The sequence below is a fragment of the Larus michahellis genome, chromosome 10 (genome assembly GCF_964199755.1).
Source record: "Larus michahellis chromosome 10, bLarMic1.1, whole genome shotgun sequence".
NCBI lineage: Eukaryota > Metazoa > Chordata > Aves > Charadriiformes > Laridae > Larus > Larus michahellis.
In genome coordinates, this window is record NC_133905.1 from 22,476,040 (window position 1) to 22,961,802 (window position 485,763).

General features: G+C 41.3%; 3 protein-coding genes across 21 annotated transcripts; 1 reads left to right on the forward strand and 2 right to left on the reverse strand.

Moving 5' to 3' along the window:
* The first annotated feature begins 1,934 nt into the window (after nucleotides 1-1,934).
* CFAP92 (cilia and flagella associated protein 92 (putative)) lies at nucleotides 1,935-40,228 on the forward strand. Its single transcript, XM_074602259.1, has 18 exons — nucleotides 1,935-1,980; nucleotides 4,752-5,057; nucleotides 5,839-6,068; nucleotides 7,924-8,119; nucleotides 9,798-9,929; nucleotides 12,868-12,952; nucleotides 17,959-18,122; nucleotides 20,237-20,343; nucleotides 21,201-21,380; nucleotides 22,933-23,822; nucleotides 24,824-25,018; nucleotides 28,089-28,386; nucleotides 30,156-30,320; nucleotides 31,096-31,308; nucleotides 33,864-34,002; nucleotides 34,974-35,176; nucleotides 37,977-38,176; nucleotides 39,366-40,228. Exons 1-18 carry the CDS (start codon nucleotides 1,935-1,937, stop codon nucleotides 39,499-39,501), a joined length of 3,885 nt encoding a protein of 1,294 aa, XP_074458360.1. The 3' UTR covers nucleotides 39,502-40,228.
* Nucleotides 40,221-62,642, reverse strand: ACAD9 (acyl-CoA dehydrogenase family member 9). 2 transcript variants are annotated; one of them, XM_074603184.1, is made up of 18 exons: nucleotides 62,426-62,642; nucleotides 60,818-60,911; nucleotides 58,381-58,482; nucleotides 55,792-55,898; nucleotides 54,988-55,088; nucleotides 53,152-53,230; nucleotides 51,972-52,146; nucleotides 51,285-51,358; nucleotides 49,806-49,881; nucleotides 49,025-49,095; nucleotides 48,563-48,682; nucleotides 47,630-47,758; nucleotides 45,201-45,280; nucleotides 44,499-44,625; nucleotides 43,045-43,122; nucleotides 42,028-42,156; nucleotides 40,926-40,998; nucleotides 40,221-40,512 (listed from the first exon to the last, which is right to left on the reverse strand). In XM_074603184.1, the coding sequence occupies exons 1-18, from the start codon at nucleotides 62,570-62,572 to the stop codon at nucleotides 40,412-40,414; spliced, it is 1,863 nt and encodes a 620-aa protein (XP_074459285.1). In that variant the 5' UTR covers nucleotides 62,573-62,642; the 3' UTR covers nucleotides 40,221-40,411. The 2 variants fall into 2 exon arrangements, with proteins under 2 accessions (XP_074459285.1, XP_074459286.1); XM_074603185.1 differs by lacking the exon at nucleotides 47,630-47,758 and having other exon boundaries at nucleotides 62,426-62,609.
* A 9,023-nt stretch (nucleotides 62,643-71,665) lies between these two features.
* IQSEC1 (IQ motif and Sec7 domain ArfGEF 1) lies at nucleotides 71,666-423,874 on the reverse strand. 18 transcript variants are annotated; one of them, XM_074603167.1, is made up of 18 exons: nucleotides 423,857-423,874; nucleotides 422,772-423,110; nucleotides 345,691-345,720; nucleotides 250,911-250,997; nucleotides 225,757-225,801; nucleotides 123,765-124,047; nucleotides 118,843-120,107; nucleotides 103,774-103,935; nucleotides 99,449-99,571; nucleotides 98,495-98,661; nucleotides 95,143-95,282; nucleotides 93,501-93,530; nucleotides 91,198-91,323; nucleotides 89,386-89,485; nucleotides 86,131-86,304; nucleotides 85,279-85,455; nucleotides 77,722-77,771; nucleotides 71,666-76,383 (listed from the first exon to the last, which is right to left on the reverse strand). In XM_074603167.1, the coding sequence occupies exons 2-18, from the start codon at nucleotides 423,035-423,037 to the stop codon at nucleotides 75,778-75,780; spliced, it is 3,831 nt and encodes a 1,276-aa protein (XP_074459268.1). In that variant the 5' UTR covers nucleotides 423,038-423,110; nucleotides 423,857-423,874; the 3' UTR covers nucleotides 71,666-75,777. The 18 variants fall into 18 exon arrangements, with proteins under 18 accessions (XP_074459268.1, XP_074459277.1, XP_074459278.1 ...); XM_074603176.1 differs by lacking the exon at nucleotides 423,857-423,874 and having other exon boundaries at nucleotides 71,666-74,268; nucleotides 422,772-423,585; XM_074603177.1 differs by lacking the exon at nucleotides 423,857-423,874 and having other exon boundaries at nucleotides 71,666-74,268; nucleotides 86,143-86,304; nucleotides 422,772-423,579.
* Between the last annotated feature and the right edge of the window lie 61,889 nt (nucleotides 423,875-485,763).

The window sequence follows — 485,763 nt, forward strand, 5'->3', positions numbered from 1 at the left end:
TTTTATTAAGTATTCAAGGACTTTTTCTTTACTAAGTTGTCCCCAGTTCTGGTAGTACACTCCAGTCTCATTTGTGTGGCAGGTTGTGGTTCAGTACACAGAGCCAGCCATGACTGCGGGGCTGTGGAAAATGCTCATCTTGCCGAAAGATCACTTCATTACAGTAGAAAAAATATTTTATTCCTTCCAGACTTTCTACTACCGAGGAGAAAAGTGAAAATGTAGTGCTAAGTACCTAAAATGTGTTTTCCAAACCCTTTCCAACAAAGTCATACTGTGGTGTTACTGATACTTTTAAAATTGTTGTTGCCGAAGCAGTTGTTTTCCTAAGGAGCTTTGGAGCTGAGTTAAAATAATATTAGTGGTGCAGCGTTGTTCTTGGCATGGTCTTGAGTTTACTTGCAACTCCAAAAATGTTGGGCGTTGTCTTTTTGTTTGTTAGATCCGGCGCATTGGGCCAGCTCTGTGTATACAGTGAGACAAAGAAGGAAAAATGTGATTGAACATCCCCATCTGTGATGTAGTGCTGCTCCTGCCTGCGGCATGTTCGCATTTAATACTTGCACAGAGGAGACGAAAACGTCTATGTTATAAACGGACAGAAACTGGTGTCTGGAGCCTCTCTTGCTGTGGAGCTGATGGGAAGTCACTGGGGTTAACAAAAGCCCTTACCTAACTGCAACTTGGTTTTTATCCTGCGTGCTATTACTAATTACATTGTGGTCTTTCTCTCCGTCTAAACTATTTAAAGGGAAGAAACGATGTGTTAGGTAGTCTGCAGAGGAAACAGCTGCAGCTCTGAATAACCAGGTGTTGTATTTGACATTTCTTAGCTATTCAGCATCTGGACCAGTTTAAAGGATCTTCTACAGTAATTAGAAAAGAGAAATCTACTGCTTTCAACTTTTATTCAGTGGTGCTCATGGCATACATGTTTCTTATGAACAAATTCTGGAGTAAATGGAGGAGGAAAATTGGAAATTCATCATAGCATAAGTCAGACCAGCATTTGGCTTGTAGTGCTTCAGTGGATATTAGTCCTGGCTCTCCATGTCTCTGGCTGACCAGTTTGCCAGCAGGTCCTGCGCAGGCTGGGGGGAGCAGATGTGATCTCAGCCTCTGCTACAAGGTTTTGAATCCTGCTAAGAGTGTGTATCTAAATTATTTCAGAAAAATATTTTCTTTCTAAGATATGGATGCCATCTTAATTTCTGCTGTAAATGAGACTGTAGATTCTCAGGATAAACGTGTATTATTTAGATTTAGCCTGTTTAGAGCAATTTTTCTCCTGGATATTCCTGAACACCAGCGATTACTAAATCTGTGTGTACAGGTGAGGGAATGGAGGTACAGTGACTGTAAGGAGCAGATCCAAGGAGGGTGATGGAAGCTGCAGCCTTGGTGCTGAGACCCATTTTGTGTCTGTCTGACCATTTCCATGGCATGTAGAACCTGAAGGCTCTGGAAGATTGGAATCAGTTTCCTTATGGGTAAGTTGGACATCTTAGTGAACATTCCCCCAAAACGGCATGCTGGGCAGGGCGCTGCATAGAGTTAGATGGCACAAAGATGTGGGTGTCCCCTATTCCGTGCTATTTATGTGTTACGTGCTTTGCTGAGGATCCACAGCCCAGAGCCTTTGTCTGAGAGGAGTCATGAGTATGAGTTTCTGGCCTGATGGTTTGGGCTCTGCCAGCGAGTGGGGAGTGTGTCCCGTTCGCTGCTTGGCTGAGACTCTCTCAACAAACCCTGTAGAGCTTTTCCTGTGGAGCTCTGCAAATCCTGAACTCCTTTCACAGTGATACAGCTTCAGCAGAAATAGTGGAAAAATGCCCCCATGCTCTGCCTAGTGTACAGCCCTGATGGTCAACTACATCTCACGCTTGGTGGCCAGAAGATGCAGGTGCAGCAAGGCGCAGGGAAGGGAAGTAGGTATGGGGCTCCTGCCTGCAGGCTGCGGAACCAGTGGTCCTGAGGAAGGTACGGCACGCTCTCTGCAGCCTTTTATTTCCCCACAGCTGTGTTTAAACCAGAAGCGTTGCAGTTTGGATGTAGCCCAGGCTGGTAGGTACCCAGCGGGTCTGTCTACAGCACTTTGGAGCTGTGGGCTGAAGCGGAAGACTGGCATCTAGGATTTGGGTCTTGACCTAGTGTAGGTGTGAAAGGAGCACCAAACTGTTGAATCATTTTAAGATTTGGATTGTTCTGGGCTTTATGTGCTTTTCAGTTTCATGTGAAAAATTCAGGTGCTGTCATTGGGTTTGTCTTGATTTCCCAAACCCCATGCATGAAGGCAGCGGCAGGTACAGGAATGGTGTACCACGAACTTGTGTGTTCTTTCGTTCATAGAATGCTCCCTGAAATATTGAAGCTTTCATCTGTCAGGAAAGTCTTCCGTGGCAATCGTGTTTTATTCTATTGGCATTTTAATTTCCACTCAACTGCTTTTTCTCAGACAATTGAGATGTCAGCCTGGGTTCCTAATGATGGGTTGTCAGACATAATCATGTGGGAAAACAAAGAGAACCAAAATCTGTGAAATTAATCACCCCACCCCTTTTCACACACCCCCGTGTGAAATATTGTCAAACTAAATGAACTAAAGTGGGCTTAAATACTGAGCTGTTCCTATGAAAAATAGGACGTATGGTTTGTGCAAGGAGACAAAATATTTAATTATTATTTGGTATATAATTGGTGGACTAATCCTTTAATGGTTTTGCTGCGGTCTAAGGAAGAGGGAGCTTGGTGTGTAAGTTGTGTGTATGTGGAATGTTAGTTATCATTTAGGCAATCTCAGTCCCTGAAAACGGAGTTGGTGAGGAATAACTGACGTGCCTGAATTCACACTAGGGTTTGCTGCTCAGTGGTTCGGTGTGTAGATAGTCCCATGTTACTCTCTCTGAAAAACGTATCTCCCTTTGTTTCTGTCTGGTTTATTCTTATTTCTGCTGAGTCATTTGGATGATCGTGCGCTTCAAATAAGTGACAAGTGAACATGCTTAGACATTTTCTTGATTTGTTAGCTGCATGCATAATTAATTACATACTATCACTTGTAGACAATCCTTGTCTCATTTCTTTGCCCGCTCTACCATAAATACCATCCATGTTCTAGGCAAAAAAGACACATTTATCTAGTGGGAAAAAAAAATATTGGAAATGTTTGAAAGGGAATGGGGTTGCATTTTTGGGGGTTTTAATTCCAGGTTTATGTGGTAGTGCTTACTAAATTTTCAGATTCATACCAGTTGAGATGTGGTTTGGACAGGTGCTGTGCAGGTGGCAGACTGATGGCCACGAGCGCTCTGTGCTGGTGCGGGGTTGCTGCCCCCACTGCCCGGGGAGGCTGCTGGTCCCATCGCGGGCGGCCCAGCAGCCTCGTGCCCTGCGCCTTGTTGCGTCTGGCGTGGGTGGCACCGAGCACCGTGGGTGTGCAAGGCCCACCCTTGCACACCCACGGTTGGAGTTGGGAGGGACCTTAAAGATCACCTAGTCCCACTCCCTGCCCTGGGCAGGGACCCGTCCCACCAGACCAGGTTGCTCCAAGCCCCGTCCAACCTGGCCTTGAACCCCTCCAGGGATGGGGCAGCCACAGCTTCTCTGGGCAGTCTGGGCCAGGGGCTCACCAGCCTCAGAGTGGAAAATTTCTTCCTAATATCTAATCTAAATCTCCCCTCTTTCAGCTTAAAACTGTTACCCTTCATTCTATCGCTCCACTCCCTGATCAGGAGTCCCTCCCCACTTTTTCTGTAGGCCCTGAACTAAAACAGTTTCAGTTTGAGCGGGTGGCTCCCCCTATTCGTTAGGACACGCAGGCTATTCAGAAATGATGGAAACGGAGAAAAACATTTTAAAATGAAAGTAAGGTGTGAGTGTGTCGGCAAGGAAAGCCAGCCGTTTAATGGACGTGAAGAGTCAGCGCTGAGAGGGGCAGATGCATTGGGGAGATGTTTTCACTGCAGCTTCTAGGACAAACTACCCTGGTATGTGGCTGCGGGAGCCAGCAGCCACGGACAGCTTTTGGAACATCCCTTTGCACTATGGCTTGTTCCGCTTTAGCGCAGCCTTATAAAGAACCGACACCCCGGTACGAGGAGCGTGCTGTACGGAGCGGTGCGGTGGCCAGCTCGCAGCTGCGGTGGCCACCGGGTGCCCGTCTGCCCCCGGGAGGGAGCGGCCGGGGCCGGGCTGGGCGAGTCGGCTGCCGGCGGGGCGGGGGAGGCGGCTCCTGGCGGCGGAGCCGGGTGTCGAGGCGGCTTTGGTGGCTCGGGAGCGGCCGGTCTCCGGTAGCCAGGTCGGCAGCCGAGCCCCCGGCGGCCGTTGGCGGCCGCTCGGCCCGAGCAGGCGGCAGGGGCAGGCCCGTGTCTCTGGGCGCCCCCGGCGCTCCGCCGCAGGGGCTCCCCCTGCTTCCTAGGAATAAACTGCTTCCAGAACGCAGTTTTCCTCTGGGACCAGGCAAGAAACCGACGGTTTGCAGCCCCAGGTGACATCCCCACCTCTGTGTTTTGCGTTGCTGTTTGCTGAATGCATTGATGCACTGTGACCCTGGCTTGTCGCTTGGAGACTGCTGTGTGGGTTGTCCCTGCGTCCAGAAATTAATCTGTTGGCTATCTGCATTACATATTTTGAAAGCGTTTTTGAAATGGAAAATTTTGGACCTCCTCACGCTATCCTTCCCTGCTCCTGCTTTGTTCTAGTAGGAATTTCTATTTCAGCACTAAAATAAAGCTGTTTGTCTTGTTCCGTAGCCTCTGACTCCATCACCCAACTGTGTATCAAGATGGCAAAGCAAAAGCATAAGAATTCAAATACAGTGGAAGAAGAGGAGGTGGAGGAAGATGATAAAGACGACATTACAGACTTGAACACATTCTCCCTTAAAAGCACTTTAGAAACTGAAAACCCAAAGGTGGTTGGGGGTGGTGGCCAGCTGACCCCAGAGGGTGAAAGCAGCAGGCTCCTCCCATCTGAGGGAAGTTCAGTGGCACCCGATGGCTCCCATACTGTCACCTGCACATTCACAGTCTCACTGGCTGTCCCTGCCCTGCCTACAGGTAAGTACCTGACACAGGTTTTCCTAAGAACTCTTCTTTTATTACTTCATAAATTTGTGTGGCAGAGTCCTGAATGGCTTAAGAAGATAGTGTTAGAAATGGTGTTAGTCAGTTTGAATTTTCCTGGGTAGATTGCTCAAGAAAGTGGCAGTGGGACATGGCAGCCTTTTATCATTGGGATTGTCACTAGTGACTGAAAACATTTCCTGACTGCTGATTCCTCAGTAGTCACAGTTATTCAAGTTCATGATATTAACTGGGGCTTATTAATCAGTCCCTGCCTAATAATGAAAAGAAAGGTGCGTTTTGGTGTATATATTCAACTTGGCTAATTATGATTTTGGGTAGTTTAAAGGTAGTATTTTAATTTTAGGAGAAGGTAGCAGCTGTTGTACAGATGAGGTGTGATTCTCCTGTGGCAGAGAGGTGTTTGGATATAGCAGGAGCAGGTACATTCAGCCTTTCCCTGAGCAGTGTGGAACTCAGCTTTATGGAAGTTATCTGGGTAACAGGAGAAATGTGTCTTGGGAATTGCAGTCACTGGATGTCATGCTGCAGGAACAGAGGAGGAAGGGAGGGGTTCCAGGAACTTTACGGACCATTACGGTAGTTAAACCTGGGTAAGAGTTGCAGAGTTGGGCACTGGGGCAGGAGTTTCACGTTCGTCAGTCATCCGTGTTCAATCGGTCATTTTTCTGTTGTCACACTGGAACGCCTGTTACAATTTGGTCATTGCAGAGAGCGTTAATTCCCCCTGAAAGGATCATCTTTGATAACATTTAACGCTTCCAAATAATTCTAATATTCTCTCTAGGACAAAACCGAAAGAAATCCAATCCCTCTGATGTGCGAGGAAAGAGAGTTCAAGCTGATGAATCCGGAGCCGTTTCAAGAACACAGTGTTGCTATCACATCGAGTACTTCCTTCTACCAGATGACCTCGTACCTAGAAAACTGGATTTGGTGGTGTTTGGGGCAGTTGCAAAGCTATTTACAGAATCTAATTCCAAGGTAAACAATATCGTAAAAAAAAAAAAAAGTAATCCAAAATGTCATATATAGAAGGTGGGAGAATGTTTTGAAATATGGAGTGATGTAGTTGCATATTGTTTTAACAGCTGCTTGGGCCTTACCTGCGCACACAGATACAGAACAAATAGCAAGGACAGAACTTGACTCCGCTAGTCCAGGTCATCAGGAACTTCTTACTTTTGTAGTAAGAGGCTGATGGATTTCAGAGTATTTTACTTTTATTTTCCTCTGGATTATCAGTTTAGTCAGGATTATAGCTTTTTTCTTTCAAGAACCAAGATAATAATATAATAATTTGAAGGCAACTATCCATTTTATTAACAATGAAGAAAAAAAATGAAATTTATGCCTCTGATCTTTGTTGAGGATAAAAAGATTTTTAAGGTACTTGATGAATTTTGCAAATTTTGTTTTGTTTAGACACACGTCTGATCGAATCCTGCACATCCTAATCGAATTCTCCACAGGAACCTAAAAATTGGATATATTGTTTAGAATACGCCTTGGTTTGTTAAGAAATTGTTTCTAAAAAGTTGATTCTAAATTTATCTATTTATTTATTTATTTTATATATCTAGAGAGAGAGTGTTAGTTTTAAAGCAACCTGTATACCCTCAGGTTTTGTCTTTGCACGACAGTCCATCTCATGGCCCTCTTTCATTGGTTTCCACTTCTGAGTATCAGCTGGATGTTTGTGTTGAACAAACTGCACTGGCAAAGCTGCTGATTGAAATGTGTTCTCTTGGCAACTCTGATGAGTGCTTTGTTCTTGCAGCTTACTAGCATGTACATCATAGAACCACAGAATGTGTTGGCTTGGAAGGGACCTCTCAAGGCCATCTAGTCCAACCCCTGCAGTGAGCAGGGACATCTTCAACTAGATCAGGTTGCTCAGAGCCTCATCCAGCCTGGCCTTGAATGTCTCCAGGGATGGGGCCTCCACCCCCTCTCTGGGCAACCTGGGCCAGTGTCTCACCACCCTCAGTGTAAAGAACTTCATCCTAATGTCTCATCTAAAGTTTAAAACCATTGCCCCTCGTCCTATTGCTACATGCTCTTGCCAACAGCCCCTCCCCAGCTTTCCTGTAGGCCCCCTTCAGGGACTGGATGGGGCTCTAAGGTCCTCCCCTGAGCCTTCTCTTCTCCAGGCTGAACAACCCCAACTCTCTCAGCCTGTCTTCATAGGAGAGGCGCTCCAGCCCTTTTATCATCTTTGTGGCCTCCTCTGGACTCCCTCCAACCGGTCCATGTGCTGAGGGCTCCAGAGCTGGACACAGTACTCCAGGTGAGGTCTCACAAGAGCAGAGCAGAGGGGGAGAATCCCCTCTCTGGATCTGCTGGCCACGGTTCTTTTGATGCAGCCCAGGGATGCCATTGGCCTTCTGGGCTGCAAGCGCACATTGTTGGCTCATATCCAGCTTTTCATCCACCAGGACCCCCAAGTCCTTTTTCACAGGGCTGCTGTACATGTGAAGTTTAGTGCTGGTGCTTTAATTTTAAATACCAATTCAGCATTTTAAAGTGTATATATTTGCTTTTACAGTATTCTGTTAAGCCTTTGGGCCCCGATCTCATTCTGAGCAACAGCTTAACTGCTGTTTGTTCTTACCTCTGGTCTTTGTGTCAGACCTTGGCTTGATAAGACTACTTCATCTCAATCCAGCAAAATATGCCGCTCTGACACAGCAAGGGGGGGGTTCATGTAAGACCCAGCACACGTGGGAAAAATAAGAAATGTGCAGTTTGAGAGCAGCGGTGGTAGCGGTCAGCATGTGATACAAGTTCTTCAGTACTGATCAGCTCCTGTAAAGATTTTAATCTTTTGTTTTAATAGGCCATTACACCGTGGTTTGAGAATGACAAGATGTGGATATCATGGAACCATAATGTTGATATCGATGTCACTAATGAATATCTAATAAAACTAAGAGATCACAAAGTAATTTTAAAAATCTGGGATACCAAGGGCAAAGCGAAGCTTAGTAAACCAAATATTATTTCTTCACTAGAAGGGGATGAAGAGGCTGTTGGTAAGTTTAATGGAAACAGGCATGTTATAAAACATACCTTGAAATTGTGACTGCACTTGCTGATAAGTTGTCGTTGAGCTTATTTGACATTCGTATGTCATTCCCACTAAAATAACTCCTACTTGTTAGTGTTTTAATGAATGCATGAGTCAGTTTCTGAAAATTTTGATGGCAGGAAAATATAATTAGGTTTATAATCTGAACCTTTGAGAACTAGCGAGTTATTTGAGGCTGTTGGGTAGTAATGATAGTAATGAATGTATTAATTTTTCAATGATCGATTTTAGTTTTTGTTGACCTGAGAAGAAGCAAAACTCATACAGCCACATTGTTATGCTGTACATCTTTTTGTTTTGTCGTCTTCCCCTTGTTGTCTCCCACAACCCCATAACTTGAATCTATCCCTGAATTTTGACCACACTAGCTTGAAAGTCAGTGGTTTCACAGACAGCTATTTTATAATTTATAGTTAATTTTTACTAGTTGAGTTAATTTAATCACAGGAGTTACACCTTGTTTGGGCTCTTATAGACATGTATGAAATGAGATCTGAGTCCTTAATAAATACCAGAGAACTAAGCATGAGATGAAACCTACAGGAAATGTGGTATCCTTTGTTCTGATGGCCTTCTCTTCTCTTGGAGAAGAGAAGGTTGAGGGGGGACCTGATTAATGTTTACAAGTACCTAAAGGGTGGGTTTGAGGAGGACGGGGCCAGACTCTTTTCAATGGTTCCCAGCGACAGGACAAGGGGCAATGGGCACAAGCTAGAACATAGGAAGTTCCGTTCAAATACACGGAAAAACTTCTTTACAGTGAGGGTGACAGAGCACTGGAACAGGCTGCCCAGGGAGGGTGTGGAGCCCCCTTCTCTGGAGATTTTCAAGACCCGCCTGGATGCAGCCCTGAGGGATGTGCTTTAGGTAATCCTGCTCTAGCAGGGGAGTTGGACTAGATGATCTCTAGAGGTCCCTTCCAACTCTGAAGATTCTGTGATTCTGTGAAACTACCGTTAAAATTAATTTTTACTATTAAAATATGTATAATTTGTTAGAAAAAAACCTGTATTTTTTCTCTCTGTCCCATGCGTATCAGAGGATAGAGATTTGGTGAGGTTATAAGATTTCAAATGCTGGTTAATACAGGGTTGGTTTTGCTCTTTAAGATAGGCTGAGCACCTAAGTAACTGTTGTTGAGGAATGGAGACTCGTTTGTAGTTCAGCATTTTCTGAAGAGCAGCCTTACGTTTTCACCAGAGGAGGAAGGCAAGAGAAAGGTTTGAAAGCTTTCCCTCCTGAAGCTGCGTGCTTTCGGAGGAGTCTGTGTCAAAGTCCCCGCAGCTCACTGCCGGGCTGTGCAGGCGCAGTATTCCGGGAATCCTCACAAGCCTCAGCTGCCCCAGTATTTTCTTCTGAATATGTATTGTTGCGCAGTACACAGGGAGTACGTTTAATGCTAGATTCTTCTGTGAGCTTTGAGGTAAATCTCAGTAGCTCTCGTGATTTTCATCTCCAGATGAACAGAATTGTAGTTTAAGTGTGGCTTTTTATAGATAGTAGGAAAATGGGAAGCGGTGGCATGGGAGAATCATTGCTCAAAATTGAAGCGGCTCAACCAGACTAAGAAATTAAGTCTAAACCAGGGAATTTATTTTATTTTATTTTATTTTTCCTGATAGGCGGCGTAAAACACACAGTGCTATTGCAAAGGAGATTCTTTGAAGAGAGCCAGCCAGCACCCAGCCGTACAAAACTCAAAGCAGGAAAGGAATCCAAGGCACGGGAGGAGTCTTCAGCCCTTCCTGTTGCAGGTATAGCATTATGGAAACTGGAACTGGCTTAGGGGTGAAAAGGGAGGGGCAGTGCAAGGGCACCTGGAGTAATGGGCGAGCAGGAACAGGACTGAGGAATCTACTGAGGGAACAGGGCGTCGCAGGAAGACTGAGAGTATCATAGTTAGAATGGGTTCTTAATAGCTTTGGAAGAGAATTGGGACAGAAAAGAGATTTAACTGGCTCACAGAGAGTTTTTAAGGGACCACAGAAAAAAGCATTGTCATTTTCTGTTGCTTCATGTTTCTAAGTGATTGCATTAACATCTAGAGCCCCGACTAGAATTGAAGTTCTCAGATTCTTGCTGTTTCTCTGCTGTTCACCAATATCTGGAATCCAGTAGCAGAATGCCACATTTCCCTTAAATTGTGAGTTCATGGAAAAGTCTGAAAGTTTATTGCTGACTCTGGTGGGATCCCAATTGTATGCGGCTTTGTAATCTGGCCTTGCCTTGTGGCAGTTGAGAACCTGCTGCAATACTGCCACAAATAACAACAAAACCTGGCCTTGTGTCCAGTTCTCCATCCAGTGGCAGTGTGATTGTGGCCTCATCTTCTTAAATGCCGCTGCTAGCTTTCCTTGTCCCTTTTGGAGCCCTGCTCAGGTCTGTTCCCTGGAAAGCTGGGGTTTCCCTGCCCCTGGGCACTGTTGAACTGAGCAGCCTTGCAGAGCACGTTGCTGTGAGCCCATGGCACCACGATACAGTGCCTGGTGGAGAGCTCACAACAGCAGCTGAGGTCAAGAGCAAATGAACCAAAACTTCATCAATTAAAATTAAAATAAATATATAATGCTGAGAATTCGGAAATAATTAGGCTTTCTAGCTGGGCCACCAAGGTTAGTGGAAATGTTTTGCCTTATTTTTTTGTACTTCAATTTTCAGTCTCCACAATGGACATAACATTTGACATGTTCCAGAAAGTGTTAAAATAGAGAAAGCACAAAGATACTTTAGCAATGAGTGTTACAGAACTCTCAGGACTTCAGTAATTCTTTTGGTACAGGGTTTGGATACTTTGTAAGAAATGACACCAAGACCTCCATTGTGCAGTAAGAAAAAAGCTAACTTTTGAAATACTCTTTCATTGAGCAACACAATGAACAATCGTGTGCTACCTGGGGCAGAGGAACATGTAAAAATGTGTTTAATCGTCATCCGGGATCTCGGTTGCATATAGGTACCAAAGGGCCAAATTCTAGCACCTTTTATTTTGAAAACTCCTGCATTTAGGCAGTTGGCCTTGCAATTTAAATGGTTGTTATCATAGGATGTTTGCTTGTTTGTTTTTCTTTGTTTGTTTTCCTTTGTTTGTTTTTTCCTTAATTTTAGATTTTTATGGTGAAAACAAATCTAACAGCTAGGTCCTCCCTCTGTGTTATGTCTGTGATTTTGTTAGGTATACAAACAAAAATGGACTTGCCAAATATTTAGATAGAATTATCCAAAGGGAAACCTTGTTACTGCAGAGCGGTACTGGGGATTCAGGAGATAATGTGATTGCCTCCTATGTTAGCATCTGATGTGGGGCTGCTTACATTATGTTGAGGAGCACTGTGTCCCCAGCTTTGGTTGGTTATCTTTTTACATTTTTTTAATCTTTTGACCTTTCTAATGATTAATGATATGCACCATCGAAGGAGGAGTAGATGAATTCCTGCTGTAATTAGGCTGGCAGAATGCATCGGTATTTTGGTGGTAGTGCCATCTAGTGATGGGCCCAGAGAGGATCGATGGACCAAATACTGAAGTCTGCAAAAGTAGAAAGTGTGTTCAAGGAGATGAAGGACAGGAACAGAGCTTCCAGTTCAGATAAGTGGAGAAATGCCAGCGTTTTGCCTGCATGCTCACCCAGTCTGTGTTAAGAAAGAAAGGAATGTCCTGAAGGTCTTTTTATATTTCTTTTCATTGGCTTTGAAAAACTGTGTGCACTATTAGGTGTACAAGTACTTGTGCTCTGTAAAACGAGGTAAGTAGTTACAGTTTCTCAGTGTCCTGTGTATAGCCAGGTGAAAACCAAATATTCCATTGCTTCAGCTTTGCCTACTTCCAGATAATGGCAAGTTTTGTTCTTTATTGTGTGGAACATATTCAGCTATTCAAGTGCAAATTCTACCTGCCATTCATACAATGTTGATTTGCTCTAATCTCGCTGTAATTAAGACCTACATCTCACTGTAATTAAGACCTGCATCTCACTGTAATTAAGGCTGATACATTGTGAGTCCAAGTGTTAAGTAATTAACACTGAAATTTGTGACTGTGGAGTGTTATTCTGTAATTAAATGACATCTGAAGACAGGTGTAATATACATATATAAAACATTGGAAAAATATCTGGACATTTCTACACATTGTGTAAGGGGTCTGGACGCTATTAACATCACTGTTTTTGGTAAATATTCACTAGAATAGCAATTGGAACAGTTTATTAAAAGAGATAAGCAAAGTAATGTATTACTTCTTATGTATGCAGTCTTCCATGCGTTAAGATTGACATCAGTACCTACTTAAGTATGGGTAGGACATTCAGAGCTAACAAAACAATATTTGGGTATTCTCACCTCATTTTTGTTACTTGTTAATTCATAGTTTTGTTTTAAATTGCAGCATGATAATTACCACAGAGCTTATTTTTCTAGGAAATAAAGTATGACTTCATAATATTTTAATTTCTTTGAATCATCTGTCAAAGTCCCTCAAAATGTATTTTATTTTATATATTTTAGGCTGATTCAAACTCATCCTTGGCACAGAGACAAAAATTAAATGGATCATGGTTTTGAGTTACAAATAAAGCTTGTGTAAGACTTCCCACCACGTTTTCCTGGTGCTTTACAGATGCATATTCTTAGTCTTACGGGAGTTATCAAAACATAGAGATACTTAATAACAAATGTAAAACCTGTTTTAATTCAGCAGAAGAAACTGATCTGAATGGACTAGCAACATCTAATTGTGATTTGCCACATCCGTCAAGGACAGATGACTTAGGTACAGTGAGGTAAGAATGTTGCACTTGCATTGGGAAATTTCATGTGTTAAAAATATAGTTGAAGATAAGTAATTGTTTTTGAGTCTCTATGGGATTTTTTAAAATGTTTTATAATTATACTGTGGTTTCAGAAGCGGTTAACTACTGCTTTTTGGACCTGTGCCTACCGATGGTAGGAGAGGAACAAAAGCATTAAGATCCCCTTTGATACATCAAGCTTCTTATAGTATATTTGGGGCAAAGAACCTGTTTCTGAAAAAAATACATGAAATAACCAACTTTGCCCAGCTTGCTTGTTTGTGCATGTTTTTTCTTCTGTTCCCTTGTATCCTGCGAGGGCAGATTTGTGGGATAAGACGGCGTCATTAAGACTAGACGGAGGAGGAGCTAGGAGTTATTCTGCTGCTCGTTGCTCAGCTGGAAGTGTGAGGAAGTGGCAAAAGTGAGGGGTGATGTTCAGGGTAGCTCATTCTTTTGGAAACATTGAAGGTGGTGTCAGCAATAAGCGATGCCAGCAGAGCAGGCTTCGCTGCCTTGGGAGCTCAATGAATCAACTCTGTAACTAGGAATTTGTGTGGGGTCAAATCACCGTGAGGTAATTTTCTAAAGCAATTAAGGTAATTCTGAGTTCACGCTGCTGCAATAGCATAGTTCTGTCTTTGTTCTGTTCTGGTTTTAGGAACAGTTATTCACACTTTTGGTTTAATAAGTCATTTCTTTTAATAGTTTTCAGTGGTAGATTTCTAACAATGAGCATGTGACTTTGTAAAATTGTAGAAAATGTTAGAGGGTTCAAGACTTGAGAAACATTTAAAAAAATTATTTTCTTAGGTATTATTCATCATGGAAGACTTTTCACTTGAAATACAAAGGAATCATGAATAGGCTGTGTCTCAGATACGTCATCCAGAATGTCATCTAAAAAATATAAACTCTTAAATTACTTTCTCAAGGTTCCCATTTTGCTTCTAAAAAATTAATTGGTGACACCACAAGATAACAAATCCACTCCTGAATTCTGTGATGTGCTCTCTCATTTTACGCTGTAACGCAAGTTTAAGAATTTCTCCTGAACAAGAGTTAGTGAGATTGGTGCTCTGCTCAAAAGGTGGTGAGGTCAATGAAAGGCCTCTTAATGCTTTCAGCCCGAATTTATGAACTCAGCTTTCCAGATGGATGTTTCTGAGTATTTTGTATGAAGCGAGAACTCTGTTATTTCTGATGAGTGCATCTGTAAGGGAATCTTGCTGTTCAAATGGCGTAGGGGTTTTGTCTGGCAGAAAGAAAACATGCATTTGTAGAGATGAAGAAAATCAGCAAGGATGTTGAATGGCACATGGAAGCAAAATCTTTAGTTTATTTCAGATAGTTCTAATTTAAGTGAAAAGCCATCTTTAAAAAAACTATATCCCAGCTTTTAGAAAGTCCAGGCACCTTGCTTTAAGTTCATAGCCGGTATTCTTTTGAGCTGCTACAGACCGGATGCTTCTTTAACAGAGGTGCTGTATTATAAGATTTGATGGAATCTTGATTTTTAATCAATGTCTTGCTATATCATCTTGTGTAGTTCTTGGTTTGCTGCCTATTCTGTTTTTAACAGTTCTCAGTTCCTGGTTTATAGGCTAAATAGACACTTCCACTTCATGTCACCATTTTACAGCCTTTGCTAATTGAGCTATTTCCTTCTGCATTGTATTTTTTAATATGAAAGTAAATACCATGTGATTGCGTGATAAAATAAAATGAGGCCCTCTGAAGCTTCGTAACTGCTAGAATCAGTTGGGTTAGTGTGTTTATATCTTACATATCTGTTTGTGATAATAGAAGTGGAAAAAACAACCATCAGAATGGAATTTTATTTGTTAATGGCTTATGGAAAGAGATACTTGGTGCAAATGCAAATTGGTGTTGTTGAAACTAAGTAGGGTTTTTACTCCAAAAATAGCACTGGTGAAATCTTGCTCTGTTACTCAGAATGTGAATTGTTGCGACTCTGTGTCCCCTGAGCACATCAAGCACATCCTTTCTGCTCAAACATGGGTGTCCATGTTGTGTAAGAGTTATAGTGGAACTCCAGGGCATTACCTTACTTTGGACTTGCTCTGCATTTCCTAAGCATCTTTATTCTGAAGTGTAAGGATCTTTGTTCAGTTAATTCTGAAAGCGTAGGTCCTTACGCTGGTGCTGTTCCCTTGCATGCATTTATATTGTCTGTCATGCCAGGAACAAAATTCTGGTGAAACCGGAACAAGTTAGATCAGTATTTTGCAAAATTAGGAGCATGTGTTTAGTCTTCATGCAAACATAACTTTCAGTACAGATTAAAAGAAGTCCTTTTTAGGTAGAAATATTGTAATAGTTTTCTAACCCCCCCCCCCCAAATCATTATTGGAAACATATTTAGAGGTCTTACAGTCTAATGACGGAAGAGCTATGTGAGGATATTTATCAGGCTGTTAATTCTTCTGGAAAACTTTACCTCTTCAAAGTGAAGCTCAAACAGGATAAAATGCTTTAATGCTATATCCGTATGTACATCACTGTTGCTCTTTCATATACCTGAACATTCCCAATCCACTTGGATTGTGACTGTGGTGATGTTTTTTCCTAGCTTCATGTCCAAAGAGCTATTGTTATCGTAATGATCGTTCCTTGCGGAGGACGGTGTTACCTGACAAGCAGCCTACATGTTTATTCTAAAAGCAAATCTGAGATTCAGGAAGTTATATTTTACCAATTTTATTATTGGCAAAGTTTTGCTGCTCCTTTGTGCACCTGGAAAATAATCTTTTTTTTTTTCTAAAGAATCAGCTTCCTTCTTCCCTCATTTTATGTCAAAAGCCTACAGCCAGGAAGTATGATAGTCACAATAATTGCGTGCTGCATTTCTTCTCTCAAATTGGTTCCAGAAAAATTGTTAATACTGCTGTAAATGCACACATATGGTCTGATATCCTCTACGCCTTTGCAGTCTGCAGTGGGGAGGTTTCCAGCAAATCCACCAATACATTCCATGTTACCTCCGTGAACTCCACACTACGGTTTCCTTCATTTATTCCCAACACCTGGAGGTTCCTATATATAGTGATGGTCTCCAGGGCCTCTGACTTTTTGCAGTGATTTTTCTTTTTTTTAATTGAGGTGAATAAAACAGCCTGGTTTTAGTTTTAGCACGTCTGTTTTTTTTTCTTAGAATGATGGTTTACTTATAAAACCACATGTAAATTTTTTTTATTTAGATTTTTTGTTCCCCAACCAATTATTTGGACAGTCTGTCATTCACTACTTCATTAACCATATATTAACAATTTTGGCTGCGTGTTTTTATAGGAATACAAAGATCTCAGAAAGCTGTATGTTTAATGTTGATCACTTTTAGTGCTGCAAAACCACGCAACCAACCTTCTCTCTCCCCACTCCCAGCTGTTACTACCATCCTTTATGAAACATCTCTGAGGACAGGTAGAGTCATTTGGGAAATGCTTGGCCTAGTCTGCGTAATGAATTATTATTTTTAGTGCTATAAATATACATTGCTTCAAGCTTCACGGCCACAGTCTTGATTCATTGCTCACTGCATGGATGCCTGTTGGAATTAAAATAATGTTTGTGAAGCAGCTGAGGGACTTGGACCTCTGAGATTAAAACTCCTGGGAGGAGGAGGAAGAAAGGATGTTTGAAAGATTTAATGCCAAGGATCAAGGGAAGATGTTGCACATATTAATAAATCTGAGAGAAAATGCTGCAGGTGGAATATGATAATCTGGAGACAATATTCAGCACCAGAAATCCTTAAATAATCATTGTGAGAAGCTATAAGGGCAGCAGTCAGGGAGAGCTGTACTTTGTGTCCCAAGCATATAATACTAGTCGCGCTCAGAGATGACGCGGGGTTCTTGTAGTCTATGTTATTAGCAATAAAACATTTGTTACATTAAAGTCTTAAAAAAAAAAGAATGTTGTAGTATGTGTGTAAAAGAGTAGAAGTAGACTCTATGCATCTGTCTATGTGTATTGAACTATAGATATTTCATTATTAAACATTGTACCTCTCAAAACATCATCAAATGCCTTTATTTTCAAACTGCTATTAATATAAATCCCCCCTAGAAAGCTAAGCGAAACAGTGACCAGTTTTTGTGACTACTGATGTAAACATTTCTTGGACAGACGCTGTATTTCCTGGAACTGCATATAAAATTCTACCCCCAGTTCTGTCGCCCCCTGGTGAGGAAACTTTAGGGCTGAATGCATTCTTCACAGCTAAAACAATTTTGCTGTGGTATGTCTTCTAGCGCAGCCCTCCAGGTGCAATATATAACGGTGACCTGAAGACAGGGACGACAAAATCGTTTATTCAGGAGATTGAAAATGCAGTGAGATTCATCTCTGTTAAACAGCGTTTTCTATTGTTTCTGATGAATAGTCATTTTTCAGCAGCAATCCTACGTCAGATTTGTAAGGAGCTTGTGTACTTTAGGGAATAAAATGTGTGATGTCTTGTAAAGAACCGTTTACGGCAGTGGCTGATGTTACAAGGTTTGGGAAGCTTGTTAATGTGAAACTAAGTGACAGCATTCCTAGCTGCATCTTCCCCGCAAGAAGGCAGTTGGTCCTTTAGTAGAGCAAAACTCTATTAATTGTAGATTTCTGGTCTCTCTGTAATTGTGTTACAGTGTATACAAAATGCGAACAGTAATAGAACAGACATAGTTCTCTTTCCTTAAAAAGCACAGCAGATGTACAGAAAAATCTGTACATAAGGTATTGTTTTACTTTATGCATCTCTTCAGGCACTTGGTCTCTTGCTTGGAAGAGAAAGCCCATGTATCCTGTTGATATCCTTCTTGGATTTCCTTTACATTTATATTCTGGCAGTTAAGCTCTTTTAGACTTGAAATATTTTTTTTAATGGAAGAAATTGTTTTAGTGGAATCATGAGCATGGCAAGGATTTTTTTTTCGTTTTATTTTCCGCTTTTCTAAAATAACTTCAGATCTTTTTAATGTTTCCAGAAGTGTGATATTTGCAAAAAATGGATTTCTGGATAAGGCCCAACTGCTGAAGCAGAAAGCAATTGCTGGTCCACCAGTTAATTCAACTTCAAAAGAAACGAGGAAAATATATGATAATGTGGGAATTCTGACATACGAAGCAGACAAAACAGTCGCCATGAATGGTAAGTTCTGGATGGAATTATGGACCAGATTTTAAAAGATAGGCACAAAATTCTGTTTATCTTCTTATTTTTTCTTTAAAGAATTCAAGGTTAAAAGAAAGAAAAAAGAGTTATGGGACCTGTGCTTTAGTCTTGGCTCTGCCATGAACTTTCTGTGTTTGTTCTGAAGCTAATAAACCTTTCTTTTTCAGTTGCCTTAGATAGTAGTGTGAGCCAAGGATGATGATGTCGGTCCTTTTCTACCACTTGGAGTGTTCCAGGGGTGAAATGATTGGGTACACAATGATGAAATTTGTAATATGGTTAGGGTAATGTTGGAGCTAAAATAATTATTCCAACTGCAAAATTACTAAGCCGCGGTTGTTTCCTATCACTTGCATAGCTTTTTCCACTAGAGGCCAGGTTTTGATCTGTGATTTACGGTCTGGTTTTATTTCCCGTGCTTGTTCATTACGTTAAATGAAAAACCACAGCCATGAAATACCACAGAGTGAGATTTTGCTCTCTCATCTGTAGCTTACAATTGATAAAGGCCCTATGAAAGATGGGAGATGTTGCAGATGATAACCACTGCAACAATGGACACTAGAGCATGTATTAACTCATCCACGTTAAATACCATGCTCGTCTGGCCCCAAACTAGTGCAGCATCACAGGGTTGTGGACACATTGCTCCTAGGACACATTATAGAAAGTACATTTGCTCATCAGTAAGCATCACCGGGCGTAAATGATAACATTCAGTTGTGGTATCCTTCTATCAACGGAAGTGAATGCACTGATAGTGTCAACCAAATCTTTACTGGACAACTGGCTTCTGCTGCTGTCCACTGTGGCAGAGTTCGGTGCTCCTGCTTTTACGGACAGACCTTCGGAAGAGCAGTAAAGAGTAATGCAAAGCAGGGCGTGCAGAGAAAGAGGCAGGTGTTGTGGAGCCCTCCCGTGCGCTGCAGATGGTGGAGGCAGCTCAGGTCGCAGCGCAGGGGTGTGTTTGAGGAGCTTAACCCGGGCCCACATCACCTCTCTTCACCTTGTGGCTCTGCTTTGGTCTTTCTTTCCCGTCACTCTGGAGACCCCTGACCTACGTGATCAGTTCTACGCAATTATCTCTCAAACTTCCACATGCTATTTGTTTCAAAGGTAAGGCAGTTGGAATTTTTCATTTACAAGCTGCAGATGAACAGTTACACACTTTGTGGGGACTTCTCCATGTAGGTTGTCATTTTGCTTGTGGTCAGAGTGGACTATTTTCCCTGGTGTAATTTTGGTACTGCTAATAGTTCTTGTCACATTACTACTGTTGTTAAAAGATAAAACTTTAATAGTAAATTGTGTGCCTCTCTTTCTTTCCATTTAAGTGTTAAATTTGTGCTTAAAACATTCTGCCATTCCCTTTATTATAGGAATAATAATAAACCAGGACCAGCAGCAGTAATATTTCTGCAGTTCTTTTAAGCTGCCGTGTTCACTCGCTACATTTTTTGTCAAACTTTAACTACTTGTGCTGAAATTCAGTGCTTGCTTAGTTAACTGATGGCACAAAGCATCTGAAGCTAGGATTTAGATACTTGAGCGGGGACTGACCGTGCTTTTACTGCTTGGGTAAAGACTAGATCTGGGAGAAAGGAACTTTGGGAATAATTGCTTGGCATCTAAGAAAATGGCAAATATTAATGAGTTTATCTTCACGGTGTCCTTGTGAGGTAAAGGAATGGCAATATTCCTCTTATAAAATACAGGTTTCTGGAAACAATAGAATACATATCAGAAAGAGTACCATATATGTGTCATAATGTATATAAGCAAGGGAAAAATAATAAGGTGGCAAAAATAAATTTAATTTTGGTAATTCCATGAACTTCTAATGCTTGTTGTTGCAAATTTAACTTTCTTGTAAAGTAGGGATTTTATGCATAGTATAGCAGACTGGCAATGGAATTTCGAGCATATGGAAACACTAGCCTAAGTTGGTGTTAAAGTGTTTAATTGACAACTTTTTTTAAGGATGATACTGAATTGTGCCACCTTCCGCAGTAAATTTTAAATTATTTCTTGCATTAATTGCAACAAAATGTTTCCTCCTTCCTACTCAGCCCAACTCTGCCTTCCATCAGCAGGTAGAAGAGGTTCTGGTCGTAAAAGAGACATTGATTCTACTGTGGCAAAGAAACCCGGCATTGCTTCCCTGCAGTTAGAGCTCATGCCTCTCCTCTCAGGTACTGTCCCGGGCAGAAGGGAGCGAAGTGCTGGGTGTCCTCCATGGCTCCTCCTCTGAAAGACCTCTGCTCTCCTGGGGCTGCCTGCTGGAAACCGACCTGAAAGAGCCAGAACACGAAATTCCTTAGGGATGAAAGCTGTCTGGTTAGGGAAGACATGGCATTTGGGTTTGATATGGGGGAGGCTGACAGGTGCTCAGAGGTCTGAGCGCTCTGAAGGGCAGGATGTCAGAAATAACTCTGCGCTGTAGTTCTCCATCAGCATGTACACCTAAGTTCTTCTGTCCTGTTTGGTGTAGAATGTGTTGAAAGTGGGATATTGGTCAGAGTAGAGTGGGTTATTTCTGTGATTTTCTGACTGTAACTAGATTAACATTCATTATTAAATTTGTTGTCTTATTTTTGTGTGTAGGGAGTTAAATCCCCCCTTGGTTCTGTGCACGCAGACTGAAATAGTGGTATGTCGTGCGGCACGGAACTCAGCTGCTGAGTCCATGGATGCGGCAAAGCTGATGGCAGAGAAGCCAGTTTGTTTAAAGGTCCTTGTTTACCTTTAACAAAGAGTTTAATTATGATGAAGAGTCTCGGAACTGCTTTAATTTTTGTGTTTATGTGAACTGTATATTTGTAGCTTCAAAAAGAAATAAACTTCTGTATGCTTTCGGCAGTCAGTCCAAGTGGGGGTCCTGACACTGCTTTGGGGACTATTGTAAAAGATAATATTTGAAGCAGTTAAAGCAATACTTTTGTTTTATTTTAATACAAATTCAGTGGAGATTTGTAATTAATTGCATCAAATATGGATGCCTTAATGAGTTTGCTTCTATAATGGTATTTAATCTTGCATGTTTAAAAAGGAGAGAAATCAGTGATCGGTCGTCTGGCAGGAAGCAGTCCTAAAGTTTTGGATGCTTATGTGACTTTTGCTGTGGAAGCACCTCTTCTGTCTGAAAGACAAAGGCATGAATTGAATCCACTGATTATAAGGATTACTTCGGCTACCTGCCTCCCAAACACACCGGTACCAGTGGAAGTGCTGCAGGTAACACAGACTGCTACTTCTGTCTGAAAGAATCTCCTGGTTACCCTCTAGTAGCTTTGCTTAAAATATGGGCATGGTTTTAGAGGTAACGTTCCTTATTAGTAGAAAATTGGAGAATATGACTAACGTATTCCCTGGAAAAATGTGTGACCAGATTAGTGCCCATGTATCACTGTGAAACAGCAATCCTTGTGTTTTCCAAGGGCAGTAATTTATATATAGTCATCCCATTTTGATTTCTGAGCAGTGGATCTTGAGTAAACCGGAGAAGATCTAGTTCAGTCTCAGCGCAGTATTGTTTGAAACAATTTGCTGACAAGTCAGGGCAATATTGTCTAACTTAACAGCAAATGCTTCACATCTTAAATAAATGCTGTGCAAAAAAAGTTCTATATTGGTGAGCATATCTAGTTTAAATTTTTGGTGTTATATTTGTAAATTTTGAGGGATGAATTAGAAAATATGTTCTCTTGTCAAATGATTGCATTTTTAGGCTTGAAGAAATGCTGTTTTAAAAAGACACTTTTCTGAGTATTTTATATGTTCTTGACGTTACAGTGAAATTAAGGTCAGAGACCTTTGATTTCAGGAGCTATTTCGTTGATCCCTGTCTGAGGTGGAATTATAAGAAATTATATGAAAGATCTGGTCCAAGTTGCATCAGCATGGTTCTTAACATTACTAGGATGGTTTGTTATTGGTTTTGTGAAAATAATATGGTTCTATAGAATAATAGGTTAATGATATTATGTCAGGAACTTTATAGTGGCACATACAGTTCTGTGGTGGAGTTTTACACTGCAGGGCCTATGACAGACTGATTGGCTTAGCGAATTGGCTTAGCATTTATGAAGAGAAACAGGGGAAAAAGTCAGTAACAGCGTAACATAATAAATAATGGAGCCGAAAGCACTCTGTAGTTTGTAATGGAATTTGCAGAGTGAAATAATGAACTGTTTCAAATCTGCAATTGTCAGGCTAGTCCTTGACAGGTAGCCCCCACTCCGTGCAGGCTGCGGGAGTGCTGATGGACGCTTGCATGGAGGAACCGCAACAAGTATTGCGGAATGAATCCCCCTCTGCTTCCCCAGATTTGTAAACAAATGGCTAATGATGGAGATCATACAGTCCGTTCTCTACACTATCTCTGGATACTTGTTGAATTTCCTAACCTCTAGCTATAGGCATTTTATTTTAGGCCTCGAATCCTACAGAAGAATGTATAGGGAGAAACAAAAAAAGGTCTCGAAGTCATTGCAGTCCCCAGCATGCTTCTTTAATGATCTGGAATCCATGAGAATTTTTCTCATGTATTTGGAAAGTCAACAAATTTGAGGACAGGCAAACGAAGGGGACAGTATATTCCCAAACCCCAGGATCCAGGCCTGTAGAATGGCTTCTTTGCTGCCTTGGAGGACCGTAGTTTGTGCCATGAAGTACATCCCTTATACCTTCTTTACTAGAAAAGCCCATTGTTCTGTGAGGTTAAAAATAAAAAGATAAAAGGTTAACCCTGTAAATATCTGTTTCTCCTTATCTTTTTGTTCTTTAGAGATTGTGTATTCCCACCTACTGCAAATACAAATTTCATAACTTTCCACCTCATCGAACTCATGGACAAGTCCATGGAACTCACGTCTACTTTAAGGATGTTAATGTACTTCTAACAGGGATGATGAAACCTGGGGAATTACAGAGGTGTCTTAGAGGTCCACCTTTGGAGATTGAAGTTCATGACCGGGATAGAAACATGGAAAACAACACAAAAAAGCCCTGTTTGTTTGGGGAAGATGAAGCAGATGAACACATGGGTAAGGTGAGCTTCCTTGCTTGCAAATCCACAATCAGTAATTCTTTTACAAGGAACAAAGTGTGGCATCCACATGGGGTAGCTAAAGTCAGTCTAACTGATTTATTGCTGGGTAAAAAGTACTTGACTATTAGCGCTCCCATTCATAGCTGCTCAGCTCCAAACACAGCTGCTTTCAGTGAGGAGGATGAAAAAAAGACTGTAACAGAATCAGTGAGTAGTTCTTCCCTGCTGCCTATGGGAGATTATCTAGAATCAGACTCGCTTTTGAAAGTAAAAGTGGAAATAGCTGTACCGTTGGGAATGCAAGCAGAAATTGCTGATTCTCACGTCACAAGTTGCCCATATGGTTGTATAATCTACATTTTTGACTACAATAATTCATCTTTATTACATGATTTGGTGGAAGAGATTACAGAAATCAATGCTAAAGCCCTCCAGCTGGACTGCTATCCTGTACACTTAATCGGAATGGCTCTTGCTGCATCGAAACTGAAAACCACACTTGAGAAACTTTCTGAGTTGGATATTGTTACTGGTTTTCACTTACTGGATGGAGCAACTCATCTCTTTGTCTTGGAGGGATTAAAAGACAGAGCAATCAAGAGACTATGGGACAGACACTTTGAAAGGTAGGAGAGTTTGAGGTTTTTCATCAGTTATTTCCTTAGATTCAGAGATTTTAATTGGATTTATACCTCCCCCATCCCTTTCTATACAAAGATATATAGGCAAGTACATGGCTGCGACTTTCTACATGGTTTTAGTGGAGATGAGTCCCAGTGGCTGCTTCACTTGAGCTATAATCTTCTATTTATCATGTTACACATGTTACACCGCCGACCATCTGCGTAAAGTTGAAATGAGACAGATGACAATGTGTACTTTTTTTTGTTAAGCTGCTACTTGGTTTGTGGAAACAGCACTATAATCTGCCAATTCTAAATAATAACAAAAATACTTAATGGGATCTAAAGCAAATGTAGTCACAATGAGGAAGCTGGACTTCAAGCTGTTTCTTCTTTTGAGCTTAGGGGAAAATGTGACAAATTCAAAATGAATGTCTCCCTCAAATTTTATGCTTAAAAAATAATTGGTATTTTTTCCAGCACTGTAGCATGTTGTCAAAGCTTTCCTGTGGTGGTTTGCTGGTTTGTTTTGTTTTGTTTTGTTTTGTTTTTTAATGCAAGTCACTTCATTGCAGTTACTGAAATTATTTATTGCATGAAAAGTTGTCTCTTGACAGTGCTCACCTGTAGCCTAAATTGAAGCTTTGTTTTACTGCTGAAGTATGAATTTTGGTAGTTGTGGTAGAAATATTTCTATAATGCTTTTGTAGCTATAAGGCAGCTGTTAAGGGCACAACACTGGTGAAACTGAGGTGAGCTTCCTTTCAAATGTTTGCCACATGGCTTAAAAAGGAAACATAGGCAACTCAGTTTTGTCATGAGAGTTTTGATATTTTCTTTGTAATTTTGTCCAAAATATTTTTTTCGGAACAGTTTATGTGAAGCGAAGGCCACAAGAGGTTCCATCTAAAGGACAATAGAGAGAGTAATTGTGCTGCAGAATTGAGGAAACCTGAAGTACGGGCTGATAGTTTTAACCTTGTCATTGGGGTACTTTGTTACAGGACTTACAGAGAGGACGACGGACAACTGGAAATACTGTATAACTCACAACTGTCTTTCCATCAGCGCCTGTATACAGACCTGGAAGCTCTCTTTTATCGTTTCCGCCTCTGTCAGCCCCTCTTCGCTATCACACAACAGCCTCTGCTCTACGTCAGAGGTACCGTTCCTTGGGCGTGTTTCCAGGCCTTGTCCAGGTATGACTCCTCCAGATTCACAGGCAAGAAATTAAGAAATGAAATATTAGCAAAATAAGAGTGAATATTTGAGATAAAAGATAATACTCATGGATATCTTTTCCTTGATGAAAGCAGTCTGTGGGCCTGGTGGGTAATTTAGATTTTAGATCAGGTAGGGTAAGGCGGAAGAGCATGGTTTTCTCACTGCTGATGCAGCGGTAACTTGGTATCGGTGAGCTCACTTTTAGTTTGGGCAGGAGTTTATAATTTTTAAACAAGAGAGGTGTATCAGTAGGATAGTGTATCAGAAAATATCTTAATATAATACAAATAGAAGAAAGAGAAAATTGCATTGTCAGAAGCATCAGCTGGGAAGGATTTACTTCTCTGCCCTCTTCTCATAGAGGTGGCGGAGGATGGAGTAAAGGAAGAGGCCAAATAGGACTTGATAGAGCCAGAAAGTCACTTGAACTAAATGGGGAATTCTAAAAACTGTCTTCCTATGGTAACTAGAGAAAGGAAGAGTCTTGTGAGAGTTGGGAGAATATATTTCCTCTTCCTGGCTTTTTGTTTGAGGGTTTTGTTGCATGGTTTACTGCTGGAACTCCGCTGGGTTGCTCACTCTGTCAGCGGGCAGGTATTCACAGCTGTTTGCCTTAAAGCATCTCTGACGTTACGTCTCCTAGGATGGGTTAAAGAAAGTGTGTGAAGTCTCATGTGCATACAGCTCTATCTATCTATCTATTTTACAAATTTATGAAAAAAATTCTGGGTGTGTTTCTTTGTTTGTTTATTGGTAAATTAAGACACATTTGTTGAGAGGTGGGAAAAGCTACCATCTATCTCTGATACGTGCAACCTAGGTTTAGAAAGCAGAGATGAACTGTGATTGCTTGCTTCCTTACTAGAAATAGACTGGCTTGTGTGGATGAACTTCTGAACTGAAATCCTGCAAAGCTTGTTTGAAATAAATGGGGACATTTGGTCCTGAGGCAAGAATGAGTGAATGTCTTCTAGACATCAATCTGATTTTATAAAAAATTCTTGTTAATGTGCAATAACATTCACACAGTCTTGTAGCAGCCTTACCCCTTGCCCTCCCACATGCTTGCTTTTTGGTAAAACACACTCGGTAATGTGTAGTACATATGGATGGCCTGTCTATGACAAGTTTTATTTTGCGTATGCCAAGCTACCTAGATGGTACACCTCTGATCTAGCAGGCTGGTTTAGTGGCTCTCTCTGTGCCCCCTTGTTGGCTGGCCCATTCAAGTTCAAGAACTGTTTATTTGCTGATGACTAATGAAACTTAACCTCATTAAGCTAATGAAGAGCAAGGCCTTTACACTTAAAGTTCTGAAGTATATTCATTCTAGTGATCTGCATGTAATTTGGGTACCTCTTCACATATCTGTAATTTGTTTCACGTTTACTCTAGAGATGGTGAGGAAAAGAACACAATATGAAGGTGGCTGGTGGCCATCACTGTGCTGTTCTTCAAAGTCCTTTTTTCTTTTCATTTTTTTCTCCGATGATGGTTGGTAAATACCTTTCTTCCTTTAGCTATGTGCTGGCAATATTTGAGGTAGAAAATAACATGCTGCTGCGTCTTTTAGATACTTGTTAGTTAATTTTCTGGTGAAATTTTATTGTAGTATCTCGTGCCTAAAAAAAAGCACATTAAATCAGCAGGTTGGCTGCTGTGCACAACTCGCTAGAGAGCTGCAGCTCAGGTTCCTGCAGTCAAAGTGAGGGTTTCAGGATGGCTGGGATGATTTTAAATGCAGGGGGTTATTTTTCCACTAGGCAGAGGTGAAGCTGCAGGAAGGATCACTATATTTCAGAGCAGTCATTGCTATAAAATCAGAGAGAACCTCAGTAAAAGCATCTTTAGTGGCTGAGACAATGTCCTTGTAGGCACCAGCTCTTTCCAGCAGCCCCCCTGCAAGGAGTGACTCCTGTCTGCCAGCCTTTGGGTGTTAGTCCTTTTTGCCATCCCCTCATTCTGCTCTGTGTAGTTATTCAGAGAAACACAAATAAATTCTTCACGGAAGTATACAGGCTGTGACTGTGTTCAAAAGCAGTCTCTAACTTGCAGAACTCCTGGGTTTGGTTGGTTGTTGGTTTGCTGTAGTCAGTCAGTGGTTTAGTGTGTGCGCAACAGAAACTGCTGCCTCTCGATACATTTCCTTCTGCCAGAACTAGCCAGGAAAGTAATTTTAACTGTAGAAAAACTAATGCGCATGATCCATATGCACAATGTCTAATTTAATTTTTAACATAGCGATATAAATTCAATTTGTCATTAATGCTGATGCAACTTTGAAATTAATGTCATTTATCGGTTGCATGAATTGTTCAGAAGTAATGATAAGAAAATAATGTTGCAGTAATTTTACAATTGAGCTCTTTTACCATACTTTGTGAAGTTACTCTCCTCAAATAAAGAATAACTATGAATAAATGAATTAACAATTTTCCGCTTTCGGTAAGGAATCACAATACTGTGTTTGGCTATCAGGTAAGTTGCTTTATTTCATGGCCTCTGCTCTGGCCTGAGAATCGAACTAAGCGCGTGAGTACAAAGCGTGTGTGTGCTGCTCAGTAGCTGGCGTGTATTTGGAACTGCTTTTCTGTTGACACTAGTCTTTTCAGGCCAAATTTCGTGAATGAAGAGAAATCAGATGTGAGGTAAACGTTGTCATGAATGGCATCCAGGGTGAAAGTTGATCAGAATGAGATGTGAAATAAGGTAAGGCAGGATGGATTTTAGTGGGTGTTCAGCATAAATAAGGGTTATGCGCTAGAACCAGTGTGCAGGAAGGGAGTTTGCTTTATTGCCTTTCCAGCCAGAGGCTAGAGAAGTTCAGCAGCTAATCATTAACTTGCAGCTAAATCCTCAGAGGTTTATTAAACTGCTAAACTTCTTTATTGCTGCTAAATGCCAGCATACAGGAACTGACCTGAACTTCTTAGTAAACAGATGTTTCAAGAAGGTTGTATAGTTTATCCACAGTATTATTGACTGTGATGATTTGATTGCAGTAGAGATTTTGTACGCTAATAAAATGTTGATGTCTATTTGTAGGCTCAGTTTCCTGTGTCACAGTAAGAGATTGAGGGATGTAATTCACGGGGATCTGCTGCCCTCCGCCGAGATGATCACCATCTTGAGTCATGAGTACGGAGCTCCCTTCACTGATGAGGATCTCTTCATTCAGAAACCTCCTTTGCTCTCATTTTCCTCTGATGGTTATACAGCGCCAGGAAAAGTTAGCGGAGTGAAACAGGTGGTATGTTCTTCATTAGATAACTCCAATGAAGGGTACGTGCAACGGAAGAAAGAAACGGCAGACAAAATGTCTTCTGCGAGAAGCCATATTGGGGTGAGTAGTTTGCCATAAGTGAGAGGCAAGCCTCATAGTTGTAAAACTTCATAGCCGTAGTCAACACCTCCTTCATCTCCTGAAGTAATGACTCATGAGACTTAAAAACTTTTAGTAGGGTGTTTGTAGGTATCATACAAACATAAAAAAGTGCAGGGTAATTTTATTTTGTGAAAGTTGAATTGCAAATGTAATTGCTTCTCAAGGGGAAGGACAATTCTAATGGTTGCAGGTAAACAGAGGAGACACTGCATGAGTGGTAAAGAAACTGATTATCTAAAGGACTTGTAATTTCTTTTTACGTTTGGTTCCTATTTTTCTTTGTCTCTTTATTCTCCATAGCTCCCGCATTGTGCTTTAGCATGTCATCCAGGCATTGGATGCTTGCAGGGCACCGAGTCAACTTAAGCTCATGTGAAAATTGTGCTTTCTTCTCTTGCCACATGAAAGACCTACTTGCCTTGGGGCAACCATGATGGCATTTATTCTTAACTAAATAAAATCAACAGGTTCAGACAGAGCTGAGCTGAACTTTAAGGAAATGGTGAAGAATTTTAGAACCTCTTCTGGCTTGTTACCAGCATCCATCTACCCCTCCTGTTGCATCAGGGAAAATGCGTTGAAACCAAATCCTTTCCTGTTAATACAGACATCACAGAAGGGGTGTCCCACATGTTTCCTGGGAGTCCAAATTGTTTTTTTGGAGTACATTGCTTAGTTGAGGACTCTATCCATCCTGTGGTTTGTGAAGAATAGTTCCGAATATTTTTTCCTGTATATATTTTAATACGAAGAGGTTTTGCCTGATATGTGGAAATCTGTGTTCCTGTATAAGAGTACTGTCTTGGAGATACTGAAAGAAATTGAACTCCTAAGTATTTCCTTTTTCAGTCTTAGTCTGATGATAAAGGAGTACTACATGAAGCTAGAAAACAAGACAATCTTAAGTAATTGTTCCTGGTGCTTGCATTTATAACATCATAGGAGGGTGAAAGCAGCAGAGCTCTTGGGCTTAATAATTATATAGATTAAGTGTAGGGTTATTTTGTTGTTTGTATAAAGTTAGCAGTGTACATGTTTTAACCAGTTTTCGTTTTATACGTAATTTTACATCAAGAGGCTAATAGAGGAACTGGGAAATCCTCTATGGAAAAGGAAATACGAAATTCTTTTTTAATAGCAGGTAAGGTAACCTTTCAGGCTTTTGGATTAAAAAAAAAAAGGAAAAAAAAGAGGAAATACAATTTTTATTCTCTTGCTGTAATTACCTATTATGGCCGAGTCTGAATTCAAAGCCATAATTACCATAAACACACTAGAATGACTTTCTTAAGTCAATGAAAAGGTACGAGGGTTTAATTGTACTGCGTCAGTAGAGAAATTGGAAGAGTTCTAATGAATGATGCTTCCCATGTCACGTGTATGAAGATGACCAGCACCAGCTCCCTAGAACAAACATTTAGATCTGTAAGTAGAAGTCGTTCTCTGGTGAGTGCTTGCCTCCAGTCGGCTGCCGTTAGTCTTGCACAATGGCATCTGCAAGGGTGAAATGGAGCTGGTTCTTTTTAATAGTCTTTTTGTGGAGTATTTTATTAACAAGCGGCTGTGTAATAAATCTATATATAAATACAGATTATGTTTTGCTGAGGTTTTTTTTTTTAAGTTTTTTTTTGTTTTAATGTTCACAAAATCATTTGCTTGTTTATAATTTTTCGTAACACTCTGAATTCCCAATTCAGACAGAACTCGCCTGTAATCTCTCTTTGCAGGCTAACATTGGTGCTGTACGCCAACTCAAAGGAAAGACAAAAAAGCCAAAGTTTGAAGCTTTCAGGATTTCTCCTGTTGATGGCAAATCTGTCTTTAACTACAGCTGTCAAAACCTGAATTCGGCAGAACTTGCAAAGAAGCGTCTTCGCCAGGAAATGGCAAAGGTAAAATGAGACACATAACTGGAATATCTTGGCTTGCTGTAAGTAGTCCTTAAAGAAGAGAGATTAATTAAGTAGTTTTACAATAGCAATTCCAATTTTAGCACATAGGAATTTGGGATCCAAAAAGATCTCATTCTGATAGGTATTTTTGTTGCTGTGTAAAATTAATGCTGCTCGTTACAGTCAGGTGGTCTCCTCTCCGTGAGCTGGGCTGTCATTTTCAGTGCAGACTTGGATAACCTCAGAGGTCACTTCCAGTTCTGCGTCCCACGCATAAATAAGTGGGAGAATTTGAGTAATGGCAGCGTCAGTGTATGCAGTGTTAAGTGATTTGAAGAACACAGTTAAGAACACATCTGAAAAATCACATTTATCTGCTTTTGTCTGAATAGCTGGCTTGAATCTTAGTAACAAATGCTATTTTCCTATCAGCTAGTGGAAATTACTGTAGCTCCGTGAAAACAGTTCATGCTGTACCGTGAACACAGTATGAACTAGAGTTCTATTTTTGTGCAAATAATATTGAAGGTATGTATTTCTGTAATTATTTTACTGACATCCCATTATATCACTTGTAATTAAATCCATCATTGGATTCTAATAGAATGAAATAAAAAAAATTAATATTTAATGATATATATATTGTATAATTTTGATCTGTGATTACTTGCAGTCTTAAGGAAAGAAATTATACTGGTTCTGTACCTTGTGGGCTGCTCTCCCAGCAGAGGGGAATTCACATTAACAACAAAAAAATGTATTTTCTTTTGTGTAGGAACCAAAGAAGAGATTCACTTATTGTCAGGAGTATCTGTCAGCCACATTTGACCCAGTGGATGCGGTTGCTGCATGTGAGGAATTCTTTGCAAAATCCAAGAGCCTGTGGCTGTCACCAGATGGATTTGTATTTCCTGGATTTAAGAGCAGCATTGAAAGCAACCTGCACCCTCAGATGCCTGATGAAGCACGTCTGGAGGAGTTAAGGGAGGTAACAGAAGACTTAAATTAACAGTCCCAAGGGAACTCAAGCATTTTAGGAAACTTGAAAGAGGCAGAGTGCTTTAGTTTATGGAAGTCTCTTCTGAGTGGTACAGCCAAGGCAGCTCTTCTGAGGGTGATGCTTATATTTGCAGTTTGAGTACAGCAACATCTAGTTTACCCAGGTGACACTTTGTTTGCATACACAAGTTCTACCCTGAGCCCATACAGAAAACCTGTTTGCCAATATTAATTGGATATTAATAGGTATATAAAGTATATAATAGGTATATAGAGACTATATAGTGCTTTGTTTTACATTTACAACTGGGGTCTAGTGTCAGAAAAATCATAATATTGCATTCCGTGATGAATGGGTTCCAGGCTGTTCTTCATGAGTTGCCAATCTAGGCATACCCTTCCTTCATGTTTCCGAATTCTCTCATGGCTTAGTTTTCCTCCATCTTTCTATTTATGGTTTGTAGTTACAGTTTTATGGAGTGTTTGTCCTCCACCATTGTGTTCTCTGTCAGTTTTGTTCTGCCCTGTGTCCTTCTGCTCTTTACTATTTAGCTTCTGGTTTCCTGCCATCTTACTTGGATCATCATCTTGACTAGTTTACAGTTCCTTGTTTTGAACAGTTTTCAGCATTGCGCATACTCTAGTGCATGTGGTCTGCATTAGGAAGAAAATTTGTATGTTATTAGAATTGGCAAAATGAGGAAATAAAGGGAAGAGAAACGGGGCGGGGTGGGTGGTTGTGCAGTATCAGTAAATTCTATCAAATGCATTGAACACAGTCACAGCACGGAGTGGAACAGGCTTAGAGGCTCCTTATTGTAATTTTCAGGCTTTATTTATCTTACTTTTTTTTTCATACAAATTAAAGTAGTTTCTCAAAAAGGTTAGAGTATAGCTGGAGTGAAATGGTTTGTGAAAACAAAGTGCTTTTCCCTGATGATGCTGGAGAATGTGTGTTCTCATGAAGGAGCAGAGAAAGTTCACTGACCAAGAGCCAGCCAGTACGGTGTAAGTGCTGGTGCCTTTTGCCAACGAGACAAAAAAGAGGAGGGGAACTGGGCAGCGCAGGCTCAGAAACTGCCGAGCTGAAAAGGGGTTGCAGCTTCCAGTGCAGCGGCTGGGACTGACACCGGAGTCACCGCACTGAAATAAATGGGGGGCTGTGATGTTGGGTGTGGGAGCAGCAGCCGAGCAGGGTGTTGTGTTGAGCATTGGCACCTCCCGATGGGATGGGAGCGGGGAAGAGCGCTGACAGCCTGGCGGTACCCATAGCTGGGCAGCATCAGCGCGAGCCGTGGAGCTGAGAAAAGAGGAAAGAGGCTCCTTCCGCTCAAGCAGGGACCTCACGGGCATGACCAGCGTTATGTTGGGTAATGGAGATTGATTCTGAACTCGTGTTACCTGAACGGTGGAACACAAGCAGAAAGCCATTAGGATCCCATTCTGAAGCAGGCTGGTTTTGACACACGGCCACTTTAACCATCCTGGTGTTCTTTTCAAGCGCAGAATTTGACCATCTTCTGTAACACCATCCCTTGGCAGGCTAAAATGTTCTTGGAGTTCTTCTGGATTCCTGAAATATCTGTACTGTTTCAGTACAGTAACATATCCGTACAATATGTATAATAGTACTGTAAAATATCTGTGCGGTTTCTGTACTGGCTCAGCTGTCCTTTAACTGCACAGTTTTAGGTAAAACAGTGAAAGTACAGGGCTAACAACAGGCAGTGGGGGTTAATTTGGAGCTTAGGAAGGATAGTTCTGTCTGAAAAAATCTAATTGGTATTTCAGCAGTGGGTAGTCAGAGAACCACAAAAAGTTGAACTCTCTTTCATAATTGTGATGATGAATATTCCTGCCATGATTCCACCTGCTTCCTCGGGACACCTGGGCTCTTGGCCCCAAGAGTTTAATACTAATAATTGTATTTTTAGAAGCACTGGGACGGTTTCTGCTTTCTAAAAGCGCTGTGCTTTACGATTATCCTTGAGATGATGTATAGCTCTCACTGTTCTGGCAATTCTGTAGTCAGCCCGTGTCTTACCGTTGGGAAAAGATAAATAACTAGTTAGGGTTTGGACTGGGTCTGTCCTCTCAGAGTCTCATTGCGTGGAGGAGGATAGTGATATGGACTCATGTAGAGGGGAGGGATGGTCCACATTGGCCTGCAAGTTTAGCAGCTGTGTATGAAATACAGCAAATGCGTCAGACCCTTTATATCACTGCAGAGAAATGTGACATAAATATGAAACTGAATCCCCTGGCAGGTATTTCTCAAGTATACTGTTAGTGCCTGTGTGTTAGGTACCAGCTCCGTGCTAGAGTAGCAGCAGCTTGCTCATAAAATGGATTTTTGTTCTTATTCATGTGTATCAAACACAAAAAATTGGAAAGACATAGTCTTGTGCAGTGAAGTCTGGACTTCAGTAAGATCCTATTATGGTAGTTGGTAGATCGCTACCCAAGAATCTGGCTAACTTCATTTTGTAACTCCTCCCTGGTGATTTTGGCCTGTCCTCTTAAAGGGATTCAATTTTCATTTAGAAATGGCAGGAGAATGCTCTGCATGCTAACATGGAGCCAGTGCTGTCACGAGACAGATGGAGCTGGGACAAACGGCACATTGATTTCGATCTTTATAAGAAGCCACCTGAGCTCTTCATGACAACAGCCCCACAGACTGGTAATGGATCTGGTAAAATTAACTAATCACAAAGCTTTTAACTTGACATATGGTCCTGAAGCTTGTTGAGTTCTGCCGTTGAGGAAGGGAGTTTGAATGCAAAGAGGTTTAACAAGGAGATCCACGTACAGCAAAACTGTTCGTACTTGAGCAAATGAAGCATCTTAGGATGTAAAACCTTGGCCATACTGCAGTTTTACCCCTCCGTTTACTCAGCTTCTTAGTCTTACTTCGTCTGTAGCAAAATATGACAGGGAGGACATCCTCTTGGTTTATTCTTCTGTGAAGCTGGCTTTATTGGCTGCCTGATCGTCCTTTGTACAGCTTGATGGCAATCAGCTTTAGTTACCAAGGGCAGACAAAAAGCTGCCTCGCCGACTGTAAGCAAAACCAGATACTGGGTCCAGAGGGGGCCTGAGAGGAGCCAGTGAAATCTGCACCCTGCAGCGGGCCTTGGTGAGGTGCTCAGCGTATAACCTCAGGTTCTCCCACAGACAGTAACAGGCAAAGTTGTATTGCATTATGAAATGGTATTTTGAAAAGTGTTTCTTTTTGCACAGAACCAACCGAGAGTCACTGTAATGTTTAGAAGCAGAAAATAATATATTTATTGTGGCTGCTGGAATCTTTCATCTTTCTTTTACAACTTTTCTGCTGCACATTACCCTGCAACTAACAAAACACTTGCTTGGTGCCGTTCTTCTCAAGTGCTTCTTAGAGAGAAAGGCTTTAGGAAGCAGTCAGGGTAATTCCACACTCACGTGTGTTTTATGGAGCCTACAGGAGAGTGCACTGCCTTTGCTGGGGGCACTAGCCGTTGTTGTGACACCTTATCATTTCTTCCAGTGGAATCCTTGGGAGAAAGGTGGTTCTTTGCAGTAGAGGTTTTTAGCCTACTTTTTTTAGTTCAAACAGCCCAAACTTATCTTTTCTGTCTAACTGGTTTCTATTGCCTGGTTTTTCTTTTACAGTCTGTTGTTGGCCTTGTGAAGATGCTACTCGGATTCTGCAAACTAGCTTTGATGACACCAAGCCGAAAGCTCACCAGCGCTGCACAGCAGCCCAGTTACCCACGTGTGGGCCACAAGCCAGGTTTCAGCCTCAGACTCTCCGAGGACTTCGGAAAGATGAACCTCTGAAATTCTCACTCAGGAAGGCAGGACCAATTCTGAAGGTAAAGGGTAACTGAGCCTGGCCCCCACCTTGGCGCAGCAGCAGCAGCTGTCCTGCGCTTTGGGGAAGACAGATAACGTGGGACACTCTTCGTTCAGCACAATACTTTCTGAAGTAAAAATATTTGTTAAAATTGGTGTTGGTAGCGGTGGTTGACTCAGTCTTACAAAGCTCTTAGAAAAACATATCAGCCCAGGCACAAAATGATTTATTTTTTTTTTTAGATCCTTGCTTTGATGGTCAGAGATAATGAAGGAAGGGGGAGAATTTCTGTTCAATTAACTAACTTGCCTGTCAGTGTGCAGTGGGTGAGAAAAGAAGAACAATTTTTGGCCAGCTGGCTTAGCAGCCCCAAAAGAAATTGTAATGTCCCCTGATGAAATGTAGGGGCCGAGGCACTTGTATAGACGAGATGCCAAATGTCTCACCATGTGTCCCCTTGATTACCATGGTGCTGTAGAGAGCCTTGCACTGCAGCCTGTTGGTGCGAAAATCCCACACAGACACCCCAGTTTGCAGGACTAAAGGATTTGTGCTCATTAATATGAAAAGCTGTATGGGTGGCCTGCACCTAACTGTTCTTTTGTCGGCTGAATGATAGGCCGTGGGGGCGTATAAACTGACCCAGCCCCCAGCGTCCTTTTAAAGCTGATTTGATCAAAGGGGCTGAAGCTCACTCTTGGCTACAGATGCTCCAGAAAAACAAACACAGGAACTGCGAGAATGTTGTTAACAAAAGCAGAGTTAAACCTTGGAGACCAACCCACTGCCACCCACCTGCCTTTTTTTTTTTTTTTTTTTTTTTTTTTTTTTAAATATTCTGAGTGCCAGGTTTTGTATTAAATGGCCACTGGGCAGCACACTGCCCGGCCTCCGCAGCTCACACTGTCAGGCTTTGAACTGCGCAGCCCTTTGTGCTCCCTGTGCTTGGCCGCCTGTTTTGATTTGGCTGTTCAGACTGTGGAACTTGGCCGTCTTGGGCTCTTTGCCTGGTTCCTGTAGTTCCAATACACAGCCCTTTCTGCCAGACTGCCTATAAATACGCGTATTAATTTATTAGCTACCTTAACATCTTGCACTTCGTGACATTCTAATTATGGCAGTCAGCTTTGCCTCGGTCCTGTCCCAAGTTTCTTGAACACGTTTTTCAAGCCCATGGGAAGACACTTCTGTCTCGCTACTCTTTTGCAAAGACAGCCCCTTATAAAGGAGCTGTTATGGGCATTAACTTCCGAGGGTCTGCTTTGGATAAAAAATAAAAATAAAAACGAAACCACAAAACAAACACCCCCACCACCACCCCCCCCCACCCTGACAAAAAAAGCACTGTATTTTTAGTTGTTGCTTTTAATAATTTCCAAACTAGCCTCCTTTTCCAGTACAGCGTTTTTCCTCTGCCAGAAAAAGAAAGCAAATGTCCTTGCCGAATGATGTGCCTTGCTGAAGGAACATCGAATTTAAACATGATGGATATATTAAGGCTAAACATCCAGAGTCACGTTATCACATCATCATTTATTTTCTGCTTATTTTTATGTAAGATTGTTTTCAGAAGGGGGAACCCGATATCTCGGCTCCACGAGTGAGTTCAGTGCCGTTGCCTTCTATTATCTGCGCATTCTTACGCTATTGTGCTCTCTACCGATTTGTCTCTCTTGGATTGACTCCTCCTTCACCTGATTTATTTTTTTTTTTAAACCTTCTTTGCCGTAGCAGCGTAGAGCCGGTTGCTGAGTGCTGTGGCTTTTCCTCCACACTGTCTAAGCAGTGGAATTCTCGGCGGAGGGTGCCTGGCTGATGCCAGCTGGTACCACCCGTGCGGGGCTGGGCGTTGCTGGATCCCAGAGGGATGGTGCGCTCCATCCATCCCGCCGGCGCTCCGGCCCCCCTTCCCCAGGGCTCATTGCTCATCCCTGCAGTGGGGTCCAGCTCCACACTGCCCTCCCCCAGCTGGGAACTGACACAAGGTCGTCTTCTCTTAGCACATAGAGGGAAACAGCCTCTTCCTAGGCACAGGTGTTGTATCTTGAGCAGCATTTACTTTTTGCTATAAAAGCAAATACAGACTTTGTTTAAAAAAATTGTAATCAGGCTTCCTGTACCTGCTTCAAATGCTGGACTGGCCCTCAAACCAGCTGCTTTATTTGGCCTTCTGCAAGTGTAAGCTGCAAACTGAGTTACGTATGCTCACTTCTCACTGTCAAATCCTGCTGCCTAGTATATTTAGTCTCTCAGCTCTTGTCTGGTGCAGCTGTTTGATTACTGGCACAATTTCTGCTATTTCTACTCACTTGTGAGGCAAGCAAACCCTGAGTATGACAGCTGTGGGCGCTTCCAAGCTGCAGCTTTATCTTTGCTGACTAACCTGCCAGTTGTGGGGCTTGGCTTGGTTGTTTTTTGTGTGTTTATTTTGTTTTTTTCCCGCTTAGCACCAAGACTCAGCTTGTGATTTATATCAGATGTTTTTGAAGCACAAAGGTTGTTCATAATGTTTTTTTCTTTAAAAGTGATCTCAAATCCAGACTGTAAGCCCACAGGAGTTTGAGCTGTGTACATTCCAACCTTGTAGTTTGCCTGTAAGGTAAATGCTCTGGGGCGCATTTATGTAATAATACGAGTGTGCAACAGCTGTCGTGGTCTTGTCCATGTTTTGGGGAATCTGTGCTTTTAAAAAATGGCCTCACCTTGGAGCTCAAAGGCACCCACAGCTTTCTGTGTAGGCGGACATTCCTCATCTCAGTCTTTTTTTTTTAACACCTTGCTGGCTGAGCACCTCAACAGCCGCTATTTCCTTGTCCCAGCCTCTCCCGGCCCTGCCGGCGTTGGACACCCAGCCCTGTGACACCCCTTGGGATGGCCTCCCGGGAAGCAGCAAGAGCATGGCCAGGGGCTTTGCACCAGGTCCTGAAGACCAGCACAGCTTGAAGTGGCACAAGAACGTTATCCCCTGCCACACCAGAGAGCACGAGAAGTTTGGAAAACTCCCAGGCGCAGAGTTCAGGTACGATAACCTAACTGCTAGAAATAGCAAAAGTGGGCCCACATCATTTCATATGGTGTGTGTCAAAGAGTTACAGTATACAGACATTATAAACATAAATTACTAGGTCGATAAATTAACTTCTTGGAATGTATCCCAAGAGACAAACCAATTATACAGGCCAGCTTGGCATTCTTGGGAGGTCTCCCTTAGAGTTAAGGAGTTGGGTTTATCACTGGTAAATACTGGCCCTGGGTGTCACGATATATCACCTGTGTGGTCACCGATGGAGCTTCCCACAGAGCTGTCAGACACTGACACTTCAGCCATAGGCCTGGCCTTACACTGGAAAACGTAGGCTGCAGTATTTCTCATCTAAGAAGCATAGATTTAAGTTCCTTAAGAGCAATTTTCACCTTTCTGGTTTAATTTACCTGCTAGAAATTTGGAGAAGTTTCATGTTACTTGAACTTTCAAAATTAACCGGTATCAAACAGCAAATCTTGCATTAACAGGAAACTTGTAGTTACTCTCTCAGTTACATATGGAACAATGTAAAGTGGTTTCATTGGTATCTTGTTCTTTGTTGTGAGACAACTTCTGGCCTTTATTTTGCTGTCATGCCATCACATAGTCTAAGATGCTGCTTCACTTCATTTAATTATTCAGTTCTTGCAGAAATGAGATCTTTCAGGATCCCACACTAGATATAAATTGTGCTTAACAAGGTCAGACTTTGGCCTTTTGAGCGTCAACTTGTGAAATGATTCATCAGCGCCTGTGTTGAACCTGGTATTTTACTGGGTTGACCACTAGATTTGCCATTTCATGCCTGGCCTCTTTTCTTCCAAAGATAAGGCAGAGCTGCATCTAATAGAGGAGGGCGTTCGCTGACACAATTACTGTCTGTGTTCGTTAGCCCATTCACAACTACTAAGCCCTTAGTAAATTTTGCTAGAGCTCAATGTCACTGCACTCGATGGTCAGCATTCCTGCTTCACAGCACCCTTCCCCCAAGAGCTGCTCAGCAACAGGAATGAAGTAACGCAGTCGTAGTAACTGATGAAAGCGGTGAGCTCATGGGCTATTATAGTCAATTATTTTACAGATTCAGTGGTGTTTAGTAAACATCTTTAATTGAAAAATTGCAACTCTAGATGGAAGTTGTAGATAAAGTCATACAGCTTACTCTAACTCCTTTTCATCCCAGGTTGCTTTGCTATAAACAGTCATTAATTCACCAGAGAGAACAATCTGCAAGAGGAGGACGCACCACCATCCTCACACAACACCAAGACCCTCCCCAGAACGATACGCGAGAGCAAAGTTATTCTGGATACAGGTGACTTGGTAGACAGATAACTGGTAATGTTTACCTGTGACCCCAAAGAACTGCCTTCCTAATGAAATCTGGCCAGCAAATTATCCCCAAAGGCAAGCATGGGGACGCTGCGGAATGTGTCAGTGGATAAAACTGACCTTGCGGGATAGGGAAGAGGTAGCTAAATTACATTTCGGGGTTAGCAAGAGGGTAGGGGAAAACAGGTAAACTGCCATCAAGTCTGAATAATGCTCATGAAAAAAAATCTACTGTCTTGCGAGGCTGTCTTTTAACAGAGCTGACAGTTTTTATTTAAATAAAACCCCCTATTTATTGTTTGTAAAAAACAAAACAAAGCAAAGGGGCCAGTGTAAAGCTTAAGACCAAGGCCAAGAACAGAACATGGAGAAGTTCTGTTTAAACGAAAGGGAAAACATTGAAATGGGAACTCAGAGAGACAGTGACACCCCCACCTCAGGCACACTCAGACCTCCCCTGGAGAAGGCAACGCTGACTGGAGAAGGCTGCTGCCCACACAAGACGAGCTCAGCAGGTCCCTTCCAAAATAAACGCTTCTGATCCCACAAATCTTTCCGTGCTTCTCTACACGTAAGTACGTACCTGATTTAAGCTTAAAGATACTTACAGAAACACCCAGTCCCTTCCCTGGGAAAACACATCTCACCGTCCGAACCTCGGCTGTCTTTGCTTGGCTCCAAGGAAACAGACATTGAATAAGACAACTTGAGATTTTAACAAAATTTCTTTATTTATCCTCTTCATATGAAGTTGTGCTTAGAAATTTTATTCTACACAGCTACAGCTAATTACATTTGGTAAACTCATTAAACGGTTATTTTTAAGGTGCAAATACTTGAACTGCAGAAAATTAGCCACTGGTTTACATTCATCAGGACTCACTGCCAGGGAAGCGGTCAGAACGTCCTGTCCAGGGGGTGAGAGCAGGTGTACGCTCTCTTTTCCAGTATCTGCTTTGCAGCTTTTTTAATACAGTCATCCAGATTTTCATCTGCATCTGTGGAGAAGCAGAAGGAAAGTTAACTGAAGTACCAAATGCAAGTGCCAGGAAATAATTCAACATTATCTTCTAAAAAGACTGATTATTGCAGACTGAGTGCAATATGCCTAATTGGTCAGTACTTAACCAAATAGGTCAAATACCTAATTGTTATCTAATATTATCTTTACAGGAGTATTTCCTACTGATAGATTTTTATATTCCTCCCCACAGTTGGGAAAAAAGAATCACTGCAGGTTTTTTTATCTATTAAATGAAGAGTCTATTTCCAGCTGGTACCAGTTCTGTTCCTCATCTGAGTTAAAAGCAGAGCAAAACTGTTTTGTTGGTCACATCAAAACCACCTACTTTTGATTAGAGTCTGCGAAAGCCCTGAGAGTAATACATGTATTTTATTTTATAGAACTTACATTTTTCTAATTGAGCCATGGCGTAATTATTCTTGAAATATGCTTCTGTGCAGAAGATATTTGTAAGAAGCACCTGAGAAAATAGTAAAACTCAGTTTAAAACTAGAAAATGAATTTCATAAGCAAAACATTGTAGCAAAAATACAGTAATTTCAACTTCTGAAAGTCTAGTTTTGCCTCTTGATAAGGGAGCCCCGCGAGCTGGTCGTGTGGGCTACAAGCTGGTGGTTCTTTTTCCCCCACAGCTGCCCAGTGGCAGAGCTGGGGTGACCCCTTCGCTCAAACTGCCCGGAAGACATTGTTGGGAACGAACCCCGAAGGGGCTCGCACGCACAAAACGAGAGTCTCAAGGGCCGCGGAGACAAAGGTTCATCACTTTGGATTTGTCTGACACTTAATTGTAGCAAATTTACTTGTCCTGTAGCATAACCGTTACAGTGAAACTTTAAGTGACCTCTGTGACAAACGGCCACTTCACTGTCAATAAATTTGTTGTCAAAATACTGTTGATATTAATTATTAATGATTATATGGGAAGACTTTGGGAAGAACTGCATGGTATTAGCAGGTTTAAGAGAACATGCACATTTGTAATTTATTCATAAATGTGTACGTACATGTTAAAATATTTAAATACTTTGATGGCACGCAACCCCTGTGTTCGGAGCACCCGAGAGGCGCTGGTGTGGTCACTGCACTCCCGCACCAACCAGCTTAGGAACATTGTGGTGCACTTAGGGGAGTTTGCTGTGGTAGATACAAATTCGTAACAAATGCAGAGTGTACTTTTAAGTGTACTGAAAGCTATTTGTTGAGGTTTTCCGAAGGCTGAGCCATTGGTGATGCTGGCTTAGAGCTCTCTGAGGGCAGCGTCCTGCTCGGGCACGATTCCCAGTGGAGGGGAAGTCGCTCGTCCAGGCAAAGGAGCTGGTTGGAGCCTTGCAAAATGCAGTCGGGCTGCAACGCTGCAAGGGGAGGGCTGAGGTGGGACAGTGCCTCTATTGCACAACGCTTGGTGAGGCAGAACCGTAATGAATACAGCTTGTTAAGCTACACGATCCCAGGAGTGCAGAATTAAATGTGTACAAGTGATAACACTTACTTCATGGTCGTGGTTTCTGAGCCCGATGCTGATGGATCGGCTTGCTCTGGAAATGGCTGCGGTCATCGCGTATAAATTAATGACTATATCTGCCACTCTCTTCAGAACCAACTGCTCATCCACTATTGTCTAGAAGAGTAAAAAAATTATTATTAGCTTGTAGTTCGTAAATTGAAAACTTTAACCAAACACTTTTTTCATAGTTTGTATGTAGGGTCATCCTTATTTAGCACAGACAGGTAAGTTGTTACATAGAATTTCTACCCTAAATCAGAAAGTTTTGGATTGATTTATGCTCTGCCTTTTGGATTAACTACGTTTAAAGTATGCAGTTTTGGATTAACTATGTTCCCCCTTGTAACAGTCTTTCTGGCTGCAGCCAACAGTAAAATTACTGTGTCTTGAAACAGCTTTGGTAAACGCCCAAATCCCTGCAAATTAAAGTACCAAACAGATTAAACCTGTTCAAAAATGCAGGTAAAGTAGAATGTGGTGGAGCCTGGTCTGATAAGCTTTCTCAGAACACATCAGATTAACTAACTGGCACAAAATTGAAAATCCAGGGTATTCCAAGTTCAGTCTCTCCTATTTTATGCCACCATTTGCGTGGCATCATTGGAGATTTGTTTGCTGTACAATAAGGATGACGAGCACAAACTGAAAAGCTGCTGGCACGGCTCTTCCTGTGGGAGCAGGGAAATGGGGTGCCGTGGCTGCTCACAGCAAGTACTTACGATAGTCACTGGAGCTGGCAGGACTTGTGCTTACAGAGGAAGAAGAAAACAACTCATTCACCAAGACTGCTGGGGGTTTTTTGTTTGGTTTTTTTAAATATAAACTGTCCATTGCATTGTGTATAAAATGTCAGTGTGTCTTCTCATATTGAATGGAACTGCGCTGTGTAAAGGAAGTCCTGGCTCTTGCCATACGCACCGTCCACTCTAGATTCTAGCGAGGCCAGTTTGGTTGAAGATAAACTATTCAATAATGAAGGTAACAGTACAAAACAGCAGTTACCTTGCCAAACCTAGTGAGCAGGCCTCTCACAGTAGTTCCAAAATAATGAATGTTTTCTTCAAGTTTCTTGCCACTTTCCTATAAAATAAAAGAGGAAATGCAACAATTTGAGTAGTCTTCTAAGGGAAAAAACAAGCAGACCCTCAGCCCCTTAAAAAAGGACACTGCTAAACTGCAAGCACAGGAATGGTATCAGAAAATGTTGATTCTTTTCTGTGGGGAAAAAAATCATCACTGTTTCGATGCAGTTCTGGTATCGTGACACCCAACTAATACGAGATTTTCTCTTGGCAAATGCTGGTTTTTTTAACGTTCATCCAGTTTGCTGCTGAAATCTAGATAGGCAGTTTTTTCTCTATAAAATATGCCTTAAAATTTTCTATATTTTACTTTTGGTAAGTTCTCAGTATAGTCTCTATGCTTATGCAAATAATAGTCTGAAAAATTCTTACGCAAGGTTTAGTTCTGCCCACCAAACCTAATTCTAATTCTAAGCATGGCAGGTTATGGAAACCCTGAAAATCACCATTATCTGGTACTACCGTGTGAATTCACCAATAGTCTCAAATCCTGGTATTAAGTAGGAAAAAGATTTCCAGTGTCATATTTGGCTTTTGTTAATACATAAACGTAACTAATGCATTGTGCTGATTCTTGTAATATGGAGGCAAGTGAGTGGGTCTGAAGCTGTTCAGAGGAAACTCGAAGGTAGGGTTCCAGCCAGGCGAGGATTGCTGTAGATCCCACAATCCCCCCGCACCGCGGGGGCACCGCAGGACGCAGGAGGAGGGGCCTTATGGAACAGCCCCCATTAGCCAGTCCCAGCAAACCCCCCCTTACCTCTGCGCCTGAAATACCCGCCCCGGGGGGCAGGGATACTGACACAGCGGTACAAATAGTTTTCTTAGTTTTTCAAATCACTAACTAAACATCATAGGAAAAACATATCTTCTCTTTTTTCTATTAACAGAACATTCATCTTCAGTCATAAAAATTATCTACTGAGTGATTAAGCAAGTATGTGTACATAGTTCACAGAAATATTCTTGCCTAAAACTGTGCTAACTATTGAACAGGAAAAAAATACCGTGTTTTGTAACTGAGCTTATTGTGAAGGGCAGCAACAGACATTACAAACAAAGACTCTAATACTGCACAGGCTCCATTTGTACAAATTACTAAAATGGCTGTAAACCCAGAATTGGTATAAATACAAACTTAGAGCAGTCCTGACTTTACCCTGATCTGTACCAGTATCTGTAACTAAGTCCTTACCCCTGAGCAAAGGTATAAGCATCTGCTTAACTTTGTAAGTCTCTGTTCCTAACAGGCATTTTGCTTTGCACACAGAGGGGACCAGGCTGTGACGAGCAGCGAAGGGAATCGGGTACGAAAGACCAGCGTCCGCACCTGCTGCCAGAGCAGTGTCACCCCCCCCACCCCCCGGCCCTTACCTGGAGGCTGGGATGCACCACGCCGCGGTCGCCAACTAGCCCGTAATCCACTTTTCTGCCCATCATGTCCCGTAATTTATTTAGAAATTCCCCCAGCGCCACTCCCACGTTTCCTTTCTTGATTTCTCTGAAAGGTTGGGCAAACGGCAGCAGTTACAGGCTGTTTCCTGCTTTGCCAGGGAAGCTTCAGCAGGTTCAGGTAACCGGGTGAAATTCTAAATGCTTTACCAAACCCCTCCAGTTTATGAATCAGCAAGTCTTTTGCTCCATTTTACCATGAAAAGTCTGGAGAACAATTATAGGGCCCTGGAATTATACAACGTGATTCACTTCCTCTCAAAAATGCAATAAATTCCAGAGACCGATATCTGTACTCAATACATACAATACAGCCGTCTCACCAATAAAACTTCCTCATAAAATCTGATGTTACAAAATTTTAGCTACTGGTCTTGTAAAACAGAATTTTACACAAGCTGGAATTGTAAGATAAAATATAATAAGGCCAAGATTCCTAAATCTATAAAAACATCCAATTAAAAAGAAAAAAAGCACCCTATAACATTGATCTTTTAGACAGATAATAATACACTGAAAGGTACTGTGGGTTCTTTCCTACAGTTTCCCCTCTTAGTTATAGTTAAACAGGTATCAGATTCTGTTTAGTTTAATAAAAATATTAGCAAAAAAATAAGAACATACTTAATTTTGTCAGTTAAGATTTTGCCTGCATATTGCATACCCGTCAAAGCAATATACAATCGCAGAATTTCATTTGTTCCCTGTAAAAAAACATAATATAAAGTGAAGTCAGTATCAAGTACAAAGTATTTTCAGTATTTACAACTCTAGATATGCTGTGCTAATGTCTGGTATATTTTTTTTTTTCCTAAAATTGCTTTTAATGTCTAAATTAAAAGGGTCAGGGATATCAGAAGCAAGCAACACAGACTAAACACTCTATTAAGTTTTTTTAAAGTATATATGTAATTTTGAAGACAGGTTCTTTAGTTTAGTCTCCAACATTAACGAGTGTTTTCCAAGCAGGTCTGTTTTGCCAGGCTTCCCTTTCTGCTCTGCTGCTATTAAAAGATTACTCTTCATCCATCCATAAACGTTTGCTATCTTTTGCTTTATCTCAATTATAAATTCTGATTTACCTGTGAAGAAGCTGAGCCTCTCTTTATTAACCATACCTATGTACCACAATGAAAAAGAAACTGACTAAATGCATTCTGAGCAAAATCAAAGTTCTGCGTGTTCCAGTAAAGGAACAGTTAAGCAGTTGTGAAGCTGCTCGGTAGGCCTCTTTGGCTGGAAGGCAAGCGCAGACCGAGGCACTAAGATGATACTGCACAATTGGACGTCTGGGAATCCATTATACGATTGATTGGTTTAATACGGGTGGCTGAAGAATAAAGATCCAAACACAGAAGGCTGAGAAGCACCCCGAATATTAGGTCAGTGTCAAAACGGCCACAAGGCGGGGACAGGCCAAGTGACAGAGGCTACAGCTCAGAGGAAGTGTCTGCTCTGGTCCCGTGCGTGTGTGTGTGCATACGCAGCCCCCAACAGACGCAGCTCTGGGACAAGGACGCTGCCCCTGCCCGCAGCAAACGGCAGTCAGCTCATCCGCGGGCAGGTCCCCACAACCAGGCCAAGGGAACCAGTGAGGTTAAGCACAATCTCCACTTTTTAGCAGAAAAGCAACTTTATACAATTGTTGAGATCAGTGAGAAAAATGAGCTGAATGACAGGAATCCCAATGGTGTGCTGCGCTGCTTTTTTAAACAAGACTTACTCTAATCTGTCCAATGTGAAAGGTCTTCCCTGCTTCAGCCAGTCCAGACCGCGCTCCTCACATCTCAGTTGGTCCTGCTGCTCAGAATTCATAAACGTCCCACCCCCCAGCACGCAGGATGACGACCCTACAGGCTGGCTGCTCTTGCTCTTTTATCCATGCTGGAATTGCCCCTTCCTCCTTACAGGAGCTAAACACACCCGTATTTGCAAACTGAACGGCACGCTGCCTGTCCTTGCTGGCACTCACGTGCAGCTGAGACGCTGCTGTCCTGACACCGGGAGGTACATGAGCCTTCCTGAACGGCCCATCAAGAAAGATCAAGTCTGTAAGTCTGACTCAGAGGTACAGATGAACGGTCACTGAAAAGCCAGCTTGGAAACAGAATACATTTCACAGCCAACAGTTTTTAAAAAAAATAAATGCACATCAATAAGGTAATTAAACTTCTAAATTAATCTTCTATGAGCTTCCCTACTCCGCTTGTGAGGAGCGCGCAAGAAGAAAGGTTACTCAAGTCTAGGCACCAACAGAGCAGCTTAGCCACGAAATAAAAAAAGAAAATCCTATTAGAGAAATCTGTTTACAGATTAAAATTTGCCCATACCTCTTCCCAAATCCCATCACTCACATTAGTGTGACTACAGGAGACTAAAGGCAGCAAAAAGCTTCCAAAATGTGCTTGCTGCAAAGCAAGATGGCCAACTTCCTTCTCACAGGGCTCCTGCTCAGGCAGCCGCAGTGCTCTGACGTCAGCCTGCGTCAGTGCATGCAACCAACACCATTTACTGAATGTAAACCGGTGAGTTACTTTTGTCAACTAAAATAATTTTAGGCTTTTATGCTAATTTAGACTCCTTTAGTCTGTTCAAAACAACAACAAACCAAAGCCATGAACAGGGACTGATTTTTGGCATGACAGTGTGTTTACAACAGCTGCATATTGTGTTAAAAATATTCAGAACGTTTCTAAATATTTAAGAACCTGTATATACATTACCAGTATCTATATATAAAATTGTATATATCCCACCATGTATACATATTACCGGTTTATTCTTTTTAGAGGCAAAGCTGGTGCCAGTTCCTACTGTAATTCACACTTTGTGGTTAGTCCATAGGAGCCACCACAGCGTCGTGCACTCTAGGACAGCATCCACACCTCCAAACGACACGAGGTTCGTTCTTTAGTCTTATTCTAACTATTATAGACTTTGCAACTAAAGGAACGAAGGCCTGTTCAACAGAAAACTCGGGTTTCAGCTCAAGTTTACAGAATGTGAGAGTGTGAAATTTCAGTTCCCAGTAAAACCAGTATACTGGTACTTGCCTCAAAGATCAGCAGTATCCTGGCGTCCCTGAGGTAGCGCTCGTAGGGATAATCTTTCATATAGCCGAGGCCGCCGAGAACCTGCAGTGCTTCACTCACGCAATGCCAGGCACCCTCAGAGCTGAACACCTGCCGTTGAGCAGTATTTTAGTCACCACGCGACCCAGCGAATCCAGACGAGACCGTACAGCTGCGCGACGCCGCTGTAACGTTTGGTACTGCTGTTACCACAGCCCTGTTAAAAACTTGCCTCAAATAGCACATAGGCAGGCTCAGGGCGCGTACTTCAGTCAAACTTAAATAGCTTCCTTGCAATGCACAAAAGCATCCCTATAAGGAAACATTCCCGGGAGCGTCAGAGCCAGGAAGGGGAAGACCAGCTGTAGCTGCCTGGCTGGAGCCCGAATTCACCAGGACAGGAGTTCTTTTGCACCAACCACACCATACAGCACCATCGACGGGGGCCGACAATCCGTGCGTCCTCCTCAAGGGAGCACCAGCCTGTGCTCCAGAAATGCCTCCCACGGCGACGCTCCGGCAGAGAGGGCCTGGCGCCAGCTCCCTCTGCCCAAGGCAGGACGGACGGGGCTGAGCCGGGCTGCAGCTGGAGCTGTAACCCCCTGCCCTTTTTACTCCTCCTGCCCTGTGAGGCCACAAAAACTGTGTTCCAGAGGAACACGATATTCCAAACCGCCTGTGTGCAGTTTTTATTTGTATGGTGACAAAAGCCTGAAGCACAGGTAATCAACAGTACCTGGCACCTAGAGAAAACAGTTAAGATCTATTTTTTCACTTAGCTGAGGTTTTTGTATCATATGCGTAAATGTAACACCTGAGCCTCGCAGCAATATGGAATGTAGACAGAAAACCTGGAGCGGTGTTAGCCTGCGTCAGCGTGAAGCCCTAGGCAACTCTTCCGATGCAATGAGTTACCTTGACCATGGCTGCCTCCACGGAGCAGTCCGGAAAGCCGGGCCTGTCCATCATCCCTGCGGTGAGGTAAGCCATGCTCTCCATCACGTACGCTTTCACAGCCATCAAACAAAACTTCTCCTGCCAAACAGGAGCGAAGGAATCATACATAATTCAGATGCAAAATCCCACACTCAAGCCTGAAACTTAAAAGCACAACTGCAGTTTTCATGTGTTTAACATGTTATGAAATACTAACTAATAAAAAGTACTACTGCAAAACAATCATGAAAAATCGAAAAACATACATTCTTATTCATTACATTTACCATTCTAGACATTTAAAAGATCAGTGTACAAAAGCCTGTGCTGAGATTACAGAAATGCAAAACCTCTAGCCATTTCTAAAGGAGTACAGCCAAAAGAACCCCAACATAATCCTTGCACTTGGCCAATACAAAGCACAGAGATTTAGTTTATTACCTGAATTAATCCAAATTCACTCAGTTTCTTATTGAATTGCTTCCGGGTACAAGCATACTCTGCTGTCATTTCTTTAAAAAAAAAAAAAAAAAAAAAAAAAAAAATCCATCTCAGACCAGCAGAACTGGGAGGGAGCATCCCTGCCAACAGCCGCCTGCTGCTGACGGACTGTCACCCGCCAACCCCCGCCCCGGGGACCCCCTCGCTGCCGCAGCGGCTGTACTTGGTGACAAACACCCCAAAGTGACGGTGCTGCTCAAGGCTGGGAACAGCGCGCCAAAGGCTTTTAACCAACAACCTGATGGGGGAACCCGCACTCTCAGAGAAGGCACGTTTTAGTGCTATAATTGATTGCTTTATACAGGGATTTCTGTTACCATTTTGGGTAGAAATCAATTTTATTACTTATTGCTGCGTATAAGCTTTGAGCCAGTTGTTCAAGTGGGAGATGTTACGGGAGATTACACCTTCTCAAAGCAACAGTATATAGGCTGTTCTCTTAGTAAGAACATTTTACCTCAGAAAAATGAAAGGCAATACATTTCCACCATATGAACTGAAAAAGCTTCAATGTTAAAACACTGTACACAGGCTTTTAATAAAAATTTTTTAAAAAAATATTTTAGTGTTTTAAAGAAGTCAAAGCATGTGATGACTGACAATATAGTGATGCTGTTACGAACAAGACTTGTGTTACTATTCTGAATTAACTGCATTACATGCCTTGGGGACATCAGTTTTTGCACGGCATCCAGCAATCCAGAACACCCAATTCACCCACCTATCAATTTTTTAATCATTCCAGCAGATGCGCTGCCCATGCTAAATCTTCCACTGTTCAGGATATTCATGGCAACCTGTGAAGGAAAGGAATGGTTTTCAGGCAACGTTGTTGCGCGACCCTTCTCCTCGGGCCACGCTGGCTACTGCCTCTTGCTGCATCTTCTCGTGCTTTCCTGGATTTCGTTTGTCACTGGAATGTGCTTCCTGCCCTGTGACCCGCCTCACACCGGCCTGCGCAGCATTCAGCATCCCTGCACCAATGCTTCAAACCCAGGCTTTTAAGGTGACCTACCACATCCAATTTCGTATGTAAAATAGCTTTCAGATGCTGATGAACCAGTGACCTGGAAGTAATCCTCTATTCCAACCGCATTAAGGTAAAATGCGGATAAAAATGCATTTATCTGCAACTAGAGAAACACCACGCAAACTAGACAGCACTAATGAAGTTTATCAGAGGCAGGAGAAAAACGGAATATTGTTTAATGTTTGTACACAACACCCAAAGCTAAACATCTCTGCAGCTGACCTGCGAGAGACGCTTTCCTGCTTCAGATACCTTTCAGCAACACAAAAGACAAGGGAACAGGAATGAAATACAGATCCATAATGTACAAAAATAAATTCTGAAATCTAGCATTACTGTTTCTTACCAAGAGAAACCTGGGTGACTCAGTTCAAAGACTGTAAAGAAATTTAGCAAAAAAGTCAGCTCCTACATTTTAATTTGTGATAACTATCTGAAGAAGAAACCACAAAGATCTTCTTTTAATACGACATTAAAGAGAATTGTTGCATTCAGCATTTCGCTCTGGACTTGCCAGCGACAGAAGGAGTGAGAAAACCGAGAGGGACCGCTACGAACAGCTCTGCAAATCCAGACGTCAGAGAAAGGCTACAACAGCAAAGGGCCCGGCGGTAGCTTTACTGCCGTCACTCTTCTCTGGCGCGACCAAGAGGAGCCAGTGCCAGGGGAGCCTTTCCGTGTTCTCCCCCCGTTCTTTTCCTGTGCCATTACCTAATGCTGGAAAAGCACCTGACAGCCACGGGGCCTTGGACAGGATCTGCACTTCCCTCCAACCGCTTCCCATTATACTCATGTCTTTCCCTCCCCTTCTGCACACTCCACAATTCTGGCTGTAAGAAACAGCAGCAGACATTTCCCTGATTCAGTTCAGGAGTTCTGTTGAAAAAGTTGCTCCCTTTTCTAAGAGAACAGTACACCATGAAAAACAATAAAAAGTCAAACAAGTAGTGGAACCAGCTCTGTAACTGTACTGAGAAGAAATACACACAAATCCGAAATTATGCTATTTAATACAAAGCATATAAGGTAAAGTGAGAAGCGTGTCCTCCAATATTCTTCAGCTTGGCAAGATGTTACCAATAAGGAAACTTCAGTACAGAAAAAAAAAAACAACACCAAAAGTCTCCTTCAGGCTTTTCAAAACCGTCAGTAGTTGTATTTACTGCTTACCTTAAATCCCCCTCCTACTTCTCCAATGACATTCTCTATCGGCACTTTTGTGTTTTCAAAATGTACTTCACAAGCTGAAAGACAGAGTGAAGAGCTGCTGAATTATTATGTAGAAACATTTAAAAGACATTCAGGACATAACTGATTCTTTTTGTAACACGTAGTTTTCCTAACGCACTGTTTATGACACAATTACATGTGCTTTGCCAAAGAAGTTAGAATTTGGGAAAAGCCTGTAGCTGACATCAATAACTGATGTAAAATATTCAAAATGTAATTAATGTACATTGTGTAAACAGAGAACTATAGTTTTGTCTCTGTTTTAAGGCACTGACACAGCAGCCAAGTCCCAATGATAGAAGGTGAAAAACTATAATCACCGGAGAGCTTAAGGAGAGCCTGTGAACGCTGACTTCTAGATTAAAGCCACCTGGTCACTGAATCTCCCCAGTCATTTGTGTCACTGCGTAGCTGGGGACGCTTCACACACACAGGAAGGAATGCTACGCCAGGGATATCTTACTGCAGGCCCTGCACTAGGGGAGGACTCATAGGAAAAGCATGGTAAAGAAACACGAAACTGACGCTGTTACACAGAACAGATATCAATTTGCCTCTGAATTAGGATTATCTAAACAAATCAAAACATTAAAATAATTTCTGTTAACAATTTTAAGTGATTCTTACTGTTGGATCCTCGAATGCCTAACTTATCCTCAGGTTTGCCATGAGTGACTCCACCAAAATCCCGCTCTACGATGAAGGCAGTGATTTTGTCTTTGAGTTGCCCATCTTTATCAACAACCTCTGTCCTAGCAAATACTGTGAAAATATTGGCAAGGCCACCGTTTGATATCCACACCTGTTTTGAGAGGAAAGATGTGTAAGAAATACATTTATTCTGATTTTGTGAGCGTCGTTCTTCAGTGTTTCCTAAGAGACTAGCAAAGAACAGAGACAAATTGCTGCTGCTTCCCTTGGGTTCTGGTGAGTGTTCTGCTGCTAGTTTTGCCTCTTGTGAACACATTTCCAAGGGAAGTTGATCACAGAATGGTAAGTTTAGAGCAACTATAAAAATAGGTTGCAATATAGATTTGAATTAAATTAAAATCCATAGTGCATTTTCACAACAGCTTGTATATCCTGCTGCTCGCGGCACCCGAGGGATACGAGGGTAATCAGGCTGTAGAACCACTCTGACCAAAATCATTTCAACTGTGATGAGGAATTCTCTGCATCAGGCCACATACATACGGCCCCTCCCACAAGACGGGTCTCCTCACATCACAGACAAATGATCAACAACCAGCGATGAAGTCTGCAACGTAACAAATACTGCTGAACCCAGTACACCTCTGCCTTTCTTAAAGGTTTTATTTTGCCATTGTTTCTTTCAGCAGAAATGTTCCGAGCAGCTCAAGTTTTCTTTCAAGAATACTTACAAAATCCAGCCTGAAGAATGAAGAGGGGAAACCATGATTTCAGGTTTCTTTTTGCCTATGCTGTCACAGAGGGGGCTAATTAACTAACTAACTAACTAACTACCCACCCCTCCCTGAAGCTGAGCACCATGAGCTGGCGACGCAGAAGGAACTTGGGAGAGGCTTTTCCTGTCCTTACCAGGGGGCTGGTGAAGGTCATTCCCTGCACAGCGTGCTTTTCTGTTCTCTTTGGCCCCAAACCAACACAGCTTCTCTTTTCGACACAGGCATTCTGCACTAGCTTGGAAACCTCAAAATTCTGATGCCGCTGCCCAGCTACCTTCTGACTCAGCAAAACTGCCTGCCTGCCATGCTGCAAAAGGCAGAGGTGATTTCTATAAACTCGTAACAAAAACCTGTCATATTTGCCGTCTGTGAGCGGATACCTTGGAGCCATTTAATAGGAAGTATTTCCCATCTTCACTGAGGGTTGCTCTTGTCTGGATGGACGCAGCATCACTTCCACTACAAGCCAAACGAGTTATTAATGTTTAAAGAAATAAACACGCTTTAAAAAACAAAACTCCATCTTTTCCCTCTTCCCATCCTTTACAAAGGAATGTTTACAGTAGTATTAAATAGTAGTATATAAATTTAAGTTTTTAACTAACATGGAAACTTACTAGATTTAACAGCTCTAAAGAAATCTGCCTCGGTTACCTGAGGGGACATTTCTGCCGACTAACACGTACGTTATCAGTTTTATGACACGACCAGAATGTGCAGAATGGCACATAACCAACTTTTTTGAGATACACATTGAGTCTGTCATCCTGAAACACAAGTTTAAAATGTCTAGGTTTTTCCTCAAAAATTCACACCCTGGGTTTATATCCTAAGCGAAAAAAGGCTCAAGAGAAATGAAAAATAAACACGTGACCATCCCTCTCAATGAGCACCTGGGCACATCTAAGACTTTCTACAGGAGCAAAATCAGCAGGTGAATTACAACAAAGCCGTGATTCTGTGATTCTGTAAAAGTTCACGCCTCCTCTCCAATCACCTCTTTACTGCAGAATTAAGCAGCAGCACACCATCTCCCCCTCCCTCTTCCATAAATGAAAACGCCCCAACAGCTCACCTCGGGCCTCCAGCTGAAGACAGTTGTTACGTTTTTGGAACAGCCAAATCTCAGCTGGTGTTTTAATAGGGTCAGATTGCTAAAATCCAGTTCTAAAAATGATTGTTTCTGTGCCCGAGAACTAAGGCTCTAAGAAGACTGAAGTTAAAGTTACTAAGATCAGCAATCTTTTAAAATATTACTGGGCTAAATAAAGAAGTTAGAAGAATTTCAGAACACGGTTAGCCCTTGGTTTTTGTCCTGTGCGTTATTTCCAAGTCCCTGCCATGGACCACTGTTGAAGGATCTGCACTAGTTTAAATGTGACCTGCAAGTGGGATGGATTTTAGAGGGTCAGGACTCAGCCTAGGACTGTTGAATAAAACCCACGACTGATGGCTGGGAGGTATCTACATCACAGCAGCGTGAAAATCAGCAAGTACATCAAATGCTCACTGTGGGTCATTCGAGCAGACAAGAATTCAGAGAAGACAGTTTTAAACTACGGTTTTGTATGGACAAGCGAGATCCAACTTCAAACACCCAACTGGTCTCAGTCCTTCACTCAGTTTCCTTCACAATGACGTAGGAAACCTGCCTGGGTGTTTTTAAGAAAACTACCTCTTCTGCATTAACAGAATTTGCAACGTTAGCAACTGTCCATGAAAAAACATAATAAATGTAACTTTATCTTTGAAATGAAATTGCTGCTACAAAGGTGCCTTTTCTAAACTCTAAGGAAAGACCAAAATTTCCGCCTATTGATTTTGGTAGCTCCTTCAATGCAGGCTTTAATAATTTTGAAGGAGAACTGAAAGTGTCCTCGAACAGTCACAGCACATTTTTTCTAACCCAGCTCATAGTATCCTTTCGAGGCATATTCAGTAATGCCAGAAATAAAGTGGATGAATCCCTGGGATGGGAACAACAGTTAGTGATTTCTTGGAAACTGCCATAAGCAGCACATTGGGAAAAAATTAATTACATGATTTGAAGTGTACCTTTAAAAAAAAAAAAAAAAAAAGACTGACCTGTATACTGAAGCCATAGGCACCAAATAATAAAGATTGAATATATTAACTGATCACTGTAATGAAGATGAAAATAATAAAAGAAACAATTTTGGTGTTTTTTGAAGCTTTTATGGTTACAAAACCAGTACCTTCCAGGCTCAGTGAGACAAAAAGCTGCAATGTGTTCCCCGGATGCCAGTCTCGGCAGGTACTTTGCTTTCTGCTCATCAGTGCCAGCAATGAGGATTCCCTAAATAAAGAATTAATAGAAAACTTTTCAGCATCAGCCTGTGTAAAAAGAAACGAAGCAGAGAAGCTTAGCCAAGTTCGGGAAGCTTGATTTGCAAGTTTTATGGCATAACAAAAGACGTTTTAATAAGCAACGGACATTATTATTTATCAGACATGAAAACACGTCAGTTATCATCACACAGTTGTTCAATGCCCATAAGCAATGGGCTACTGTTCAGACCACCTTCTAGGGCAGGGTTCACTATTTATGCTCTAAGTGAAGACTTAACTGTTGCTCTGAAAGGCCCTGAGATAGTCCTGTCTTTATAATTTGTCATACCTTCATTACTGTCACTGTAATTTTATTTTAATAACCTCAAAACCAGCAATTTTCACAGCTCCTAATGAGAGAACAGAACACATGAGATTTTCTAAGACTTATCATCTCAATGTTGCCTGGACTAACAATTTTCCTGTGTACTTTGTATTTAGTCTTAATGCTGCACAAGTCTTACACCGAGCCACGGGCAGAGGATGTTGGGGGGCACAGAGGGGGTTGGCGGGCACACCAACAGCCAACCTGACATCAGAATGTTCCACCTGAGCTCTGCTTCGCCAGTAATTCTTAGTTGTTACTCTCACACTCCACATTTAAACAAACTTCACCCCACCTTCTCTATGCAAGTTGTGTAGAACTACTTGACAGGAGAGCAGAGCGTTACCTTCAGCCCAATAGCCTGATGAGCTGCCAGAGTGACTGCGATAGATCCGTCTAACGAAGTGATTTCTCCCAAACGTGCATACATGGTATTTGATAGACCGAGACCACCTGCAATGAATACTGTCTTTTATTCAAAGTAGATACCTTAACATTCAACTTGCCAATTCCCCCAAGAAAATCCCTTTCAAGTACAGAAACATCAAGAATATAACAGTCAGCTGGGGAGTGTCGTGGTATAGACAGGACAGAGTATGTCCACAAACAAGTACTGCGTTGCCGGAAGAATGCACTGTGAAAATGGTAACTTTTTTTGATGAGCATGAGTTGTGCTGGACTTAGTTCTATTCAGAAAGCTGTGTTTGTGTTCAAGTGTGTATCTGTTATGTGAAAAGGGTAAAAGATTCAGTATAAAAATTGCTCTGGTCTGAATTCTGTGCTTAGAGATAAAATGAATTTTTTGGTGACGTCTCCACGCTACGTTACCAAGCCAGACAACTAACCCCCGTACAGCCCTGGGGCTGACCAGCTGCAGCCAAGCAGCAGAGGGAGCGGTGCTGGACAAGTCCCAGCACAGACACAAGGACAGGCTGTCCCCAGCCTCAGCAAACGCGGCACAAAATGACCTAGACAACAAAACCGCCACGAAACAGTCCCCAGGCAGTTTCCCCCCCTCCAAACTGGTACTAAGGGAGGATAAAATACAACACTTTGATGTCCGTCATCAAAAAGTATGAATATATCAAGCAACAAACTTGACACCAGCACATCCGTTTTGGAGGAATTTTGTGATTCGCTGCTGCAAATGCAGAGACTATTTGTAAGGAGCTTGAAAAGAACATAAGTAGGATAAACCAAAGCTGCATCTGTCAGAGTCTAATGATCAAGAATTTTGTCATCAGGACTAGAAGTCCCATTCCTTGTAATTTAAGTCTATTTTATATATTAGTTCTGAATAAGTAACTTTATCTAATCAAGACAGTCTTATGTCCAGGTTAATAATTTTCTACTTGGGACAGTGGATTAAGTCAGGATAACAAATACCTTATTTCAGCAGATGTCTCAATAGTCCTGCTATTTTACGTGTAATGAATAAATGCAAGAACAACAAGTCTCCCCGATACCACGCACACACATCACTGCCTCTTAACACTTTTCCCCTTCAGAGCACGCTTCCATGGATTAAAACTCCCACTCCTCCTGTCTATACGCTCGTCCTTCTTTTCCCGTTTCTAAGTGGTGCTGGGCTCAGCATTCAGCTACTGATGATGTGCAGAGTAATTCCAATGACGCCCATCTTAAAGAGCGACATTATTCCATGATTTACATGAGCTTCATTTTTCCCATTAATGTTCTGCATTTTAATGCTTCTGGCAAATATGCCACTATTCCAAACCATTATGAAAAATACCATGCACTGCACGAAGCACCGAATACGTGTGACTGAAGTATGACAAGCACCACCAATGAAAATACAGCAGGTTTAAACTACAGAAAATGGGAAATAACCTCATTAAAAGCATATTATTTGTAGTGCAGAAAAAAGTTGCTTTCTTATAGCACGGTGATAGCTTTCCATCTTCTGGTTTTTATGCAGCATACAAGAAAACAGGACTATGATTTTCTACGAGTAGGCTGAATGGATTGTGACCTTTTACACACTGGAAGCTGAGAGAGTATTATTTCACAAGCTTCAAAACAATGCAACATCAAAACAACAATGACATTTTATTAAAGTATGAATTCTATGTCAAATACATCGCCTTTCAGACTCTTTAAAAAAAATTAACAGGGTGGGAAACTTATTTCCACCAAAACCATCTTCTGCAGATGGTCAAACATAGTTGTGTCTTCCTCTGAGTTGTTCTCTTTAAAGTTATCTTCTTTTATACTAGACAATAGATAATGCAAGGATATAATTTCTTTATAAATTTCATAGAAAATATTAGTTTCAATCCAAATTTTTATTTTATGCATAAGATTACCGTTTTCTTGAAAATTCCTTTGCAAGCTTAAAGGTTAATCCACCGAGGAACTAATGGCTCTGATCTCAATTAGCACCATAATGTCCTTTAAGACATAAACTTTTTGTTCAGTATTGAATAGGAAAGAGTTTTTACAAAGGCTATACTTGTAATGAATAGATATTATACTTTCACACTTCTCTAAGGTCAAACACATTCCCATCTGCCAACGACAGGCGACAGCTTTGATTGATCAGTTCCATGAGACGCCGTAGTTTGGACCCACTGTCATTTTAGGAACCATGAGCAAGACCTGCAAGTCCCGCAGAATGTCAAGCTGCTCTACTGCATCCAAAAAAAGCACAACAAGGAAAATGCTCTGCCAAGAGGAATTTACACCATCTAAAATTAGTTATCTAACTTAGGCACCCAAGGTAGGAGCATGCAGAGCTCCCTACAGAGCCAGCAGACGAGCTCAGTGCCCTGCAGCTCTTTATTAACTAGATGAAGCCTCAGCTCCTAATTTAGACGTCCAAGGCAAAGGACTATACACAGGACATTTTGCAACACCCAAAAATGCATTACTTAATGCAGACTACTGGGTTATCCTTCTGTGGTCATTCACTCACCATATTCCTCTGGAATCTGCATGCCAAAGAGACCCAGGTCCTTCAGTCCTTTTAAAGTTTCAGGTGGGATTTTTGCATCTTGATCAATCTTCTTAGAGTCCACTACAAATACAGAAGGTTTTATAATTTACAACTCTGTTTCTTAGTACAGAAAAAATCTCTGAGACTGCAGCATTCCCACATCGGAGCCAAGGTCGCTGTGTACTATGAGTGAGCACTGTGACCTCTAACCTAATAACGCACAGGACAAGGGGCTGCTGGGGCACCATGTCCCTCCCTGCTGTCCCTCTCGTCTTCTCAAGACCCTTTAGAACAGACATAATGCTTGCTGCAGCAGACACGGGCACACTTCTCATCCTGAACTTGACAAGAAGTACTCTTTCTAGCTTCAGCCTGACGTTACTGTCCTCTTTGCCCTGCTCCCACTGTGGCTGGAACAGTCTCAGACCCTGAACTGGCTCCTGTAAAACTAATAACGCCGCGGGTTGGCTGGGGGCTGTTTGCGGCAGCCCCACACCCCAACCCGTCCTCCTCCCTCCAAGTGAAAAACGATCATTTTCTTGCCTTTTGACAACGATCTCATAGACAAGTCCTAAACATCACAGTGGGAGGTCTCAATTCTGTTTCTGAAGAACAACGCCCCACTGAAGTAGCCCACATTATTACACCATCAAAGTCAAAATACAGAACCAAGTGGAAGGTCCCAAGAATACCAATTATGGCTGTAAAGCCACGACATCCAGGAAAAGGACTTGAAAGTGGGAAAAACGGTTTTTATTTCATTTTCTCAAACATTTCTATGTGGTTGTGCACATTAGCAGATTCCATGACTAGAATAAGTGAAGTATTTCCAGGATTTTCAATCTGAACTACGTCTAGGTCACGATTAAAAAACCAAAGGTACGTAAATGAGTTAATTACAAAAATCTTGTTCTTATGAGTTATTCAAATTCTTGGGGGACTACAAGAGCTGTTCTATGCTGTAACAATGAAAATAAACAAGAACTGTATTAAGCAGCTCAGGAAGGCTGTAAGCTGCAGCAAAAGGAACACAAGCCAAAAAGTACACAAAAAGAAGTAATTCTGCAAAAGCAAAGGTATTTTCCTAAAAGAATCTGAAATGACGCTGCAAATTCTATATTAAATATAATAATGGGAGGCAACTAAACATTCTGATGCTCTTCTAAGAGACGTTATTCAAAAAGAAAATTCATTTTAAAAAAGACTTTTCATTCCCCACACTAATTTTTTAGCTCCATAGTGCAAGACACATATTTGTGGTAGCCATCAGCTGTTCTGGGGAGAGACAGGGCATTTTTTTACCTCTTCCTCCGTTGTGCCCACACAGACCTTCCTGTGGTGTCTGGACACTGTCACGCTTCACAATGACTGTGCTGAGATGAGTTTCCTTACCTGGTGCCAACCATACCAAGTTTCTGACTGTTTTAGGCTGCTCTCCTAACCTATTTTTACCACACCCATAAATTACCCCGGATAACTAAACAGGAGTAGCTGTGAATTCAAACAAAGATGAGCAATTTCCACCTTCAGTTAAGATTCTGTAATATGACATTTTTTTTCCTCCCTTAACTATCAAGTTTTTTACTCAATAAATGATGTTCCCCAACAGAACAAAGAATTAAAAAATGTAATCTGCATAAATTCTTAATTTACTGCTAGTGAGCAACATGACAATTTTATCGTTAGAATTACCTGAATCTCATAAATTGTTATCTATGACAAACATAGGCTTCTTCGAACTCCTGCGGTGTTTGGCAATCTACACCTAGTATCTTTGTCAGCGGGAAATGTGAGACGATACCATTTAACTGTCCCACAAATTGCTGTCTGTAAAAACCAATTTTCTACAATTGTTCTAGAATTGGCTTATCTATTGCACCGGTAATAGAAGAAACACCCTGCAACCCTATCAAGAGTGTATACGGCTAATAGGACTTTTCCCAAATAGAATCACTTCTCTAATGCTGAAAAAACATAAATGCTTTTCATTTTTCATAGCTTCTTAATGAATCATCATATAGGAATATCTCTGCTGAATTTTGCTAAACCCACTTTTAGTACAGCAGGACAGTTAAAAAGTTTCAGAAAAATATCACAATACATGAAGCCATAAATAGCGTTACTCAACTGAGCTAAAAACAATTTCAAGTCCTACCTCTACAGAATTCTTTTACTTCCTGTGTATTTGTGGGTTTTTTTCTGTTTCGAAGATTTATTTCTTCTCATCAGCATCCAAATACTCCATGTAAAAAACGCCACAAATGAACATGACTATAGAATCAGCAGCACCACATGACTGGCGACAAATGCATAAGACAACTTGAATAATTAAAGTATAATAATCTTACTCAACGGCTATAGTTAAATCAGTGCAATCACTAAATCACTTGCACGAATAAGAAACCAATAACTATACCATCTTCACTGAAGAATTTTTCTACAGGTCCTACGAACTGGTTGATCTCCTCTAGTTCTTCATTGCTAATTTCTGGATAAGGAAAAACTTCTTCCTAAAATACAAGGCAAATTTTTATTTTACTTAACAAAAAAGCATGAATCGTGCAATTGAAATAAAAACTCAAGAACATATGCCTTTCAAATACTAGACTCTAAAGAACTGTGAAAATTAAGAATTGTGGAAAACGTTCAGAAACAGCCTTATCCACAGGGCTCAACTTTGCTACATACCAAAATCAAATCAGACTCTCATTACCTGAAAAACAGAAACAACAGAGAAAAACGGAGAGCCTTTAAGACTTAAGAGGATGCAAAAATCCTTCATCAACCATGAATTTTGTCAGTGTAATCCCACTTTGGGGTTAAAAAAAAGTTAGTTAATTTTAATTTGTATCAGAATGAATGCAGTGTTCTAACGTTTTCAAAGCTCAGCCCATAAACGCTGTCCCATGGAAACTCACAGCACATTCCACCTGCTCGGTGTCACTGGTACAAAGGTTACCGAGTTCCACATCGCTCCTTATCACCACCCTGGGATTTTGGTCATTAACTGGGAGCTGGATGACCTGACAGGCTTGAATAAATAAAAAAATCCAAGCAACTAACACAAGAAGTGAAGTAAAAACATGAGATGCATGCTCCTAATTTTTATAATCTGCCCTCTATTAAATAGAAAAGTCTCCCTCTACCCAAAGAAAACTGTCCACAATAGTCTGAAGGATCACATTAGCTTCAAAAATTCCGTAAATCTAGTAAATGCTACAGTTTTTCCGAAAACTATTTATATAGAAATTTGAGAGGAAAAAAAGGGAAACATGAACTGGGGTTTAACGTGATGGAGTCTGACTGCAAACTGTCATAACACTTTACTTGACGAGGTCTGTTTTGGGAGACTTTATCGCTCAACTCATTTCAGTGGATTTGAGTTATTCTTTCTTTCAATTTATTGAACTGTAATTTCTGATAAATACATACTCCAAACCTTGCATTAACAAGTACTGTTTTAATACAGTGTCACATCTCAAATTTGTAACTTCTTTGTCCAGTGGCATCTCAAGACACAAGAACTACAACCTTTCCTGTAAAAAACTGTAAGCAAAAGTTTCCATAAAACACTGTTCCCTGAAGCAAACAGAGGGCAAACTGACACCGAGCTGCGGCAGGCGGCTGCGCCCAGCGCAGAGAGGAGTGTGTTTCTGTGGGGATCTGCCGGGCTGGCAGGCACAGGGGGCCGTGGGCTCAGGGGGCCCGTCCGCCGCCGGCTGTCCCTGAGCCTTTCGAACTCCACGACGCGCTCTGTCTGCACAGGTGCAAACGGCTCCGTTAATTACACCCAGCTCCAGCCGCGGGACGGCTGACACACCTGAGAGACCAGGCCGGCCGCAGCTGTGGCTGCAGCCGCGGCCTGTCTCTCCCTCCTCTCCCCAGCGCTCCCTCGGGCGCCGCGGGGCCCCCGCTGCCTGTTACCGGTGCCCCCACCGCGGCCCGCCCGCTCCTCCCCCAGACCCCGCCGGACGCCCCCACAGCCGCGGCCCGCGCCCGCCCTCAGGCGCCGCCCGCCCCTCACCTTGCGCAGCGACCCCAGAAAGAGCTCCTTGGCGAAGGCGGGCCGGGGGACGGCGGTGCGGAGGCGGCGGGCGGCGGGGAGCGCGGCAGGCAGCGGGAGGGCGGCGCGCAAGGCCCGCAGCATCACCCCGCTCATGGCCGCTGCCATCTCGCCTGACGCCGGCGCACGGGCACGTGACCGCGTGACGCCAGCACGTCCCCTCCCGTCGTCCCCCGCGGGGCCGAGGCTCGCCAGCATCGCCGCGGTAACGCGCCCGCCCGGCCTTCGGTCCCCCCGCAGGGGCACGCACGGGCCCAGCAGCATCCGCCGGTCGCAGGCCGCGCGGTGGCCAAGAATTGCCATAGAAACGGGACCCGCGGGGAACGAAGCCACGCACGGCCCCAGCGGGACCGGCTCCGGCCCCCCGCCCTGCTGGAGCCCCTCACAGCCCTCCGCCAGCTTCGGGCCTGGCGACCCCCCAGCAGTAGCTACAGACATTGAGTCAGACAATAAAAGTGTTTTTCGGAACACGCAGGATGTCTCTGAGTCACCTCCCTGAACCAACACGAAAGCATCGCTGCAGCGCAGGAACACGCACCCCCGCCAGAGACCGGGGGGGTTGGAGGGGTGTCACCTCCCCCCCGTTGCAGATGTGGCCGAGGTGCCGAACTGCACACCAATTCGACAGAAATCACCGCAAAGTCTCCATCCAAACCCTACTCGTCCTCGTCTGTGTGTTCATCTCGGAAGCTGACAGCCCCCCCCCGCAGTGTCCCTTCCCTGGTGCTGCTGTTTCCATAGGTAACCAAGTGCCAAAGACAAACCACCACGACCCAAGGTGAATACTGCGCTGAGGATGCTCTGACCCATATTTCTTTGGCTTTCATCTGCCATGCCTTTGACAGCAGTCCTTGCTTTATGAAAAAACCCCAAGTGTCAAACCCCTGCAGATTGCGGCACTGCTGACCCCAATACCGACCGCGGTTAGGAAACACGCGCGGCTCCGTTCCTGTACCAGAGGCCACTGGTCAGGTTTGTTGCATCACCGCCCCAAGCCTAGTGTTCTCATCTGCAGGTGGGTGAGAGCGCTCACTGACACATAAGTATTTTATGAATACTAAACTTCAGTAAAAATAATGTGTTTGAAATATTTCTTTCAAGTCTTTTAAAGGCTGTCTTTACTGCCTCATTTTAAGGATCACCATGTCCTGCTGCCCTTCATTCTTCAGCTGCCCTCTTTTTGTTTTGCTCTGTGAAGAGACTTTCAGAATGCTAGGGATTTAAGAAAATGGCAATTAACAAAAGAACAAGTACTAAAGGTAGACACAGGCCTAATGAACCGATTTACTTTGCTTACTTATTTGCTTACTTCACTTATGACTTGTAAAATGTAAATCCTTTAATCCTGTAGTCCAAATGATTTACCATCTGGGTTGCCTCTCAGGCACCATATAGCAACTTGGGGATAGGAAAGGCCTCTGAGGGTGACGGGAAAAAGAAAGAAAACTTATCTGATCTCCAGCAGCTTTGCTCACTGTTTTTTGTGTGTCTGAATATATGTATTCACATTGTGGGAACCCTCAGATCCCGAGCATTTGCAAGCAGACGGGTACGTGCAGAGCCCTGTGCTCACTGACCAGGCTAACTGAAGCCAAAGGTATCACACAGGTATGGAATGCTGTACACCAGGGAGGAGGTGACAAATACTTCACTCAGTTGGTGAATCAGCCAGTATCGAGTCCAAACACGTGCAGAACTATCTATTATAACCATTAGTTGGGGGTAACACGCAACTGCTGAGTGCTCGTTTTGTGACAGTCTCTTAAAGGGTGAGTTATTGATGGTCTTTGTACGAAACATGGATACCTTATATTTATGGGAGAAAAGCCAGCCCTCTGCTAGCCCTTTGATAAGGGCAATGGGCTGTCCTAAAAGGCAGATAAAGATAGCCCAAAAGGCTACCTGCAGGACCCTGCCTCTCTGTAAGATTACAATACTTTCACAGTTTCGCAGTTGCAGGAATACAGGAGTACCGACGACCAAAACTGATCCTGAGCTTCTAATCTCACATGTTCAATTCTGGTTAAGTAAAGTTGTCCAACTTCTTTTAGTTTTGAAAGGTGGAAGACCAAGAGATGATGTCTAGTCCTATTGGGGAAATAAAAAAAAAAGGGTGGGGAACAATGCGATGGCACCAGCACTTTGCAGTCATTGGGGTGGAGTGAGAACACGTTACTGCCTCTACAGCGTGCTTGTATCTAAAGCTGGCTGATGGTATGGATAGTAAGAGTAAAAAGCCTGCACTGCTGCTTGGCCTCATGACACATCGGGTTAATTGCGCAGAAGGCCTTGCCACGTGACATCACTGAGAGGGAACCTGCCTGGCGCTGCGGTGAAATGGTGGGCTGCTGAAGAGAGGGTGATGCCCCACCAATGCCACATCTGGGTTCTGGACAGAGGTGGCGGCAGCTAAGACATCCTCCAGGGAATCAGGAGAAGAGGTGTGGGTCCAGTGACATCCTACTCAGACTAAAGGGCGCAAGTGCCAAAGCTGAGGCCACCCTCTACTGGGACAAGTCAGACCGGTTCTGGTCAGTACAAAAGGGGGTGATCTGGCAACTTCAAAGAAAGGATAAAGAAAGAGCACAGTAAAAGACTGCTTGAAGAAAATAATCCAAACAGTGAAAACAAGGCTAGGCGGTTGGGAAACAGCAGGAAAATGATGCCTCATCAGGAAATTGAAAAGGACTGAATGAGCAGCCAGCACGCTCCACCCTGTGCATGCATTCACTAAGCATGAGAATGGGATCCTGAGCATATCCTAAAGAAATACCTGATTTTTTTTTTTCAATTGCAGAACAAAGCACAGTGGATGATAGCATATCCACAGCACAAAACTACAAGCAGACTAGCACTTGCACATAGAGAATCCGCTTTGTTTCTGCACTGACACAAATGGTGTCACACCATTTATTTTGTCCCATGGTGTCACAATGGTGTCACACCATTTGTTTTGTCCCAGGCAACTCTTCTTGATGTTGTATATAACTACAGTTGAAAGCACACTCCTGGCAGCTGCAGTTCTCTGCAGCTCTCCGTAATGCTTAATTCCACTGCTCTGACCTATAAACAACTTCAAACTGCACTGCACAGACCTGCACAATGCTGCTAAAAACAAGTAATAGTTTTTGTTTTCTGCTTCAGCAACATGCCCAGCCTTTTTTTCCCCCACTTTAATTTGCAGCCCACCTCTGCTGTCTCTGGCACTCCACATTCATCCACATGTTCCTACCATTTCAGCTTCCTTTAGAAGAGTTAGACCACTCTTCGCTACCTTCCTGGACCAGCTAATCCCTCTGCTGTTAGACAGCTCTTCCTAAATCACATTTTGTGATCAACCATGACTACCGCAGTGACGGTCTATTCCACACAGAATTGCTTCCTTGAGAAGGAATTAATACAAAAAAGATATAGATCCATAAATGAGCATCATTGAATTATCCTGCAGTTTTCCTTTCGCTTTTACTCCACCCTATTTTTCTGTAGCTGCTTAAATAATGGTATTCAATAATACAAACATCTGATAATTAGCACCTTGAGACACAGATATTTTACTTACTGAAAAAGTGCCACTGTGGGTCTAAATTACTTTATAAAAATATTCACCAGTCTTTGCAGCACTTCCAGGAAAACAGACAGAATTCCTTCAGTAGCCTCTCCTCCCTTTATGCAACTGTTGTTTTCTCCTTTATAATCAGACAGATGGTAGGAAAGTTTTGTACTTGAAATTCATAATTGTCTTCCCCGTGGGCATATGATGATGTGCTCATTGCATCATCTCTCCTGTCTCTGAATATTTAAAAAAAAGTTGGCTTACAAATTAAATCTTGGGAAAGGTGAGAGCAGGAACTGGTATTTCCACTTTTGCTCCTGGTCACATGCCGTGGAAGTGATGTGTTTGAAACACAGATGTTAACACGGTCACTGTATAAATACATCTGTCCAGGCTAGCGTTCATACAGAATGACTGTGCTGTGCCTATCATAAGTACCGCCTGAAAAAGAAACAAATACGTATTGTTAGTGACAGGGATTCCTCACAACTTAAGGTGGCACTTACAGGCAAATTGTGAATTAGCTCTGTCAGATTAAAAGGAAGCACTGAATTATTGTATGTTTTGAAGTATTTTATTTTCTGAAGTATTTTATTTCAAATAATAGTGTTACAATTTTTTCCTTACAGTCAAATAAGCTTTAATTTTTCAAGAGAGAGAAAACAGACCAAACATTGTCTTGAAATCAAGTAAAATTCTTGCTCTGTGAAGGAGATAACCTAAACGCTCAATCTGGGCAATAAGCTGTTGCTGCGGGATTCTGTACGAGCACATTTGTGGATAGAGAGACACAATGTGGATAGTAGAGGTTCTCTATCACACAAAACTGACCGTGATAGGGGAGAGAAGCAGGGTGGCTATAAAAACACCTCGCAGACACTGCACAAAGCGCATCTTGGCAGTACTAATGAACAGAGAAGGGAAATTGGCCAGAGCCTCTTTGCCAAAATACATTTTATTACACTCTGATGCTGGAGAGCAAGGAAGGAGCTCCATGATCCCAGGAACATTTTATTTATTTTTTTTAGGCCAATAATTTGCTTCATCCCAGACGAGGCATCTGTTCCTCCCCTCTTGTATATGGAGAGAAACAGATGACCCAAAGTGCAAGTGCTTTTGCACCAGCTTTTTCTTCAAGTTATTTCAAACCCACACAGTGCGAGGAATCATTCCGGCTGCCTCCCCTGGGATTCATCGCTAATACACAGACACTTTTTTGCATGAAGCCATGCTGGCAGTTTACGTCATCAGGGCCATGAAATAGTCCAATAGTCCAGGAATCTGAATGCCCTAGCAGCAGAAAAAAGTTAGAAAGAGTACAAACAGTTTCCTCCACCTTTAGGTATAAAATATACATGCAAACTATTTTGAAAAATTTAAAAATTGCTATAGCAGAAGAGTCAGCATATAAAGAAATTTTGAAAAATTGCTGAAATGCTGTGAAAATTCAGGGCTATAAATACCTAGGATGCTTAAAGTCCTACTTAGAACACTCAGTATGCATTTCTCATTGGGCACGTGAAAATGTTACTTCTTGTGACTGCTCTACAAAACTCAAGTTTTGAAGCACAATAGAAGCATCTCACACAATGGCTACTGCATTTGTTTTTTTGTTTGTTTGTTTTTAAATTTGATTTTTAATTACAGCAAAGGCATTTTTGGAGGCTGCGGTAAGGGCTGAGGCAGAAGCAGAGACATGGGATTACCAGAAAGATGGAAAAGACAACATATAGGATGAATCATTAAATAAAAACGTTCTTCTCTTGTTGGAGATGGACATAAAGGAATATTAGCCAGTAAAATGAAAATAATAATCAGTGAAGAGCATATGATGAGCTTATAGAGGAGGAAAATGCTGCCAGGAGTTGTACCCACTGCATGAGCACAGTCCTGCCAAGGCCATGCACTCGGCATGAGACACACTCCTTGGGTTCCTTCCTCCCTCGCCCCAGTGTGGCATTTGCCATCCAGCGCTCCCAAAGGCACCCTGCTCCTCTTTCCTGCCCCCTGTCCTGCTTCAGGAAACAGAGTGCTCCTGGCCAAGGATCACATGCAAAGGAATGGCCACACGTACTCGGCACAGCTGGATCCAGTGCAATGCAACTCCACATCTGAAAGTCAGATTGTTCATTGAAAAAGAATTAAATAATCGTAATGGCAATGATTAATCAATTAATTTCCAGATTTGGTTTCTTGTGATACCATTGCTAAATAACAGCCTCCTAACCTAGAAGATCTGCATAGTCCTTGCTTTTTCCATTTCCCTACATAGAAAAAAATAAAGCCCATTTCTTTGTCAAACACTTGTTAATGTATTATTTTGTAGCAGAAATGAGTCGTCGTAGAGAGAAAGTGTTTTTCACTATGCATGCGTAACATTTCATTTGTGTTAGAATGAATTTACCCTATTCATCTTATTAAAGACAGATTATTCTTTCTTTGCCTATTATATATACCTATTTAAATCGCTTTATCTAAATATGAAGAAAAAAATGAAAGCTGTAGTTGTGTATGTCATTTTACAACGGAGCTGATTAATTGTATGCTTCTGTGATTTGTTTGAGCTGGCTGTGTCTTGTGAACCATGATGCTAATTTCACATCTCAGTTATTGCAAAAATGCTAAATGAAGAGGATATTTTTCATAACATTTTATCCCTAAAAATATGCATTTATATGTATGGTAAAAATAATAAATCTAACCAGTTGAAAAAGTGATGGTTACAAGACAGCATCACCCACACAACTTTCATTTAAGTCTTATTTAGCCTAGGAAGTACTTCAAGCAAAGATCTGCATTTAAGCATTTCTTAACATTGATGAGCTGCCTCATCCTGCAGTTGATTTAGTTTTGCCACGTAATACAGGATTTGGCTTTAATTCTTGAAATAATAGGAAACAAAAAGAATGTCTGCTAAAAAGTACATCTGAAATGAAATATTTTTCCATCATTTGTGAATTTTAGATATTTCTATCAAGTTATCTGTGCTATGTTCTCCTCTAGAAATTTTATATTAACAAAATATAGCAGCAAAAAATCACTAAGAGGCCAGTAAGTACGCTAAAAATGCAGTATGCTTCCTTTTGAAAAAAGCGTATATAATGCAGCTATAATACCAGTAAAGATTTACTGTGGGATGTAACCGTAAGTACATTGTTCATCTTATGCAAATAGGCCTGCCAGTACATACGCATGCTGAAATGTGATTTATCACACAATGCTAACAGCATCATAATTCTGATATCCTGTGACCGTTGTTTGAATGACTGCAGGAAAAACCCTAGAAGGTGGCTTAATATTTCAAGCTCAATCTGAAGTGCTGAGGGATACGCAACAGTGTATGGAAGATATTCCGGACTCTGTGTGACCAGGGCCTGTGATACCATGCAAGAAATTTAAAAATCATTGAGGATCCCAAATCTTACCTGTGCACAGGTTGTAGCTGAGGAATAAAACATCACACAACTATTATATATACTCCAAATAAATACATGGTAAAACATCCATTGTTATGAAATTCCTGAATGAAAAGCAACCGTTGAGGCCAACTGGAAAAAGAAGTTAAATAGAACTCAAGACTTTTAAGCCAACAAAAACCTGACGAGAGATACAGATAAAACATAACTCAGAAGTAAAAGGTATGAAGTTCTTCAGTTCATTTTCCTGTCATTTCAATATTGCATTGCTTTATTTCAACCAAAATAATACAGAAAATACCTGGAAAGTAACCCCCTCTTAAAACAATACTGTCTAGAAGAGCCTAAAGTGACTTGTTATTGCATGAAAATTCATTCATGCAATTAACGTGTGGACTGATACATGCACACAAGCACCTAAGATGCACAAACACAGAGCAAAATTTAGGAAAAGTTAGGACTTCTGACTTGCAAAATACGTGATTTTCAGTTACAACTTTTGACAGAAAACCTTAATGTTTTCCTTAGTATTAGGGTTAGATTGCCTATCCTCAGTAAGAAGGGAATACAGCTTCGCAAATCAAGGCATCTTTCACTAGTTATGTACGCACAAGCTTTATCAGAAACTCAAGTAATGCAAATCATTAAGACAAGCATCTAAAACAAATAAGGATATTAAAATTCAAGAAAAAAGCATCAACAGCTGTGAGCTATTAGACTGTCACCTGCTTAACCTACGTTGAATTGTTTTTAATTAAGCTAAAAGACTTTGCTGCAACCTATGGGAATCTATCACACAAACAATTGCTGCTGAGGTTCTTTTGGCTATTTATTTTCTTCAGTAGTGCCAGATCATAAATGCTTTCAACCCAGCCTTAGTTTCGGTAGGAAGCAGTAGCATTTAGACATGTTATTTAGGCCCTACTTCTAAAATGGATCAGGGAAAAAACCAGATTTATAACAACATTTACAGGCTCTTAAATTAGAGAAGACAGACTCTTTGCCTTCTCAAAATGTTTATGTATCAAAATTCTTAAAATCATAGCTTCTAAAACAGGAATACAAGTATCAGTAAAGAACGTCACTGCAAATTCCTCCGTTTCCACTAACAGAATTGTTTCTATGGCCATTGGTTATCTTCTAATGTGCGCCACAGCTCAGAGGCATGGCACGCTGGGAGTATCTCGTGATAAATGCACACTTACCTAGCAAAAAATCACTGATCAAGATGTACATCCTGAAATTGCAGCCATTGAGAAATAGGTCATAGTCGACTAGTCCCATAAAATAATTCAAGAATCTCCTAAAAATCCTAGAAAAAAACAAGCAAATACAGTATTTAGTTTAAATTGATAGCTAACCAATAGTTTTAACAGGCTTTACAGGCACACTATAATCCCCTTGAAATCTAGGAAATGCACAAAAATAAGAACAAAACTGAGTATGCCACAGGTTATTATCTAATTAAGTAATTGCAGGAGTGTAACATCAAATCTTGTGAAGGCCCTGTGTGGCAAATACGCCTGTGTAGTGATGCTTTTGGGCTGTAAATTAAGACACACAGCAAATAAGTACATGCCCAAGTGGTAACGGGGTCATAGTTACTGAGTGGCATCACTTACTGCAGCACGCAGCAGGTTCCCCGGCCCTGGGCACACAGCAGCAATGGATCCTCTCCCAGCTCCATCCAGAGAGTGCGGGTTACGTGTGGGAAACGAAGGACCGCGTGCCTGGGAAGGACAAACTGAGAACACTTATGAGTCAAGGGCAGACGGTCACCTGAACACGAGCTGCCAAGGCACCACCACAACCAAAAGATTAACGGGATCAGTCCAACACACCAGACGACTCATGTTTAAGAAGATTCAAAATCTGGTTGCTGTTTTTCAACATTGGAATGTTTTGACGAATAGTACACCAAAAAGCCTCTACAGCGTTACCGCTCGTCGTTTGCAGCTCTAGGTGGGGTATTTCTTGCTCTTTATTGTACTTTGGAACTAAATATATTTACAGCACTACCAGACAAACCAAAACCTATTGAGAAGGGATGACAGTCTCCACAGTACCGAGCATCAGCTCCACCAACTTATCTATAATTTAAGATGCAGACTGAAATCTCGGCCCTCTGAAGTGAGCAGCAGAAATCCCATTGACTCAACAGGGCCAGGAAGGAATTTCCTGCATTTCAAGCCTGTAGAGTTAAAGTTCTTGGATTACACAAAATGAGAAACAAAGAGTTTTAAATGATTTATTTGATTTCTCCACATGATCACAGTTATAGTTTTACATCAATAGGGTTTGTTACTACTTACAAACAGAATGCATATTAAAATGAAAGCACTCCTTTCTTCCCCGTAGTTACAAAAGGGGTCTCAAGCCTCCCCAGAACAGAAGCTTCTTGTAAGCATAATGGTTTTTTTGAAGTCTTTAACAGTCTGCATTCAAGACCTAATTCTAACAGTTTAATACAACTCAAAGCTGATTTAAGTTCCTAGCAGGAGATAGGCAACCTCAAGTGACTGCAGACTTATAGTAATACTAATTTACACACTATGTACAATTTAGAGAATTATCTATTCCCCCTACTGGTCCCATTCTCACCACCCCCTTTTCTCTTTTCCAAATTTAGTCTTGTTATTGGTTCCACTTTTCTTTTAAATATATACACAATAACCCATTTCGCAGGCAAGAAGTGCGATGGTATTTTACAACGGAACAGCAAAATGCATGCTTAACTGCAGAAAACACACAGCTTCATATGGAACAGCAAGTCAACATCTAGAGATTCATTGTTAAATATCTGCTGACTGTCTCTCAGCTCATTTTATCAAGAAACAAGAGGCTTCTGCTGCATGCAGTACATGATGGGAAAATCATTCTACACTGTATGTTAGACTTGGTTTTTTTAGCAATACAAGACGCACATTATATTAGGATGAACTTTGTTTTTTGTTTTTACATTGTTGTACAATTCATTCTTAACTTAAAAAAATAAAACCCCCAAATATATATTTGATTGTTGTCCCAGAAAAGATTTTTTTGTTGCCACACCTTCATTCTTTACGTTTCCCTTTCATTTTTTCAAATCAGCATTACCACTTCGCCACATTATTTATGGGAAAAGAGAAACACGGCCACTTTGTGCAGCTCTGTACCAGTTTTTAATTGGCAATGGCATTGGAGAAAAAACCCTCTCGATTCTACTCCTGCTTGCAGGTTGAAAAAATTAATTTTCTTAACCCCAGGCAGTGTTACAGTACTATCATTGTCCTATTGTAGGCATGATCCACACTGCTCTAAGCAATTGTTAATCAAGGATGGAATCAGAGAGGTTATACTACGACCCTAAACAAGCAGCAAAGTTCTTAAGACTTATGCTGACACCAAGACACACTTGTTTAAAGTACATACAAACACACAGTCTAAAAAAAAAAATAAAAAATCCACTGTTTCTCCTCCTTGACTTGAAATCATAGAGTTTACAAATACTGTGCTCTTCTATGACCAGTTTTGGTTTATAAACTAGCCTCAAAAGGCTCTGTGATTTTACACGTGCACTTATCGCCCCTAGAGCATAGGCACGAGCTCTTTCCCCACGTGTACATGAAATCGTGTGTCAATGGCTTTTTTTTTTTTGCATGCACATTTGTGACATCTCCTGAAGATTTAATTGATCGCACATGGAAAATCAGTGGTCAAACATTCAAATGTGGCTTACTGTGTAAGTTTAGGATATTTATATGTAACTCTAATTTAAATGAATGAAAGGGGTTTACAAACATAAAGCAAATGCAGATCTGGGAGTCTGAACATCTTCATTGTTAACTAACACAGCTAGAGTCAGATTTTCCTCTCCACTGCTACCGCATACTCTGTTTTCCATACACAGGCAATTTTACTTCCATTATAACTCTGCATCTGAACCAAATACAGATTCCGTCACTCAGTGAAGAGGAGCACTCTTACCTTTGTTTTAATTAAAAGATGCAGTTTTTGAAAGATGTTTGTACCTGAATGGTTCTTTATCTTTTCTGGAACAACCTATAAATTACAGTTAGACTCTACTATTGGTACAGATGTATGAAGAAAAGTCTACATATTGAAATATGTTATCACTTTACTTCAACTAATATCAACAGTAACACTGATATATTTTGCAAATATACAATATGTAGAGTGTAGCCTCACACTAATAACATTAGATGACATGCAGACAGTTCTACTTTCCCTTATAAGAACAGTATATATTTTTTTAAAACTGCAAGGAACAGAGCCTCAGGGGACCCGTATGAGCCCTCTAAAGGTAAGCCGCAGAATTTAGTATGAGTGATACTTAAAAATAATTACTTGTTTTTTTTTCTTTTCATTAAGATAATTTAGAGGAGAAGGAGCAGAAGGGGAAAACATATTGCACGTGTGAAACAAACGTGGACAGCTTCAAACAAAAGGCTAAACTCTAGATTGCTGTATTTGCTCTCTGTGGAGGTTAAGAAAGTGCTCAGTTTGCAGTTTTGCTGGTATTGTGATATCAATGGTATGAAAGGGAAAAAATTACTCAGCCTCTCCCCCCACCCCCCAAATATTAGAGATGCCATGAGCAAGCCAATATGAGAAGTCATTCTCTTGTTCTCATGTCCTCATTATTCCTGACAATTTTGCTAGTTAAACAGAAAATCGACTGCTTGTTATTATTATTACTTTTACCCATCTCACACTGGAACTTTTTGCTCATCCTCTTCAAGGTTTGCTTTTAGGCTGGTACAGTTTTGCAGTTGTGATTCCTTTGTCTCTACTGTTTAGGTGTAAACTCCTTGCAGTGGCTCAAAATGCTGAAACTACAAAGTAGGCGCCATGTATAACTTTGTACAGGATTTTGGGATAAAAATTGTATAGAAATTTGCAAATGGTTTGATTACAACACATAAGCAACAACAGCACAGCCTGTTTTTATGTGATGTCTTGCAACTAACTGGACTATGAAAGTGCGGGTTTGAGCATAAACTCAGCCTGCTGAGTGCTGGGTACTTCCAAACTAACAAATGTGATGAGTAAAAATGGTGAAGCCACTTTGTTGCTAGCACATGGCTACATGGAATTACATATTTTGTTTTTATATATATATATATATCTATAAAAAAACCCTACACTAAATTCTAAAACAAACCTTCAAGCTTTAGAGCACTTCCACCGGGAAACACTGACTAGAATTCAGCTTCATTGGGGGTAAAAATGAGAAATTATGGTGAAGAGGAAACAAAGTAGCTGAGAAAGATGGAAGTTTGCCATTTTCATGTTTGAGATGAATGTTTTTGCAGTGTGTACATGCACCTGTCGTTAACTCTTCATGTGTGTTCGTTAAATCATAGGCATACAAAAGAAATGGGGATCATGTAAATTCACAGTTATCACAGCCTTTAAAGTGTCTAAGAATTTGTGTGACCAATGCTCGAAGATGACCAGTGGTAAATGGTCATCCTACATCGCTACGGTATAATTACTGCATCTTAACAAGTTTGCTTACCTGAAATAGCAGAGCAGTTATAATACTGATTACGTATGATATTATCGTGTTAATAAAATAAGGATTTATACAAAGCAGTATTCGACTACAACATTTAAATGCTATGTTACTTGGCACATTTAGGAATGATTGCTTAGAAATCTTAGCAAGTCCAGAGGACTTCTTTTAATGAAAATACTGAAATGTCTGAAATTTGTTTCTAACGTTTAATGTTTTTGGTCTACTCTTTCATATGCTATTCATCTATTATACTGTCCTATCAAGTAAGTGGAATTCCTTGTAAAGTCTATATTGCTAGTTCTGTGGACTGAAAAAATTTCTTTCCAAGCACAAATGTTAACTATACAGTATATATATATATTTATATGTATATATTTATATTATATAAAGTTTACTTACGTACTTTCATCAACCATATCAGGTCTACTTATTTTTTTGCCCATTGACAACGAAAGAGCAATAATGCAACACTTGGTTCTGTATCACTTTTTTCCTTTTTTCATAGACTAAGTTTTTATTATGCATGTAAAATTGTCAAGGGATTTGGTGTAAAAGGTAGCTTTACTCATATTCAGCAAGCAGCATGTTTTCAAGGCAGTTTGGAAAGAAGAACTAACCAGATGGTAAGTGTCTATCGAGTAGATAAGTAAAACCAGTATCGATTGCGCTAACTTGAATTATTTTATTTAGTAACAGCAAGCCTTTAAGCTCACACAGCTCAATTAAATTGTGTAGTTAAAAACTGACAATTTTATTTGTTGCTTCCTGTAAGTGCCTTTGTAACTTTGTTTAAAACTACAGTTATTAGGAGGGTCAATACGTTCTACACTATTGTGCTGATGCCACTGTGTTTGGGCTTAGTGCTGGCTGAAGTGGAGGGAGGTGGCGGCGGTCCATGGTGATGCTGAGAGTGTTGGGGGTGAGAAGAGTGCCCTGGGTGTGGAGGAGGCAGCGGGGGGTGAGGAGAGTGGGAATGCTGCGCGTGGGGGTGCTGCATGTAAGGAGTATGCTGGGAGTGTGCCGCATGCTGGGAGTGCGGCACGTGTTGGTGATACTGGTGGGGGTGCTGGATGTGCTGGGGAGGGTGGTAGTGGTGGTGGTGGTGGTAGGGTGGGGGATTCTGCTGCATATGGCAGTACTGCGAATGGTGAGAGTGCACTTGTGCCTGTGTCTGCCCCTCGGCTGGCCCTGCGTGATGCATGGCAGAAGGATGCTGTGAGTGTTGCTGATGTGGGATTACTGGAGGGTGCGGAGGTTGCTGGGATGAGCCAGATGGTGGATGGCCTTGGGAAGGTGGCTTTCCCCTTTTACTACCAAATAAGGAACCTAGGAGTGAGGAGGAGTTAGGCATAGTCTGGTGAGGGCGAGATGGACACTCTCGGGTTGATGTAGCTCTTCGGCGCATGTGAGGACTGCTAATGATGGACCCCTAAAAAGAAATTAATAGAAATAAAAATTAAAAAAATCTTAAAATGTTTAAAAGAAAAAGTTCACACTGACCCACAAACTCCTCCTTCAGTGTTCACATGGGTGGACTATATTAAGAGTTCTAGGAAAAATTCTATTTCCACCTTCTCTAAGTTGCCAATGAGGCGTTCATGCCCTTCTGGGGATATTTTAAGCATTAAATGTTTTTTCTCTCAGTATTTTAATATCGAAAGCTATGACTTTAAATAAGAAAAATGTCACGGAAGAGTAATATGACGTAAGATCTAGAAGTGTGTTTTTAAAGGAAAAATACATTTTAAAATATTGTAAAAAATACCATACTTGCGTTTTTTACAACAAAATATAAAACTACATTAAACTCAACCTAAAGAGTTAAACACACAGCAGCAAATATTACAGTTACAGTTCAGATTCCAAAACAGTATTTTAAACTTTTTTTTTTTATAGTAGTTTTCCACTACTATATGCCACAGTGCTGCTTCTCAAGCCTACCTCTGAATTATGTGTTAAATGGAACCATACCATTTTTGCCACTAAGATTTCTATGTGATTGTGTTCTTCTGACCTGTGGTCCAACGCTCTCTATTATTTAGCCTGGAATGGTGTATTTAGTTTCTGGAAGTTTTGGGTTTGTATTTTTTAAAAAGAGTTATGGGACACAACAGTACTTAGGCAAAGTGTGCTAGATTTAAACTGCAATCTACCTAAAGCAAACACAAAAAAAAAAAAAAAGAGGAAAAAAAAGAAAAAATCTGCAAGCTGAATTCAGAGACATGAACAGTATATATATAAATGGTTTGAAGATGAATGAAATCTCATGAAATCCACATTGAATTCACCTATCTTAATAATTTTTTTCCTCCCATGCCCTATCTGTGCAATTCCATGGTGTCATGACTGCATACATTTAGCAATTTAACTCGAAAATAAGCAATGGGAATGGTCGAGCATGAAAGTCAATAGTTGTAGCTAAATATCAAACAGCAAGAACAGTGTACTTTGTAACAAAGAGCAAGTGGGCTTTTAAGCTGGGACCAGACTGAAATGGTGGCAAAAGGACACATCATGTTCATTTAACCATGCTTGCAGGAACAAAGGGAACAAGGTTAGCTCAAACCAAAAATGGCATTGGTCTAAAACAAGCTGTCAGTGCTTTTTAAGCTGGAAGAATACGGAGTGAGTAGCCTAGGCATGCATTTTATTTGAGGCAGGCAGGTTATATGTTAGAAGAAAAAAGAGCAAAAAAATATGTATATAAAAGAAAGGTTTGAAATGCACATCATCACATCCAGCTAGACATCAGTAACTTCCTACTTACTTCCATATTGCTGTCTAGCGATCCTGCACTGCTGCGTCGCCCACGCTTGCCTGCCCAGGACATGCAACACCAGAGATTAGAGACTGAGACAAGACCCGGGTGAAAAACAGCTGCTTTCCCTGAATCGCTAGAGGAGTCTCTAAATGCAACTAGAGGGGCTGCAAGGGGGTTAACATCGCACTGGACTGGTACAGCAGCTACTAGGGCAGAAACTTAGATTTTTAAGGCCATTAGTTATATCAAGTTTCTGTACCTGACTAATTTTTAAGAGGTATTGTTGTTGTGAATCAACTATCATTAGCGGGGTGTGATTTTTTTTTTTATTTGTACAAGTCTTAAAATACATGTATTTTAGCATCTATATTTAGTACTGTGGTTATGATGTTGACCGGCAACAATTTTCAATTGTTTGATTTCCTGGACTCTAATTGTCTATGAAGTTAAATACTGGTAGCATATATATATATTTGTGGGGTGGTATTAATTTAAATACAATATTTAATATTGGCATATTCTGAACTTCAGTGTGGGGGATTGGTGAGAGGCATCAGTTTCATTTCATTTTGAGTTTTGAACCTCAGTGGATTTCATATAATCTTCTTTCATGAGGTTTAAAAAAAACTAAACTTAATTTTTTATCAGTACTCCGGAATCTGTCTTGACATTATGGCTAGATTTTGTTTGTTTAGCTGTGCAGTGCTTTAAGTACGATGGATTTGTTCTCCAATATTCTCAAATTGCCAAAGATGTTTGCCTAAAACTACACATGAAACACCAGACTGTTTGCCTAAAGAGCCAGAAAACTTCAGTGGCTATATATAGGACACAGGATCCCAGATTTTCTCTCTCATTTCGCAGGAGAGAAAATAGCATATGGCCGCAGTGGAAATAGACATTTTTGAAAAGATAGCTTGTTGCGTATTGCTTTGCAAAGGTTCGAAATACTTTAGTGGCAGGGTGTACAAAAAAGCTAACCTCTGAAGAGCAGCCAGGTTCTCAAAGCTTCTCTAAAATCTCCATGTTTTTAGAAACCTAAATTTTCTCAATGCTTTAGTCCTTCCTCTCCTGCAAGGCCAAGTATCAAAGACAATCTCCACCCTGCATTGGTACATCACTGCCTTCAGAATCTTCTACTCTAACAGGTGGTTTTGGAGAGGAACGTGAAGATTTCAGCGTCACTGAACCTATGAGCCACCTACCCTCATCTTTAGAAGCCCAAAAGGCACGTGGTATCAGAGCTAAAGAGAAGAACTTTGGGACTGGTTTGGAAGTGGGACACAACTGTGATTCCTGTGAGGTTCACCCTTACTTCTTGATACACCCTCTCTTAGACCAATTTGGACTACCCATAAGTCTTATAAGATCAGTCCGATCTAAAAATACCACCGGTTGGATCCATAAGCATAACTTCGACCTGGTTGGTCATGGGATGCTGCCGTGCAACACAAGTTTCTCTTAAGAGCTATAGTTCTCTTTGGACTCCTGTAACATTTCCCCCTCTCTCATTATCACCAGGAGTTACTCCCCAGTACAAACCCCTCTACATTAACATTAAATCGAGGGGACAGCGTTTGTAGTCAAGGTGTTTTGTTCGCCTTCTTAAATTTGTTGGAACTTTGAACAATTCTCCTAGACAGGCTCTTTGTCAAAAGCTTGGCAGTTCATCTCTTGCTGCAGATTTAGCCTCATCAAAGCCATAACTGTGCTATCTTATGAACCCCCCAAGAAAAACTAGTTTTGATAATCCCTTATTTTTACTTCTAGTCAGGCTTTGTTATTTTCCTGCTCTGCTAATGGGATTAGTACTGATTAACACTCAAATCACTCTTGCGTGCTGATACAAAAGCACAGAGGAAGGTAGCCATCTCAACTTAGCAGTCAATATTGCAAATAAGACTGACAGCTGCCACAAGTCATTAAATGTGGCCAAAAATGACGGCAAACAGGAAAAATTAATGCCTTTTGCATATGGCAAAGTCTCTAAGAAAATAACCACGAACATGGTATATACACAGTATATATGGACAGAAAGAGACAGACGGATTTTTGCTTAGAATAACTTCAGGGCATAGTATTACTAGCAAAGCCAAGAATAAACAGAAAATCCTACTTAAAATGCCTGTAATTTCCCTCAGACACATACTGTCACGATAAAGAGCGCTTTGTTTAATTTCTTCAAAACAAATCGAATCAAATTCTGTATTACCCTACAGAGTGATGTGAAAGTTATTAAGTAAATCCTCTAGAGCATCCCCCCTGCCAACATGTGCTTATCCAGGAGAGTTCTCTGGTCTTTGAGGTGACATCCCATCTCAGCGATGTTTCCCTAGAGCAGCAGCATTCAAAGGCATTTCAAGAAAATGGTGACTCGACTAGAATTGTATGTAAGCATAATTATTATGCAAGTACAGAGTTAACAGCTGTGATATAAAGCAAGGTAGTGTGTATCAAATCTGAAGATCAGTTTTGCTTAATATATTCTGATTTACTTGAAATTTTTAAGGATGTTAGAGTGGTTTTTAATTTGTTATTTTTAAATTAAATTTTATTTATTTTATCTTTTCTGATTCATTCCAGTAATTTTTTGATGTTAGGTATGAAAATTCTTTGTAAGAAATATCTTTAACTTACATCAGTATAGTATGTCCCATATATGTACATGCATTATATGGGACTAGGAATATTTCATATTTATACTGAAAATCTTAAATGATCAAGATATTTTTACGAACTTAAACATTCCAAAAGAAAATATAATTTCATTAACAAAATCCATTCTACCTAGCAGAAATTGATCTCACAGGTGTGCAGATCATTACAGTAAATGTAAATATTTCTCACTGCTACCCTCGATTTCTTGAAACTGTTCTATGCCAGTGAGATACGTTGATATCTAAACAATGTACTATGATCTGGCTTTGTATGCCTTTGAAAAAAAAAGTTTGGAAAAAAGTTCTAAAGTAAGGTTTTGGTAACGCAAACTAATGTAGCAGCTCTTATAACAATGACTTGTTATACTAGCCTCCAAAGGCTGTGAAATTGATATTGCCAGCAGCAGCAGAGTCTGTAGCCATCTCGCTACCGAGCTTACAAATACTACCCAACCTGAATGGTTCAGAATTATCTAAACAATATGCTCCAATAACTTTAAAAGACCACTTTCCAGGGTGAAAGGACTCTTTGTAACCTTCATATTTTCGTCTTGTTTTCTGGGTGGATCAGGTATAGTCTTAAGATCGCACACCAATTGTGAAAATAGTTTACTGGCACCTTCAAACAGATTGTTCTCAAGAGCCTCATTAAGCCCCAGGAGATGAGCAAACAGCGTAACCACACCTCGTGTTGCAGAACAACGCCACTGGAAAAGCAGTGGCTCTTCCGTAAGACAGAGAAGTTGTTGATACAAAGGTGTTTCTATACAGTGTGGGGTGGTTTTGTATAAGATACTTGTAAAATGGTTTGGTATTAACACACGCATGTCACAAGGCTTGATTTGTATAAGTCTGTTTTATTAAAAAAAAACAAAAAAGGGTAAATTCTATCATGCCCATTACTGTTGCTATTCCATTGAAGAAAAGGAAATATAATAGCAGTGACACAGCAAGAGATGGGAAAAAGCTCTCCCTACTTGGAAAGCTCTTCTAAGAAGGAAGAGAAAGGCTAGTAGTATCCTCTGTCCTATATAATGCAGCAAAATCCATAGGAGAGGAAGGAGAAAATAAGCTAGTAACCCTGCCTGCACCGGGTGAGGGAGGAGCCAAGGGACTGCACGCCCCAGCACTGACTCAAGCAACAGGTTAAGGGATTCTGTAATTGCATGAACTCAGAGGCTTTTTAAGGGTTATTACAGTGCTGAGAAGTTCCACAATCTCTTCCGTTACATTTTGGGACATAGGAAATTTTAAAAAATACATGCTGAAATTGTTTAACAAAAAAGAAAAAAAAAAGCTTTTTTGGAAGGTAGAAAGAAACATTTAAAAAGTTAAAAGTAGACGACTGAGATTATATGCAATATACAAACAGAATTATCTTAATTCTTGAACTATTTTATGGTTGGGGGCATTCTTTTGTTTGTTTATTTGTTTTGTTTTTTTAAAAAAAGTAGTCTCTACTGGTCTGTAGTTGTTTTGAGATAGCTCAGGAGATTATAAAATAAGCACACCTTATATTAATAGTAACCATTATAGCATCCTGCACTTCTATGCACATTCCAACATTACATGGGTATGCCAGTTGGGTATTACCAAGGCAAACCATAAAATTACAATTTTTAAACCAGTGCAATGTGTAAACGTTATTCCCCCCTTACAGGTTAGGGATGGGGGGAAGAAAGCTTGATTTCCACAGATGCTCAGCACTGTAAACACAACGTGAAAGTACTGAGTCCTCCAGCAACTCAAAGTCCCTGGAATTCAGGTTGCCTAGCCTAAAATCAGCCAAGAAACCTGTGAGAGATACACAATCAGAAACGCAGCCAGTCTAATCCTCCATGCTCTGCTCTAGAGACCAAATCATTCTTCTCACGTACTAATGGCCACAATGGGACTTCACACCTTCCACATCTTTCTGTAAACCTACCGATCACGTAACTGAGTATGGAGTAAGTTGTAAAATATCCAAAATTCTATCGGAACCCATAAAACTCAGCTTTAACTGCATGAAAATTAGTCTGTCTTCTGATATTTTTATGTCAAATAAGAATTTCAGAGCCTGGGACAAATAAATTCAGTTCTTCCTTGACTATAGCTCAAGAATGTGTAATAAAAATGACATATTTTTCTTTTGAGAAAAATAAAGCACTAAATAATTTTGACATATTCACATTTTGGAACAGTTGGTTGCCACATGCTTTTTATTCCACGGAAGGAACTGTCAATCCACAATGAACACTACTACCTTTAAAATCAAGAGACGCTCATGCCCATCCTTTTTGCAATTATGATTTAAGCTATCATGGCAAATGCATGGAAGAACAACCATCAGGAAACAATTCCTGACATTGTTTCTTGACAGAGAAATCTTGCCTTTCCTTATGGTTTACAGCTTGGGAGTCACAATCATTCAGGGTATAAACATTCATTAGATCTAAGACGCTTACGAATTATCATTCTTTTCCAAGAGAGAAATTTAAAGTATTTTCCACAGCTGCCATTTACTACTGTGCTACCTGGTAGAGAGTAATAGAGTGTTTTCTTAAATAGTTTTGTCATATACCTGTGCAACTGAAATGCTGTTCAATCAGATTTCCCCTTCATTGAATAAAAATGTTCAACTTGTTTTTGCAATGTTCATTGGACAATTATCAGCCTTACTGCATAAATATGCAACCAGGCAATTTTCTCATGTTTATCGGAATTATTTCTGTTTAAATGTAGAAAGGAACTCCCTAAAAATCCACTTTCATCATGCCTTCTCCTACAGAAAGACACACATCCATGCACAGTCCCACTACTCTTGTTCCTCCTCCTTTTTGATCCTCTGTTTCATCCACAAAAAGAAGAATTGAGGCAACCTAACTCAGTACTCTGTTTCAGAAGCAATTTAATATGATATAATCACTGGGATGCAGTATCTTGCCAACTGAAAGAGATTTCTTTGTTTTTCTATGCATCCTCTCTCCCATATTAAAACAAAATCAGCCTCACATGCAAGCTATTCACTGAGAAAAGGCAGAAAAGACATGTATAACCTCATTAAAATTACAACAAATAACAAAGCAAATAACAGGTATGTAATTTCTCAAGTCAGTTGCACTGCACAAGACCAAACAGAAACTCTCCATAATTCTCAATTCATTAAAGTTAAAATTAAGTTTAGTTGGGTTTAACAAACTCATTGATAAACCCTGCAGTCTGTGAGTGATTTCTACTTTTCATTATGGAAAAAAGTTATTTTCAGTAATAAGCATGCCAATTGTAGGCATGCCCTGTAGAAACATGAAATGTTTTAATGACCACAAATACTTGTTTATTGCATAAAACCCATAACATGAATTAAATACATGGCAATGTTTGATAGACTGGGATGAAAATTCCTATGGGATGAAAAAAATTAATCAGAAATCACATTTATGGGTACAGATACCCACTGAACTCACATATTCAACAATATGGTAGTTCTCATTCTAATGAAATAAAAACAAAACAACAAAGAAGGATGACGGAAGTATCCTCAAGTCTGAGGTAAGAGTGGTGAAGACTAGTGGCTTGATCTAAAATCCATTGAAGCCAATCAAGAACCAATATTCAACTTCAGCCTGATTTTGGATCAAGGTCCTAGGTCTTTTTAATGTAGGAAATGGACACATGAGTATGAAAGCCTAAACAGAGAACAAAATAATTGAAAGAGCTCATTCTCTACTTATCTGTATGCACATACATATACCCACAAAACACAGGCTATAACTTCAGTTTACAACACCTTTGTTTATTGCAGCATAGCTAAAATCCCTTCTTTAGTTAAAAAAAGGAAAAAGATAAGTAGTGTCTACTACCAAAGACATACATAGTACTGAAATTATGACTATACTGTAAATCATCACTGCAATTAAAAGAACAAATCAGAGCATGTAACACAGGCTATGAACTAAAAAAAAAGATCAAAAAAATATAGTTATAGTTGCTACTATCCCCAGAAGTACTTTCTGAATAGTTGGCATGGTGTTCAGATGTGACTTCTCGTAACTGCCAGGAATCACGTTTAACACTGAAACACAAGGCTACTACCCATGGCAGCCTGTATTACATGGGTATGCCACTTGGGTACTACCGAGGCAAGGCATAAAATAAAAACATACCAGACTTCCCCTGGCTTTTCTTTGGCTAAAAAAATCACACCACCACTCCTTTCCAGTCTTTAGCTATATTAATCAGCTAACAAATCTTAAGACACATCAGTGGTTTTGTGGGATATCAGTATTCTTGTCCGCTAGGGCTTCCTTTATTATATTGGCAATAGTATTTCACAACAACCTCTTTTGCGAGAATTGGAAACTGTATCTTGAGTTACAAAATAATAAAAGAGCATCAGGGACAGACTGTATCTGAATTACGTAGCTCTAGGCAGAATTTAGTAGGGCTTCACTCAATTTCATTCATCAATGTGGTCACACAGGTACACTTGAGCACAAAATGCACAGAAAGCGGTCATTACACACAGACCAGTTTCTTTTTTTTCTAAAGCTTGTTGTATGAAGGGGAAGAAGCAAAGGGGAAGAAAAAAAGAAAGGAACACTAAGTGGGTTACTCCTAGCACAAGTCAACCGTTTCTTTTATAAAACACTTACAATTTTTCCTCTGTCTTCACTCTCCGTTAAAAGTATATATAGCAATCTACAACAGTTTAAATGCTTTCAAATAGTGGTTGCTTAATAGAACAAGGGTAAAAAACAAACAGAAATTAAACATGAACTATGAAAGAGGAACTATTTAAAAGGTTTGAAGTTTCAGTATTGCTACTTCTGGAAGTCCACTGTGAGCTGGGCTTTCTACACATCATTCCCACACCTCTGCACGCACAAGTCAGAGCAAGGGACTAAAGAATAAGGGGAGTGCTTACCTGCTTCCGACAGGTCCCGAAGGGAGCTGCTCAGAGCGCTTCTCTTCAGTCCCTCCCCGGTGGCATAGCTGTCATCCAGGCAGGCTCTGTTCAGCGTCCCGTTGCCAGAATCTTTTTTCAGGCTGGAACACTGAGACATGCTTGGCCGCACCACACCCTTCTGTTTTTCTAGCTCAGCTGAAACAAAGAGAATCATTTTGCAATTCATATTTATCGACTACAGTGCAGGACATGGTAACATCACAATTTCTGTGTGTGATCATGTGTTACTGTGAATAATAGATAAGAATTCATTTTGGCACTGTTAAACGCCAGAGAGGAACTTCACCCCTGTACTAACAGCTTCATATTACGACGTACAGGATGGAAGGCTATTCCTCTTTTGGAAAAACAGAAGATAAAATCCCACGTTTAGACAGTCCTGTAACTTCCAGCAAAATATATCAAATTGTACTGTGGCTACCTAATTGAGAGAATACAGGAATATCAACATGGAAATGAAGAAAAATTCAGTGACACTTATTTGAAAGAGAATTGAGAATTTCAGTGATGTAAATTATCCCTAAAATCCTTACTGTAATTTATACTACAAATTACAAATCCATCTCTCCTCTGTCCATTGCTATTTCCAGTTTGTCCAGGCTAAATTTCCACCATAGCTACACTTCAGTAAATGACAGTCGATGAACTCAGCTGGGGCTTAAGATATCATTGGGTTTTTCTCCTCTTTCTAGAATCAAAGCCATGAAAAAAGCCCACATTATTTTGAACTTTTAAGGAGTTTTAATGAGTTATACACATATTTGAGATTTTCTTATTTTCATTAGCTTGAAAATGCTCTATTATATGTACCTTGGTACTTACACTCTATTCTGTGCTTTTCCATTTCTTGAACCTCTGCAATTGACTCCCTCAAGTCATCTGTAAACTTCTTCCTGTCCTGAGGATTTGGTGCATTGAAATTTATTAGTACTTTGATATCTGCTCCCGGAACAGCTGACGTGAGCCGAATACCGTTGGGATAATCTGGAAGAAAGAGTCAAGAAGAACTGAGCTCTGATTATTCCAATTACTTTTCTTTTTATGAAAAAAAAAACAACAACCCCGAAACTGAAGGCTTTTTACTAATATTACCATATATGGGACAAAGTCAGAGAAATAAAAGTCTGAAGGCACAGAATTAGAATGATAATCTCTAAGATACATTGGAACTGCTTACATGTCAAGATGGCTAATAAATATTGAAAGATAGTCTTTATGCAGCTGTTACCCTTAAGGTACAATATAAAAGAAAAATCCCAGAAAGAAAACTCAAAAAAGTAAAGGGGATAATCTTTATTTCATGGAAGAAATCCCATTACTTACCTCAGTTGTGACCAAAGTTTTGCTGAGTACTTGAATACATCTCAAGTACTAGAAACTGTCTTACAATTCTAACTTAACATTTGCAGGAAGACAAACACGCTATCATGTACAGCTTTTAGTGCTTCCTATTAAGTTGTGTTCTCTCTACTTTCCCTTTTTTTTTTTTTTAAAGTTAAAATTATCTGTGAAATTACATACTGAGGAAGTAAAAAGCATGGGTTCCCCCCTCCTCTTTTGGCCCATATTATGGACATCTCCACAATAAAAGGCAGATTTTTCAGCAAACTGTCTTTGCCTTTTTTCTAGTTGCACATCTGAGAATGCAAATTTTAACAACTGGTCAAAAAGATCTCCTGGTTGAGATATAAGGTTTGTTTACAGACAGAAAGCTTACAATGGAGATATGTTCTGCTGTAGAAAACAGAATCAGCCTTTGCTTGAAGCACAGACCTGTAGAAATGGGGTGTCAGAAAAACTCAAAATGTGTGTTTTAATTCACAGGGTTTTCTTTTATTCAGCTGCCTGACCTCATTGGTTTGATAAAGCTCTCAAATATTTATTTAAGTATTCAACCTGAAGCTTAAGTGCTCCCGTGTACAAAATATTAATTTCCTCAAGAACCAGCAGATGACGTAAGGCAGTCTCTTCCCTCAAAGCCATTGGGTTTCAACAAGACAAAATACTGAGAAACAAATGCAAATGCTATGCTTTTTTAAAAGAATATCTTAACTTCCAAATCAGAGTTGCAACTAAAAGTGAAGCAAGTCCATTTCCCATTCTCAGGTGAAAAAAGGTGCCAACTACTGCAAGCCTTCAAGGGTATGGAGGGGAAGGGGCTTCTGCCAGGCTCTGATAGCACATCTTGCAAAGAAGTAACGTATAGCTGATCTGCTTCTCCTGACCGCAGGACAACTGTGTCTACCTTCAATGAAATAAAACAGCTGCCTCAAGTTGGGGGCAGCTGCTGTCGTTCAGAACAGAGCCAAATGGCCAACAGCACAGGAGCCTGGGGCCAGGCAAGCTAAGAGGTGGAGAGCAAGGTGTAACACCAGGAACTGCTCTCAACGCTGAAACTGGATATGCAAACAGCTCTAGAAAGTACACCACAAATATTTTATTACCAGAAATACTTCTCTACATCACATTGATTAAGCATCAGGAAACACATAAGTATTTACTGGTTTCAGATACACTGTCTCTGAAGTGACCTGCATACCCATTATATTTTGTCAGTGATTTTGACAGAAAATGTAAAATATACTTTCCTTATGGTCTATTTATTTACTAGAGATACATGGAATTTATTTTCCCTTTTGGAGCTCATCTGTCCCTCAACATAATTGACTTCTACCGTTAGAAGTCAATTGTTCTACCATCAACACCAATCATACTGTTCAACCTCACCAGCAGCCAAATCAATATTTTTGTTGCTTCTGCTTTGGTGACACGAAGTTTTATTCTCTTGAAACCAGCCGATTCTGACAGCTGCTACACACAGATTTACTGAATGGCACGGTGGCTCTGGCCAAAATACCCTAAAGCTTGCTGGGGACAGGGGAAACCAAGAATATCAATTTTACAAACCATGAGGGAAGAATACTTCTCTTTCCCAACTGGAAAATACTGCATTCCACCTAACAGGCACTGATATTAGACATGCAGTCAGCTCATGGTAGTGAATCCACCTTAGGAGCCCACCTACATCTACTAAAGCCTCTCAGTTAAGATGAGAATCCAACCCTTTACTCCTACTTTCACTACAGATATTTTTAAGTTTACTTGAGTGAAATGTTCCTACTTAGCATGCTTATGATATATTTGTTTTTTAAATTTATTAGACTTAACATCAGAGGAATTATATATTCTTCTATTTTTAGTAGAATCCAGGATAGAAATATTTGGCCTTCCTCTCTAAAAATGAATTTTATATAATGTGTGCACATTGTAGAGTATAAACTCTACAAAATCTTCCCTTTTGAAATCTCTAGGTGCTTTGACTGAATAACAGTGACTTCTTTTGAGTGAGATGAGCATTGGAGCACATTCTGAAGGACAAGTGAAAACTAAGAGCCTTCCACAACAGAAAGGCCCAGAAACTACTGAATGTCACACTGAACTGTATCCAATTTATCGTGAAGGTTTAAAATCAGGAGATTAGCAAACTATTTTCCTTTTGTTGGATTTTTGTCTGCTAGAACTAAGCTTGACAAGCATTAAAGATAAAAAGAATATTGGACTGATGCAGATTACAACTGACATAAACAAAAGGTGTCAGAAAAAACAAACTTTAATCTAGACTCTGTATTTGTATTTGAATGAATATACATTACCTAGGCCCAAAGTTAAGATATAAATCAGGCAAACAAATTAAATAGTGCTTTGAATTACACATATCATTATAATAGCAATTATTTATTATCATACATTCAGTTCCAGATAACTGTACCAGCAACAGATATATTTGTTTCTTTACAAACAGCAAAGTAGTCACAAACAACACACTTGGCTAGGTTTGGCTTCTGACTACAACCCAACCAAAAAAAAAAAAAAAAAAAAATCTAACAGCGGTCTTGCCATTTCTTACACTGGCACCATCTTGTTTTAAACTTCTAAGTTAAATTCAGAGACATTTTATCCCTAAATTCAGAATCAAGTCCTGTCTATCCCTTTCACTCATACAATTTTTTATTTTATTTTATTTATAAACAATATTGGTCATCTAAAAAGAGAGGAGAGACTTACACTGGTTCTCAAAAAGAAGAACTTGCATTCCATAGAGGGAAAATGACTGTCGAAAACTGTATGTAACCGAGTTCTTCTTCTTTTGAAAAATCTTGGTCACCTGAAAGTTAACAAATAAACAAAGTGAAATATCCCTTTTGCCACATGCGTTTGTGGAAAATCGTTGTTCTTAAGAATTAGCATATGATAAAATATTTTATGCCAAAGCAAGCTATAATGTGCCAGAAAATATGAACTTGTAATTTTTTTCCCTTTTTTCTTTTAATGCAACTGATGTATTTAATCTACTACTACTGAAGAAACAAAGCTAGCTTTGAAGCACTGGCATCTCCTAACAAGAAGGTTTAATATTTTATCCACATACAAAGCCTTTATGTTCTCTGTTCTCCAGAACTCTACTTTTGAGATTCCATAAAAAACCCAAACAACTGCATCCTTATTGTGTACTGCACATGCTAGCCAAAATGTAAATATGTTTACATTATCCTCTTTAAAATACTTAGCTGCTACCACACTTTCCGTCACGCTTTTTTGTCACAGTTTGACTACAGGCAGGACACGCCTATGGACCGCTCCACACAAGTTGAATTCTTATTCCTTATTCTCATGTGCTGTGACCTTCCAAACCTGCTTCACTCCTGTGCGCCTCCAAATGCTGTTGTACACTACCCCATCCAACGATGCCCTAAGACTTGTGCAGTGCCAGTCTCAGTGAAAGCTCGGAGTCTGTGAAACCTTTACTTCATGCTACAATAGAAGTACCATACTACTACTTACCAGCAATTTTGGTTCTCCTGAAGGGTGAATGCAACCACTCACTCTCTTTATAACCAGGAGGTTTATTTTTAGTGTTTTTTTTTCTAATTTTAACTTTGGGCAATGACATTTTACTAGAACTGACAAATTTGGTCCATATTATTCCCAAAGCAGTTTGATAGAACTACTGACACCTGAGTAAGTAATAAAAAACGACAGAAAACTTGCAACCCAAAGATGCAGTGTTCCATCATTTTACACTCAAGCTCACATTTACAACTAGGAGGTTATACTGCAATCAAAAGGATTAATTTTTTAAAAAATAATTACTGCCTGGTTTTAGGGTCTGAAAGTATGTAAAAATTACAAACAGTGAAACTGTACACATGAAGTGTGCCTTTTTCATAACAAAATGTGAAATATTTCGTTTAGTTCTTGGTTCTCAGGTAACAGCCAAACACATTCTGAATAGTGCAACAAATTTTCCTATTTTTAAGACTAAATCAACCAAATCTGTCTCCAAGCTGTCTCTAGTTTTCTATGTCTGTTTTTCAAAGGACTGGGTCAAGTTAAATGCACGCTAAAAAGTAAAGTCAACTGTAAAATATATTTCAACACACCCTATTCCTATTTCAACGAATAAGCATATCTGGTTCATAGAACATCTGGGGAATACAAAGCAGTATGTAATTTTGTTTTTCACAAGGAACTTGAATTCATTATTCACGGAATAAAGAATGTCTCCGTTTACCCACTAGGGAAATGGGTAAACTGGACATAATTCCCGTTCTTTATAGTAAAAGCTATTGCATCGAAGTACTTTCTTACAATAGAGCGTAGTAATCAATAAAAGGCTTCAGTTTAAAACCAAATTATATAGCATGAAGAAAATTAAGAAAATGTAAATCTTACTCATCCCAAGATTGCTGGAATACAGAGTAACAGGTAATAGATACTTAGTTTCAGGAATGTTCGTACCCTGAATTGCCACTGATTTCATGGAGCTAGGCATTTCTGTACACTTCACTAGAAGTCTACCTGCCTGAAAATACATACCACAAGAAGATCATTAAATAAAAATATTTCTCGCTGGTGCAATCCAAGCTTCTGAGGTTTATTTGGATCTGGAACTTCAAACAGCCTACAGTAGCAAACAAGCCTCCGGTGGGGTAGAGAGAGGACCTACAATAATACAAAAGTTCATGGTTAATACAGCAATATTTAGCCAAGAAAAAACATCTTTAATACCTAGAATCTTTTTTTTTTTTTTAATACTTCAAATATTTTTACCTCTAAGCCCATTAGACTTTTTCATCAAAGGACCAACAACAGAAAAATAAAGATTTATATGCCTCAAACTTGCATTCCTGTATATGGATGCCAATGAAAGTTTTACTGGGGATACAGTTCTACTTTGTGAAACGATAAAACCTTGAAAGAACTTAAGATAAGCAAGTGGGATATCAAAGCAAAGGATGTTTGCTTTCCTGAGCATTTTTACATATCTTTATTAGAAGAAAGGATGCAGAGCAACTTTAGCTTTTGTGAGATTAATACACTGATGTTGTAGATTACTTTTTATCAGCCACTGAGTTAATTCAATTTGTTCCGTCCCCAATACCAAGGAAAAGGTGACATCAGGAAAAAGTAAATGCATTTTCTGTCTCGGGTATTTTCTCATGCTGGCAAGAAAACCAAGAATAATTTTCCATTTTCTTATTTGAAATGTCTGCTGAAGGTATCTCCAAAGCTGCTGTTTTCAACCTAGTGAAACTTAATTTCTATCAAATGCAAATGATGGTATCTTGTCAGCAATATTAAAAGAAAACCTTTAAACTCTAAAAATTTGAAGTAGACCTAAATTTCATTTATATACTATATTTCTTTATAAAAGCTGATTCTGCATGGGAATTATGAGATTTACTAGGCAAAGAACAACAGTCTAAGACTGTTAATGCTGCTTCTTCCCTTGTTCCTGGTTGGTTATCAAGTTATTTGGTAAGATTTCAGTTTTTCCACAAAATCCGTTGATAACTATATTAATAACAGACAAAATGCCAATAGCATTTAATTCATCTATGGCATTAGCTTAATTAGCCTCCCTGAACTTGCAAAGAGAACTTATTTAAGAAAAAATCTGCCATGTTCTAAAAGAGCCAGTGTGGTGAAGAATGCTGGAGAAAGCAATGGTTTCTATTTTCAGGCCATTCTGGTAACTGAAGAGCTTTCAGGCGTTCTCAGTGAAAAGCAGCAGGAATAAATGCTGCGTGTTCTCATTCTCTCCTACCTCCAGACTGACTTCACCCAGCACATGGCAGTCGGAGATTTGCTACAGCGAGATAACAAAACCCAAGGGGAGTCACTGAGCCTACGAACTTGCAAACAACCACAGTGAGCTCTGGTATTGAAACTGAACTATAGACAATGTTTTCATTCAGAGCAATAGATGATCCGATAAGATTCCCTTCCACTGTGTTTTATAAAGGTCACATCTTTCAGTTTGTTTTTACAGTCCAGTGGCACTGCTAGACACGCACCCATGAAACAATGACAGGTACTTCACTTTGGAATATGAAGCTAGCTTTGCATGATTTTAATTGTTTACATAGAAAAAGCAACTAATAGAAGACTGAAAAAACAAACAAAAGTTTAAGGTTCCTTTTTCGGATTTTCCTGAGTGAAGGTACTAATGCACAGTGCAATTATAATTGAGGAAAAAAAATCATTAGGATTAAATTTATATAAGGTAATCAGATTTCAGAGCACTACGTGCAGTGGTTTCTTTGTTCAAAACTACTAGCAATAACATAATAATGAATTAACGTAAGCGTAACACTGCAGTAGAAGAATATTTTAGGATTATTACTGAATACGCCTATAACTTAAATCTGGAATCAATATTTTCTATTGTTCATCTACCTTTCAGAAGAACAACTGTTAAATGAACTGGCAATGTCTTTGTAGAGCGTCATTCAATACTGAAATGGACCAGAAAGAATAAACACACCAGGGCCCAGGTGGAAAGGTGCGGCACAGCTGTAATTTTACTTAGTTATTTACTCTTTACTGGCTATCTAATTTCTGCAATGATAACAGCATCTAAAACACATAAAAAGTGTACTAAAACAAGGTCCAGAAAACTCTTGGCAATGAATTAAGTAGTCTCCCTAGGAAATACACTTTTAATAAAATGTTTACACTTCGGAGAGTTATTACTACAACAATAGGAAAATTTTGCTTGAAAGAAACCTAATTTTTTAAAAAACTAAAATGCGATAGAATGCATTATTGCCAGTTTAAGAAAAAGCTGCCAGTTAAAATGACTATAAACTTTGAAAGAGTATGAGAGAAATACGTACGCAACCAAGTCCATGATGCAGAGATCCAATCTACAGTAGAAAGACATATACAAGTTCGTTAAACTTCAGAGAAACACAGTACTGTATCATAGCAAGTAAATACGTCACGGTCTTACTATGACTAAGTGCCTATAAAGTAAAAACAAATATTTCTATCAATAAAGACTGTTGGCTATTTCCTAAATTTTCTTTCGCACAGTTAAAAAGTCTCTCAACAGAAGAATCCTTGAACCTAGGACTCCATTGAGGGCATTGTTTTCTTAATCCCATTTAATTTACAAGGTCAGGATTAGTTTTAGGATTTGAATTGCCACATGCCTGAATAAAAAAAGAACCAGGAAGAAACCCCATCTTCCACAGAAGCCTATACATAAACCTAAATCCCCAAACAATTATGGAAAATAAATTTTGTATGAAAGCATAAGCGACTGCCAAATACTGACTTTATTAAGAAAATTTTGCTTTCTCTCCCCTCTGCTTCTTCCAAGAGATTGCATTAATACTTCCTTACTGGGAAACAGAAGTAAACTGGATTTTCTTTGTTTTGGTGGTCCCTCATTCCCTCGCCCCCATGCCCGCATTGAGGCTTGTCTGAGAAGAGATTACAATTCGAAGCTCTTTAAATGTAACAGGGAGAATCTTGAGATCCATGCTTTTTTCTTAACAAAAAAACCCAAACCACCCAACTCATCAGTCCTGTCAGTAAAGTTCCCCAGAGCTGATAAAAAACCCGATGTAGGACTTCAAAAACATGCAAGTCTAGTCTTTTTTTGGCCGCCTTCTGGGCTGCCTTTGTGACTACGAACATGAAGATTTTCAGAAGATGACTCTAGGACTTGAATTCAAGAAGGCTTAGCATCCATTGTCCCTCTCTACATTAGATACAATTGTCAGCATGTAAAATATTGGTCTTAATATCTCTCTGTTTTCACTCAGCTCCAAAAACAAAGGGAAAAATGCTGTGGCCTTCCTTTTCTCTCTCCTTTTCCAACGGGTGCTTTGAAGATTAATTTATATAGTAAAGTATTTCAAGATTTTTCCCACAACAAAGCAAGAAGTATCTTTGCATGCTCAAACCCAGCACTAGAATCCCTGGGACCTGATCTCCACGTAAGTTCTGAGTCAAAATGACACAATCTCCCCTTACAAATACCAGCTCACAGCAATAGCTGCAAAGGCGAGAAAGATGCTGATGCGGACGTAAGTTCTCCAGTACTCTTGTAAATTATGGAGTCATAACTGATACAGCTCCCTACATAACTGATACATACTCCCTACAACATCACTTTAACAGACACTTCAGTTCTCTCGAAACAAACATGAGAACTGCCTCATGAAAACTCCCTAAAAAGCAGAGATTTCGGTGTAATTTCAGAATTGTAAAGCTTCACAGAGAGAAAAGAGTTTAAGACTCATAATATTATTACTCATAAATACCAGACTGCAACAACAAACTTCACCTGCACTGTGAATCCTCCAAAATTAAAACCAATCTTATACCAGATTATTATTTTGACAGTTTCTGCCTTTTGCCGTTTATCAACCAATTTATACTTCTAAGCAACAACCCTCTGTATTGTTCTATACTCTACATTGCCCTACATCTCCTTAGTAACTGACAGGCAGTGCAAAGTGAACTTACCGGTTTCTTTCCTACTATGAGTTTTTCAACCTTTTGGACTTGGGATACATGATCCTCATTCGTCTTCAGCTCCCGTTTGCGGATTCGTTCATAAATCCCAATCAGCATTTCTCGTGGGATATCCTCACCATCATCCACACCTGCAGAAGCCAACAGTTCCTATTAGCAGCCTGGCTCTGAACAATCTGACAAACACACACTGTTATTTCTCAGCAATGTAGGCTTCTCAGTAAGGAGACACGGACAAATCTTTGTCTCCTCTGCATGGGCAATCTTTGTCTCCTCTGCTAACAGTAACGCCAATGTTGCCGAAGACTGCTGATGTACTCGTTTATACCGTTTTGTTTTATAGCTGCCAGTGCTCTGTCAGCTAGCACCTCCTATGCTGTCCCTGTCCCTACCTTTCCAAAGCAGCAGAAGTTTCATTACTCATTACTGAAACACTGATTTTTGTCCAAAAGCTGGCTGTCCCCAATACGCCAAGACATGGATGGGAATTACACAGGTTTGTTTTTTTTGTTTTAAAACTCTAATCTAAAACTAAGCCATAAAAAGGCTAATTGCCTATGTAAAATATTTTTTTCTTTTATCTGTTTGGTATCAAAGCTCAAATGGGTTATGGCTTCCTCCCAGGAGTATACTACTGGGAAAAAACAGAACAACCATTCCTTTTTGCCTCTGTCCCAATATTACTCAACACTCTGTTTGTAAAATAATTTCCTACATGAGAACCTTATGAACGTTCAGTAAAACTAATTTAACCAATATTTCCTGTATGATTTCAAAACCAATTAATTTACTCTGGAAAAACTAATCAACAAAATAGACTAGTTACAGTATTACTGCATATTTATATGTGTGGTTATCACTGGCATGGCAGTATTCTAACAAATGTCATAGTGTCTTCAATGCTTGGTCCTGAATTTTTAATAGCAGTTGAAGGAGCCAAACTTCAATAAGCGACTTAAAGCCGGATTTCCGGGGGACAGGGAGATGCAATAGCCTTTTGTCTCCCATTCAGAAGCCAAAATACTTTGTTGAATACCCAGTGGAACAACTACTCACACAAAAAATTCTACGATAAAATGCAGTTTCTTTGCAACTAGAAGCAAGCGAAACAGCCTCTGTTCTTTTCCACACCAGCAAGTCCTCCAGAGACCACCACTGCAATACAGCCATATTTAAAGTTAGAGGCAAAGTGGCCTATTGTAAAATAAGAAATAATAATAAGAAATTGCTGGCATTGAGGCTGGAGGTCAGAGACAGTGTACTGTATTTAAAACAACAAACATAACTGTAGTATTATGCTAAGGCCTTTTTAATCTTTGTGGACTTTGCAATAAAATCTCAACACTAACTCAAATTTTGCTAAGCTAAAACATCTGCTAAACATAGATCATTCATTTATGCCTTATATAAATCTAAGGCAATAAAATCACCAAACAGGACTTCCATTTTGAAGATGTGAAATTCCAGAACACCACAAGTATTTTGTTTTTACTAGTACTAAAATGAAAGTACCACATGCACACATGAATACAAACTGCCACGCATCTGAAATGCGCCAATATATTTTTATATATTAAGCAACTTGATTCTGTCTTTCTGCCATTCAGCCCACTTTTAGGCATCACTGAGAAAATGGCTGTGAAACAACAGATCAGTACTTGCTGGTGCCTGCAGTAGCGGGCCTATTCTCCTGCCATGCTGCTACATCCATTGTTGACATACGCAGCGAGACTGTGTGCTAAGTCCTGCTTATCCGGTGCTTAAAAGCAGGGGGAGGAGGAGAGGGTTGCCATGACTGAGCAGGCAATTTTCCTGGCCTTTGCACAAACACACAGTAATGGAACTATAGTAAAAGCTGCTTTTTCCCTGTGGGCACAAACTATCCTAAAGGAGAAAAAGGGATGGGGACTTCAGCCTCATTTTATTTCTCTAACATCTGAGTGCTCTTCTGTGATAAAAGGTAAATGCTGTCTGATCTGTTCTTCCTTGAGTGCCCAGGAACAACGGGAGGTATCAGCTCCCCATGCACAATCTTCCTCCTTAGACCTGCAGGGACTGCTTCCAGTCAGGCAGAGCTGAGCACTGGCCAAGCTGACACTTCATAAACCCCTCTTCTTTTTCAGCAGAAAGAACCAGGATAGAAAGATTTGAGACACAGATTTGAAAAAATACCTCTATTTTTTTGGCAATCTAATTGCAGGCTTAGGTGTGCCATAGCCTGGCAAATAGTTTCTTGATCAGGAAACATACCAATGAAGAAACTAAAATGAAACTGCTGTGCTATTTACTGTGTACAGGAAGGTTCTGGAGTTGGGATTTTTTTTTTTCTCATTGAGAATTTAAATCTTTAGATTATTTCCAATGGTCCTCATCATGGCGTAGCGATTTGTGTTCCTTAATATACACACACATACAGCCTGTATACCTGGCAATACCTAACATACGAGCTTCTAGCAAAGTCATTAATCTGCATCTCTTAAGAACGTGGAAAGCTGCTGTGTTGCTTCGGGTCCCGGGTTTGTACCTCTCTAACAAGAACATGGAGACAATGGCTCCATCTCCTCTGCATGTCTACTCAACAAGAAGTGTATGCTTTTGAAACTAGGGAGGGAAAGAAATTTCCCTTTTGAATGAAACTCTAAAATGTATAAGAGACTTGACTTGTTTAATTTTTTCAGAATTAATATCTGATATCCCTTGTAACACATTGGTTGCTACAGAGAAACCACAAACCACAAACTACAAAGAGAGCATCTCTATAAGAATTCATTAGTAAGCTTATGCTGTAGTGTAGGGGTGTAATTCACTACCTATAAATCATATTCCTCCTCTCAGGAATAGTCCACAACGTGCAGTGGCACTATATGAAATTTATATACCTATAAACAAACACACACACACGTATTCTTTGCAACGGAATTTATTTACCTTCATTCACGTGCACAGAAGTTGTTGTCTGTCTTTATGAGCTGCCCTGTGACTTTGTGAAGGGTGTTAAGTGTGGCAAATTCCAATTATATCTAAAAAATTGAGGTACTGAAGAATTCTGAATACAAGGTAATGGTCAGTTTTCAGCTACACTGAAAGAACTGGGAATAAAAGGACCTGACAATACATCCAACTCAAGGCAGACAAGACAAAAACGACAAATTATGATATGCTTAATTTTCATTATTGCAGAAATAACTAAAGCCTGTAAAAACGTCAGTAGTTTTCAAAAGTCAGGTGAAATCAGATTCAAGTGCCCTGTATTTTGTCTTTTTCCGCAGAAGATACATGGTGTCCCTCCAATGGCAGCTACAGGGAAGAGTTTTCATGACCATCGTGGTTAGAGTTTGCTTACCCCTTAGATTCTTGACAAAATCTTCTAGCTTCATTTTGCGTTCTGGTTTCACATTTGGGCTGTACATATCTGTGTTTAACAGTATAATGGCAAAAGCTAGAATGAAGATGGTATCAGGATTTCTAAATTGTCTCACAACACCTGGATTGCAGATACAGTATCGTTGGCTGTAAAAAAGCAAAGAGGGGAAGCTGTCAGAGCTATGAACTCTAATCCCACCAAATAAACCAACTGCTGCTACATTCCAGAGGCTGAGCAAACTATTATTTGCGTTCCATACATATATTTAGTTTTCCATCCACATATTTGCAAAAGCCAATCCTAGAATGTGGAAGGCTTTTGTTTTCTACTACCACAATAACTTCACTTCTTAGAACAGATTCTGAGCTACAGTAACTTCAGTATTTCTTTTTTTTTTCCAGTGAGTAATAGTTATTGACACCAGGTAAAAATACAGCATTGATGTTAGCTTACTGCCGCATGATGATTTACATCTCATCCTGCCCTGGAGAAAGTACGCTTGTGTTAGTATTAATAAGTTACGGCTCTTTATTCCACTATTGTTGGAATGTTTAATGAAAGGTTGAGAGCATATATACTCTAAAATGTGAATGGTCTTAAAATTCCACTCATACAAACTATTACATACAAATTGTTAGAGACATTCAAAAATCCTTGTATTTGTTTTCAACTGATGTCAGAAAGAACTTTTAATTGATAAACCTTGCTACGTTAATACAAATGACATATGTGAACAGCACCAGCAAACAAAATTTCCTATTTCATACTTAGCAAAACCACCACAAGTGACAGGCTGTATTTGAAACCGTACGTAGCTCACAAAGACAGTGCAAATAAGCAGGGAAATAACTTAAGATACACTCAGCTTCCCCAGTTCGACTGTTAGACAACAGGAGGTTTCTGGTGACTGAATAATTTATTTCGGTGTCATACCTAAAAGCTTCAATGAGCCGTTCTACTTTCTGGGCTTCTCCTTGAACACGGATATGAGCCTGAAATTTCCTGAGTGCTTCATCCAGTTCCATTGTTGAGAAGTCCATCTCATCCACAACACAGCTAGGATAAAAACATATTGCCATTGTGTCTTTTAATTTCTAACAACACAGTACCAAAGGTAAGATTTTGAGACCAGAAGAACCTTTCTATTTTCCATCTCTTGGAGAGATTCATGGAGTTTTCTGAAACATTCAGCAGCAATTGCAATAATTGTAGGTAAGCTGTGAAGGAAGGATTGCAAATAATAGATCAATGAGAATGCGTACATGTAAGCAGGCCCTTTTTTCCTTTTTTAACAGAGGAGCTGCTGGAATGACAAATGTCTGACTAGTGTAAGTGACATACCATTGCCAAGAGTAATTATAGGCTTTGTGCTTCCAGGCTAATCAATTATCACAATGTCTATAATAATAAATAGTTTATACTGCTCAAAATATCAAATCTCAAACAGCCTGCAGCAAGCACAATAATCTGCTCTGTGTCTAGGAACATTCTTACATATGGAGAAAAAAAAAATTAATCTTGTTTGGCTAGTCTCTTACTATTACTGTAATTCCTCTCTCCCCGTCATTTGCTGTGTCTTTCAGTTAACATTTCTGGAGAAATAATTACTTTCTTGCTCCAAAAATACAGTGCTGGCAAAAAATAAAAAGAGGAACCAGTTTAATATAATCAACAATGTGAACTATGTCTTTCCAATACTTTGTTTAGAGACTACTGTAAAATCAGAAGCTTATAAATTTCCTTTCTTTAAACTTAGCTTTTAGTTTTTAAATAACCAGACATGAATCACTGCAATTAACAGCACTGTAATGCAGAAACCACAGAAAGAAAGCACAATCCAGTTTTAAAAGCCTTTTCTTAAATGTATAGGTATACAATGATAAATTAGAGTAGCTCACATTTTTCTTCTAGTAACATTGTAGCTAACATAGATTAATACCAAAGCAATTTATTCACTTTGCCTTGAATATTTTTCCTTTTATGCAGAAGCGCAAGGAAAGAAACAAACAAACCTGGCGTTTCTCACGCCCTTTCCAATCCACACCTAAAAACCTATTATCAGTTCTGCAATAATGTTCACAGACTTCCCACCTACTGTAAGTTCTGTAACACTTTCAAAAGCTTTTTTCTCCTTCAAAGGTGTAAGGCACATGTGCAGACAAGCTGGAGTTAAAATGAAGTAATTAGAGCAATTAATGACCTCCAGAAACATGCTGGCCAACAACATAATGGGGAGGGGTCTTTAGCAATCTTTTATGCGATCTATGGAGACAGCAGATACACCAGCATGGTCAATGTTCTTAACTGGAACTAGTATTTTGCTGCAAATGTTTCAAAACAGTAAACAAAACTTTTCTAGTGGCTCTGTAATGAGAAAAAAGGGAGTAAGTTACTTTGTCTAGGTCTATACAGCAAATGGCATCATGAAAATAACTAAGATCAGACATACTTGTTTACCTTTTTTTTTAAACAATGGTTAACAAAATTATAATTCTTGATAATAATATCATGATCATAATGATAAAGAGAACATGATTAAATGTTGACTTTAGTCACTGCAGGAGAACTGGAGTACATACATACTCTGGGTGAAGAAGTCTGTGCTGAACGACCACATCTTGGCTATTAGAGTTACATCACCCAGGCAGGTAAAAGCAAGCAGCAGCCAGGCTTCACCACTTCTAGGGAGGCTGGTAATTGAAACTTTTTCCTGGGAACTATCCTCTGCTCACCACCTCTCTACCAAATTTAAGCAAGAATAGTGGAACATATCATTTGCTGGGTCACTGCAACTACAACTGCCTCAATTCTCTACTGTACCACCTGCCTGTGCTCTTGCACATAGCTGTGTAGCGTAATGAACTGAAATGATGGAGTCCCATACAGAGCAACAGAATGTCATGCTTTCCCTCTCAATTTAAACAGTGTTCTTTATGATGGTTTTATTTGCTTCTTTCTTTGAGTGACTGCACTTTTGTTTTCTAATGTAAAGTCGAGATACAGTAGGTCAGATCCTCAGCTACATCTCTGCTACCTCAAGCACTCCTCGGTCAGGCAGAGAAAGCTGAGGCTCACCGCAGAACAGCAGTGCTTCAGGAAGCAGGTCTGTTGTGACCCAAATGGCCAGGGCAACAACATCAATGCCAGTTCTGCCAGCCCCATGCCACCGAAACAATGCCTTTACAGCTGAGCTACCACCAGGTAACAACTACAGTAGGCCCTGAAAGTAGCTCTTGGTCAAAAATTTAGGCTACTCTCTTTGAATATTGTCTAAGCTCCAGTGAAAAGAAGATTTCAAACAGCTGAAACACCCTAATTTACAGGATCTGGGAAACTTAAAAACAAATCAGAGCAAGTCACTTGAAATTAAATTGTGTAACAGAAAAAGGATCATCTGTTAAAATATCTTTTCTATTTAACAACCTGGAGTTATTATCAGTTTGACAAAATACCTCCGATCTGTAAATGAGATATTTAAGATGAAATGCTATTCCATTGTCTTTTTGTAATAAAAAAATACCTTGCTCCTATTTGCAGGCAGGGTTCAGAACACTACCGAGAGACCTGCACCGCCTACAGGGAGTTCCTTGCCCCAAAGCATAGCTGAAACAGCTTATTTAAAAACAGATTAATTTCAATAAAAGGATTGTTGTGGGCTTTTAGGTAGGTGATTATGACCTTACTCTTAACAGTTCACCTCATGACAGATGTCTCAGGAGAGATACACTTCTACTTACCTATATCCCGCTAGTCTGTTTGAGACTGTGAGTGCAAACAATTTGTTCAAGACCACAAAATGAATCATCTGAGATTACAAATAATCTCGTCCTGGACCTGTACTGTTTTCTTTTAAAAAAAAAATAAAAATGCACACTCTTTGGAAAGTCTTCATCCTAGTTTGACTCATAATTGCAAAACCCAGATGATCATTACAAGTAGGTAATAACGACTCATGCTGAATAGGGATTGCATCAAAATCAAGCCATACGCCATTACTCTTTATTGTAAGGCTGGCTCCTACACTTCACTGCATGCTTTGATACAGAGCCTCTTCCATTGCTTTCTGCTGGGTATTGTACTATACAAGGCACAGGAAACAAAGGGAAGACCTCTAAAAAAGGGTCTATGGCATATGTACACATGACATTAGCTGTATTACTACAGTGTTCAAGATTGCAAATTGAGACACACAAATTCTGACAGCATAAGAGCAAGATCAAGATGACTGTAGGGAATGCGACCAACATCTTTGCAGTATGAAGCCAGTGAGAGCAGTCTATAAGAAATATGCAAAGAAAATATAAGGTGTTGGGAGACACATTGTATCGTGATACTATAACCTTAAAATTTTTGAGATGCATCAATATTATGTATCAACATTCAGTCTTCAAGAAAGACTGCATCTATAGACGAATGCAAATTTCAGCCATTTTTTCCTAGTCTTCATTAATAGGCAAGATATGGGGGTTTTTGCTTTCATTCTCAGCAGTTTTGTTAACCATCTAACTAAATTTTTTATACAATTCCTTTAACAAAGCTGGGCTAAGACATATTCATGTTTACACGATACAAAAAGCAGCCCCAAATGAATACATATTTTAAATTAACACATTCTTGAAATAAAGCAACTTCTTTTTGGTCTACTCTGTATATAAGGTTTAGAAATTTATGACCAAGCTGCTGAAAATCTAATTTTCTGCTTGGAATTTCTTTGGTTTTTAAAACAGTTTTTGTTTATCTAATCTTTTGGAAAAGAACAGTTTGTATAGCCTGTATGCATATGCCTGTACGTGCTGAAATCCCTGTTTATCTAACATCTGAGCCATTTGGCTGTAATAATTATTCTCATGTTCTGTTACTGATGAAGCCTTATGTTGCATATAATATAATTTTGCTTCATTCAGTAAATTACTAGAGAGCCTGAGGAAGGCAAAAGACTTAGAAATAACACACTCTAACACAAATAAAATTAAAACATAAATTTAGAGTAAATGTACATGGCTACAGGGAATATAAATCCTTGTAAGCATCTTGCTGGATCAATAACAAAAACAGTAACTTAGCTGTAAAGTAAAGAAATAAATATTTGCTAGTGTGTGTTTTCTTTCTTAACCCTTAGAGTCTGGTTTCCCCCTCCTTCACAACAAGATCCAGAGACAAGCACAAATCATTCAGAGATCATTACTACCTCTAGCTTGATGAAACGTCTTACTTGAACATTAAAATATGCTTACCTCCTCCCCACACACAATACTCACTCTAATACATCCCGGTTGAACTGTTTTTGCCGGTTTCCCAAAAATTCTCCAATCATCTGTCTGCTGAGACCTTTCCTTTGCAGGAGAAAGTGGGCAACACCAACCGGAGTGTCTGGCACAAAACCTCGCTCAATTAGGTACTGGACTCCTTTTTCAGGCTTTCTGAGGAGAAATGAAAATGCAAAAAAATTAATTTTCTTCCATTGGACCTGAAGGCATCTGATTAAAATTTTACAACCATTTTGCCAATCACTTTTGACTAACATACTACTAGTACAGGCTAGTATAGTTTGAGGATAAACGTAACCATCGCATAGAACATACTGTTCGCTATTAATAGCTCACTAGCTTTGAAGCACATCTTTGCATGTTATTACACATTTCCCTGCTCCATAACCCTTCCAAAGAGAAGCTTTATATGCAACAGCTTCAGGCATGAAAGTCAAACCACTTGTCAATGCAAAAGACAAGCCCAACTAAATGCTCCTGTTGCTGGGAGAGATGCACCTTCCAGAAACTGAACTAATAAGCTGCTGATGACAAACAAGAAACAAAGAACACCCCTGACCTCCCACCCCTCTGCTCTCAAAAGTTAAAATTACTGAACGAAAACATCTGAAGAGGTATCACTTGCAAGCTGAGAATACAAAAAATAAGGGGAAAAAAATAAAGTCAGTCACACAAAAAGAAGGAATTAAAAATAGTGGAGCTCCCATCTAATTTAGGTGGGTTTTTTTTCTCTTGTCCTTTAACACACCCATTGCCCCAAATCTTCCTCCCTCAGACAAACACCTTCATAGTTTCTGGAGTATTTTACATCTCTTCATACATCACCTCCAGATTTAGCTGTAACCATTTTCGGATCTCAAAACAAAACAAGCCAAAGCTACTCATTTTAACATATCAGGCAGCACGTGTTGGGGATGGAATTGGTTTCTGGCAATAATATCTACTGCTTATAAAGGCAAATTCTGCTAATATTTTTAATGCGATGTAAAATTACCCCCACAGCACATGTTTTGCACCGTGTCTTCCAGCAGTGCGGCAAAACAGACAACCATAATTTCTTTTAAAGATATTAAAAGGATATCTTTACAGAACCAGTAATTTCATCATCATCTTTATTTTGTAAGGAATTTTAATATAATGTCCACCTGTAAGAGTGAATGATTTGCAGCATGCTGGATGACCTGAAAGATATTTCCTTTAAGGCAAGCAAAATCAATTTCAAAGGACAAGGTGACTGTACTATTTTTATACAAGTTGATCACACAACCGTAACCCTTCCTCAGGGTTTTTAATTGCAGAAAACATTACTAAATACATCACCATTCAGTTCTGCTACTCTTTTACGTTACTCTATTATACACTTAATACCCTATTAAGAATTAGATAGATCAGAGGAATATATATAATTTAATCAAAAGGGAGGTCACAAATCTCAATTTCTTGCATCAGGCTTTGTGGCTCTTTTCATCTAAAATAAGATTACACATACAGTCATCTACTAAATACAATCTCGTAAAAAGAATTTCCTTCATACTCAAAAAGTACCCTTCTTCTTGTAAGTAATGTAACTGCTACATCCATATGCTTTTGAGTTGTATTTCATAATTCTTCATCTTTCTGAATTTAAATTCACAGCATCCAAGAAAAACAGGAATAGTTTTCTCCATCCCCCTTTGTTAGGTGAGCTACATTTGTCCGTAAAATTTGGAGTGATACAAACGCAGGAGAGATCCTCTCCAGCAATTGTCAAAACAGAAACCAAAGAACGCTCAACTGAAGAGCTACTTGTGGGCTGACCCCCGCCAAGAGCCAAGCACCCAGACTAAGCCTGTACAGAGCTACAGCTAAAAATAAAGAACTCGAGAATTAAAGGCCTTCTCTAGAGAATTTCTAACAGGTGTTGAGATAAGAACTGTAACTTTCCCTAATGTTACTTTGATCTTTCTTTGAAGGTTCTGACAGTCATCACTAGAACGGGGATAAAGGATTTCTTAGAGCAAGCATTAGCAGGACAACTGTTCTTAATGACAGAACCTATAGCTTCAGGTGCTCTTTTGGTACCTCACCCCAAGTAATGACAGGTTACCACAGAGTATATTCTAAAGGACGCAGCATAAAGGACAGGTAGGCAGAGGCCGCTGGTAGCACTCCGTAGTTGTTAGGGTATCACTCCTTGAGCAAGGCAGCCTACAATGTTTTCAGTTTTCCTATTACCAAAATGAATACTATCTGGCTCACAGGAGAATTCTGAAGGTTAAGGGTTATATGGGAATGTGCGCAAATAAAGTTCTAAATAAAACAAGTTTCTGTGGCTAATGTGGGTATTAAATATCAGAGGAAGAAAAAATTTCTTATCCAATGGGTATCTCCCTAGCTTCACATTCAGCTCATAAATGTGAATTTTGGTTTCTGTTCTGGAAGTCTAGCTTGACAACAAAATTTCTTCATATTTTTATTTTTGATGATCTGAATCCTTGAATTCATTCAACACTCTTGAACAAAAAATCGACTTTAATATGAACTAAATTTTATCAAACAGCTTATTGGAAGAACAATCTCCTGTGTTTTTTTTTAATCACCTTGCAAGCTGGGGAGGTTCAGGATTTTTTATTGCTGTTGTAGGCTCCCTCCCACCCCCACACCAGACATGACATTATCTTATTCAACAGGAAAAGTACTTAGTAGAAAACTGTGACTTTGTAAGAGTGCTGTGAAGTGCTCTACTTCCAATGAAATTTTACTTCGAAAGTGAAGCTAACAATAGGTTAAGAGGAAAATGTACACAAAGGTGCCTTCCCTCTCTGTCTTTAAACGCAAGCAATATTTTCCCCTCTTCTCAAATTCAGAGAAACTGAAGAACTAAACAGGTTCATGGAAATTTAAGTCATCCCAAACACCACAGATTTCAAATATTACTAAGTACTAGGAATTGCCTCTTAAATGCACCAAGAGGACACGCAGGTTGTGGTGTTGACTATTAGCAAACTACTGGAAACTCATTTGCTCCTTCCCAATAAAAGGCAAAAAATGCCAGATAGCTGAGAGCATTTCTGTGAGGGCAGGTTTTAAAAGCCAACACGAGCAAATAGGGATTCTACTGCTGGCAAAACCAGCTGTTTTAAATTGGACAAACTTCCTTTTTCACCAAACCCTAATTTTCCAAAAGCATATGACTGGATGCAGAAGGGAGCGGGACATGAAAAGGTCACGGATTTAACATCAGATAGGACATCTGACAGAAGTTATCCTCATTTCTACCTACTCAGAACTGAGCCTAGACTGGTTTGTACTTACAACTAAGAGTCTTTTGTGATTAGGAAAATTCCCAGTGATGGCTTGTTAATTACACCTACCAATAACAGGGAAGATGAGAAGTCTATAAATAGCAATCGTGAAAGCTGCATAAGCAGAGCATTTATTTTCAGATTTGAATACATTAATTAGTACCAAAATACACCCTCTAAAGCTAGCACCTTACATAGCTGATGATATACATATTTAGAGAACTTTTCATATTTACAGGTTTGCTTCCAAAATAAAGCTTAAAAATGTCCTTCTATCTCAAAAAAAACCACCAAAACCAACCAAAACAAAAGGAATCTACTTAAAGGAAGAAAAAAAATCAACTAACATAAAAACATGTGCAAAACCACATTTATAGAATATTCTCAGATGTTGTATAAAGGGCTAAGGAATTTGCCAGAAACTGATTAACAACAAGACCTTTAGGATTTTTTAAAATGACTTTTAGGGGAAATATATTAATAGAGAAAGTAATGTAAACTTCAAAATAACAGATCAAACCAGTACATTTTAATAAGAACGCTTCTTCGAGAGCACTGGTCATATCCAGTAAAAACATTGTCTTTGTGTGTTTCTGAAGACAGGCTGGATCCTGCAGCTATTTTTGGAAACTGATGTATTTAAGGGGAAGCAAATTGCAGGAACAAAGAGTGCAAAATCACACACACACAACTGCTCAAAAAACCAAAGAGCAAAAAACCCAAACCCCAACCCCCCTAAAAACCCATTCCCTCAAAAGGCAAGACAACAGTAAATCCCTGCACATCGCTGCTGTTTCCTCTAGTCAGTATTATGCCTTTCCTGCCTAGGCATAATAATAATCAGAAGGAGATGGCTTATTTATTCAGCAAGTTCTGAAAGTGTAAATTCAGTGGAAGTTCATATAACTTGCTGACATTTGTGTAGGTCTCATTAGAGTGGTGGTTTGTTGGGGGTTTGTAGCTTGTGAAGCTGAGGAGGAGTTGGTTTTATTTTTTTCCTTTAACAGCAATGCTGGTTGAATCTGGAAAACTCACAAAAAGGTTAGTGTGTTTAGGAGTTTTGTTAACGTGAGTGACACACGAGGCTCTCCTAAGAATGAGCTTTCCTTTGGAGTATAGGGTAGAAGAGAAAAGAACAATAATAATTAGGGTAATAATATAAAAGTTGGTACATTCCTGAGAGAAGTGTCCCTTATTGAAGTTGGGAACATACACAAAGAAAGAAAAAAAAAGATTGTTTTTTTCTTTAGAATCAAACCCATGTATAATAATAAGCACAGTATCTTTAGAAAAACACTGCATTCCTAGTATTTTTATTGTCATGAGCAAATTAGCACGGAGAGCAATGATCCAGACACCTATAATTCTGAATGTGTCATTATTTGTCTCAGTTAACTTTCACCTGGTCAGAGGAACCACTGACAGAAAACTTCAGGTTACATATTATTATAATCATTTACACCACGTGAGAATACCATCAACAGCTGTTGCAGAAAATCTGGATTGCCAATGGTACAAAACAGCCCTAAAGCTCCATGAATTACCAAATATGGACTGTAAAAAAAAAATCACATAATGCCAGTCCTTGGTTTGACATTTCCTCTGGTTGAATTCTGTTTTCAGAGCTGCTCAGGACCTGCCAGAGTTCAGAAAGCAGGAAAGCCACGCTCAGGAGCAGCTCCTCCTTTGGAGAGGGGCAGGGTAAGAGCATCTGCTGACTGCCTGCCCCAGTCAGCTCCCAGCAAAGCTGACAACCATGCCCACAGGTGCTGCAGGAGCAGGGACTGACACTCAGAATGCTTTTTAAGCTACAAAAGGAAACACGGTTATAAAATACACCACCTTATGCTGTTGTTGGACACAAAGTAACACCAGATTCCAAAGGTTAGTGGTACTGGGGAGACACGGCTTTGCATTACCTGGATATTCAAAATGTTATCTTTCAAATTGTAGGAAATAGTATTTTTGCAAAACTGCTGCAGCGAATTTGAAAAGTGAATTTGGTAGAGGAAAAGCTTCTAGTCAGATTCTAGACGGTAAGAAAGGGATCAGCACAAACTTAGCATTTACTGTTATCTACCAGATATACTGGTACAGCCAGTCTTACTGCAAAACACAGACAGTAAACCCCAGTGCTGTAGCTGGGTGAGCACTTCAGTGGCGGTGCCAGCACTGGCAGCAGTCTCTGCTCTCACTCCTAGTGCTGGATTAGGACCTCCTGACAAATTGAACCAGGAGAAAAAGGGGGGGTTGTTTTGTGTTTGTGTGGTGGTTTGTTTTGGTTTTGGTTTTAAAAATCCAGTCAGGTTCCCCCCATAGCTGCACAATCAGTTGTACTAACCAAGCCACAGTGTGGATAAAGTGCCCATGTCCATGCTGGCCAACAGGAGAAGCAAGCACCACCTCAAAAAGAAACATTCAACAAAACCACAGTAGGAAAGTGTATAAAGCCTTCCCTATTTTTGACTTGCTAAACATGTAAAGCTTACAAGCATCCAAAACCACATTAAATCTTTGTATTTCCTTTTTGATGCTCAGACAATAACAGAGCTGTAAAATGGAAGCATTAATAAACAAATGAGCACAGAAAACAGCTTGCCCAAGTCTAGATTTCCAAGACCCAGCAATGCCAAAAGTCTCTTTTGAGGTAATCTAAGGGTTTATTCACACAACGTAAATAACCACAAACATACTGTTCTTACAGCCATCTAAGACAAGGGGGCTAAAGCTAGCTGGACTGAAAATAATCAGCTCGGTGCAACACCTAGAAAGAACGTCAGTATTTCTGAAGGCGCACGTGTGCTTTTTGATTTCTTGTTTAGGCACACACACACGCTACACTGACAGGACCATAAGCTGAGGGAATCTAGAAAACAAGCAAACCAGAACTACAAACATTTCTTAGAGGCTGTCAACACTGCAAACAGAAACAGTTCACAAATGTGCTGCTGCCAAAGAAATCTTTTCATGTTGGGGGTGGAGAATTTAACATGGCTCTGATGCCAGCCCTCTGTTAGAAGAAAATAATCTTCCTTGCCTTTGATACTAGAGATCCCATTTTGAAGATATTTACAGTTGTCACAAAACTAAGCGTTAGTTTAACACTAAAATCCAGGGATGACTTTTTCTAATAACAAGAATCTATGACTTTTCTTAGAATCATTTAAAAAGTTAAATATTTTTAAATAGCCAAGTTGGCAATAACAAGCTGGTTGAACATTCTCCTTAGTCTGGCAGACAGCTAAATTTTGTTTCTGTGGTTGTACTTCTTCCTTTGCTTTTGCTGAATATCCTACGGCTGCCTCAATGAAGCTAAGAGTATCACTATGCCTATTTTAAACCTTCTGGGAAAGAAGAAGAAACCCAGTATTCTTAAAATACTACCAAAACCTGTGCCAACTTGCCAGAGTTCACTCAACTATGCAGCAACAAAAGAAAGACCGAACGGAAAAAAATTAAGAGAAACTGCCTGGGAAGCCTGAGCTGTCTTCCTCGCGTTACACAACTACTCAATGAAGAGAAAGAACTAGGTGTAAATTGCATCTTCTGGTAATTACAAGAAAGAGCCTCTGGGTGAGGAAAATAAGCCAAGAAACAACACATTTCTCACAGTTTCTCTGCATCTTGTGGAAATGGGGAGATAGTTACTCATATCATTTGCGCAGGAGCCCTACAGTTTCCCCCACAGTGGGGAGGGCTTTTCTCCACTACATGATGATATGTTCCTCTTCTCAGTCTTGAATGAACCTGAGAAGAACAACACCAAAAAACTACCACCATAGGTGTGAAGGTCACAGTTTACTTGCAATTATACCAAATTACCTGGAGTAATCTCTGTTCAGTGAAAGTTAATTTATACTCGCGTCACTAACAAAAGAATTTACTAGGAAGTGATCTCAGTGCCCAGTTCTACTTGGTGGGGGAGCAACATAAAGAGAGGAAACTCTGTAGACTTCTGTTTTCGCAAAATTGGGTAACTAACCTGAACAGTTCTACCATGACTTTCTGTCTGATCAATCCGTTTCTTTGTGTCACCATTTCCTAGTAAAGTGCTAGGAAATTATACATTAAACATTATTGCTGCTATTGAATGTTTAGGCTTGTCTGAAAATTATCGCCTGAACCAGAGCTAATTACAAAACTGTAAAAAAAGGCAGCTGAAGGGTCCAAGCACAAAGTCTGGGTTATTCCAATAAAGGAGAAAAAAATAGAGTTTAAAGCTATTTCAGAAATAGGATTTTTCTGTATGAGAAGCATCAGCTTTGAGGAACAAAGCAGTCAGCACATTGAAGAGAATCATAAAGCTCACGCTGAGCAGTTGCAGTGCAGTAGCTGGACATGTCCTGGCTAGTGAACACACTCCTGAGTCATCACGCTACGGCAGATTTTGTAGCTCCTCATTATTCCCTCTCTTGGCAGTGGACAACCTGCTTTCCCCCCTCCCCACACTCCTTCCTTCCTTGCAAGAAAGGAAATATTTTAGTTAAATAAATGGACCAAAACACTCCATGAGGACTTTCTCACCTCCTCTGACCCCTTTGCATCTCTCTATTTCTCCAAGTGTAGGGAAAAGAGTTTGTTGCTGCCCACAGAGCAAACTACACTCCACTTTGAGACAAGAAGATAAATGAAAAACCTGCCGGCTCTCTCAGAACTATTTGCCAGCGCTGAGTATTGCTTTCATGTTTATGCAACTGTAGTCAGGAATGAGACATTAGGATGACTGTGTCCTTGAAATTGACGAACAGTCCCTGTCTTAACATTTTCTAGTGTCCCTGCCCTAAATTCTCTTTCCACACCCTCACCCCAGTTACACATAACAGAAGCACTTCAGCTTCAATGTCTGCAACTCTGCTGACTGCAAATGGGAAACACTGACGATCACATTTACCTTACCTTAAAAGGGATACCTTTTAAGTTTGCAATGCAAAAATACTGTTTAAAGATCTCCAGATTTTTTATTTACAGATCTACCAACCCCCAATTCAGTGGATAGATGTGAATTGTTAAACAGGAGGGAAGAGTTGGTGCCCCCTTCTCTTTTCCTTAACTCTTCTTCCAAGGGTTCCTGTCCAGCCTCCCCACCTCCCTATTCAAACTGTCCTCTCTATGCCTGCAAAGGCACACAGAGGACAAAAAAAGTCACATTTTTCACCCTCAAAATTTGGTCACTTGAGATTTGTGAGTGGGGGAGAATGAATTAAAATTCTGGCATGCAGAACCGTATTCAGACGCTGGGCTGGGAGCTGCTCACCCAGTCAAATTCCTCCATTCACAGGGTCATTTTCTAATAGCCGACTGTATCCTGCGCATGCACCCAGGCATTGTTAGAGCAATCCAGTTACCGATTCCTGGCACGTAGCAGCGGGAGGGAGACGTGTGCCCAGAATGTTTAAGGGCAGGCGGAGCTGGCAGCAGCGGATGAGGTAATGGCTCTTCCACGGTTCCAGGGACACAGCTCGCACACAGTTACTGCTGGTCACAGTGCAGCCTTTCAAAAGCCAGATTTGCTTTCAACATTTGGTAAAGTTTATATTCCCTTTTAATGGCAATAAAGGGAATCCTTGTGCCCATATTTGAAACCAGCACTTAAGTACACTATTGGTTGAATTCTCAGTTATACATTTAAGCTCTTTTTTTATGGGCAGGACATAATGTATGCTAATCAAAACACCCATTTTGGAAAAAAAGGAGGAGAAACCGGTCCTCAGGGAGAAAAGATATAAAACACAAACAGAACAAAGCAAAACAGAGGGAGATTTTTTTTCTTTGTGTGTTCCCACTTAGGGCTAAACGTTTTTAGAAATAATCAGAGTCATACTAAGAACATTCTTCTCTTCTTACTAACTCCTCGGCATGTTAGAGGACAAGCTACATGGAGTGCTTTGATTTTAATTTTTGTTGGAACTGTCTGTGGCTGAATAATCTGCAGTCCAGATGTTGCAACAATAGTAAAGTCCCTCTCAGTGCACACACGAGGATGGAAAATGGCTCCGTTGCGAAATCCTGAACAAGCCTCTTGTCTCCCCTTTCCTTTTTCTATTGAATCATTCCAAAAAATCACAGAAGATATACGATTTGCAAAGAGATCAGAGGTCAGATGAAGAAATAAAACAATTAGTTCAAAGGTAAAGAGAACCAAGTGAGTTTGATTTACACCTTCTCCCTCCTATCCAATCTGCGCTTACCAAGTCTAAGACCATTAGAAATGTTTCCAATAAGCTTTCAACTTAAAATTCTAAGTGGGACAGTCTAAAAATACGTGATTTCAGACCAAACACTAGAATGCTGAATAGATGCCATGAGACCTGACTAAAAGCAATATAGAAAGTATGTTCAGCATCTTAAGTGAAATCCATTAGGCATATGATTGGTGTAAATGGAGGAACATCAGATTACTGCACTTATTTCAATATTTAAACTAATGGCTACTTGCAAAACTTCTTTAAAAAAAATTAGTAACATCTGGCGATTTTTAAGGATTTCGAATAGAGAAAAGGTTTGCAGTACTTTCTAAATGTAACAGGACTTAATAATTCATATTACCTTCAATCTCTATCTACATGTAAATGATAGAAACTGTGTACCTTTGTTGAAACGTTAAAGCTGCTATCATGCCAAATGAAAAATGTGCCTTCTCACAAATATTATTACTGTGTGTCTCAGATTTCCAACAAGAATTTCTCTAGAAATTTGCAATTTTTTATTTGGTATAATCCCACCAGCACTCAGCAAATTCCTCTCATATCTTATATCTTTATCCTCTCATATCTTATATCTTTATCCTCTCATATCTTTACCTTAGTAAAATAAATAAATACTTTCCAAGGAATCTAGACATGTTTTTAAAAGTCTGTCCCTGGAATCCATATTCAAATCATATCAGTAGCAATTTTTAAATTTCAAATAAAATCATACCCATCATGCAATAAATGAAGCCAGCAGGGCTTTCAAGGCTTACAGGTCAAAAGATGATACATCACTGCATAATGCAAACAGATACTCATGTCTTTTTAGCTCTGTCAATAAAACCTTTGAAAGAACTTTGGAAGAGTGGGAACCTTGATAACAGCCTATTATGAGGCAAGCTACAGAAAACTCTTCAAAACAGTATGCTGTAATGGACTAAGGACACACAAGGAACAGTTTTCCATCTGTCACTACCCTTTCCAGAAAGCAGAGGAGGACAAAAAAGGGGAGGAGGCCGAAAGCCTCTGCTCTAGCAATGTAAAGTGGAGTCACGTTCATTTACCTCCAAGATGTACATGCAAGATTAGGCCATAAAACCTCCAACAAAACACTACAAAAAAATACCCCTCACCAGAATTATGCCACAGCATAAAAAGCAGAGCAGCATGGTGCAATGGCCCACAAGCTGTACTTCACAGTCTCTTCACCAGTCAGAAATTGGTACCAGCGCACGGGGCTACTGTGGCAAGAAATGACAATGCCAGAGGAACACTGCCAGATGAGAGGATATTTAACAGTGTCTTCCCGTATCTGATATCCCAAAGGAGATACTAAATATGACTCTAGTCTCTGCTAGATTAACAAATGAGTCTGAGAAACGCAAACTTTTATCTCCCATATTTTATAATACTAGGCACAGTCACTTCAAATTTTCAAACCACTCTAACATTATCCACATTTTTTTGAAAATACTTTATTAATTCAGAAAGTGTTTGTACTCCCTGCCCAAGAGAGTGCCAAATAATCACTGCGCTGTACTCTATTCGCCATGGCCCAGCTGGGTGTGCCACTGCAGTTGGAGGAGACAGTAATTGGGGGCAGTTTTATCAACAAACATACCTGGTAGCCACAAATACTTGGGCAAGGAGCCAGAGTTACCACTGCCATCGTGGTGGCACAAGAGAAGGCAATATGGCAATATACTTCTTCCTTCACGTGCACAGCCCTGCACAGAATTACAGTCTGCTACTACCGACTGTAAAATTGACCCAAGGGCAGGACATGTTTCCCCAGACTACTCAGGTTAAACCATTTGGTCCTATTTAATCTGTTAGAACCATCAGTGCACCGGTAGCAGAATGGAACCTGAAAATCCTACCAGATTGGGCTGCAATAACTGGTAAACCTGGTATTTCCAGCCTGCAGTCAAAACAAACATGAGAATAAAATCACAGCCCTTTTTACTTTTTTTTCCCTTCCTTTTTTTTTTTTTTTTTTTAAAGCAGCAGTCAAAAGCCCTCTTGAAGGCTTGTTTATAAGCAAACCGGTCTCAAAGGCTGGATTTGCATTGGCAGGGTTTGGAGCCTGCAAAATAAACCTTTCTAGGTAGTGTTTTCCTTCTGCCTATAAGGGAGGAATAGTTTCTAGTGTAATTCCTCCCAGACTACATCCCTTTCAAACTGCACTGAAGAAAATGCCTAATTCAACACAGCTGGGCTCAGCAAGCTTCCCTGGGAGCCCCTGCACTCTGGGCACGCACCTGCAACCCTTCCTTTAGGAAGGCAATGAATAGTAACACACAATCTGACAGCCTATTGACAGGGCGAAATCACTACTGCCATTCAAAAATAGGAGAACATACAGAAGCTCTTACTTAGTTGCAATTTCTTTGGCAGAAATCATTCTATTTGGGCGATAGTCTATGTTTTACTACAGTGGATACCACAAAACATCTTTTTAAAAACAAAAACTTGTTTAATCTACATGAAGGTTCCGAACTGAGTGCCAAGTTATAGTTTGAAGCAAATTCTGTGATCAAGTAATAAAACTCCTAGAAAAATGATTTTCGATTACCTACAGGTTTTTTTTTTTACTGTTCCATGTTTCCCATTTTCGAAGGACCTTTGTGCCACTAAGGTTTTGCATTTAATGGTGATTAAGTGAACTAGACCACCAGTTGTACTCAACTTTTACTCCACCCATAACTGGCTATTCTAATAAAGGGCCTCTGTTAAGAAAACTGCACTTTAGCTTCTGAAAATTATTATTGTAATTGCAGAGCCAGAGAAATTATAAAGCATCTGTTGAAATTTCAACTGTGAGAATAGTGACTTTCCACGCTTTTTAAAACTTCATTCTTTCAACGCTCTTAGCGAACAAAACAAAAGTATTTACCCTACTACAATTCATGCACTTTAAGGTTCTAAACTCTTGTATTTCAGCCAAGCTTCATGTACCAGAAAGAAATGGCATGGTTATTTGTTAATTTATGTTTGAGGTCTTAATTTGCAAGAAAGATTTTAAAGATGCAATGAGATGAACATGAACTTCTAGTAAAAGACATCCCTAAAACTTCCTCTGGTAGATGCAAACATTTGGACAAAAACTTGTCTTCTTGTAATAGGTAACTTCAAAGCCACTTCTTTCAGTTCTGCACACAGTCCTTCCGCATGGGTGGAGCACACATCCTCTCGGGAGCTCGCTGCCAAGACTTGTACCGCTCCCTCGTTTTATGATCATAAATGTGTCATGGAAGATCACATGGTCAAAAGACACCTAAATGATTGTGCTGCACTGACTTGAACAGTGGAGAGTAGACTAAAAAAAAATGTATCCCTCATATCGCAGGTGTACATCTGGTGACACTATAGGAAGCGTACGCAGTTTGCAACACGGGACTGACTGCGTAGGCAGCCCCTTGCTCAGATGAGATGCTGGGCAGTTGCTTTTTTGCCATGTCATGAGAGAGAAACTGCAAAGACAGGGCTGATTTGCAGAAAGTCCATCTGACCTGCAGACCGCCTTTTCCTGGCTCATGTCTAACCAGGCTGGGCAACCCTCCTTTACCCTGTTCTGCATGTGAAATAGCAGCCTTTGCTAAGGGAGCTGACATCTAGGACATGGCTTGCTTTTCAAGATACATAAGATGCTATGACATGCTTCATGTGCGGAGAACAATAAGCATAATGCTCAGAAGTTAATTGAAACTAAAGCACCAGCATATATCTAAAAGGAAAAAGGATTCTTCATCTTGAAGAAATCATCACCTGTAAATCCTGGCAAGTGCCTGAACACAATCTCTAACCCTGCACTTACCTCACAAAATGCAATTTGCAGTCCCACTGATACACTCTTAAGAGACTCCTTCTGAACCTTCTAAAGAATAAAGCCTTGGAAGTTTCCCAGCTCCCTTTTAAAAAAAATTTACAGATTCATGCACTATCACATTCTATGATGGTTCAATACCTAACATTGCACAGAGGAGAAATAAACCTATTAATGAAATGTTACAATATACAGGCTTGAAGAGCCATAATCAAAACCAAGGTACATGAGATACTTGGGAACTGTCTGAGTTATCAACAGGATCAGAGTGACTTGGCAGAAGATAATGAGAATCTTCAGTCCTGTATCAATACTGGAGATAAAACGCGGTGGGGGAATGAAACAATCACACACAGCAAAAGATCACGCACAGAGGTGCTACCTGGAGTTCTGCTCAGGGCTATCATTTAGAACTCACTGCTAAGAAACTGCAAGTCATCTTACAACCAGCCAAGATATAAAGAAAGTTTATCTACTCTCTCTGTTCAAGTCCATGCAGCAAGATCACTTAGATGTGTTTCAAATAACAGTCTCTATTTTTCTCTATTCCTGATGTTCTGTTATTCTCTATTCCAGCACCTTCCTCCCCACCCCTCACGCCAAGGATGTTAATGTTTTCAAACAGTCTAAAAAACCCAAACTGATATATCTTCCTATCCAGTCTACTTCATGAGCAGTAGAAGCTGCAGAGATCCTATGACTTACATATTTCCAATTGGTTAAAAGCTTCTGCAAAGGCCTATTCACTTTTTACAAAGATTAAAAAAACAAACCTGAAAGTTTTTACAGCCAAACCTGGACGATCCATACTTAGTACTGTAATGCACAGACTCATATGATGGCGTCAAAAAGCTTTAATTATCTGCCATGTTTAGAGTAAAAATAAGAACAAATTCTGGCATTTAGCATCTTTCATCTAAGTGTTCTGAGGTGCTTTATAAGTGCTAGTACCAGGAAAGGTTTAAGTAAATTATATTCATTCTAGGGCAGGGAAATTGGCACACCAGGCATCAACTGAGCAGTGAAGAAAAGCTAGGAATTCTAATGCCAACCGCCTAGCTCTTCACCTGATCTTCAATTATGATAGTCCTAATGAAATCTGTGTAACTCCAGTAATGCGAATACCGAGTTTAAGCAATATTATTATTTGTTACCCTCTATCGTAATATTCATGGTTTTCTACAGCCACATGGGAGTGTCCAAAGAAAAAAAGTATTTCAATAAAACAAAGAAACTCAAGGAAGTTATTTTATAGACGTTTTAAACAACTCCATACATGGGAAAATTAAGTCACGGGCAGAAATAAAAACTGTATGATACTTAATAAATATTTATTTAGTGTAAAAATATTCAGCGCATTGTTTTTTAGTATTAAAGTTTTGATGAGATCTACTGAACAAATTTCAGGTCCTGCCTGTGTTAAATAGGAAACTCATCTTACACTGCTTGTTATTTCTAATTCGCATATGACAAGTTTTACAACACCTGCATGATGAGGGCATGAAGAAATCTGAATTTGTTACAACACCAAAAATGGATCAGGATGAAGCCACCATATTTTTCAACAAGAAAGGAATCAAGAAAAGAAGACATCAACATGTAAGTACTCTAACATGAACAGTCACCACAAGCAGCTTACTTTTTCACTGAAAAGTCAGTATCAGACACCAGTCTTACTTATCTGATGCAAGAAAAATATTCCTGGTTCAGTGGCTGTGTTTCTACTGAACACAGAGAGAAAAGGAGGAAACGCTGTACTTACTTGTTAAAAAGGTTCAGTCCAATCCTATAATGGCGTTTCCTGATAACATCATTACTGAAGGCAGGGGAATCCCAGCTGTTGCGAGTTTCTTTGTGGTATGTTTGTTTGCTCAAGGTTTGCTCCCTTAGGCTGTCTCTAGAAGAGGATTCTGAGCTGCAATTTATTGTATCATTAGAGTTGGAAGTGCTGTTGATGCTGTCATTGTCTCCATCAGAATAATCAGACTCTGATTTGCTTTGCCTGTTTGCTGTGCCATTGATAGCTAAATGACTATCTATAGGCCTAGCCCTATGTCTTGCCTCCTGTTCCTCTCGGGATATAATCTTGGCAGGAATACTGTGCGGGATGTGTTTCGGGCTTCCTTGTTGACTAGTAATCCCTCGGTCATATGCATTTTGTCTCTTTAATGAACCTCTCTCTGAGCGATCACTCAAGTCCACTGAACTGTCACTGGGTGGCTCTATAGTTAGCAATGGTAGATGATCCATTCTCATCCTCTGCTCCTGACATTCCAGTGACGGGGTACTCCTGCAGCTCGTATCAGTGTCTATCTTATCATCTTTGTGGGTCATGGACCAGTACTCTTGAGAAGAGTTCACAGATCGGAGCCTCAAATCAGATTCTGTGCTGGACGGTCTATCTACTGACTGGGAAAGTGGAAGGGGTGGAGATAATTCTTCCTCATCGATATATAACGTAACATCACTGTATGATGCTGTCATCTCATCAAGCTTCCTGTGATCCACATTGTGAATTGCTGGTTTAGTTTGAGCACAAGCGTCCCTTTCCATTTCACGACTTCTGACTTGATCCGGAGTCTGGACTTCATCAGAATGTAGACTACGGCAATTCAGTGCATCATCAATGGACTCTGCAAGGGATTTCACTTGCCTGGAAAAAGCATCCTCCAGTTCTGTTATAGCATCAGCAAAGTCAGTAGACGCTGCTGGAGACTTCATTGTAGCTGACTCCCCAAGGTCATCACATTCAGACTGTACCAGGGATCCCAGCTTTGACCCATCATTTGTAACAGAAACTTGTTTTCCTTCAAAGTAGGAGCTGTGGACTTTCTCAGGTCCTTCAAAGGAAAACTGCATTCTCATATTGGACAGTACAATGCGTCTTGACATACGATTTTCAGACATAGAACTTCTAAGACGCTCAAAATTTTTGTTCATCTGATACTGGCGAAAAGCTGTTTGTATAGTACGAGCAGCATGTCTAGTTATGAGACGGCCTCCATATTTCCGTTCTAGCATTTCCACCTGTGAAAGGATGAACACAATTACTTTGTAACTTGACACAGATTAGAACAAGGTTTAAGTAGATTAAAAAAAATAAAATTCTTTTAACAACTTTAATTTTCAGAAAATTTTCAAAGTGTATACTGTTTCTGATAGTAAAAACTCAAAGCTCCAGACTAACAACTGCACAAATAGCGAACTGAATAGTCATTTGCAAGTTCCACCATAAAAATACAGACAAAAATATGACTACGTGAATACTGTCATATAAAATTAAGGTGTTGGCAATGGGCGTATGTGTTTAAATTTTGGTTTTCACACATTAGCATTGGTGTGCCCATGTCACAGCAGACAAGATAGCAATCTAATGCAGTCATTCTTTCTCTGCAGGGACAATGGTAGCAAAGTGAAACCCAAGTATAATGTAAATTGCCACATATTGGGAGTAAATTTTGAAAGTGGTCATCACCTTTCCAGGCATGCATCGATTTCTACATTAATAAAACCCAGCACCATTTCACCCAGGCCTGACATCAAAGCAAAACTGAGCCTCCTAGATCATACGCTTCCAGAGAGGTTTCTCTCATAGAATATCCACATACACAGTCCTTTTCCTCAAACCAAGAACATATTTCAGACTTTCTAAATAAAAATTCAAATCTATTTTCATTCTTGTAATTACATTCAACATTGCCAGTGTTTCCAATTAACAGAACGAATATGCAAAATAAATACATTTATCATACATGATAAATGCTATCAATTTAACCTAGTGAAAATGACATGTCAATTCTTTTGGAATACTCATTAGATATTTTCAAACCTTTCTTTCCAAAACATGAAAAGCATCCATCGCATATTTCAAAAACACTGAACAAGATGAATAGCTAGTTTTATTTCAACTTTTTCCCAATATTTAATTTCTGTTCTGATCAGTCTTTGCTGGATCCATATTATTCACAAACACAAAACATCCATCCACCACTACAACTATACACACCATTTTTCTGGCAGCATTTTTGTATAAGTCCATGAAATTTTCATAATACACCAATGATTCAAAGGTCATTTCTCCTCACTTGCAAATCCAAGTACACATTACTTATGTTACATACACATGCACACACCACCTCTCCCCCCCACGCTTTGGCGATCTCTCCAAGTAATAGTTAAATTCAGATATTGATGTGCAGAGGGGCTTCTCCCCCCTTCTATGGAAGGAACTAAATGTTACTAAAAATGTTTTCTAGTCCATTACGTCTACCATTTGGGAGTAGGTGATGTATTTCTTTCAGCGCTATTGTCTGGTTCAGCAGCTCCCATTCTTCTTCCACATTAAAGATGATCTTTTTGGCTCTGTGTTTTTAAACGTGAATCACTATTGTATTTTTTTTAATTTTTTACTCTAGATGCAAAAAATATTAGGCACAGCTATTGACATAAGTGAGGGGGCCAACTTCTCAGATGGGCTCAGATTCCTGCTAAGAAATTGTTCTTTTGACTGCATCTAGAAACTTCTTTTAACTAAGCTCAAAAAGCTGTGACTGATCTCTGAGCTGAGAATCTGTAAATCTCTGCATAATTTTCTACAGTTTGTCTTTAAAAAAAAATTGCTTTGCCTTTCACCCCCAAATGGGGTTATATTACCCCCATGTTTGCACATGTCAAAGGCGCTTTGAGGTTACTTGTAAGGCATTCTGAAGATTAAAAAATTATTAAGAATTCTATCACAACCCTGTCACCGCTGCCACACATCTGCTACTATTTCTATATGTATTATACATTAGGTCATGCATGTTTAAATAAATTGTAAGAGATTATTTTGCTGCACTAATCTCAAAATAAATGATGAATTGTTAATTTAGTTGTCCTCTCAAAGTTAGATATCAAACCTAAAGGAAAGAAAACTGGCACAGCTGGAGTGAAAGAATAAAACATAAACTAATATTCTGTAAAATAAATTATCTGGACTTTATTCTTGCAAACAGGCTGTTGTCCTTCAGGTTTACACGGAAAATGACAACATCATTTATTATCATAAATTAGGTGGTTTTGGTGGGAATTTTAATTGAGAGTATTTTAGAATTTGCCTAGATAATTTACTAGGCTTGTGACTAATATTTCTAATAGATTTTAATACATATTTAATGCACCCTTTTTAATGCATATTTAATGCACGTTGCCTTTCGGTAAAGCCTTGGACATTTTCCTAAATATTTTTAAAGTATCTTCTGATAGTTCAATGAAAGCTTTCCAAGAGCAGGAAGCAAATATTCAATATCAAGCCTCCTTTATGTCTCATTGTCACTTGTTATTGTGTAGGAGTCCCTGAACAAATACAAAATAACATCTGCAGTCCTCATTCTCTATCAAACTGGTATAAAAGGACAGATGGAATTAGGCTCTGTGGAATATGTGCAGTGCAGGAGACCTCTTTAGTAAGCCTAACACTCTATAGCAATCCCTTATGAGACATCTAGCAAAAATGACTGCCAAAGGTGGAAAAGGCAGCAACATTTTAGATCGCACAAGGAGGTTGAATTAAATAGCAGAGCTGGCACAATCTAGATCAAGAGTCAGGAACTTGATATGTCCCCACTCCAATATAGAATGTGGTGAGCGTAAAGGCTAAACTAAACTCATATTTGCTATCCCAAATATTGGCTTCAAGTCAGAGCTCAAGCTTTGTTCTTCCAGGTCTCTCTGGAACAACATTATACAATTTTCCAACCTGAAATTTCAGAACAACAGATGACAAATGAAACTTAGCCCCTACATATGTCACGAACTATCAATGTGTTGTCCAAAATCAGAAGTAGTTCGCGTCCTGTCTGTGGAATTTTGCCTGCTTCCACTTTCACCATGTTAACATACAAGCTGGAGTGGCTATGCAGTATACCATAATGATTCACAGTAAACAAAATATTCTGTGGCAAGAAAGATCTCTAACAAAAAAACCGCAAACAAACAACGAAGAAACATTGATGCATCGGCTACTGTTCATGTACCAGTGAAATCTGGTGCATCCTCCATATTTGATTACCTTAAGCTATTACAGCATAATTTTCAAATGATAAATGTGAACTTAGATGACAATAAACATCTTTCAAAAAGGACAACATTCCTAAGAATAAAGCTTAAAAGAAATGACTAAGGCTGACTGTCTTACAGAAATGCCTTTTTAAAGACAAAGGGTTTGACCACCTACATAGATTCCATCCAGTTTTTGTAAAGCATATAGGGGTTTTGCCTAGTTGAGTAAAAACCAATTAAGACCTTGAATTCACCCCACAGATGTGAGAGAATATCAGTTGCAATAAATTCTTCCTTTCTTTTGGCAGTGGCAAAGATATCCAGATTTCAAAATGTCTAATTTTCTTAGAAAAATATTTCACATTATTATATTCTAGCACTTGTCCCAAGCATGAAATCACAATTCCTAGTAGAATTGTTTTTACTTCTAAACTATTAACATATCTTTAGATGTTTCTTCAGGAAGGGGGGAAGGGCTGTGGGACACAAGGACGACACAACACAAAAAAGAAGTCCAAAACCTCAGAAATGCCAATGTATGACTATTTTCAGCCAAGTTGGTCGCAGGAAACAGAAGTATTTTCAGCATCACAACTGAAGCGATGCTAGAAAAGGTTTATAAATTAGGTAACAGAGCTCAAATACCTGCTTATCTTGTAGGTCTGAAGAGAGTTCATAGCTCTCAGAAAGCGATCTTGACCTTTTAATAGCTTCTTCCTCTGCTTGTTTTCGCAGTATGGATGTGGAGTGCTGAAGCTTCGGCCTCCGAGATCTTTGCTGCCCAGGGGAGACAGAATACAGCCCGTACGCAGAATGATCGTAATGGTCTGGACTTATAGCAGAACTGTGTGTTATAGGTCCTTGATGGTAAGCAGATGGGCTATCCAAAGATGTGCCAGTTTCGCTGCTTGGAGCTTCACCCTCAACACTAGACAGAATGAAAAGACAGGAAAACCCTCAGGTGAGCGTTGCATACCAAAATTCTCAGCAACAAATAACATAGTTTTGCTTAGTATCATTTTATGTAGACATCCAGCACATTTTGTTAAAATTCAGATGCAGTCAGTACAGGGTAACGCGGCTTTCATGTCAAACACCATGGTTTCCACTGTAATCCAAGCCAGCCTCTATTTCTGTTGCAGAGGTCATCCTTAGAGCATGAGTCGAGCAGGAGAATGGAGATTTCAAGCACTATCTAACTTTATACAGTAATTACTAACAACATCCTGAGTAAGTCACTCAGCAACTACTGTGTAAAATAAAACTTTAAATTGCTTATAAGACTGCTCATTTCCAAGTTGTTCTACTTCAAAATGACAGATGCTTATTTGTGTCCTTCCTTGCTTTGACAAATAAAACCAATACTTTCTTACTGTTACCTTACAGTTTGACAGAAAAGGATTACTTTCATGTTACTCCAAGCAGATTTGGGATTTAATGGATCTTGTGAGCTACTGTGTTTCTAGAAACTGAAGTTGGGAAAAAGTACCTACAGGAGAAATCCCATTTCTTTCTCTGTTAGTGAAAGATTGCTTCCATGGGATACTTTTGGCATGCTTTGTAGTAAGGCATCCCAAGGGATGGTGTTTCTAGCTAATGAAAGCAAAATATTTTCAGGTAGGGAAAACACAGCTATCTGGCAAATAAAACACTTTGTTTTCACATGATTGCTGTTATTGCTGAGGAATAAAGGAAAGAAAAAAACTTTATATTAAAGGAGTTGTAGACAATAGGAAATATTTTAAAACTGAGTCCTAGCCAAGGCTTATCCTGAAGTACTGATGTCTAATAGCAATTTGTATTTGTTTTATATTTACAGTAGGGCATTCTAACATTGCAATAGTGTATGCACTTTCACCCTTCCACAGTATGTCTTTTTTATTCATTTCACATAAATATTTACTATCTGCCTCATCAAGTATACACAGAGCATTGATAGAAAAATGACATTTTACTTGTTTTTATCACTTAGAAGACTTAGTAAACACTCCACACATGCATGAATATAACCATTTGCAGCACTTCCCCTACCTTTTGCTTTAGGAACAGGTACATCCAAACTCTAAAGGAGTAAAATTCCATGTTTCCACCATGCCCTGTATTTCTTATTTTGCTTTCCTTCACATGTATACGAACATAAAAAATAAAGCCCTCCGGTTGTGTCTCAGAAATGAAATGCTGTGACCCTTGCTGCATACACACACCACAGCAGTCCCTTCAACAGTTCAAAGTACAAAGCCATTTCTGAAAGAACGTTCTCCGCCAGAAGACATCAAGGTTAATGCTGGCAAAACTCTCCTAGCTTGAACAGTGTGTACTTTTTAAAGTGAAGGAGAAAACAGACCCTTAGATTTCTCAAAATGTTTCTATAAATACATAAAACTGAAAGCAAGTCCTCTTTCTTTGCCCATCAAAATATGACTCTACTCAAAAGGTATTTTCAAACATACTTTACTCAGGCTGGAAATATTTTCAGTGTGCACACATTACTTTTTCCAAAAAGGAAGTTAACAGGAAACTAATCCCTTTCCCTCTGTGATACAGCTGGCTTTCAACTTAAATATGATAAATTATCCAGAGTTTTGCTTGTGACATTGAAACTGTGTAACCACCCATTAAAAACAAACAAATCATTCTCTCTAAAGTATCCATTAAAGAAATTAGTATGACACTGAACTGCTTCTGACTCTCTCTTTAAATACTAAAATATGTTTCTCTGTTCTGCTAACTGTGAGGACACACTATTTTGTACATCATGAGTTCCTAATTACAGGCTTATTTGTAAGTACTTTTCATGCAAGTATGGTAAATTTGTTTTTAACAGGAAGTCAGGAATTATCACTATTTCCCCCTTCTTAAGTCTGTGACTTTTTTTGCCTTCCTCGCCCTTAAATTGTGAATTATTTAACAACCCTTCCACATTGATTATAATCTCATGTTAACATTTTAATAATGATACCTTCAATAGATCACTTAACCTTTTCATCAACAAAAAGGGTACTGCCCTAATCACAAAAAATTGGAAGGGGGTCTGCCCGAGGCTCTGATTAGAGTTAGGGGTTTCTTCTTTATTTTTAGTTTGTCTTTCATGCTTTTTCCAGCCATAAATATGATCCTTGACTGACTGTAGCGCTTGATTTCATTTTGCTCATAGGCCTGTTCCCTGCCATCACACCTGACCTTTGAAGCAGGGAAGTAATTATCTTTTACAACAGGCAGCCTCCTGCACAACAGTACGACAGCCCTTTAAAAGCAAACAAGCGCACACCGTCAGTGCTGTATATTTGAAGGGTTTCTCCCATTCAGCTCTTCCTTGTCCGTTAGGTTAAGATCAGCTGAAACTTCATACGAGTTATTTCATAAAAACAAAAACTCCACTGACAAAGAAAAGCAGCTTGCTTTCCACTTCTTACCACTTTACATATGTTTGGAAAAGAAAAATATTTCAACAAATATGACTTATGTGAAGCTTTAAGGATGACAAGATGTATTGTTCCACTACAGAGGAAGGACACACAGAGCATTGTGAAAGAGGTGCGTGGAACTGAGAATCATCCTGCCCACGTCTATTTTGGAAGACTATGCTAAAAAGGGTACCGCTGCTTCAAAATGGACTCAGGACACAACCCAGTCACTGCAGGGTTACAAGACTGATTTTTATCTATCCACTTATTAAAAATGCCAACACACAAAAATATCAAGGATTCTGGCTCCAGGCTTGCAACAAGAATTAGAGTAAGTCCCCCTGTGACTAGGGGAGTAGTTAGACACCTGTCTAGCACTACTTCACTTCCAGTTACCTCCCTGCACACACTGTCTTTCTTAGATGGGTGAGAATTAAGTGCATTAAGTACACCGTAAAAATGCATAATATAACCCTTGACCCAGTCGCAACTGGAATTAGAAATATTTTCTTAATAAAGGCCTTGGATTTGAGGCATCTACCGCCTACTAAACATGTCCAGTAGAATTACTGATAATTTCAGTGTTTAAAAAAATCTAGCGCATGAATTTGGTTCATCTTCCTGCAATATGCAACAGCATATTACTAGGGAGACCAGCAATATGTTGAACATTCCAACTGTGTAATATTAGAACACAAACCGGTTGAAATTAACCTTTCATTTATAGAACTACAATTGTTTCATCACACTCCTGTTTCAGTAAAAAATAGACATCCATTATCTGCCAAGCCAGAAAAAGAGAAAGGCTGCTTGCCAGTATTTTACAAAGAAGCAGAGAATGGAGCAGCTAAAGAGTGAAAATGGAAATTAAATATTTAAAAATAATTAGTGCTACTAATATGACTTTGCATGAACAAAACTTCAAAACAGAGCCATGGAAAAAATTTGTTTCTTTTTGAATCTAAATTACTTTTTTGAAAGAGTGGCCAGCACTGACTGAATCAGTATTTATCAGAAATTGACGCCAGAAGTTTCTTCCTGCGTAAACCTCAACTTCTAATAATTAAAAAAAACCCCAGAACATCACTGTATCAAGGGACAATAGGAAAGAGAAAGGCTTACAGAAAAATGGAAACAGACTGAGTACAGTATTTTTAGCATATCTCAATTAATATGTAAATCTATTGGTGAAAATATGATTAATTTTTCTTTTTCTAATGACTATAAACCAGAATTAAATACCAAACATAGACAGATTCAGGCATTTTCCCTTCTTTTGTGTGTGCATGGGTCTACACTTCCTGCAAGGGCTAAGCCACACGCTCTGCAAACACTTTTAAATTAAAATACATCAGCTGAAGTGACATATGTGCATACAAGCAGGATGTGTTCGCTTCATCAGCAGAGCAGCGAGATAAGGGTCATCCCCGCAGTGCAGCTAACACTGTATTTACCCACGATGTACATTGTGCGCTAACAGTGACAGAATCAAAGCTCACCGCTCTGTCTGAATCAAAGACTAATACCAATGTGCAGGCAGCCGCTGCCAAAAGCTGCTTTTCTAACTAATTTGCCTAGCTGATGTCAAAGCTGAGTAACACGGTGCATAGCTGTGTCTTAAGACTAAAGCAGCATACAACAGACCCAGGCTGACAAAATGCGAAGTAGATGTTGTTGCTAGCTAGAAAAAGGTCGTGCTTTTTACAGTTATTTCCCACTATTCAGGTGATAAGTTCATTTCAAGAATTACCTAACAAGAAAAAGCTCTGTCTCCTCCTTCCCTCTGTCTAATCACCAAATGTAGTTGTGTGGTTAGCCATGACCAAAACAAAACATGGCCTCTCCGGGCATTTTAGCAGCAGAAACCTGGCAGGTCTTGTCTTCCCTGTCTCTCATTTTATACCTTCAGTTATTACTTCTGATCACAAAGGCTGTAATTAGTAACCGGTACACTAAAACCATTATCAAATTTTAAAACAACATATTATTCAGGATGTCTGAATATCTACTGTTATTCTTTGATTTATTTTTCATTTTTATATTCACACCTTCCTTTTCCTATTTATCTTAGCAAAACTATTATCTTAGCAAAACCAAAAATAAGCACAATAAAGACAGAATTCTGAAAAACAAGACAATGTCAACATTTGAGCTTAAAATGGAAACTGGAAAGAGTCCTCAAGACCTAAATTTCAGCAAAGAGCAAACCCCAAGGTTTTGCGTGAATAGACTTACTCATTCCACTGACAATAATGGCAAAATGATCAGACAAGCTGCCGGTTGGGATCCATAAGCACAAGCATTTACGTCTCAGAGAGACTATACTATAAAAGAGAAAGAGATGGTAAACAGAAAAGCAGAAATTCCCTTTTTACTGAGGCCCAGTACCTTATCGTTAAAACTACGTGCATGTAAAGAGGAAGTATATAACAATAACATCAGACGCAAGGAATTACTCCTTATTCCCGCTCACCCCAGAAACCTCACAGTTTACAAGTAGTAAAGTGTCTCAGTGCATTTGTAGGACTAAAATACAAAGATAATGAGAACATATGCTTACAGAAATCATCCAAATGTTCGAACCAGTATGTTGCAGATTTAGTTTGGAACTAAAAGCAACAATGAAATTCAGCATGCTTCTAAATAATGTAAATGCCAAACCAAAACTGCATGCAACATTTTAAAATAGAACCAAAAGACTCTCCCAGCAAAACAGACTAAATACTTGAGAAATTATTTTACCAATGAGCAGTCTCTGAAATGACTAGTTATTTTCATCATTCATTTAGAATGGACTTTCAACAGTGTAATATAAAGACACGAAATTGAAAACAGGCCCTAACAACTGGATGGTACACACATGAGAACCAATCAGCATTGTATTCATCCTGTAAAAAAATTTGTTTTGGACATAAAGAGAAGTATGACAATATAATAAGTTTGTGCTGCTACATCTTAAAAGGTTTTTCCATAGCATTTTAGATCCTTAGAAGTATGAACACAAGTTCAAAGGTACACAGAATAAATTCCTTTTCTTCTAAATTGTGGAAAGTATGCACAAGTAATATGAATACAGCAAGTATGCACAATTTCCACATTGTGGAAAGTACGCACAAGTAATATGAATACAGTAATATGGCCAACTTAAATTTCTAGTCGGCATGAGATGATAAAACCACTCAGCTTCGCCATGACACTGCAAGTGCTCCGTTCCTTAGGAAGCAGGCAGTTTTTAAAGCATGACCATGGTAGAGTATCGCTTGCCAGAGATAGCAGACAAAACTCCAGGTAGTCTGCACAACCTGAATTCAAATGGATATGTTGATTTTATTTGTTGCAACAGTGAAGCATTTGCATGAGTAGTTCTTCATGAAATTCCTCAATCGAATCCATCCCTTCTCTAACTTGCCTACTTTTCCTTGAATCCATGTCATTTATTTCCCTCTTCGGGAAAAACGCACGTAAACCTGGTTCCCTTTAAGTAATATCTACCAATAGAACAATTCAGCAAGCTTATATCTTCCTTCATTTGTCCCAGAAACTTTTCTGTCCATAAACATTAGCATAATATCTACAGTTGAAGTATCTAGACACCTAGATCATATGATTTATGAAATAAATTTAAATGCAAACCAAAGAGAGAAGCTGTTCATATTAAAACCTCATTCCATAAACATGCTTCCCAGTAAAACTTCTGTCTCGCTCAAAAATAAATATCCTATTTATAAATAGGCCCAAACGCCCAGGAAGGAAGAAGTGCTACGCATCTGTTTTACACCAACTATTTCTTTCTGAAATTTAGAGGTTAAAAAAGTCAAACTCTGATCATAACTCCTAATTATAGATACCCACTCAAAATGGATCCAAATTCTCTACCTAGCTCAAAGAACGCAGACCAGAAGTCGCCCATGGAACTAACTCTGAGTAACAGAGAAGCACTATGGCAGCTGCTAGAGCAGCTGGTATGGACAGGCACTTCCAACATGAAGCCTGAAAAAAAACCATTTAAATAGCAAAAACGTTTAGGTCAAATCTAGGCATTCTACATAGGAACAAACCTCTACAAAAGTTAATTTCTTGCATATAACTTTGTCTTTCCAAATGCAACAAAGCCCTAATTTGAATGTGAAATTTTAAACAAGAATTACAAACATAACACTGCTAACTAAAACTATGACTCCCCATACACAACTTAATCTGAACATAAGCATTTATCTGACACAAGGGTACACCCCACTGCTTCAAAGCTGGCTTCCATTTCAGTACCTGTGGTGCTTTCTGCTATAAACTAGGAGGTGTATTTAATTAAAGCTCTTGATGTATGCATTGTATTATCTCAAATTACTCTCTACAAAAAGTTCTTAATGTAACCTCTTAAAATGTAAAACTAGCCATATGTAGTTCATACATGCTAGGCTTTTAGCATTACCTCCCTCCCCCCATTACAGTATTCCCCAATGGAGTGAGAACATTTGAGCAGAAGTATATTATTAGTACAATTTGCAACAGATTAGAATCTAGTTCTTATTGCCATGTCTGTTTTGTACTGTCTAGTAAACAAAAGTCAATTATATTAAGAACTTCTACAAATCCCCAAATTCAATAAATGCAATAACATTAACAAACCAATCTACCTTCAAATATACACTGTCAAAAGTTCAAAGCCATTATGATGGACAAGAGCACTCACAGGCACTGACAAAAGCTTTGATCCAGGAGGGAAATATTGACCAACTTGTTTTACTTAGAATGCACTCTCAATTCAGCTGTTTCTGTTAAAAACAAATGAAACCTTTGAATGCACATCAAAGTAACATCCCAGGTAATGCATCTCACTGAAGTTAAATATCATTGCAAGAAAAATCCAGACAGAATTTGCATGTGTCTCAGAAGCAAACACTAACAAAGCAACCACTTCATTCTGTAATGTTCTGTGTAATAGACTGACAATAACAGCCAGCTTAAGTTCAAACACAGCCTGGCGACCATTGACACAGCGACTAGAGTTCCACAGGCAAGTACCACTACATGCATTGCAGACCTTCATTTGTTCTCTGGTCCAAGTCCTGGATTCAAAACTACAGGAAAAACCCCAACATCTACTCATTTGGACACTACCAAGTTTTAATTCTCACTAAAATAGCCCCATAAAAGGCATTAACAAAAATGTTTTTTAAAAAAAGGGCATTTTGACTCACAGTCTTACATTCCATTAGTAGTAGCGGAGAGCAGGGGAAGATGGGAGATTATTTTCTCCACACCAAAACAGAATGTAGGAATTAATGCACCGTCTCTTCTGAAATAGCGATGCATACCAGCAAGATGAAAAGACAGCCAAACAAAAATCTACCCAACTTCTTCATTTTAGGGAACAACCTTTATAATAGATTTAAGGACTAAGAATGTGCATTTGAAAAGAGCTTACTTGAGATTATCTTCAGCTTCCAAGGAGGAGAAGGAAGGTTAAACACCTCACATATCACCTTTTTCTAAGTCAAACAGTGGCAGCATATTGGCTAGCACGCATAAGTATTTACTACAAACAAACAAACCGACCAACCCACCCTCACCCAGAACCCATTTAATGCCTTATGAAGCCTACCTGCTAAAGGCAAAGCTGTATTTCATTTTCATTATTTAGCAGCTGGAAAGTAACAACAGAGACTGACAGCATCAACAGAACTCGAGTACAGCTTACAAATGTGAGCTTCTATCTCACGTAAAGACAGACAACGTCATTCTCTGCTAATCTGTGTTAATCACCACCAAGCATGTGTTTGCATTCAGCACTGACTGTATTCCATACTTAAAACTTCCTTTAAAAAAAAAACGATAAAATATTATTAAAAGATGACTATGGTCATAATTTGAGGCTGTGACTGGAAGAAGAGTTCTCAAATTTATCAGTCCAATTTTTAGAGGGCTTTAGAGAATTTTTAGGCTCCTCCTATTGATGTGTCAGCATAAAACATAGTAGCATCAGAAAACGTCATGTATGCTTCAAAAGGATGCTTATCTTCTTATAGGGACTAAAGCTAAAAAATTTAAAGTGTAACTGTGGTATCTGACCATTTAAAAAAACCTGTGAAGGTCTACCTACCACTGCAGACTTTGTCCTGTTCCTACTATGTAAACTCTTACACAATAGAATAAGCTTCAGAAATCTATGGAGTTTCTCAATGCAGCTGTGGTAGAATTTGACCTCAACTATTTATTATTTATTCAGATATATCATTCACCAACTGGAATCCTCATATGTAGCATATCTACACTATATACGGCACTTATTTAAGACAGTAAAATATTAATACACATTCTACTGTTTATATCATGAGATGACCTTTACACAATGCTAATTTTAAAAAGGAAGATTCAGTTTCTGCAGCTGAGAAAAAATTGATTTGCACGCACAGCTGAAGCAGCGTTTCATATAATGCAAAAATCCTTGGCGTCCTATACCAGTCATCCATGTATGTCAGCTCTGTTGTGGCTTCAGCTGTTGTGTCAAGGCCACCAGAGGAAGCAGTGATACAGAAAGGCACTGGTGAGAAATCAGCTTGCTGGCAATTAGGTTCTGTAAAGAGACTAAATACTACTTTCTCCATTCAGGCCTTGGTGGATAACATCCTTCTTTCCCCTCTTATATACGGTATATCATACAAACATGAATTAGTTTAAAGATTCTTAATGAAATCCTGTTAACTGAGTAAATAAAATGTTTCAGGCATTGAAATTTCATACCTAGAACAAAACTATATTCTCATCTTAGACCAAGTATACTTGATAAAGCCTATCATTTGACTCATTTTAAGGGTTTGCCTCTTTACTATTAAAAATGATTATGAGTAAGATGTGGTATACAGAGCTAGGAACAGTTTTTGAGCAGGCCAGTCTTTCCCTTCAAGTATGCCTGTGTGCTGGGGCAGAAGGAAATTAAGAATCACAATAAACCAGAGAGCACGCAGAAGGTCCACACAGCAGAAACGACAACAAAACCATCTTTCTGTATTGGACACCATATTGTGTAAAGTCACAGATCACATCACAACTGTATTCATTGAGGCCATATTTTCATTTAAGTAGCAAATGAACATTATACAAAAAGATCTATTCAAAAAAACCCAAAGGGATTACATTTAAATTAGTTAATGATATATTAACTAATGAGGTGTGCTTTACGACAATGTCACTGATAAACACAAGATACTTTATTCTCTCACTTGGATTTAAGAAATAGTTGGCTAAAGTTGTCCTGTTTTTAAAATCAGAAAGGGATTGGTTCAGTTTTTAGTGGTTGGTTGACTTCTCTCTGAAGTTACAGATAAACCTCATAAGGTTATAGAGCAACACACCTAAAAAAGCCAAACAAAAAGGAGGATGGACTGTTAAAAGACTGATCAGAGACAGACCTTTGACTAATCTAACTGAATCTAAAAGTATATATAAAAGTATCACCCAATTTTAAACACTGCACAAACCCTGCATTTTGACTGCCAACTACATTGTGTCAAGTCTAAAAAAAACCAAAAACCCCCAAAAGACAAAGAAACCCTACTAGTTTTCCCTATGGGAGAACAATGTAATTTTGATATGCATACATGCAAATTGGCACGGGAAAATATCACCAGGTAGGAAAGAAAATAGATGAGAACACAGAAGCCTTGCTCCTGTTTCCAGTGAAATTTAGAGCATTGCTATCGAGTTAGTGAGAACAGGAACTGGCCTTGAGCGTTCTGCATGCACCGAGAGAGGTCTGTGTTGTAACTTACTGGAACAGAATCACTGCTAACTAGTCCTTAATAACAGCCATCCTCATAAAAGTGAGATTTGTATCCTCTGCAACACACCCAAGGTTTATTTCAAAGTGTACAGAACATAGTGTTTAAGGAAACAAAATGGTAAGAGATCTTTTGTTTGAAGTATGGAGTTTAGTGGAAAAGAAAATGTTTTAGATGTTACTTAGATCCAAGGCAATGCATTCAAATACAGAAGATATTTGCAGACATAGAAAGATATTGTGTCTCACCCAGAAATACTGTGTCTCACTACGTGTAAATCTTCACTCTCAGGAGAATGAGACCTCAGAAGATTGCTTACAACCCCTAAATTAGTTAAAGAGCTGACAGATGCTTTTTCTCATTCACAAACTTCCTTCCTTTTACATTTCCTCTCCATTATGCTGAGTGTATATATTTTATAGCTCTTTCTCTGGGAGGAATTGAACACAGGCTTCCATTAGGACTTCTGACCCACCTCACTGATCACAATAAAAAAAGTAACACAGGTAGCAAGTCCTGTCTTGGAAACCTACAAATGCTATTTCAAAGCTTACTATAAGCCAAGCACTATCTCTTACGAAGTTCACCTGTTATCAAATTTTAAGATCTGCTCTATGTTCTAAGTAATTTTTTTAGGTACTTCCAATCAGTACCTAAAAATAGAGGATTTACTGCACATACACAGAACAAGAGTAATTGTTAGGTTGTACTGCAGCTTGCAGCAGCTGCATTTCAGCTGCAGTACAGCTCCACAAGTCTTGCTCCCAGAAGCACCGACAATCCGCTCTGACTTCTGCTGATACAGCTTGCCTTAGCTGGGGCTGCACCTCAGGCTGATCAACCACAAAAGAACATCGGGTCTAAAATACAGAACTCTGATCATTCTTAGTATTTATAGGCTCTTTCCCATTACTTAATTCATAGATCTTTCCACAATGGAAAATGGTCTTTTAGGACAAGGGTAGAAGTCCAATTCCTGAAAACAAGAGCCACCATTCTGTGAACTGAAAATGAAATATTTTGCAAAGACAGATTCTGAAAATGTCAACCAAAGACAGTCAGAAATGATCTCGTGTAACATGCTGCACTGTGGCAGCGCAAGAAAACCTGAAAGACTTCTTTTCTTCTAGGCTGACCTAATCAAAACCATCTTAATCACATTTTAACAACAAGAAAAGAATCCAAGTTTGCAACAGGTTGTCACCATTTGGGACAATTTCCATTAAGGGTGTGCAGTCGTCTCTTCTCTCGCAATTTCACAAAGCATTAACTATTGGTATTACTATGAAACCATTAGCAGTAAAGTCCCATTCTCCCTGAACTTGAAGCATTAGAATCAGCTCCTTCTTGAAACCAGTTTCTACTAGATGCTCCATATCGCTGGTATCTTCTAAACAAGATTCACAGAATAAAATATGAGAAAAGAATATATAAACAACAATTATGAACTTTCTTTCAAAAATCTAAGAACAGCTGAAAATATTATCTAACATTCAAAACCCTGTGAAGTGTTAACTTCAAAGCATGAGAATCACCCCAGACACCTCTAGAATGGAAATTCAGCAGCTGTTTCACAGCACATCACAATAAAGCAGAATCATGTAAGAAAGAAAAATAAAGACCATTTTTATTCCCAATTGAAAGTGCAGAGGGAACACAGATTGGGAGAAAAAGCTGTTATTAAGCTGAAACTTGACCAGAAAGTCAGGGTTTATACAGGCCTGTTTTGCTGCATGTACTATTAGACCCCCTAGGAACTGCCACTGGATCAGGAACACTGCTGTCCATCTCATTTGAATGATGACTTCCTTGGCACAACCTCCCCAAACGATGAGGGAAACCCTCTCTTTGGTATTATCTTTAAAGGCAGGAGTGCTTTCAACTAAATCTTCCATTCCTTCCTGAAGATTTATCCTTGGAGTTCTGTGCAAGTACTGACATGGCCTACCTTGACTTGAGTCATGAAAACAGAAAGGATCACAACTATAAGCATTATGGCTGTAGGCTACGTTACAAAGAATAGACTAAACTCAAGTTAAATACAGTCGAATGTACAGCTATCTAAGCTACAATCCTCATAGCCACTGCTGTATTTAACTCTCCATGTGATCTGAGATTGAGATTGGTCCATTCTACTATAAAGGCGGGGAGTGAAAATTAAATTCAAGTCGAATTGGGACCTTTCCTGTAGTGCAGTTTTAGGACTGGCTGCAAACATACCCTGCAACAGGAAAACCCATCATGTTTGCGTCCTTGCTTCCTTTACATTGCATAAAGATGACCTGAAAGGTCATGTATGTATCAACAAACAGAACAAAGTTAGTTTTCTTTTTCTCTTGGCAAAACAAACTCACAACACATCCATCCTTGTTAATCTGGTGAATTTTAGGGGCTAATTAATTTGTTTGGACTAAACAATGAGAAGTACCCCTCAAAACAAACTTAGGATTTTTTTTCTGTTGCCCTGCCCTGTACATAGCCACTTATGTAAAAGGAGGCCAAATCATAACTGTTGCATTTTGTTTGTGCTTGCACAACATAAGGCAACAGGGAATTGGGTCCTTTGATTTTAAGCACAAGTTTAACTCGGATGACACTGAACTACTGAAAGAATCTGATTAACAGATACACTGCATCAATTTCCTGTATTAAATGCTATCAAAGCCATCCTTCTTATTTTCTGCTTCTCTCACACGAACAAAAGGGTTTGATTTTTTTTATCATACCAAAGCTGGGCATTTTTACTTTATTTTTATTAAAGACATCTTTACAGTGATTTCATGAAAATGTTTCTAGCCTTTTGTCTATTGTAAGGAAGCAAAAGAAGATTTATTTAGCTAAATTTGCAGTCCCCTTTAATGTAATACTAGGGCTTTGTGCTACAGTGGATTAAAGCAGCATCTGTTCTTCTCTGGAAACCTGGAGTCAAATCACAGCAGTGAAGTAAACTTGCCATCTCTGTCTGTACCCTAACTAGAATCGTCCTTCCTCCAAATAAAAGTCAAATGAATTCCTGAAAGACACAAGAAAAGCTATGGAACTAAAATATTTTTGGTTAATAAGTCTTGCTAAAAAAGCCCATGATCAGTAACTATTTTTGCATAACAAAGATGCATGAATTAAGCAAAATCTCTATTTACATAAGTTTTGACCTAAAATGACAATATCCAGGATGCTAAAAATGAACTTCCAAATCCAGGGCCTGATTCTGCTCTTAGAACTACACAGTCTTGTTAGACAACAGAAATAAAGAAGCAAACTTAGGAATATGAATTCGACTAGTGGCCCATATTCTGTTTTAACGTAAGTAACATCTAAACAAAGCACGGTTAGCAAAAACAATGCACTAACACACTTTCTCCCCAAACCCACAATTCATCGCTTCACGATTCCAGTTGTTCTGCTGATCAGGCAGTGTCTGGGTTAAGGGTACATCCTCATATGTTTAATGTAACAAATAGAGCAATCATGGCTCCATCTTGATTACAGTTTCTGAGGTCTCCTGCAGTTCTGTTATTAAATAAACATAAAAAGCAATAATTGATTGACAGCTACTGTGATTAAAATATGCCTGGCTCTGGAATTAATGATAAAATTGCCATCAATTCTGACAGAAAAAGAGCTACATAAATGCCAAAAGAGCAAGAAAATTGCATCCTTAATGTCCTTCACAAATTATGGTAAATCCTTGCAATGAAGAGGCACAACAGGCACAACAACCCAGCCAATCTACATCCAGGTATCATAATGCTCAAAGCCACAGAGTGGGGGTTTTCTCCTCAAATTGCGGTACATCACAGTTCTTTCAAAAAATACCATATTAATAAATACAAAACCTTGAACCATTCCTTTGCACCTGTCAGAATCATGCAGAAATTGGAAGCCACGTGGGTTTACAACAAAGAGGGTGCATTAGTCTGGATCTTGAGATTATATGTAGGCCTAGAGTATCATTTCCAAGACATCTTTATGGCATTAATATTTCCAAAATAAAGCTGCCCTGATAGCAGCCTAAATCCAATGTTACTCATTGAGAACCACACAGCTGAGGCTATAAAGTCAAGGCAATGCAGTGTCTTGAATTTCAACTGGAACACCACACAGTAGGCAAAAGGACATGTTTAACTAGGAAAGCAGTATCTCACCTTTAGCACGCATTTCCCAAAGTTCTGCTAGAGACACCTGAAGTCTGAGTATCACTGGTGTTAAATATCAAGAAGCACACCTGAAATATGTGAGGAGATATTAAATACCTACAGGTAGCATCACACAAGTGTTGGTTTTGGTTCAGGATGACACCTTGCATCCACCAACACAGGACTGGCTCCTTTTAGGCCAGCTTTTATAATTCACAGCTACTTCTTATTGATGTTCAGGGCAAGTACAGTTTGCAAGCATAATTAATCACATAAGTGTGCTAATCAGCTACGCAATTATGAGATCTTCCTCTTCAGAAAGTTTGATCCTTGAATTGCCATCTTTATACTTCAGAGAAAACATGGTCACTATAAAGGTAAACTGCTGTTTCAAAGTGGTTGTTCCACCTGAAGTCCTAGCACCTAACCTCTAGATCCTCAAACAACTTCAGCCTCCAAGTGATGGAAGAGTATTCTCATGAAGACTCAGTATTTGGAGGAATACTTTCTATAGCCATATGAATAGAAATGCAATTCTCTTGAGAGAATTTTCATTTTGCAAATACGATATGGTCATAGGGTGAAAAAACCCATTTAAGGTCACAGGGCTGTCTATACTAAGAAATCACTTCCCAGTTCTCCAGGGGAACACCCTGCCATCTGCTAGTAAAGACACCTTCTCCAGCAGAGAAGGTCTGCTTGCCCAGCAGTAACTCACTGTGTCAGCTCCTAGCAACCTTCCAATATAGATTCGTAACAAGAACAACAAACCAGAGTTACTGTTCAACTTGGTATTTGTACTTGTCAGGTGAAAAACTGAATCCTTGGGTTTCCTTACCTGAAAGTTGCAAGTTATTCAATGAAACTGAACTGCAAATTGTTTAACTGCACCAGATTCCCAGAGAGCTCCTAAAGGGGCAAAGAAACAACTAAACACTGTTGATGTGCCGAGTGCTCTGATCTTCACTGGTCAGCTCCAGCTCTTGGACTACAGCTAGTACCTTTGATGATAATGAATTATTTCAGAGCAGTAGAAATAGGAAAAAAAAATGGATGATAGTCGACTTCACACACGAAACCCCAACACTAAGCAGCTATTTAACTAAGAGGAACAAAACCAGCTGACTACTATACAACAGTATTCTCAATATCTGCAATTTCAGGAACTAGAACAGGACATCACAACAACAAACCAAATCTGGTACAAAACTGTAAGTAAAATGGGAAATGGGTCGTTTTATTCAGCACGGCTTAAGTTCTCCCAAAGCACTAGACAGATGTAATGAATTCTGTGTTTATATGAAGGATATCTGCCACAAGAATAGATAGTTAAATACACCCGTCCAAACTAAGTACTCAGCAATTCCTCTTCTAACACATCAGGCAGAATAATCAAGTTTAACTGAAAGGAAGTGCATAGCAATGTGCAAATGGAGAAAAAAAATCTGAAACAATGACTGAACAGCAAAACGTAACTGTGTGAATACAGACAAAACTGTCACTAAAGCAACATTTATGAATTATGTTTTGCAGCAAGCCATTCAAATGTAATATCATTAAAGCAAGCATTACCAACTCCACACAGCAAACTTACAAGCTCAGCTTTATTATTTTCCATACGGGTAAAAATGGGCTTAAGGATCATTAAATGTGTGACTAAACCGTACCATAAAACATTTTTCTTTATCAAAAAACATTTTTCCTTTCTTTTCCAGAAAAGACACTGTTGCATTCATATGGAGTTACACTGAATCTACTCACTTCCTCCTTTTATATTTTTCCACACACGCACACACCCAATTTAAGATGTTGCCTAGCTTTATTTAAATTGATTATTTCTTTAACAGTCAATCGGCTCAGAATTTCATCAGATTATTTGGTAGAATAAACTTTCACAATGCATCGGAGATAAATTTATTTTGCAAGTGCACTTGCCAGGATAACTATTTTTGGTCTATCACAACCTACAGACAACACTGCACAGGAAAAACTAGTTTGTACGTCTAGTTTTCAAGTGGCTCATAGAACAGAGCACTGCATTTTTGTAATTCTGATGCACGTTATTTTAGTAGTTAACAACAACACCATAACAATAGAGACCGTATGTGTTTACATGACAAGTCCCACTTTCTGCTTGTCTTGCGTCAGTTATTCACTATTCCTACTTTAAAGTCCTTTGAATTAAACTTGATCTTTTCGTTTCTTTTTCTTTTTTGGCTGAGGGCACGAGTCGCAAATGATCATTCACCCTGAGCAGTAGCCCCGAATTTACGGCACCTTCCCCTGCTGACGGTCGCCACGCCTGGTCCCCGCTGGGTTTCGGGGACGGGGAACAGTATGTCCCAGGGCTTTGAAGTCGAGCTGGCCGCTTGTTTGCCACCAGTCATGTGATTTCTTGCACTCTATCAAACTCGGTGAAAAGAAGCGTTTTAATGCTTGTGTACGCCCCTCTCAGCGGCCAGGCACACGCTAAGTCAGGTCCCATCGCAAGAGCGCCCTTCTCAAAGAGCTTCTGGCGGGCTTAGGCTTTGCCTGCCACCCACCAGCAACAACAGACGCCCGGCTCCACTTTTGACACCACATTTCACCGACTGCCATTTCCAACTTCAGTCCGCATAAGGCAGCCGGCACCGCAGGTCCTTCCCCCTCCCCTCCCCGGCACATAAGCTCCCGATCGCCGCCAACTTCGCCGCACCCCGGAGACGACGGGGCCGACCCCGACCCCCTCTCAGCCGGCAGCGGCCACCCGGCTTCCCCCAGGTACAGCCTTCCCTCAGCGGCGACCGCCAGCGACGGAGCGCAGCCCTTTGTGTGACACGGCCGGGAGGTGGCCCGGGGGTGGGGACGGGACGACGGACACCTTGCCTTCCCCAACGGCGACTCACCAGCTGTCAAGCTCCAGCTCCAACAACGACTGGGTCCTCTCCGAGCTGCAGTGCAGGCACCACATGGCTGGGCCGAAGTGGCGGGCGGGTTGCTGCGCGCCGCCACCATAGCCGCCCCTCAGCCCGCCCCGCCCGCTCCCCTCAGCGGGGAAGCGGGGCGGGGGGGGGGGGGGGGAAGGAGGAGAGCGCACGCGCGGCAGCCGTTGCCCGGGGAACGCGAGGCGCCAACGGTCGCTCCCCTCATGGCGGCCGCCGCCTCAGGGCTCGCAACGGGGCCGGGGGCCGCTTGGGCCGGCTCCGGCGGGCACCGAACGGTGCCCGCCGGAGCCGGCCCAAACGGCCCCCGGCAGTCGCTTCTCTCCCACTTTATCCGTCAATTTGCACCAATCACTGTTATTTAATGTGTTAATAGCTAAGATAAAGTTTATAAACCCCCAGAGTGCAACAAACTCAATTCGTAATTAGGAGCGCGCAGCAATTTGTATAACATGCCATCTAAATCTACAGTAATTATGACCCTGCTTAAGGGTAATGCCCAACTTAATCGCATTTAATACACCATTATTTCCAAGATCTAAAAGGCTGAAACGGGCATTTAGCTCACATTTTGCTTGAATAAAAAGCAAAGGGTTACCCAGAAAAAAAAAAAAAATACAGAAGAAACTACTAGGGAGTAGTTTTCTTCCTGCAGAGCATAAATACAGCCATGCAGCGTTGCACAATAAAATGCATACACGGGTCAAAATACATGTTATTCCTCTCACAGTGGGCTTTGGGGGGATATTAATCCAATTCATCCCTTGAAAAAAATTCGCTAACCCATATCGATCCTCCACCTCCTCCCTCCCGCGATGAATTCTCTGCTTCTCATGCTCTCCCCTCCACCCGTGCGTAGCTGTACACCTAACGAAAACTAAGGGTTCTTTAAAAAAAAAAAATAAATACGGGGATGCACCAGTTTTCAAGGGCGTACGGCACAATGCTCTTCCACAATATTCTCTTTCGGTGCGTGCTGAGAATTATCAATAAGCAGTAATTGGTTCTCTAACTGTATAAAACAGTATATTATCATAATTTTCCCACATGACCTGGAATTACATAGGAATTCTCAAATAGGCCAGGTAGTTCTTTAAAAGTTAACATGTTACTGTACTTAATCCCGTTTTGTGTCTCCCCAAAACGGATTTCCTGTCTTCTCTCATATACATTTCTTCATTTCCTACGGCTGCGTACTAGTTCACTTAATTTTTTTAATGCCAAGCTACAAAAATCAGCATTAAAACAACAGCTACAACTTCAGTTCATTTTTTAAACTGAACTTATAAAGCCTTTAAATAAACGCATCTGGGAAAAGGCTTTATGTTGTCGGTTGCTATGGAGTAGGCAAAACAATGAATCTTTGTTGTCATTTTGCTTTCCTAAGAACGGATCCAAAGCCTATTTAAGGCAAAGGAAATCTTCACTGACTTCAAGCGTTTGTAGACTCGAAACTGCAGTTTTCAACTACCTCTCTCAAAAAACTCCACCTTTACAAAATCTAAAACAGCATTATCCCTATGTGAAGGACAGGAATATTGAAGCACAAAGAGTATAAACCACAGCACAGAAAAATTAGAATAATTTTTCACAGTCACCTCACAGATCAGAGGCAGAGCTAATGATGAAATAGACCTACAAGTTCTGTGTCTTTGTCCCCTCCCATAAAATAAGATACTTAGGCTCTACAGCGGGAGAAAAGGGTCTGTCATTACCCCCTCAAAAGAAACCCTGCCAGTGAAAGGCATCACTCTGCAGCAAAACTCTCTCCTTAGCCCTGGCTAGAAGAGACGGGTAAGAGGCCCAATTTTGGAACAAAAAAGGAAATTCCACAATGATAACAATGATACACTGATTTATCCAGCGTGGAAGCATGCAAACCAGACAACCCTGTAAACTACAGCAAGTCGTAAAACACACATACAAAATCTCAGCAATGAGAAAAACAATGCATAAAGAGGATTAGATTGCAGTCAAACCATTAGACCCTTTAAAGCCAGGATTCCCGGCTCAAACTGTCTGCTGTCCATACTCTGACCTGGCTTTGTCCCCCAAAGCCAGCAGCTGATCCTACAAACCCACACTCGTGTGGAGAGCTATTGTAAACTATATTATTAGATGCACTACAGCACTGACTGGCTATTTACATCCACAGGAACAACATCAGAAAAAATAACCTTAGGCAGAGCTTTTATTTAGTACAGTATTTAGGTATTTCTCTCTGAGAACTCTGGAACACTGGTCATGCTGCTTCTGAGCTGATGTTTCCGTCCTCTCTGGGTCTGCCTCTAATCCCTATGGCACCCCTCACAGTAAGATACAGTTCTGGTTTTCCACAAAATTCGTCAGTTACTAGATAACTACATTTCATTATAACACTATTGAGCTGTCTAAAATTCCTCTTGATAGATCCACAGGCACGTGGAAAAATTCAGCAATGAAACTATACCTGAGGAGCAGAAGCTGCCATCTAGGTCAATCAGCACCGGGTGGTGGTTCTTTGAGAGAAAACACTTTCTTCTCACAAATCCACGGACAGGACAGTGGATGCTTGGAAATCACCCAAAGAAAGTACAGAGGTACAGAGGCTGACAAGGAGCCAGACAGCCCCTTTAGAAAGAAGTTCATCTGTAAGCCAAGAAGGCCGCTCTATTATTGCCAGAAACTGCAGATTGAAATACAGTAAAAGGGAAAGGGAAACTTCTAATCTGCATTCTTGGGGGCAATAAAGGCAGGACTCTGTACTGGTGACCGCAATACAAGTTTGCTGACACCATTATACATATAATAGTCCTTTGTCTCTTGAGACTAAAACATGTACAAAAGTGGCTCCTTCGTTTTCCCCACTTGGAGCACCACCTTCTCTGAGGAACCCAGAGCTCCCACAGCTTAGGACACACCTAAGCATTTGCGCCACCGAGGCACTGGGCTCCAGGATTGCGCTGGCTGCCACTACCGAGCCAGGGTGGTGGGCTCTGAGTCCATGTGGCTCAAGACTGAGAAACTTGGGATGTAAGAAATACATCCTGATGCTCTAAACCAGCAGACCTCAGAGAGCGAAAGCCAAAGCCACGAGCTCCCCCTTCCAGACTGTTACTTAGTCATAATAAAAGATTGAAAAAGTAATTCTCCTTTACTAGAGAAACACTGGTGCAGATTTGTGGTCAGGTTAAGCTAGTACCGCCACAGAAAGAAGCAGCTTTACCTTCCCCTTACCTCGCATTTTTCCAGCCGCCTTGCAGGTGCATGTGTTCACGTTGATGCGATGGGCATGAACGGATCTAAAACAAAGCCTGTTTTGGCAGCTCAGTTTGGGATATTTCACCTCATATAGGCAGAGACATTTGTCAAAGTCGCACACTGAGTAGCAACGGGTACTGATAAGACCCATTGGGAATGTACCTAAGGCACAAGCGAAAAGCAATGAAAATGTTCACTTTTATTCTTTACCTTTAGGTATTGCCTCCAAAGGGGACTAGAATGGAAAAAATATTATGATCTGGGACTTTTTAATATTATTAAGTACCACTGTTAAAAAGCCATAAGAAAAATCCACTGACACCAGGTGATACAAAGCTCCGCATATTGCCTATGCAGTAGAGTTAGCAAACTTGTCACTGAATAAAATGTCTTTAAATGAAGTTGGACAGAACACAAACACTGAGATGATGCATATAATGCAGGTAGCTAATACACAGTATATTAACGCTCTTGAAACACCCTGTGTAAACCAATTGAAACTGAACCACCCTTTAAAAATATGCTATACCACAAGGTTCCCCGCAGCCTCCTATTTTTTTCTGCTTTCATTTTATGACAGTAGTAATGTGCTTCCTGCCGAAAGCATTTCTTTGGGATTAACAGATAGCCGAGATTAACAATGCTTAGTTATGCTTCGCGTCATCAACATCTCAAAAGCCCTCAATCCCCAAGAAAAGCATAGGCTTGTTTGCTGGGTATTTAATGTTTTCCTTCCTGTTTGAACGATTCACAAATTTAGTAAGATGAGTGAGCTTGTGTGTGCACGTTGGGTTTTGTGCACACGCTAAAGTCAAGTAGAAAAATACATGACTGATTTTAACATGGCTTTTCTAATTCTGGAAAATACAGAATTGTGCTTCCTCGAACAAAAATGGGAAAGAATTACAAATCCCACAAACACTGGCTGAAAGCTTGTGAAAGTAATTACTAGTCAGTATTAAAGTATATATCTGAATGTTGCTAATTTTAGTTCTGTATAGAACTGTCTTTCCACCAGTATTTGTGACATCTGGCTCAGTATAATGTGCTATATTGAGAAATCATGTGTACAGTGCACAGCATGTGGAAGTATGCATTTTCCATGATTTCTCTTTCTGCAAGCATCATTCTAAACACAGAAATTTTTCTACTTGAAGCTCAGACTGGGTTACAGATGTTTATTTTGACAGCAACCACAAAGTTTAAACTGTGACTAAAATGACAAGCATCATTGAAATGGCCCATATATAAATAAAAGCAATTGACCAAAATCCAATTTTAAGGTAAAGAAATCGCTTCTTTACTGAGTGCATATTTAAACAAATGAGTAACAAGGTTATAAGGAAGGTCTTATTATTGACTTAATAAAGTTAGATTTAAAGGTATCGATGAAAATATTTTCATGGCTTCTGTATTAGTGCATGACTGTGCAATACGACCACTTTTAATTCAGGAAGGGTACTTATCTACATTCACATTTTGTCACGTGTCAGCATGGAGATGCACTGTATCACTCAGACAGAAGGGCTGATTCAAATGCAGAAATATTTACAGACACGGCACTTTGTGGCAGTTGCACACCCTCAGGCTGACACCGCAAGCGACTGTGCCAGCACTGTAGAGTCCCCTTCCACAAATCCAGTGAGGGCCTCCTGCTTACAGTTCTAGGTATAATGCAAAGGGCGATCGCTAAGGCAAAACAAAACAACAAACCCACATTCCCCAGCAACGATCACACAGCAAAACCAGCTATAGTACTAAGGCCACCCTATATATATGTAACACAGGACACAGCTGTGGCACTGACACTTCCATGGTGTGTGGTAACAAAGCCTCAGCCTCCACTAATTGACTTAAGTCTGTGAACTAGATTCATAGAATCTCAGAATGGTTTAGGTTGGAAGGGACCTTAAAGATCACCTTGTTCCACCCCCCTGCCCTGGGCAGGGACACCTCCCACCAGACCAGGTTGCTCCAAAGCCCGTCCAACCTGGCCTTGAACAAGTTACCATTCAGTAACCATAAAAACTCAGTCCTAGCCTAAACTATGCAAACAAATATTGACTTTTTCCATAGTAACCTTTATAGCTAACAGACACTTTGAATGGTGTTTTGAGCCAGATATAAAGTAAACATAAATAGGAGAGGAACCAATAAACACATACCTCAGAGAAACACTCCACATTAACACGGAAAGAAAAGCATTAAAAGAAAGTATTTTTGTTCTGCAGTTTGCTGCACTGGAGCCTGGAGGGCAAACCAGCACGTTTCGGTACCCGCTCTGTGCAATATGATGAACTCTCAGGAAAAAAAGGCAGGGCAGCACCGGCCACTTTCCCGGGGAGCGGGGACGTGCTACGCCATGCACACGTGTGTGCCCTGTCCGAGCCCTGAGCAGAGCAGAGCCGAGGCCCAGCACCCGGTGCTCGTGGTCCTGCTGAGCGTCGCCATGCAGCTCCCAGCCCGCTCCCAATTCACCTACCCGAAAATACCTCTGCTGTACACCTCTCCAAACTTGCAAACAAGGAGGCAACATGTGAAAGAGGAGGATAACGTTACATTGCCTTTCTAGGCGTTATTAAACAAGAGGGAAGAAACTATCAGAAAATTCCCAATTTAAGTTATAGTACTGGATTTGACATGCAACGCATCAGGGATTTAGAGGCAGGTCACGTATTACTCCAGAGTGATAAATTCAAGCACAAGGAGACTTAAATATTTGTTCCATCATGCTCATTCACAGATTTCTCCCTAGTAGCGTCCCTTCACATGTCATGCTGAGCGTGCAGTAGAGAACACCAATATACAGCTAGCAGCGCATGGGTGAAAGCATACCTTCAAATTACCTTCTTTATAATAATGACCTATACAGGTACATTAAGGTAAAAAAGGACCAGGAAAATTCCTCTTTGAAACTCTTCAGTGCAGAAAACTAATCACATTTGCTACTATGTTAAGTGAAAGAAGAAACACATGTCCCCACTGCTAGATCACCAGGGAACACCCAGAAAGCAGCCCCTGTGACAAAGGCTTCTATTTGAAAAGTTGGTATCAGATTTGCCTTAAACCCCTGTAAGGCACCATTAGCAAATACCAACAGAAGAAACAATTTGCATATGACTATTCACAGTACATATTTATTCATAAATGAACAGGATAACAGGAAGGTACTAGGCTGCTAAGTTTTCATCTTTTAAAATTATCACTTCCTACAGTGCTTGTTTTGAATCCAGCTAAAAAAGAAAAAAAAAACTGATGGTGGTGCCCCCTCACTTTGCAGGAAATAAACCAGCGGTCGCTACTGGGAGACCAGGATGGTTTCAGGGAATGGCACACACCACTGGGTGCCAGACGGGGCAGCCTGCTCACGGCCCATCTCCCTTCCAGCAGCCCTCCGCCTCTCGGAAGGGAAATTTCCACACAACACCAACAACCGCTCGCCCCACAAAGTGTGTAATGTGGCACCCATACCATAAACCAAAGCATATTCTACATCACTGCCTTCAAAAGGCAAAAATGGCAAAAGAAATCACATTTTTGTCACCCAAAAAGATCACCTTGCAATAAACTACGTTACTGAAGGCACTTTTAACTTTTGATCGACTTTTTGCCCCGTCACAGAAAATATCTCATCTAAGTCTTAGACAAAAAGAAAATGAAAATCCATCATGCTAATTAATTACATGGTATAGTTAAGGGGAGGTACCCTTTCAAATGCAAACAGTTCATTTACAGTAAGAACCACCCCCAGGTGTCTTATGGAAAGCTGCTAATCAGTCTGGAGATTAGAAACAGGAAGTAATTTCAAATACAAATTAATTTTCTTTACCACCGTAACATGTCCTTTCCCCCCCCTCTAATCTAGGTGCCTGTGCTACAAACTGCAGTAACCTGGCAAATAAAAATGACCCTGAGGCAATAAAAGAGAGGAAGAATGTGTTGTAAATGTGTGATCTTTGGCACCCACCATAAGATTATTCAGTGAACCAGTTTATACCAATGTTGTTTATCTTCATTAATACGGAGGAAATATACTCTGGACTCAAAGGGACTCAATTTCTCCTCCTCAGCTCAACACACATAGAACTGCAAGAGCACTGGCAATTTAATCAATTTGTATCCTTTCATGTTAACTGACTAGAGATTTCCTCCTTCTCCAGGGTCAAATTTATCTTGGTGTGCTCAAAGCTCTGTTTGTCAAGAATCCAGAAAACGAAATTAAAAGAAACATTTTATTTTGTTGATGGGATTGCACAGCGGTAACTGAGGGCAGAGCACGGCCACCTACACGCAGCTGGTGTCAGCTACGATAAGACAGTGCGGTCAGCGAAGATGGATGCAACCCAGTTCCAGACAGTGGTATTCTGTGGAAACCTGACCACGGCTTCCCCATCTCGTGAGCTCCACGGGTACTGAAAGTACAGATGAAGATGAAATAGGCTATTCCATAGACTGGAAGTCATCTACAATCCTCGGAAGGTTTCTAGTATGAAGAATATTTTACGGACTGCAGATTCAAACTCCTACCCTCAATCAAATTTAAAGCTAGGCTTAAGGCGCAAAACCCACTCCGTGTATTCGAAGGAGACCACAGTACACTGTCAGGGGAACTAAAAGAAGAGAAACCAAAGAGATGGCACTATCTAACACTTTGTTGGCAAACCTGTTGTCAGATATTGCAGATATTTTGTTCTTGAACAAACACGAGGATAAATTTGATGGAAACCCGAGACGAAATGAGATGTCAGGCACTGTGGCCCATGTGCAAGTTAGCCCTCCTAATTCTCCAGCAGTGTTAGAGAACATCGCCCAGCAGTGATGTACAGGGCTCTGTAAGCCATGCCTATAATGCTCCTAAGACATTTACAATACCTTAGACTATCAAAACACCTCACATTGCTTTGGGCCTCAATTCTGTACCACAAAAATAATTTATTGAGCTAGTGGCCTGACTGCCGGCACACTCGCCACATAACCCGAGGAGTACACAAGTGTACTACGACGCAAGTGGGGTTATTCTGGTAACCCCATGTTACTCCTGTATATGTGTAATGCAACGGTTAGTTCTGTTTGCAACCCCACTGAAAAGGAAAAGAGTGCAGGACAAGCAGTTATATCTTTAGTTAATTAAAAAAAAAAAAAAAAAAGGTATTTAAGTCTAGGAAGAGCCTTCTGACTTTGTAGAGGCAGAAGAAAAATGAAGATAACTGTAGCTCAAAAAGGAGGGTTAGAAACCTTTTACATTTACTTGATTGGATCACCAGCTTGGATATTATGCCATCTTTCGTTTAAATTATGAACTGCAAAGTAATTGAAATGTGAAGTATTGCTCAATCAGTTTAAAATTTAATCTCAAGAAATTCAACCATACTTGATTTAAAGTAATGTTATTTTTCTTCCTACGAAAAAAAAAATCAAGAGAAATTAAGAAATTTTAATCTTGCTACTCTGTATTGTTTTTAGAATAGCTTTCAGGTGCTCTCAACTGACAACATCCTCTAGTTTTTATAGGTAGATGATTACAAAAAAACTTTACAAAAAATAACCACAAAAGTAGTTCAATGTGTCCACGCTGTATCAGTTGCTTGCTTTACCATAATTTCAGTAATTTTTCTCCATATCGCTTCACAGTCTTTTATTACCCATCACAATGAGTTTTAACAAGTACCTATTTTCAGATGCATGACAGACCTTTAACTTAAAACTGGCAGCAAAGATTTGCATGGTTCTCCTTCTGCATACTGTAGACAAAGTATTTACCTGGGCTAAATATAAATGACATCATTTTGATTTCACCTTGCTTATAAAGTCAGCAGAGACCATCTGGATATTTTTTAGTTAGCGATGTTTCCTTACATTTATTTTCTCTTAAGTGTTTACTTTCAGTATTGATAGCGGGAAGGTGTTCGCTGTGTTTTGCATTTTTTTATTGATGAAGTTAGTTTTCATTAACGGTGAAGTACTCAAAGCATCCCTTTTCGTACTGTCCTGAAACCTCTCCCAGGAGCCAGAAGGAACGAAATAATAATCCAAGCTGGAGTTATTTCAAATGGATTCTTTCTGAAATCCACAGGAAAAAAGTATATTTTAAAGAATGCGGAAAGATCATCCAGGTATTACAGACAATCTAAAACTCTTATTTTTTTCCCTAAAATGGATATCGTGTTAAGTGTCCAGCGGCACCTCTGAAGCCTTTCACAAGGCAGATGGAGTAACCTGAGAAGACGACAATTGCTCATTCTGCACAAACACCTGCTCAGGGCTATCTTGAGCCACGGGATGAAACCACAGACAGACAAGACCCCCAACCACATCTATATGAAAATTGAAAGGAAACATAAATGGTTCTTAGGCATCCGTTTTTCGAAGGTCCTGCCATTTTCTTTCAATGATACAGAGTTGAGATGTTGGGGTTTTTTGTTAAGTTTGAAGAAAGCATCCAAATGGTGACATACACTGCTGGTATTTGCATATGTTATTCCCTGTACTTTGTAGCGTTCGGATTGTTGAAAGGAGGCTGCAGCTTAGAGCAGCCGAAAGGAAGAAGCAACGTTAACGCTGAAGAAAGGTGAAGCCTTCCACAGAATATTCCATGCTACTGAGCCCCCTTCAGGCTGGCCTTCATTCAGCTACAACTTGCCTAAAACACAACCATGGCAGCTCAGACAAAACACTGCCCATTTCACAGACCCGCGTTCACCCTCCCTACAATGCAAACAAATATTTGTAAAGCAAAAAAAACCCCTCAAATGTTTAAAATAAAAGGCGCTGAACTCTAGCCTCACAAGCACTCGCTGCAACAGTGTTCCAGGCAGAAACTGGTACTTAATGCAATTGCTGCTTCTGTCTGGATGCTCAGAAATAAGATTTCTCTTTCAAATGGTAACGATGCCACAACTTTCAATCCTGCTGACAGACAGGCCACAGAACACATGCTAATGAGGAAAGTGTCATTCATTGTTTCTTCCAAATTTTCAAATGTTAATTTACTGTGCAGTAACCATCCAAGCTCTTTTTCTCTTCCCTTTCCTCCACCACCCAAACATGAGTCGAACAGTCTGTCACAAATTGCCACCTCCTTGTAAGCCAAAGATACACTCTTGAGCAGGCATCTGCTGAAAATTTCTGCGTATGCTGTGCACGGCTTTGCATAATGCTACAGTGGTCCTGCAGGGAATTACAATGGCACATACATTCTTCAGTCTATTAATTTCTAAAAATGAAGGATTAATTATTTTAAACCCATTAATAAAGAAGTTCAGACACTTCTGTAAAGTTTTCAAATGCAAATAACTTCTAGTCTGTTATAGATTTTATTACACCAAGTAAATCACCATATAAAAATCTCAAGGATTCCCTCTTTACTCAGATTAATTCCAACCGCGTGTCAGATTTTCTCTGTCCAGAACCCATTTATTCTTAGAATACTCAGCTCTGGATTTGGAGGGCTCTGCGTGCCCATGCCCTCACACACATGAATTCTACATAAAGCATTACACGAGTATGTGATATCAACATAAAGAGGAAGGCAATAAGCTTTTAAAAAAATTCACAGATAGTTTTATTCTGGAGAATGTATTTCTGCATTTCTGCTTTTCAGAACATGCTGACTCACGTGTACGGTTGTGGTTGACAGAACAGCATCTCTCTCAGAGGTGGCAATTCCCTCTCTGTGTTCATGAAGGGAGTAGAGAAGACCTGAGTTCACATGAAAGCAAAAGGCGCAGAATTCAGCTATAAATGAGAGCTAACAAGGCTTTCTGGATGCCTGGTAACCACCGTTAGTGCTTTGAATAGCTCTGCTAGCAGAGAAGAGTTTGGCAAAATCCCAGATGGGGGACAAACGCCTGAAGCAAGTTAGCTTCTGCCGCAGGAAGCATCCGGAAATACACTGAATGTTCGAAGCCTGTATCATTCAAAACATAATTTAATCAATTTACCAAAGCCATTAGAACATTCCCCTCCAGGAAAAAGGGAAAGGCACAAAAAAGCCTCTCATCTTGGCTCATTTCTATAAAGTGTGGTCAGACACACTCCAATCAAGAGGCCAGACAAAAATGAGCATGGTGCTGAAATTAGTTTTCCTTGCTGCTCTAGTAAGAGAATTTAAGATGTGATTTTTACTTTACATATGCACGGTTAGTTGGTGCATGCAGCCATGTTTTGACAGCTTTCTCTACACCATTCTCTCCTTTCGGACCTCAGCGGGCTTATTAGAATTAAGTCACCCATGCTGTCAATACAACAGTTACACAAAGCTGCTTACATTTTATTTGTTGCGTTCAAATCCCAGGAGGCTGTTAGCTGATCTTGCTACTGCAGCCAGTTTTGAAATAATATTAAATATTCCACGGGCTCAGCCAACATGCACACCAGTGGTGCCATTCGGAACAAGAGGCCAGCTCCTGAGCAGCAGCAGAAGCAACAGCTTCAGCGGAGCTCAGCAAAGTCTGTACCGAGGTACTCACCGAGACGGCCACACAGCTACGGAGAGATGCTTATGTTTACCATTATTGCTGTATTTACAGCTAAAGCATAACACACATCCAGTGTAAACCCTGAGATCTCTTCACTTAGTCATCTATTTAAATGGTACAAATAATTGGATTTTCCAATTATGAATTCTGATAAAAGGTTCAATATCCATGTACATTTTTGTTTTGTCGTATGAAAAGGCTGGTGTACAAATAATCCAAGCAGCCTTCCAGGTTGAATCAAGCAACACAACGTCATTATTCCTCAAGAAGGAACACAATACCCAGTAGCTGACAGTAAGCAGAGTAACCTTGGAGGCTTGAGACAGGTGCTGAAAAAAGCTGGAACAAAGGCCCTACTGAAATAACTCAGTATTTATAACTCAGCTCCTACAAGCACACTCTAAGAGATAAAACTTAACTACCTTTGTGAGATGAAAGCAGAAACAATTGTAGCTTTGAGAAACATGTCTACCTCTGCTTCTTTCTGTTCATGTAAATCTGGTATTTTAGATCAAAATTCCACAGCCAAGTAGACTAGGTATTATTTTACCTGGCACTGCTAAAGAGCATTTAGGTCAGTCTGCGTGGAAAGCCAGAGCTTTCCTGATGTCAGCTTTTTGGCACTATCTGCCTTTGAACGGTTTCTCCTGCCGCTCTCTGATGAAGTTGTCATTTTCCCCACAGGAGAGAATTTCAGATGAGGTGACACACTGTGCATTTTGCTTAAGCTGTATTGTTGTAAGAAAGTAAAAGTCTATCAATATTTACTTCGGAAAATGTTTTTCCTCAAATCTCTCAGATACATCTTCCTAGAACATCCTCCTGGCTGGCAAGAGAGCAGTGTATAATCACGGTGCGAATGATGATGAAGTAAAGTACCTTCGCTTTCACGGACAGATCTGCATGGACATCCGCCTGCTGCAGGCTGGGGAAACTGCACAGCAGCTCCGCGTAAAGCCTTCCCGGAACAAAAGGTTTAAGCATCTTTAGGTATTTTGCCTTATCCTAAGATGAAGAGAGTATTCTGCATGTACCAATATACATATGGCTAAACAAGACAAGGATTGTTTGGGGCACGAAGTACCATGAAGGTTATTATTAGCAGTACCACTCATCTGTGTTTTCCCAATATGGTTTGTTTCAGAGTTGCTCTTGATTTACAGATGACTAATGAAACAGGCGCATATCTTACTGAAACAAAAGCATATGAAATGGACAAACACTGGTGAATGAGGAAAGACTACAGCAGATGTGTTCAGTGATGTCCAACACTTGCATAAAACTTCACAGTTCCATTGAAAGAACCATGGTATTTTGTTCATATTTTCTAAACCACAGAAAGAAAAGAGTGAGTTTAAGAAGGTTAGTAAACACATCAAATTTAATTATTTTGTTTATTCTATGTGTAGTAAAAGCTAATATAATTTTTTACTGCATGTTCTAACTCGCATTTTACATCCGTTATATTAAGGTGGCCTGTAAGAAAATATAAAATCTACATTAATGCCTTAAATGCAAGTCCATTCTGTAGAAGAATTTATAAATATTAACAAGACAAAATTTACAAATGCAAAAGACACCATTTGCAGCTATGAATGTTTAATTCTGAGGGAACAGGAATAGCATTTTCATATTCATGCAAGTCTTAAGCTATATTAAAAGAATGCTTATGTAGAAAGTCTTAAAATACCATGCCAAACCAGTATTGGTCTGAGGTGATTCAAAGTCTTTTCTGTTATCCTTTCTAGTCTCAGTTCAATGTATGACTTTTAGGTCCAAAATACCTTTTTGTACTGGTAGGAATCTGGAAAGTGTAAGCCCAAATGATAATATTAGTTTTATTAATTGAATATACCCTTCCCTGGCAGAGTTTGTCAATATTACTGCTAATACTAAGTGCTAGGCTTTATGAAACACCTTTCATGAACAGACAAGGAAAGACAAAGTTTACCAAGGTCCCCCCTTCAATAACCAACCTGGATGAAGGGTCATGGTACTCATCGTTTTGTACATGGGCAATGGAGTAACCATCTTCATAACTTAGTTTAACTCCACAAATTAGGCTTTTTTTTTTTTCTCTCCAATCGAGCAGTCACCTTAGAAACCAAGTCAGTGTCAGAGCTTCTGGAAAAAGACCAAGGTCTAGTTCCAGGACTAAGGGTGGGGATTTCAAAGCACCGGCAGTGCCTGCTTCTCACGGGGTACCAAAGGGCGCTGAAAGCCCAACTTCGATTTGTGCTCTTGAAAATACGCGTTTAATGCTTGACAATACAGGGCTTTGCTTTTGAAAATCTCCGCCATGGTGCCCAAGTCTAGGTGACTGGGGTTTGGGGTTTTTTTTAAGCAAATAGTTGCAATAGTTGAACTTTTCCCCATTGACAAAAGAAAACATTATCATATTTATAACCTTTGCGCTCTAGAGATTCCCTGTTTGGGATAGCAGACGAAACTAAAGCAATAAAGTGGCATCCGCATTTTTCCATCGCTGAACTAGGAACTTGAGCTCTCCTGTTCATTCCAGGCCAATGAAGGCCAAGACCACAACTGTCTTGTGAGGTGGCAATCTGAAAATAACCTGACTAGTCCCCAAACCGCACATATATACTACCAGATGCACACACAAAGAAATAGGTGCATAAACATTCAGAATGAGCCTTCGCGCTCGCTGCAGCTCAAATAACACTAACTAGTGGGAAGGACTGTCCCCCACAGAATAAACCAAGAAAACTAACTCACAGTAACATATTATCGGTCTCATTTTCATTTCTGAGATCCAGCTAAAGATATTAACAGGAATAAAGAATTGGTGAGTTAGGAACAGAATTTCCCTGTCTGTTCATCATCCAAAACAGTTCTGCCCCAGGCCGACGCAGAGCAGCAGCAGTGAAGCAGTGATGGACTGGGAGAACTTCCCTTTGGTGATGAGCAGGTGGAGCTGAGGCAGGTTCAGGTCAGTCCTCACTCAAAGTCAACATTCTAAATGGCTAAATGGAAAGGTATGCCATAAAGCACGAAAATGCAACTCCTTAAGAAAAATACTTCCAGCATTGCAGGGATAACTGAAGTAACTTACAATCACTTTAGAAGGATATTTATTTCTTCTTTCTAACCAGCATGAGGTATGGGGTGTTTTTTCCCTTGCATCTGTCACTTAACATGTAAGTTAAGAAATAACAGCACGGCAAGAAGAACGCAGCATAAAAGAGAGAGTCAATACAGGCTGTGACACAAAACAAGCCTCATAAAAAGCAAAGCATTTAAGATGAAACAGGTCTAGAGAAAATTCTTCCCTATAATCAAACTGCCATTCTCTGCCTAGGCCGACTCCTGCATCATCAGCAGTAAATACCTGCTGATTTGACAGATAATCATACTGTCATATCACCTTCATCAACAAATTCTCTTCAGGTAGTTTCCAAGCCAGTAAATAAACAACAACATAACAACCTAATTCTCCGGTATAAACACACAGGCAAGTGGAAGATGAACTGCATATTGTGCCATTAAACTCTTTAAGTACAATTTAGAGTTAATCGCCTTTCACACTGGAAAAAAAAAAAAATACCCCCCCCCCAACCAGCTTCCCCAAGCTTTAATTGCTGACTCAAACTGGGATCGGAGGCTAACGAGTATCTCAAGCCTTGCGTTCAGCAATGGCAGCTCAGCAGAAGTGTTCAGTTTTAGTATTTTTCTTTGCTGCAGGCCAAGAGTTACAGGGAGTGAAAGCCTTATGTCTTCTGTTTCTCATTAAATGTTGGTGTGCCATCGTAATTATAAAATAACAGAGAGGCCTCGCGCTCCTGTTTCAATTCCAAAAGGCAGCTTAGACTTCTTTCATACACAGAAGAACTGAAATAGGTGGGAATCGAGTTTTAACAAATATACTCATTGTACAATATTACGACTGTATTTATGAGCTGATGCATTATTCATGCCCCAGAATCCAGCTGGCGATTTTGCTCTAGTCATTTCATCCCAACACAAAATGCCGTAGCATTTGCTCTGGGGTCTAGAAACTGCTGGAGCTACAGTTTCTAGCCCCCGTCTTCTTGGCCCTGAATTGTCCATGGTGTTATGCTTGAATCTTTAAAGAGTAAATAACCCTTTACTGATTAAATTCCTTTTAAAAATAGTATTTTAGTCCCTCAATTTTCTGTGTACATATGTATATATATATGTGTATATATATACAAATTTCTGTGTACATATAATTTTGCAAACATGCATAATATGCTTATTTTTTGCTCTTGCTCTCAAACCCCAGGGGTGAGGCAAATGAGACAGCAGTGCAGGGTGGAATGCAACAGTATTTTTAAATTATTGACTTGAGAGCAGCATGTGAAATAGTGTCCTTACAACGGCTGAAAGGTCGTCTTTAATGAATTTCAAAGAAAAAAACATTTACTTCTGATTTGTCACTTAAGCAGGTACCCAAAATGCTGCTGTGCACACTGTAAACATTTATGTCCTATCCATGATAATAGAAAGCTAGAAATAATTTACAAGATAGCCAAGCTCCACAATTTATGTTGTATATCTTCCTGTTCCAGGCCACACACTGCAGGGGTGGCTATTTTTAGAAATGCACTTAGGCTAACATATTCTGGTTTACCTCATGCGTATATAGAGAAGTATCTTCCAGCTCTCAGCAGCTCTTCACCTGTATCAATTGTTCTTCTCCCATAGGCTGCAAGGCAGTCATTACTCCAGGTCATGCTTATTTTTAGGTCAAGTTTCCTACGGTAACAAGTACATCCTACTTCCCGGAGCAGTTTTATATTGGTAACTTGCTTCCATTACCTCCAGAACAAGCTGTAAAAACGCATTTAAAAGGCCTCACTTCAAATTTATTTACACAGAACTGATATACACACTGGAATAAAAACTGGGCAAGTTGTCTTCTTGCTTGCTTTCTGGAAGGAACAATAGAGCTGCCCAGTCCCCTCCAAGATGCTACTTCATTTTCTTTGTGATATTCTCTCAAGAATGCATTCCTGTTTTTCAGTCCAGCATAGTAAGGACTAGATGGTTTTGGATGTGGGCACTGGCACGTGCCAACCCATTCAGAGAAGTGCCAATTTGAGTGAAACTGAAATCTCTTCTACTCTTTGCCCTTACCCTCCATCCCTCCTCCATAAGGGGAGGAGCCAACTCATGATGTGGGGGAAGAAAGGTTACATCTCTGCTTCGAAAGCCTTGCTTGGGCCTCTTCTCTATACCTGCTCTGTATTTTACTATGCCAAGAGAAGGGGAAGAGGGAGAATTCAGGCAGCTGTCATGAGCCAAAGTGTCAACTTGTGAAAGACAGTAGCCATTTCATTCCCAGGCTGATGCAGGACTTCCCTCTCAACAGCAGCGACGGTGCCTCGGCAACGTGGGACAGCTGCTCCCTGTTTGTGTAGCTGCAAGAATTCAGGCTCTTCCATGGGGAAAGCAGCTGCAGGAGTTTATCTCCACCCTGCAGAGCCTGCGGTAATTTTAGGAATCAGGAACAAAAACTTGAACCCTGTCTGCCTTGAAGTCATGACCCAAACGGTCCAATTCATACAAATCGAAGGCAGAGCTCTGGTGCCTGGGGTGTCCAAAGCAAACCCAAACACATACGAAATCCACTGCGGCACACTCCAAGTCTAACACGTGAGTGCTTATGAATCCCTTTATTTAACCTGACTAAAGAGGCTGCCTACGACATGGGGCTGTGAGAGCAGCTTTTCCAAGATATTTTTTGAAAGCACTCCTCCAGGCCAGGTGGGTCTCCCTGAACTCATTATGCAACGGGCCCACAAATAGTTCATTCAGCGCAGTCCTGAGGATTAGTCTTGTTCAGCTGGACACTTTGTGCTTAATCCTCGCCAAGCAACAGAGTGTGGTGAAGGCATTCCTCAGATTTGCTGACAGGAAGAATCTGCTGCCAGAAGTCAACCAAATATGTAAGCTTTCAGAATACAGCATTTTCTGTAGACACTCATAGTGTCTATTCTCTGTTACTCCTCATAGTGACTACAGCAGGCAAATCCACATTCAGTTGTCATGAAACGCCAGCTTGCTCGACAAAAAACATGTAAGGTGGCATTGTACTTGTATTGCAAATGACAGTTCAGGGTCAGCAGCTGGCCACAGCTGAAGTAAACTGCACAGAGCAGAATTCCACAGGGCTGGCGATAAAAAGGGTTCTGCCGCAAATTTTAGTAGCAGTTTCCTCTGAAGTGAAGCAACAGTTAAGCTTTCAGTGGGTAGGAATGGTGGTGTCTTTACCTGTCCACTTACGCACATTTAATTATTGTAGACCCACAAAAGGACCAATTATATTCCAATTTAAGTTCCCACTCTTGTTTCTGCCTTTTAATGTGCTGAAAAATAGAAGCATGAAATAATTTGTATTCATCATCAGAATGGCTGGGAGAGGTTGAGAAGCTTAGAGACGCAACCAGGCCAAGACAAAATTGTTCCTACTCATGAGGGAATTTTAATTGCGGACGTTTTGCACAAGCTAATAAGGAATCTGTGTGCTAAGATGGCAAGAAAAAAAATACTCTGAGAATTCTATTCCACCTTTATATAATTAAACAAATGATTAACATTAAATTAGGATTACATCACCACCAAACATACAGCCAACAGGTCATCTCTCTTGGTGGTGGTGATCTCAACCACAAAAATCACTACTCCACCCTGTTTTGGCAAATAAAAATAAGCAGTTGTTTGGAGCATTTTATGAATATTGAAACTATATTTCCTCATACTCGCGTTAAATATTTCACTTTTTTTCTGATAAAAATGAAAAAGACAAAGACCTTCAGTTATTAGAAAAATGCATTCCAGGCCCTCTAAGGATGTTAAAAGGGCTTGCGGACAGTTTTTGGAGCTTTATTGAGAGGGATAAAACCTGCTTTTTTTAAGTTCATGAGAACTCCATATTAAGATATACATGTATGTTATTCTAACCAAAAGCTTCTTCGTCTTAATTTAAAGGTCCAGAAGTTTGCAGTGTTCTGGCAGCCACACAACATGGATATTTTTACTCAAAGAAACCCTTCTTAACTGTTACAGAGTCTTGGCAAGCATCTATAGCAAAGCTACATCAGAAGCTAAAATTTATATTACACTTAAGAGAAACTGCCTGGTGGCTCCTTCATGCTGACAATGCAACTATGTCATTTGGGGGTGGAAGGTAACTCCGGTTTAAAATTAATTGTTTAGTGTAGGAGTCGGCTCTGCAAATGAAGTCAGATGATTTGCCCTGGTGTAGAACATCACATGAAGTCTCGACTGTCAATTAGCAGTTCCATCTCCCTTGGCAAGGTTTGAGCACCTCTTGCTGACCATGCTCTCTCTGAGATAGTCTCAGAGCTAGTACAGTTCGGCATGATAGCTGCCGTGCTTTGCAAGAATATCACTGAAGTATTTCAATTTGAAATACTAAGATGTTTGTACAATTAAAGCACCTATTCAACAGAAAGCAGCCTTTGTGGTTTCTGGCCCATAAGGACTTCACACAACTCTCGGTCCACATAGCCATAAGAGCGTACCCTTATTTAAAAGCTGCACTGCTCTAGCTACACTGCTTTGTGGTCCCACCAGCCATCTCGGGAGAGGAGAACCTGCTCTTCTTTCTAGATCAGAAAGGCCTGGTCCTAAAGTCACTATATAAAATATCTCAGCTGGGCAGTCTTGCTCTCACTCGGGGTTAGGGAGGGGTTTCTCAAGTTGGGATTGTCAGAATTTGGCAGATGAAGGTCAAATTCAGAGAAGGGAGTTAGATACTGCACAGACATAATTTAACGTCACAGAAATGCCTGCCAGAGCTGTTCTACCGTTCTTCAGCTAATAGGATGGCTATTTAAAGAAAGAAGGCTCTTTGCAGTAATCCAATCATTTTGAACAGGACTACTGTGTGGCCAGCTTTGGTCACAGATTTTTCTATTCTTATTTAGGGAACAGATACCATCTAGTTATTTCTGCACAACTGAACAGATCAATTAAAATATTAATTTCCATTAGTTCTGATTTTCTAGAATACTTCCAGACAGAGTACCTGTCAGAACCAAACCAAAGGCAGCACCATGCTGAGGAAGTGCTGAAGAGTTTGATATCAAGTCTCTCGGTATTTTAATTTCACTTCATGCTCACAAGTCTTTATTTCCTTTACACCACCAATAAAAGGCAATCTCTGCCCTGTGCTGTCCACACAGAGTAACAAATTAGTGTCTCTACCGTTAGTGAAATACTGCTTTGACAAGGACGATCACGTACAATCAGGCAAGACAAGCCCTCTCGTTAAGTGTTCCAGATGCATGAAAACAGGCAGGCATTTTCCTCTAGGAACTGAAGGAATTAAAACACACCAAATTTCAGCTGCGAAAGATCACGTATGTGCACTTAAGAGAGCTAGGTAAGTGTGAGAGGAGATGTCCACAACATTACCCAAGAACCGCACTATCGTTAATATTCAGATTGCTCACAAAATATATTCAGAGGTACAAACCACAAAATATCACACAGCAAATCTGAACTCCCCTTCCTGCAGGAATGGTAACTTTTGCATTGCCTGATAGATTGTATCTGATGGCTTCAGGACATTGGATTAGATTACCGTTTCACCAACTGACCTCTGTAGACGTCTTGTTTTTAACGTTACCCACTGCTCTACAACAAACACACCCACAGCTTCTCCCTCTCTTTCTAATAGCACGCTTTTGCCAATATGGTACCAGAAGTGTGCCCCAGAAGCAGAGACTCTCTGCACACAGTAAGTGGACAGAAACTTTTTTCAGACACTGTAGTTATCTCACATGCTGGCCGGTACATTGACGGTGTGCAGTCCTTTTTGCAGCAAGTTTCAGTAACCATCACCACTGCTCGCCTGAAGATTGTACTCCACTGGTTTGTACAAGCAACAAATCAAGGTTGCGGGCTGGCTGTCTAACAGAGATTATAAATGAAAATCCTGCTATAGCTTCATATGCTTTATAAGCGTGAACGTTTCTCCACTTTGATACACTTTCTTGTTTTCTGTACTGCTTTGAGCCACAAAGTTCATGCTGCAGCCGCATTTTTCATCTCCCGCACCTCAAACTCTGTTTGGGTTGTGTGACAAACAAATGTGAGAAACTCAGCTATTGTTCTAAACAGAGAGGTCAGCAGAGACTTCTTCCCACCTATGTGGGTGCTTCAACTACCTCTGGGTACACCCAGGAACCAGTGACGCTTACACTCAGACATGCAAGGATACGCACCCAGCTACTTCTCTGCAACTACTTTAACCCAGCAGGAGGGATGAAGTTCAAATCGGCGCTGGTGATGAACTACTTATCACTGTTAACTTTTTGCTTTTCCCTCGCATTGCCATCTGTGGTTGCTGGAGCCTATCCTCGATATCAAAAAAAGACAGAGAACACCTTCAAGGGAAGAATCGGGCACACTGAACCAATTCTGGACGAGGGAAGGCATGAAGTAGTATGAAGTAACAGCTCAGACCTGGGGGCGGAGAAAACATCCCAGGGACTGATAGGCATAAGCTTGAGACCATGTCACCAGGGTCTCCAGGCAGGCAACTACATAGAAAACTGGCCCTACACATGAGCTACATATGTATCAGGTTATATTTTTTGTCTGATGTCCCTCAGTAACCTCATTGTTGCCCCCTAAAAGGGTTACTGGATGTGATAGCTTTTGCTTGTGTTTGCTGGTATCATCATAATGAATTTTACTCAGGTGCCACGATGGAGAGAGCAGACACCCAGTTCCCTACAAAGCTAACGTACTGCTGGAGAACTGAGACCCACAAAGGAGCTTCAGAGCCCATGAAAATGGCACATGTGCAGATGACCCCAAATCATCCTATCTACTATATTCATATGTTTACAGAAGCTTTTAGAAAAATTTTGTTGCATGCCAACTATGTGTTTACAGTAAAAAAAAAGTGTACTTTTTCAATATCCTAAAGCATGCAAAAAGGATAAAAGCAAAACTGTGCCTATAATGCTAGATGTATATACTTTAAAAAAAAAAAGGATATGGAAAGAGTTAACATTTGATTTACCACACCTGACCTACTATTCTACGTTTCACAATTTGTTGCTCCAAGTAACCAAGCTCTATTAGATACGAGCCTGTATTTAATATAAAGCACCTAGACAATCACTAGACAGTCCATGAATTTGAGAGACAGAATTTACTCAATTCCATTTTAATTTCTATTGTGTATAAAAGTGTTTAGAATGTGAGCCTTGGTAAGAGATGACAGAATATCATTATACAGTAATTCAAACCCTTTAAAGGCTGCTAAGAAACCTCCACTGAAATGACAGGCCTTGTGAAGTGCTTAGAAATGCTGTTTCATCCATTCTAGATGGGTTTAGACTAAGAAAATTCATATAATAAGATCATATATTTACAGCACATAGGCTAACCTTTAAACTATTTCTGTAATCATATTATCCAGAATTGGATAAGACTCGCAGCATTGGTATCACACGGTCTTTCTGAGATGAGAGGTTTTTTTAGTTTGTTATGAGAACCCGAAAATCTGGGAGGACATTCTTGCAAGATGGCACCGTTCTTATCCACAGCCCTTCTATTAAGTCATCTGAAATACTTTAGCAAGACTGAACAGTAGCTTCCTTTAAAAACACTGAGCTCAGGAAAGGGGAAACAGCTTGACTTAGTATTTTTGTGCCAAGATAAATAAAAATGTCAGAGGAAGTGAACATTTTAAAAGATTGGGTAAACATACCCTAAGGGGGTGGCTCACTTTTCCTAGATTGTTCAAATACCCCCACTTTTTTGCTTTCTCCATAAGAAAACCAACTGAAAATAAAATCTATTCAGTGGCACAATTCTCCTGTGATCATGAGCAAACGAAAGAACACCGCCTCTGCCCAAGGTGCAATTTGGTCAGATCACATTTGGCTGCCAGCAGATACGGTTTCTTTTCATCAGCCTCTGGTTTTCTTTTGCTGGGACCATGTTCTTACCACATGTAGCACCTACTGACTGCTTTGTGCTCTCCAAAACATCAGTCAGCTGAAAGCGTGATTTAGTCCTGTTTTGAGCAGAGAGCCAACCTTCTATGGTTCAGCCAAGATATTAGTCAGTCCAGGCAGTGAGCATTATACACAGTTTTTATCTATTGAAGTCTGAGCAGCAGATAAGGGAGACAGAGCAGCACTGTAACGATAAATCAAGGTACACGGTTCTTCAGCTTTCAGTCAGCAAATGAAACTCTCTTCATCAGTTTGTCCTACTCTAATACCAAAGCTGAGACCTGAAGGGTCTTCAGAAACTTATATATTAATATTGTGTTAATCTTGGTTTTGAGTGCTGCTTTCCCTTTCATAGACAAGTAGTTTTCAAACAGAAACAAATAAACAAATAAAAGTCAGTTTTCTACATATCTCCACTGTCATACTTTCACTCTACCCTCCAGTTTATACTCTCAGGAGTGACAAAACGAGATCTTTACCCAAGCTTCTAAAACAGTTAATAATGACAGTCTTGAGAACATGGACACAAGTGCACTTCGGAGACTGGATAAAGAGACAAACTTGGTTGTTTGCAATCCAATTAAAATCAAAGGCTACATAAATAAAAACTTCTGCTCATTTTCTGGTTTAGTTCACAAACTGGATTTCTTCAAGAAGTCCTGTTTGGCTTCCAGGAGCCCGTTTATCTAGGTAGAAGCAGCTGGGAAATTTTGCTAGGTGCTGAGATCTTTTGCAGCGGGCAAAGCTATTCGGTTGAGATATTGTGAGCAGAAGAACATGCAAAAGGTTATGTACCAGTACCCAGAAGATGGTGTGGAAGATACAGCATTCAGATGCAAGAGAAGAAAGCTTCCAAAACAAACATAAGGACTGACTGCACGCACAAGTGTTTCAAACTCTGATACTGCTCCTGACCTCAAGCACCAGTTCTGCTACGCGTCAGATGTGAGCTAGAAAACACTTCTGGTATTGATATGCAAACACGCGCACCAGGCATCGGGCTTCATTTCAGACTCCCCAGATCTGACACTGCTGTAGCAAACAGCTTGTACTAGGATGTAGAAACCTCGGTAGCAATGTGAATTGCTTGGGTTTTGCTCCTTTTGCATACTAATACTTCGTATTCTCTTACAGCTGACAGCTACTTCATTCACTTCTGCTGTCTGAGCTCTGGACCGAAGCAGAAGTTGCACACAAATCTCCTCTGTGGCTTTCCTTATCTTTTCAAAAAAAGAGTGGGTGCGAAGGCTAAACCGGAAAGCTGGAGTTGGGCTTTTGTTCAGTCCCCTGCAGAAATGAGGGCAAGAACAAAACAAAAGCGTGAGCTTCTGGAAAGGCTTGAGGCAGTCGGATGGAGGCATCTGGTCTGGGCCCACAGACCTACAGTTAGAACCACGGTGTAACTGCCTGGCCTGAGTGCGCCCGGCTGCCAGGGAAGCTGAGAACACACCAGCTCAAGCCTGAATTCGGGCCGCTGAATGCATACGCAAGCATTTGTGAAGAAACAAAGTCCTCTGCATTTCTGTGCCTTTTCTGTCCTGCTATCTACTTCAGAAACGTTTGGAATGTGTGCTTTGTGCTAATAAAGGTGGCGGGGCCGACAGTTGAGCATGGCATGGTCAGTAGCATGAAAAGTCACCCTGGCGAGCTCCACGCTCTGCACTTCACGCTCAGCAGCAGCTGGTTTCAGACTGGGAGCCCGCGGCACACATCTGCGCCAGGGCTCCTCTCCCGGCTACACAAAGCCCTCCTTGTCCTCACTTGAAAGGTGAGCCATTCCTTGCGAGGCATTTCTTCTGGCTGCCTTTGCTGAGTTTGCCAGCCGGCAAGGCTGCCCGGTGGTGCAAAGGTTGCGCCCGGAACTGGATGGAGATAAGCAGTTGTGTTTTCTGGGTAGGGTGAAGTCGCATACTGGATTGCAGCTGTATGTTTTGCTGAGCAAAGAGAAGAACTTCTGAAGCGTGGCGTAGTGCGAAGAGATTACCAGAGCAGCCAAGCAAGCAGTGCTGGTAAGCTATAAAGTTCAGGGCAAGCACTGGGGTGGGATGAAGTGAGAAAACAACTGGCATTACAGAGGAGACCCATGACAACAGGACTCAAAGTAACACACAAACAGGAAGGGAAGGAAGGAGGAAAGGATAGCTGAGTGAAATTTAACCATGCAATTATTTTCTTTGGCTTATTTCCTTTCCACCCAGCCTTTCATACTTCTCTTAGTAGGCTAACGTTACTATCTTCCCGATCCCCAAGCAACGCTTTTGAAATTCATGTGTGCCACTGATTTAAGAGCAGAGTGGCACAGATAAGCTATTCTATGGGATACAAATGCCTTATGCTCAGACATTTAGACAAACAGCTCGCCCCTCCCCGTTTCCCATTCATCAGTCCTGTTACTGATAACGCAATGGTGTTTTATTTTTCCATTAGTCTATTCATCACGTTAAATCAAGAGGTACAAAACATCACGGTTATACCAACACATCCTACAGATAGTATCCAACTGGTAAGGTCTTATTACCAAGAAATATTTTCCTATGGCCCTTCACTGGAAAGAAACACATCTGAGGCCACCCGGCTTTGGCAGCAGTTATCAAACAAGGAAAAAGAGAGCAGTGTCTAAAAGGCAATATTTTTTTTCCCTCCCTTTTGGAACTGAATCCAAGAATATTCTCTAGATGAAGCCCTTGGAAGGGGCACACAGCTGAACCAACACCCTTCATTGCACACTCTCAGTGCTGTAATAAATGCACAGCAGCACAACAGACCATTTCTCAAGCTACATTCTTTGCTCCCTATGTTCTCCTCTGCTGATTGCTGCCTTGAAGACTGTCTCAATTGATTCTAAAATTGGCTTAAATCTTAGGAAAATACTGTTGGAGCACATGACATCAATATTAAACTATCTGCCTCAAGCCTGAACAGGTCATCATAATCAACCCCTTGCCTCCCAAATAGTTGGGTTTTCTCCCCTTTGCCTTCCAATGTAATTGCATTATAATTGCCGCTGCTTAGCTGTGGGTCCACTGATGCTTTCTGTATCTGCAAAGGGGACTTCAAGCATTGCACTAATGCTTGAAAAAATTGGAAAGACTAGGAAATACATTTTCATGAGCTTCCTTTTTCTGTTTGTCTGCAAATATTAGTAGTTTCCACTATTTTTATTGCTGTGCTCATTATTGAAAGTTCAGGATAGTCCAGCTACGTTTCCCCTGCATTTTAATACCACATAGCAGTAAGAAGTGGGCTGCAGTAAGCTATGCTGTAACGTGTAACGTGTGATTGCACCCATTTAAATAATACTGTCAATTCAGCATTGCCTGCAAGACATTGAGCATAACTCACTCAGAGATCTGGTTTCACTTGAAAGAGGTAAAAACGTTTTCCAAACAGCATATTCTGCAGATGTCACGTACGCAGCATGTACACACACACAAAAACACAATTTAAAAAAAAAAATTATTTCTCTATCTCATTGTTCAAGCATATGCAATGGATACTGTCTAATGCTCCCAGGCAGCTGTGAGAGCACAGCATGGGGAAGGAAGGTTTCTAGAATCTAACTCTGCCTCTAATCTCAACTTTCCTCTGCAGCTGAACAAACCGTTCTCTCCCGTCCTCTCCCTCGGTCTTTCCATCTGGAAAAATGAAGACATTTGCATCTGTACTGTGTGTGCCTGTGCTGTGCATATAAATCAGTAAATGTTTATAAAAAAGATATGAAGATGAAGAGTTATGTATTTCTGATTTAATGCCTTTAGTTATATTTTTGTGAAACAAAACAAAACCCAACAAACCCCACAAACCCAGCTTCACTAAGGATCTGATCCAGAGTCCATGCAACTCAATTTCCTTAAGGTTATGGCACAGACACCTCATGCCTGATATTAAATACGAGGGAGTTCTCATCGCAACCTAAGAAGAACATCTACCAGCTACCACAGCAGAAGCAACCGTAACAAGAGGCAGCAACTCGGCTCCCCTCCCCAGGCCCTAGTCCTCTGCCTCCGAATGCTGCTGCCCAGCCTACCGAGTGCCGGCACCCACACTAGCACTTCCTAGTACAGGACGCTACTACACACCAGCTTCCAAAACCCCGCCAACAGCATCGTCTTGGTACCTGTTCCCACTGCCCATGTTGGAAAAATAAGCTTTCTAACCAAGTGGCTAACACATTTGCTAAACTCCAGCCGCTCAGTCTTCGCATGCATAGGGCCTGGGATTTTTTTTTCAGAGACCTAAAAGAACAAGGAGGCTGGATTAAACTGAATTTCAGCAAGATTCTTCACTTTGGCAATTGTGGCTGTTTGAGGAAGCAGCCAGCTATGCTGTTTCTTGTAAGAGGCACAGACATATAGTTTTGTCTTCTTGAAAAGCAAGTAATTTTTTAAGAAAGTTTTTTTCTTTTTCTGTTTTCCTTTCATCTCCCTTCTCATGCTTCAGGAGGCCGTTTAATTTTCCAATGGGCACAGCACAGCAGCCTGATAACGTTCTACACTTTGACAAACCTAAAGCTTCTGCTTCTGCAGGAGTCCCCTCCAGTCCTCCTGCAGTCCCAGCACCGGCTTCTGCCTGGGAGAAATCTCAAAACAAGACCCAACTTGCCTGCAATTGTTTTTTTCCTTAATAAAAATTATCTCCTGGAAAATATGAATTTCCTTTGGAAGATTTTAAGTACGCAGAAGACTAAGCATTGGGGAAGCAGGGATGTCAATGTATTGGGAGATCAGCATGACAATTGCATAATTTACCTACTTAAACTCCCAGCTCCTTCCATGAACACTGAAACTCCTGGTTGTCCTCGCTTAGGATGCACTTCTTATGACAGCATCGCCATTTACAGGTAAGAATCTTAAAAAAAAAAAATAAAAATATGGCTGTCCATACAATACCCCCCAGCTAACCACGCTAGAAATACCCCTTCCCTTGCTTCATTGCAACAGCCTCCCCCCCAGCCTTGCCCCCAGCACGAGCCTCCTTTGTTCCCCAGCAGCGCAGGAGCGTAGCAGAACCTCCGCGATGCTGAGCAGCCCAACACACCTCTCCCTACTGCAGCAAACCAGCAATGCCCTGCCTGCACATTAAAGCAAAACTGATATTATTTACATTTTAAAAAAGATTTAAATTTGTTGATAGAGGAATGAAAACACGCTCCAACTTCATGCAGTTGCTGATGCACTGTTTGCCCTTCACGAACAGTGTTTCAAACTGGCAACCGTGTATATGTAAATTAAGGGGTTTATTGCTTTACCGCTGTTCGGCATGGGGGCCATTCAGTTTTTACTAGAGTTCCTTTGGCATAAAGAGCATGACTTGACTAGTAATGAGACATGCCTTCTCTCTCTACCCTCTACAAAAATAATGCCCCAAGGTCCCCCCCTCAATTTGTGTACTGTATACAAGACTTCGACAGCCAACGTGCACAACCCTCACTCTCCAGGTCACAGTAAACCCCAAAACACAGGTGAAAGGCTCTGGATCTTCAAACATGTGATCATGTATATTGCTACAAGCACAACACCTCAATTCTAATGAAGCTACGCATTTTTAAATTCAAGACCTATATTTTTTTCTTAAGCTGCAAAATGGTACCTTTTGTTCTCACTTAATTTAGAAAAAATATGTTTTGAGGTATTCATTTCGGAAAAAAGTATTAGGAAAAAACCTCTTAGATTAATGCTTTTAAATGGTACCATGTTTAAAACTAAAGGTAATATAGTGAAAGAAAAATTCATTTTTAGTAATATTTTGTAGTATTTTTCTCTTCCTCAAGCACTTCAAAAAAAGCATGAAACAGAGTTTCTCATTTGGTGGCCGGGTGACGGATGTTGCACACCGACTTGCTCCGAGACGGGTGGCACACTGCTCCGGAGCCTGGCACATGCATTGGCAGACGCTTTCCCAATGCCTGAGCAGAGTGGTAAGGGGGGAAGTGCCCCACATTCCCCTCCAGCTGGGCGATACACCGGGCATGGAAAAGCACCGTCAGGAACAGGAGAGTTGGGACTTTGGCGAGGCCAAGCTGAATTTCTCTGCCTGTGACCTTCTCAAAGTGACATAGGGTCTCACCCCCAAATACCCTTTCATCCACTGATGGAATGCTACTGACACCTCTCAGTCTGCTTAAAGAAATTCTTTATTTAGATGTCAGCCTCGTACAACCCCCTAATTCTGTTGACCAGTGGCCCTTCACAGCGTACAAAACTTAGGTCCAAATTTCCTGGTTTCATATCATCCCTACCTATAGCTATTCTACAGCAGAGAAACACTGCTGGCATTTGTATCACTGAGCATATGATAAGTCAAGGTATTTTTCACTCTGTTTATAAAGATTCCCATAAAACCGCTGGCTATGAATTTTAACTTTAACTAGGCTTATGACTTACGGGTACTTTTCATTCCTTTTCTTCCAACTATATGTAGACATGAGGAGATCCACAAGACCACCATCTCCAAACCAAACCACCCTGTAAAGACTAAGAGCACTGACTCTCCCAGGCAGCAGATACGAGAGCTTTGGGTTTTAAATGGGAATATCGCAACTTCATGCCCTGGCTGCTGGTAGCAGCTCTGATTTCTGCTTCCCTTGTTCTAACCTTTCTTCAGCCTCGACAGAACAGAGTCAAACCCAATCCAAAGCAGTTTAAAGTAACTGGTACTTGGATAAAAATAGCAATGATTAATACTCCATTAATATAAGAAGATATTAATCTACTACCAGTAAGCTAATACCTTTTAAATCCAATGACACTGACAGAAGTTAACAAATTTGTTCTAAAAACATATTAAACACAAGAAATGTATTACATACATTACAGAGCTATAAAAAAATTAAACTACCCCCCAAGTCTGACCCCCTCCATCCCCATGCCCCAGCCCTCCATTACGCAACCACCGAACACCTCCACACACGGCCCAGTCCAGGAGCTGGGCTCTGGGAGCGCCGTGAGGGATCTACTTACATGTCTGTCCTAGGAACACACACAGTCCTCGGTACAAGACAGACACGAGAATGGGCTTTTAAAAACCTGAAACATACTCAGGGTTTGCATAAAAACCCTCCTTTAACAACTGCATAGGTTGCGCGCGATGTAACAGAAGGATTTTGCTTCCTGAAACATTCTGCTCCCTCTGCTGTAAGATTGTTTATCGTTCTGCTGATTTATTTAAAAGCAGATACACAAAGCAGAAGAAATACATCCAGCAACAAAATCAACAGAAATTCAGCAGAAGGGATTCAGGGTAGGCAGAGACTTGATTGACTACGTGCAAATAAGAAACCTGAACCTACAGTCTAGAATCAATGCCAGCAATCTACATAACACAGCACATCAGCTACGATGATTAACATGCTTATTTTTCTGCTGAGAACTTGATATGCATTTAGAAGAATGAAACATGACTTGCCATTAATTCTAGCACATTAAATGGATAGCTTTACCTTGAAAAGACCTGATTTCTATCATTTTAAGGAAAACAAAACCTTTATACATGACTACTTCAGGCATAACAGAAAGCTGTATAATTAGAAAATGTCATCCGCTGCACCTAGGAAGCCCTGTTTTGCCTCACCCCCTGCCCAATACATGCACAAACAGAATTTATTAACATTTTCCTCCACCGTTAGCCCGGTACATTAAATCATCATCTCTGTAGCGAAGCTACTGCTGCAGCAACTTCCTGCACTGCATCATTCACCTACCTCTGACTTCATTGTTCCACAGGCCATGAATAAATAAAATCAAACATCCAGGTGGAGCTGTCACAGTTTCCTTTGCGGTGGATGTGCAGCAGGAAGATAAAAAGAGCTGGTCCTCCAGGAGGCTGGAGCTGGGGCAGTGCCTGGCTCCGGAGCCGGGAATGCCGGGCTCTCGGCACGCTGATATACTGTACTGCTCAGCACATTTACTTAACGGCGCTGCGATGGGCCGGACCTCGCAGCTTCTGCTCAGCAGCTTTCATCCCCCAGTGTACCCGAGACATACCACGGCTCCGTGGCAATTCTGGCCGGTAAGCAGTCTCACTGCAAGGTCAGTGCCCTTTTCAGCCCTACAAGAGGCAGCAGATAGCTTAAGCAGCAGATGCTAGGCTGTATAAAAACGATGATGCTACGTGTGCTTTCCCAGAACTAAATCACTTTCTAAATTTAATACTCATTCTCGGATAATATTCAACTCCTATACTGCTCAGTCCAAAATGGGGAACATTACAGAATCATAGAACGACCTACAACTCATGATTTGGAGCAATCCCAACGATGCGTAAGCATCAAAATGCCATAACATAACTTTTATACCTAACCAGAAATTATTTTACTTCTAATCATAATTTTATTTGCGTTTTTTTCCCCTGGATTGTCCTCTTAACATCACCAAAGCAGGCAGAATATGTACCAGCCTCTCAGAGCTCCCACGGTATTTCTTGAACTCTGCCCGTTGCCTCTGTAAGACTTTTGCACGTCACTGGAAGTGCCGAAGTGCAGCTCTTCCCGACTGTATCAACATGGACGGGCGCTCAGCACCTTTCATTGAAAAATTTATTGCGCAGGCTCCGCCAGCCTTCAGAGAAAACAATTTTCCCCCCATCTCTTCTTTCCTGCAGAAGTATCTCCTTTAACACTGAGTTACTGCGACATCTCCATGCATCTTGAAATAAAACCCAAAGCATGGTCTAGATTGCTGATATTTCTTTGTGTAGGGCAGCCCAAAGTAGTTTAGGTTTTAAAATCATAAATTACATAAAAAAGCAACAGTCTTCACGCTGTTTCCATCTAACCCATGAAACTTGAGCTAAGCTTTTACCCAAGTTAACGTGCTCTTTAGAAAAGTCTCAGTACAGACAAATGCTACCAAGCCAACCCCAATTAATGCTCACGAGTTGCCACGGTTCAAACAGCAGCAAATGACAGGCATGTAATGAAAAAAAGTAAACCAGGATGTGTTAAACCAAATGCCAGATCTTTTCCATCATTTTTCCAGAGGCTTTGCTATCCCTTGAAAAGGTAAATCTTCGAACAAAGATTTCTCAACTACTTTTCTGGAGCTTTGCATGCAGATGTAGTGGTAGATTAGGAGTTTTACATTAGAAGCATAATAAATAGAAAGAATATATGAAGTACTACGTGCAGCTTTTCCTACCTGTCAGATATCTGTATAGCACGTGTTATGACAGTATCTGACTATGTAACGTCACTGACTGTAATTAGCCTGAGAGATAAGGAAGTGTCCCTGTCCCTGATGGATACACAGCAAGTTCAGCTGGACCAAGCTTGGATCCCAAGAGTTTTACAATCCTCTTCCTAAATCCGAGAAAAGAGTTACTGTATACTGCTTCACTTCTTACTTACCAGACTCCTCTGATCATAAAATTACTTTATTTCATTCAGGTCTGTTAGTTTTCTGGGATAGCATTACTAATGGTTACTTTCAAAGAGTCTGTCAACAGAGGAGTTCTGGAAGCTCTTTCAAGAGCTGGGAAGTACAGCAGAAGTTAAGTGGAATTCAGGGTAGACAGACAGGGGTTTCCCCTTTTGACAAACCGTACCATACAGAAATTACAAGGTACCTGGAAACCAGACTGTCAGATCAGGCTGCCACGTTTCAAACCCCCTGTATCAAACCACACACCCCCTCTGTGGGCTGCTCACCCTCCTTCTCCACTTTATGCACTCACTCTCCCCTTGGTGCCTCTCACCAAAGGGACATCTTTGTGGTTTGCTGTCACAGGGACTCGCTCCTCCCCACGTGCTCCTTTGTATCATTCCAACCTTTCGGTTCACCTCTGCAGGGATGCATGAAGTGGATGCTTTTTACAAGACAGAAATAGCGCGTTCAAAGGGCCAGAGTGCTGACATGCATTTTCAGACAAATCCCTCGCGCAGCCAAGGGAGCTCACCGTAGAGCCGTGGCTGCGAGCAGTCAGAATGCTTCCAACATGCAAACATGGCCACACAAAAACATTGGGAATATAATTCAATTCAACTAGGAGAGGAAATACAGAGGGACTAAAAGGATGGACAAGCACCCCTGCGTGTTGGGCTACTATCTCACTTTCTCCATCATCCCTAAGCATTCCTTCGGCATAAGTCCAAGATCTCCAGTGCAACCAGAATCTCCCTACATGAGATCCTTCTCTTAGAAGACAACGCGTCCAGAGAGATGCTTCTCAGTACATTTCTGCATAAAAGTGATCTGTGACAGTTAACCTGCCGTACGATACCTTCATCATCTTTGTCAAATACCAGAAAGCTTTCTCTTCCAGAGCTCAAGGTCAAAACAAACACAAACCAAAGTCCTATGCAGAGCTTCCCCGTGAATGGAGGGTCAGGTCAAGCAGGCTAAGCAGCCTCCCGCACCCAGGCCTGGCATCACTGCCTCTGGAAGGGCTTTCCAGTATAGAGGTAAAAAAAAAAAACACACCACAGGGGAAAAAAAAAGAACCCTAAATTCAAAATCCAAGTCTGCCACCTCTCCAAAATCCACACCAGAAGTCCTTAAAAGCTTGCTTCAGCTTTCCGTATGGAAAATCTGGAGATAATTCCCACTCCCTTCTGAGATTTTCAATGCAAAGTTGCTGAATAAGTACAAAATATTATTGAAATACATGTTGGTAAGAACAGTTTATATTACAAGGACAATATAAAAAAGACTGTCAAGCCTGCACGCTTCAAGACCAGCTGGAGCTGGGAAGAAATCTTCTGGTACGAGGCTGTCAGTCAGCTGGCGGGAGGCTGACCGGAGGAAGGAAGGCATTCATTGCTCTACTGTTAGACCCCAGGAGCTTCAGTCTGATCAGTTTTACGCTCTGGGAACTGCTGAAGTTGTTTTGGGAGATGGAGGAGGTCATAATTTTGTAAGAGTTGATTTACTTTTCCCGATGTTTTCTACTTGAAAACATCCTAATAGTTCAGTGACCTCAACCTGTTTTAAAGCAAATCAGTTGTGATGTCACTACAGGGATTTTGACCTTCAGAGACAGAAAACATCGTTCCGTGGAGCTCAGACACATGGCATTAGGCGCAGATGCATGAGAAAAGCAGTCAGGGCACGAGGAAGCCAAAAGGGCTCTGTGGTCCCAGGAAAAGGGGTATTCGCAGAAATACTGATAGAAGTTGTGTGAATGACACTGAAGTGGTCCGTTTGCTTTTATATAGCAACATTTGCTCCTCTTCCATGAGCTAAAAGTCTAGCACCTTCCCAGGTAAGTCTCCCTGAAAGTCAAAGCAGAAAAAGCTGACAGATCATGTAATTCTGACCCTACTTTTATTTACCTCTGTAAAGTCCGGGCAATACTCATCTGCATTTATCAAAATAAACCAGACCCTTAGACAAGAGAAAATGCCAGGAAGTTTTGCCTTGAACGGATGCAGATTGCAATTTGCAGCTAAAAGAACATTAATCTTAAATGCATTACGCTTCCTTTCTCCGCTTGGACTTGTACAATTCATCTGTATAGTTTACACTTTGCGTGCCTGCCACCTCCAGGGTTGTGAGCGGTGCCAGACGGACAATTTTGGTTCTGTTCAGCCACTGAACAAAATCCATACACAAGCCCTCTTGACACTGCCTCAGGCAGCACATGCATACACAAAACACAGTGTATGTTATTTGGCATTTTAACACATGCTAAGGAAACAATCACAAGTTCTTCCCCAACGAGAAATGTCTCATAAAAGCACTGCCTTGTCTACAAGCAGCCCTGCAATCATGTGAGCCAACGTACTTGCCGTGCCCTCAGTGACCATTGCTGCCATCTACACAAAGGCAAAAAGAAACCAGCAATTCTAAGTTTTCTTGGCAAAACTTTGGCTTGAACATGGGATCATCACCAAACATTGCCTTGGTCCTCCCGTACAACTGATTGCATTCCAGAGCCAAAACATGCCACTTTAGTCTACCTAATTTAGCACTGCAGCGTCTGAAAGCTACTATGAACAGGATGGATTTAATAGATTGGAGGTAAGGTTCAAGGCTTCCTGGTCCTGGCACCTGACAAGAACATTTCTCTGGCTCATAGATACAACCACAAAAGGTCTTGGCACCTTCATGAGTTCACAAAATCTTTCCTATGTATTACATAAACATACCAATAAAAGCAGATAAACTCTGCAAATGTTACCTGCTGGGTGCAACAATTACAGCCTCTAATAGTTATAGGAGGAAAACTAATATGCTCTCAAAGACTAATTAATTTTGATTATCATTTTTTTCACCATCATCTCACATGATTTAATTTTTAAGATAAATTCAAGCCAAGTGTTTTCTGTTCTGGATTAGTGACTGCCAAAACAGAGCTGATGGTAACCTGCATATGCTGTCACATACAGTGTGATTTCAATTACCTTTAGAATAACGCCCAGTCAAGTGGTAAGAAATTACTAAGTAGAAGGTTTGAAATTAGAGGACAGACAGAGACATTTCAGCTATATTGTTGGGAATAATTTAGCACTAGCAATGGAGATATAAAAGAACATCAAATAAGATGATTTCATTGCTACTTTCTGTGAAAACAGTAATGAATCCTGGACGCTGACAGCTTCCCAGCCAGTCTGGGAAACTGTTGGGAAATGAAGGAAACTATATCAATGCTGTGCTGCGTGTAAACTAGTGTCTTTGGGAAGCAGAGACAAACGTATACTATTCCTTATAGAATTATTTTTTTTCATACTGGCCATTTTAGTTGCAGAAGAAACGGTAAATGACCAGAGACCAGCCGTAAGCCACGTGCTGCGGAGGGGGCAGCAGTCAGCTCCACGGAAGCCACAAAGGCTGCCGCGCCGCTGAAGACATCGTGGTACCTTGTTTTCCCTTCCTGAGCCTTGTACTTCAGCAAAACCTGTTCTGCAGACAAGGATGCTTGTGGTCCTATTACATTCAAAATGGTATAAAACATCTTACACCTCAAAGAACAAGCTGCTGAGCATTACAACAGCTGACTGAAAGAGGCAACAGCTTTTATATTCTATATTCCAAAGGTGGGGAAACTGAGGCAAAAAACCCAGAATTTTGGTTAGTAATGGAGAATTGCTGCACATCCCATTCCTTCAATTAAAAATAGAACACAAACAAGTAGTATGTCTTCAAGTTTGACAGCAGAATAACCCTGATGCCGGTTGGAGTTTGTACCCTGCTCTCCTTATGCTCGTTAATAACTACATTTCTAAAGACGCTTTGTACCTGCAGTGTACGGTAGGGGTGACACGGGGCATTTCTCACCTATGAAAACGATCATTACCCCACTGTTTGGAACAATATTCCCTTTCCAGAGAAAAAGATTCATTTGTCCATTTATGGGTAAAGCCATTAGCTTCTTTCAGTTGGAGGCTGTCAGAGTCACTTGTAACATTATCATCACTGGCTTTAGAGAGACACTTTTTGTCATTTTGCTGTAGTTTATTTGATATACTTTCATTTCTTTAGCGATGCAGTCTCAACCACATTCTCCTTATTTCCCAATTGGAAGCTTAATTGCTGGCAGGGTATACATTTAGGGGAGGAGAAGAGACAATGAAGACAAGCCTGACTGCAGTCATTACACACTGTATGATCAGAGTAACCATAAATAAAACAAAACCGCCTGAGATTAATAGAAAAACTGTCATAACTGTAGAAAAAAAAATATAATTTGAAAGATAAAGCAGATTTAGATGTAGACACGAATATACTTAAAGAAATGCATCAAATAGTTATCTGATAACATTTTCAAGGCAGTATAGTTTAAATTGGGCTCTAACGATTAGTCACTTAGAGCTGACTTAATGCAAGTAGACCATGTTTCTAAACATCCAAGTCTTCTGCAGGATTTAACCTCTGTTATTCCGGTGATTTCTACTTGGTTCTTTCTTACTGAGGCTAAACCGTTCTTCCTCCCCCACTTATCCATGCTCCAGCATCTCCCCAAAGAATGGTAGTTCCATGAATTCTCTCCTTTCACCTCTGGAACCCCTCACGTTTTACAGTCCCTGATCCGATGCTCAGCTTTCGCAGATCTTAGCTCCCCATCCTTCACCTTAATCTGCCACAGAGCTCATTTACACTAAAACCCCAGGGGATTTTTCACCGTTGCTTCACACTGGCGCCTTTTCCATTCTTGCTACTTCTGCCTTCTCCCAGGGCGCTTCCCTGCCATGTTTCATTTGCTCCAGCTTCTTGTCTCTTCTCCCCAGGGCTTTTGGAAGATCCTCATCAACATTTCTTACAGGTACCGCACCTTAAGCACTCCCCAAGAATTAAAGTTACTACTGCTGCTGCTATTGATTTCCTTTGATTTTTCCTTTCACTCAAACTAACCATCTTTGTAACTATGTTTGGAAGAGATGGGTTATTGTTATGCTTTATTTACTAAGTGAAGAGGGGCTCTATTTTACCTGCATTATGAGGTGTTTCCAGTACAAGATAATGTTAGGCTAACCCCCTTGTGTCTTGCTTACGGAAAATATGCCACTTCAACATGACTCAAGAAAACAAGGTGAATTTGATCCTTTTCCCCAGTTTCCAGTTATTTCATCTTTTCTGTTTTCTTTTCTTCTATACCTACGGCAACAAAAGTGCAAAATCTAGATTTAATTTTCAAGACATCTACATATATAACTGTAGCAAGTTGAGGTTTCCCAGCACAGACTGTTCATTTGCATCTCCTCAGAACTGGTCCAAAATTCAAGTTATGGGTTCTACAGATGATTTTCTGTATCCCATGAATATACGGGATGTCATGATTGACATAAAATTTTAATAGTCAAGTGTGACTGAGATAGGCATATTACAAAGAATGACGTTCATAATGAAATTCATTATCCAAGGCCCAATTTGCAAAAAGCAGCTCATCTCTTTCACACAGGGAACATCACTCTGACTCAAAAAAAAGTTTTTGAAGCGGAATTATTCAGATTTGCTTTTTGTTGTTGAGATTTTCCGTCTTTTTTTTTTTTTTTTTTTAACTGATTTGTTTAGAAAAGGGAGGCTCAGATGAAGAATAGCCCAAAGAAAAAAAAATGTGCAAGGAAAATACTGCCCTACAGTACAAAAAAGTAAAGTTCAACAGAAATTCTTATATTTTCTTACAAACAGCACTACCTCTGTAAACAGCTGGAGCACTTAGGTACTCTGGGCTTGACTTCAACAGAAGGCCCAGCAGTCAGAAGGTGGCCAAAGCTGAATAGATTGCAACAAAATTAGTTACACCTCATTACGATTTGGAAGACAATAGCCTAGCCATCAAGGAGGAATTAAATGTCATGTGATAACGCCTTTACCTTGGGTGGTTTTTTTATTACGTGCATATTAAATGCAGAACATTTTTGTCTACTACAGGGCAGTTTTAAAGTAACATAATTTTTATCCCACCAAGCGATGGCCGGAGAAGCGCAGTCCTTATGTCTACTCAAGGTCAAAACTTTGCAGACAGCTTTTGCTTTGCTGGACAATTATTTGGAGTGTTTGACTTGACCAGAGCCTTGTGTAGTTCAAAGAAGCCACATTATCTAAAAGAGAAATAATTTGAAGAAAATATTTCCAAATATTTTCTTCCCCCTTTCCCAGCTAAGGCTTATGAGATGCAGTAAGGCTGACACTTTGACATGTCTCCTGCTGGCATGTTTGACCTGTTGCACAACCGCCCTCCTTCTCCATCACCACTGTTTCGCTTTTTGGTTTTCTGTTGGGGTTTTTTTTGGGTGGGGTGGATTTCCAGCTGGACCAGTTCCCCCAGCTGGTTCATGGCCCTGCCTCACACACTAGCACTACAGCTCATACAACACAGCACAGGACCAAGAACTGCTTGTTTTAGGGAGGCAGAGCCCATTTAAATGTGCGTCACACTACGACATTGCTTGCCAAAGAGCAATTATGAGCCAGCCGCAAAGCTAGAAATAGCACTCATGTCTCTTGACTTTCAATCCTTGGTATAATAATTAATTTTTATTCATTTTAAATAACTTTAAATAACTCTTTTTCTCTTCCTGCTAAGTAAAGAAGAGATGGTCTCTTTCCATCTTTACCAAAAGGAAAAGCTAGGGAAATAGAGCCAAAGAAATCCATAAAAAGTATCAATATTTGAAAACTATTTAGAATTCTACTTCCTATTGCCCAAAATTGCACACAGGCTGCTCACTAAGCTGCATTCCCCCTCCTTTCAGGAACAGACCTTCACTTGCCTAATAACACGTACAAGTTATGATGTATAAGTTATTTTTAGAAACCTTCAGTGCATTATAATCAAAAACGATCAGAAAAATCACCTAAAAAAGGAAAAAAAAAAAAAGAATATTTCCATCAATACCGAAATTGCCTAAAGGACAGATGAACCAGGTAATTAAAGTGCTTCCTTACCTCACCTTTGTGTTTTCTGGCTGCTGGGCTTTTAACTGTAGCTTCTTCCCCTTCCCTCCCAAAAGCTTAAGCCAACAACTTGATTAATTTCTCACTAGTTACATTACATACAACATATGATACCATGTTAAAGGACTTAATCCATGAAATTGGAGATCATATAGCAAATGAAATCACATGGGTCTGGCAACAGACTCCATGTTTACAAGTGTCAAGACAACAGTGACATATAAGAAGAGCCAGTTCCTTCTGAAATCAGTTCAGTCGTACCTTGTAGAGAAGAGTAATCCAAAAGCACTGCATTTTGCCACAGACTATATGGTGGGGTGGTTAGACAAATTAAGCAATGACTTTGTGTCTAGACTAAAGACCGTTTGTCTGTTAGCCTTCTGTTTTAATCTATTTGAAGTGTAAGAAAGCAAAATAGCATGTTACACATCTACAAACACATAGCGGTTCTCTGAACTCTTACAGAAACTACAGCAGCCACAAATCACACCTAGATGCATTTCCAGGTACAATGAAGCTACTTGTATAGACATGCAAGTCAAACGTGGCCTCTACAAATTAAAAAAAAAAAGGGGCTTCATGTTCTTATTAAACCATTCAAAACGACATTTTATGCCCTTCACATTCTTTTCCAGCAAACCTGGTGAACCAGCCTTCTGTTGCCTTTAGCTCCCTCACAGAAAGACAGCCTTGTGGTCATATTTCTATATCCTTGATCCAACCTGGGATCAAATTAAATGTTAAATGGCTAATTTAACAGGTCTGACTGGTTTGTCATTCAAACACGACTGTGTTTGACTTTTTTGGTATTAGAAGTCGCCAAAACCAGTCGTAGAATTACTGTCACCTGCCTGTTACAGAAAAGTTAAGCAGCAGTGTCTATTTTCTGACCACAGTTTTCCCTTTCGCTTGCTTGCTAATAAGAGTGCCAGCATCTCTTTAAAGCGTTCTATGTTAGAAAAAGCTCGCAAGGGTTGAGTACATCAGCAGAAACTCTTTCAAGAGCAGACTCCAGCAACACAGTTGTCGTGTATCTTCTGTGCCAATGCTACGCACCATCTCTGTAGATAAAAGGAGAGGTCTTGGAGCAAATGACCAAATTCATTTCCAAAGTTCTTCAAGACTTCACTTCTTAAAATTTATTTAAAGTGAAGAAATAGAAGGATTGCATCTGTAAATAAGTGTGCACGTACACGTACGTATATACAGTTCCTGCAGTTCCTACAGTTTATTATGTGTTTATTGTGCCTTGCTGGCAGATATCCCACAGCACTAAAAATCTGAGAGAAACCGCTAAGGCAGGATAATATTACTACAGGGATTTTAAGGTGTATTATTTGGTACCTTTACTGGAAGCATCAACCTAGCGGTTATAAAAATTATGTGCCATGGGGAAGGGTTTGTTTCTTCTTTCAGTATAACGGCCGATCCAAGATGCAGGGATATAAGGAAAAAGCCTGCAAGTTCGGCATTAAAAATCCCTGAAGATATTCATGTCAGACTACCAAAAGGCAGGCTGGCTAGAAACCATTCTACTGGAAGCCACAGAAACCCCCAGCAGACGGTGTGGGCAGTCATCTCGTTTGTCAGCTGCCTCCACTTCTCCAGCAAGATACTTGCTCCTAATTGTTTCCCTCTGGGAACACTGGCTGCTCTTGCTCCTTATTTAAACTTAATCACCGTGCCTGCTCTTCTGCGATGCGCTTTTAAAACAAAGGTGAGACCTCAGCTAGAATAAGTGCTGCACCCAAATGTAAGGAAAAGTTAATCAAACTCTGCCCTGAGGGCAAAGAAGGCCTCTTTGGATGACTGAAGAAATGGAAAGCTTCTCTGGCAACCGCAGACTGCAAAAGAGTGGCTCATTGAGTCTGCCAGAGCCCTGAAAAAGGATAAGAATTGCTTTTTCGATGCATACTGGGGGGGTGAGCATATGGGCTAGAAATGAAAAATTAGTATTGGCACGAGAAGAAATGTGCACAAGTTGGAACTGAACTAAGATAGAAATAAAAAGATTTCTAGCTCTGTAAGCAGCAAAACTGAGGAAAATGACCGGATTATGAGAAGGAAACGCACAACATGCCTGCCTGAAGCAGAAGTGTTGGTAGCCCAGAAATTCCCAGTCTTACTTTCCTATAATTGCTGCTGCTTTGAATGTTTATTAATCACCCAGCAGTGATTGCTGCTGCTTTGATTATTTATTAATCACCCAGCAGTATCTTTCGCTATAGTTTAGTTCTCACAAGTGTCAGGCAAAGGTTTGGCCCCAGCAAGCATCATTCTTTCAGCCTCCTTCTATCAATGGATGGAAGGGCTGGACACGAGACTGGGGCTCTATTAAAACTCCTAGGTCTTAATGAGCTTAGCACACATTCATGCATATGAGACTCCTTTCCTGCGCCACCCACACACCCATTTTGCCACAAATGCTATATGACAGCATCACGCTTTGTCTACACGAAGGGACTTCACGAGGTGTTTCTGTGACCAGGAAAGACCCAGCATGAACTTTGACAGAGGACAGAGCTAGAGCTGTTGCTAAAAAAATATTCAATGTATTTTGAAAAGAAAACGTAGACATTGATGACTTTCAAGCTGTTGCACTCTTTCCAAAGGAATAAATGCTCTTTGGAAATGTAAATACTAGTATGACAAATGAGAAAGGAAGAACAACATCTTTTCCATTTCCCTCTTGATGAGTGAGATTCACAATCCATCAGTCCAGCACATATATCGCTCTTCCCAATTGTTATACTGATTAAAAAGATCAATTCTTTAGATTGATCTGTTAGAAAAAAATGTTTTATTCTTTTACCAGTCCTTTCTTCCTAAAATTGCTTTTAAGAAATTTGGTCTTATACATAAATTGAGTAAGGTACTAAAGAAAGTACCTAACTTCCCTTTGCCTGTACTACTCACTTATGCACATTTGGTTGTATGCACATGCTTAGAGCTTTGCTGAATCCAGGAAAAGAGCTGGATCATGACAAACGCTTGAGATACACAGCAAATGGGAATTTATTCTTTGTTTTGGAATCAGGTCAGTTTTAAAAAACCCTCCTACTAACATGACAAATAATTAGCTGAAGGATAGAAATACCGGAAGAATGATGCTAACTCACAGTTCCTAAAAACATACATATTTTTAAAAGGGTATAATAATAAATATATATAATAAAAAAATATAAAATAAAGGTACAATTGGTCTGGTGTCATCTCATTACGTCAGCTCACCACGCTTTGCCACAGACATATTTTCAAAATCCCACAGGGATTACTTCAAACAGGCAACCTTCAGCCCCATGTAGACTTCAAAGGACAGAAGTCAAAGCTATTCAAACGAAATGAACATTAGGGCAGGTTTTCCATTTTTCTTTCCAAATGGTGATCTTTACATAGCCTACAGAATTAACTCAGTTCCCAATTAACTCTACACGACCTGTAACTTCATTTTCTTACAGCAGATATCAAGTGTGTCAGTAGAGAACAGAATAAGAGTATCATTTCAAGATGCATAAAGTGAAATGGCCACACTAGAAAAATATTATTGAAAATGGTTGTGATGAGTTTGCAAAATCTGCAGCCTCTCCCTACCCATAGCGAACACGTAACATTAATCTTCCCTTCATGCTCTTCAAAGAGCTTTTTCACTGGCAGATGAATCAGCAAAACTAGCCACTTGCCAATGTTTTCACAATAAGAAACCTATTCTGTTTTATATATTGAGAAAGGCAATAAGTCCTAACTTCTTTATGCTATTAGGAAAAAACCGAATTTACAACAGAAGACACTTCACAGATAGGTGCATATTTTTAACATCTGGTGCCATGACCATCAATAACACTTCCAGTGATAGCACCTTCGGGGAGATATCAAACTTCTTGGGACTGCCAAGATGAATTATTTGTTGTTTTTTTTTCTTTTTATAATGACATACTGATGTAATCGATAAAAGTCAGCAATGCTTAAGCTTGATGTTAAAGTAAAATGATTTGGGTTAGGATGATCAGAATTAATTATAAGGTAAGAGAAAGATATCACCTCCCATTTTAGTGATGGAGACCTATGGCACTGAAAGCTCAGACAATGACAGAGACAGCCCGTTGTGGAGCATGGCACTGAAATGGGAGGCTCTAAAACCAGCATCTTGCCCACAGACTGTTCCCACTTTATCAGAAAATGGGATTAGTTTGTACTTCTGCAAAGCAGGTGCAAACTCTGCACAAGTCACAGCTATACACATAAAGATACCACACCAACTCCAGTGGAGACAGTGAGTCGTCAGAAACAGATATTCATAGCACAACTGGCAGTTTGCATCTTAGGTGCCAAATGGGCACACTTTAAAAAAGCAAGTTTTAAAAATTAACAAAGAGGAAATAAGGAACTTGCACGTGCTCCCTGGCTGCACTAAGTTCTTTCTGCGTGCGTATATAAGGCAGCAGTCAAATCTGTCAGTGACAGAGTGTAACATTAATTTACACAAATATCTAGAACACACCGAGGTCAAATCCATGCAGAGTCTGTCCAGCACATCCTCCTTCCAAAGCAAAAATGTGATGTGCAGGTCTATGCTCAGATGGACTAAAGCAACAGAGTCCTGTTCAAATGTAAAAACTTCCATTGGAGAGGGGAGCATAGCCCTGGGAAGCTACGAGGCTCTTCACAAAGAGTTGCGTTAGAATTCCTGAGGCATTTGCACATCTTCATTACAGCTAGAAATGCTTTATTCATTCTAATTAGACAGATTTATTTTAGCTTGGCAGCTAGTAAAACCTGGTCTTCAGCAGTAATAAGGGATACTTCGATTTGTCACTAGAGGAAATTATTAGAAAAAAGAAAAATTTTCCTCAAAGCCTCAACCAGGGCTTACTGTGCAGTTTAAGATTTCAGTTCTAAGAGCACCACCAGGCCATGAAGTCATTTGTTTCAAGTAGCAATGGATGACATGGTGCTCTAAAACCATGTGTACAATATGTCATATCTGTAATTGCCTCTAAAAAATTTCACCATACAAGCAGTGAGTTATTAATGAAACCGTCTAGAGAGAACAGAAAATAGGAATCTTGTCAGCAATTTGTCCCAATATCTCAAAACATATCCTAGACCTAGCAGTTTCCAAAGTTAGAAGGTACCGAAGTTCTTTTAGCCTTCCTAAATGCTGAGAACATTCAGAGGAAATCAGTTCACATTGTCTCTACCAAAGCTTAGTCTTCCTCTTATCAGTTTGCTGATTACTCAACATGGCTCCCTGGACGGTTACAGAACCGATTCCTTGGGACGGAGTCCCCAGTCTTCAAAGTGTTGGCTTCAACCCTAGTTTACAGACATTCAGCTTTACATTCCAATGTATTAAATTATGCATATCATTTGCTTGTGCTCTACTGACCAAGCTATCCGATATCTGTCCTCTTTGGCCCTGTATTTGTGTCATCCACCGATACTACAATTATTTTCTTAACAGAATATTAAAACTTACGTAGCATGATATCCTTATGACTCCACTTAAACTCACCTGCTCTGCAATAATTCTAATTTACAGATACATTTTGAGAACAAACAGAATTACACCTACCGAGAGGGTCTGTTGATTCTAGTTGCTTGGTGGTCTCCAAAGTGGGGTGCACACCCCCTGGGGGAATTGCATCACGATCCACTGGCGTGTGGGAAGATGATCCTAGAACTTCAGTAGTGCATGTATATAACTTACAAGTATATATACGTACGTTGGGAGTGTGTGCTCAAACGTTTGCTGATAGGGGTGTACCCAATCAAAAAGTTTGGAGGCCACTGGCTTGGACGGCTCAGACACTGTACAAATCCACAATAAGCAATACTGCCTTGCGTACACAAACAACATCTGTTAGAAACAGAAGTCGAGACTGTTTCAATTTATGCCAATAAATGCCATATCAATTAAAGACAAAGGATAACATAATTAAGTTGCACACTGGCTGTTCTACATATCTGTCAAAAATCAGCAGCAGGCTCACACACATTATCAATCGTCTAAACCATTCCTTTCTTCTCAAACGTGGATATTACTGCTTCTGGTTTCTCCATCCCCATAAAATAATTAAATATTACATGTTGGAGAGAATTTGTTGGCCAACTCTTCTAAAAGCCTTTGGATACAATTTATCCAGATGTGCTGTTTTGACAGCTGCTCTTTATCTTCTGGAAACACAGACTAGAAAATTTTACTTTGTAAGATGCGAAAAACATTTCCTAATCTGGTTTCCAAACCACAATAAATAAATTGAATTCAGTTTTTCTGCCCTTATTGACAAATTTACCAGCTGTAATTAATACCATTAGAAGTCTTTTTGTTTTAATATTTAAAATGCCATCCCTAACTGTAGTGGCATAAATTTGCAGTCTTTCGCTTCGCTTATCATTCAGAACAGGTTCTTACTCGTGTAATATATTCATCAGTCACCTTCCTCTTTTCCATTTGTATGTGCTTAGATTTTTATAGGTACTTGCATCACCCTGACCTACTCAGATAACAAAAAGGCCCCATAAACAGCATAGACTTTTACTTAATCAGAACATAGCAACTGCTGTTCGGAAATTAAGTTACCAATCACACTCCCTAGTTTATATTCCTAAACGAAGTAACAGGGTTTATAAACCATGTGACTACAACTTTAAGCATCTTAACGCATTACTATTCAGATGAATCAAGACCACAGGACTGATTTTTAGACATAAGCGCAGCTTTTATTCATGTTTGTCAGAGGAAAGGAAATGCTCCTTGCCCCTGACAAATCAAGACATGTTTAGATCGCATGAAACAAAAATCCGGAGTCTAGTTTTAAATTTTAAGCAAATTTAAAAAATAAAAATGGCAAAGTCTCTATTGCTTAAATTGGATTAGATGCATTCATCTCAAACTTCATGCCTTTGTTAGAACTGAGAAAAGCCCTGGCCGCACTCGCCCGCTGGGCACGTGGAGGGTTTCCTGGGGAAATGGCACCCCCTTCAGCCTGGCCGGGAGCCCCCGGCCGCTGTCTGACTGCACGTCAGTCCTGCTCCCAGAAACGTCCCTTCCGTAACCACAGTTTATTTTACTGCATTTCTTTCCTCTGGAATACAGATTCACTTCACTAGCAAACTAGACTGTCCCTATATGCGCTGCCTCTATAATGACAGATATTTTACTGTTCAAGTTATCGTCACTTTTTTAGCATATATGTTAAAAAAAAAAAAGGGCATATTTGTCTTACATGTAACCTCCTGAATACATGATATAGGAGTACAATTTTAATATTCCTAATTTTACATACATACATATATATATATATATCCGCATTGAAATAGAAGTGACTTCAAGAATTAAAACTATTTTGTAAGATTAAATCTTTCAGGTCTCAAGGTCTCCTGAGTAGGAGCGAGCATGGAACGGAGGATTTTACATCAAGCTAGCAGAGCACTTGGGTTAAAATCATGAGTAATTCCCATAAGCCAGGGACACTTAGGATACTCTACTGTCAGTCATAGTGCTGACTGGTTCTTCAAATTATCTGTTGAGCTGTGGCATTTCACACCTAATAGTCTTGCTAAATAAAAAATTCTCTCTTGAGATGCTATAGCACCTTCCTTTAATTTTACAGATGACCCACTCATTACATTTTAAACTAGAAACAGGCCTGAACCGAAACTCAGCCCTCCTCAAACCTACCAAAGTTCATGAATGGGCGTTGGTTTTGATCCTTGAGCTAATCTAGAAAGGCTTTCAAAGATACGGCTTTATCTCAAGAATTTCAGCCTAAGTCGTATAATGAGAGTAAATATCAACTATCCAGCTTGGAGCAGGCACGATACACAGGCTCTGCACTTCATTAGCTGTGCAGGTATTAAACGGAATGAATCTGACCTCACCTTGAAATAGCAAAACTTTCTTTTGGAGTCTTTTATATGTAAATACACACATACATATTGAAATATACATATAAACACACAGACATGGGTGCACCTATAAACACACAGACTGTTCTGCCTTATCTGGAGCAGTTAGATTGTTATGCTACAGGCTGTATGCAATATTTAAACTGCAAACATCTTTCAGATCTTCATACATTTTTTTTGTATTTCCAGAATAAATTCCACTAGGCAGATATGTCATTGACTAAATGCCTATAATTAATAATTTCTACCTCTGTCAAGCAGTGTAATTGCTTGTGGCTTCTATTGCACCGATGCAACTACTTGCTATCTGAAAACATACTATTTAACTTCAAAACACCAAAATATCCATATTATGCTGCATTGCTACATAGCATAGCGGTAAGATTACATTTTGCAAAGCAGTATATGGCAAGGGAGGGCATTTTAGCTCAATAACAAAGACTGAGGACTTAATTTGATTCACTTCAATTCCTCAAGAGATGTGAGATCTCCCCGTTTCATTCCAGCTCTAGCTCCCCATTTCTTCCTTCTTCCGAGCCTGCATTACCTCTTCCAGATGCCAGTACTTGGTTTTGTTTTCTTTTTCACCCTTTCCGTTCAGTATTAACTCATAGTGGAAGAATAATGGCCTGAATCACATGGCTGAAAACAATATAACCACCTAAATTTACAGTTAGTCCCTTGATTTGGTTTAGTGCCACCTGAAAATGTCATTCTTTTATATAATCTGTTTAAGAGAGAAAGGAGAGATGTGGAGTAAAGAAAGGGCCGTATTTCTCTGTGCTCCTCAACGTGTGTCAGGATCGACCTAACATACCCTACCCTGAGTTCCCCCCAGGAATACACTTGGATGTGGGGGCAGGTTTTGGCAGAATCCCCGTCGGACCGTATTACACCGTATTTTTTGCCCTTTGGTATCATACAAAACTCCCATGAACCTCTCAAACAAAACCTGGCACACCACACAGCAACTCTGAGTTTCCTGTACCCGCTCCGAGGAGGACTGAGAGCACCCGCAGCTGTTTCGAAAGGCTTGGAGAAAGGCAAAGGTCTGCATTTCCCACCAGCCTGCTCAGCAGCAGAGCGTTCCTTCCCTCACCCACCATGCAACTGCTCTAGTGTATTGCTCTATCCAATATAATTTTTCTTTTATTTCAGCCCCAAACTTATAAAAACCACACAAAGCCCCCAAACCGACAGAGACCAGTAGCTGATGAGGAATTACCAGAATCCCAAGTTTCCATTGCTGACAAAAACATCTGCAACTTCATTACATGAAGATTTCAAAAGCTTGCTCACCATAATATAAATAAATTAATAGCCATAGAAATCACATAAGGTATACGATATACTATAAACATGCATTTCTAGATTCTACAGTCTCTAGATGAAGTTTGTGCAATAAGATGATAATTTTCAATTCACGTTATATTCTTATAACATCTGTAGCTGTGGGAACTAAGGAACTTCTATGGCACATGGTTACAGTATCTGACATTTAAATATTGCTGTGATAGAATTTCGAGATGTGCTTGGGAATATTGAAGGCGGAAGAAAGGATACTTTGAAGAGGGAAACAGATACAAAAGCTATGCAAATTAATGGCAAGTGCTAGAAAAAGTAATTATCTCTATGTCTTAGTTCCAAAGTGCTAAAAGTCTTTTTTCAGTGTGAAAGCATATGTGGGCACTGTGTAAGTGAAAAAGTAAGCCTATAAAATAGCAGAAAAATTAAAACCAAAGCAAGAAACTTCTCTTGCAGCGCTATCTCATGGCACTCGGAATTGGGAGTCCTTCCCACAGCCAGTGTAGCCAGGCGAGGCACGGGAGGAAGGAGCCACGGCGTAACCTTAAATCCTGTGCAAAACTGCAGCTTAAAGGCTAATGGTCAGTGTCTTTTATTGCTCAAAAGTGATCTTGGTTTAGAACACTTTCTATTGAACGGGTGTAATTTCTAGAAAATGATTGTTCCTTTCTGAATCACAGAACACAAAATGATAGGATGCATGCCCTTTTGCCTTCCTATACTCTTTGTTCTCCACATCCCTTGCACTGTCTTATTATACAGCTAATCACATGCTAAAACTGCTTTTAATTTAGCTTGTGAAGACAGATTGCTGTATGCGGACCACTGAGTGGGAGCAGGGTTTAGCTTACATTAAAGTGACGAAGTGGGCCTACCAGCTGCCCAGGCAGCTTGTCAGTCCCCTCTGGTACTACAAGCAACGGGAAAGTTAAACACATGCATGGCTTTTGTTTTTCCAGCCAAGTTATAAAAAAAACCCAACCAACAAACCCCCCAAAACCAGGAGGCATCATCTGCAGAACAGCCAGCTGATCACATTCAGCACGACAGACGTTTGGAAAGGGTAGGAAACAAAGCACATAGATCCGTCCACCTAATAACGGCGTTGATCACTGTAACAACAACTAAAAATGTAAAATAAATGGAGTTGCTTAGTTTGAAAAAAGGGAAAACAGGGACAGGGAGAAATTCAGGGGAGGAGCGGAACAAAAAGACTTCCAAAGCTCACCCATTAAGAGCTCCCTGTAGATCAGCAGAAGCCAAAGTGCTCCTATGGCAGCTCTTATTTATGCCTCATTCCTCTATCAAGTCTTAATACACCAAGGCTTAGATTATTTATTTCTTTTTAAATTCTTCCTTCAAAGTCAATTTTGGGTAAATAATTTAATAGCCGGAGGCTGTATGACTACAGAAAGGCTCAGAAGCAGTGATGGAAAGCTCTTTGGAACTGCCTGTCAGCTTTACACATTACTTTTGAAATTAAGCATGTTAACTATAATTAAAAGAGATTATCAGCCACCTGTGCTTACGGCTTTAGCGAGGTGCTTGGCCATGGCACTAGTTACATTAGAATAGATACTGGCGTTAGCCCACATCCAGAGGAAGCTGGTGAATGGAGAGGAAACTCCACTGGCAGCATTCGGAAATGCCCAGCAGAGCTGATTCTACCAAGCCCACTGACATTGTGGACATTGTGTACACATCTGGAAGGAAGAATACAACAGTGTTCGTTACCTATACAGATAATATGTCATACTCAGGTTTACTGCTGGACACCTATTTATAGAAAAAGAACTCCTTAAAGATGTAACGAAACATCTATTTTTGTGGCCTGCCTTATACAGATAGCACTTTGCAACTCCAAATTTGGATTTATTATGCCTGTAAACACTTTCTTTTCATGACATGCTAACATGTTTACCAAGAAGCATCCTTAGACTATAATCCCAGATGACGGTTTGTTGAGAGAGCTCTAGAGCAGGATGGGTTCAGCGACTGACACGTTTGCTGCCTTGCCTGACACGGTCTGCTTCAAGTCCAAAATCTACTTAAAGAAAGTAAGCAATATGGCCCAAAATGAAGTTCCTCTCTTCATTAAAGCGTTTAGCTTTGAGGTTTGCTCTGGCATTCAGCACATCCCAAACCCAGTTGCTTAAGCAGTTTTCTGTGAGAACATGTCTGCTGCAATCACCGTATTTCTACCCCGGAGCAACAAAGACACAACAAGAGGGCAGAGAAGAAAAGATGAAAAGGTCTTCCCTTGTAAAGGCCACTGAAAGGAGTGTTTCTCCAGGTTAGTATCATGTTCTTGTACACATTTAATTGAATCTACCCTTATAATATCTAAAGCTCAAAAAGACATGGTAAAATTAGCAGAAAAGAGACACTACATAATTGGCCAAATGAGTAGAAATTGTTAACTCTAAAGAGGCTGTTCTACACATCCTGTTAACAAATCAATCCCTTCAACTTTGGACAGCAGTTTATTTCTAATGGTATCTTTCCATTATTCCATTTCAGAACAGACTGGCTCACAAACTAGTTCATGTAAGAAAATTTTTCATTGCTATTGTAGCAAGAGTTACGAAGTTTGCTTTATTCTGAAAAACAAAGGAAAGATAAAGATACCTGAAAACTGTAAGATAGCAGAATTATTTCAAAAGCCATCAGTTTAAGGATACTAAGATCAGGCCCACTTCCTATCATTTTCCAAGTTCATTCGTTCCCTCCTGAGGCCAAAAGTGAAATCCTTGTTGCAGTTAGTGGGAGTTTCCCCACTGAATTTCAATGGCAGCAAAAGAGTCCCTCATGTATTATCATTCATTTGAACCACATTTAAACAACAGATTTATTTAGAGATGGATTCAACAAAAGAGTGTTCACAGTACCTCTCAGAATGAAAATTCATCCTTACTCCTAAGTGCAGCACACAAACAGCATGGACAGACCAGCACAGAGCATCTGCAAAACCCACCAGCCTTGGCATAAACATTCCAGCTGGGTAAATTCAGGCAAATCCGTCTTCCAGGTGTATGGAAGCTTAAACTTTCAAAATGTGTGTGTGTGGGGGGGGGGGTTGTGTTGTTGTTTTTTTTCTTTTCATGTTTGATATAGTTTTTCTAGTGACAAAAGCAAGAATACTGTATCTCTCAAACACAAACCCAGCATTTCTCCAAAACATTTAATTCAGTTTCTAATATAACTTCGATTTTGAATCTGAAGTTTGGAAGGTATTTTGAATACCAGCCACCACTTTGACCTTTGTACTTAATGCAATGTAAAATCGATTACAGAAAAGTAATGAATGCAATACTCAGCTTCTGGTCTGTTAAGACCTCTTTGCCATATTTTCTAGAGTTCTGAATCTGTTTCTGTCTTATCACTTACACGTAAACTCCTGAACCACCCTGGTTTTGGAATCTGAACCAAAAGAAACTGTAACCTCCTACCATGTAGTCTTCCAAAACTCAAAAAGGCTATAAACACCAGAAATTAGAAATCTAAGTCTTCATCTCAATGAGAAAGCGCGCTCTACAATATTTAAGATCTATTTAAAGAATACGTAATTAAATCAACAAGGCATCGTTTGCATCACTTAGGCTGTTTAACAGTAGCATATAATAAAAATGAACCCAAAGACAGACACCATATTGCTATATTTTTATATAGCTACCAGTGATGATAAACTTTACAGTCAGGCTGTGCTTCATTAGTGGTAATCATCAAAATTGTTTTAAATTTCTATCGATTATCCTATAAGAGCATATAGGCTTTAAGTATCCGCAGAAACAGTAAAAGCAGATACTAACAATGTTACCCCTATTTCTCCTCACCCCCATGATCGTGCACCTTTTATTCCCGTCCTTTTTTTAGGTCACCCTCGGAAACTCTGACTGCAGAAATTGATAGGAAGGGAACGCTGAACAAAGTACCTCTCAAACAGCAGAATGTATGCTCTGGGGAAACTTTTCCTCCTCGCTAACTAATTCTTAGCAAAAGTCAATAGAAAAACAATATAAATATTTGATGGGAATATAACAAATTGCCTTAATACTGGAAGGGTGAGGGAAAAGAATAAAAAATCCAGTGGAACATTTGAACCCATCTGGTAGATAAGTCATGTACAGATATCAACCATCTGGGGTTTGAACTTTATAGCTGACCCTCGGCTGGACAGCATTTGTTGCCATAGCTGTTTAATTAGACGGAACTCCAGCTTGAAGAGGAGGAAACACTTGAAAAACATTTACCAAAAACAATGTGCCTTAGTTTGAGATTTTTCCAGTGTCTTCCTTCTATTCAAGAACTAATGTAGTTATATTTATGTGCATGTGGATTGATTATATTAAGTCTTTTGCAGCCTTTGCGAGGAATTACTTTGTGACACGTAGGTTGAAGGGGAAAAAAAGTCTTCAGCAGCAAATTCCCAAGACACGCTACTGATTCATTCAATAAAAGTAATTACTTTAGCAAATGTTTGTGTATTTTAATGCCAAGAGGAGGATTCCAGGTATTTTTAAAGCTGGTTAGAGTTTGTCAGCCTAGCAGATATCCAGAAACTTCTTGTCAATGTGATGTAACATTGACACACCACTTAATCAGAAAAATGGGGTGTTTCTCTGACGAAAGGATTTTATCTTTAACAAATGTTACATTTTGTTCTTATTAATGTATTCAGAGCTGACATCATATGGTCCCTAGATTTCCCCTGGAGGTATAGATTTTAAAAGTCCAGAGGGAAATGATAATACCGTACACTGATTTGTTGACATATGAGCTCTGAAATTACCGTTGGAAAAAAATTCCAAGGTCTGCAAAGATAATTTCACAACCCAAAGTGCATCCTAGCTCTGTGCTTCAGAGTTTTAAAAGCTTTTTGAAAGGAAAGTTATGAAGAATGAATGAACAGCACACACGGGGGCCAGATTTTAAAGCAATTTTTTAAAGCGTTGTGCAAAGTTCATCTCCCTTTTTAATGAATACCGACTACTTGGACAAAATGTTTCCCTCCCTCCCCTCTCAGCAGATTTAGACATAGTGAAATTCATCTTTGGTAGACATGAAAAATTAGAGACAGATATGGAAAAGGCTGAGACTGCCACCACGGGTCTCTTGTTTTCTTACCAGTCTCATCTGGTTTAGACACATATGGGTATCAGTACCCTAAGGACATAGACGTATTTTTTCTATTTCTTTGATGGAAAATTAGGTACAGAGTTCCTCTTATTAATAGCATCATTAGCCATTGGTATGGAGGAGGCAAAGACCACGTACCTGACCTCACCACTTAGAAAATGAAAGACAGAATAGCCCCAGCGAGCTAATGGTTCTGAGCAGGCACCGACAGATAGCAGGTCATCACCTCGCAAAAAAATGTCTCTTGAAAGGTTAGACCTAAGGGAGGGAAGTGTGTCAGCAGCCCTTTTTCATTCCCTAAAAGTATAAGAAAGTCATGAAAGGTTTTCTTCTCCCCTCCTGAGTTTATTTTCATTTTAGAAAATTCAGCTTTATGCTACCCCAGAATTACAACTTCAGAAAATTAGATAGCTCAGGATACTACAAGAGTGTCAGACCCTGAATTTAGATCATTTACCATCCCAACAATCAGATGAAAATTTCTATAAAATAATGAGTTGTGTTAAGGCTTCATATCTCCCGGTCCTGAGAGCTTGCTTAGTCCTCATCTCTAGGCTTTCCTAACATGACTATCTAACCTACTCAATTAACAAAAACCACCAACAAACCAATATATTTACTGGGTTGTAAATAGTATATTTACAAATACAAACAGAGCATCTTTCCCTTCCTCAGAACAGCTTTACAATATTGACCACTCATGTAGCTTTCCCAGTGCACTCAGACCTTCCCCATAAGGCTCTCAAGTGCCTCAAATATACCGTCTCTTCTTTAAAGGCTGAGGAAGTGACCAAATATTGATACAAAACACTACTAAGCCAGTAAGCTTATTTAACAGTTGAATACATACTACGAAATATAGAGTATCAGATACAGAAATAACTTGCAGAAGGGTTTTGCGTGTGTGTGTGTTTTGTTCGCTTGGGTTTGATTTTTGGTTTAAATGGCAGGTGAACAGCCAGACGCTGCCTGCTGCTGCTGCTTGATGCTTGAGTCCTCTCTTAACAGTACTGGGACTTGTATTAGTAATACGTGCATCTTTCGAGACTGTATGCTTTTCATTTGGGATATCTTTGCAAGAACAGCCATCTCTGTCTTTTCTTTGAAATGGCCCATACAGCACATACAGCTTAAGGGAGTCCACTCCCAGTTTCTTTAGAAGCTTCCTTGGTTCACCATTTTGGAGGAAACGGCCCTGCCACAGGGTGGTTATGCTTTTGTCTGTGGAACATTTCCTCCAGAAGTGCCAATGGTGTAAGAAGCCCTGCTCACGCTCACCCATTAGCCCTGACCCATTTCTTGGCAGCCTATTTTTACCGTGGATTCTTTTCCTGATCTCTCACCACGTAGCCTGACGGATTGTTAGACTGACAAAACCAACGTGTCAGGACAAGCAGATGAGAGGAAGCAGGCTAGCGCAGCATAGGCACAGAAAGTGCTTATGAACTACCATTTACGCCCCTTTCAGCATCATTTCTCACTCTCCATCCCATTCTTATTCTAAGAACCACCAAGGCTTATGCCTGTCCTGCAAGGTGGGCACTAACTGGAATAGTCTCCCAAGACGCGGATATGAGCTTCTGTGCAAGACTCAATAATCTGAGTAAGAAATCTGCTCAAGTACTTAGAATATGCAGGTGGAATAGCCAGTAAAATGCAGCGGTTTCAGAGCCTGAAAGAGGATAAACAACTTGGGACAAGTTTTTCAAGAGGTAGCCTTTCAGGTTCAGGTTCTTTTCCATGTGTTTGTTTTTAAAGAATTAACACTGGCCATTTGGAAAGAGTTCAAGTATTTATCTCCATCTCACTGGCCCCTTTCCTCCACAAGTGTTTGTTACATTAACTTGAAAATATACAGACAGTGAAATTCTATCATCAGGTCCAGAAAAAAAAAATAAAATAAAAAACCCACACAGCTGAGCACACTGCAGGACAAAAGTCTTGAGTACTGCGATTTGTGCAGAAGTGCTTAAATTCAGAGCTGTGTGTCTACAGCAGTTCAGATTAAGCTCTCCTAAATAGTCAGATTAAAAAGTATGGTTTTCATAATGCCTGGTTTTCACTTACGTTGAATATCAGAAGATAATTTCAGACAGATAATAAGCTATTGAAAAGATCAGTCTGCCCCTATTTCATCGATTTAGTGGAATAGCTCATTCTCCCCAATTTAAACATGAAAGGGCCACACAAACATCTGCTGATGCAAGCACATCTACCTGTACAGAAATACAGGCCTGCAGGCCTTTTGAGGAAATCCAACAATGCCAAGTAAATTGCAACTGAGCTTTAAATCTAAGCTGAATGCCTAAGATTAAAAATACGCAATTGAACGAATGGTAACTGCTACTTTGTTGCTCAAACTTCTGTTAAGTCAGCTTCTGTTTCCTAAGGAACGTAATAAAAACCAACAATAACAGCACTGAAGCTGTTTTTATGAAGCTTTTTTCTAACTATATCTGCCAATAATAGCTATTATTTCTATCCACTTCTAAAGGCAAGACTCGCTCTTAGATAAGAGAATCCAAGGCAAAAGTACAAACTTGCCTTTTCTCTTCCAGGAGGCACCAGAAGCTCCTTCTCACAACTTTCTCTGAAACTGCAACACCACTGTCCTTTTCATAGAAAAATGTCTTATCCACAAGACTCATCAGCAACAGAAAGGTCGCATTTCCCTTTGCACCAACCCGCACTGGCTTTGTACTCTGCCTTTTTGACAGAGCCATCACAACCTGCTCCGATGTTCTGGAAATCTCTCTTGCTTGAACACAAAACCCATGCAGGCTGCAGGTGAAACGGGACTATCAGGTCTCTGCCAAAGGTCATAGCGAAACGCTTCTTGTCAAGGCAGTGGCAGCGTGCGCAGCTCACGCTAACAGCATAATGGAGCACGGGCAGCGGCACGGTTCCTCAAACAACGGAGGTGTCAAACTAGTTTTGCTTTATGGATGATATGCAGCCAGCCGGCAGCCAACACAGCACAGAGAGCACAGGCACTACATGGGCAGTCACTCGTGCCACCATAATTCGGCAGTTTATGGATTCAGATGCTTTTATCAAGGATCTCCTCTGAACGACTGCATTTCTTGATACCCCAACAACGCGTAGTTATACTCAGAACTGTTGGCTGTGAACATAACCTGCTCCTCCAGATGACGTGGTAAACAATTGTGTCCAAGAAGACTTCCATATTAGAAAAACAATTTATATGAAAATAAGTAACTTTCCGGAGAGCTGAACCAGAATGCTTCCTGTCAGGGTGGCAATTCCCCCTGTGTAATTTCCAGTCATGGTGCTGCTCCCTGTACAAAACAGGCCCCATTAGACCATGAAAGTGGCCCCCTGATGATATGAAAGAATACTAGTCATTACTCCGATATCACAAACTAATGAGAATTCATTAAATGCAAAGTGCTGTGCATGCTGCTGTGACTTTTCCAGAAGATCGACGCAGGTGTGACTAACTCAAGAGCATATTTAATTTTTAATTGACCAGTTTGCAGCACGCAGGTTTACACCTCAGTACGCTCAGCATGGAAACGCTCCGCAAGCGGAGTTGGTCAGGCAATCGTGCCTTGCCTACCTCAAGGTTTGCTCACGTTTCATTAACCAGATTCAAGGGTCTGAAGTAAATACGCAGGTGAGGAGCTTTGATATTTTTATTTTTATTTGTCTGTTACTGCAGTTGTCGTGAGACCCTAAACTCTCCTATTTAAGCAGTTCTGCCACCCCTCTTCCCCCCAGTGATGATTTTGGGAAAACCTCCAGCAACCTAATAACACTTCAAACCCTGAAGTCACTGATACCTGTCAGGCAGTTGATGATACCAATGAATTTATTGTCTCCTGCTAAAAGATGACTGAATGCAGGACACATTGCTTACTGCATAAATTCTTGCTGGTTTTGTGATTATTGTCAAAGAAAATGATTAATAGGCAGATACTGCATGGAGAACAGCAGAAGATCGTTTACATAGTATTCAAAAGCATACCAAGAATTAAAAATTATGCTTGTGTAGCAAAATGAATTCCTATTAGAAAAGGAATAAAATCTTTACCAGGCATTTAAGCAGAAGTCTTTTGCATTAAAATCATTTCACATACCATGCTTTTCATGCTATGATCAATTCACGATATCCACTGATGTTAATCACATAATTTGTAAGCATTAAATTGATCAGTACTCACCAATTACTAAAACGTCATCTGACGACTCCTGGAAAATGCATGATCTTCTTAAAACCAGATAAGCACAGAGCTTTATTCACTCACTACTTGATTTGCTTTATAGTCCACAAGAAGAAAATCCCATTCAAACTGAAAAGCAGGTAACGCTTCCATATAATTGCTTTCTTGTCTATACGTTCAGAGCAGAAAGACACAAGCTGAAAGACTGCTCCAGGAGCTCTCAAAATATAAAAAATACAAATCAAACAACTGGGTAATCTAAGGGCAACAACAGAAGCAGTATCCTTTCAAAACAAACCCTAAATGGCTATTTCTAGGCAGGTCTGAAATGACACGGAGCAACAGGACTAGAAGTTCAAGTATTATAATTCTCAAATGCTGGTTCTGTCCTAAAAGCTGCCATATACATTTTTAGCATCTGCATCACCTACAGCAAGCATTAAAATCCAAAAAGCTACCTTAAATGTAATTGAACTCCCCCATCACCAGACAAACAATTTTACCAGCTCAGTAACCTATGGTTCTGCACCAACAAGCTCTTTTGAAAGGTCTGTGTAAATAAATAATAAAACAGTCTGTTAACTTCTCTAGACTGCCTTGGATTAGGTTTCTGACTTCTAGGGTTTCAATGCGTATCATCATACCCTGCGCTGCGAGAGCGCAGAGCTCGGCATGTTCAAACCCAGGGCTGCTCTTAGCCCAAACTAAAGGTTTGAGCATTGCATTGATGCAACTATTTTAATGCAAAGACATGAAAACTCAGAAGAGGGCTAGAAGTTGATTCCATTTTTAGCTAATTAGCTAAACTGGCTTCAGGTCCTTTTCTGCTGGAACAGCTCAGCAGACTCAGGTTTAAAATAAAAGAACAAACTTTCAGAATAAAACCTGACGTGCGCCGTGACTAAAACCAGCTTTCAGATCTCACACCGGTCCATCACTTCCACATTTTGCAACTACTTGACCCTTGTTAAAAAACAGAGTCTTTAAGTTCGTAAGGTACCTTGACTTTTGTACAGGAACGCACACAAACAAGCAGCACTGCTGCTGGACTGACCGCTTCCCTTCGTTTCCAAGGCAGCTGACCCTCACCTGCGAGTTTTCTACATGAAGAAAGGCTTAATTACGTGCAAACATTGCAACTTCTGTGGTAGCTTTTGCATTAAAACTCAAGCAAGGATTAAACCGAAATCACCTACTGTCTCTAATGGCCCCTGCCTGTATATTTTTAGCTTTTAGCAATAATATAGCAAGTGGTGCAGAGAGACAAAGAGAGCACGGTACAAGACAAAAAGAGCACATGACAATACTAAGCAGTAACATCGAAATGAGTGCTCATAGCGGGGAAAAAAGCAAAAGGAGCTGATGAGGTTCCGCTCCTCTGCTCTAACAGATCTGTAACCCGTAACGTGTTTAAGCACACCGTGCCCTTCCTGAGCTTAAATCACAGAATCACAAACCACTAATTTGCATTAACAATCAGATTGAAATAATCCAGCCGTGTAAACACAGATACACCCTAGTTGAACAGAAGCCATGTTTAAAGACAGTTAAATGCATTTAAAAAATATCAATCCCAAACAAAACCAAAGCAGTGTGTAATTCACCTCTTGAACAAGTCTGCTTTAGGTAGAGAACTGAGCTCAGGGGAATTAACGCCATAACGATTTCTTCCCCAGATTCCTATGCATAGACCAGAGACAATAGGAGAAACACAGTACACTTCACCCAAATAATGTATTTTAGTATGCAGAATGCTCAGGACACATTCATACACTCTGAATACAGGATTCTAAAGATACCAACTTCATCCTAATCTCACAATGATTTGTTATACTGGCATCAAGAGCTTATTAAAAATTCATTAAGTGCTGCCTGACTATTGGCACTGTCATTCTGAAGAGATCTTTTAACCCAAAGGAAGGTTTGCACTAGGATAATTACAGTTGTGCTATATTAAAATACAAGACTAATGGCTATAGAAAGCCACGTACTCTAGGAAGATTAAAGCATCCAGATCGCTAATGACGACTTCTATTCAGTTTTGTCTTGTGGCTTCTCAAGTGCAGCATTTTGCAGATGACAAAGAAACCAACATGGAAACCAAAGAGAAAAATAAACACATTCTGGAGATACAGGAGTCAAATGGAAGACTTTGTTTTTTAATTGCAGAAGTGAATTTTTAGTAGTTCTTGTTAGTGTTTAAGCTATAAGCTAGCTGTAGGAAAATCACTTTGTTAATGTCTGATCTTAATGAAAAGCACCAACTCTATTGCTTACTACTGCAATAATACATATTATCCTTTTCTGAGATAAATTTCACAAACATTAACCCCGTAGGTGTCAGGAGGAATATCTGAGGTGGGTATTCTAGTTTCCATTTCGGGTGAAAACAGAAATGCATAAACTAAATATCTCATTATATACGCCATTATTGTTGGTTACATGTGACAGTTAAATGGCCACAAGAGAATACCGCTGCTATTTGCCAATGAACTGCAGAGCAAACCACCTCTAGCCCTGGCTCTTAGTCCTGTCTCTTCAGCCCAGACTATCTCCCAGAAGGCAAACTCACACTCCAGCTGTGTGAGCACCATGTCCCCCCGCTCTCCCACCATCGCTGCTTGTTCTCCCTTGCCCAAAGCAAACCCAAGGTTTTTGTGGGGCCCCGTGGTGAACGCTACCCACTGCAAACCCCAGGAGGGTGGAAACCCAGCCCTTCTTCTCCCGCTGACTCTCCTGCGTGGCTGTGCTGGCAGCCTGCACGGACACTCTGGGAGCAGGGGCAAGGAGCTGCGATATTGCGTGGGGGCAAGAGCATCACTGAACATGACCTGGGGGCTAACAAGGTCATTGCATTATCCCTTTACATTAATCCCTGTTTAATGCATCATTATTTAAAGTAGTTTGAGGTTTCATGATGCAGTGTGGATGCTCAGAACGTTTACGAATAAGCCCCTCCACAAGATACACCAAACTGCTTTTATGTGCTCCAAAATCCCGCGACTGACCCTCCCCTACACAGCTACAGTGGCTCGTGCTGCCCAAAACGCAATTAAAGCCCAACTGAGACCCTTTCACTTCTTGGGGTGTTATTTTAACTTGATGAAAACACAGCAATGTTCCGTCAGTCTTCAGAAAAAAAAAACAAAAACCAAAGCAGACAACTAAAAATAAAGTATGACTGAACCAAGACGGAAAATGTTTGTAGTAGAAGGAAAATAAGTGAAGAAACTCCATGACAACTCATACTGAGGACTAATTCTTACTTTTTTCCAGATGTGTAGAGCACTGAGAACTAACTATTGACTGTTTTCCTCCATTACTTGCAAATGGAACTTTAAGATGCAAGCCGAAAACTATGCATTACATTATTATCAACCCTTTAATTTATTCTCTGTGGGCTGTGGATCTGCTGATTCAGATGGCTCCAAGTCTGCTCCTCCAGCCACTAACCCCGTCCGTAGAGGCTGCCTGGCACACAGCACATCACCGAGGGACAGAGGAATTCCGCCTGCAGCTGATCTGCTCCCCGTCTTTACACAACACGCCTTCCTCTGTTTTAATACTGACATGACCCTACAAATACAACGGCTAATAGGAGTATATTGACAAACAATTTCCTCATTAAATATTTGCCTATCCCCCAGCTATGGTGAGTTACAAAAATGCCACTTTAACAGAAGTAAATGACTATTGATGCTTTACCCCCAGTTCTGCTTTAATGCTTTGCCAACCCTCTGATTTTGGGAGTTTTCCACCTGCAAACGTCATCCGAAGTGAAGATTCACCAGCAGAGGAAAGTGCTGGTTTTAGCACAACATTCCCTTGCAGTGAACTTCAGAGGAGCGGGAAGGGCACTGCTTGCCCCGCGCACACACAGCGGGACAGCAACGGGTTCAGCGAGAAGGGCAAAGTGACTCTAGGGGAGGCTGCTGTGACAGCACAGCCAGCCATACTGCTCTGCCCCTCGCTCAGGAATCCTGCTGCTGACAAACACCATTATTCCCCTTTCCAGAAATACCGGAGATAACTTACAGAGCTCTGGGCAGGAACACTTGACACCTCTTGTGCAGGTAGTGACTGCTCTCGCCAAGGAGAGTCAAAAATACCCCCGTATGGCGTGAGTCACTGCTGGCTTTGGGGAGACTGGGCTGGCAAAGGGAAAAGGATAATGATCCCGTATCCCATAAAGCGGAAACACAGGGCAAATGGGACAGGAAAGACAACTCTCCCCCTGGATACCTGGGAACACCAGCTCCAGGCAGGCACTGTCCCGGAGCTCGGGAATCGTCACCCCACTGCATGTTCCATGTTCCAGGTGTGTAGGCAGACCCTGCCTTGGGAGATAACCTGGTAAACTGGAGGCTTCACATGGGCTCAGAGAAATGAGCTCTTTCAAAGAACAGAAGTTTCATGTTGAGTGCCACAAGCCCTGCTTTGGTACATTAGTGAAGAAATCCCTTCATCTTTATAAATTTTGCTCTAGAAGTAGGCCAACACAGAAAGGAAAAAAGAAAAAAAATCACTTAGAGCAGAACATTTCCACATTGCACCATCCTGCTCTCTCCTAAGCTTATTCCAGCAGTAACTAAAGTTCCCCTATGCAAAAAGCAAACCACTGCATTTTATTCTAGTACTACACATGTATTTCTCCTTGCTAACAGGCACAACTCTATGATTTTAAGGTCTAGTCATGTACATTTAAACACACATACATGGATGTAGACGATCTCTCTGTCCCCAAGCCACACAGTCTAATTAAAACAGACAACAAAGACTCAGTCAAATATTTTTTTTTAAAGCTGTTGGAGGCCAATGGAAACAAGACCAACCCTAAACCCCAGTTAATAATAGTTTTCCTTTTGGAGCGGGACTGTTTTCTCAGTGAGGCATAAAAACCCTCATTCAGGCCTTGCGCATACGTAAGGAGCTGTAGTACAACCGGGCCAGTGTAGTCAGTGCCATACACTGCTCTTCAGTGCGGCGGCATGAAGGGTGGGCAGAAATGCTTTTACCAGGGTGGCTTACACGCAGGGGGGAAAAAACCAAACTCACTCTCCCGGTATAAAACACACTGAGGCTGACTGAAATCTCCAGCAGGGGCTGCATGGGCTTCACAGTCCACTGGAAAGGGGAGGAGGCAGAGAGGGAGACAGACTGGTGTAGCCTCATACTTGATGGATAAGAACATGAGCCAGGATGGTTACTGAAGCCTTCCAAAATGCAGGGGGAGTTCCAGGATTTCTGAAGGATATCAGAAAAGCAAATTAACATGGTAGAGATCTTTTTCCACATAGGAAAAAATATCTTTTATTTTACGCTCCCAAACTCATTGGTGGCGCTGCCAAAGAAAATAGGATCTGTTAAAACAACCAAACCCATTAATTGAAAATACTCATAGTGCTGTAACAAAGAGGGACGTTACTTTGCATTACACTAGCTGAGGGGCCAGCAAGCTGCTCTATAAATAAGCCCTGCTGTAAGCAATTAAGCTAATATTCAACCGACACGTTCTGAACAGTAGTAAGGTCACTGATAAAAGAAAGAAGTGGCTGTGCACAACTTGCACGTTAAACTTCAGGAAAACAGCCCACACCCAAGTGCTCCGAGGAACCTTTGAAGCTTCGTCTTAGTAGGAACACACACCTCTCTAACTCTGGAGTTTTGCGCAGGACTTTTCTCAGACATTTCCAGCAGTCGTAAGGTCGGGAGGAACATCTGTGCTGTAAAGACTCTTTCTCTGGATTTAAACACTGATCCAGTTTGTTTCAGGCTTTCCCTCTGCTTCTGGTTCTAAACCCTGATCGTAAATAAAATGACTTTTATCTTAACCGAATCCTCTCTCCGGGATTATTTTCAGTTTCTATTGTATTACTCACTGTCTGCTGGGAACTAAGGGACTTTTTAGCTTTATTTCAGTATCCTGATGATAAAAATCTCTCCACAGTCTCATTCGGGTTGTAATGAAAGTTCATACAGGAATTCAGGCTCTCTAAACTATTTCCTCAGCACAGAATAATTATGCAGTGTGAAATGCAGTAATTACTTAGATTATGTGATTTCTCAAGGGAAGCTTGCATGACAAAACATACCATTCAAATCATATAACCGTGTAACACGAAGAAACTATAGCATGAAAATGGCTAGCTATTTTTAAATATATAAAATTGCTGTGAGAACGTACAATCACCAAGCGTCTCGCTTAATAGCTCCATTCCTGGAATAAACTCTACTGGAATCCACAGCAACTGCGCTTGGCAGGGAGCACACAGCATGTCAAACACGAACCACTCAAAGAATGTGACTGGCGATGCACAGCAGCCACAGCCTGTCGTCCTATTTAAGTCGGCTGCGTTTTCATATAACGCGCACAGGTAAGATTGTGGCAGTACGCTAGCTTAGAGACATTTGAAACTTCAGAGTTTTATTCTGCCATAAAAGCCACCTCCTCTTCTGCCCCCTTCCCCTTTGTCTGAAGCAAACGATGCTTGTGGTTTGCCATGAACAAATGCCGTATCTCTGGATTTGGGAGATGTAAGAAAGAGAAGGTATAGGTAAGTATTAATGAAAATAAGGTTTATTTCATATTCCAACTTTTGCCTGCTTGTAAATGAGAAAGAGGTATTTCCAAGATGAAATAATAAAACCCATTTTGCTTGAAGATTTTTTGCAGTAACCCTGTATTTTTCTTTTCACGGCTTTAGTATAAGGACCAGTAAGAATCTAGCCTAAGAATCACCTCAGACAACTTAGAGTTAACTATGTAGAGTGACAGAATACAAGCAGCAGGACAGACGACCTTTAATGCATGCAGTTTTCAGACTTAAACACAAAATAAAGTTTTATATATTCTTACCGTACCTGATTGTCCTGACAGAAATGCAGTATTTCCACATCAGATTCCACATTGCACTGCCATCTCCCTTCATGACCTTCTCTGAAGTGTTTGCAAAGTGAAAAAGGTTCCAAGTAACTCAAGGAACAAGTAAGTTTAGCAGCACACGACAAAGTTAGTCCAAGGTTCACGCAGCAGCCAAGCACTGATTCACGATTTCCAAGTGATTCCTCCGACCTCTACTCAAATGAACTCAGAGAGAAGCCAGCTTTCTCATCTGAAGTCTCGGGTTACTTCTTTCTCCATGATTTACAAGACTCGTTGTTTACATTATTTACAAGACTCGTTGTTTACGTTATTTGCAAGCCAGAAGAGATTATTAGAGGCTGTCCAGAAAGCCACATATAATATTGCTCCAAGTTGTCAAGTGAGAAAAACCTACCCATGCAGCACCTATGAAAAGTTATTCTAATTTATTTCACTTCAAAAAAAACAGTCCAGTAACACAACCCTAGAAAATCACTTACGAGAACTGTAAATGCTTACCAAATACACACTAAATCAAATGGTTTAGGCTGAACAAACTCTCAACTGTAAAATTTCTTGTGTACTGTAATAAACTTTTTAGTGCCAAAAGAAGTAATGAGTCATTTTCCAAAGCCGTATTTGAACACATACAAAGTTAGGACTTTCAATAGTGAATATCAGCTATGACACAGCCTATAAATTACATCAAAAATAAAATGCCAAGATCTGATTAAAAAACCACCAAACCCAAAAAAACCCAAGCCAAACCCCAACGTATTCACTGTGCATACGGGCTTCTCTGACTGTGCTGAAACCTTGTGGACAGGTAAATGATAATGGGGTTTTGTCTTCATGACACTATATACCCCTCAAAAATCCCAAACCCCATACATGGTGTAGCACACAATTTCTCCGTGATGATGGGGATTTATGAGCAAATGTAAATATTTACACTGATTGATTGGGGTTTTCTTTATATCGAGCCGAAGATTTTTGCCCATAGCTTTTCTAGGAGTAAGTTTAAACACACAGCATTTATTGCCAGAAGCTTGAATAGCATTTGAGCCTCAACACACACTCACATGGAATCTAGCTTAGAGAAAAGTACTATTACTGTTGTTGTAATTATTGTTCATCTTTTTAACTGAGGGACAAGCCCTTTAAATTCTGCTCTGCTTTCTCCAAGACCACCCTGAAAGTCAGTGTTGTTGCTATGACAGATTAAAACTTCCTCAGCCTTCGCTCAGCCAACTAAACCACACTCTCTTCTCTACCAGGAGGTCAACAGCACGATTATCAGGGGCGCTTCTGGATCAAAGACATCAGATACATGTTTATATTACAAAACTTAATTAAGCAAGAAACTAAGTTCATGCTACTTCTTCACAGAACAGTATGCTTTTATGATTAAAAGTCTGTTTTCTGTTGCACAACTCCACTTTGAGTAAGACCGTTTTGTCTAGGATCTCGTGTCTGTTACTACTATTCTGAAATATATTCTGTTTCGGGGGGTTTCTGACAACTGTTCCTGGAGCAAACTATTGATGGCTCATAAAAAAAGTCAGAACAGGTTCCACAGCATGTTGTACATTTTAAATCTTAATGAAGAAAAATTACATTAGAAAACTTATACATCTGTTCTTAACATAATCATTGGAATACATTTCAATGACGGAAAAAGCTACGTAAGATTGGGCAGGACCAGCTGAACCCTGTTCATTAACTTAACTTGCAAATTTGAGAGATGAAGTGCCTACAAGATAGATTTTATGATTTTTGCATGGTGTACGCTTGAATTATGTACGGAGTATAAAACCAGTAGTTCATTTTCTGCGTAGTATAAAGGCATCAAACAGCATGCTCGCTTGTGTCAACTACATCTCTTTGAGCTTATACTTGAGACTTTAACGCAATTGATGTATTTAGATTATACACTCCTTGATTCACCTTCAGTTGCAGTATTTTGATATTACCAGCATCTGCAGGAATAGTAATTTTATTTGTTTCTAAAGACAGATTAAGGTGGATAAGATCTACAAGAGAACAGCATTTTAACCACCTTCTTCATCCATGTTTCAAAAATTGATGCACAACCAGTGACCAAACGGATTAAAATAACATGCAATGGCATCACAGGAGAGAAGTGAGGTGCTGTGGGGTGGTTTGTGTTGGGGTTGTTGGGTTTTTTGTTGTTTTTTAAATCATTGCTGCAGCATTTGTCATGGCAAGGAGACTATTTATGAAATAGTGCAGAGAGCATTTCAGCTCCTGTCCTGATGAGCTGAGTTTGTCCACTAATTCCCAGTGAGACCTAGGAAAAAATCAAGGTAGCCTTCCAATAAGCAAGTATTAATTCTGCAGGGAATGGCAGGCCCAAATTTGGAATGCAGAACTGACAGAAAACCTGCAAAGACAAAATAACGTATATCCAGAAAATGTGAAATATCATGCAAATCACGTAATGGGTTAATATGACTAGTATTTCAGCTCTATGATCAAATCTCGGATGTAAACAAATGCTATTTATTCTGATGTAAATACGAAGAACAGATTGCTGTGAAATGCTCCTTGAAACGATATTGGAGAGGAACGTTCGAACCTAACAGCATCCTGTAAAGCTTCAGGAAGGCAGGGAGAACAGTGCCAGATTCCACCAAGCGCAAGTGCTAACAGCATCAGCTAATAGCTGACGATTTCTGTACATACACAGATGTGAAGAAGTGGTGCTTAATCAAAACCTATGGCTAATTCTGTCTCTCATGATGGGCTGCCTTTTCTAAAAACAGCTCCTTCGTACTATGATTACCGAGGAGGTAACAGAACAGATATCAAAGAGGAAACTGACTGATCAACTATTTCTTACTATTAAGAAAAATGTTATTCAGGAATAGAGGAACTTTTCCAGCAGCAATAAGACAGTAAGTCCCTTTTGTCTTAGCTGTTTACTTTCTTCTCCTTTGTTCGCAGTGACATTACTATGCCTGAAACAAGGCACAGATTAGCATATCAAATGACTTCAGTTTTTTGAAGCCTTGTTTGCTTTCACTGTATGACAAGTCAAGATGAGCCCCAGCACTGCAGGGGCCTTTTGGCATCGTCTGTCTTTTGACAAGGATTTTCCATTTTGTACATCAATCATAATCTATTGTAATGATTCCAGTGACAGGCTTCTCCCACACTCACACGTTTGGCCAAGAAATCCCAGCCAATGCAGAGACCGTGGGTTGGTAACAAGGGCTGTTTGGAGCCAGTTGCTGCCTGGCTGGTTTGTTATTGCTCTTTGGGTGTGGCAGTGAAAACTTCAGTTATCTCTTCCCCTCGAAATAAAACAACAGATTCCATTCACAGGACATCACTGCATCCACCCAGTCACGCTTTGTATGGGACCATGCAGAACTCCCCATACAGATATACTTAGTTTGCTGGGATTTTTCCTCCCATTATACTCCCCAGAAATCTTTATTAGATACGCCCTGCTTGCAAGCACCTACAGCACAACTCTCATTCTCGGCAGCCACGTCAGCACTGCTGTGTCCAGACCCACAGCACTGTCCTGCTAATGGTTCGTGTACTACAAGCTTTGTCCTCACAACTTACGACAGGAAGGTGCAAGGAGAAGTTCTGCTTCCTTCCAAAATTTCTTCCCACTTCAGTACACTGGCTTTTCCAGACCTAGCATCATTATGTCTCCCTAGAAGACTGAGTGACTGTTTTATTTTCAGTGGATGTATTAATAGGCACAATTACAAAGTGCATCAGAAGGTCACATTGCTCTTAGGTTTTCCCCCAGTTTATTTCCACATTTCTACCTTGAGTGGACAGACCAGGTCTCCTGAAGCTGCATATTTCACTTTCTGTAAAACGGAAAGCAATTCTCGGCTTTGTAAAACATTTTGCATCCCTTTTATGGGAAGAAATCTTTAATTCAAACAGATGCAATCACTAATTCAGATGAAGATGATGCTATGATGACAGCGCTCTCAAGTGGCTTATCAGAACGGAGCAAAGAGTTGAGGCAAGTGAAGATGCACCCACTCAGAGCCCCCCCTGCCTCGCTGAGAGGTCATCGCTGCCTACCACAGCCAGCCCAAAGGACCCTCTGCGGCTCAGCTGCTCTGATCCGCAGTCTGGAGCGCTGGCTGGAACTCCTGATGCAGGTGAGTTTGCACCAAGATGACCTAAAGCACCCGAGAGACAGACACACACATTTCTGGGTTTGCTGACTGTACGCAGAAGCAGTGAGCCGTAACGGCAGAGCCAAAACAATCAGAAGAATCAGTATCTCAAAAACACTGGAACAAAATTCAACAGGAGTTGTTTGTCAGAGACCTCAACTTGCCCACTTCCAAGCGCATACCACACATTTTAGTAATAATAATAGGATTCTCACAATGGTTTTGATGGCTAAGAGAACCCAGAGCAAATACTAGCCCACTGTGAGACGGAGAGTACTTAAAGATTCTTAAAAAAAAAAAAAATGTTGGGTGGAAAGGTAGGGAGGTAATGGAGAGAAAAGAACTAGAGGGTTTTAATCCTTTTTCTATTTTTTACACTGGCAACAAAGCTGCTGCAGGCAAAGATATTACAGGGGACATAAATCACTCTAAGTCTTCAAAAATGCTAGAGCTAAGGTTCCTTTACAAGTTGTAGGTGGTGTATTACTTTTAAAAAGATATTAATAGAAAGGCAGCACTTATTTTGGAGTCTCACATTCTCTTATTCTCCCCCCTCCTGAGATTCATTGCTATTTCGCATGGAAGCCTGCAGGATAAGCGGAGTGCTCTGCCGGTACGGCCAGGGAGAGGAGCCCAGAGTGTCAAGCCCCTGTCACGGAAGTTACCATGAAGTGGCTCAGAGAACCCGAGCACCCAGAACACCTTATCTGATTCGCTTTTTGATAAAGTCCCGCGCTCCGGATGCATGCATCACTTTACACATGACATGTCTGCAGCTAAGATAATCTTACTACTTTAACTCTGCATAGGCTCATCCTAAATTAGGTTAGTGTAACACTCCTGTGAAGAGGAAACGCGTGTACTGCAGCTTTCAAGAGGGAAGAAGGCAATTTGCTTATTTTCCTGAAGTTTCTACCAGGACAAAATGTTCACGAAACAGAATTTAACAGCATTTCTATTATTACGTAGAATATATTGACAGGTCATTTGACAAAAGGAAAATGCGAGCGTTAGAGCTACCATGTTTTTGGTTGACGGGACAGTTCCAGACCTATTTTTAACTTAGGTAGCATTCCCTTTAGACAACAGCGACTACCAATTAAGGATTGAAAGTAGTCTTACAAGTGGATGGGGTTTAAATCTTTAGATTGAAAAGGATTCTGTCTTTTTAGACAATTTAGACAATCTTTAAACCTTCGACTTTTAACAAGTCAACATTTTCAGTAGACAGGAGAAGGGGGTTAAATAAAATATTTTCACCGTACATTTTTCCCCTTAGCCTTCACTGTATTTTCATTCCTTCGCTTTTAAACTTCCATTTCTGATTTTTCACAGACATTCCTAGGAGTACGCAAAACACAAAGTTTCCTGGGAGTTTACAGCAGTGACATCCACATACCAGTCCTTCTGTGGAACAGAGTCAGCATGATTTTGGCATTTTGATAAAGGGCATCCCCTCTCATCCCCACCAAGCTGGCAAGTTTGTGTTGCTCTGAAGAGGCCCCTCCAGCACCCTTCCAGCTGCAGCTTCTGACAGACTCCTCATATGTCTCCAGGCCTCCACCGTGCTCCCAGACTCCCTTTTCTGCGACTTAATCTTGGAAAACTATCAAAGGAAACTCAGAAAGCTTCCAATCCCCCTCTGCAGGGCACATCGCCAAAGGCACAATTAAAATGTGACTGCTCTAGGGGCTGCCCATCAGTTGCATCTAAATACAGTAAGGACCAGATACGGAAAGAAAAGCCTGGCAAACAACGGAAAGAAAAGCCTGGCAAACAACGGAAAGAAAAGCCTGGCAAACAACGTGCTCCCTAGGGGCACAGCTAAGGGCAGGCACCGCCAGCTACGCATCTGTGACAGCCCCAGCACAGATACCACGGCTCCTCAAAACCCTAACACGAATCTTTGAAGGAAGTTTCGTGGAAGGTTAAACTCTGGACAAGTGTGAAAGATGGAGATCCTGAGGACTCACAGATGGTTCCTGTGTAAGAGGGAAGGAGGTGAAGGAAAAGGAAGGTTTCAGAAAGGCTGGAGACTTGACTTACTGATGATGCAGAGAAGCAGAAAAAAGCAAGGCATATATGCAAAAAACTGTCTCCGGTCTGAAACCCAGTTTATCAGTTACAACAGTGGTACGGGGAGAGAAATCACACAGCCCCATGTATTCGTGCAGGATTTTTGCCCTGCAATGCCTAAGTCCCACAGCACACTTCGGTGAAATCAGAGGATGGAAAGTTAAGGGATCCTGTAGGATGTCTGTCCACCAGGTAGGAAGGAAGAGCAGCGCGGAAAGTTAAGACAAACCAGAAGTATAAATTTAAGGCATATGAATAATGCATTTTGAACACTTGCAGGAAGACTCTTTTTTAGATACAAAGTAGCATTAATTACATTACAATGAAGGCTTCAACCAGATTAACAGGTATTTCAGGTATTTTTAATTTAAATTTCTCAGCTGGAAATTACTTTACTTCCCTGAGTGTAGAAAAGTCCTCTGATTGTTTTTAAGGCATTTTGCTATGTTGTGTATTTATTTGAGGGGGAATACTGCAATCTGCACTTTTTTTGCAGGTTGTACTTCAAGAGGATGGTGGATTTGGGGGGATAAGGAGAAGGAGAGAATTTTATGCTCTCAGCTGCTCTGCAATTGCGTAAACGCTGCCAACGCGAGCCTCCGGAGACAGCGCTGTACTACAGGCCTATGACTCAGCCCTGCTCTGGATGAAGTCACTGTCAAGTGAAAGCAAACTATTTGTTTCTAACAACATATATGGTGAACTCTAAATGCAAGTCCAAGACAAAGCTTCAGTAATTTTTCCCACCCACTTTGCTATTATTTTTTTTTTTCAAGATACTGCAAAGGAGCTCATCATTTAGATGACAGCAAGAAGAAAAGCAAACCATCTGACATCACCGTTGGTAAGCGAGCAGAAGTTCCCTGCTCTCAAGAACTAGAACCTAAGGATGATTTTTTTCCCCCCTGCTCACTGTTACTAAGATGTGTAACTAATACACAGCTATTGTTACCGGAATACAGGATTATACTATTGTATATAACACCTATAGATTTTTCCCCTTTATTAAATGTTTTTAAATAATGAATTTAACAATAGTATTCCCTTTAACTATTTAGTAACACAGGACAATTGAGTTCTTTGCATCTTTTTTTATGCTGCATTTTACTTAAAGGAAAGAGGCTCCACTTCTTAAAGGAAAGAGGTTGCGTTTTACTTAAAGGAAAGAGGCTGCGTGCCTGTTAGCAAGGATGTCATCTGGCACATCTGAACCCACCTCACATAATCCTAGAAGCAGAGTCCATGCTGTTAACACCAGAAACGAGGAACAAAGACTATCAAAGCACATTCTCTTTAACAAAGAGTTAACCTAGAGGACAATCCTGACATAGATCATTTAAAGCACACGTGCTGTCTTTGAAACTGCATCTAAATTAAGGCTGGCAATTCCTTTAATGGCTTCAAATGCTACAAATTTGTCTTGGATAACAGAGTGGGAAAGAGGATGCGCACAGAGCTGCTGGTGCCCTGCAGAGTGCAATATTAGAGTGGCTTTAAGTAGCTTCTGACACTCAGTTACTTTGTGATATTCTAGCATGGCAGCAATAAGCTGCTCCTACCAAGCAAATTCATGAAAGCATTTTCATTTACAATCACCACTGAAACATCCTAATGGGACTGAATCATAGACCAAAATATAGACCTATTCTTGCCCAGAGACTGGCTTAAGCGCATGATTCAATCTGCCCTGAATCACACTGTTGGAACTGTTAGTCCCAACTGAAGACCAGCAGAAACAATTTCAACTAATCCCTGCTTCAAAAAGCCCAGTCATCGCTCACTTACTGCATCGGGGTGGCTGGAATGGGACGCTTGTTGGAAATGGCCCTACTTGTTCTGCAGGAGACTCGGGACTCCTTTAGAGAGACCAAATTGATGGAAGAAAAATGAAAAGTGAGAAGATATAATTTAAAACCTGTTTTGTTTGTCAAGCAACTGGATTCCAGCAAAGTATCCTTTATAAACTTGGCACTTCCTTTATGTTTTTTAAAATACTCTTATCTTAGCAAGAAGACATTCTGAGAGGAAAAATTCCCCCCAAACTACAGATGATAGTTGCCTTCACTGCCAGTCACAAATTTTCTCACCTTATGCTTTATCTCTAATGCAATGCTAATGGCAACAATTTCTCGCTTGGGCTATTACACACCAGCTGGCAGAAGGCACAGCACGACGCACCCACTGGCTAAAGAAAATCTTCACTTTCACATGCTAACCCTGCAGTCACATGGTTTTATAATCCATTCAGTAAAGCATGAGACATTCATCCTCAAAATCCCACAGAAACACTACAGTGATTTGCTCATCTTACACTTTAATCTGTTATCAAAATATATATCTCTACATGGCTACTATTTGTATTCAAAGGATACCAAAACCCAGCACTTGTGAGGGGTTATATAGCACTGACCAAAACGCGCTCAGTGTTAACGGCAACAGAGCGCACAAGTTTGATTTTCATAAATTAGTGAATTATCAATCATTTTTCGGATCAGGTTTCTACCACAGTCCCCCCAGTTTGCTGTATACAATCTGCTGCAACTTAGATAAAAGCAGGCTGATAGTTTATATACACATTACTATCACCTTGCAGTAACTTTGTTTTGTGAATATACATGTGATGGGCAAAGTCCTGGCTACTGAAGTCACTGCCAAATTTAAGAAATAGACTACAAGTGCAGTTTGTTTATTTTGTCCTGTTTCCCCCTTTCCCTTGCTGTGTTGAGAAAATATATCTCACAATCAATTCTGCCAAAGGGCTGCAAAGCCTACAGAAGCCCTCTGCTCTAGGTTGGGCGTCTGCCCTTACCTGGGCTTCTCTTCAGGAATGTCACAGGCACAGCTTGCTATCAAGAGTTCTGGAATTGGATTTTTACCATGTATACTTGAATACATTTGAAAACTGCCACCTCAGAAGGCAAAAATTGTCCTAGTTTTACTCTGTCCCATCATCCAGAATCACTATTTTCTTGCAGTGCCCCAACTGGCTCTACAACTACAGGCGAGGAGGAGGATTTGCTTATTTGCCCCGTCCTCCTGTCCCGCTCCCAGCCCCACAGCTCTGGGCAGCAGGGACGGGCCACCACCACAGTCAGCCTGAACCCCTCGTGTAATCTTGTTCTCAAGGATTTGAAGAAGGAGCCCACTTCCCAAACAGCAGCAGAGTGTGCCAGCCTTCTCCTGCCACCCAGCTGCCTATGTGCAGGGTGTACGTGTTGTGTGCGCATCCCATGAGAACGCTGCAAGACCCAACACACCCTGCATGGACCTCTCTGGAAGTGCATGGATTTCAACATAGATGCACAGTTCCACGTAAGCGTCTCCCAGTGCAAGGCAAAATTAGACCATAAATCAGAATTGTCTAGGTCAGGCAACAGACCTAGTCCCACAAGACTTCCCTAAGTAACAAAAGCTGGAAAACACAGCTTGATTTCTGAACGTAGAACAGCAAGCCACAGAGCTTCTGAAGCAACAAGAAACAGTTACCAGTTTTGAGCACTGACTGTAACTGAAGATAAGAGTCATGCTCTGCTCAGACAGTCCACAAAAGGAAAGAGAATAGTCACATTTCTTGTCATGTAGAGCTTGCTAAGCACTGTTGGGGAGGGTGCGTGCACGAGGAGCGATGAGCAGGGCTCTCATGGCCAAGCAACGAGTCTCTGAGTCACCCCGCAGGATCAGGAACACATGGCTTAGGTGGGAGGCGGGCAGCTATTCCACAGCATCTCCATGTCTGCTCTGAAAAGTCATCTGCTGACATAGCACTACCTGTACATGGGGAAGGCTCTGGGGGGTGGTACTGTTTCCCCCAAGACTTGTCACAGCACCTCTTCACCTCGAGCCACGGCTGGTCACCAGGTAATAGTGGCGGCGTAAGGCAATGTCCTACAGTTTGCTCCTGCCTACATTCTCTGACCCATCTGCCCCACACCATCAAGGCACAACAGAGGGCAGGCAATGACCCTAATGCTAAAAATTCGTGTAATGGAAACGTTACCTAAGTCCTGCTTTGATTATCTCATGTTATAGATAAAAATAAGAAATATATACACCCAGACACATCCAAAACTCTTCCCCACAACCCCTTGGCTCTTTTCCAAGAGCTTTTTAAACAATCGACAATTACTAATAAAAAGCAATTGAAAGTAAGTCTCAAGAAAGTTTGGGTTTGGTTTTTGATTTTTTTTTTCTTTTTAATACGAACTTTCTTGCACTTAAGTTTCTTATTCTGGGCCATTTGTTTTTCACTGTGCTTTAATCAAGAAATTATTTTGCTTAAAACATGAGAAAGTTGCAACTTTCCTCTTCTCGAAAGGATGAGGGCAAAGTGCTTCCATCTGATATTTAAGCGCTTAAGTCTTCTTTTTACTTCTGTTCGTCCAAACACACTCCAGGAGACGGGCTCAAGTACACCTAGGTTTTGATGGCAATTAAATTAACTATCTGGAAGGAAATAAATGGACAGTCCGTAGCTATCGCAGAGGTTTCCATTGGGAAACGTAGAATAACTCTACAGTAATTCATTTGCAACAAAGCTGGGATTTTGCCAGGAATCCAAGACATAAAGCTTTAGTTTAGTTGCATTTATTTGTGTCAAAACAGTCTGGCTACATTTCTATTATTTTATATGGTTTCTCAGCAAGGAAGACATTACAATGGGCTGGGAATGGGTTGGAAATTTTTTGGCTTAGAAATGAAATCTGTGAAAAGCTGCAAGAGGAGGAGAATAAAGCTATCTTTTGAAACTTCCCAAGCCAATGGTCACAGATGAGGGTCCTATATTACTCAATGCCAGAAAGTGCGGGGCACCCCTTAAACCTTGAAAAAGATTGGAACAGTTCCCTTTTCCAGCCTTCAGTCACTGCATGAAAAATTCAACTGCAATTAGCATTTAGTACAAAGCACTTTCTGTAGGCTGACAATAGGTAGTCAGAGCAGAAAGTGTACATAACAAGAACAGAATCCTGTTTTAAAGAATTGCATGGTTTTTGTTAACAATGAAGTGATCCCCACTTTTTCCCCAGAAAATTCAAAAACTCTGCTTAGTAGCGTAAATCAAGAGCAAGAAAACAGAAGTTTAGATTAAAAAGCATCAGGGGAAGTTCAGGGACATGTTAAATGGAATTGCTTATTTTGCTGTTCCATTAAATAGGCAAGCTCAATGCATCCGACACCCAGTCCTATTCTTTATGATCACCATTCACCATCAATCATTGAAGTGGTGTGTCAGACCCGCCTAAGTGAAGTGCCCATTGCTCTCAATGCCTGTGATGTGCACTTTGTGCTGGGAGGGAGATGAAAGATGAACTATTATATCACTAAATATCTTGGGGAAAAAAAAAAAAAGATCATCTCTGCACTACATAAATTTCCATGACATTTCAATTAATCTCCTAGTGCTATTTACAGTCTGTACACTACACAACACAAGCTACCGTGCCTAAAGATAAAATATCAGAGAAGAAAAACTACTAACTGAGCCTTAGCTGAGTGATGTGACTTAAAGTAAATGTTAAAACCAAACAGCATCATCACCTTTCATACCTACATGCAGAGAGACAAAAGTGCCTGATAATTAATGCAATAAAAAAGCAGCTTTACAATCTTTGTCACAAGTTCTCATTAATTCTCTACCACTCCCTTTTCCCCTGCATATTTGCCTTTCAGCAACAGAGTAGAACAGCAAGGAAAAGCACTGGTGGCATCATGTGCAGCCACCCAGTTCTGAAAAGCATTTCAGAGTTAATGTTTTCTTACCTTTTATAGAAACCGTGAAGAGGCTGGAGACATAAAAACTGCCAGTAATCCAAGCAGAAGGCCTTTAACTTCAGCATTTTCAAATACTTCTACTGCAGCAACTGCAGTCTGCAGCTAGGTTTTAACAACACAAGACTTCTTTTTGTTATGATTTGAATGACTCAAATCCAGTCCAACACACTCCTCTCCTTATTGCTGCAGCATTAAGTGTTTCTAATTGCTACCAATACATGCAGCTCGTCATGCACATGGCACAGCACCTGCACAGTTACAGTATCCTACTTTAATACAAAGAGGCAGTCGCACAAAGGATACAAATTCATGTGCGCTCTTTGATCCTGATGGCAGTTTATCTTTCCAAAAGTCCCAGTACTACCGGGATAACCGTTATTACACAGAAATCCCACTTCTCCTTTTGGCTATTTTAGGCCATTCTAAAAGTCCTCTGGTCAAACGACGTGTATATATTCCAGTTAAGGTTTCTGAAGGACCTTTGGAAAGCATCCTTAAAGCTCACAGAACTTTGGAAAATACAAGCAATTATCTCAATCAGATCTGACAACAACTGCCCTATAATCACACCAGCAGGCTTTTTTTTTTTTTCCTTTTTCTATTTTTTTTTTAAATAGAGCAGCACACAACTCTGTTAATCAGCTCCTCCTGTGTAAATCACATCAGCTCCATTGTCCGCCAGCACCTATGAAAACTGTGGGCTCCTTATGACAGGGGAGGGGAAGAAAAAAAAAAAAAAAGACAAAAAAAAAACCAGACAGACAGGCAGAAGTGCAGACCCTCCCCACTCACAAACCAAATTATGCTTATCTTATTCCCAACACACTTTGCCAGCTAGGTCTGCGTGAGGCAAAACTAATCATCTGAGCCACATGGTGCGCGGTGGGGCAGCCCCGCCGCAGCCCGAGCCACGATAACGCCGCCGTTGCCGGGGCAGCGGGGACACGCCGGTGACATCCCGCGGGGAGCGGCCGCCGCCATTGGCCTGCGGGGAGGGAGGGCTCGGCGGCGGGGCCGGGGCGGCGGGCGGGGAGGGAGGGCTCGGCGGCGGCGGCGGCGGCAGCGGGGCCGGGGAGGGAGGGAGGGCTCGGCGGCGGCGGGGCTGCGGGCGGGGCGCGGAGGGCTCGGGAGCGGCGGCGGGGCCGGGGAGGGAGGGTTCGGCGGCGGCGGGGCCGAGCTAAGGATGAGCGATGCAAAGCAGCAGCAGCTCGGCAGCTCCAGCTCAGCCCAAAGCCGTGTCGGTTCCGCAGGGAGCGCAGAGCAATTAGCTGCGAGCTGCTTTGAAGGGAATTTCAAAATTAGCAGCGTTTGCTATTTAAAACCTCTGGCTAGACACGGTAAAAGCAGACTGCTTTTATTCTGAAAAGACAGGAGCCCGCAGTTAATTGCTATCTTTTATGAAAGACATTGGCCCAATTCTTCCATGTTTTTTCCCCCCTCTTATTCTTTCCTCTCCATACCAGCGGGCACATTTGCTTTCAAGGACCCCCCAGTCTCGCAGGATGCTCTGAGCAAGATTTGGCAGGAAACCCTCCTGGCACAAGAGAAGACTTCAATAGCAATTTATCATTTTTTTAAAGTTTTTGTTGTTGTTGTTAATTAATAACAAGTATCCTAGTGGAGACTGACCAATTCTTATGTGCAGTTTGCTGTTTACTTTTTCAGAAACTGCAATTTGGGTATTCGTCATTCTGTTGAGTTTTTGAAGATCACTAATAGTCAACGTTTAGGACGTAGCTTGCAACAGTACCAAAGAGGTAATAGGAATTTAAGAGTTCAACAGAAACAACAACAAACCCAAAATCAGAATCTGAAGAAATACTTAAAAGCAAAGATTCTGGCACTTGGACCACTGGTGTTTTGTTTGTTTTTGTTTTTTTTTTAAAAAAAACCCCAAAAAACAAAAAAATTTTTTAACACTGTTCAAAAAATACGAAAAGAATACCAAACCCCTAAAACTTAACTTGAGGGTCTTTTCCATGGAGACATATCTCATTGCCCAAGTGCCTGGATAATAAGCTATATTTAGGGATCCTTTGGGGTTCTGGTTTTGCTCATTGTCACCGCTCATTTACATAAGTGCCTTGCAACTTCTTAGAAAACTGGTTTTGTAAGTTTACTTGAAATGAAATTATTAATATGCCTGAGTAAGAATTGGCACTTTCATTAGCGAAGTAAAGAAATAGGTAAATTATGCCCAGACAACATTCAAAAATGTTCATGTCACACTTTGTCTGGTACTTCCCTAAAAATATATCGTACAGGGTAGGATAAGTGGTGGAAACAAACAGATCAGGAGAAAAGCAACCTGCATGAAAAAGCACAAACATGATATGCATTTGATTTGGGCCTTTTAAAAAATTACGTCTTTTAAAGATTCTCTTTAAAATAATCAATTGCCTGCGATGCCTGCATTTACACACTGTGATTTCTTTCTTTCAGACCAGCATCAGAGCTGGTTGCAGTGATTCCTAAGAAAACACTGTTGTTTACTTCAGAGAAGCAAGTTCCCTAATAATATCAAATACAATGCAAGTTTAAGTCTATTTTTCTTCCTGAACTCATGTTCCCTTGGGCTTCACTAGCTTGGCAATTTTCAAGACAGTGATGCCACCATGCTAAGGATATTTAGATTTTCATATCAAAATCTTCCATCCCAGCTCTTCACCCCTAATATTAGTCGCTGTTTTCCAGGGATAGTTTTCTCGAAGAGGAACTGAGTGAAAGGCCCTTGAGACCCAGTGCCTCCTGGCCAGCCCCAGCCTTCCCCAGTCTCCCTGGTGCTGCCTCCTGGCTCGGGCTGGGCTGGTCCCTTACAAAGCCTATGGTATACTGCCAAGAGGATAACACGGAAACCTTTTTCCCTTTACTTCCAAGAACAAAACAGATAGTGGGGGGGAAAAAAAAAAAAAAGTTAGAGTTTTCCCTATTGGAACATTCTTCTGCCTGAATTTCTTGAGATTCCTTTTAAAAAAAAAAAAAAAAGAAGAAAAAAGAAAGAAAAAAAAGCAGCAGCAGCAAGGAGTGCCTCATCCCGTAAACAAGAACTGTTATTCTCAGGATGAAGGAAGAAGGGGAAAGCCATACTGACAGAATTAAGCTCAAGAGACACCATCCAAAGATTTCATGCTGCAATGAGACTTATCTGAAAACTTATCCTTTGTTCATACTGCAAAGCAATTTCTTTCTCTCCACTATACCCCTTTCCAGGAAAAAAAAAAAAAAAAAAAAGCAGCTATTTGTCACCTCAATTACTTACTTCTAAATCTTAGACTTTCAGTGAGTAGAAGCTATGTAGCCATGAGTTTTCTGACAGCAACCAACACTGATTATACTGCACTGCATGCAGAGAAAATGCTAATTAGGACTTTTGCAAATGAAAAGCACCATGCTCTCAACATGTTCTTCATTTTTACTTGTCTTCCAGAGGAAAACAACAAAGAAAATTAAGCTTCATCTCACGCTCACCCTGGATATAAAACTAGTTCTTTCAGGAAGGCATTTCCCAAAACCTTTGACTTAGAATTCCCAGGCCTAATCAGCGTAGTGATTTTTTGGATGTGCTGCAGCTTCAGCAGTGGCACGGTAAGCAAGCAGCTTGCTGTAATTTTCTATAGTCCTTCAGAGTTTTGCTACGCAGAGGCAGCTCTGGCAGCAGCGTACTGAAGGCTCTGACAAGTCTTTCAAAAACAGCCACTAAAAAAAAAAAAGGGCAAAGTGGAAAATCATATAGTACAACACTTCCTTTTTTAGGGATGGTGTCTTGTTAAGCCATGAAGCTCTGAGGCTGAAGTAAAACAATTCACCGACGAGGGAAAGCGTTGTATAAAATAACCCCAGCAAGAAGTCAGTGCCTGCTAGAGTTACTAGTACACCCATTTCAAACATCGGGTTGGGAAATCAGGAAAATTGACCTGTCTTGCTACACCTTTAACCTTTCATTAAATACATAAATTAAACTACTGTTATTTACTTACTTACACCCTTATAGTGATATGCCAGGAACATTCCTGAAAAATATTTCACTTGCCCAGAATAACAGTGTATCTGCCTACTAACATGGAGTATACAGAAATCGTAAGCCTCTAGTAAGAAAGCCTTTCATGACTTTCACAACTCCAGGGTGAAATCAACCGCCACACACAAAAACTTCATGCTAGCAATTTGTACATTGTGGAGCTCAAGAGTATCAGGAGACCAAGATAGTGTGGTTCCCACACTAAATTCCACGATACTCCCTGGGCACACCACGTTAAAAAGTGGGGATCATAGAAGGAATACATGTAAGGTGTACAGAAGATCTTTGCGCAACCGAAGGGGTGCTGAAATAGTTCCTGGGAGGCTTTAAGGCCTCGTTACGCACAGAACAGAACAACACACAAAGCTCCTGTACATTGGGTCCCTTTCTTGATCCTGGAAATCACTCTCCACATGGAAGTTGGTGGGAAAATGCTCTGGCTTGCTCATACAAAGAAGAAGGAAGGCTTTCATGGTAAAGGCTCTGGAGAACCAGATCTCTCTTCCTGGCTGCCTTATGCACTCTGGGTACCGCTTCAGCAAGTATCCCTTCCCAAGCAGGGAAAATGGAAGAGCTCTGTTCATAGGGAGCTCTCGGGCTCTGCCGCGCTGTTGTGACACCTGGACACGTTGGTGACATGGTCTATAGAGACGCCTAGAGAATCAGGGACATAAAGTCAAGTTCTCTCCCCTGACCCGCTCCCTCCCTTTACTTCCTTTACCCCCGCTCGCCCTTTAAAGGGAAGCTCTGCTTCCTAGAAACCCTCCAGTAACTCAAAACAAAGTTATTTTGCTTCAAACAGCTCTCAGATTTATGCAACTCCCCCACAGATGAATCTTAATCGTCACTTGGTACTATTCTTCATTTTCGGTTATTAAGCCTCTAAGCTGCCAAAATTTCATGAAATACAATAGTAAGAAATTTGCTGTTCTTTTAATGCTGAATATCTTTTCTGCATGTCTGTTCTCGAAACTCATACAAGCACCAGTTGATCAATTTGTTACAGAAGACAACAAATATGCCATGAATATCTGCAAAGCTGAAACATTTAAATTTCTGGATCATTTGAAACAGGTGTGGCAATACAACACTCCAGAAGGCCCACATTAAGATTTAGATATTATGGAACACAAACTTTTCAGCTACCAGCTGAAAGCTGACGGAGTCCAACTCAAAATACCCAGAACAAATACTGTGCAGACTATGAAAGAAATTGCACAAAACAAAATATACATACATATAGAGAGAGCATGCTAATTTGTACCGATTTTTCTCTTTATAATGGACATAAGCAATTTTTTCACATTAGCTCTTATTCTTTACCGCACTGGGCTTTTCTCTGATCTTGCCATTGCGTTACTTTCAAATTGAACCTACGGAATCCGAGCGCAGTCTAAATAAATCCAGGGGACACAAATGGATCTGTCTGGTGGGGAATCTATGTACAGCTGAAACGTAACAAAATGAAAAGTCTGGATCTCAACGTTCCAGAGCAGGTGAGAACTAGAAGAGTGGTTCTTTGAGAGCAAACTTACCTTGTTGATGGGGACAGGAACTTAAGTGAGCAAAATGCAAGAAAAATAGCCTGACTAGAAAATACCAATTGCTTGACAGGACACCGGCTGGCTTCATGTTAATTGGCACATTCCATTTTATGGGTGACTCAAATGCAAATTTGCTCAACAGGTTTATGAGAACACATTCAGTAATAAGAAGTCTTCTACCATCTTTCATTTTACTTAAAAATAATAGCATTCATTCTGTTTAATTAAAGCTCCAGAACAGGCTTATTTGATCTACCGAAGTCGACTAGATTTTTACATGGCGTTTCTTCAATAATTATTTAACCCTAGGAAAAATTCACTGGTTTAGCTGATATAACCTGGAAATTTCTTTAATGTCTCCTCTACGATTGTTTTACTCTAGAGTATTTAAACATCAAAATTATTTCATTCGTAGTTAAAGAGTAGCTTTTTACATCCTCTGGTAACTCCCAGATATTATTTCACCCCAATTCTCAAAATTCAAAAAGACTTACCCCAGGCAAGTGCATTTAATTCCAAATAACTTTTTATAAAGACAGTTCTGTAAAAAAATTTGCAAGTATTCTTAAGGTTATCTGTTTCAATTAGTTTAGGAGATGTCTGAGCACAGAGGTTTTATAAAAGTGAATGGGATAAAGAAGAAAGTCTCAAAATCTCTGATAATTTACAGCTTAAAAAAAATTGTAAACAAAGGTAGAATATAAGCTGTTATAAAACTATTGTTTGGAATATAAAGAAGCGCGATCAAGGACTCGATCCCAGCCTGCATCTCTCTGTTGCAGGCTTAAGACGGCATTACCCACTGAGCGCATACTAATGAGAGCCAAGGGCTCTGAACTTCCCACGCATACTGTGCGTGTTCAACTTACGGTTCACGAGGCCATGCAGCGATGGCAGCGGCCATGTTGACGGATGTTGAATCACGTGGTCTCATTTTATTGAAAAGAGTTTACAACAGGGAAATATTCCATGTTTTTATGATCTCATAGCAACTTAAAATGATTCAACCCCCACAGTCTCTAGAAAAGATGTCTATTCAGTGCAACTAAACCTATTCAAAGAATATTCCCTTTTCCCACCAAATGTTAAAATTCAGCCACTTCTTACATCTAATCCTTCTCCATCTTTCTCACTGATAGCCTCCCATGGAAAAAATTCCACTGGAAGGAAAATCTTCATAATGAAATCTGCAATTTTCACAAAGATCTATATAGCCTGGAATAAAAATGGCATCAACACCTGGTTCTGGGAACCTCATCCCAGAGAATGGTAAATCACAAACCAGCTATATGATGTTCTTGCTAAAATAAGTTCCCAGAAAAGCCGGGCGGGGGGGAGGAGGAGGGAAGTGGACATTGTTTCCTGCATTGTCCTACCACACAATGAAACACTGTTCCAGTCAAACCAGGAGATGGGAACAGAACTACAGTCACAACTGGACATTGTCCAGTGTTGCTCTGCTGAGCTGAAGACAAAGATACTATTACAAGATAATATTACAACATAGGGCGGGTGTGTTTGTTTTCAGGAAATGATAATAAGGCATATGCTTTATTTTCAGAAAACCATACACTGGAAAATAATGGAAGATTAATAATAGAGAGGGCCTTTAATTTGACTAAGCTTAAACAGAACAGTTTCCGCTAATGTTTTGTTCAAGCAAGGCTAAAACTACATGATGTGGGAAAAAGTCACACCCTCAATCCATAACATCTCTAAAGGAAGACTTGTACCAAAACAACCGTCAGTTGGAGAGAAAGGGACTCTGCCCCAACTTAATCAAAGGAAGTCTGTGACTTTGATGCGCTCTTTAATGTGCAACTATGAGAATAAAAGATGCAAGGCGCCCATTTGATATGCAATGTTAACAGTGCGCTAAGTACTTTTTTCTAAATTGAGTGATCAAAGTAAAATCTCAGTTACTGCAATGACTCATATGACAGTACTCTCTGAAGTTTATACATGTACTTTTATCAAAACGCTGAGCAATGGAAAACAGGAATGACATTTCGACACAATCAGTATTGTTCACTCAAAGCAGTATAAAGCTGCCAGGGAAGGTCAAATGTTTTCAGCACAATCTAAGGTTATAAAAATCTGAGAGAGAGATGGTTCGCCCATGTGTGTGCACAAACACACCTTCCCTCCCTCCCCTTCATGCTCCCCTGAGAACAAATAGACAGCGTTTGAAGCTAGAACTGAGTTTCAAGTTGGAAATCCTGGAAAAGAACAAACTATCCCCTCTCAAACAGAAAAATCCAGCTATTTGGTCAATGCCTTTACTGGTTATGCATTGGAAGGTAAAGTTATGTGATGTAGAGCCGATACAGAATAGAGGTCATTTCTATTGTTTCAAACCTAAAATTAACATCTATACTACTACAGTACCTGAGCGGATCAGTTGAGATGCTGCTTCCTGTTTCCAACGAGGTCCTGGGATGATAGCAAAAGAATAAAATTATAAAGTATTCAAACTATTCAAAAATACTATGTCCTTAAATGTCAAATGCTTAACGACTTTACGTTTTCCTCCCTTTTATTGACATTTTCTAATACTTAGCATGCCATTAAACACGCATATAAAAAAACCCCCAAAACAACAAAAACGCCAAACAAAACCCCCAACAGCCATTTCCTATACACTAGAGAAAAGGGATGTACAGAAACATTTTTGCTGAACTGGTCAAAACGTGATCAATTTTCAATATTCTAAAGGCACTCTACCCCTCCATGTTTGTTATACATGAACGACAATACTTTGTTCTACGAATGACTGACGCAAGTTCTGCTGTATGCACCATTACAATAAGCATTTCCAGAACCCGTCTTCTACTTCCAGTCTTGCACTGTGTGCACTTCGCAATAAAATCTCCGCTCAATTCACCTGCAGCAGTGCGGACCCTCGGAATATCCCAGCATATCCAAGTATTACAGCCTGACTTAGGAAGGGGCAGAAACTTCACACTGTAGATGCTTGAGAACTTCGGGCAGTGCAAACATCCTTCTTGAAGGTGCCAGCTTGCCCCACAACAGACACATCTGCATTAACTCTCTGATCACGCCTGCTGAAATTTGTCCCTGAGCATAATCTGTCTTTCAGCAAGTTATGAAGTTAACGTTGAAGCTTAGTTTAGGGGCGTGTGTGTAATTTCAAGATGCAGAAAACGTCCTCACCAGAAGGCTTACTGGCAAAGAGTAGCATCAGAGGAGGGCAGCGTACATAAACCAAATCGTGATCACAGAAGAATGGCACTGTGCAGTCACAAGTACGTATCCCCAGCCCCAGTGCTCTCATCCTCAGTATATCCACTACCCCAAAATAGCCCAGTGCATACAACAGGGAGCTGGCAAAATTCTGCGAGAGCCTCGTTAAATTCCATTCTTATATTTGCCCTCTTGCTGACTTTTCTCATGCTGGCCATCAGATTACTTAATTTCTTCGCTAACGGAACAGTCATCCTTACGCTCCATGGCTTTGTGCTCTCTACCCAAAAAACCCCACCTACAGAGTCTTCCTGAAGAACTACTGGAGCAGAAAGTTCAGTTAAGATACTGAAAGTACCGAGGTGATTACAACTACAGTTATGTTTAAACAGCAATATTTTAACATGTAGTGTGGTATTACTCATTAGACTTGCTCTCATTATGCATGACTTCAGGTTTATTCTAAACTTATATACGATATAGCTAAATTTCTAGGGTGAAAACAGTTTTCCCACAGGTTGTAATAAACATTAGCCAAAGCCTCATAATGAACACTCCATCACCATGTTAGAAATTTTTAAACAGTTATTTGCATTTATCCATTTATATCCCTTACACAAACTGCCACAGATCAATCTTTGCTCATATAATCATAAATGTGTATGGTCTATGGAGGTTCATAAAATCAGCATTAGAATTGCTTTAATAATATTTACAGTGGGTATTTGTAATTCAATCGCAAATCTTTACCTTTAATCCCAAGATTACCGGTATGTTTACAAAAATAAACAGGGTTGTGTGAAGGGTGGAGGCCATAAACACAGCACATGCAAGAATTAGCTGTACAGGAATGGAAACAAACCATATTGTCCAAACAGCTTTTAACTAAAGCACTAAAGCTTTAAAATAGCTTTTAGAAGCTTATTCCGCCCTGTAATTTGTTTGCTTTCAGAGTTCAAGATTTGTGAATAGTGATGAATATTGAGGGGGTGGCTTACATATGTTGGCTTTGTGTCTCGTTGTTAGTTTAACAATTGAGAAGGGTGAACTTAATTTACTTATAATTAAGTTTACTGCTTACTACAGCGTGCCACGGAAGTGCCAGCCTGCTCACTGAGCGTGACTTTTTGCCTTGCTTTTAACGCAGATTTAAAGAAAAAATCTTAACAGTTTTGGCCCTTCTTACTATAAATAAATATTTAACAGCCCCTGTCTTTGTGCAGTGACAATATGTTGCGCATAAAGAAGAGATGGTAATGAGACACAAGGCAGCGCTGATTAGCCCCAGTGCAACCTTGATTGTGGTGCCGAATGACATTGAGCACGTTGTGACCTCAGGGACTCCTTAGACAATCACAAGTAGCAGGATTACAGCTTCATTAAAAATACCTCATTTTCTTTCTGAAGACAGAAACTTAAACTGCACGTGTTTTCAAAGATATAGGAAAAAGCACAGTTCACACAGCAAAAATCCCCAATTTGGGGCTAAAACACGGGTACCAGGTTCTATTTTTACTGAAATAGTTTTCTAGAAATTTCCCTGCTGCCACTAAAAGCAGTTGAGTGCGCTATTAGTAACGGGGTTTATGTACTTGGTAACTGCAGTTAAAAAGCCCAAAACAGAGAAAGGCACAGACCTGACCAATGTGGTAGCTGGCAACACAGAGCGGCAATAGCTGCCAACGTGCTCAGCGCCCAGCAAGTCCCACAGGCACCGGGGTGGTGGAAGAGCTTCAAAAGTTTATCTGCTTTAAAGAAACTGTGTAGGTGGTGGGCAGCCCACGTCACAGAGAGACCCGCTGTGGCTTTGGCCCTCTGTGTAAGGTCACCAGGGAGCCCTCCTGCTGGAGGCACAGAGGCAGACAATGGAATCTTGTATGATAAAGTCTCTATGTTAGAAACTTCCCATCCTTGTACAATTAATTTCTTCAATCCAGTACAGAATCAAAGCAGCCCTAGGGAGAAAGACTTCTTACTGGTTTTCTCATGTGAAGATCAGATATGAAAATAGTGTCATGCACAGGAAAAGCTCCATGAGCTGGACTGAAGGAATCTCCCTGGACGAGAGCAACAAGCAGATCACAAGTGGTGAGCAAGACAGGGACCAAGACATACACTAAGGAGGGTTATGCACCCAGAAAAAGCTAAAGCCCAGCTTTTTAACCTGGTCACCCACCCAAAGATTCAACTTGCCACTGTGGAAAATCTCAGGAGTAGACCGACAACACAGAAAACTAAGTTTAACAGCCAAGAAAAAAAAGCCAGTAGAGACAGGAGAAATCCAGTCTGAAACTTATTGAAAGATCTGGATTTGGGGTACAGTAAGTTAGTTAATTCTTATGGAATTTACAGAATAATTTTCGTATAATCAGATAATCACGCCCCTTCTTTCTTTACATCTCAAATCCCATTTAAATCTTTTGGTTTCTTTCCAAACACTGCTCAAAGATGGAAAGTTAATTTAAAATATAAAAATAACCCAAACCCTGAACACAGTATCATTAAGCTACAGCAAACAAAATACCTCATTTTACACGAAGTCATTTCAGGAATGTCTGTTTCCAGAAAAATAAAAATACATCTATTTTAGGTTACTTCAAAGCACAGTTTGTTTGTTTTGTTTTTTTAACAAATTAACTGGACAGGAAAAAAAAATTGCATTGCTCTAAAGAAAGCAAGCAGGAAGGCCTAACAGTCCTATTTGTTTATTCCTAATGGGCACTGACTTAGTACATTTGTAGTCCAGAAAGAAATCCATACACTATCTAACGATAAAGATATTAAAAATACATTATTAAAAATATAATAGACTTGTCTATATAGGTACATTTTCCACTTTGTACATACACAAGAAATTATAAAAAAAAGAAATCAACAAACTACTATTAACTGTAGAACAATGCCCAGGGAATTGGCTGAAAATTGAGCTAACAGACTTATACCACCACTAAACAGAGAAAACAAACTGCAGAAATATCTCACATTACCAGGCAAAAAGGCTCTAAACAACCCTGCAGGCTGTTTTGTATCCTGAGTTTGTTTCCTGTTTCCATGGAGTTTGCAAGTTCCTTCTAGGTAGGGAGTTGAGGAAATGTGCACCAATTTCACTGATGAGCCAGCTGAATGACATCTCTTCGTCATGTAAATGCTTGACATTTTAGAGAAAAGGCAGAGGAATCATTGCATGAACTGTAACTAAAGTTGGCACACAGGGCTACACCCAGTTGGATTATTTGGAGCTAACATGGTCAGCATGAAACTTGAAGGATGGGTGTAATTGTTGGTAATAACACCCTCTTTCAAGGCTAAAAGAATTATACAAAATATAGATACACACAACTCCTGAATTACAAACGTGCTTAGAGCTTGCATCTATTTCCATCAGCTAGCACAGGAATCATAAGTAGCCCACTTCTGCAGGGTATTATGCAGAAGAAAATAAAAATATTACCAAGAAATCATTGGTCTAAAATTCAGACAGCTGCTGTCTCATTCAGCAGGTATCCACAGAGAAAAAGAGTAAATACAATTCTAGTTGAGAGTTCTTTCCTGAAGCAAAAAACAAAGCCACGGGCTAGAACACTTGTTATTCAAACTGCGTATACACGTTACTCATCCAGGTTGTATAGTGAGCAAACCTGAGGGTATAAGATTCGTGGCCATTGGGTATTTAAAAAAATCATATCACAAAATGGTTTTGCAGATTTAAGTGAGACACACAATTAGCTTCTTAGTACCTTGAGCGATGATACAAGTTCTGTTTTATTTTGCTTTTTTTTTGTGATGAAAGAACCTCATTTTCATAAATACAAAAATCAGTCTTACTGAAGATGAAACTGCATAAGATGGAGTTCCTTCTACCATATGGACATAGAGAAGGTAAAGAATGAATACTTTGAAGAATTGACAATCTTAAATCTTCCTTTCCTCAGCTGTGATAATAGACAAGGAGCGTTATTGATCTGGGAGACAGCATTACAAATGGAGACCTTAATTTAAACTGTTCTGTCTTTCAGTATGGATCAGTGACAATGCAAATCATTACTTCTAAGAAAGATGTCAATGTGATTGCAGCAAGTCATCACAGAACCGCATACAGGAACCATGCTCTTGCTGACTGGATACACACAATATAGTCATTCTGGTAGCCCAGTACTGCATCTCTGCTATAAGCCTTTTACAGAGCAGTTGTCAAATCTCTCCACAGAGTGCCGAGTTCTGTGGAGGTCCTGACCAGGCTGAGCGGATAATCTTGTGAGAGTCCCCACCCTGTGACAGCTCAGTACAGCTGCCTCCCCTTCTCAGGGTCCCGCGGGCAACTTCCAGCCCTCCAGGCTCAATTCTACCGCATAATGCTAAACTGGGATAGGAGCAGTCCGTTTCCATCAGTGCAGATGGCTGCAACCGCTTCATTATTTGTTAACCAGAGGACAAATGAGGCCACAGCACTACCTATCTTATTGCTGACAGAAGCTCCAAATAACTACGTATCCTAAGCAGACATTCTGCAAACAGCAAGAAAAATTTCCAATTTGAGAAAAGCCAAGATGTTTTTCTGGCATGAAAATGCACAATGGTGGCAGATTAAATAATTGGAGTTGAAGCAAATCCACAGCTTGATCCCAAATAAAGACTGTTTAAATATATCATCTTTTGGCTAGGGAAGTGAAATTCACTTGGAGCATCACAGTACAAAGATAGACCATCTGCAAATGGCAACTCAGAGTGCGTGTCTATGAGGGGAAAAGACAGTTCTGAGCTCTATCAAACCTTTCGTGCTAGAAGCAGCACGGTATTGCATCTTTTTAATGCTGCGGAAAGGAATGCAGAATAATATATTAAATATTTAAGACACTGTACTAGATATTGCTCAGTGAATAATTGCTGCTTGTCAGAGTTTCTTCGTATGAACTGGCAGCACACAGAAGAAAGGGAATCAGGAGGCAGATGCCGAGATACTCCACACGTTCAGTTTCAAAGGAGGACCACATTATTTCCTTACATTCCAAAGTGCAGTTTCATTAAATGGAAATATTTACCCTTGCTTGAGGAGTGTATGAAACCTAGCGCTGATGAATGCTTTGGATCCCAGACTTAGTACTCCATTTGGTAGGTAAGCCCAAAGCATCTAGGGCAAAAAGAAGGTAACAGAAGGATCATACTCAGCCAGAACAACACCCTCCCACAGAAACAGAACTGGAGTGATATTCCAGCCATTACATCAGTCATCAAGCAAAATCACCCCTTCATATTCTGTGTGAATTTGCTGTAAGTCACTTCTTTGAGCCCTGAGAGGATTCCAGGATGTCGAGGCTCGACACACAACATGCTTTAGCTACAAGTGGAAGCCATAATCACCAAAGTATCAAGCATTGCACAGTCTCGTGCCGCCTTCGTGACGCTGCAGTTTAACAACATACAGAAAGCTGTGTCACCTTCAGTCCGCTCCCCTTCACTTAGTTGCCCACTGACCAAGCCCCCAAAGCACCCACAAAATGAAGTTACTTAACAGAGAACTAACAGAAAAAAGTAACAAGGTAACATTTGCATTAACTTCCCACCTTTAAATTCTGCTCAGGGAGTTCCCCCTCATTAGTGGAGCCTGGCTTTGCCCAGAGGTCTGCCAAGCCATCAGGGAGGACACAGGCTGAAAAAACCCCAGAAGGCCCTGAGCCAAAGGGACCCAGTGGCTAGCAGTGCCGCATTCACATCTCTTCCACGGCCCTTTGCCTCATGTCCCAAACAAACGGCCCTGAAGAAACAAGCTGTGGGAAATTCCAATTTGAATATCATGGACCAGAAACTAATGAAGAGATTGGGCTTCTCCCAGAAATTAGGAGGAATCTGATGGATATATGGCTAGAAGCTCTGCCGTAATATCTTTTCTGGCTGGAGAATCATTTATCAGACATGCAGCTGCGTCCTGCAGTAATTAGTGCAATACAAGTGACTCAAGATACCTTCAAGAACTGAAGGCAGACTCGTGTAACAGCATGCATATCTTACTCCTGCACATCTGCCTTGGCACTCCCACGACCACTGCCAGAGATAAGGCACTGGCCTGGACGGATGCACCGGAGTGACGCACCATGGCTATTCTGACCCACTGCTTCCACCAACTCATTACTGCGCTGCCATCCAGTTCTCTGGGGGACACGCTGCAAACTAAGACAGGTATGGTGCAAAGGCAGCAGCTCTCGGGAAACATGTAATGCTTCTGGCAGCTACATTCACATGTGGATTCAATTCAGAAAACCTGCCTCAATGTAGCCTGCCTGAACCATAGATCTAAAAGTAGAACAGCCCAGCTCCAGAGGTTTCCGCAGAATTGCGTGGGTAAGTAGGCCAGAGCTAAACATCACTCAATGACTCGCTATTAGTAATTGGAACAAAACCTGAAAATATAGTTCAAATTCAGCCTTTCTTTTGGATATATAATTTCATAGTTTTACTGACATAACTATGAAAAGGCACCATTCACCTATGAAAAGGCAGCACTCAGAAGGAAGGACTGAGAACTTTAAAGAATACCATTGAAATTCTTGCTTTTAATTTTCTCTTCTCGTACATTGTGCTCCCAATATTGTAATGAACCATTTAGATAAGGAAGTACTTAAATAGGTGTTTAATGCTGCTCTTAGAAATAAAGAGCTTTCCTCACTTGGGGCTTGGATGACTTAGATTCCTGAGTAGAGCTCTGCTGGGTCTAGAGGTTTTGCGCAGCTCTGAGCTGGAAAGCCCACGTTGCCCGTTCTCAGGGCACAGCTCAATTTCCCAGGTCTCCAACAGCTAGGGCTGGGTCACAAATCCGAGCAGGCAACTGATTGTTCAGAAAACCAGCTGATTTATACGAGTTTTTTGTTGTATCTCTTCCAGACACCACATGGCTAGGTGGCCAAAAGGTTTGCTTCAAAGATAGAAACAGAACGGAGAAAAACAAGAGCTTTAGGAAAACTCCAAGCACACTTTTCTACTTGGCATACTAGAAATGTAACTGAATTTGGGTTGAGCTGTGTGCAAGCTATATGCACAAGCTTTCTTTCCTTTTTCTTCCTTTAGGAGGCTCCCCTTTGCATCACAGGCTTCTGTCATAATTTTGGGAGTGTTCAGCACAGAAGCATGCCCAAACACTTATTTTCACAACAAGCTTTCCAAATTGAAATATAATCACAATATGTCGAAGAGATTTTGAATCTGTAAGAAAAGCAGCAGCTAGGAAACAAAGCCATCTCAACACGAACCTAAAAGCCATGAGAAAACAGACAGACTAGGAAGCTCTGTTGGCCTTTGAGAAGAGTGTGCACAATTAAACTGAATTTCTGTAGACAGACAACAGAATTATATTAAAAAAAACCTCAGGTTGTGCTTGTACAAAGTTGGGGCCTGCATTCCTAGAGTAATCTGCAAGAGTAACAATGGGAGGACTTGGAGAAGATTCCTTTTCAAGAAGTGCTCTAATTTTAGTTTCATAATAACACATTGTACAGTGAAAGATGTTACTTGAAAAATTAACTTAAAAAAACTCCCACCAGCTAGATTAATTCCAGCAATAACATCTAAAGGTTAATGGCCCTGCCGTTTAAGTCTCTTCACCACTATGTCTTACAACACAGTTTCCCGAGTTCACACCAATCATGTACGCCTTGTATTTAGCCACCCCAGCCTTCTACAAGGTTTTCCAAAGGAGCTACAAACCCTCCAGCCCTGAACCCTGGGGGTGGGGGGGGAAAGTTATCGAGGAACAACCCTCATGACAACAAACGGTTTAGAATTTATTATCCACTGAACATCTAATCAGCGTTGTTTTTCAAGGTGATATCTTGCCAGAGGAACTGATTTCATATTATAATACTGCAGTGATGTGGTTTTGGGTTTGTTAGAAGTTAAGCCCGTTATTTAAATTACACTTATTCCCAGAGTTACATGAAGATCAGATGTTTATTAACAAGCTTCACTACTATTTGCAGCTCAAATTTAGAGCCATGAAAACAAAACCAACCCATACATGCAACATGGGAATTGAGGTTTTCCAAAGAAGGAAGAGAAAGTGCGTTGCTGATAGCAGCAGACGATTGTATATAACTCAATTTGAAGACATTAAAGTTTCCAGATCTATGTTTAATCCTCTGTGGGGCAAAGGTCCAGCATGCTAATGTAATCCGAGAACTGAAGTGTTTGAAAACGTCTTGTTCAACAACATGGCTGGACAAACTTACTCTCCATTAAAAGTTCTCATCTGTGTCTACTGTGACCAGAAGCAGCTACCCTTCCCTCTTTTGGTTTGCGTATCATCTGCAAAGAAAGCCATGTTTATGAGACATAAATCTGAAAACACTTTAACATTATGTGTAAGATTTCTTGATTACTGTGAATTAAGCACTTACAGTAACCAAGTTAAACTAACTGCTATCCTTTGTGTGACTGCTTACCCACAGCGTAAGCGAAATCATATCATTCCCAGGGAAAAAGCGCAGAAACTTCAATATAGACTCTGCGTACATCCCCATACCAGTATCCACCCAGGTACCACAAAGACCTACATTCCACAAGTCTCCTTGCATGGCATTGGAGATCACTTGACCCAAAAAAATAAGAGAAAACAAAGGCTGTTGACTAAACCTAACATGGATGTGTATTTTAAAACAAGTGATTGAGTATCGTGTGTCGCTTTGCAAGCTATAGTGTTACTACTGTCCCAAACGAGCCAGCAACAGCTCTGTACAAGAGTGGTACAGCGAAGTCAAAAAACCACACAAAATTGAATATGAAAATAAGCACACCAAATTGGCCCCATTACCTTATATCCTACGGAGCAGAGACTTACTACTTCGTCCTTTAAAATATAGAGACTATTTCTGTTGGGTGTATCCCCTTCACGCGTACTTAAGAACACTATGATTACAGATAGTTCAAAGCCTACAAGATCTGCTGGCTCAGAGGAGTACATGGCTGTACTACAGGAGTGGTTCAGTGACAAGACTTTACTCTGCTTTTCATACTGGTTTATAGACTAATAATTTGTTTCCCATCCTCACATCAGCAGATTTTAAATCCCCAGTTCAGAATGAGCGCTCCGAGAGAAGTTTGCAGCTTAAGTATTTCCCAGGAATTACCACATGCTGCAGGCACCTCCCCGTAGTTTGCATACTGAAAGGCTTACGTACCTGCAGAAAAACAAGAGGCTTGAAAGAGGAGCCTTATTCCCTTGCACAGATCTGCAGGCAGCGCGAGCCACAATCTGTGCTGCCAGCAGCTAATTTATCATGTACCACGACAAAGCTATTCGTTCCTGTAGCTGTCCAGAAACATCAGTATTACAATTTAAGAATTCATATGACTTTCAACCTATTTCAATACATGCACTTGCAATCAATGATTATTTCTCTGCATGTCAGTGATATTTTTCTTTGACTACCCAGCATTTAACAAGCAGCAGCAGATTACAGGAAAGATACTATAGATCAACGTGCCTAACCCTTTTGTTTCCAAGGAAGTGTAACAGAATTACTGAAGCTGTTAAGTGGACTCAAAAACCTACGATCAATGTGCCATTTCCCTATTACTCAGTAAAGCTGCATCTGTTATATTCATTTCATCATTTCTGAAAAAGAAAATTGACAGCGATATGCACATAAGCAGATTCAAAGATTTAAGCTGTAGTGCACTACATCAGTCTGTCAGAGGTTATGATGCTTCTTTTAAACATGGAAAACAACACCCTGTTGTCACTACACATGCACCAGTAAATGTTTTAGTAACTCTGCTCCTTCTGTAGGCCATGAAGCCACTGGATTGAAAATGGAGTTAAGATTTTTTAAAAACCACCATTGTCTTCTGGAAGAAAAGGCTTACAAATCTAAGTTAAAATACATGCAACTAGCAAACTACTACAGAGTCTGAAAACAAACACAACTGGAGCTACGTCAGCATGTCTGTGGCAAAACAACAAAAAGAGGGGTTAGTAGCGTGCATGCTGGAAGCGGGATGGGGAAGCTACAGAGCAGCCTCCTCCATAGAAAGGAAACATGATTTTTCAGCTAATTGGCAGTTTATATTTATCAACCGTGCTGAGCGAATTCACAGAAGCACACTGACTTTCAAACATGCCTGAGAAGTTGAGCCAGGCCCTTCCCTGACAGTACCAACAAACGGATCCCGGAGGCTGCAGACTCTTTTGCTGGTGTCACCGAGGGCAGCCACAGGATCCCAGGTCAGGGGCTCTGCACAGGCCCACTTCGCAGTGGCTCTTGTCCAATGGTTAGAAACCCCAGCTTTAGGAAGTTATGCAAATACAAGACTGTATAAGTATCAGATTTTAAAAATATATATAAATATATTTGTGTGTGTACATATATGTTTATATAGTATACATAAAAATTGAATATTATAATATATATAAAAATTAAATATACTATAATAATAATTTTCACTACCCTGACTTTTCACAATAAAAGGAGCCAGTTGAAACCACAAGAAGATGACTACATGCTTTATATAACTTCAGAGTTCCAAAGTGCTTGCCATATTCATTCTAAGTCCTGAACAGTATTTACAGTACAGCAGCTCAGGGTGCCACTATACCCATGGGAACTAGTACAGCTTCAGTGTAAACCAAGAAATCAGACTACGCAGTGCCAAACACATCAGAGAGGGCCAAAGGTTCGGACTGCCATCTGGATGCAGCTGTACGTGTTTGGAGAACAATCATACTTGGGAAACTGCTATATATGTGTGTGTGTTTATATATATGTATACACACACACAAAAAATACTGTGAAATTGTTTTGGAAAAACCCTCAAAACACAAAGAACATGGAAAGAAAATGTCAAAGTACCTAAAGAGGGTAAGCTTTAAATGAATTTTTCTCCATTCTTCAATTTCATACTCATTACACAAAGACTTACACCGTTTAACTTTTCAGTACCAGAAAATTAGACGAAACAAACAGCTGGCAGAAACTTGCACATCTGGCTAGAGCAGGCACTGCTTCATCTTCAGTTCTAGCCCTCGCAGCTACATATTTTCCCACTCCAAGTTTTGACAGACGAAGCATCTAGTATGGACGCTAACAAAAATTGCCTCCCAAATTTTCCTGTTCATGGCTAAGCTAACTGTGGACTTTCTCAAGCTGGACTAAGTTTTGTGGCTGAGACAAATGCCTAATGAAACATGAAAGCAAAGCTCAGGATTCATTTAGCCTCATCTGTAATAAAGTGACAGGCTTCCTGCTGCTCCACTTACACACCTAAACCTTTGCCTCCTTTGTTGGCTCTTTGATCATCCTTAAGTCTTTGATGAAAAATGCTAAATGAGTCGACAATGCCTATTACTCAGTTGTTTTCAGTTTTCTTTTAAAAAGCGCTGGCTATTTTGTTGCCGTGAAGCACTGAAGTAATCTAATCAAGCAGTTTGTGGGAAGAACTACTACTGTTCATGTCTTACTTGGAATCCAGTATGTATTGGCAGCACTGAATTAAATATATTTTCATTGAGCTCCCCAAAATAAAATAAATAAAAGAAAAAAGAGCCTTCAGTAATAAAGTCTGATTACAAAGCAGAAGACGTGTCTTTGTGGGCTTCAGAAGAGCTAAACGCATGCGGAGAGCACCTCAATTTCACGCTGAATCCTAGGGGCACCACCAGCAATCTCGTGGCTTCCACAGCCAGCTGATAGCAGCGGGCACAGCTGAGAGCTCACCCGCTAACAAAGAACAAAGCTGAGCAAAATTGCTTTAATCAGACACCTCGTGACCAACAAGCAAACTTGTTTGTCAGAAACATCTGCCACATCTAAGAGACTGAGCAGTGGGCTAGCTGCCCATTCTCTCCGGTGTCAGAAAACGTGTCACCTGATTAAAAATGCTGCTTGCAGGATTACAAAATAAAATTATTTAAATAACATTTCCTGACTGAGATTAATTATCTGTACTACACCAGCCTCTGGCAAAATCTCGTCATAAAATATCAATTACAACTAATTGAATTCTCCGTAAAGATGAACTTAATTGAGGAAAAGAGCAAGATAGATTTCAATACTATCTCATTTTCAGGTGTGTAATGCTCCAGTGATTGGCTAGGAAAAAAATTCAAAGGTGAATGAAACATGACATAATTTCTTTAGGAAAAAATGCTTACATTAACGGATCATAAATCGGGTTGATTTTATGCATTTGTTATATGAATACAGCAGCCAAAAATCATTAGGGCCAAGAGCGTACAAACAACATTAAAAAAAACAACCAAAGAACTCTAATGGGTGTGTAAACAACAGCACTTGCCTGAAACACTAGACATTAGAAAGGGACATATTTTTCATGAAAAATATCCTGTGTAAAATTTTCACGGAAATTAAACATAACTGTAGGAAAAAAATGGTGTTCGGCTATTTGAAATTTCAGCTTCTCGGTTTGTTTAGTAAATAGAGATAGTTATCTTCAAATTTTCTAAAATCTCACCCCCAACTCTAAAGGGAAAACAGCAACACCCATAATTATACAGAAATGACCAAGGTAAACCATTAATCGCAGATAAAGATGTTAGCTGAGAACAAAGAAAGAAGCCATACTAACCAGGATCTCTGAAACCTCCCACCCTTATTAGCCTCTTTATTTAATCGAAGCTGTCTTTAATGAGTACCCCAATGTTATACAATTACTGTGCAGACCAAAACACACTAGCTGTATAGCTGCTCTTTCCTTCTGACCCTGTAGATTTCTGTTGTGAAAAAATAAAATAACTCACTCTGAGTCCCTCCCATCCCCAAGAAGGTCTCCAAAGTCTCTTTTAAGGGTCAGTACATGAACATCTCTATGTTACAGGGCGGAAACCGAATGGCAGCAGGCCTGAGTCATAAAAGGTCAACTAGTAGCAGAGAGCAGGAGGCTGGATTTGATCCACACATAGCCAGGAAAAACTCTCACTGAACTCATTAGATGATGTTTCTCCTTCTGAATTGACTCAATTAGGTTCTGTCTCCTCTCTATCCATTCCCATTTTTGTCAGCTCATCAGAACTAGTGACCCCCTGATCACCGCTAGGAACCGGCCCCGAGAAGCACCGAGTTCACTACCTGGCACACGGAGGTCATCCTGCCTGGCGAAGGACACCGTGCCCCCCTCTCTGACGGGAGGATCTGGTACCATGTGGGAGAGGAGGGGAAGGGGGGGGAATAAAAAACAAGCTTCTGTTCAGCTGAGTCACATTAAGCTATTACTGCTGCAGATGATGCAAACTTTCTGTGCAGCTGTGCTGGCTTACAGATTCCCCACCCAGGACTGAGCAACTGCTGGGCATGTTTTGTGAAGTTAAAAGAAAACGTGAAACGTACCTGCGCACGAGAGAAAAAGTTCATAAAGCCAAATGCCCTGTAAATACAGGTGTGGTACCCTTAACTGAATTATTATAATTAATTCAGTGGAGGTAGAACAGTAAAACTAGAATTTGTGCTGCTTTAACAGCAGAAACATCTATCTAGTAGTTTTGAAATTGTTTCATGCTTTTTTAAAAAATAGCAATTATCAAGTCCTTCATTTGAAAACCTACTAGACATCACCTGTGAATTAAGTTTCTTGCCAAAATCTACTGGAGCCTAGGAGAAATATCACTATATGTTTGCCTTGGTCTTACACTCCCTTCTACATAATAGTTAGGCATCTGACAGTAAGATATATAATACCCCATATGGCTAGTCACGTATTGTTAAACGCACGCACCTTCCCCGGAACATATTCTGCATTAAAACTTGAGAAAGGTACTACAAAACAACACAAGCAAACAGTGTATTTATGATGATAATTAGAAAATATATAAACAACATTTACTGTAGGGCATGCTGGCACATATATCCTTTTGGGCATTCCACATGATCAAATACTTCTCTATTTCCAGTGTTAATACCATGCCAAAGTAAATATAGATGACTTCCTCCTTTGTTTTCATCTACAGCTTCATGTAATAAAATAGGCCATATTTGTAATGCTTGCCTGACAGCAAAGGTCTGAAACAGGCTGCACTGGAGCTCCCTCCAGCCGCCATTTCAGGAACTACTCAATTACTGTAAAAATCTCCACCAATTCTACCACCGCTCACAATCCCGGCAACAACGTACTTTCACGGATGCTGGCGTAGATATTTTTGGGGTTACGTTTTCTGAGAGCTTCTTGCTCCGTTTCAGTAATCGGGGTGAAAAAGGGCTTCGTGCTGCCGTTCAAAAAAGTCCGTTTGGCAAGTCCACATTATGTGACGCCAATGTCACCCTTTCAAAGCTGCGCGTTGGGGGCTTCAGAGGGGATGAAGCCTCTCCAGTGTCTTCTGAACACACGTACTGAGCAGCCAAGTCCCTACCTCTTGACGATGACCTCCGTAAGTCACCTTAAATGCTACTTTAATGCCGCTTCATGCTGATCAGCAGATTACGTTCTGCCATTCCCAGGCACCTGCTCAAGTAAGGAGCTTCCTTGGCCACACACTACATACAGAATTCAAATTCATCACAAAGCCTGGGTTGCTTGAAATCGTGGCAATCCATATTCGATTACAGAGCTGGTGGAATGGCTCAGGGAAAAATTTCAGAACCTTGATTTCAGTCTTGCTTAAGATCTACAGCCTACTACATTTTTCAGGGGATTACTTCTTCTCCTCATGTTATACAATATTTTGCTTCAGCTATTTTAAAGTCTGCTTTGGGAGATGAGTCTCTAATTTACCACAGTTGAACTGTTTTTTGCTCCATCTAGTGGTGCATAAAAACCTATACCATTCAAGCACAAAGTGGCTGCACGCTCTGCTCTGAGCTGTTTTAATGACTTCCCACAATCAGTTACAGAGAGAAAATAATACACGTGCAGAAAATAACAGCAAGTCAGTAGTTACTCTGCAAAACTGAAATCTCACTCACCTATTTTAGGCAAACCACCCAAAAGAGTGTAAGAGCAGAATATATTTGTAAAGGAGAACTCCACTTTGCAGAAGAAAACCAAAATAGCCTGATCCTAATAGGTGCAAGTGCCTAAAGGTGCCAAAAGAAACATTCCCTAACTGAATTCTTCAACCCTTTGAGTTCCCGAACAAAGAAATCTAGTCTATAAAAATATGAAAAATGCCATTTCTCTTCCATCTTCCATAATAGAATGCACAATGAGATAGCCTTCAATCTTCACAAAAAACAATGCAAATTCATCGAGGAATCAGGAGAAAATTTTTCCAGTGGTACCTTTCTCTGTTTTATAATAATGTGCACAGCATTTAGGTCATCTACTTTTAAACTCTAGTTAACTAAAAGAGAAACCCTACTAGGCTCTAGTGCTAAATCCTGAGATTCACAGCATGTTTTATTTAGCCAGCCATGATTTATTTAAATAGGAAAATGTTTACTTCCACATTTCTGACTTTCACTGCATTGGAGAAGGTCAGCTTCTCTATTCGCTCCATGAAGAGTAAATGCCCAAATTTGATGATAATATGGGTACCAACTCCAATTGTTTCAAATGCCAACAACTTATAATGACACTATTTTCCCTTAATTGGAAAACTACCGGTTGAAAACAACCAATGATGGTGTTCTGTTACAGCTAATAACACTGATCAGTCTTTGACCCAATTTTCTCCTGAGACACATCATTAACTATAACCACATTCACGATAATCAGCTGCTGTCTCTTCAAGGCAAAAGGGCTGGCACCTAGAGTTGGTGGCTTTAATTTTCATATTTAAACAGTAGTCTTTCTTCTTTGTTTTCCTTTACACAAATATATAAAAGATACTTATTGAAAGATTGGACAAATCCTACCCTATGGAGGAGCATAATTACAGTTCAGTACACTGAGTAGAGAGAGTCAATTACTGTTTACATTTGGGAGGGAGATAAGCAAGTCAAAATATCAGAAATTCCTACTGTTTCTATCTTTGGGAAGCAACTCTGAGAAACTCTTAATTATAGCAGCAAAAGACCCAAACTGTCAGCAACATTCAAACATTTCAATGTTTTACTCTGCCCTGTAAACACCAGAGCAGTTCCAGGGATGTACGAAACTGCAGTAATCTGCTACACAATTTTTGTATACATAATTTTCAAATTTTACAGTGGGAATGAAAGTATTTCCTATATATTGTAATGCCAAGTGATTAAGAAACACATGCAACTAAGGAACATCCAATATCAAATAAGCGAAGCCATATATTGTTTACAGTCTGCAGTCAGAATAAGGGACATAGACAAACTGTTACAAAATCATGATGGCAGCTTAGCCTTCTGCAAGCAAATTTTTCCTTAGGCCTTGGACATTTCACAAGCATACCTAGGGCAAGCACAAGAAAACACTTAACAGGAAGGATAATATTGGTACAATGCTAAGGAACAGTAGATCAAATCTCACTGCAAAGCAAATAACCTGTATTCTGTTTTTATATGGATTCCTTCAGAGTCATAAGAAAAGCACATTATACGGGATGAGAATGAGCCTTGTGCTACCTTTGCAGTTCTTCCCTTCTTGATTCTGATTAGTCTCCTTTTACCTGATCATCAAAGCCACATGTAACTACAAATAAATATCAGCTTTTCACTCTACACCCAACCACCTCTGCCTTTACATAAGCTTCAGACTGTTTGGCTTAATATTTTAACTTACAATAGCAACAACAGACTTAAGAGCCGTTTCCCCCCCCCCCCCGTCAGTTTTTCTTTCTTGCTAGCTTCAGGCTAGTAAATGCCACTTCATAGAAATTCTTTTTCCTGGTATATCTGCTTGGGCTGTTTAAGTTTGGAAGATCCAACCAGTAGAAATCCTCCAGTTATTTTAGAGCCACAAGATGTGTCCTGAAAGACGTAATCAACAAAGTGCCTTTTGGGCAATGGTAGCTTGGACTCTATTCTTAGACACCCATGGACACGTTCACATTTATCTGGTGGCAGTTACAGGGCCATCCAATTACAAGTTCATTCCTTTGACGACAACCTTGTGCACAGCTTAGAGAAAAAGATTTTCATCAATTAGGTAACAGATGTACATGAGTAACGATCTTGTACTTTTGCTAATGCTTAACACAAGACACAGGCAAACAAAATTATCAGACCTCAAAGCAGCTTAGAAATGTAATCAGTCACAGCTAGAGCATCGGCTGTAACAACAGAATTGTGCTGATTCCTCAGAACAGTCAAAAAGCAAAGAGAATAGTTAATCTCTACATAGTAACATTCATAAAACGTCATGTGGTGTTTGCCCAACCTTGAAACAAATTTCTAGGACTGTTAGCAGTAAAAACAACCTAATACAGATTACGAGAAACAGCTCCCCTCCCATCCCGTATCCTCAACATTTGGGAGAAGAAATCACTACTGTGTGCCCTTCATACCACATGGCCATGTACATACAGTAACAAAACTCGCAGTACACAAAGACTTGTGGTACTGTTTATTTTAGTTCAAAATAAACTGTGCATTTTACGTATTTGTTTACAGTTTGCGTGTGTTTAAATACTGGACACAAGGAAGAGAGCTGTAGAAAAGCATGGAGAAGAGATTACCAAGCATTGATGGCAAAAATTTACGGCTGTGCCATTCTGAATAACTCAAACTTGATACGAATCAGAATCCTATGGCATCCATGCAAGTGTCAGTCCCATACACACCAGTAAGAGAGGAGAGGAGAGATGGACTATACAGGTGTAGCACTGACTGCACACTTAGCGACCCCGAGCTTCTCTGTTATCTTGAAGATGGACTACTAGACCCCGAAGGCGGACAGCAGAACTGGTGCAGAACATTATCTTCCCTGCCAAGGAAGAGGGGGGCAAGAAAGAAAAAAAGACAGAGGAACAGAATCATAGGGAACAGCATTAGGAAAATTAACCTTGAAATTCCATTGGTTTTGTTTTTAGTGTAACTTGTTTGTAAGTACCATCTGATGAACCCATTTCAATCTCAGAGACAGCACTTTCAACACAATGAACAACCAACAAATGAGCCTAGGCCAACACTTAAGAGTTAAACTCCGAGGTAAAGCTGTTTTGAAAGGGCAATTTCTGTTTTTCCCATAAGAAAAACTACATTAAGTAGTCATATACATACCTAGCCTACTGTGGCCATGGCTCCTTTATTTTTAACATGTTTAAAAGAAACTTTCCACAGGTATTTTCGCTGCCCATATTCCACTGAAAATGCAGAACAGATGCATTCCCCTTCTGCTGGTGATTTACATACACAAATATTGATGATTAACACATCTGAACTCTACTCTTCCTCCCTCCCCCCCCCTTTTAAAGCAGAAGGAAGAACTCTGTTTCCATGCAGAGTTGCCAGCATCATGAATGGTGCTACAAACCAGAAGGCACAAAGGCTATTAAAGAAGTAGTTTGGAATACCTACATCTGTAATGCTATAATGTGCTTTATGGCAGGTGGAGGAAGGGATGCCGGCTTAGCAGGAAGCTTGTACGAGGTCACTTCTTTATCAGTAACACAACCATGAGTGGTCATTTCCTTTAAACTAAATAACAGGCTAAAGGAGGAGGATGGAAAGGAACAAAATGAAGGAAGAAAAACAAGAAAATCCAAAAACAAATACTAAATTTCATGATATTCTGTCAACTCCTGATTTTTTTTTCAAACAGCTTGCTGTGTATGAACACAAATCACCATTTTTGCATCGCTAGATCACGTATGCATCAAGTGGAAAATTCCAAGAATTGCTATAATTATGCCAGCTTTCCTTTGCCATAGGGTTTGAACGCAGATGCCTTATATAATCCTCTGAACCTCATACTGACTTAGCACGGAGTATATGATTTGGTCAGAATTTGGATCCGTTTTGCTTTGTTCATCTGCATATTGCATCTTTGTTGCAATATGCTGACTGGTCTGAGATACGTTGCTTTCACTCCTTTGCTCAATTTGAAAAAATATCGTCAAGCTTTTAAGTCTCTGCATCTTATAAAGAGGGGCTACAGTGCTTAAATGTGCTAAATTATGTAGCTAGGCAATTGCTATTCAGTTAGAGTTGAGATTCCTATTCTACATTTTTTTTTTGGTAGAAAATGTCAATAAATAGTCATATCAATAGTACAAAGGATTCTGCAGAACAGCTCCTGCAGCTACAGCTTCACCTGTGATTAATCACTGACTGGAAAACTACCACGGGACTGAGGAGTCTGCTGTGTAGTGTGGGATGTCTTTATAGATGCTTGTGTGAAGGACACGTGAAATATTTGCTATGTCTAAGCACTATATTGGGAAACAGTATAGTGCTCATCAGTGGAAAAAGTAAACTGAGAGTTCCTCAAATTTCACCGTAAATACATATTTTTCACTTTCAGGAATCTAAGCAAAAAGTTCCCAGTTTTCCCTGACTGTACCCAGAGTGCAAGAATTCCCAACGTGCTCTTGAAAAAACTTAGGAAAAATGAAACCACTCTAACACAATATAGAAGCATCTGTCAGGTAGGCACGGTTTTGTGTTAAGCTTCAGTGTTAACCAGTTATGGTAACAAAGTAGCTACAATGCCTACCAGTGGCTCAGACAAAAAGAAATAGCACAACCAACCCTTCTATCATCTTCCATACAGTGGTTTGTTGTATGTAAGCCAACATTACCTGGTGAAACAAAGATTCCACATTAAAATTTCACGTAAGTACAGTATTTTCAGAATAATGTTTTTACCTCCCAGAGGTGCTGATTAAACATTAAGCAGGTAGAGACTGCAAGAAAATGATGGGATTTCTTTGGTACTATAACATCCTTTGCATTATCTTTTTGTTTTCACAGGTATCACTGGGGAAAAAAAAAAAAGAAAAGAAAAAACTCTAGCTTCAAGATTTTGAAAGTGGTCTTTGGAATGATAAGGGCATCGCATTTAATATTAGAAGAATGGAAAGTAAAGTGGATGGAGAAATGAATGACTGACAGCCAACATTTCATGCAAATCAGAACAAGGAAATCATAACTGTGAATAAACACATCAGATGAAAAGACGCTTAGATGGTCTACCTATGGTGGTAGGCATATACGTCCACAGTTGTAGCTGCATATGTCAGTCCATTCCGTATCCACACAAAGAATACAGATATGAATAAGACTTTATAATTCCCAAGCACGGGCACTCTTCTACGTTGTATCTTCCTCTGTGGAGCCATTCCTACAGCCATTTCTGCTGTACCACTCATCGCACAAAAGCCTGAGTAGCTGACAGCTACAGCAGCATTAGGGCTACAAGGCATTAAAAACAAAATGAAGCCAAACAAAAAAACCCCAACCCTAATTTCAGCAGAGTAGGAAGCCTTCTCCAAGGGTGGGCTGGTGAACTATCCTCGGTCTGTAAATGAACCCTGCATGTTCTGTAGTGGTGTAAACAGCTGAGTAAGCTGAAGGTTCAAGTGATACACCCCAAGTCGACAACTATCAGGTGCACAAAAGCATATGCTATAAGGCATTTAGCACTATACAGATAGGCTGAAGTACTAACTGAAGTTTGTTTACACTGAAGATGTGTTTAGAAAATGCTGGGAACAGACTGTTCCTCAAACGAGAAACAGAGATGATTAGACTTACTGTCTCTGAATGCCATTATATCTCTGGGCCTTTCTTTGCGCATACCCTAGCTGCAAGGCCACTGAGATAATGAAGGCCACGTCAAGCAAGAGGCTCAGCAACCGAAATCCAAGACTGCATGGATCCAGGCCCTTCTGGAAGGCTCTCCAGGGCGTATCACCATCTCCTTTTCTTTGCCCTTCACACCAGATATAAAACCTGTGTGCAAATGAGCACTAACAAATACAGGGCACCTCATGGAATTTGCACCTTCAAACTAGAGTATGTTGTTTTTAAGGCTGTATTTTGGGAGGCAGGAAGGGAAAGGGAGTCAGAGAAGCCAAGCTACAGACATTACACATTACTGTTATCTTTTTTGTTTGTTTGTTTGTTGTTTTTTTTTTTTAATTTCCAAACAAAAATAAAAAGAGCAAACACAGGAGGCAAATGGGCTAACTGGAACACAAACGGACGAATAACTAGCTGGAAGTACGTTATACGCTTAGGCTTCCTATGACTTTTCTTATAAAAGGAGAATGCAAGATAACTTGTATTATTTCTGTCTATTTTGAACATTGTAGAATGAGCAAGCAAGGGATTACTGCAATAGCTGCAGTTATTAAAAATGCATTATTTCCTTATTAACAATTCAAAACAGATGCCAAAGATCGTCTTGACTAGAAATAAAACTGCTGGAGTGAATAAAACATCCAGCAATTAGCTAACAGCAAATCAGAGATGCTCCAGATTCCACTGTAGTGTATTCATTAATTGCTTCTTTCAGAGCAAATTTAATTTTTAATTCTGGGCTACAAAATTAATCCCTCTGCGTATTTTCTAAAAAAAGCCTCAAAACTGAAGTTAGAATGAAGCATCCACTTGTGTTAGTTTTGTTTCTAATGACTTCTATTTATAAATCAATAAATGGGAAGATTAAAGCTAAATTTAATACTACTAAATGTATATGGAAATTTAAAGCCCAATCTTGTTAGTGTTCTAGTAGCTGATTTGCATTCGCAGCAATAGGATTCCCATATACAGGTCATTTACAAAAACAGGTGCATAATTTGTACTTGACTAAGAGATTACAGATACGGTGATGTCAAGTTGTAGCAATCGGTTTGGATACAACAGCTTCAAAAATTTAACTCATGGGTAAACTGAACAAATTCCAGACATGAGGAAGACTGTAACAGCCTGGCCATGCCACCACATTTGTATGTAGGATACTACCTGGGACGGCATTAACATCACTGTATAATTGGAAACTAAATTCTACAGAACAAACTTGCAGCTCTTTTTTCCTTCCCAAGAACTGAGTGCTTCAGGATCACAGGGCAATTTGTGTTAAAAGGGACTTCTGGAGGTATCGATAGTCCAGTCCCCTGCTCAAAGCAGGGCTAACTATGTCAAATTGTGTCCAGTTGAAGTGAGTATTGCTGAAGACGGAGATACCGCCTCCCCTCTTGGCCTCTGTCCCAGTGTTTAACCATGCTCGTGGTGAAATTCTCCTCTCTCCCCCGCCTTGTTTCTAATTGGAATTTTCCTTACTGCAATCTGCTTTTGTTGCCTCTTGTCCTACCCTCTTCTAGAAGGGGCTGGCTGTACCTTTTCCATACTCTCCTATTAAGGAGCTGAAGACAGCACCAGCCCTGAGACTTCTCTTCCCCAAGGCTGAACAGCCCATGTTCTCTCAGCTTCTCCTCACTTGTCATGTGCTCTGGCCGCCTGAAACCTTGGTGGACCTTTGCTGGACTTGCTCCAGTATCCCGATGTCTTTCAAAAAGCCAGACACACCGGAGGAGGTTTTACAAGCAGTGACAGAAGGGAGGAAACGCCTCCCTCAGCCTGACGGCCACTCTTGCTCACGCAGCCCTGTATGTGGTTGGCCGCCTTTGCCACAGACACACTCTGCTGGCTCATTAACATCTTTTGCAAAAGCTTGTCTTACACCCAGGTAACTTGTGAACTGGGCTGGGGGAAAGAGGTAAGAGAACGAGGCCACATACAATCCCTGAACTCTTACCTAATCCCTCATGATAAAAAAGGAGGTTAGCACAGATCATGAGCTGCTGGTAGACCAAAGCTGGTTTACCAGGAAAGGGGTGAGATGTACAGCACATTCAATTTCCTGGCAGCCAGTGACCAACCCACTGATTGTTCCGTTACTGTTAAAGGAATATGGGCAACACTACTACATTTTGAATTGTTGGAAGCTCCTATATCTCCACTGATTCTAGTTGAGTCATGGCTATATATGTACACACAGCTGGAGGGTCTGAGACCTAAACTTCCTTGAGAGCAAGCAAGGTGAATGATGAGTTCCTTCCAACACCCCAATCCTTAAACAAAAGCTGGAGGTCTTACAGTATATGTCTGCACATTATCCAAATCTCTACGTTGTTTTATGCATTAGCACTCTGAAAATTGTACATGCTTTCCAGATCCTAGCCACACCTAGGCCATTTATTTTTTTACTGCACAAAGGCAGAAAGACATAAAAAGCTAGAGACGTTTAGGATTTTTTAAGCTGTAAGTTTGAGTTCCAGAAGTAATACAACCAATAAAAATAACTTATGTAGAGTAAGATATTGAAACATTCGAGAAACAACTCATTTTTCTGTCAACATCCCTATAGGAAGGTCTCTAATAAGTCCTTAAAATTAAAGCATTTTAAACCAAGGACAAGGAAAAATTAAAGTCTCATTAAAAAGCAAGCGGGGAATCTAATAGTGTTCAGGCCCCGCTCCTCACTGAAGGAATACTAAGTTGTCTTACAACTCAACTATGGATTCACTACCACCAAATGAAACAAAGCTCTGATGGGAGAAAAAAATCCGAACATACAAACAGATGCTGCAATGTAAAACAACGGGATGAATCCAAACATGCATGGTTAGAGATAACTAAGAGATGAAAGATTCAAATCAGAAATATGTTTATGCATTTACAGATTTAGGATTCATTGTTTGTTTTTGTCTTTCCTTATTACCAGTGCAAAGTGATTTGATTTTTCAGCACCAGATGTCCAATATTTTGATATTAATATTATTCATGAGCTGGCAATTATCACTAAGTTAATCGCTAATATTAAAAGTAAACATGTAAGAAAATTTTTACATGACTTGCACAATTTCTTAACAGTTTTCACATTTCTAATTACTTAAATTAGCTGTCCATTCATGCTTCTATAAGATGACTGTTAAAACAAACACTGGCACTGACAACTAATTGTACTAAGATGTATAACTACTGCTCTCCACTTTTGATCAAAGAGAACTTGGAAAACACATAGTAAAGACATCTATGTTAAATAAAGCATTATTAGCTGGAAAACATAGAGTTTTGATATATTCAGGGCAGACTGCTTGGCATCAAGGGCTTGCATCTGCTTAAATTTTGCAGGTCCATGCCTTTAACCTTAAGAGCGCCACAATGCATGGCTTACCTAAGTACTGTCATGAAATCTTCAGGGGTTAAAAAAGGTGTTTCTCAGAACAACATCAATATCCTACATACATTATATGAACATTTCAATGTATTTGTTACGTGAGAACTAAACGTACAAGTAGCTTCTTTGTACCTTTCAGAGTCCAGGGGGATGTGCGTCTTAAAGCACATGAGACTCATTTTACTGTATAACTCAAGAGTGCCCGAGAGAAGTGACTAGAACTATCTTATGAGATATCAAAAATGTTTGAGGCTTTTCTAATACTCTTTTTTTTTCTTTTAAAACTTAAACTACTATTCCTTATGTCAAATTGTAGCATTAGATCTCTCTTCAGAAATAACAAGTGGGTGGACCATAGCTACTCTTACCTGTACTCTGAGTGTGTGGCAGGGACAGCTAGCTGGGTATGGTACAATGGAGCTGGACAGCAAAACTGGTGCAGAGTATTTAAAGACCTACGACACAAGGAAAAACACAAAGTCAAAACACCAAGTGTTTAGAAAGGGGCTTTTTAGGGAAAAGCAGGTGCTAATAGGTATATTTGAAATTCATGATAACTTTGAATGAAATTTGACATACAGCTGTCAATTCTGAATCCCAGGAAATAAAGAGGGAAATAGTCCCATGGTTTAAATATACACATCAAGAATGACAGTGATGAACTGTTGCAATGAAGAATCAAAGTTTTGTTGCAAGATTAAGATAAAATGCCAATTTAAGACTTTGTTTTTGCCTTGCCATGCGGAACAGAGGCAAAAGCTAAACATCAAGGGTTAAAATTCCTATGGAAATGAAGCTTCAGACTTGCATGTTACACTCTGCACCAGTCAAGCTGTTTCTTTGTTAATGGAATTACAAACACAGTGCTTAAACATGAGGAGGAATAATGCGATGAATATGAGCGTAAGCTTTCTTCAGGCCCAGCAATTATAAACGTATTGCAATACGCCACTCAAATTTGAAAGAATCTAAGTCTCACCCAAGTTTTAACCAATATTCTGAAATGTGCAGTACTAATTTAATTGCTGTCATTTGTTCAAAGCATGGAAAAATAAAAAAAGCTTTACAACACAAAAAGATCATTTTGTGCCCCAGGTCATTATGTTTGTATTTTTTCATTAGAAACACACACGAGTTGCGAAACAAGACAAGGTATTGCATCTGAAGTAAAGCTTAGAAAATATTTAAGCAACACACAGTACACTTCTCAGCATTTTTGATGGTTGTGCCAGGAAACATTAAACAAGGTTTAGCACAGTAAGTCCTCCATGATAAAACCACCTAATCAAATTTCTTACGACACAGCATTCTTCTAGGAAATCATAAAAAAAAATTAATCAATATTTCCTAGCTCTTAGAATGTGCCCATATGGAAGAAGTATCCATTAAACTGTAAATCCTGAAAATCCTCATTTAACTTGTAACTGAGTATTAATAGAGAATGTGTGTGTGTCTACATATATGCACCTTCGCCCCTCCCGACATCTTCTGCTTGGCATCTTGACAGATGTTTCAGAAGATTGAGTTTTGATTCTTCTGCATCCCTGAGGCTTAAAGTGAATCCTGTGAGGTCACTTTCTTATAAGATCAGAGCAGTTAAGCAAAAAAAGCCAGTCTTTGTTCAGAAAGGAGTCAGTTACTAATCCTTTTGAAAAAAAAAAACAAAAACCCACAAAAACCAAGGTCAGCCTGTTCTGATTTCTGTTGCCAACAGTGTGTCAGCAACTGCACGGCCAAGATGAGTTGGATTTTCTGTTTAAAGATAGCAGCTGATGGTAAACTCCTACAAAGTACTTGAGCTTTTGGAAACAGAAGTGCAACGCAATTCAGTCACGAGGCAGATTGTCATCATGGGACATACCCTGCTAATGCCTCATAGTGCACAGCTACTAATTGGTGGCACCTTCAAACCACTTGGAAAGATGACCAGAACAATTCTAAAGAAAGATGGACAATGTTACTGAAAACACTGATGGACCATGACAGAAGCAGTTAGAACACGCAAAAGCTGTATTTTCTGACAAGGAAAACATACGATATTCACACAAGCTGCTCCACACAATTCACAGAACCAGGGCAGTACACTGTAAGTGTGCATTGCACGATAGTCTCACATTGGGTAGGGAAACTGATCACACTGACGAAATCGCTGCTTCCTGCTTTGGGAACACCTAATTTTTTTCAGTAGAAGCAAAAGGAGGAAATTAGTATGACAGTGTCCCAGATTCCCTTCCCACCACCCCTTTTTTCCACGCAAATCTCCCTCTCTCTTCAGAGAATAAACCGGTAAACATATGAAAGAATCTGTCTGAATTCAGTTCTGTTCAACGAAGCATTCTGAACAGAGCTTGCTTCTGGCTATTCCAAAAGAATCTTCCCCACAAGGCTCCAGAAACCTGTCCTACTCTGACTTTCCTAAGTTTCAAAAAAATCTAAACAATAAAGAAGAAAGTTCTCTCTATAATCTCAGTTTGCTCATCTTCAGTTAAGGTTAATACTCACCTATTGCACAAGACTGGTTAGGAGCTCAACTGCTTTGAGTTTCTTTTCGAAGGCGCAGTGGAAATGGAAAAGTCCAGTCACCTTGATAGCAAATAAGAAGTGCCAAAGGTTTGTCAAGCAGAAACTACACTGGCACTCCATGTGTCATAGGTGTAGGTATGGAGTAGATAAGACATGACAATGTTCAAGTGCAGGTTGGTAATTAAGTTACTACACATCATTGCTGTGTTCCAAGAACATCTCGGATGTCAAAGACGTACATTCAATATGTAAGGTTAGATTTGAACCATTCCTTAGGGTGTTCAAAGGTAGGCTCTTTGTCCAACTAGTTACAGATGCAAACATGAGGTTTGGACTCTGGTCCAAATTTTAAAATTGAGGGATATCTTGACTCAGTGTTTTGGTTCCTCTAGATCCCACTGACTTAATACCTGATCAGCCTGACAAAAGATGAGGCTCACGCTTTACAGCCTCTGCCATAGCACACTAATTTTACCCAAAGCAAATACACCTTCTGCTGTCACCATCTAAGATCCATACGTGGCATTTTGTGTCTTTAATCACCTGCTAAAACAGTACTTCCATTCATTTTCTCCTCTGGAACATACCAGAAAAAGATTCAAACGCCTTTTTTTTTTTTTTAACTATATAGCTAGATTTTTTCAATTAGTGTTCAACACAAGTTTGCATTCGAAACAGTATTGGTTCACTAAGTTTTAACACCTAAAGACATCAGAAGAAATGTATTTAAATAATTTGGAGAAGTAATCACTTCCCTTGTTCACAGTATCATAGACACTCAGCCCTGATAAGTTTAGTTTCTACATCTGATTTAAGATTATAAGCAGAGCACAGCTACTTCAGCACTGACACAAGATAAATGACTAAACTGATGAATGCTTCTTCCGGTAATTTCAGTTTCTGAAACATTTCTGCAACATCCCAGTGAGCATCCCAGAAAAGCTCTGCAATTTCCTGCTTCCAGGCCAAGTTTCTTCCAGCTCTCCTCAAGTACTCACAAACAGGTAACCACTTGTCAATTTTTAAAGAAAGTTCTTTTGAGAACAGACTAGTCAAACAGTAAAAACACAACCAAACCTAAAAGAAAACCTTGAAATCACATCTCCCTCAGGATACCAACATGACGAGGAAAATCCATCTACAAAGTAAGAATGCAGACCCAAAGTAAGTTTAACTGTCCCTCTGCCTTCTGTATAAATGCCATTATGTTTGCCATTAGAAACCACTCATTTTAACAACTGTTATATCCATCAGTGAACAGAAATGACCATTCTTTTTATTCTTTCAATACTAGAGTCTTGCTTAGACATACAAATAAAAAGAAACAGATTACTGATCATCACATAAAGCTACAATTGTATTTTATTTTTTTTTCCCATTTTCTCTTACAATCACCAACAAGCCTCCCAAAGTCAGTAGACGATTTCCTCAATGTTGGTTTTAAAACAACCTGGGAGAACAGAATACCAGGCTATGAACTTGGAATTGCTTTTGCTTTAAAAGGCTAACCTCTTACTGTTTTCAAAATGTCCTCTGTGTAGGTTGGTAACTATCCTTCTGCTCCTGGCAACAGGAGCCACTGTGCTACTGGCTGCAGCAAGCACCACATCCATCCAGCGAGATGCTGAGAGCCTGGAGAAAGCTTGTCCTCCAACTCTGAATAGCACGCAGCGTTTAGTACAGGATATGATATCCAACCCTTTTTTATTTTGCTACTGTTTAATTTCAAGCATGTGTAAGCACGAGTAAACTGACAGAATTATTAAATCATCACTGTCTTAAAACTTCTTCCTAATAAGATTATCAGCTTTTAAACAGAAGAGACTGAGAGACTGTTGTCTCATGGATACTCAGTAAAAGTGTATTGGTACAGGACCACAGCTGGAAGAAATATTGTCTTTTTATAAAGTTAATGATGTCGCTGATGACAGGAGTCTACTAGGTACGTTTGTTCATCTTAACCGCTGCATTTTTCCACAGCCATATTACTTCATACGCTATTCCTCCTCTTTGTATGAAATAACAATCTGTTCACCTCCATCTGCCAATATTCTTCCTTTTCTTCTGGTACATTTTTCCATGAGGTGCTGTGTTCCAATGAGTATGTGCAAGCACTAGGAAAAAGTTATACTAACACAGCCTCCTACACTGCCTCAGGCACTCTGTATAGCTGGTGCTAGTTAACACATACACTTTTAAAAATTAGCTTGAAAATAGCTGAAGTGGTAGACAAGTTCATCCTCTATATAAACACATTCCCTTCAATGTCATCTGAGGTAGCTGAGAATTATTTGTTTGATTGGATTCATGCCTACGAGCTAATAAAAGGAATACTTCCATTTCTCAGTATTTCATCCTGATGAAGAATTACATTATTTTACAAGTTGAAAATTTTCTTTCTCACATCAAGCCAGAGTTACAGCTACAGCTGAGATTAGAAAAGGCTATAGTTAAAACCTAGTAAAGTCCATCCTATTCTCATTCAATAAATCTAACCATTTCTGTAATGAGAAACAAGATTTGAAATATAATCACCTGATCTCCAAATAGGTGAAAAACAATAAAAATCACAATGATACAGACTCATATTCAGCTAAAAGTTTGCTTGTTAACATGTATATTAACATGCTAGAAAGGCTTTCAGAATCAACACGCCGTCTGTGCTCACAGGACAACCTGCTTTTTGGAAACTGACCCCAGCAGAGAAAACAGTAGATAGCTTTATACAGTAATTCATATAATCTCCTCATAGTCCAAGTTTGATTGTAGTTGTCTGTGGACATGTCCACTAAGAGGTGATTTAGCAGATGAACCACGCACATCTGCAAGGACAAACTCCTACTGTTCTGACATCAAAGATATTTCTTTCACTACTCAGATCTTCACCCAAAATACACAGGACAGTGGCTTTTGAGGTAGGACTGAAAAAAAATGTCTTTTCTTTTTATTTGATTCATCTCACTATGTCCAACAGTCTGTAGCCAAGTATGTCAAGTACGTGGTGGCAAATAGCAAATACTGTGTTTTTTCACAGTGTTCTTGTTAATTACAGTCTTTCCCCTACATCCTTTTTTGAATGGCAACTGTACAAAATTAAATGCTGTTATTGCTTTTATGGTTGCATATGTAAAAAACAGTTCACAAGTATTTGACCGAGACCATCACACACTACAGAAGACTAGAACTAATACCTTTATTCCCATCATTTCCTTTCAACAAGATGGCTTTCTGTACCAGCTTCTTGGACACCAAATCACAGGAAGGTAACAAGACAACTCATGGCAAGTAAACATCAATATAATTACCTTGCACTGTAGTCTAAGAGCCAAGAATACCGCCCAGATACCATCTAGTAGCACAACCATATGTTCTAGACCTGCTATGCTGGCTTCTGCCTCCTTCCCTCTGTCCCCCCTTCCCATGCAGTAGTCATAAAACCTAGTGAAAAGCAATACAGGATAGGATGTTTTCTTAATAAAAATTAGAGATAGTTTCACTAGATGTCAAGGATGTTCAATAAAGCCTACAGTTTTAAGAGATCGGCACATGTAGTCTAGAGTACAGACCCCTGAATTTTGCTCAAGAATACATAAAATTTGATTGTCATTAAAATAATTAAATATCAGCATTTGTACATGTTGCAGTATCAATGCAAACTGACAGGTTCCTGTTTTGAATAATACTACCCTTTATGTATTTCCAACTCAAGTGTCCACAGCTGGATTTTTCAAAAGAGTGATTATGTATGCTTTCACTGGCCTCTCCTCCATCAAAAGGGCCTTAAAATAATTATCATCTCTTGGGAGAATAAAAACAGTATCGTCACAGCATACTAAACATGAAACATAAGTTATTTTTTTTCCCATCCTAGAACACAATATTTATTAACTCTCTAGATAATTATTTTTAAAATAATTATTAAAAACTTTGTTTCATGAAAATGAAGTACTAGCCTACATAAATGGGCAAGAGGTGATTCTTTTGCATCCTAGCCAGTGCACAGTTTGTAGGCAGCCTCCAATACTGGGTTAGCTGTAAGCAGCGTGAATTTAATTAAGATCGGTAATATGTAGACACTTATAATTAGGAACATTTATTGCCCTTTTGATTAAGTCTTACTACAAAACCATCTATTCATTTACAGTGCACATAAAATGCACTTGTATCATCTGTGCTTACTAGTCACTTTCAAAATCTGTAGGGGAATAAAACCCATACAGTCCAAAACCGGAAATAAAGAGAACAGAGACATGAAGCTGTGCACGATAGAAGAAAAAAATCTTTTAGATTAAATCAGGAAATTGATAGATTCACTGCCTCTTTTCTATATTTCCCACGTCATTAAATTAGGTCCCAGAATTGCTCAAGAAACTACAACTCATATCACAATATACAGCCACGTTTATAATTTCACAAAGCAGTAATCATAGTAAACCCAAATCTAAATAGCCACATCTACACGTATTGGATTTGAAGCTCATGAAAAAGGAAAAATAGTAATGTACAAAGAACAAAATTACACATATAGCATAAGAGATTTACAGCAAGGCAAATCCTATTACTTAAAACAATGGTCCAATGACGTATGTTCTATTCAGTGCAGCACCTGAAAAAACGTTTTTGCTAATCCTAGTAGTTTGACATTGTTGTTTTGCTTTTTTCAGAACAGAAACAACCTAGCTTTTTACATTTTATTTTCAAGATGTAAAAAAATATATTTTGGGTTTTAAAAGGCAAAAGTCCTTAGCATATATTTTATTAGAACATTGACAGATTTATAGTATTTAAGTGTTCACCTTAAAACTTACTCATGCATTAAGGAGCTGGTGTATTTAACTGTTTAACATACATTTTCATTATTCAGAACTGATCAGTTTTAAAGAACGTGAAGATTATGTACATATACGTTCCAGAGAGTGAGTTCTAAAAAAGCCCCCAGCCTTACATTTTTCCTTCTTTCCAACTACCAGCATCAGGTTTCTTAAATAGGAGTTAAAATACAGAATTATAGAAGTCATAGTTCATATCGTGTTTTCTACAACAACGTGCTGAGGTAGGTAAAAGCACAGATGTAAGCAGTAATAGAGGAAAACACTGTACAAGATGGTTCTATAAATAAGACTGCAACATCACTGTTAAAGAAAGTAACCTACAGAGATTAAATATTCTTTAACACCACACCATAAGCACCATAAGAAATTGTGTCCCCTGTTGAGAGTTTCAAAATCCCCAAATCCCAGAACTCAAATTAAAATGGAGTCTAACACAAACATTACTACTTCTCCCTTGCATAAACATACGGCATTATGTTTAAAGCTGATCCACATATACCTGGAAGGCAACAACCTGTTTTCCAAGTTCACTTTTCTTATTTCAACTTCCTATGTACAGCTCCAAGTTTATTTTGATTTTAAAACATTTCACCTTAACCATTCATACCATGTCTGTAAAACAAAAGGCTAAAGAAAACTTAAGAACAGATTTCAATACTCTTTCAATATTCATTGCGAGTAGTTTTATCTTGAATGGTTGAACTTACTATGTCTGCGTGTGGACAGTGCTACTGAACGTAAAGCAGATTTACTCAAACTAGGACCCTCACAGGCACTATAAAAATAACTGAAAAAGGCTACAGATAACAATTGCACCTCCTTAATGGTTGATACTCTGGGAAACCTAAATTTAACCCTAAAGGGAGAGGATCTTTAACCAGAGTTCAGAAATGCAAATAGCAGGTATAGCCATTTTAAAACACTGGATTAGAAGCAACCCATTGATGGCAGCAAGGGTGGGTGGTAGAGGACAACTTAACTGCACACATGTGCCTAATTTCCTCTGATTTCTCCCTGAAGTAGAACAACATTGCACTACGGTTTAGGAGAAAGCTCATAGTAACGGTCATGTGGAACCACTAGAATTCAGCTGAATAAAACCACCCAGGGTGGTTTCCATATATACCCTGATGCTCACACCACAAACAACATGCAAACTTTAGCGTTGTCCTTCCTCTGGCTACAAGTGGATAAGCACTTAGCTCCTCTGTCAAATGTGACAACTCATGCGAAGAGCTGCTGCACTGCATTAAATGAACGAAATATTAAACTCCTGCTGTGCTGACTAATAATGCTGGAGAAACTGCTCAAGTAAATAATAAGCAATTAATGCATCTCTAGGTTTTGATCAAGCATATATACTATGACAATAAAACCACAGCAATATTTTGCCTTATCGTATTGCTTAAGACTGCTGCCCATACCCTCGCATTAATGTTTACGTATTTAAAAGACAGATTACACTTTAATATGACATAGCATTCAAACAAAATGGAAGAGAGCCTCTTGACTCATCATAGACAGAATTCCTAGCATCCTGCATTACTTCTTGTATGCAAACTGTTTTTTTGTTTGTTTGATTTTTTTGCACTGCTAAACATAGGCTTATTCTCTTCATTAGGTTAAATTTTTAAACACTCAAACACAAACATCATCTATGCATTTCTAATATACAGATCATTCATCTGCCAAAAAGGTAACACCCTAAAAATGGTTCGTGGAAAGAAACCTACCAAACAATAAACTGATCACTACTCCCACTTCTGGAATCCTCAACACAGATATCAGAGACGTGATGACAGATGAAGAAGGAAAAGGTACTCACAAATAACACCTTCTGCAAGCCATCCTTGAATGTGTTGTGGATTTGGTATTTATATTTTCTTTCACGCGATCTGAGGTAGAAAAGCTCTTTCTTAAGGGGGGGAAAAAAAAAAAAAAAAAAAATCGCATTCACAGCTTTTGCATGCTCATTCGAGATCAGCCACGGCGGAACATCACAGATAAGTAAGCTGGTGATGTAACCAGCATCAAACACTGCATCAGATAAACCCAAAGGCTCTACAGGGTTATATTTTGCAAAGCCAAAAGGTTTTTCCCAGAGAGGAGGTTTAGCAAGCATAAACCAGCCACAGTGTTTTCACATTCCTGGTGGGCTTGCTTTTTGCTTCCCGAAAAAGTCCCAAACCTGTATTTATTATTAAGCTTCATCACCAAGAAAAAACAATATGCTTTCTCATTTGATATTTAGACTGAAATATAAAAGCACCAAATGTTGCATTTTCGAATGCACCATCTCTGTATGAACACTGTAGTACAGTCCAAACCAAGAAAAGGCCATTGGTCCTTTTATCTCCATGGTAACAGCAGCATCTGTGAAGACGAAACGTATTCCCTCTTCACTGCAAAGTCAATTTATAGTCACATACTATGACATAAACTGATAAGACAGCAAAGCTAATCAGCAGCGAGGAGAAACAGGAACCAAAGTACAAGATTAAGCTCTTGCTCAAGAGAATGTTCTTCTGTATACAGTATTTCTCATGTGGAAATTAAAAAATGAATAACCAAATCAAGCTGCTCCTTTGAGCTGATCCAGGATGGGAATTTGTCAACTTCCCAGTTTAGCTAATGAGGATAGCTACTGAATATTTTATAGAATTAGCTTCTCGCTTAAATCTTTAGTTATACGCTATTAAACGGGGAGACAGTTAAACAAAGTTCAATTGTTCTTTGCAAAAAAATTACTGAAGAATTAGGACTTTAACATTACCTTTTCCCTTCAAAGTTTCCTCAAAAGACTTGTAATCATTAATAGCAACAGCAGAGAAGTTTTACCAGAGTACTGCTCTCTCCCATCTGCCTCCACTCCCCGCTCCTTTTCACCACCATCAGTGGTGCAAATATTTCAGCAGCATCGCATTTGTGCACTAACAATCTCCAGGGAAATGACCATATGCACAGGCTTGATGAGTCACCTAAACTTGCTTTTATTTTATTCCTATCCACACCAGTCCCTTGTAAAAAAACAAAACACAACAAAACCCCAAAGCCAAACAAACAAAAACCCAACACATCACAAAAATTTCCTTCCCCCCCACCCCCCGCTTCTTGCCCCACTCCAATGCTCAGCACTCAGGCCTTACGTTATCAAGACAGCCAAGCTTCCTCCTTTGCTTCATGAATCAATATAATGACCATCTGCTCACATTATTAAGTTAAATATATACCAGAACACAGTGACGAGGGCAGCTCGTTTGCCATGGTCAAGTGATCAGTTCATAGCTGTTTCATGGCCAGTTGTAACACTTCCAGAATAAGGAGAGCAGGTGGTCGGCCAAATGCTACTTATCACAGCGTTACCTATGAAGTTCCCCAGGCTAAAGAGAAGCATCAACTGTCAAAAATGCTGCTAAATAATGTAACTTTGCAAAACAAAAAAAAAAAATGGTAAGGCAGGAGTTATTCTGATGATCTTTGGTCCAAACTGACTTGCAAACGACTTTTGGTCAGTTATCTGCCTAAAGCTGAGCAGTTAACTTTACAACCTCCTGTTCAGCCCCACTTATCCGTCACGCTGGAAAAACATAAGAATTCTATCTAGCAGACAAACGCGTAGGTTTTCCTATTCAGCCTAACCTTCCATCCCCACCAAAGTAAAACTGATAATAATTTGTAGAATTGTTAGGGTAGCCACAGCCCCGGAGTCACATGTGTTATTGCTATTCAGTGCAATAGGAAACCATAACTAATGGGGAGAGAAAAGCCCCAAAATTCTCCATTCCCTTACGTAATTGGCCCATAATGCTTGGATACTGCATCAACAGGTACTTAACCAGAATTCATTTTACGAAAGCTACATCTAAGCATACACTTCATGTGGCACTGCCCCACACAACAGAAAGAGTGAACTACACAGAATCTGGCCTAATGTAACAATTCCTAAATAGTTTTGCTTACGTAGTTCACAAAACCTTCACTGTGAGCTTGCTCCTGTAACTCCAACTCACATGGGCTCATGGCATGGATCGGGCACCTTAGCAAAATGACCCCATTCCACAATGAAGGCTTGATTTGAAGCATCCACCCCTTGAAACACACATACACAACGGTGCAAGACATTATCACGATTAGCTGGTATCTGCTAACTTTGCAAATTAAATATTTTTTCCACAAATTAAGATAATTCAGAGAAATACAGATTTAAGATAAGTGGTTTTTCTATTGAACTGAAGACAGCCTAAAGATACCTTCCCTTGCTTCCGAGAAGCTTTATAATTATTCAAATATTGCCTCATTTCTAGCAGGTACCAAATACAAAGCACTGAAGAAAGAGTGCAATTTTAAAAGGTGCTTGCATATTGTGAAGTTGCACACCACAGCCAAAACCCTCCAATAGCCATCAATACAACACACAGATAAATGTCTGCTAAGAAAATAAAACCGTTCCAGAAAGAGTCCCATAAAACAGCTTTCCAACCTATTGTAAAGTCAAACAGCTCAATCACCACTGGTGCATGAGGAAGAGAATACACAAACAGTCTTGTCAGCGTGGTCCGATGCTCCTGGTTTTAAACAGTTTCTGCAGATGCCTGGCAGTGCAGTGCACAGGTTGAATGAAGTGAAGCATTAGTTATACAGGGATTCAGAAAGGTGCTCTCTGGATGATAATCAATCCAGATCAAGGAGGAAACACCTTGGTCAGGTAACTGAATCTACTAGTCCTGTGAAACAGTTAATTGTTTAAGTTATTTTTCCAAAAAGCCCGGTTTTGAGGGATATGAAAAACAAGACTGAGAAGTCAAATCAATAAGCAAAAGCAAATTGCACAAGAAAGATGCATTATCTGGATTCCAGCAACGCTAACGCTACAGGAAGGCTCTCAGCTGCTGCAGCGTGTTGAATTCTGTATCCACACAGGTTCAGAGCTGATGCCCACTGCTTGTTCACTCAGGCTTCCTACAAGAGTACTAGTATTAAGCGTATCCAAAAGTAGTAACTCAGTCTGCAGTAATTTTTTCATATACGAAAGATGCATTAGTAATTTAACAGCTATCCCTCCCCATTCTGTAATGAATACTATTGAAAATTTAATTTTAGACAGGATAACAGTCATGAAGCTTTTATAGTGCATAGCATTTTTTTCATGTGTTTGGTACAAGTTTTCAGTTTGGCACAAGTTTTCGTTTCCACGAGTCCAGATATAACGATAACTGAAAAAACCCTTATCTGCCTCTAAAGTCATCTGAGCCCTTACTGTTTCATCCAAGACAAGAGACTAACTTGCATAGTTTATGCTAAGCATGTGCTCAAGCTGCTGTTTGAGTCAATGTACTTTTAGTTCACTGTCTTCCTCGGTTCTCCCCTAAAACAATATGAAATTGGCCTGATGAGTAAGCACAGGATAAAGTCTGCCCACGTTTGTATCTTAGCACAATGAATTAAAATATTTTACAACTGATTAATACTACAAAGTGAAAAGTTAGTAACTGCACTGGCTATTTAGCCTTAGCTTTTAGCTTAGAAAAAAGGCTTTCCTTTATAAGAAAAATATAGTAAGTAGGACAGAACTGGGAACACCAGGGCTGCAGTTTTCCCTAGCACTGCAAAGTCTACTCAGCAAGGTACTTGTACAGTGTGTTACTTGATGCCGCTATGTGAAAAGATCTAGACATAAGATGCCCCCAAATCATCATCCTAATGAGCTTGCAATCTAGAAGTATTAAATACAAAGACTCTGATCGTACTGAAATGATTGGGAAGAACTCCCATAGACTTCAGCAGGGGCAGCTTGTCACAATAAGCTTTCAGTTCTATTATGTCCTACTAAAATTAATAACCTGCCAACATCAATAACTTGCACAGGCAGGGAACTATCTCTTTCCAAAACCCATTTTTCTCTGCCAAGATTTCTGTTCCTTCCATTACTGCAAGGAATAAACAGGTCACCTGAGCAATATCAAACAGTATCATATAGGATAGCTTCTGCAGGATCACCCCGACTTAGGTACCACCCGAGTTGTAATTCATACATCAGACGACATTTACAAACCAAAATCACTCTCTACTACTTGCTGGCTTGTTTGTTTTAAATGAAGGCCTGAATTTATCTGGAATGTTTTGGGATATACTACTAGGCAAAGCCATTTGTTACCATTTATTGTATTCTCATGTTTATTATTAACATGTTGGTCCCTGCACGATTAAGATGCTTAGCTATTTATTCATACTAGAAAACCAGAGCAAACCAGGCTTGTGGTTGAAGTTACAAGTGAAGTCACATGGGATAAAGCACACATCCTTCACCCTGCCCCCATGAGGTCTCAAACTATCTACTCAAATACATAACCAAACAAGTGTACTCCAAACATGTAAAGAATAGCTACTGGAAACAAAGCCTTTAAAATCTCATTTTGATCTCACTAGTGTGATTAGGAGCAGCTGTGTTGCATGTTATTATCACGATCGGCTTTGTTTGCTTTACAATGGTATTTAATATCAGACTTTGACCCTTTGTTTCACAGATCCACCAGTTTTTTTTCCAAAATGTTTCTCTCAATGGATTAAACAGTTTGAGACACATTTCTACTTGCCTCATTGTCACTGCCCAAAAAGTGAGTTTATCATTTTAAGACTAATTAGTAATTTTGGACTCCAGGACTTTCTCTAAACATCACTGTCAAGAAATAATTCTATGGCCTCAGAAGAATACTTATGGACTGCACGTGGTCTGATCTGGAAAAGTTCAGTGCCCTTATTCCATTAAAGTGCCAAAATCCTTGGAAACGCTAAGACAGGAGGCTGCGACGGAACTCCCCAGCAGCAGGAAGACTCTGCAGTTTATCTGTGTGCCACATCACTCCGCTCTGTATGACGCGCCGAGTGCCGGCACTGGTATGTAATCGACCACTTCACTCTCACACTATTAACTACCAGCAGTAGTGCTACAGTCCACTATGCAGGGGGGAATGTTTAACGGCATGACCTAGCAGTTGATCGCTGACTGTGAGCTGTGAACCGCTCCTCTCCTCCTATCCTATTCCTGCTTCATCAGTATGGAAAAGAAAGTTTAACCTACCCGGTTCTGACACATACTATATACTTCCTTTAGATTTGTTACTATGAACTCAAGAAGAAAAAGTGATATTGTCTATGTCTGTCTTTAAAAATGTCAGTACCAAGTGGCTTGGTAACAAAGTTATCCCTGAGTATGGGTGGGGGGCAAAGCTGACAACTGCGTTGTTTGTATAAGCAACTGGTAATCTAAGAGGTCATAAAGGTTATTTTTATAGGAAAAATCATAGAATCACAGAATGGCCTATATTGGAAGGGACATTAGGGGCATCCAGTGCCACCCCCTGCCCTGGGCAGGGACACCTCCCACCAGCCCAGGTTGCTCCAAGCCCCGTCCAACCTGGCCTTGAACCCCTCCAGGGATGGGGCAGCCACAGCTTCTCTGGGCAACCTGGGCCAGGGGCTCACTGCCCTCACAGCAAAGAATTTCTTCCCAAGATCTCATCTAAATTTCCCCTCTTTCGGTTTAAAACCGTTCCCCCTCGCCCCTTGGCTCCCTTCCCAGATGCAGAGTCCCTCCCCAGCTTTCCTGGAGCCCCTTTAGGGACTGGAAGGGGCTCCAAGGTCTCCCTGGAGCCTTCTCTTCTCCAGGCTGAGCCCCCCCAGCTCTCTCAGCTTGCTTTCATAGGATAGGCACTCCAGCCTTCTGATCATCTTTGTGGCCCTGAAAAATATCCATTACTGGCTGAAAACTCCCACATATTCACTCTACCACCTGAAACTGAACTATGGCTGAAAATGTGAAGCACAGCCCAAGCCCATCAAGCCTCTGCTTGGCACCAGAGGAGCGTGGTGAGACAGGGACCCACACCTTGCCAGAGCAGGCCGTGGATGAGCCAGGCCCCCAGCCCCCCCACGGTAATCGCCCCGGGAGCCAAACCCAAGCCCTCGCCACGGGGGTCCGTACCATTGATGGCTGAGAGAAGCGAGCCAAAGGCAGGTGGGTGTCTGGACACTGCCCCGTGCCAGCCACCACAGCCCTTTCTGGCATCCCATGTCTCTTTGGACACCGCCACAGGACTCTGAGGTAAGCCCGGTGCTTCCCCGTGCCAGACTCGGCCGGTCCCAGCCGGTCCCAGCCGGTCCCAGCCGCCTCAGCAGCAGCCCCGCCCCAGCCCCTCAGGGAGACGGAGGCACCGCCAGAGCTGGGCAGGGCCAGCCCGCCACAGGAACGTAACTATATATTGCTTATTTCACGGTGTGCTCGCACTTTTATCATACGGAATGTGTGCTCAAAGTAACAGCGGAAAAACCCCTAGCTACGCTCGGGATGCTGCGGTTCTTGGGATATTAAGGAAAGGATAAAACGCTGCTTTTTGTTTCCCTGCAAGCGCATGCTGCCCCTCTGTGAAACGTGAGCTGACTATTGTCGCAGTGACAAAATATGCAAGCTGAAAGCAAATATAAACATTTGTAAAAGGACTGCCAAAAATTTCTTAGGTCAGAGTACAGTCATATTTTGAAATATTTTTCATGAATGTATGCAGCTCTATTCTGAAGCCTTTGAATTCCCTTCCCTACTATTTAGTTTAGAAAGATGCCCCAAAGCTTTAATAGGAAGCTGCTTCTAACTTTCAGCTGAGTTGTTACTCATTAGTTGATACACATTTGCTTGTGTTGAATTTCCTTTACAATACTGATTTTATTCCTGTATGTTCTGAGCTTAATATGCAGCTGCTGATGCATTTATCTACTTTATCTTATATACTCTCCATTTACCCTTAATCTAGTAAGAAGCAGTTATTTAATATACTTCTTTTCCTCACTAGTGTCTGCAGCCCTGCTTCAGAGGCAAGCAAAAGATACTTTATGCCAAACAGCCAAAATTATTTCCACGTTCAAGAGCATGACCAAGCAGCCCCCTCTTCCGCGCCGCACCGGTGTGTGCCTCTGCTGCACTACGCATACAGCTGTTCGTTTCAACAGCTTGTTTACTTAATTTTTCCAAGCTTGTCCATTCCTTAAGGCAGGCAGATGTGCTTCTACCGTTTCACCGAAATGCCTCCCTTTTGCCCCAAGCCCCCTCTCCCTCTCTCAGAAATTTACATGCCCTAAATCCCAGCAGGTTCTCTGCTGTCATCGGCTTTTCTGGGAAGTCCTCGCTCTTCACCAAAATGAAGCCTCAGCTAAACATCAGTTCAGTAGCCGCTGAATTAATTTACTGGCTCTCATCACGAAAAAACTGCAAGTATTAATTGTTACTGGCAACAGAACAGAGCTGTGGAAAAATCTGTGTATTATCACTCACAACAAATTCTTTTTCTATTTGTACACCGATATTACTATTAAAAGCATCCTTTGTTTTCTGCTAAACCCTAACTAAAGAAACTGCTTCCTTTTAAGTTACACTTAAGAACTTTGCTAAAACAAGGCTCTAACTAGCTACTTATACCTCCTCCCACTATGCAAAATAACTCATTTTTAAAAGAAGCCTACCAAGAAATAATAATAATCTATCCCACTAAAATTAAAATAATTTTGCAAGCCTTCAGTCGGTCCTAACACATACTTCCACTTAAAATGCTTTGCATTAAATTGATCACTTCAACAAATCTCTTTTGTAAGACTGCCTTACTGTGACTTATTCTAAGTCAAATAAGTAGCTCTCAATACCGTTATTCTCTGACCCCTTTTGGAATCTCTGGTTCGTGCCAGTTTTACCCTGTACCTTGATGTCCAAACTATTCAAACCCCTTTGCACTGCATGTGACTCTGGGAAAAGGATCATCTTCTCTTTAAAGTAACCCGAACTCTCAGTTAATAAATTGGCCTATTTTAAGTATTAAAACATTGAGTTCTCTAGGCACTTAGTACCCCCACAAAAGATTACAAACATCATCATATCTGTCATTCACTGTATTTTTTTCCCTGCTTACCCTTCCAAGAATTTTGCTTGTTTCCTTGTAAAGAAAAAAATGTATATGTGAATATGCTCAATACCTGACTTTTTCTGTGCACATACATGCGTTTGCTACAATCTCATTTCAACTATATGATTCCATTGTTTTCACAATGCAAGCACTAGGCTCAGCAAACCCTGTGGGTAGGGTTGCTTTATCAACCAGGATGTGTGTATGGCTTCAGTAACTATTTTCCCCAAAATATCTAGCGCAAGGCACAATCCTTAACAAGGTAAGAAAGCTTAACTTTATTCACTCCATGAGCTGCAGCCTAGTACATGTATTTCCAGCTCAAGGTTGTTCGTGACACAGAATGGTATCTGCTAAAGAGCAAGAGGAGGCACAGGATCTGCAAAATCCTAATTACCATAAACATTTCAGAAGACCTGCAGTTAACAGCATCTGTGCTGCTTCTCCTCCACTTGCAACACACAGAACGATGCTTGCAAAAGCTTAAAAAACCTCACTGACTACCTGCCCCACTAAACTAACTCTCTGTTGACATATTTTTCATTAGAAAATTTCATTTCAGAAGTGACATCTATAGAAATGTTACTGTGGTGCTGTTGACAACAGATCCAACCGATTTGAGAACTGCCTTCCAAGTTTTCATGTAATCCAATGCATCGGCAAACACTTGTGATGCAGAAATTCATACGTAGATGTGCTCTGCTCAGATCTGCTATGAGCTATTGCTTTTATATCCAAGCAAGAGATGTACGTACTCTGAACACAAGGTACAAATTTCCTTAGTCTTCATATGAGATATCCCGAAGTCAGCTTATTCAGGTAACATTGCTATTTTAAATAATTATCAGTTATCCTCTTTCAGCACCTGAAAAGAACTGTTTTCAAATATCCACATACACCATGAAATACAATTTCACAACCAGTACCTAGCATTTCAGCACAGCCCTCTAAGTGATACACGTTTAAGCCACTAAGTAGCACTGCTGGTTTTGTGGTGTGGTTTTTTTATTTGGTTGTTTTAGGTATCTTATGTTTAACACATCTTCAAACATCATTAGACAATTAATTACCAGAAACACCATGATCTCTGGCAGGAAAACCAAAATTTTAGAGTAATAAGTTTTAATAACTAAAGACTACCCCATAGTAAGTATTTATGTGACTAATCAGTGAAGAAAAATTATTCTGCAAAATTAAACCACTAAAATTCCATTAGGCGGCATTTTGTACCGTCCTACAGACTTGACTGCTCCCAGAACATAGAATGTGAGCTTAATGTTAGGTTTACATGCAAAATTACTTGAACAGCTCGAGACTACTCCACAGCCTTTGGATCACAAGACCAGGACAGCACTTAGATAACATAATAAATGGCTATTATTTTCAGTGCTGAAAATACATTTTGAACTGTGAAGAATTAGAATGGCTTGGTGAAATGTTCTGAAAACTTGATTGTATAATCCCACAACCTCAGCCCCATGTCACTAGTTCTCTTCTGTTTCCACTATCCATCTTTTTATGTTACATATATTTTCTGGAAACACATGGCAAGAAGTACGAGATCAAATGAGGGCTTGTCTGATTTTTCAGCAAGAAGAGATTCTCTTCCAAATATCGAACTTATATTCTACTTGATTGCCTCTAATTAGAATTATTACCCCAAGTGAGAACTCTTAGGATGAGAAGCAACTTAGACATACTAGACATTCCCAGTCTTTTCACAGCTGTGCATCCCAGCTAAAATTATTGCTTTAGAAGTGAAACAAAGCATTCTCAAGCAGTTTTTGTAGAATTGCAAACTTCAAGATTTTACTTGAGATTTCTACTTTGCTTTTCTCTCTTCATTATTAAGAAGAAAACTTCAGAGCCTGCAATATGCTTGGAATAGTCCTCTATAGCTGTGGAAATATTTACCCCAGACGCTTCACTGGACAATACCCTAACTGTCCTGAACTTAAAGACCTCAAATATGCCCTGAATGGAGAACAAATATAGAAGAAAGTCTACAAAGTTACAGGCTTGAGCATGACTGAACAACAGATCAAAACACATAGGAAAAATCCAAGACTGAACTATTTCAGACAGACAAAATCTCAGCAGCAGCAGGAATACCTGGAACACAGCCTAGAAACAGTTGCGGACAAGGACTAAGAACAGTATTTTGACCTAAACCACTCTTCTGGGCTTCCTGATATCAGGTCACAGCTACTATCCTCTTTAATAAAATAATACATTGTTAATAAATCACTTCAATTGGTATTTGGAAACCAATTATGTTTTGTCAACATTCAGATACATTTTTAATTGCTGGTTTTAATTTGACATATATTTCTTCCCTTATTAGTTACATAATGTAAGTACAAAATACTTGTTCAGATTCATTCCTTCATCCTTTGGACAACGGAGCTGAAAACACAAAAGCCAGGAAAAATTCTGCTGCATGCACCTTTTAGTGTGTGAGGTGATACATATATACTAGCAAATCAGTATCAGCAGAAGAACGAATACTAACAAGCAGCATGTAATCAATGCCTGCACATCTTCCGGTCTCTAAGTAAAGCCGTATCTGTCACCATAAGATGTTTTACAAACATTAGCTAACTAATGGGCAATGTAATACATCATTTGAGAAGAGATAAAAGAAAAATGCCTGTCTATAGCTCAGGATATCACGATTCACTAGGTACTGCAGATGTTTTTATTCTCTAATACATACTTCTGACTTCACCCAGAATTACAAAGACATTTACCCAAAAATTAACTAATCCAGGACATCTCCTCAGAAAAGCATTCAATTGGACTACAAATAAATACAAAGTGTTCAGAAGTATTTCCCACATCCTTTGTTCATATTAATCACGCATTTTATTCCTAGCTTTAAACTGTGTTGATTGCGGCTGCTATTCAGTGGCTCTTATGTAACACGCTGACATTACCATTATTTGTTTCATCTTTTCTACATAAAAATAAGCTGGTATTTCATTATTATTTCTTAGCATTCAGCTACTGTGAAGGCATTTTAAATACTTTGTCCTTAATTTCTTAATAAAAATCCAGCTTAATAAGTTTTTTAGATGGAGGAAAAATTGCAAGTTAATGGTCATTTTAATTATTTTGTCAACTATACCCATGGCAGATTTCACAAGAAGGGGCTGAGACTCAATTTTAGTAACAAGACCGGTTAGGATATTTGCCCCAGAATTACTAGGTAGATGTTCAGTGGGTCAATTATATTAATTAAACAGACAAGACTGAAGACAGCTGATGTCAATAAATACGTCAATATGTTAATAAAGACACCAATGCCACCTCTCTCCCCAGGGTAAATGCAAACAAAAATCTAGTTGGATATTTCATGGATGCATCGCTGACTGAAGCAGTAAGTTATCACAGTTACAACAGCAAGCGTATAGTTTACATTCACTACAAGCTTGTAGGAGAACCTGAGGAGATAAGGAAGAAATCACAGCTGAGTTCCCAAGCCACAGGTCTTTACGGCTGCAGTAACCCCACCCCCTGGCAATGCCAGGGAGCACCGGCTGCAAAACTACTGCAATCCAGCTGCATTTGGGAAACGACAACGGTGGAATTTGCAAAGCAAGAACGTACAAAGCCATGCCATGAGGTTTGTTTGGTTTTTTGTTTTTACCCTCGCCCTTTTAGTCAACTTTAATGCTACTATGCTACTGCTACACAGATCATCCCAACGTGACCAAGCAGTATAAGGCTGCATGAAGCACCCACAGTGTCAAGAACAGGATAAGTTGGCTGTAGTGAACTGCCTGTATATCCATGAGTCACAGACCGCATCAGCCTATTCAGGGGCTAGCAAGATTGCCAGCCTGCAGGCCAGTCGTCTGCATTTACATGTCGGTGGGCTACAGCAGCTCGTGGCGCTGCTCCTGCCAGACTGCACAAGGAGATAACAGCCCATGGCTGAAAACACGGGAACTGCAAAGGCGCCCTGCCCAGCCTGGGGACAAGGGCCAACGTCAATCTTTTGATGCTATAAAGCAGTCTGTGTCACACACTGATACCGGGGTTCTTATGCCTGAAGTGACACGTTATCTGGTATATCTGGAAGTGACACAACCTGGTCTAGCGGGAGGTGTCCCTACCCATGGCAGGGGGGTTGGAACTAGATGATCTTTAAAGTCCCTTCCGACCCGAACCGTTCTGTGATTGCATACTTGACATCTCTAAAGTCATGTGTTTTATTTATTAGTTTTTAAAATTTAAAACTTAGAGGAAGGTCAACAAAGGGATTTTTTAAAAAACATTCAGTAGCTTTGAGAATATGAAAGCAAACACCAGTTTGATGCGGTTTGGTGATATAGGGTCCATCAACTCAATGATTTCAAATAGGAACATTTCACTGAAGTGATCAATGCTGAAGAAATGGAGGAAGAGAACAATTCATGGCAAGCCTACACTTGAAGTTATAACTCATGGAAGGAGAGCAATGCATTATCCAAAGGGGATTTCTTGGGAGAAAAAGCCCTGTCAAACAATACACAGCATGCATAGAGAACCAGTGCAACAGGCAATAAAACTTCTAGATCAACTGCACATGAAAAAGCATCCATAATATTCTCCTCATCTGTTTTCTGCAGAAAAAGCAAGAGGGTCAGGTATTTCAAACAGGTACAGCTTCATAGCTACATCTGCAGAATTAGGGCTAATTTAGGATTGGAACTTTGTGACAGTTTTAAGACAATGACAGTTTAAAAAACCCACACATATTGCCCTAAATATTCAAAAGCACCAATATTCAAAGTATGTTATTATTCCTTATGTTTTCCTGAAGCCTAGATGATTTGAGATGAGTCAAGATTAACACAAGAATCCAAATAACAATGCTTCAGAGTATGCTATTATTATTCAGAAGCTTGAATAATAAACCCACAGTACTCTGGTTTGAAACATCAATCAAAACACCTTTCACCCAAAAGGCAATCCCACATCCCAGCAACATCCAACAAACAATGCTTCTTCCTTTTCCTCCCCACTCAGCATTTACTTTTCTGTTTAATATATGCCTAAACTTTGCACAGCAGAGAACTAATGTTGTACTTCTAAAGGGGGTGGAGAGACAACAAAAGCTGCAAGTACTTAACAGAGGAGCTCAAATAAAAAAAAAAAAAAATCAAAAGTTTCTTTACACAAGCATTTCACTAGTACACACTAATTTTTTTTTTATTATTTGTTTTTTTAAATTCACTAATACCTTTTTGGCTGCAAGTCAGGTCAAATTACACAGAACTGTAGACAGCGGTAACTCTTTCAATATTCTGTTTTGTTCCTCACTGTAACAACACTCAGGTATAGGATTCCTTTTGCTACCTTTCTCAGTCTTTCCCCGGTTTTGTTCATTTTTATAATGCAGATTATGATTTGGACAAAGTAACTAAGTAAAACACAACTCCCAGCACTACCTTGAAACATGATTCGTTTTCCCACCACAACTCTTTAGTTTAGAATAAGCTGAGTTCTAAAAAGAGCCTACAGTTCTCAGAGTAATAGCACCTAAACACTCTCAGAGAAAAAAAAAAATTCTAAACTGGAATTGTCCAAAATTTTTTGTTTGTTTGTTTTCTTTGTGTGTTTGGTGGTTCTCCGACGCTTCTAATATGTCTACAGGCAGGGATCAGATACAGTGTTTTCTTTGGTGAATTAAGAACAAATGAAAAACTGAGTATCCATCCTCTCAAGGTTCTTCTGTAAAAGCCTTAATGAATAAAATACTTGTACATGCGGCCTTCAGAGTGTAGAAGATAACCACATTCAAGTTTGTACACAGAAAATTCATTTGCTTGCAAGGACTGCAGAATACATACTTGTAGACACACACAAAAATCCCCCTTGAGTACCATTTGCCAGTTCTTTTTTCTGGCAGCAGCCGCCGCGGGCTTGGCCAGCGTTCCTCAATGCAGCAGCGGCATCAGGCTGGTGAAGCAGCTGCTCTCGCAGGCAGCCGGCGCAGGAGTAGCTGGCCAGCTTCTCCTCTGAGAGCCTTTTGGAAGCCTGCCACCATCTAAGCACGCCTGTTTGAGAGCAGCTCTATTGGATACTAATGACCTTGGGAATACATGTCATTGAAGCTGAGCTCCGCTAGAAGAATCTTAAAAACCTCTGCGCTTTTTTTTTTTTAAGACAATCTATTGCATCTCTTTTGGATTCATACTTCCATCTGCATAGCTCTCTTCATTTATAAATATTAAAAGCAGATATTTAAGTAATCTAAATGACCTTTCAGACCAACATGGGCAAATATGACAGCTCCTAGCAAGTGTCTGTTGTTAAAATCCACAGAAAGAGGTCATTTTCACAGGACAGCTTCAGCGGACATGTGCATTTCAAGTTGAAATTTGATATATTGAGCAGGTCAACTTAGGGCAACATCTTTGAAAGTCTGAAGGAACAGGGTCAAGTCATGGAACGTTTTGTTATTATTTTATATGGAGAAACGGTTTTAAACAACTTCAGAAATTCTGATACTACAGTTCAGAATGATTAATACAGAAGAAATCCTGTATGTTTATCCCATTTCAATTCTCCTCCACCTACAGCAGCTACCAACTTGTTTTGATTAGTACACGTAATATAAGAACAAGGAACGAGATGCTGCACTCCTTGTAGTTACTAATTAGCTAGACCGGAGAGAAAGTATTCAAATAATTACTTTTTTCTCCCTATTTTTATTTTCTTTTTCATTATAGGTAAAACTAGCCACACTAAGTTACATCAATGAAGCTGTATTTTCCTCTCTGTATTTCAGTATATTTCAAAAACGGTGTCTTTACAGCAATAAGTTGATATTTCAAAAGTGAAGTTTTAGTTGGATGCTAGAGATGATGTGATGGCATTCTCTACAGTGAGTTTCATTTGCTGAGGACTGAGTTGCAGCCAGCCCTGGTAGACACGTGAACTGAAAGCGTTTATGCTGGTATTTTAGCCTGGGAATTAAGGCGTGCTCCCTGAGTAGACAAATTCACACTCAAGTGTAGTTCGCAAAGCAGTCTGACAGAGGGAAGCATCACTGTAATACAGGTTTCTTCGCATAGGCACAAATACAGCATAAGCAGGGAACAAGTTTATCTTTAATGCTAGCTGTATTCATTTCAGTAAAAAAAAAAAAAAAAACAACAAAAACAAACCAAACCCCAAAAACTGCCCGCCCCAACTTCTCTTCAGTTTTTAAAGATACTGGGAGCTACAACTACACATGCTTACAGATTGTACGTTCTTTAAAGTAAAAAGCAATGAGACTTTGATACTCTGAAGCAGTACCGGTCTTTAACCCTTGAGCCAACATCAGCCTTACCATACAGGCACACCAGCTGAACTCTACCCATTTATAAGACATCTAAGTTTGTGCCAGTGTTTTCAGAGAGCTGGGCACTCAACCAGAAGTATAGCCAGAGACATGCAATTGCTAATTATCACACAAGAAAATAAAGGCAATTTTAAGACGGTTTTCTTTACTGATGCTACATTAAGTGATTTCTGAAAAGAAATATAAATTACTTACCATAATTTGAGTTTATTACACACACCATCACTATTTCCCTTACGTTTTTCACATTTTATAGGTCATAATTAATAAGACAATTAGAATATATTACTATGAAGATGTTTATTCAGCTCTTCCTGAAATTCAAAATAAGAACACTTTCCAATCAATTTTTCATATATAATATGCAATTCTATGGGAGTATAAACCACAAAAATATTACAATGAATTCTAACCATAAGCCTTTTGAACATAAGTTTGTCTAAAACGAGTAGTCTCTTTCCCATGCAAATGTCTGAAAATAGAACAGCACATTATGAAATAAATTTGTCATATATTCATGCAACCATTGTGGGTTGCCAGTAAACATCCTTAACGGTAACCATGCCACTGAGACACATTTCAGCTTGACGTTTTGAAAATCCAAGCACAAAATATCATAAAAGCGCTTAACTTTACTATCTAACATTGTTTTTAAAAAAACCCCAAACTTCAAAAATGAAAGAAACTGAGTAATTAAAATACAGCATTCTTGAACTTTGTTTCTGACGTGGGCTATAAGAATAAAGGTCTTGAGGAGATCCCAAGCGTGCTTTACCGCCACCATGCCTGGCAAGGCCTGTTTTGTCCAGCAGACCACACCTACAACAGACCACCAAGAGATGCATAGAGAAGGGTACAAAAAGAAGGGAAATTGGGTTTGTTTAGCCTGGAGGAGCCAATACCAGCTTCCCAGCACCTCAGAGGAGGCTACTGAGGATGAGGGAGCCACGCTCTTCACCAAGGTGCACAGCTGGGGCATGAGACAGCTGTCAGACTGAAACAGGGGAGGTCCTGACTAAACAAGGCATTTTTTTTTCCCTGTGAGGGTAACTGAGCACTCATGAAATCTTCAACTTTGGAGGTTTTCAAGATCTGATTGGACAAAGCCTGAGCAAACTGGTCTGATCTCAGTATCGACCTTGCTTTGAGCGGGAGGTTGGAGTAGATGACCTCCAAGGTCACTTAAACTTGAACAATTATGTGATTCAGTCATATTCTGGTACTTCCCCGGTTTCCAAGAACTTACAGTTCAGTGACTCCCTAACCACAGGAACATCTTAGAGGTTAATAAACCCGGGTAAGTTTGTCTTCCATTACCGTGTCTTTTGAAGCTGTCTGAACTCAGTATCAACTGTGTTCTGTGCCAGAGCATTGCAAAGTTTTATTATGCTTTAGAGGAAAAAAATACTTCTATTTTCTTAATCAGTCTTCATTTTCTGCTCAGTAGCTATGATTACAGGTGAGGCTGAATGACAACTCTTACTCACACTCTCTATAAAACTCTCAATCCTATTGACCTTTTGCGTTGCTTTCCCCCATCCCACCAGTCCCCCCCTTTGGAGGCTGAAGGGCAGTGTCGTTAATCAGTCTTTGTACAGGAACTATTCCTTGGACCATTTCCGATTCCTTTCTCCTTGTCTTTTACCACTCCACTGCAGCACAACGTCTATGCGTCAAGATTGCTTTTTTGTAAGAAATGAAGTAAAGAAAATTTTTAGCAAATAGCAAGAGCAGCTGTCTTGCCTCACACGGTTGCCCTTCTGGCAACAAAAGAAAAAAAATATTGTTTTTCATGGCAGGCTCAACTTTCTACTTCCTTCTAGGAGCAGGATCATTGAAGGCCTATTAATAAAAATGATGGAAGGAACTTTACCAAGCAGACTATTAGGTTGCAGCTTCCAGAAGCAATTGTCTTCGGAGGTTCTCACTGCTTCTCTGGCCACACAGAATAGTGATGAGGACTAGGGCAATATGCCACCTTCGCTCGTCGAAAGGAAGACAGATGGTACTGGAGGCAGCGATCAAAGTTACAGTAGGTAAATCTGTTCTGTTTTCATAATTGTGGAGGCTGTTAAATTGGCTAGATGAATTTCAAAAAAGCATGCCTATTAATTCAGGTTTTGCAAGCCTCAGTACTATAGGGTATTTTTGTTCTTTTCAAAAAAATATTCAAAGGTGTTTCCAGTATAAATAAATCAATTTTTTTTCTTGCTGGAAACAAACTTAATTGGCTTCCATTTTACTTAGATGGTAAACTGAGCATTTTCTGTAACATTTGCTCCAGAAAAATAATAATTTTAGGCTAACTTAAAATGCAACCAAAAATTCAAATCTAGAACTAACTGCAAATATATCAGAACACTAGTTTTCTGACAATGTTAATATTATTACGATAAACTATGCCACTGATTGCTAGACATCTGACCACTCAGCCTTACTGAAGAGCTATATTTAAGCAATATTTTTTCTTCATGCTACATCTGATGGCCCCTAAAAATTAGTGGGGAAGCCGGGGGGGAAGGAATTCCTCATATTTAGGATTATATTTCAGATAACAATGTGGAGCTGTGGCATAATATACTGCACGATTTGTCAGAGAAGCATATTCTTCTGCCTTTGTACAGGCACAAAGTGAGAACTGACGCAGTTCAGCATGTGAATGGTCAACTAAAAGAACTTTAATGTCTGCAAGACAGTCTCAAGCTTGAAGTCTTGAAGAAGATAACAAAGATATATGTGGTTTGCTTATATAGGACAAAATCAACGCTTGCTAAGACTGCTGGAAGAAATCCATGGAAAGAACAAAAGCAGCAGGCTCCTGAGGTGGCTCAGCAAGCTTGAGAAATCCTCCAAAAAGCCTTGGTTTAGTGTGTTACAGCAGAGGGTGAGCAGAATGAAGGTCATGCCGTGAGAGAGGATGGAAAAGAATGAGAGGTGGTTTTGTGGGTTTTTTTTCCTTTTAAATCAGCACTGCATGCTCTTCCTCTGAGATGTCTGCCTGAACTGTAACACAAATTTAAAATAAAAAGTAAACGTAGGAAGAAAGTTTCACCACACAAGTCTAATGGGGTCAGTTTAGGCATGATAAATGCCTTTAAATCTTAAAAACTTCTCAGGCCAGTTTGAAGTTTAGTAGACATGGGTAACAAGGGGTTTTGTTTTTTTTTTTTAAGCGAACAGCTGAATATCTATACCTACATACTTAAAACCAAGCCAATACTCTTTTGTTGTAGGCAAGAAAAGCTTTCCTGAATGTTTGCTGTACAGTCCAACACCTCGCTCCTCAAATACTAATAACTATTTTCTTAATGCTGTAGCCACACTACTTCAGTGCCATCTTTCATGGAACAAGTCTCTCTGGGGTTGGGGCTAAATTTCCACCACCACCACCCCCAATCCATCCATTTCTCCTCCCTAAACTACACCAAGTTTTCCTCTGTGAGGTCCAAGAGGCGAGTTCTGGTGAAGGACAGCCATTCTGCTTTGGGAGAGGGTGCAAACGGATTGGTTTGGGGAAGAAAGGCAAAGGGACAAATAAAGATGGCAGCTATCAAACTTGACATTGCTAGCAAGAGTTCCACCGACTTTAGTTCACACAAGAATGCTTTTGGCAAATGGAGAAACTTAAATGCCAAGAGTGAGTCATCCATAGTAAGAAGAATACAACGTACACAGACTTGCCAGCAGCTCTGAATTGATCTCTACTTTCTCAATGTGTGGTGAACACTTTGTTACTAATCTGTGTAGCTTCTGTAGAAGGTATAATTAGCTAGAGACATGGATATAAGAGACGCTTTTAAAAGCAAAAAAAAGAAGGATGACAAGTTATTAATGTAGGTGGTTCAGAGTTTAGTCTTTAATTTAAACTGAAGGTTAGTCTATGTAAAAAAGTAAATCTTAGAACTCCCTGAAGTGCTATTTCTATTCCATGCCAATAAAGTGGGGAAAAAAAAAAAAAAAGGCTGCTTTTCTTATCCAGGTGCTCCAACTGACATGTTGCAATACAATATATATTAAGGTGCATTCAATACATGTTGAGTGAGCAGGTCTGCACAAAATTGCAAAATGATTCAAAGTGAAACAGCTTAGCTTTGTACACAATCAATACGTGAATTACCTTGTTGCTATAACAGCGTGAACTGCCCAGGTGGAAAACCACAACGGCTGGTGGCGCCTTCACGTGAACTGGCTCTTGTCATACTGCATGTCAGGCAACACGCTGTGGCGTGAGGTGCACTGCAGCAGCCAAAGGAAGCAAAAGTTTCACCTCTTACGAAGATCAATTTCAAAGTTAATTTTTTCCTTAGCAGGTGAAGGGAATAAGCTAGCTGCCTCAGGGAGGGCCAGATGGCTAGGAAATACTGGCTACTCACCACTGAAGAAAAGAACTAGCTTAGACGTGATCTCTGCTATATACAAGCCGAGTATCTTTTGCTTCTCTGATGAGTGCAATGCATCTCATACAAGTTGTCTTCCGAAACACAATTATCAGTAGGTTTTATACTGTAGAGCGTAACACCAGGTCTCTCTAACATGAGATGAGTCACTAGAATGACTCAGTTCTCACTTGCTCTTGTTATTCAGACACTGATACAATATGGCACTAGTCTGCCTTATTTAAGGCCTATTTATAGAAGCTTGAGTCACTGCCTAATGAAAGCCACTTTTTGAGATGAAACATTTGTTAGGAAGTCGGTGCACAAAATTCTAGCTCAGATGTACAGCAGAGACACTACAGGGATTTCACTAGTCGCATCCGAATCCACACTTGTGATAGAAAACTTATTCAGCACTTCTTATTAATAAGTAGTACGTAGTTTTCCTTCCTCAAGGCCGTATCTCTTTGATGTGTACTTAGAAGACTTGAGATATGTGACTTTAGATAGAACTTAAGAGTTTTCATTATTTTTCATTACTTTTCAACCACACAGACACCCAGCTATTGCACAGAAGCTTTATTATGGGGATATAATCTATTAATACTGCGCCCATTTTAGGATCAGCCTTTATCCTGATTTCTTGGAGGTAGGAAAGATGCATAGGTATGAACAAAATCAGAATTTATGAACAGAGATAAAAGAATGAGAAGTGAACCTTAGACATGAGCTCATACTTTCTTCACTGCATTCCATCCCGAAATACCACAGCCCAGACTGATTTATAGAACTGACTGTAACACAGTATTTCCCTGCATGGTGCTACGAAGCATTTTGCTAAACAACAAAAAAAGTGGAACCTGCAATACTTCTTTAGGATCACTTCTGAGATTAAAATAACACCTGTAAGTTACAAAACAGCAAATGCAGTACAAAAAATTGCTTCTAAAAGCTTAACATGCTTGTATATCTCCATCTTAGGTGTTGATCTAATTTGTTAGATAATTTTAACGTATCAGGCTGGAGACAAGACTGAAGGGCAAGGTTTCAAAATTTTCAGTGGCAATAACTTACTCAACGCCTAAGATGAAGGGTCACGTTCATAATACGACCCAAGTTAGAAGATACTGATGAAAACCTACGATTCCATTTGTAGAAAGAGTTACTATAAAAAAAAAGAATACCAGAAAACAATGTAGAGTCAGAGGTGAATGAGCTGTCTAGACCGAGAAATTTAGTATGCTAAATACTGCAACTGACTGGCCAGTTCCAAAAATACTGCCTTTAAGAAGTGCAGTCCTTGCAGATGGCGTGCTGCAAGGGAAGGGATTTGCAACACATAAAATACACATAAAAGCTTTCCTACTGTATTACTTAATGCTGGCTGGATGCAAAGTTCATGCACACCTTTTCCTGCTAATCTGTGGGGAAAAACCCACGTACCAAGCGTCAATAGTCACAGCACCAGAATGTTCTCCTACACAGATATTGACCCACTCAGCACACAAAAATGAAGCACAAGCAGGTGTCGGACTTCAGTTTTGGGTTTGGTTTTGGTGATATTTTTTTGTTGTCGTTTTAAATATTCTTAGAGATGCCCAGTACAAAGACTAACTTGCAGTATCAGCAGCTTTGCCCACTTCCAGTAGAGAAGAATAAATGTGGTTATTTTTGGTGGTCATGAAATTAGAGATATGGTTATGAAGGGTTTGTTTGTTCATGTCTTCCACTTGGCTCCCACCATCCTTTCTGCTGCTGCTTTGAAGAGCATCAGATGTGGAAGCATTTTGCTCTAACAGAACAAATTCATGTACCAAAGTGCCTTTGCAGGTTTCTACAAGTACTTACTTTTCAGTACTTAACAGGAAGTATGAAAATGACAGATATTTTCAAATCAAAATGAAGTGAACCAATGAAATCACATTATATCAGAAGAAACTTCTGTAACTGGTACCGGAGATATTGAATAAAATAGATACAGCTTCTCAGGAGAGTCAGGGAACTGCTGCAGTGTCCTTTTTTTTTTTTTTCTTTTCAGTATAAAAAGATGCTGTTGAAGCAGTTATTGCTTTCAGTTGATTATCGAAGGCTATTCCATCAAGCCTATGTACTTCAGAAGTTAAACAACCTGGCAGGTTTCAATAATAGATGTTTCAGAGAAATATTTCCATCATCTTTTAAGCACTACTACAAAGTAAAACAAATTTTTTTTTTCCCTACAGAAACCGATCTTAACACGGTCTATGTCAAATAATTTAGTCCACTAGTTAAAGGTCATTCTAAAAAGGAAAGATAGATATTCAGCATAACATCCACGTATGAATATTTCAAACCCAGTCTGATTAACTGAAGGTTATTTATAGCGTACATATGTTTCATGATCCAAAGTATCTTATTGAACTTTTTATAAGTTGACTGTTCTCTTACATGAGGCATCTGCTGAAAGGAGGCAGATGAACAGATTGTTTTATGCTAAAAACAATGTAACTCGGAGCAGCACTACATTATAAATAAGCCTTTTGATGAGTCAGTAGATGAGTCCCTTGTTTGTAGAAGTTTTGATAAGACAACATTTTGAATGAAATGATTTTGTCACCCAAAACGATATTCTCTTATGATACGTCTTCCACTAAGGTTTTGTATTTTATCAAAGCTTAAAAGTGACTAAGTCATCTCAGGCAATGGAATTAGATTTACTAAGGCCGACACTCGGCGTGCCAGGGGATGGCATGTGTGCTTCAAGGCGGGGGCTTCTGCCAAGGGACTGACTATTCAGCAGGAGCCAGAAGAGGGCAATGTCTTGCTTTGGAAAAGATTTCATACGCCATTCCCTTTGCTCAGCTACACGGAAACTGTATGCAAGCAGGAATAAATAGCAGTGCTATTAGGCAAATCACAAGCAAATATTCTGAAAGGAAGCTAAGAGAGCATGATTCAGTTTAATTTTGCTCATTTCCAGCCAGTATTAGAGCTATCCAGAATAATGACATTTTAACTTCCCACTAGATGAGATAAACTGACAAAATGCACCCAGCAATGAAGTACTTCATATTGTTTCTTCTGATCAGATGACCAGAAGTCCATCTACCACGAGTTTCCATATCCAAATATTAGTCAACTTGATGCAAAACATTCTGGAAGTGCTGCTATCCCAGCTCTGGACCGGCACTATCCCAGCATTTCATTCTGCCCTTCTGACAGTTCGAGGCTCTCTCTAATGCACAGGGGAACACAAGGGAGTTGTTCTTCCTTTTCATTAGAGACTAGTAGGGAACGATCAGTGGTAGCTTCTTTAAGCGTAAATCTTTTGAAAGCAGAGCAAGAAGTCCCATGAGCTCCTCATGGCCAGGCGGAACGGGCCCAGAAAGCCCACACAGAAGCACCAGTTGAATTAAGCTCATTCATCCTCCCGCTAACCATTTCTCAGGACCAGTTTGGGGCTTCTCATACACCCAGGAAGATTCACGGCATGGCAGAGATGGGTAAGTGAAAACACTTGTTTTAGAAACAGCAATATCCAACTGATGCTTTTTTTATTACCTATGGTTGGGAAACTTAAGTCAATTTGGAAACGTCCCCTTGAAAATGCCATGAGAAAAAACACTGAGGACATTAAGGAAAACTACTCAAGTATTTTCTGAAAATCTTTAGAAATGTAGTCTTTTTTTGAGGTTTCAAGATCAAGCTATTTTAAAAATTCATACAACTACAGAGTTCCATCAGTAAATCTAAGCTTCAGATTGAAATGAAGAAAACCAAAGAACAATGAAAAAATTCCTCCTTTAAATCAGAACCCGCAGTGCGAGATCCAAAGGAAACTGTCTAAACTTTTAGTAAAAGAAATCAGTGCAGCAGACCCAGTTTTGACCTGAAACAACTGACGGATGACAAAGCTGTAGAATTGGTCCGATTCACGATTAAGGTCTGCAAATCAACATTTACGCTGTCTTTTCCTTATAGGGAGAACAATCTAGACATTAAGGGTACTTGATTTTGTCAGCCAGGATGGTTGCTTTGGGGTGGGTTTCTTTGTTTTGTGGTGGGTTTTTTTGGTGTGGGTTGTTGTTTGTTTGTGGTGTTGTTTTTTTGGTTTTTTTTTTTAGCTTTGTTTGGTTTTAGTTCTTTTTAAGCGTCAAAAACGAAAATTCTCAAATGTGTGACTGCAATAGTGCTGAAAGCTGCCTTGAGACACCACAATTGCTATAACTGCATTATAAAAATCGATCACTTTTCACGGCACAATAAACCACCACAGTGGTGCCTTTGGTGCATTTCAAAGGCTGAAAACAGTGTTGTAAAGAGTGATGAAGTTCAATTCCTTGAGGTAATAACTTGTTGAATAAAGCTACGATGTCCTAAAACACAGCAAAACTTCACATTTCAAAAATAAAAGCTACACATATATGAAATATCCACCTTCATCATCACTCATTTATTTGCAATAGTATAAAATATTTCACTGTTATTCTTAAAAATTTGTTTCCCAGGACAGAGAAAAAGCTAATGTAGTTGAAAAGCATCATCAGCATTAGAAGAAACAGGTACAAATTGGCAAAGGTAGATGAAGACTGAATGGAAATGGGAATGTTTTAAGTTCCAAGATAGTCTTGGCATAGGCAAGATGCCTAACGAGCAGTCTAGCCAGGCTTATGAGAGAGTTTACACAACAACTTCTACGCAGAACAGGGAAACGAACTTAAGAGGTAATCCTCAGGTTGATTTAGTGGATACGAAACAATCCAAGTGAGCCATAGCTTGTTTCCTTTCTTTGGAAAAGTACCGTTAATCCATTACTAATCTCAAAATTGCCTAAAGACATGCTGCATTCCACCACGTTAATATATGTATCACAATTCAGGTTTTAGAAGTACACTGTTATTTCATCGGGTCCTTACGATTTTGCTGTGCCTGTACTGATCAGCGTTTCTGCTCATGTAAAGGAAAACAAAGTGCTGTTTTTCCTACAGTTAAACGTCCCTATTAACCTGCGTGCTGCCTCTTCATACTCTTAGGGAGCCATAGCTCCTCTTCCATAAATATCCGCTTGTAATTGCTCTGCTGACTGCAGAGATTGAGTCTAGGGGAAATCTGATCCTATCTCAAATGCTGGCTTCAGCAAAGCGTGTACAACTATTCTGTTAAAGATTCAAAGTACAGAACGTGGAGATAAAGGTACTACACACAGGCAGACTGACAGACGGCACCTGGCGCTCGCTTCCTCCTACCCAGTACGCCAAAGGCTGCCCGTTGCACAGCGTGTGAAGCGTTAGTTAACACACGGATCCAATGCTGGATCAGAACTACAGCAGCAGCACCTTGGGGATGGCTTTCCTTTTATCTAACTTCACACAGAATCCTAGAATAGTCTGGCTTGGAAATAACCTTGAAGACCATGAGTCCCACCCCCTGCCCTGGGCAGGGACACCTCCCACCAGACAAGGTCGCTCCAAGCCCCGTCCAACCTGGCCTTGAGCACCTCCACGGATGGGGCATATCTAATCTAAATCTCCACTCTTTCAGTTTAAAACCATTACTCCTCGTCCTATTACAAACATAACATAAAGCTTCCCAAAGCTAGTTATTTTCCTAACTCCCTACAACTTTTAAAAAACAAAAATAGAACAGAAACATCACAATTGGATTTGGCATTTATAAATACAAATGCACACACATGCCTGTGTAGGTGTTTTAAGAGGCCATGGAAGGTCACACAGCGATAGCTCTGGGTACCGTGTCCCGATCCCACCCAGGGGCCAGGTAGAAGCTCAGGCAGGAAGAGCAGAGCTGTGTCCGACAGCCCTCCCCGCTGTGTCCCCGGGACTGCCCGACTGGCAGTGCGCCCTCCGGAACAGCCGGGTTGTTCTCTGGCAGTCAATTGTGGCAACTGCACTGAACGTGCCACTTTCCCACCACCTAAACTAAGTGAAACCATTGAGATCATATCTCTGTATTTAGGGTTGGGTTTTTTTTTTTTTTTCAGTTGACTTAAGCAGATCTATGTACCTTATTGACTTTTGAGCTTCACCAGGATTATTGCCTATACATAGTGGGGTATTTCACAGTACCAACACTAACATATACTAGGATGTAAAGACCTACAATTCAACAAGTCGAATAAGCTTCTTCGTGGTCACAGACAGGAACTAATTACATGTCAAGCAAACCTTTGCAACAGCTCCTCATTCCACGACCGCTACAAGATCAGGCAGACACCTCTGGATGAAGCAATAGGGCTTCCCAGGTGAGGGACGTGGGGGTGAGAGGAGGCTGCCTGCCAGTGGCGGCCTTCCTCCGCAGGGCTCCCACAGGACAAGGGCGGAGCCTGGCCAGGACCACTGACCAGAACCACCACTGGATAACGTGCCACAGCCCCTGCAGTCAGGAAAACAGACAGCAGCACGGCTCGCTTCAGCTAGTATTTGCACATCTGAAGAGATTAACCAAAGACATGCAATCCAGCACAAAGGGCAGCCAAACCACATATTGCTCAAAGCCTGTGAGCCACTACAAGATGTCCATGTCTGGGTTTTGAGGCTCTGAAAATTGATGGATTGCCAAGTATCCCGTAAGGCATCTCTGCCCAGCGCACAAAATCCTGCATCACTTTTGTCCTGCTCATGCTCGAGACCTAGACTGTCATCTAAAAATATAAATTATCTTCCTTTTACTATATGCACAGCAACTCAGGGCAATCAGCCAAAGCTGCTGGGTCATCTAAAAGACATCACTTCCTTGTTACATTTAATGTTTTGCATAAGACACCATTTCTTTAACATCAACAAATCACTTCAGTTGGCGCCATTGTCTTAAACTCCAGTTCCATAAAATTTCAGTAAAGCTTCCATATAACTGAATGTAAGTAATTTAGAATCTATCAGTAACTCCAAGTATTTAAATCAACTGAATGAAAGTAATGACGCTAAAATGTTTACTTAAATGCAAAGTTAAGACAATATGAATACTCCTTAGCGGGCTTTCTGTGCATGAAGAAAAAAGATTGAGCGCAAACTGAACAAGAACTGACCCATGGTGCACATGTGTGAATGCAAACATCTCTGACATGTTTTAGACACGCCTTGAATACGTAGAGCTTCCTGCAATGCCACTTACAAGAGCAATAAGGAAAGGTAAAGAAGAAGGATTTTAATTTAATAGATATCTTCACCACTCTGTTGGATACAGCTGTTGGAAGTTTGGACGTCTGACCTAGCTCAACATCCATCATAACTAGACACCAGAAGACAAAGGACATATTAACCTCAAAATGAAAAATACTTTATAGCATCTTTTAAGAAAAGCACCAATGCTGCATTACAGTGCCTCAAAGCCACTTGCAGCCCTATTAGTAGTCCACTGCGTGCAGTGTTTTTACTCATCGCTAGTAACTCAGAATTATCATCTTACAGGCTGATATACAAGGGAAAAAAAAAAAAGGAATAGTAGAGTGTAAGCAAGATACAATCATTTCTGCAGACCCTTTCAAGAGGTGCGTGAAGCCTCCAATAAGACAGACGTGTTTCTGCCTATAAATAGATACGCTTTATACATGTGATTACAAATTGCTCGGAAAAGATTTTAGAGGTATGGGAGTGCTGACCTTCATGTTTTTACATCATGCACTATAAAGCAGTGTGAAAAGTATGGCTGATACCACAATGTTTTTCTCCAATTTTAAGTTGTTTTCCAAACCATGCTGGATATAGCCCACTGGGGCAGGGGGGGAATATCTAAATGTAGGCAAAAGCTCTTTTATTCTGCTTCCTTCCTGCCAACTCCTTTAAAGTATGGCCACCTCTCCGTACTAAGAAAGAAGAGAGCACAATTCAGCTCTCAAAACGTGCTACTGGGAGTGGTGATTGTCTTGAAATACTAACACTGCCTCTCGCATAAATTTCCAGGAGTAAGAAGAGTATATACCTGAGGCTTTTAATTACTCACCTCTTGTACTTTGAATTTCTTACTCTAGTTGATACAAGAGTGAACTCTGCATCTGTAGCATAAATGCTACCATATATTGGTACATGGTACATATATTGTACAACATATATTGGTTGTACAAATATTTGGCAAGCAAGAACACAGCATTAGAAATCTAAACTCTTCTAAGGGGTTATGACAAGCTCACCCTAACTAGACACAAAATAAAAAAGCATCAGGGACGTTTCATTTTATGGTATAATTATTTACATTACATTCTTCTCATGTGTGCTAATTTTTGCTAGCTTCACAAGTGTTTGCATTGGCTTCTACATTTGTTATAGCAATCAAACTTTAAGATCCAGACCTCTTTTCAATTTCACTTTTCTCTTTATGAAGTCTAGATGACAGGTTTTTTTATATAGGCAATTGGCATGAAAATTACAGATGTGGAAAATGTGCAGTCAACTGTTGCGTTTGCCACAGCACAGCGTTTAAGCGGCATAAAAGAAAGCATCAGGAATCAAGGAAAATCCATTTGGTTTCACGACTTAAGAGTAGATGAATGAAGACAACTGGAATAAACCCACGAACAAAAATGGGGGCAGGAGGGGAGAGATAAGGGTACAGCAGAAAATGGAGAAAACATACACACAGAGGGAAGGGAAAACGTTAGGCTTTTTTTTCTCCTTAAGGATATTATGAAATAAAAAAAAATAATCTTTGGATGTTTGACTATTTCACGTCTGTGTAAGATCAGACCAAGTCTGACAGTGCTAGAGCAGTACTTCTGATTTTCAAAAGACAGCGCTTTTCATCTCTCCCCTGTCTAATGGTTAAAGACAGAACACAAATGACAGTGACACAGAAGTCTGCAAGGTTTTAAACCCAACTAAGATTGAGATCACAGCTGCAGTTTAGAGGATCACTTAGAAGGTGTGTGCCCCTATCCTGGTCACCCCTCCAGCTTAGCACATCCGTATCCACACACAGCGTACAACCCCAGGGCACAGAGCGCTGAAAAACAGGCAGCCTTGGTATCATGCTATGGAAGGCAGCATACACCATCAGCCACGCAACGCTGCCTTTTTTATCCATCCTGAAAGTAAACCAACAACCTCTAGAAAACAGATGTGGAAACAGAAATGCAGTGACTTTTCCCCAGGCAACCACCTCTACTCAGGGAAAAATACTCGATGAGACTGACACTTTACATTTGGAGATAACCAAACCTACCAGCAGACCCAGGGAAGGCGGAGGATGGGGGGGGGAAGGCAAACTGAATTGCTTTTGAATTGAATTCCCTTTCCTACCTCGTCTTGCTTTTCTATCACCCAGGAACCCTTCTTCATTTCTAGCAAGGCAGGAACTCAATTCTTAGGAACAGACTTAATCTTAGTCATACAAATATACCCATGAACCTACCAGAATTATTTTTCTAAAGATAAATACAAGTGTTTTATTATTCTCCTGACATTCTGACTGCCTATTACATCCTTCAATATGGAAAAAAAAAACCTAGAAAATTGTTACCAGGAGACCAAAGCATGAAATCCTGGATGTGCCAATTTCAACAAAGGTGCCCTAATGCTGAGAAGGAAGGGCAGAGCCTCAAAGCACAGCCATGGAGCTGCGTTTTTTTTCTAATATGTGAAAGTTCCAGAAGTTTTTATGTCTGGATTTCACAAACTTTAAAAACAAAAAGGTCATCTCCGTGAAGAGTTTGCACGTGAGATCTAGAGACGGTACTTGCAGAAATACTCTCACATATTCTATGAGTGAATATGATAAACCACCCGTAATGAATCTGTACTGATAAATCCATGTATTTTTAAAGTTCAAGGAAAGTTTTATATAAATCCGGTTTGACCTGCTATCTTTTAAGCTCCAGTATGTACAAGAAATTTAAATATTGCAATAAATGCAGAATGCCTATTTTGATGAAGGTATACGTTTAAGGAGAGAGAGAGGAGGAGGTAGCAGAACAGTGCTGCTGTAATGTAATTGCCAAGCCAGGTAGCTCCAACTAAGCCCGTTTGGACTGGTTTATAAACGCAAACCAAGGAAAAGATTTTGAGGCATACCATGAAAGTCCATCTCATACCCAAATCATCTATCAACACGTTCAGCTCCCATTTTCTGCAGAGGCACAACAGTCACCAGGACACCACAACTGTCGCTAGAGCAGGTAAAGGGCTCCAGTAAATTAGCTTTTAGGGTTCCCTGCTGTTCAGACCAGAGTGTGCAGTTCCATGTGAAAAAATACACCATAATTCTGTTACAGAAACATCTATTTATGTACACACATAGGTCCCCAAACAAAAGTATGCTCCCTGTGGAAGCCTACAAAAAAAAAAAATCTAACAAAACCCCAAGATTTTTTTCTGTGTTGAATGAACGATCGTACTATGAGTTTCCAACAGTAACAGAGATTTACATCAACCGTACAAAATTTTCAGTCATGGATAAATATACCTCATTCCTGAACCTCGGTGGCTGGACTCTCTAGGCTAACAGGTAGGTTTAGCAGGCTTAACTCACTTTGTGTTGAGAACAGTTACCTATTGATCCTTGTCCTGAAGATACAGAGCTTTGCTACCTTTAAAAAGTCCAATAAATGCCGAAATGTCTTACCAAAATAGTACAATATGCAGGACTTGTCTAATCAGAACAGAAAGATGCCAACGCTTCGGTGATAAAAAGGAAGCATCCTTTCCTACGCTACAGAACCGAGCTTTAGAAGCCCAGTGAGACACACAAAAGACATTTTCAAACAGTGTGGCATTGGTATGACAGCACCGAAACACCTTCATGACTCAACTCGAGTTTCATTTCTGTGTGAAAATATAAGTTGTGATATCTAACTAGTATCTCTAAAAATCAGGAAATCTACAGATAAAAAAGATTAAATTTGGAGGAGCACTATAATTGCAAAATACGTAGTTCAGAAACACTTCTGCCTCTAGTGAGAGTCCAAACTCCCTCCCGTAGCAATGCCTTTACTTCGCTTCCATTTCCCCGTTTCTGTAAGTTGTTTTCTGTATGGGTTTGGGTTTTTTTTTTTGGTTTGGTTTTAAAAAGAGATTTCTTCCATCAGACCGCTGGTCTCAACAGCACTGTTGAGCTTCCCAGGCACTGTCACCCCATGGCCGGGGGCAGTAACAGCCGTTCCCAGTGCCGTACAGCAGGCACCTGCCGGCGTTGGTCATCCTACCCACTTACAATTCAGCATCAAGTTTGGAGGGTGGGGGGAGACTCTTCCATCATCTATCCATTTTCCATACTGGTTTACTGAAAGATTCAGTTTTGATGCATTAATGCAACTTGAGAACACATGCACGGAGATAATCACTCCTAATTTTGCCACTGGTTTTCTACATCCTCTACTGTAAGCTTCAAGCATTGACGCATCAAGCCTTGGTACTATTCCATAATGGGGTACAAAAAGATAATAATTACAAGCCAATTACACCAAATAAATGGCCCACACCTTATTATTATTTTTTTTCCCCCATGCTTGATGATGGAAGCTGCCGTTTTCTATTTGGATGATTATCTTTCCTTCCAGGCACCATCTTTGATACACCTATCAAACACCACCTTCCAGGCTTATTCACCGGGTGCTTCTCTCCTCCTGAGCGCAGCAGAAGTTGTATTCTTGGCAGCAATTTCTCCTCAATCTTCATTAATACGGGAGTTGTTCTTTAATCCTTCTTGACTTGCCCTCATAGCGTTTCCAGCTCTAGACCTCCTGTTTGCTAAATCGCATTCTCTGCTCGTTTTGCTCCCTACTCCTGTTCCTGCCCCAGAAGTTTGTGTTTCTTCTCTCTCGGTACAGCTAGTTCCCTGAACACCCACATTTGCTTGCCTTGACGTGGTAAAGGAGAAGCCAGTGTTTTGTCTGGCCTGGCTTCTCTTCTGACTTCCCGACACAATGCAAGGACACAGCGATTCCCGTGGGAGACCACCCCACTAGAAAAACACTACTTCCTTCCTAAGTGAGCTTATGTTGCCCATTCCTTTGATGAGAATGTTGATCTTTGCCACAAAAATAAATCATTTGGTAGCTGGGAACAAAGTACTCTGCAAAATTTAAAGCCCTACAGCTATCATAAAGCTGGAAGGAAGCTCTAAAAGCAAAGTATATGTTCTGCGCGTTTCTTTAACACTTCCAAGTATAAATGATTTTTTTTTTAAATAATATCAATCTTGAAGAGGTAGGTGTTTGTAAAGGAAACTTTTGCTGTAAGCATTTTCATGCTAAAATTACTAAGCAATCACGTAAACATTGACAACTCTCATATCTGTCTCATATAGAGATTTCCACTGTGCCCTGTCATGATCGCATCTCTGCGCTCCAAAGCATGAAACCCAAAGGCATTATTAGCCATCAGGACTATAATTTCATTATAATGTGATTTCAACACCCTTCCCACCCACTCCCCATATTTAATTTCAATTTACATGGAAATTGTAATTGCAGACTCGCCAAACAGCCGTGAGTTTACCGATGTGTTCCTTCATTATCTATATATTTCTTCGTGGGACAGAAATCCACGTTATCTGCAGATCGCTAACGCAGCACCACTTTACAGCACAAGACTCACCACCCATCTGTACCAAATTCCAACAGTCTGTTTTTCAGGCTCACTCTATACAGGCCTAGGTCACCATTCCCCTCACAGCTTCAAAGCCTTAAGCTACTTAAATGCTTCTTTTCTTAAGCTAAGTGTTCCTGCATTGTTGGGATTTTCAATGACTGTAATTATCTCATGTAGTCTTACAAACTACACTTTTGTACAGGAATATTGCTTATAAATAGGATTTTTACTGCCTTCTCTCTGGAACTGGATGTTGACAAGCTAGCTGGATAACAACTCTCATAATAATCCGACCGCATGTGGGCCTCCTGCTTTTCTTTTACCCCGGTTTCCATCATGCAAGTATACTGGGAATCTAGCAATCTTTTGGAAGCGTGGAGGACATGACCCCCGCATCTGTCTTTTGTCATACTACAGAGACGTTTATACTTCTGCTTCAAAGTTACAAGCCATTTTTCAAAATCAACTTGAGACAAAACATTTTTCCAGATTAATTCTTTGATCAAGATGGGCATGATCAAGGTCTGGACCCAGAACTTGTTGACCCCTACTCCCCCTGAAGTCAGCGAGACAAGGTACAAACAAAAAATATTTGCACGATCACCTTTGCACCGCAACCTTTTTATTTGCTTCTGTCTCCAAATAAAACAAGCACCCTTGACAGACCCGTACAAGACAGGGGTGCAGGTCACTGCCACGGGCCAGTGGAACAAAAGCACGTGCCTGAGGGGTTTCGCCTGTTGTAATTTCGCCCCTCCCTGTTAATGCTATTAATTACGTTGAGTGTTTCAAGTGAAACATGTATCTAGTTCACTGAGACAAAAATCTGCTCTGAGCAAATTATCTGAAGGCAGATTTGTTACAGACAGCGTTTGACTGTAGTACCCCATCTCATTAGCAGGTGCTGATTCCCCTAAGTAATTAGCATGTTTCTTTAGCCCTTAATCCTACCCTGATATATAGCAGAGGGAAGCATCCATGGGAAAGACACAGCAGTGGCTGGAAGAGGCAGCTCTGCAGGAAATTAACTAATTAGCTAAGCAAATTTAGGGGATGCCGAGCTTGAAGGGAATGGTTGGGCCCTTCTGCTGTCACTATGTGAGACCACTGCCTAGAAACAGACACGCAAAAGGACATTCCTTTTCCCTGGTCGATTTTAAGTGGTCTGCAAATTTCATATTTGATAAATGCCTTTGCACCAATGACTAAGGTGCTCCAAGGGGCTGGTTTGCTTTGTTAGCTTTATCTCCAGGACTATGACAACAGCAACGAGTTGCACACATCTTGCTTTGCAACTGCTCCAAAACTTGCGCATTTTTCAAACCTCATAAAACCATATCAACTTTGCTCTTGCCTACAGCTAACCAAAATAGCTCTCATTTTACACTCTGTTTGCAAATACCCTGGAAATTTACATGTCAAAACTGAAAATAAAATTGCTAGGCAAAAATCCCAGGTGCTGTACAAAAGACATCACACTATTTTAAAAGAAAAAGCAAATTATAGAAAACCAAAAGCAGCCACAACAGTCGCAGGACTGGAAGGCAGTATTCTTTGGTCTTCAAGAGCGAGTGGTCAGGCTCTCAGAAGAAAAGGAAACTCAGAGCTGGTAAGTCTGATAAGCTGATGAAACTCAGAGCTGATAAGTCTGATAAGCTGATAAGGTCTAGTGCGTAAGGCTTTGCCAGGGTGGCTGGAAACCAGTATGATGAGTTCCACTGTGGTGGAACGACTAGCTTAAACTTCTCTGGAGTTTTCCACACCGTGACAATACAGACCCGTTAAAGCTGACAGTACTGAGTCAGCGTCTTAAGCACTGGACACTCCTGTTCAGAAAGAACTTTTGGCTAAGTGCCTCGGAAATGAATTAATAACAGATAAAGGCAGTTGTACCATACAGATTAAAGTTCCTATTATAAATACAAAACCAACTGAAAACCAAGCAAAGGTATCTCAACTTCTAGTAAGATTCTTAATTTCCAAATATATCTTGTAATCAAAACAAGAAAACCCCACTCACACTTGTTGGATATTGATCAAGACTTCTCTATTATTATGTATTCCCTCTAATTGGTCCCACTCTGATAATTTATAATAACAACCGATTCCTATGCTCAGTTACCGATCGGTGTCAAGAATAAGCCTTCCCGTTAGTTTAAGTGACTACTAAGCTGGCCACCGTTACAACCACCCCAAAACAGAAGGCAGGCTGGAGCAGTTTCCAACTATAGAGCATTGGCACTAAATAGGTTCCTTCCTTTGCACAGATAACTATAGTTATTTTTTATCCTTCTCCAAGGGAGAGCTGGTTCTTTTTAATTTTGAAAAAGTCAACCACCGGTACTTTAAACCAGTTTCTTCAGCCTAGAAGATCACTGTAAATATTAGTGCTGTTGATTTTATACTCCACGTAAAACAAAAGTGTTACCTGCACTTTAAAAAGCAGCTTATTCCATCAACTCTGCTGTAATTGAGTAATTTCATAAACTGCCCATGAAGTGTACAAAGTACCTTTCTGCCCATCAATCTCACTGCCCCCATCACCTCTGTGAGAAGAGACCATAACTCTTTGCTACCCCCCTAACACCACCCAGCTGCCTGCTTTTCACCAATGTTACCAGCTCTCTATTAAGGGCATCTATGGCTTCCTCCAGTCAATTTTTTTTTTTTTCCTTACATAAATTGATCTTCCAACAGCCTTAGAAATTCCTGGAAACAGTACAATAACTCCTTCTATTTTCACACACTGGCAAAACAGCTATGTTACTGCTTATCTTGGAGTAATACAGAAAATCAGCTGAAGAGCACGTAGCAGGAAGACTTGGAACAGGAGACGATGAATGGAAAGCTGCGAGAAGTTCAATCATTTGTGGTTAGCTGTGCCTTGTTGATGCCGATAAATGAAGCCAGGTAAACACGACCAAGGTGGTGTTTTCCAAAAACATTTCCAAAAACACTGCTAAAGAGTCTTAGAACGGTTAATGATAAAAACATCCAAACATCCCCTCTCCCCTAGCAGCTACCCATTTTCAGGTTGTAACAATTTTTAACGTCGAGTGCTTTTCAGAAGATGACATGGCAATCTGACACTCATCGACAAGTTTTAGGTACTTTCGATCGCAACCTTTTTTATCAAATAGCTGCAACATTTGCATTAACTATATATTAACGTGAGTTTTATTCCTTATTTAAAGTATTAACCCCATGTCTCAAAAAGCTGCATTCTTGAGGAAAGCAGAAAAAAACTATACATAAGGGTGGTCGGACATGACTTATTCACTGATTTGCACCCACTCGCACACATCGTAAGGTCACACTGATCTCCAGGTGCAACACAAGGGTAACTGAAGTCACCTTTGCCTAAACTTTACGCAGAGTCAGTGAAATAGGAATGTGTCTGTCAGGAGAGAAAAGGGCAGGAAAGGCATAAAGGGATGAGCAATACTTTACACTTACGCTATCTTCAGAATAGAGAAAAACGTAGCCTGGAGATGAAAGAGAAAGGAAGGCCCCGCACAGGGGAGAGCCCTGACAAGAGCAACCCAGCAAGATAAAAATACTGTGTGTGTGGCTGTACGCGCATTAGAGAGGGCAAAAACAGAGCCATGTGTTTCTGAGGAGGGGAAAAGAGTCAGAGGTGCTTCTTACAATATCAGACAAGAAATTAGAAGCACATCATCTTAGTCTAAGAGATAATGAGGAGGAAAGGAGAAAGCAGGAGTCTGAGTCACTGGAAGGCTTCAGAGACTAATAGACACTTTCAGAAACCTGGAAATATTCAAGGGAATTTTAAAGACACGGTACAGGTCAAACTAGATTGAGTTTTCCCTGATATAAAGTTAAAAAGCGTGATTTTTTCCAAAACACTATTTTTACATATACAAAACGTATTTTAGAGTATTCCAGGAAAATGAAGTTTGCTCCTATGCTCAAGCATACCGGTTCAAGCATCTGAGAGGCAAAACTGCACCAGTTCTTATAAAGTAAGTTTTTCCTCTAATTCCTGTTTTCCTCCTTCACCATCCACATCACACACACTACCAAACCAGGCCATTTCCTTTTCAGCTAGTGCCCTTGGATCTTTAGGAGGATGAAGTGGTCAAGACCTGTGTCTGCTCCAAAAACAAGCATAACTCAGTGTTTGCTCTGAGGAAGTGTTACAAGAGAGCGCTTAGAGAAGGCAGAGATTTGCTTGGGGTAGCTGACACATGGGATGGGGATCATCTGTCATCGCTGCTTTTATCACACTGAGTTACAGTCACAAGATCCAACGGACACAGTCACTGGTGCCAGAAAGGGGTTATTCTCGCTGATCTGGAACCTCTGGTTCTGGTTCATCCATTTTGCCAAATCTAGGGCAGGCGAAGCAGGTCAGAGAGGAAAGTCAGGTCACTTCTACGCTGCTGGCTTAGTCTTATGTCACTATTGGGACAAACACGCTGACCTCCACGTTTAGGGTACAAACTAAACCCAGTCTGCCCGGTAGGCAGCTTTAGACTATCTACCAGTAATGCAGACTGCGGTCAGTATTTTGTGTCGCTCCTCTATAGCTATAAACAGCCCATTGACTTTGGCAGCTGTACATTCACCGTAACACGAACAGGAACGGAAAAAAACCCCATACTGCATGTTTAAATTACCAAATCAATAAGACTAAAGCAAAATTCGTAGTTTACCAGATCCTTTTCATTTCTAAAACTTGTATTTGTCATATTATGCAGAGTAGTAGAGGCTTCTAGCCTTTATATATTCTAATACGATGAGTCACACTAGGTTACCGAGCTACTCAGAAGGAATCTAAGCTTTAGAATAAAATCACTGACGACAGCAGCCTCAACAAGAGGAAGAGAAAAAAGATCATTAAAAATATTCTCTCAAAAACAAACTTCGATGAATGAGGGGGAAGTAATTTTGCGTCAAAAGGAAACATTCAGTGATGTGTCTGTGTAGCAGGTTACCTTAAACCAGGCCTTTCTAGGAAGCAGCAGAATAGACGAGCTTCAGTAACCCCATGAAGGGCTGGAGCAGTCTTTCATGGGGTACTGCAGAGTACTGGGCATTTTTGCTTTGCTGATAAATGGAAAGATAATCTTCACCCTCCACAGCTACAAATGATCACAGTCTCACCTACGGCATAACCTTCAGGGTGTCTCCACATCCTCAGGACAGCTCTTGGGGTTGTGTTTCTTAATAGCACGCACCTTTTCCTGCTCCCAACACCTGACCTTTTACACCCGCTTTTACCAATGCTGCCACCAGGTTACAATCAGACCACACTGAGACAATTCTTTGCTAGATACCGAAAAACTGAAGGAGAACGAAAAAAAAAAACCAAACAAACAGCTTAGATCCCTTGGTTTTGCAGGGCAAAGATCCCATGTGTCTTCTGGAAGGCATCACTGGGTGTTATGCAGCCATGCTGGCAGAAGGTGGGCAGCCTGAGGGACAGCTGGGACGAGACCAAGAAGATAAGGATGATCTTTTAAGGTGAAGCACCCAGTTCTCAAACTGAGATATGAGGAAGGGGAAGCAGCAATGATTCAACACAAAAAAGCAGAATCCACTCCAACAGGACCCTCTTGAAGCATGCATGCAAGTGACAGGAATCCACCAAAACAGCAGAAAGGGTCAAGACTTTAGGTAAAACTCAGAGAAGCTGTTCAGATCCAGAGCACCGTCGGATCTGGATTTGCTAGATTTCTGTTGTTCAAGACTGGAAAATCATAGACACATTAATATTGCTCTACCTGAGCAGCTTTTACATGTGGTTTAGTTTTCTCAGGATGCAGTAAGTGAAACAGCCTACTTTTCTCGCTACAAAGTCTTCCTCGTGCCTCTCCAGACTGAAGCAATAAAAAGGAACTACAGCAGGGACCGTCAACCTGCACGGCTAACAAAAAATAGCACAAAGATCTAAACTGAAATTTGCTCTACAGCATTTCACATTGTAGTTTCAGAACCACATTGTGATTCTTGGCAGTGCGAGTGGGAACGTCAGGGTATTGCAATTCCTGCGATTTGTGCAGACTCCAATCTCTCCTCCTACCAGGAGGAAGCTCTGGAAGCACTCGATCATTGAGTCTGTGATAAAAATAACTTCTCATGTACTAATACACATATTTTAGCAAGTGCATGGCAAAATTAAATTAGGGGTACACGCTTTTCCTGAGACGCACTGATGGCACTACCACTTAGGCTGCGTACACCGTGGCAATGTCAGTGCAGGGCCATGTCCTCCCTAAGAAGGATCTTCTAGCACAGATGACGGCAGACACACACAGATCAGTCTGATGCTTCTGTTTGACCAGAGCTTTTACATTAGAAATACGAGATGCAACACATTCATGTCTCCTACTCCCCAAGTTCATCTCACTACTGGAAGGTAACCGAGAGCGAGCAAGTTCCCAAACCAGACTTGTCTCCGACAGGACGGGTCCAAACCTCAGTGCCGGAATTCAAACAACAGGAGCCCATTGTTCTCTGACTGGGATAAAGCACAGGCTAACCAGAAACTGAAAATTAGTCTAATGGTAGGAAAACACACTGGTTTCACTAGAGAAATGTTGCTAGGAAAGAAGATGGACAGAAGTGGTCTGGATTTGAAAGTCAAAATTCAGGCTTCTTCCCTTTTCTTCAGGGAAGCTCTACCATACAACTAGAAGAGTGGGGTTTTGTTTTCATTTTATTTTTATTTGTTTTTTTACATGCTATTTTCTTGTTCATTTCCTTCCTCACTTCTATGAAACTGGTTTTGGAAATGAACGTGACAGGTCACTTTCTTCACTTGGCAATCAATGCACGACTGGACGCTGGCCACGTTTCGGCGCCTGATGAGGTATGTGCCCAGTTCCATCCGCGTCTCTCCCCTAGTAACTCCTCCAGTGCTCTGATGGCAAAGCTCAGTATTGAACAGCATCCATGTTAATTAATTCTAATTTTAGTTGCACCTCTTTTTGACCACCAATAAATCCATGTTGCTTTGTAATCCAGAACTGGGATATGTTCCAGCGTTACAGAATTTGGCATTTTAAAAACATTTCTGTTCCTACCCCATTTTTCAGTAACCTCAATATGTTTGGAATATGAAAAAAAAAACCCAAACCATACATATCTGCTTTAGGGTCAAGTAAAGCCTACGGGATGGTAATTCTAACAGCAATATCATTGCTGGAGCTGCAGACAATATAGCGCAGCGATGCCATTTGGTATGGAAACGGCTTGCTTTGCAGAGAGAACATGATCTGTTTGTCGTTAAAACACGCTGAAGTTCTTCCAAGGGATCAGCTACTAGAAACGGCAATTCTGCATCAAAACCACCTTCTGTGAAAATCCTTTCCTTTCCCCTTACGTAGCTTGTATACCAAGACAAAATTTTAATTCTAAAAGAAAAACACACCCTTTCTTTGCATCTTTAGAGAGCCTTTTAGAAATAAGTAATTACAGAAAGATGTTTTTATTAGTCTCAAGGCTGTTGCCCAACTATTCCTCAGATATTTTAAACTAAATGTCTTTCACAGAGCTGCCAAAAAGATGAATTTTATTTAATTCAAGTAACAGATCTATGTATTCAAAACCATGCCTTTCTCTGAATCCCTCTGTGACGATAGCTATTATCTGCTGCTTTCAGGATAGGCAGTGCTTTTACTCGGGTTTATTACTGAGGAAATTAAGTGTTACAGCTGGTGTCAGACCAACATGACATGGTTTCAGCACTCCGTGAGGTTTCATATCCTCAGGCACCTTCAAATTACAGTCAAGCAGAGAAGACTTCCACTAACTGGAAATACAAGACAATAACTAACTGGGGTGTAACCCACTGGGGGAAGAGGGAGAGCCGCCACTCACTGCGCCAACAGATCTCCTGGCTCAGCCTCCTCCCGGGAGGATGCCAGCCGGAATCCATCCCTCCGTTTCAGCTGGATTCCTCCAGTACAGGAGAAGGATGCCATTTGCCATCTTAGAAGCAAAGGAGCCCAATAAATAACACAGAGCATAGTAAAAGTATAGTTGTCTTAGTGCACGATACTTGTCCCTCGTACAAACATTTCCAATCTAACAGTCGCTACTCTGTAAACAGAATTTTGATTAATCCCACTGAGGATTCTCTCCCCGATATATATTCTGTAGCTTACGTAGTACTACATTCCAAACGGATGACAAATACTCAGAGGTTATCATATTTAGAGAAAAGCTTACTTATTTAATATATTCAGCCCCATCTATCTATAACGGCAAATGAAAACCCGAATCATCCAACACTACAAAAAAACTTTTTTTTTTTTTTGAGATGCAGATTCCAGAGCAACTTTTAAACTTGCCAGCTCACACCTGACTATCCATAATGATGTACATGCAAATCGTTCTCCATTTTGTCTCTTCTTGTGCCCAAAATATCAGTATGCCAGCATGTGACAATGAAGAGGAGTGAAAAATGCCGCTGCTAACTGGTGAAGGATTTGCAAGAAGGTATTTGGCATGGAAATATTCTAGTCCAGTTTCTTACCACATGCTGTCCTGAGAAGACAACTTGAACTACTGGAGTGGGTAGTCAGCATTCACACATTCATGCATTTGGTTATAACTTGGAGTGGTTGCCAGCATCTTCCTGGAGAGCTGAAAGATACACCACTCTTCAGTGGTGCAAGCCGAGCAAATTAATCTAACAAAGAAGAGGTACTTATCTAGTCCCATGCTGGCAGACTTCGATTCACAGGATCATGGCAAACAGTAGAAACAGAACATGTCTTCAATGGGAACTGCAAAAGTCTTTCCAACGGAAAATGCCAAGTAACATAGCCCAGGGGCTGCTACCAGCACTCCTTGTAATAGCCTGTTTTCAGGACCTTTGGCCGTTCAGCCACTGCCACCGCTTAAATTCCGCTTTCCAATAGAACCGAAATGCAGAGCTGGGGATATTCCCCGCCCCTCCTTCCATCGCTCACATTTCAACCCCCACATCGGGCTCTCTGCGTACAGTCAGCCATCCCATTCCGGTTACAGAACAGGGATTCATCTAGAGCCAGCGAAATACAGATCGGGGAGTTCCTTCTCAAGTGGAAATGAAAACAGTAAAAACTGAGAGCTGCCCAACCGCGGGAGGAACACCCTCCCAGCTCAGCCTTCCAAACACGCCAAGGAACCAGCTACGAAAACCAGACTGTCAGCGCATCTTCATCCACTGCCTTATGTATTGATTCAGACAAAGAAATGGTCACGTGAGATGACAGAAGCTAAAAGGAAAAAAAAACAATAATAAATCTTCAGACTTTTTTTCAGTTTCAGATATTTTTGGTAAAATATAAACTGCTTCTAAGTAACTTTTCACTCATCATTAAAACTAGAAGTTTATTCTCCTGTAGACGAGAATAGTTAAAAAAGAGCTGCAGAAAAAAAAAAAAGGCAGGCAATGAAAATTCTTTATAGCCGAGTTACCTACCCAAACAGCGAGAGGGAAAAAGAAAGACGGGGGAGCAAAGCAGGTTCTGAGGCAGCTTGTGCTTTAAATTAACTTTAGCATTACAATCAACACGTACACACTGTTACACCGAAAGACAACGATGTATTTTTCTACTTCCACCCTGTGGAAAATTAATGATTTATTTTTAGCCACTTTGTTCCCATTTACCTTTTAAATGAATAGCTCTGTTACTGATCTAAATTGCTAGCAAATCTTCTGTTGAGGGGTGGGGGCTGTGTTGGTTTTGGCTTTGCCGTTACAACCACGACTACCAAGAACATTTACTGGCCTCCCCCACAAAAGATACAGTTTAGGTACAATTTCAAGGAATATCTTCACAACTTTTCCACACAAGCAGGATTTAGGCTAGCACATTTTCCACTCTACCCACAACAGATCATTTTAGATCCGAGTAATCTCAGAGATATGTCATTAATAACAGAGTTAGTAGTGGATTACTGGGAAATACCGGATTCCACTGGAAATCCTAGTGTTTTGACCATTGTTTGTGCCCCAATTTCAAGAGTCAGAAGAGTGAGCTTTTGCTAAGTGAAAAGCAGCAACGAATTTCACCTCTGAAAAAGCATCACTTTGTTTTGCTGTTAACCCGGGCAATCACCCAAGTCCTGCTGAGGTTTCCAAGGTGCCGCGGAAGCACCTGAGGCCGAGCCGTCACCCTGCGACAGGCCGTCAGTCCGCCTGGCCGCACGTCTGGCTGAAGCAATCCGAATTGTTCACGGGTGCATATAATCATCATCATTTTCTGATAGGAAACTATTTCATTTAGCTTCTAAAGAAAACCCGCTCTAAAGGGCAAGGTATTTGTTTAATACAAGCCGACTATGATGTATTGAGAACATTTCCAAAGTCGAGGTCAAAATATCCACATATTTTTCAGAGGCTGATTTACTTTACCCTTTTTTTTTTTTTAAATACTGCCACAGAAAACCTGCTGAAACATTTCCCTAAATGCAATGAAACATTCCCACAGTCTATATTTCACTACAAAGCACGCTACCCTGCCCCTTTAAAATTCACATTTTTTAAAAAGAAATACTACATAAAACTTTAATACTTACCTCACTATCATAACATAATTTAAGCTTATGTAAGAAATAAGAATATTTATAAGAATATATCCTCTAAGACCAAAGCTACTTACTGAATATATAAACAGAAATAGCTTAAGAAAGATATTTAACTTACAGTGTTTGAGTATCGATGCTGGAACTGCTACAGAAATATTGCTAAAAGGCTATTCTGCCTTTTATAGCCCACAAAAAGGTTTAAAAAAGAAAAAAGAGATTCAACACATATATTTTTACTCTCTCACTTCCACTTTAAAGCTCAGATTTGTGTTGCTTTCTTCTACTGCCAACATTTGGTTGCTGTTTACATACTCCTGGTTTCTCAGCCAGCTGAAAACCACCCTAATTTTCCTTGGCTCACCTCTTTGTGCCTTAGTGTATGATTTGTAAGACTCAAACACGTGAACGCACTGAGCTCTACCTAGAAAAATGTGATTATTTTTCTTCTTTATACAGGCAGATACACGGGCAAATTCACCCATGCTGTATTTCTTGTATCAGCCTAAGGAAAACATAGCCCTTAGTATTTTAAAGAAATTCCCCTTTTTTGTTTCAGAAGTATAATCAAAATTGAAACACCTGTAAACTAACAAATGCTTTAATTAATATGCATTTAAATCACTGCATGCTGAGCTATTATAAGCTTCCTGCCTAAGGGAGGTTACCCAGACAGGCCTCAAAGTGGAAGCTGAAGCTTCATCTCCAAACCGCCACTACTAAAACATCCTCTCTCTGATTTAGCTATTTATGGATAAAAACCTTCCTCTCAGAACATCGGGCGAGGCATTGTCTTTGAACTTGCTTCCATCTTCTTGTAAAAGGAAGAGAATTCAATCTCTCATAAGTCTTTTCTGAGAACTAACAGCGCTTCTTGCCATGAGAGAGATGGAGGTGATCAGGGTTAACAAAGCCATGGATGATGTAATAAAATAAATCAGGGGCATATTTTTGTCTCTGTCAAAAGAGATCTGATCCTTCCGAATAGGGACAACAGCTTTAATTGAAGTAGTGTCTTTCAGACAAAATTTATCTAGCAATGCTCAAATTCTCCTTCTTTCCAATCTTACTTTTGCAAGTCAAAAGGGGGGAAATAAGACACTGGGCCACCATTTAAAAAGTCGAAATTGAGGTAAATTAAGCATTTCAATTTATGCTGCTTTTTAGACAAAACTGCAATATATAGAATAAACTACACTCCCAGTCCTTACCTGGAGGAAGACAGTTTCTGTCAATTTGGCACAGCTCTTGGGGGAAAAAAAAAAAAGTTGCTGTGATTTTGAGATTAAATATGGTTTTAAAAAAGAAAACTAGTCAGGAAGATTCATGGAGCAAGGGAGTTTACAAAAGAAAATGCCAAGCACATTTTTCCTAGACTGTAACTGAGGCATCCAGAACAGATACCAATCTCTGCTTCGCTATTTGCCTTACAAAGATCGGTCCCCAAGAGATTTTTCTCTTCCCTATTAAGATGGGGGAAACTCACTCCGTCGATCCAGGTAGTGTTTATCGTGCCATGTACAATGCACATAGAGAGGTCCCACAGCGCTGTTACTGAAGAACTTGCCAGCAGAGTGATCGCGGCAGGCACGCCCGGACTACCTTAAAGAAACCTTTTTTACAGATATTCCCTGTTCTCTGGACGGAAATTTTCAGGCAACTTCAATCCAGTGGATCTGAGTCCTACTTGAACCTTCTAGACGGCTTGGTTTATGCAGCACATGGACAAAGGACATCTTGTTCTGCTGCACTGAATCTGTCCTAGTCCTGAGACTATCTGACCCATGTTGGACCCTGGAGCTTTCCCAGAGCAGTGGATCGCCCCAGCAGCGTACCACCCCTCGCCCTCCCTGGGCCGAGGATCCCAGCTCCCAAAACTATTTGAACACGCACAAAACTTACATGTTTATGAAAAATCTCTGTGCACCTAATTTTGAAGAAAATACTAGTATTTTTGCCAGTGTTGCTGAAAAGTAAATACTGCGACCATATTGTAAGCAATACTAGAGGCTTCAGATACCTCTTATTACAACTGCGAGATGACCCGTTTTTAGGCCTTCAAAGCTAAAACTCCTTGGCAAAGAGGCAAAAATGTGTGCAGACATATCCTGCAGCAAAGAAAGAGCATGACCCTATTAAAAAACATCCAAAAGACAGGAGAGAGCTTGGGCTGACCGATGCCACCGATGGCAGGGTAACGTGGCCATCACTGCGATGGCAGAGCCAACGCGGGTATTAGGAAGACGGGCTCCAAAGGGTTTATCAAGCCCAGTGCTCCCATCACAGGCCACGGCAGAGCCCAGGATAGTCCACAACACGATGAACCTCACAGCACACAGCTTTAAGGGACTCAGCTTCAGGAGAATCCACGGCCACCACCAAGCTGGGCCCTGACAGCAGCGAGCCCTTCGTTAGATGAAAACAGGTAAGTGATCTTAATTTTACTCCCCACCTTGTTGTTTACCTGTTGGGTTTTGGTTTATTTTGTTTTAAACTCTGACGAAGTGCTCACTGTTGCATGATCACATAAACCAAGACAGTCCCACGCCACGACACAGCACTCATACCTTTCTCTTTCTGTGTTGAGTAATACTAGAAACAGAAAACCCAGGAGTTCAAAAATAATCATTTGTGCTAGGTCACACCAAGGTGATTTGACTTGCAGAAACGTGAGGTTCCTAAGCCAGGGAGCTTAAGCTGCGTGTGAAAAAACACAGCAGGGACAGATCCACAAAGGAATTCAGTTCAACTCCTTCGAAATCAAGAGAAAATTTCCACTGGTTTGTATCAGCTGCAGCTCTACCCCGTAGGCTCTAAGTAACTGTCAGCACAAGCACATACAATACAAATACCACTACGCCGTTCTACAGCCCCCAATCTTTCTGTCATCTTTTCAGTCTTACAGGGATCACCTAACTCACCCCTCCAAAGAATGGTTCCTTAGCTACACCTGGCACTGCACAAGTAGGAAACCGGCTTTAGGGATACAGACGAAATATAATACCTGACTTCTATGACACCTATCAAAAGCAAAACGGCAAATGAGAATCCTCCCAGGGTCGTTAGAGACCATTAGTATCTAACCATGAGAAGCCCTCCCAAGAACTGCAAGGGAAAGAATAGTGCACATGAAAAAATAATACAGAGCTAAATATGCTGCCAGTAACCATCAGCATATGCATGACAGGGTTGAAACGAAACAAATCTTCCAACATGAAATCCTCTACTTCAGCCCCCACATTTTTAAACGTATTTATATTTTTTTTACAACTGAATTCAGAGAAACCGTTACTACGTGGCACCTGATTAGCAGCAGGTACTGACACAGACGGGATGAGGGCAATACCACCACCAAAACAGAGGCAGAAGTGGTTTGGGGCTGCTTCTTAGCTATCAGCATCTAGATGGAACTTTATCATATTAGCAAAGGAACATGTTTATATACATATTATGAATATGATGTCCAGTGAAGAATTACCAACGGTGAAGAATTTGAGCAAGCGTCATTAAAATGTCCACTGTGGTCTGACACCAGGACTATCCCCAGACTCAACGATGACCAGTCGGGGCTGCTACTGCTGCCACTGCCCACCCGCCCGGCCCGGCAGCAGATGTTGCTGATCACAGAACTGGGGGACACCGTGACACTGATGGTGGGGACACAGCCAGTCCCAAACCCCACAGCCCCATTTCTCATTTCCTTTTTCTATTCAGTTTGCTGAGCTCTTCTTTCCGTGCACACTTAATCCATTAAGCATCCCATGAATACGTGCTTAGAGTCTAAAAACTTTTCTTGATCGTGTCTCTTTCATTACTAAAGCTGGAAATTAATGAAGAGAAACCTCTGCCACCACTACAGCATCCTTCGCATTACAGAGCACATCCCAGGCACATAAAACCACCAGCAGCTTATTCAGGAATCTGACAAATAGGAGACTTCTAATCAGTGCCTGCCTCCTGCAGCTGTGCTTTCTGGGAGGTAGGAAGGAAGGAAAGACATAGCAGTGCCATTGGAATGCTCCCCCCATGGGTGAGGGAAACCAGCCAGCACCAGTGTGAGGATCAGCAGTAATTTCTCAAGGACCAAAACGCGCTCATTAACAGTTGGAAAAGTGCTAATTTCTGGACCCCAGATCCGGTGATGAATTTTACTCTGCTTTCCCTCTTCTTACCCTCGCATTTAGGTCTTGGCAAAGTAAAAGGCAAGTTTATAAAATAGATTCAATTCTAATATTTTTATAAAAGATAAGTTAAAGTGAAGAATTTGGGAAGCCTTCTGGATTTTTCAGAGCATCTTATAATGCTCTATGGAAGGATAAACGCTCTGTAGGGTTTTGTCTGGCAGTCCGTCGGAAGAACGCAGGATGGTCTTCACCATTCCTGCCGACATAAAGCACATATTTGTCTGTGTTTCAGTTAGACAAATAACACCTAGTAGTTAATATTACTTTTCAAAGCACTTTAAAACATCAGGGAATTAATTTTTGGTGATATGTATCTAGCAGGGAAGCATTACCCCATTTTACAGATTGGGAAACAGCTGAAGGGGTTTGGGATTGAGCCTCCCCCCTTGGGTGCGTGCCTTGGGGTCCGACACGGGCACTCTCCAAAAGGTAGCAAGGTGGGGTATTTTTAGACTAGGAGAGGAAACACTGATAAAAAGTGGTGAATGCACACTATTAAACTAATTCACAGAATTGCCTCACCTAGACTTTAGTCCAATCTGAATAAATAACTTTAAAACGTTCCCTAATTCAGAAAAGCTGTAACACTGTACATGGCATTCTCTTTACAGAACATCTGCGACAGGGGGTTCGATCACGCTACATGCCAGAGTCTGCATCTGCATTTTTTGCTTTCATGAAGGAAAATGACCATTTCAGTGAGAATCTGAAGTATGTGCCAACACAGAAGAGGTGGCAAATAACTAACATTTTAAAAACTATTTAACTTCTACGAAAGAGGAAGATGAGTACCTGAAACACCTCCTTCTTCTTCTCTTCTTCATTAATGACTCCTACTTTCTTCAGCAGGTCCAAGAATTCAACAAAGTAATTGAAACTTGGTCCATGCTCTCACAAGGAAACGGCTATTTCACACTCCCATAGAAAGTTTAAGAGTAAACAGAATTTGCTGCAAAGCCATTCTTTAATTTTGGTGTTTGAGAACAGACCGACAGTATTTTCTGGCTAGAGATTTTTAACTCTTATCAATGCAGACTTAATTCCAGAGCAGCCTGTGTAAAAGCTGCAGCTCGACGAGAGTTAACGTAGACCATCTGAACAACACTTACTCATTGATAGATTCTATTTTTGAAAAAAATGAAGTGACTTGTACAGAGGCCATGGAGAAAGACGGTTAGAAGCCTGTCTGCAGAGAAGCCTAAGCAGCAACGCAGTGACATTGCACGGCAGGTTTTTCCTGCGTGGCTTCTCCACAGCTCACAGACGTCCTCCGCCTCCTCTGCTCCACATTCCACCGCGGCTCCCGGCGGCACCAGGCGGGTTTGGCGAGGCTCTGCTTTCCCCACCTTCTCCACTTACAAATCCAGCACATTATTTTATCTTCAGTCATTTAAAACAACGCTCCAAAAGATGACAGCACTTCTCAGGGAACACAGAATCACAGAATTACCTAGGTTGGGTGCAACGCATAACCAGGCAAAACAGATATTGCAGGGGCCTTCTCCTGTGAAGGCCTATTTCATCTCCCATGAAATAACATTCCTCTGAAACACCTGCCCATCATTTTAGGAAGTCCTGTGGCCTGGAAGCTTTAAGCCCAGGTGATTTAATTGACACTTCACAGAAATGTTTCCATAACCAAGAATTGCAGGAGTTGGTACCACCATTCAATTTTCTTCAATCGTCTTTCCCCCCACCACCACCACCTTAAACCAAACAGGAAAAAAAAAAAAAAAAAAGAGAAATCAATACACAGCAGTGTTGCTGTTGCAGTGGGCTCACTTTAAGGAGTGGCAGTAGAAATAGTTGTAAAGCAGAAAGCTGTGTCAGACTCCTATCAGCTACGTTCACAGCAGAAAGGGGGCAAGCACCTCCCTTCTCCATTTGGCAAGGACAAGCTGCTTGTAAAGCTTGATCCCTGATCTCATCTCCAGGCTTTAGAACCACATACTTGTTTACAGTACTGAAAGTGAAGAGGACTCAAAGGCATTTGGTTTCCGCGACAGAAACACAGTGGTGATGCGGAGGCCGTGCCTCAGCAGGAGAAACACGGCTGCTCCGCTCGCTGCCCGTTGGACCTGCCAGCTACACTTCCAACCTCTTGGGATTTAAACACTCAAGAGTAAGAAAACAGTTAAAAATGCTTTGGTATTTTTGAAGACTGAATCCAAGTTTTGCAGTTTGTATGCACCCTTCATTTTTAAACTAAGGCTTTGCACAGCTGGCATCTGTACTCCGGTACTAATTCAGCCCGGGAGTACTGGACGCTATTCAAGTAAGTGAATTCCAGGCACTAAATCAGACTAACTTATCTTTTATTCGTAAGACACTGTGAATTTCCCCCTTAAAAGCAGCAAATACAGGTTAAAGTGACTGTGGTGTCCCTTCTCCCCAATCCTTTTTCAACCTGATAACAAGCACGCTTGCTTCTGCGGCTGCTTCCCAGGACGAATAGCTGCTAACACACAAAACGCCTTTAACTCCCTCAGTCCACCATTCGGTGAGCAGAGTTGGGTAAATTCACTACATCATTTCAAATGTTGTTCGCAGGTAGCGCTCAGCGAGGCACCAACACCACGTTCTGTGTGGAAATCAATGCCAGGAGCTGGCCAAATTTTTAACTGTTGAAATTTTTCACACCATTGGGGGGGAAAAAAAAAAGTAAACTTTTCCAAGATTTTAGAAGCAGAAAGAAAAAGCATGATAAAATTGCAAGCCAAGTCATAATCCAGTTTTAAAAGTTCACTTTGGGGTAAAAAAAAAATAAAAAAAAAATCAGTAAAGTAATTTACCAAATCCTCAGAGTTTGGTTCTTTAACTGACTTTACAACCCCGTGATAAACTTACAAATGTCTACCTAAAATTAGTATGTCCCCTCCCTACTCCTGAGGACTACTCCGTACATATTGATGGTTCACACTAAGCTTCTAACCACATCTTGACTGAATAATAGAAATGGTACGTGACGCACACCTGGCTTTTGACTAAAGAACGGGTAGAAAAAAGAAACATCTTATAGAAAAATGGAAAGAGTCTTTTATGTAACACAGTACTTGGTCAGAAAAAAATTGTATCCATCAAGAGTGTACCAATAGAGAAACTCCATCCTGGATCTTTCAAAGCAAGAAGTGTTTAGCCACGTATTAGCTGAAATCAAACTGTATCACAGGACAGGTTCTCTTCATTCCTTCTCTTCCTGCTCCACATCTTTGTCTCTGCCTGTGGTGGAAAGAAGGAAGAAAAACTTCCTCCAAGGATTTCAGTGAATATTTCTGATCTACTCAAGTGGTTCCTAACGCTTTTGTAAAATGCTTTGAAGACAGCTTTACAGAAAATACTGATCTTTAACACCCCAAAAATAATATTTGGTCTTAAACATGAAAAATCTACTTCTGAAACTGCTTAGTGAAGACTTTAGTTTAGAGAGCATCTGAAGATATTATCACAGAAGGCTGCGCTTTGAGAAAAAAACTCCTTAATGCTTAAATAAAATGTGATAATACAGGAATGAAATACAGCTATACACATGGATTTTTTTTTTATTAATTTTTAAAACATGGAACTGTTTTTTTAAACACTGAAACAGATGTAAGCATAGAATTTTGACTGTTGTAAACTAGAGAATTTGGCAAGCGTTGCCAACGGGATTCCCTACATTCTTGATTCAACCGGCTTGAGAGCGGGGCTTGGGGAAAAAATACCAAAGGTTTGACCAAAGAGGACGTCAGACACGTCTGTCCACCCGGCCGGACACCGGCGTCGCTGCTCTGCAGCTCATTGAGCACCCAGCTCAGCCAAACCGGACCAATCTCAGGAAGATGGAACATTCCTCATGAGTTTTAAAAAGAAAGTCCTTCCTCCACCCGAAGACAAGTCATTCCCATTTTGAGGGAGGCCTGAGAACAGACAGCCAAGCTGCAAGGAAGACAACTCATTTAAAGGCTGGCAGGTTTAGTTAGAAAGCATCAGCACTGAAAAGGTCTCTCAGAAAAAGGTCTTTTTTACAGGAAGTGGAAGAATACAGGCTCTGAAGATGTTCAGATAGTTCTCTGCCAATAAAGCAAAGGCAATTAAAACTTCAACGCGTTTCCCGTAGCTGACCGTTTATTTGCGAGCAGAAAGTGCTAATGAGACACTTATAAAAAAAAAAAGGGCAGCCTGTGAAAGGGGGCAACGTCTTTTGTTTTTAATCCAGTCAAAATGCAAGGGAGATGCATCTTCCTCTTACAGAAAAAGAGAGAGGGGAAAGTACAAAGTCTGCCTGAACAGAGAAGGCGGCAGTTCCTGAGCTTGGATCACCCGGCGACAGCGACCCTCACCCCAGGGGCCGCCGCCAGCCTCGTCTGCTCCTCGCACGGGAAAGAACAGGGCTGCAAAACCCCTAAAAGCACCGGTCGGCCAGTGCCGTGGCATTTCTGCCCTATGCCCGCCCATACTCAGTTCAACAGAAGGCTACGGCTGGAATTCCCTTTCCATCCCACAGCAATGCTGCATCTTTCCTCACGCTGGCACAGCGCGGGGCTCGCTCTACTGCATGTGCCCTCGGCGTGGGAGAGGCGGGCTGGCAGAGGGAGAGCGCGCGCTCGAAATAAGATTGCTGTTATTCGCTCTGTTTCCCAGGAGTGGTTCATTTGTATCCCACAGTCGCAAGGTTTTTGTTCCAGAAACTTCATTGAGGTTTTTCACAGTGGCCTTTCACAAACACCTTGGACATAAGCAGGGCTCGCCTGTCCTTGAACACGCGCCCTTATCATCGGTTACAAAATCATTTCATGTTGATACAAGGAGCCAAGGCACAACACTGATTTCACAACGTCACGTGCATCCTCCTCTCAGAGCAGACTAGGAAAGCACAATTTACTCAGAATCACAGCTCTACTTGTGCTTCACGTACAAGCAAGCCGGGAGAAGTGCTGGGGCTCCAGCTGTATCTGGATCACGACTAATGTCAGCTGTCAATATTACTTACGTGGGGCCAAAACATATCCAGGTGAACCCTCTGGCTTCCAACATTGTCCAAACGCCTGAACAAATCTCACTCGGTTGGCAGCAATCTCAAAATCAGATTTAGGCAAACAAGTATAAAACTGCTGCAATAAACCCGCACGGTTGCTATCGCATACTTGGCCAGACCCTGCTCCCAGGGGCTCAGGAATCGTTTCACTGGAAGCAGCAGAACTATCCCATTCAGCAATGCCATTCAAGCTCAACACGTACTTATTTAGATACATACACGGCAATGCGCATGCAAGTTCACAGAATCCATCCCTACCTAATAGAGCGGCAAGATTACAAATTAACACCAGCTAATTTAATATAGTCACCCTGGAGTACAGTGACTGAACGAAACAATTCCCTTTTCACAAAGAAAAAATATCCTGGCTTGTTACAGGACCACTTCCCCACTGGAAGGCTTGAACTTCACAGCACCACAGAATGCTGGATAGAGAGGGAGGAATGTTTTCTAGTGTTTGTGATGGACTATCTACAAAAACAGGTTCACAGTGATCGGGTGGCTGGGAGAAAAAACCAGGAAGATATGCCAGAGACACGAGAAACGCACAGTTTTCCCTAACAAACATCTAGAACATCTCCCACGAGCAAAACTTGAACTTTCCCTTTTCCTATATTTCAAGTGTGTGTGAATACGTAACAAAAAATATGCTTGGAAAATTTAACTGATTTTAAATTTTTACATATATATGTGTGTGTGTGTGTGTCTGTACATATATATATTTTTATATATATATTAATCCATATGTCACAACAGCAAGAAACCTTAAAGGATTAGGGTTTTTTTTTTCTTTGTTTGGCCTTTGGGGAGGGATGGGGGAGAGGGGGAGTCCTCCCAGCAACACTTGAGTTTAGTGCACGCTAATCCCCGCTGTGCGCAGTTGGTAGCTAAGCCTACGCGTTGCTGGACGAGAGCTAGACGTGCCTAGAGTTACCCTGCAGAAAAATCCGTATAGAAATGAAGCATCTCCAATATATTTGCATGCAGCCAACAACCGAGTCAGAAATTCTTCTCCCGTCTTGCAGGAGATGTTTTCCTGCATCCCAAAATGATCCTACCCAATATTAAGTTTTTGGTACAGTGTGATCTAAGAAGACAGAGTTTAGATTGCTAGGTGGTTTTGTTTTTTTTTGTCTGCCCTGTTTTTCAGCTTCGAAACTAATATTCCAGTGTATTAAGTTTGGGCAACAGTGCACAGAGGAGTAAAGACACCTAGCAATACCAAAGGGCTACATAGCTCCAAACCCCCGTCATCTTAAACCTGTGCACTCCCAGTGCCAGAGACACTCAAAATACTTCGGAACCACGGAGCTCAACTCTTAATGGCATTGAGCGCTGCGGCTCCTACTCGGTTAAGCTGGAAGATTTATGACAGTGGGATTTATAATGCTTAGCTCCTCAATATCAAGGCCATTTATTCATGATAATAAGAAATCTAGGAGCTACTTAACACCTGACAGCAGCAGCACAGAACAATTTAAGAGAATTAAAGATAATTTCTATATTTAATTGAAGAGCTATCTAGGCAGTTGAAAAGGCACAATCGCAAAAGACCAATAGCAAATTTCACACCTCATCTCCTGTGAAGAACAACATGGCATTTCTGAAGACTGAGAAAAAAGTTATATTTAATGTAGGAGACAAAAAAGATCGTTTCTCATAATTTCTACGTTCAGTCCCAAGTGTTACCCATTCTGTGTAGGTAGAGGAACATTATCTTTATCCACCGACATTCAGGTACCCAGAAATAAAATCTACTTTTGCACAAGAGAACTAATGAAAGTCTTGCTGAACCCTACTTGTGGCTTTGCCCCGTCCACGTATAAATACCACCTGAATAAAACCTCAGCTTGCTGTTAATCTAGTGCATTGTTGCTTTTACAAACAACATATTTCAATAACATCTTTTACCTTCTCAGCTGTCCAACAGCAGCTTCCGGGCGCGTTCTTTACCTTGTGACAACGTTAAGGGCCACAGCAGGCTCCTGAGCCGCCATCCTGCACCTTGCCCGCAGCTGGACGCGACACGGGAACACCAGCGGGCTGCAAAGCCCCTCTCTTCCCTTCCCGGGGCTCCCAGGCCTCCTACGGCCGCCCCTCAGGACGGCGCCTGGCTTGCTGGAGAACGCACTCTCCGAAGACTTACTTTGAACTTAAAACAGTTTCGATGTTACACTGTTAAAATCTGTATCGTAATAAAGGTTAAACCTCGTCATCATGCCCTACGCACGCGGTACGGTCCACGGCCTGCTCCATGCACAGCAGATCACGTAACAGGCCTCACCCCCAGTTACCCTGTGGTACCAAGAGAGGCCTGGCGCCCTCACAGTAGGCCTGGAACAGCCTTTCAAGTGTCTGCCCCACGAATTTTACGCGGAAAGATGTCACTATACAGCAGTTTATTTAAGAAAAAATTTGCCCTACCACCCTTCGACATCACTGTGTTAATTTTCAGTGGAGTTTTTTTTCTTCCCGCTTTAAATAAACAGACCTATTTTCCTCCTAACGTGTCTAAACGTAAGAAGTAGTGCTGGAGCAGCTTAAATGTTCACGCATAAATACAGACTGTTTTCCTTAAATATGTACTTAGGTTGTTTTCTAGACAATTGAATTTTTCAGACGAAAGCATCAGCTGAAGAGAGCAAATATTTGAATGGTATTCAGTGCAAAAAATGATGACTAACAGAACAAAATGGTGTAATTTCAAGAGCTGTACTTTATAATCATCATTTTGAGCCGAGCAGAGCACAGTGCTACAAGCAGCGGGGGTACAAACCAACAGTTGCTGCAATCAAATTCTCTTTCTTTACAGAGATTCTGTAGCTTCATATAGCTGACGAATTTTTAAATCAACCTGCTTATTTGAAAAAAATACATATTTTATGACTGCTTCTACTGCTGGATCTCTAGCCATGTACGCAACGCTTCCATTCAGCTCCTGCCTCTATTTCCTGCCACTTAACGGGGTTTGGGACAGGCCACGTTTGAGATGCACTGTGTAAATGGTTGCTTTTACTCACAGATCTCAGTACAGCATCCAGAAAACTCTTACCTCCCCTCTGCTGCTTCTCCTCCGAGACATACCCCGCAAGACAATGCTACCACCATCTGGAGCTGCAGATCAATGGTCCCCCACCCCTTGGCTTTAGAATCATAGAACCGTCCAGGTTGGAAGGGACCTTTCAGACCATCAAGTCCAACCATCAACCTGACACTGCCAAACCCACCACTAACTCATGTCCCTCAGCACCACGTCTGCCCGGCTTTTAAATCCCTCCAGGGATGGCCATTCCACCACTGCCCTGGGCAGCCTCTTCCAATACTTAATAACCCCTTCCGTGAAGAAATTTCTCCTAATATCCAATTTAACACACACACCCCCACCTCCCTAGTGTAACTTGAGGCCATCTCCTCTTGTCCTATCACTTGTAACTTGGGAGAAGAGACCAACCCCCACCTCTCTACAACCTCTCAAACCTCCCCTTTCATCTGGGGAACATTTCCTTTGGTGTTACCACAACAGCCAGTGAGCATCCACAACAGACAAAATGCCAGGGGAAATTAAAAAATGCCCTGTAAGACCTATTCAGAGAGAGCTGGCATCCTCAGAAAGAGGCGAGACAACCCTTGAGCAGAAGGGGGACCGTCCACCAGTGCAGGTTTGCCGCAGGAGACAGCGGGGTGGGAAGGAAGGCCCTATCCTTCCCTGGGACCCGCTGCAGCAGGTCCCTGCTCTCAGCACCGCAGGGGACAGGGAAAGACTTGCTCCCATCCCCCGAGACTCGCCTGCCTCAGATGCAAACTGTATGAGGCTGCTAGATTTTGGTAACGCAACACCAGCTGCCTCCCAAGAGATCAGCCATTGCCCTTCCTTACGTTCCGGTACGACAGCAGGAGCGCGGCTGCCTTTACAGCTCCCAGTCGCTAAGAAACACGAACAGAGAACTGTATAGCCAAGGTATAATTTCCACTTCTACAGTGGTCTTTATTGGGATCCCGTCAGAAAGCACCCTGACTGCCCAACCCTCAGCCTCGCGTAAATCTCAGATCAGCGTTGCACTTTGTGCATATCAAACTTTAATGCAGGGAGGAAAGCGTGCGGAGTCCAACAAAAGCAAGAGCGATTTGTGCCTAGCTACAAACTGCAATAATAGTCTTAAAAACATTCCTTCTATCTTCACTAGGTGAAAAATCACTCATAGGCAGGCAGGCAGCAGACTGCTTATACATAATTTAGGAGCCTCATCTAGTTTCCACCAAGTCAATGAAAAATCTCCTCCAAACCTTAATGCCAACCGAATTGTGCCGCAGGGACCCAACTGCACAATTCCTACCTCTCACACCAGCGCTTTGTACAAGATGAACTTTGCAAAGTAAGCCAAGCTTCTTGATTTTTCCTCCATTTTTGCTCTTTGCTCAAATAAAATATGAATTAAAACAGAAGTAGGAAAACAAGAATAAATCCAAGCATTCTCTAGAGTAAGCAGGAGAATCGCTTCAAAGGACTATAGCTTCATGTTTCAAGTCACTGAGGTGCTTTGTGTGACATGGCACAACTTCTGGCAGGGGAGCAGGAGTTTTGGCAGGGCTGGGTAGAGATGCCCAGAGCAGGGATGCTGCGTGCACTGCCCTGACAGCTCCTCCAGGGAATCCGGCAAACAGGTAAAGGTGTTAGTGCCACCCAGGGCACACCAAATACACACTTGGCCACCAGGGTTTTGGTTATTTCTTTTCCTATTAAAAAACAACAACAAAAAAAGAAACAAAACAAAAAAAACCCCAAACCAAACCACACAACAAAGAAACAAAGAAAAAAAAAACAACAAGAAAGAAAATTGAAGTCAAAAGCTTTTTTGCCACAGTTACAGTATGAATTTCTAGGAGAAGGAGGAACGAAGCAGAGCCCTTTCCTGGCACACACCTGAAGCACCTGCCGTGCAGTCAAGGCCATAGAACCTTTGGTTGTTTTTTCTATTAAAAAAACCAGAAAGCCACACAACAAACAAACACCAAAAAAAAAAACCCACAAAAGGAAAACCAAAGTCAGAAGCTTTTTTTGCCACAGTTACAGTATTAATTTTGAGGAGGGCGAAGGCAGCAGGGCCCCTTCTTGGCACATATTTGGCCACCTGCTGTGCAGTCAAGGCCAATACACCCTTTCATTAGATGCCAAGATCCTGAATCGTCAAGAGTCTAAACAACTAAAAGCATTAGAAAATTGGGAGCAAGGCGCAAGCTGTCTTTATAAAGCTTAAATAGCAGGCTATCTTGCCTGGAGTATTTTGTCAGGGTGACAGCACTCCACAGCCTGACTCTTGCAGAGACCACACTCTGGATACTGGTGGCCAAGGACGCTGTTTCCCATTAAAAGATACAATCTTGTCTAAATCAGCACGAAGCGGAACGTTTCCAGTTTTGTGGCTACTAATAACACAGTGTGTGGGGTACAGGATAAATCAGGAATTCTCCAAACCAAGCAACTTCGGGCATGAAGCTTTCTAGTTCAGGTAGGGCTAACGGTTTGTCTGCGTTCCATTCCATGAACCTTAATCACAAATTCCTTTGTGTTTTTTACCTCATTGCTCTCTCCTGCCACTATAAGCATATGTTGCAAAAATCAAATAATGCTTTTTAAACATATTAGACAGCAGTTAGCTTGAGGTTTGAGCTCCCCTTTGTTTTAAGGTGGTGCAGGAAAACTTTAAAGTGGGTAATTTTCTGCTCCCCGACGCACTGCCCGGGCACTCAGCTCTGCTGCTCGGCCTTCAGATCTACTGCTCGAACCCTGACATTTGCCGGGATCCAGCCAATTTGACAGACCAGCCTTCCTGCGGAGCTGACAGCTTTGATAACGTATTTTTAGATGCCCGAAAAGGAAAAAAAAAAACCAAAAACCACCTTAGGGCACTTTTCTGTATTCTTGATGGAGTACCCCAGCCCCGCTCCCCTTGCAGAGACTCTGCAGAGACGTGCTTTTAAGAACAACTGTCATGTTGGGACTTCTATAAAAAGGGCCACCTCAGATCTATCTGTGGAGCAATCTCACCACGAATCCACACTTGTTCAAGCAAATCCGCCCCAAGATCCCTCACGTATTTCAGTACGTTCTTGGATTTGGCTTTCTCAGAAGTCTAAGGAAATCAAATCCTGCACGAACACTTCAGCTCTGCCCTCCTTCAGCACACGCCTTGTGAAGCAGGAGGAGATGCTTGGCCTAATTCCACTTCCTATATCTTTCTATCCCACATCTCATTTGTGCAAGTTCTCAGCAGTGCTTTAAAAATGCCATCAAGAGAGATATGCAGTATTTCACAGATTAATTTGTGTATTAAAGTGGAGGACTAACCCCTTTTTGCCTCATGGCATTTACAGGCCTTGACTGAAAGCACATGAAGTCTTATGCTCTGCTATCAATTAACTGTATGCTTGTATCCCGAACGAGCAACAAGTTATTCCCACCATCTCTCAGCATTTCCATAAAGGATGTTAGCCTCACAAATCCAACCACAGGCATCAATATCACACATAGCTCACTTTTACAATGATACGGTGTTTTTAAAGATAAATGCATTTCAAGTACATCGGTGTTACGAGGCTCTTTCACACTGCATTAAAGAAATTGAACGATACATCAGCCTCCTATCTCTGCACTCTCAGAGAGATTCCTCAAGCGTGCAGATTACAGCTTCCTTATTGTAGGAGATAACAATCCTGACGACGATAAGCTAAGACGCCTAATATTTTAAAGAGCTGAGTTCAGCTCTTTCAAACCTTACGAGCTCCTCCGTATTGGAAAAGAAACCCCTACAAACAGTCTCCTACCACCTCTCTGCAAGGGCTTTGGGCAACAATCTGCAGCCCAATGTGTGCGCAGCATGCCTACGTGAGAAGTCAATGTGAAGTACTTCGTATCTGGCTGTAAATTCATAACACTTTCATAACACACTTTCTGAGCAGTTCTGTAACAGGCAGGCGGTACTGTAGAGCAGCGCCTGTGCCAGAAACCCCTACTCTTAAAAGGCTATGCTTCAGTAAAGAGGTTCTTCACTGGGATCAGACATACTGGCCTCTTAATTTATATGCATTTTTATATATCACAACGCTTTTTCTGCATTATTTAATACCACGAAGAACTATCCTTAACACTTGCCCTCAGCCAGGATGAAACAAGATTTTCATTGCCTGCCTTGTTCCTCTCTTATTTGAAGGTAGCAGCAAGTTCCACCGTCGTCTTCGACAGCACCCCGCCAACACTCCTTCTACCCCCTACCACCAACCTCTTGGCTCGAGCACCGCCTGTGGAGCAGCTTCTGGTTCTTCCACCTCCACAGTGCCTCTTCTTAGGAGGAAAATCAATTCAGAAGTGGCCAGTGAGGCAACTGGGGACACCGGCCACCCAGCTGAGACCCAGGAGAAATCCCAAGTCACTGCGCTGCACTTACCGCCTGGTAACGATCTGCATTTTAGGAGCAGCGTAAGAGACGGCAGTCCAGGGTCAGTGATTTCATTTGGAGGTCGCAGGCATTTTGCATCAGCAGGATCTGTTCCTCGTTTTAGACACTTCACACACCTTTTGTCGGATGATGATGTCAAGTCAATGTGTTTGTAAAGACCCTACTAATTTGTTGCTTGGGTAATTTAAGCTGTACCCAGCAAATTGGCATGTGTAAGCATGGACCCCCTCCAACATCAACTCCAACATCAGAATCACAGCTCAGAGTGATGCAGAACCAAACACTTCACGGCTTGTCTCAGAGAAACCAAATCCTCCTAGAGTAAGCTGTGAGAGATCAAGCTCCACAGCAGGCTCAACAGGACTCTTAGGGCTACCATGCATAAAGGGTTGTCTGAGTGCCCTCTGGGTGGCTTGTTTGCTTTTGTTAGTTTGTTTTTTTGGTGTTTGGTTGGGTTTTTGTTGTGGGGTTTTTTTTGTTTGTTTGTTTGTTTTAAACTCTCAGGATTTATCAAGGAATGACTCCTGCACTGGAAACCAACACAAAAGCAAAAGCAGTATTTCTGGCCAATCCTTCCCAGATATCATCAGACCGATGTAAATCTGAGATAAAGAACCTGAACAAAATAATTTCTCAGTACTTGTTGCTTCGGAGCTCGGAGGGACAAGGGCCATCTTAATTTTGCGTGTAGTCAGTCACTTTCACAGCTGAGCCCGAACAAAACCAAATGTGACTATCACCAAAAGTTATCTTCCCTTTCCTTCTTTGTTTCTTGCTCTTTCCACTACTGCTCCTGCCTCATCACCATTGCATTTGCCTTTTCCTTGACCCCCAAACACCCTCTCAAGAGTGCAGCTACCCAGGGTCCCCCATGCCGACCTTTGTCACAGTCGGTATTTTGGCCTCCAAATGCATTTACTGTAAACACAATCCTTTCCCCAGAAGTCAGGCAGCTGCCACCTAAGGACCACCTGAACTCACCTAAAGAGGTAAAAAACAAAAGAAACGAGAAGAAAAAAAAAAAAAAAAAAAGAGAGAGAAAACAAAGGACCCCGTTACTAAGGGAAAGACTGATTTTCTTGTATTTCCTAGAAAGAAAGGACATTTCAACTGACGGCAGCCTGTGACTACGGCTCCATGGAGGACAACTGGGTATTGCATCGATGGTATGAAGAAAATTACTTTCAAGGTTATTTCTTAAATATACTGAAAACTTTGGTGTTGGACACATTTTGTACCGTTATACACTGTGGAAAGATTCATGCAAACCATGTCAGAAGTGTTTACGCTGAAGATCAGTTGCTATTGCTTAAAAAACATGATTTAAACAAAAGCTACACAGAATACTGACCAGTCACTGAAGACATCTGACTGTTCCATATTAGTTTTCTTGCATGATTTCTGGCATACTTGCATTTTCTTAATCTAATTTATTAGAACTACAGTAAATCCGTCTCGCATAGAAGCTTTTCCTATGGAATTGTAGCTATTCCTTCACTTCAAAAATAGAATCTCCAGATGTAATTTAAAACGTTATTAACAGTATTAATTTATTAATAATGAAACAACATTAAGATGTTAAATTTTCATTCTACTATTTACTAGCCGTTCCTCATTGCTATTAGCTTTCTACTGGATTTTCTGCATAAAGCCCAGTAACTTTTGTGCATTTCATGCCAGTTACTCAGCTTCAGTATCATGAACATGATTTCTTGGGGAAGAAAAATACAATGAGTGTTTCTCAGGGGAAAAAAAAAAAAAAAAAAAAAAATCACCAATATTCCCATCCTTGACCCTCCGATTCGTACAGGACACAACAGCAAGATTATTTCTAAGTGCTGTCCCCTGAGCATCAGCTCCCTGACACGCTGCTGCAGGGGCACCGGGGTCAGCCCACCTCCCGTGGCTGAAGAGCAATCCGCTCCGCTTCTCAGAAAACGGAACCAACTAACGGGTCATGCCTGGCATAGCACTGGTACAAAATGACACTAAAAATTCCATTTAACGTGCTTCGACTTGGGCATTGGTGCCTTCCACCATCTCTTCAGCATTTCAAAGCGGGAAATGCTCTGTTCTGACATTTTTAGAGTGCGTTTTTCAACGCAGCAGAACCCTATTTTTACAAGCAGTAGCTTGCACACGGGCTACATTTAACTAGGTATTTTACCAAGGACAGTACAAATATGTTTTCTCCTCCAAAGCCAGTTATGTACAGGACACCAGCCAGCAGTATTGCTCTTGTCGACAGAGACTTTTGAATTTTGAGGAGATGTTATTCACAACCAAGCCCTTGTTACCTAAAACCATTGCTGCTCACTTAACACACTAGAGAAGTGCGACTGAATAAGCAGCATAAGCAATATAAATGGAAATTCAGTCTGATATACCTCGACTCCTAGAGCTGCCTCCAGCACCAAAGAGCCGCCGGGCTCCAGTTCCTGGTGTTTTACCTATTTATGCGGGTTTTCCAAAACTGACCCTGCAGAGGTCTGCAAAAGCCCTTCCACAACAAGGATTTCTCAGTGAAATATGAGAACACGCGAGCTCTCGCTGTTCAAAATGATTTACAAACATCTTAAATGCAGCCTTGTGCTTCAGGAAATAGTTCACTCAGCAAGCACCATATCTTTTACAATTTCTGAACATTAAGTGGTTAATATTTGTTCTGGATCTCCAATATCCCATGACTGCCAGCTTCGTAATTTGTTATTATTAATTAGCAACAATTACATAAAATAAAGTATGCCGAAACAGGCGCAGATTCAAGTGTTTGGATAAGCCCCCTCTTTGGATAAGCCGGCATTGTTCCATTATTCATCAGAAGGTGTTGACAGAACATGGTGTGTGTTATTTGATCAGGAGCTGCGAGCAGCAAGTTTCTAAAAATATTTTCAGTTCTATTTACTGGGAACTTGTTCCTTTTTTTCTTTTTTCCTTTGCATAAACCAATTGCATGGCAAGCTGCAACACAAGCAATCAGCCAGTGTCATAAATACGCCAACAAATAATAAAAAGCTTAGAGCAATCATATTTCATTCATCCGGAGTTGCAGAAATCCCACAATCTTAAAGAGGAGAAAAAAAACCCAAACCCTTCATTCGAACAACGTATTCATCACAAAAACTTGCGGAAAATTCTCCCTTGCTGTAGTTTATGATGCCCTGAAGGCCCATCCCCAGTAAAAGGAGATAACCAATACAGGACCTTAGTTCAAAATCAGAATAAGCTGTTAAAACCATGATTACCTCTCAATAATTTAATAAAGGCACTTTGTACCCTAGGATGAGCCTCTTTCCACGCAGCATTTTGAAAATGTGAACTGGCACGCTGAAAGAGACGGCATTCATTTTTGCAGGTATTTTAATATAATTAGGAAAGTCGATCTGAGTTGCCACTACCTGTATTATGACAGCACTTTGAAATGACAATTAGTGATCAGGCACTGAAGACACCCAAGATGAATTGCTCCCTTAACAAAAGCGACACTGAAGGCATGGGAAAGAGATGGAAGAGTGGCATCTCCAGCGTTAAGAACAGAAGTAAATCAGGCAGCGGACAGGAAAGCTCTTTTATGTGCCAGTAGCACTCAACTTACAGACCTCAGACACGTTTCCACAATCCTCAACGCAGTATTAACACATTAACTTCAGCCGAAACACAGAAAACAGTGGGCTTACATCGTATCCCAGCTTATTGCTCAAAATAAAATAGAAAACGTGCTTACAATACTCCTGACAAATCATTCTGCTGGACCTCAAAAGCATTGCTGTGCCTCATAACAAACAATCCAAGGTAGCTACGGTCACATACGTGCAAGGGGAATTTACAGCAAACAGCCAAAAGTATTTTTAAAGTTGAGAGTCTTAAAGAGCAAAACTTAACGAAAGCTAATTAACAAAGCTGTCTCCTAAGAACACACTGGGCTTCTGACACAGCTCAGGTGTTTTTTAATAACAAGCCATCAGAAAAACGAGAGACCATTTCAAATGGAGAGCGCGCCAGCTACGCAGGATTTTCAGCCCGTCCACCCAGACGATACCTTGCAGGGAATCGCAGGAACAGCAGCCCAAACCGAGAGGGGACAACAAGCTTCTAGCCCAGATCCAGCAAGTGGGCTTGGAAGAAAAGTGCTACAAAATGCAACTTTATGTTTATGTTTCATGTTATAAAATGCAACTCTTATGTGGTCTTACAATTCCGTAAGACAGCAATACACACACGTTAAGTATATAGATATTTAACCCAGCTAACACTGTAGCCTTACAGGTATTTGCACGATGATCCTAGGGCTTGTTTTTGTTGGGTCCCCAAGAAAATCGCTGCCATTCCCTCGGATCTGCAGGCCAATACCACGTCCCTTTCGGCTGCGATGTGAACGCAGCAAAGGCCATCTCAGCTGGGCACCGCGGTGGTACTCACACTGTGAAGATGCTTAATTTTTACTTATGTTTACATCTAACAAGCAATCAGGAAAAGGAGGACTAGAAAGAAATAAGGTTACTTCAAATAAATAAACTCTGGCTGTTTTTTTTTTTTTAACCTCTAAATGGGTTACGCAATATTTGAAGTTGTTTAAATGCCCGTTTAAACTAAATGAAGACGTTGCAATGAATGAGTTTTTGCTGCATTGTGCCTTTTTAAGAGTGAAGAACATCCATTATGAAACTATAAAAAGCAGCAACAGCAAACTGTGCTGTGTTTATCTTGTCACTTGACATATCGAAATACCCACTTAGTGTCAGCATAACAGACAAAAGTGTCTACAAAAGCAGAATTTTGCTCTGGGTTTGGAATACTTGCCCTTATTTCAATGACAAGTCCTACTAATAGAAAAGATTCCTAATTACATGCTATTTTTCAGTATTTATGACACTGCAGACCAACGGTCTCAATAGGTGAGTGTGACTTAAGATGCAGTTTAGTAAATATTTGGAGACAGACTGGTTTTAGTAGGTAGGGAGATTGCTAGATGCTTTAAACATCAGAAATTCACACCACCGTTCCTCTGAGGCCATTTGGTCAGGACTGCAGAGGGACACACTTTAGAAAGGAATTCCTAAATAGCAACCCCATTTTCATCGTTCACATCGTATCTGCTTTCATTAACCTTACAAAGGAGATGACTTACTCATTATAAAGATAATAAAATGCACTAAGCCTTCTCTTATCTCAAGGTATTTGTCATTATTTTGTACAGAAAAATGGCACTTAGGAAGCTATTTGAAGTCGCTGTCACTTCTTTTTAATTACTGTTTGCAATCGATTGGCTCCTAGTCAAGTTCTGTGGGAGAAAAATCAAAGGAGAGACTGATGCTTCATTAGGTCAGAGGCATCCCCCAAATATGGGTTTAGTCCCACTTTCTCTCTCCTCTCCCCCGGCAGTGTTAAGGCCACTGATGTTCCCAGAAGTGTGTCAGGATGTCGTGCTCTGCCCGGTCGCAGCCCCCGAGAGGTGCCCAAAGCCACCTCTGCAGATGGAGTGGACGAGCAGCGGCAAGAAGCGGGCGAGGGAGAGCTGCGGGGAGCAGGCGGCATGCGGGAGAGCTGGGGGAGAGTCTCTGCGGAGAAGCCTATGGCACCGCAAAGGGGACACCCAACTGCGGGCTGCAGGAAGAGTGCCCTCCTTTCCTTCTTTAAGTAAGCAGGGAAGTTCACTTCTTCCCAGTTCACACCCATGGTGCGTTTGGACTAGCAACTCTGTAGGAACAGGGAAAGTATTCAGGAATCCTAGCAAAAATGTCCTAGTTTAAGCTTAGTGAAAACATCAGAAGGACATGGAGCTGTTAGAGCGGGGCCAGAGGAGGCCCCAGAGGTAGTCTGAGGGCTGGAGCCCCTCTGCTGGGAGGACAGGCTGAGAGAGCTGGGGGGGTTCAGCCTGGAGAAGAGAAGGCTCTGGGGAGACCTTCCAGCCCCTTCCAGTACCCAAAGGGGCTCCAGGAAAGCTGGGGAGGGACTCTGGATCAGGGAAGGGAGCCACAGGACAAGGGGGAACGATTTTAAACTGAAAGAGGGGAGATTTAGATGAGATCTGAGGAAGAAATTCCTTGCTGTGAGGGCAGTGAGCCCCTGGCCCAGGTTGCCCAGAGAAGCTGTGGCTGCCCCATCCCTGGAGGGGTTCAAGGCCAGGTTGGACGGGGCTTGGAGCAACCTGGGCTGGTGGGAGGTGTCCCTGCCCAGGGCAGGGGGTGGCATTGGGTGATCTTTAAGGTCCCTTCCAACCTAAACCATTCTATGATTCTATGAAAACCAACTCACCAGAATTTATTCTGTGGTATTGAGTGTGATCAAGCTGATCTGGAAGCTACTTGATGTCATCTGGCTGGCCAAGATCTCTCAATGCCAAGTTTATAATATTCTGTAAGTTTGCTCTTTTCTAAACACTATTCTAACTTCTCACCATGGACACCTCGTGCTATTTCATGCTCTGCTTATTCCTCATTTTAAGAATAGGTACCTTTCATTATTATAGATCAAGGTAATAGAATGCTAATATCCCGAGTTATCTTCTTTCCAAATATTAATGCAGTAAAATATCTGATCTGGAAACATAATTTTAAATTTGTATTCATTTAATGCGTGCGCACACACACAAAAACATTAAAAATCGGTGTTCGCTTTTTCTTCATAGCTCAGTATTTTCTGTTCTGTCCAATCAGCTTTTCTGCTTACAATGGCCTTAATTTAACTAAGTGTGATCAATTGCATCTCAGCTGAATTGTAGACATTTCACAGCACAGGACCCTAGAACATGCCTAGTACTCCATGGCAGAGAAAATCTTCAATAATTTATTAATAGCTTCCTGCGTGGATTCACCTACGAGTTCAGGGACAAATAAGAAAGAAGCTGGAAAGAATATTGGAATTCTTGCCCCTGTTCTAGAAGGTGTGGAACAGCTTGTTTCACTGTCCTTAACACTGCTCTGCCGCCTCTTTGTTGTCCTAGATTTGCAACACCACACTGCCTTACCTACCGAACCCCAGAGGATATGGAAAAATATCTTCAGATTATATGCAATTCCGTTGCTTTGAATCAATTAAGTTGGGGGGAGACTACAAACACCTATTGTTTAAAAATCACTGTCCTAAAATCACCTCCAACCTTCACGCACGGTCCGTTCATCCCTGATTGCTAAAAGCATGTGAAGCATCTTCAAGATACTTTGGTTTTGATAGCAAGAGATTATCCCAACTACATTGTTTGAGCGTCTTTAAAAAAAAAAAAAAAAAAAGAGGAAAAAAACCACCCAAACGCCACGGACAAGAAACAAACAAAAACTCAAGCAAACCCAAAACACACCTGTGCCCTAATACGTAGGCACGCAGACATCTCCAGGGAAAGACAGACTCTTCCTCTGGTACCACGCTCTTAGCTCCAGGCAGCTGCAAGCGCAAAGGAAACCCAATCCCTGGTATCTCCAGTTTGGAGACCTATTAAGCACTCACTGGGTAATATTGCTGGGTTTTATGTTTTTACCTTTGTCTGGAGACTTCCAGCACGCGCCTGAGTCTGTACTCTGAAATTTAGAAGTGCAAATTTCCCTGATATGCAAGATAACACCTCTCCGCCTTTTTTTTGTTGTTGTTGTCTTACCTCAAGGTGGTGCAAGCCATTTTTAATCAAAAAGCTGAGCTACACAAGTCATCGCTACAACCCCTGTTCTACCAAGCAGGTAATTCCAACTCCATTACAGCTCTCCCAAGTTCCTCCCTAAGCCTGGTGCAACAATACAGACACATGATATTAACTTGGGTTTTTTCTTTCTATTTCTCCAACTTTTATAATAAACATTTCATCTCACTGAAAATACAGCTGAAAAGCATCCTGAGCATTCAGCTATATCTGTATATAAGTTGTTTCGCTGTAATAGGGTATTTTTGAATGGTTGGCTTACAGTTACCATCCCTTCTTTTTGCTCTGACTCACAATAAGCACGTTTAGAAGGGGTTGCATGCGAGACAACAGGCAAAGTGAACAAAGTCCAAGAGAAAAGCCACTGTTTGTAATCAAAGGTAATGAATAAAGCGGTACGAAAACACTTCAAAGAAATAGTCTAAACCTGGAAACCCACATATATCTTTCCCCCAGAAAAGAGCTTAACCATTCAAACACTTCAGCTTTTGTTTCTTGGCCTTCCAAAACGCAAATCCACACTACGCCATCTTTCAAAATACCAGTTTTAATCTGGATTTTTACCCAGAGTTCATTTAAGAATCAGTTAAGCGCACATTAAATTTTCATGTGGAAAGGATTTGTGCATCAGCTCCATCTGCTGCAAAGCAACCGAAAGGTAACAGCTACAACTCAATTTTTTAATTTCGAGAACCAGTATCTTAAGTTCTCTCCAAAAATAAGCACAAATGACAAGCTTATGTTTTCTAACGTGAATTGCTTACAGCTGCATGAAATTGATGCAGCTTTGACAAATGTTTGTCCGCATCCTCCACCACACAGGCTGCAGAGTGGTGGCAAATGGTTCATTTGCTGTTTTAATGATACAGGAGAACAGGAAGATGCTCAAGCCAGAGATCTAAGAGCACTTGGAGAATTTATAGAAGGAAGAACGAGTTTACTTAGAAATAGCCCATGGAGATCAGCGCAGACGGTCCCTTTGCTTAGTTCTTAAATTTAAGAGGAAATTCCCTGCTCATCGTCGGTTATTTTTTCCTACTGTGCGGAGAAAGTACAACAAAACAAAAGCCTAGGTTTTAACTTGGGGAAGTCAGAATAGAAATTAAAACTCCTCTTTGGCAGGTTTGGTTACGAGCGATTGCTCTTTCTACTTGCATAATTTTTTAGCTAATACTTTTCACTTGTAACCAGAACTGAGAACACACAAGCTTTAAGAATCACATCATCCTTTCTGAATAAAGAACCAGTAATTCATTTGCTTGCATGAAAGTCTTACAAGTCTTACTTTACCTTTCCATTCTCCTTCTATTGCTAATTATCCATTGCCTAATAACTTTCTACCTCCTTTCAGGGAGTAGGCAGCAATTTTGCCACTAGCTAAGTGGAAAAAAAAAAAAAGAAAACAACACGCCAAAAAAAACCCCAACAGCTTTTAGGATTCTCTTCTAATCCTAAAACTTTCGTATTGCTCTGTTATGGCTAAGAAACAGCAGCAGGATCTTTGTCCTCAAAGTGATAATTAAAACGCTCATTACTGAGCCACATTAAAAGGCCTCCATAGAAGCTTCAGATTGGTAATGCCTTCGGTTAGGCACCAGTGGTGAAAGACGTGCAATGTTCGCAGAGGAACGAAAGCCCAGCTGCTGCTCCTACCTGCAGAGTAGGTGTGGAAGCATTTCCCTATTTATTTTTATAGGTGTGGAAGTTCCTACCAGCCAACTTTACACAACGGGGTGGGTTTTTTGGGTTTGGTTTGGTTTTTTTTAATGCAACAGTTTCAACGGTCTAATGTAATTTAGAAGTGAGTCGCTCTTCGCAAGGCATAAGATGAAGGACTACCCACCAAGATATGCTCCCAGAACAGCGTTCAAGACTCATTAGCACTTAAATGTAAACACATGTATAGAAAATATATGCATTCAAGAACTGACACACAACAGGATGGCGGTTCGGTGGATAGTCCTGCACCACTTACGTTGAGTCTGTGAGTCAGACTGGTCAACAGTCTACCAGATCTCCCTAAAATCTAGATACGGTGGGTTGAAGCGAGGAGTTATGCTCAAAGTTTACCTCTGGCTTCACCAGCTTTCCTTGCTTAGCACATGTTCACACCCATTTTGCTACAAAATTAATTCAAATAAAACAGGAAGCAAAATATGTTAAGCCCTCACTCTTTTTGCCTATGCAGTTCCAGCAGCAAACACATACATGTGTTAGCATCCACCAAGGAGCTGAAACAGGAAATTAAAAGACTATTCTTTTCAGTGTGATTAGGATACGTGGAGTAATACCTATTGAAATGCCTTAAGCACTCTCAAAGACTTCGTGGAGTCCTCTAAATACCTAGGTTATTACATATATTTAATATTGTTATAGAACAGGACTGCTCCTCACAGGCTATTTTGAATCTGCATTCATATATACGCACATCCACAAATTCTTTTCTTTTCCCAATTCAGTTTAAGTTTTGAATATTTAACACTCAGAATGCTATATTATATATGATATATCAGATATATCATATTATACATTATATATATGTTATATATAATATATATCATACATGATTATATAGTATATATTTTGTCTCAGAACATCTACATTATTGGAATGTAGTTCCACAAGACCAAAGAAGGGTTTTACTCTCAAGGAGCAGAAACCACTTACTCTACAGAGGAAAACTTAATGTTACTGCGATTTACTTAGGACTTTTTTAGAAAAATCTGCAGTTATTATCGTAAGCCACGATTATGCAAACCCCTTAAAATAACAAAGCAGGACTACAGAGACGGAGGGTGGCTCCTGAGAACATGGAGACTTTCTGTTTCTGGTTTATGCTATCAAAATAGCACTGCTTTCTTCTTATGAAAACCCAGACTTCCAAAAATTTGTTCATCATTTCTTTTCAACAAGACTGCCGTTAGAGAAACAGATTTAAATGCACCTGTATTAACATTAATAATGTTTGGGCACTGCAAGGATTCTGTCACAAGAAAGCAGGTACATTCGCTACCCTGAAGCCTTGAGAAATGACTCATATGCTGAAGCAAAGACTTGGAAGAAGTCTCTCACACGTGCTCAGTCTTTATGGAAAGAGAATGGATTGCCATAAAATAAGGGTCTTATACAGCTAGGGCAAGAAGAGAGAGAAATGATTCTGATCACATTAGGGCTGGAGCTACATCCCAGACAGAATCAGCTGCTCAAATAATGGACTGAGCAAAGAGCAACCCTCTCCCTGTAGACCATTTTGTCATCACCACATGGCACACAAACAACAGGCACTTCCAGGGGCAGAGCTGCTGCAGAGATTCAGGATTGCGCTGGAAACATCTTCTAGTCAGAACCTGGGCATCGTGGCAGACACCAGAGGTTTTGGTAGAAATCAAAAAAAAAAAAAAATCAAATCAGGAAGAGGGATACTCTATGACTACAGTGTAGTCCAGCAGAAGTTCTGGGCTCTGAAACTACGGCAGAAGCGTGACCCCTTCAGCCCTCCTCCGTTTTCATCAGTTCATAAGCACATCCAAGAAAAATTCCTCCAGCTCCATAAAACAGGAATTATAAAGCAATTTAGCCATGCAGCGAAGCCAGAAATTACTGAAACATTCAGTCTCTTAGCGCTGAAATTTGAGTCCTCTTTGGATTCAGCCAAAATACTTAGGCAGACCATTCCTTGGTTTTCCAAACAGAATGCAAGAATAATGAAAAAAGCTGCCAACCGGTTCATGAACTCCTCAGTCACCTTTACAAAGTCCATCAATTAACCATGACCATCCTTGGTCTGGCTGTTCAGCTTCCTCAGATTTCTTTTTTCCTCAAACCATTAGGTAGCTACAACAAAAGGCAAAGGAGCCACCAGCTGCTGGTTCATTTGGTAGCTCTGCTCTCGGTGCTTCCTTACATGAACTGCCCGCGATGCCGAGCCTTAGAGGACCGTGATCTTCTTCCTAATGGGGCCTAGAAAGACTAGCAGAAGAGAAGTCAACTGTTTCTGAAGAATCCGCATTTGGAAAAGCGACTTTTGCTTTGAGTTTCAAAGACAGATGAATCTCAAAGAGCAGGTATAGATTGGTTTAGAGTTTAAAGGTAGGCCTGTTTATGGTCTGGTTTTTAAACTAAGTAAAGTAAGCAGTATTTGACCAGCTTCTCTTCGGCAGCCCATACACACCGTCTTTCTTTCCCCTGCGGCATGCACTTTACTCAGTGACGACACCTTTTTCCAGGTATTCTTCCGTGTTTCCCCAAGGTCTGTAAGTAAGGTTGTTAAACGATTCGGACGCCTAAATTGTGACAGATGCTGTGGAAAGCGTTCTCTAAGGAGCCAGATCGCATCTGCTGTATGCAGAGTAGCAATGACAATTAATTCACCATTACTGCAGGAAGTGCAGCACATTTTAGTGCCACAGAATTAGAAATAACATAATAGTTCATAGCCACAGCAGACCCAGTTATTGAAAGTCAAATACTCATTTACAAGAGATAAAGTGCATAATCAAAGTAATGCTCAACTATCCTGCTAATGTTATCTTGGTAGCATTTAGTCCTCTGGGGCTGTGTTTCTGGGAAGTCTACTGTCATTTCTGCAGAGACACGCATTGGGCAGGACGTTACACACAGCAGTGCTTTTCAAAGCAGTTAATTGCAAAACCAAAAGGCAGAAGGAAAAGATTATGGAATAAAATAAAATGAAATAAAAAAGAGCTGTGACATCTCAGGCAAGCCAAGCTCACCTCGATGTATTCTGAGCACATATTAAATGACAGCACGCGAGCTGCAAAGCTGATCTTCATTGCAGAGTGGGAACAGCCCTCCATCTATGCATCAGAGCTGAGGGGGTTATTAGAAGGCTGGGGTTTTAAATGACTTCTTGCTGGATTTTTGATATTTGCTTGAGCTCAAAGGGACATTTTTTTCCCCAGAACTGAATAATGGTAATTCATCTTAATTAATGCAGCTCATTGGTTTACAGTATCTACAAAGGAAGGATTCGACTGATTTGAGTTCGAGGTTCATTTTAACATGAGTGATATGCTCCAGTCTCTACCACCTCTAAAGTTTTCAAGATCAAATTACGTTTGACTGTATAATAAGCAAAAGCACATGAAAAAAACAAACGACTGAAGATACCCAGAGAACATTTTCTAACTGTACTCCTATAACACTTCAGAACATAGTTCTTGAGTATACGACTCATCACTTTTACAGTATACACAACATCGGTTACAATAAAACTTGACTAAAACCAGGAGCAAGTCAGTGAATATTTATCATCAAAAGACATTTTCTACTTGTCGTACGGTAAGTGTAATAGTATGCAGTGCGGCTCTATTCATTTTGACTCCAATCTCTATTTTTGCATACAGATACTGCTTTCTTGCATTAAAATTCGGAGGAGGAATCTTATTCCCCTGACAAAATTAACTATTATAAATAAATTACAGGGCTATCCCAAGTAATGTGCTTGATTTAATCAACAAGAAGTTAATGAGGCCAAATTGATGGCAGAAATTAGGCAAGGCTATCTGACAGGTATTTACAGATCTGTTGAGCAGATAAGACTGTGGAATCAATATGGGATTTCAGCAAGTGAGGGCATCCGTTACGGAGACAGGTTAAGGTGCATTACTTTCTCCTCTTAACCTCAGCAGAACACAGCTAATGACAGGGCAAAGCAAAGGGGAACAAAGGGTTAAAGCTTTCAGTTTGTAATTTTTACTGGAGAAGTCACAGTAACTTTTACAGCCTTCGCTGTGCTTTCATCATAAAAAGTATGCACGGAAGGCTTTCTTGCTGCATTTTGTTCATCTTTGAAACAAAGGCAAAATCTACAGCTTCATTTCCAAAAGAACTCACAACAACATAAGTATGACTTGAAATCATTTGACACAACATTTGGTTGCTACAGTTACCAAGTCTAGGGATATATCTTGTGCTCATGCTCCTGCCTCTGTATGGCATTGGTGGCCACAGCAACCTGGAGATAAACATTAGTGCGGGACACCAAACAAACAAGTAATACACCCACAAAACTCAAAGAACTCCTTGTCCCCTGCTTCCATACTGTAGAACCCAAGGACGTCTACGCTTACACTCCACCATTCATCCAAACTCAACATCGCATGCTCTTCTAGAAGAAGTGTTTGCTCATCAGTTCACAAGCCTGCCTTCCAGCGCTCACCACGCGTGCAATAGATACGAATGAGAGAGCGGGCACGCCACTGCTACGGCCCTTTGTCCTTTTCTGCTGCTCTCTTTCCCATCGGAAACTCATTATTTGGAGGAAATTACAGCTAGGATATCACTTCACAAGCAGTCTCTACTTGCTATAGGAAAGGAATTCTCCACCGATGAATAAGAAGTTCACTACATTCCAGATTTTTAAAATTACTGGTTTTTCTTTGCTATTCAACAAGGTAAAGGTGTGTGTCTATTACTTTATTGCTTAGACCATAGAAACATTTTTCCCGTCTGCCCTTCATTGTAAGACGCCTATGGGTTTCCCCCCCCAAATTTGTTCACAGCTCGTTGAAATTAAGAACCATAAAAATCTCACATCACTAATACTTGGCTAATTAGAATCCCATTTACTACATCGAAACCAGTTGACTTAATTACTACATCTTTAATGTTTCAGCTCAATTTTAAGTCTGTCCATATCTCTCCTGGAGTATATTCTTGTACTGTTTGAAATCAAGAGCACAAAGAATGAAAATTTCTAAGTCAACTGGGCATAATAGGTTGATATCATCACTTATATATGTAAATGATTTTTTTTCCTTCTCTCTTCCAGTCTTACGCTCCATCGTATGACCACGTTCGTATAAGACATCTCTGGGGAGACCCCCCTGCAGGGCTGCCTCCAGCACTGGGGCACCAACAGCAGAAGGACACAGAGCTGTTGGAGAGGGGCCAGAGGGGGCCCCGGAGATGCTGGGAGGGCTGGAGCCCCTCTGCTGTGAGGACAGGCTGAGAGAGCTGGGGGGGTTCAGCCTGGAGAAGAGAAGGCTCTGGGGAGACCTTAGAGCCCCTTCCAGTACCCAAAGGGGCTCCAGGAAAGCTGGGGAGGGACTCTGGATCAGGGAGGGGAGCGACAGCACAAGGGGGAACGGTTTTAAACTAAAAGAGGGGAAATTTAGATGAGATCTCAGGAAGGAATTTTTCACCATGAGGGTGGTGAGCCCCTGGCCCAGGTTGCCCAGAGAAGCTGTGGCTGCCCCATCCCTGGAGGGGTTCAAGGCCAGGTTGGACGGGGCTTGGAGCAACCTGGGCTGGTGGGAGGTGTCCCTGCCCAGGGCAGGGGGTGGGACTGGATGGTGTCTAAGGTCTCTTCCAACCCAAACCATTCTATGATTTCAGTAAAATATAAATTAAGTTGCTGGTGATGTTAGTGACCAGTCATTCAAGTAGTCTGGATTGTAACTAATACAAAAATACCACATACTTACAGAGCCCAAGTCTTCTGTGCAGCAGCTCTGAGCAGTTTATAAGAAAACTTTAAGCAAGTTTCCCACATTCAAAAGTAAGCAGCAGTCCCTGCCCGGGGGGCTGGAGGACCTGAACATGGCTGCAAGATGGTCACCACACAAGCAGCGCTTCCCAATTTCCACTGGCATCTGCTCCTCCTGTTCTCCTTACGTTCCTCCATCTACTTCACACAAGTAAATCCTCCATAGCAGTGTGTCCCCTGTTTAAGTTTCACGAGCAGTGTTAGTGCAACAACATTCACAGCAGGCTTTTGCCAGGGAACTCCGTCAGTGGTGTATCTTCCATGCCCCTAAATGGGAGTGCACTGCCCCCGCAAGTCAGGAGCCTCTGAGAACTCTCTGAATAAGGAGAAGGCTATTGAGAGCCCTGTAAAAATCATAACAAATAATGACTTTTCTCTTTCTTCAGAAAGTAGAGCAAGAACTGCAGGAAGAAAACAACCAACAATCCACCACCTCAGCCATAAACACATGTTGTCAACCACTCCAACCTACTTATAATAGTAGGAAGCACTTACATCACAAATCAAGCTCTAGTCTCAATTCCAATTATTTATTATGCTTATTTTAGGATATTCGTTTTTCTTCTTTACTGTGATAACCTAAAATGTTAATTTGTCTTTATGGTTTTATTAACATACTAGTCTATTTTCAATTTCTATAATAGATAGTTCATTTATTTCACCTTCCATTGACTTAGAATTGCACTTACTGGAATACTTCCAAAAGCATCACTGAAACCGCTCAGATGAGGAATCAGCCAACTAAGTCATGGTTAAATCCTAATCCAAGGATCATTCTGGAATTACACTGAGACATAAAACTACGCAGAATGCACATTACAGAAGCAGAAAGGAGAAAAGGGTCTTTAAAGCGATCAGTAGATTTTTCACATAGCTGCTGTTTGCTGCATATCTTCCTGTTGGGTAGAATTAGCCTAACCATGACTACTTGTGTAAAGCAATGAGATCAGAAAGAAAAAACTATGAAAGTTCTCTCTTTTATTTGATTTTAAGTGGTTAATGGGCAGACTACTACATAAAAATTGCTGCATTGCATCTGAACCAAAGGTACCTTTGGCTTAAAATCCTATCTGTAAGTGTCTAATATAGGAATTCTTTTGAAAGAAACAGATTACGTGCAAGGAAGCAGGCATTTTTTTTTTTTTTTCAACAGTACAGAAAGGCAAATCAATAACAGAACGCTTTGCCTCCCACTCGTGATCAGTTTGCACATACATATGGACTTCCAATAGTTAGCGTAGACTATTTTCAGCGTTCTGGAGAGAATAGTATGCCAGTTAATTCTGTTCCTAAAGTCAGATCTTATTCCTGTCCTCACAGGGATATCTGAATATAGTCACGTCTCTATTAAAAAAAAAAAAAAAAAAGAGAATAACTAGTTTAAATCCATAAAATAACCCAACTTCAGATCATACCCTGTCCTCCTCTGGAGCTCCTGCAACAGCCGTAGTAGAAGCGGTTCTGTTGGCCTCACTGTGCCAGAATTGTGTTTTCTAAAAAGGAAAACCCTCAGCCAGGTGTGCGCGCAGCCGACTCCCAGCCTACAACGCCGAGCAGGGAAAGCTTTGTGTCGCCAGGGTACGCACGTTCTGGGTTCTTCTGAACAGCAGATACAAAAAGAAGCCGGAAAGCAATTCATATAAGCTGCATAGCAGGTTATCTTCGTCTTCCTAAAAGACTCGTTCATTTAGAGGCGATTCTCATTGTCCCACCAAACAGCTAATAAATGTGCTACGTTCTACTTCAGACGCACACTACTACTGCTCGTCTTGACTAGAGCGAGGGCACAGAAACAAGAATTCAGCTGGGTAATTATGAGCTGCGCAGCAGCAGATGCTGCAGAACCAATTTTAACCAAAGCCCTTGAAGAACACTATTAAGCACTCAGAAAGTATAAGATATTCTATGGTTTTTTCTTCTTTATAGTTGTATCCTATCCCCTAGATTTAGCCAGCTTTTCATGTGAATTCTAATCGAAAAAGAACAAAGCAACTCAGAATTTACCACGGAACGGCAAAATCATGAAGGAAATTCAAACTACTTTATCTACACAAAAGAGAAATCCTGTGGCACTACAAGCACTCAACTTACTAAATTAAGTTGTGCACACATGTTGCTCATTAAGCAAGCCTTATCTTACACGGTAACCAACGGGACTACTTCCGAACATGAACAACTCCTCCAAGAATTGCATATAAAAATCAGCTTCACTGAATTAATGTGAAACCACTTACAAAGCTTTTGTCTTTTCGAGATGGCAAATTCAACAACCGCCAGCCTGTCAAGAGAATTCTACTGAGCACAATCAGCGCTTCAAAACTTGCATAAATTACAGCTGCCTCTTTCCAGTGGAAATGATTTTAGACAGAATGCTTGCATATGCTAGTTTATCCACCTGGATGGCATCTGATTTTTAGCGAGACTTCATTCTACTTTTCAGTAGGAAAAAAAAAAAAAAATCAGAATCTCGGTAATTCAGAAGTCAAAATATTGGTACAATACATTACCTGAAGGAAAACTTTCATTAAATTGCAAAGACACGCCAAGCTGTGTTTACAACTACTGCGCAAAAATTTCATCCCTTTTCCCTTTAATTCACCTATCAGTACGATGCTATTGTATTTCCTTGCCAGTTGGGTCTAAGGAAACAGTATTAAGGGAGGAAAAAAACCCACACTTAACTCAGCCCATGCAGAACATTTTGTCTAAGGAACATAGATGGCATCGTGGCGGTGATGCTCAGAGTCATTTGCTGTACCTGAAGCTTTCGAGTCATGAAACATTATGATAGGGCAAAAGATGGTTCAATACGTTGAAAAGCAATCCAGAAAAAATGAAAAGCTTACTACGTAAAGTACAGAATCATGGACTTCTTTTGAAGACTGTCAGGTTAAAAGAGGTCCCCTCAACCATCTTCCTCCTCCTACCCAGCGCTATCATGCACTTACACATTGTACTTTGAGGCAATAATATGATTTTGGCTGTATTGCCTGAGAACTAGGACTCAGTTAAGTTGCTTCTTGATTAAACTGCCTCGAAAAAGGCACATTATTGCTCTCTTGTTTTTCTTTTTCCAACAGAGGACGCGTAAAAACGCTAGAAGGTCATGAAATCAGGTGTATGCTTCCCACTCACCTTAACTATGAAATAAGCTGTGTGCTTCTCACATTAACACTGTTAACTTTCTGAGATTTTACTACATAAAACATTTACTGTTGCAGCCGCTCAATGCTAAAACATCGCTCTGATTAGCTGTCAATACTGGCCTAGCAAGGCTTTTTTGAAATGTATTAGTAATTCTGCTTGGCAAGTCAGATACGCAATTTGAAACACTTAGACCAACTGTCGAGGTATACACTCAGCCTTTTTTGAAAATCAGAAAGTTTTAAAACACCTCAAATTGGTTACTTAAAAACAAATTAAGGCACTCAGTATCACCAGGAAGTCGTGAAGGTCTAGTTGCAGTTTACAGTCAATTTCCATAATCCCTTTCCCCAAAATCAAGTGCCTGAAATGCCACTACTGACACTGCCAAATTATTTTGTTATGCTGAACGCAATTACACTTGAGCAAAAAGCTTTGCTACCGTGAGTTCGTTCCACTTAGGAGTGAAAAGAACACAAAGTGGAAAGTTTGTGAAAGCTACATTACAGAGCTCAACTAACGACTCCCTGCCAACTAGAGCATATATATGGCCATCGCTGCGCTCAGTAGCATCTCTGATGAAAAAATTCAAAACCCCTGATAAAATCAGCTCACAGCACACCAAGAGCAGCAGCGCAGAGGCTGTAGGGTGGTTTCGGCTGTATTGGCGCACTAAAACCAGCAATGCCAACCGAGCTATCCTGGCCGCGCGAAGTATCACCTTCTCTTCCAACTTGGCATCTCGCAAACCCCATCTGTGCCTCCACTTGTCCATTTCCCGCGACAAAGGAACTTGGGACTTTCCCCAGAAGGCTGATGGGGAGAGACCCATCGGCCACCAGCCCGCGCCACTGGCGTTAGAGCGGTTCTGCAACACCTACCATAATTATTCCACTTGACACACGAGTTGTTGCCCTCTTACCGTGTCTTAGAGAGACAAGCCTTACTGAAGCAATGGGGAAGAGAGCAAAAATTCTTGTTTACTCACAAAGCCTTTCACCAATAATACAAATTTACAGTCACTCTGTATTGTAGAGGCATTCACATCCTATCGATGTCACACAGCACTCTACAATACACATTTAATTTTATCATCAATTCATTTCAACAGAACTCTTACCAGTGGTGAAACGGTGAATGCAGCTTAGTCTGCATAATTCAGAGAGTTTACCTATTTTTACCACCATCCAAACACCTGCCACAGTCCTTGACAACGGATTACATTGTTTTTAGCAACTTTTCTTTGAATTTGTTTTTCCTCCCAGTTCCTCTCCCATTTGCAAATTAAGTACTGAGCGGTCAAACCGGTAACAGTACAAGACAACACTAATGTTGCTACGCATCTGAGAAAGGTCTTTCGATTAGCTGCCAGATTTATTAGTCAAAAAGTTAAACAATTAAAAAGCCGGAAGAGCCTTTTACAGACAAGTTCTAAGCAGCACTAGAGCTTAGCAGAAACAAGTCATGAGAAACCTGCTGAGCACTTTGGGTTCTACCCGTTATTGATTTCAGTAAGCCTCGCTAATCCTTCTTGTATCATTTCATAGAACGATTTCTAAGGTATAACCCCAATGCAAAGTCTGGGGGGGAAATAAATCCAGTCCGGTATTAATTCTCATAGATAAGGGTGTACTCCTCTAGCAGACAGAAGGGCAGAGCAGACATTCTAGTTGCGCATAAACAGGAATGCTGGCACAAGACTTCAGAAACAGATAATATAGGGCTAATGTGTTTTCATCAGCTCCAAGAATATCTGGAAAAAAGAATTACAGTTGTTTATTAATAGCAGCTTAATCTAATTCTAAGATGTTAACAAGAGATGTGCCACTAAAGAGAGGATCTACTCAGAAAATATTACCCACCCTTTAAGAACGCCCATGAACGAGTGCTTGCAGCTCTAGCCTTCACTACTTGTGTAATTTTATCTAAAGCTAGGATTTAACATTCCATTGTTTTAAATATCATGTAGTTCCCAAAGTGTGGTTAAAGTGCATAATTAAACGCAGGAATGCAGATAAAGTCTCATGGGCAAGACACTGGGACCGAAATCAGAAGACCTGCTCATTGGTGTGTCGCTGACCCTGTGGTCCCTCACCTTACCCCTCTCCTCCTCTATCCGTTATCATTGCAGCATGAGGCTCTTCAGCCTCTGCAGGATTCCTGGGACTCGGGCCCCACCACCGAAACCAGCCAGCCATGCTGTGTTACGCTCTATCCCCAACCATCTCCTCCTCAGGAGGACAGCTACGGCAGACGTCCCTCCCCGGCAGCCTGGGATGATGGGGACAAGTATCTGCTGTACTTAACCTAATAACCCACAGCCCAAAAGAGAAGCACGAAGGGATGAAAGAAAGTGGTTTTCCCAACAAAGTCAGTCAATTCCAGAATATTTATGAAGGGTGTACGCACGGAGAGCACGTGGCGTGTGGTGAAAAGGATGAATTGCCCAAGTTGTTCAGGGAGGTGACCAAGGACTGTACCCACAAATGGAGTTCTGATTTGGGCACTCTATACAAAGACTTTTCTGTCGATAGCACCTCCTCCTCCTGGAGAATCATATACGTTACAGCACGCTTTTCACGTGATTCTAAGTCACCCAGGATGACAGATTTTTAAACAAATATATACTCCCAATTTTATTTCACAATTTTTTTTTTTTTTTGTTTTCACTCATTTATTCTGTAAAAGTAGATAGTTTGTGGTATTTTTAGGAAAAAATATATTAACTTTTTTTAATATCACAAGTGTAGAGTTAACTATTAAAGATGACACAGAACATATCGCTGTCCTTTCATTCGGAAATTCAGCTCTGTAATTTCAAAGCCATTGGCAACTCCACAGCCATCTCGGCCACTACAAGCTGCTCCCATATACTTTACTTCTGTTTGCAGAAAGATAACTAATTTAAATTAACTTCCAGAAACTCATCATATTCCACTCTACTGCAGAGATTCAGGCTGACATTTATGTAAAAATCTATTGGAGGAATTTTTTATTTTTTTTTTTAAATTAGTAACAAGTGGCGATTTCGCACATTTTAAGGACTGGTTATAAAACTGTAGGAAAGTCTTTATGGCAGATTAAAAGCAGCCAGAAAAGGCCCTTTTTACATGTAGTCACTGAGTCATTTAGATTGCAAAGCAATACATTTGAACTTGAAAATCAGTTTTACAAGTTAGCCTGTTTTTAATTCCCCCAAACCAGGAGGCTGAGTCACGCAGTTAAAGTAGATTTTACTGGGGTAAAACAAAACCAAAAAAACAACCCCAAAACTTTGCTTCCTGCTCGACTTTCTCTCTGTCTCAGTTACTGAGTTTGTCAGGGTCCGTTTAGCAGCCATTCCTCCCGCTCTCCACGCAGCGCAGAGGGAGCCTGACGTTCCACAATTCTTCCCTGCTCTAAAGTAAATTAGACAACTGCTTTTGCACTTAATCTAATGTACATCTTTACAAGAAATTAGCCTTTTTGCATGATCCTCCACAGACACGCAACTTGCCATGTCCTCCGTCTAGCTACACGCCGAGAAGAATTACAGACTGAGACTTTTCTTCTGGTTCAGCTAAATAATTTAGCTGATGTGATGTTTTCTCTAGTACTTCAGCCCAAACCGTTCTGCGATTCTGCAGTCCTACTGGCAGAAAAGCAGCAAAGGAACACTTAGGGAAATGGTTAATTAAATCTTAATTCTTTAAGCCATCCATACTATTAATCTCTTATAAGCATGAAAATGGGAAGAGAAGGAAAGCCAGAAGAGAGGTATTGTTTCTGGGCAGGTTTTCGAGGTTTGCTGGTCAGAGATGCTTACTGATCTTCTGAGTCCCTCCGCATTGGAACGTGCTGGAATCTTCTATGCTGTTGCCTTGTGTTCATTAAACACACAAGGTCCACAGTAGAGGTAAGAGGAACATCTCCTAGGTACTAAACCTTGAGACATCCTGTTCTTGCAAACTTTGATATCACAGAATGGTTTGGGTTGGAAGGGACCTTAAAGCCCACCCAGTGCCACCCCCTGCCCTGGGCAGGGACACCTCCCACCAGCCCAGGCTGCTCCAAGCCCCGTCCAACCTGGCCTTGAAAGATCATACTACATATATACATTCTTACCGGTAACTGTCAGGCCACAGTACTAAATATTAAAATTGCTTGTAAAACAAATTGCATTTTCTACTGAAAAGATGTGAACAAAGACAGCTAATTAAAAAAGGACCGTCACAGCGACAATTTCATAGCTCACACTGTGCATGTGTTCATTACATCTGAGAACGCAAAATGTTCAAAGCAATTTATCAATTTTAATAGATTTAACAAATACCTAGACTTGAAAATTACATGGCATTCACCGAAAGGAAACCAATGCAAGTTTATTACAGTACAATATTATTAAGCAGAAAGAATTTTAAGGGCTTGCAAAAACAGTGAGATAATTTATTATCTTTTGTCACAATGAGAAAGCCAAAGAAAAAAAATTAAGATGATTTTTAATTGTGTCAGTGTGTTATCTAGAATCATATTGCTTTTCTGTATCAACCTCATCTCTGCACCTCTGCATGGTCAGATTCAGCGTTTACTTCATTTCAGAGCACTTCAAAACATCTTTTGGATAAATTTGCATCATTGTGACAAGCTATAAAGCTACTGAAAACAAATCCACCAAGGCAATAACTTCTGCAACTGCGTAACAGCAGAAAATTCTAGGGCATCACTTGTATGGGATATTCTGTTCCAGCACGAAAAAAGCCAGCTATTCCAAAACAAGTCTCTGGGTCGAGAGTCTGATCCCACCCGCTCAACTGCAGGAGGCTAAACCCAACCCACGGGATCCCAGTCCCAGGGGCACGTTTGGCGTCGGACTCCTCTGGCCCACTAAACCCAGCTGCTTATCACAGCTTTGGGGCCAGGAGGGGGAAAAGACAGGGATAAAATAAGCAAAAAAAAAAAAAAGAAAAAAAGAAAAAAGATATATGTATTTGCCTTCCCTTTTGAATCCTAATTCTTCTCTTTACTGCTCAGAGACAGCTGCTAAAAAGGCTCTCTGAGAAGAATTTAAAAGCTTACTGAGGATGGGAACGGTGCGGGTTTGGGAGGATGAGTTTGGTTCAGGGTAGACCTGTTCTACGAGCCAAGCCCACGTCACTCCAGGGTATCGGTTCTGACCTGCACCAAATTCAGGAGTCTGATCCTGTTTCTCTCCCTGCATCTGCTAGAAACACAAAGCCCAAAGTTAATTGCTGCCCTGGTTCAATCTCATAGCCAGGTAGCACCAAACACGAAAGAAAGAATTTGCTTCATCTAAACAAGCCACTGAAGTCTCATAGGATACAGGTTCCTAGTGACAGGGAAACAAATGGCAAACCATCATCCATCTGATCTCAAAACAACCTCTGGCAGAAAGCAGTTAAAAAAAATTAATGGTTGCATCTGAGAATTTTTTTTTTTTTTAAGTTTTTGAGTAATCCTTTTATCTGAAGTGCCAATGCTACTGACAGTCAAACACTACAATCCTAACCAATATTTTTGCTTATTAAGCGCTTATTAACATCATCCCTTAACTACTTCCACTCGATACAGTACCTGTCCGGCTAGTGCAAGACAGAACGTTTTGCTCCTGGCTCCTCACCTGCTCACAGCTCCTTCCTGCACTTCATTTCACAAATTCAACGGAGCACTTTGGCGGTAGACACTGGTGCAGCACCGTCAGCAAACCAATGCGCTGGCATGATTCTGCTACTCCTGTGAGCAGGAATGGCGATTTCTGCAGAGTTCAAGCACTATTCCCCAGACTGACCTTATAATTCCATTCGAGATGATTACACTTCATCTCCCTTTGCCAGAAGTAAAGGGAAACCGCATGAAGCAAAGGAAGCACAACGTAAAGAAGCTACCTAGACATAGATAAAGAGCTAAGGGAGCTTCTGCCCAAGACAAGACGAAAGCTGACCGGGATTTTGCACGGGCAGAAAGAAACATAAAAGCACATCCTCAGTGATATTTCGCCTCTGCTCTGAAGAAACACTGTTTAAGAGGGAGGATGGAGGAGTTGGACAGAAAGAGCATTTCAGGAGGAGCACGGCTCTGCCTTCTGCTGGAGTTGCCTGCCACTGCCTTCATCTGTTAGCCTAATTTTAGACTATCATAAAAGTCTGGAGCTGTCTTGGAGTAACTCAAGCTCATGCTGAATAACAGAATTAATTCAGTGAACAGCCTCAAAACAGCAGATGATATCAGCGCTCCAAGACTCCCGCCGACTGCCTGCAGGTCTCTGCAGAGGACACACGCTGTTGATTTTCACCACCACCACCCTGAAGGCCGTACACAGAGAAACCCGCCCTGGGCAGCACTGACAGTTTCTGTAGGCGCACCGAGCCCGAGCAGACCCTTCCTTCAAGGTGTGGAATTCATCTGCTAAGACATCCCAGCATTATTCCATCAGCCTTGCAGCCTGGTCCCTTGGCCATCAGCCAAGTAACACACACACACATTCCCCCCTGCAATGGAATAATCCTGCTTCATTAAGATGCACGCTGGGAGCAAGGGACAGAGCTCTATTAACATTTAGTTTTTACGAGATCTGAAGTAACTGGCTTTCAGCTGCGCCCATACACTACTAAAACACCTCAAAATATGGTCTCTGTTAGATGAACTCAACCCTTAGCAGGGTGCATCAGCAGCACTGATGCCACACACATCCCCCATCTGAGGACCCAAATCCTACAGGACACTCAGCAGGCCGAGACAAGAACAACTATTATGGGTTGAGACGTGACCTCAATTATAGTTCTGCAAATTCACATGTCAGTGGACTTATTTTTGGCTTGCAATAGCTGATCAGCATTAGTCCTTCCACAGCTTGCCAGTGTATTGCCAACCCTACTGGGAGTTAAAAAAAAAAACCAAACACCAAACCAAAAACAAAACCAAACCACAACAAGGAATAAAGTACAGGCATCTTACTACAATCTTAACTACAGCACCTTGTGATCTTGTCCAGTTCAGTTGCTGTCTATTAAAAATATGCTACCAACTTCCCCTGCACAGCCTTGAACTCGGATCAATTCCGCACTGATTTTGATTTCTGTTGTAAGACGGAAAAAAAACAAAACAAAACAAAACCAGAACACCTCAGAGGATCTTTGATCACTTCCTACAGACACCTGTTTTTCCAGATCAATTATTCTGCAGTTCACCTGGTTTTGTGGATAGTCTGCACACCTGTGGGTGTGCCTGGATTTTTAATTCTGCAACTGAAGATCCTGGCTTTTAGTTTTCTTTTAAAGAAATAAAATAGTATCTTTAGATACAAAGTCCCAACAATCCCCCAAACAAGCTGCAAGGTATTATGGTGAACCCCATCCTTGTTACCACAGCCTTTGGACCTTGTTATCACTGATTGATGGTCACATTCTTTGAGAACCAAGGCATCTGCTTAATTGTAATGGTCTAATGAACACGAACACCGCCAGATTCAAGGTGTATTTTTAAAGTTTTGGCCCTGTTCAGAGCCTTGTCACAAGTTCTACAAGTTTGTCTCACACCCCCACATTTTCAGAGAGGTCCGCTTAAAAAAAATACCCTCGAGGTAACAAGTGTAAAACGCTAAATGCGTAAATTAAAAGTTAAAATCTGATAAGTACATTAAATTCCCTAAATTATCTGAACCTTCCAAGTGCATAATGAGCGTTGTAGCGATGAGTCGATGAAGGGTCTCACTGCCAAGTAAAGGAGCCTAATAATAAAAGCCCGAACAAGTACAGGGGCTTCTCCCCAGCACAGACGTCGTCCCCCAGACCTGGCAGGCAGCTGCTCACAATTCAGTACAAACCACCATGTAGTATGTATTCTGACGGAGAACACTGGAAACTAACTATAAGTAATTTTTTGCAATTATCCAAACTAAAATATGAGTCTTAAACCATACTGGAGATAGAAGCATTGAAGAAATGTCATATTATCTATTACTGAACTTATCCAAGGCAGAAGATCCTTTATTTAAGCTACAAATGGCATGCTGGGTAGAACCAATAAAACCCGCATTTTTAAAAATCTGTACCTCTTTAATGCTTTTCAACAAAGTTACGCTTTTTAAATAAAGTATTTTCTTAGAGCAAAGACATCAAGACAGAAAGAATAGAACGTACACATACCTGACACTTCTTGAACTTTCACCTTCAGACCTGTAAAGTAATACACAGATATTTAGTAATATTTAGTAATTACTTCCAGCATTTATAAACCAGACTAAAAATGGTAAAACTTCTCATGCATTCTCCCCCGTTGTATTTCAGTTAGTTTTTCTAAGGCTTGTTGTACTTTCCCTACTAATGAGACATTTAAAAAAGAAACCAGTCAACTTCGGTTTAGAATAAATCTATCAGAAGTTAAAAAACAGTTAACAGTTGAAGGCAATAATTGCGATATTAAAATACATGCTGACGTTCTCCAAACCCTCGATAAAGACGTTCTGTAAACAGGCAATAACAAAGATTTATGTCCCATACTTGCAAGTGAAAAGCACCGGCCTCTGACATAATTCTAGAAGCAGATGAGCTTGTACCATTATTTTTTTTTAGCCTTTCTTCCCTCTTCAGCTGAAAAGGTCACAGGCAAATATGTTTAGGAATGTAATCCCCAGGCTTATTAGGCACTACTCAGAAAGGGCTACGGTTTGCAAGTAAAAGTAAATTTATAATATTTAAAAACGCACACTTGCCTGAATTTCATAGTTGTGCAAAAATGAGAAATAAGATAGATCAAGTTACACAAGTTCTTAAAGGGAATACTTTTTTCAAGGCGAGATGATTTTATCAATCAAAACTGGAAGAAAGCCTCTCTCCCTCCCCCCCAACATTTTTAAAGTAAGGAAATTTAATTTAATGTCATTCATACTCGCACAGTTTCCTCCTCCAAAGAGAAACAGAAACATAATGCTCCCGGCTTTTCATCAACAAGCAAAATCCAGAAGAACACACACAGCCGTTTGCGCAGCTCTTCCCCTTTCTCACTCCCAACCAGTCCAGCCTCAGCGCTGCAAAGACCTCAAACACATCAGCGGGCCCTGCAAAACCAGGAATCAAACGTACAAAGCAAAGCAGGAGATGCCAGAGCAAAACAAAGCCTCAAACCTCCCCTTCCATGTCATAATCCTACCAGGGGCCCAAAAAGGTGCTCAATACGAACTCTCAAACTCTAGCACGTAAGCGACAATAAGCCAGCACCAAAGTTGCCTCCTCAAAATCAAAGGCAAGGGTATTTCTTTGGGAACTAAGGAATCTTTCCTACTTGACTGGAGGGGAAAAAAAAGAAAAGCCCAATTTCTTATTAGAGTGACTTCCATCTCCAATGACAACTTGCTTATTGTGCTAGAGGCAGTAGAAAAAGTTACGGCTAGTAAAAGTTTCATGAGTCTAATGCCAGCAAGCAAACAGTACTAATACCTCATTTTTGGAATCTATTGTAGAAATAGGTATCAAAAATTGACTTTTTTTTTTCTCCCTCGTTCATTACAAGTTCTAACGTTGTCTTTATTTTCTTCAAGCTCAAAGAAAACTGGATAATGGGTAACGTTAAAAAGCACAAGCTGAGAGGAAAGAAGGAAAAATGAATTTAGTCTCTTGTCCCAGGAGATACTCGGGCAGTGGGAAGAGTGCTGCAATTCAGGGGGCTGAGGGGAAGTTACAGAAAGGTGGCCAGGTATACCTACAGGTAGGAATGTCAGTTGGTGTTCCCAACAGTCAACATCACAGCAAACTTTAAATCAGAACAGAAATGAGCACAGTGGAAAATTCTGTTGCCCAGAGCAAACTTCTGCCTGGGAAGAAGGCGGCACTGCACAACCTCTCAATCTGGAACGCCCAGCAGGCGCAAGAACTCACAGGGTTCGCCATAGAGCTTCACTGTGTTTCAAAAAAAAAAAAAAAACCCAAACAAAAACACTCTTTTCAAATTGTTACAATTGTCTTTTTACGTGGAGGCGATGAAGAATCATCACCATCCTTCATTTAAGGAAGAACGATGATTTACCAGTCTCTCCCACCACTATAAAAACTTACTGTAGCATTTTGTGTACCCAATGCAGTATCTGTCCATCCAAAAAATACTCTTGACCTCTGTAAGAGCTCTGAGAATTCGAGTTACTGGCATCACTGCCTGTTATCGCATGATGAATTTTACTGCATATTAAAAAGATTTCATAGAACAACATCGAATGGAAATACAATCCCACAAATCCACACCCAGAAGAGCTCTTCAATAAATATTTAAGAGAGAGCACTTTGTCAGCCCTCGTTAACGAAGACAGGCTCGGCTCTCAAACGGCTTTACTTCCAGCTGCATTCCTTCCTTTTATTCAAAACTTTTCGACATATAAAAAGGCGCAAGACTTCAGATGTGGTCTGCATTTCCATCCTGGCACCCTGCCCCAGCGCAGCCCGACACCCATCTTCCTCTGTCCCTTCAGGACACGCACGACGGAGCAGAAGAGAGGCAAGGACAGGACCGGCACAGGGGTAAGCTCTAGTGCCAGGTTGCAGCTTCATGAATTCCAAGCTGACACGGTGTTAATTCCCGAGTCTCTTGCGCTTCCCTTCTCATTTTTTAAAGCCTGCCTGGTCACTTTAAGTTGTTAGGTTTTTAGATACACACAGGTATTCCGATAAACAAAAGGTAACTTCAAAGCAGCTTTTTCTAAACGAAAAAGTTACGTGAACGCAAGGGAAGGAAAATGAAGTCACCTATGGATCCCCAGGAGTAATGAAACAATTAATGAATAAAGTGTTTAACTGACACCTTCCCCCACTCAGTTTTCAGCAAATTACATCTTGCAGAACATAAGCTTTACAACTGAAGAAGATGTTATATGTAATTGCTTGTACTTTCAAGTTTTCAAATATCACTGAGACAACCGGATTTTCAGCGCTTTAGTTTTCCGCCTTTCCTCTTGACTAGAATAACAAAACCGTCTGAACCAGGAAAATGTCTTTGAGCGCTCAAAGCGTTCTGGGGCCACTAGAAGCAGCAACCAGCCATTCGAGACCACCTTTCCCCCAACTCACTATTCCTCTCACTAAAACTCAAGAAGTATTTGAAACCAGGTGTTTTAGGCAAGGAGAGTTGCCAGGACAAGGCTGGGTCTCTGCAAGGTGCTCTTTGCCGAGTTAAGTCCGGCCACACCAAGGCTGGAACCATCTGCTCTCCCAAGCTGGTCACCTTCCAGCCCAGCGCAGCTAACAACGGGGGGGAAAATGGACCATCAAATCCCTTCTTTATTTTTAGGATCTCCAAAAAGCCGGTAAATTTCACAACTGTTACATTTGCATTTTCAAGGCTAAGACTTACTTGAGTCAATTCCGAAGAGTTATTCAGCGACGGTCGATTTTACTCGGGGAATGAGTAATTGGTTTGTAGGGCTGAATGAACACACTGCTGACAAAAAAAACCTACTACTTGTAGCTTGAAATAAAGCATTAGATTTTCTTTAAGCATTCTTTAAAACCAGGATTTTTGGATCAATATTTAATGTTCCTGCTTACGCTGCAAGTATATGCTGAGCTCTGGATTATTTTTTTTTCCTTTTTGACCCAGACAAATGCAACGATACCGTCGCTGCTGAAACAAGGAGAAAGGTGAAAACATTTCTGGCGACGTATTGCATCGTTTCTTCTAAGGTCGACCTTAAAGGCAGAAGAGGCTACAATATGTATCTTATCTCCTATGCTACAGTACTTTATTTTAAACAGAGTATATTCCATTTCTATACCTAAGTTTTATCAGTGATGTGATAAATGCCATGCAAATTTCTCCAAGATTTCTCCTTTCAACTCTGGCTGGTTTCCACAATTTCGTTTGGAGTAGAACTCACCAGTAACCTGCACGCCCCACTGAAGTACAGGCTTGTCTTCTTCCCGATCCCAGGATCTTCATTCGCAGTAGGAAATACGGCAAAACACACCCTCTTTAGACTGTTATAGTCAACAGAGGCAGAAATGACTTTGCTAATAGCAATGTTTACTGTAATTCCATTGCACGCAGCGGTCAGGAGGAACAGGTACCTTCATAACTAACCTTGAACCAAAAACTAACCGCAAAGAAAAACAAACACCCCAGACCTTAAGACTTACAGGCGGCAGAAAACCAAAGTGACTACTGAAATCCTAAATTATTTCTGTTTAAGTTTAAATGAAGTACTGCCATCACCCTCCATCTGTCAGTCCACATCTTCCGAAATCTCGAGTTTTCAGAAAACATCTCCATTCACGGTACCAAAGTGACAGCTCTTTTGCTTTGCACAACCAAGAGACAGTCACTACTACCCTCCTATAAACACACCGAGCAGGAAAGGGACAAAGAAAGTGTCTTGGCTTCCAGCTGCGGAGTTGGTTGGCAATTTTTCAACAAAACACTCCTGGTGGGAGGCTGTCAGCTCAGAAAAATTGAAAGCCATTTACAGGAATATCACAATTTTGAAGAAATCTTTGAGAAAGGCACGAGACAGAAAAGCCGCTCAAATTGGGAATGTGAGAGGGTCCCATTCCCAGTCAGCAAGTCCCTTGCTCATTTAGGTAAGAGCAGAGTCTTAAATCCCAGAAGCAGCACAGCTTCAGGGGCAGAGCTCATTCAATGGCTTTTCCTCCCTCCGAAGATTTTAGCAAGTCTCTGGCTCACCCCAGCAGGAAACATTCAATTCTCTCCATTATTTCCCCCTCTTAAAGTAATAATAAACAAGCTGAAAGTCTTCTGTCATCTGATTTGTTGCTTACACTCAAAGCTATGCTTAAACGTGAAACAGCACCACGTAAAGCTGCTTCTAAAAGCAGCTTCAGGGCCAGCTTTCAGCCTGACTCGTGGAAGTAGTAACTGTTGGAATAAAATAGCGTTCATAACCATTAAGGCATATTAGATAGAGTGAGGTACACAACTACCCCTGCAACAATTTCAAGCTTAGTAGATACTTTATTTGGGCAATAAGTAGAGGTATGGCAATGTTCCATAAAAACAGATTACACAGACAGCAGAAACAAGAGTTTTAAAACCCTATTTGTCTAAGCTCATGTTCAGGATCCAAAATTTCACTTTAGGTGGCAGGGTAGAAAAAAGCAGAACTGAAATCCTACTGTAAAACCCCACAAGTGGACAGGACTTTATCAATAGAGTCTCACGGCCCCACACCCACCCATGTGGTAGTAAGCCATGTCCTATCTCCTCACCTATTTAGGATTGTCACTCCCATCGGAATTCAAAGAACTGGGTAACAGCCAAGGTTTAATACAGCATGTCAAACTTCCATGCTAAATAATCATACTCCATCTGAAATACATCTTCTTGCAAGCCACAAGAACTTTTTTTTTTTTTTAAAACAGATTTTAGGAGACCTACTACAGGTATGAATATACAGTAGCTACATATTAAAGAGCATTCTAATTTTGTTTTTTCACAAGAGGAAAAGACTGAGCCAGATCTTTACAGAGCAATACTAGACTCAATGCATTTGATTAAGCCTTGCTTTGAGCACAGAACTTGCCTCAAGAAAGCTGCGCCTGTTACAGGTCGCCCTTTTGTAGCGGATGAAGTCTTTCCGCATTTGTCACGCAGACGAACAGATTACCTTCAAGGAAAAAAGCTTCAGGGAGAATTCATTACTGGCTACATAAACGCTACTACTTCTATCACAAGTAGGCATTAGCATGCTTCAGTATAAGATTTCTGTGGGTTCTGAGCAGCAATTCAAAACAAGGTGGATGTTGCCAGGAAACTTCCAGCCCCATCTAAAGGCTATTAGAGCTTTCCAGGATTTTTAGTTTAGTGTACTGTGTCTGAACAACGTTATGTGCCCCTACGGATCACAACAGATATGCAACATCCTGCTAAGTAAAGAAATGCTCTTACCATAGAATGTGTTGGGTTGAAAGGGACCTCTCAAGGCCATCTAGTCCAACCCCTGCAGTGAGCAGGGACATCTTCAACTAGATCAGGTTGCTCAGAGCCTCATCCAGCCTGGCCTTGAATGTCTCCAGGGATGGGGCCTCCACCCCCTCTCTGGGCAACCTGGGCCAGTGTCTCACCACCCTCAGTGTAAAGAACTTCTTCCCAATGTCTCATCTAAACCCACCCTGCTCTAGTTTAAACCATTGCCCCTCGTCCTATCGCTACCTACCCTTGCCAACAGCCCCTCCCCAGCTTTCCTGTAGGCCCCCTTCAGGGACTGGAAGGGGCTGGAAGGTCTCCCCAGAGCCTTCTCTTCTCCAGGCTGAACCCCCCCAGCTCTCTCAGCCTGTCCTCACAGCAGAGGGGCTCCAGCCCTCGGATCATCTTCGTGGCCTCCTCTGGACCCGCTCCAACAGGTCCATGTCCTTCTTGTGCCCTTACTCCAGGAGCCTGAAAAGAGTGGCCTTGCTTGTGACTCATAGAGTGGTAGGAGACAGCTAAAGCCTGGCTGGGCTGGGAGGCGAGTGCGTCTGCTGCCCTGCCCTTGCCCTTCTGCTAAGAAGGGCTGGATCAGCATCAGTGCATTGCCAGCAACGTACAAAACAGCACGTCCAGAAACACAGACATAGGGGACGGGGACCTTCCTTTCAAAAAAAAAAAAAAAAAAAAGGTTTGTTTGCTGGCCTTTGTATATTAGACAGGGTCAGAAAAATTCTACTGGGCTGAAGACTCTCAAAAGGAGTGACAAAACATTGAGTATAGTAAGACCTGTCCAGTCAGTAGCATTTTAACAAGGTACGTTTCAGGATGAGAAAAATTACTCATTTCACCACTAATTATAGTCCTTTCAGCAGCATTCTGTTATTATGCATAACGGAATGAAGGAATGAGCACTCAGAGCAACAACATGCTCTCGGGCCTGCCCATCACGGTAGCAACAGAAAGAATGAATCAATTACAGAAGTATGATCACTGCATTGCATTTTGATTTAATACTGAGATAAAAAACCAACCAACTATCTTGCACAGCAGGAAAACCAACTATTTTCATGGATTATTTGAGAACTTTAATATCCCAATAGTCTTTTTGTTCTTTTCAAAATAAAATGAGAAAGTCTAATGGCCACCTTGAATATAGCTCTTCTATTTGATTCAGTACCCTCCTGGACAGGATTTCTAAAATCTTTCTCGAGAACAAAAAGTTTCTTTCATAAGGTTCCACTTGAGAAGCCACACACGACGCATATGAGGGTTAGGGACAGGTAAGATGCTGCTAATAACAAGCAATCTTTGGGAAGAGATGTGTGAGGTCAGAATAAAGGTAAGCTCAAAGACGTCAAAAGAAAAACCAGCGTAAACCGAGCATCCCTAACGCAATGCCAATCGAGGTTTTTTCACTACTTCACTCTTCAGAGCTATGCTTATTAACTCAAGTCATCTGCATACTGAAAACAAGAGAAAGCATACCGAAGTGTAAGCATGCCGAAGAGAAGCATATTCCTTGAAAAGAATAACCGAGAGACACCCAGGTCACTTGTGATTTTTTTCCTTTTTTTAAATTAAACTGACAGAAGTCACAAGCCAGAACGAGTATTTACCCAACAGAACAGAAAGATGAGAGGTTTGATTTTAGTGAACATAAAGCATGTGACTTAGCGATATTCAGCAAACTTAAGGACTGGCATATAACAAACAGCCTTCAAAACTTAGCACCGCATCTTTGTCTGCCATCGTTACCTCCCCTCCCCAAATAATGACTAGACATACTGCCAGGAGAATTTCTTAATACAAGATCGAAGAAGTTGTTGCAGCATCTCCGCATCCACCTCCTTCTGCCCTGAAGCCCGTAGGAGATGGACGGCAGTAATTAGCACCACCCAAAACCCGGCACTGAAGTAGACCTGCGATACCCTCAGAAGCAGCGATGCTCTGAAACCACGGAATGCACCAGCAGGACTCCGGTGGCTTCTGGTGAAGTCTTTCCTCTCTGCTGCTTTCTCAGGCTGGTCCCACCGGATCAGAAAGCCAGCGCCCGGCTCCAAGGCTCCGTTCCAGAGAAGGGGCAGGTCACCCGAGGCTTGTAACTGCTCACCCGACTGGTGCTTCTCTCCCTCCCTACCTGCATCATCCCAGTTTGCTTCAATCCAGCAGCTTACTCAAGGAAACTATGGAGCGATCACCTTACCAACCTCTCCTGCCTGCTGCTGAAAGACACGTGTGACACTAACCCATGGACATACACGAGAAAAGACAGCAAAACCCAGTACTGCAAAGGCACAGCAGCTAACTAACACCATAGCTGCTTCCATACCACAGAAGCGATGGGGCCAGTAATCCCTGTGATGTTTTTATGGCATACATTTGGAAATACAACCTTATCTCAACTGCAGTAGATTCCTAGCCTGCAGCATCCGTCATTTCAGAAGTCTCTGGCTATTACAGTAACTCCTTGAAGCATATGGAGAGCTCACAGGTAGGGAAAGGGGAGCTGTACCTCGTAGAAAGAGGACCATGTCCATGGGGGAGTTCAGATCGGGAAGTACATAAAGATAACCCAGCAATTCCTGCACACTCCAACTTCCTCGAGCCCACAGACCCAAACTGGTCATGCCAAAGGAGCAGCTGAAGTCACCGATTCAAAGCGGACTCAGACCTGTAATGACAGCAATCAGCATTCATCCATCTTGGCCCCCCGTAGGCTGTGTGGAAGGAGGTAAGATTTTGGATGCATGTCCCCTTCACGAGAGGCTGCCAGCGCCCAGCTCCTGCTCTCTCGTACCAACCAGCCCGGATCACGCCTGGCCAGCAAGGAAACTACTCCTGAATCAGCTTGGATGGGGTCTGTAATTAAGAGACTCCCGCAGCCCAGACCACCAAGCCAGTCTGCGAGATGGCACAGGGTCAACATTCACCAGGTATTTCCCTTTTTCCAATTAGAGGAGGACTGAGAGCTGTAACACCTCCCCTCAGGCATTTTAGATAGTCTACAATTGCTGCCTGAAATCCCTCAGACTAATACTGCTCCCCCATTAACAAGCATGTCTGATGAATCCTTTTAAGTGAAAATAAAATGGGCAATGGAACAAGACTGCTCCAGAGTGAAATGCAAGTCATTCACACAGCGGGTAGCTTTGAAGTCTGGCTCCCTCCGCTTTTTGGTCACACACTACCCAGTAGGACGTACTAGGACCAGCAGCTGCTTTGGTCCACCTCCAGTTCTTCCACTGGAAAATTAAAAACTGCATGTGTGTGTTTGTCTTTCCCCCGCAGCTAGTGAAAAATGCCATCATGGAACGCCCCAGAAAAGGCACACCTCACGGCTCCGTGCAGTGAAAGGCTTAGGAAAAACCTTGGCCCCTGAGCCAGAGGGTGCTCTTACCCGAGAGATGAGTGCGAGTGATCCAGACATAAGAAAAATAAAAGTGAGTGCACTTCGCACATTCTACAGCAACACTATAAATTAAAATCTGATTAGTTGTTTCCCTTCTCTCTTCTTGCTCTTAACCAAAACTCAGTACTCGGGAGAAGCAGTTTTCCAAAATGCCCTCTCCAGTTTCTAGTACCAGAATTCTATTTCGCACCGTATCATTTGTGTTATAATAAACAAAGAGTTTCTAGTAAGGATGAATTCTGCTCTTACTCCGTGTCAGATATGAATCTTGAATTCCTCCGTGCGAGCAGCAGTAGGCGGGTAATGCAGAACTCTACTTCTAATTACTAAACATCAGTTGTACTGGCTTATTGTTACACCAGCCCAGTACTGACAGCAGGATAGTTCATTCTGTTACAGAAGAGGAAAAAAACCACAGAGGTATCAGTAAAAGCTGACGTCCCCACTTTATTTGATGGAATTGTAGCTCTGAAGTTTATAAATGCATTTATATCGGTATTTTCAGTAGTGTCACTTTATATTTTAATTAGGATATCCTTACTAGATGTACAGCTTTGTCGTGCCTCTAGCAAGTGAGGAGCTCTTTTCCAATACAGTACGTCGTTCCTTGTATTATTACCATGTTTCTAATGTCAAATTGAGGAGACACCTTTTCATCAACACAATTAAACCAAACCCATCACAAGACGCATAAGCCTTCCAAGAAAACCCACACGAGTTGTAATGGCACCAACCTCACGCTAAGGCCTCAAGACCCCTGACCACTTTAAGACCCCTGACCACTTTAATATTCTTTGAGAGTATTCCATGTTTTTAACTACTGGCTGGATGTTATAGTGAATGTATAGAAAGCTTTCTGTTTCATTATTCTTATTGCTTCATACGCTTCAGCTCTCTGGGCACCATTCCACTGCTCGTGCACGCTGTGTATTTGTACCCTCAAAAAAACCCAACCATAAGCAGAAAAGCAGGAAGAGTTTAGATGTGACTTTTCCATTACCAAAAGTGAAAAAGGAGTTTCAGTTGAAGTCCCAAACAGTGTAGAGCTTAAAACTCCCATCGGAACTATATACAAACTAGATTTGGGCCGGTACTTAGACTAACGGATCTCATTGCAGCTCACGCATGAAAGCGCACCATCTCCCACGTGAAATGGCAGCGTGAAGATAAGTTAATACAAGGGTAAACACATGAATCATGAGCTGCAAGATCCAATGTGAGTTATATAAGAAGCATTTTCAGACACCATTTTGAAAGAAAAAAAAAAAAATAAGAGAGAAGACAGCAGGTGCCCAATTCCCATCGTACGCCATAGCAGCAAAGAAGGTAATTATCAGTTATGCTGCTGGAACTGTCCCTCTGTGACCGGCCCAGGGCTCGCACTCGCAAGCAGGGAATTACCGGGTTACGGCAATTCTCCCCAGGTACAGCGACAGAAAACTGTGCAGTGAGTCCCACTGTGCGAGGGAGGAAGGAGGTACAACGAGGAGGAGTCCTGTATTAAAGCACAGCATACACCTCACTGCTTAAAAAGGACCTATTTGGGAAGTTTACCAAATTGGCTGGATATTAGACATACAACCGCCAATTAACAACGTTCACTCAAACAGCACACTCTTTCACAAAGAACATAACGAATCACATTCTTTTTGTCCCATATTTTCTCCAACTCCTATTAAAGCGAGTAACTTTATTTTTAGCTGTCTTAAGTATGTCAGAGTATAATATCACAGATACGTGGGGGTTTTTATACAGCTTTACTATGTGCAGTCTTCAAGTATCTGCCTGCATGCCCGCACTCCATCCTAAGCAGCATCCTTCCCTTCCAGCTCTTGGAACGCATTGCTCACGTGGCAGCGATTACCAAAACCTCTTCAGTCCTCACAAAGCTATTACACACACACAGACATTTCTAGTCACCATATTAAGAAAAATCAATTCTAAGTGCGAGCCTGGACAGGAACATTGAGAACAGCCACTTCCTTAGATAGTAGATGCCATTTTTGTCTTTTAAAGCTGAAGTGTTACACCCAAGCAGACATGCCTCTCAATCCCTGAGAAGCAGCAAACATTTATCTGCCATCGATAACTTGCTGTACTCTCTGATAAATACCATGGAAGTGCAGCTACTGGCATATGGTCTCCATAAAGAGCTTGTTGTAGCTATTCCTGGACTGTCTACAGCCACTACCGTCCAAAAAACGTCTACTCCAAACTCACAGCAGTCTCTGGTGAGAGACTGGTAAAAAGATCAGCCTGATTTCACCACCCAGCCATCGCTCTGTTACGCATGCCGCGGAGCTTCAGGCCTGAACATAGCCTCTCCGCACTCACCTTGTTCGTCTAGGATGTATTTTTTTAGTAGCCTAGGTTCTCTTTTTCCCTTAAGGCCTGAAGACAGTGGAAGCAGCAGACAGGATGCGAAGCCCCGCACGTTTTCACAAAAAGCAAGCCCCTCCACAGCCTGTGCCCTGCGCTTTACATCAAGGTCACAGAGACCATCTGTCCGCCCAGCGAGAGGCAGAGGAACATGCTTCCTCCACGCGCAAAGACCGACCCACCCTGGGCAGATGCTCCACCACACCACCCCCGGGTAGCCTGCAACAGCCTTCTCCACCTCAATATGTACCAAAACCAGCTAAATACACAGAAAACTCAGCATACAGATACAGCTGCCTCAGGCCACTTCTTGCTACCTGGAGAAACGTCGTTATCCTGGAGAAATGTCGTTCTCCTCCGCACACCACTGTCCGTGTTCCCTGGGGAAGGGAAGGGAGGTGCGGCGGCTGCTCTTCCGGGAAGGCATCCATACAGCTGTGTGCAGGCTGAAACAGCAGTGGGCTAAACACAAAGCAACCAAGAAATAATGTTTACATTCCCGCCCATCCCTGGAAGGGGAGGCAATTAAGCTGGAGGGTGAGTTAAGATGCCCGCTCTCTCACATCCCCCTCCGAGAAGCCTGGCACGTGTGGCAGAAGTGCCACCGTTCCCAGCCAGTGCCGCTCCGGGTAGACGGGCTCATTCAGAATCCCGGCCCCTCATGTGTGCCGCGGAATAGGATGGAAAATGACCCATGGAATAGAGAAGACAGCCAGGCAGACAAGGGGGAAGGGGGGGCGAAGCTCCGATTGCCAAAGTTCTCCATTCGGTCTCCCTGCAGCAGAAAGGGTTTTGGGGCCCAGCGCCTCCAGAACAAGGCAGCGCTCTGCTGAAAAGGCTCTGCAGCTTCCCCGTGCTGCACATGAAGCCCAGCACCGATACCTGTCTCTTGAGATTAAGCAATTAGAATCCGCAAGTGAAGCCAATTTATGATCTAAGTAAGAATACTGCCAAAGAGCCATATGGAAGGGAAGTAAATATTTTTGCCTTGATAAGCAGGGGGTGGCTCTTAAAGTCAGCATCAGAACAAAGACTTGAATCTGAAGAGATAACCGCTTACAGTTTTTTTGCATTTATGGTCTCTCAAAATCATTTTACCTGTTGTCATTTTTTGCCCCCTCACTGTTCAATTGTTCCTAATTAATTGCTTATAAGAGAACAACTAATATCACAAAAACTGAAATGGTGCATCTGCTTCAATTCTGTCTGACAACCATCTCATTCTTATTACATTAATCATTTCACAAATGAGCCAATTCCTTTTCTTTTCCCCAGCAGCCGAAACTTTTCCAGCCACTTAGTCTTCCACCTCCGACCTGCAGGCTTCTCTAACCTACCCCAGCTCAGGAACCAGCAACTTCGCAAGCAAAACTCATTTAGATGTTTCTTTCCAGCTCAGTTAATTGAGTGAGAGATTTATTTTTTTCCTAATAGCTGAGGAAGTGAGAATGCAACTTAACCCCAGAAGTAATGAAGAACTGCACAGTAAATTTTTAATATATAATTGCACACCAGAAATCTCTAAGCAAGTTTAATGATACCGTGAAGTGGAAGACAAACTTCTCTGCAGAAGTACAAAGAAGTATTAAGAACTACTAGCACATGGCGTTCCTCTGTATTGTATATATCTACAGAGGCATTATTCTAGCTTAAATTAAGGGTGATCATAATTGGCAAGCCACTAGACAGGATTATTTCTCATTGCCTTTCCATTTACAGGTGAGTCCTTACGAAGAAAGAAAACTCTCTTTAAAACTGGAGTTTAACTAAGGAGCGCATCCTTTTATCTTACATTTAAAATAAGTTGAGATGGAAGTATGGCTTTCCAACAGTTATGGCTCCAATTAAAATATTCCCTTACAGGGGTCCTTGCCTCTAATGGCACTAAAGGCTTTTCAGAATATGCAGATATCTATAGCAGAACACTTTAACATCAAGTTAGCCTCCAAACATGCAATCATCAGTCATAAGCATTTAGAAAATGATCAAATCAAGCTTCATCTTTCATTTGCATCAAGCACGTGTATCTTCCCTAATAAGATTATCTGTCTTCAGAGGGTTGTTGTCAAAAATGTATTTCAGATACACATGTGGATTCATTCGAGTTAGAGCGAGCTGCCAAGAACCCTGCAACAAGAATAAGCCATTTTCTACACGTGGAATTTATGTCTTTAATCCTCGGGCTTAGGAGGACATTACATCTCTACGCTTATCTTTCATATAAGACAAGATCTCACTATGTTTTTTCTATAAGGAGTAAAAACAAACAATAAAACTTCCGGGGACATAGTTGGTGTCAACCCTCCATCCCAGAAATTTGTTTGGTCATTGATCCAACAGTAATTACAAATCAAAATCCAGCGCCTGAAACCTCCCTGTGCAATTTACACCAGAGCACTTTATGGATAAAATTTTCAGTGTAAACTACACTCAAGTCTTATTTCAAAAGAGGCATCTGCACGTTAAATTCCACACACAGATTATTAGAGCTCTGAGCGACCTGTCATTAAAACGGCAAAGTTACACTTTAGAAAAATAAAGTGATGCATTAAGAGCAACTAGATTTCACGCTAAGGCACAACAACAGTATTGAAGCCTTAACACACTTAACCTCTGGATTAACCTCGCGGCCCGCACGGGCAGCATTCGGGATGACGCCAAATGCAAAGACAACCTGAAACGTTTGGAGACACAAAACTTGCTTCCAGCGGACTTGATATGGCTTTGACTGGGAAGAGACACCTCACCACTCAAGACAGGAGCTGCCTGACTTTCCAGGCCATTTTTGGTAGATGTTTGATTCCCAATCATTCTTTGCTAACTACCCACGTTCATCCGACCCTGAAGTTCAACCTGATTTCAGCGGCCAAACGGATATACCAATTGCAACCTGAGCTTTGCTGCCATTGATATAACCCTTTTCCCCAATCAAGACTTAATTAGAAAACCTGAAAAGATGAAGACAAAAACAAGTGTATATTCTAGTACTATACATCATTAGACAGAAGGCGTAAAGAATGAATTTAAGCCTTAAACTTGTTTGATCTCATCTACTCAGATATTTAGAAGCGCTGTAATTTGCAGCTATTAAGTCTTTGCATGCAGAAGTTAAAAAAAAAAAAAAAGCCCTTGTATAGGAGAAAATCCCATAGACAGGATTCTTGGCTTCTTTTTAGATGCCTGGAGGCCTTGGTTTCAATTATAACGGCTGTACTTACAGCTAATGGTTTTCTTGCTATTAGTCAGATTCCATCTGTCCTAAAACCTGCGGTGGTTATCGACAGAACCATCCCCAACACAAAACGCCCTTCCTTAGATAATCCTGAGCTTACGGTTTCTTGAAATGATTTTGGCAACATAGCCTAGTTCTTATCTTCTGAAAAAAGCCTTACAATTTTGTTGGCGGATTTTTTGTTTGTTTGGTGTTTAGTTTTGTTTTGGTTGTTGTTGTTTTTTGTTGTTTTTAAAATTTATTTATTTAATATGGCTTGGGTTTTTTGTGCTGTCTTTTTTTTTTTTTTCTTCCTTAAAAATCAGTCCCCCAAATGCAAGCTTCAGTACGACTATAACTTTCAGGGAGAGTTTTAACAACTAATCCATTCAGCTTTTAGAAGCATTACTTCAAATACCTTCTTTATCCTCCATAAGTGTTACTCAAACACTCCCCGAGAGATCCCTGTACCTCAGCTTTACCTGGTTTTTCCCTCAATTCACTGTTTGGCATTTTCAATTGCCTCTTGACATTGATACATTATATTATTTTTTTCTTTAGATGAAAGCACTCTCCAGCAGCTCATACCGACTTAGACATAACCAGTGAGTCTGCAGAGGTTTGGCTGGTTTGGGGTTTTTTTTTTTGGTTGTTTTAGTTCTTAAATCCTCACAGCATTACACAACTGAATCCCATTTGGTGTCATCGTTCACAGTAAGATATTTCAGTCCTGATTTTTGGTAGCATCCTACCTTAAGTGAAAGCAGATGATGCGTCTATCCATTTGCCCATAGCAAGAGCACATTCATGTGTTTGTACCTTTGAGGTTAGTTCTTCCTGCTAAAAAACATTTCACAACCTTTTACACCCCACCCTTCCCCCCCCACAAAAAAAAAAAAAGTCCTTTAAAGAACAAGGGGACACCAGGACTTCATTAAGTTGTGTTCACAATGTTATCTAGTTGATGTACATGGATACAGGTCCACCTGCCCCACCATAGCTCCAACGCTCCAGCTTGGAGGATCCAAAGAGAGAGGGATACAGAAGCCTAGTTTATAACGGCAAGTAAGACTATTCCCACAGTGACATTCGCAGTGTTATTTTTACCGCCAATACATTCCATCTCAGCATTTTCACTTCTTAAAAGCAGCATTCATTCTAGAGCTCTGCAGCTCCAGGACGTTCAAACCTTGGTATGGCCCAACTGAAGATATCACAAGAGACGTCATCCGTCCTCCTTGCTACCTTTCCTCACCTCCTTGTGCCCTTGACTTGCTGCACCGAAATAATGTGAATATTCTCACTGCTCCCCTACTGCTGGAAACCCCAGGTGACCTCTGGACCTTTACTTCACTTTTCAAAGTTTACTGCAACAAACCCTGACTGTGCCTGCGGTCCAGCGTGGTCAACCTCCTTCGCTTTGGATTCATGGACATGCATCCAAGGCCTCTGCCCTGTCCTTCCAACCCTAACTACTGCCTTCAACAGTTCCTTTGCTGCCACCTTCTAGTCTCTTTGTGCTCTGTGACGCGCACCACTAATGCAAAACAGGAGCTGCTGTTTAGTTGGCAAACCAACACCCTACATTTCATGGGATCACAGAATCATAGGGTTGGAAGGCACCTCTGGAGATGATCCCGCCCAACCCCCTGCCAGAGCAGGGTCACCCAGAGCAGGTTGCACAGGAACGCGTCCAGGCGGGGTTGGGATGTCTCCAGAGACGGAGACTCCACCCCCTCTCTGGGCAGCCTGTGCCAGGGCTCTGCCACCCTCACAGGAAGGAAGTTCCTCCTCATGTTTAGGTGGAACTTCCTATGGTCAAGTTTGTGCCCGTTACCTCTTGTCCTGTCACTAGACACCACTGAAAAGAGCCTGGCCCCATCCTCCTGACAACCACCCTTTCAGTATTTATAAGGGTTGATAAGGTCCCCCCTCAGCCGTCTTTTTTCCAGACTGAAGAGATCCAAAATCCCTCAGCCTTTCTTCATCAGAGAGGTGTTCCAGTCCCCTCAGCATCTTGGTAGCCCTTTGCTGTCCCCTCTCCAGCAGTTCCCTGTCCCTCTTGAACCAGTATGAGCATGCCAGTATGAGAATGTTTTCAAAGGGAACAAAATGGGGATGGGAGGGGAAAAAGAGCAGGTGTATAACCAGCCTCAGCCACACAGCAGCAAGTTTTAGCCAAGTTCAAAGGCAACGCTTATTTGGCTTTGTGCCTTCTGTTCAAAATATGATAATGTGGTTTTATTTGGCTGCTGTCAAAGAAGCCTATAAACAAATGAATTTATTTTTAGCAACGCTTGAGCTGCCAGCAAAATTTAAATAACGCCCAATGAGTGGTACTGGCACAAGCAAATAAAATGATGATAATATTTGTCTGGCACTCAACACATTAATTGCTTAACCAGGCTTTGCCTTCTAAGGGGTCAACACTCAAAATATGTAAGAAATTTAGTATCTTCAACTTTGTAAACCAACACAAGTTTATATGCAATAGGCGTAGAACTGGGGGAAGAGCATCCTTTCAGATGCTCATCCATCAACAGCCCATTTTTATAGTACTCTGACATTACAAAAGCAATAACATCCCACTCATGGAAATAGCTAAGCTCAAAGATCAAGCATTGATGATGCTCCAGAGGCTTCTTTACATACATATTGAAATTTAAGATTCCTTTTCTTTTACAATAAATCAGCTGTCCCATTTGAATAGTCACTTCAGTTTATGAAACGATTTTGATGGATCACTGCTACCTGGCACAATGAGTTCCCCAATCAATCTCGCCTCGTAAAAGGCGGCTCTTCTGGATAACGATTCCAGAGCCCTAGCCCGAGTCCCCATTTACGGTTACTGCAGGTGTGGTGTCCTACCCCTGCTGAACAGAGGCCAAGGGCAGCAGAGGTACAATAGGGTATGCACATCTGGCATTAAAACACATCTCTACCTGGACAAAACACATCTCAGCCTGGAAAAAGTTTCTGCTCCACAAATGGCTGTTTAGAGAGACCTTTACAATTCCAGATCAAGTGTCATGCAACTCAAATATTTTCAGTACAATTCCTCTTTTAGATAATCGCCAGCTTTTAGGGATCGATCCATTTGTACGGCAGCAAATCTGTCTGCAGAAGCAAAGAGGTGAGGAGATGGCAGGAGACAGGATATTTTGGTGTATTGTAAGTCTCTCCTGCTCATTATATAGATATATGAGAGATGTAATTCCTACACAACTATAGCAATATTAACTTTAATCTAACTAGCGTAAGAGACGATAGCAGCAAGGACACTGTGATTCCCATGGCAACATCAGCACAAAATGTACCAGTTCTACTGAAACGCGTGGTCTTTCCTTGGGCAACTGAAGCCTTTTCTGCTGCATCTTCATTGTTACAGTTATTTAAGCTATAATGAGAAGAAAGTTAGGAGGCATGCCCATTAGTGGTGGATTATATTATTTTTTAACCTGCAACAGAAGTGTAAGTTTCTTCAAAAGAATTACAAATATCCAAAACCAATTACAGTTAACAGCATAATAAATCCCGTCATATGGGATTTAGAGGACATCTGGTCCTTGTTACTTCTGTACAGAACGGTGTACACCGTACAGATTTACACCTTATGAGGACCATCTCTCGTCTTGTTAACACTGTTTACTTCTGCTGAGAGGGCTAAGGCAGGGAATTTGTATTCCTGGCCCCTAGTTGGAAAGCAGCAGCTTAGTGATCTGATACACTTGGCTCTGCACGCTGCATCCAGCCTACAGGCCAACATTTGCTTGAAAGCGCCTTGAAGCGCAGAGATAGTTTCCCCTCCCGCAAACATCCCTTCAGCAATTGTCGTAACAGGCTCCCTGGGAAGGCGGAAGGGATAGAGATATCTTCCCTGCAATGTTTATTCTCCGGCACAGCAATTCCTCTGGAGAAGGAGCTGGGCTGCAGTTGTGAGCCAGCAGCCGAGTCATCCTGCTTGGGAAAAAAATAAGCAATCCATCCGATTTGTCACTGGGCTATTTTTGTTTCAGCTATTTCCACCAAACCCCACAGGGCTGAATGTCCTGTGTGTTGCGTGCTCATTTGACTATTAAGTTACATTGATTATTCCCCCACCATCGCCCCCGTTAGCCATATAGTACTTTTATCCGGCCTACAATTTTGGCTTCAATATCCTGAGGGCAAACCACATAATTCACGTAACAACGCACTTGCAAATTCAGCATTAAGCTGGTCCAAAGCCAATAGAAATGCAACATAATTACAAATCAACCTGTTCCACATGTCACCAAAACTTCTTATTCTTTGAATTCTCCAAGAAAACCCTCAAAAATGCACAGTTATTACTGAAGGAACAGAATCTCCTGAATTCTGCTGCTCTGAACATCAGTAAAGCATTAAGGTTTAGGAGTCCTCTGAAGTAAACTTCATTATGAAAGCGTGAATACTACAGGGGCTTTGTTGTTTTACCATGTGAACCGGACCAACTGTTTGCTTTCTGAGTTTAGCTCGGTCGCCACCCTATAGCAAGAAATACTAATTTCTCTACTTGTTTACAATCCTACGCAAGTTTTCAGAATGCAAACCCAGTGCGGCCCCGGCCCTAAGACACTGTCCTACTTACAGTAACCACAGGAGTCAAAGACACTCCCGGAAGAAGTCTAATCAACCCTAAAATTTTAAATCTTTGGCAGTGATACCAAACTTAACTCTGAAGGTAAATTCCTATAGAAAGACTTATCTTAGTACCTCAAAATGCAAACTACCTACCAGTCCCAACTAATTAATTTTCCATATCTCTTAACTGCAACACAATACATATTTCAGACATCTTTCTTCCTGATGTTGAGAGGCCATGGTAAATTTAGGTCTTTTTCCAGCAAGATGGAAGTCTTCCTGCTTACATCAGTGTCCTCGTTTACTTCAGCCGGCTCAAGAGCTTTAGACAGCAAATGAGGTTCCTGTCATTACTTAGTATTTCACTGAAAGAGCTGAGGGGGGCTTATGTTATAAGCTTCAAGCATACGGACTTGGAACATGATGAATTTTATTTAGAAAATATAATTAAGGCTTGACAAAATTTAATTAGATGACAGATACTAATTTTTACCCAAATTATTTTTTCCACTGTCAGGCATAGCTTATATTTATCCATCCTCAATAGCTCGGTTTGTTTTTTTCTATCCACAGACCGGCTCTCACTGGTCTCTGTCCTCTCCGAGAGAGCTCTGCAGACTGAAGTCAGTCGAGGGCACAGAGCAATTTTCCTGCATTCGCTCGTTTGCGCTCATTTCAATAGCACAGACGTATTAGAAGCACAAAGAGCAAGAGTGTTAGCATTAAAAACCCAACAATTAACTGGTTCAGGTGATACAAGTGAATACCGCAAGTTTTTAGGGTGGTACCGCATAGTTTTTGTTGTATCGCTGCCGAGGGGTTGTTCGCTTTCTGGGACATTAATGCATGGAAATTTCCATGTGGAATTGCTGAACCTGTTCACCTTATCTCTTAGTAATTAGTGGATGGTTAGTCTCAGTTCCAGGTTCTAAGAGAATACTCAGGTTACAGAGAATCTTTAAACTGCAATATATTAGACTTTTATGTAAGAAAAGGAGTAAGAATTTTATGTCTCAAGTAATATGGCATAAAAATGTCAATCGTCCATAGACAGAGCGGGAAGATTTGTCTCCACTTTCGAACAGTCACTTGAAAACTGCCAGCCTGAAAGCGCTGGGTGTTCTCAAGTCAGGCACGATTAACACGAAGAGTACTCCAGGAGCGATCAGAGCAGTTAGACCACTCGGCTGCACCAGCAGGTACGTAACTGCTTTTGCTCGTAGACGAATTGAAATAACAGTGTAGGGAACTTATTGTGATCCATCCTAAATATATTTTGAAAAATTAAGTGAACATAAGGGACAGTACGGCAAGTGAGATATTCCAGCCAGCCAACATAGGTGAAGAAAAGTACGTACAGGAAAAGTTGAAGAGTCAAGTGCCTTTTCCTACATGGCAAACCTTTGCTTCTTAGCACATTAGTTGTGTCTTACAGAAGGAGATACCTAAAGAAAAGATAAATCCCTACATAATGCTGTTCACAGAGCGCGGTTATTCCGCAGATCACCACAGGCGTTTGGAAAGCGTGAGATCCTCTACAAGCGTTGCTCAGCTCTGTGGGAAGAGCCGTTGAGAAAGGGCATATGTAACGCAGAAGACAGTGTCAGATAATATAAGTACGCTCACAACCAAACATTCTAAAACAAAGTTGGTTTTATATTTTACTGAATTTAAGTATAAACTGGTAAAATTACGCAAACATTACTATCGACTGAGAAAGTTACACAAATGCTGAAGCACTATAATACTTCGATCTTGCCTCTCAAACGATGACAGCAACCTGAAAAGCCACAAAACATAACAAGCAAACAAGTCACTTGCCTCCTCTTGTTGTATATGACCTATGGAAGGCTACGGAAGCAGCAGCTACGGCACTGAAAACAAGTAGTACCAATAACCACAACTGAAAGTGTGTATTATATTAATACTCTGGGTCGGGTTTTTTTGTTCTAATTGGCCATTTGCACACCTGAGAAACTGTTGAAGGGAGCCTTGTTCTTTTGCTTATTGCTGCTTTCACTTGAGCAAATACTAAGGTAAGACCTTGTTACAGGACAAAAAAAAAAAAAAAAAAAAAAAAAAGGCAGGTCTGCACCGTGTCAGATTTACCAGGCTAGGACATGCTACCCAGCTCAGTCCCCGGGAGGAGCAGCAGAAGAAACCAGCAAGCACTTATTAGAACTGGGTTTTTAAAAGTGGACCGAGAGAGCCTCGAGAAAGTGGTTCCCAAGTCTGGGTTACGTTGACTGAAGCTACTTTAGATTCGTATGAACAGATGAGAACATTTAAACAGATGCTTATGAAAAGATGCTGTTTAATTTTCCAATATCATAGAATGGTTCACGTTGGAAGGGACCTTAAAGATCACCTAGTTCCAACCCCCCTGCCCTGGGCTGGGACACCTCCCACTAGGCCAGGTAGGTCTAGTAGGTCTCAATAACTTTTCTTTATTTATTTTCATTCCAGCCTTTAATTCCCCCCCTCCCCCCCATTTACAAAGTTTCACCATATAGCACTTAGAAAGCAATTCCAAGTCATTCCAACTCAAATTCAGTTCCAAGAATCTACAGCATGACTTTTTTCCACCTGCTTCAACACTTGTAACAAGCATTTATACAGCAAATAGAAAGGCAAGGATGTGGTAGATCCCTGTAGGCAGATGGAAACCCATGATGTACACTTCTTGTCACTTCCACAGAATGCAATTGTAATAGTTTGAGTGCTTATTTTCTGTACTCTTTATGAAAGACAGTCTTGTGACACACACCTACAATATCATTAAGTTCGATGATTTCAATCCTGACATTTAAACTTCCTGCTTATGAAAGACCAGAAGCGCTGTTGTTTGTTTCTAGTAAGTTAATTCACAGAGTCGCATGCAATGGCTAAGAATATATGAAAAGATGACTGCATGGTACTGCTTTCAGATCTTATGAATAAGATCATTCATAGGCAAATAACTCAATGAAATTAACACGTACCGCTAGTGACAGGGCATAATTTCGTCAGTCAACCATGTCAAGGTTAGTACAGGTCATTACATTGATGTTTGCTGATTGTTTCTGCTTTCAATTAAATGTGCATAAATGAATCTCAACATATACCAATGTCTTGTTAAATTCTAACATTCATAACAGCATTTAATTGCTTTTACCCTAAAGAGAAAGCCATAAGAGGATTGCATTCATCACCATTTGTCATGTAGTCAATATTACTATAGAATTCATATTTTTTTTTTTAAAAAGAGACAAGATATTGTATTACTTTAAGTGTTGATCTTGAATTCACAGTATTTAAAGATTCATTTTTGTATTCATGCAAGCAGTAATATGAACAAATGAGTATCTAGCTAGTGGATTACATCCCCTCTTTACATGCCTTCTTGTATTTATCTTTTATTTGCTGCCATATTAAAAAAATAAAAACAAACTGCAGACGGCTCAGAGGAAGAGAAAGCCACCAAGAGAATGTCCCGGAGACAGCGGAGCCTGGAGATTTCACTGTGACTACAAGCCCAAAACTAGGGCTACAAGGAGCGAGTGTGGAAGGTGTTAAGTCATATTTCTGCCTTTCTGATCTCTTAACGTCTAAATAGAGAGTCACAAATTGTATTTTCAGTCTAAAAACCATCTGACTGACCTTGAATGTATTTTCCCTGTGAAAATTAGTGCCAGGTGAATGCTGTCATGACACAGCCAGTACAAGCTGGCCGGATTCGGGTCCCAACTCTGCATCCCATCAGTTTGCATACGCAACACAAGGAGATTCCATCATACTTTTTCAGCAAAGATGGTTCCAAGAGATATCAAAACCAAGACTGTTGTTTGAGATGTTTCCAGAGATAACTCAGTCAATAGTGCTTTTATACAGATATATCTGCAAAAGGGAAAAGCCTGTAGAAGAGACGTTAATATTTAGAGGATAACTCAAATTATGGCTTTAGGTAAAAGACAGCACTGGTAAAGACCCTTGCATACAAATCCATCACTTAGAAAGCGAAATGCTTCCCATATCTAATTCCAAACTTTCCACTTCTGAATTTTTCACTTAATTGCTACCGCAGCATATTCTAATGGAAAGATGTAAACAGTTTCTGTAGACATGGTACATTCATTACACCAGGAATAACAACAAAACACATCACTTGTTTCAGTGAGAACAAATCTCAAACATGTGGCCACTGCAGCCGTTGCTGAAGTCCGCAAGTCGTATGAGATCCCGTACTCATGCCTCTATAAAGCAAACCTCCAGTTCCAGGTACACTTAGCTGATCCTGAATTCCTGTTCTGAAGACTAAAGGAAAGATCTGAAGTGCTTCAGAGTTACAGCGTATGCCTTTTGAGGTCAGTGCATTCAAGATTTCATACAGCAATAAAATGAACTTGATCAAGACTGTTCTTTTGGCGAGTAAGGGGTTATTTTTTGGAGGAGAAATTAAATTCCCAAAGCCGTACCCTCTCACACATGTTTTGATTTGACCAGCAAGACTTTATTCCAAGCATTATGCCTGTGTCCTGGATGGCTCAACGAGTTCCAGAAAAACGTATTTTCTGACTGGCGTTAGAAGTTTCAAAACATTTACTTTGGCTTTGCAATACCATTATCACAAGCGCAAATGCATAAGTCCAGAAGGACCCATACAAATCTCAGTCCTCCTCTGCACAGAGAGGTTCCAGCTCTAAAGCATCCCACCAGAGCGCTTTCAAAAAAACTAGAAAGTGGATATAGTCACTATGGAAAAATTATCATTTATAGCTCTGCAAAATACCTCTAAAGTTCAGTCGGGATGCTTTTCTACCCAAAGAAGTTGTCAGTAGCTTAGGATAAAATTCTGTCAATCCTGTGCCCCAAAAAAGATGTACAAGAGCAAAGAATGGCCAGTATTATTGCTGTGGCAGACTGATTTATATTTTAACATCTGTGACACGTTAATCCGTGGATGAAATTGTAATATTACAGAAATACCAATTAATAATAGTTACAGACTGATTAAAAATAAGCTGAGTGTTTAAGTCCACGATTACGGGTGGCACTTTCATATTACCCCACCCTGGAAGTACTCTCGACAGCCGCGAACTCCAGCACCCATCTGCTCAGACATGTATTTTCAAGCTCTCAGAATTATACCGCGTGAAAGTGGCGCTGATTGCTGGGAGGATAAGATCAGTGCCTTTAAAAACATGGAAACAGAAGTTTGTACACCCAGTTGTCTTTTTCAAAAGGGAACTAGGAGGAAACTGTAATATTCCTCAGCTCTTCAGGCGCACGTTTAATTTGGCTACTCATGCGTCAGTCATGATTTCCACAGGCCATGTATTTTGTAAACAGCGTGATAAAAATCTGAACAAAATCTGGACAAAACCATTTTCCTACAAAAACACTGTTTTTGAGAAGGGTTCCATGAAGCGGGCGTTGTGTTACGTGTTTTTACGTCACAGCACTGCTGTGGCTTCTCTACGGGCAGGTAGAGGTAACTAAAAATCAAAGCATTCGTCTTTTCAACGGTGAAGTGTTAATAACGACCAGAGAGCATGCAAAACGTAAGAGCATTTTTAACCTACACATATGCACAGTGAAGCCACAGCAGGTTAGTTTTCTAAAGCTGTCGCTTATTTTTAATACTTGAATTTTTGCCATGCAGAAACCTTGCTATAACTATTTTTCCCTACAAGAACTACTTCACACAAAGATGCAAACTACTCACCTACCCAGGAACTAACCAGTCGCTTTCACATTCTCTGGCTCCGCTCTATTTACTGTGCTTTTTCATTTTTGTATGCAGGCTATTTATTTGCAGACGTTGGAGTAATTCTGCTTTTGAACTTTTCATCCCACAGCAGTGATTTTATACGAGTTACACAAGTTACACTGAAGCACCGCTTTTTCATTCACCGATGCAAAAAAGCTTACTCTCACGCAATATATCATAACTTAAAGCAGCTGAACTACGCATATAGGAGCAATGTAGGCCAAAGGACAGCAAAAATGTGTTTATTATTATTATTTTACAGAAGTGACATCCTCAAACACTACAGCAAATACCATCCTGTAAACTCATTTCTCCTCCTTTCTCACTGGGTTTACTTGTTCCTCTCACGGGGGTTGCAGGTCCGTGATCTACTGTGCCATTTTGAAACACGTCTGGGAGCCAGCCAGTTAAATCTCATTCTTTAAATGCCAGTACGGGACTCATCTTTGCACCACTGACAAACCATCACGACCATTTCATCCTGTGGATTTTTACTCCCCGACTCTGTTCGAATGGCAGCAGACCAGGGCAACAAACCGGGGGAAAAGTCTACAAACCGTTCACTAGAAATCTGACACAAAGGCTTGAGAAATACAGCAGAAGATTTCCTGCTCAGCATATGCCCCAAGCCAATTGCCTAAAAGATAACCTGGCAAGTATCACATCCTTAAACTCTTCTGAATCTGTGGATTCTGTGAATAACTATGTTCTGAAAACACCCGGATATGTTGTACATCGCCATGGTACACATCTGCTTCAGATGTGCTCTGTGAGACACTACATACCGCTCATCTCTGCCCAAAATGCATGTTTAAATTGGACTGACACGGTTCTTTTTAAGAAAAGAGTTACTTACTCAAATGATCCAGCCCCCTAAAATAATAAGGCACGATATAATTTTAGATCAAGTACGATTCCACAGCACAAAACACACCCAGCTGAAATAAAACAACATGTAAGGCATTTCTGTGTAACAGGACTATCACTTCTGCCAGCACAGAGTTAACGAAAGCCTTTTCCTTCACGAGGAAAGGAAACCTATAGCTAAAATCACCACTTGAAACAGAACTCAGCATAGCATATATTTGAATATATTATTATTAGCTTCCTCAAGGAAGCTTATTTTGCAGAGGACATCTCAGATCATAACCTTATTTTTGATAGTTTCAGACAAGTTTATTAATATTCTAATATTCTTTATCATAACTATGCTGAAAAAATATCAGTACTTGCATGCAACTGTCGTTCTTGTACATGGGCCAAAAGCACACCAAAGACATAAGCATTTAAACTCAAATTTTCAAGTTCAGGAAAGGTCAAAGCTGTGTTTTTTCCAAGTCCATCTCTAGCTCGAACCTTAGTTAAAAGGATTTAGACTAACTCTTGTAGAAGTGCCACTTCAGTCACTCTGGGATGGCTTTCACTGAAACACCACGCTCACCTCTTCGGCAGCAACGCCAAGGGAAAATTGAGGGTAAGATTTTCAGAAACACCGCTGAACGCCTGCATTTTCAGAAGTGTCACTAAGTCTAATTTCACATAGGCAAAACAGCCTAAATTATGAAGGGGTCAGCAGCCACCTGGGGCTCAGCACCTCTGACAAAATTGACTCAGAACCGTACCAAGTACACAAAATCCTACTCACTCCACTTTTGTACTGACCTAGAATATATTGCTATAATTAAGCAACGCCAGATTCAAAATAACAAAGGTCTTTCGGTACGTTACCACCGCCACAGAAGCATGGACAATCAGAAATAACAGCTGCAGCTGCGTGTAGGAGCTAAGAGGACTCCAACGGTCCTTCCTTCGTACAGCACTTTTCTAGGATCCTTCCCTGCTACAGCTCATTGTGTCCTCGCGAGCTCATGGAACACTCCCCGAGCACCATCCCCCCGGCGCAACTAGGGCTGCCTGGTCACGGGGATAACGCTCCCTATCAACTGATCAACCAACCATCAACTTCATCGTTGGGTTAACTCCAGACCCATGAATTGGAAACTACCAGTTGTCAGCCCCCGAGTCACACAGGAGTCCTTTTTCTTGACTACAGACATTAGTTTTCCTTTTTCAATTCACCAACACACGGACCGTGGGGAGTTTCTATAAGGCTTTTATATTTCAGTGTGATAGTCTTGCCGCTCTGTGACAAGAAGTGCTCTCTGTTCCACAGCTTATTTCTTAAGTGAGTGCCAAGAGCAGCAAATCAAGACAGATAAAGGCTAGTAAACGGCAGAGGCAGTAAAATAATAAGATAGTCAAAATTCTCATTTATTCTGCCAGCTCTTAATACTTAAATATACCTGTTTTAAAACGTTTAATTTTAAATTTAAGGGAGACAGAACTAAAGGATAACGATCTAAAAAACTGAAGCGAATATACAGAAACCCCATTAAAGACCCACCGCATTACACTGATATCAAGTTAAGGAAAATATTCTTATCTCATTTCCCAAAAGCTAATGACATTTTATATATCACTAGAGCCCACTGAATCCCCAGGCTACCTGGGCAAAGTTGGCCAAATGCAACTGAAATTAAGAAGTTAGGACAATTTAATAAGCCTGAATACCTACACAGTGATAATACCAACAGGCAGCAAGAACAATTTTCATTTGTCTAAATATACATTTATTAAGGTTACATTTACTCCTGTATAACATACGGTATCAAGGGCAGTTAATAGAAAGTTGCTAACAAAATTATCATTACCGAAACAGTGAATTATGCAAAGGAGCAAGCATGAGATTTAATTTCTTGGTTTCTTCGCATTCATAACATTTCAACAAATATTAATCTGTCATTAAAAGCCATTTATACCCTAGCACTAACTGCAAAAAGCTTCTTAAGCTACAGAGAACTTTTTCAGTATACTGGATTTTCAAACGCCACACCCTAAAACTTGTTTAGAAAATAATCTTTAATTCAGTTCTCTGGTAAATATATGCAGAAACTTCCACAAATGCTCAGATTAACCAAGCTTTAAGCAAAGTTTGCTTTGAGAATTCTTTTTTTTGGGACCTTACAAACAGGTAAGGTTCACCTTCATACACAAAGTGTAGGCCCGGGATGCTCGGCCGTGGGTAGCCATGGCTCCCACGCCACCCAGCTAAGGGCAGGCCCGGGCTCGGCATCCCATTTTGTGGTGAACTGGCCTCCTTTGTAGCTGCTACTGCCTTAAGTGTTTAAGTTGGGGGGGGGGGTTTGTTTGGTTTTTGTTTGGTTTTGGTTTTTTTTTTTTTAAGATTTTAAACAATCACACATTACCTAAGGAACTCACAAATCCTGATAAAACAACACATGGAGAGATTCTACCCCAGTGCGTTGTGAGGGTGTGCTCCCCCTCCCTGGGCACCAGCCTGATGTTTACCTCCCATAACTCTGCCCAAGTGATAACCAGCCGTGGTGGTCATCATGGGTGCAACTGGGCGTGATGGGGGCATCTGGGGCTCAGCATGGTTTCGGGGAGACAGATAACACCACAATAGCCAAGGGTTAACTTGAGCAATATTGGTACTGTGGTCAATATGCAAATATGATTATAGGTCAATCATCTTACCCCCATAAATAGTAAACAGCCCAAGAGCCCTTTGAGGTCTCCCACACGGCACGGGCTGCACACCAGGATGCCCCCTTGAGCAGGAATGCCTCTCAAAGTACTTCTCGAGCTTCAGAGACTCCTTGCCGCAACAGATCCTTGGTAAGTGACTAATAGCATGCTTAAACTTTGAAATCTTAGCTAAGGGACATAAAGGATTGATTGCACGTATATAATCCTTTAGGCATAAGCTGTTGACCAAGTCTGGGACCAAGATTGGATCAAGCTGCACCCGTACTCGCTCTCTGAGAAGGAGTTTAGAAAGCAAGGGGGTCCTTTCTGAACCTCAACTCAGCGGGAGAGTCCTCTGCCCAGCAAATAACCAAGTGTGCCTTGCTATCTGGAATCTTAAAATACTGTCACATTTACCACCGGACTTTGTTAAATCCCTGTTTTATATCAACAAATGTATCGCTGCTTCTCTCTAAGAGTGAAGCGCATCACTCCATTCATGATGTGTCTAATTAGCAGAAACTCAGTTTACAGTTATTGTCTTAATGAAAGGGGCAACCCAGGCAGTCAGAATCCTTAGCTAGTGTCAGTTAGACGTTATCCCTACTGAAATTAAAGGCCAGGTTGGACGGGGTCTTGAGCAACCTGGGCTGGTGGGAGGTGTCCCTGCCCAGGGCAGAGGGTGGAACTAGATGATCTTTAAAGTCCCTTCCAACCCAAACCATTCTATGATTCTATGAAATTACACCAAGAAATACTATGTTTGCACCAGCCCGGGGCTGGCACTATTGATACGAAGAACACAGACCTAAGGCAGATGCATCAGCACGTGAAAGTGAGTGCTCAGAGAATCCTGTAGCCGAACACCAAACACCTTAAAGGCAAGATACTGTCATTGAAGAGGCCAAAAGGCTGCTAAACACATGCCACTGAACAGTACAGCACCTTCATAATACAGCTGGCTGAAGCAGCTCAGTACTCACAGGTGAAGAGAGCCAGAAGTGCTCTTACGATTGGTTTTGCACTCCCATTAGTGCCATGGTTAAAACAAGCTTCGCTGGACTCTGACCTAAAGCCGAGAGTGAATAAAGCAGCTGCTGAGATTGCACGTCTGCTGGGTTTGTAGCCTAACGCCACAGGTTTGCTTTGTGGCCGAGACAGTACATTCCCTGTCAGGAACATGATTTAAGAAAAGTTATTAGAAGTATTTCACAGAATCCAGAAGAGGTTTTAACAGTGAGCTTTGTGATCAGTCATACGCTATCCTTGAATTTATTCTTTCCTAAAGCAATTAATTGGTTTCCCCTCCCATTGTCCACTACTTCTTAAATAGAAATCAAGAGGAAACTGTTCCATCTCTTGCTGTCAATAATTCCTTAAACTATTTCTTTGTATTTGTAAACTCCAAAGAGTCTTCTGAGAGCTGTCACCTGAGGTATGCAAACAAAATTTTCTATATTTTGTGCCAATGTTCAATAGATTGCATTGGTCCCTCCATTTCCACAAGGAAAACCAGCTCTTGGGATATCTTGATTCTGTCAAAAATACTGTGTATATATACATTTATTGGATTTTTTTTCACGCAGTACTTTTAAAAATTTTTAAAAGAGTCAGGCAATGCATACATAGTTCTTCGCAACCTGGAGTTGTACAATGCAGGTATGAGTCAAAGTATATTCTATATTCAGAAGGTAGTTGCTTTAAGATAATTAATTTGTGGAAAGTTAGGTATGTCAAGAAGATTAGCCTCTCTAGAACAAGTTTTTATGTGGCAAATCTTCAGGCCATTTGGACTGCAAGATAGATTTTTCTTTAGTGCACTTTTCCTAAAGAATTCCCAGTGTACTGGAAAAAAGCATTTCCAAAATACTGTAAATTTTTAATACATATCCAAACCTGTATCTTTTAACGGCCATGCCGCAATATATAATCTTAAATGTTGGCTGTGACAAGAGAGCCTTTGTATACTTCGGTCGAACAGTTTCATGCACCACCTATAGCAAAGGTTCCCAAGCAATGAGATACTCTACACTCCAACGTTTGGAAAGAGTCTATGCTACAACTAGAGCAGTAATTGTTGTAGCCACTGGAGTGCGAATGGCAGAGTTTATAATTTTTTTCAGGGGTATTCATATCAAATTCATATGTAAAGCCTCCTCTTTGACTAGTTTTAACATCAGAAAAATTGAGCGCTGTTGCTGACAACACCGTTACTGCAACAGTTAATACCTGAAACACATACAACGCTCCCTGCCCAGTCAGGGTCTGATTAATGGCGGAGATGTAACAGAAGTAGGTTGGAGTAAGGAAATGATGAGGAAAGGAGACTCTCCCCAAAGGAGACTTAAGGACACTTCCATATGTCCAAAGGGTGCATTAGAAAAATCTTGCAGTGATTTTCATAAGCATCTTTTTCACAGGGGCCTTGCTGGCCAATTTACTCTTCCTGGTGAAGGAAGACGACTGGATCTACAGAATTTCAGAAGTACCCGAGACTTCTAGCTACCGAAAAGAAACTGTCTTACGTAACAAATTCATTGCATTACATCCATTAACTCGCAGCTTGATTACACGGGATTAAAAAAGAACATTAATACTCGATGCTTCTGCAGACATGCCAACTAGAGTAACCATCTTTTTTCGGTGCCAATTAGTGAGAACGCTGAAGCCTTGAAAGGATGAAGCCCTTAAAGATTAGCAAAATTAATACATCAGTTGAGTGAGGTTGTCGTGCATACACTTCATATTGACTTAGACAGCTGCCAATTTAAATACTATAGAACTGTTACAGGCAAAGTAATTTGAATAGGCTGCGTGTTGGAGAAGTAAAACTTAGTATTTGTGTTTAGGATATTCCATAACTCTTTAAGGCAATTTAGTTGAGGGCTGGAGTAAGAGGTAGGATATACACACACTCCCAAAATAAGGGGTGCTAATTTTATATTTTATTTGAAGAGGTTGAAAACACATTATGGTCTACTGAAACAGGTCTCTGTAAGAATGGCTTAAAAAATTACAACACTCAAGATTACGTAAAGGTGCATACATCTCTAACTGGAAGGTGAACTGCTCCAGCTGATAAATGCTAAAACATGCTATTCCTCAAAAAACCCCAAACAAACCCAAACCCAAAAGAAAACAAAACAAAAAAAAACCCAAACCAAACAAAAAACCCAAACACAGCACAGGAAGCTTCAACAGAGCTGCCAAACAAGAGATCTTTAACAGAAAACAGCTACTTCTCCCAGGAAAGGGAAACCTCTGGGCCTTTAACTTAATAGCTACGGCCCAAAATATTAAGAGATTTAAGAACACCTTCTTATGCTTTGACCTTCAGCTAACACAAATGGAAAAAACCACTGGTTTAGTACTAAGGCATGTTTGGTTTTCCACATTAAGAAATTTAAGGAAGTCAGCTGAAGCCACTAAAATGCAAGCCTGACAAGAACATTCCTCATGAAGGGGCTCCCTAAAGCAGCCAGCCCCAGTCCTGGACAGAAAGTAAGTTATTAATATTCCCCTGCTGAAAGAGAAATTAAGAACACGACAGAAGTCTCCCATCATGCAGTTTTATCTTCTTCTTTGAGTTCCTGTCACTATGTTTCCCCCAAAAGCGCCAACACCAGCCCTTGACAGCTTTCCTCCTTGGATTCCTTCTCATTCAAGCTGCCAGAAGCAGTTTTGTCCCGGCAGGAATGGGATGGATCTATGACAGTTGCTAGCATCTTCTGTGATACGGCTTTGCTTATCAATAACATCAAGGTGGCAAAACACACTTCAAGGCCAGTTGGTTGGCCAAGGTACCTCCAGCAGCGCGTCCTCTCCTCGTTGCCTTGCCTACAGCATTAAGTGCTTTGAAAGCCACGGAGACAAGCACACCACACACACTCAGCTTTTGCTTTGGGTTTTTAACCCAACAGAACATGCTCAAACATCATTAAGATTAAGCAGAGGACCCATGTCAAAGTAGCGCGTTGATGGAGAAAGACAACCATTATAACCAGGAACATTTCTGTTAGTTACTAATGGTCACTGCAGGATCCAACATTTCTTTACCTGGTTACTCTCAGGAGTAAGCACTGGATTGTAGATTTTCTGTACAGTAATTGGTAGCTCAGTTGAAAATTCATGGTTCAGGTGACTAAATATTGTTGTAGCCAGCCAAGAGCACAGAAGAACAGGAAAGTAAGAAGCAATTACCTCTGGATATTTGAAGAGGGATGCTAGTTACCAGAGATACAGATCATATTATGTGTTGGAGCCATTAGAGAACGCCAAGGCTGCTGCTGAATAAAAGGATTTCAACCGCCACCAAGACTACCCAGAATCACAGCTTATTTTCTGTTGAGTATTTGACGAAATACTCGTCATGCTTCATTTCAAGTTCCTGAGAAGGATTCTTGCCAAAGGTCAGTACAGCTCAGCCCACAGGTAGCAAAAGAGGAGAAGTGTAGAGGGAAGAACTGAAGTTTGAGCTGTTCCAAGGGGTCTGCCCTACAAGGAGAAGTTCCCATAGTTCTGAACACCAGAAACTGCCTTCCCCGCCCACTTACACGGCTTACCCGAGATGTTTGTGTAGGTCAACGGGATGAAAAACAATACACAATTTTAAAGCAATAATTTAAGTGACAGCACTGCCGGAACTTCATCAGTTCATGTCAAATACACAAGTAGTTCTCTATTTCAGAATAAACTTTCATGTAAGCGAAAGAATTGAGGAATGATTTTGCAAACTTGCAGGGAAGAAAACAAAGCCAAAACTCACTGCCCACCAGAATTCTATCTCAATCGTCGATTGGATATTCACGCATAGGAAAGCCCAGCGCAATTCTCCTCGTTTGAAGAACAATTTCCCCTGTGGGTCACTGCGTGGAGCTGAGACTCGGATCTAACTAGAGTGGCATTCCTTCCAGCCAAATGTCTTACAAGATTGAAGTTGAAGACAGATGCTTAAATACCTCACTGAATCACATCCTACGCATTTTTCTCCCATCAGCAAAGGAAATTTACCTACTCGCAAAGAGTAAGGAAATTCCAACACAAAGAAAGCTAACGAGAACAATTTACTGCAGTAGGATTTATTACAGGTCTTAACATTTCCCAAGATGAGTCACAGACTGAAACATAATAGCCAAATTTGCCATTTGCATTGTTTAAGTTATATGTCAGGAAAATTGACTCAATTTTAGACGTTTATGACAGGTTTCACACAACATGGCATTGCGTTGGTGTTTTTACAACTAACTAGTTTTCATGATGGGCTAAAACCTTGTGATACTTGAAAAGAAAGCCCATGTATTTGTATTTGGAAATAGCTCTTCGGTGGGCGTAGCACTGGTTCCAGCAGCACTATGCCCACAACTGCCTTCTATACCAACTGAACATTGCGTTGCAGCTGCTCAGCAGCAGAAAGGGACCCTCTTGGAAGTAAGCAACTGTCGTGGGAGAACAGATAAACTGAAGCAAGAAGAGACTTTCAGCCTCGTGATAAAGGTTCAGGGAAGGGTGCAAGGGCTGCACGTTGCATGCTGCCCAGCTCCTCCAGCATTGCAGCTTTGGCGGACAGCCCGTTTCTATGTTCTTCACCAGATGGAACTAACAAGAAGCTCTAGTAGAGAGTAGTGAACCATGGAGCCTGAACAGGGACCTTACACAAGGATTGCACCTTTGTAGGCTTCTGTTCCTAGAACAACGTTATGTATCACTTTGGGTAAGTTACTGCAATTGGTCTATCGAGTTAATTCTAAGAGACTAACCGATACTTTAAAAATGAGATAACCAAATTACATACAACATATCCTTCCACAATGGTTTATGCTTTGTGATTTATGTGACAAAAATAATGAATTATTTCAATTTCACAGAATCATTGAATGGTTTAGGTTGGAAGGGACCTTAAAGATCATCTAGCCCCAACCCCACTGCCCTGGGCAGGGACACCTCCCACCAGCCCAGGTTGCTCCAAGCCCTGTCCAACCTGGCCTTGAACACCTCCAGGGATGGGGCAGCCACAGCTTCTCTGGGCAACCTTTAAGACAGAATAGATAGGGACAACTGAGAAAGACTAATAAGGCATAAGTTGGGCAGCTCATGGTAACGGACATTAAGTGTTTGGTGTATTTGTTAATAATTTCACAATCGGTGGAAAACCTAGGGTTCATAGCCCCCCATATATGCCAAGAGCATTAAGCAAGAAGTAACCTGCCTGCTACATTTCAGTGCTGACCATACTATATTGGGTGCAGCATAAAATCCTCCTTCACTTCCAAGTCAGTACTTAAACACTGGCAGTAGTGATGTTGTTGGTGGAGACCATTAGTCAGTTACGTGATCAAGTATTCACCATCTATAAACTAAAGTGCTTCCCACCCCCTGCAGCAAGAGTTACTGTCCCTTCTGCAGCCAGGTTTCTTGGGGAAAGGAGGTGCAGGACGTTGTCCAGAGCCACTAGACAGACTGTAGGGCAGCACCAAGAAAAGAACCATGTCTTCCATCACACCCCTTTAGCCAAGATGTCAACAGAAGCAATATGAGGTTGTCAGGACTAAAAAAGCTTCATGAATCTTTCCTATTCTTATTTTGTGCACTGTAAAAGTTTGTTGTTTTTTTTTTTTTTCTTAATGTAAAATACATCAAGGATGCTTGCTTAGATGGACAGAAAAGAAAGACAAGTCAACCCACACAGTTAATCTTGATGTTTTACAAGTTGAACCCAGCCAGATGTTCCCTTTAGTCCCATTCTCCCGAACTACTGTAAAACATTTGCTGCTGGGAACTTTACATATGAACAAAGTGTTTCTCTCCAAAACAGCATAAAAGAACTGTGCGCAACATGTCCCAGATAGCATAAAATTCAAGAAGATTCCTTTAAATGTAAAATGCTCCAGGCCCGTTTCATTTTAGAGTCCTAGAAGGTGAAGTGGTAGGAACACGGCACTACCATGCCCTCATTTGGTTCTCCAGCCAAAAGTAACTCATAAAATGTTAAGTTACAATAGCTCCTTTCACACCCACAAAAGAGGTTTTTTTTCAGTCAAAGTCAAGTCTTAGTTCGACTGGCAAAACACAGGAGAAAACCTTCCAATTAGGTCACAGAAGCAAAACCAGCATGGTTAAAAAAACAAAACACTCTTTCCAACCAGCCATGTCTGCCACCATAAGACTTTTGTATTTTCAAAGCACGAACAAGAACAGTTATTTCTATTGATACTGGAGTTCAGTCAAGACACTAAATGCAGACAAGAATCATTGCTAGTTTCATGCAAAGTTAAAAAATGGAAGCATTGTTTCCCCCTCCAAATTAGGGAACAAGAGTAGTGTTCCACATAGGCTACAAAAATATTTTTACTCCTTCTGTATCTCTTTCATTAGAAGTGATCGACATTAATGTTTCAAAGACCTTATGAGCTCCTAGCATCCACCTAACACAGTACCAGGCCTCACACACGCAAACAGAAAAGCTTTTCACTCCGCATAGTTTAGTGGAGCCATTTGGTGCATTATAGTTGAATTGGCACAGACTGCAGCATATCAGGCCATTTTGGTTTTAATCTCAAGTCAACGACGTCAACTAACATAAACCAAAGAGACTGTTGGCTGTTTTGTTGGGTTTTTTTCCCCCGCCGGTTCTGGTCACGTAAGCTGATAACAGAGCAGAGGCAGCTCTAGAAAGGAAATATGGAGGGATGCACATAGCACCTTCTGTGGAGGAGCTGAACAAAAGATAACCTTCCATTTTCTTAAGGTTAGGCTGTATCAGACAACTGAAAGATGACTCACAGACTGGTACAAATGCTAAGTTGCCCCTTTCAAAGGAAGTTATTGAAAAGAACAAGTTAACCTTTCACCTGACCCACAAACAGCAAGAGGTTGTTAGAACACGTAGCTGGAAAGTCAGATTTCATTTAAGCTACAGAAATTCACATCTCAAGTGGAAACTCCTAGATTTACTTGCTGGTGTCATCTGACACAACCTTCAAGCCTGTTTGATTCATCGAAAGAATATCAGATGCACTGGATAACACTGAAGTTCATACTAAGAGTTCTACTGAGTTCTAGATTAGTGTGTCTATAACTAACTAGAGAGTTACACCAATGAGGTGAAGCTTCTCCCTAACTTCTTTCCATTTCTATTTTACACTCTATTTCTTTCTATTCTACATTTCAAAAGTGCATTTCACAGAGCAATTCCATTACCAAATCTTTAGGGAAGTTGTTCTGTTCATAGTAGGGTCTCACCAGCTATCAGTTTTCCAATAACGCCTAACGGATATTCTCTTGTTCCTGCTTGAAGAGCTAAATGTCTCTGTATCCATGTAGTAGGAGGTCCAGATGAATTTCATCACAAATCTGAGCACTCACACCCAAAACTTTCAAAAAAACACACAATCTGACAGTGCATGTGTGCTATGACTCCACACAAAGATGGTCAGTTATATAATATCATATATGGTGTGTAAAGGGATATATACCCAGACAGCAATTCCTCATATCTAGATACAAAATTATAGCAAAAAGGCAAACAGCAAACTTCAGGTAGAAGTTGTAAGCAAAGTGTTTCCTCATCTGACAGCTCAAACCCCTAATTTAATCATCCGCCTATATCAACTGTGAAAAAGGCCTCATAATAAAGGCACCACGTAGCATCATAAGTAAACCAAATCCATCTGTTGGGGAGAAGAAAAGAAGGAAAAAAAAAAAAAAAAAGGTCTTTCACTGTCCATTTTGACTTTTAATCCTTGGTCCTCTGATGTGATTAAGAAATAAAATATGGCACCTTCAGGCTGATGAATTTCTTACTGAAACAGACTGCGCACAGCACCATTTATTTCCAAGGCATTAGTATCTTTGCGTATGGTTTCTCACCTGTAATCCGTGTGTCCCGTCTACACAATTCACTCAACATTCCCAGTGGTCTAGATTCAGAACAATTTGAGGTTGGTGGCTATTTCGGGTAAGTACTTAGGAGAGTTTTGCTACAACTACAATTAATGTTCTCTCAACTTCTACAGCAGACCAATTTTCTGTTTTGTTTTATCTCAATATCGTAACTAAACCCAGCAATACAGTAGTACAGAAATTATTTATCACAGCATAGAACACTTCAAATAAAACATCAGTTTAGATTTATGCTCAAAGTTTAAGCGATTTTCATTTGAAATGCCAAAAGGGGAATTATTTTTTTTCTTTTTTTTTTTTTTTTGAGAGACAGATAATTCAGTTTTATTATTTTTTCATGTTTCTCCAGCAGCGGAGAACTATAAAACAAGTTTTCTCACCAGAGTTTATCGGGGAAAGGGGGAATCTTTAGATGGTGAGTAACAGAGGAGGCTGCCCAATACCCAAACGATGCTGCGCGCTCTGCCCCCCGGCAGAGGATCTGTACAGGACCACAGCATCGGAGCGAGCTGCAAGGGCACGTCGTTAGCTTTTGCCAAGGGACTCCCGAGCATCTCATCCACAGCCTCTGGCCACCTTTTTGCCTTTTCCCCTCCCCACCTCCTTTCAAACATCGATGGAAAGATAGCATTTGTGTGCCTGGTAAGTGCAATACGTGTATACAGACACCAGTTGTTAGTCTCAAAATGGGCATTTTAAAATGAGTATGTAAATCATCTGGTGTTTCTAAAAATACCTGTATAGTTCTAAGTACAAACTGAACGCATAAAATTAAAGTCTGATTTATCCAACAGTATTACCGCAGTCAGCACATCTACTCAATTAAAAATTCAGCTCATACATACATCAGTGTCTATAATATGAATGTCTGCCGTAACTTAAACTGTTCATTAATTACTATCACAGAAAACGATCATTACGTATCAGGCACAGGCTTATGGCAACCATTGACTCCATCAAGACTTATTTTGTTTTTCAAACGCTTCAGATTACAAAAGCAGCACTTGTCCTATGATCAAATATTAATCATTCTGATCCATTCAAAAGAGATTAGCTTTCTATCAAGCAGATTTAATACAATATGGGCAGTAAACAGGCCTCATATTGCTTGTCTACATAATTAGTACTTATGACTATAAAGGTATATTCTGATTTGCATCCCAGTTATGCAGTCTGATTGGGTTATCGCTAAACGTTGTTTCTACAGAATGTTTTCTATGAAACACTAAAAATTATAGCTGATAGCTTTGTACAGCGACAGCAAAGGCACCCAAGTGCTCATACTCGTTATCCATTTTTCTAGTATACTCCTAGGGTAAAACGGGAAAGACTATGCCTTTCTTCAAGAGACGCACTGGCCACGGCACACCTTCAAATTAACGGTAACTCGCACAAAGAAGCGGCAGATAACCACGGGGCACTTGGAATAGCGTGCTGACTGCGTAATGTATTTCCAGGAGGAATAAATAAATAAATATTCTCATCTCGCCCACTTCGCATTCAAGTTACCTCTCTGCTCCGCACAGGCCTGACTGGACTCAAGAGCATCCAAGCCGAACCAGCCCGGAGGCCACCATCCCCAACGGCACCCCACAAGGGCTTCTTTCAGTCATTTGCTAAAGACATTCCGTTCCTAAGTCTCACAAGAGTCCATATGGTTTATTATACTGTATTGGGCTACAAAAAACAAAAAAAACCCCACATTCGCTCTGATCCAGTATGCCTCAGAAACAGACTAAACAATCCCAAAAGCGTAAGCAAAAAGACAGCAGTTTTCTTCTGAAAATTGTCAGATTGAATAAACTTTTTTTGCTTTCTTCCTGAACAGTTTTTCAATACTTGAAGCCAAGTATTTCTGGTAAGCACGACAGAGCCACTAAGCTGTGACGCCTTCATGTGGCAGCAGTAGAAGGATGAACGTGAGGGGGTGCCCACTCCAGATGGACACTCATCCAGCGCTGGAGGCACCCCCACCAAGCAGAGGAGGAGATGGCAGAGCTCGGGAGGAGCGGCATCGATCACAACCAAGCGGAAAGCCTGGAGTCCCTACCCCACGTGCTGTGAAAACATGGGATTAAACACCAACAGCTATAAATAGGAAGCCACTTCCCATGCCGTCGTCACCGCAGCCATGATTTACCAGTGGGAAGGCAGCAGCCACCCACATGACAGAAAGATGGAAGCTAAACTGAAGCTTTTAGAAATATGCAGAGCAGAGCCCGAGCCAGCTCCCTTCAGCTTAACAAGTCTCCTCAGCCCCTGAATAATACTAGACTGCTCAGCACATCATTAAGGGCACAAATCTGTGTTTCAGAGGTGACAGAAAGATGCAGTACCATTTTAGGGTTTGAGTTGCTGTATATAATATGTTTTGCCGGGAAAGCAAAACAAAAAAAAAAAAATTCAAGATATTCTCTTTTGAGTTGCCAGATTTTTTCAAAATATATTTTAATTACTCCAAGTCTTTATCGTGCATTTTAAAACTGAACCAAGTAAAAAAGCCAAATACTCTTCTACAGACCAAAGCAGAGTTTCAAAGAGTTGTTCTGTTATTTCATCAGGAACCTTTTTTGCTTGGAAAATCGTACAACAAAGCTACCTTTCTCTGTGCTCGAGAAAGGTGGGGAAAAAAAAAAAAACAAACGAACAAAACACAAACATTCCCTTATTATTTCCCCAACAATACAGCGAATTAACCTGATAAAGAGATATTATTTTAAATAAGCAGTAAATTAATTCTTTAAGCATACAACGAATACTAGGATATTTAATTTCAAAATCCACAATCCATGCTTTCATCTGCTTTTTAAAACCCAGGAAAAAAGTATACCTGTGGGAAAACAGATGAGGGCACAAAAGCTAAATTGGTATTTCTAGAGAGAACGTATTCTCTGATCTTGTGGAGAAGAATGATCACCATATCCCCCAGTCCTTTGGCAAGGGCACAGCCCTGCGAGTGACAGTAATTTGTAGAGGCAATAAGGTAACTCAACACCACCAAGAAGAACTGAAACTGTTCCCCTGTTACACCAGAAGTGCCACCGAATGGCCTTTTTGTGATTTATTTAGCCACCCAGTACCTGTGCTCACAAATTGTTCCATCAAAGATGGACGTGCACATGCGACTACAGTCACGTATGAGACATAAAAATAAAAATATTGAATTAACATCTGACTATTCCAAATGCGCCATCTCCTCCTAGCAAAAACTCAAGAGGAATTTATTTCAGGAATGTTAATTCCTGTTAAAAACAGAAATCTGTGTTCCAGTTATGAAATTAGTTTCGGAGAGTATGGCACATGGACTTTCTATTGCTGAAAAGTTATAGAATAAATTCAGAAAAGTTTTCCACCCCATATTGAACGTGGCAGATTTCAGCCATGGGGCCAGGTGCCTGTTCCTCTCCCAGAGAACACCACCTGCGCGTTTCCACGTGACACTAATTATTGGCGGGTTGACTAAGTTTAATTCAAGCTACAGAATACTACCAGCACTGAGATTCCGCAGACCCTACACATGCAGCACACAGGATGCTGCACTGAAAGAGAGAAATATTTACCCGGCGTGACAGAACAATGCCACAGGCACTGTACAACTGAAAAAAAGGTTTCTCAGTAAAATAATTTCCAGCGTCCTCTTCTCCTACACTGCTAAGACCATTTTCTTTCCCCTTTTTTTCATCTTTATTGCAATATTTACATTATATTCATACATAAAAGTATCAGAAATTCTGTAACACCCAGTGCATGTTTTTAGCTAGAATTTTCCACAAAAAAATAATAATCCTGACCACAACCAGCTCAATCCCTGTCAACACTCGGTATCTGTCCTATGGGAGAACTCCTAGCAGATCACAGTTAAATAGAGATTCAGCTAGCCGTAAGGCATCAGTGAAGCCCATCACAGAGCCCAAATAGAATATTTTAGTACTTAAAGTAGACTAAAACCCCCAAACCATATCCTGTACTTCTAGCAACAAAGAGCATTAGGTAAATTCACTTAAGGACCACAGGCAAGCTACGAAATGCCCAAACAGTCCAATTTTCATGTTATGAAAACCTAGAGTTTGGGTGTCTAAAGCACATTCTGGATGTGGTTTGGCAGAATTTTGTGAGTGGCTGACTCCACTAAATGCTCAGCGGCTTGGTTTCAAAACTGGGGACACACCTGGATTATAATCTACCAAGAGAGCTGTAAAGCACTACATGCTCCCTGAAGGGACTTCTGAAGTGAGACTTTAATATCTCATCTACTTAACATACAAAAAATACATATGACAGAACTCCTGTTATATAGCAAGATACTGGTCAACTCAATGTTGAGTCAAAGAAAATACTCAAAAAGCCATTCCAGTGCACTCCTGGCCAAGGGAACTCACCTTTACCAGTATGGCACATTCCCATTAGAGGCCATGGAGCTTTGGAAGCATCAGGCAGAAGGAGTAACTGCAAACTGAAGAAGGCACAGGACAGAACAAAACATATTCCCTGACCTGCCACTGCCCTCCTGCTCTCCTGCTTTCCTGCGGCCCTCCTGCAGTTTCCTACATCCCACTCCGTCACTGCAACCAAGGCTCAAGGGAGTCGTTAGGAACGCTCTTTGAGATTCTCTGAAAGGAGAAGGTATTTTTTTTTTTTTATGAAATATTTTCATTTACTGGCAAGCTAGAAGGCTACTTTGCTTGCTGCAACACTTTTCTGTAGGACTTCATTACCTTGGGGGGTGGGGGGAGGCAATCCCAGGATTCCTACAGAAACAATCCCACATTTAAAAGGAGTAAAGCGATTCACGTTTGCACATGGGAATTGGACTTAATCTGCTAGTTCTGAGACTTGGAACAGTCCAAGGCTAAAATGTAGCTCTGCTAATCAATACCATAACACACAGTTTGTAAAGACTGAATTCCCCAGTCCATTTGTTTGACCCTTCCCCTCTCAATTTGTTCAGGATTCATGGAACACTCATGGCCTTCCTTAGTGGCGAGAACTCTCACTTCAGCCTGTTTTATTCAAGTATCTTGAAAAGGTACAAACAAATAAGATACTTTGGATTCATTCCTTAATTTTTACTGCACCAACTTAAGAGTTACATAAAGCATTCAACAAAGTCTTACTTTTAAAGTCCTTCTTAAAATACCTTGGGAAGACTGTTGTTTCATTATTTATTTCACAATCTGTCTAACAATACAACTTGAATTTCCATTAAATTGTTTTTTGTATTCTTGACTCTGCCTATCTGTGAATCTGAACTGCAATTATGCCAAAGACCATTTCATTCAGCGCTCTCAACTTTTACAGAGCAGTTTAAAACTGATTCTTGGTGTCATTGCTCAATTCCCTTCTCACAAATCCTTCAGTCAGACTATTATTCAAGCATCAAACTCACTAACAAATTAAATGGTATGTACAGTATTAACAGTGTGATGCTGCAATCAAACATCTACAACTTTTGTGGAGTTTGAGATGTTTTATAGCTACCTGCTAAATTACTACAGAGATCCTGTTACTGCTTAGCAATGGAACATGCATCCATTAATTTAGCATCTCTCCAAAGTGTGTGGGGGGGTTTGTTTGATTTGTTTTTAATTTGACACATCTTTATTCATCACTGTTAAACCAAGAACAAGTAATTCATTCAAGAGCGTTCAAATACAAATGCCTCAAACTGTTGACATTTGGGTAGGTAAACAAGGGAGGCTAAAGGAACAAGACTTTCCAAAAAAAGCTGGAAATCCCAAGTTCTCGCACGTCTGTGATGCGTTTACATTGCCAGACTTCAGACATCATCTACCTAATCCTAAAGTGTAACTCTGTGGAATTATATTTACAGTGTTTATTACCAGTGTGTTATTAAACATCTGATTTTTACCCTCTGAATTTCATACTAGCGGTTATATTAATTACACAAATTGTTACTAATTATAGAAATCATTGTATAAATTATATAACATCATTTACTACTATAGTATAAATTAGTACCAATTATATAAAGTAGTATTTATCTCCAGAAGTCGCTGACATCAGGTTGCTGCCCCCAGACGGATGATTCAGGAAGTAATTGTTCAAGACTTGCTATTTCAGTTTCGCCAATGGTTAAATTAAGTCTCACAAGCTAGCGATTATGGTTAAAACACAGACCAATTTTCCTCCTACTTCTGGCAGCATACCCCTTAATAGCTCTGCACTTGAGTTCCCTTCCTATTCCCCTTCCTCCAAAGTTACTGTTGTTTTATTAATAAAGATCAGTGAAGAAAAGGCACTTTCTTATTACAGAATCATAGATTAGAATTGTCTAGGTCGGAAGGGACCTTTCAGATCATTGAGTCCAACCATCAACCCAACACTGCCAAACCCACCACTAAACCATGTCCCTCGGCACCATGACTACCTGTCTTTTAAACACCTCCAGGGATGACGATTCCAACACTGAACGCATGAACTGAATACATACAGACATAAAGAACACACACCATCGGAAGCAAAGATACTCCACAGAAGGGTACTCAGGGAACGGTTGCCAGCAGCTCAGTAGACACTTCAAAAATGTGAAATGCAAGCTTACCCACTCAAACGAAGATGGCAAGTCTTCAATTAGATACCCCCCGCTTACTTGTAGCTATGTAACATGTATCCTTCTCGTGACAACAGTGCAGCTCCAAATGCTGTGCCAAACCCGGAATTGTCCGCAGTTGCTCTGTTTCAACTGACTGATGATACCTGAAGGATGCCTCCTCTGAAAACTCCCTTGGTTTAGCAAGAAAAGAGCAGGTGAACCAGGAACCACCACTCCGTTGAGAATCCAAAGGCTGAAGATGTGCATAGGATTCAGATAAACTGCGGAACTTGAGTTACTTTTCCCTAGCCTTACCCATTCAAGCTGGCTAAAACTGATATTTGCAATATCTGAGAGCTCAGCCTCAAGGGAACAAATTTCTTGTCTTCTCCATTTAAGATAGAGTGCAATCACAAGAAAGGTGTAGTTGAATAAACAGTTTCAAAAACTACAAGTTCTCCTTGCAACTTGTAACACAAGAATGCGTACCCTGAGAAGTTAAAAAACAGGCCGGGAGCTAACAGTTAGTTCAACATTAACAATGAATTGATGTTATCTTGCTTCTCACATGACAGTGTCACTGAGTTTCGGTTACCAATGTCATGCCTGTTGACACATTTCTTAAAGATGGACAAGGTCAGCTAAAGGGTTATGGAAACAGAGTCAGTGGATAGGTGGGACTAGAATAACTATAAGGGAGTAAGTTTCCGCTACGAAAAACAACTGCTCTTGCACTGACAAGCGGCAGCATTTGCTAAAAAAATAGCTATTTGGAAAATAAAGCTTGGAATTGGAAGAGTGAGTGACATCTGCTGCCCTTCAGCAAAAGACTAGTACAAAAACCACAGCCTCAACAGATAAGCCATTTCTTTATGGCTTTAAAAATAAAACAAAACAAAACAGGCTTTTAAATTAAGTTCTAAGTTGAAATGTTAAAAGTCAATGGAGAGAAATCTATCTTTTTTTTAAATAGTCAATACTCAAGCTTTGAAAGCTTATAGGAAGAAGAATAAAAAACCATAGCAAGTTGATCAACATCCTCCAAAGGAAGACACAGCACTAAGTGGTCCTTATAAAGCTTCTCAATGGCAGGCTTAAAAGCCACACGTGCGCAAGTGTTGTATATTTAGTTTTACAAGTGCTTGCGTCTGACTCGGGATCAATGGTCCATCTCTCCACACGCTATACAGACCTTCTCCCTGCACGCCTTTATTCCTGCAGCCACCTACGGTGCTTAACCAGATGCTACAAGTTCAAAACCCTCTTTAAAAGAGCGGGAAGAAGGCTCCAAGTCCTTTCACAGTGCCGTCAGTGCATGAAGTGTGTGACTCTTTTTAAAAAGAGATACAATGAATTTCAACCACCAAGTGGGGCTGAAAAATATAAGTATCCTTTAGCCTTGCTTTGGTTTAAGTCATGAATCGCTCTAGCTTCAGACAGGTAGAAAGTGCAAGAGCAACCACTTCTGTTTGCGACGTCTCTCAAGTAAGAAGATGGAAAATGAAAACTTCACGGAAGCAGAGAACAATGCATAAGGAAGACTGAAACATAAGCCCTTAGGAAAACCAACCAGAAAAACTCCGTGACTATAACAGAAGGTTTTATTGGATTAAATTCAATATGAAAATAAGATTGCAGGCTTAACATATGTATCCATTTATGCTGCGACAGAAGAGAATTCCTCTTCCATTGCTACCCCTTTTGACAGCACAGAGGAGAGGTTCAACTCGCTTGGTGCTGACAACCAACCTTGGTGCTAGAGATGAGACACTGCAAGTACGGGAAGTGCTTTAATCTAACATTTAGGGGACACCACACACCGTAGTTCTGACCAATGCTGAAGGAAGTTTTCCAGTGGCAATCCTCAAAAACTGATTTTTGTTATTAGAATTTTTGCTTCCTCATAGATCTAAAAAGTCAAATAATAAGCATGGCAAAACGTCTGCCCACGTTTCAGAACGGACACTTTCTGCAATAGAAGCCCATCTCTTTTTTTTCCATAGTCACTCCATCCATCAAATATATAATTGAAAGAGCAGCTCAAGTTTGCAGGGACTTAGAGCAACTATTTCTTCCAGCAGACACCAGGGTGTTTTAATAGGACTTGTCTCAAGTCACTAGCTACTCCAAACCCCGTTAACTGAAAACATATGCTTAGGAGTAGTTCCTTCTTCATTCTGGTGTTCCTGTTTGCTCCCTGCTAGCAGCTGTAAAAGGATCTGCTCCAGAGTAATTAGGTTCTTAACAAGCACAGAATGAACAAGGACTTCCCAACCCACTAACAGGAACATTTATTTTTAAACGTGTAGCCAATGCATACTTTCACACCATTCCCGAGAAGGATACCGCCTGAACTGTTACGAGCTGCATTTCTACAGACCGGGACATTATAAATCACATACAGATGGGAATATCCCATTTAATTCTGCCCGTAAGGTTAACTACGCTTCCTGTAAATACTAAACGTGCTTTACATGCTCTTAAACACCTCTGCTGTTCATCATTTACTAAAAGCAGTCTTAGATAGCGATTCCACTTCTCGCCTGAGAAGGAAGAATCGCTCCTTCGCACCAGCAGAGCGGCAGCATTCAGGCCGCAGCTGCACATCTGTATTGGTGATAACGCAATTCACTCCCAGCTTGTTTCTCTAGTTCATTCCTCTATAGCTTTTGTAAGTAAAAGCCAGAACTCTAAAAGTGTAACTTCCTAGTTAATCCCATTCACAGATTATAGCATAACCTAATACAAAACTGTAAACAATACTCTGATAAGAAAAAGTGACTACAAATGCAAACTACTGACACACCATTAATGCTCTTCTGGCAAAAGCATGAACTGTGATGCTGCTTAAAATGAGCTCAAATTCATATTTCCACAGATAATCACCAGCAGAAGAGGTACTGCCGAAAAGCTGTGATAGTGTCAAAAAAAGCAGAGTTACTCTTGCTTTATCACTTTGGAATAAAAGGCAAAAAGTCAAGAAGCTGCATTTGAGAGAGGGAACAGCCCTTCCTACGACATCCCGGGAAGCTCGGACCTGGAACAGTCCACCTAGCTCCAGAAGCTACTGAACCTCACCTCATTGGTAATTAGTGATCCCACTAACGACCAGCTACACAAAAGGCATCATTACAAGTGCTGACGTGCAAGAGAAGGATTGCAGAAAAAAAAAAAAAAGATGAATTCAAGCTATTCATAACCATCCACATGACGAAACATTAGGACCTAACTGTCTCTCAAATGCAACCTTAGAAGCCTGGGGAAAAAGGTATTTAGAAGCAGAAGAATTTCTTGTACTATTTCATTTTAATATAATCAGATTTAAAACATCATTTGCCATGTATTATGCTGTAATTCTGCTGCAGAAATTCCACCTATTCAAAGCGCCCAGTAGCATTGTGCTCTATTGTTTAGCCAGTTCTCTGCAAGACTCCACCGAGAAGGCAGCAGAGATTAATTTTCATACGCCCTCCCTTCGGAAGACATGATTCACTAGAGGAAAAAGCGTTTTCGCTTTTGATGGCTTGCAAGCTATTTTTAGAGGTTTGAAGTTAATCCAGCTCTGAGCTGCTCTAGCGGTGATATATCCTCTCAGCCCCAGCACAGGCATTCTGGCCAGTCTGCCCTAGCAAAAATTCTAGCTAGGTATTAACAAAAATTAAGCCAACATTTTTAACAAGTGAGAGTGCTTAATTGCTTGTGTTCCTACCCAGGTATTAACATGGACCAGTGCCTGCTCAGTAGTAGTATAACACCCTTCCCAGGAAAGAGGTTTTCAAATGAAGGTGGGCATCTCGAAAGCCCCCCACAGCCTGGGCTCATCCCCAGCAGCGTGGGCAGCAGGGCAAGGGGGGGGATTCTGCCCCTCTGCCCCGCTCTGGGGAGACCCCCCTGCAGTGCTGCCTCCAGCGCTGGGGCACCAACAGCAGAAGGACACAGAGCTGTTGGAGCGGGGCCAGTGGAGACCCCGGAGATGCTGGGAGGGCTGGAGCCCCTCTGCTGTGGGGACAGGCTGAGAGAGCTGGGGGGGTTTAGCCTGGAGAAGAGAAGGCTCTGGGGAGACCTCAGAGCCCCTTCCAGTCCCTAAAGGGGCTCCAGGAAAGCTGGGGAGGGACTTTTTACAAGGGCACGTAGGGATGAAGGGTAAGGGTTTTAAACTGAAAGAGGGGAGATTTAGATGAGATCTCAGGAAGAAATTCTTTACTGTTAAAGTGGCGAGGCCCTGGCCCAGGTTGCCCAGAGAAGCTGTGGCTGCCCCATCCCTGGAGGGGTTCAAGGCCAGGTTGGATGGGGCTTGGAGCAACCTGGGCTGGTGGGAGGTGTCCCTGCCCAGGGCAGGGGGGTGGGACTAGAAGGTCGCTTCCCACCCAAGCCATTCTGTGATCCTATGTATTACAAGTCTTGCAATTTTTCTCACCAAAACTCCCCCCTCAATAAAAAGCAGCAGTTTAGGGCCATGTATCCTTCAGTTTGACACCGATATTTACACACCAAACAAAACTATCTGGACAAGTAGTATAAGGGGTTAGCTGAAGGCACAGAGACAGCACATACTGTTAAAGGCAAGCTTTTCAAAAAAGCATCTGGTAAAAGGAATGGATTGTTTCATGCCTCATCTACGGAGAATTTGCAAAATGACCTGGCATAGCAGTGAGCTGGCACCAGCTGGTAAATGAAGATTCCTCAAAGAGGGGATGAAGCAAGCGAAATGTTCCTCTGGTTTTAAGGAGAATGAAGATACAAAGTACATGCTTCAACAGATAGCCTCAAGTACCAGATAAAAAGGCAGGATTTCTAGAATCGGATTTTTAAGTAAAAGCCTATTCTGAGACAGCTGGTTCACTGGCATATTATGTTCTGTTCATCCTGTGAGGACAAGAGGAAAGGCATGAGGGAGAGGGAAGGTGAGCCCTGAGTAAGTGTCAAAACTTAAGTTAAAACAGGATGCTAACATACTCTTTTGTGCCAAACAAGCATTCATATATGATTTGCCATGAGTTTCATAACCATATTCCTACATGCATGTCCCTTTCTGCTTCAGGAGAACACACGGAACTTTTAGAGGTACCTTTGAAGGAGAACAGAACCAACTTTGCGCATCATTCAAGACACAGACATCATCACTAGATGCAGCTGTCCTTACCCATCTAGAGCATCCAAACTGCAAGCTCTCAGCTGTGCAGAACCCATTCGTGATCAGAGTCCTTGCTCATAAATCCAACCAATTAGTCAAAATTGGCAGGAAGCTACAGGTTCAGGTGTAGACGCTGCAGAGGCAGCGATGCCGCCCACCTCCTCCCACCGCTCGGCTAGAAGCGGCGCCAGAATGAAGAACCAGTGGGGATTGTGTTCTTTAGTGCTGTGCAAGACTAAACTCATCCTGTGGACTGGGGCTTCCTCAGATGCCCAGTCCCCGGAAGTGGGGAGCAGGGGCCCACCCGCTTTTACTGATAGTGAATAAAACACACGGTCTCACCCAAAATGCCCAGGTTGATTTGCCTAGGCATGCTCCTTCCTCTTGAAGAAGTTCAGGAGCGGCGCAGTGTAATCTCTGCTCTGTTACAGCAAAGTCAGAGCTCGGAAGGATCCCAGCACCCTGAGGGGCGCGTTACACCCCCCCCGGCTCAGCGGGGAACACGCTCGCCCGCAGCAGCGACCCCACCGCCATCCACAGAGCTGCGCCCAGGGAATGCCACACGGTGCTCAAACCAACTCAGCCGAGACACAGAATTCACCTGAGACAAATAAGAGTAAACCACAGAACCAGCAGCTTTTAGAAACGAACGCTAAACTCTCATCTTTAGCTGTCTTCCAAGTTATTTTTTTCCACGCCTCCTGCCACACCGACATTTATTCACACAGAGTGAAGCACAAACAAGTCAAGTTACTTCTCCCACACGCGAAGGCAGAAAAGAAATTGCTGTAAAATGTCTCTTCCTTTCAGAAAAATATTCCGAAAGCACTCTGTTCCTATGGTGATGGGGTCCTACCTAGATGAAGAAAACCAGTGCCAAGGGAATAACACACAGAATCAAAACTGAGAAGGGATATAAGCACAGTTCGGAGCCAGGGCTTTTCCATTTGTTCCTATATGATGCCTCAGGGAGGATGCGTTTTCCCACTATGAAGGTCTAAAGGCGTTTTAGCACCTACTGTTATTTCAAGTGGCATTTTGTCCCCGCTAGCCATCTAAACTATACCTGTATTAATATAATTGGGTTACAGTGAGAAATTTTAAATTGCTTCCAAATGCATCCAGTTTTACTTTTAAAAATCAAATCCTAGTTTATACAGAAAGGTAGGCTATAATTATACAAGGAATACAGAAAAATAACAGTAATTTAAAGCACAAAAATAATTTCTTCTCCCCTCCTCCACATCAGCTTAAGAATCCATATTGTGAAGTTAATTTTGCATGGTTTAACAAGCAGCTCACATCTGTTGGAAATCCCGGTGTTGACAACGGAACAGTTGCATAAACTATGTAAGGAAGGAGCACTGCTAATTGGTTATTAACAAGGACTGATTACAAATAAAAACAATTTATGTATAATAAATATATATATTTATATAATATATAAATAAAGAGAATTTTACGTTAAGAGTGTTCTGGGTTATGGTTTTGGTGTTGGATTTTTGGGTTTTGTTTGTTTGTGTTTTGCTTTGGGTATTTTCTTATTTTTGTTTGTTTGGGTTTTTTTGTTGTTGTTTTGTTTTTTTAAATTAGTGAGGGGCAGGGGGGGGAAGAACACAATGCAGCACACAACTGAAACCCAGCCCTACTCCAGAGGCAAGGCCAAGTATCCCACCGTAGTGCAAGAGAATCCTGAAGTCACAGAATCACAGAATGGTTTGGGTTGGAAGGGACCTTAAAGATCATCTAGGTCCAACCCCCTGCCATGGGCAGAAGTCAGAAGGCTCTTCCCAATATTTCCTAGACTTTGGACAGGTTAAGATTATAAACACACCCCCAAAGCCACCGTTTTCATGAGGACAACTGAAACGCTGGCAGAGCTCATGTGCACGCTTAGAAAGGAGAATCAAGTTTACCGCAGGAAAGCGATCGCTTCTGGCAGTTTGCCACTGTGGCTTTTAGTTTTCCCTCTCTTCAGTTTCTCTATTCTCCCACTCCCATGAAAACAAAACAAAAAATACCCCTTAAATTTGCGGAAAAAGCGGGTAAATACGGCATTGGCTCCCTCAGCCACCGGGAAGCCTGAAGGCCTACTTTCAAGGCCCCGTTAGCGTTTCTCCATCCAGAAGCGAAGCACACATGGAGTGCTGGACCAGCTTCGCCCAGGAGTGGCCAGACACAGGCCAGCCTCATCTCGAACAAATGATTTGTTCACAAATAATTTAGACATAACTCCGTGACAAAGTAATATGTCTATGTGTACACACACACATACCCTCCGAAGTGTAATTACAGTATTAATGCCCAAAGTGTCACATTAAGTCCACTACCAACAACAAGCATATCAGTTCAAATTGCCCTGGTTTTAGTTGAATCGAAGTTGTATCCATTTAATTATTCTCACCTGACGAGAAGCATTCACTCAGCATTTTGCACAAGTTTAAATAACATCATTTTAAATAACTTCAGACTTGGTGCCCCAAGCCTTGCTCGTGAGATAAATGGAGACGGTTGGAAATGGGTCAGATCGGTGATATAACAGAAGCAGCTCGTCGCCACGTCGCATCGGCGAGCGCGGAGAAACGCTGATTTACGTAACCTGGATAATGCCCCGTTTATAAACTGCTTGGAGATCCTTGAACACTGGGGCACTCCAGGTCTGCTCCAAAGCCTACTAAGTTTTAGCGTGTGATTTATATCCCGGGGGAGAAGGAGGTAAGAGGTATTGAGGGGAAAAAAAAAAAAAAAAAACAAAACAAAAAAACACAGGAGGAAGAGAGGCCACAAACTAAACATTTGAATCTCAAAGAACAGCAGCTGATTATTTGATAAAATTCCATCACAGCAAATAAGAATGAAAATTCAATGCTGTAACATTAAGGACTCGTTTATATTTCAGTTGTAAATGCTGTTGTTGCTTGTGCTGCCAGTAAAGATTTACTGATTTTTTTTATTTTTATTTTTTTTTAAAACTGCACTAACCACAATGCTTCTGCAGAACATACCTATCGTGTCTAAATTTAAAAAGCACGATCTGTTTAAGCCTGAGGTTTACAGTGAGGAAATCGGTAGCTTCTCTATGAATTGATTATACTGAGCCCCTTTCCTCACGCTCCTGCCCTTGACGTGTCAGGGTTTTGGCAGAGACTTTAGCAAAATACTCTCCTTTGCAAATAAAAACATGGGCCAGTCTATCACTTCTGGCACTTTGCTGCAAGCCAAACGTTTTCCCCGTAGAGCATTAAAAGTTAGTATGTGCCATTGCAAAATACATCAAAGAGACAGCTTAAAAATATCACCATCTCCTGAAATGAAAGCTGGAATCCCAAAACACGGCTGCAGCAGGCAGAGTTCAAATACTACATATCGTGAGATTAGAAAACTATTACACACACACCCCCTACATAACAGCACTTTACCCTCTTTTTACACCATACCCAGCCTCAATCCCCAACCTGTACTTTGGAAGGTGGCCGAATTCCCCAGCTTCCTATATGACTATATGGCAGATTTTATTTTTTTTTTCTGATTTTTTTTTTCTTTTCTTTAGATCAACGATGTACTGAAATGACAAGTATGGCGAGGAAGACCTGCGAGAGCTTTTCCCCGAGTGCTCCCCACACAATGATTTTAAAGCACTTCACCCAGCTGCAGCTCCTCCCGACAGCCAGCTTTGGCTTCCCTCCTGGCCACAGAGAGGGCTGGCTCCTCTCCACGGCTACCGAGTTTCAGCCAGAGGCTGGGAAGAGATTCATTTGGAACGGAACGGAGGTGTTTGAAGCTCTTTACAATTTTTTAATTCTTTTTCCCTTCAGTCGCAGAGCGCGTGCTTTGGGTGACATCAGCTTTCACATGTGCCGAGTGCTCTACGTCGGGAGGAAAATAACGGTGCAGGGGACTCATCATAGAAACCCTCAGACACAGACGAACAGTGACAGTACGAGGATTTCTTGGTTACTCCCAGAAAATACACGTCCTAATTCAGCAGAATCCATAAGTGCATTGCTATCTGTAGTCCCGCTGACTGGATGAAGTTAACACGTTTTTGAAGGATTAGCAGAGCTTAGTCCTGCCTGATGCCGAGCTTCAGCTGAATTTGGTAAGAGAGAAACTGAACGCTATTAAGAATCAAACTGTTAAAGTAACTGGACAGAAGCATTTATTCCTAAGAACCCTCACTTGAACTTACAGCCTGTAATTCCTAAGTCTTAGGTCCTTTAAAGCCAAAAGCAGTTTTACTCACAGTTTTAAAAGAAATACCGAGGAGCTGTAAGGTCATCCCCACTTTTTGAGCATCTTACTCCACGTGAAACCATCCCCAGTAGAGTAGAACAGCCCTCAGTCACCCGTATCAGCATGCATTGAATTATTCAAACACCATCCCATTTTCAAAGACAAAGTGGGTTCCTGAATACATTTCACATGCAAATGTTAATACCAGGTTATTCTTAAACATCTATTGTGGGATTCTAGCGTGGCTACACGTACTTCTACATCAAAGATAAAGGCCCGCTGTACTGTTAACAAACAGCTCTCCGGGTCCCCACCTGCAGTTCTTGCTATAAGTGACAAAAAAAGTCAGTCATGAAATTCCCCTCCAAACAAGACTATGCGTTGCTGGTTTGTATTAAGAACACATTGCTGCCGAGCCCCAGGATGTCCTTATCATCCCTCCAAACACTCAAATAACAACTTTTATGCTCCTAACGTTCAGCCTGTTGATCTACTCAGAAAATTCAAATCATGCGCTACCCTACAGCATGCACTAATTACCTCAAACATCAATTACAAGTCTAATAAAACCATTTGCAAGGGGTGACAGCTAGAACCTTGCCATGACTTTGTGCCATTTAATATTATTAAATTTGAAATCTGTTATCATTATGTGTTGTGCAAGGAAGGCTGCAGTTAAGCTGATTTACCAAGACACGTTACAATGCCCGGCCCCAAAACACACGGTCTGGAAACGGGAAGCTTATCTATAAAAAAGGACATAGAAATCACGAGTTCATAATCTGCTGGAACGCACAGAAGATGACAAAAGAATCCTTAGTTCAAGATCAAAACTGTATTTCAAGTTTACTGGAGTAAACTAGCTGTAATCTCTTCCAAATAGACTGTGTCAACAGCTACACAAACATGAACTACTACATTTATTCTGCAGGTACTGATAGGGGTACTACAGATGTACCACTTTTATTAGTAATTGTGTAAATCCAGCAAAATTATGCTAATACACACACCAAAAAAACTGCAAAATACCAGACTACGTCACCCATATAACAGATAATAAAAGGGATGAGTAAAACATTAATAAGGACACTACAGCAATTGCACTATATCCAATTTCTCCCCAGTGATAATTACGATACCTGGGGTTTTTTTGATACGGTACACCTTTTAAGAGCACAACCAAACCGGACAGAAGGCGTCAATGCATGATAATCTCAAAAAGATTACGGAAAGATTGTACAAAGAACGTGACAGCAACCTTTCAAAAGCAAGTCATCAGTTCACATCCAACATCGTCAGAAGAAATTAAAAACTGGACCAAAATGCCCTCACCTGGTTTGACAAACAGATGCTACTTGGCCCAGTACTCATATTACAGTAACTGAAAGTCTATAAAACAAGCCTGAAATTTCGATAGAAAGGCGATTTCTTCATAACAGCTAGAAATAACAATACCTGCTCGCACGCCCTAGGGCTGCGAGTGAAGGCGTAGCGAAGAAAACAGAAGTGGCAGAACATCGGTTAATTATTGACATTTAAAGCCCTCAGCTGAAGACAGAGTCGCCTGGTACCTTTACAGCTTCATCCCTCAGTATATCAAAAGCATTTAGCGAAGTACCTTATTTTATTTGCTTTTAATGCAAAGTGAAGCCAAATACAAGAGGGCTCTGCACTCAGAGGGGTATGGGGCTGGAAGATGGAACTTGCACTTCCTCTATTGCACTTAGGCAAAGAAATTTAAAATTCAGGCTTGCCAGCAAGTTAATAACCATTTAGTTCTTCTATATGTGTATGGACATAATTTCCTTCTTGCCTGAGGTCATACTTGGCTGAACTCTGTTCATTTGATTGCAATTGCTAGAAGTAAGAAACGAGCAGGGATAACTTAGAGACAGGTAAAGTGTATGTGTTGGGAAAAGGATTACCCCTGGAGAAGGAAAAAAAAAAAAATCACAATAAATATGTGATAAAAACACCACGCGATGTGCTTGGGAGGCAGACACTTACGCATAGCCTATCCTCAGAAAACAAACAGAGCTCTGGAAGCGGTAAAGCACGGATCAATACACCAGGCAACTGCTCTGACACTACTTCTTTTAAAGTACATTCAGTTTGCCAGCAGGAATAAAAAAAGAAAAAGGAACAGGGAAAAAAAAATACTTAGGGATTCTGAAAAGCTTCAGATAACCACCACCTAGCTCCAAACTCAGCGTGAAGTTATCAAAATCACGTAATTGCATTTGTAACGCCATTAAGGCTGACTAAATTGCAAGTTACTTCTTCATCTTTCAGCTAGAATTTCACCTTATACCTCCAGCAAGAAAAGGTGGAGGAATTCACCGTGAACAGGTGAATTGAGCCAAGCATTAAAGAATCCATTAGTTGAGAAGCTACATCATCTGCAGGAGGTTTCGGTTATCCCGCTGGCTCCTCTGGGAGACCAGGGTTCCAGCATGGCACAGAACAAACTGACCCCCCGGGCAAGGGCACGCAGTAAGGGACCAGCACTGCAGGCGCTTCAGAGATCTGAGACACGGCGTTTATGGCAACCCCATTCTCCTGTACCCACTTTCCATTCCACTGTACCCATTTTGCATCGCTGAAGGTTTCCATAATAATGGAGACATAAATACATCGGTACGCAGGCTGCTCCTTGCTCTTGAAGGCTTACTGTCTCTTCTCATTTTATCATGAGCTTTGGCCTGAACTTCCCTCACAGTACTAAAGTATGTGATCTTTTAATTCATTTGGGAAAGAAGTCTTAAGTTCTCTTACTTACCAAGCCCGCTCTTTCCATAGTACTAAACTGTTAATTCCAAGTATTCGTCTCAAGAGTCTGACACATTATACTGAGATAAGCTTACCACTAAGGGTGAGCTCGCTGTACCAGCCGGCCAGAAAATAAAAGCACTTTTAGACAAGCTGACCCCATCCCTCCTGAAATTCAGCAAGTTTTCCAGCACCCTCAGCTTTGACTGAAGCGGACGCAGCACAAGAAACACCCGCAGCCCCCAGAATCTGTAAAGGTTGAGAGCCTCCTCCTTAAATAACTGGAGGCAGACGATCTCATCTTCAGATCCCCTCCTTGGAACACGCTTTTTAGCATTGACAAGCGGAACATGGTAGTAATTTCTGACTTCGGATTAAAAATACCAGTGAGTGCTTTCTAAGCAAGATGAGACATTTAGTCACAGACACCTTTAAACTGCATTTCACGTAGTATTTGTGGTAAGGTTCTCCTAATTCCCTTTCTGGAGGGAGGGAGGAGAGGAAAGAGGGGAAAGTTTTATGTTTTCTAGGTTGGCTGATTTTCTTTCCTTTCTTACATAAAGAACAAGTTTTTCATTAGTGCCAAAGATCCAACACCAGATGGTTTCAGTAAAAAGCACTAGCACTATAACTAGGTTTTGGTTGGTGGTTTTTTTTGGTTTTTTTTTTGGTTGGTTGGTTTTTTTTTTGTTTCTTTTTTTTTTTTTTTTTTTTTTTTTTTACACCCACTGTCATGAACCTTGGATTTTGCCAACACTCTTGACATGGGAATGGCAAAACTCCATCTGAAACTGTGTCAGAGACCCTGCCTGCTACATTTACATGCATTCATGATTTAATCCCTTATCACCTGATGCTTGGATCCCCAAGACACACACTTAAAAACAGTGGCAAAGAGCGCACAGCATGGAAAGCAGGAGTCCAATAAGCCTGTTGGGGGATGCCATTCTTGGCTACTCGGGAATCCACTTCTACTGGCAGCTCAAGCAACGAACAAAATATAGGACTCCACAACTTTAATAAACATACTGTTGCTTTGTCAGCAACACAAGCTCCTGAGACTCCCAGGGTAAAATGGTACATGTATTAGCACTTCTGGTTCATCCTTTTACTTAATTATTAAAAAAAAAAAAGATCAGACAGCAACTCATTTTGCTTTGGAAGCAGGGCTTTGTTTTGGGTTGGTTTGGGTTGTTTGGTTTTTTTTAATTATTAAATCCAAGTAACAGCAATCTTCTTGCTATACCTTTTTCTAACACAAAGCCATGATTTCTGCTGCCTTTTCCACTGCAGGGCAAGGATTTCTTCTTCAGCATAACCTGGGCGTGAATTATCCTGAAGTTCATCATGTGCTTAGTGTTGCATAGTGGTGAAACACTTCTGACCTAGGACGTTGTTTCATGGTTACCCACAACTGCAAGTAGCTTCACCTTCCAGGAAGTCTGACCACTTGTTTTTTCTTACCAGACTTCAAAAAATAAAAAAAAAATAAAAAGACTCAGGAAAACCCAATTCTAACACCACACAGTAGAATGCCACTGTACCTGAAATTATTATAAATATCAGGTGTTCTCCAACAAAGCAGTGAAAAAAGGCTGCCTTCAACTGTAAATATTTTGGAAGTCCAAAACCAGAAGGAAAATCCAGCTTATAAAAGAGGATCTGGCTGCTACGCAAGAGGACCATTTAAGGGCTTTCTAAGGTGAGACTGTATTCGGATGTTTCACGCATTAGTAACATAACCACTGAAAAAAACCAAGGTACGATGGATTGCTTACTCAAATATGCTGCAGATACTACACTAAAATATTATTTTTAATAAAAATACAGACGTCAGCATAAAAATCTCACCATGCCTCATTTTCAGTGGCTCCAGTTACAAGTCGTGCCGTATCGCTTTTATTGGTAAAGCTCTCAAAAATGTGTTTTCAAGGATGGGAAACGCCGGCCATTTCAAATAGCAGGCAGGACAGCCCGTCTCTCCCCACCCCGAGCGCTGCTATACTTAGCAACAACTGCGCCATCGCTGCTTATCCAGCCAGGCTACATTTCACAGCCCACGAAAAGGCAGGAGAGAAATGACATCTTTTCCTGCCTGGTGAGGAACATCGCGAATCAGAATAACGACGCGCTCTAGGCTCATTCTAAGAAGCAGTAAAGAGACTTGGGCTCATTTCTCAGCATCTTCTCAGCCACCCACCAGCTTCCCTGAAGGAGCTTCTTCCCCAGCGAGCAGCGAGGTTGTATCAGCTGTAAGTGCACAGAGTGGTAAGATGGCAAAAAGCAATGCTCTCTGAAACCAGGGAGGAGGCAGAGGTGTTTAACACAGACGTGCCGTATTTTTTCCTACAGTACAAGCTGTGCTATATTTAGAGCTCGCTCCAGCTGTGCAACAACCACACAACACTTTGTTGGATGGGGAAGGACAAAAGGGTATCAGTGGATGCCCTGCCATCTCTGGTTGACTAAAGTAAAATAAAGCACAAGTTGGGAAATCCAATAGAATCACAAAGAGATGTTTTGATGGTTTGGGTTTTTTTTGTTTTATTTGGGGTTTTGGGGGTGTTTTTTTGTTTGTGGTCTTTTTTTTAAGGAAAGCTAGCAGGGAAATGGAAAGGAAGTTTTCTAAAGTATAAGTTAGCATCCATATTACTTTTATGGAGGGCAACACGATTTTTTCTCACGCTATCAAATAAGCTAGTGAGCAGGGCCAGGTTTTTCAGTCTCCTTTCTTACTGCAATGAGGTATTTATTCAGCTCAAAGCTTACCTTATGAAGAATCAGATTGCCAAAAGTGCAGAGGATAACCCCAGCCACCTCAGTTACAGCCCTTTTCCCAAAGCTACTAACGAAGCAAATCCAAAAGCAACTACTGTACCCAGAAATAGCATAATTAATAGGTAATAAGTTTGTGCTGTGTGGCTACCTTTTGATGTTCATAATCCTGTTTTACCAACAGGAAGTCTTCAACACTGACTTGGATGCTTAAGAATGGATTACTGGTCACATCCAAGTAAAAATACCTCCAGCTCTGTGGGTAGTCCAGCATCAAAGAACAAGATACTGGTGTTAAGTTTGAAAATAAATCCAAACAACTCACATCCATGTGAAGGAAGCGAGAAGAAACAAGCCCATGTAAAACTGTCATGTGAGGCCAAGGTAACAGATGGACCCCAAAAATAAACTCCTGGGAGTTTCAGAAAGCTAAGCAAATGCAGAAAGTTAAATTTGGGAAGGGATATCTGTAGTGCTTTGAGAAGAGCCAAGCAGAGTAAGCGCAGAAGCGAACTTCCTAGAAGCACTGGCTTTCCAGCCCCAACAGAACAGGAAAAGCGAGCTCTCCTGAGGGAGGAAACCTGCCTCAAAAAAGGACCGGGATGTACAGAAAGAGCCTTCACCTTTCAGAGGGAGAGACTGGCCAGCAGAAAGAAAAAACAAGAAGTGAGAATAAAGCCACCTGCTGTCTAAACGTAGCAGTCACATAAGAGATCATAAATTAACCTGATAAATAATTTAGTCTTCTACTTGCACTGTTTGGGGACATGACACTTTTAGACAGGTTTTTTTGTTTGGTTGATTTTTTTGTTGGGTGGGTTTTTTTGGTTTGTTGTGGCTCTGGTTTTTTTGTTGCCTTTTTTTTTTTTAAAAACGGTGAGGAACATACTTTTGCAACGTATAGGTACGCCAAGGATGCTCAACTGCTACACAGGCAAGCATGGAACGGCTCCCTCTCATCAAAACACGGATACACACGTGGCAGGGGACCAGCACCACAAAAGCCAGCTCACTTGCCCACTCCAACCCAATTCCTACAAGGCTATTATAAACAAAATTACAGGACTTGATTAGCAGCCAAACGTTTACTGAACTGCATCAGTCGCACAGAATTCCCTGCTCGCTGGCACATGGAAGAACAGCCTCCCAGGGAGACCTGGGAAAGCTCGAGCACCAAACTCCAAAACTGAGCCCACGCTCACAGAGAAAGGGGGACGTTCTTCTTCCTGCTGACAGTCACCAAGACAACAAGCTGGCACTTGCCAAGTCCTCACATATAAGACATCTTGCCTGATGTGCAAGTGTACCCATACGCCTCACATGGACTGAATCCACGCCTGGTAAAGACGGTGCTGGATAAAGCGATAAACTGCAGCTATCTCCAGGAGAAGCCCTGGCCTCTACCTAGCTTCCCTCTGCTGGCATTCAAGTAGCACAAGAACAGAACACACATGAATTTGGAGTGACCTCGGAGTTGCCACCCCTTAGTTTGCATGCCTGAGGAAGGCAACAAGAGATACTGACTTTATTCGAGTCAGTGAAACTCTAGTGGGAGGTGTCCCTGCCTCTGGCAGGGGGGTTGGAACTCAATGATCTTTAAGATCCCTTCCAACCCGAACCATTCTGTGATTCTGTGATCTACTTTGACACTCCTGTACCTGGATCAGAGGTACATCAGAGTAATTCTTCTAGTTCTATCCCCTTTTCTTCAGTTTCAGACATAGTCCCCGAAGCCTCCCTGCCCACCAGCTGTACGCTAACTGGGGTCTCAGCCCACACCGAGAAGAGGTCGCCCTGCTGCCCAGTTCCCCAGTTTGAGAAGAGGATGCTTCTTTTTAGCCTCGCTGCGTCTGGACTAGCAGCCAGGACCTCCGCCATTAAATGCATCCTTGCAAAGATATTCAAACTCAACTCACTCACCTGTGTCTGGAAAATCACAACGCGATTTATAAACTTGAGAAGATTTTCAAGTCAAAGAACAATTATCATGCAGGAGGTCTCAAACCGCAAAGCTGCGGCTAATGCCTTCAACGGTTCTTCAGTCACTGTATTTTCTCAGGTGTACTGGGGAGACCAACAGCACCTCCAAACATTATGTTAAATGCAAAATTAGCCAAGAGAAAAGGACTTATCTGCTCTGACAGCATCACAAGCTTCACAGTCCTCCAGGCACTGCAGTTTATTTTGGCTATTATCACCACATCCCAGGCATTACTACTTATTACAACTTAGCTTTCTATTTCAACCAAGTCAAACTTCTAATTAGGGAGTTAAGTTTTTTCCATCTCCCAGGTACCTACCTAATAAGTGGAGATCAAGCTACCCTACACTGTCCTTATTCTTTGGAAACAGAAGCACCCTGCTTAAGTTAAAGGAAAAAAAAAGAAATCTTCATTGCTGATAAAGAATTTAAATTCAACTAAAATCACTTCCTGGTAAATTGGCAGAAAGCCACAGGCAGTACACTCGAGTCTTTTCTGTTACTTCCCCTTTCTTAAAATAAAGAAAGGATTTTAACCGTTGAAGATAACATAATATATTGGGCATCAATTATTAAGACCGACTTCTTGAAAGAATCCCATTATTTGGAAAAGGAGCCGATCTATAACAGTCAGGAGATGACTACTAGCAATCATTTCTGCCCGAGTGAGAGTTTTGCCCAGTTAACGCTCTACCAATAGAAACATCTATTCAGCCGAGCACAAGGAGTAAAGTGAAAATCCTGTGCTTAGTTGAGCAGGTGACAAAGATTTGAGATATTTTGTTGGCATTTCAACTACCAAGGAGCACAATGACTTACAAATTGGCTATTCATCTCTAAATGGTCTTTTTAGTTCCTTTCACAAGGCAGTTTTAAACGGAAAGCCACTAACTCTCACATTTTGCACTCAACATGGCAACCAGATCTACCAAAACAGGAGTGAACCGTTTCATAAAGTGTTCTGGATTCTGAAATAAATGATGAATAAATTCAAGGCCAGGCTGGACGGGGCTTGGAGCAACCTGGTCTAATGGGAGGTGTCCCTGCGCAGGGCAGGGGGTGGCACTGGATGATCTTTAAGGTCTCTTCCAACCCAAACCATTCTATGATTCTATAAACTAAACAATCCAGAAATACATTTCTAGGGATTGCTTCAAAATGTATTTCATACCAAGCCGGTTACAGCCCGTAACTGTTCTCAGAGGAGACAAGAGAGCCTGGCCCTGCAGTGGTGATCACTGGCCAGTCTCCGGCAGATCCTGGATTCACCCCAGAATTACAAACCATATCGCACCAGTTTTACTTAAGATTTATTATTACAATAGCAGGCTTCTAAACAGTCACTTCTATACAATGTATCCATTTAGCTAGAGCATATATTAACATAACGCATGAAGACAGACAAAATTATAAAGCCGGACAAGCTTTATAAGCTATGAAACAAAGCTACAGTGACCTTTGTCAAAGTCTCTTATCTTTGTAAAGTTAGTTAAATGTGTTGGTAATATCAAGGTTCATTGCATAGTTTATCATAAGCAAAACATATTCTCAATCACATTATCTAAAAGGCACTCTTCATCTAGTTTAAAGAGGTTTAATAATTTCCTTTACTCACAGCACGATGACTCATGAAAGAGCTTAAGAGGGTCACGCCATGCCACATTTAAAAAGAAAAATTAAAAAACCGCTTGTGATCATTTCTTAAAAATCTGGGAAGCACCTACTTTTTAAAGATGTTCACATAGCAAACAGTTGCTTAAAACAACGACAGCCTCACAGGAGTAAAGACACGAGACTTGGACGATGCACTACTCGGTGGACAAACCAGATGGGTCCCTGATTTACTAGCAGTTTTCCTTACTTCAGAGTAAAATACTTGAACAAGCTTCTGATATTGCACATAGCTTTTAGCAGTAAGGCAAGTCAAAAAAATAATGATTTTCATGAGCAACTGAGAGGTGAAGATCATGGTTTATGTCAGCAAGTGCTGGTGATGCATCACATTGCAGAACAAGTAAAGCTCAGTGCTAGAAAGCGCTTTCTGGAAAAAAAGTTAGGTAACGCTTCAATGTGTTTTAAAAAAAATTATACTTTCTGGCTTTCAGAGGGAGCAGTCAAGAGGACAGACAACCCTCAGCCTCCTGGTTAGGAGCTACTCTTACCAGATACCTTTGGATAAAGGTCAGGCTGCCGCAGGAAGTCATAAGAAGGTTGAAAAAACGCCGGTGGGGAAAGTCTCTACCCAGCACGTAAACCCCTATATGACATGAAAGCCTGATACCTATTTTTGAGCCCCAACATCAGCACCAGTTTCTCAGTGATAAGTTCTGAGACAGGTAAATTTATACTGTCTTAAAGCCATCACTATATTGAGAAAGAAAGCAGAAAGGGTAGGGAAAGGAGACACAACATTTTTTTTCTGCTTTTATAAGGATTCTTGGTTTTCTTTTAAGGTGTGAGGTCCAACTCAAGCACTGAAGATACTTACCTCTTAGAAAGCCTACCACCTAGATCAGATTTTAACACAACAAATCCAGCTAAGAAAATGGCGTGCTCTCACACATTTGGCCTGCTATCTGACTTCATAGAGACCATCTAAGCCTCAGCTCTGAGAGAGCAGTATTTCTGCCCTAGGCGTGTCTGTAAGTCAAAGGGGAAAATGCAGAGTCCTGTGGGACTTCACTGCAGAGTACCGCTCCTAATCAGGAGTTGGTTCATGTTAGCGTGAGACTTCATCTATTACCCAAGTTAACACTAGACAGAAGATTGTGCTGCTTGAACACTTGTGCATAACCAAAACCCCCTCTAATCATATTGCTATGAGGAGATTTCAGCACAGAAATCGCCTTTTTAGGCTTAAAAGCAACCTGTGCTGCTTCGCAGAGAATCCCGATGCCTTTTGGGGTTTTTTAAGCAGCAAAGACCAGGAAACCTACAGGGCGTAACATCAGCAATTGGGGAAACTGGGAGCAGCAATTACTTTCCCTGCTGCCCCTTCTTCAGGTATCAGAGCTTACAGCTGCCTGCATGTAACCCTCCGATGAAATACTGAGCAAGCACATTGCGGTGTACTCCATCTAAAGCTATGCCGCATGAGATTTTCACAGGAGCCTAGCACTGGCCCATCAAGTCTCACATCGTTAGAATTAAATCAAAGGTCACTAGCTGTTCCTTGCATTTAAGAAATCTCCTAACGTGAGGTAGTTTTTACCCCCCTTTTAGAGTTGTCTTTGAAACACAAGCCAGGAGTAGCTACTGAATTACCTCCGCAGTCAGGTCACTGCACCTTGAAAGTTTTCTTCCCAAGCTGTTTGGGAAAAAGTTGAGAGATAAGTTCTTGCACTGGGATTATCACTCTGTGGTACTCGCTCTCCTGCCTTCCCCCATTGGTACTTCCGTCCCCAAACCCTGGATTAGCAGAGCCGCTAACCCCACAGAGACAAGCGCAGAAGGCACGGGAACGTTCTGTCTCAGCCTTAACACTGAGCTAGCACTAGTCCTGCAGCCTTCATCAAACTAGAAAAAAGTCAGTTTTCTCCTTTTCTGCAAGACAAAGTCATTCTCTCAACACATGACAACCTCCAGCACTCGCGAACCGGTGGACTCAATTAAAAGCTTAAAATAGAATCAAGCCTGAAAGCTGAATATAGATTTTACCTTATTCAAATCTAGCTAGTTCATTTGCATTAGATCACAGCCCTACCCCCTGCGTATAAATTCCTCGCTCGTCAGGTCTCCAAATCAGGGAGATCAACACAAGGCAAGACCACTATGAAGAGGGAAATCCTCCCAGCTATTTACTTCACAAAATGCCAGCAACAGGAAGGGTCAGACATAACCATTTTACTTTTCTGTAACTAGAGGTAACTTCCATGGTGCTATACAGCTCTCAAAGTTATGTGCATGAATTAAGACACAAGATGATATAGGCCAGTTTTGCCTTTTTAAGCATCAAGACAAACATCAAAAATGTTCAGTTTTAGCAGCAAATTTTACTAACAAAGTTACACTTATGTTTTAAGAGTCACCATCCACAGTCCTGCCTAGGTCAAGCAGAAAGCTAAGGAGAAAGAACAACAGGTTGACGCAGATGTTGAAGTGCATGCACTTCCCCCCAACTTGAAAACAAAATTAATCAAATGCTTCTGCTATGGGTCTATATATAAAGACGGAATATAAGAAAAAAAATTCAAAATACACCTATTCTCCATAACAGAGAACCATTAATCACAAGTCCTAGTGGCAAGTAAAAACCCAAAGGGATACTCCTACTACTCGGCATTCTTGGTTTACCGTCATCGTGATGACCTTTAACATAAGTATCCCTGTCTACTCGTGAACAAAGGACACCACTGCATGCTCTGAAGATACAGAAGGCAAGTCTAAAACGCAGTGCGCATGCACAGCACACCACACACATGCACCTTGGGCTCCATCGTGCCAGGGGATCCTGATGCTCAGGCCAAAAATTTAAGATGACGATATATTAAGTTGTTTTACATTCAAATAACAATGCTTAAATTTAGTTTCTGGAGGAATGCATGTCTGCCTTGCTAAGGAAGCCATTAAGGGAACAAAGGACTATCAAAACAGAGCGTAGTCTGAACCAGTTTGTACTTTGAAATCATCAGTGAAAGGACGATGAAGCAAATGTGGGAAGGTAAGCTGCAAGAATGAAGAACGATAGCTCGGCTCCCTGCAATCCCTCCACTGCTGCCATCGTGACCAGAATTGCTAAGAAGCCCCTCTGAATTTAGCACAATTACAACATCCCAGCTGCATTGCAGGGTGCGAGACAAATGCCAGTTGCCACCTTCTGCACATGACCCGAAGCGGTCACAAGCACCAAAGACTCGGACCTTTCACTTCAAGGTATACCCGTAGAGCACAAGTGACACCCACACAGTTCCACTGTTGGCACTATCACAAAGGGAGCATCCACACAACAGACACAACAGTTATCTCTGCAACAGGCTTGAGCGCATGTGAAATTCCTAGAAGACCTTAAGGTTCAACGCTCCGTGTGTCTATGCTACCAAGAAGCCATGTTAAAAAAAATACTGCCATATACTACAATACGTTAGAAGTGATTTTACTTGCTTTTGGTTTGTCAAAAATTCTTCATTCCTGGGATATGTAAGTTTCTAAATTCAGAAAAGCCATACTAAGAGATCAAAATGGCAGAGTGATGTGACATGCCTGAAGCTAAACTGGAAGACAATTGTCTAGAATCTCTCTCTCACACACATCCTTGACATTTGCTGTATTTCCAGGATCATTAATGGTGTGCAGAAGACAACCAAACAGAAGATTTTGTATTCCCCAAGCATGAGCAGAAACCATTACATCTGTAGAAAGACAATGAAAAACAAGATGTTGCTGCATTGAACATCTGAAACAGAAGCAATGGAGACCAGTCAAGTGAGCAGAGGTCATGTTCTCCCCATCTCATTACAATATCCCATTTCTTACCTGTAACCAGACACAACTAGATATTGAGGTCTACTGAGCCAAGAGCGCGCAGGCTGCTGCTAACAGCTATCACACTCTAGTATTGCTCCCAAGCAAGAGGGTCACGCCGGACAATGGGCAAGGATTCCCCTCCAGCTTCTCCACATGAGTGCTGGGGACCACTGCCACCGAAGAACTGCAGACATCCAGGCCAACACTCTCCCTTTACACCTTCACAGAGGAGTTACCATCTCACTATGCCTTTGATTATTTTTTCAGTAATAATCAATCACAGCTCTCCTAATTCAAATGCAGACAGAACTTCAAAGATATTCTTCTTTGGTTACAATAGCATCTCCTGGGCATGGCAGACAATCACCTCTGAGTAACCCTAACCTAGGGACGCTCCATTTTCACTGTAGCAGAAGCCACACTCCAAGAAAACTCAGTGTTGTTACACAGGTATCCTTGAAGGCTGATGAAATTTGCTTGCTGTCAGTTTTGAAGACTATTTCAACAGTAAAGTTGACAAAAGCAAGGACTAAGAAAATCTTCTATACTACATAGGGAACCCAAGCTGGATTCCTCCTCCTGCTTTCCCAGCTTTTAGAGTGCACCAAAGAGCCACTGAAGCCTTTGAGAAAAAGCAGCGTGTTGGGCCCATCAGCAGATGAGGCAAGAGCAGTAGGCACTGTTCAATTCTCTAATTCAACTCCGAACCAATCAAGCAACTGCCAAACCAAGTGTCATCTGTAATTAACTTCATGAAAAAGCCTTCCCACAGGCTGGACCCTAGGATGGTCCCCATCGCACTCTAACACACCCAAGGGCAGACAGAGCACTTCGGATGGTGCCCCCATGCTCCTCTCTTGGCAGGCGTTCCCTTTGGAGACACACTGCAGAACGGTACCGGCAAAACCCTCCCTCGCGCTTCAGATCTACCTGTTCACCCCTCCACAATGGAAAAATGCAGGAGAAATCTAAAGTCCTCCCAGGAGCTGGAATTTGATCATAAGGCAGCAGAGGTCTGAACGCAGCAAAATGAAAGATTTATTTCTCAGAAGTCAAACCGCTTGAAAATTAGAGGTGGGAGACGCCAACAGAGGGTGGCAGAAATAGCAGTTTTAGCATCATTTGCAATAAACAGAAAGGATCTTAAAAACAACCCGGTTTGCCACCAATTCAAACATCTTCAAACACACAGCTTGGCGCATACCAGTTCAACGCTGGCGGCCGGGAAGCTCAGTAGGAATTTGTTGACTATGGCAGTATTACTGTAGGAGAAGCGATTGATGGTTGTTAGGGGTGCTACACAACTCCATCCACCCAGCAAAAACAGTACAACAAATTCCAAAGAGAGGCTGCCAACATCAAAATGTGGTATTTTAGAGACTCCAAATATGATCCTGAAATGACTGGTTTAAGTGCTAGTGCAAATGCACATTAGTACAAAGCTCAAGAAGTGGGTCATCATCTCACCTTGGTCAACAGTCACTTCAACACACATGGACTTTACGCTACTCAAGCTTACACCTAAATTTTAGATATTCCCAATAAATAAAAAATGCAAAAAAAGAGGTACAGTTGCAGAAACTACATTGCAGAACAAATAAGTTATGTTCACAGTAGAGAAAAGTATTGTTCGAGGGGACAGAAAACTGGTAGAGGTGGCTTGGAAAAACAAGAAACACATTAAATGGTCAATTTCCCTCCTTGAAAACACACTTGTGAAACTATTTCCAGAAGATAGCGGTTGCCATTCCACAGAGGGGACTTCATTAGCCTCAAGTTTTTACCCAGCCCTCCAGGCCAAGACCCTCCACAACTTGGAGCCTGTCCCCTCTAGCACGATTATCAAGCACCATCTGACGGTGCAACCTGTCGGTTCAAAAGCTTCTCGGGGCAGAAATTGGTTTGCAGAGCCAGGCACGACCTGCTCCCGCAGCCTGGGCAAAGTCTGGCAAGCCTGGCTTCCTCGCAAAACGGCAGTTTCTTCACCCTAGAGCTCCAAGTTCCAGGGGCCAAGAAGAGTAATTAAAACCTCCTAACTACGAGTGGTCCGCACCACCGGCAGCGATGTTCAGCTAGTAGAAATCCAGCAAGGATGGAGAAGCCCTGCCAAACATCAACTCCCAGCTGCACCCTAAGTTTTGAGAAAGGAGAAGAGGATCACTTCCGCACTTTCCTCCCCCTGCTTTATTTGTCCAATTATTCAGAATAAAGGCCTATTTACAGTTAGTGAATCCGTATTACTGCGGTGCAGTAAGAGACGTGTTACATGTATGTCTTTTGTCTCTACTCATGTTTGTCAGGGAAGTCTGACTCGAAATCTTATTAACATGCAAATAATGCAAATTATGTTTCAATCAATTGCTATAGCGAGCTACTCGGTAGCAGTATTTTCCTTCACTAGCATAGCAGCAAGACTCATTCATTCTCCACAGCTGCCTCACAGCAGAGTAATTTCTTTTCTGTCTATATTTGAAACCAGTGCTATTTGAAAGGAAAGTTTACCTTTGCACTTTAAGATACTAGAAGGGGAAAAAAAAAAAAAAGCTTAACTCATGAGAGGTCTCAGCCCCATTCATAATTACCTTTCTAACGCTCTGAAGAGATGCAAAAGCGGCACAGGTGCTGCCGTTCCAAAGCAGCTTCTTCGCTGGATGTATAGATAGGGATGTACACACACCCTCCCATAGGAAACTGGTAAGCAGTTTGAGAAGGCGGCAGCAGAGGGAGCACCAGTCAGTGAGAAGAGTGGGACTCCATCCAGAATTACAGTTTGATAAGCAAAAATAGACGTTTCTATAGCTAGCTGTTTGAGGAACGTAAGACTCAGGTTTCCAGCTTCTGTTGTGAAAGCTGTTCTGTTTTACGGCCTTCACCCTGTTGAAATATTTTGCCCGCTTCACAGCAACGTTACCAGTTTTTCCTTGCACTAACCACACAAATAACATCATTAAAAGCAAACAAGTTGGTATACAGCCACGAAGGAACCCAGGCTTTAAAAAAAAAGCTTATCTCAAGTGTGATATTTAACGCAATCATTTTTCACCTAAATCTCTGAACCACCTATTAAGAGATGATGGTTAACTTTAACATTGACTTGCCCAGCTGTAAAATAGCAATCATTATCAGCACTTAGTTTCGACAAGGGCAAACAACGGGTCACCAGATGGGAGTAAAGAAACACCTCTTACTCCTACTTCTGTCCTTTATCACAATACCGTGGTAATGGCCATAAAAGGGTAACAAATTCTCATCTAGAGAGTTTGTTTGTGCTAGATTTCTAGCTAGCACAAACCAGCATTTCTTCCACTGTCACACAGTAAGCTGAGAATTCCAGGATTTCAAAGAAATACCCTGAAGAAGAAGCTGTAGATGAGCCCTCTAGCAAAGGGGGTGGGGAAAAAAGCAGCTGGCATCAGGGACAGCTACCAAAGACCTAAAATCCAGCAGAACGCACAATCACGCACCATCTCTTCAAATCTACTCTACCAAAGCCTGCTCAGGTTATCCAAATTTCTAATTCAACGATTCTGCTGAGAAAAATAAGGCAATTAGGCGAGGATCTAGGCAGAACACAATGCTGACAACCTCATTCGCAGGCTCGTGGTGTGAAGATGAAAGACAGGAGTGCCGCCTAAAAGTATCTGCAGGCTGCGAAACACAAAAAAGGGGGAATTAACATAATAGAGAAGGTATGAGTAGGAACGATAGGATCAAATTAGAATAATGCAAGTGTGGGCTGCATATCAGGAAGTACTTCTGGCTGCAAAATCCACTTACCTAAGCAGCTTCCCACCCCCCCCTTGCTGAATGGCATGAGATGACCTCCTCGCCACCTGCATGCAGAAGGCAGGAGCCCTCAGATGGGAAAAGGCTCTAAGTAACAAACACTTAACTCCCCGGCGTATGGGCCGCCTGCTTTACAGGCGACTCTTCCCATGCTAGGGATTGTAATCCCAACTCAGCCCTGAAGCCAGGGGAAATTCAGCGTACTGCGATGCTCTGCAGGTCTGCGCAGCCCCTGTACCATACAGGGGCCCCCCAAAATTAGATAGTGTCAAAACTGGAAGAGGAAGCAACTGTGGCTGTTCCTCACCAGATTCATACCCTTCAGAAAGTCCTGGAGGAACCCATGTACTTCTGCAACCGCTCTCTGCGGGAGCTCAGCATCTAAGGGCCACGCAACGCTGAACCCGGCGCAGCAGCTCCAGTTTAGCATCACAGACCAGCACGCGAACAAAAGCCACTCAGTTTTACTGGGAGGAAAAAAAAATGAAATTAAGCTTTTCAAGATGCTACTTGCAGGAAGCATTCAATAATTTATTATTTTAATTTTAATAATTTACTCTCCCTATCAGTATGCCATAAGAAAGCACCTTGAACTACCTTGTTCTTTTTCCCCTCATAGCTTCTGTGATCTGCCATTGAAGAAGCTCTTCCCACAGATACTTCTTTGAGCGTGATGTGTTTTGATTCAGGTTTTCAAAAAAGCTGCAGCTGATTTTTTTTTTTTTTTTTTTTTGCCAGAAGACACCTTCCCTAAGGACTGGTGGAGATTTGTCTTCCCGTGCAAATAACCAGGCCAACAAGACTGCAAATCAGATTCAGAAATGTGTATGTCTATACTTCACATTCTTCCGGAAGTTCGTTGCTTTAGGCGGATACGGACAAAGTTTAGCATCCCTCACTCAACAGGAAGCAGAGTTCCTCAAAAGCACTGTGTTTGGCACGCCTGTGAAGAACAGGTCTGCTCCTGCTCCCCCTAACCCCACGTTTCTATGTAGATGTTCAGCACAGTCCCTCTAATATAATTTATAAGTGTAAAGATGTACTTTCTTGACCAGTGGGAATTACAACACTGGAAACTCGACTCATGGTAATCACAGCAGCTCTCACTGAGGACCTGGGATCCATGAACATTGCCAAGTACTTCCCACAAGCAGATCTTTGGATGCGCGTTTCAATTTCCTTGACAGGGAATTCATAAGGAAGAACATCAAAGCACTAACTAGCATGAAAACATGCTTTGTTGTTAAAGTTCAGAACACAAGAACTCCAAGGTTCGGAAGCTCAAGAGTTGTGTTCGGTGCCAGCAGAATATAAGGCTTCATTAGAGAAGGATTTCAGATCCACCGAGTGCTTATAATTCCTTAGGTCTGGCCTGCTTTAAATGGACAGGTTTGCTTCATTTCAAGTTTTGAAACTACCTTTAAACTCAGTAGGTTACAGCATGGGCTGCTTCCTGCTGCATTTGTTTTCCTCTCCCAAAATAGCACGTGTTTTCAGTGTTTTCTGTACAGACTGTGTTTTCTCTCCCTCCTCTGATTTCCAGGAACTTTCTTGATACCAGCACACTATTTTGTCATCGCTGTGTTTTTTGCACACCTTCCCCACCCCCTTATTTTTTTTTGTTTTATTAGTTACACAGCACACATCAATTTTCAAATTAATTTGCCTTTACATGTTATCATTTAGCAGATGCTAAATAGAAGAATTTGCCAATATTTCAGCAGAGATCCAAAATAATTTAGTTGAGTTTAGTTAGCAAGTTCAGGTCGTCTTATACATCTTCCCACTATTGATTTCTCACAGCCTGCCAGAACAACAAATGTCTGCTCTAAGAGATGCTCACTCATCTGCTGCTGTACAAATCACACTAATGATGCCGAAATGAGTGCTTCAAAAGCAAAAGCACTCCCTTCAGTGTCAGATCCTTACTCTCACCTCTCAGTGGTCATGCCGTTCCGGTTACGTCTTGAAAATAAAAGGGAGCAGAACTGTTTTCAGTGATTTGAAGGTACAAGTTTACATCCTGCCCAACCTCAGCATTACACCACCCCTGCATGCTACAGGGCTGACAGAACATGTAGTGGTAGTAAAGAGTTCATGTGGGATACAAACTACGCTTTCCACGTAAATATATTCTTCCTGAGCAAAATAAACTAAATAGAGGTAGAGGGGCATCTTTTAGTAATAACAGCTCTTCTGCTGCAGGCTCCTTCCAGCAAGACCCTGGGTCACAAATCTCACTTCCCTGCACGGCTGATTGAGAAAGAGGAGCTCACAAAAAGCACTTCATCTACAGCCTCGTAGGCAGAGAAAGCAAAACCTTGCCCAAACACGCTTTAACAGATGCTGGATACCTCCACTTCCCTAAAGCAGACACAAATAAGCTGCTGCCCAAGCACAGCACAGGCAGGGAAATAGGATTTACGTCATGTGAACAGTCTGTCTCGGCAAACGACATCTCTGGAGGGGGGGGAAATATAAATAAATAAAAGCCAGGCTGGTCTCTACACTAATGCGATCTCTGGCTTCCTGCAGAGCCTGTGTGCAAGGGTGGCATCCCGTGCCAGGAGCCACACGCAAAGCCACAGGCTCGTTTTCTGTAGGCCGTTGGAGCAGCTTCCACGTGTGACTGTCTGTCACCCAGCAACTCCTTCCACTCACTAGACCGCACTCACGGAGACCGCCAGCATCTTCTAAACACAGCGAGGATTTCTTAAAGCTCTCAGTTGTGACTATTTTTCCCCCAGAGAACAAAGCCAGTCCTAGATTCATTTAAAAATAAATCAGTCAGGCCAGGTGCAGAATTTAGACTGAGTTACAAACAGCAGCCCTCTAAGATTGTTCTGTCTCCGCAGATAATCGTTCTCCACCTCCTGCTCCAACTCTTCCCAGGCACTTTCTCAGCGGAAAAACAACACAGTTTTTACCTTGATTAGGTTAAGTACAAATATCACTCCCTAAGCTGGTACCGTGCCAGCACTGAACCTTCAGAGCTGGAAAAATTGTACTTGTACAAATTTGAGAAGAGCCAGTAGCTTTGTTTTTACATATTTACGCTAAAAAGTGCATTACCGAAACGGATGTACTGAACACATCCTCCTCGCACCGAGGAGCTGAGTTCTAGAAGTTCTTGCTGTTTTCTCAAATGTTAAATGAAATGGATTAACTGAAAATTAGTCTCATGCAACCTAATGAGTTAAATACCTATTGTTATCTTTAACATGCTGATTCATTACATCTAACAAAGCCTTGTAATCAACTAATTATCCTCAATTCCACTTGTGGATTTTTTAAGGGTGATTTGCACTCAGCAAAATTACCACAAAATGAAGTGAAACCAAGCACCCAAACCTTTTTTGTATATGCTCCTTGCAGGATAAGGAGCACATCTGCACCTGCTCATCCATCCCTCTGCCCCTCCATCCCTCCTTCCGAGACCACCCACACAATTGAAACTTTCTTTCTACTTCAGTCCTTTTCTGGAAAGACAAAAACCAGAATATTTTTACCTTACTGGACTGGTGGAGCTTGGTTTTTTTCTTCCAGAAGACTATTACAGGGCTTATTAACAGTCCCCCACCTCACCAACCTAAAGAATTCCTACAGATATGCCAGCTTTTCCAAATTATTTAAGCAGTCTTCAGCTGTATAGTCCCGCCATTATAAGAACTGAAAAGTTTCAAGACTTGTGGGTGTTTTGTTGTGGGTTTTGTATTGGTTTTTTGTTTGTTTGTTTAGTATCTTCAATCATAAGCATATTATCTTGTATAGCATTTCCACACTTCCTTTTGCATCCCACAAGTTCCCCACCATCTGGTTACATGGACAGTTGTGTCGACACCCCAGTGTCACTGATCCACATCCACTTCACACAGGTGGAACTCTGTGAGACAGGAGCCCAAGTGGTTTAGAAAAAACCATCCAAGTCTCAAGGGTACAAACACTATAGATGACTTCCTAGAAGTACTGATTTGTTTAAGTATTTCACTAAGAGAAGCCAAATTTCCTTTAAAAAGCATTCCGGTCATTTTAGCTTTGAAGGACCGAAGGGTGAGGAAGAGCAGGAATCCCCGCTGGTGCTCAAGCAGTTCTGCTGCTTCTGGAGGGAGGAAGATGAGGGAGGTAGGAGGGAACAAGCTGGACCTGCCACCTCACAGGCTGCCTCTCTCCTAACACCAGCGATCCCCAAAGTGAGCATTACTGACATTTAATCCTCAACGTCACCAAACGAGGGATCCCGATTCCCCACCCAAACACATGCAAGGTGACATTTAATTCTGGGGAAACCAAGACTAAGCTTCCGAATGGGAAGCTACAGACACCCAGAACCTGCAGGTGAGGTTTTCAGAAAGCTGAGATAACTGCGGGACTGGGAGAAGACCTTAAGACAAGAGTATTTTCTATTTTCCAAGTTGGAGACTTCCTCCATCTTTTGTATCCAGCCAGAGAGTAAACGGATCCTGTGGCTGGCTTGTCGCCCCAGCTCCCAGGCAGCTGGAGCCCACGGGTGAGACCCACCCACCCAGCAAGGCAGGGTCTCCTGGAGAAGGGAAGAGGCTTGCTCCCTACAAAGGGAGGGGGGTGACATGGATGGATACAGGATGATTTGGGGTGGGGGGGGGGTGTTCCTTCCTCAGAGGAAAGTGGCCCTGAAAATCTAACTCCACCCAGACATGCCCAGCCCAGGACCAGGCTCTCAGAGAGGGTTGTCTCCCGGCTTCCCCAGTAAACCCTGCAGGCTACGTCCCGGAGCGATACCATTCTGCCATAAATATCCCAGATTAATTCTGATCCCAGCATCAAATCCACTTAAGAGACTTAAAAGCCTCCGAGTCCCCAGAGCTGCCTGCCCAAAGAGGGCTCTGCAAATGAGTCCTGGGCTGGAGAAGAGAAATATTATTAAACAAGGCATGCCATTTGTACAATTTTTAGTAATGTCGTTTGCAAGAGACAAATGGGACAAGATAGCTGAGTTGACATCTTGTACTAGAAGCACAGCCACAAAAAAAATCCTCGGGTACTGGACAAGGATGCACAGGGTAGGATTTGTGTAAATATTCCATACTTTCTGGAGATAGCTCTTTATGGGATTGGTTGTTAAATGACAGCATGTGCTCTCCAGTCTGCTTAAGCACTATGTGCTTAGTTTTCATAGAGATATTACTGTTTATAAAAAAACAAAAGCCTAAAAGAATCACCAAAAGCCCCTCAAGCATTAACGCTCTGACAGCAAGAAGGGAGATGGGGAGGAAGAGTCGGTTCCCGTCCCACTCCGCTACACCGGGGAGGGGTGCACGGCATTTGCAGATGGGAGCAGGCCATGGGGGCACCGGGCGACCAAAACCACGGCTCCTTCAGCCCCAGCACACTAAGAGCGCACCACCTCACAGCACCACGATTTCAGGGCTCCCTGAGCAGCAGCGCTCCCTACCCCTACCCTGATGGGCCCGCTGAGGGCGGGGCGGGGGGGCCGGGACAGGTCCCCCGGACTGGCTCGGAGCCAGCCCTCCCCACGGCTCCTCGGCCCGGGCTACCATCAGAGGCAGGATGCGGGGATGGAGGGATGCGGGGATGGAGGGATGCGGGGATGGAGGGATGCGGGGATGGAGGGATGCGGGGATGGAGGGATGCGGGGATGGAGGGATGCGGGGATGGAGGGATGCGGGGATGGAGGGATGCCCTGTGCCCCGACACGTGCCACCCCGCGCTGGACCGCCCACGGCAGCACCCGAGACGCCACCCCGGGGGTCCCAGCCCCGCGGAGGGCTCCCCTCCCCGGGCAGCCCCCGCAGCCCCGGCCGCGGGCTGGCGAGGAGCCGTGCCGCCCGGCTGGCCCGCAGGGCTGTGGTGGCGCGGAGGCAGGAGGTACCCGCCGCCCGGTGCGTCTCTGAAAACACGGAAACACGGGGAATTCGAGCGTGGCGGGTCACAAACAGCCCTCTGCGTCGCATCGGGGCGGCGAGGTGGGTTCGTAATGCGCTGCATGCTTTTCCCACTCCAGTCAAGTAAAACTAAGTCTTAAATACTTTTTCCATAAGTAGAAACACGCCGGGTAAGCGTCACGACTTTAGTTATCGCTATTCTTGAATTCCTGTTACTTAAGAATCGCGCGCAATTAAGCGGCTTTCCCTACTCAGCAAAGCAGCGCACGATTAATTACAGCTTATCGAGGCTGGAAATAGAGGCAAAGGCTGGGAGCGAACGCGGCTCCCGAACGGGCGAGCTCACACGAGTCAGCCCGGGCGGTGGCGAGCTGCCAATGTTTACTGACCCCTCGCCGGGTCACTTTCGTTAGCGGCGACAACGCGACGGGCTCCCCGCGCTCCGGGGGGGTCCCCGACAGCGCGGCGGCCGGCGGGCATCGCCCCCCGCGGGGGCAGCGGCTGCCCGGGGTAACCACGGTACCCAAACCGGTAGGGAACGGGCTACGGGGGAACGGGCAGATCTCGCCCCGCTCTCCGTCAGCATCGCTCTGCCGGGGGGGCGGCAGGGCCCAGCGGCGGAGGGGGGAAGAAGCCCACCCCAGGCAGCCCCCAGGCGTGCTGCCGCGGCTCAGACCCCCCCCACCCCCTCCGCGGGATGCCGGCTGGAGAACCTGCGGGGCACCGGCGTCCAGAGGGGCTGGGGGTTGCCGGGGCTGAGGCAGCCCCCTCCGCTGCCCCCCAGGGCTGGCTACCGGGCACAGGTTGCCGGGAGCCCCGCAGCTTCCCAGGGCCGGCTGGAGGAAACGCCAAGCGCGAGACGAAAGGGAAGGAAAACCCCCCTCCAGAAACACCCTCCTTGGGGAGGAAAAAAAAAGGGGGGGGGCGAACCGAACCCGGGCAGCGCTTACTTTTCGTGCTTTGCGTTTTCCTGGATGGCGCTGAGCACCCCCGGGTAGGCGGGGGGGCCGCCCTGCTGGAGCCTGCATGTGGCCAGGTGCCGGTGATGCTCGTCCTGCAGGCAGGCGTTTTCGTGGTACAACTTGGCCACTTGCTGCTCCAGCTCGTCGATCCGCCGCTTCTGCTTCTCCAGCAGCTCCTGCTGCGTCTCGATGATCTTGTTCAGCTCCTTCAGGTACTCCGCCGCCTTGCTGGGGTTCTCGGCGGGGCTCTCCATGGCCTCCCTGCACCTTTCGCCCTCCGGGAAGCAGGTGGGGGCGCGGGAGCCGGCCAGCCCGCTCCGCTGGGAACTTAAGCGAGAGGGAAGAAATAAATAACCCGCCGGAAACCAGCCCCCCCCACACGCTCCCCGCCAGCTCTGCTCTTCCCCTCCTAAAGCGGTGGCGGCTGCTGCCCAGGCGCGCAGCGGCTCCTCGTCCGAGCCGCCATTGCTGGCGCTGGGGCTTCCCGCTGCCGGGCGAGGGCAGAGCCGGCGGGGGCTGCGGCCCCGCCGCCGCCGGCAGCCCCGCCGCCGCCACACGGGCGCTGTCGCTGTCGCTGTCCCCGTCCCGCCCTGCCCGAGCCGCCTCAGCCCCCGCCGGGCCCGCAGCCGGCCATGGGCGACGGCCCGCCCGCCGCTGCGGCTCCTGCGCCGGGCCCCGCCGCTTCCCCGCCGCCGCTTAAGTATCCGCGGCCGCCTCCTGCGGGGGCCCCTCCGCGGAGCCCCTCCGCGGGCGCGCTGGGCGCCGCCAGCCCGGCGGCGGGGCCGGGGGAGGCCGCGGACCCCCCCCGCCCTTCCCCGAGAGGGTCCGGGGAGAGGCGCGTTGCGGGGGTGGCTGTGAGAGCCGATGGGAGAGCAGAGCTTTTCTCCTGGCTCGTCTGGGGAAGCAGCTATTTATCGTCTAAAATGTTAATTGTCTAAAATATTCAGTGTTCAAACAGCAGGGGGGTGCGGGCCCCTCGGAGCAGGGTGCCCCAAGCGGGGCTGGTGGCACAGACCCCCACCATCAGCCAGCCCCGGTGTCTGTCACCCCGTGGGTGACACCCCGCTGCCCACCGAGGTTGTGTCCAGCCAAGAAAAGTTGCTAGTATTTGGGTCTGGTGTCATCCCGAGCGAACGCACGTCGGGAATGCTCCTGGAAACCAGGAATAGGAAAGGGAAACGGAGACAGTGCAGGAAGGAGATAGGATGGCGAAGACATGCCTTTCTCCTCCCTCCCTCAATGTCACTTTAATTTTTTTCTCATTTTTTCTACCTCTTCTTTCCACCTTTAAACTTTGCAAGTTTTCAATTAGTGAAATTTTCTTGCAGCAGTTGTTTCTGCTGTAAAGCGCAAACCCTTTCTTGCGGAGTCAGCTCTTTACTCGGTTTGCCAGGACACGCTGCTTTTGGCGCCGGGCCCACTGAGCAGGGCGAGCAAGCTGGGGGCTACCAGCAGCCATGGCTACTGGGGGGGCTGGAGTCCCCGGGCTCGCCCCGTCCGTCCTTGGCGTGAGGGGCTGAAACTTGTGGAACTGAGCTCCGAAGCGGAGGGTCCGTGTCCCAACCTCTCCCCTTCTTGCTGCTTCCTTGTCCCTATGGAGAAGGGGGGCGTGAGGGGAGGAGAAAGCCTAGAAACGCAGGGGTCGGTCAGGCAATGTTCATACTCATGCTGATTTTAGGTAGAAATAAGTTACCAGCAAAGCTGTTACATTTGCTCTGAACATACCTGCAGCAAAGGGCTGTTGTGACTATCGAGGTGACTGAAGCATGAAAGACTAATTTCCAGCCCTAGAGGGGATCATGAATTCACAGAAAAGTCTTTAGCTGCTCTTTGAAGAGCTGCTTTTCCAAGAACTTGATCAGTATTTTTCATTAGAACTGTCAAAAATAATATTTTTTTTTTTCAAAATCCTATTTGTTCAGAATATATTTGCTGAAGACCAGTTTACTCTGCTCTTTGTGGAAAGAAATGCTTATGACAATCTCTCACTGGGGTACTCGAGGCAGCCAGAATGTTTGTCAGGAGTTGAATCGATAAATAAAGCAAGTGAACTTGCTTCTTGTATGCAAAATAAAATGCAAAGTAAGACACTCAAAACTCATTAATGTATCTGCAGACAGTAAAAGCTTATTAAGCATTTCACAGAAAGGACAGCTGACGTGGAGCAGCAGCAGCACAACTAGGATCTGTCTGAAAGACGTCCTTTTAGGTAGAAATCCCCGGGTTGATGGGACCCATGCAACGCTGCTAAAGACGCGTGAGTTTTAAGTGTGATTATGTTCCTTCTTTCTTTTACAGATTACAAGGAAGTGCCTGGGTTCCCAAATGGCAAAGTTGTGTCTTGTGGCTCAAATAAGCTTAGATAAGCTAACCGAGGAATTACAGCGCGTGAAGGGGCTAGCTTCTTTTTTGTCGCATTGATTTTGGGGGATTGGTTTTTCTTTTTGAGCGGATACCAGTAACAAGATAATGAACTCGACCTGCCCGTCAGAACCTTGGCTGCTTGTGCTTTCCCACAGGCGACATGGAGAAAATCAAACCTACTGGACATGCTCATCCCCGGAAACCGTAAATTAGACTGAAAAAAGACAGAAAACCCTCAGAAATGCCCTCGGGTTGGCAGCTGGCATCCTGGGCTGTGTTAGTGGTGCGCGTTGTGTGTTGCTGGTACTCAGCATTTAGGGACGGGAAGGAGCGCTCTGTGTCGGGGGGGTTGTTTCTGGCAGCCTCAACGGGCCTATACGCTTCATCACACTCCGTAAATGAACAAGAAGAGGTAAACTTAGAAGCTAAGCATATTCATGGAATCAATAATATATTCACTCTCTATCTGTGTGTAAGACACAGATTGTAAAAGCAGATCCAGCTTGTTCAGATTTGCTCAGTTAGAAAATTAAGTGACATCAAGCCTAACCTTTTTAAATATGAAAATTACCAAAATAGCATTCTTATGACTTGCTAATATCTTGCCTCTGACTGTCCGTTTTTATAAGCTAAGCAGCACATAGTTAATTCTTGCCCGGGAAAGTACCAAGGAAGGTTTAAATATGAAAGGAAATGTTGCTTATTCATTAAGTAGGATTCTCTTACTAATTTATTATTAGCAATACGTAAGGATCTCATCCCACTCTGGAAGAACCTTAGGATGGCCTTAATTCTAGGCTGTCTCAAGTCTTGGTGTTTTCTGGTGCATCGATACCCTGCAGAGTAGCATTTATGAGTTATTAGTTATTTATTATTATTAGTTCTGACGTCTGGTCCAAATTCTGGTGGGGGTTCAAAGAGCCTTCTCTGTTGTTAGATGCCCAAGAGAGGACAGGCGTATTTGCCTGTCCAGTTCTGAAATCCTGCCTTTTGTCATACTTGCCTCTCTAACTTGGATGTTTTGTCAGTTTTAACTTCATTATACTGCATAAAAACTAAGCGTAAAATGTTACTATTTCAAAAGTGGTTTGGTGTGGCTACCAATGCCACGAGTGAGCAAACTGCTCACAGTAATCTTTTCAAAGTAAGATAAGTCCAGGGAAAAGCCTCAGATACATATTTTCCATGTGAAATTAATTAGGTCAGTGTAATATAAAAAACAAGGACCCAGAAGTCATGCAGTGATTTGTGCTCGATCTTAACTCTGGCCTCCATCTCCCTCTTCAAAAATTCTCTTGGAAGCCACTTCTTTCTTACTGGCATTTTTCTCTCTTACTCTCCCCCCTTTTAATTTTCGCCCTCATTTTGCTGTGTTGTGTTTAGGCACTGAGGAATTTTGTCCCGCTGTTGGAGTTTATCCTGTTACTAGAGTTTATATGTAGGTACCAGCCTCTTTCACACCATGTGTCCAGCATATGTGTACCCTCTTTCACGCGTCCCGATACATGACATACATGTTCCTTATCACCCCCCTGCGTACTCACCATGCACCCAGAAGGGCTTGTTCATCTCCCGTGGGCTGGTGATGGGGAATCAGCTGAGTAATACCGGAAAAATCAACATTCTTTGTGGCCCATTTGCTGCACGCTTTTGAGTTTCCCTGGAGAAAGGCAATAGATATCATGCTGCTGAGGTGGACCATTGACCCAGTAGGTCATATACTGGCCATGAGACCAATACTGGCCATGAGACCAACACTGGACTCTCTGGTATCAAAAAAAAAAAAAAAAGTCACAACCTTAAAGACCTGAAGTTACTTAGAAACTCTGGTGATCCTGGCTTGTTCTTTCCCCCTCCTGGTTACATATAACCCACTTTTAAAACCTGACATCTTTTATTTCTCTTACCACCATATCTGATTTCTGCTTACAAGCATGAAAATTCCTTCTGCCTTTTCCTACCATGAATCTTTTTCGCAATAATCTCTTGTAGAATATGATCATAATACCATTTAACTTTTTCTTAGATAAATGGAATGAGTTGCTCTACACACCTCAGCCCCTCATCTAACAGGGGAAAGAGTACTCGACCGGCTGTCAGGTCAACCCTGGACTTTTCTGCCCTTGATTCTAGAGTGCTGCTCGCATCACCAGGTGGTGCCTGTGCAGCTTTTATGGCACTTGAACAATTAGGCTGTGTTTTTACCCTGACCAGCTTCTAAACTATTTGAAATATCACAAGCTAGGCATGACAAAATTACAGAGCATACTTTAAGGCGCACAAGCAAGGCAGTAGAAAGTTCAATTTTAATTTTATGAGTTCTGATTCTGAGCAATTCATGTTTGCATGAATTGCCTTTTGATTTATGAAAGAAATGATAAATTGGCTCTTTCAGATTACATAGCTTAATCTGGAAGTTTGCCTGCAGAGTTTGGTCCAGAGCTAATCCATCTGAGTACCTAACTTTAACCGAGTCTTTCACTCTAATGAGCCTTTCATAAGTATGTTTACTTTGTATTATTCTTCTTATGTGAATTCTCTCTATATATCTTGTTCTGGTAAGCAATATCAGGGAATGTTAGTGGGCAGAAGAAACTGTGTCCTCTGGTGCAAACCCCTTGGGAAAGGACTATGTCTGCCTTTCTGTCCTGTAAAATAAAAAGTGCTGTTAACGTAAGGTATCAAACAACTCTAATATAAAAGCGTGGGATAAATTAGCAAGGAATATGCTGCTTCGTTGCAGAAAGAGGAAGAATCAGTGATGGGCTTATAAAGGAAAGAACATGCTGTTTAAAGAGGTGGGTCACAGTTTTTCTTGGGGGTCGTGATGTGGCTGTGGCGCTGAATGTGAGGCTCGCTGTGTGCTGGTACTCGGGGCTGTGGGACAGATGCTGCGTTCTGGCAAGGTGCGAGGAAAGGGAATAAAATGACAGAATCATAGAATTGTTTAGGTTGGAAAAGACCTTTAAAGGTCACTGAGTCCAACCGTCAACCCAACACTGACAAACCCAACACTGACAAACCCAACACTGACCCATGTTCCTCAGCACCACGTCTGCCCGGCTTTTAAATCCCTCCAGGGATGGCCAGTCCACCACTGCCCTGGGCAGCCTCTTCCAATGTTTGATAACCCTTTCCGTGAAGAAATTTTTCCTAATATCCATCCTAAACCTCCCCTGGCGCAACGTGAGGCCCTTTCCTCTTGTCCCGTTGCCTGTTCCTTGGGAGAAGAGACCGACCCCCCCTGGCTACCCCCTCCTTTCAGGGGGTTGCAGAGAGCGAGAAGGTCTCCCCTCGGCCTCCTTTTCTCCAGGCTGAACACCCCCAGCTCCCTCAGCCGCTCCTCACAGGACTTGTGCTCCAGACCCCTCACCAGCTCTGTTGCCCTTCTCTGGACACGCTCCAGCACCTCAGCGTCTTCCCTGTGGTGAGGGGCCCAAAACTGGACACAGCCCTCGAGGTGGGGCCTCACCAGTGCCCAGCACAGGGGGACCATCACTTCCCTAATCCTACTGGCCACACTGTTCCTGACACAGGCCAGGATGCTGCTGGCCTCCTTGGCCACCTGGGCACACTGCTGGCTCATATCCGTATTTTATGAAGACTGCAGGGCAAGTTCAGTATTAAATGCAGCCCCCGGAGTGATCTGTAGAGGGGCTGCAAACCGCTTCATAAGCCCTTGGAGATCAGCAGCAGAAGGGCCTCGGGAAATACCGCAGGGGAGGACCACCACAAGAGAAAAAGCATGGATGCTTCTGCTGAGTGGCTATGAAAGCTTATGTTGTTATCTTTTACTGCACTGTGGCGATGGGTGAGCGCTTATCAGTTAAGCCAGGGAGAGAGAGGAACTCACACATATAGATGTGCTCCCGATACATGGTCAGGCAAACGTGATTTCTAATTGTGTTAAATTTCCTGAGGGTATATGGACTATAAATCAACCTCGAGCTACTTAAGCATCCCGGTCATGGCGATCATGGGGATTTTCATGACCAATTATAAGAACAAACAAGGTCAAAAAGAAGATTGTTTAAAATTCAATTTATGATTGTTCATATTGCGAATGGGGCTTAAGAACAGCTTTGGAATAGTTTTGCGACTCTTTTTTCTACTCAAATTAATCTTTCAGAGTGAAACCAAACAAGAAAATTTCAATCCAGAAAGAATTTTGCTGTGAAAGCGGTAATTTTTAAAAGGGGACTAAATTGAACTTATAACTCTAATTTAGCAATAAATATAATGAAATTTTGAGTACAGCTGTAATTGTTCCTCTGTTAATTAAACAAGGTATTTTATAAATGCTGCAGAAAATCATTTCTTGGTACTTAGGCTGAGATTCAAGCCAAATCAGAGTTGGAATGAAGGATGCCTTTCATTAAAACATAATATTTTAAGTTGTAGGATGAACTGTGACTGAAGGAGAAAAATATAGCAATATATCAAAAATATATCAAATACTTAGTGTCAAGAGCAGATAAGTGCCGGAAGAAAATACTTCACATTAGATAAAGATGAACAGCACAGGCTTTTTGGCAGGGACAAAAAACCTTAGACATCAGATTAGGAAGCTGAATACTAAAAGAGGAAAGTAAACAAATAAAACCCTCCCAAAATTACAACTTCATGAATTCACTGAAAGCAAGGAGAAATATCAAATGCTAAAATATCCCTTTCAATGTTTCATCACCATTTCTTGTGAATCTCACGTGATTTCATTGCAATATGCTCCTTTTTCAAGCTTATAAGGCAATAAAATATCATATACAACATCAAATACCAGAATTTCTGTATCTTAAAAAATGAGACCAGAGTGTTCTTGAAGTCTGGTCTGGATAAAAACTTAATAAGCAAACTTTCTCCTATAAAAGTGTTGGAGGTTTTTGTGCGTGCTTTTGTAAAAAACATTACTTAAAGGAATAATTACCTATGCTGCCAGAGTTAAATTCGCCCAGTGTTTTCCTTTTTAAGATGCTATATTCCATTTTGATTCCATACATTTCAATTCTAATATTTTTCTGTGCTTTAATTGGTTGGAGTCAGTTTTTCTGTGTTTACCATATTCTTCAGTCTGAATTATCTTGGCGAATTTCAGCAAACACTGCTTTTCAGAATAATATTATGAGAAAACATTAAAATCAGATAATATTCTTTTCTTTTTTATACATCCATGGAAACAGAAATTAGGGAAAATCAGAAGAAGCTACTATGATAAAATATGTATTTCTTTTGCCACAGGTGTGTTAATTCAGACACCTAAATTGATTGGTTTTTATCATGAATTTCTTGTTCTCATTTCACATCTGTAGTTAGCATGGTGCTTACTAGGATGCTATGAACAGAAACTCACTTAGATGGCATAGGAATATTCTTTATATTAGGAAAATAATTCTGCCTTCAAAAAGACGTTGAAATAGTAAAAAAGATTAAAAAATGAGGAAAGGGAAACAGCCTGAAAAATCAGTATCAAATGGTATTTCCAATATGTATTCTGTCCATTATTACATCTGAATCCAATGGATAAAACCGCAAAGAATTTGAAAGCAGGGCATACCATAATGTATACGATCAAAGAGAAGGATTTGTTGCATGAGTAATCCTAATTACAGCATTTAATAACTTCTGAATGCTCAAAAATTCTGCCTTGCCTATCCTTGTAGGTAGTATACATCTCCATACCTCCTAGCCCTTATCTGTTCCCCTCTGACATCTTGTGTCCCTACGAATGGTTGCAAACAGCTAGTATTCAAAGAAAGATGTACAAATCAGTCAGGAAGCGCTTATGTGACTGAAAATGAAGATTATGGCAGAGGTTTAATCTGTTATTGTCATCAAGAATGGGTTTTTGTTTGTGTGTTCGAATGGTTTAGCGAATGCTTTCATGAACAAAACTTGGAGGGAAAAGCCCTATTTACTCATTTCATATGAATTGCAACAACATACAAGTCATGAAGGCTTGAGTTACCAATCCTTTCATACAGTCCAGGCCACCCTCTAATTGAGTATACCGTTACGCACATCTGATCAGTTTTAATAGTGATGTGGACCACTTCTCCCGCTTGTCCCAATTGTACAGCATCCCTGGGACATCTAAGCTATCTGCTGTCAAGATTAACATACACAAATATAACATTTTGCTCTTTAATGTACGTTAGCAGCTAGAAATGGGCAATGTTAATTCAGGCAGTCATTAACCAAAACAGGTCACTAGCAAATAATGATAGGTTGCTACTGAGAACCACTAATCTCAAGGCCATCTCCAAACTCTGTCCTAACAGACAACAACTTTCCATCTTCATATCTGCAAAATCATGGAATGGTTTGGGTTGGAAGGGACCTCAAAGCCCATCCAGTGCCACCCCCTGCCCTGGGCAGGGACACCTCCCACCAGACCACGTTGCGCCAAGCCCCGTCCAACCTGGCCTTGAACCCTTCCAGGGATGGGGCAGCCACAGCTTCTCTGGGCAACCTGGGCCAGGGGCTCACCACCCTCAGAGTGGAAAATTTCTTCCTGAGATCTCATCTAAATCTCCCCTCTTTCAGTTTAAAACCCTTACCCTTCATCCCTACGTGCCCTTGTAAAAAGTCCCTCCCCAGCTTTCCTGGAGCCCCTTTAGGGACTGGAAGGGGCTGGAAGGTCTCCCCGGAGCCTTCTCTTCTCCAGGCTGAACCCCCCCAGCTCTCTCAGCCTGTCCTCACAGCAGAGGGGCTCCAGCCCTCCCAGCATCTCCGGGGCGTCCTCTGGCCCCGCTCCAACAGCTCCGTGTCCTTCTGCTGTTGGTGCCCCAGAGCTGGAGGCAGTAAAACGCATGCTGTAATGCCTATGTCTCCGAAGGTTACCTATGCTTGAGGTTACAGATCCTTTTCCACTAACAAAATGGCACAAAGCAAAGATCATGAAGAACGCCATTGTGTTTACACAGTGAAACGTTCTGTGGAGAACTGGCTCCAGTCCCCGCAGGGGGTTACCAGCATCTCTGTGGAGGCTGGAGGCGGGTGGTCGGCACTGCTCCCTGGCTCGGGTACCACGCTGGGCTCCCAGTGCACCACTTGCAGCTCTGGACCTACCTCAGGCACAGCTCATGCCCAGGATTGTCAGATTTAACACCAGCTTCCATGGTGAAAATTCGCTGTGTACATGCGAGGGAAAAAAGGGTCTCTCAAATCCAGACCTGTAGCAAACACAGGATAGATTTTCATCCTTAAATATCAATGGGGGCAAGAGAAGTGGCAATTTAACCTGAAAGGTGGAGGTATGTTATTTGCCTTGATTACAGTATGTTCATTTACAGTGTACATTACTCTTTGTCCCCACCCTGAGTGAAAAGGTGACCTGGAGATTGGTGAAGAAACATGGGAAAAGGTGAAAATGAGAAATTATATCTGCTTGTCACTTATTTTTATGCTATGAGAAAATTAGTAAGTTTTTGATCCTGTTGCCATTAAGATATAATTGTACTAATTTAATTAGAAGAGTTTGTTTGCTCTGACTCACTGTATTTTCACTCTTATTGGTCTGCAGTTGTTTAGATTTTTGTACTATTTACTTTTTTTCCCAGGGAGAAACTAGTTATATATCGCTATCCAAGACAGTGCGTGTTATATATATATATGTGTGAAAAAAAGGAGAAATAAGCTTCCATTTGTAAACAAGGAGTAAAAATCATACCCCAGCTTTACCACTGACCACAGCTGAGGGAAATTTAAATTCTTTCATTTTGTTTGCAGCAATGCTTAAAACTAGATTTGCAAATGCAGACTGGAAACTCTCCTATCCTTTTCCGAAAAAGCAGATACATCACAATAGGGACAAATCAATTTCAATTGCTTCTTGTCCAAATAAACAGTGCTAAACCTCAAGATGTCTTAGGTAAAGATTCAAAATCAGGAAATGAAAAAACGAACAATAAAATGCTAAGGTCACCCAGGATCAACCTTTTCTTATCCCTTCTCTTTCATACTCTGGAGAAGTACATAGGAGGGGATGAAATGTGTTGATGCTGGACTGTATCATTACTAACAGTCTGTTATTTACAATTTCAGCCTAGAAGCCTTGGAAAGTACTTTATCACTTGATCTTCAAACTAGTATTTGTGACTCGTCAGCCTCTCTCCATTTGATGAGCATTTGCACTGCAACTGCATCGAGAAGCCCTAGAGCAATGTAGTTAAGCTCTATTGAACTCTATGGAGGTTTAAAGATAAGGGAGTTATTTCTGTCAAAGCTAACATGAAAAAATATATTTGCTGCTTCATAATTGCCAAAAAGTGGCAAAAAGGCATTATTTTTTATTCTTTCCTTTTTTGTACTCTTGCCATCAGAACCTAGTGCACAAGCAAGGGCTATGAACCATTGCATATACTTGGGGCACTCTAGTCTCAAGGGTATGTTGTCCTTATAACATACAATTACAAATTACAACATTGTATGTGGCTTTTGTTGTACGTTTCCTGTTACTATTAAAAACTCTCAATTAAAATGCTTCACATGAACATGGTGCAATAGTAGTTGGCCACACAAAGGGGGCTCTCTACATGCTGGTCAGTATGAACCATCAGAGCGAAGGCTTCACTTGGATCACTACTCCTAAAAAGCATTGATCCTGCTCTCTTTTTAGAGATCTGAGAAAAATGCAGTAATGTCTGGAAGCTTTCCCAGCTAGCTTCTTTCCAGATGAATTTAAAAAAAAAAAAAAAAAAAAAAAGAAATATACTTGCTTTTGGAAGGGATTTTTTTTTTTTTGATAACTGAACCATCTCTCAAGAGGAGGCTCTATCACAGACTGAAAATCTGTCATATGGAATGACAAAATATTGTGGCAGCAAAATGTTCAGTGAACAGTTACGCGGGGGGATTACAGACAGGCAGAGGGAACAGGGTTTTTAAGACAAAGGAACTTCCAGAACTGACCCTGTCAGTGAGTATCTGAAGGCAAAAGTAACTTGATTTGCTCTAAAGATGAATTGGAATTCTACTCAAAAGGAAAAGTAAAAAAGGAATGTGCTGCTTCTACAAAGAAGAGATGGAGATGTAAGTCTGGAAATGCAATACAAAAAGAACTAGCTATGTTTTTTTCATAAGTCGGTTTTGTGCATATCACTTTGTCAAAATTAAAATGGGTCGTTTATCCAGAGGAGAATAATGATCTGAATCATCATTGAGATCTCCAACAAAGTGTTAATCAGATGTTTAGAGGTTTCCCCTTGACTAGGCTCTTAGAACGCAAGGAGAAACACCATATCAAAATAAGTTCTTAGTACAAATGAAAAATTTCGTTTATTCCCAGTTCCTCAAGACGAATTGAGATCTTAGACTTTTGAAAATATGGAAGGGACTAATTGCGAGCTTGTGGTGGGTTCCTCTGAACTCAGGAATTCTCTGAAGTAACTTGCTTCCTGACATTTCCTAAAGAATAGCAATCACCTGAAGATAAATTGCTGTTATTGGGCTCCTCAGCGACCAGGTTCTGTGAGGCACGTGCCTTCTTTTTGCTCTTCAGTAGCCTTGGGGAGATTTACTGGCATGCCACACACAGTGAGAAGAATACATAGAAATGCAATGCCTTTGTGTTAGTGAGTCTCCTTGAAATTGTCCTTCACTCAAGTCAGGCAAGAGCTATGAACAAATTAAAATGTTTGTTTACAAAATCCAAGAGAGCTGACATAGTTGCAAAGGTTTATAAAGACCCAAATAACAGGAGAGAAGAAAATGGTACCTAATCTATGTATGTCACCAGCTCCAAAACCCAGCAAAATCTGTAGGACCTGACATGTGGTAGAGTCTCCCCTTCATCTTTGGGGGTCTCAGGGTTCGTGAACACTTCAGGGTTCAATCGCAAAGGAAGAACTTGGACTGAAAATTGTGTTAGCTTCTTAAACGTCTTTCCCCACTCTTCTGCAATGGGCATAGGAATGAATTCAATTTTCTTCATAAGTGGTTTGATCCTCAACACGTTCAGGAGACTTTATTTTCTCTGTACTGACAACTAAGTGAACTTCTGCCTTTGGAAATGCTGCTACCTTCTTAGTAGAGAACGGGCAGTTTAAATCCTGGGATAAATCTGATCCATTTCCCACACGGAGAAGCTAATCCCGACCTCTGTATAAAGCTTTTTATTGCACCAAGCTTTATATTTCATAGCCCCATGTAATCAAAAACTACCCTGTGTATCTTGAATTAATTCCTGTGAGTAGCTCTTTACTGAAGCGCTAAAGTGGCACTAATCAAATACTTTGGGGTGAGTGATCTTGGAACCTGTCTTTGAGGAATACTACGATAGGACTGTTAATGGTGAGCTTTGTTTTGCCTGTCAGTGGATCCAGGCATTTAAAACTCTCTTACTGCATTTAGTTGTTGAATTACTACAGGTAAAAGATGCATTGTTAGTGTTTGGGTCTACCTTCCACCTGAAAAAGATATTTTCTGAAAAGCAATGTAAAGAAAATATCTCTCAGTTGTGTTTGCATTACTCAGATCTGTTGAGGAACATAGTTCTTCCATTACTTTAATGTATGGCCTGGGAAGACTCTGCCTTACTCTTCACATTGCAAAAAATTCACTTTCGAGCCAAGGTTTTTCAAAAACTGGTTGTCAAAAAGTTATTGTTGTGTCATTTCCTTGTGTGATGCTAGCTATAAATTGACATTTAAAATGGATCTCCAGGAAATTCAGTCCTTGGGAACAAAAAGGGCTTTCCAAAAGGTGTAGCTACAACTGCGAGCACGTTTCAACCCATTCCGTTGTGGCTTCTGTTCTGTTATTGTCTGTTATTTTCTTTTCCCCCTTTAAACTCCCAGAATCTCTGCCACTGCAGCTGCCGTACATGCTAGAAGGGGGAGCGTGGAGCATTTACCTAAGGTAAACATTCTCCTTGAAGCTAGGTCCCACTCAAGGCTGACGAAATCACGCAGGCCTTTGCTTTGTCATTCGTTATCATTTCAGAGAATACCTGACAAAAAGGGATTTATCTCTACAATATTCAACCTCAAAAAGGGAAGTAGGCAAAGCCCTTGTTCCGCTCGCTACAACCACAGCTGTAATCTGCCAAGGGACTTTTTTCTTCTTTTTTTTTTATTTTTTCCTTCCTTTTTTCCCCTATTCCCATCCGTCCTCTTCCCTTCCCCTTTTTTTTTGTTTCTCATTTTCCTTTCTATTTTTCATCAGAAAGGTGCTGACGACAGCAGGTTCTGGGGCCCCCACCACAAGAAGGACATGGACTGTTGGAGTGGGTCTAGAGGGGGCCCGGGAGATGCTGGGAGGGCTGGAGCCCCTCTGCTATGAGGACAGGCTGAGAGAGCTGGGGGGGTTCAGCCTGGAGAAGAGAAGGCTCTGGGGAGACCTCGGAGCCCCGTCCAGTCCCTAAAGGGGGCCTACAGGGGAGATGGGGAGGGGCTGTGGATCAGGGAGTGTGGTGAGAGGATGAGGGGGAACAGTTTTAAACTGGACGAGGGGAGATTTAGATGAGATCTGAGGAAGAAATTCTTTGCTGTGAGGGCAGTGAGCCCCTGGCCCAGGTTGCCCAGAGCAGCTGTGGCTGCCCCATCCCTGGAGGGGTTCAAGGCCAGGTTGGACGGGGCTTGGCGCAACCTGGTCTGGTGGGAGGTGTCCCTGCCCAGGGCAGGGGGTGACACTGGATGGGCTTTAAGGTCTCTTCCAACCCAAACCATTCTATGATTCTATGATGATTCATCAACCAGATTCCACTTCAGAGCAGTTACAGCATCACATTGTGAACTCAAGGTCAGAAAGCTGTAATTCACTCTACACTTCCTCTTAGACTGTCTCAGTCCAAAATTATGAAGAATTCTTGACAGGGTCTGCACATACATATCATTCCTTCTAAAAAGAAGAAAGTAAATACGCTGCTTGATGAAACACTTCATATCAGTTCTTACAGAATCCAACTGGCAAAGAAAGCAGTCCCTTGTTATGCAAAATCCTTGTTTGTAAACAGTGTTCTGCCTTTAAATTGATTTTAATGCTTTGCCTTAGAGAGCTTATACACTTATTTTCTCAATATAAACCCGCTACAAGTGCCATCTGGTGGCAGAAGTAAATTAAATCTGCACAAAATGTTTTATGAAATCATTAAGGGGTAAATTTCCAGCAGTATGCAAAAGGATTTCACCATGCAGTTCTCATGAGGAGATATGTGCTCCTGAGTCTGTGACACATGGATCACTCTAGGTTTGCAAAACTTCCACACAGACTGGACAACTTAGATTGAAAATATAACTTGGTCCATGACTGACAGTCATACCAAGATAAACATCATCTTAGTACAGATATTAGAGTGTAATAATTCCCAATTTCATCTCAAAAAAGAAAAAAAAAAAGGGAAAAAAAGAATGATTAAACTTGTTTCACTTCCCGTTCATGTATGTAAGCCTCCCCCATTCAGGAATTTTCACTAATGGACTACTCAATGCCGCCTTCTAGGGAGAAATATTTTTTCCTTACTAAAGGCAAAATAGAGTACTGCATTGCTACTGTTCAGTTCTGTATACAGTCTGTTTGGGTATACATGGCTTCTTGCAGATACCCCAAACCTTTAGGGTTTGTAGCCAAGACTTTAATAGATTTCATGCTTGAACTATTATTACTATGACAGTTATGAAAAGGCAAAAAAGTCCTTTGGGAGAACTATTTGAGATTCACCTTCTCAAGGTAGATTTAGGGACTTCATTTTGTGGGAAGGTTTTCTTGCAGTATTTTGGCCTCTGTCGTAACTATAAGCATATCTGGAAGAAGCATCACTTCTCTACAGTGATGTATATTTTGGCCAGTATCACCCATATGGATCTTAAACACAGGTTCCACGTTCTTTTCTTAGTATGCAAGGAAATGTTCAGACTTGAGAAGACATATGCTGTGTGGCAGTGTCACATCTGTTATGAAATCCTGTTGAGAAGAGAGAACTGAATAATAAGGTGGATTTGCTTTCTCTCCTTGTCTCTGGATGTCAGTTCTGGAAGCAGAGTTGCTGACTAAGAAACAGCATTTGGTGTTGGGTTACAGTTCTCAGAATGAGCTGCTTGAATGCCTGAGAAAAACTCGGTTGATACATAAACACACATAGAAATAATCCCTGCAAAGCATGGATTTTTCAAACTTCAGGTCACTAATTAATGCTCTACTAAGAAAATAATCTGATTTTGAATGGAAAACGTCCTATTCTAGCTGGAAATATTTCAGTCTTAAGAGTCACCATTAAGAGTCACCATTAAGCATATTTCATCAAGCAGATTTTTTCAGGCAAAGCGGCTGATGGTGGTCACACCTAGCTGTGTGCATCTTGTGCATCTACCGTGTTTCTGCCCCTGCGGAGAATATGGGTGAAAGCCAAGGGGTTGGTGCGCTTAAACAACCCGTGTTTCCAGTGCTGCCTCAGCAGGTGCAACTTCTTCTGCTGTTGTGCCACAACAGAGAGAGTCATCCCACCCCATCAACTCCTCAGAGCCATTCTCCTCTCTCTGGTTGCTGAATACTTAAGACGATGTGCAGCTTGTATACGCTGTCTTTCAGTTGTGCTGCTGACCCCACTCCTAGGTGATGTTCCCTCCTGGCTTTCCACAGCGTGATACAAAGCCATCTGCAGAAGTGGCTCCATACATTGATGGCTGGCCCAAGGACATCAAAGGGTGTAAGAGCAAAGTGACCTCCAGCATTTGGTGCAAAACTGAAGGTGCCAAACTGTTTCTTACTCTTGTGCTTTTAAGGAATCAAAACAACAAAAGAAAGCATGGATTGTGGACAATATAAAGTAAAGGATACTTCTAAGGATTCAAAACAACAAAAGAAAGCATCGATCGTGGACAAATATAAAGGAAAAAAAAAAAAAAAGAAAATAATCTATGTGAAGGGTCAGAAACCCAGCCTAGATAAAGCTTCTTTCTGTTGCTGAAACAACAGCAAGGGATGAAGTCATCACTGGATGCCAGCAACAATTGCCTGTTATGCTGTTCCGTGAATCACCCTTTTGAGCACAGCTCACAGTAACCTGTAATTTTCATATGCGGAATGTCCAATTTCAATGCAGTGATAAGTGAGAGGGAGGAGAGCACATTTAGTTGAATCATTCACATGCGTAAGTGTCAACAGGTACTGTCAAGCAAAAAGAACATGACTCAGCCGTGCAGCAGCGTTGTTTTTGAGGAAGGTCTTTTTGTAGAATACCCAATACAGAAGACTCCCAGCAGCCTCCCCAGCTCAACTCACCACCACTTGGCACCGGTGACTTGGTCAAACAGGGCAAACCATTAGAGGGCAGCCAGGCTGGCCAACAATCTGCTCAGAGGCCACCATCTCACTGCTAAAAATGCCGCCTGAGTCAGGCAGGGTGTCAGGGAGGGCGCGGAGAGGCAAGATGTGGCTCTGTGATCCATCACAACAACTGCTGCGCCGAGGAAGCTTTACCAGTCTTGGTGCCTGGCTACAGCGTCACCAACTCAAACCCTAATGCCATAATTTCTATAGCCGTGTGACTTTACCGTGTGTAATTGCTCATGTAGGGGTTGAGGCGGAGGAGAATGGCGTGGAAGCAGGTTTGGGCATGGTAACGTTGGCTGCATGCAACCGTAGTTCTGAAACTGTGACCCAGGAGCCACCAGTGGCCCGTGGAGCCTTTTCCACTTGGCCACTGAACAAAATGGGTCAAGAAAGAAGTGACGAGGATTTGAAAGGGAAGCATCAAAAAGGTGGAAAAGCACTGTTGCCCTAATTACTTCGGTAGGATGAGGAAACATGCACAAAGACTCCCATTGCTATCTGTATTTCTGTGATATGGGCCTGAGTAGAAAAGTGCTGTGAGAGGAAAACAGCGTCACGAAGAGGAAGGTGACAGAGAGCTTTTGATGGCGTAGCTGCAAAAATGTTTCCCTGACAGTCAAAGTAACAAACATGGTTTCCATTAAAATAAAACTACACCCAGTAGCACTTAGCAAAATACTTTACAAAATGAACCCAAGTTCAGATTCAAAAATCAGATGAAGAATAAAAGAAGAAAAGAAAAAAAGGAAAAAAAAACCCAACACTGGAGGGAACAATTAATTCATCTAGTTCTCCCATTTCTCCAACATATTTTTTTTTCTAGTTTAGTAATAATGAGGTAAAGCAGTAGTTTATTTGCAATGTTGTGCTGATTTTCTAAGCGTTATAGCTAAGAAAGTCCAAAAGCTGCAGTGCAAACAGGAAATACTGTATTTGCGCTGTACTGATGAGAATGCCTACGAACAATAAGCAACAGCAATAACTGAAGGACAGCGAGCAGGAGGGGGTGAAATCCCGGTGCCAGAGAAGAGAATAAGATGCAAGTATTAGGACAACACAAGGAAATTTCAGCATAGTCCACTGGGGTTTTCTCCAGAAACTTGAAAATTTTGGAAGTTTTCCCCAGATATTAATCAGGAGCTTCAGATCTCTAATCCTACTGGATCACTGAGGCACGAACCTGCCCTTCTGGAAAGAGACCTCACTGGTTGCACCATTTGTGGTTGTTTCCCATCCAGACACAAGGACACAATCGGGATCCTTGTGTCTATACACTGTGCTCTGGAGCTTCTTATGGACAAAAAATTGCTGCTGCGTTTCTCTTCCCAAGGGCTCAGGAAGGTCCTTGGCGGGCACGCCAGAAGCCCGAGGCTCCCGGCGCCACAGAGCCTGGCTCAGAGCTCGAGCAAACCCAGGGAGGAGACATGGGCGGCCTAAACCCGTCCCTGGTCCCCCAAAGCAGGGAACCAAGGAACCGTCTCCTTCCAGTGCCTGAGTAAAGAACTCACATTTGCTATTGTTTTCCAGCTCTCCTCCACTATTAGGAGGGACACCGCATCAATTAACCCTGAAGTAGTTCCCTGGGAGTGTTTTAGCTGCTGAGCAGAACTGTTGATACAGAGAGCTTAACAACCACATCTGCTTAGGTACCTCCAGAGCACATTTCAGACTGATTAAAGTCTAAGGATCTAAGTTACTTTCCCTTCTGCTGCCTCTGTTTATCTTCAGTATCTTAAACTCTCCAAACGCCCACTAAGCAACGTTAATCTTTACTGTAATGAAACTGAGCTTGTTTTAAATATGACGTTGTGGTCTTGTAACTTCAGACCCTGGAGCTGTTGATCCCCAAAAGAGTTGGTGATCTTCTCATGCTTCTAGGCGTATATGCACATATACCAGTATTAAAATAAGATACTATCAATCTTTTCGCTTGACTTCAGGCTGCAACTGCCTTTCAACTAATAGGCCGAGGTATAATTTCTCAGTTCTGCTATAAATAGTTTAAAATCTGACCTTACGCTCCACCCTCAATATGTGCTGTACAGATGAATTGCTACATCCATGGCAATTGAAAGTGTACTTTAAATTAGCTCTTAATTCTTATTTTAAAATAATCTACATAAAAGCTCTTACACCTTTTAAAAAGCGTGAAACCCTGACTTTCTGCAGAACAGTTCCTCCACCTGCTGTAAGCACTGAATGGCTTTGGGTGGGAATGTGCCCTGTTTATGTGTGTTAGTAGGGAAAAAATGGAAGATTCTGCAATTCATTAAATTTTGTATGTATGATGTGTATGAGTAATTGGATCTAACTCACCACTGGCATATACAGTCACAGCAAAAAAATTTGTTGCATTGTGCAGTTTGATACAGTAAAGTAAAAAAATATCTTCACCTAAACAACCTTTCTTAGAATTTCAATGAAGCAGTAAATCTTAAACAATCTATGCCTTTTCAGCTGATGTTTTCAAGGGCTCCTTTGTGACAGGAAATGCTAATTTTATGAATGGATATGCACTAACATTACTCTTGTAATATGCTTTTTAAAATGCAACTTAACATAAGGGAAGTTTCCTAGGAAGGTATATTCATTTTCAAAAAATTCTGATCATCCATTTAAATTAAACGCACACAAGTTCATTCATCAAGGCAGAATGCAAACTTCTGTCTACGAGACAGATGCCATAATTTATACATCGCAAAGTTACTCAGCTGATGTAACACCTCTGTTTCAGGCAGCGGTAGCACTGTCTTAGTTAAGGAAATGCCAGCAGATTAAAACGTTCTCATGGTTCATAATAGAGTTTAGCGCGTGGTTTGACAGCATTATTACAAATGTTGTGGAGCCCGGTGCGCTTGAAGCTTATGCTCTGCATTTAGATTTAAAAAAAAAAGTTGCTGTGAGCCACAGAAGAAGATGGCAACGTCACATTCATCTCTTAATATATGCAGTGATAGCGATTATGTAGTATTTATGTGGTGCTTTCCTGTATGGCCACACTACTTCGGTGCAATCGTTGAAGTTTCTAACGGGTTGGTATATGTTCCACCCACTAAAAAAACACCTGGAAGAATTTATCTCCAGGTAAGTATGACTTACTCACTTAAAAGGAGGTGAGAGAGGGCCGTGTGAAAGAAAGAAAGAAAAGCTTCCCCTCTCTTTTAGTTGAGAAGTGAAAACAGTGCAAAGATTCTTAATGGTTTACAGATGAGTGCACCTGACCTGGTTATAAGTAACATCTATTAATACATGCCAAACTAATTTAACTTATGGCCACAGCTGATAGCCAAAAATCTACATAACTGCGGGCTATTCAAATCAGCACTCTGGGTTTGAGTCAGCAAATCAATTAATTATACATTGATTTTTGCCATGCGTCTTTGCTCAAACAGTGCACGACTGTGAATTTGGCCCCCGAGTTCTGAAGCATCTGTTGAATATTTACATGCCGCTCCTGAATACAAGCTCATTTGGGGTTTTTTTGGCTCGAAGCACGGGCAGAGAAGTTAACATCTGTTTGCAAAAGGCCACGCGATCATATTGTACCCTGCAAAGTACGTGTGGTTGCAGAGTGGCCTAAGGGAGAGGAGATGCCTTGCCTGGGTGCAATTAGGCAAGAATTGTGGTAGATGCACGCATTAATTTTGTAGAACAAAATAAAGAGAAGGGAAATGTGTGTCTTTTCATAAATGAATACTGTATTTTGCTGACTAAAGCTGAAAATAGGTGGAGATAAGTTTTCCTTCCTATTTCTGGTTTTTACCGTAAAATCTGTATGTTTACTTACCCCTACATAAACTCGTACACAGAGAGAGGAGTTATATGAGTATAAGTCTGTAAGAAACGGAGTCCCCCTTTTGCACTGAATATTTCAAGTCTCATTGATTTTAACCATTACTGAGGATGTGCAGCTCCTTGCTCGGCATCGAATAATTTCTGTAAAAATCTGTGTAAAGCGTGTGATTTGAATGTGAGTGTAGAGTTGCTGAAATGAGTACCTTAGAAGCTGCTGAAGGTAAGGGAAGCGAATAAAAGTATTAAATTAATGGGAACATATTTTGGGAAGTGATGATCGAATAGGAATAAAATAGAGAATGTAAAATTGATGTGATGTTTTAAAATGAGATTTTCTAGTCAGGATACAAATATCTATTACATGGAGCTGTAATAAAATTTATGCCCTCACGGTGCTATATAAATCTAGAGCAGAAGACAGATTTAATCCCATTAAATATTTGTTGGGGATTTAATGTAGTAGATAATATAACAAACGCAATTGGACCTGGCATTACAATTATCCATTTTTACCAAACACCAATGCCCGTGGCTTCAAAAGGAATTTTGCTTAAGATAGGACTCAGTGATTGGCCTTTATGTTTCTTTTAATTTCTCACAGTCTGATGTTAGAGCTGCTATTATTTTTTCAGCTCTTTTTATCTACTAACCCCAAAGCTGGCTTGCTTTCCTTATTACAGAGGTGTCCAGTGGAAAAGCTGTAACAGGAACATTTCTTTAACAGAAATGTGGCAATTTAACCTACTGATTCTATATGGTTTTTTCCTATTGAAGGGCAGAATATCATCGCCTGCCTCCGCATTGTTAAAGGGCTGCTGCCAAAACCAACTCCCTCCGCTAAGGTAGCGACGTACACTGGTTCTGCAGCCCATTTCAGTCAAAACCTGGCTTCCAGGTTGCTCATACATTTAGTTTTCTTGTGTCATCCCAGCTTTTATGCTTGGCTGAAAGAAGGTAAGATAAATTTAAAAAGTTTTCAGCTCCGCAAATGTGGGAGAAGTTTTCCATTACACCCAAGAACTCGGGATGGATGAGGCATTACTTAATTTCTTCTCATTAGAAAGCCATTTGTACATATTCATTTATACTCTTTGTTTTCTGAGGACTTTTTTCTGCAGTTCGGAAGCAACTGCCACCACACAGCAAATGGGAAGTGGTTTTTAAGAACACCCTTTCACGCTGACCTCAGGAGTTTAGAGCCTTTGGGTCACCATAATCCTCCCTGTGGCAATTAAAATGTTGAGAATTCAGATACTTGGGTGTTTGGATTTTTTTTTTTTTTAAATATAGTAGTGTTCTCTTAATTAAAACCGAACTGATTAATTCTTCAACTTTTATTATTCTCTTGTTTAAAACTCTTCAGCTATCAAAGCAAGAAACTGAAAGAACACTTGGTGACTTCTGATCCTAACCACCACTAATAAGTGTGCTTTTCGTGGCTGAAGTGAACAGTGCCTAGTTTGTGGTTTCACTGCAATTTAGTTGATGAATATGAACATATGTAAAATTAATATTTCCAAAATGTGGACACTCATAAAACGTTTGGGTTTTTTTTTTTCCCCACTTATGCACAGCCAAAGTTATTTTTGAGAACTTTTAATTCTGTGTTTTGTAACCAATCATCGGGTGATGTTTTCTATGTAACAATGGAAGGAAGTAAAATAAAAAAGTGTGTTATCATAGACTAAAAGTGTTTTGGAAATTCATGCCAGGTTCCATATGAAGATAAATCGCATCCAGACTGTCAAGGCACACATTTGCAACTGACAGGTTTATCAGCATCCCACAAAATAAAGAAATTACTCCTATCTGTTAAAAGGCAAACCACATGTTTAGCAATTCTTTCTCTATGGATTTAGGTCAGCCTTTCCAGGATTTCCAGTTGTAATATGAAGAGGCAAAATGAAACCAATACAGAAAAGCTAATTCACTCTCCAGCAAGACAAGAAACACACAGTACGACATAGGGAAACCCACTTTTCCTGTTTTTAAAAGAAGAAGATGGAATTTTGCTTCCTTCCCTGTCTTTGGCACCACATTTGAACTACAGTATCTGGAGAGGAAGGATGTGCTGAGACTCGGGGTGCCTGGGTTCAAGTCCCCACAGTTTCCTGAATGATGAGCAAATGAACAAAACTGTTATTTCCTTTCTGGAGTGGGGCACTTGGAGACACGGAGGTCATAGCTAAATAGAGATCTTCATGGTGTCTCCATGGCTGCTTTAATGCCAAACCGTGTCATGCTCCCCAATGCACAAGAATGAAGTTCCTGGATATTTGTCTCTGGGGAGCTCCACGTAAAGGTTTTTCATAAAAACTATTTGGGCAAAGACAAGATTAGAAATTCTGAAAACATACCAGATCTACGGTACTGTACTTGCTGCCCTGTTCACTGGTTCCTGGCCTCGGCTTTCCCCAAAGGTCACTTAAACTTTTTACCTAAGCAATCCCTATCTGAATTTCACGTAGACCTGATGGCAAACATCCCCCCTACCCTGGCTCCACATCAGCTCTAACTGGTTCTTCACAGTCCATCAGATTTCATTTGACATATTTAGTTTTGGAACAAACAAATCCAAAGATTCCTGCTAGTGATATTTTTACTCTCTTGCTATCATTTATTTTCAATAAAAATTAGATTTGCTACATTATCACGTAGAACACCCAAATAACAGCAGGATCTTTGAAATCATGCTACTACCATGAAAAATAATAAGAAAATATCATAACAGGTGTAACACACTGTTCTCAGATCAACAGTGGTACATAGCACAAGATTTACAATTTGATCCTTTAAGCCCATTCAAAAGCACAGAGGAGGTGACAAGCAGGCATATTGCCTTGAAAAATACATTTTTTCATACAGCAGCATGAGAAGTTGTGTTCATCCATAGAAGCTTTTTCATTAGAAGTACTTGTGTTCATTTTCATAGATCTAAAACTAGCAGAATATTGAGGGTAGGGAGTATTATGTACTCAGACATTGCCACCATATAAATGTTATTTGTTGCCAGATGCATAAGCTTACATTTGCCAGGAATGGGGTAGGAAACTTGAATATTCACGAGACCAACACTTGCAACAAAAGAAGCAGCCAATATCTACATCTACCTCTCAAGTCAAGGTGCCTTACTACGCATATGCAATAAATAAACGTGCATATCACCCAAGCCCTACCTCATTGTTCAACAATTAGATATATAATTCTAAAATTGTTTAATTCAGAATCAGAAACTTTAAGATGATCTTGGATTCTTCCCCTTCCCTATTGTTTTTAGTGATCCAGATTTTGATATTTCATTTTTCATGATTTTTGGTTTTACTTTTGTTCTGGGCAGTGTTTGAGAAGATCCCTGCTCTACCAAAGACTGAGTTGGATAATTGTATTCAGTAAAATCCTGATTTAGCCCTTTGGTTTCTGGGAATCATAACCCTGATGCCTTAATCTTTGCTCCTGTAGCATCATCTAAGTATAGTGGACTTAGAGGAGTCGCTGGTGCCCCTTGAGACCATCTTCTACTGAGATGTCTGACAAGGACTACTTGAATCTGAACGAACGGTCTTATTTACTAGCACAACTCTTCACAGAAGTGAAAGCTCAGGAAGCAAGAGAATTTCACTGCTGAGACCAAAATGTTTGTGCATTCTTTCTGTTGGAAAGCATGAGATCTACTAGAAGAAAAAATTTCTACTCGGAATAAATACAGCCAGTTTGTAGAACAACGTTGAACATGCTCAAACCAGAGTCTGCAAGAAGAAAATGTTACTAGTCTGATTGTAGTAGTTGAACTTGAAAAGTATTTGCTCAGCTGTAACACACTTTTCTAAAAGTAATATGTAAATAATAATAAAGACAGAGAGGATGCTGGCTGCCATGGAAATGGAGATATGGCATAGCATTTTGACTACACACGTTCACTCATGTAGAGCAACAGGCTGGAATGAGGAATTTTTAACAGATATGAGTATTGTTTATAGTAATCAACTGAAAAGAAAGGGCACTGGGACTACAGTGCGACAGTGTCTCTAGTACCCAAAGGGTAGCCAGCCCTATGGAAGAAGAGGCAAGCGAGAGGCATGATCTTTAATTCCCATGAGACGCGACGATAGCATTTCACAACTGTCTAGGTGTACCTTTTTCAATCAAAAATTGATGTTTTTAATGACTTCAATACCAATTAAATTCCTATGAAGAAATAAACTTTTCCATCTCTCAACAAACTGCGTGGTATAAACAAGACATACTTTTTGAAATAACTATTTTCCAATCTATGAAATGCCTAAGTACTGAAAAAGACAATTAAGAAACATAATTAATACTTACAGGGGCTATAAAAGACATTGAAGTAATTCAAACTTCAGTCTCGTATTTCAGCAAATGCTCTCAAAAAGCTCAGATAGCTACAAAGGAAAAACTCTTGGACAAAAGGTGACAAATTCATGATAAACAGCATCATTAAAACCAAACGTGTGTCAAATCAGCAAGACAAGAAAATCCGTGAAAACTCAAGTGAAAGGGAAATAGTTTTTTGTAGCTAGTTTAATAACAAGCTGTCTGTCATAACAGACAGTTCCTTTATTAAAAAACAAAAAGAGCACCTCCAAAGCATGAAGATTCCAAGAAAGCGTGGAATAGATTATCATAAAACCACTGCTTGCTTCTACCCCTAAAGCGGACTATTGGGAGCACTGTGTAACGCACGGTGGTATTTTACAGCTAGAACAGCCTCGCTCTTGCTGGCCGAGAGCAGTGGGAGGTTCAGGACCAGACAGACTCGCATTGTTGGTTAGAGTTATAACTTGCCATTGTTGCTAAAAAACAGTGAAACAATTTAAGCCTAGAGATAAAAATGGCATTTTGCCTACCAAGAAAGACATTGTGTCTAAGGAGTCAGGAAGAATGAAAGGAAAGACAAAACCACATATACGGTCATTAAAAGTCCTGAAGGCACAAATTATACCAGATGAATATAAATTAATAATATTAGTTAGATAAGACATTCTTTCATAACGGAGATAACAGTCGTAGTGTAATTACTGACCACCTGGTCAGGTACTGGGAAAGAATGAAATACATCACATTTCTAGATAAAGCCAAAGTAAGTATTAATTTCAAGTTCGTTCCAATTAAAGAACTGTCTAGTGACTCACTATAAGTGGTTCTAATGCAGCAACTACATTCCTATGTCAGTGCTATGTTTTAAACACCAATAATCAGGCAACTCGTCTACTGGCTGCAAGGCAGAGTCAAGAAATTCACAGCAGGACCCTTGCCAATGCTGGACTTCAGCTTCAAGAAGTTTCTTCCTAGGACTTTAAATAACCTTGCTGATCAAAGCACCAAAAAGTGATGCTGCTGCAGCTTTTCATCCCATTATACACGTTATTTTCCTTCCTCTATATCAGGGCTCCTTTTTCCGCAACAAGCAATTAAAGGCAACCCCTTACTGAAATGTTATTAAAATGCAGTATAATCATATTCAGTAACAACATACGTGCAAATACGTGTAGACTGAAACAACAACTACAGGTTTCAAACTGGTTGGGTAGATGGCAACTGGCAAAGGCAAACTAGGCTCCTACCACCTGTAGGGAGGATCAGCAAGGACAAATGGAAATAGGGAACGATGCTCCCAACACTTTCTTCTGAAAGTCTTTTGTTGTGACGCCTTTACAGCCTTCCTCCCAACTTCCCGCGAGCTTGGGTCCTCTCCTTCATGTTTGATGAGATATCCCTCGTAGGTTCTTGTGGACCTACGTTTCACAGTACGTTCTGTTCCAGTCATAACGGTTACAGAACAATTATAACTAAAAGAGAATTTGCACCTGAGAACAGCAAATAGCATTCAGTCCATGGTCTCTGTGAAGCACAACGTGTATTTAATGTATTTATACATTTACATTTTTATTATTGATGCTATGGGGCAAGATTTTAGGTGTGCTACCTTAATCCCGGTGCAGGTTTCCTAGCACTCTTGCAGAAGCTGTACTTCGTTTTCATGAGCAAGTGTTTTGTGAAATAAAGGGTTTTGTCCTAACAGCACACTACCAACAGAGCTGTTTCCCCACAGTTAGCCATTCCTACCCCCGAGTTAAGTATGCTCTTCAGGAATGGAAGTCTCAATGAAAAACATCTTTTGCTCTTCTCATTTCATAAGTTTCCTTCCCACAAACATTTTATCTGGTATTCATTACTCTTCATTATATGCAAAGAGAGAATAGCTCTAATGACATAAAAATGAGGTATTGACAAGCACTGTGAAGCATTTACACAAAATACAGAAGCGGCGATACCCTCGAGTTGTTTGCCCCTGGGCCACTGTGGTTCCTTCTCTCTTGTGCCCTGTGTTAGGCCTGGAAAGAATCAGGTTTTATTGTTGCTGTTTTTAATACATCACTTTCAATCTTTATGAATTAGGTGGGTTTTCGACGTCTATCAGGTTTTGAGTTCATATTCCGTGGGCCCCAGCAGTTGTGCTTAATTCTTTTCATAACTTGTCACTGATAAACTGCCCGTGTTAGCAATAACTTACGGTCCCGGCCATGGTTGGCAGGTTTCCTGTTGCGCTCTGTATTATTTGCTATCAAAGAAAGCTGCAAATTTTTCCAGGTGACAGAACTTGTAGAACAAATCTGTCTTCTCCATTCTGGAGCAAGGGTACTTCTCCCTCCCGACCTGTTCTGCCTTAGGTGCAGTCATGTGTTGTGCCAAAGAACAGTGGAAGGGGGGGGGGGGTGATACCGAGGTGTGGCGGGAAAGGATTCCTGCCGGCGGAGCTTTCTTACACATGTTCAGTGCTGCCCCAGTTTGTACTCGCAACAAGCATCCATTACACCTGTCATCCCAGTGTATCTTCTTCCTAGCCTGAAAGCCTTGAAATAACCTTCCAAAGATCCGTTTGCAATTATGAGCAGTGTTTCAGAGGTGTCCTCCTCCTTGTATGTGCTACTGGCTTCATGCCTTTGTGGACTAGTGCCTGCTGCCCTGTATCACCTCTTTGCTGAGCGTGAGTCCTTAGCTCTTATCCCAGGATACTGGCAGAGACACTGGGCAGCGGCAGCTGTCTCTATTCAGTTCAGACGGCTTTACTGCCAGTTATTGTTCCTTATTCCTGTTACCAATCCTCCTTGCAGGCACACAACCACTGTGCAACGTGCTGTCCCAACAGCACAAAAGGAAGACTTCCTCTCATGGAGAGCCGCAATAAGCTCAAGTAAAACTGAAGAGACAGAGTGATGCCCTCTAGAAAGAAACCTGGCAGAGAACATTATCGCAACATCAAAAAACCCCAGTTAAAGAGTATGCAAACCTTGCAGAGGAGCGTGGGCAGGAAGGTAACCTCAAAACCTTTCTTTTGGGTCAAGTAGCTGCAGACACTGAGGGTGCTTTGCTCCAATAAGAAAAATAATCCTCTCTCTATTTCTCTCACTGTCACCTTGTGAAAACACTTAATACGCTGTGTTTTTGTAACTGTCTCTATACGCTTCATACATAAGATCATGAAAAACTGACAACTGATTTTTTTTTTTAATGCAGAAAAACACTGAGAACACGTTCAATCATCACTGCATCAGAAACTAATTTGGAAAGGCTTTCAAAATTACAAACGCACAAGCCTTTTTTTTGAGGTATCTCCCAAAACACGTGTGTCTCTAGCACATAACCACTTACCGGCGTTCAGATTTTCGCTCAGGCAGATGAAAGGATTACCAATAGGTGCTTCAGAAATCCAAGGATACTTTAAAGAACTGGAACACCTTGAAGAAGTAGTAAAGAAGGATCAATTTCATTCCTGGTTCATAAAGGATTAACAAAATACACTCGAATAGTCAAGCAAACAGTTAAAAGATCTTTTTAACAACTTATCAATGTATTTATAATCGTCTGCAGCCCTACTCTCATCTGTTACATGCTAATAGATGCTTCGAATTTGTCGTGCAATGATTGAGAATTCTGACACGCTTCATTTCGCCGACTCAATTTCTTTTGGGGAATTGTAAATTCTTTGACAGAAAGTGCTCTACAAAAGCTATTACTTTATAAGAGTACCCTTAGTTTTCACCACTTTCTGAATAGAGGTTGGAACCTTTTTGTTCTTAAAACATAAAGCAGATGTCTTCATATTTTTACATTTATTTATTATTTAATGAATTATAGGAGAAAAGCAAGAAACAGCTGGCTCAGAATACATTTTTACCACCAGTCACTGATGTTATTCAGTCTTCATTCATATAAGAATGCCAATAAAGAAATTAACGTAGTCAAATAAATCCTTTTCTTACCACATCAGCTAATCTCCCTGTTTTTGCAGTCAAGTAGAACTTCCCCAAGAACATGTTTATTTAAAAAAAAAAAAAAGTTTGAATTATGCAGCGTGCTCTTAGCCTGCTATTACCAATTGTATTGTGTTTTTTCATTCATGATTCCTGACCACTTGTGGTGTGAGCCCACTATAGTTTGCTTCAGATATTTTGGTTTTTAATTCCTCTCTAAAAGAATACAGTGAACAACCAAATTAGGACTTGAAAACAAGCAACAGCGGAAGAAGTGGAAGTAGACAATACTATAAATGTATTACAATGGGATGAGGAGAGTATGGTGAAAAACCTGCTATTGTTATTATATACCGGTTACAGTTTGTCATCAAACTGGATGCAGAGCAAAAAAATCATCCCACTCAAACCGGGATCAGGAAGAGTGGAGCCAGTCTTCGTATTTTGAGATTTAGAGTGGTAAAATGATTCAACACACCTCTCTTTCTAAACATTTTTGTAACGGATTATGACATTAACATGTGTGGTCCATACTGAAGGTAACAGTAGCACATCAGGGAATTTCCTTTGGTAAAAATGCTAGGTGTCACTATCTGCAACTCTCAGGGCTGAAACATTAATTCTCCATTCCTCGTGCACCAAACAATCACAGAGCATTTGCCAGAAGCTCTGCATACGCAAGAATAGTGTAATAGTTTTATCACAAAGGGTAATAAAGAACAAAGAGAGCAACCTTGGCAGATCACAGTAAAAGTGATGATGCCCCACGGAGAGCAGGAAACAGACTGGGAGAGGATTTGGTTTAATCAGGATGCGAAGACCTTTGTTTCTCATGCCATTGACCTCTGCACTTCTTATGGCCTCTGGCGGCAAAAGCCTGTTAAATTAATTTCTCATTTAAATTTTAAATTCCTTTATATACCTGAAGTTATTAAATGCGATTCAGTTTAACATAAAGCATTTGACTAGAAAGTGTGTGTAAAAACAAATCTGTATTTACACTATTGTCCTCCCACCTCGTAAAACAAAAAACTCTGAAGAGAGGAGGCAACTTTCCTTTTCCTCTATTTAACAACATCCTGAGTTTTAAAATAGTTAAGCTATCCTCCATTTCCTATATAATCACTGATACTAAATGAATTTATGCTTATACATCCTGAACACAAACGGATCCATATACTCTTATGAAAATAAACATTTTGAAGGTATTTTGCTATGGAATTGCAATGACTATGGCTTCTTATTGTGTGTAAGTTGATTAATTGCTGATAGGGCTTACAAGGGTTCTCTGTTGCGTAGTTGCAAATTTAAGAACTGTGAAGTAGTTACCAGAGGAAAGAACAGGCAGAGAGCTTTACACAGGCAGAAAGGCAGTGGGAAGATTGTATTAAAGCTAGGTAAGAATGGAAATTCACTGGCTAGAATTGAACATGAACAAGTAGCCATGAGACCACATGACAAGGTAGCTTGTTTTTCCTTCGTAATACATTGTGTTAGACAATGCAAGCAGAGCTGCTGTCTGACCAAAACTCAGCGTGGAAAAGGAGAACGGATATCAGTGCTCAAAGGTCAACACTGGAAAATGTTGGAAATCCAAAACGAGTGCCAGGCGAGGCTTGTTGTTCTCTCATTTCCATCCTCCCATCTTTTTCCATAATGAGGCAAAACACAAGACAACAGAGTTTCTGCCCGGATTCTCTTTATACAGCGTAACCTTCTGTAGGTTCCACAAGGTCACGTGCAATTACACAGCTCCTGTAGATCCAGCCTCCTCATCGTAATTTCTTGTCAAGGTTTTGCTTTTTCCCGTCCCTGGGAAAAGTCCAAGGGGATGACAGGTTTAGGAATTAATTTTGGCTCTAGACTAAAAAGCCTTTGGTCTAGCCAAAAAAAAAAAAAAAAAAGAAGATAATTTAGGCTTAATTTAAATGCATAATCCCAAGAACATGATCCTCAAACTTTGTCTCACCCAGGCAACTATTCTTTTGTAACATTCTGTCAAAATTCTGCCTCCACTGCAGACCCAGAAATATCCTAATTTGACAGTACTGTACAACTCAAACTTCTATTGCACAACTCACAGAAACTGAGTATTGCAGTATATTCAACAGCTGTTTAATCAGTCCTTGAGGCAGGGACCAGAATCCAAGTCACTGGCCTGATCCCTGCACCAGTGGTTCAACATCATCCTCTTCTTCACCTCATTGAACTTGAATTCCTTTATGGAAGAGTGGTATTTCTATGAACAGATGACAGAGGGAAAACCCCTAAATTTGTCTCAAATAGACCTTTCTGCCTCTTAGACTCTGTCAAATCAAGTCTTCACCTCTACTCTCCATTCATTAGACCACGTCTAGAATAATGCCTTCAGTCTGGGGCTCCGCAGTAGAGGAAACACATTCAACATGGCAACAAGTTAAGCAGGGGGCCAGCTAAGATGGTCAGGAGCTGAAGCTCTTCCCCCTGTCACAAGAGGCTGAGGGAATTGGAAGCAGTGAGTCTGGAGGAGAAAGGATTTGGGAACTTAAGAGCAGCTTTCCCATACCTGTGAGGAGGTTATCAAGAAGATGGCACCAGGCTCTTCAATGCACTCCCCAGTGAGAAGACAAGAGGCAACAGGCATAAGCTAGAGCATGAGACCTTAAAGCGGCCTTTCAGCATCTGAAGGGGCCTACAAGAAAGCTGGAGAGGGACTTTTTACAAGGGCACGTAGTGGTACGATGGAGGGTAATGGCTTCAAACTGGAAGAGGGGAGATTTAGATGAGATCTCAGGAAGAAATTTTTCACTCTGAGGGTGGTGAGCCCCTGGCCCAGGTTGCCCAGAGAAGCTGTGGCTGCCCCATCCCTGGAGGGGTTCAAGGCCAGGTTGGACGGGGCTTGGAGCAACCTGGGCTGGTGGGAGGTGTCCCTGCCCAGGGCAGGGGAAGTTGGAATTGGATGATCTTTAAGGTCCCTTCCAACCTAAACCATTCTGTGGTTCTATAAAGGAGGCTCAGACTAGACATAAGAAAAAAAAACAAACTTTCTCACCATGAGGACAGTAAAAGGTTGGACGAAGTTGTCCAGAAAGGTTGTGTGTTCTCTGTCTTCGACGAGATGGCCTGCTGAGGCCCCTTCCAGCCTGAATTCTCCTGTCTATTTCCTCTCTGTCTTGCATCATTATCAGGCCTCTTTCTTTTTGAGAGGGGAAGGCCCGTGAAACCTGGAAGGACACAGAAAATGTTGACACTAACTCCTAGCGATAGGCTGGATTTGACATCATTGCCATGTCCTGTTGTTTACCTGAGACATCTCCCACTCACCATACTATTCACTGCGGGGCACAGCTGTCCCCATACCAGAAACAGACCTGCTGGTTTCTGGAGCCAGATAGGCAGCACTGAGTACCGCAAAGCCTGGATCCATTTGTAGCTCTACTTGTTATTTACAGTATTTTTTTTAAGAAAACAGTTCTCCCCTGACAGCACTCCATCAAAGCTAGCGATCATACCAGCGCAAAGCAGACTGGTTACAGGCATTGTAACCTCTGCAAAAAAACAGATTTGAAAGATGAAGTGACATTGCTTGAAATCCCTGCTTCATACCTTCCACTTCTCCACTCCTTTGGCAGAGTACTATATCAAAAGTATGAACACTTCTAAAAAATTCCTGCGGCAGTAGTGGTTGGAGAAGCAATTCTCAATAAAGCTCTCAAAAGCTATTCCTGCAATTTGACCCCCAGAATACTAACTCTCTTGCCACAACTTCCACAGAGGGCCGATACAGAGCATACACATAGAATGTATGTTTTCCTCCACAGTACTTCAATATTTACCTCAAATCTGAGCTAGTCTCTGCAGTTTTAAAGCAGACCAGTGTTATTTTCAGAGAAGCCGCATAAAAACCCAGGGACAAACACTCTGAAACTGAGAGTTTTCTACTTGGCCTGCGATAATAGGAAGGTACTGAATCACCCTGCGGTTGAGGATCTCACTCGGAAGCAGGCCGGGAGCATAAACATGGCACATTTTAAACACAATTTTGCTTTCTCATAGGGTTCAGGCACATCCTATGTGAACATAGGTTTGTTCTCCTTCAGTACAAACAGAAACCTCAGCCCAATTTAGTCTCCTTTCTCTGTTACCTCTGCGGTCTCGTGAGCTATCCGGGAGGCCCCTCTCCGCCCGGGAGGCCATTTCTGTGAGGGCTGAGGGAAGCGTTTCCTCTGAAGGACACAGAGCAGCCTCGGGGAACGGAGGAGAGCGGGTCCCACGCCGGATGCTCGTGTGGTTGAGGATTTGGGGCCAGCTCCCCAGATCTTTGGGCCTTTTCTCCATAAACCATGACCAGACTGAAATCTGGTGCTCAGAAGCAGGTGTTTAGAATAACCTCCCTAACTCCAGCGTATTTCTAAATGCAAGGCAAAAGATAGCTTAAAATGAGCTTAGCACAGCACTTGCGGGGGTGGGGGGGGGGGGGGCGGGGACCGAACAGAAAACAAAAACGGGCATAATTTCAGCTTTCTGCCTTGGCTCTTTACAGTAAGGGAGCAGTGTGGCCAGCTGCCAGCTCTCTCTGCAGAGAGGAGCACAGGAAAAACTCCGAACTCTTCCTCATTACGGGCAAACTTTCGTCATCACAGCAAAGTTCCCCAACTGCAAATCAGGGGTCATAGTCACAGACACAAAAAAAAAAACAAACCAGAGACTATGGTTGTTAAAATTTACGTCCCTGTTTTGTCCTCATTTTTTCCAATTTGTTCCTACCCCATTCATGATCTTTTTTTGGAGAGTGGCTGGCTGGTGTTTCCTATTTTCTGAAGCAACTCGCAAATGAGCAGCCCAAGACAAGAACTATAGTTTTAGAATACTTGGTGAAGCAGGTAGAATATTTATAGCTTAGACCATCGTTTTCAAGTATCCTTGGAGCTTCTGATGTTAACAGGCCTGCAGAGCAGGTCAGAAAGGCTTTATGCCCTGTTTCCCTGCAATGCAGCCTTCGCTGTGTATTCGCCTTTGTAACAGGAAGCTTTTCTTCCATTTGCTCTTGAACACTCCATGCCTAAAGAAGAACTCGAGTGACTTGTGGTAAACTTGTTTTGTTAAGACTTCCACCAAAACTCCCATTTGAAGGCAGAACAATTTAACACCTTTCTTAGTTATCCTATTTCTGCTTGCAGTAGCGCGAAAGAATCCTGCTCGCCACCTTGATTTCACCGTCCTGACCCTGCACTCACTGCTGCTTGCTCTTTGGGTTTGGATAGTTCTGATACGAGTTAGTCATCTGAAAAAAACCTGACCTTTGGCTCAAGATCCTCTTTGGTGCTTTTGGAAAGCGCATCTTCTATTCTTCTACACTGTAGGGCTATATTAAAAGTCTCGCTGAATTTAGGAAGGATGCAAAAGACATATTATGGACATTTCCTAGTACAGTTTGTTAATTAGCACAAATATTAAGCTCACTTCTACAAATGAAGTCAGTCCCCTGGGAAAGGCAACAGATTACCAGCTAGCAAGAGGCACAGCTTCATGAAGGACTCTGAACAAACTATAAGTTTGCCACAGCTGTGGATTTTGGCCCTTGCTTTGGAAATACTACTAGACCATCTTCTTACCTTTTCTTCAGCATATGACTGACTCTCATTTGAGTTCCAATACTCAAAGTGACCCTCTTTTTTGGGGGGGTTGCCCTATTTCTTCTCTTCTGTTTCTAAAGAAAACTAAATTATGAAATTAAATGGAAAAAGTAGGAAGTAAAAGTCTCCATGGAGTGTTTGTGTTGAATTTTAAGCCCAAAATAAATGAAATAGCCAAAGAACACAGAAGTTCCCTTCTGGCATCCAGCACTGATTTTCTACCAGAGTGGAAATGAAAAATAACGTGTACTTACTTGTGTGGCATCCCCAGCAGTAGAGCAGAGGTGGCAGAACACCACTGGCCTTGGGACTGCAGCCCCAGGCTCCCCAGTTTAGACACACTCGCTTTCATTTAAAAAAAAAAAAAAAGCCAACCCAGAAATGAGTTTTAACTGATGCTGCAGCAGCACTTTAAGATACTGCCGAGCCCTGCTTATCTCCCTGCTCTTTTGCTAGTGCTGATTTCTCCCAACAGAGCCGAAGGTACGCTCATCTACGTACTGAACGTTCATTCAAACCACCAACAATACTGGATTTGCTTGAAAAAGTCAGCCCCTGAGTCTCCAAAGCCTGGGCACATGCTACATTGTGCTAGCTCTATCTACTCCACGGGTAACGAGTGCCAGCTGAAGGGTGGTTAACAGCTGGTGAGATTTAATGTCTTAAATCTTCACAGCTGTCTGCTGGCTGAGTGTGAATCAGCAATTTTCATTAAAGAGGGTTCTGCCAGTCAGAATGGATTTCCCTTCCGCTCAGTGCTTTCTGTCTCAACTGCTGCATTGAAGAATTTTATTTAAATTCCTTTTGGCTATTTATTTCACAGTAAGTGGTTGGATGTGCAAAAGAAGAGGGCTGTAATTTTTTATATTCTTGACATTTGCTGATACGCCGCTATCAAGGCAAACCATAGGTTTCAAAAGATACAGTGCCATTTTGATCTCCTTCCAATGTTTATCATTAGGAAGGTAAGATTAGTAAGAAACTTCCACAATTCTGACACACACACACAAATTAATCAAAACCAAAGAACACAACACTTACACCCAAAATCAAAGCATAGGAAATACAGGACCCCACAAAACTATGTTAAGGAAACGTCTGGGTAAACACCTGCAAATGAGCATGGACAGGATTATACTTTAATTTAAAATAACTAAATCTGAATCAATGAAAACATTTCCATCGATTTCAGAGAGAATTGAATTAGAATTCCAGCGACTTTGGACAGGACTACAGCTAATTCAGGCCTGTTGGTTAACGGTGTATGCTGAAGCATATAGAATTACGTATTACAAAAATAATATTATATGTATATGAAATATATATTATTATATGTAATTATATAATCAACATCAGAGTGCATATCAGAACGTGAAACTCACTCTGGGCTCAGAAGCGCTGTTTTATTCTACTTCTAGAGGGCACAGCGAGCGAGTAAGTGTGGCTCTTTCATTTTCTAAATCTCAACTGTAAAAAACAAGTTCCAGGCCCTTGGTTCCAAAGCTCACAAACACTACGCTCTAAAACCAGAAAGGCAAGAACCCTGAAAGTTTAATAATTTATATGAAATGTCTCAGTGTATGGCCCGTGTTTATGCTTATCGTACCTGAAAGGAGGAGGCATCCAGGATTTTCACACAGTCACTGGTTTTTTTTTGGTGACAAGTCAAGACATGGCTGTTAAGGAAATGTCAGTGATGTGCTGTTATGAACTACCATAAAATTATAATGTGAAGGGAGTTTTCTGGAGGATGGAAGCTAGAACCGTCAACAAAATGCTTCAGTGGCAACTGAAAACTGTAGGGGTGCACAGTGAGAGGGAAGAAGACAAAAAAAAAAAAAAGAAATCCAGCACAATGGAAATTGTGAGAAGGCAACAGCAGTAAAAATGGGATGTTAAAAGAAGCAATGCAGGAGTCAGCTCTCCTTGGTTGTCTTACTGTTAAGAAGATTCCTTTTACAAAAAGGAAGAGAGGAGAGGAAGACAAGAAAAGGAAAAAATAAGAGAAAAAGAAAAAAGGAAAAAAAATAAAAAAGAAGAAAAAAAGCAAAAAAGAATGCAACTGGAAACTTTAATTCCTATTCTAAATACCGGCAAAAATGTTAGCCCTTTTGTAGGTATCCACATATCATTCTGAAGTCCATGGAAAAAAGGAGCAGAACTGGGATGTGACTCTCAGCTCCATATTTAGCATGTAAACATGTCTTCTCCTGAACCCTCCCACAAATTTCATTTTCCTCCTCAAATACCTTAAAGATTACATATTATAAAACGTGTTGTTGTTTAAGCCTGTGGAAACAAAGTCATCCAACAGACTGCTGCTGACTTTAAGCAACCAAGCAATGTCACTTAGTGGTTGTTATTTTTTATATCAAAAGAAACAGACAGTATCTGTAGCCCTGGGTTATCTTCTAGAGTTTTTCTATCCCCACAAGATCCCTTAGCATTAACACTTTCTAGACTTGCTATGATTTCATGGCATAAATCATTAGAGAGACTTAAAGGAAGAAAAATATGTATATACACGCGGTAGGAATTATTACTGCTATGTATGGCTTTTGATTGCCTTGATAGCAAGAAATACTCAAATCCTAAGAAGTACTATTTTATAGTTAAGTTATTGAAATAATACAGATTTGTTATGACAACTGGCAATTCCTTTCTTACAGTCCTTACATTTGCTTTATGTTCCCTTCAAAAAGGGGTTATATGAGATATTGTTGGTGCAGTGACCCCAGGGGCACCTTCTAGTCCTAGACCACAAAAGATGTGACAAACATATATAAGTTTATACATATATGTGTATATGTGTGTGTATATATACATTCAGATGCTACGAATACATTGTCTATTGATACATATATTATAGACGTCATATATTAATAGAGACATGGAAAACTGGTGTCTCACAGTTTTGGGCCAGGTTTGCAGTTGTTCGTCCCCTTGTCCCCATCTTCCCGCAGCATTTCTAAGGGGGCCTTTAGCTCTGTCTGTCTGCTGTTGAGGTTTGATTTGGTTGCTTGGTTTTTCCTTAATTTTACTTAATGGACTGCACGATCCCAGGGAAGTGATGGTGCCTCTGTACTGGGCACTGGTGAGGCCTCACCTCGAGGGCTGCGTTCAGTTCTGGGCCCCTCTGTACAAGAGGGACATGGAGGTGCTGGAGCGTGTCCAGAGGAGAGCGACCAGGCTGGTGAGGGGTCTGGAGACCAGGGCATATGAGGAGAGGCTGAGGGAGCTGGGCATGTTCAGCTTGGAGAAGAGGAGGCTGAGGGGAGACCTCATTGCCCTCTACAGCTACCTGAAAGGAGCGTGTAGAGAGGTGGGGGTTGGCCTCTTCTCCCAGGGGAATAATGACAGGACCAGAGGAAATGGTCTGAAGCTGCGGCAGGGGAGGTTTAGATTAGATATTAGGAAGAATTACTTTACTGACAGAGTGGTCAGGCACTGGAACAGCCTGCCCAGGGAGGGGGCTGAGTCACCATCCCTAGAGGTGTTTAAGAAACGTCTAGATGTGGCACTTCAGGGCATGTTCTAGTGGCAGAGATTGTAGGGTTTTTTTTGTGTGTGTATGGTTGGATTTGATGATCTCAAAGGTCCTTTCCAACCATGAGGATTCTATGATTCTATGATTGTACTTTGACTATGTTTCCAAACACAAAGCGGAAAAGAATTTCTGGGTCCAGGACTTGCATCTCCGAGCTGGAACTCCAGTTATAGCGCTGTAGAGGAAGCAAATGACCCCGAGCTTCCCGGTGGCGCTGGAGAAAGGGGCTGCTGAGACAAGACCAGCATCTTCCGACGTAAACCTCTCCAGCTCTGCTCATCGCCTGTCCTTCCAACTGGTGGCTGTTTTAAACGGTTAGAACAAAAGGGAAACTGCAGGGTCAGATAAGAATCCACTGTTAGTAGGAGTGGCTGCTAGCTAAATGCATTTAATTTCTTCTCTCTTTTTGCTAAGATGGCACGTTCTGCCAGGATTAGAGCGCGTGGAGGGTTTGTCACCGTTGAAGTGCTTTCAACTGCCATCTGCGGGGAAAGAGGGAATTCACTGAAACAAACCCACGGTTCTGTTTTCTATTCAAAGCAGGTATTTGTTCCAGGTTAATAAATGGACTGCCATTTAATTAACAAATTTAGAGCAAAGAATGAGGGTGCTACACAGAAAGAAAAAACAGCTCTTTGAAGGCTCAGCCTGAGCTGCGTGGGCAGAGTGGGAGGAGAGGAGCAGAGCTCGGGGACTGGCAATCCCGCATTGCTGAGGGATTCCCTCACCGGTGCCTGGAATAAATCCGCCCTTCCCCTCTGAGAAACCCCCTGATTTCTAGTCAGCTGCCCTCACCGCTTTCCTTTCTAGCCCTTTGCTGGTATATTAATGAGATGATAGCTACATTTTACTTCATCTATTATAGATGCCTTGATGTTAATAAACTAAAACCCTCCACAGAAGAACGAAAAATATTGCAAGTGGGAAATACCAACTTATGAGTAAGTGTTCACAGAATACTGTGGGGAAAAATATATCTGGAGTTCCTGGCAGCTGAGGGTAAAGCATCTAACAGTAGGCTGTGTTAGGAGAAGATCCGTGCACAAGAAATTGGAAGTCATTATTCCATGTTTACTTTGTGGAGGAGAGACATCATTTGGAGTGCTATGTCTAGTTTTTGGCTTTGAAAGTGAGTAAAGAGCACAGAGGGAGTGATAAGTGTGGTAGAAAACATGCACCGCTTAAAATCTTAACCGAAGGAAATAGGTTTGTTTATGCTAGAAGAGAGAAGGACAAGAAGGACAAGACAGTCTGCCTTCCAAGCGCTGTAGTAAGGACAATATTGATTGTTCCACATGACAGCGGCGGAGAATGCAAGAAGTCAGCTTTAAATTGTAGAAGAGAAAATTCCAGTTGAGCACCAGGCCAACAAAACCCACCATCCAAACCCAGAAACCCCCACCACCATTCCCCACCCAAAGGCTGTGACCGAAGGTGTCGGTAACCGCAGCGTTAAACCAGCTGCCTTCGGAGGCCTCCGGCAAACGGGAAACGAAAGGAAGCTCCAGACCTCCTCTGGAGGTTTTGAGATTGAGTTTAAATAAAGCATCTATCAGGAACAGTCTAGGTTTACCTTATCCTCATTTGCATTGCAAGGAGGACCCAATGATCATTCATGGTGCCTGTAGTCCTAGTTTCTAGATACAGTCAAACACAGATTACCTGAAGTTATGATTCTGGAACTCCTAGCAGAAATTCATTGTTCGTGAAAAGGAAGATAAATGCAAATTAACACAGAAAAAAAATAATGAAGGTTATATTACATTAGTCCTAAATAAGTAGAGGAAAGGCCATTCAAAGTAAGAACTTGATGTAGCAGCGCTGTGGAGATCAGAGGATGCTGACACGTACTTTGGCTGTAACATTCTGAAGAGGACACAAATCCTCAAATGTAATGAGAAGATGTTATATAAATAGAGCCCTCGTGCAATAAACACCACCTGGTTCTTTCATAGTCTCTTCGCCAGGTTTCAAAGCATTGAGTAGGGCACACTGAGTCCCACTGAGGGTGCTGGCACCACGTGGGCTAGGTATTTGCACTCCAGATGCATCTGCGGAGTCTGAGCTTTCTCTAACCTTAAAGAAGACACAATATACCGATCATCAGAATAATCCTAACGTTCAAAAAAGAACAAACACCAATCCGTCTTACTAGCTTTCTAAATACCTTGTAATTAGGATGATTTGTTCCTTGCGTGTTTGTACAGCCGATCTGAATGCTGATCAGGAAGAGGCAGGGGGTGCTTTTTGCGTAACACACCAGGCTGATTAACACAAGCACCAGATTTTATTGGGGTGGGCCATGCCATCGCAATAACGGACGCTTCCTTCACTGCTGGTCGTCGCTGTGTTTGTACGGTACGCAGGGAAACGTCCTCCTTACAAACAACTTGCCAAGAAGCAAGTTATCCCCAGGGGGCTTGTAAATTTGCCAGCAGAGCAAAAAACCACAAAGTCACATTGCAGTTCAACAGCTCTGCAGGTGATATTATTTACAAACTAGTCATTTGTTTGCTGTCTTGCTAATCTGACTGATCGGGGCAGGAAATATCTTCTGGTAGATTGCCAAAAGGTTGTGCCACCTAAGAAAAGCTCTCTCCGGCCATTGTTTAAACGATGCCTGTGAAGAAAGCCCGTTAACACCCGTTCTTCCCTCTTTCCGCTGAGGACCCCAGCTCCCCGAGCCCCACAAGGGGGAAGAGGACAGACCCATCACCTGGAAACTCTGCATTGCCGCCTAAGATTGCGTTGCAACACCCACACCCACACGTAGGTGGGTTCAACTCTTCGGTTGCTGTGACGTAGCCTTACACCTCCCCAGTTTCCCATATCCAACACACAGCAACGCCATGCCTTCCAGAATAGAGGACACGGCCTACATTCCTACAGTCTAAGATTTACTTCTAAAAAACACTTCTGGAAATGGGGTGTTTAACTACTTCATAGCTTGAGGTCACAGCATTTAATTTGCAACACTTTTCATCAACTGCACCAGATTTTTAATATTTTTTTTTTAATTATCTTCATATTATTGTTTCTATACAATGCTCTAGGGCTTATTTTGTGAGATTCCAGGCTGAAAGTTTTATCGCTGGCTTACGATGAGCCAGACTTTTACCCTTCATGTAAGGTTACTTTATCTGTGCACGTGTATTTACAACATCCATGTGGGAAGCAAATAACTTCTGTCAGGGTCGGTTTCAGCAGCTCTCCCCACTGTTGGAATTATTTTCAAGGTTGCCAGAGATAACAGTTCAACAACACAACAACAACCACCCAGACTGGAACTGTTTGTTCACAGTGTCTGCAGGGGAAAGTCACACTTTAGAGATCATCGTTTTGCTCGTGTGTTTCCACAACATCCTCGGCTGCCGGCACGTCGCTTTGTATGACACACGTCGGTACGTGAGGAGGATGAGAAGCTGTCTATGTGTCACACCTGATGCACACGTGCTGCACAATCAGACAGACAGATTTCTGTTAGGGATTTTTCAGTGAGAATTACAAGAGTTCCAAGAATAGAACTGTTCAACCTGGAGAAGAGAAGGCTCCGGGGAGACCTTACAGCAGCTTTCCAGTATGTGAAGGGGGCCTACAAGGAAGCTGGGGAGGGTCTTTTTACAAGGGCATGCAGTGATAGGATGAGGGATAATGGCTTCAAACTGAAAGAGGGGAGATTTAGATGAGATCTCAGGAAGAAATTCTTTGCTGTGAGGGTGGTGAGCCCCTGGCCCAGGTTGCCCAGAGAAGCTGTGGCTGCCCCATCCCTGGAGGGGTTCAAGGCCAGGTTGGACGGGGCTTGGAGCAACCTGGGCTGGTGGGAGGTGTCCCTGCCCAGGGCAGGGGGTGGCACTGGGTGGGCTTTAAGGTCCCTTCCAACCCAAACCATTCTATGGTTCTATGACAATTTTAAGTCACTTTAGGTGGGATCCAGGTGTCCCACAGACACATACGTACCAGTCATTGTAACATAATGCTGACATCCAAGCTGGTAAATTCATGTGGGCCAGCATAGCCCAAAACAGAGTCACCGTTCCACAACATCACACCCATGAAAGCACTACGTGGAGACGATGCTGCTCTTTGCAAGGGGGACATCTAATCAAGCAGCTCGTACTTATTTTTTGGCAGACAGTTCAGGTGGAGCATCACGAACCAATCTAGAATAATGCTACATGTGTTTGCCCTGTTCTGGGAAGAATTTTGCATTTCCATTTAGATTAACCCCCATGAGAACTTTACCGAAGGACAGCTAACATGGGATTGTTATCCCATAGGACACATTGTCTGTCTCAGCAGTAAATTCAGAGCCAAACTTCTGTACCCCTTCCTCCTCCTCCTCCTCCTCCCCCCTGTCACCTTCATTCCGAGGGGAAAGCTGGGCGCTTCCAGCATCAGCCACTGCACTTAACATGTGAAACGTACAGTCACCCTGAGTACGAAATTTTAAATAGCTGTAAATAGTTTACCTATATCTCCTTGTTTTAATAAAGCAAATTGGAGAAAAACACTCCAATTGCATCCTCGTTATATTTATTAATAGCATTAAACCAGACAATTTGGATTCATTTTAATTCTTTTTCTCCCCTCCAGGCAAACACTCTATTCTGCAGACAGCGCTGCTGAAATCTCTATGTTGTTACTAATCCTAGATTTTTCTATGTTCGTTGTTTTTTGGGAGGGGGTTTGTTGTTTGTTTTGTTGTTTGTTTTTTTTTTTTTACTGTTCTAGTGTTGCCCTTTCATCCAAATGGGGGCGAAAAAAGAAAAAGCCGCAGACAAAACACAAAAATGGCCACACCTCATCCTTTCTAGATGGCTGCGCCAATGAGACGGCGCTGGGTGAGAGGGCTCTTACGTAAGCGCGGAGCTCGCTTTGGTTTTCTGGGCCGCAGCGTGGCCTGAAGTGATCTCCATCTGGAAGGCGCCCTCCCTCTCCTGATGCTGTGCGTGCACAGCCGCACAACCTGACCGCATGACGGGACAGACAATGAGACGGAACGGGGAGGGAATTCTCTCGCACAGCCTGCGCTCCGATCTTTACCCTCTGGACGGCATCTTCCAGGAGGATTAGAGACACGGCGCTGGCAGCAAACTCTTCCGTACACTGGTCAAGCCCAAGAAACCGCTGCGGACCCACTTTGCAGGTCAATGCCCACTTTAAGAACTTGCCCACCACCTCGTAACCAAACCGCGCCACTTCCCTCACTGCTTACAGTAAGAAGAAAATGATAAAAAGACTACCATTTAAATAAATTATTTTACTGCCTGAGTCTAACAGGAGAAACGCTATGTTTTCGACTTCACTGGCTGCACTCTAAGCCTTGAGTAGTTCTGTTCCTCTCATTACTGAACTATATTGCTTTATTCTTGCCTAGTTATAACCGCCTACATTTTTAAAAATAATAATAGTAAGATTTTGTCATGCTTTCTCCCTGTTGTCCACCAGATAGCAGTTTGCTGCTGGATTAAACATCTCAAAACCCTTCAGGAATATGTACTTCCTGACTAATTATTTGAAAAAAAAGCTTCGTTGTTTGGGCTTTGAACATAGCAGGAGGCTTTTGAATTACAGGCTGAAATTTTATGCCGTTAAATAATTTCCATATGGATCTCTTTCTCTTCTCAAAGCCCTGATCTCGTCTATAACAGCAATATGCTAAAAAGTTTATGCGTTTGAGTAGAACAACTTTAAATGGAACTAATTAACTAGGCATAATTTTAGATACATATTTATGTTCTTTGATGAATCAGGCACAACATTTTTGGTTCCCTTTTTTTTTTTTTTTTTTCTTCTACTGGAAAAATCTAAATAAATGGGGAGGCGGAAAGCAGAAAGTAAACACATATACCAGGAGTTTATCCCGGATAACAAGTTTTGATACTTAGATAGCTCAATGCTTAAATATCATTGGGAAAGACTGTCATACAGTAGATTAAGAAATATATTTTCATTGGAAATACATAATGCTGCTGATGCAATGTACACAGTGGAATCAGAATCCCATTTACATGGGTCGTGAACTCAATTGTATTAACAGTAAAGTACTTCTAAATGTGATGCAAATACGAACATCTCTCGTGTATAAAACACCAACTTCCACAACCACCTCCAAAAAGTCAGCTTCAGAAACGCGGGGACGGGTGGCATTGCCCTGCTACGTGTGCCTGCCTGAGCTGCAGGCAGTAACTCCTCACCTGCCAAAGTCTTCGCAGCGACACACGCACGGGGTTGGCAGAGCGGGTTGCCAAAACCCGGGTGTTTCATCTCCTCCTGAGCCCTACATTGCTCTTCTCAGGCACAACTCGTCATTAGTGAAACATTTCTAGTGAAACACTGGCCCAGGTTGCCCAGAGAGGGGGTGGAGGCCCCATCCCTAGAGACATTCAAGGCCAGGCTGGATGAGGCTCTGAGCGACCTGATCTAGTTGAAGATGTCCCTGCTCGCTGCAGGGGGTTGGACTAGGTGGCCTTTAGAGGTCCCTTCCAACCCAACACATCCTATGATTCTATGATTAGGAAATGGGAAATTTTGACTGATTCTTGGAAACATACTCAAATGTTCAGATGTGCTAGAAAGTAGTAGTCTTATTATTGTAAAATTTAAAACATACGCTGGTTTGTTGACCGTTGACTTCCAACAAGTTTCCTCAACAGCTGTAGTCTTTTAATATTGTAGGCAAATGATTTTCTGTGGAAAGCTAGCACTGTGTCGCTGGAGCTGACAAGAGCTGTGCATCACGGCCTGTATCACTCTGTTTTAGCGTTTTCCATTTACACACGTTCTCTCTCTTTCTTCGGTGCGATAGTGTCATGGACTGAGCAACGAACTCAGCTCAAGCACAGGTTTTATTTTCAGCTCTGCCACTGGTCTGAGAGGGTCCTTGGGCAAATCGTTTTTTTGTGTGCTTCAACCTTAAAATCACAGAATGGTTTGGGGTGGAAGGGACCTTAAAGCCCATCCAGTGCCACCCCCTGCCCTGGGCAGGGACACCTCCCACCAGCCCAGGTCCCTCCAAGCCCCGTCCAACCTGGCCTCGAACCTTCCCAATGATGAGATGAGGTTAGCAGTTCTGATTTACATCACACTTGGATTCTCAACAACAGATTTCAAAATACTTTACAGTCCTATATCAAGCACTGAAATAGTGCTGTGGGCTCCAGAAACAACCACTCCGTCCCTCCTTGCCTCTACTTTCTTCTCCGCACAGAAATCCAAACAAGTAGTTCTCAGTTGAAAAGCTTTACAGGTTTTACTGTTTCATACAATGTAATTTGCAGAATATAAAAATGGGGAGGGCAAACAAGAGGATAAAACAGTAGCAAAATGATCGTCTGTGAAGTGATAATGGAGGGAGAAAAAATCAGTTCCATGATGGATCATGAGTTACATCTAGTTCTTCTCCTTCTTGGGGACACCTTTCTGCAAACTTACTCGAAGGGAGTACTCCAACATACGTGGTTTTACAAGCTCAGCAAGCCAAGTGCAGGGATGTCAAGAACCATGTCACGGAGGCAAGCGAAACATGCTTTAATGCCCAAGACGTGGGTCTTAGCTCACTTTGGACACTTGTTAAATGAGTTCTCATGGTTTTGTGTTCAAATCTTTTTCCATTAAATGGAAAATTAGAAGCTATTTATGAACTCTGAATAAATGCTCCTGCGCTTTTACAAATGACCACAATCCAAGGCACATGCAAATTCAGCAGCTGCAGGCAATCAAAGCACCGCTACGCCAGGAACAAGCTTGTCTTTTTGCACATGGAAATTCATATAATGAAACTGAGTCACCAAATGTATCCACAGATTTGCATAGTCACGCTCAGCAAGACATGCTGATAAAAAATGGCTAAAAGTGTTATTCAGAAACACTTGTATATGAGCAGTTGTAGAGTCACGAAATTACAGGGGAGGGACGTACTCCTTCTGTTGGGGCCGCAAGTTTATCAGCCGTTCCAGGTACGGCACTTCCCAGAACTTCGTCGCTTAGAAAGAAAGTAGAGCTTTCTAGACGGGCTGTGTTAATTCTGGACTGCAACACGTGAATTCCAAAACGCAAAAGAAACCATCGCCCCAAAACACTGGAAAATTGCTGGTAATAGTTGGGAATAGGGAGCGGTGACAGAGCAATACATGCCGGGAGCTTATCAGGAGCTGCAGGCAGCAAGGCAACGGAAAGGAATGCTGAATTAGAAGCCTGAGCAACAGGCTAATCACGACGACAAGCAAATTCGTATAAATAGGCGATTATTTAGTCACTCGTAAGAGGTACACCTGTACGATACGTATACAGGAGATGAAGTATGCAAAGAACAGTGACTTAGAAATTACCTGGTCTCTGAGAACAACAAGATTCCTAAAGCTCATCAGCACTGAAAACATTTGCAGTTAGCAGTTCTTCGCATTGCTTGGATGCGGCTGCTTGTGCTGTGTTTCTGAGCAGCTGCAGGTGCTGGAAAAAATAATCACTTTAAATATTTTATTTATCTGTAATGAAACAACCTAAAAAATTAATAGCAGACTTAGTGCAGTCCTACCTATTCGTGCAGATGGAATGAAAGGGATTTCTGATGATAACTTAGGAGAACTCCTGAAGCGCAGCTCAACGGTGCAATACGTGAGACTCGGTGTCAAAGAAACTCTAAGGTCAAATTCCAGCAGCAAACCAAACGATCTTAGCTCACACAAAGATACGCCATATTAACAGGAAAGGAAGGCGACCCAGAATTTAAGAAAACTTCCAATTTTTAAGTTAAACGACTTCGAGGGAACCTTCCTCTCCCTCCCTCCTTGCTGTCTCCTCCCAGAGTTTTGCTCCACACATCCAGGCTCTCATAAAAACAGGAGACGAAGACTGTTAACGTTATTCTCTGTATTTCATGTTAATGCCTTGCTCAACACCTTCTCTACTGCGCTTATAAGGCTACCCTGAGAAGCTGCGAATCTATTTTCCTTTCAAAGGTTTTTGCTTTCTTAGGTGCTACTTTTACCTAAACAACAATTCAAGAACCCTCTTTAAGAGAACGTTTCTTTCCCCCTCTCATCAAAGATTAATTCCAACTATTTCTGAATTTTGGCTTGTAGTCTTTAACTGGAACTATTCCAATCCTCCAGAAGCCTAAAAGCCTTCACACGGTGAGCCTAAGAGGCAAAAAGCTTTGCTTTCTCTTCCTGGATTTAATTTGTAAAAACGTGAACCATACAACTACAAATTCATGTTTTATATATAATGGCTTACCAAATCCCACAAAGAAACTGGGTTTTGTGAGTGGTCTACCAATGCCAAAACTCGAGAGTCGAGACTACTGATGTTAAAAATGCCCAGGCTGCGGCCGAGGTGAAAGCGCAGCAGGTGGTACCTTTGTAGCGCATCAAGTCCAGCTGCTTCCTATGGGATTCCCAAGCGGCCCAAAGCCGTGGCTGATGCCGGTCGCCGCTGGGTCACCACCACAGAGCGCGTCGCAGGAAGACACGGTTGCATAATTTCAAGCTCACGGAATTGCAGTGACATTTTATTTAGAGGAGCAACATTAATAGCTTGCTTTCTGCTGCTGACTTTCATTTCTAAATCCATGACTGCCTGAAGATCTGGCTTTTACTGCTGGAATTGTTTCCTTAGAAGAAAGGCTTCACCTTGAAGATTATTTGGCAAGAAGAGTGGGAAACAAATATTTAAGGTCCTATTCAAGAGTGGATTCTATATATAAACTGGTTTATTATATTGCTGGAACCAAAGAGATTTTATTCACGATAGCGATCGCTGATCATAACAGCGGGATGCTATTCAAAGAGAAACCTACGTGCAAACGCCGGAATGAATTCTGACACATGTACAACAGTGCTCTCAAAAGCCGTACCGCTCTGTAATCCTGCCGGCTTTGTTGCCGAGCACATTTAACGCCTTTAAAATGACATTTGACAGATTTCATGAAAATACGCATACATGACAGTACACAGTCCAACTGTATCAAAATAACTGCGCTTACACGTCCTGGGTGAATCAGCAGAAAGACAACAGCCGAATCGTACAGAGAGTTTCCTCTGGCAAAATGTTAAACTCATTTATTGGCGTCTAAATGACAAGATGTAGCTGTTGAACAAGGTTGCAGAGACGTTTGAATAAGTCTGAAGAACACGAAGCCGTCATTCTTGGCCTGTAAGAGTGTTATTACCCGAATTTAACGCTGTTTGCCAGGAAGCCCTGAACTCCCAGGGTTGGGAATCGGATGCTCGCGTATCATTAGATGAGCTCAGCTGCTAAGTCAGAGGAAAGAACGCTGCTGACAGACGCATAGAGCAATGCACAAAAGGCTGTGTATTTGCATAGACAAATACGTTGACTTCAAGGAGGAGGCCAGACATAGGTCTAACAAATACAAAAACCCTGCAGTTTTGAAGGAAAATAGTTCAATTTAAAGGTTTCCTGAAATAACACAATTTGTATCTAAGTCACGCATGTGAAGTTCACGGATTCCAAATATCTGATATTCCAAAGTTACATTCAAAACTATGGCTTAGTGTATTTGTCAAATACCCAAACACGCTGCCCTTCCCAGGAAAGCGAAAAAATATAATAAAGGAATGACTACGCATTACTTGCGCCACGATTGCTGCAGAGCGTCACCCGGCGCGGAGGGGGTCTGGGAGGGGGAGCCAGCAGCGCCAGGGCAGAGACCTGGGGCCGAGAGGGGCCTGACCAGCTCCCAACAGTCACCTGAAAATTAGGGCAGGCTTAGCTAATTGTATGAGAAAGTAAAACAAGTTTATGGCAGCGTTATGGCAGGGTCTTCTCTTGCCTGACGTGTGAAATAAGATTAGATGACACAGAACACAACATTCATCTTTTTGTGCAGGATTGTTATTTTAACAATGTTGTAAATTCAATTTAAGACATTAAGGAAAATGTTGTACATCAAATTACGTGCTATAACCTCATCCCATCTATTAGGTACCTAATTATGGCTCACACAAGCTATAATTACGTATAAGCCATGAGCCTCAGCATTGATTATAAATATGTATGTTACTAACAATTGTTCTAAAACCCATTCAGCATTATACTGCCTTAAAAAAAAAAACAAAACAGGAAAACCACAAAGACGCTTTCTGCTTTGCAATGCACAATGTTCACACTAAAGTTGAAGGACCGATTTGCAGGAAAGGCTCAAACGTCTATTATTAATAACGTATAATATAAATTATTTGATATTAAAAAATACAAAGTCATCAGCAAAGCTCACTGCCTGTTAGCGCGCGCGAGAGAGCAGGTCTGTCAAAGAGGCAAGAGGAAAGGCAAACAGTTGAGAAACACTTTTAATTCCAAGTAAGGGCCAGAAGAAAGGTCTTACTCGTCTAATGTGATGTTCCAAACCGGGCTGACTGGCAGGGAACAGCGTGGGGAACAGGACCTTCCCTAAGAACAGGCAGAAGACGTGCCAAGGGACCGCGAGGCCAGGCTGCTGCGCCCAAGGAGCACTGCGTATGTTTTCACATATATTTTTCACTGTTGATTCCTTAGAATCACAGAACGTGTTGGGTTAGAAGGGACCTCCAAAGGCCATCTAGTCCAACCCCCTGCAGTAAGCAGGGACATCTGCCACTAGATCAGGTTGCTCAGAGCCTCATCCAGCCTGGCCTTCGCTGTTTTAATCACAATAATCCAACTACGAAAGAACCTTCCTAGGTTTTCATCACGCACCTTAGCCATGTAACCCTTAAAAACCATACCTGCTTTGGGTGGTGTATCTCCAAACCTTCCATTTCCCCGCCCCACCTCGAAACAGCTCTTCCTCTTAACAGGAACTAGTTGTGCTTAATTACCTCGGCAGCTGTAAGAAATGAAACGCCTGTTAATTAGACCTTCTTCCTAGGTGCAAAATATAGTGTGTTAAGGAGGACTGAAAGCACCGTGTGCTTTTCACAGGAATATGACTTGCAAACATATGTTCGACCAAAACCATAAAGTGCTGAAAAGAATTCCAGGCAGCCCATACTGGACGCAAAAAATCTTAAGATGGAGATCATTTTCCTAGAACTACAAAAAAATCTGAATTTAAAAAAAAAAAAAAAAAAAAAGGAAAAACTCCCAGTTCCGAGCAGATGAGATACATTTAGTGACTATTAAAAAAAAAAAGTCAATAATTTTCATACTGAACTGGCATTTCTGTTCATTTTAATATAGAGCCTATTTATTTTTAGGTAATAGGTAATAATTTAATTATTTCCTATTATTACTACTACACCACCACTAACTTCTGGAGCCTACAGAGATGCAGTAAAGTCAGTGGTAGTAGATTCCACTTCCCGCATCTCCAACAGAATTTTTAACTATGTTTGAATTAAACAATACTTTAACGTGATTTTTAGGCATCAAGTAACCACGGTTCCTTTAAAAATAGGTGGACTATGAAATAAGAACATTAAAAATATGGTTACTCATTAATGCTGGGAAAAAGAGCCTACCAGCTGAAAAGAGCACGGTTTGACTTTTAGATTCCAGGTCAAGTCTGTGATATATATTTTCTTCCATAAGCGTAACACATTTGCTATAGCGTTGAGGGCGTAGAAGGATTTAAGATTGTGAGTAATGCTGCTTTCTGAAAAAGCAAATGGAAACCATCATGAAAAGGCGGGGGAAGAATTCGATTTTTATATAAGTTTTGCACCTCCTGAGATTTGCCGGCGCCAGGGTGAGCTGCGTTATCCCCCAGGCCACGGCAGAGCCTTTGCCAGCGCTCCCACGGACAGACACTTGATTGACCCTCTAGGTGTAGTGCTGGTTTGCTGCTGAGAGGATTCTCTCCACGTTAAGTTGGCCAGAAATAGACTAAGACACAAAAAAATATGAGCTTTATGTCCATGGAACTACTGTATGTTCTTGGAGAAAAAAATAATAAAATCTGCATTCACACATAGATCTTTATGGTTTGTGATACAGAGGGAATATATGAACCCAGCAGAAACCAGTCCCGGGTTTTGCATGATTACCTCCCCCTGGGGACAATAGCTGTAACTGCCACATTTTCCACCGAGGAACGCGAGGAAGAGGTTCTGATATAAAGGCATTGTTTCGCACGGTGGAGGTCAAAAAGACTATTCGGTTTAATCTGGGGTGTGCGTTACAGTGTTCTCACACAGAATCACAGAATGGTTTGGGTTGGAAGGGACCTTAAAGCCCATCCAGTGCCACCCCCTGCCCTGGGCAGGGACACCTCCCACCAGCCCAGGTCGCTCCAAGCCCCGTCCAACCTGGCCTTGAACCCCTCCAGGGATGGGGCAGCCACAGCTTCTCTGGGCAACCTGGGCCAGGGGCTCACCACCCTCACAGCAAAGAATTTCTTCCTCAGATCTCATCTAAATCTCCCCTCTTTCAGTTTAAAAACGTTCCCCCCTCGTCCCATTGTTCCACTCCCTGCTCCAGAGTCCCTCCCCAGCTTTCCTGGAGCCCCTTTAGGGACTGGAAGGGGCTGGAAGGTCTCCCCGGAGCCTTCTCTTCTCCAGGCTGAACCCCCCCAGCTCTCTCAGCCTGTCCTGCCACCTTCAAGCTCAGCACCATGCGTGATGTTGCCACTACCTTGTTCTTAATGCTGGCGCTTTGGACTGTGTTACCACAATCCTAAATCCAAACACCAAACAAGAGAGTGATCTATACCTGGTTCCTTCTAAAATCATGCCCAGTAAAGCTGACAGACAAGTGAAATTGCTGTATCATGTTTTATGCCTAAACTACATTCTGCTCGCCCCTGCCCCCAGATAGCTCTGGCTAAATTGTTAATAACTTAATTAAATAATTTTAGAGTGGTAGCAACTACTGTCTACAATATCTCAATTCATCGATCTCTTCCTGCTGAAGAAGGTGGTGGAATGTCATCAGAGAGGCAAAGAAAAATCACACGTATTCACATTTTTGCAGGAGGGGAGGAATAAGGAGACCACAGCAAAGGCAGGATCTGTGTCACATCCAGAGGATGAGAGTCCCAGCACGTCACCGTGCACGCGCTAGGAGGGCAGCATGCCCAGAATTTAGTAGTCAGCCACCAAACCCCACCCCCCCAAAACACTCTAGTTGACCTTTAAACATCTCCAGTAGACCAATATTTCTACGACGCTATCAAAATAATCCTTCAATTCAGCTGCTTATTTGGAATCAAATCCTGGCATTCTAAGGAGGATGTTTAGCCTTAAATGTTTGGGTACTTGCTGAAAATATTTCTTTGTTTGGTGATTTTATTCATTTTCCTCTCATGCAAGAAACAGTTGGCAGGGAAAACGAACCAGCTGGGGTCAGATGCTCAGGACAACAGATTTGGGTTTTCTCCCAAAGAGACAGTTACTGCGCTAGAACCGAAGGCTATTTATTTCTGTTGCCCAGTTGTAAACCAGCATAAAACAAAATATTAATCTAGCAAATGAACGAAATGCTAAATTACCACCAGGACCTGGCCAGGAGCTTCAAATCCAAAGGTGACCGGTGAGTTGCCATGGAAGACAGAGTCGTGAAGAGAAAATGGTGTGGAGAGAATAACGTACGTCCAGTCCCTCACGTCACATTTGGAATGCTAGCACTATACATAGACTTGCAGGCTTTTCTTTGCAGCTGAAAGGTAAAGAAGGAGGTAATATACATGCCCATCTACAATAGTCAGTGTTTATTAGGAAATTTATTTAGTCAGCCACAGTTTAAATCGCTGACTTTTACCTCCCTGGGGTCCTTCACACCCTACTCCTTTGTTCATGGGGGCTGTTTCCACGTCTTCTGCCGTCCTCCAGATTGCAAAGAATAGAACAATCACAGCTTGCCTGTGATAATGCCCCTGATTCAGCCAAAATAGCTACATCTACAGCTCTTTAGAATGCATCTTTAGTCACGCAGCTGGTAGATAAGTATTTTACACGTTAAGGTCAACTTGCTGTCACCGCACAGGGTATTTCAACAGAAGAAAACTCATGGGACTTTACCATTTTGCTGATATCTTCGACAAATCATTTTTCCACAAATGCGCAATACAAAGAGCCCCCGAATAAAAAAAAAAAAAACAAACCAAGACCAAAATATAATCCAACTTCATCATTTCAAAACATTCTTCAGAAGAGAATACAAACCCCATGTTTACAATCAAACAGAAGTTCGATGAGCCGGTGTGTGAATCTTGAAGGACACCGAAACTATCAGAAGCCACTGATGAAATTATAAGGCTACTGGTGTCTTGAGAGTACACACGGACCTTAGAATCGTCCAGGTTGGAAGGGACTTTTCAGATCATCGAGCCCAACCATCAACCCAACAGTGCCAAACCCACCACTAACCCATGTCCCCCAGCACCACGTCTTGTCAGAGCCCAGCCCACTCCCTCCTCCTCCTCCTCCTCCCTTCCGCACCAGTAGGTAGTCTACAAACACAGAAATGGGAAACACATCAGGCAAGTTGTGGACTAAAGGAAGAACAGCAACAGAGCGGCGGCACGTGCTTCAGCCTGGAAATCTGCAATAACGGTTGACACAGTACTCCAAGCACTCGGTTCCTGCCCAGGTTCATCGATTACAGCCATGCTGCGTCCACCCTGCCACACCTTCGGAAAGGGAAGCTTGCAAACAACCGTTCTCCAAGTGCAGCACGAGGGGACTGTACTGCTTTACTGTTTTAGCCATAGAAACCCAAGGCATTTCCATTTATTAAATGCCTATGTGTGCGGGAGAGAATATAGAAAAATCCACGGAGCTAAAAGCTCAGGGGTTCAGAAATGCAGGATAAGTGCTATCTTGAGTTATTCACTGCTAAGTAGCAAGACCAATTTATTTCTTTTCTGCGTAACATCATGTTTCCTTCCACAAAGAATTGCTCTTTTTTCCTCTAGTTCAAACTGGCTTTCAATTTACTTCCTTCCTTTCTGTCCTTCTACTTCTTTTGTCCTCGTTCATTCTTTTCTACTTGGTGTTGGTTTTGTGCCTGCCGCTGTTGGGGATTTTATTGGTAATAATAAGTAAACACTCCAAGTAACAATGAAATCCATTCACTGATGCCGAAGATGTAAATTACTGACTTTACTGGTTTAACTTGTACCGTACATGAAGCTTTGTCTCATTAAATCTCCAGTTTTCCAGAACTGATTCTATTTATATGTTGCACGGTAGTTGCTGCACTGGGCATTGCTACTTTATTCCACCGTCGTTTTCTGTTCACAAACTACATGATAACCGGTTCCTATCGTCTCCATTCGGGGTGGAGAGAAGCTCTGCTGGTGCCTGGTATCCTACATGTTTGATCCTCGTGGAGAACTGGAAACTCTCACTACAGATTTTCATAAAAATTGGGTATTTGTAAAGCCTTCGTGGGTTGTCTAGAAGCTAACAAAAGATGAGCTTACACAACACTAAAAATACAATTATAAAGTTTTCTTTACCCAGGGATTAAGTTTTGCAAAACTCATGTCAACTTAAGTACCCTGTAGATACCCATCCTATTATCTAAATTGGTCGGGATCAGGCTCAAAATTAAAACGGTAAGTGGAAGCAAGGAGACACGGGGACAGCGTGGCTGAAAACGCCTCCTTTCTTCAGAGAGCCAGGCTGGAAAAATCACTGCTATTACTCCGCAGTTCCCCCCGGCTTCAATTTATCCCCACATCAGGGTAAAGATCAAATACGCGCAGGAACAATCGCGAAGTAATGAGACCAAATTATCGTTAATAGCTGTGTTTGTGCTCACGGTGACTTGAATCCGACTCTGCATGGCAGAAGAGTTCAAGCGCAGATCTGTTAGTAGAAGCTGGACCGTCATGCTGAAACTCAAGGCTTCTTGGTATTTTTCTAATTATAGCTTTGATCCAACTTCTATTAAAGGCAGGCTAATTGCCTTTCACAGGAAAAAATAATTGAAAACAGCCTTTACCACCAATTATTAAAATGGTAAAAGTAGTTCATAAAAACAGCACTTTTAATGAGTAAATTTGTTAACTATTTCAAATAAGCTGTGCCTCAGACTGCCCAACGGATTGGTACCTTATTAGCAACATTTCGGGAGAGGTAGTTTCTTTGTTACCTTAATACATTTTGAAAAATAACTCTTTTATGCCTCTTCTATTTGTGACTCACTCGTAATAACACAAGTGACTCATGCTGTCAAATTACAAGTTATTACTTTAGAAAATGAGTTTTTTCCCTTCCTTTTGGGTAAAATACGACAATTTTCACTGTTTTGTTACTAAGGGCAGTTTCTTGCTACTTAACAGATTCTCAGACAAAGACAAAAGCATCTCCCACCTCTTGTCACTTTCAAAGATGAATACATTTGACACAGAACAATAATTTAAAGCTAGTTCAGAACTTCAGAGGTTGTTTATCAGTAAATCGTGTGTCAGTCATCAGCTTTTATCTAAACACTTCTGCTTTTTTCTTTTTTTTTTTTTTTCTTTTAAAAGGTGGTCACTGTCAGCTATTAACATGGGTTGGCTTGGCATTAATTACTAGGGGTAGGGTTGTTACAGGCTCAAGTCTTCTGTTGCAGTGATTTCTGGCCTGCCTCGCCAGTAAGGTCATGTGGTGCTTTCACACACAAAATGGGAAAGGATGAACGTCCCTCGGTGGGAATTAGCTTGCACAACCGGGCGCGGAATACTCCCTGGGTCAGAGGACACGGGGAAGGTTGGTGTTTCCTGGTAGCTCAGACCCCCCGGCCCTCTGCGCCCACACACACGACCCTTCTGGCCCTCATTTTTTCCCCATGATGAAAGCAGGACATTACACACAGAAAAAAGATCCAAATTCCTGCACTACCTGTACATACTGTAGTGTCTCGTTACGCTGGTATTGCAGATGTGCCCAGTGGTTCTGGAAGCCCTGAAAGGCCGGGCCCTGAAAGCCCAGCTGACTTGCTTTCCTGTGAGGAAGCTGTTGCATCCTAATGATTTCCTCTGATTATTAACCAAGACGGGGCCCAGCATTGTCTGGCTGGTGCCCATTTAACTTCAGCGTCGAGATAATCACCGGAGCATTCTTTGGTTAAACAGTATTTCCCCCTGCCCGTCTCCCTTTTGCCTCCCCCTTAGCAGATTGCTCTGGAGGACATCCTCACTAATTATCTGCTGCTACGAGTGGTTAAAGTTGCAAAAAAAGCACGTCTGGAAGCTCTTATGTATCATAGAATCACAGAATGGTTTGGGCTGGAAGGGACCTTAAAGCCCACCCAGTGCCACCCCCTGCCCTGGGCAGGGACACCTCCCACCAGCCCAGGTTGCTCCAAGCCCCGTCCAACCTGGCCTTGAACCCCTCCAGGGATGGGGCAGCCACAGCTTCTCTGGGCAACCTGGGCCAGGGGCTCACCAGCCTCACAGCAGAGAATTTCTTCCCGAGATCTCATCTAAATTTCCCCTCTTTCAGTTTAAAACTGTTCCCCCTCGTCCCATGGCTCCCCTCCCTGCTCCAGAGTCCCTCCCCAGCTTTCCTGGAGCCCCTTTAGGGACTGGAAGGGGCTCCGAGGTCTCGCCAGAGCCTTCTCTTCTCCAGGCTGAACCCCCCCAGCTCTCTCAGCCTGTCCTCGTCTATAAGAACATCCATGATGATGAGATCCAGGAGATGCCTACACACAGGCTCCCTGATACTAGAGAAGAGTGTTTGTGACTCCGTTTAGTATGTCCTGCTCCTGGAAGATTCCGACTGTGCATCTCGCTCACAAATGAGCAGCCATCAATCACTCCTGAGGGGAGGACGCCTCTTCTGAGGGAGGAAAATCCACAAGTCAGCATTGCCTTTATGCTCCGATCTTCGGAAACACCGATGGAGTGATCCTGAACTTTCCTGGGTAAAGGGGAAACATAGATCCCAGTAGGACTCTCGGCCATGTGTTTTCTAGGCATTGCCAGTTGCCATCCGGTGATCAGGGCCTTTAGAAAGCAAACGAACCGCTCTCCTTGGCTCAAACGTCTTCCACATTGGGATATTCCTTCTGAAACTGCTGCAGCACAGACCTCATCCCTGCAGTCTAGGCCACACGCCGCCTTTTCTACGTGAATTCCCTCAGCAACACTCAGACAACTCTTCTTCCTGCCATATAGACATTGTAATCCTTGCTATAAAGCTTTTTCTCCTTTAAACCCATCAAACTTATTGCCTCTGACCTCTTCTTTTGTTTAGAGAGAACAGAATCAATACCTTCATCTGATTGTTCATTACATTTCCTTTTAACGTGTTTTAATGTTTCTTAGCTCCCCTCTCCTCCCCTTCACAGTTCAGCCTTGATGGAAATAGAAATAACTTAGAATTCAAGCAGCTATGCTAATTTTTCTTTACAGATTTCCTGTCTATGCTCTGTTTCTGCTTCTTACAACCCATCTGGTATTGCCTTTATTCCTTCTGCTGCTTTCCCTAGAAAATCCAAAGCACTGTACAATACCAGTGACGCTAAAAGCCATAGTGCTGGCCACGATCCGATTCCACACGTGGACATTCCAGGTGAGGTTTCAAACCAGGCTCAGTCTGACGACGCTGTGGCAGGAGCTGAACACCAGCTGAACTCCAAGGCTTAGCCGAGCTCCGTGGCACAGGTGGAAAAAACTTTACACTGAGCCGGTTGAGGTCTCTCTCTTCCTTTGTGAAAGATCCCAGAATGGTCAGGGTTGGAAGGGCCCTCTGGAGATCATCCCATCCAACCCCCTGCCAGAGCAGGGTCACCCAGAGCAGGTGGCACAGGAACGCGTCCAGGCGGGGTTGGAATGTCTTCAGAGACGGAGACTCCACCACCCCCCTGGGCAGCCTGTGCCAGGGCTCTGCCACCGTCACAGCAAAGAAGTTCCTCCTCGTGTTTAGATGGAATTTCCCGTGTTGCAGTTTGTGCCCGTTGCCCATTGTCCTGTCGCTGGGCACCACCGAGAAGAGTCTTGCCCCGTCCTCCTGACACCCGCCCTTTAGATAGAGCGCTGACGATCTCCCCTCTCAGCCTGCTCTGCTCCAGGCTGAACAGCCCCAGGGCTCCCAGCCTGTCCTCACCAGAGATGCTCCAGTCCCCTCAACATCTCCACAGCCCTAAGAACGGTGCAGAAGAGTTACCTCTTAACATCCCAGGCCTCTCTTTGCGATGACATCAAGATATTTGGGGTGTACGTGGAGCAGCCACTTACTAGGATGCTTGCCAGGAGAAGGCAACCAGTAGAAGCAAGTTACCCTCTCCCTCACTCGATATCGAGTTAAAGTGTTCCGAACGCCGAGATATGCACAGGTACCATGCAACTGCTGTACCCACTGGAACATCTGGAGTGGTGCCGTCTGTATTCAGAAATAAAGCCGTGAAGCATTAAGATGCTTTAGATTTATTTTTTTTCCGCTGTCCGCACTGGAAGATGATTGTCAGCAATGAGAATAATTCCTGGAAGTAATGGAGTTCTCGTACAAAACGTGAAGGTTTGGAACTACAGCTTCACATTGCCTTACGTTTGCTCAGAAAAAAAACCCCACTCCCTTATGAAAAAATGGAAGAAAAAATAATGAATAAATGGTCACAACAGTGACACTGACATAACCATAAACACAAAAGATTGAGAATAAACTTTTACGCTAGGTGCGAGAGTGAGGGACACAAGACAGTCCTTTGGACTAAGCAGAATGGAAACAGCACTTTAACACCTAACATGGCAACTAAGAAGGGAAAAACTCAGAAAAAAGGAGCGATGGGGTGAATTATAAACACGTACACAACGTCTGCTAAGTGGAAAATAGCAACTGCCTCTTGCAATCCGCTCAGTAATCACGGCAAAACAGACCCCAAAGCATTGAAATGGAGACAGCACACTAAACTGAGAAACAAGACGCTGCGCTGAACTGTGAAGATATTATGAATTGCAGGAAATAATAGTTTATTAATACATAAAGCTCTGGAGCAGGCCACCTGCAGTGGCAAACACAGTATCTGTGACAAAAATAGCTCTGAAGATAGAAAGGACAAGTGGTATGAGGGAAAAGATGGAAAATGGTACTAGGTTAACTGATGGCAAATTCAAACACAATGATGGTAAATATGAATCACGGAGGAAAATTCGTTTCCCATTCTGCGTTAACTTTGCAGGCTTTGAGAAAAGAACCCGAGAAACCGCAACACCAAATCTCGTGCCTGATTTACAGAGCAGTTGCCTCATCGAAGTTAACGGCTGAAAAGTGAACCCAGACTCACTCAAACTAAAAATAAAGCACGCGGGTTTGGATATTGCCAGTGAAATAAACAGCATATGGAGGATTTAATGTCACCCAAAGACCTTAAGTCAGATAACAATTACTTACTAACTACCTTTTTTTCCAGCTTAAAAGTTGATGCATGAGAGGGAAGTAGAGGGCCTGTGTCACGGAGAAGATCAGACTGGATTTTCAGGCCAGCTGTGACCTGAAACTTGTAACTGAGACAATGAAGAAAGAGCTGAAAAGGAATAGTCTTAATCACGTCTCCAATACCGCACAGGCTAATAGAGCTACGCAAAGCTAAATACATCAATAAAGCTTCTGGTTGCCTTACCAGGAAAAGCATTTAAAAGGGGAGGAATTCCTTTGAGAGCACATACCTCGCCCGTCACCCAGACGCTATCTCCAGGGCTTCTCCAAGCGGAGTTCCTCCATCGGGGAGTTTCCCTGCAATGACACAGAAGCGATGAGACACGGCATCACGTAGGTGCAAGCAGCACGTCACGGAAACGGCCAGGAAAGGTGCTGTCGAACAACAAACTTTCAAAGTCTCTCTGGAACAGGTACGCCTATCATTCAGCCTGGAGGAAAGGAGGCCGAGGGGAGACCTTCTCGCTCTCTACAACCCCCTGAAAGGAGGGGGTAGCCAGGGGGGGTCGGGCTCTTCTCCCAAGGAACAGGCGACGGGACAAGAGGAACCGGCCTCACGTTGCGCCAGGGGAGGTTTAGGATGGATATTAGGAAACATTTCTTCACGGAAAGGGTTATCAAACGTTGGAAGAGGCTGCCCAGGGCAGTGGTGGAATGGCCATCCCTGGAGGGATTTAAAAGCCGGGCAGACATGGTGCTGAGGGACGTGGGTCAGTGGTGGGTTTGGCAGCGTTGGGTTGATTGTTGGACTCGATGATCTGAAAGGTCCCTTCCAACCTGGATGATTCTATGATTCCATACACAGAAATCGTACGGGTGGCAGAGGGTCTTTGAGACATCCTGCAAGGAAAGGTTGAAATGTTTAGGAAAACCAGAGGTCCCCATGCTCCGCTCCATGCTTGGTCCTGCCCCTGCAGAGCTGGGCTGGTTGGTGCCTCCAGCAGCGTGAGCTGCAGCCAAGCACCAGTGTCTCACGAAGCTGAGCCAGCAGCCCGGGGGCAATGGTTTACAAACAAGTACTTTAGCAACAACTCAGTCACTCAAAGACGTGATTCTCCATAGACTACACCAGTGGGTGTGCGTGCAACCAGCACGCTTCACGTTACAATTAAGCTTCTAGGGCTTGTAAGCACCTATGGGTAGCTACTAACTCCTGGCTGTTGCACTGGCATGGTAGAAGGCCCCCTGTGCTGTCACTGCTCCCTCAAAACTACACAAAGCAAGACTTTACCTTCAAGATTTTTAAATTATTTTTCTCCTAGAGACTCTTCCCCTGACGTTCATTCACGAACGCCACTTGTGCTCGGCTTGTTACAAACTCAGTGCTAGGCCAGAGTTTTCTGATAAACGTGCATATCTGTTAACAAAACTGGCTAAGGAAATCGCCAAAACCTCTCTGTACCCCCTGATTCTGCCTACAGCACTACAGAGGATTTCAGCGGATACTTGGGACACCCCCTGCCCGAGACGAGACCTACAGCAACATGCCTTGGCCAGACCCTGCCCTCCCTCCAGCTGTAGCTCTAACTGGGGAGACTGGAAGGAGGAGACCCCATCCTTCTTGGAGAGTCCCGTGCTAAGAAACCCTCAGAGGATGTTTACGAATGCCTGACACATAGATATCTTATGAATGTATCAGCATTATTATTATTATTATTGTTATCAGCAACCAAATAGGGAAAAGAATGCTTTTCTCCTAAAGTAAATACGGCGATGGGGAAAAAGGCTGGATTAACTCCCATAAAACCTAAAGGCTTCAGAGGGAGGAAAGGGAGGGAGGAAGGAAGGAAAGGGAGGAAAACCTTCTCCTTAAGCACACACGTAATCCTGGCTCCTAAGGGGGAAGAACTCTTAACTGCCGAGGTTGGCTCAATGTTTTATTCACTATCTGCCCGGCCTTTTGAGGGGGAGGTGGGGAGATAATGATTATGCTGTGTTGGGGATGTCCTATTAGATTGGCTTGAAGTCTCATATTAATCTAGTCTGGCTAATGTAATTAAATAATTCCCTGTGCTGTGGCTGTTAATTCCACCGTGGGCAGGAATTTTTTGGAAGCAGGAAGACAACCTAGAAGAGAAAACAGGCTCTTTACCTGTTCCCCAGCGGAGGAGCCCCCCGTGTGGTGGCAGCGCTCGGCCGTTGTGCGTGGGTGCACACACACCCCCCCAGCTCTCTCTGGAGACCCTTCAGCTGAGCTTCTGTTCACGCTCACGGAAGGCACCGTTTTCACCCATCAGTTCACAGGAACCACAAGAGGGAACTGCGGGTTAAAACCAATCCCATTTTCACGAGGACTTTATGTCCACTGCCACAAGTGAGCACCCTCCCATTCATAGTGACCTGGTGACAGTGACCAGGACAGCAACCTGAGCCACTTTACCAAAAAGCACGAGACTGACATAGATTTTCATTCAATAGTTCTGCCTCAGAGTGGCACAAGAGACCCGGGACCAACTTTAATTAGTAGAGAGAGCTATTTGGGAAAAGGTAATGTTACTCTGTAATTCTAATGACTACTCCTATTTTTTCTGTTACATTTCAGTATAATACTATTATTCAGCATGATTCATTTTAGTAATAATAATAATATTATTATTAAATGTTCCCCTAATGCTTCCATCCTTCCACATATCTGAACGTCTGCCAGCCATAACCGAGCCAACAGTGCCTGCTTTGTCAGCGTGACATCTTCCCCTTCAGGGATGAATTCCCTTCAAGGCTGAATCCCTGGACTGCGATTTCACGATAATTTATTTTGAAGATAAAATTTCCTCCTCTTTCCTAATCTTTGTGGATGCTAATTGCTGAACACAACTGTACCTTTTAGATTACTTTCCTCATTCAAGTTTGCAACGCTCCAAGTTTGCATGGATTAAAAAAAACCCAAACGCACGAAGTACATTGTAAGAAAGAAAAAAAGGAGGAGGAAGATTCTATGCAACCATACGGAAGTACATAAAACACGAAGCAAAGCCTAAACTTTGTTATAAATTACAGCAGCGGTTATTCGATGAACTAAAGCAAAGCGCTGCGGTCCTATTTGGCAGTAAAGCTCTCCTCCCCGCAGCCGCCCCAGGGCTCGCTGAGCTCCCACCCTCTCCGCAGCGGGAGAAGCTGTGACCACCTCATTGTTGGTGTTTGCTTCCATTTTCTGCAGGGGGGAAAAAAAAAAAAAAAAGTCTTGGAATTGGGTTTTCAATGTAAGTATTCGCAATTGTGAAAGGGAGGCCCGTTCCCCGAGCAGATCCTGCGGTACGGATCAAACACCGGCACCCTCAGTAACACTGAGCCCTCCCGGTCGGGTACTCGGAGATGGGAAACCCAAGGACAGCCCAAACTATTTCACCATTCTCAGATCGGGTTGGCTTTTTAAATAGTTATGAAGCTCCAGTCAGGCCATTAAAAAAGAAACGTCTCTGACAAAAACCAACACAACGTGAAGAACTCGCCATTGCTGGCACGTGCTAAACCCTGCTTCTGCTCGGGAGCAAAGACAAAGCTCCTGCTGAATGTGAAGGCACCGAGATTGGGGTCCACTGTTTTGTTACCTGATAAGAAGGTAAGTTACTCACGTAAAGCATTTAACTTAGAATATACGCATTCCCAGCAGCTCTTCTCCCCCTCCGGGGAGCGCTCAGGAACAAGCAGTAAGCGAAAAGAGAAAAGAATCAGCATTAAATGCAAAAATCCCAAACCTCATTTTCGTCAACTAAAAAACCGAAATAAATTAAAAATTGATCTTTATATTGCCAGCAACATACTCAGAGAAATTTATATCCGCAAATCCCACCCAGACAGCAGTCACCCGACGGA

What these genes read in the sequence shown, in the direction of transcription:
- CFAP92 (XM_074602259.1), top strand. Translation starts at nt 1,935, where the DNA reads ATGGGGCTCCTGCCTGCAGGCTGCGGAACCAGTGGTCCTGAGGAAG. An exon ending in AGGGGATGAAGAGGCTGTTG is followed by an intron (nt 8,120 to 9,797) that starts GTAAGTTTAATG and finishes TTTTCCTGATAG; the next exon opens with GCGGCGTAAAACACACAGTG. An exon ending in TGCCTCTCCTCTCAGGTACT is followed by an intron (nt 20,344 to 21,200) that starts GTCCCGGGCAGA and finishes TAAAAAGGAGAG; the next exon opens with AAATCAGTGATCGGTCGTCT.
- ACAD9 (XM_074603184.1), bottom strand. Translation starts at nt 62,572, where the DNA reads ATGGCAGCGGCCATGAGCGGGGTGATGCTGCGGGCCTTGCGCGCCGCC. An exon ending in AAAATTCTTCAGTGAAGATG is followed by an intron (nt 58,483 to 60,817) that starts GTATAGTTATTG and finishes CTGTATTTGTAG; the next exon opens with TGGACTCTAAGAAGATTGAT. An exon ending in TGTCTCACTGAGCCTGGAAG is followed by an intron (nt 53,231 to 54,987) that starts GTACTGGTTTTG and finishes TTTGGCTTGTAG; the next exon opens with TGGAAGTGATGCTGCGTCCA.
- IQSEC1 (XM_074603167.1), bottom strand. Translation starts at nt 423,037, where the DNA reads ATGGAGAGCCCCGCCGAGAACCCCAGCAAGGCGGCGGAGTACCTGAAG. An exon ending in GAAAGTTCAAGAAGTGTCAG is followed by an intron (nt 250,998 to 345,690) that starts GTATGTGTACGT and finishes CTTGTGTCGTAG; the next exon opens with GTCTTTAAATACTCTGCACC. An exon ending in TATTTAATGATCTTCTTGTG is followed by an intron (nt 89,486 to 91,197) that starts GTATGTATTTTC and finishes GTTAACTTTCAG; the next exon opens with GTGACCAAGATTTTTCAAAA.